This window comes from Chlorocebus sabaeus, chromosome 11 (genome assembly GCF_047675955.1).
Source record: "Chlorocebus sabaeus isolate Y175 chromosome 11, mChlSab1.0.hap1, whole genome shotgun sequence".
Taxonomy (NCBI): Eukaryota; Metazoa; Chordata; class Mammalia; order Primates; family Cercopithecidae; genus Chlorocebus; species Chlorocebus sabaeus.
The window spans coordinates 113,087,787-113,664,502 of NC_132914.1; the positions used below are offsets into that span (position 1 = coordinate 113,087,787).

General features: G+C 41.3%; 1 protein-coding gene and 1 non-coding gene across 4 annotated transcripts; one reads left to right on the forward strand and one right to left on the reverse strand.

The window, feature by feature from the left end:
• Positions 1 to 23,633: 23,633 nt before the first annotated feature.
• MED13L (mediator complex subunit 13L) lies at positions 23,634 to 341,181 on the reverse strand. 3 transcript variants are annotated; one of them, XM_008004842.3, is made up of 31 exons: positions 341,001 to 341,181; positions 300,834 to 301,071; positions 175,751 to 175,835; positions 161,091 to 161,174; positions 87,861 to 88,006; positions 85,087 to 85,281; positions 84,536 to 84,724; positions 80,463 to 80,628; positions 78,203 to 78,307; positions 73,812 to 74,543; positions 72,776 to 73,001; positions 71,668 to 71,773; positions 71,231 to 71,355; positions 68,357 to 68,456; positions 62,117 to 62,334; positions 61,581 to 61,786; positions 56,005 to 56,942; positions 52,036 to 52,215; positions 51,198 to 51,421; positions 49,113 to 49,305; positions 48,050 to 48,473; positions 47,320 to 47,539; positions 45,682 to 45,870; positions 40,142 to 40,365; positions 39,803 to 39,945; positions 36,683 to 36,841; positions 35,241 to 35,417; positions 33,553 to 33,710; positions 30,717 to 30,878; positions 28,045 to 28,157; positions 23,634 to 26,066 (listed from the first exon to the last, which is right to left on the reverse strand). In XM_008004842.3, exons 1-31 carry the CDS (start codon positions 341,070 to 341,072, stop codon positions 25,934 to 25,936), a joined length of 6,630 nt encoding a protein of 2,209 aa, XP_008003033.1. In that variant the 5' UTR covers positions 341,073 to 341,181; the 3' UTR covers positions 23,634 to 25,933. The 3 variants fall into 3 exon arrangements, with proteins under 3 accessions (XP_008003033.1, XP_008003032.3, XP_072877243.1); XM_008004841.3 differs by having other exon boundaries at positions 62,117 to 62,337; XM_073021142.1 differs by lacking the exons at positions 175,751 to 175,835; positions 341,001 to 341,181 and having other exon boundaries at positions 62,117 to 62,337; positions 300,834 to 300,927.
• LOC119623935 (U6 spliceosomal RNA) lies at positions 147,109 to 147,215 on the forward strand. The gene has a single exon (XR_005240037.1). It is a non-coding gene; the product is annotated as a U6 spliceosomal RNA (small nuclear RNA).
• Positions 341,182 to 576,716: the final 235,535 nt, after the last annotated feature.

Below are 576,716 nucleotides of genomic sequence, written 5' to 3' on the forward strand. Positions count from 1 at the left end.
GGAGGCTGAGGCAGGAGAATGGCGTAAACCTGGGAGGCGGAGCTTGCAGTGAGCCGAGATCGTACCACTGCACTCCAGCCTGAGTGACACAGTGAGACTCCGTCTCAAAAAAAAAAAATTCCATGGCCTATAACGACCTCACAGTTTACTGTGGATGAACATTTCTAGTTGGAAGCTATTGTGAATAAGAATGCTATGAACATGCTTAACAAGTCTCTTGGTCTATGAGTTTCATTTCTTATATCTCTAGGAGCTGAACTGCAGTTGTTTAGTATTTCAGTTCATCTTTGCTGTGTTAGCAAACCACCCTGAAACATAATAGGCTAAAACAACAATAATTTTTCACAGTTCTTTGGGTCAGCATTCTGGGAAGATCCAAAGAACTATGGGATCTTTGGCTGGGACATTTGATTCTCTTTCATGTGGTCTTTTCTGAACACTAGCCTGGAGTTTTTCACATGGTTGTCTCAGGGCAGCAAGAGATTGAGAAAGGAAGCTACAAGGCTTCTTAATGCCTGGCCTTGGAATGCTCACTATGTCACTTCACTGAATTTCACATGGGACCCACTGCTAGCTCAGACTGAAGAGTGGAGAAATAAACTCCACTTCTTGATGGGAAGAGCTAGAGAAATCATACTGCAAACCATAAAACAGAGATTGGAGGAATTTGTGTACTCTTTTTGTAAGCCCCCATATTCAACTTAAGTAGATATTTTTAAACTGTTTTCCAAAACTGTTTTATTAACTTAGAAGTCTTTTTTTGGAACTATTTTCATACCTCCTTAGGTGGCCTTAATATATATGTATATACCAGGCTAGTCTCAAACTCCTGACCTCAGGTGATCCACCCACCTCGGCCTCCCAAAGTGCTGGGATTACAGGCATGGGCCATCACACCTGGCCAATATTTTGTATTTATATGTTCTTCTGTCTCCCACATGCTCTATTTTGGGGGTCAGCAAGAGCCAGATGAAGCTCGCAGGCTATCTGGTCTCTGTCACAATGACTCAATTCCACCATTGGAGTGAGAAAGCAGCCATGGAAAATTTATAAGTGATGACAAGTGGCTGTGTTCCAATAAAACTTTATTTGTAAAAACAAGTGATGGAAGAGGGCCTAGAAGTAGGTTCACCTAACTATAATCAAATGATCTTTGGTAAAGGAGCAAGTTTTTCTCTCAGTTTTGCTGTGAAAGGCAATAGAATGGAGGAAAGATTGTCTTTTCAACAAACAGTCCTAGACATCCACATGCAAAAAAGGGAATTTAGACATAGATCTTACAGCCTTTGCAAAGTTAATTCAAAGTGGATCATACGCCTACATACAAAATGTGACACTATAAAACTTTTAGGAGATAATATAGGACCACATCGTGGTGACCTTGGGTACAGTGCTGGCTTTGTGGATACAACACCAAGGACACAATCCATGAAAGGAGTAATTGATAAGCTGGACATCATTAAAATTAAAAGCTCTGCTCTGTGGAAAACACTCTCAAGAGAATGAGAAGACAAACAGAGACTAGGAGAATATATTTGCCAAAGACACATCTGATAAAAGACTGTTAACATCTGTTACACATCTGATAACAACATGTGTAAAGAACTCTTAAAACTCTATAATAAGAAGGGCCGGGCACAGTGGCTCATGCCTGTAATCCCAGCACTTTAGGAGGCTGAGGCGGGCAGATCATGAGGTCAGGAGATCGAGACCATCCTGGCTAACACGGTGAAACCCCATCTCTACTAAAAATACAAAACTTAGCCGGGCATGGTGGCGGGCGCCTATAGTCCCAGCTACTTGGGAGGTTGAGGCAGGAGAATGGCATGAACCCAGGAGGCGGAGCTTGCAGTGAACTGAGATCATGCCACTACACTCCAGCCTGGGAGTGCAAAAACAAAACAAAAAAACAAAAAACTCTATAATAAGAAAACAACCTGATTTTTTTTTTTTTTTTTTTGGAGACGGAGTCTCGCTCTGTCACCCAGGCTGGAGTGCAGTGGCAAAATCTTGGCTCACTGCAACCTCCACCTCTCAGGTTCAAGTGATTCTCCTGCCTCGGCCTCCCTAGTAGCTGGGATTGCAGGAGCCCACCACCATGCCCAGCTAATTTTTGTGTTTTCAGTAGAGATGGGGTTTCACCATGTTGGCCAGGCTGGTCTCGAACTCCTGATCTCAAGTGATTTACCCACCTCGGCCTCCCAAAGTGCTGGGATTACAGGCATGAACCACCGTGCCTGGCCCACAACATGATTTAAAAACAGGCCAAAACCCTTAACAGACACCTCACCACAGAAGGTATACAGAAGGCAAATAAGCACATGAAAAGATGTCCCTCATCTATGTCATCAGGGAAATTCAAATTAAAACAATGAAACCACTACACACCTGTTAGAATGGCTCAAATCCAGAACACTGACAACATCAAATGCTGGCGAGAAGGTGAAGCAACAGGAACTCTCTCATTCACTGCTGATGGAAATGCAAAATGGCACAGCCACTTTGGAAGATAGTTTGGTGGTTTCTTACAAAACTAAACCTACTCTTACGATACCAGCCAGTAATCTCATTACTTGGAACTTACATAAAAGAGTTGAAAACATCTGCATGTTCATAGCCACTGCACATGGATGTTTATAGCAGCTTTGTTTATAACTGCCGAAACACAGAAGCAACCTTGATGACCTTCAGTTGATACATGAATGAATAAATAGTGATCTTCCAGACAATTTAATATTATTCAGTGCTAAAAAGACATGCACTATACGTTAAATGCATATTACTAAGCAAAAAAAAAAAAACCAGTTTGAAAAGGTTACGTGCTATGCAATTCCAACTATATAACATTATAGAAAAGCCAAACTGTGGAAACAGTAAAAAGATCAGTGGTCACCAGGGATTAAGGGTAGGACAGAGGATTTTTAGACCAGTGAAACTACTCTGTATGATGCCAAGGTGATGGATACATATCATTATGTACTGGTCCCTGTATTCGTCTGTTTTCACACTGCTATAAAGAACTGCCAGGGACTGGGTAATTTATAAAGGAAAGAGGTTGAATTGACTCACAGTTCAGCATGGCTGGGGAGGCCTCAGGAAACTTACAATCACGGCAGAAGGTGAAGGGGAAGCAAGGTACTTTCCTCACAAGGCGGAAGGAAGAAGTGCTGAGTGTAGGGGGAACAGCCTCTTATAAAACCATCAGATCTCATGAAAACTCAGTCTCACGAGAACAGCATGGGGGAAATTGCCCTCATGATTCAATTCCCTCCACCTGGTCTCTCTCTTAACATGTGGGGATTATGAGGATTATAATTCAAGATGAGATTTGGCTGGGGACACAAAGCCTTAACCATATCAGTCCCAAACCCATAGAATGTACAACACCAAGCGTGAACCCTAATGTGAGCTATGGACTCTGGGTGATAATGACGTGTCCCTGCAGGTTCGTCAGCTGTAACAGACGTTCCACTCCGGTGCAGGATGTTGATTATGCGGGAGGCTGTGCATGTGGGGTGGGGGGCATGTGAGAAATCTCTGTGTTTTCCTCTCAATTCTGCTGTGAACCTAAAACTGCTCTTAAAAAATAGAATCTTTAAAAAACAAATAAAAAACAGATGGTAATCTGGACGTGGCCCACCAGCCATATTTGGCAACCCCTGTTCTATCACATTAATTGTGCGTTCTGAGAGCTCTGCCCATGCTGTTGGGCTTCCTTAGATAAGACATTTTATTTGCTAAAGCACAGGGGCTCAAGGAGGGTCGTGGAGCTTTCCTGTCAGGCAGGAATCTCTCGGCCTCACTGAGGCTCCAAGGATGTAAAGCTGTCTTGATTTTGCCCCCAGGTTGTGACTCTCTTCTCTAGATGCTGCTTGATTGTAGGAGAAAGAGCCACAAACTGGTCTGTCTGATGGATCCCAGATGACCCCAGGACTTGTTCACACACTTGTTCACAAACCACTGGACTCTAGCTATGAGCAGCTGTTTCAGTCCAGGAGAGACAAGTTACTTGGAGTTGTGAGTTGTGGGGAGGGAGCTATTTTGGGTGGACACCACCCAACATATTTGCCTGGATAAATGCACAGTATTTGCCTGGCTTATATTTTTCTGTCCTTGTTCCAGGATCCCCTGCTCTTCCCTCTTCCTCCTTGCATCAATGCCTGTGTGACTGCTGAGCCTTGCTTTTTGGTCTTGTTCATTATGTGATTAATTTTTGTACATGCTTGAAAAAGATATGCAGTCTCTAATTATGGGGTTCTGTGTATGTCCATTAGATCTAGGTTGTTAATTGTGTCACTCTCATCATCCATGTTCTTATTTACCTTTTGTCTGCTTCAGCTCTCAATTACTGGGAGAAGCACGTTAAAATCTTCCACTGTAATTGTGGATTTGGGATATGATGAGTGCATACAAGTTTAAAATTATTCTAGCTCCCTGTTAATTAAATCTTTTCACATGATGGTGTAAGCTTCTTTATTTCTGACAGTGCTATTTGCCCTAAAGGTTTTTCTGCCTGACAGCAATTTGGTCATACAAGCTTGTTCTCAGTATTTGCTTGGCTTATATTTTTCTGTCTTTGTACTTCTAATCTTTCTGAGTCTTTACTCTCTTACCTGTTTCTTTTATAAACAATGTATAGCTGGTTGCTGTTTTTATTTTTGCTTTCAATCCCATAAGATAATGCTTTTTGTTGATATTACTGATATATTTAGATTTATTGTGACTGCTGATATATTTGAATCTATTTCTAGAGTCTTTTTTTATATCATTTATCATTCTTTTTCTGTGCATCATTTTTTTCCCTTTTCTACTTTCTACTAGATTAACTTAGTTTTCCTTATATCCCCTTTGGCCTTTCTGTGGGGTCAGAAACTCTACATTCTGGTCCTATGATTTTAGTGTCTACAATTAAATTTTTAATATATCCCCTTGACTTCAGGCTAATTGTGGATAATTGAGTTAATCAATGTTTATGCCTTCCTTTCTGGCAATAAGAAAACTTAGAATATTTTTATTCATATTATCTTGTAGCAGTATGTATTTCCACATGGTTTATGTCCCACTCATTGCTCTTGCTTTGTACAATTAGAGCATTTGGATTTACCCACATATTTGTCAGTTTTTTTTTCACCATTTCATCTCATATTTCACTGATTACCCCTGGATTTGATTTCCTTTTCCCCAAGTACATGCACCAATAGTTATTTCAGCATGTCAGTCGATGATAAAAAGTTTACCTTGTGTTTATTTGAACATGACTATTGCAACTCTCATTCTTGAGTGATAGTTTCACTGGGTATAGAATTCTGGGTGGTCAATTACTGTTTTCTCAACACTTTGAAGATAATTACTTTTATCTTCTGTCATTGCTGGTGAGAAGTTTGGTGTTAGGACTTTGTTGGTAATCTTTCCTTACCTTTCACTTGGTTAAGATTTTTTCAATTGATTACAATACCTTTCTTTGGCTTTTATGTTCTGCAGTTGTATTATGACATGTATTTATTTTTTCTTATCCTGCTAGGATATTATTGGACATTTTGGATTTAAGGATTCATATCTTCCATTAATTGTAAGAAAACATTTTTTGGATAATGCCTCTATTCAATGTTCTCTGCTCCCTCCTGCTAAAATTTCTATTACTTGCCTGTCAGACCTTCTCATTGATAGCTTCTCATCATCAAAGCTACTTAACCTCTTTTTTCATATTTTCTGTCACTTGGTCTCTTTATGTGGCATTCTGAATATTTCCTCACATTTGTCTTTTAGTTCGAAGTTATGGTTGTTATTGTCTGCTGCTAAATCTTGTTTTATGTATTAATGTAAAAGTTCATATTCAATAGTACAATAGAGAAATTATGGCTAATAATAATTTATTATATAATTCAAAATAACTAGAAGAGAAGAATTGTAGTGTTCCCAGCACGAAGAAAAGATAAATGTTTGAGGTTTTGGATACCTCAATTACCCTGATTTGATTATTACACATTGTGTACATCAAAACATCACATGTGGCCCCAAAATATATACGGCTATGTCAACTTTTAAAAAAGCTTAATATAAAAAAAGTTTATATATTACTCTACCAGAATTTTTTTAAATACTTAAAGTGCTCGTACTCTCAGCTACTTGGGAAACTGAGGCAGGACAACCTCTTGAGCCCAGGAGTTGGAGCCCAGCTTGGGCAACATAAGGCGACCCCATCTCAAAAAATAAAAATAAAAATAAATTTACGTGATGGTGGAATATAGTTATTTGTTTCCTTCATCACTGTATTTAAAACATTTAAGAATATCATTCTGAGAGGGGATCCCTAAGCTTCCATAGACTGCCGTAAAGGTCATGGCACACAGAAAGTAGAGATTCTCATCTAAAAGGATAGGTTTTACATGTGATCCAAAATTTTTAGGTATTTTTTAAGCAGAAGTTCTTGGTTTGGTAGTTCACAGTGTTGCCTGAAAAAAAGCCACATCACTGTTGGAGATGTCCAGGTGCATCCTCAGCACTGCCCAGCCCTGACCTCATGGATGGGTCTGGCAGAATGGGGATTGGGGGCAGGAGTGCCCCAGGCTTAGTACTGGATGAGTCTGGCCTTCAATTAGCCCTCCTAGTTGAACAGGACGTGAAGGTGAAGATAGCTGGCCCGACAGTAAAAAATACATTGACAGATACCCAAAGAAAATTTCCTTTGGAAGGAAATTCTTCACGCTAGAGAGCTGAGAAAGGAAAAAGTAGGGGCTGAACTGCAGTTGTGTGCCAGAGACTGGTCCGCGTATGGAGAGACAGGGATGTATTCATACAAGGTGTGGATCTCAACTCTGAGGAGTTCACAGTCCAATAAAGGAGAAGATCATTTATTTAAGGGGGAAACTGAGGCTCCCAATTGCTCACTAACTGTAATGGAAGGTAAAAGTGCAGATGTGCAAAATGCAGAGATGTAAACATCTTCATAGTTTACAAACTATTTTCATTCCACAGAAGTCTAAAGAGCTTCCCTTTTAAAGATGGGGAAACTGAGGCTCAGAGGGACAATCATGTCACTTCTCTGTGCCTCAGTTTCTTCATCCGTTAAATGGGGATAACAAGGGCACCAACCTGTTTGGACTGATGTGAGAATTAAGTGAGTTGGTATACATGAAGTGTTTACAACCGAGAGTATAGGAGAGGCAGCACAAGTGTTACTGATTGGTTATTACTCACCCATCACCCAGAATCTAGCCCTCCTCACTGGCCCTAGACACCCCCTACTACAGAACCTTGTTCCGTTTTCTTTACAGCACTTATCCTTATCTAAAATTATCCTTTCATTTACCTCTGTGCCTGATCATTATGAATCCTCCTAAAGATCACATGTACCTTGAGGACAGGGACCTCATCTGCAGCCCCAGCACCCTGGACGTGGTGGTGCTGGATAAATACTGCTTGTCTGCAAGGGACTAAGAAGCTGGTGGAGGTTGGATTTCAGGAAATCTTCAGTTAACCTCGAGCCACGGGCCAGCCTCCTGCTATGAACCATGGAAAATGGCCTGGGAAATGCTACACACCTGATCAGCCACAGTCATGACTGTCATCAGCGCCACCATATCCAGCCCTGTCTCCTCCAGTGCTGTCCTGATTCCTGTACTCCTGATGCACTCGGCTTAGATTTCTATTTATAATACCTTTTGGCAATGATTGGTTTCCTGGACAGTCTAGGAAGATCCTTATAGGCAGGAACTAAACTACAGATGGACCGGACTTGCAACAGTTCAACTTTCAATTTTTCAACTCTACAATAGTGAAAAAGCAATACATATTCAGCAGAAACGACTTCGACGGTCCATACTACCATTCTGTTTTTGATTTCCAGTACAGTATTCAATAAATCCCATGAGACCAGATGCGGTGACTCACACTTGTAATCCTAGCTCTTTAGGAGGCCGAGGTGGGCAGATCACATGAGCCCAGGAGATGGAAACCCACCTGGGCAACATGGTAACCCTGTCTCTGCAAATTATAAAAATTAACCGGACATGGTGGTATACGCCTGTGATCCCAACCACTTGGGAGGTTGAGGTGGGAGGATCAGTTGAGCCCAGGAGGTCAAGGCTCCAGTGAGCTGTGATAATGACACTACACTACAGCCTGGGTGGCAGAGCAAGACCCTGTCTCAAAAATCAATCAACAAATAAATAAAAATAAATTCCATGAGATCTTCAACACTACATTGTAAAAGAGGCTTTGTGTTAGATGATTTTGCCCAACTGTAAGCTAATGTAAGTGTCTAGAGCACATGTAAGGCAAGCTAGGCTAAGCTGTGATGCTCAGTAGGCTGAGTGTACTAAATAGATTTTTTACACAACAGTGTTTTCAACTTACAATGGGCTCATTGTTACATAACCCCATAGTAAGTCGAGGAGCATCTGTTATCATCTCTGAATCCCCAGCCAGTGCCGGGCATGTGGAAGGTGTTCGAATGAATGAATGAATAATACGTAACACCAGGATAGGGTTGCCAGATGCAAGACACCTAGTTAAACTTGAATTTCAGATAAATGATGAATGCTGTTTTACTATCAGTCTGTCCTAAATATGGCATGGTAAATACTTATACAAAAAATATTTGTTTTCTGAAATTTAAATTTAACTGGACATCCTGTGTTTTTATTTACTATCGATAAATCTGGCAACCTTATACCACCTGCAGCAAGGGACAAGAAGGGGTGGCTAGACAGAGAGGTCCAAGTTAAATGTGAGCCTGGGCCTGCTGGGGAGGTGGGTGTGGCAGGCACCACAGTGGTCAGCACAGTGGTTTCTGAAATGTGGCGTTGGAGGATCTGATCCAGGGAAAGTGGCCAAGAGTCTAGGGTCAACTCCTCTGCCTCTAACCTCACAGGGACAGTCAGTGAGGACAAGATGAAAGGCAATAAGACCAGGGCTCCGGCTAGTGGCTGCCAGAAGGGAGGGGAGAGGGAGGAAGATCACTCTGGGTAAGGGGAACACTCTTATTTCAGGTCTAGCACACAACAGGCCCTCAAGAAAGGTATCTTCACCTGCAAACACCACACACACACACACACACCCCCTGTGGCCGGCTCCATTCTGTCCTCCCCAGGCTAAGCACAGGCTTCAGAGACCAGCAGCAGCATGAAGTATTGTGTTTATCCTCAGGACTCACTGCTACCTTCCAACATTGACAAACTGCTCCATACATTGCTCCAGAATTTTATAGCATTTTGCAATTTAACTTTTTTTTTTTTTTTTTTTTTTTTTTTGAGACAGAGTCTCCCTCTGTTGCCCAGGCTGGAGTGCAGTGGTGCAATCTCAGCTCACTGCAACCTCCACCTCCTAGGTTCAAGTGATCCTCTTGCCTCAGCCTCCCAAGTAGTTGGAACTACAGGTGCACACCACCATGCCCGGCTAATTCTTGTATTTTTAGTAGAGTCAGGTTTTTACCACATTGGCCAGGCTGGTCTCAAACTCCTGACCTCAACTGATCTGCCCATCTCAGCCTAGCAAAGTGCCGTAGTGATTACAGGCATGAGCCACCATGTCTGGCCTCCTATTTAACTCTTTATTATGGAAAATTTCAAGCACACACAGGAGTAGAGACCCCGGGCCCTTAGCCCACATTTGCGGGCGGTTCTCCCACCCTTTGTATCTGTACTCTCCCTCCATCCCCTGCATCCACTCATGTCCTCTGTGCACATTTAAAGCAAAGCCCCAACATCACATCATTTTATCCAACTTTACAACTTTTGAGGGCTTTACAAACCCACTGAGCCCTTCCTGAGAGATGGGGATTGTCAGCCCATTTTACACATGTGGAAACTGAGGCTCAGAGAGATGAAGTTCTTGTCCAAAGTTACAGCACTGCTGAGGGGGGATTTGGCACCTAGCTGCCTAGCCTCCCCAGGCCCTGAGACCCCCATTCTGTCCACAAGGCCCCACGTCAAGCCCATCGGGTCACGGAGCTGAGCCAACTCTCCTCCTCTTCCCCAACCCAGGGCTCCAGACAGCTGGACTTTGATCCTTGCCAGGGCTGAATTCCAGATGGAGGGCTTCTCGGCTGCTCGGGCAATACAATTGATGGGGTGTTAATGATGTCAGGGCTATAGACAAACTCCAGCCTTGGCCGGGTGCAGAGGGCCAATTGTCAGTGGTGATCGGAGCCAGGCACTCCAGCCCCATCAGCTCATGGGCAGGGAAGACATAGGGAAGGGGGCACAGGGACTTCTCGCAATGGAGCAGTTGACAGAATCAGAAATACCTGCCAGGTGAGAGCCAGAGGTGCCTGTGCCTTCAGGGTCTCAGGGTGGCTTCATGGTGAAGGGAGATAGGAGTGTAAAGGGGGCATTGAAACCCTCCATATGCAGATCGTAGGAAGAGCACTGGATTCAAAGTCCAGCCACTGACTTGGCTGCTGAGAATGACCTTGGCTCCCTCCTTCCCTCTCTGGGCCTCAGTTCATGCATCAATAACAAAAAATGATTGCACAGTTGGATGAGATGAGAGGTCAGCAAAGTTCTTCTGCAACAGGCCAGACAGCAAATCCTGCAGGCTTTGCAAACCACACTGTGGCAGGAAAGCAGCCATAGACAATACCCAAACCAGTGGGCATGGTGGTGTACCAATAAAACTTTATTCACAAAAACAGGTGGCGGGCCGGGTTTGGCCCTCAGGCTGTAGTTTGCTGACTCTGGGTCACAAAAGTTTACCTGAGCTCCCCAAAATGTGGGAAACAGATATGTAGCTCTCTGTTAGGGTTCACAAACTCACACCTACAGGGACAGGGCAGGGAACGTGAATGAATAAAACAAACGTCAGTGCAATGCGTCAGGGCATGGTAAGGATTGCAGCAAACTGGCCAGTCTATGTCCAAACTAAAAATGGATGGGCTGGGGGGTTCTACACTGCTCCAGACTCCAGTCAGTCACAACCAGGTGGAAATATAGATCTTGCTCCCAGATACAAGTGATCGCTCAAGAGAAGGTAGAAATCTGCTTTTTTCTTTTCTTTTTTTTTTTAGAAAAAATAAAGTGAATTATCCTATTTTGAAATGCTGGCTACTGATTCAAACCTTTTACAAACACTGTGCAGTCCAAATCCATCCTGCAGCGGCAGAGGCCATATTAGGCCCAAGGATCACCCATTTGTAAGCTCTGCCCTACGTTTAGAGGACATGTTTGCCCTTCAGAAACCACGTTAGTAATTTTCAAAAGCACAGGGATGTTTCAGGGTCTTGTGCCCAGTGGACAGTATTGCTGTTTTCCCGACATTGTGGACGTCCACAGACGGACGGAAAGAAAGGTCAGGAATACGGATGAGGAAAGAGTTGATCTGGCCTCAGCTCAGAAGCCTTCACAAGGTACAGAGGCCTTTACCAGAGAAATCTTCCTGCTTGCTCAGTTTTGCCACCAGCCCTGGAACCAGTGACCTGTCAGGCTTCTACGCCTAGGACTCGAAGGGACATGGAGGCTTCTTTACTTGGAAGGTGATAGGGTTTGGCTGTGTCACCACCCAAATCTCATTTTGAATTGTAGCTCCCATAATTCCCACGTGTCATAGGTGGGACCCGGTGGGCGGTCATTGAATCATGGGGGTGGGCCGTTCCCGTGCTGTTCTTGTGATGGTGAATAAGTCTTGCGAGATCTGATGGTTTTATAAACAGGAGTTCCCCTGCACACTTGTACACTCTTGTCGTGACTTTGCTCCTCCTTTGCCTTCCGCCATAATTGTGAGGCCTCCCCAACCATGTGGAACTGTGAGTCCACTAAGCTTCTTCCCTTTATAAATTACCCAGCTTCGGTAGGTCTTGATTAGCAGCGTGGGAACAGACTAATACAGAAGGGAAAAAAGCAAGAGCACCTCTCCAGCAACCCAATCAAAAATCTCAGGACGGCTCAGGCCCCTGGAGGCTTTTACTGAGTCAAATCCTCAGGAAGGCCAGCGCTGCTCTTGCAAATCACCGTCCTCCTGCCTGGGCAGGAAAGGGACTGGGAAGCCACCGTGCCCGCATGCCAGGGTTTCACTGCCAGCTGTTTTTAAGGCCATGTCCAACCGAGATGCCCAATTCCAAAAATGTCCACAAGTCAGGAGGTAGAGTGGGACAGACGTGTGGGGCTGGCCCACGACAGGGATGGTTTTTTTTTTGTTTGGGGGCCTGTAGGCCTGGGAGCTATTAACAAATGCCTATTAATCTTCCCGTTGGTTTCAGGGGGCAAAATTCGAGCCAGAAACGAGTCTGGAGCTACAGGGACCTAGGGAGAAGATTTAAAAGCCCTGCCCCACACACTGGGAAGGAAGAAAAGTCACCATCCCTGCACCATTTTGGTGTGAAAACCAGTATGGCGCCTCCTCAAACAACTAAAACCAGAATTACTCTAGGATCTAAAAATTCCGAAATGTGTACGGCCGCGTCCATTTTAGCATTAGTCACGATACCCAAAAGGTGGGGACAACCCAGTGTCCACTGACGCCTGAAGGGATCAACAAAATCTGGTGTATACACACAATGGGGTGTGGTTCCACCTGGAAAAGGGGGGGAATTCCGGTACCTGCTACAACAGGGGTGAACTCGAAGACATTATGCCAAGTGAAATAAGCTGGTCACAAAAGGACAAATACTGTGTGATTCCATTCATAGGAGGTGCCTAGAGGCGTCAAGGTCACAGAGACAGAAAGAACAGTAGTGCCAGGGACTGGGGAGTTAGCGTTTGATGGACACGGGGTTTGTTCTGCAAGAGGAAGACGTTCTGGAGATTGGTTGCACAGCACTGTGGAGCTGCTTAACCCTACCGAGCCAGACACTTAAAAGTGGGTAAGGTGGTACATTTCACATTATGTGTATTTTTACCACAGTTCAATTATTTTTTAAATGCGCCCATTTTAAATGGATAATTCCCTGTGCTTTGACAAATATAATACCTCCAACTAAAACAGAGAGTTTCCCCTCACTCTACAAAGTTCCCTCATGCCCTTTTGCAGTCTATATTATTTTTAAACATCCTATTGGATAAAAATTTAATTAAGTAGAAATGATATCTCCACTGCCCTGGGTCTGGTCCAAGCCTAAAATCTCTGAGGCTGCCAGGAGCCATTTCACAGGCACGTCGCTTTCTGCCCTCGGCCCAGCCTTTCCCAAGGTGTCTGTGGGGGTTTACAGGGGCAGGGAGGCACCACAGGAAGGATATTTGCTTTGGTTTTTTCAATTCTAATGAATGCCCAGGCACTGAATGTAACAACATTAAACCTCCTCCTCCTCTTACACACATACACACACACGTGCACGCACACACACGTGCACGCACATGCATGCACGCACACATGCACACACACATGCACACGTGTGCACATACGCGTGCACGCAAACACACACACCCTTGGCAGCTGCCAGCCTCTTTACCCAGTCTTCTATGCACTATACATCTGCCAAACCAGATTGCCCTTCTCAGCCACCCCTACACCTGGCACCTATGCCCGACCGGGAATCTGTGCCCTGGGGCTCTTCACGCAAATGAGGGCTGCCCTGGGAGAGTGGACTCAGACCAGGCCCCCAGAGCTGCTACCCAGGGCCTTGGCCTCCTGCTTTCAAATCCCTTGACGTTTGCCCACTAAGATTTGTCAGTGAACATCGTCCCCTGGTGGAAAATCTAGGACACAACAAATATGTATCTGAGCTTCTGCGGTATTTCCTAGAATTTATTCATTCCAAAATATTTGCGGGGGGAAATAACTTTTCGGTGGAGAAACCCAGAAGACATAGCCTTAACCAAGGGTTTTAAAGTTAACATCACTTGTAACTGGACACGATGACATCTCAAACCCTCCCAACACCAATGCATTGGGAAGGACTGTCATTTCCATGATGTTCTTGTCCCAGGATGTATAACCACAGTTTCAGCACTAGAAAATATCAGACTAACCCAAGCTAAGGAACCAAATAACTACAAAACAACTGACCAGTCAGTTTTGGGCGGTTCACCCAAATGAGAGCTCAAATGAGAACAGTTCTGTCAAAGTCACAAAACAGTAAGGAAAGGCGGAAGATCGGTCACAGATCAGAGGAGATGAAGGAGACATGATGAGTGAACGCCGTGTGGGATCCTGGATTGGACCCTGGATCGGGAAAAGGACCTTGTGGGGAAATGTACAATCTGAGCAAAGGCTGAGGCTGAGTTTACGGTGATGCCCGAATGTCCATTCCTTAGATCTCATTCTTGTCCTGTGACGATGCAAGATGTTAAGGCCAGGGGGAGACGAGTGAAGGGTATACAGGAATCTCTGTGCTGCCTTTGCAACTTTTCTGTAAGTGCAAAATTATTTCAAAGTAAAACTTTTTTCAAAATTGCAGGCCGTTTTCCAAATATGGAAGGCCCTGGTCTACATGCTGGGAATACAGTTCCTGCTCTTATGGAACCTGCGTTCTAGTTGGAGAGACGGCACACAAACAGACCGAGTAGGTGTGTCTGCATTGAGTATAACCCCTACAAAGCAAAGTGAGGGAGTGCCAGGGGCTGGGGGAAGCTGGGGGCTGGGGGCTGGGAGAGAGTGGGTCAGGGACCAGCTCTCTATGGAGATGACTCTGGAGTAGGAACCTGAGTAATGGAGGGTAGCCCCCGCCTCCAACTCAATTCATTCATGAATTCGGCAGCTACTATTTGAGAGTCTGCCACATGCCAGGCACCTGGGGATATGGCAGTGAGCAACACGGACTCAAATCCCTAGTGATGTCCTAGGGATGCTCACATTCTAGGAGGGGGGAGAAAGAAAAGTCACTAAGGAATGCAGCGTGTTCCATTGGGGAGGAGCTGGCAGCATGGGGTGGGGGGGGCCCTGTGCTTTTCAAACAGTGCGTGCTATTAACAACAGACCTTAACAGAGTAAGCGACAGGGAACGCAGGCCTGGAGGAGCGGGCAGAGTGAGAAATTCTGGTGAAGGGAACAGGACGTGCAAAGGTCCAGAGGTGGGAGCATGTTTGGCAAACTCAGGGATGCCAGCGAAGCTGCAATGTGGCACAGAAGGGGGCCAGATGCGGCGGGCCTTGTGGGCTGCAGTTCAGATTTTATTCCTGCCCTCTGGTGGATTCTGGGTAGAGGAAGGACAGAGTGGCTCCATCCTTTGTTTGAGACTACCTGGGATGATCTAGCAGGCAGTGAATGTGCTTGGCACTGTAAACCAGTCCCCCACCCTCCATCTTGGTTTCTAAATGGTGTCTGAAGAACATTCTGGGCAAAAGGCACTCTGTAAGGACAGGGTTTAGCCGGAGTTGGAAGCAGGTAAAGGTCTCTGCTCTTTCCCATGTGCCATCTCCCACCTTCCTTGGCTACAGGCTCTCCTTTGGCCTCATGCTCTGCAAGATCCTTTTTCCGTCCTCCTGGAAGACGTGAGATCTTCCCTCTTGTAGCTAAGCCCGAGGGCTACCTCGACACACTGTTCTGAGCTACAGCGAGACCCAGAAGAGGTCTTTTTTCAGCTGTGCGATCAGGGCACTCACTCGCGGCCTCTGATTCCGCGTCCTCAAAGTGGTGTGGAGGGAACAGCAGGACTGGGAACTGCGCTCTCCATCCCCATCCGGGGGCAGGGAAGGTGTATTAGTCCGTTCTCACGCTGCTGTGAAGAAATATCTGAGACTGGGTAATTTATAAAGGAAAGAGGTTTAACTGACTCACGGTTCCACATGGCTGGGAGGCCTCAGGAAACTCACAATCATGGCGGAAGGCACCTCTTCACAGCGCGGCAGGCCAGAGAATGGGTGCCCAGTGAAGGGGGAAGCCCCTTATGAAACCATCAGCTCTCGTGAGAAATAAGTCACTATCACAAGAACGGGATGGGGGAAACTCACTCCCATGCTCTAATTGTCTCCACCTGGCCCCTCCCACAACACGTGGAGATTATGGGAACTACAATTATGATGAGATTTGGGTGGGGACACAGCCAAACCTTATCTGAAGGAAAAGCTGGTAACCGTGCAGAGAGGTGGGTACCGCTGTAAATTCGTAGTCTCAGGCCCGCTCGTTGTTCTCCTCGGTTCTCATCCCTGATCTGCACCAAGGCTACTGTACATCCTGAGGCCTGCCCACCACTTCCATTTAACACGCCTTGGCATCCTCCTTCACAAGGAAGGGAAAAAAGTCATCCACCAAGTCTCTCTCCACCAAGCTTCCGGGTCCCTCCTCCTTGGACCCTCCCATCTGTCACTCACGTCCTTCCTTGTTCTGGCAATGACGTGTGCTCCAGGCCCCAGCAAATTAAAAAGCAAACCAACCAGCCCCCCGACACCTCCATGTTCCGCTCTGGCTACCTGCTTTCTCTCTGCTTTGTTCCTGCATGCACTGCAGTCTGGCCTCTGTCCCTGTCCTCCCCACTGAAATCATTCTCAGCAAGGTCACCAGTGGCTGCCCTGTTCCCATAGCCATTTTGAGGACAGCTGTCCAACTGCTGAGGCCAGAAACCCCCTGCGTCCACAAACCACTTCTGAAACCCCACGCCCTACTTGGTCAATAACCACTTTCTGTTGATTTTCAATGGCCCTCTCTCCCTCTTCACTGTCCATACCGGGGTGTGGCCCACTATTGTTCTAGCCTCCATTTTTACCCCCTTCCGATAGCCGTAATAGTTGATCTCACTCTGTTGCCCAGGCTGGAGAGTAGTGGTGCAATCTTGGCTCACTGCAACCTCCACCTCTCGGGTTCAAGTGATTCTCGTGCCTCAGCCGAGAAGCTGGGACTACAGGCGCCCACCATCCTGCTAATTTTTGTATTTTTGGGTAGACACAAGGTTTCATCATGTTGGCCAGGCTGGTCTTGAACTTCTGACCTCAGGTGATCCACCTGCCTTGGTCTCCCAAAGTGCTGGGATTACAGGCGTGGACCACCGCCCCCAGCCATGATAGCTCTTCTAAAGGGTCAATCTGATCATTAACTTGCTTAAAATGCCTTCGCGAGTCCTCATTTCTCTCAGACATGTCTGATTGACCTGCAGGGGGCTCCTGTGGCCTCACGTTTCTGTATATGCTGTATCCTCCACCTGGAACACACCCGACTCCCACCTCTGACAGCTGCCTCCTATTGGCTCTGTGGAGCTTCTGAAAATACTACTTTTCCAGAAAGCTTTTCCCAGAGTGTAAGCACTCCACCTTCACCCTATCCCAGATTCCCCACCAGGCTGCACCCGCTCTCACCAGGCTATGTGCTGCCCCAGGCCAGGGATGATGCCTGCCTTATTTCTTGTGGTTCCCCCATGCCTGGTTCCAGAGAAGACCTGATGACTTTTAGAATGGACAATCCGAGAATGACAAAACATGGGGATGAGGGGAGAAGAGAGAGAGACATTCAAGATGACACAGATTTCAGGGTTGATGAGCAGGAGGAGAAAGAAGAGTTTGAAGGAAGAGGTTCAGGGCTATGTCTGGAGTGACCCTGAGCTTCCAGGTCGAGGCATCTTGTAGACAGATAGAGTTACTGAATCTACAGCTACAGATGTGGGAGTCATGGGGGGAAGGGCTGAGATTGTCTCTGGAAACTATAGGAGAAGAGCCATGCTGAATTTTAACACAATAATGGCAGCCGGATGTCCTGTCTGCTTTACCACCTGCCTGCCTATCCACACTGTCCTGGCAGAAGTTAAGCTGACTTGGACAGATGTTTCTCAAAGTGTGGGCCAGCAGGTCCCGGATCCAAGTCACCTGGGGAGGGAGGGCAATAAAGGCAGATCTGTGGGCCCTGCCCCCCACCAACTGGATCAGCACCTGGGGTAGCCTGGGAAGCTGAACACTAACCAGCTCCTGGAGATCAAGGATTGAGACTTTGCAAGAGAGATGCAGAATAAGCAATGGGTGAGGAATGAAAGGTGTCAGCAAGACAGTGGTTGAAATGGATGGCTTGCTTATGGTGACAGACTGGACATGGGAGGCGCGCATGTCCTGTGATAGCAGTAGGCTGCTGGGGACATCCCAGAGGACGCGTAAGGCTCACACATCGCCCAATGCTCGCATGGCTCTTTAGAGGACAGTTCCTTGTGTCACAGATGCTGACCTCCTAGACTGATTTCCACCTTCAATATAGGACTAGAGTGGGGGCTTCATGTATCTCTTTATCCCCTAGCTTGGGGCCTGGCACTTTAGGGGCACATAACCTGTTAGCAGAATCATCAAATTCTTTCTTCAAACATGTTACGTTTATGTGTAACAGCAGCTGGGGGTGCCTAACGGTAAGACAGTCCCTGAGTAACACTGACTTCCACATTTGCTGGGGGAGACGCCTGTGACCAAGGGAGTTGCCTAAAACTGAAGGGCAGTGTCCAAGGACAAGGATGAAGTAATTTGGCTCTGACTAGCAGGCGTTACCCTGTGGCCTAGGAAATGAACCCCACACAGTTTGAGTTCACAGCCATTAAATCCTGAGAGAATGAGAACGGGGTTGGAACGGGTGGATCCAAGGTGCTGTTTTTATTAGAATGGAACCTACGGAATAAGAAGAGCATGGTGGATGTCTGTGGACTGTGTAAAGGTCATCACTAATGGAATTAGGTAATGGAGGTTTCTTTCCAAAACATGTTAAAAAAATAAAGGCAAATGGTAGAGTCCATACACAAAAAAGGCAAAACCAAAGAGTTAAAGGAAGCAAATAAATCTGTACGTGTATTTATAAAAATTGGCTGACAAGTCAAAGTATAATATGGAACAGGAAGTGCAAAGGCAAAAATTACCCTATTCAAATAAAAATGTTGTTCTCTTAGGAAATAAAATACAACAGCTTATATGAAGTACGCCTAACACAAAATGACAAAGGCTGAAAACAAATGGTGGGCCAAAGATATAACACTGGCATTCTCATCAAAGGAAAGAGGGGCAGTATTCATATAAAAGGATAATTTAAAGCAAAAAGCATTATGTAGAATAAAGGGTCACTATACAGAGATAAGTTATATAATAGATACACATCATTAAACCAATAAGGAAGTACAAAGGAAGACCAAACTTCCAGTGGGAAATTTTAACTCCTACTGCCTGTGACAGAGCTTGAGGTCTGAATGGGGTGTAGAAAACAAAAAAAATGTACTCAAGACAGAATTAGTTGCTACCAAATCTTATGCCCTAGCCGTACTGGCCCATAGGATCACCACTAGCCTCATGTGGCTGTTATTCAGTTTGAAATATGGCGAGTGTGACTGAGAAACTAATCTTTTAATTTTATGTAAGTCTAATTAATTTAAATTTAATTTAAAAACAAGCAGTGTATTTTTTCTGCTAAACTCCATTTTTTTTGCTAGAACTACATTTTTCTTTTAACCATTGAAAATGTAGTATCCAAATGTAGATGGGCTGTAAATGTTAACTACATACAGATTTTAAAGACTTACTGCAAAAATAAGAATGCCACATAGTTCACTGATAATTTTCATATGGATTTTAGGTTGAAATGGAATAAGAATTTGGATATATTTGGTTAAATAAAATATATTAAAATTAATTTCACCTGTTTATTTTTACTTTTTAAATGTGGCTTCTAGAAAATATTAAATTATATGTATGGTTCACGTTATTTCTATTGGGCAACACTGCTCATGAAATAGGACACACCTTGTTTTGAAAATTTCAGAGAAGGTTCACAAAAACGGATTACTAGATTATGTTGTAGTGTAAAAGAATATTACAGTGTCAGAGACTTTAAGAGAATGTTCCTTAACAAAAATGGATCAAAAAAGAAATAAAGAACCAAGAGTATAAAAATAAAAATGAAAACATTAAGCATCAAGACTTGTAGGATGTAATCAACTTAAATCTAGTGCCAGATTTTATCCCTTTTAGCGTTTGACATCTCAAATGATAAAAGCAATTTTATCCCTTTTAGCGTTTGACATCTCTGAGAATCTGATACAAAGACTGTCTCCCTAAAAAAAAAAAGCACATAAAGAATTCCGCATATAATTTGAAGAGGGCCAACACATCCTGAAGCCTCCAGGCTATAATGCCTATATCATCAAAAGTGAAAATAAATTAAGTAGGCAATTAAAATTCAAGGAAAATGAAACTAACTCTCAAGGAAACTAGGAAAAAGAACAAGAAGACAAAGCTAGGATACGAACAGCAGAATTGTTAAGTCCATGAGCTGTTTCTTTGGAAAAATCAAACAAAAACTAAACAAAAATCAAACCGCTAGAAAAGTCAATTGAGGGGGAATAAAAGCATTAATATTGCTAGAAATGGAAAAGTTTCAGAATTAAGGGGGTTTTCTGCACCATTGCATAGCAATACATTTGAAAAAAACTCATTTTTTCCTGTGAAAATCTAAGTTAACAAAATTGACAAAAGAAATGGAAACCCCAAATCAATCAAAAAAAGGAAAAAAAAAAATTCCCATGTTTTGTAAACCGCTTCCCCAAAAGGCATCAGGATCTGATGAATTCACTGGTAAATTATTTCAGATTTTTGAGGTGCAACTAACTACTCTTTCAACAGTATCAGTGTTCCACAAACATTTCATGAGTGCCTACTTCAGTCCTATATTCAGTCTCAGTCCAATATAAAGTTGGTGTCATGAAAGATAAACTCTTTGGGTTCACGAAAAATGATGGGAAGTTCATTGGTTCATCTTGTGAAGCAAACGTGACCTTGACCCCTAGACCTAAGGAGAACCTCCTACGCTTTGTAGTAATACAAGAAATAGCAACAACAAAAAATATTGGTGTATATATAATTACAGAAACAGTGTCTTCTCTATGATTAAAAAAAATCACATACTTCAAAGGAAGCAGACAGGAAATTATATAAATAATGTATCTAAATTAGTAAGAATATCAAGACCTCGAAGTGAACAAACTAAGATTTAAGAGAAGCTAACAGGAAAATGCTTACTGAAAAACGTTATAGCCTAAATTAAGACAATTACTATTTTACATGTTAAATTATTTAAATTGACATTCCCCCACAACAAATACTTCCTTGTGTTAGGGATTTTTTTTCCCCAGAGCTTCTGTTCTAAGCTCTGGGGTGGCCAATCTTACTGAATATTGTCTAGTCTTATAAAACAGGTGGATTGAAGCATGCCTCACCCAACAGCAAGGCAAAAGAGGCAGCTACACTAGGCAGCAAGAGCCAGAGAAATGCTCAGAGATGCTGCCAATTCCACCAATTTCAACGTGTCTGCATGCTGTGCGCACTGGGTGAACTCCAGGACAGACATGGTTCGACCCATATGGGTAACAGCCCGGACAAGTGCCATGTTAGCAGATTATTAAAACTGAACATGTGCTTTCCTCACTTCCCTGCTTGTTTGAAAGAAAACAAAGAAAAAGTGGGACTAACGGGAATGTCTGTCTTGGGGTCTTCCCATCACCTGGGATTCACTGAGGAAATAACCTTAACAGAGAAAAATCAATCCTTTGGTTCTTCCTGGGGATTACACTTTCTTTCTCATCAACTTCTATTTCTTACCTGCTTCATGACGTAGCGTTCTAGCTAGAAGCTGTTAAGTGTCAAAAAATCTTTTTTAAACTTGACCCTGGAATTTTAAGCGAAGTGGAGGAAGACTGGTAAATCTGGTTCCAGGCAGAGCAGGATGCCCAGGGCAAACTTTACAACCCTCTAATTACCTGGCACGACAGAATTTTCTAGTGGTCTCATTAGGTATTAATAACATGAAATAATTACTGTTAAAGTGACCTTTTTGTCAAGGGGATATAAACAAGAGAATCATTTAACACCAAGATAACATGGTAATAAGTGAAAATTGCATCTTGATAGGATTTCGGCGTGCGGTGAATTCCAAAGCACTATTTCCTTTCTATACTGGCTTGACTGTAAATGACAAGAGGCAAAGACTGTTTTCAGTGTGTGGCTTATGCTTCTGCAGTATGTCTTATGAGAAGTTTGCTTTTAAAAACCCATAGATGAACTGCACTTTTATAAAGACTTTAAGTGGTTCTTCGATGCCCAGTTGGTAACAAATACCTTTGCTCATGACTTCCTAAATAGTAAAAACATAAAACTACATAACCACATGGTTGGAGGGAGTGAACTGGTGTGAAGAGCAGAATCTGGGTGATGCAAACTGCTGAAGGCTGATGGCTTATCTACATCTAACTTGCAAGATATTGAAATGCATTCAGTAATTAATTTATCCTACCTCAAAGAGATTTTGCTGCAGTTGCTGAATTGGTACAGATGGGGCAGTTAGGAAAATGACATTCCCGCTATAAAGCCAACACTCATCGTTGAATATAGTACCACCCAATGTATGAGCTAAGCATTGAAGCTACTGAATGCTTGTAAAAGTACCTCCTAGTTCTGATTATTTAGTTGTTACAGGACTATATGAAAGTTATATATGTAAGGCAGTAACTGGATGAGATCACTATTCCCTTTTAACCAAAGAGTTGGCCTCACTTTTCTCAGCCTTTCTTCAACAGTGCCGCTGTAACATGGATACAAGCCGTTCAGTTTGCAAAGCATTTCTCATGGAATCATCCTCATCCCTCATTTGCAGATGAAATAACAGAAGGCTGAGTTGTCTCAATAGCTTTATCTCTGGATTCTGATAATGTTAGGTTCAGAACAACGTATATTTCTAAAATGATGAAGGGAGACTAAAAGCAAGGCCTTTCCAATTATTCGAATGTTTATTGTAAGCTCTGCCAAGTCCTGGGGTTTAACCATTTTAATGAGAGATTTTGCAAGGGCAGTATACAAAATATGCCTTCACAACTCTCGCTAGAACATGTGGCTTTTCCTAGCTGATGGACCCCAGAAGGGAACAGCATGGTAGATAGCGTGCAGCCAACAAGGGACTTGTGTGTGGTGTATCAGATGCCAAACTCCCGTTACCAGCCTGCAAATCAGGAAAACAGCAAAAAGAGATGTATCTGTCATTTCTAAGAGACATCAAAAAGAAACTGGCTGAGGCTGTGAAGAGAAAGGCAGTGGAATATAAATATAGACTTGTCATTTGTGCTAGGATTGACCACAATCTTACAGCTGAGAGACACCATTAGATCTCATCGACTCACAACAGTTGATTCAGTGTTGTGTGTGTGAGCATCTAAAAACTGATCCGGGAACGTACTTGTGCCCTGGAGTATAAGAATACAATTTCAGAACAGCTGCTGGGGGTGATCAGGGCGGTAAAATTCTACATCCATTTCACTGACTGGAAGGTAGAGCCTGGCTACTAATCTAGGGCTATTCAATCCATGTACACACACCTCTTGAGCAGGGATAGATAATTTTATACAAAGGCAGGAGGGGAAGGGAAAAAAGCCACTCAAAGTTTCAGTAATTCAATAATTTATTCCTCTAAAAAAGTGTGTAAAAGTATATAGCTCTCATCCACAAGGTATATATGAATGACATTTAAAATGGAGGCCTTTTATTATTGTTTCTTTTTATCAAAGTCTTTTAGTGTACTGTACCAGCGCTATACTGTAGTTATTTTTTTAAATGAACTTCACATATTTTTGTATTCTTTCAAATTGTTTGCTATATATAAAAGAAGCTCACTGCAAAATGCTTGAAGGAAAAAAGGAAACAAAAGAAATTCAGAACTTCCCAGAAATGTACAGCTTTTACATTTAAAAAAGGTTCTGAAATATACATACAAGCATGCTGGACAATCCCACCCTTCTCCCCTCCCCACTTCCCCTTTTTTTGTTCAAACCATGGTAAGAGTTCTGATTTCTGCAGAATTTCCAAAATTAAAAATAAAAAAAAATAAAATAACTTCTCACTCTGTAGCAAATCCAGGGCTTGTACATTTCAGATTAATTCAGTAAAAAACTCACAAGTAAAATAATGCATATTTAAGGGAAATATTATACAGACTTTTTCACACAGAAGTACATAATAAGATTTTTTAAAATCTATTGCCATTCATTTATTTTTGCACAAAAACGTATAAATATGTCACCAGCTTTTCTTAACTTAAAAAACTTAAATAAAAGACACCAGATGAAAACTACCCTTTGCTGCCATTTTTTTTTTTAAGTTTTTTGTAGGGGTTTTTTATTTTTTATGTTTTTTTTCTTTTTCTGCTTAGAATTGGGTTTCTAGGGAAGAAAAGCCCCTGCATTAAAAACAGCCCATTTAAAAAAAAATTCAAAGTTCTGATGAATTCCGGGAAAAAAGCAACCCCAAAGTGGTAAAAGATTACAAATATCTACTTTACAATTTGTCTTCTCACCAAGATAATTTTATACAAGTTTACAATCTTCATCTTCTTATGCTCTTCAAAAGGCCTTGAGAATTTTCCTTTCTGATTAAGAAAAAATAGCACTGCAATATTTTTAAAGTCAATTTTACACTGTACACATTAGATACAAATGGTTTGATATATCAGATTTTTTATCCTATACATTGCGAAAGTCAACCCCCCCTTCAGTTGGTGGTACAGAGAAGAAAATTATCCATTTACAAGTTATTTCTCTGCTTTCACATTCCCACCACACTTTTTTTTTTTTAATATAATGTTTTAAACTTTAGATTATTTCAAGAAAAATACTTTTACAAAATCATATCAATTATTACATTTTTCCTTTTTTGTTAATAACCAGGACATGGAAGTCTCTTGGAAGAACTTTTAAAATTTGCATGATTCTCTCCACAGATGACAAGAGCTCAAAGGCCTGGTCACAGTGGCTCCCGGGAGGCCAGTACACACCCACTGCCCTCAGACAGAAACACACAACACAAGGGTTAGAAACAGGGTTTCAAAGACAACCCTCTGGGCCAGGAATGAGGAGTCATAAAATACTTCAATTAGCCATTAATGCTTTAAAAAGGCATTTTTTAAAAAGTCCCACCACAAAGGCTCAACTTCAAGTACTAATTTAATGGTTAAGTTGTAATATTTCTTTGAAATAATATTCCTATGGTCCAGAAAAAATTCACCATATTTATAACTGATTTCATGAGCAAACACTTTCAATTGTTGTATGTACATAAGTCCCTTTTGATCTAATGAGAGGAGAGACCTGGCTTTCGATAAGAATTCACTAGAAAATATATTTCCGTTGTGACTATATAAAACTAATTAAGGTACTTGCCTCCATGGCTCTGAGTTGAGCTTGACTGCCTTCTGTATAAAAATGTTATCCTTCATGAAATGCTGGCCACTTAACATGGCAGAACTTTTAAAACTCAGTTTGTTGTTAACAAAACCTACTGCTGGGTGGTTTTGAATATATTACTTTTAGGCATGATCTCCCCAATGTGTTTTTACTCCTTTTCCGGCTTCTAGGACAGAGGTATGTAGTCAAAGAATCCTATGGTGGATCTGAATTGGGTTTCAGCTACTGTACCTGGTCCTCGTGAATTAAAAAAACAAAGTCGCAAAAACCATATGACAAAACAAATTAAAATAAATAAACAAAATGAAGCTGTCTCCAGACCTTCTGCATCCACACACAGGTGTGAAGTCAACCGAAGCACTCATGCCAATCTGGACGGGAGCACTAGGGAGACAGGAACCCCAGTATGAAACCATGTACTTGAGCTGGTTCTCATTTTTAAAAAGTCCCAGATTATGGAGTTCAGGTAACCCACAGGCCATACACCAGTAACTAGAGGATTTCATCCAAAGGGCTAGACTGCCCTCAATTGTATACAGAGGCTGAAAACACAGACTCTTGTGCAAAAGGACACTGTCTCTTCTGTTTCCTGCTGAAAAGCCACCAACAACCACCACTTCCTGGGACCAGTGGTTGGGGGCTACACACACCACCGCACTGGCTGAAAGTCATCACGTATGGAAGTTTCCAGGTCCATGAGAGAAGTGTCAAGGAGTCACTCTGGTAATGAACACTGCAAAATTGACATGTGCCTGCTGAGAAGGAATCACAGTGCAGGACTGTGGAGAGTGGTCTGAAGAAAAGGATGTGGGTTATTTGCAGAGTGTAGCAGGTTCCTTGGGCTGAGGTTGCAGGGAGAAGGAACTGAGCCAGAGAGAACAAGTGCTTTTCCAATTAAAGTATATTCATGATGGCATTGTACAACTGAGTGAGCACCACAAAGTGGACGGGAAGGCAGGAAGTACGGTCCTGGGTGGCTGGATTGCACGTGAGCCAGGACAGAGCGTTGTACTGCTCCAAAACAAACCTGCCAAAGAGAACACACAGAGCAGGGGCATGAGCCTCAAGAGGGGCAGGCTGGTTCTCAGATTCTAACACATTCCAGATCTTAGCAGGAAGGACGTCTCAAAGGCATCCTTTAACTTGCCCCAGGCTCTTTCCCTCATCCTTGTCTCATGTTCCTCCTTCCTTCTAGACATGGACTATCCAGTACAGTAGCCACCAGCCACACATGGCCACCGAGCTCTGCCAGTGAGGCCAGTCAGAACTTGCGTGGACTGCAGGTAAAAGTAGGCACTGGAGCCCAAACACTTAGGGGCCAGGTGCAGTGGCTCATGCCTGTAATCCCAGCAACTTTGGGAGGCCGAGGTCGGTGGATCACCTGAGGTCAGGAGTTCAAGACCAGGTGGCCAACATGGTGAAACCCCATCTCTATTAAAAATACAAAAATTAGTCAGGCGTGGTGGTGCATGCCTGTAATCCCAGCTACTTGGGAGGCTGAGGCAGGAGAATCGCTTGAGCCTGTAGGCGGAGGTTGCAGTGAGATCATGCCACTGCACTCTAGCCTGGGTGACAGAACAGGACTCCATCTCCAAAAAAAAGAAAAAGAAAAAAAGAAAAGTATGTAAACATTTCATGAATATTTTTATATTGGTACATGTTGAAATAATACTTTGAATATATTGAGTTAAATAAAATATATTATTAAAATTCATCAGTTTCTTTTTACTATTTTAATGTGGCTAGTAGAAAAATTTTAATTAGTTTGAGGTTCACATTATATTTCTATTGGGCAGTGTTCCTCTAGGGCAGCAGTCTCCAACCTTTTTTGGCACCAGGGACCGGTTTTGTGGAAGACAATTTTTCCACGTGGTGGAGAATGGTTTCAGGATGAAACTATTCCACCTTAAATCATCAGGCATTAAGAGTCTCATAAGGAGTGCACAACCTAGATCCTTTGCATGTGCGGTTCACAATAGGGTTTGTGCCCCTATGAGAATCTAATGCCGTTGCCTGACAGGAGGCAGAGCACAGGTTGTAATGCTCGCTCGCCTGCCACTTACCCCCGCTGTGCGGCCTGGTTTCTAACAAGGCATGGACAGGGGTTGGGGACCCTTGCTCTAGGGGGCCTGAAAGCCAAATTTATGTTGATCAGGTTATTTTTATCCATAACTATAATTATACATTAATCTATAATGTACAGTATCTTATCATTTCCTAACCATTTAAGAGTTATAAAACATTAGAAAAGGCCTGTATCTTTTCTCAAGGTAGATGAAGAATGTCTGTGGTTTGATTAATACCCATTTCTGGGATGCATTTCCCTACTATGTCATTTATATTCTAGTTCATTTAAAAAAAAACATAATCGGTAGCTCACGTCTGTAATCCCAGCACTTTGGGAGGCTGAGGTGGGTGGATCATGAGGTAAGGAGATCGAGACCATCCTGGCTAACACGGTGAAACCCTGTCTCTACTAAAAATACAAAAAAAAGCTGTCACCCAGGCTGAGGCAGGAGAATGGCATGAACCTGGGAGGCAGAGCTTGCAGTGAGCTGAGATCGCACCACTGCACTCCAGCCTGGGTGACAGAGCGAGACTCCGTCTCAAAAACAAAAAAAGAAAAAAGAAAAAAAAGAAAAAAGAAACAGGAAGCATAAAAAGTATTTTCAATGTGAGGTGCTTTAAAAGTTCCAGATACTGTCTTCTAACTATCCACCCCCGAGATCTGACCTCTCTTCATCACCGTGAAGTGCTTGCTCTGAACGGGAAGCAAAGGCAATTATAAATGCACATCACTGCCTAACTGAATCCAATGTGTTACACTGCCTGTCCCATGCAGCTATGGGGGACTGCAGCTGTCACTGACTCATCAGATACTGTTTCACTGCACAAATGGCAGCTTTTCTATGAATACCACACTTAGATTAAAACACCTTGCAAAGACAACAGTAAAGGAATATCATTTCAAACTGCACTGCTATGATGCCTAGGTTGGTACCTACCTTAAAACATCAGACGTAGTTTTGGAGTCAAGAGGGTGTGGAACCCGCTGAGAATTCCTGGCAGGCAGAAGTTCGTCTGTCTGTGCTACTGAAATGTGGTGATGCAGCGAAGCCTGGTGAAAAAACAAAGGGAGTTACCTCTCTGGTCTAGACAATCACAGTGCAGAAGTGAGGGGGGCCATGTCTGCCAGAAGCAGATGCTCCCAAAAGTCCTTAGAAGTCAGAGTTTCTATGAGTCTATAAATTTTAACCTGCTCAGTAACCCCCAAGGTAATCCCAAGTAACTTCTCATCCTAGGGTTGGGGGGGGGGGGGGGAGGCAAACTTTTTGGGCTTTTTTGGTCTACTGTATTTTGTTTCTTCAATGGAAATAATCTAGCGCACACAAAAATACTCTAATATATAATAAGGTCCCATGAATTGATATCACCAAGATGTAACAATTATCAATATTCACCACTTTTTTGTTTTCATTCTTCTGAATTATTTTAAACAAAACACAAATATTACCATCTCTACAAAACATTTAAAAAAAAATTAGCTGGGCATGGTGGTTTGTGCCTGTAGTCCCAGCTACTCGGAAGGCTGAAGCTGGAAGATTGCTTGAGCCTGGGAGGATGAGGATGCAGTGAGTTGTGATTGCAACACTGCACTCCAGCCTGGGCAACAGAGCAAGACTCTGTCTCCAAAAAAAAAAAAAACAAACAAACAAACAAAAACCAAACAAAAAAACCCATAAAACAAATATTGTATCATTTTGCTTGTAAAAAGTCAGAGATATCTCACATAAGGACCTTTAAACATAACAGTAATTATCACACAATAAAAATTCACAATGATTCCTTAATATTATCACCCCAATCACCCCATCTGCAGGATAATAAGATAATACTCCCTTGTTATCTCAAAAATGTCTTTTTATATTTGGTTTACTAAAATCATGAGCCAACATGATCTGTACGTGACAAATGATTAAAGGCACGAAATGTCTACTGTCCCACCTGAAGTAACATGACTCATCACTGGGTTCAGGTGGTACCAGCATGCTACACCCATCATAAAGCTCCTCATCAAGTTTTCACCGAATGGTTTTGGTGTTACTTTATATGTAAACGAGAGGCAATATATAAATGCTTTCTCTTTATTTTTTATTTTCAGACTGAGCTGATGCTCTAGCAGTTAAAAATGACTGATTTTTTGTTTTCCAACACAATTATGAACCAAGGATTTGTTTCATTCTATCACTGTCATCATTTGTTTTAATGATCACACGGTCCCATCCTAGCCCTGGACAATCGAGCTGCCCTCTAAGATGGCTCCTGAGGCCCTGATGGACCATCATGATCTTTGGTAACTTTCTTGCTTTTAGGTGTGACAAGATGCTCTAGGTTCATTGGGAACATTTCCTGCTTCATACCTGGAATCAGTCATCTCTTCAAAGAACCATAGTACCTTTAAGTGACAATGGTGTGTAGGAACCACAATTGTGGCAACAGAGGTGTTTACTGCTGCTTAGCTTTTTCAGCAGACAGAGCTAAAAAAAATGTGTATACTTTTTTAGAGAGGAAAAATAAATCTACGCTCATACTGATAATTCTAATTCAAAATACAGAACACATGCATTTTTATAAACCTTCTTTGATTTTATAATAGTATGTTAAAGTCATTAGGAAAAGATCATTGCTTCACTAAGTTTTTGGTTTGATTTCCATCATTTGTTTTTGAAAATATAATCAGCTGTGTGTGTGTGTATATGTGTGTGAATACGCATATCTTACAGATTACTCCACGGTAATCGCTACTCCACAGAATGATTACACAGAAATATTCTCCATTTTGTTGCAAATGATTAACATTTCACTGTCTGGATGTGCCACAGTTGATTCAATCAGTCCATCACTGATGACACTTAGGTTCTTTCTAGTCTTGGACATATGTCATTTTCTGTTTTGGCAAAGAACCTTTGGGCTCTTCCTTAGAGGTGGGAATGCTGCCCTAAAATGGTAGTGTGTAGGGCTGTATTATTCAGCAATTCCACCAACACCAGGGCCTGCTCCCCACATCTGTGCCAACACAGTATGTTGCCAAATCTTTGTATTTTTGCCAATCTGTGGGCAAGAAATGGATTTCATTCTAGGTATTGTTGTTTTTAATACAAACTGCAAATAGGGGATCTTTCGTTTTGAACCTTTAAAATTGGGATTAAAAGGTTCCGAGAAATATAAACGAAGGAGGAAGTGCAAATGTGCGATGTTTTTAGCCGACTCTTACCCTGCTCTAATGAAGAATGAGAGGAGTCCATGGCAGGGGAGGAAGAGGACGGCTGGTTACTATACCTTCGACGTAGGCTTAACTTTACTGATAGTGATGCAATATAGACTTGGAGAAAGACCATTACACTGAACCCCATGTATCCACCCTAGATTTACCCTCTGGGCCCCACTGTCTCCTCCTTCGGCTACTGTGATTCATTTCTTTGTGACATGGTTTTGGGTCCTCCTAAATTCTACTCTCCACCTACAACTGTAAAATTTCCTCAGAGTGTAAGTAGATACAAGAGAAAAAAGGAACAGAATAAGATTATGATGCCTAAAACTGAAATTTCTAACCAAAATTAAATTTAAGCATAAATCACTCATTCCTTGCAAACTTCTAATATGATACCAAACCAACCTTTAAGAAGAGAGGGCACTGGTTTTGAGCCTGGGGACACGATGACCAAAACCACTGGGGAAGATTCTCAGCTTTGGCAGTTGATACAAAATACCCAAGGGCCAGGGGCTGCTGCTTTAGTTCCTCTGGTGCTTCTCTAGAAAGAAGACGCTCACCCTGGCTCTGAAAAACAAAAATCCCAAAAGCATGATCAACATTTATCTTAAACCTTGAAAAACAAACTTTCGTCAGTTCACTCTGCACACTGCAGTGAGTGATCCCCTTTGTGGCAGCATCTCATAGAAAGCCACAGGTGGCTGAGAAAGGAAAGCAGGGCCGGCACTGTCTTTGCTGCACACATAGAGAAGATGCCAGCAAAGCTGCCAGCCTCAGTCAACTAAGTACAGATTTATTTGCTTGGGTTTCTTTTCTATGGGATGGGAGATCAATTCCATGGCATCGTGATGTAACAAACTAAAATGGAAAGATTACAATCTCTGACAGCAGAAGTTTCTACCATACGCAGGTGCTCTTTCACCAGCAACCAACCACAGACACACGAGCTCACCAGCTTGACCAGGACAATGTGACACCAGTACGTGCACAGCACAAATGTTCCTGAGCTGCCAGTAGTGCAAGATCTGCTCACAGAGAAGCCATGTTTCCATCTGCAGCATTCCCCTTAGTAAGAGACTCCTGGAAGAGGCTCACTATGTTTTGCTGCAGCTGACATTTTTCTTATCTGTAATTCTTTTAGCTAGCTTCAACAACTGGAAATGTACCTTTCATGTAAGCAATAAGTAAGCCATTTGTTTTTAAAAGTCTCTGTTTAGGCTGGGTGTGGTGGCTCGCACCTGTAATCCCAGCACTTTGGGAGGCTGAGGCGGGCAGATCACTTGAGGTCAGAATTTCGAGACCTGCCTGGTGAACATGGTGAAACCCCAACTCTACTAAAAATACAAAAATTAGCCAGGCATAGTAGTGCATGCCTGTAATCTCAGCTACTCAGGAGGCTCCTCTCTTGAACCTAGGAGGCGGAGGTTGCAGTGAGCCAAGATCACGCCATTGCACTCTAGCTTGAGCAACAGAGTGAGACTCCATCTCCAAAAGAAAAAAAAAAAAAAGCCTTCTGTTTAGAAGGAAAAAATAATCTGCAGCTACTACATCAAACTGTATCAATTCTGAGTTGGTTAAAAAATAAAAAATTTACTGCCACTTTGAAGGCATTCTTCTCCCTGCTATAATGTCTTAACTGGATATCAAAGAATGTTTAATGCTTCAGAAAAAGGAAATGCTTAAAGCCTCTTGGAGGTCACCTGGCTGCAGGTGCTCAGGATTGAAAAAGGCCACCTGGCTAGCTTCAGAACAGCACTGTCTAAATCATGACACTGAATTAAAGACTTTAGTGCTTAAGGCTCCAAAAAAAGGGAGAAACACAGCATACCTCTGTTTCTTACACAACTAACATTATACTTTAATGACCAATTCTTTGTTAATGCATAAACTGAATTACAAAAACAGGTACTGGGAGGTAGTTGCTATTATTCCACTTCACAGATAAGGTAACTCAGGCTAAAAGAGGTGAAGTTAGGTTGTCCAAGGTCACAAAGCCCGCAGGCCCAGACCTGCAATTCAGAATTGTCTTTAACAGACTCGGGGGCATGCATTCTTAGCTACTATGCTATTTGCCTACAGAATTCAAATTAAACCTAACTTTTAAAAAACAGGCAATGTAAAATTTGTGGTTTTTGTTCCTATCACAACCATTTCCCATGAACAAATTGTCATTAACTGGTAAGTAACTGCAAAGGAAACAAAGACTTAAAACCCCTTCCTTCCAGAAGAGGGTAACAGCGGCAGGTATAACATGGGAACACACTGAGATGCCCTCCTCTGGTCTCACCTGCTCTGTGACTAATCTAAGTTAGAAACCTTCTTTTTCTCCATCGTCTAACAAATTCAGTGCTGGGAATAAAAGTCTCCCCAGTGAAAACTTTAGTCCTTTATATCCATCTTTGTGTCTAAATAAATGAGTGTGAGCAGGGTTGCTTATGCTTGTTCAGTCTAAGATACCAGACATAGCTATTTTTCTAAGTCTTAACCCCTCAATCTCGTAGCATTTTAAATAAACAGTACAATACAGTGATGCAGCAGGAATCATCTAACTGAAGCAAAGTTACCACAAGCTGTGGCAGAACCCTCTAACTCTTAAATCTTCTGTTCATTCACCTCCAATATCCCTGAGATATTTAAAGATGAAACCAGTTGTAAGCTCTGGTTTTTTCCTTAATACTCTGGCATTAACCTGGACATATCTGTAAAATCAATCTCCTGGTGGCTCTTGCCATTCCTGTGGGTCGACTAGAAAGAAGGCTGCAAAATGACTAAGCCAGGACACGCAAAGAACATGGCAGGCTCCTTTCAGAACAAGCCATCACCAACAACTTGTTCTTCAATCAGCACAGTTACTGTTGAATAAGTACGGTTGTTGTACTTATCTCTTAAAAGCCACTATTTTGGCAAAAAATAACACTGAAAAAAAAAAAAACAACTGGGAAGCAGCAAGCAACTAGAACTAATTTTTGCTAAGAAAACAATGCATAAAAAACCCTTGCATCTGTAACAGGACTAGTCTTCTGATAAAACTTATTCATCAGAAATGATAACACATTTATTTCAAATTCCTGCCTTGTATTCAAAATGGAACTACAGTCAGTTTCCCACACTTATTTCACTTGTACCAAGGACCCAGACCATCAAGAACTGTGCGTGTAGGAACAAGATGATCGGATGTCAAGCGAATTATCTTCCTGAAGGCTGTGGTTGTCTTAAACAATGTACTCCAAATCATCCTTACCCGACTATGCTGGAAGTGAGAGCCCACACCAATTCCAGAAGGAGAGCCTGGGGAGGGTACTGGGGAGGAGTTGGGAGAGGAATGGAGGTTCCCAGTCATTAATATGCCAATATCATTGTCCATATCATCTGGGAATGGAAGGTCAACAAACATATCATCTAGAGGGAAGAGGGGGGGAAAAAAGCACAAAAATTAAAAAGATAGTCCATATCAATTATCATAATAATCCAACCGAACCTATGTCACGTTTTGTTGGCATATGGCTGTTCTGGACACACCCAGTTAAGAACTGAGATGCAGGAGGACGTACTGAGCGCAAGCTATTACAAATTACTCTCTCGATTTGTGCTCTCGCCTATGATCTCCTTATGTAAAGTATTAACAGAATGCAATCAAGAATGTAACATAAAAACCAACACTCTACACAGCCTCCAAAGGCACATAAAAACATGGCTAAAGAGCTAAAGCAGCAATTTAATCATTAAAGTTGACACCATTCAAAAACACAGTAGACTCCATCAATGTATCCAATTAGCATCTAAAACACCAGAGGCTGAATGAATGCATGTTAATGGGTGTGAACTTGCCCTGAAAATGGAGACCTATTCCAAAAGCAAATCAAAGCACAATGTTTTCTCTCTCTCTCTCCCTCCCTCTTTTTTTTTTTTTTTTTTTTTTTTTTTGAGGTAGAGTCTCACTCTTTTGCCCAGGTTGGAGTGCAGTGGCACCACCTCAGCTCACTGCAACCTCCGCCTCCTGGGTTCAAGTGATTTATGGCTAATTTTGTATTTTTCATAGAGATGGGGTTTCACCATGTTGGCCAGGCCAGTCTCAAACTCCTGACCTCAAGTGATCCGCCTGCCTCGGCCTCCCAAAGTGCTAGGATTACAGGCATTGGGTGCGCCTGGCTCAATGTTTTCATTAAGAAATCCTCCCCAACACTATAAAAGTAAGGTACATCCACAGCAGAAAATTTCTAAAGAAAAGTATAAAAAGTGAAAACCATCACCTAGAACCCAATCACCATGACCTTTTTTTTCTATGATTCTTTTATTTTCTCATATATTTGTTAATCCATTGTAATCATACCAGACATAAAATTTGGTCTCCTTTTCCCCATCCCCTTTACCATAAGTAAACACTGGTAGGTGTTACAATTTCTTCAAAAACAATGCAAATGGATGCACAGTATTGAGCATTTTATAGTTTATAAATGATCATTTTTTAAAACAGATGCCTTAACAGATACTCAAAAATTTCCATTAAGAATCATCAAATAAGGAGTTTCTCTATAGCAAATTAGATTCCCATCAACTAGCTAAAGGAACGTGCTCTCTTCATATTGCTTAGTACTTCAAACATTTCAGATCACATCTTCAAATATTTGCTGAAAGAGTGGCACCCAAGTACAGAACACTGCCACACAGATATTATTTTTTGCCTTTAATGAAAAACAGAAGAAAGTCAATTGCCCAAAAGAGGAAAATATTTATTTGGTTTTGGTAATTGTGCAGATAAATTAAAGCTTTAAGACCAAAAAGATTCTCAAACCATCTACCCCCTCTTTATAGTTCCTGGGTTGTTTATTACAATACAGAAAAGCCATGTGGCAGGGCAGCCCAGTGATTCCATAATCCAGCTCTGCCCTGCACGAAGGTGAGCACTATCCATGCAGGTCTTCTACTCACCATTGTTGGGGCTAAACCCATCTTCATTGGGGTAGTTGGCTGGAGCCACCTGGATGGTTGATGATGTTGGGAACACCAAGATGTGTGTACAAGAAGCATCTTGAGGGGTGTTGAGCTGAGATGACTGCATGTTCAGTGCAGTACTTCGGCCAAAAACAGAGCCCATTGTGACAGCATCTTTAAAGAAAAAAATAAAAAGAATTATATCAATCAACGATCTGGAGTGGTATGAGTCTGATGAAAATGCCATGATAAATACACACTCAAAGTTGAGTCCAATTGTTTAAATATCTTCAAAGAAACTGACTCAGAGCACATAGCTATCTATAATAACCCAAGTTTCATTTCACATTGAAAAGGTTAAGATAAAATTGGATCAAGTCCACTAAATGTTTTAATTACTTACATAAGAAGTATTTCTAAAAATAAACCCCCTACTTTCTTTCCTCCTCTGGTTGTTCACAATTTATAAAGTACTGTTCTAAATGGTTAACAATCCTATAGAAATAGTACCATAAAAATCAATATATGTTGTAACACTTACTGAATGCTTACTACATGCCAGCATTTGTGCTAAACTCTTCATTCAAGTTATTGCATTTGATCACCACAGCATTTGAAGGTAGGAACTATGATCCCCATTTATAGATGAGGACAAAAGCACAAAGAAGTTACGTAACTGCCCAAGTGGTAGAGGCAACAGAGGTAACCTATGGTCTAATGAGGACATCTGTCTCTCACTGGATTGATGACAAGTAACCCCATTCTCACACCACAATACTATTGACTTTTATAAGGAATAAGTGGGGAAGGTCCCCCATTGGATTCAAGAAATATCTGGATGGTAAAGATAGGTTATAAAAGTATAAAATCGCTTAGTTGCTGGTTTTAAAAAACCAGCCAGATTCTTAAGAAATTCTGTGGTCACATGTTTTGGCCATCCACAAATGACACCTACATCTATTGAGAGCTTACTGTGTACCAGGTACTGTGCTAAATTGCCTTCCCATTCATCTTCAACCATATCAGAGAGACTACAGAAACATCCCTTCCAGGGTGTTGTGGGATTCTGCCAAATGCATGTCTTCAAAAGGATATTCAAATATGCATCATGCTGGGGTCTACTTTGTAGTTCTTTGGAAGGTGATCTTCATATACTAACAACAAACTGGGGTCAGGTAACAGTCATTAGCCATGATTCTATGAGATCTCAATTATATTCAGAACTTAGTCTTTCTTCCGAGCTTTGGTCAACAAACATGATAAAATCACAAACCACTCCCCATGGAAGGGATCGAACGTTTTCCATCTTTAAGCCCCAAATACAATCTTCTCTCATAGAAATATAATGAAGACAATTCTACGCTTGTCTGTGGACTTAAGTTTGAGTGGACTGAATTGATGTGATATGTAACTAATGACAATGACATGAAGAAATTTACCTGGCATCACTACAAAGGACCCCTGGGGCTCCATGGCAACCAGGCAGGCACTAAGGATAGAAGGAGAGTCTGCGGCAGAGATTCCACACATCCGGCACACATCCTTGAGCTTTTTGCTGATTGTCTGTAGTGAACATTCTCCAAGGAGGATACTCCAATCTGAAATCAAGTATCACAGTCATACACAGTCTTTAGAAATTCATACTGATGGGAGATTTGAGCTTTTTAGCAGTTCTGCCCGGTAATTGAATTTCCAAGGTTGGGCCCTAAAGGGAATTATGGCTTTACAGAGGTTCCCCTCCTTGCTATAAAGAGAATGTTACTCGACTTCTATTACACTTCATTAACAAAGGAACAAAGGCCTACTATTCTGTAGGCTGATGTCATGTCTGAAGTGACCTTTGAGAGTCCAACACTAATCCAGTCTAATCTACCTAGACCAGATTTAGGCACTTAGAGTGCTTTTCCATGATGGCAGCAGTGTTAGCTGCCCTGTCCTTTCTCCTCCTTCTCAAGGTTCAATTCTTTGAGTACTCTGCTCTGGAGGAGAGCACTGGTGGGTGGAGGTAAACCTGAGTTTTGGTTATTGCTGTAGGTTAGTTATTTCCATGAAAGGCAAGCAGCAGCAGAAATGAAGAGAAATAGTTCTTAGAACACCCAAAGAGCTCACAATGAGTGTGAGTAAAGTGCTCCAAACGATGCTGCACTAATAGCGGAGACTGAAAAGTTGGCATACATTTTCTTTCTAATGTTTATTGCCTCCAAACAAAAGCATTATACCTAACTGGAGCACTGTGGAGGATTATGTTACTCTGAGAAGTGGAAAGCACTTGGTCCCCTCTTCTGACCTCCCTTACACACATGAAGTATGTGCCATTCCTATGCATCGCCCCTGCTCTCGGATCCCATCTTGCTCATAAAATGCCACACCAGTGCAGGCTGCTCTACCTCCACACTCTTTTATTCCCCCAAATAAGCTGCCATTTCTCCCCTTAAAGAGCAAGTGAATGGAAAACTGTTCCCATATTCCCAAAGAACCCAAAACTGAAGTGGCTGAAATAAGAGTGGCCAGGAACATGAAGAATGTGTGTTTTAAAACTATGGAAAATCACAGATGTGAGCTTCATATTTCAAACCAAGTAAGAAAGAAAAGGCAGTGTGTATTTCATCATAAAGACTCTGGAGATAAGAAACAGAAATTCACAAAGCTGACTCTGAAACCTGAGTCTCCTGTCGCACACTGTCCCATGGAGATGCAAAGTGGCACAGACCTTGGATCCCCAAAGGAAGGAGCTGTAGATTAGTAAACAGATTTCCTGTACACTAGGTTCTTCCCATGTTTTTATTTCTGAACATACATTTTCTTTCAATCTTTTGATGGGTTCCTCCAGTCACACATTCCTCTCCACTAAGAGATAAGGAAGAAGAATGTGCCCTTATAAAAATCATACAAAGGAAGGAGATGGCCTTAATAATTTTCCAAAATACCAAGTGACTAGACTATTACTCTATATTTTTATCCTCCCTCTTCTTTCCTATTATAGTCTAACTTTCCCCAAGGGTTAAGAATAGCTCAAAGCCTTTAAGAAATAAGATTGACTGAAAAAGCAGACTGGGGAGGAAGACAGAAAATTCTGACAGAAATAAAATGATGAATCCCCTAATGTATTAGACCTCCAGGCACTTGATACAAGATTCATTATGATAGTCCTTTAAAAAATGAAAAGGGTCTATTAGTCTACAGTACAACTTATTACTAAAAAAAAAAAAAAAAAAATTGTAAATGCCAAAGAAAATATTTACTTAATACATATGATGTAATATTTATATAAACTGCTGTTAAACCTTGAAAATTTGACACCAGATTTAACCTGCATTGTAGGAAGTGAGGTACACTTAAGCACTCCTACAGTGCAAGTTATATCTGTACCAGTGATTTTTGTTTAGGGAATCTACAAATACCTGATGTGAATTTCCTACAAAGAAATAACGTACATGGTCTAATGCAGGGGTAAGCAAACTATGATCCACAGGCCAAATCCTGCCTCCTGTTTGTTTTTGTAAATAAAGTTTTATTAAAACACAGCTGTCCACACTCGTTTAGGTATTGTCTAGAGCCGCTTTGATGTTACAATGGCAGAGTTAAATAGTCACAACAGCAACCATCTGGCCTGCAAAGCTGAAAATATTTACTATCTGGCCATTTACGAAGAAACTTTGCTGACTCTGCTCTAATGTATTTGCACCCAGGAAGCCACTAAGCTAATTTGTGACATAAGTCTTTCTTTTGTGCAGATCTTAGGAAAAAACTTCTCCCATCTGAATGCATATACTGAACTTCTTATAAATGTGTCATTAATTAATAAGGCTTTAAAAATAATCTAAGCTTATTGATACTATTCACATAAACCTGTACAAGTAGCTACACTGGGATAGTAAATGAGCTGGGCTCAGCACCAAGCAAGGCAGCTGCTGGTAGTCAGTTGTGTTGTGTTACAGTTAAAGTGCTTCCAACCGACTGTTACATTTATGAAAAAGAATATAAGCAGTGGTAGTTGGGGACTGAACTTCAAAAATCTGCTCTTTTGAGCTTCCAGGCTGAAGAAAATCAGACAGTGGCAATGTGAATAAAGACTGCTTCTACTGACAACTACTTGTCCTCATGAAACAGGATTTCCTTGCTGTTGTGCCACCAAAAAAACTAAAGAAACACAAAACTCATCATCAACCACCAAACAAATTGAAGGCTGTTTTTATATGACTTCAACTGTCACCTACAATCACTGATATAAAATTTTTGTCTTAAAACTGACTAGTTCTTCTCATTGACTCAATATATAAATAAATGTTCGAAATGTGAATTTACTATCATTTTTATATTAATAAAACTTTTTGTTTTATATATTGGGGCTCAATATTTAAGATTTTATTTGGATAAATGATTTTGTTGCCAAAGAAGAGTTTAAAACTGGTTTATCCTGCACATACAAAAGAACCATAAAATAGAATCTGCTTAATTCTTACTACAAATTTAAACATTTCCTCCCTTAGTTCAGTTAATGACATCAGCTCAGCCCTTTTCCTCTGTTTTCTGCAAATACTTCTTCAAAAACTTCTCACCTTTAAGCTCCCCATGGCCAAGACGCCCAAGTCGCCCGATTACAACTCTCCAGGGTAGAGATGTCATTTGGACAATCCCTATGCACCATTCCCATAACTTCTGTAGTCCGATTTTACGTGCAGATACTTTACTCCTCCGCGACCTAACAAAGAAAGAAATGGGGAAAGGGAAGGGGTCCCTAGATAAATCAGAGTTATCACTTGTAAGACAAACACTAGAAATTCCAAAGAACCTATCCATGTGTGCCCACTTCATTTACATAGAAAACAGGAAATATTCATATTTGAAGACTGGTACAGCATCAATTTACAAGCACCATAAACATCAAGCCTTCTCACCTGCTTGGTAAAGCAATATTTACAACGCAGGTCTCCAATAATTCCCCATGGAGGTCAGTGCAGGAAGCCAAAAGCCAGCGCTGGTCATGAGATAGGCAATAGCCCACGAAGAGCACATTGTATTTCTGGCTCGCCTCACCAAACGTCTCTCCCAGCTCTGTCTGCTTGTCTTTGATTGGGGCCAATATAAAGGGAGGGGAGTAAAGCTGGATTGGGCTGGGCCGCTGAAATCAAAACCAAAATCATCATCAGTACAAAGCCACACAACTTAATGATTACAACAAAATCCAGAACGACACTGAGGGGACCCACAAGGAGTAATGGTAATAAATCGTTTCTCTCTCTCTTTCTCTCCAGTACTAGATAAATAAATAGTATTGATGACACATAACGAAATGATTATTTAAATCATGTAAGCTGGGAAACTCAATTAAGCCAGTATTTCCTTATTAAAAGAAATTACTATTTTAGAAAGTACACTGGCCCAACTTCATTAGTTGTTAGGCAAGTGGGAAACTGAAACCACAATGAGATAATGCTACACAACCACCAGAATGTCGAAAATAAAAAAAGAGAAAATATTGGTGAGAATATGGAGCAACAAGAATTTTTATACATTGCTGCTTAAGCTGAACAAACATATACTCCCTCTGAACCAATAAAATGCACATGTTTACCAAAAAACAGGTATAAGAATATTCACAAGAGTATTAATCACAATAGCTCCAAACAGAAAATAATCTGAATACTCATCAACAGTAAAAGAGATAATAAATTGTGATGTAGTTAACAGAATCAGAATATCAAACAGCAATGAGAATGAAAAAACTATAAGCAACAAAACAGATGAATCTCAACAATGAATAAAAGAAGCCGAATGTGAAAGAATATGAAGTAGATGATTCAATTTATATCAAGGTCAAAGACAGGCAAAACTACACTATTAGAAGTCAGAATAGTGACTATCTTTAAGGGATTGGAGAGGCCACAAGAGGGGCTCTGGATACCGATTATGTATTTGCTTCTTGCGCTTGTTAAATGGTATTTTTTTTAATTATTGAAAATTCATTAAGCAGTATACCTATGATTGAGTACTTTTCAGTACATATAGTTTAATATGTGTGTTTGTGTATGTAATTTTAGAAATCAAATCAACAGCTGTTACCAAATATAAATATTTTAGATTAATGTGAAAATTTTTTAATTGTCATATTTTTTTACAGCTATCATACACATCTTACTATTCAATAAACTACAACAGGGGTCAGCTAACTTCTATAAAAAAGAAAACCAGAGAATAAAGTTTAGATTTTTATGGCTGTCACACATTCTCCTTTTTGTAAAAATGTACTCACTGGCTAAGTGTGTTGGCTCATGCCTGTAATCCCAACACTTTGGGAGGCTGGAGTGGGAGGATCACTGGAGCCCAGGAGTTCGAGGCCAGCCTGGCCAGCACAGTGAGACTCTCCCTCTACAAAAAGTAAAATAAAATTAGCCAGGCATGATGGTGCATGCCTGTAGTCCCAGGTACTTGAGATGCTGACTGCCTGAGCTTGGAAGGTCGAGGCTGCAGTGACCCATGTTCATGCCACTGCACTTCAGCCTGGGCAACAGAGTGAGACCCTGTCTCAAAAACACCAAAAAAGTAATAATCATTCTTACCTAGCTGGTCATTCAAGTACAAGCTGCAGGCCGGATTCAGCCCAAAGCCATAGTTGCTGACCCCTGAACTACACAGCATTAGGCACGGTAGTAACAGAATGACACCATTTTAAAGCTAAAAGAGACTGTGAAAATAATATAACCCAACTCATTCATTCATCACAGGGATTCAAAACTCAGGCTGAGAAATATTCAATGACTTGCTCAAAGTTGCAAAGCTAATCTAACACTAATCAATTCACTCTCCACGTGACCAGAAATTGCGCTCTTAGGTATTTACCAAGAGAAATATTATGTCCACACAAAAACCTTGTACACAAATATTCATAGCAGCATTATTCACAAGTGACAAAAAGTGGAAACAACCTAAATGTCCATTAACTAATGAATAGATAAACAAAATGTGGTATAGCTATACAACGAAATATTATTTAGCCAGGAAAAGAAATGAAGTGCTGGTACATGTTATGACACGGATGAATCTCAAAATCATTACGCTAAATGGAAGAAGCCAGACATAAAATATCACATATGGCCAGGTGAGGTGGTTCACGCTTATTATCCCAGTACTTTGGGAGGCTGAGGCAGGCAGAATGCTTGAGCCAAGGAGCTCAAGACCAGCCTGGGCAACATGGTAAAACCCCATCTCTATCAAAAAATTACAAAACTTTAGCAAGGTACAGTGGCACATGCCTGTAGTCCCAGCTACTCCAGTGGCTCAGGCAGGAGGATCACTTGAGCCCAGGGAGGTTGAAGCTGCAAGTAACCATGATCTTGCCACTGCACACCACCCTGGGCGACAGAGCGAGACCTTGTCTCAAAAATAAAAGTAAAAAAATTGGGGAAAGGACTGCTTGAGGCCAGGAGTTCAAGACCAGCCCAAGCAATATTAATGAGACCCTGTCTAAAAAAGAAAAAAAAAAAAAAATCATATATTGTATGATTCCATCTACACGAAATGTCCAGAACAGGCAGCTGCGTAGAGACAGCAAGTAGACCAGTGGTTGCCAGGGACTGGAGTGGGGAATGAGTAGTGTGTGCTAATGAATACTGTGTTTCTTTGAGGGTTGATGAAAACGTTCCAAAATTAGATAGTAGTGATGACTGTACAACTCTGTGGAAATACTAAAAACCACTGAACTGTACAATTTGTTTTCCTTTCTTTTGGAAACAGAGTCTTACTCTGTCACCGAGACTGGAGTGCAGTGGCGTGATCTGTGCTTACTGCAACCTCCACCTCCTGGGTTCAAGCAATTCTTCTGCCTCAGCCTCCCAAGTAGCTGGGATTACAGGTGTCCGCCACCACGCCCGGCTCACTTTTTTATTTTCAGTGGAAACGGGATTTTGCCATGTTGGCCAGGCTGGTCTTGAACTCCTGACCTCAGGTGATCCGCCTGCCTCGGCCTCCCAAAGTGTTGGGATTACAGGCAAGAGCCACTGCGCTCAGCCTAAACTGTGAAATTTTTAAAAAGAATTTCATGATATGTGAATTGTATCTCAATAAAGCTGTTACTAAAAAAAGAAAAGTCCAGCTGAGTTTGCCTGGAGTTTTTTACAAAACAAAAGGCTAAATGTGAAATATCTTAGATGTAATAGATAGCTTCTGAAACACTAAATAAAATATGATTCCCAAACTGTGTTCTGAGATGTGAGATATTCCATAAAAAACAAAAGATAACAGCAATTGCATTTGAAAATATGCATATAAATACTATAAAGTAGATTCTTTCACATGTGACAACTTGTATAAAACTGTGCCACCCAGAGAATGAGAACTGCATGGAGGCAGGGGCCTGTTCTGTTCACCCCTGCATCCTCAGCACCTAAGAGAGCACCTGGCACACAGTAGATGCTCAACCATATTTACCAAACGAGAACACAGTGTTCTAGCTGCAGACTGAGGCAGAGGCAGAGGCAGCATTGAGCAACTAACCATTACCTTAATGCAGATTAAAATGTATAAACTTCAGGCCGGGCGCAGTGGCTCACACCTGTAATCCCAGCACTTTGGGAGGCCGAGACGGGCGGATTACAAGGTCAGGAGATTGAGACCATCCTGGCTAACATGGTGAAACCCTGTCTCTACTAAAAATACAAAAAATTAGCCGGGCGTGGTGGCGGGCGCCTGTAGTCCCAGCTACTTGGGAGGCTGAGGCAGGAGAACGGCGTGAGCCCAGGAGGCGGAGCTTGCAGTGAGCCAAGATCGCGCCACTGCACTCCAGCCTGGGTAACAGAGTGAGACTCTGTCTCAAAAAAAAAAAAAGTATAAACTTCAGCAAGTATTTATAACATTTGGTTCTTTTGTTTCTAATAAAGTAAAATCGTTTCTCTCTTCCTCCTTCAAGCAAAATGGAGAGAAAGCATACTACTCAAAGTCTTTTTGCCATTTATTTTAACCTAAACCTCACTTTATCTTATGAGCTCCTGATGGCGCTGAGAATAATAACCTTTAAAAAGGCAATAATTCATAATTTCTGGAAACAAAATGAAAAATAAGTAGAGATGTTTATTTTTGAAATTCTAGAAAAATTTAATAGAGAAAACAGATGAACTGCTCACAGAAGTGAAAACTTTAAACTCAAAGAATAAACTAAACTAAAACTGCCTAAAATAGAAATTTTATATAACACTGGAGTGAATGTAGGTCATCGGCTGAGCAGCTTTTCTCCCTTGGGACTAAGCTGACCTGAACCAAGTTACAACAAACACAGTATTAACTACTTGCATCATTTTTCACTTCCAAGCATTTTACTTATAAAAGTGCAAGCATTTCATAGAGTTGTTCAGAACAACATTACCAACTAAAAATAGCAATTGGTGTTTTAAGAAGCTCTCTTATGGTAAAGAGGTATTTGCTGGCTTTTACTAATCGGGTATTTTTCATGCAATAAAATTGTGGGAACTGATTTTCGAAGGCTTTGAAAATTCTGAACATTGCCCTGTATACCTATCTTCAAGATAAGGTGATTAGAAAAACAAAGGAAGTGTAAAACTTTTGTTTAAAACATGTTTAGCTTTGGTGCTGTAAAATTCCCTTTGAAATCCACACATATCTGTAGGAAGTAGGTTTAAAAAGATGGAGCGAAAATGCATTCATTTGCATACCAAAGCACTGAGGCAAGGAAAGGAGAAATCAACTCCCTGTAAGTATGTGCATCAGAAAATGAGGGCCCCCTGCAGAGTAAACACAACTACAACTGCTGTCTCAGGATACAGACCAGAGCCAGAAAATGCAAAGGATTTCTGATCTAAGACACAGAGTAGCTTAGAAAAATAAAGAAAATAAATTTAGAAAATTCAAACATTAAAAACTGAAAGTGATACATATATTATTGCCTAAAGTCCTACATAAAAAAAACAGTAAGAATTTGCTTGCCTCTTTTCTCAAAAATTCTTAAAAGTTCAGAGAATTATCTCCTCTATTTAAACCTAAGAGTTAAAGAAACCTGCCAACTCTTTTTCATTCCCCGCTTGAGACAGGGTCTTACTCTCCAGGCGGAAGTGGTTGTGTGATCACAGTTCACTGCCATCTCAAACGCCTGGCCTCAAGTGATCCTTCCGTCTCAGCCTCCCAAACAGCCAGGACTACTGGCACACATCATCACACCTGGCTAATTTTTTAAAAAAAAATTTGTGGAGACGGGGTCTTGCTATGTTGCCCAGGGTGGTCTCAAACTCCTAGGCTTAAGTAATCCTCCCACCTCAGCCTCCCAAAGTGCTAAGACAACAGGCGTGAGCCACCACATCCAGCCTAGCAACTCTTGTATCAAGGTAGAAGGCCAACTAAGCAACCAGCCAATCTCTAGGTTAGATAAAATACCTCTCCTAGCTTGCATTTTAGTATAAATTTTCTAAGTTTCTGTCCTGCCAATACCCACCTCAGGGTTCTTGAGGGTCATCTCAATGCTGGCTGCAGGCCCAAATCCCGTGAGGGATTTAATGTGGATCTGTGTAGGCAATGGTCGCCTGCACTGGCAGTACACTGAAAATGCCATGGACTTCAAGTATTGAATGTAGAAAACTTGCTCATCCTTCATTGTCTGCAGCATGTACTGGCAAGGCACAATCTAAAGACACAAATACAAAAAACAAAACAAAACCAAAAACCTAGAAACTGAGATCTAACACGCTAACAAGCAAGCTGAAAAAGGAAACGGCATGAATTCCTTACCACAATGGGGAGAGGTAACCTCAGCCCTAAAATATATCAGTGTCACACATAATATAATTAAATCCTAATTCCTTCCACTGACATAAAATTCTCTATCACCAGCAATTTCGAAAGATGTACGATTATATGGGTCAAGTTATACTGTCACTTAGAAACTACCATGTTCCCATTTTAGAGGTAAGATCTCAATTTATTACAGGTATTACCATGGCCGCCAAATTGTATTATATTTCTCCTTTTTATAATTACACAGTGTGTGTGGCATTTTTTGGAATTATTACTTAATCATTTAGGATACAGACTTCAAAACAATGGAAAACTATCAGCAATGTACTCTGATAACTTTAATTTCAATCTTTTAATTTTACAAGATAGCTTCAGTTAAAGTGACATTAAAATGAAACCCAAACATCCGAAGCACTGTTTTTCATCTATATAGAATTTTTTAAAAAATCATTACACTATAAAGCTGTCAAAGGTGCAGTGAAAATAAGCACACTCATTCACTGATGAAAGGAAAGTAAGTGTAATCTCTTTTGGAATGGAATTTGGCAATATGTGTCAGCATCTACGTCTAAGAATCCATGTTAAAAAATGAACTGAAATGTGAAAAATAAGATTATACATAAATGTGTACTATGGCTTTATTTATAACAGTAAAGAAGTGGAGATATAGGAATGGCTATGGAAAATATGCAGTCATTAAAAATGCTAGTAAGAATTTAAATAACATGAAAATGTATTCATGAATAACATTAGATAGAAAGTAAGTTATATTAAAAGTATGATCTCAATTGTGTAAACAAAAATAGAAAAACAAGCTAGAAAAACACCACAATGGTAATGGTGGTTGAATGTAAAAGTCGGAATTATGACTATTTTTTCTTTTATACTTTCAGGTACAGGTTGAATATCCCTAATCAAAAAATCTGAAATCCAAAATGCGCCAAAACCCAAAATTTTTGGAATGTCAATAAAATGCCACAAGTGGAAAATTCCGTATCAGACCTCACGTGATGTGCTGCAGTCAAAATTTAATCAAAACTTTGTATAAAGCACAAAATTATTAAAAATATTCTATAAAATTACCTTCAGGTTAAGTGTATAAGGTGTATATAAAACACAAATTTTATGTTTAGACTTGGGTCCACTGCCAAGGTCTCCCATTACATACATGCAAACATTCCAAAATCAAAAATCCAAAACACTCTGGTCCCTAGTATTTTGGTTAGGGGATAATTAACCTGTACTTCCATTTTTTAAGAAAAACCATAAGCCTGTATTTATTTTCACAACAACAAAAATATCAACATCAAAAGTAAATAATAAACTTGCAAACAGTAACCTGGAGAATGAAAGAATTTCTCATATGCTCAGGTAAATTATCCAGCATTTCTGTGTAGCAGCGCATCAAGCTCAACAGCCAAAAGTTCCCAGAAGTGGAGTCCTCCTCCGCAGCATAAGTGAATGGGTCCACCATGTAAATGACAACGGCTGGAGGGTGGGCATGGCTGTCTGCAGAGTCAGGCTCCGTGGGAATTCCTATTCTCTCCCTTTCTGTAACACTGGCGAGAGAGTCACTTGTGAGATGCACAAAATAAACATAAATTACACGAGTATGAAAAACAAAAGTGCTCAATTCTAGAGCACACAGGCTCCCTAAAGAATGTTTACAGATTAAATGTAAGAGTAACGTGTATCACCTTACCAAAATACAGGCAAACCAAGCCAGAGAGCATTGAAGGCAGATGGAAAATGGCAATGTACTCCTCTAAAATGGGAGATATCTTTTTCAAACTCCCCTTTCTTTTCTATGGTTATGTTGTACAAAGTTGTTATCAATTAAGTTGATAGTAAGTTTAATAATAAGGTTTATAAGTCATAATAATTTATAAGAAGTCTCAAAATTTTAACACTGCAGCTTTAGATCGACCATTACCCCTTTCTTTTGAGAAGAAGAGAAATAGAGCACTTCATAGGATTCAGAGAATCATGAGGTCAAGGGAGAAAAGGTGCAGAAGAAGAGAGAAAGGGTCTGAGCTGAAGCCACTCGTCTCAATTAGTGAGTAACATACCTCTCTTGTCCATCCTGTGAGGGCTGAGAAGAGCTCTGCCCAGGGTCAGTGTCTCCGCCACAGCCTATGCTCCCTTGAGTTCTATCCGTAGAAATGCCCCCAGTGCTGGGGTTCTGCCCTCCAACACTACCACTGAATCCTGAAGAAGAGGTAGTGCTTATCTGGCTAATACCAGGAGCAGAGGCAGACGATGAGACCGGTGGCACAGAGGAACCAGATGCGGAACTACTTGCTGCAGGATTTGTAGTACTACTATTCGAGGTGGGGTTAAATGCACTGCCAGCTGGGGGAGCTGCTGATCCATTTGGAGCTAAGGGCCCAGCATTCCCAGGCGTAGCCTGTCCCTGTGCTGCTGCTGGTGGGGTCTGGTATTTAGGTGGTATCAACAGGCTGCTATCAAGCTGCAGAGTGGCTAAATAAGGTGCTGAAAGAATACATGCAAAGAGGTGACTTTAGTGATATTCTGCAGTGTCGACTGAACCAGAAATCTAGAATGGTCACTTGTAAAAAAATTATGCTTTCAAGCTGCAATACTCTGATTACAATACACAAAATACTATCTCCACACTCATGCTTATGTATTCTGCAAACATGGAGATGCACATGGAGCAACTTATAAATTCTACAGAAGAGGCCTGTTTGAAAAGAGAAAATCAATCACTTGTGATAGTCTCCTTTCAGACTGATTCCATATGCCTGCCCTGAAAATTGAGAAGCTATATATTCCACAGTCATCACGGGACATTATACTCCTAGGTTTACAAGCTTCTAAGATTCTCTTCAGAATATGGGTTAAAACTAAGCAGCTAACACCAAGTCATGCTGCTAAGTTTTCAAAATGTGGAGTAAATTAGACATGATTAGGCAACTTTGAATAGTTTTTAAAAAATATATGTACATACAGAAATTAGCATTAAACTGCTCAGAACACCCAAATGGACCTTAACAAATACAGCATTACTTGAGGCAAAAGAAATACAATGTTGCATCTATAAAAGAAGGATGGGAGGGATTTGCTATTTTACTTCTCCAGTTCTACTTTGCCAAATAAATTCCCATTTACCTAGGTGATGGCGGCAAACTTGCGCATAAAGTTTGAGTCTGGAATGATTGTCATTCTCCTCGCCGCTCCAAGGCTGGTTAAACCACTCACTCACAAGCTCATCTGTCAGCTTCTGTGCCACGGTTTTTCCCACGCGCATGATCCCGTCACGTAGCACTTTGCAGATGGGCTTGTGCTGCCCAAGCCTACACATCTGATATCATAGACGAGATCATTAGTTATAACAGGGGCCATTCCTTCATTTGGTACCAATGGTTAGCAAGGCAGATTCTTTAACATACATATGGAAGCATTTTCCTTTTTCTTTTAGGGTTACTGCATGCAATCAAAGCAACATTATAAGTTGGTCCTTCCAGGTAATTGTAATGTACCCTTAAATTGCTATCTGTCTCTCTAAAACTTGGACTAGGCTCTCTAAAAAAAAAAAAAGTTTCTTCACTCAAGCCAATTCCTCCTATACAAGAGGAGGCTGCTGAACACTACCTGACTGCTAACGGACAAAGAATTAGCAGATTCCTGCCACAGTAGGCTGACTGAGACATATGTCCACTAAAATCTCCTAAGTAATCCCTACTCATAATGTTTTCCCATAAGATAACATTAAAATTGTATGGGCCATCTGTTCTGTTACAGACATTTGGAGATCACCAATAGCAGGGGCCACTGAAGCAGTGAGTACGCTGATCACTTTTTTTTTTTTTTAAAGTGAATAGGACAAGGAGAGTCTGCTATTAATCTCCATGACGCTAAATGGGTGCTTATGGCAGGGAATATAATAAACCTGCAAAAAGTAAACTACCTGTTCACCAGCAGGAGAGCCCATATTATTATCCCTTATTGGAGTAGATGAAGTGAAGGCTTACTAAGCCCTGACAAAATCCTCTAGTATATACTCTTCTTAAGGAGGTATGAATCACTGCTGAATGAGCAACCCTAGTGAAGTCATTACGAAAAATTTAAAGAGTGTCTGCACCCTCTTAAAAAGATCTGGCAGTGGTTTTTACATTTTGTAACTTAAGCTGAAGGTTCCATTCAAGGGAATGGCTGGGCTTTAAAACTGCTTACACAAATGTTCAGTTAATTATGATTTAATAGTGTTATATATCCCCTGACCAGACACTGTTCAGAAACGAATGTATTCAAGGGCTTCCTTCAGTGACTTAATTGATGTCATTACATCACGTTAGCATCTCATTTCTTTGTAGCAACACATAAATTTACTATTCCATGCCTACTCATACATTTACAGATCATGAATGTCCTGTTTTGGAATATTTGGGAATTCAGCTTGGAATCTCACTTTAAAACCACTTTCATAATGTTTACGTGCCTATCATAGTTCTAAACACTTTACAGATATTAATTTCATTTTACCAAATACAAAGACATTAGATGTATCAGATACAAAGAACTTAGTGCATATATACTTTGGCATAAGAAATGTAGCACTTATTATTCAAAGACAGACATGATTCTATTTGTTTAAAGCAATAAGAATTCATATACTAAAGATGTAAAATTATCTGCCTGGTTTTTACATTATTAGAGGCATTATATTTTTAATCAGTATCAAAGTTTCAGTATTAAGATGTCGTGTTGAAACACAATAGGGACATGATTCATTAAACTTATGTTTCAATTCAGAAATTTTCAAAAGAAACATTTTTATACTGTTGTCAGGAACTCTCACCACTCACCCTATCCCTCAATCCATCCAATAAATAAATAAAAAGAGTAGATGTGCTCTTTTTGTAAAGCTCATCTTCTACATTGCCACACTTTCCCCTGGTGAGCAATATTCTTCACCTTTTAGCACATAAATGGAGAAGAGAGAACTGATGGGATTTTAAGATGTATAGTAAGAATGGGAGAGGAATGTTTTCTAAATCTAACAAATATAAAGCCAAGATGGGAAAGCAATTTGCTTCCAGAAAAATTTGTCAATTCAATTCTCTTCCTCATCCTCCTGTTTGCGAAGTTTCTTTGAGATTTACTTTCAAGACATTTGTCTTGAAATTTAGTCATCACTAGAAACAATCAGAGGATACAAGTCATAAAAAGTGATTTTCACAGTAACTTCCTCACCTCGTATACAGCACTCAAGTCCCTGAAGAAAGTTTTGGCTCCTTCGAGCAAGGCCTCATTTTCTGGACACACCACAATATAGGCAACATCACGGTGGCCCCCATATGGGTCCAACAAGAGCCTCTCCCAAAATGGCAAGGAGAATGGCGAGATGGTGAGGAAATCCTTGTCATAGCCTACCAGCAGAGTGGGAATGGGCAACGGCTCAGGAGATTCTTCTGAACCTAAAATGACATTGTAGTTTAGGAAGGTGCTAGAGAGTTTTTCCCACAATCTGTACAATTTTGAAATTCCTGGTACACTGGTCTTAATTCTAGCATCTGAAATGTCACTCCATGTTGACAAGACATTCTTAAAAGTATTTTTCAAATCATCTAATTAAATGGTCACTGATGAGGACTCTTAATTAAGTCAGAATTTGCTTACAAAGTTCAGTAAGATCAGAGGGCGGACTAGAACAAGTTAAAATTAACCTTCCAAGCAGCACTACATCATTTCCTTCAAGATAAGCATTATGATCCTAACTATGATGAAGTACAGAACTGGCCCAGAAGTCCATCCAGATGAAAATGCAATGAGGACTGGGAAGATGAGGAGAATCTAAGAAATGCACTTTTTAGGGATTATCTTCCTCACTGACCTGGATTACGCCAAGGGTGTTAGGAAACTTAACTCTAAAATTAACTTTAGGAAAACAAAGAGATTATAAAACTTAATGGTCATGAAGAAAAAGACTCCCCTGTTTTGTTAGTGAAGCAAGGACTTGACAGTAACTAAGCTGCTCTTCACTGAACAGCACTGAAGTCAGAAGGAATTTTAAACAGGACAAAGACCCTACCGTAGGTTCCTCGTCCTGCCATTTTATGGAACTGCTGCCAAGTGAGTGGTCCCTGCACATGCTGGATGTTCTCCCAGGTCCTGCCCGTGCGCTTCTTTTGGATGGCATCTTGGAGAAAGGGCTGCAGGGACAACAGCATACGAACCACATCCTGGGAGGAGAGCATGCTGATGTCCAGCACTGGAAGAGAAGTGAGAAGAGACAGAGAAGATAAGGGGGCTGGCACCCTCCTCTTCCTCGCCATCACCTCAAGCCTCAGTTACAGTCCAGAACAACGTCATTAGCTGTAGTAGATTCTAAAATATTTGAAATAGGAGTCAGGACGAAAGATATTCTTCTACTAAATTAGAGAAAATAATTGATAATTTAGTATCAAAAATAATAAAAGGAGAAACGGATTACTCTATATAAAAAAGTTTAATGGAAGAATTGTTTAAAAGTGGAAAAATGGATAGGTGCAACTTTTTAAAACCATGTAAAACTGTTTCCAAGGATTTTCACAAGACAGCTGCAAGTTTCTTAATTATTACTTTTACTTGCAAATATCAATGTTTTGTTTATGATGAGTAGGAAAAAATGGAACTTAAACAGAAGCTTTTAAAAACTCTTTAAATGCTCTTAATTGTAAAAATATTTTCACAAAATACAGAATGCATAATAAAGAGAAAGCCAATCTTCAGTGCAGCCAGAGGCACGGGGAAACACAGCTGAAGTCCCTTGAAGACCAAAGCCCTCTGCAGGCATGGATGGGATTCACTGCCTTCTAAATGCAGATGACTTCAGTCCCAGCAGTAGCCCTGGGGAGGGATTTTTAACCTAAAATTTAAAAGTTGTCTGAACTCTATGCAAAACCGTGCAAGCACATTTGGACATATGTATTGTTTTTTTCTCAGGATGGAGGGTTCATCATGCTCATCAGATTCTTAACAAGGTCTGCCAAAAGAGCTAATTATGCTGTAGGTGATGTGGTGTGAATCTGCACAGCTGGATTCCTGAAGACTTTGCCTTCCTCTTACTCTTCTAGCAGATTAGGGAAAGGGCATGGAAAGAAATCTAAGATTTATCTGCCAACTAAATTTGAAACACACGATGATTAAGGATTCTTAAGACATTTTCAAATGTGTCTCTAAATCAGTAAAGCATAGGTTGCAAAGTGGTGGTCCATAGAATATTTTGTTAAACTGTGGAACAAATCACTCCAGGACATTTCACACACAAATCTAGATTGCCAGCTTCCCCTGAACTGAGAGACCCATATTCCTGCATAATCACCACTTGCTGGAGCTGAGGAGCAGCTGTCCCCTTCAGGCACCTCATGGCCCCTATTCTGCTGTCTGCCTGAGTCTGACGCAGTGTTCATTGCCTTTTATCTTCAGCCGGTGCTTCTTTTTACATATAGTAAGAACAACAGTGAATACTTCTTGTATTAATGGCTCTACCAAAAGTGGGAAATCACAGACCAAGAGAACCACAGATTTGAGGAAACTAAAAGCAAGCATGTTTCTTATGAACCCTATTCCTGTGCCTGCAAAAGAGAAAGTGAGTTTTGGAAAGACAGCTTAAGGCACTGCCTTTTGCAAATCTGTCTCCCATCTCATTCATTTACATTATCTGGTACTTTTAGGCATCTTAAAATTTGAAATCCAGACCTCCCCTGCAATAAAATGTCCTATTTTTCATCCTGAAAGACACCACCACTGATTCATGCACACAGACTGCTTTTCCATCTGAAGGCCTATCTAGTAAAAGGACTCACCCAAGCTGATCATCCACATTTTTTTTTAGGGGAAAGGCTGCATTTTCTTCACTTCATAAATCCATTTACTAGAAACTGATTAAGGGCCTGCTTAAGTATAAGGCACTGTGCTTAAACCAAAACAGTTATACAAAAGAGTACAACCCTTTAATGCTTCCTTAGTCATCTCCACCTCCATGAAAGCTTCCCTGATTGGCCTAGTCAGAAAATACCCATTACTCCCCATACTCTACTGACGACCTCTGGACATACTTTTTATTATTTCAGATTTCTAACTGCATTTAAGAATCTTATATAACTTTCTTCCCTGCAAGACTGAGAGTTGTTCAGAAACAGGGTTCCCACTTCATTCACACAGCCCTTCCAGTCTGGCCTCTGCTCCCACCACTCTACAGAAACAGCTCTCACCACGGTCAGAAGACATGTTTAATCCTTACCTTAAAATCTTCACTTGCATTTTAATGCCTGTCGATCACTTCCTCTTTCTTGAAACACTGGCTACCCCTGGCTTCCAAGAGCCCAAGAGCCCCTCTATGGTTCTTCCTTCTCCACTTCCTTGATAGGCTCATGCTTCCCTGCCTCACCTATACCTGTCAGAATTTAGCTAAGCTCTACCAGGCCCTCTTCGCATTCTATACTTTTCTCCTCCTCCTCAATGAGCTCATCTGTGCCCCCTTAATTGAAGTTATCATCTATATGCCAACTACTCCCTCTCCCCTGAGCAAAAGGCCCAAGAGTCTATTTGATACCTCTACCTGGATATATCAAAAGGGATCTTTAAAACTTCCAAACTTCCACAACTCAATTTATAAACTTTCTCTCCAGATATAGTCTTCCTCCAGTGTACTTATTTTTGAACACCACCGACTATCCAGGTATACTAGTAACAAATCTGGGGCTCCTCCTTAACATCTATCTTTCCCTTATCCCCAAAACTAAACCCATTATCGAGTCCTGCAATAATACTTCCTAAACTTCTCTTGAATGATTCCGCTTCTTCTCCATCTTCAAAAGGACACTAAGGCAAGCTATTGTTTCTTACTAGGTCTTCCTCAATAAACCCCTAGTCTCCCCAAATCCATTCCTGCCATTTTCTAATCCATACACAGAATTATAGCCAGTGCACATTGTTATTTTTCTTTTCTAACTACACAAATCTGACGCCAATGTTTCTTCTTATAACCTTTCAATGACTTTTTATTGCTTTGAGCAGGAAGACCCAACCCCTAGCATGCCTCTAAAGAGTCACTGTAATCTAGCCCCTGCTGGCTTCTAGCCTCGCTTCAGCTTCTAAAGGCCCCAACCAAGGGCTTTCCCACTTGCAGCACCTTCCGTCTCGGACACATGCCTTGCTCCCCATTCTCCTTCCTCAGTTAATGTGTACTCATCATTGAGATCTCCAAACAAATGTTACTACTTCTTCAACGAAGTCTTCTCTGACCTTCAGCCTAGAGTACCCCCTCTATCCCATGCTTTTATCACTTATAAAATGGGTTGTAATAATATGTGTACTTGTGTAATTATTTAATTAATGTCCACTTCCCGAATAGATCAGAAAGTCCATGAGGGCAAGTGCCTTGTTTCTTTCGGTAGCCATTTTATTCCCCATGATGCATTGAAGTTTAGGCAGTGAATGAATAAGAAAAGGAAATAGCAAGTTGCTTGGCACTCTTACAACCCAACTTCGAAAATGTTTGTCAACTGGAACTTTTAATAATACAACCAGTTATACGTCCCAGTAACCACAATGCAAAGTAAAATGTGATTTTGTTACAAGAGATGCAACAGAGGGGGGGAACAGAGAAGGGAGAAGAGACTCTGCAAATGGGTAGGCTTCCTGGAAGAGGTTTCTTGGAAACTTGATCTCCGAATGGTGGATTTAAGCATGCGAGAGTGTGCAAATTATCAGTCTCTAAGCTCTTGACGACTCTAACACTCATCGGTCACAGGTTTCCAACAAGGACTGCTTACTTATGAGTTACAAGAGGAAAATTTCAGAAAACAATTACTCTTCTCCAAAGGTGTTTCAATATAAAACATTCTCCCAGTCCTTAAGTTTAGGATGAAGTAAACATAGCTCTCACTTTAGGTTTTTTTTTTTCCCCCTAAAGACATGAAATTAAATTTTTTTGTCAAATACAGTAAAGAAAGCTTTTAAGTTATGATCATACCAAGATACTCCTCAAAGTAAATTTGTGTTCTGGGACACCTACCATTGCTGTGAGGCCAAGAGTGCACAGTGGCACTTCTCACCAGAGCTTCGTCCACTTTTCCACCAGTGGGGTTATCCACATACTGCCGCCCCTGCTCCAACGCATTAAAGCATTCCGTCCAGTAATCGTTATTATCTGCTTGCACCCGGTCATAACTCCAGCTTACACAGGGAAGAGTTTGGCGATTGTTAGAGGAAATGTAGTCCAGGAAACTCAGTGAAGCAAAAGGTTGTGTGTGTTGATTCTGGAGGAGGAGGAGAAGGCTTATGGGTGGCTCCTGGGGTTTTCTGGTTCCTTCCACCTGAGGAAGGAAGGTGGACTGACACATCATTAAGCGCCTCTCTGCAGCCTGACCAATATCAGAATTCTTCCCAAAAATATCCAACTCATCTTCAAGGAAGAGTCCTGAATTGTAGCCAAGTTTGCGGTTCATAATCGCACTAAACCCACAGGTACAGCGGTACTGGTCCTCATTGGAAGAATCGGGGATGTAAAGCCCGACATCTGCCCCTTTGATGTTCATGTTGCAGGCACAGATGCAACAGCTGTCAAAGTTTCTGTCTTTAAAGATATTCATCACGGAATCAGAGAGAATCAGGGTAACATAGAGGCTGTGGGCTTCGGGAATTGGTTGCATGGTGGCGGGCTCCACAGAGTTGAGGGGCCGCGTAGTAGAGGGGGTGGAGGCTGGTGACCCTTGATCGGTGCTATCATACTTAACAGACCCTTGACCACTGGCAGTGCCCCCACCTCTGGGAGTTCTTGGGGTCCTGGGGGTTCGTGGTGTGGGGACAGAGAAGCGAGGGGTTGCTGGAGATGGTAGGACTCCTGCCCCACTATTGCTGGCTGGGGCAGCGCTGTTCAACGTCACAGGTGTGTTCATCTGTGGTGTGTTCAGATAGTCTGGATCTGCTAGGCTCCCAACACTAGGCACGTTACTACAAAAAGAGAAGGCACCAAGTAAGGAAAGGCAGCATGTCACAGATGTTGAAGTAGATACACGATCACCCCACCCATGTACTGCATGTTTCTCATTTGTTTCTGCTATCACTGGTATACACTGGTATATTTAATTTTCTCTTAAAAAAAAAAAAAAAGATACAAAGGTCAGTGCAGTGTGTAAAGAAGTAGTAAGGTATGAAGAATAATTCAACAAAGCACTTTCCTTCTACTTATTCCACATAGAAGCATCCTCATCCTAATCTCTTGAAGGAACTTTTACTATTTTTGTAACAAAACATGGCACTGGGTTTGGTCAACGTAATTTGAAAAGTTGTAACTACTAAATGGAACTTCACCTATAAGTTCAGACACTAAATTAGCTAGAGGACCACAGGATGAAATTTCCATCTAATTTGCAATTACATTTTTGTCATTTTTTTTGAATCTGAAAGTCTGCCAGTGTACTCGTTCTCTGAGGCTATAATCTATATATAATATCAAAGTAGTTATAATCAAATACACATGAAAATTTAACATTTCTCTAATTTTCAAAATGCAGCCCTATCTAGGCTTACATTTTTCTAGTAATGAGTGACCAGGAGGGAATTACATTTTAGGTAGCCCATTTACCAGTACTATACTACAACTGACAGGAATATTACATATGCGGCTAAGAGGCCTCAGTATTAATTAGGTGGTTGCACAGAAGTACACATACTGTATCAGAGTTTCCAGCTTCCAACAGTTTTCTGTGGGGTGGTAAGCACTTCATTTTTCACTTTTCAATCTGTTATGCATTGCATACAGTGTAATTATTTTAGTTGCCCAAGACTGACTGGGCTATGGTATCTACTTTCTCATAAGCAGTGACTTCTTTTTGGAACAGCTAAACAGAAAACACTGACTGCAAGGTTCTGCTGTTTCATTATCATAAAACATTGTCTTGATATACAGTTGGCCCTCTATATCCACAGACTCCACATCTGCGGATTCAGCCACATACAGATGGGAAATCAAAATAAAAATACAACAATTAAAAAATACAAATCAAAACAGTAAAGTACAACATTTATATAGCATTTACATTGTATCAGGATTACGAGTAATCCAGAGATGACTTAAGGTATACAGAAGGATTTGTGTAAATTATATGCAAATACTCTGCCATTTTATATAGGGGACTTGAGTATCTTCAGATTTTGGTATCCGAGGGGGTCCTGGAATCAATCCCCCAAGGATACCAAGGGACGACTGTACTTTCTTAGATGTGTATGTATATTAGCATATGAGTCCATTTTTTCTACTTAGAAGGTATCAAAAGAATAGAGATTTTTAAAAATTCTTAATATTCTTCTATATATATAAATACTGTACTTAAACCAATGCTCCTCCAATAAACTACATATTCAGTTACTTAAAATGTGAAAGAAGAATGTCATAAAGAAATGTCTCTTCAAATAATTTTCTTGTGATTTTTAATTAGTTATGTCTAAACTACCAGCCAAAAAGTCCAAATCAGGCACTGTAAATAAATATCAAATCTGAGGAACAGTAGTATCTTTGAGTACAGATAAAAAAAAAAAAAAAACAACTTGATTGGCAATCACTGCTCTCTTAGAGACCAAAATAGTAAGTGTGTAATAATGATCTTTAATTGGACTCCTTTCAAATTTTCCTGTTCGACAAAACCCTAAAATTATTATGCAGTTCAGATCAGAAAAGGAACTATGAGTACTAACTGAAAACCTGAAGAATTAAATTGCTCCCTGGGTAGTAAGAATGGCTTATCTTGTAATCTGATTTTTCCCATTTAATAAAAATGAACTGAGTAGCAACTCTACACTAGAAGCTGGAGAGTTGAAAGTGAAAAGGAGAAACACCAGGTGGCTCATAAGCAAGTGATTGCAGGGGTATTGCGTGTGACAAAGGAGCCCACGGTGATGGCGAGCAGAGAGCACAGCAGGATTACACACACTCTAGAAACATGCTGTTCCAATAAGGTAGCCACCAGTCCCCATGTCCTAAATTTAAATTAATTAACATAAAACAATTCAGTCTTGGTCTCACTAGCCACATTTCAAGTGATCAACACCTGCAGCAGGAAGCTGGTGACTGCCATAGTGGACAGAGCAGACAGGAATCACCTTCATGCCAGGTGCAGTAGCTCATGCCTATAATCCCAATACTTTAGGAGGCCAAGGCAGGAGGAGCACTTGAACCCAGGAGTTCAGGACCAGTGTAGAGAGACACAAACTCTACAACAAAATTCCATAAAAATTAGCTGGGTGTGGTGGCACGTGCCTATAGTCCCAGCTGCTCAGGAGGCTGATGTGGGAGGACTGCTTGAGCCCAGGAGGTCAAGGCTGCATTGAGCTGCAATTGTGCCACTGTACTCCAGCCCGGGTGACACAGCAAGACCTTGTCTCCAAAAAAAAAAAACCCCAAAAAACAAAAACAGAAACAAAACCTTCATCACATAAGGTTGTACTAATAGAGCCAGTTAAGAACACAAAGAATCTTTGGAATGGCAAATGAAAGATGTAATAGATCTAAATAATGACCTAAATTATTTAAGCCATTATACAGCAAAAGCTTACATGTGACCTTTTTGGGGAAACCTGTATGCATGAAAGAGATTAAACTGTTGAATGGGTTCTTAAAACTGCTATGTCATTTATTAGCAACTGTATGTGCTAACCCAACCCCTTATGCGTGCACCAAGGTGTTCCAGCTGTGTTGTGCCAGGATCTAGCTGAGTAAGCTAGAGTACAATTGGAGCACAGCAGCAGCACACCAGCCAGGTGCTCAGGGTGCTTTTCAGCACGCTCTTTATGTTGCTGGTGCATTGTTATTTCCACGGTACTTCTACAATCACTAGTTGCTGAAGCACTGTGAAAGTCCTGTGTGGGAGGCAGAGCAGGACTACTTCATTTTAAAGGGAAGACCCATGTAAAATGGTCATTTAAGGTCATGCATATAATTTTTACAATGCAGGAATTTCAGTATTATAATACAGTAACTGTAGCTTCCTAAGTCTAGGATTCCTCTGTACTTTTCTGTCACAGTTTTTCTTTCTGACACTGACTTTATATACACAAGCAGGAGGCCTTGTTGTAACATTAAAATTAACTTCATCAGGATGATTTTACAGAAGGTCACAAACTTGCAGCCCACAGGCTGAGGTGGGACCACAAATTTGTATTATTAGTTCCTTAAGCTTAACTTTCTATTAGCTGACAACATTTTAAAGAAAGGAAAACATACAAAAATCCAGATTTCAAGTGACCCTCAAAAACAGCAAGATCTGACCACAATGACCCCAGTCCTGCCTGACAACAATCCTCTGCACTTGAATAGCAAACATCCCTTTAAATGGGGTTTCACACTAGACTTCACTTGCTTCTCCTCCTGCCACCCACAATGGTGCTGAGCATCAGTAGTACCAACGCTTTTGCATTTACCCTGTCCATTTCATCTATACACTGCTTACCTGACCACAGCAGAAATCTGAATTTGTGGTCTTTCATATCATTCAAATCACTTTATTTATTAAGAAATTATTTGTCACAGGGAAAACTGATTCCATCATAGTTTAGCCTATCTTTGTTTCTGTGATAGGGTCTCACTCGGTCGACCAGGCTGGAGTGCAGTAGTGCAATCTCAGCTCACTGCAACCTCCGCCTCGTGGGTTCAAGTGATTCTCCTGCCTCAGCCTCCCAAGTAGCTGGGACTACAGATACACGCCATCACGCCCAGCTAAATTTTTGTATTTTTTGTAGAGATAGGGTTTCGCCATTTGCCCAGGCTGGTCTCAAACTCCTGAGCTCAAGCAACCCATCTGCCTCGGCCTCCCAAGGTGTTGGGATTGCGGTGTGAGCCACCACACCTGGTGCTAGCCTGTCTTCAACATATTCAGAACACTCACATTGGCCCACCATTGGGGAAATCATCTAACTCAAAGCCTGTTTTACAATCAAGTGCGGAGTATCTCGTGTAATTTATCAAATACGGTACTGAAAGTGGAAAACAGAATGGTTGTATGGGTTCTTGAAGTACAGTGTCTCCTGAACGTGTATTACTTTTACGTCATCATAAAGTCAAAAACTCCTGAGTAAATCCATTGTAAGTCAGGGACTGTCTGCATACAAAATTTCATTTAGAAAATAATGCACATTTTCCAGCACAAAATAATTTGCACAAAAATATGAATGACCAATAAAGGAAGTTTCAAATGATAAGCTACTTGTCATCATTTTTTTTTCTTTCTGAGACAGAGTCTCACTCTGTCACCCAGGCTAGAGAGAAGTGGCGTGATCTTGGCTCACTGCAACCTCCACCACCTGGGTTCAAGCGATTCTCCTGCCTCAGCCTCCGGAGTAGGTAGGATTACAGATTCCCGCGACCAAGCCCAGCTAATTTTTTGTATTTTTAGTAGAGACAGGGTTTCATCATGTTGGCCAGGCTGGTCTCAAACTCCTGACCTCAAGTGATCCGCCCGCCTCGGCCTCCCAAAGTGCTGGGATTACAGGCATGAGCCACCATGCCTGGACCTTGTCATCATTTTTAACAAACACTTAGTTAAGATAAAAATTCCATCAAATATGGCAAGTAAATGACACAATGCCTATACATACTTGTAGCCATCTCTAATGAAAGTGGCCGCAGGGGGCATGGGCAGTTGTTCAATTTTAGGAGGAATTGCCCATGAAGGCCGAAACAGACAGGCATCAGGTATCTTCAGAGGTAGCAAACAATGGCTCGGCAACATCTTCAGTGGAGCAAACATGGAGGATCCCACAAAAGGTTGAAAGGATGGAACTTTGTGCACATATGAAAAGTCCTATGACAACAGAGTGGGGTCAGTGTTAATACTGGTAAACTCTGTAGAACACACTACAGTGGCATAGTGCTATCATAAAAACAGCAACCACAATGATCGTTTTTCAGTATTTCTCTCCTTTGATCACTAGAAAATGCTAACACAGAAATGTTAAATCAATCAAAAGACACTACTTAATATGCTCACTGGTGTGCCTCATGTTCTAATTAAAAGGGTTCTTAGGAACTTATGTATATATGGCACATAGATGATACGCCATTTTAAAGCAGATGTACATGAATCCACTTGGAAACCGCTCTGCCCTGGAAATGTTAACATACTGAATATTACCTTAATTTCCTCAGGCTTGGGACTTCCTAATCCATCCTCCACTTCCATTTTGAATTCTGTGAGTTGTGTTGAAACCATACTGACCATAGGGCTCTCCATCATGCCTAATGCTGTCACTGTCTCTGAGCTGATCCCATCTTTATAATTCATCACAGGAGAAAATGCAGGATGCTGTTCTAAAGATGGCGGAGTGGGAAACATCCTTTGCAAGTCTGCAACTGCTAAAAATAAGAAATAAAAAAAATTTGTTTAATAGGAAGGGCTTCTAAAAAGTCCTAGTTTATAGGCAGGCACACTGTTTGGCACAAAAAATAGTGCTAATTAAATGATCACATCAGTTCACAAAAGAATATTAATAATGTAAGTCTCTAAGAAAAAGGCCATCAGCAGAGAATTACCTTTTTCTGGGTCTTGTTTTGCTTTGTTTCTTGAGACAAAGTATCACTGTATCGCCCAGGCTGGAATGCAGTGGCCCGATCTTGGCTCACTGTAACCTCTGCCTCCAGCGTTCAAGCAATTCTTGTGCCTCAGTCTCTCAAGTAGCTGGGACTATAGGCATGTGCCACCATGCCTGGCTAATTTTTGTATTTTTAGTAGAGACAGGGTTTTACCATGTTGCCCAGGCTGGTCTCGAACTCCTGGGCTCAAGTGACCCACCTGCCTCGGATTCCCCAAGTGCTGGGATTACAGGTGTGAGCCACTGACTTTTTTTGGTCTTTATCACTAACTTCTTGATGTTTTATGGTCTGGCTTCACAATAATTCAGTGAACAGTCTACATAACTTACCTTTTTCTTCCAACAACTGACTCCCTGAAAAGTCTAAGTAGAGAAATTAAACAAAGTGGAAGCAATTAGACAGTTACCACTACTAAAGTTCTATCCCTGTTTTCATGTATGCATAAAATATTACAAAAAATAAAAATTGTTTGGAGCCAGACTTGTGGTTTATATATAAGAGGATTACTCAGCTAGTTTGACAAATCCACTACACTTACAGCTGCTCTTTTGGTGAAACTCACAGCTGCTCTTTTGGGGAAACAGTTCCATATTTTTTCCAGACAGATATTAAAATCAAACTTCATAGTTTCTTTTAAGAAATACTTAAAACAGCAATTCTGAACTCCTTTGTTAAAAAAAAATTCCTTTAATACACCTGTAGTAAAAAATTATCACTACAGTAGCTCATTAAGGCACTGATTCTTAAGAAGTAGACATACTGAAAAGCAAGTTGTAGTTGTAAAATTTGGCCACTAGGGGGTGGCCTATGCAGCAAATTTTGTAAGTTTGGAGCCACAGGTTTTTAAATCAGTGATTTAATGTACCAGTTTCCTATCCTATTGCTCTTTCCAACTTCAAGATTTAAACAGACCAATAATAACCACTGAATCGACTAAGATCTGACTCCTAGCTCCAAATCAGAAATTAACACTGAGCAACCGTACCATGTACATTATGTATGTAAATGTACATTAAATGTACCATGCTGTGCTCTGGGCTACACAGTCCAGGTGCTGGGGACATAGCTCTGCCACGGTCAGGTCACTTCCTCCCTTGGGGCCTCGGTTCCTTCATCTAACAGGGAAGGCAGTGCTAGATGGATGATTCTCAACGGGCCTACTTGCTTTGCTTCGTTTGTGGGGAGAGAGGAAAGCTTTCAAACATCTCAGCATATGGAGGCAGAAGAAAAGGTGAGAACTTCTGGATTACATAATCTTTACTGTGTTTCTAAGTGAAACAACTGTATAATCCTAAATCCTTTAGCCTCTCTTGGCCTGTGGAGCTATTTGCAAAATAAGGAGAGGGAGAGGCCAGACAGCAGGGTTGTTAATTCAAATATTCATTTCCATTAGCGAGGCTCCACAGCTACTTATTTTCTATAACAGGAATCTGTATCTGATTTCATTACACACAAAAAGTACCTGCTGCTTCCAAAAAAAAGCAGAAGTAAAAACTCTAAAAATCCCAAGTTGATCTTCAAGGCACCTTAAAAATTTATAGAAGTAGAAACAGGAGCCAAGCCAAACAACAAACTGGCAGAGAACTATCGGAGACCCTACATAACCGATACATTCTGAGGTGGAAAAACAGGACTTCAAATGTAGCAGGAACCAAATCAGTAAGTTTTCTTTAAAACAAAGTCAAGATCTTTAATATAAAGTTAGTCTATCTACACTGGAGGCCAGGTGGGGTGGCTCACACCTATAATCCCAGCATTTTGGGAGGCCAAGGCAGGCAGATCATTTGAGGTCAGGAGTTCGAGACCGGTCTGGGCAATATGTCAAAACTTTGTCTCTTAAAAAATACAAAAATTAGCCGGGCATGCTGGCAGGAGGCTGAGGCACAAGAATCTCTTGAACTGAGGAGGTGGAGATTGCAGTGAGCCGAGATCTCGCTACCGCAATTCAGTCTCAGTGAAAGAGCAAGACTCTGTCTCAAAAAAAAAAGTTCATCTACACTTGAAATAAATCCATCACCTTTAACCTTTAGTCCCTATTCCTCCTCCCAAGCCGAAGAACAGCTACTACAAAACTGTAATACAATTTGTGTTATATTTTAAAACGTTAATTCTGCTTCACAAAATCTTCAAAGTCACATTGCCATAAATCTTAATAGCCAATGTAGCTCTTTGTGAAGTAGAGAAATTGTATAAATTCTCTTTAAGTTAAAAGGGTGAGCTTAAACATAGCCTTTTTTTTACTTACAAGTATCCTATGACACAAAATTTTGCAAAAAAAAAAAAAAATAGTTCTATTAAATTTGTTTTTACATTTCCTCTAAGAAACATAGTAAAAGCATTTCCACCGACTTAGGGTTAGCTGACTTCTTTGATCTTCCCGAACGCATGCATATATCTCAGTTTTCAAAGCCTCAGCCACCCTGTTAATTTTTACCAAAGGTAAACAGAAAACACACAAAAAAGCAGAGATGAAATTCTACCTCCGAGAGAGCCACTTTACAAAGTGGTCTTTATCGTTCTTACTATCAGATATTCTTAAGGAAGACTCAGTCTGTCTCGCTTCATTTTCCTAATCTGTAAAATGGGAAAAATATCTACTTCATATTTTTTGAGCATATTAAATGAGATAATGTATGCTCAGAAGTGAACATTTTGCTGCGAACATCTAAACATTCAGTAAATGATGAAGTTAGTACAAATTAATTCTCCCTCCCAAACCTGGATTGGAAAAAGACGGAACTACTGTCAAGTTACAGGAATTTCTGAAAATATATGACCCTAAGATGATCAAAGGGATCTGGACTCAACAGTGGGTAAAGCAGAAAGAACACTGAGACTCCAAGAAACACTTTGGTCCTCCAAAATAGAAACATGATTTGTCTGTTCAATTTTCTTCCCAGAAAATGGCTAAAGCAAGGGTGGAAACAGCCACCAGGACGGACTGCAGGGGAGCTGTGCCACCTACAGTGCTCTGCTTTCTCCCATCCTGCCAAGCCTGCAAGACCTCTGCACTTCAGCAGGAACTCATAAGACACCCACCTGCTCCTGCCCAGCACTTCAAGTATTCATGCACAGGATGGAAGACCTCCAACAAAGCAGCATCACTGATTTCTTAGTGTTCTCCTCACCCCAGAGCATATGCCCAAGTCCCTTCCAAACAGTAAGGACTCTTGGAAAATAAACAAATGAACCAACCCCAAAATCCAACTCTTTCCTTTTGTCTATTCAAAGACTCATACTTTAAACTAATGTGCTTTCAAATACAAAAATTTGTAAGAAAGTGGTTAATAACAAAATCTACTAAAAACATGCTTTTACTATAACACAATACTACCTTAACATAAACTTCATACTAAAGTAAACTTATCTGTCACTGTTTGTTGCTGTCTTCAGCATTACATTCACAAATGAATAATTAGGAACCTATGCGTTCCAACACAATATCCACTGGCCACATGTGGCTACTGAGCACCCAAAATGGGGCTTGACCAAAGAGAGATGGGTTGCATGTGTAAAACATACACTGTGTTCCAAAGACTTCATACAACAACAAAAAGAAAAGGTAAAATATGTACAACCATTACATATTATATTTTTATTAAAAAAGTGAAATGCTGCAATAATTTTATACTAATTACATGTAAAAATAATATTTTGAATCCTTAAATAAAATACTGTATATTATTAATTTTTTTAAATAGCCACTAGAAAATGTGAAATTGCACATGTGGCTCTCATTTGTGGCTTACTTTGCATTTCTACTGGACAGTAGAATTAATGTCTAGAATTAATGTTCTAGACATTAATTTTGCTTTGTTTCTGTTTTGTGAGACGGAGTCTTGCTCTGTCACCAAGGCTGGAGTGCAGTGGTGCGATCTTGGCTCACTGCAACCTCTGCCTCCTGGGTTCAAGCGATTCTCCTGCCTCAGCATTCCAAGTAGCTGGGATTACAGGATAGACATTAACTTTTTTTTTTTTTTTGAGATGAAGTCTTGCTCAGTCACCCAGGCTGGAGTGCAGTGGCACGATCTCCGCTCACTGCAAGCTCCGCCTCCCGGGTTCACCCCATTCTCCTGCCTCAGCCTCCTGAGTAGCTGGGACTACAGGCGCCCGCCGCCATGCCTGGCTAATTTTTTGTATTTTTAGTAGAGACGGGTTTTCACCGTGTTAGGCAGGATGGTCTTGATCTCCTGACCTCGTGATCCGCCCGCCTCGGCCTCCCAAAGTGCTGGGATTACAGGCGTGAGCCACCGCGCCCGGCCGACATTAACTTTTATAATACATTTGTCTTCCCACCTCAGTGCCCAAAAAGCTTTTGCTGAGATTAAAATATCTTGCCAGGCTATTTTCATTGTCATTTCTTGGGAGGAAATACTGTGTGTTCCCCTGACTCCCCCACCCCATCCCACAAATACATATGCTCTCACAAATACATATTTATATATATGCTTTGTACACATTAAAACGATCCTCTGGATTCTTACATATCTGGGTTTTCCTGGTGTTAATATTCTGTGCTACATTTCAAATTCATTCATTTTTATAACGTTGTACTTTATCATAAAATTTTAAATTTTGAGTAGCTTCTTTTTGAAATAATTCTTTTTTGGATAGAAATGAGAAAAAGGATAGAGCACACAATATACTTCACTGCGCAATGCCGCTAACTAGCAGGATGTCTGTGAGTGAAAAGCCTTGGCTGAGTTATCAGACATTCTAACATTTCACATCGCTACGCATCACGTCATGACAGAAAGAGTAAATGATCAATTGATTCAAAGAGGAAAAACATCTGACTACACACACCTATTTTAATACTGTTTCTTTCAATCTGTGACGTTCCGTGTTTGTGAAATTCTGCAGTGCAGAGTAATAAAACAAGAAAAATGTTTAATTAAAAAAACTACAGCAACTGGCTGGCTATCATTATTCATTTTCACCCATGTCATGCTTGAGAAAGCTTTGCATATTTTAAAAAGCTATGGATCCACTAAAGCTGTCAAAATCCAATCTCTGTATACTTCCCACTTCTAGATTGGAGTAAATCAGCACTACATTTATAGGTTCATAAAGCTTTTTGACTCATCCCTATGACATGGTGGTTTTTCCCTCAATTTGTTCTCATTACCAGCTGAAGTTAATGAGAAGGTGTTAAAGAATGATTTGCAATGGAATTATGTTTCTGCTTCAGAGTATCCACATAGGCTACCCTGACTTTCTTTTCTCTTGTAGAATGATGTGGTTTCTTAGGGCAAAGAATATACTCGAAAAAAGGAGGTTCCTCTCTTTGTCAGCATATATAATAAAACTAGTTGATCTCAAAAGGAAACACAAAAACTTCAGTATGCATCTTGAAAAGGATGACTGAAATCAAATATCCAATATCCTTGAGTGAATTACATTTATAAAAACAGAAACATTTTACACAGTCTTATAATAGACTACCAGTTTGAAAAATCACTTGTGCAGCATTTATTCTACTAGGAAAGGACTATTAGAAAAACAAACCTGAAACGTGTTTTTCTACATTTTAAGTTATAAAAAGCTAATTCTTAATTGGAAAACAAAGGAAAGGAATTAAAATTAAGACGGTTTCTGTATATGATTAGCTGCCTGCCATCTCAGAACACCAATTTGCACAGGTTTTAATTCACAGTTAGAATTCTGCCAAAAGGAAGGGGAATTTCAGATAAAGATAAAGCACCACTGAGTATGAGCATATTATATCTAAGTTATACATAGGCAGCGAGCCACAATGGCTCAGTCAAGTTTCTCTACTTACTTGGTGGATAAGGAACAGCAGCTCTTCCATCCTTCCCAAGAGGTCGGTCTTCTGTCCCAACTGTAGGAATTTTTGATGGGCGCAGAGCAGGTGATACAGCCTAAGAACAGATGATGTTATTAAAACAGAGTGATGTGTATATAAGTATGGCAGCACTCAAGTATTTCCTAATGTATGTCTATTGGTAGATGCCTCTTGGTAGAAGCGTTTACCAGCTGAACTTCTGGAAATACCAACAGATAGTGAAACAAAGGAGATGGTTACAAGCTTATCAAGTGTAAGAAACAGTGAGTTGAATGGATCTTGTGAGGGCAGATTGTGCCACCAAAGGAGAGCTTGCAGACCTTAAGCAATTCTTCCCTCCCAAGTCAATTTTCACAGATACAGTGTTACATTAGGGTGGTGCCTCCAGTAGTAACTGACAATTGGTCTGGTTTCCCTTATACTTGGAAGCAGGCAGCTAAAAGGCATAATCTCAAGCCCTCCAAATCTTTTTTTTTTTTCATTTATCACAACAAACTATGTATCTTCTGTACCTAGTTACAAAAAATAACTATCAAAATATCAAAATTGATCTTCACAAAAATACCCTTATTTTGTAAAATTATTAAAATATTCAGAAGAGGTTTTTCTCTATTCTTCAAAAACAAACCAAGTGCATTATTGCGCAAGATTATCTTTAACATTAAATGAATTGGTGATGAATTAAAATAAAATATAAAATAAAGCAAAAATGATTTTTACAAATAGAAGGCCTTTTATTTATTTCAACTTATACAATGTCACAACATTGAAACGTAAAATTAAAATTAAATTCAAAGACACTTGAGATGACAACTCAGCCAATAGCCTCCCAACTCCATTTACGAGTAGTAAGATGGATTAGCAATATATTCTAAGGTAAACTGCTCATGTGATTAAATGCCTGATTAAAAATCAGAGTAAAGCAAAAACACTCAGAGAAATGAAAATTTGATTGAAAAGTCCAATTCTCTCCTTTGTATGTTAGTATTACTAAAAGTATATTCCCAACAGTTAAACATTTCCTCATTAAGCCTAACAGTAAATCAAAATTTATACAAAGAATACGTTCAGTGGCCCAGAGCAGAAACAATTACCAGGACGGTGGCCATGAACAGATCAGGCAGGCCACTCCACAATGCTTGCTCTGTTCCATTTTTTCTCCTCCTTTGACTTGTACCTCCTTTTCTTTTCATATTTGATTCTCATCACCACTGCTAAAGCACCTATCCTAACCCTCCGGATCTTTAAAACCAAACCCAGGCAGCACTTGGCCTCTGGTGGATAGTCAAATTCAATGCCTGGATCAGCAATGAAGAAACGAGTCATTTCTTCTACCAGAGTTTTTCACATTGTCATGTCCTTTTCCTTCATGTAGCCACTGTATAAATTCAGATTCTAGTGTTCTAATCCAACAAAAGTTACCAGATTAGAAGATTCCTGCTTTCTGTAGATCAGACCAAAAAAAAAAAAATAGCCCTTCTGCCAGTTCAGTTCTATACTCAGTAGCCCTCAGAGGAACGCATATTGATAAAGTTTAAAATTCAAAACTTTCCTAGACCTATCAGTCTCTAACCATCATCAAAAAAAACGGACCAATGGTCTGTTCCTTATCCCTGAAAGCTAATCTAGTTCATTTTTGTTGCTTAATCAAGGCTCATTCCACACTTAAACTAATGTCCCTCCCCCATTCCTCTCAATGACCCCAGTCTTTCCACATTTCAAGTACAACCCATTCTCCCAGGCCATTACGATCTCCACATCCTCTAAGTACTTATAACAGTAATGGTGTATAATATCTGTTAGATACATTTTATTTTAAAGTTAGAATGGGCTTTAGAAATGTTTCCTACTTAACTTTCAAGCCTTAACTTAAACACTGTTCCCCATCACTTCGTACCTGAATGTCCAGCAACTTCAGATTCAGGTCTATTACTGTACTCACAGCAATAAGTATACTACAACTCTTATGTGCCATTTCTCCTTACGTCTGTGAGTCTCTCAAGTATAAGGGTGGTAATTTAATCATCTTTATAACCTCAATTATTAGCCTTAGTACCACCACAAAGGACTCAACCATCAATTAACAAATGTATGTAAAATGGATGAATATGGAGGTAGATAAGTGAATAAATGAAAGAAAAATAAACTAATAAGCTGAGCTTTTTGAAAACAGAGCCTATCTTATTCATCTCTAGGTCTCCCAGAAAAAACAGACAGTTGTATTTGCCCAAAGGTACAGAGTTGGTTAGGAGGACAAGAACACACATTTCCTGACTCTTATTTCAGCTGATCTCCAAAGGATTATAATAATTATTCTTCTCTGTCATTTTAATCATACGCTGCCTTGAATTATTTAACTTCTATGTATATAAATTCTATTCCCCTATAATGATGCCATGATCTGAAAAAGTATAAATCATATTTGCATATCTAACCTCTGACTTATTAGATGAAAAAAAGTTATATGGGCATTACTTTAAAAATCAAACCTAAGGGACAACATAATACATTTCCAGTGGTCCTGTGATATTTAGAAGAATTTATTAAAATAAATGTGAAAGATTTGAATATGTACAACTGGAATACACTAATGAAAAAGATCCTTCAATGAACAAAACTCTAGAGGTGGATAAACTACGCTAATAACCTTTACAATGTTTTCCAAGTATACAAACTTTTTTTTATACAGCGTGACTAGACTCCAGTATACAGATATTTAAAAAGAACATTCAGAACCCGAAATAAGAGCCCCCAAATTCAGGAGACCAAACTATAAGGAAATACTACAACACTGACATAAAGTCCTTTCACGTAGCAAAATTTCTGTGTATGTAGCTCTGGCAAACTCACCCCAAGTTCGTCGTCATCAGAATTATCAAAGATGTTGTCTAAGTCATGCAGGGAAGGTGCCAAATCTGTTACCTGCGTAAGGCTACTGGAGCCAGCTCTGCCAGCAGCATTATCCTGCCGGACATCTGTAGGAAAGGAGGCAAAAGACACAGAATAAACAACTCCACCAAGCGCAAAGGAGTGGGGAGAGGACACGGATCTCAATGAACATGACCTGCCTGTGAGTTTTTCCCTATGGTTTTAGTTAAATTTAGAGATAATTATTTCCAAATATGTTTATCAGTTTTGAAAGGAACTGAAAAACAAACTATGAAAAATATATTAAAGATGAGAAGAAATTCTTATTACAATAAGAATAAAATTTTACATTGAGAAGCATCTCCTTTGCATTTTATTTTAGCAACAATCCAAGTGAGGCAAATAATCATTGTACACACCTGTTTTAGTAGCAGAACTGAAAATAGACATGGCATTTTTCCCATCAGGCACCGGCGTGGAATGACCTGGTGTAGTGACATCCTTGGTACCAAATCCATCCTCTGACTGTATAATAAATTCAGCCAAACAAAACACATGAACACCAACCCAAAGTGTGAAATATGAGGGAGAACACAAAGAATTAGAGGGTAGAATGGAACTTGTTATGAGCACAAGTATGATAAACCATGGTCTATGCAACCAAAGGAAATAAAAGATAGGTCCTTTCTCTGGAATTTCAACAGAACCATGAGATCCCCACTTTCCCCTCAATCCTATGGGGTATTCTGAGTGAATCAGTGTTTTATGTCTAAGCAGTACTGGTGGCAGTTGATTACAGACCTGCCATGGTGTTAAAAGCTGCCTTTAACAACATTTTAGATGCTAAATTATAGATTCAGCTGTCTGGATCTAGGGAGATCGGTATAAAACAATCTAAAAAGCATTCCCCTGAACCATACTGGCCTCTTACAATTGTCTTACTTCCTTGATTCTCAAGAATACCTATTTCAATGGCCCAGTATTTTAGAATGTCTGAAAATTTAAAATTAAAGACAGCAGACACAACCAGTACTCATTTTTATGATGATGAAACCAGTAAAATTAATACTGAGAGTCTATGGGTAGAGTTGATATTAATCCAGAGAATACATAGGTAATAGCGCTTGGCACAGTAAGGATAAGAAGCGCTCGATAAACTGTATATACATACTGTTACCAACATTTTTTCCTTTACATTTTGGGTACTTTTGAAGAATATTTTAAAAGAAATAGGGAGCATAGGCCAACAAGAATTAGCATATGAGAGGAAACATGCACTGTACAAGCTATAGTCTGGAAAATATGAGGCTTCATTTATGTTCGGCTGACTTTTAAACAAAGGTGAGCCATGACATAAAAAGGAACAATACGCTGTTCAATACAATAGTACCAAGAGCATGAATATGGGGACAGAGCAATCAGGCAAGACTATCTCAAACGTTCTGCCTCCAAAGTCTTCCCACACATGTTGTACTGACATAGATAGAAACCCACACCATGCTGGACTCTCTCTCTGTTAAATGGTACCTTATTCTTTTTCAGGGAATCTTTCTCCGTCCCTTGTTTGCATTTCTTGTTGGCTGTAAAGATGTATTTTATGTCACCATCTTCGAAGGTATATGGGTCATTCACTTCTCCTAAACTGTCTCCAGGTTGTTGCGATAGAGGCAATGGGTCAAGGAAGTGGAGTGGCTGCATCTGGGGCTGTTTGTCTTGCCAGATTTTAAACCGTTTGTTAGGTTGTGCTAAGAGTCTAAAAGACAAAATGACAATTTAAACAAGATAAACAAGGTTAAATCAGTTTCTTTAAAAAAAAAAAAAAAAAAAAAAGCATTTATGACTTAAAGCATTTACAAAGCTTAAACTTTTTGTAAAAACAACTAAAAATTCACCGATATAGTTATTTGCTTTTACAGTTTATATTCATGATTAAATAAAAATTAGTATACTTTGTCAAGAATGTATGTTTTTGTCTCTGAGTCCATCGATTCCACTTAAGAGCACAGGTTCTCAGGACAGACTGCCTAGGTTCAAATTCCATCTGTATCATTTACTAACTGCATGGCCCTAGTTTCTCAGTTATAAAATTAATAGAATAATATGGTACAGTGAAGATTAAATGAGATAATCTATGTAAAATTTTAGAATGGGTGGCTCAAAAGAGCTATAAATATTATACTAGATACATGACACATACACCTGAATGCAGGCAAAGCCTTCCTCAAAAATGTCAACATACAAAGGCGGCACTGATGGCAATATGGAAAGTCTCATAAAGCTATATTATTTAATTAACAAACAGTAGGGCAAAAATGTATTAATATATTCGGAGTGTACTAAAATGGCATAAAGAGTTCTTTATATGCCCATGTGTTAAATCACATGTGTGCTCATCTGTATGTAGGTCAAAGCATTTGACCATTAAACATTTTCCATATCCAGAGTCAAGAAGGACAAAGAAAAGCCTACTTCAATTTTGAACCTGAAAGTTTAGCAGGGAGAGATGGGGAGGGAGCCCTTGTCCTTCCAATGGATGGGTGGGTGGTGCAGAGGGCTGTCTTACCTTTGCAATGCAGTGCTCTCTGAGTTTACCTCCATTTTGGCATCACATCTCTCACCCTGGAGCTCTGGAGGCCTGAACTCAGCATCATCACTGGGTGGGAGACGATAACTATGCCACCACTTTTCTGATGACTCTGGGTTTGAGGGCCTAATCCCACAATATAAGGCTGTCTCGCTGACCTCTGCCATGAGAGGCAGTCTTTGGCCTACGAGGACAGTTCTGTCATCCAGAGTAGACAACTGCTGGAGTTCTAGTCCATTTCCATAGAGGGCTGGATTCACAGGGACAGACGGTGGGTCCAAACTCTCTGTTTCCTGACCTCGTGGCTGAGGGCTGAGTGTTGGCGGCAGAGGGGATATAGGGGAATGAGGTGAATCCATAGGATTCAGATTCATTTGCTTGCTTGTATTTCTGGAAGGCACGGCCATTTGCTTATCATACTTCCTACTGCTAGACACCTCTAAGGAGGAGTCGATCCCTGCCAACCCTAGTTTCTGTCCTGGCGCATCTTGCTCCATGCATAACTCTTCGGCCACGGAGGGCCTATGGTGAAATGGGATTAAGGGTCTCTTCTGCAGCTTGTCTCCTTTTTCCTGTCTTTCTGTTGTTTTGTGCTTAGAAGAAGCAGGAGGTGGTAAAGATGAAGATGATGATGGTCCTGCACTGAACCCTGGTTGAGACATTGTGGGAGGTCGATTGGGTCCTACTGCACAACGTTTTAAAAGCTTATGCCTAAAATGAGAGTAAATAATTACATCATTATAACATTAAGAAAAGAGATTCTGACAAAATTTTGTCTTTTAAAGCATACATTAGATGTACTAATACATATAAAAGGGCTCTAGTTTTTATTATGTAACTAAAAAACAATACACCCCAATGAAAAATGAAGAATCAATCACATACAAGTTAAGCAGATAAGAAACGGGCATAACAAAAGATGTAAAGTACATTGTTAACCCCTACAAATCACTGATTCAAAAAAACCCCAAATCTTTAGATTTGGTGAGGGCCTCAGATAACCTATTCATACCGTATCTTAAAACCATGAGAGTGGAGTCATGAGATTCTCTGCCAAGAAAAAACAAAGTTTCCAATTTCTATTTTATAACACTCTACTAACTGTAATATAGAATGGCTTATAATGGCTTGTAGTGCTGTAAATTGGGAATAAAATAACTATGCAACTAGTCTGCCTCAAAGTGTAGAACTAAAACAGTAAGTTCCAATCCTAAGAACATTTAATAGGATAAATATACTAGAAACTTTATGTGCGACTATATCTAGGCAAGAAGGGATAAAAGACAACTTTGGATCTTACAGACACACGTTAAAATGATAGAACTTAACACCACACATACACAAATGCACCTGAACCATCTAAGCAGAAAAACCAAGTCGGCTCACATCCTAACACACTTCTTGGCAAGCATGGGTGTGAAAAATGGCTCAGTAAGAGCCCACTAGATGATGCCAAGGTTTAATCTGTACAACAAAGTTATACTGCAGGTCAGCCAGCACCTCCCAATATATAAATCATTCCCGGGGAAAAATGTGAGCTCTCCTGCCGGTGTAGTACTAACTCTCTGAGGCCACTAGGGTGGCATTAAATTACTGCCGCATTGCACTAAATGATGCCCTAGTGAGCAGTAAAACGGATTTGTGGGGCATAATGGGATGGTTTAGTGGGACAGTAGGATGGCTGCCCTGCTCCATAAGGCCATTAAATAGTGGAAGGAGTGGTCTGTACCATAATGGGTTCAGTAATCCTGCAGCAGATAATCTGAAAATACTCTTCCCAAAGTCTTTGCTACTCAAAGAAATAAAAACAAACACTCCTGAACTTCTTGTCTTTAAGCCCAATGAGCACGGTATCACAGTAACATGTGAATGTCTCCTCAGAAAGTATCTCAATATCTTATGAAGGTACTTATCCTAAAACCTAAAATTTTAGTCTTTTAGACTTCTTTTCTCAGAGAGCATTTACCCACACTACTTCTTTGAGAGACACTTTATGATACCCTCTTCAAAGTAAAGATGTTTTGCAAAGTGGATAACCTAATCATAAAGTTAGTTTCTTCAACTGTATTTAATGATTCAGCTACATTGCAAAAAGGTTAGAATGAGGAATGCACAGTAGGTAGGAGCGAATCGCAGCGCATCTCAGCAGGAAAGGAACCTAGCACAGACAGTGGGGAAAATCAGAGGAAGGCCGCACACTATATATGTGACTGGTGGTAGGAAGAAACCTGAGGCAGGGCCCAAACATGCAGAAATAGATCATGACTAAAAGAACAAGGAAAGGAGGACTACAATAGACATTTCAAAGGAAGTCAGTGTGAAATCCAGTGACAAATTAAATCTAAAAAGTCTGTACGCTAAGAAGAGAAAATTGTGATAAAAATGACCACAATAGGGTTCCAAGTTTGTGGGGAAGCATATATGGCAAAAATGAAGGATTTTTCTTTTTTTTTTTTTGAGATGGAGTCTCGCTCTGTTGCCCAGGCTGGAGTACAGTGGCACGATCTCGGCTCACTACAACCTCCGCCTCCCGGGTTCAAGCAATTCTGCCTCAGCCTCGTGAGCAACTGAGATTACAGGCATGCGCCACCATGGCTGGCTAATTTTTGTATTTTTTAAGTAGAAATGGGGTTTCACCATGTTGAGCAGGCTGGTCTCAAACTCTTGATCTTGTGATCCGCCTGCCTTGGCCTTCCAAAGTGCTGGGATTACAGGCGTGAACCACTGCACCCAGCCTAAGCATTTTTCTTAAAGGCATCCCCCAAAATACAAGACTCTCTGAAAGTCAGGTTGGTACAGAAGTTGGAAAGTCAATGGAATGGTGCCTTGGTATGCATATGGTTATTTAAAAAAAGATCTGAAGATATGTGCATTTGGCAAAGAAAAACAGCAATAATTCCAGAAAACAAAAAGGAAAACATTATTTGTTTATTTACACTTGATGTGTTACAAAAATAATTCCAGGTAGCTAATAAAAACGTGTAAAAATCAGTAAATAGGTTATTTTTTTAAGTGAAAAAATCTGGGCTAAGGTAAGTGCAGGGAAAATAAGATGAAAGAAAAGTTAAATACACTACAATTTATATCCTATGTATGTGCTAAAGCTGGGCCTTAACTTGGCTGTGAACTGTCCATAAATCAAAGTTACTGGGAAAATACTTTTTGTCGCACAATTCACAACAGCCTAGAGACAAGAATAAAGTAGTATTCAGCTGTAGCATACCACACCTACTAACACCAGAGAGAAGCTCTCACATGCTCAGAGAGGGAACCCTTAGTGAGCAAACAACTTCTTCAAAAACATCCTCCCTGAAAAATCAATAATGAGATTCATTAGGCTTATCCTTACATCTCTCAACAAGAGGCTGCCAAGGCGGAGCTTGATAAAAGAATCACCTCAAGAGGCAGCGGAGAAGAGGAAAAGGTGTCAAAGCTGTTCCCTAAGTATACACACGCTGCAGTTTGCATATATGCAGGGGGCATATGGACCACCTCCTCAGCATGAAGCCAAGTCACTCATGCTACATTAAGAAGCCCTGATCTCACCAGAGACATGAATGGCCATCTTCTAAATATGCTTATCTCACCTGAACTTTTTATCCACATTGAACAGTATCAAATTTGAAAGTGTATATTTCAGAGGCAAGGCTACTCAAAATAGCCCAGTCTAGGTGAAAAATCACCACCACTTCTTCTAACTGTCAAATGAGCTGGGGGATAAGACTTAAACGCCCACTTAAAGAATTTAAGAACCCTAATGAAAATCCATAACGATAAGATTCTTTACTACAAAAAGAGTGGTAAGTCAATGGAATATCCAAGAAGAATGCAAAAATTTTCCACAAAAAAGCAATCTGAAGCCGTATCCAAAGAACTAAATGAATGAGCAACTAAGATACCATGACTGCAACAATTTTAGCTTTTAGCAGTTGTGACCAAATATCTGTCTCAATCAAAAAACACCACTGCTAGCAACAAAACAAATTATCTACAGAAAGTCTCTTTAATCCAAATTCTATTGACTCAAGTCAATCTGTTTTTAATGTGTATCTCTACTTTAAAATCAAGAGTAGTTAAATAAAGTCATTTAAAGGGCTAAGAATTGTCTTGTCAAACTGATGCCTTTAGTTTTGAAGCTGCTAACCAGAAAAAAAGTTGTGGGAGCAATTTGTTAACAGGGCCGACTGTCTAACAAACTCTGAGTCCTGACGATAAAACTGTATCATCTGCATATAAGAAAAAAACTCTTTTTCTTCTGTACTGGAGGAGAATGGAGAATCAGGAAGAACTGATCTGTGAGGCCAGGAGAGGAATCAACAAGATGCGCCATCATTCGATCTCACTACTATTTTGCTTTTTTTATTACCTACCTGGAACAAGAACAGCTGACTCTTTGGGTTGGATCCACAAAATCCCAAGTAGCAGGATTGCTAGCAGGCTCTTCTTCAAGAGTTGGAGTTGACATTTGGCTCCTCCTAAAAGGGTTAAAAATGTGACTTATGTGTGAACATAATACCCATACTCCTGGGGAGAAAAATGTTCAGGAGTTGAATACATTTCACTCACACAGTAATGTGGTATCCTGTTCAAAATGTTTCTATTTGGCTGGGCGCATATGGTTCATACCTGTAATCCCAGCATTTTGGGAGGCTAACGTGGGCGGATCGCTTGAGTCCAGGAGTTTGAGACCATCCTGGGCAACATGGCAAAACCCCATACATACAAAAAAATACAAAAATTAGCCAGGCACAGTGGTGTTTGCCTGTAGTCCCAGATACTTGGGAGGCTGAGGTGACTGCTATCTGTAGCATATAAATTCTGAGTCAGGAATGATGGTGATGCTGAACAACCACAGATTATCCACATGGGTGGCTGAGATAGACACCTTTGCTTACCGATGGTTCAATGTACACAAACTTTGTTCCATGCACAAAATTGTTTTAAGACATTGTATAAAATTAACCTTTAGGCTATGTGCACATGAAACATAAAAAAACTTTGTGCTTAGACTTAAGACCCATCCCCAAGATATCTCACTAAGTATATGCAAATATTCCAAAATCTAAAAAAAAATCTGAACAAACACTTCTGGTCCCACGAACTTTGGATAAGATACTCATCCTGTAAAATATTTACTAGCATTTAAGAGCAACACTCCTAATGTGAAATAAAAAACAGAAGTATCTCCTACATATCACTGATAATTGGTAGCAAAAAGCAGATACCTTTATTATACAATGAATTAACAATAAGGGGCAATATTTCTGGATTGCTGATTTTGCTACAGCAGATACTGCAAAGTGTTTCAACAGAGGCTCTATAGGGCGTTCTCTCACTCTCTGCCCTCCACTGCCCTCCTGGTTGTCTCGTCTCCCTGTTCTGTGCTGCTGAGAGAGGGACTATGATCTGTTAAGAGTTGTGGAGGTATAAGGTTGATGGTGATTAAAAATCAAAGACGATAAATGAAAGGAAAAGAAAAAGCAAATGTTTACTTGGAAATAATCTAGGCATTGCAGATGGAAGTAAAAATATCTGTACCAATTATTCTAAAGGAAAGGATCATTTTAAAGTGACTAGAGATAGCTTTTTAATTCTAGAACGTGACATGATTTTCCACTACAATTATTTTACAGCTATCTACTACATCTTCAATGGCCTATTCTAGAATCAATTTATTGGCCAATAAATATTTAGTATGAACTTGCTAAAAGCTGGGTAAAAAAGGACAGGTTTTAAATATGTATAAAAACTTGGAATAGTAGTCACTTAAGAAACATTTCATTGGCTTCTACATGAAGGAAGTTATTGGAAGTTACTGACACACATGTCCATATTCATTCTGTTTTCAGAGAATCAAGACTCATTTGTCTACTTTCATTAGTCAAGAAAGTAGACATCTACTCATATTAAAACAGATATGAAACTGTGCTGATTATGTTTACATAAATCTTGATAAGTGGAATAGCACTTATTGACTACTGTTTGTCATTATTCTTTAGGCAATAAAATAATCATCAGCAGTCTTCTCTAAAAAATCAATTCTCCCATTTTTCCAAAAGTATGTTAAAGAAGAAAGGCAGGGAGATTGGAAAGGAAGGAAAGTTAGGTGGCGGAAGAAAAGAACATCATTTTCTCAAATCAACAAACAGGAGCACGGCAGATAATAAACACCCCTCCAACTGTCATCAGTCTAGTTCAAAATGTATTGTTAATTACAACTAAGGCCAGTACACAATAGTAAATCAGCAAGGAAGGTTCTTTCCCTTCACAATAGGGAAGCACTCATACACTGATATACGAGGAAAAACCAAACCCACTGGTTACTGTCCTGACACCCACAGTAAATCTCTGTGCCAGCTGTGCTACAAAATGTCAGGTCAACACCATGCCAATCTGTACAGTATCAGGAACTTCGAAAACTTCCTCGATAATGAAATCAAGTACAGTAAATGTCTTGATTTTAACATCTTTATTTCAAATTTTGTTCTATTAAATTCAAAAAGATGCAATACTAATCTGGTGACTTCTCAAATTTGGTCACACAATAGTGCAATGTGATTGACATTTTTCAGGTAGCAATCAAGGAGATGGTTACTAAACTATGATCTAGACATAATCGAGAAAACATACTTGGACTGGGTTCTGTTGAGGATGCATTCCTTCCAGACTCGATGGACCATATGATTGTGGAGTTTTGGAGGAATCTTCCCCGATCTCTTTGGACTGTGCATAGTTATCATCCCCCCATCTTGGGAAACTAGGTGACTGGCAGCACTCTGCACACCTCCACTCTCACCTGAAAAAAAAAAAGCAATTTGGAATGTTAAGATTTTCTGAAAAGGTTTCCTACTTCATAGACTGCTATCTTATTTAACATAAATATGCATTTTAATTGTTGAAAGTCACATACATGTCGCTTTTCCCCTATCCCCTGGCAATAACACTATCTGTAATTATGAGTAAAATTTGTGTCAGAATGGATTTTTTCCCTGAAACTTTGACCATATGATTCTTTGTTCTCTCCCTAAATCATCTAATCAGATGAACACTCACACACCCATAAGGGCACACACATAGAGACGCGCTCGTACTCCACATGTATTGGATACAACTTAGAAGGAAGGGTTCATACATCACAATATTAAAGATGCAAACTTCCACTGACTGTTTTAGATTTTTAAATCTTAACACAGTCAGTGAGTTTCGAGGCAAAAGAAAACAGCAGAGGGAGCTTTATACTCATGTAGCTAAATGGCTGTGTATCAGCAGCACACAGTGCGCTGGATAGGAAAAAGAAAAGTAATGGCACAAAGCTTTTAACAAGGTCAAATTTCAAATTTGTGTGTGGTACTGTTTGTCCTTATGCCTGACACCATGTATTTAAAACTTAGTACTAAAACACTGAAAGAGGTTGTCTTGACATTTTATGTCAGAGGACTAAAAATTCATTGGTTTCTCTCTAGTAACTCCACTTAGTTTTTCCAAATACAGTGGTTATGAATATAATCTATTTCTTTCAATTATGGTCATTATGATTGTTGATGATACTGGTTGTTGTTTACATTTTGAGTATTTTACTACTTCTATCTTATATAGGACAAATACTAAAGTCAATTTCCAGTATTAAATTCTGACTGAATCACTTTTATCTATTTGACTTAGTAAGTATATTATGGATTTTCTTCTCAATAGAACTATGATGCAAAACATCTTAACAAAAGTCAAGATGAAAAAGAAAGAAGCAACCTTATAACAGAAACTAAGTATTCTTATTATCAATGAAAGATGATGATAATATGAGCTAAATGATCAGGCTTACGTCTATTAAAAAAAAAAAAAAAAGACCCAAATGCTTATATTCTAAGGAAATGAAGCACTCGTTTCCGATAAAAGTATTACCATATTACAAATGAGATAAGAAATTTGAACTTTCTTTGCTACCTTTTATTTTAAAAGTTCCCAACTTGGTTCATGATGCAAAAGAACTACTTTCAATTTTACAATTGCTTTCCAAACACCAATTATAAAACTAGGCAAACTGAAGAAACAAACAGAAGTAGATAACATAGACCTTTTCTCGGAAACATCCTACAATACAGCTAAAGAGATCATATGCCCATGGTATCATAAAGAAACAATTTATGACCAAGAAAAGAAACAGTAGGGAGAAACAAGCCACACAGACTCTTCTGACTAAAGCTAGTCTGAAGCTTTTCAGTAGCACTTAAATGACTGAACTAAAATCTGAGTGGTATCTTAGATGGAATTAAACAAGACTTGTTACTCCAAGCTGTTAAAATGCATGTTGAATGTTGTTACTTGCAATTGCCTCTGCATATCAAAGAGGCAAGTGGATATACCAATCCTGATAAGGTACGAGTAACATCATTAATACCATTTGGCCCTACTAAGCCCTCTGCTAATCCAGGAGAACCTTGGCATTTTTTTATAGGACAAAGTAGCCCATTCTGTCCTATATCTAGAAAAACACGGCATTCAACTACAGAATGTCAAGGCTGACCAGGATACTCTCCAATACAGCATTAAGACTCCTAACCTGTAATTCAACATCCTATGATATGAAAATTTAGGCAAATTCATTTTACTGCAAGGATATTGGCAGCTTTTGTTCAGTTTCATGTGTTTATTTTAAGGAATAAGGCGATGACATCAGGGGATTTATTTATCCAAGGCCTAACACAACAGCATACAGAGTTAGGGGGGAAGGAATTTGAAGATCCATAGTTAATTATTCCACATTGAAATTCCCCATCAACAAAACCTCTTGTTTCTGAATTATGACTATTAAGACTTCTGAACTGACCAGAGGTCAAGCATCATGCACACAGCAGACCTTCAATTTTAAGCTGAATACAAATTTCACTAAGTACAAGGCAAAACAAAAACAGACAAACAGAAGTGGATAACTTAATAATGTAGTACAATTGTTAAAAATCCAAATTGTGATGTGACATTAAAAACTTTTCAAAATACTGATAATTCTAATTTTTATATCTATGATGATTACTACAAAAGACTGTGAAAGTTCTTTTTTAGTTGAATACAGTTGATTGATGACAAATCCTTTCAAGGAATCATCCAAATTCTCTGCTCTACCAAATGAAAGCTGGAAGTACTTTTTTATTTTTATGAGACAGGGTCCAGCTCTGTCGCCCATGCTGGAGTGCACTGATGCTATCTTGGCTCACGAAAACCTCCACCTCCTGGGCTCAAGCCATCCTCCCACCTCAGCCTCCCAAGTAGCTGGAATTACAGGCATTTGTCACCATGCACAGCTAATTTTTGTGTTTTTTTTGTAGAAACAGGATTCCACCATGTTGCCCAGGATGGTATGAAACTCCTGGGCTCAAGCGATCCACCTGCCATGACCTTCCAAAATGCTGGGATTACAGGCATAAGCCACTATGCCTGGCCTTAGATGTACTTTTTTCTTTTTGTTTTGTTTTAAACCATCTCAGCAAATACATGGCTCTTAAAAACAGACATGTCCATTTCCATTCTCCCACAAAACATCTGAGTAATGTCCTCCAGATAATGTGTGCTAAACTTCAAGTTTTGAATATTGCTTTAAATTATTGCTATCACTTGTATACGACTATTGTTTACGAAGCACTTGTATATATTACCTAATATGTACTACAATCCAATAAAGTATGTATTTATCAGAAAAAATAACTGAGATTCAGAAAACCTATGAGAATTAAATAAGGTCACTCACCTTGTGAATGATATAGCCAGGTTTTATAACTAGGTGTGTTCAGTCACAAAGTTTATGCTTTTCCCCAATATCTTCTTTAACTATAAACATTTATTTAATGCCCACTACTTGCCAAGAATTATGCTAGAAATTTTGAAATTTTGTCTTACTCTGGTAATTTTCATGAGGATTACGTATGTATCATGCCTGATAGTTTATTTTCAAAGTTTAGCAGCCAAGGCTTTATTTACTCTAATGTTCCTGCCAGCTTGGCCTACATTCAATGCTTATAAATAAATAATCCCATTTCAGCTCAAGTATGATGAGTATCCTTTCCATACTGACCACATTTCCAATTAAAGTGAGGTCAACTACAACAATAACAAAGTTAATAGAGGAACTATACTACTCAACAAAGAAGACAAAAATACTCCCAATTTAAACAATTTCTGAATTTTTCCATGAAGACAGGCAGCTCCCACTGTCAAAATTGTCCCATATAATTAATATTTATTATTAATGCAGACACATTACTGACAGGAAAAAGTATTTATTTAGAGCTCCTAATCGCTAGTCTAACTTTACATCTAACAGGGAAGAGAGTTGCCCAAGGCCTGTCCCTGTCTGACAATGGTCACTGGGGCAGAGACTTCAGTCATTCCCTGATTTAGTATTCTTCAGTTGTTCAAAATTATTTAAAAAAACAACCTACATTTTATCTATATGTGAACACACACACGTAAAGGGGCAGACCTTAAAAGAATCTAAACTATTTAATAATAATAAAGACTAATATGGACAGAGTTAAAATTCTCAAGTATAGGAATTCTGTGTGTTGATTCTCCATTTTGTAAAATCCTTACGTTACTCTACTACCTCCATCTCTTCCAAGAGGAATTTCTGTTTTCTCACCTGTTCCATGGCAGGTAGACTATACAATTGTCTGGGATCTCTTCTCCCCAGGACACTCCTGGATCCTACTCACCTAGGATGGCCTGTTCTGGAGAGGTGGGAGGGGTCAGAGGCATCCCACAGTTACTTGGGTCCTTCACACTACCAAGCCCTTGCTGCCCAACTGTAATGTGGCCTCCAGCACTGGCAACACTCTGAGGAACCGGGATGTCATTCTGAGAGATCAAAACAAATGCTGAAGGGTAAACCATCCGAACACCACCTATAAGCAAAGAGAACAAGGAAAGAACTGGGACTGAGAAAGAATTCACATAAGACTCCCAATTTTATGATTCTAGTGGTGAAAATGAGATGCTCATGAAGTACTGCCAAAAGTGATAGGCTCCATTCTCTCATAAGTTAATAGCTGTTAAACATGTGTTCCAACATGATGCATTTGGAATACAGGGACCAAGGGTGCTTCAGGCAAGATAACTACTCAGCATATACCATTGTGTCAAGAGAATTTCTTTAAAAATATGGGAAAATTATGGAGATTATTTCTGATGAATCTAAATGATTATCTTTTTAAATTAAGGAAGAGGAAGAAGAACAAAGTTCTTCAGGCAAAATATTTTCTCTTACCAACAATTACTTCAACTGCCACAGGGAAATCATCATCATATCCCAACTCGTCTTCCTCTTTCGATTCTTCTTTCTTTTTTAGCACCATCGGGTAGAAATACTGCCATTCCTCAATCAACTTACGAGTGGCTGGGTCTGACATCTTGTATGCTTGGCCTGTTAGCGTCCCATTTAAGCCATAAGGACTTACCAGTACTATAGAGGGGAGGAGAAACACATGCTAAACATTAGAGAAATAATTCCTACTTAAGTGCAACACTACATATGTGGTAATTTTAGATTACAGTATCACTTAATGTACATCGCTCTTTATTTCCTAACTCTATTTAAAGTATGATTTAAAATAAATTTTTTAAAAAATTATTTTTGTAGAGACTGGGTCTCACTATGTTGCTCAGGCTGGTCTTGAACTCCTAGGGTCAAGTGATGCTCCCGCTTTAGCCACAAAAGTATGATATTTTGAAGTCTCTTATTTTAAAATTTCTTATTATTTATACACCTCTCACTTCTCACAATTTTTAAAGGAAATAAAATATGGATAGTCCAATCTTATCAGACAGCTATGCTTTGAAGCATATACATATGTTTAATAATAGCTTGTACAATATAAACACTGAATCTTCCAAAACAGAAGAAAATCATTCAACACATATACCCCAAACGCTGCCTAAACTTGAATACTCTTATGGTTCCTGAGACTCCCTAAACATCTGTGGTAATCAAAGAATAACATATAAATAAAATTTCTAACAGTAGGAAAGTCTTAATATAAAAAAGTTTGAAGCATAATAGTTATCATTTCTGTTTTGACTGTTTTAGAGGTCTGTCGATAAAACAACTCTAAGTAAAATTTTATTTAACTCAACGTAAAGGACCCAAAATCTATCTTCTTTCAGTATTTGACCTTGATGTCATTTTCACTGAGTCTGACACAAAAATATAGTTAACATAGTACTGTGAATTACCCAGCCAGTTCACAGCCTTGGAGTGAGTACTTCAATCTTCCAAATAATACTTTTCTAAAGATAAAGACTACTTTTTCTTAATTCTAATTTTTTACAAAAACTCAGCATGATCATTAAATGGAATGTCTTCTTTTTTTAATTTTTTAAAGAGCTAGATCGTATGTCACATCAATCAAGAGAGAGATAGCTATAGGCATTACATGTATCGTGGAGCCTTTCTGCTGTTCCTCAATGATCCAAATGGGATAAAAATACTGACTCCAATACACACAATTAATCAAATGTAATTTTTTTGCAATAATGCTTCCAGGAAATTCCCACATCAATTGGGATAATTATGCTCATCATAATTATCCATAAGGACAGCAACTGCCTTAGTATGGTCTTCCTCCACACCAATCATGGAAAATAAGCAGAAGAATGCTCCACAAAAGTATTCTAAGACTTCCATCAGTGACAAAAATCAGAAAAACTAAAAGTGGTCTATAGGGACCTGATATTCCTAACATTACTGTTCCCAACTTGGAAGATTAGAAAGTAAGTTCTCTTCCCTCATGACTAGTTATTCCTACTGTTATTACTAACATAACTAAATGCTTTTATTCTGAGTGATAAAATGTTGGATGAAGTCAGATGGTCCTGAGCACTTTTACACTCAAGGAAACAGTATTTTAAAAATTCTGACAAGCCACAATTTGCAAATACTGTACAATTTGTACTACACAGTTTAAGAATTGGGTTTTGAATATTCTAGTAGTTCATACACTAAACACCTAACTTTACACAGCTTAAAATTTATTGCAGTAGGGGAGCTGGAGTTAAAAATTAGGACACAGTTAAATGTGGATTCAATGTTCTTTCTTATCTCAAAAAAAAAAGTTTTATTATCTTTGGGGCAAGAAACAGATGCTTTCATTGAATTAAATCAGAATAGTTTATAGAAAACAAAAAATAAACACAATGGAGGCGAAATGCTCATGACAGGCTGTTACAACAACTATTTTAGTCAAGTCTGTTAAAATATCAGTGTTTTTTAAAATTATATTGTGTGATATGCTAAGACCATTTCAACCAGACATCTCTAATAATGACATATGACTGAACCAAAAAAAGATTGTCTCCATATGGTTCAATCTAATATTATAACATTTAAAAGCTGTTACTCACAGAAAATTCTGAATTCCAAAGACAAAACAAAGATTTGTAATGCTCAGATCAAAAGGACATGAAGTTATTTTGGTGATATCTAGGTGGTAAAGCTGAGAATTAATGAAAATATGAATGTATGAGTTAAATTACAACTAAATACCTATTACCAATGGAGTTTAAAATTAAAACAAAGGAACATCGCTGAAGAAACTATACACTGTATAATTCTAGAACTTTGATTCTGACTGAAATTTCAAATACTAAGTATAATGGTAATCTTCTATAAACCATTACATTCCTAAAACCTTGTTAATAAACACAACAATGAAAACCTTTAATTTGTGACTTTGGTCAATTACTCATTGAATTATATTTTTCAAGTATTTACTGATTTTCTTTTGTTCTGAAGGAAATTCTACATTTTATTCTTACAAAAGAATATACATAAGACCATCTTATATATGCGAGAAGCTTCAGCAAAAAACTAACACACTATTACTACTGAATTATGAAATGGTAGTCTTTTCTTCCTTCTTCAAAATCTGACAAGTTTTACAATGTCCATTTAAGATAATGTCTCACCCTGCAAAACGTTACTGGGCAAGATGGTTATCCACTGGGTGGTGGATAGGGGTGGAGAGCAGGAACATCCACACTTACCTTGAAATGGTGCAGGTGAAGACTGAGCCATGTGTATATGCTCCTCATTGATCAAATAAATTGGCTGGTGCTGGGCAATCTCCACACTTGTGCATACATTACTTTCTCCATGTAGGAAAAATGTGAAAGCACAGGACAAATGCTCACTACAAAAGAGAGAATGAGAAACTCAACTTTATATTTTGGTAGGAAATGGGTGCTAGAAACAGGAACTGTAGGTAAGATACAACTCTACTTTATCAACCGTCCAGTAAGGCTGACTTCTAATTATGGGCAAAACAGAAACTTCTAATTCATTATTGACAAACTAAGCCATCAGAAAAATCTGGAAATACGAATACACTGCAATGAGAACTTCTGTAAGTTACATGTTTCCAGTTTCATTTGCACAAAATCTCTTATGCCAACTACAAATACCTAAGAACAGAGAATTGAAATAGTTTTCTATTGTCTCAGTGTCCAGCACATGACAAGCCAGTGGTCACTGGGCCACTTTAAAAAGTAAGTATTTTAAGTGTTTATTCATTTATTTGACAAAATGTGTTCAGTCAAATAAATGAATAAAGACTTAAAATACTTACTTTTTAAAGTGGCCCAGTGACCCAGCATAACAGCTCACACCTGTAATTCCAATGTTTTGAGAGGCTGAGGCAGGAGGATAACTTGAGCCCAGAATTCAAAACCAACATGGACAGCGTAAGATCTCATCTCCACCAAAAATAAATAAATGAATTAGCCAGGCACGGTGGTGTGTGCCTGTAGTCCTAGCTCCTGAGGAGGCTGAGGTGGGGGGATTGCTTGAGCCCCAGGGTTCGAGGCTGCAGTGAACTGTGATCATGCCACTGCACTCCACCATGGACAACAGATCAAGACCCCTGTCTCAAAAAGAGTGGCTTACGAACAAGATCAGAAACCAACCCCTCAGCACACTTTTTCAAAATTGTAACTCTGGCCCTAAGATAGCCATAACGTATCTCCATTTCTCAAAACATCTCATAAGAACATTTGCCTGATGAAACAAAATCACTTTTACTAAATAAAGCCAAGCAACCACAATTTTTAAAAGTCATCTCAAAGATGCTGCTTCTTTCCAAAACTTCTCTAAAATATTATAAAGTACATTTGGAGTACGACTCAAAAAAAAAAAAAAAAAATGTTGTTTCAAGTGCAAAATTATAATGCTTGAAAGGAAAAAAATGAAATAAAATTAAAATGTCTCTCTATCACACAGTGACACATATATATTCTTCTTTGACCTGTATGTTTAGATAACATTTTTTGTTTTACCAAAATATGACATTTCACCAAAGGAAACACCCAGTCTTGGTATCTGGGTATTTAGCAGGACAGAGTAAATTCAAGATAGTGACTACAATTTTAAAAGAATTTTGAAAAAAGTTTTAAAAACCCTTGATACCATACTTCTAAGTTTATAAAGTTCACAAAAGCAAAAAATGTACATAATTTGAACATCTATAGGTATAAAATAATATAAATAGTAAAAACACTCTGTCCTTTATGAAAATGACACTAGCAACACACCATCTTCTACATACATTATACCTGGCACATTAAATAGGACCAAAATATAGTTTTACTGATTGTGGATTGGCTTATTTTTCAACTGTAAATTTCGGCTAAGGGAGTTTGAGCTGACTTATCCCTATTCATGCCCACTATCCCATGTACTTACTAGCTTATTTGTAAGAAGCTGGTGGGAGAAATGAATGTAGGCCATAGCCACAGAACATGTTCTCTATTCCACCAAGTCCCAGCTGTGCATGAGAACAAATACAACCAACATTTATTTAAGAACGGTGCAAGGAGTCTGAAGTGACACTGAAGAAAACACAGTCCCTGCCCTCAAGGAGCATATTCACCAGCAAGAGACTGATATGAAAGCACACAAATAAAATAAAGCCAGGCACAAACATACAAATAATAATAAAATGCCATAGAAAGGCTAAGGAGTAGTGATTTCTTCAATTTAGAATATACGAATGCTTTAAGAAGACAAGAACAAATGAAAATTTGAGAAATGTCCATTCAGGTATTTTGCCCAGCTTTTAATCTGGTTGGTTTCTGCTACTGACTTGAGTTCCTTAGATATTCCACATATTAATCCCCTGTCAGATATACAGTTTGCAAATATTTTCTCCTATTCTGTGGGTTACCCTTTCACTCTGTTGGTCAATTCCTTTGCTGTGCAGAAACTTTTCAGTTTTATATAATCCCATTTTCTATATTTGCTTTTATTACCTGGACCTTTGAGGTTTTATTTTTAAAATCCTTCCCCAGATCAACGAATGTGAAGAAGGATTTCTCCTATGGTTTCTTCTAGTAGTTTCATACTTTTTTATTTTTTTGAATTGGTTTTGTATGTGGTGAGAAATAGGGGTCTAGTTTCATTTCTCTGCATGTAGAAATTCAGTTTTCCTAGCATCATTTTTTGAAGATATTATTCTTTCCTCCTCCAGTATGTGCTCTTGGCACCTTTTAAATCAAGTATCTGTTGATAAGTGAATTTATTTCTGGGTTCTCTACTCTGTTCCATTGATTTATGTGTCTGTTTTTATGCCAGTGTCATGCTATTTTGATCACTATAGCTTTATAGTATATTTTGAAGTCAGGTAGTGTGATGTATCCCCCCACCACCGCTTTGTTCTGAAAATAAAACATGCAAATGGCTAACAGGTATATAGAAAAAATGTTCACATGAGTAATCAGGGAAATGCAAATCAAAACCACAGTAAGATATCCCTTCACTTCAATTAAAATGGATATCATCAAAAAGATAACAGATAACAAGTGTTGGCAAGGATGTGAAGAAAAGAGGACATTTATACATTGTTGGTGTAAATGTAAATTAAGACCGCAATTATGAAAAACAGTATAAAGATTCCTCAAAATGTTAGAAATACAACTACCATATGATTCAGTAATCCCACCACTGGGGATATACACAAAGGAAATGAACTCAGTATGTCGAAGAGTTATCTGCACTCCCATGCTTATTCATTATTATTCACAATAGTTAAGATATGGAATCAACCTAAGTGTCCATCAACGGATGAATGAATAAAGAAAATGTGGTATATAATACACAACGGAATACTATTAAGTTATAGAATGAAATCCTGTCATTTGAGACAACATGGATGAACCTGGAGGACATTATGTTAAGTGAAATAGGTCAGACACAAAAAGACAAATACTACATGAATCTAAAAAAGCTGATCTATATAAGTAGAGAGCAGAATTGTGATTATTAGAGGCAGGGGAGGGGAAGGGAAGAGATGGAGGAGGTTAGCCAACAGTTACAGTTAGGAACAATACATTCTAGTATTCTAATGCACAGTTGGGTAACTAGTCAACAGTAATGCATTGTATATCTCAAAATAGGTAAAAGAGAGAATGTTCTTACCACAGAGAAATGATAAATGTTTGAGGTTATGGATTTGTTACTTACCCTGATTTGATCGTTACACACTATATACTGGTATCCAAGCATCACTTTGTAGCTCATAAATACATACAATTATTATGTGTCAATTTAAAATAAAATAGAACTAAAAAAAAAGAAAAGAAAGAAAGAAAATAGGGTTTAATAGTAGAAAGAAAAGAAAAAGTAAGAGAAACCATGAGGCAAAGAACAGATGTGGTTACGAGAAGGATGTTGTTTGGAAACTCTTAACAGAGGAATGGTGGGATGTGACTGGAAAGGACTCAAAAAAAGGATGTTGGAGGCCATCCCTTGAGACATCGAAAGACTCATATATGCAAAATAACAGGGAGTTAATTTTAAGGATTGGTTTTAGAAAGTTTAAAGAATTCTTATAAAAATTTCAAAATAGTTTTCATTTGAATTTGCCATGTCCCAAAACACAGTGAGAAGCATAAATTAAAAAAAAAAAAAAAAAAAAAAAATCAACATCAAATCAAGTATCCTTTATATTGATAACTTAAAAAAACCAAAATGTCCTTTTAAAAGAGACACTGAAAACAAGAAAAACAGAAGTTATAGTGGAGCAGGGCGTGGTGGCTCACGCCTGTAATCCCAGCACTTTGGGAGGCTGAGATGGGCGGATCACGAGGTCAGGAGATCGAGACCATCCTGGCTAACACGGTGAAACCCCGTCTCTACTAAAAATACAAAAAATTAGCCAGGTGCGGCAGCGGGTGCCTGTAGTCCCAGCTGCACGGGAGGCTGAGGCAGGAGAATGGCGTGAACCCGGGAGGGGGAGCTTGCAGTGAGCCGAGATCGCGCCATCGCACTCCAGCCTGGGGGACAGAGTGAGACTCTGTTTCCAAAAAAAAAAAAAAAAAAAAAAAGTTATAATGGAGATATAACAGAAGGCACACGTAATTATACAATTTTTGGTAGGTGATTTCATCACTCTGATGGGTTTCCATATATGTAAAAGCACCTGTCAGTGCAGACTGCTGGGCCCCTGAGGCTCTGATTCAGGAGGTTTAGGGTGGGCCCCATAAATCTGCATTTTTAACAAGTTCCCACGTGATGCTGCTGCTGCTCCTGGCTCAAAGGCCACACTCTGAGAATCACTGGATTTGATAAAGCCTAAATCCCAACTATTAAATTCTATTTTTTCTAAGATCATGTAAAACAAGGACAGGAATGACAGCACTGACACTAGAAAGTTGAATCCCCTGTGACCTAGCAACAGCACTTCTAAGAATTTATCCTACATATAAAACTATGGTACTGAGTAGTTATAGATTATAGCACTGCTTGTGATAAAGTCTGAAAAACACTAAAATGTCCATCAGTAGAGAACCTGTTAACTAAACCGTGGTATATAAGCTACAAAGTAATGCCCTGCAGCCATGTAAAAGGAAATGATCACACTGATATGGAAACACCTCCAACAAGGACTGCTACGAGAAAAAAGGAACAAGGTACAAAACAGTGTGAATAATATACACCCAGTTATATAAAATGGGAAAGTGGGGAGAAAAATATTTCCACACACAATTTGCTTACATTGGCATAACATTTTTCTGAAAAGATCATTTAAAAAACCTAATAATGGCTGGGCAAGGTGGCTCATGCCTGTAATCCCAGCACTTTGGGAGGCAGAGTTGGGCAGATCGCTGAGCTCAGGAGTTCAAGACTAGTCTGTGCAACATGGCCAAAACCCCATCTCTACAAAAAATACAAAAATTAGCTGGGTGTGTTGGCATTGCCTGTAGTCCCAGCTACTCAGGAGGCTGAGGTAGGAGGACTGCTTGAGCCTTTGAGGTTGAGGCTGCAGAGAGCCCAGATCATGCCACTGCACTCCAGCCTGGGTGACAGAGAGACTCTGTCTCAAAACAAACGATTCCTAATAACTTTGGTTCCCTCAGGGAATGAAATGGCATGACTAAAGGAGAAAGAGAGAATTCACAATATTCTTTTATACTTGTTGAAATGTGGGGTCATGTGCCACACAGAAAGCAATGTGAAGGCAAGATCTGAGGAAGCCCTTGCCTCCTATCCTTATGCAGCGCTGCTTGTTGGCCCAACCAGGGGAGTGTTCTAGAGGAATCCGCAGTGCTTCCATTTGGCATACTTGGCGCTTAGTCAAAGCCTGCTGAGACCCTAATTTTGTAATCCAACGTACTGGTTACTTGATTAGCAAGCCATCAATATCTTTATCCAAAGCAATGCTAAAAATGGTGAAATAAAAACTGCACTGAGAACCAAATCCTGTGTCATCTCATCAGATAACTCCAAGTTACAAATTCAACAGTGAGTTGTCACTCATTCTGCTCTAAAGAGAATAATCAAAAAGGTTATGTCAAATGTCTTGATAAAATATGGACACATAAGTATCATATTTCTCTGATCTAGAAACCTGCCTGTAAGTAAAACCCAGGTGTTTTCATACAAAGTCCAACCTCCCTCATTTCACAGATCAAATTTGAAATTGTTAAAATGAGATCAGATTTGAGAATGAACACTGAAGGGGTTCTACAAATAAAAAGTATAGATATGTTAGGGTATATGAGAAGCGGGAGGTAAATCTTTATTACAAGCTCTATACCATGTTCTTTCTTCTTGTCACTTATTACTCACTTTCACCTGAACCTTTACTCACCCCATTTCTCACCCCGTTTATTTCATATACTTTCATTAAAAATTTTAAGAGACTATGGAGATCATTAAAGTCAACCTCTTTCTGATTCGGAGGAAGGCAAGACTGCGCCCAAAGTTACACAGCAAGTTCAGAGCACAGTTGGAATAAAAACCTGGTCCTTCTTCTTAACATAGCGTATAGTACATCCAAGATTTTCTACCTTTGATCAATGCTGCCTTCACTCTTATTCAACATCAACATAAATCAGACACAATGTAACTTAAACTAGACCCTGCATCAATTCTACTATTTCCCTTACTGCTATAGGCTAGAAGATACTATCAAATGAATACACAGAACCAAAAACATGGCAAGGTCAAAGGAAAATTGGAGCTTCACCCCTGTTCTCTTGGGGGCACATCACTTGACAAGTATTCCACGCCTTCTCAACTCTGTTTATTCTCCACTCTACTCAGTAAATCAGGTCTGATTCAACTAATTCTTTGTTTAACCTCTTTCTCACCTTAAAAATCTCTTCAGTTAAACTTCACTCACCCTTCCCTAGAGATTCCTTTCTTTCTGTGAAGGCACTCCTATACTTACTCTCTTCCATCACAAATAATCTTTATTTCTTCCTCAATTTGCTTCAGGTAACCCAACCCTGAAGCACCTCCTCTTGATCATGCTACCCTTTTTTTCACCCTCTACCAACTAATATCAAGTAACTAACATATAAATAAAATGATAAAAAATGGAGACATTAATACTAGTATCATCACTAAATAATCTACAGAGAAATGAGACAAATAACTTTTCTAAGTATTATAAAAGAAATAAATATAGGAACTAAGAAAATAATGAGAGTTGGGGTCTATTCTAAAAAGGGATTGGTCAGAGGAAAGCGTCTCTGAAAAAAAAAAAAAAGCAGGGGAAGGAAGCATTTAAACTGAAGTTTGAATCATAAGAAAAAGCAAAGTGGTAAAAAACTATTACAAAAAAATTGAAAATTATATGTGCAAAGGTATGGAGTTGAAGGGTTTGCCATTTATAAAGACATTTTTAAAAGGCAATGTGGCTACATCACTGAGAAAATGAAAAAAACTAGTGTAATTAAACCTACTGAAAAGACAAAGATTATCAGAGTAACTAAAATAAAATAAATCCATCTACATATTGCACAAAAGGCATGCAAAGTAAAATTACACCAAAAGTTAAAAAAAGTGTAGAAAATCATATGCCAGATGAATTCTAACAAGAATAAACCTGGTATAGGAATAACAATAAATAAAACAATGAAATATTTTAAAACTTAAGTTCATCAATAAATATACAAAGAGAAATTCAAGAAGAAAAGTAATCAACATGAACATGTACACAGCCACAATGGCATGCTATATTGCTCAGAAATATATACAGAAAAAATCATTATCAGGAGAAACCGACAAGTCTAAAATTAATAAATATTTTAACATGTCTTCTAGTGAATACCATGGCTTTCCAGAAAGAAAGAACGTATAATCTTTCCATGAATACACTGAAGAGCTACAAAAATTAAATATGTAACAAGACACAAGACAAGTATTACATTTCAAAGAAATGATGATACACACAGTCGACATACTCTTATTGGTTGGGTTTTGTTTTGTTTTGTTTTGTTTTTGGAGACAGAATCTCACTCTGTCACCCAGGTTGCAGGGCAGTGGCATGATCTCAGCTCACTGCAACCTCCACCTCCCAGATCAAGCGATTTTCATGCCTCAGCCTCCTAAGGAGCTGGGATTACAGACGTGCGCCACTACGCCCTGCTAATTTTTGTATTTTTCGTGGAGACAGGGCTTCACCATCTTGGCTAGGCTGGTCTCAAATTCCCAACCTCAGGTGACCCACCCACCTCGGCCTCCCAAAGTCAGTATACATATTCTTTAACAACAGTGCAATTTAGTTAGAAATCAACAGTTTTGTTTTTTTAAAAGGTTAAAATAAAATTCTTTTGTTTGAAAACAAACGTGTACTTCCTAATAAATCATGGGTTACAGAAGAAATCACAATGGAAATCACAAAATATTTAAAACTGAATGACAACAAAAGTAATACATGTCAAAATCTACCAGAAACAGTACTTACACAGTAATTTATATCCTTATAGGCCTAGAAGTCTTAAAAGAAATGAAGAAAGCAAAGAGTAAACACAATAAAACAGAAGGAAGAAAATAATGACAAAAATATGTATTATTAATAAAATAGGAAAAAGCAATAGAAAGGATTAACAAGATAAAACTTCTTTTTTGAGCAGACTAATAGATGACAAAAATACTAGGTATGACTGATTTAAGGAGAGGGATAAAAGATGTATGTGCAGGGAGCGAAGTGCTCTAATAAACAATCCTGGGAACAAAAATAGAGGAAATAACTACAAACAAAGAATGAACACTTTTAACAATAAACACACTATAAATACAGTAACTTTATGCCGATAAATCAGATACATATGAAAACAGTAAGTAAAAAACCCATCCACCCACTTCAATACCATCTTAGAAGGATTTACCGCATTTTCAAGGCTCGACCAATTTCTCTTATTCAAACTGCTTCAACAAATGATGTGATGAATTAACATCAGCAAATCTATGAAACTACTACAATGCATTAACAGATGAATAAGAAAAATCAAAGAATCCATCTCAATACCTACGAAAGAGCATGTTAAATTTCAGGAAAAAAATTCAATAATAATTATTTCTAAAACTCTTCGGGAACTCTGGGAATCAAAAGGAATTGACCGAAACAGATAAAGCAATTGTCTTGCTTCATGTCAAAACTTTATAAGAATCCCTTTTAAAAAATGGAGCAAAACAAAGATAAGTGCTTTTCCACACAACACTGCCCTAGATATCCAAGTCAATGCAATAAGACAAGAAAAGAAAAGAGGTGGTATAAAAATTAGAAAGGGGCCGGGTGCGATGGCTCACACCTGTAATCCCAGCACTTGGGATGTTGAAGTGGGCGGATCACGAGGTCAGCAGATCAAGACCATCCTGGCTAACACAGTCAAACCCATCTCTACTAAAAAACAAACAAAAAAAAATTAGCCAGGAGTGGTGGCAGGCGCCTGTGTTCCCAGCTACTCGGGAGGCTGAGGCAGGAGAATGGCATGAACACAGGAGGTGGAGCTTGCAGTAAGCCGAAATTGGGCCACCGCACTCTAGCCTGGGCAACAGAGTGGGGGGGAAAAAAAAAGAAAGAAAAAGAAAGGAAGTGGCAATGCTATCTTTATTTGCCGATGGATATAATTTTCTTGGATTTCCTATGTAGACAATATATTAACTAAGAGAACTAACAAAAGAGATCAAGAAAGTAGATAAGGTTAGTAGATACAAGTTCAATAATAGTTGTATTCCTACAAAAAACTTAGAAAATATAATGGGAAAAATATATCCTATTAGCAATAGCAATAAAAACTGTAAGGTACCCAGAAAATAAACCAACAAAAGACAGCTTAGGTTTCTTGGAGAAATTTATAGAATAGTCTGTTTCAAGAATATAAAAGAATATATAAAGTCTTTTAAAAGATGTATCATATTCCTGGATATAATAAATACCATAAAGATTATAATTTCCCCAAAATGACCTAAAAATTCCATGTAATTCTAATCAATAGCCTAAGTTTTTGACAAGCTGATTTTAAAATTTATATAGAACACAGAGTCAAGAATAGCTAACCCGATTTTAAAGAAAGGAAAAAAAAGTGTGAGACAACCTGCTAGTATCACTATTTATAATTAAACCATGGTGATTATAACAGGGTAACAATGACTCAAGGACAAATAGGCCAATGCAACAGAACAGGAAACTCAGAAATCAACCCTCCAATGGCCCAGTAATCCCCAACATCCAGCCCCAGTTACCCTTCTAACCAAATTGCCTATTGCTCTCTCCCCTTTCTTCTCTGCATTCCAGCCCAATAAGCTTTCTATTATTCAAACAAAACAATTACAATTTGAAATTACTGTTCCCTGTAGCTAGAACTCTCTTCCTTTCAGATATCAACATGGCTCCCCTCTTCACCTCTTACAAGTTTTCCTTAAATGCCAAGACCTCATCAAGACTGTTCTTCCCCACAAAATTTAAAGTTACACTCCCCATGGGTCTCTTCCCTATTTTTTTTTCCCAATAGCACTCATCACACAGATACACTAACCACAATGCTCAGAGGCTCTGTGGACCTAAAAACAATTTGCAAACTATAAGGCTCTCAATATATTATGTTCTTTCTATAGATACTGGAAACAAGGGGAGATGAGGGTGAGAGTGACAGGAAAGAGGAGAGGAGACAAGGAGAAAAGAAAAGAAGATGGATAGGGAGAGGAAATGATGGTAGAGCAGAGAGGGAGAAGAATATAGGAAAGGGTAGTGGGGATAAGGAAGTAAAGAAGAAGAAGAGAGGGAGAAGATGATGGGGTAGAAAAAAGGTTTCTGGGATCTACTTGGGACTGTGGTGTTTGAGTTTGATTAGGTTTTTTTTTTTTTTTTTTTTTTTTTTTAAATCACATTCAAGAATATAATTACAGCACTGGAAAGCATTCATATTAAGAACTTTATAGAGGTTTATTCCATAGCTTTACACTTGCCACCTTTTTTATTTTTAAAAATTAAAGTGTAAATTTTGAGGAATAAAAGTAAAACAAATGCTAGAATATTTATGACTAATAAACACCTGGGTTTACACCTGAAATTTGTTCACAAGAACATCATTTTAAGTACCCTATCAAACACTATTGATAAGAGAGGAAACCACTATAAAAATCATAAAACTATTTTCAAAATAAAAAATTCTTACTTCAAGTACACTATGTGACTTAGGGAAGTTTATTCAAGGAAACCCTTTTCACTGGGTGCCTTATTTTCATATTTCACATGTGTTACAAGTATGTCTCCAAATATTTCACCAGATGTTTCTAACTCTTTATTCCAAGCTTCAAAGATCCATTTTTTCCAGAATTAAAGTTAGAAAAAGACCATCAAAATATATTGTTTTAAAGTACTTCTGGGTAAATATGGTCATGTCAGTTTGTGAGTAGTACAAGACCCTCACTCCTCCACTTCACCCTGGAGCTTCCCTAGACATCAGAATTTTAAAAAACGTATTTTTGGCTCTCTAAAGTATGACTCATGAGTGTGTGTGTGTATGTGTGTACATACATGCCTTTTAAAAACATATAAAAGGAAACTGTGTTAGAGAAAGCCCATCTACTGCTTAAGTGCTAAATAGCTAAACACAACATAAACTTATTCCCTCCTGGCAATTAGTGTAAAAAGGAAACATTCAATATTAGCACTGCTATACAATCACTCCATGAGCTACTTCTCCAGCCTCACTCAGTCAAACTACTTCAAGACGGAATGCTCTCTGTGAGTGCCACTCTGGTTCACACCTCTATGGTTTTGCTTGTGTTGGTGTTTTGCTTAGAATAAACTTCTATTGTTCATCTAACCCCTATTTATCTTTTCCATGAAATTACCTTTAAAGCCCCAGAGCAGACTAAAATGCTCCTATACATCTCTGTGTATAACTTAATCACACCACTTCGATTTTTATAAGTTTATGTTTAGCCCATCTCCCTAAATTTTGTGAGGAGACAGGAATCATATTTTACCTATCACTTTGGACCCCAGAACTTAGTATGGTGCTTGCCATTGGTAGATGCTACATTAGCGTTTCTGACACATTATAACATTCCCCTAAAATTTTCTGGCATTTGACTAGAAGACGCAGAAATAAAGCCTAGAATTCTGAGTCATGAGGTGCGGAAGAACACAAATGTAAAGCTCTGATAGTCCAGCGAGGAATGTACCAGGGCATACACATCGTTAGCCTTGAGAATTTCTGATAATCTCTCTAAGCATTCTTCTGAAGGGAGCCTGCATGAGGCATATTCCTGACAGTTATGGAGAATAATAGTGTTGACTCTCTTTGTAGCCCAAGGTAGCCTATATTCTCTGAGCTAGAAAGGCAACTAGCATAGCAGTCCAACATCTCTTCCACTTTCTCCATAGAGTCTTCTCATCTTAGCTCTTCCCACGGAGATCTCTTTCTTCTCTGCTACCAACAGTACTCACCTCTCACTGGGCACCCACACCATCAGAGAAACTCAGGCTGGGTCACGCCCGTAATCCCAGCACTTTGGGAGGCCAAGTGGGCCTGAGGTTGGGAGTTCAAGACCAGTCTGGCCAACACGGTGAAACCCCGTCTCTACTAAAAATACAAAAATTAGCCAGGCATGGTGGTGCAGCCTGTAATCCCGGCTACTCGGGAGACTTAAGCAGAAGAATCGCTTGAACCCGGGAGGTAGAGGTTGCAGTGAGCCGAGATTGCGCCACTGCACTCCAGCCTGAACGAAAAAGCTAGATTGTCTCAAAAACAAAAACAAAACAAAACAAAAAGCAGAGAAACTCACTGAACAAACATTCACTAAGCACACCTATCTTTGTGCCAGACACTGTACTAAATTTAGGGATGTATACATAAATAAGAGCAGATAGCCCTTGGGTATTTTACAGTTTCCTCAGCAAACGACAGAAAAACCTTCAAAAGGAACAAAAATACACAAGCATGGAACTATGGTACTCACTGGCATGCACAGCAAGAGCCCAAAGAATTTAAAAGATGCAGGAATATAAACATGGAAAAATTCTGGTAGGACACTTCAGGCAAAATTTTGTACTTTAATATCAAATCATTAAAAACAACAACAAATCCCTCAACATATAATTATAACGCTGTATCTTACACTGGTTTGTACCCTACGCAATCTTGACAGTTTCTATAAAGAATGGCTGCAACTCATGGAGCAAGGCAAGAGGTAGCAGGATACATTTTCCTATCAATTATAAAGTACTATGTAACTCACTTAAGATATATAATATAGTCTGTAATGGCCAAAATTCTATATTCTCGAGGTCCAGTAAGTAAAACTAAAACTATATTCTTATTTATCAATTTATTTATTTAGAGACAGGGTTTCCTTCTGTCACTCAGGCTGGAATGCAGTGGCGTGATCATGACTCACTGTAGCCTCGACTTCCCAAGATCCAGCAATTCTCCCACCTAAGCTTCCTGAGTAGCTGGGACCCCAGGCACATGCCACCATGCCAGGCTAATTTTCATATTTTTGGTACAGACTGTGTTTCGCTACATTGCCCAGGATCGTCTCGAAGGATCCACCCACCTCAGCCTCCCAAAGTGCTAGGATTACAGACATGAGCCACCACACCCAGCCAAAAACTATGTTCTAATAGGGAAAGAAATTTGCTTTCACTCTATCCTTCTAACTTCATCTCTCACTGCTTTAATTTATATGTCCGATGCTTCCACCATTGCCCAGTTTGCTTCCTTCACAGGGCTTGTCAAAATTTACAACTATTAATATTTCATTTATTTTGGTCTCCCTCACCATAATGTGAGCCCCATGAGGGGAGAAACCATGTCTGTCCCCTGCCCTCTGTATCCCCAGCAACTAGCATACTGCATGGCACACAAAACCTAATATTCACCGGATAGATGAATGCAGTTTCAGTCACAACCAAAGATTAAATTACTTTTCTTTAGAAAGTTCCATCATGAGAAAAAGAAGAACAATTGACATACACAGTGAAGATTTTTAAAGCTGGAAGAAGTTTAATTATTAATAGGAGAAAATAATATGTCTAGCTATTTAAAAAAGTATCTTTTAAGACTTTTTACCTAAGAAACACAAGGGATTGGTGTGGGTTACAACTGGGGTAATCGGGAAAGGACTTGTATAAATGCAAAAGAAAGGACTAGTGTTCCAGATCATTTTATTCTCTTACAATATTCTAAAGCCCCTAAAAAGATATTTTTACTTCTCATGTTGAGTTTTAGAATGCAACTATTACATGTGCTTTCAAAATTTATTATGATTATTAATAAACTCCTGTTCTTTTCATGGTGTATAAGTGTTCTGATAACAGACTCTTAACGCAAAATGCATTCAGATAATTGTATCTAAATGCTTTCTGTGGTATGAACTTATCATATTAAAATTTTTCAAAGTTGCCATTAATCAAGCCTCTTGCCAGAAGCAATTTGCTTCACTATATAGATCCTTATTTGGGAATATTTTGCTAGTATTACTTTACCACTTACTCTCCTTAAAAATGTAGTTGACTTTGGCACCACTCACAAAGACTGCGTTGAGGTTCTTTGCTTGCAGGTATACTGAGCTTTCTCTTATCGGACAGGCCTTAACTTTTACCTCCATTTCAAAAGGCGGTGGCATTATAGTATCCACATAACGAGACTTGATGAAATTATTTTGTGAAGCTCTGAGGTGCTCTTACTATTTCATACATCTCCTCTTTCAATTATAAGTTAAACCTGATTACAAGGCAATGAAAATGTCCAGGAAAGTTAATTGCACATAATTTTCTAAAATGAGACATAGTACTTGTATTATAACTACTAAATTACCATTACAGTTCTATGAATAATCACCCTTCTGAGAAAAAGTTACCAAGTATATTATTACAATACAAAAGCGCCTCATGGAACATTTTACCTACACCTACAACTATACAAACACATATTGAGCATCCCTAATCCAAAAATCAGAAATGTTCCAAAATTCAAAAATTTTTGAGTGCCTACATGACACCACAAGAAAACTCCACACATGACCTCATGTGACAGGTAACAGCCAAAATGCAGTCAAAACTTTGTTTTATGCACGTAAATATTTTTTAAATACTGTATAAAATAACCTTCAGGCTGTATGTACAAGGTATATATGAAACAAACGACTTGCACATTTAGACTTGGATTCCATCCCCAAGATAACTCATTTTGTATATTCAGATATTCCGAAATCCAAGGAAATCTGAAATCCAAAACATTCTGGTCCCAAGCATTTCAGATATGGGATACTCAATCTGTATAAGAGCAAAGTTAGCAAGCCCCATGACTGCTGCTTTCTACCCTTCTATCCTCAATTCCAAGTTGTTCTCTGGCAGTAAGTTTGGCACTTGGGTAGTGCATTATAAATTCTTCCAGATTGTAGGGTACCATTCCTGGCACCATAGTGGTATCAGAGAAGCAGCATACTTTGTGTTAACGAAAAAATGGTGCTACTGGCCTACGGGATGTAATCCTCCCTGGGTACATCACTTATTAAGAGCAAGTGACAGTGAAGAGGCTGTGACTCAGTATGTCCTCAATTCAAAGCCTGGAAGAGCCTGAGAGGTCGCACTCCGGTAGTAAAAACTAATACAATTTTCAAGATGCCAAAATAGATACAAGAGCTGTTCTAGTCAGTGATGCGTGCTTGAATAACCAGAAGCCAACATACGTAAGATTTCAGGATTCTGAAAGTCATCTTACTAAAATATCTCCTGAGCTTTCCACACTAGCTAGATTATCTAGTCACAGTCTCTGGACAGCACTTTGAGAATTCAATGGGGAGTGTGTTTGATAGGACACACAGATTAAAGTGGTATTTATATTAGGTAAACTGTAACCACCAAAGTATTTTTATTGCTTACTTTAAAGACATGCTTGGAATTCTTTTTTTTTTTTTTTTTTTTTTTTTTAAATATAAAACCTTTAGTCCGTTTTGGAGGTTACTTTAAAGATAGGGACAAGCAAGGTGTAAGACATGGGGGATGATGAGGAACCACATAAATTTTTCTACTGTTTTTCTCATTAAATACTAAGGCGTTATATATCACTACGAACAATCAAGGATCAACTGACACTGAAATACTGCCAAGACTGCACATATCCTATTGACTCCCTGCCTAACCCCATAGCTCCCTATTGCTAAGCTGAAATGGTGTACCTTCCCAAATTACAAAATATGTCTTATTGTACACCTTAAAATCATGAATGTTTATGTTTTACAGAAACATCCAACCATTATGACAGATTCTGACACCGATGGACGAGCAAGTGGCAGTCACAGTGGAATTCCGGCCAGCTTGAAAGAAACATCAGGACAGACCTCTGACATCTGCCCAGATTCTCAAGCCTGGCTCACACTGGGAGAAATGACCTACCAAAAGAGTGTAAAACAGATGGAAATTCCAACATGCTGCCCTTCATCAGGCGAACAGCAGCAAGCAGGACTTCACCTATGCGGTCAAATGGCCAAAACGAAAAAAAAAAAAGGAAAACCTGCTAATGAGTACTGGTGCTAGGTATGCAGCGTTTCTTATAGAATGTTATTTCTGCATAATCTACTACTGCATTTTCCATTCATCCTTATTTTTTTCCGCAATCGTTATTTCCTCATCTATTTTTTTCCTGCCTCGTTAAATTTATTATATGTAAGCTACCTTAACTACTTCTCTAACGAGATGAGGCAGGAAAAAGAGGAGGGAAGGACCCATGTTCGTATTCTTCTCCCCACACTCCAATTCTATCTAAAAAACTGATAAAGGTATAATATTTATTTAAAGGAAGCTAGTATATAACAACTGTGTAACATAAAATTATTTTCTGTGTCTATTCACTGTAATGGTTCCAGTTTAAAGGCACTGCCTAGCACAAATATAGCACAAAAGAAATCTACCTTTTGAGATCACTATTTCAGAGCTAGCAGCTGGCACTCACTGTGGCTGGGCATCTTCTTTAAAGGCCTTCCAACATTTGGCATTAGCCTTCCAGAGACCAGGACCTTTCATACTCAGCACCGCTGCAAAATGTCTTGCTCACTAGTACTCAAAGAAGGTCCCAATTTCCCAGCAAAAGAGAAATAAAACTGGAGCTTACGCTTATTTGATAGAATGCTGTTATCAGCAAATAATTGTCTTCCATACTCTTCCCATGCCACAGAGCTACACCAGAGGCAGGTTTTTTCTTTCATCAAAACACAGGATGGCCTTCAACCATCTGCACTGCTCATGATCCCAAATCCTCTATCCCTAACATAAGTCTGATAATTCTAAATACATTGATAAGCCCCTAGAGGATTTAAGGTAAGGAAATTACCATGGTCTCATTTATATTTTGAGAAGATCACTTTAGCTGCAATTCATTATGAAGGAGTTAAAAGGAGAGGCAGAGATGGCAGCTAGAAGGCTATGATGGCAGCCCAGGTGAGAGAAAAGCTTGGCTTATATGAGGTGGTAGCAGTGGAGATGAAAAAAGCATGAGTTCAAGATGTGTTTTAGAAACAGGGTTGACATGACACTCAAGCAGAGACACCATGAAGGCGGTAAGACACATTAGTTACTATGGAACTGAGGAAAGAGGTCAGGGCAATATATCAACATTTTGGAGATGTCCCTTACAGATGGTATTTAAAGGCAATGGGGTGAGTAAGGGCACCCAGGTGTGAGTCTGAGAGACTGCAGACGCACAGAAAGTGACGTGGCTCAACCAGTGCCCTACTGCTGTCAGCTTCTTTAAGGGGTTGGGAGAAAACAAATGCCACAACGTTTTCTGTAGCTAGTACATGACGCATATCTCTCAGTGATACATCTTCCAACAATAGGGAAAGAGAAAAAAAAAAAAAACTGTGGTGTTTTTTTCCTTAATTTTTGTTTATTTTAGTAACAGAAGCTTCCCCTTCAACCTCATGCATACATACACTTACAACGGCAGTTGAATGAATTTATTAGCTGAATCAAACTAATCCATTAATATTTTCTCCTTTTAAAAAGTTAGAATTCACTTAGTAAGAAAATTCACTGAAAACAAATAATGAAGTTAAAAGATACTATTTGAATCAAATTATCAGTTGAATACAGAATTTCCTAATTAGTAATCACACCTACAAAATCTGATTAATATCACAACCTTAATAGTAACTAACAATAAAGTACATTTCTACTTTAAGTTTCTCCTTTCCTAATGCTAATAAAAGTAGCATAGGAATTCAGTAGTCATTGCTTTTCTTTGGATCAGCCAGGTCATTTACTCCAACAGATCTATCACTTTCCCACTGAATGACTCAGACTGACTTATTTCCTGATTTTAAACTCACATCAGAACTGGAAACAACTCAAACTCCCATCGATCCATGCTACAATGGATAAATTAGGGTACAGTCACACAGTGGAATAGTATACAGCACACAGAGTTGGCCTAAAATTCCACTATAACTTGTATATGTTTGGGAATCCTTAAAAAAAAACAAGGACAGGGGATTTTAACTGATAACAGGAGGCAACTACATGTGATTGGCAAATCAAGCAAAGGTACCTGTACGATGCATCAATTGACCTAGATGTAGAGAATCTACAGAATTAGTACTGGAGGGACAGTAATGAGAACCCCATGGGAAAGTGCTTCTCAAGCCCATTTCCCCTAAAAACCATAGGTGCAGGAAGCATACGTGTTACTAATGAACATGTGCTCCATACATCAGACAGGCTGGGGCAGAAAATGCTAAAATCACTAATTAAAAATAAGGGACCGGATATGGTTTAGCTCTGTGTCCCCACCCAAATCTCATCTCGAATTATAATCCTCATGTGTTGAGGGAGGGGCCAGGTAGCAGGTGACTGGGTCTTGGGGGTGGACATCCCTGTTGCTGTTCTCATGATAGAGTTAGTTCTCAGGAGATCTGGCTGTTTGATGAGTATGTGGCTCTCTCCCCCTGCTTTGCAGTGGAAAGATGTGCCCCGCTTCCCTTTCACCTTCTACCACGATTGTAAGTTTCCTGAGGACTCCTCTGTCATGCTGAACCGTGAGTCAACTAAACCTATTTTCTTTATAAATTACCAAGTCTCAGGTAGATCTTTATAACAGTGTGAAAATGGACTAATATAGGCCCTAAGAGATCTGTTCTACTCCAGCTCTGTGCTAACTGGACCATGCTTGGAATGTTCAGTTTAATTCTGAATACCACAGTTAAAAAGGACGATACAAAGTAAAACATGCAGGCTCGGGCATGGTGGCTCACGCCTGTAATCCCAGCACTTTGGGAGGCCAAGGAGGGTGGATCATAAGGTCAGGAGATCAAGATCATCCTGGCCAACACAAGATCATCCTGGCCAACACGGTGAAATCCTATCTCTACTACACATACCAAAAATTAGCTGGGTGTGGTGGTGGGCACCTGTAGTCCCAGCTACTCGGGAGCCTCAGCCAGGAGAATCGCCTGAACCCAGGAGGCAGAGGTTGCAGTGAGCCAAGATCGTGCCACTGCACTCCAACCTGGGCAACAGAGCAAGACTCTGTCTCAAAACAAACAAACAAACCATATTGAAAGGAGAATGACCAAACGAACTTAAAACCACCCAACATGACAATTGAAAGAAATGGAGAAATTTAGCCGAGAGATGAGACAACTCAGGAAAGAGATAAAAACGATTTTTCAGTGCACAATTTATACTCAAGTACACCATGCCATGAAACCTATTTTACTCAGCATTGTATTTTAAAACTATTGTGAGAATAGAATTGGCCTCCTCCAATTATGGTAAATATAAATTTTAAAAATTGATCAAAATGTGACAACAGACTGGTCAATACTTCATAGTATACCAGAGGCACACCAGCCAAGTACCACTGATGCAGACACTGCAGAAAACAGATTTCAACTCAACATAAAGACTAGCTTTCTAACTGGGTTATTTAAAGAATGAACAGGCTTACAAGAAAGGTACCATCTTTGCTATCCCTGAAAGTGTAATGAAGGAAACTTAAGAATGTTGGAAGGGATGAGAGGCAGGAAGCCTTTAACGGCACCTTCAGTCCTATGATTCTAATGATTCTGTACCTCGATTCTCAGATAAGCTGTGCCTGCTTTAAAATATCCCATACAGACTGATTACTCAGAAGCAGATAGAATAATGGAAGGCAAGGCACATCAAATTATAAGGGGAAGATGTGGCGAGACAAGGTAAAGAGAAGTATCTTGAATATACCATTCTAAAACTTGAAATTTATATTGCTAGTAAAGCCACATAATAATGAATTCTTAAATCAGCCCCCTGAATCAAACTTTTCTGCTTTTTTATTACCAGGAGTACTATTTGAGAGCAGAAATTACATGATTTACATTTTGTTTATAAAAGCAGCAACATAATAGAGGTGAATAAACAAACATTTCTTCTCCCTGGAAAGGACAGACGAGGCTGATAGCTTAAAAAAAGAAAAAAAAAACCCACCATCCTGTCTGACTGAATGAAGTATTAGCCTATGAGGTGGAATGAGAAAAATCAATATTGTTTGAATAGAAATAATTATAAAAAGAAGGAAATTTTATCTGGGTATGGTACCATTACACTGTTTACCCACAAGAGCTATAAAGTCTCAGTTCAATTCTTTCAAGGATAAAGGGCTATATTTACCCATTGTTAGCCAATGTTCATGTTGAACAAAGCCCTCACAGAACATAAACTTATAATTTTTTTTATTCAGTAAAATTTAACTTCTTTCTGTGCCTGGGGTCATCACTGGTAAGAGTTCCAAGAAATATTCATTCTTTGGAGATACATTCAGCTATCCTGGAAGAAGAACTGCACCATCTTAAACCTCAAATGATTTTTGAGGTTTAATGGTTCTATCCCTCTCTCCCATTTAATCACGATACTCTGAATCCCTTCTGCATCAATTAAGCATACAATAGAGTACAGTACATAAAACTACAATAAGCAATACAGAAAAAAAGGATTAAAGCCATGAAAAATGTATTAATTTATTCTATGCAATGCACTTGTAATTCTTCCACTTTCAGTCAAGATCACAGTACAGTTTAATAGTCTGGTTCAGGGACCAATTAATCCTTTTATATTTAAATCAATCACTGACTCCTCTCCGAATAATTTAGCTTCTACATGCTGCCTCCCATTTGATGTCTTTGGGGGAAAGAGCACAGTTAACACTATGTGGTACATTAATCATGTTTAGTAACAGAAAAAGAAATGTATTATCAGAGAAATCTAATACAAAAAGTAAAACATGCTCTAAAACATGTTAGCATAATCACTACAGGTGTCACATTTTTCTTAATAAAAACAGGCAGGTTAAAGCGGGAACCAAGAGTATACACTTCATCTGGCTTTTCATAGTATGTGTGCATGCATGTATCTATTTATTTTGACTATGTATAAATAGATATCCAGGAATAAAGTCACTCAGCTCAATCCATACCCCTACGCACTGGCAGATTCTTCTCTATCCCAACCTAAAGCAAATGACTTGATGATGCTCAAACAGCAGGGAAGGGGAAAAGTAATAGAAAGGCATGTATTTTATTCAAACTGGCATGTGTTTGGCACTTTGCCACAAAGCTGAGTCCTTTTCCTAGAACAACTCAGAAGCCTAATTAATAGGGTTAATTCAATGCAATATTCATGTGTAGTCTAAAGATTCTTACCACTGCATATAAAGCAGATGTCCATGTTTTAAGAATATTTTCTCTAAACAAATGTGTCAAGAAAGCATTAAGAGTTCATGTGACTAAGAATAATGTCATTGTACTACATGCTAGCTCTTATTTTAACCAACAGCAAAAGAAGGAGGTCTTCTTTTTTGTTCCTGGATCTTAATCACCACAAGAATAAATCAACTTTGTATTCTAGTGCCCATCCCATGGATTACAAATGCAGGATTTAGTTTCAGAAATTTCAAAGCCAACATAAGCACTTTTCAAATGTTCCATAAGTAAGTGTTTTCAAAAAATTTAACCAATTAAGTTTCTAAGTAGATCCAGCACTGAAAAAAGTGAAGTCTGTATCTTGGCATAACCTGAATGTATTGCTGACTCAGGAGCTCTGCCAGTTCAAACAAATGCACACGAAAGAAAGCGCAAGTGAATGTTAGCTCTGTGTTCACTTCACTCTGACACAGAGAAATCAAATGGTCAAAGTTTAAGACCAGCTCTGTGGTACCAGTGGGAAGAAGAGCGAAAAAAGAGGCCACACTATAGGTGGTAATCCTAACTCCTAAGAACACATAACAGCATCTAAAGACAGATTCAAAAGCCTGGCTAGATTATCTCACTGAAGGAATATTTCTCCGAGCATGTGAGCTGAGACGACCTTTGAGAATTTGGTAGACAACTATGATCCGTAAATAATCAACAGGTAGAAAAATATTAAGTGTCATCCTCACTAATCCTCAGAAAAGTCATATCAAAGAAACACTTGGAAAGAACCCAAGTCTTCTGTTTCTTTTTTAAGCCTCAGAATAGAACAGAACACCACTAATCAAGATTAAACAAGTGAACTTTCATCAACTAATCAAGATTAAACAAGTGAATTTTCACCATCAAAAATCATCTCATCCCTAGAATATGAAGTCATATCAGCTAACAAGCTACTATCAACAGAAGAGTCTTATGTCATTTTCATGGTGGCTGGGTAAATTTGGGTGGATCCATTCATACTCCTCTGTCTAGTTATGTCTTCGTAATTATCCGTCAAATGGTATGCAAAGTATACATGTAAAAAAGGGCGTAGTAAGAGACCCTACAGATAACTACAAAACACACACAAATCTAAGGAGTTAAATGCAAGGAAAAGAGGGGGCCCCTCCTTCTATATTTATTTGTTTGGGTAAAATGCACCCTTTATATTTCAGTGACTTTCTCTCTCAGTTAGTAAATCCAAAGATGGAAAATATTACATGTTCTTTCTGGAATCACTATAGAATAATGTTCAAAATAAGATCATAAAATGCCTAAAATCCTTTTGAACACTGGTGTTCCTTTCCTTTCTCTGCTTTTCATCTAGTCATCCCAATCCTGGGCCTACATAGTACTGAGTCTCCCTGGCTGAGACAACAAATGAAAGCCTCAGCATATTCACAAACTGCCCTTCTCTCATGCTTAGCTCCCATATGAGCTGCTCTAAACAATTCCCTCCCATCCTCCTGCTGGCAGAGGCTGTACTCAGCTTCTAGATAGGGGTCTTTGGTGCTTCTTAACTGCCTCTGATTTGGTAGGAGCTCTTCCTTTACTAGCCCCTGTGGACTTGTAACTAATTCTTTTTATCTTTGGACAGTCAGTACTGAAAACTATGGTATGACATAACATATGAGTCACAGTATATTTGGTAATAGTATATATGTGGTGAAAAATGCTCTGCTGTAAACCTCACATTTAACATAATTTGACCAACATTAACATACCAAATTTTCAAGTAAATAACATCATAAACATTATGATTACCAAACAGCATCCAACGCAGAGTTACTATTGTATCAGCAGCAGTCTTTACACAGGTTACAAGTAAAATGGGAAAAGAAAAATATGAATGCAATAAAAATTAATAACTCACAAAAAATGTTTAACCAGCCTTTCAAAATCACCAAAAACAAGACATATTTTAGGTAGATAAATATGTGTATTTATATAATAAAGTATTTCTTTTATTACCAACTACCTAATAAAGTAGTAGGTAATCAATAAAAATTACATGCATGAAGTGACATTTCTAAGTCAATATATAAAACCAACTATGGAGAAAGACATGCTGAAAAAGGAAAAAGCAGGCTTAGCACTTTATTTGTAAAGCCAATATCAAAATGCAGTCTTATCATTCTCTAACTACTCTTTAACATACCATGTCTATGTCAAAATATGGCAGGCTGGTTCACAGTCACTCACACACATAAAAGAATGTTCTGATATCTGTGAAACCGGAGTTCTGTTTGATGAGTGCTGAGTTTTTCATTTTCAAAAGCTGAATCAGCTAATTATGAACAGTCAGTGTGAAAAACAAAAACATAAAGATGTTTATCAACATAAATAATATGAAGACACCCATCCACTGAAACATTTTTTAAAAAAATCACAAAAGAAAAAGTTAATGCTCTGATACAAAATCCAAAGCCAAATGGATATAAATAATTCCTCATCCCAAAATAATAGGAGAAATGGCTATTTAAAAGAAATGTTAAATATTTAATGGCTTTATCTTTTGTTACTTCTTTGTTACTCAGCATAACTCCAACTTCACATACATCAGAACATTTTAACAATATATGCAGTAAAACACAAAAAGATATTTACTTCAATTTGTAAGGGAAATTTCTTGTAATGCAATTTTAGTAGCAGGTGAAATCAGTGTAATATTTCATTCTCACTTCTGTGTATGAGTAATTAAAAATGTTTTTTAAAAGAAAGAAAAAAGAAAATGCCTTCCTTTACTTGATAGCCAAGTAGGCTCTTCACCCAAGTTAGGCATCTCACAGGAATATAAAAGATGGCCAGGTGCAGTGGCTCACGCCTGTAATCCCAGCACTCTGGGACACCAAAGTGGGGAGATGGCTTGAGTCCAGGCGTTTGAGACCAGACTGAGCAAAAGAGCAAGACCCTATCTCTACAAAAAGAAAAATAAAAAATTGGCCAGGCCTGGTAGCGCATGCTTGTAGCCCTAGCTACTTGGGAGGCTGAGGTAACAGCATCACTTGAATCCAAAAGAGCCACGACTGCCACTGGATCCCAGCCTGGGTGACAGAGAAGAGCCTGTCTTCAAAAAAATAAATAAACAACAACAAAAAATAAAGACAAAAAGATCAAGCTAGCTGTTTTACAGATTTATTGAAGAACTTTGTTGAGAGCAAGAAAACACCATTTCTTTAATTTATAAGTGGGTTTTCTTTATCCAATATGCATACATCAGCTACACGATTACAAGTGACATGTTCTTGATAGTAAATAAAATTTCAGCTAAAATAATGTTAGTAATAAGAAACGGAAAATTAAAGAAAATAGATTAAGATAACAGGGAAATAAAAATAGAGGCTGATGATAACGGTGTCAGGAAACAGGCCCCAAATAAATTCTCCAGGGTCTTCTGACAGATCTAAGGTGTTTACCTAACGGTTTCTGTCCCATCATCCCTCTTCGCCCTCGCACAAAATCCTCCTGACCAAATCCCAGTCCTCCCTCACTACCAGAAGTTTTGTCCATGTTCCACTGCCACATAACAAGTATATTTCATCTGAGGCATTTAGAAGTTGAGGTAAGTTTCCAGTACAGCCTTCCCGCTCGTTTTCTCTTTCAATAGTATGGAAAAGATAGATGGAGTTAAGAAAAAGAGTAAGGGAAGCTTGACCATAAAACATTTATTGAATGTGTTTTTATTCAGGTAACTTTTCATCTGGTGTTGGGAAAAATCAGGTGAGAGTTATACCTGCAAACATCAAAGATATATTTTTTGAGACAAGTTGAAAAGCTTGTATGTTGAACTACAGCATGCCCAGCAAAGTTATTTTTAATTGTTACTTCTAAAAACCCATTTACTACTCTCTGAACAACTTGGAAACTAAAATTTGAAGGAGAATAAATAAATCTGTGCCAATCACTAGTCACAAAGGGGAATGAAGTAGGTAATAGTCCCCACTCTAGGAACTGAAAAAGGAATCAGTCACTGGGGCAGTGCTTCAGAAGACACTGTATATTACAGTGGGCTGAACTGGGACAGGAAGAGGGGATAATCAGAACTTAAAACTGGGGAAAAAAGAGACTACACCTATCAGAACCTGCCAACCGGTACACTATCACATCAAGGAAGAGCCAGGGTAAAGGCAGTAGTAAGATACAGGGCAAGGAGGGGTAGTCAAAACATTAGGCTAGTGCAATAGCTCAGAATGAAGTGACAGAAACTTAGAATGTGACAGTGAACATGGAAAAGGAACCAAAAAATACATTTTATAACTAGACAAACCAAGAAGTATACTTTGTGATACCATATGGGCACCTTTTTCAGTTGATAATGCTTAAGAAATAAACATCTATAAATCGGAATGAAATTTTTGTTTTTTTAATATCCAGAAAAACTCTTTGGGGCTGGAGGTTAAGGGCAGAAAAATTGACTAATAAGTTATCAATATTTTACTTGCTACTTTTTCTTTCACCTTTCAACTGGAAAGTGAGGCAGTGCCTAAGTTACAGACAGCCATTACCATTATTGATTTCTATTTTTAAAATCAGTGTCTTTAATATTACTTTAAGGAGAGACAATGATATTCTAATATTCTTGTACTGTCTCTACTTAAACCTTGTTCCCAAGGAAACAGCTAATGTCTCAATATCAGACCCTGAATAATTATGACTACAAAGGAAGTATGCTACAATGAGACATTTGCACTTTTAGCAGAATAAAAATGACCAGCTTCTTTTGCCTTCGTAGCAAACAAAAGTCTCTGATTTTCATACAGAGACCAGCCCTTTCTACTAGACATATGCTGACAGGAACAGGTTACAGTATTAACATGATCTCATGTACAGAATGTTACTATTTTCAGTGGCATTCTGTTCCAGATGAAAACAAAGACACAACTGAAATCACCTTTATTTTTAGGCATTACTGACTGCCTCTTTTGGAAGAGGCTCAGTTTTGAAGTCAGTCTTGTTAAAGCATAAGTGGAGATAACTGCTCATAAACCATTAAGGATGAACATATTTCCCAAGGCCAAAAGGCTTGAAATTAAAATGACTTAAATAAAAACAATTTTACAGATTTTTATTAGCTAAAAACCCTCACAACAAATAAACATGGATCTTCTTAAATGTATCACATAATTTTTTTTAATACTGAGTACATTTCTTCCACCTTTTATAACCAGTCCTTTTTCCAGACGAAGCACTTAAAATATTGGCATGGCAAAAGAAAAAAGTGATATATGAACCATTTGCAGTTAGGAAAAAATAGACAAAGTATGGAAAGACTTTCTTTTCATAATTACTGGCAAAACCTCTAATTTACACTTCTAAAGAAATGCTTTTTGTTAAGGATTTACAAACATTCAAATCAGACAGTTCAAGCATGGACATTTTATCTTGCCCAAAATATTCAAAAAATTATCTTGCCCAAAATATTCAAATAATTTAGGAAGGTGGACCAACTGAACACTTAGCCTCATATACCACTATAGTTGAAGAAAATGAAGTAAACACTAATTATAAAAACACTTGAGGACTAAAATTCTAAGAGTTTTTCAAATGGCAGGAATCATAAAATCAATTTAGATTTCAACCAATATTTATTAATTAAATAGAGAACTGAAAATGTGAATAAAATTTCAGACTTATATTTTAAGAAATGAGAGACAAAAACATGTATGTATTACGTTGCAATGTAAGATCTATTCCTTTGAATGTAGTCAAAAAAACTGGAAAGTTCTTGGAAGGATCAAATATTGTGCTAAGCCTCAATTTAACAATCCAAAAACATGAGGATTTTTCATTATACTGGCCTGTTAAATGTTCTGTTAAAGCCGGAAACCGTAATTCATAACTAGATTGTTCTAGGGTGCAACTCCATGGAAGTTAAAATGATGACTCTAAGAGTTGAATTAACTCCTTAGTGGAACAAAATATAGCACAGCTTTCCCAATAATGGTAACCTAGCAGATCAGGACAGTATATACATTTAGAAAATATGTGAGAAGGCACACAAAATGTTAAAACTGAAATGACAATTTCACCAAAACTTTACTGGACATGTCTGCATGCAATAAAATTTTTCTGTGTACATATGGAACAGGTACCATCAATACTAAAACTCTAGAAATAAAATGTATCTACTGAATGTGAAACTACGAATGAACACCACTGAGACATTCTAATAACCAGTGGCAAGAAGCCAAGTTTGGCTAATAGAAAAGTTGTAAAATTAACTAAAGACTTCTCCCCCTGAATAAAAAGTATGCCCTACTTAGAAGATGGTAATTCTTTTTTTTTTAATTAAATGGTTACACAAGCTCTACTTATAGGTATCAAGAGTCTCTAATTTAAGTGTATAAGGAAATTTACATCCTTTGGCCATGCTCAGAGGATCACACTTGTAATCCCAGCACTTTGGGAGGCCAAGGAAGGTGGATCACCCGAGATCAGGAGTAAGCGATCAGCCTAACCAACATGGTGAAACCCTGTCTCTACTAAAAATACAAAAAAATTAGCCAGGCGTGGTGGCACATGCCTGTAATCCCAGCTGTTCAGGAGGTTGAGGTAGGAGAATTGCTTGAACCTGGGAGGTGGAGGTGGCAGTGAGCCAAGATCATGTCACTGCACTCCAGCCTGGGCAACAGAGTGAGACTCCATCGCAAGAAAAACAAAAACAACACAACAACAACAAAAAAAAAACCCCAGAAATTTACATTCTTCAAATACAAATGCTCATTTTTCAAATATTTAACAATGCATCTTTAAATGTATATTGTACAAAAGTGTATGCATAATACGGAAAAATACCTAAATTAGGAAGCCCAAATTTTACAAGTCAAATCCTAAGAAAATTGGTTGTTTATAGATTCTCGTACATCATAAGCAATTTCCACAGCATTAAAATGTTAAAGAATATTACATAACATTTTAATATAGCATTTTTCTTAGATAAAAATAATAGAAATGAATAGGCCACGCATGGTGGCTCATGCCGAGATCCCACCACTGCATTTCAGCCTGGACCACAGAGCGAGACTTTGTCTCAAAATATTAATAACAATAGAAATGAATTAATATTTAATTTCGATAATTTTAAAACTAGAAATACAGTTTTATTCTCTCCATAAGGGGAGGAAATAGCCTCTGCAGTTTCCTTTTAAATCACAATTTTAAAATTCTAATTAGCCTAGACATAAACTCTGAGGAGTAAACATTGGCAACAGATCCTATGCAAACAGCAATGATAAATGGCAAGCAAGTACAGGCTGAATATCCCTTATTCAAAATGCTTGGAACCAGAAGAATATCGGATTTCAAATTTCTTTCAATTTTGGAATATTTGCATACACATAATAAGATATATTGGGAATAAGACCCAAGTCTGAATATGAAATTCATTTATGTACATTTATATTGCATATAAACCTTAAGCACACAAATCCTGAAGGTAATTTTACACAATATTTTAAATAATTTTGTCTGTGGAACAAAGTTTTGACGGTGACCCATCTCATGGAGTCAAGCATGGAATTTTCCACTTATGACATCATGTGCACACTCAAAAAGTTACAACTTTGCAGTATTTCAGATTTTGGACTGAACAGAGATAGTCACTGAGGAGCCAAGCTGACTGATATGAAGGCAAGGAGTAAGATGAAACATAGCCAAATTTCTAGCATTTAAAGAGATGTATGTTAAGAAAACAGTTGCCAAAAAGCCACAATCAAATTCTAGTTTGCCCTTCATTTCTAACAGCAGCAGTGGTAGCCAACCAGTTTTGTTTTTGAAATTTAATGTTTATTATGTACTTACCTGCACACATATACACACACATATAAAACTATATAAGAACATTCTATACAGCTAAGAAGCAGAAAAACAGTTTCTTAGTGTTAAATGACTTGGATAATGCAAAGGCGTCATTCAGAGGCAAGGATTCGAATTCAAAGCCAGGAGTGACCCACCTTTTGTTAGCTCAAAGACATGACCTCACACACAGGATAGAGAAACAGAAAGGTCAGACTAAAAGGATGATTAAAGTCATTAGAAAATACAAAGGATGTGAGGGAGTGTTGTTGAGTCCTATATTACTGGAAGTGGGTCTCTCACTAGGTCAAAATCTCAATTTTGCCTCTAGTAATTTATTTGGTTCTGCAGGAGATAGAACCTAAAAGCATTAACTTATGAGAAAATTGCTCTAATATTTTACTCAACTATTCTGTAGAAATTAATTCTTCATAAGCCATTGAGAAAAATGTCTTGGTGTCATCCTAAAAAGGTGTTAAATCCATTGTGATCTTTGTGTGGGAAAAGTTGGAAAGCATCATTCACTCTTAAATGTCAGCCAGTTAAGAACAAAAATCACTAATCATGTGTTAGATTCTGGTTTGCATTACACCATTTTGACAAATTAACCATTCCAATTTTGCTTTGCTTAGGCTAATAGTGCAACCTACTTATACATGCAATCTCTGAGACACACCCAGAGACTGGGAAGAGGAAGCAGGGCAACAGGGTGCTGGGTGCCTGGAAGATGCTAACCAGGCACGAAAAATTAACAAGGAAGAATTTACAAGAATAATCCATACATTAATTATGGAGTGTTTAATGTATTTTGATTAAATGAGAAAGTCAAATGCATTTCACTAAAACTGATGGGCAATGTATTAATAGTAAGTCATGTAAGGCAAGCATCATCACATTAACGTCTTACAAAAGCACTGAATAAGCTTAAGACATAGTCTAGAAGATAAAATATATAATCCATTATTCCATTTATTATGCAAATATCTGACTTTCTGAAAGATTTACAGAAAACATTTTCTCCATGTGTCACGCACTATGTAAGAAATCAAGAAAACCACAGCACTAATTATAGTTTCTTATTAAAAAGTAAAAATTCCTTTTTATTGAATGACTTCTAAATTATTGCACAGATACAAGTGATTACAGAGTTAAAAATATGAGTAAAACATAAAACATAATCCCTATCCTTAAGGAATTTATACTCTTCTAGAAGAAAAAGTAAAATATGACCATAAATAAGTATAATCGAAGGTATAGATAAATACCAGAAGAAAAGCTTAGGTCTATAAAATTTAGGAAGACATTATTCTGGCTGACAGAATCAAGAGGCTTTGGGGAGGAGTTAGAACTAAAGTTGGGCCTGAAGGACTTTTACAATTCAGATAATATGAGACTAGATGCTTAGAAAGGCAGGCTATCCAGGAAAGGAAATACTAAGAGTAACTAATATTTGAGTGTTTACTTTGCCGGGCACTATTCTAAGTGTTTTAAATATATCCTTAAATTCTCACAACAACTCTGAGGTAGGCATTATATTATTACCCCTACTTTGAAGCAGAAAGGAGGAAGGGGAAAGCCTTACTTTCAAGCATAATCAGAAAAGAATAGCTTTCATGTAAACATTAATAACTAGAAACTTAACAGCAATGATTTCCACTGTCCATCTGAAATCCTTTTAACAGATACAATCATCAGTAAAAAGCTCAAGGGCACCAGAATGATTAAAAGAAAAGACAATTCTAAATGCGGACAAGGACAAACAACAACTTTCATATATGGCTGGTGAGAATCTAAGTTGGTACAGCCACTTTGGAAAATTGCTTGGCAGTATCTATTAAAGCTGAACATGTGCCTGCTACTCTCTGTTTCAATATTCCACTCCTAGGTATATACCCAATAGAAAATACGTGCCAGAATGTTCTCAGTAGGATTATTCATAATAGCCCCAAAGTAATAATAAATCAATGTCAACCAATAGTAGAACACACAAATTAATTGTGGTGTATTAACATGCAAGCGATTAAACAAAAATAAAAACAAACTGCAACTATACATAACATGAATAGATTTCAGAAATTTAACACTGAAAGAAATAAGATACAAAACTCATGATAAACTATATGATATTACCTAAATAAAGTTTAAAACTATGTAAAACTCATCTACAGTTGTATTGAAATAGTGATTCCTTTCAGAGGGCAATGACTAAAAAGAGGCATAAGGGGTGCTTCTAAGAAGTTGATAATATTCTGTTTCTTGATCTGAATGCTAGAAATAAGGAGGTATACACCTTATAAAAGTTGATAAAGCTAAACACATGATATACAAGCATCTTAAATGTGTATTTCAATAAAAAGATTTTAAAATAATTCCAACAGAATGAGTGTTTTCAGAAAGTCCACTGTAAATAGAATAATTAAAATAGGTGCAACTCAGAAGAAAAAGCATATTAACATGTAAACTTTCGATCCCTACTTTCAGAGATAGAGGAGTCAAAGCACATTCACAAGAGAAGTTAGTTCTTTAAACGGTACACAATCCCTCCCATGAAGACCAAGATTTTAACAATGGTTTCAACCAGCCTTTCCAATAAACAGTTACAGAACTAATACATTTCATAGCTGGGAAGGCCTTTAGAAAATGCCATGACCGGCCAGGTGCAGTGACTCACACCTGTAATCCCAGCACTCTGGGGGGCCGAGGTGGGCGGATCACCTGAGGTCGGGAGTTCAAGACCCGCCTGGCCAACATAGTGAAACCCTGTCTCTATAAAAATACAAAAATTATCCAGGCTTGATGGTGGGTGCCTGTAATCCCAGCTACTGGGGAGGCTGAGGTACGAGAATCGCTTGAGCCCAGGAGGCAGGGGTTGCAGTGAGCCAAGATTGTGACATTGGACTCCAGCCTGGGTGACAGTGAGACTCCATTGAAAGAAAGGGGAGGGGAGGGGAGGGAGAAAGAGGAAGGAAGGAAGGGAGGGAGGGAGGGAAGAGAGAGCCATGACCACACCAAAATGAGCTTATTTACTGATTCACTAAACACCCAGAATGATATCCATAAGCTCCACGAACAGACAACCACAGTACATAAGCAGAAGAGGATTAAAAGCCAAGATTTCATGGGTGGTTTAGTAAGCTGCTGGCAGCCCAAAGGTAAGTTTGTTAGGGTAGGACCCTCATCACCACAACACAGCAACAAACTACTGCGATTACAAGCAAGAGTGTACAACCTAGTTTTAGTACACCACAGCGACTAAAATGTTTGTCCTAATAATGTATGCATTTTCTAATGATTTATAAAGAAAGTTTCTTTTCTTGTTTTTGTTTGTTTGTTTTTGAGACACGGTCTTACTCTTTCAGTCAGGCTGGAGTGCAGAGGCACAATCACAGCTCACTGCAGCCTCAACCTCCTGGGCTCAGGTGATTCTCAGCCTCCAGGTAGCTGGGACTACAGGCACAGGGTTTTGTCACGTTACGCAAGCTGATCTTGAACTCCTGGGCTCAAGCAATCTGTCCAGCTTGGAATTCGTAAAGTGCTGGGATTAGAGGTATGAGCCACTGTGCCTGTCCTGATTTATACATAAAATTTCTTTATTCATAATACCTGTCTACATTTGTAGAACCTCAGCTAAGACATGATTAAGTATGAGAACTAGTTCCAACTGCTGCTGGTGATAAACTCACAATCTACCTTCACTTGTTTTCTCTTAATTCTCCAAGAAGTAATCAGATGAATAAAGAATCATCATCAGATAATAATCTCCAAGATTCTTTAAGAAATTAATTTTTATCTAATTTTAAATGATTGCATGATTATAGGATAGAAATTACTATCTTGGGCTCTCTAATTCAAATTGCTCTTAATGATCCTAGAGAGAAATGAACTACTAGAGATAAAAGATAAATTGTACTTTGGTTTGTGATCTTTATTTCTTTCCTTAAAACTTAACAGATCTCTTTAATTTGTCTAACTCAAAAGATTTACTAAAATATGGAATATACTTCAGTTACTTAACATATACTTGGTTATTGTATTTTCTCCAAACTGACGTAAAGATCCTAAATCATTCTGGTAAAAGAATAAAAATGGTCTCTTTCTCTCGTAAGATTTAAATGTATCACTACGTGAGACAAGGTTAAATCAGAAGCAGAATCCCTGAAGAAAGCCAGTAGAGGCATTTAACAGAAAATGAAGTTGGCTAACACCTGAAGGAATAATTGTAGTAGAGTATTCCAAGTCGCTCGAACACAAGCCCATAAAATAAAGTCCTATGAGGCAGACAAGATTCCCAAAGAAATTGCAATTAATAATCCTCCTGGAACAGCAGAAGCACATTTCACATGAAAAGGTAGAAAAAGGATAACAAAAAAGAGCAGCAGTAAGCCTGAGCGAATATGTCAAATTTCCAGCAACCAAATAGCAAAACTGTATCTAAAATATTAGTTATTTTCTTCAGGGGTAGAGCTAATTAATTAGCTGCATTATGGATGGTTCAGTATCCTTACGACATCCACAGTTGGGTACCCTCTGACTGACTGATGGCAGAATGTTCTGTCATCAGCACTTAGGTTCCAGAGAGAACTTTCTAGGCAATGGTCTAATAAATAAAGACATAATGTTTTGTTTATGAGATGCTGTGACTCAACGCCTACTAGATAATCTTAATCTACCCCAAACTTAGACTAATGGTCATTATTATGGTCTCTGAAACAGTTTATACATGGAGATAGACAGCCCTAAAGTCTATTTCCATACCCTTACTTCCATCTGGCAAAATTTGATGGTTTCCTTCACTTACTAAAGTTGACTCTCAGAGGTCAAAAAATATGTTCAGGTTTTCAAAAACTTGGTATTCAAAATGCCTAAATTTGGTAAAGAGACCTAGGATTATTATTTTTTTTTTTTTTAGTTACGGTGCTTACAAAATAAAGTCTTATTTTAAATCATTGAGCTATCTAGTAAATTTCTAAATAGAATTCAGGTGGTTCAAAATACATTATTTCATTTAAAATTTTAGGATCCAATGTGTTAGGTACTAAGCTAGCTTTATTATATAGTCAAGGATTAAATCACGAGAAATTCATTTACTTATTTCTGGCAAGATGTATAACAGAAAACTCTTTAAATCTTTTAAATTACTAGAAGGATTCAACTATAAACAATCAAAAGAAATAAAACATATTTTCTTCCTGATGAAGAAAAGGAATCTGCTAGCAAACTTAACAGTGAAAAGTGACCATGATTTACTGTTTAACAAGTTCTAAATGAAATGCATCAGACTGAAAATCAGGAGAAGGTCTGCCATTCCTTTTAAGGCACACATCCTTCTCAGCTCATGTGATTTCCTACTTTATGTAGTAAAGGACACAAAAAATATGCTTCCATTTGTTTATTTCAACCTAAGCAATATTCAACTTCAAAAACTCAAAAATACTGTTTGCCCCATATACATGCTGAAGGTGCCTTTGTAATGACTGTACCGATGAGTCTGCAGACATACAAAACTTAAAATGAATGTTGAGATTTGAAGTATAAAATAGCTTACACTATAGCATAAACTGGCAATAAAACCTGTCATTTTGTAATCTCTATCTTTATCCACAATGGAAAAGAAACAAACAAATCTATCACCTTCTTAACCATTTATATGACCTCCCACAATATGTTTTTGAAGATCATCAAAAGATGCAATGAGAAACCTTTCTTGCAGATTAAGTTGCTAATCTAAGTAAGTGTTCCCAGAAAGAGAATACCAGTCAATGGGGAAAGTTGAATTAAAAATAGTCTAGCCAACTGTAAAGTAACAACAGCATAATAGAGTAGATGGTGGTTTATGGACTTCTATATTTAGCATTATATTATCATATTCTCCAACCCCACTCAAGTAGTAGTCTAAAATATTAGTGTTTCATGCCTTAAGCAGACTGACTCATGACTACATATGTAAAATATGAATACATTAATTAGAGGTCAAAATATGGTACAAGTATATGTATGCTTTACTAATAAAGCAATAAGGTAATGTGCTTATGAAAAACACATAAAATAATGGTTTCCATTTATAAATTGATATGCAATAGATTTAATGGAATGAAAGTTTACAATTTGTATATCAAGTCTGCTTAAACACATTTTCCTTTTTTTGTTAAGACAGGGTCTCACTCTGTCACCCAGGCTGGCGTGCAGTCATGCAATCATGGCTCACTGCAGCCTCAACTTCCCAAAGTCAACCGATCCTCCCACCGCTCAGGCTCACTCCCAAGTGTTTGAGACTACAGATATGTGCCAACACACCCAGCTAATTTTTTGTAGAGATGGGGTCTCGCTGTGTTGCTCAGGCTGGTCTTGAACTCCTGGGCTCAAGTCATCCTCCTGCCTAGGCCTCCCAGAGTTTTGAGATTACAGGCATGAGCCACCACACCTGGTCTGCTTAAACAAGCTTGATTTCACTGTCAATAATCCTCCAGTAAAAATTATACTCTTATTTATTTATTTATTTATTTATTTATTTATTTTTGGTGATAAGGAGTTTCACTCTTATCACCTTAGCAGGAGTGCAGTGGCTGCGATCTTGGCTCACTGCAACCTCCGTCTACCAGGTTCAAGTGATTCTCCTGTGTCAGCCTCCCAAGTAGCTGGGATTACAGACGCCTGCCACCACGCCCAGCTAATTTTTGTATTTTTAATAGAGACAGGGTTTTACCATGCTGGCCAGGCTGGTCTCGAACTCCTGACCTCAGGTGATCTACCTGCCTCAGCCTCCCGAAGTGCTGGGATTACAGGTGTGAGCCACCACGCCCAGCCTAAACAATTCTTTTTCACTATAAAAGTATTTCATGCTTTTAAGTATACTTTTAAATACATATGCTTTTAGATAAATTATTAAATTTAATTAATATTTGAAGAATGGAAAAGAAAAAGGGATTAAGAGTAAAATCCATAAAAGAGGCACGGAGAAAAGGCTTTAAATTATTATTTAAATCTGATTTATACACTATTACTTTTTACATAATACAAACAGAAATATACAAGAAACAAAACATAAATCATTGTGATATAGAACCCCTTAAAGAAAATGCTTGTGTCTTTTCTACACTGCAGCGCAAAAAGCCTCTAATACTAGAGACGCAGTATGCATTTTCACTGCTGAACTGTGTATACTGTGAGAGGAATGCAAACTAAGTGCAAGATTGCTCCTGGAGGCACCACAAAACACTGCCCAGGACGCTCTCAGCATTCTGTGAACCTGGAGCATTCCCTGGATTACTAAATCTGTCTGAAGTAGTTGCCACTCTATTTGAATTAGACACATTTCTAATAAGCCTCAAATTTAAAGAAAAAAAGGTAATTTTGAAAAATTCACAAAAACAGCACAGGCATAGTAACTCACGCCTGTAATACTATCACTTTGCGAGGCTCAGGCAGGCAGATCAATTGAGGTCAGGAGTTTGAGACCATCCTGGGCAACATGGTGAAATGCTGTCTCTATTAACATACAAAAAAAACTAGCCGTGCACTGTGGCAGGTGCCTACACAGTCCCAGCTACTCGGGAGGCTGAGGCAGGAGAATTGCTTGAACCCAAGAGGTGGAGCTTGTAGTGAGCCGAGATAATGCCACTGAAATCCAGCCTGGGCGACACAGCAAGACTCCAAAAAACAAAAAAAAAATTAAAAATTTGCAAAAACAATATAAAGACAATGACTGTGTACATTTTTTTCACATCACAATTAAGTGAAAGTACTACTTTGGGTTAAAAACACTTAGTATTAAAAACTGGAGAAATATTTTAAGGTCTGAGATGTTAAGAGCAACAGTATGTACGCCAATAAATTAACCACAGATTAAAATTATTAAGACTTTATTGTGGAAGGGAATTTTAGCTTCAACTATTATCTTAAGTACACACACACACACAAACACACACACACACGATACTTGCTTTATGGAGCTTTGACTTTTGTCAAATTAATTCACTAAAGATAAATGGAAGTGAAAGCAACGAGATGAGAAGGAAGATATGACACATACATGGCGTCATCTTTAAAACGAGAAATTGAAAGCTCAAGATGGTGGCATAAGGGCATTTGTGTCTTCTTTTATTCTCTATCTCCTGCCTTCTTCTCCTTCCATCTCTGAGACTCCATTCACACCAATAAGCGAGCTGATCATTAAGTTAAAGCCTTCTATATGAGGTCTCAGGAAACTAACTTAATAAGACTATAGATTACTTTTCTGATCTTTAACTGAGAACATTCTAAGTTATTTTAAAGCAACTGGGTGGGTACAGGACAAGATTTAACTTTCTTTTTTAAGTCATGAGACTCGTTTATTTTCAAAGCTAAACACTCATTAACTATTTTTTATAATTCCATATTATAAAATCGTTGTATTTAAATATAGATGCATTTTTATTTTTAAATACAGTTACAAATAACATGTATCTCTTATTGTTAAGGTATACAATAAATTCTCAATTTCTCAACACTAGGAAAGGCAATCTCAGAGAGTTATACAATTAGGCAGAACGGAGTTCACATCTTACCTATTATAAGCTGCCTTAAGTCAATTAACCTCTCAGTATTTCAGTTTTCAATGCTACAAAGAAAGATAATAATGCCTACCTCATAGATATATAAACATAAAATAAGATAAAATAAGTGGTAACACTCAGGACGTGATAGTTACTAAAATTAATTACAGTCTCCACCACAAATCAGAATGAAATCATCCCCTCATCAATGAGCATCCCAAATTACCTAATGTGAGTTTGGGAACAGATTTTAAATTTTACAGTTTAAATAAGCAAGTTACAAAACATATTAGAAAGGGAAATTCAAGACCAGGCGCGGTGGCTCACGCCTGTAATCCCAGCACTTTGGGAGGCCAAGGCGGGTGGATCATGAGGTCAGGAAATCGAGACCATCCTGGCTAACGTGGTGAAACCCCGTCTCTACAAAACAATACAAAAATGTAGCCAGGCCTGGTGGCGGGCACCTGTAATCCCAGTTACTTGGGAGGCTGAGGCAGGAGAATGGTGTGAACCCGGGAGGCGGAGCTTGCAGTGAGCAGAGATCGCACCCCTGCACCCCAGCCTGGGAGACAGAGCGAGACTCCGTCTCAAAAATAAAATAAAAAATAAAAAATAAAATAAAATAAAATAAAATAATTCAATCCAAAATCCAAATTATAAACTATTACAGTCACATGTTAACATTAATACCTTGAATCAATTCTGTTCTATTGATTTTCTTTTTTCTGGATGTGGTGGCGCCTGCCTGTAGTGCATGTAGTGCCTGGAGTGCAGTTTTTTGTTTTTCTGAGACGGAGTTTCGCTCTGACACTCAGGCTGGAATGCAGTGGAGCAATCTCAGCTCACTGCAACCTCTACCTCCCAGGCTCAAGTGATCCTTCCACCTCAGCCTACAGAGTAGCTGGGGACCATAGGCATGAACCACCAAGACTAGCTAATATTTTGTATTTTTGGTAGAGACAGTGTTTCACCATGTTGGCCAGGCTTGTCTTGAACTCCCCAGCTCAAGCAATCTGCCCACCTCAACCTCCCAAAGTGCTGGGATTACAGGCATGAGCCTGGCCCCTTCTATTGAACAATATTACCTTCATAGGAAATTCTATACAGTGTCTGTCTGTCTGTGTGTGTCTCTCTCTGTGTGTGTGTGCGCGCGCGCGTGTGTGTGTGTGTGTGTTTTGAGATGGAGACTCACTCTGTCACCAGGCTGGAGTGCAGTGGCGCCATCTTGGCTCACCGCAACCTCCACCTCCCGGGTTCAAGAGATTCTCCTGTCTTCAGTCTCCTGAGTAGCTGGCACTACAGGCGTGTGCCACCACACCAAACTAATTTATGTATTTTTAGTAGAGACAGGGTTTTGCCATGTTGGCCAGGATGGTCTCGATCTCTTGACCTTGTGATCCGCCCACCTTGGCCTCCCAAAGTGCTGAGATTACAGGCATGTGCCACTGCACCCGGTCTCAATATAATTTTAAAACAGAGGGGGGAAAAAACAAAGTGGCCCAGGTTGGAGTGAAAGCTTTTTTCACTGAGATGGCCTCACAGACTAGCACATAACATGGAGTCCCAGAGGTCTTCAGACTCTGGCTAAAAGCTGCTTTATCTATGCCAATCCAATCTGTAGAGTGCAAGATGTCCCGTACTCAAGCTGAAGATCATTCTTGGAGGCTTCCACAAAGCCCAAAACAATCTTACTCTGCAATGCCCACCCAGGCCCTTAGCACAGCAGCTGGCTATTTGATATCCAATTTAGGACATTTCTGTCTTCTTTCCCCACCCAGTCTCATCCATAATAGCAAAGTCTGTGTTAGCCCCTGGGCAGCCCAGAAGACCACTTTTTTGTATTGATAGTAGATAATACTTACATAACCAGATTGAGGGAGGAAAAAAATTAAGCACTGTTTTGGGCCAGTGCAGAAGATCCCTTAAACTCAGGAGTCCAAGACCAGAGTGGGCAACATAGTGAGCCCTCGTCTCCACTAAAAATAAAAATAATTAGCTGGACATAGTAGCCTGTGCCTCTAGTCCCAGCCACTTGGGTGGCTGAGGTGGGAGGATTGCTTGAACTCAGGAGATTCAGGTTGCAGCGAGCTATGATCGTGCCACTGCACTTCAGCCTGTGCAACAGAACAAGACCCTGTTTCAAACAAACAAATAAAACAAATCAGAAAGCATTGTTTGGATATCTAAGCCACTGTTTCCTTTGAGTATTAATAATCTAATTTTATGTACCTCCAAAACTGATTCTCACTGACCTAGATAAACGGTTATTATAAGCCCTAAGACTAATCAGGCAAAAACCTTTTTAAACCACCACAACCTCCAAGGAAAAAAAAAACTGTTTATCAAAATACATACCTTTCTTTCTAATACTTAGTATCATTAACTATGGTATTGTTGTGACATTACTAACACAAAAATATAAACAGTGGTACAGTCATCCCATTGTATCTATGGGGGACTGGTTCTAGGGCCCCCCATGGATACCAAAATCCACAGACACTTCAGCGCCTTATATAAAATGGTCTGCGCTGGGCATAGTGGTTCATGCCTATAATCCCAGCACTTTGAGATGGTGAGGTGGCCAGATTGCTTGACTCTAGGAGTTGGAGACCAGCCTGGGCAATGTGGCAAAACCACACCTTTAAAAAAATTAAAAAAAAAAATTAGCCAGGTGTGGTGGCACATGCCTGTAGTCCCAGCTACTTAGGAGGCTGAGGTAGGAGGATCACTTGAACCTTGAGGTTGAGTCTGCAGTGAGCAATGAATGTGCCACTGCACTCCAGCCTGGATTACACAGCAAGACCCCATCTCTAAAAAAAAAGTCTAGTATTTGCATATGACCTACACATATTCTCCTGCATACTTCAAATCATCTCTAAATTACTCACAACACTGAATACAATGTAAATGCTATGTAAATAGACTGTATTATTTGGGGAATAATTACAAGAAAAAAGTCTGTACATACTCAAGACACAGCCAGCCGAGTATGTACAGAGTACTTTTTAAAAATATTTTCAATCTGTGGTTGGTTGAATCCTTGGGTGCAGAACCCACAGATATGGAGGGCCAGCTGTACTTATTTCTTATGAAAAGAGGTCAATTTGATTAAGCTTCTGTGTTCCTAAAAAATTTAGAATCTGGGGCCCCAGATGCTTGGGAAAGAAAGCATGACCGGAAAGGCAAGAAGCTTTGACAGCAGCTTACTTGATGTCTCAGCTGGAGAAGGGACTTCCCAGGGTCTCGCTAATACTCAGCAAGTCTAACAGTGAACTACTTTGGTGAAGGCAGACAAAGAAGATTGCTTAAACACACAACAAAGCAACTGAGCCTTCTATGGTACTATACTGCCAAAGAGCAGATTCTTCTCCTTACAGCTCTTCCATCTGACACTGGTACAGCACTGAGACTCATCACACCATTTATGCACCTGATCTCCACATTGTAGAGCACTACTCAACTATAAATGGTGTGAGGACAAGGGCCCCATCAATTTTGTCCACTGTTACATCCCCAGCATCCAGTACAATGTGTAGCATATATAGTAGGCTTTAAAATAAATATATGTGTCTATATGTATATACAGACAAGCAACAATGAAAGTACCTTTTAAGAAAAGCATCACTAGGTGATTTCATTGCTGTACAAATGGAGTGTACCTAGACAAACCTAGTTGGTATATATTTTATTCATATAAAAATTTTATAGGTAAAATCAAATGTCCCAGCACCATTATTAAATATTAATCATTTCTCTTACTTGATCTGCAATGCCAATATCAAGTGCCATACATCAGGTTTCTACATATGCTCCATCATAATCTTTTGGGACTACTGTCATATATGCAGTCCATAGTAGGCTGAGGTGTCATTATGCAGTGCGTACGTGTGTGTATATGTGTCTGAAAATAATATTTACATGTGTGGTATGCTCTTAAGAACTGGGAAGATGGCAAAATACACACACACACACACACACACACACACACACGCATATATACGCTGAGTATAATAGATGGCAAAAATAAAGAAAAGTATCTTACCACTTCACTTTCACCATCACAGTGTCATACTGATTTTTCACAATATGATCTGAAGATAATTTGAAGAAATTATGTTAAATATGAGGTATCACATTAGTAAATTTCCCTCCAAGGCAAGATTACATGTAGACCATTTAATATTCCTTCCGACCAGATCTGAGCTTTATTTATAAACAGTTTGTAAGATTCTGAAGAAAACATGATTGCAATACAGTAATATCTCCTTCTGTATTCTGGCAGCACATCAAAAGACATGTCCCAAGAGGCCTAATACTGCACGGTCAGCGAAGAGGAAAAGTGAAAGAAGTCTTCTACTTTGCTGTTTCTCTGAAAAGGGAATCATATTAGGCCATTAAGTAGTCAGATACATTATTTTATTGCTTGCAAAACCCTTGGGTAATAAAGAATGAGTACAAATTGCCACAGGCAGTTTTGGAAGAAAAACAGAACTGTGCAAAACAATGACAGCTGCTCTACTGCAGCACTGGACAAATGCAGTAAAGAAAACAGTACATCAGTTGTAGTTTTCCTGCTTAAGTAGAGCGCTCTCCCATGTGTAAGCAGCTATAGAAGCACGTAACTCTGCAGAATCTGTGTGTAAATGCACAAGTAGGACAAGGGTGATAGATTGTAAATGGATTTGTAAAAGCTATCAAGTCATATTCAGTCTTTGACTCTCTCTCTCTCTCTCTCTCTCTCACACACACACACACACACACACACACACACACACACAGAGTTCCATTTTCTTCTAAATAATAAGACTGAGGAGCAGCTACAGTGAAAAGCCTGTGCACTCTGGACACACAAAAGTAAAAAAGGTAAACAGTTTTCATTGAGAGGAACATTAATATTTTTCAACGAGGATGCTTGCTAAGACAAAAATAAAGAGTGATATTTCTTTAATGTGGCCTATGAGCGAAGAAAACAACTTACTTTCTATGCAAAGAAAACTCGTTTGTATCACACCTTGTACAGGTATACAGCAAGAATGAGTGATTCATTTTCATGGGATTAAGAGAATGAAACTGGACTCATATTTTTAGCCTTGCTTGAAAAATGCTGTTAAATGTCATATGTTCTTCTAAAGATTACCCAAAGTTCATTATTGTGCTACTTTAAGGTATTATGTGAGAATTTTATTTACGTTCAATGTCAACAACCACAACTACTTTTGCACCAATCTAATATATACTTCTACAGTGTTAAATTTTTCAAAGTATGAGAATCCTGTAAAACTATGATTATAAACAATGTGAGAACTTTACATTTAATTACAGAATCTTGTAAGAGCTTTTTATCTGTAACAAAAAACAGAGGACCCCTAACTTGTGAATTTTCAACTTTCAAAATTGTATAACAAAGAAAGAAAAACCTCTAGAGCAAAAGCACATCAACTCTACCAGCTACCAACAGATGGCGAAAGCAGTCACAGGCAGCCATTCCAACACCACCTGCTACTTCACCTTCTACAGTTGGACAGGTTCAGCTTAGTTTCAGGAAGTTTTAAATAACTGACTCTATTAAGTTTAACAAACAAAAGCATTACAAATAAGAAACATATAACCAACCACAACAAAGTAAGAGATTTTAACAACTGAAGGTGATGAGAAAATGATGAATGTTTCTGCAAGTGGAAACAATTGTGGAGGACAAACTGAACCATGCAACACTGGAAATACACTGACACACAATCAAAAACAATCAACAAGAGATGAAAAAAAGCTCTAAGATAGAGAATTATAAACAGAGAAAGTGAAACCTGTAAAAACTATTTTATTAAACACTCCTATCAATTAAAAAATACATCCATAATATTTGTATATTTGTTTTTGTAATTTTATACGTGTACCTCTGTATTTCATTCAATCTAAGAAATACATCAACTATCAGAACCAATGAAGTATGGTATTTGACCGGCGTATTATGTATGTTATAAAGCATATATGACGTTGGAATTTTCAAAGGAAACAAACAAGAGACATAGGGATTCTAACATTCTTCTCCCTGCACCTTTTGCACAACAGTTTGGGGATCCTAAATCAGAATATAGGATGAAATAAGTATAATGGTAGATGTTAGATCTCAATATAATGCTACGGAAAAGCAGATGCCTCATCTCCCCTATTACATTAATTATATATTGGATATCAACATCTGTGATAAACCTGACAAAACAAGCAAAAAAGCATGAAACAAATATTTCTTATAAAGTATCCCCACAAAGTTATTCATTAGAGTAATGATGCTATAGGAGTGAAAGGCACAGATTTTAGAGTCAGACCAACTTGGATTTGTAGCATGGTTATCTATGCCAGTCACTATTAAACACCAGACACTTGCGTATTCTCATCTATAAAATGAACATAACAATCCTTACTTCACAGAATGAAAATAAGGATGAACTGTGAGTAAGTGCATATACACAGCTTGTAGCAAATGTTCGGAACCCAACAAGACTCAATAAAGGACAACAAAGAGATTATTCATGGCAACTTACTTCATCTGTTTAATCACACTAGATTATCCAAAGTGCTAGCCAGAAAGATGGTATGTGAAAGGGTTTGACTTTAACCAGTCTAATTCACTTAAGTCACTTTTAGGTACCACAATTTCTGACAGAGAGTATGAACCCTCAGACCAAAGCCCATTTTTGCTTACAGATTTGAGTAAAGATAAATACAGGAAACGTACCAACAATGAGCAAACATACTGGCCTCTTTATCCAACATAAGGTTCAGGGTACAGGGGCTCTTCATTAATCTAGCACTGGAAAGTTCTATGTGCCTGCTGTAATCAGCCTCAGATGCATCTGACAGCTGACAGTACCAATGGAAAAACAAAGCACACTGTGAACAACACAGGCCAGAAGAATCTCCACAACAGCAAGGCTCATTTCAACAGGACAGTTTTCTTAATAAGTGCTTTTAAAACAAATACCAATTAAATACAAATTTACTGATAATATGATCTGTAAGGCTACATATTTTGCTAATTATCATTTATCAAGCACTACCACTTCTTTCTTAAACACAAACACTCCTGATACATTGTTTAAGATTTCCAAAATGATCAACTAAAGGATTATTGGGCACAAAGTATGGATGGCAAAAACCTTGACACCACTTGTGGGAAACAGGACAGTAGAATAACCGGCCTATATATGTGTTTTCTGACCTCTGCTGCCTCTGTTTATTGCCCTAGGATTGGCAACAGCTACGCTCAGAATAAGAAATCTGAATTCCATCTACTAACTTGAATTGACTTTCTACGTGTGCTTTTCAGAATGTCAGTGTTTTAAATTTGAACTCTTAATATACATTTTAAGGACTCCAGTCTGTACTCTCCCTGAAACTGTCAAGATTCTAACCTGAAATAATACCTGTCTGTTCTTGTTGTGTACTACCATACACTACCACTGGCATCGCTTTTAATGTGCTCATGGTGGTTCACATGAAAAGAATGTATGTTTCCAAACTATAAGCATTAATTTGCGGGGCTGGGTGCGTGTCCCTAATTTAAAGTTCAAAACTTGAGAACTCTGGTTATAACCTGGGGAATGAACTGGATACAAGAGTGAAAGTAGTCAAGAGAATGCAGCACTAATGTCATTACTGAGTGCCATGAGAATGAAAAAGACACTGCCTCTCTTTAAATGTCTGGGAAAACTCACGCCCCAAGAAACGCAGAGCCTCTGTCTCATTCAATGTGGACATCTTCTCCCCACAACAGCCCATAAAAGCAAAGACTACATGCCAGAAACAAGAATAGAAATGGAAGATAATGCCAAAAGAATCCTGAGCAGCCCTATTAAAGATGATATGTGGAACCAAGACTCGTTGGCGGGCTGAACTCACTTCCCATTAAGAATAATTCTAACTTTCGTCCATCTCCCTAGTAGATGCTGCTTAGTCAACTCCCTTCACGTGTCACTGTTCAGGAAGATGAGACTTAGTGACATGTATTAACAATGGGTAAGCATGTAGACAACTTTAAGTATCACCAACCGCTGGTTTTCTAATTTTATTTATTTTTGCTTCATTAATAAAGCTTATTTGTACTTTCCATTTGTTTTCCTTTGCACTTCTTTTAAGTATTAGGCAGATGAATGCTTTTCTAATAAAGTTTCTTGTAAAGACTGGTTGAAACTGAGTCTTCTTTGGTACTGACGGTTTAGCTATCAATTACTTGCACAGAAGATTAGGGTCTAATGAATGTGTTCATTTGTAGTATTTTGTGAATATAGTATTTGATATATTTACCATGACCAATCTATTGCTTTTCTCTTTAGGGCATTCCAAATTCAAAATGGTCCAAAATCCAAAACTTTGTGAGCAACAACATAACACCACGAATGAAAAATTCCACACTTGCCGTCACAAAATGGGTCATTACCAAAACAGCTGAAACTGTTTCATGCACAAAAATCACTAAAAACATTGTATAAAACTACCTTCAGGATACATGCATAAGATGTACAGGAAACGCAAATGAATTTCATGTTTAGACTTGGGTCACATTCCCAAGATACCTCATTATATATTTGCAAATATTTCAAAATCCAAAAAAATCCAAAATTTGAAACACTCCTGGTCCCAAGCATTTTGGATAAAGAGTACTCAATTTGTACTGCTGGTTTTCGAGTACTTCTTAAAAATTTTTAATGAAACCACCAAAATGCAGTTATAATTACATTCAAGTTTTATAAAGTGTAAGTATCTCTCACTCTTGGCATGATTCATTAAGGGCTAAAAGAGATAAAGTAACTGCCAGGGGTCATGTCCAAGGGCAGGAGCTATTATAAGACAGGCAACTAACTGTAATCCCAACACACATTTTGGAGTCCGAAAGTCCAGAATTTAAATCCCAAATCCACATTAATAGCTATCTGACCTTTTAGCAAGTCACATAATCTCTCTGAGCTTTACTTTTAACATCTGTAAAATGGGAATGCTATCATTTACCTCTCAAGGCTGTTAGGAGGATTAAGTGAGGTATTTAATTAGCAGATACACATGAACTAGGTCAAGGCACTCTCCTAAGCACTTTTTAATATTAACTCATTTCATCTCCATAATCCTAAATTCTCTCTTTTACAGATGAACTAAAACAGAGAGGTTAAATAACTTTTACTTCTCTAAGGTACAAAGCGGCAAAGTCAAGATATGAATCCAGGCAGTCTGGCCTCAAAGTTCAGGCTCTTTAGCACCACACTAAGATGCTTCTCATAGGATCTAAAACACTTGCCTGGCACCTAACATAATGATGAGAATGATGATAAACCACACAACGCCAAGAATAATATATAAGCATACCGCACCCTAGAGGCCCTTAAAGATGGTCTTGATTGAGACAGCATATAAAGTATACAAGTACATCTAGATTAAATTTACATGGCACAGAAATCTTTAAAGATACAAATTAATGCCAGCACTTTAGGAATTTAGAAGAAATCATCAACATTCCAAGTTCAAAAATCACTGTTTCCCAGCATGAGTGCCTAGATTTTCTCTTGACATTGTTAAGTGAATGTTGCAAATAATTGGCAGCTAATATTTTGGTCCTCTCAATATGTAGCACTCAATTTCAATTACAAACTAATGATATTAATTTTTGAAAGAAAATAGTCAAGTGTACTTTAATATAAAGATTCAGAAGAGAATAAAATTTACTAATTTCTTTTCAAAAAATCAGTATTTTTTAATAAAGTAATAAATGTTCATTGAAGAAACTGAAATATATCAGGATACAGAGAAGACAACATCACCACCAGCAATTCAGTATCAGCTTTACTTTTCAACACAGTTTGAGACATTAAATTTTACAAATAAATGACTTCTTTATTTTAATTTTGGAAATAGATGAAATTTCATGAACCGAAATAATCAGTCAAGGTGTTTCAAAAAAGAAATGTGATTCAAACAGGTGAAACATTAACTCCACATAAAATTGTTTTAAAATAATAAATAATTTTCTCCACTTGCTTTTATTGTTGTTGGTTTGGTTTTGAGACAGTTTTGCTCTTGTTGCCCAGGCTGGAGTGCAATGGTGCAATCTCGGCTCACCACAACCTCCGCCTCTCGGGTTCAAGTGATTCTCCTGTCTCAGCCCCCCGAGTAGCTGGGATTACAGGCATGCACCACCATGCCTGGCTAATTTTGTATTTTTAGTAGAGACAGGGTTTCTCCACATTGGTCAGGCTGGTCCCAAACTCCAGACCCCAGGTGATTCGCCCACCTCGGCCTCCCAAAGTGCAGGGATTACAGGTATGAGCCACCGCGCCCACTCCACTTCTTATGCTTAACGTAAACTAAGTTCAGTCAGATGATGTTTGACTGAATTCAAATAAAATGTTTTTTAAAATTTCAACTTTATGAGTCATATGTTTACAAACTGATTACTAATTAATGACAAAACTTGGAATTAAAGTTCATTCTCTTCCACAGTACAGATAAGGCCAAATCACTCAATAGGCATTACCCAAGCATAACATGTTTTAGCTTCTAAATATGGAGCACTCTTATGAAAACAGACTTTCAGGGAGAACCAATACTATTTATATTAACACCTATTTACATCAGCACCTATTTACATTAACACCTATTTAGAAGACCTCTATGCTTTCAACACATTATATCAGCATTCCTTTTGCCCCTGTTCCCAAAGGCCAATCTCAAAATTTAAGCCTAGCATCAGCCAATAAAAGGCAAGGAAAATACAAAGTAATCAAGTAAATTGCCCCTTTCTCTCTTCCCCTCAAGCCCTGCTCAATTGGCAAACACTGATAGTATTATAAACTCTTTCTAGGTCCTACTATCGAAGCTAAAGGCTGATTTATTATTATTTTACTCTAATTTATAGGGCAGATAAGGCTATTTCTGCACCTTTCAATGTTCTAACTAACACTTAATGTTTCAAATGATCCTGTAAACATCTTTTATTGTCATTTTCAATCATGAGTGAGCTCAAATCAATCAGATTAGTAAAAAGCACTCCAATACGGTGGTAACTCAGAGTTCAGAATCAGTCTGGAGAAATAGCTCCTTATATCTCAGGCAATTTAACTTGAAAAAGTTCAGCTTCTACACCTTATTTGATTTAATGTTAATCAAGCTAGAACTAGTTTTTATTATATGCTTAAATGGTTTTCTAAGCAAGTGTTTTTATTTGCCATCTAAAGAACAAGCAGGCTTCTCATTCTACAGATACTCTTGTTAAAGACGCTTTATGCACTACGTTCAACTACAGTGACAAGCCTCAAGGAATATTTTCATCATATTATGTGATTAGTGATTAAACAAAACAAGCATTACTTAAGAGGAATTTTATAAAACTCTGGAGTTTCCAGAAACATTACATATGTATATGTGCCAAAACTGATTAGCATACTAAATTACATTTTATGTCAAGGTGATGTGCAGAGTCAGATCCAGTCTGGGCCAGTAAACATTATTTTATATGGGCCATGCTCTAACTCCTTCAAACTACTATTACCACACCAACACCACTACTTAAATTCCCTTTCTGCTCCATATCCCCATTTCCAGCCATGCTACCCTGGTATAAGTACTACAGGCTCATAAATTAGCTCACTGAAGGATACAGAAGTTGTGATCTGATTTGAAATGCATGGGATTAGATTTTTATTCACACTGGATGTTGCCTAAACAATCCTGGCTCCATTTTGCAACTTCCCGCATTTGTAAAACTTCCCTTTAACTGGAACAAGCAACTGGAGAAAAGGATTAATAGGAAACCTGGCACTGTAGTTCACCAAATAACGCAGTACACAAGTAGACACAGGCCTGTAGGGAAATACAATCAGGACCAGCCACTGAACGCAATTGTTTTTTGAGTCTAAAGATAAAACAGCTTGATTCTTGGATTGTCTGATGACAGCACGAAACTAAAAATCACAGGCATTTATTGTGGGAAAGGTCCTTTAAAATGAAATGGTCCAAACCCCTTGTTTTCTTGATGAACAATGGAAAAGGATTAGACTAATTTCAATCCAAATATTCACGTGCCTGCTATGTGCTGTGTATTAGTTCACAAACTGAATTTTGTAAAGAGACTTATTTAGTATACACATGAAACATGCCTGTTTACAATACACAGTTTTTTTGTGTTTTTTTTGGCGGGGGGGGGGGGGGGGGGGGGGGTGGCGCGGATGGAGTCTCGCACTGCCGCACAGGTTGGAGTGCAGGGGCGTGATCTCGGCTCACTGCAACATCCGCCTCCCGGGTTCGAACTCCTGACCTCAACTGATCCCCTCGCCTTGGCTTCCCAAAGTGCTGGGATTACAGATTACAGGCGTGAGTCACTGCTCCCAGCCAGACTTCAAGTTTTAATGTTTAACAGTATGTTTTATTTAAGGTATGTGATTGGGGAGAAAACTGCAATAAATACATATTAATAATAAATCGCGAGAAAGTGGCTTTGATAACCACATGACCCTGTTAGCAGTCACATAAAGCTGTGAAGAAAAATGCAATCATGCATCTTATTCTTCTCTGATACAGGATGAATCTTAAGTTGAAACGAGTAATTTCATGCATTCAGATCCATCATTAGGGAGATAAGTAATTGAATTAGTATTTAGAGAAAGAAGGTATGATCCATCACTCAATTAGGAAACAGAAGATAATATCATCTCATAATCCCTACCAGAGGTGTAATTTATGTGATTTAGAAGATTTCAAAAATTTAATTACTGACATATGTTTGGAAAGCATTCTGATAAAATCACCTCAGGTCAAGGGCTGAACATATGTTTATTTACCTTCCTCAATAATAGATTTTGGATTTTCACCAAGTTTATCTTTTATTTCTTCTCTCCTTTCACAAATTAAACATTTCCAGAACTCTGATAGTTTTTTTTTTACTATCAATTATTTTGATTATAGAGAAATTAATTTCTACATTCTTACATTCATTTAGTTCTTGTTCTTCTTTTAGTGTTTGATGAATGCACTGAACAATTGAATGAGAGAATAGTAACCTAAGACCAGTTAATATAACATCGAGTCCAGTGGGATGGTGACAACAGTGTAGTTTCATTCTTGTTTTCATAAGAGAGAATACTGGAACTCGTATAGACTTCCTAAGCTTATATAGATGTCCCAAGCTTACAGAGCTAACTGAGCCAGACTAGAAGTCTTTTCTCTCCTTTTCTAGTCCAGTAGAAAGAACTTTCTGCTATATTGCATTGCCTTCCATGATTTAAGTACTTTTTTAAAAAAATTAGAGTTGAAAAATTATAAAAATAATACATACCCATGAAAGAATTAGGCAGTGTAAGAGACTGCACGTTGAGAAACAGAAGTCCCATTCTTTACCTTCTGTTTCCCCTTTTCACCAGACATACTCACAATGAATGGTCTCTAATATATTCTTTCAGAATATTCTTATATTTTATCCATATACAAGTAATTTTACTCATAATCTACCATAATATTAAGCAGAATTAAATACTTTTAATTTTAATTCAAATTCCTAGGATCCAAGTGTGGACTTTCAAATGACTCAATGCTATTTTTTAACAAATGAACCTAATTTGTTTTGTTACTGGTGTTGGAAGGACTTGTGATGTAAGATTACCCATCTATAATAAGTAAGAAGTTGAATGATTTGCATAAAGCACCACAGTATTTAATTTACTAAGTGATTCCAGTGCTTGGATTTCTGTTCTTCCCACAAATCTGTACTGCCTCTTAGTTAATTTTATAGACTTAAAAGTGAACTTGTGGGTCTGGCATGGTGGCTTACAAGAAGTTCGAGACCAGCCTGGCCAACATGGTGAAACCCTGTCTCTACTAAAAATACAAAGATTAGCCGGGCGTGGTGGCATGTGCCTATGATCCCAACCACTCAGGAGGCCGAGGCCGAGGAGAACTGCTTGAACCCAGGAAGCAGATGTTGCAGTGAGCCAAGATCTTGCCACTGCACTCCAGCCTGGATGACAGAGTGAGACTCTGCCTCAAAACAACAACAAAAAACTCAAAGTCTTCTTTAACATTTAAAATATGCCCAATTTTTAAGTTTTAAAAGAATACTTTTTCTTTTATGTCACCTAATACACAAAATGAATAAAGGAGGGGAAAAAAATGATATCTTTTTTCTTCCATAACTCTAAGTTTGGCTAAATGTTACAAAAAACGTATCTGTCCTCCAAAAAATTGTATCTTCTAATTTACTATTAAGCACCAGTCACTGAATATCTAGGCAAACGTTCAAGAGGCAGACAGAAAGCCTAACTACTCCATACTCCTGTTCTCTATTCTTTTGACCCTAAGATTCAAATTGATTGGAGACACCTGACTATACTAAAAATTTTCACTTTGGCAGCTCTAAAGGAAGGCACAGACCATGTGACTACCACAAGGGAGCCCTTGACAGAACAGCATCCAGCTTAGCCTCTTAGAGCAAGTATGCAGACCACTGCATATAAATTCGCAGAATGTGTAAGGATGGAAACCATTTTCTTCTTCCTAAATATGTATTTAAATACCCTGCTTGGAGCTTTACTGTGCAAGCAAGGTTCATTTAAAACAAAAACAGAATTAGGAATCTTCTTCAAAGTCTAGAAGGCTCTACAGTGTCTGGTCTCCACAAATAGTTTGTCCATTGTTTGCCATTAAACTTTCTAACCCAGAGGCTAAAAAAATGAATGACCACTGTTTTCTGTTTCTTCTTCAATATTTCACACTTAACATTAAACCACTGTATCTTACCTTTTTCATTTTTGGGGGGAAATGAGGTATTTATTATTTCTTTGCTAAGATTAAGTGCAAGAAACTTGGAATCAGACTGTTCTAGCAGCTGCCCCTTTGCAGTGTGACCTTGGTCAAGTTATTTATCCCCGTGTATCTCAATTCCTTTAACTAAAATTAGGAGTATCACTACTACTACCACTTAATCTCACAAGGCTATTGTGAGGGCTAACAACACATAAAGACTGTACAAGTAGTTTGCATAAACATCCTGCCTTTCTCCTTTAAAATGTGCTCTCAGCACTTTCTAGATCTGTGTAATATGATTCCCTAGGACTCAATTTCCTCAGCTGTAAAACCAAAGAAAATAACACAAAGTACCAGGTATATAGTGAACACTGGAAATAATTTATGTAAAGCATTTATCAGCACAGTATCTCAAAAAATGCTAGTCCTAACTTACAAATAATAGATCCTTTTCCTTCCAACTTGAAGCTGTGCTACTGAACATCTTCACGTTGTAGTTTTTGATCCTGCCATTTCAATTTGTCTTTGAGTACACATCTAGACCTGCAAGCTCCAGGAAATAGACTTCCTTTCTGCTAACCCCTTCCCTTAAAGTCTGAAGAAGATGCCAAGTGATTGAATCCATCCAGAGAAGCTACAGTGGCACCAGATAATACCATAAAGAATACGCTATAATAGGTTTCAGGTGTTTCTCAACTGCAGTAGTGTGAGATACGCTCCAGGCTCAAAAAATTAACATGAGCCATAGGAGCCAGAAGATTTTAAGTGCTAAAATCTTTGGCAGGAGACAAAATAAAATAATACAAAAGACACTTAATGGGGACCAAGCATGGTGGCTCATGCCTGTAATCCCAGCATACTGGGAAGCTGAGGACAGAGGACTGCTTGAGATCAGGAATTCAACACTGGCCTAGACAACATAGTAGGACTCTATCTCTACAGTAAATACACAAATTAGCTGGGCACAGTGGCACACACCTGCAGTCTGTTACTCAGGAGGCTGAGGCAGGAGGACTGCTTGAGCCCAGTAGTTGGAGGCTGCAGTGAGCTATCATCACACTACTGCACTCTAGCCTGGGTGACAGAGCAAGGTTTTGTCTTACAAACAGAACAAAACCCAAAAACTACAAAAATACAAAAATACAATAATGCACTCACTAAAAACAGTCCCAGGGCACATTAATGAATTCTACAAAAGCAAGGGGTGAAGAGCAGTTGGGAGAAGTTATATATGAATCACCATAATATTGTAACAAGTTTGAACTAAGCCCTCAAAAGAAGGCTTGTTTTTGAGGGTTTTTTAAAGCTATTTTTTTAATCTTTAAGTATCAAGACCATGTTTATCTGTAACCCTGGAATCACACAATTTTAACAAGCAACTATCCCAATTTTTCAGTCATTACTGCCAATTCTGGAAAGCAATTCACCATCTTTTATACATCTTGAGCCCAAAGGGCAGAGCACAGATGGACATAAAATAATATCTCTGCTACTCTCTGGGTCTCAGGAGTCCTATTTTCAGGGCAACCTCTTCATATCTTCCAAAGCTGCTAAGCATGCATTTTCCTCTCCAGTCAGTGCAGTCTTTCCTTGAGACACCACGGTGACGTGTGTCTTCTTACTCTGCTTCCCTCCTCTTGATTCCAACCCAAGCCATCTAAACCTTACAGGCTTGTCAAAACCAACTTTAACTTCATAAATATCTCTTCTTTACTAGAGCCCATATCAGTATCTACCTGTTTTCACCTTCTTACCATCTATTTAACAGATCAAGATACTAATTATAACAGTGTCTTGCCTCTAATGGCTTTAAATGCTTAGGTCTTATCTTCATAATACTGAGTTCCTTGGCAGGACTTCATAAAGTTATTTTACTCATGCCCACTAATGGCCGAAGCAAGATCATTTTTCTTTGTGAAAAACTACTGTTAGAAGAACTACTCACAGAATATAGATAACAAAACACATATATTAGGAAATTAGTAAATAAGGTAGAACAAGTATTTAGAGTGAAGATAAAGTATCTTCTTGCTTTCAGTTGACAGTCATATATGCATATGCTCGGACTGAATGTCATAACTATTAAGTAAAAATAAAGGAATGGAACAATGGGCAGAGTATGTATACCACTGGATATACTATCTGTATAAGAAAGAGAATATATACATACACATTTGTGTACATACGCACAGACTAATCTCTGAAAGGATGGAAATGAACTGGCAATAGGGTTTAACACTAAGAAAACTGGGTGGCCAGGCAGTGGATATAGAAGACTTACTTTCTCACCCTATACTATTTTATGCTGCTAAATTTTGTACCATATACATGTATTTTCAATTCCAAATGATAAACAGAATAAAATAGTTTATTGAAAGGAAAACATTTTTTACGTATACATATTTTAGTAAATTAATTAAATAATTGGCCGGGTGCTGTGGCTCATGCCTGTAATCCCAACACTTTGGGAGGCCGAGGCGGGTGGATCACTTGAGGTCAGGAGTTCAAGACCAGCGTGGCCAAGACGGTAAAACCCCATCTCTACTAAAAATACAAAACATTAGCCGCACATGGTGGCACCTAACTGTAGTCCCAGCTACTCGGGAGGCTGAGGCATAAGAGTTGCTTGAACCCAGGAGCTGGCGGTTGCAGTGAGCTGAGATGGCACCACTGCACTCCAGCCTGGCGACAAAGTAAGACTTTGTCTCAAAAAAAAAAAAAAAAAAAAAGAAAAGAAAACAAAAATTAAAATGCTCTGCTGTGCATAGGATTTATTATGCTAAAGACTCAAACATTCATCCAATCATTTCTGGGGCAATTATAAATGCCAGCCTCTATGCAATTTTGTAGAGATGAATTATTTTAACACTTTATAATTCATAATCATTTTTACATATAATTTATAAACATTATTAGTGAAAGCAGAATAAATAACTGTGAAAAAATAGTGCTTATGAAACTAGAAAGGCCTGAATTTAAATCCAGGATCCTAGACTTTGTAGATGGGGCATGGTTCTCAGCTAATTACTTAATTTGTCTTAACGCTAATATCCCTCTTAAGAGCAGAGTTCAGCAAACTATAACCCCAAAGCAAATTACATCCTGCCACCCATTTCTTGTAAATAAAGCTTTACTGGAACAATCCATGCGTATTTGCTTACATATCATCTATGGCTGCTTTCTCAGTACAATGTGAGACTTGACTAGTTTTGATAGAGCCCATGTACCCCACAAAGCCAAAAATACTAATTATCTGGTCCTTTATTACAATAAAAGTTCACCTGCCCCTCCTAAAAGTAAAATGCATACAAACCACATCTACTTTGAAATTGCCTAAGAATATAAAATCTCAGGATATGTATCCTAGAGCAAAGAAAAAGAAAAAAAAAAAAAAAAGAATAAAAAAGACTAAAAATTTTAAAAAGACTATAAAATGCCACTCCAAGTAGGAAGCAGGTCAAAACTATTTCAGAATGACATCAAGACATTATTAATCTTTTTCACTCCTCCTCCAAGTGTACAGCGGAGTTTTCCAGAGGCTACATGGAATTGTGATGGCAAAAGACTACAACACAGCTGTATTCACTTAAGCCAGATATTAAAGAAATCTGCAAAAACAGTGCCATTATTCTTACCACATTTTGTTTTAAAACATAGTTATTTTAGTTAAAATATAGTCATTTATGTTAACATGTAGTGGGTTTATTATTATTATTTTAAAAGTCAGACATAACTTTTCTCAGTTTTAATTGTTGTTGTTGGAGGCGGTGGGGGGTTTTTTTGAGACGGTCTCGCTCTGTCACCCAGACTGGCAGCGGTGTAATTACAGCTCACTGTAGCCTCAAATCTCCCAGGCTCAAGCAATCCTCCCACCTCAGCCTCCCAAGTAGCTGGGACTACAGGCACACACCACCATGCCCAGCTAACTTTTTTTTAACCTTTTGTGGAGATGGGGGGGCTCATTATATTGCTCAGGCTGGTCTCGAACTCCTAGGATCAAGGGTAGGATCAAGGGATCTTCATGCCTTGGCCTTCCAAAGGGCTCAGATTACGAGCATGAGTTGCTGCACCCAGCCTTTTTCTTCATTTTATTATTATTATTTATTTTATTTTTTTGCAGCAGGATCTCTGTCACCCAGGCTGGAGTGCAGTGGCAGGATCACGGCTTATTGCAGCCTTGACCTCATGGGCTCAAGTGATCCTCCTGCCTCAGCTCCCCAAGTAGCTGGGACTACAAACATGTACCATCATGGCTAACACTGGTATTTTTTTTGTAGAGACAGGGTTTTACCATGTTGCCTAGGCTGGTCTCGAATTCCTGGGCTCAAGCGATCCACAAGGACATTCTAAATTTTTTAGGAAAACAAAGTAACATCTGTCAGAGAACATGCAAACTACTAGCTCAAGTTCACAGTTTCAATATTAGACTATATTAACTTACCTTAATAAAGTCAAACTGGTTTTTTGGTGGTAGCTGTGATACAAAGTAAAATCAATGCAGACAGAAAACAAGAGTAGTGATTTCCAGCCTGATTCTTTGGTTTGAGTTGTGCAGTGCTCAACAGGCATACACATCCTGTTAACAAGCAACTGCAGTTATTTAAGAATAAATTTTATTGTTTTATTGCAGTATGTGCATTATTTGCTTAAACAGTACATAAATACTTATTATTTGGACTTAGTAACTAGGACTGTTAAGTATTTCTTTTGGCCTAGGAATACCATGAAAGGTATTCCTAGAGCACTATAAAAACAATAAAGTTTAGGAACTTCTGGTTTAAGGGAACATACTTTGCACAATCCACATTTCACTGTTCTTTAAAGGTCACAAATTTAGTGAAGTTTTACATTAACTTGTTGATTTGTGGCCAGTAGGAACAGTTTCTGTCCTGACAAACAGAGAGCGCCCATTATGGCTTGCAGTCCTCAGAACATTAACCACTTTTGTAACTAACTCAGCAATCTTATCCATATTTTTCTTTTTTTTTTTTTTTTTTTTTTTTGAGACAGAGTCTCACTCTGTCTCCCAGGCTGGAGTGCAGTGGTGCGATCTCAGCTCACTGCAAGCTCCGCCTCCTAGGTTCATGCCATTCTCCTGCCTCAGCCTCCCGAGTAACTGGGACTACAGGTGCCCGCCACAGCGCCCGGGTAATTTTTTGTATTTTTAGTAGAGACGGGGTTTCACCATGTTAGCCAGGATGGTCTCAATCTCCTGACCTCATGATCCACCCACCTCGGCCTCCCAAAGTGCTGGGATTAGAGGCTTAAGCCACCACACCTGGCCTATCCTTATATTCTTTTATAAATTTTCTATAAAGTCCTAACTAGTCTAATGCTCCTTAAACTGCTTCTAACATCATACCTGTTCCCTCACTAATTAACGAGTTATAAAAATGTTTGGCAATTATTTGTTTCATATTTGCATTAGGATGCTAATTTTGTCCTTTTGTAAACTGTACTTTAGAATGCTGAAGTCCTTTTCTAGTATATCTAGAAATAACTATTTTTAAAAGCCAAAATTTAAAGATTTCACTAATTACCAAGTACTTTGGAGGAATGTATATATAAGAAAATATAACGTATGGCATAAAAAAAGATTCTATACATACTCCTGTATTTAAATAGTGGATATATCTATATGTTAGAATATAATCCAACTATCTTGTAAGTCTATATGGTTTTCTATATTTTCTACCATTTAATAAATATATTCAGGCTGGGCACAGTGGCACACACCTGTAATCCCAGCACTCTGGAAGGCCAAGGCACTTGAGTTCAAGACCCATCTAGGAAACATAATGAGACCCTGTCTCTACAAAAAATACAAAAATTAGCCAGGCATGGTGGCATGCGCCTATAGTCCCAGCTACTAAGGTGACTGAGGTGGGAGGATCACCTGAGCCCAGGAAGTTGAGACTGCAGTGAGCTGCCATCCTGCCACTGCACTCCAGCCTGGGCAGCAGAATGAAACTCTGTCTCAAAAAAATAATAAATATATTTGATCCTTTTATAATCAGAAAAATACACAATAGACTTGTTTAAATGTTTGGGATGATCTATGAGCACATTCTTTTTTAAAAAGTGCTATTAATGCAAGTTTTAAAAAAAGAATGAGGGAGTGATATAGAATTAAATTCCCTCCAAAGAAACATTTTAGTACTATTCATTAAATAGAGGGCTAAGGACAAAAGAATAAATGGCAATATTTGTATAATTAGTTACTTCCAATGACAGACTATGCCAGTAAACTAAATATAGAGATAACAACTTATTTTACTCTCAATTTTCCACTTATTCTTTCTAATTTTTTTTTACTTCATGTCAAACATTCTTATCTAGATCACTCTTTCCATTTGAAGCTACAGAAGTGACAAATGTGCCTAACAAGGGAGAAGAAGGGGAAAACCTTTCACTTTGGGGGTATATCTATGAGGAACAGGTGAGGAGGGAGCAAAGTAAAAAGCTAATGAGTAAATATGTCTCTATATGTACTGAATCATGTCCATCCAAATGAGAAAAAAAATCTACAAATGTTGGTGGTTTGTAAGGAACTTGCTTCTTTCCACATCTGATAACTGACTCTGGATCCACTTCTTTCTGGGTCGCTTTTCACCTAGGCTGCCTCCTTTATTACCCAGAGTTGCTCTCTCATCTTATTAAAGATACTTGGCTCAGCACTACTTAGAACTTCCTCTTGTTCGCTTCAGAAGCATATACACGAAAATTGGAACCATACAGAGAAGATTAACATGGCCCCTGCACAACGATGACATGCAAATTCATGAAGCAATCCACATTTTTAAAACTATAAAAAGAAAAAAATAAAGAGAACTGCATATTATGCATGAAATACTGAAAATGGACTACCACACTTGTAGTGGGTCTAATAGTCAAAAGGCCTCTTTACAACTACATGTGAATGTAAGACCAAAGTCAAACCTCTGAAAACATTTGGTCTAAGGGAGGGAATGTTATGGAAGTTCCACCATCTGCTTTCAATGAATGATTTATAGAACAAAAGACCTGAATATATGTAAACAACATCAAATGATTTGAAAAAGGATTAATAAAATGTTACACACTACTATCTGTAAATTAGGATCATTTCATTTTGACAAGTTGATAGGTCTGACTCATAAAACTGCATAAGGTACTATGAGAACCAAGAAAAATTTATGAAACAGGTTTTCAAAGAGTTATCTAGTCATTCATTCAGTTATTTACATCTATTATCTCATTTAATCTTGTGCAGGCCAGGCGTGGTGGCTCATATCTGTAATCCCAGCACTTTGGGAGGCCGAGGTGGGTGGATCACTTGAGGCCAGGAGTTCGAGACCAGCGTGGCCATCTGGTGAAACTGTGTGTCTACTAAAAATACAAAAATTAGCCAGGCATGGTGGTACATGCCTATAATCCCAGCTACTTGGGAGGCTGAGGCACGAGGATCATTTGAACCCGGTATGAAGGCTGCAGTGAGTCAAAATCGTGTCACTGCACTTTCAGTCTGGAAGACAGAGCGAGACTATGCCTCAAGGAAGAGAAAAAACAAACAAATCTGCACAACAAACGTCTGCCATTTATTTTCAGAGGAGCAGGCTATTGGTTGGCAAATTCAGGTCCATCAGGAAAACTCGTAATAATGCATACGTTCATCACATCCTGAAAATGCTGCATGTACAAAAAGTCATAATTCTTGAGTTAAAAATGTAGAATTCTGAGTATTTATCGTGTGGATCAGGACAACTGGCCCGTTCCTCTGCCTCCCTGTACCTGGCATCACCCTAGCCTCAGTTACAACTTGGTCCCTCAGTACCTTCAACTGCTTCTGAAAATGCCTGACATGTTTAAAGGAGTTACAGGTGGTACTGCATTCCTCCTTAAAGGAGATCAAATATACAGGATGCCAATGTCTCAAATGAAGACTACACAATGATGTACCCAGAAGAATTAAAAGAGCTCTGAAACATGTAATGCTTGAATTTTATAGCAAGTCAAAGCACAAATACAGAACTCTTGGTTCTACATCATCTACAGAGCATACCTTGTACTGTACTTCAAACACTGAGCCATGTTCAAACTTACCAGTATAATATTTCTCAAAGGAAGAATCCTCTAGTTTGAAACGTACTTAATGATTTTATCAATTTTTTACTGGGTAATTTTAGCACCATGTGGTTCTACAGGTTGGGGAAAAGGGTGAGCCTTTCCACTATTAAAGTGTCCTTTGGTAACTTACCTTTTTGAACCCACAAAACATGCTTGAAATCATCAAGGAATAATGCACGACGGTACATATTCATTCTACTACTTGAGCACACTCACGTGTTCAAGTCAGTAGTATATGCTTTCAGAGAAAGGGTAAGGGCTGCAGGTAAAGTTGAAAACGTAAAAGTATATACAATCCCAATTTTTCTGTTTTCACATATTGTTAAGAGATATCATAATGTCTTGTTTCTTTCACTAAAGAATTCTAGTTGAGTGTGATTTTTTTTCAATAGTGAAATTAAAGCCCAGAAATATTATTTATTCAAGAACACAACAAATCATTAGCAGAAAAAAAGTTATGTGGAAGAGGTAAACTATTTTCTGATATAAAGCTTAAATCCTAAAATATAAAAATTAGCCGGGCGTGGTGGCATGCACCTGTAATCCCAGCTACTCAGGAGGCTGAAGCAGGACAATTGATTGAACCCAAGAGGTGGAGGTTGCAGTGAGCCGCCAGCCTCCAGCCTAGGTGACAGAGCAGCACTCTGTCGTCAAAAAAAAAAAAAAAAGAAGAAGAAGAAGAAGAAGAAATAAAGGTGGGGAGATGACATGCTACACTAAAATTGATGTTTTAAATCACAGGGACAAATACCAAAATTTACCAGCCAATAGCCCAATTTTCTTTTAGTGAAAAGTACCCCCTATATAGCTAGTCATTTTTTTAAAATCTCAGTTAACATGGAAATACTTTTAGCCAACTGTTTTCAATTACATATACTGTGATGTCCCTTTATTTTTCTACATTCTCAATACCAGTTAACACTAAATAAACAATACTACTCAATTTCAGGAGTACATAATTATCCCTCAAATGTTGCCTAACAATGTTCCCTCTAGGGTCCTCTGTGTGCAAATTCCTACTTTATATATGAAGCACGTTTAAGACCTCAAAATGTGTTGAGGCTATTTCTACTACAAGAATCGCAATTCACAATCCAGCATGACAGGGGACAAAGTCCAACAGTACTGTAGGCTTCCTATTAAAAAATACTCATACTAAAATAAGCGTCACAAACAGCCCAATTGCTCAAACCACTCAATAATGAATAACACTGATAAATAACCACACGAAACCAATTATTATAAGAATCAAAAGATCTTAACCCAACTATAAAATGTAGTTTAAAAGATCATCTTTTAACATCAAGAATGGTGAAGACACTATTTCTATTTTAATGACATAACTCAATTTTTGTTTTATGTTAGATTACTTTTCAAACCTCATTTACCACTTTGATCCTAAAGTATATGAAACAGATTTACAAAGGAAAAGCATGTACTATTCAGTTCAACCCAACCTATCATACCTTTTGTGCTGGGAATTATAGATCTTGACTAGAAAAAAAGGTAAAATTATGATGTATACTGGAAACTAAAATAAATGATTCTATATTAAAGATTCAATTTAGGAGTAATGTAGGAATGGGGAAAGGAGAAAGACTAAATTCTCATCTTCTATAGTATGAATTCAAGAGAAGACTAAAATTTCTCTCACACACACACACACACACACGACATTAAGAACAGCAGAATAAACATGCATTAATAAATTTAGATGTAAAATGCCACAACAAACAGAAATGTTATTTCAGGGGAGCAACTCAAGAAGAGAGATGGAATTTAACTTGAATTGCCAGGGAAGACAGAGTGGGTGGGAGAGAGAGAATATGAGCAAAGAGAAAATGAGTTTAGACTAAGCTAGAATTGTGAAGGGCAACTCTGGCTGGATAAAATGGCTTCTGCTGGGGAGCAGAAACGCTAGACAATGCTTGGGCGATTCCTACACAACTGACACACATTATGTTCTTCTGTTGGACAGTGCTTCACCAAAAGTAGTCTAACCAAAGTATATACAAGGGCAGAGTGATTTGAGACAAAAGAAACTACAAGTCAAGAGACGCAGGTAGAAGACAACAACAACAGACCTGACATTCTATCAAGGAGGCAGCTCCACCGTTTCCATAATATTTAGTACTTTAATTTAGCACTCAGTTTTCCATGATATTTTTTTTTCTTTTCTTTTTTTTTTTTTTTTTTGAGATGGACTTTCGCTCTTGTTGCCCAGGCTGGAGTGCAACGGTGCGATCTCGGCTCACTGCAACCTCCGCCTCCCGGGTTCAAGCGATTCTTCTGCCTCAGCCTCCTTGGTAGCTAGGAATACAGGCATGCACCACCATACCCAGCTAATTTTGTATTTTTAGTAGAGATGGAGTTTCTCCATGTTGGTCAGGCTGGTCTCAAACTCCCGACCTCAAGTGATCTGCCTGTCTCGGCCTCCCAAAGTGCTGGGATTACAGGCATGAGCCACTGTGCCCAGCCCATGATATTCTTTAACCATAAATATCAAGCTATTATACTTCAATCTTATACAACTGTTAATAAAATCCTAAATGAAGCATGCAGCCACACTTAATAGACAGATTCTGAGAGACAGATCTAATAATTTCTACAAACCATACTTAAAAGCTTTATTTTTATAATATCCTTTAACACTCCACAACAAATAGTTATACTGTCATAATATACATTACACATTTCCAAAAATTTTTCCTTTGACTCCATAAAAAGATAGCAACAGAACCACAATGCTAGTAAATACCGTATTTTCAAATTCATACCAAAATCATGGTGATTTCAAACATTTGGCAAGACTACTTCTTTAAAATTAGAAAATAGCTGATGTCATTATTTTAGGGGTAAAATCAGTATATGATATGATATTTCTTATACTGCCTTTATGTAGAAAGATTTATAGTAGAAGTACCTACCTTATTTAATGTAAATTGTGTAAATAAAAACTGATTCATAAATATTTGGCAAGCTTCCTCTAATACAAGAAATTACCAAAATCATAAAAAAAAATCCTTAATTTTTTCTAAATATTACTACCACCAGTTTCACTAATAATGGCAAATAGCTACCATTACACAATAACCAGATGTTAGGTTCTGTATTAGCTACTTCATTTATGCTATCTTATTCAATCCCACAAGATTCATCTACAAAAAAGGCAAGCTTAAGGTGAGTAATTTTAAGTTTAACAGAATTTATGTATATAATCTTTTTAATTAACATTTTAAATTGCTTCCTTAAACTAATGAGGAAAAAAATGCTAGGAAAAAATGTGTAAAGTCAACCAAAAGCAACAGTATGAAACTGTATTCTTAAGCATCTTTTCAGAAATAAATAGTCTTGTTGAAAGAGAAATGTTCTGAAATCTAACTCTAATCTGTAATGCTTTCCCCCTGGTGCCAAGTTGCTACGCAGATGCCACAGTCAGAAAGTTTTACCAAGCGTGATCACACTTTTCAAAGAAAGGACCCCATTTACTAACAGCACACTACGAACCACACAGGCAGCCGTCCCTCAATCGCCTCCATTCCCCTTACAATCATATCATCTGCCTTTCAGCCTTGTTTGCTCACCTCCCAGACCTTTCTTCCTCTTACTGGTCTGTCTCATTTCTCATCATCCTACCTCATTCTGCAAAAAAAGTTCATAAGGGCTGTTAAGAAACATTTGTATAGAACACTAGAAGTGCATCAGGAAAAGGTTTTATATAAATGTTAACTCAAAATATATAATAAAGATCTTTTATGTCTATACATTTTTTAAAAGATGATACCCTCCTTGACAAAGGATGGTATGCAAAGCTTTACATCCTAAAATACATATCAGGTTCCCCTCCCAGTAGTACAAACTAGTTCCTTCCACTCCAACACGACACTCCCTTTAAAAAAATAACTATAAATTCTGAAGAAGATATTTAAAACTGCAAAAACCTGAGATACCAAATGCAGGCAGATCCTGGGGGAGGGACAAGAGTTTACCACCAGAAGGAGGAAATGGCACTGAATCAATCCTCCTCATTCTCATGATAGTGTCCACCTACGCCTGCACCCTCCTTTTTAAACAGTTTGTAGCATAGGGCAGACTGAACCACAATAGCTAAAACTGACAGAAACCCCACCTTGAGTCTTAATGGCGAAGAACCAGAGGACTGAGTTAAAGAGCCCACCGCTGCTAGAACAGAAATTCTGGAAGGAAGAGAATCAGAGACACAAACTCTGCCCAAATCTCTGGCCAACTCCTAAATTACTGCATGGTGCAGGCTCTCAACAGCCTGGGAAGGCTAAAACAGTGGTTTTCAACCAGGGGTGACTTGCCCTCCCCAAGGAACATCTGGAACTATCTGGAGACATTTTGGGTTGTCACGACTGAGGGAGGAGGGTATGACTGGCATCAGGTAGGGAGAGATCAGGGATGCTGCTGAACACTCTACAATGCACAGGACAGCTCTCACCACAATTATCCAGCCAATGAGTCAACAGTGCCAAGGCTGAGAACCCTAGGATAAAAGAAGCCCACCACAAAAGAGATAATAGTCTGGAGTCTGAATTCAGCCAAAGTTAACTCCTTGAGAAGCGAGAGGGGAGGGGAGGGGAGGGGAGGGGAGGGGAGGGGAGGGGAGGGCCAAAATTCAGCCAAAGTTAACTCCTTGCTTAAAAAAGAAAAAAAAAGAAAAGGCCAAATTAACAATGTTCAAATATAACAGAATCCAGAGTCTCCACACTGTATCAATGTTCAGAATATAATTCAAAATTATTCAACATATGAAAAAAAACAAGAAAAATCTAACCCATATTCAAGAGAAAACAAAACCAATGGAGAAAATCCAGATTTTTTTAGTAGCAAAAATCTGTAAGCAATTATTGTAAGTAGCTTAAGGACATAAAGGAAAAGTGTTCACAATGAATAAACAAATACAAAATGACAGCTGAGAAATGGAAATGATAAAAAAGGTCCAATGGAAATTATGGAACTGAAAATGACAATATCGAAAATAAAATATACACTTTCCAGTTATTTAAATCTTCTTTCAAAATCTGCCTTCTTTTATGTCCACACCATAGTAATGTTCACTAAATTCTTTTCTATAAAGATGGTATCTCACTGTGTTGCCCAGGCTGGACTTGAACTCCTGAACTCCTGGACTCAAGCAATCCTCCCGCTTCAGTCTCTATGGCATATGCATATAGCTAGGACTATATGCATATGCCACAGCACCCGGCGATTTTCACTGAATCTTGACTATAATTATATAAACCAGAAACTAAATGGAAATGAAAAGGATGATATCATCTAAACAACCATTTGATATTATTAAACCAATGGGTTCAGTCTGAAAACATACCATAAGTATCCTTTTAGGATTAATAATACAGGTGGCAGAAATATATGGTAGACTATAACAGGAATTCATAAGTAATAATAAGCCACACTGGAAAATCAATTTATACTTACTACAGCTGAAATTTTCCAAATTAAAATTAAGACAACATTCCCCTCTCGCCTACACAGATGAACTGTTTTCTCATTTTGTAAATACAAAATAAATGTGGAAATGAAAAAATATAGTAATAGCAAAAAATAGGAGCAGTCATTTCCCTCAGACAAGTCTGTTTTTAACTTGCCATAAAATTCCCCCCATGTTACTGAGATGCCATGAAAAAGTAATGGAAACAACCTTCCAGGCATAGTCATTTTTACACTTTCTCTAAATTCTAAGATACTTCAGCGAAGTATGCTGAATTTAGCTACATTTACAAAGCAGAGGATAAAACATTCCTTTTTAAAATGTAGTCAACTTCTAGAGTAATCCATTTCATTAATCTATAAGAATGATCTAGTTGATATACTGCAATATCATTCTATGGTACTTAGGCTCAGTCTATTATTTGGTCAGAAAAACATACCAGAAACAACATCCTAAATGAGGCTGAGATATGAGTAAACTGAACAGTACTTCCCTCATGCTACTAAAAGGTTAAACTTTGAACCTTTATTCATACATGCTCTGAAGCTTCAACTGACTTTCTTTCCAACAGGGAAAGTGGCTTTTGGCTAAAACACCCTAAGCAAAGGTGAAAAGGTGGTCACCTCTGTAATAAAAACTGAAATTAACACCTCAACTCCCATTTGGTACCTACAATTTCCCCTTCCATTTCTTAATCTGACTATGAATATCGTTACTCGAGTTAACACAATCCTTCCCTCTCTACAAACATGTTCTTTTAAAATTTTCCAACTTTTGGGAAGAATGGAATCAAATCTCCCACATTGGTGAATACAGGAGTTACTTTCTGCTTATAGCAGAAGTAAATACCACGAAGGCAACACGCCCTAAGTGGCAGAGAAAAAAAGAACAAAAGATCTGGATATATACAGAGACATACATGGATAAGACATGTCCAGACTTCACCAAATTCACTTCACTTAGAGAATCAGAGAATCTGAAAGCTAAAGGACAATTTAGAAATAAATGCTAAAATTGAAGTCCCAAGGGATTCACTAAGTCCCACAAGGTCAAATAGTTAATGGAAAATCATCTATATTTCTGGATGAATGGTCTACTGAACAAGGAGAGATTTGTTTCGGGCTTGGTTTCAGTTATCTAGCCGGAATTTAAAAAGGAATTACAATAACGGTATTCTCTCAATCTCTCCAGTATATTAAAAAACAAGGTATAGGTCAGGTGTCATGGCTGACGCCTGTAATCCCAACACTTTGGGAAGCCGAGGCAGGTGGATCACCTGAGGTCAGGAGTTCAAGACCAGCCTAGCCAACAAGGTGAAATCCCACCTCTACTGAAAATACAAAATTAGCCAGGCGTGGTGGTACATGCCTGTGATCCCAGCTACTTGGAAGGCTGAGGCAGGAGAATTGCTTGAACCTGGGGGACGTTGCAGTGACCTGACATTGCACCACTGCACTCCAGTCTAGGCGACAGAGTGGAACTCTGTCTCAAAAAAAAAAAAAAATTTTAATTTAATTTAAAAACAAGGTATATCTTTTACTATAAAAAAGAATTTAAAAACCAGGTATATCTTTTACTATAAAAAAGAATTTTAAAAACAAGGTATATCTTTTACTATAAGGTATTTTCAATCATTCTTGAAAATAGCATATATTTAAATATATTTTACTTTAAAGTGTAAAAATCAGTAATTAATGTTGACATATACTGTTTAGACCACTAATAGCACAAGTGAAAAATAAAAACTAACAGTCATAACTTCTTTTAAGGTATTAAGAAAAAAAGAAAAAACTAGAAGAGTTAGCTAGAAAGCAAATACTGTATTTAACTATCATCACCTCTGGTTGAAGTGGTCTTTCAATTTAACATTCCCCTATATATGTTTATGAAACTACAGAGCAAAGTACCTGGTACACGGAAAATACTTTTAAAAATTATAGCTACTACTATTAAGCTTTATCACAAGCCCTTATTAAGTGTTTGTCTGCTTCCTTCCTGGAATCAACAGTTTTGTGTTTTGCAGCTACTTGTAAAAAATATGGCAAGAGCTCTACATTCAGTATCTTCACTTCAACTCCCATTTATAATGCAAGCTGCTGCAATTGGAATTTCACCACTTGAAACTGCCCATGTTATAGTCACCATGACTACATAATTGCCAAATCTAATAGTCTTTATAGTACATGTTTTACATGCCTCTATAGCAGACACAGCTGATCAATCTTGAAACTTTAAAATTCCATGGTTCTAGTAACACCAGTCTCTCTTGGTTCTCATTTCCAGTTGACTCTTCAGTCTCCTTTATGTATTCTTGTTTTTCTACCCATTTTTAAAAAGTTGATGATTGCCAAGACTCTAACTTCATCCCTCTTCTCACTTTTCACACAATCCCCAAATATATTCAAATGGCAGAATACTGTAACTCCCTAGATAGACTCGCAGAAAATGACTAAATATTTTACAGAGCTACAAGAAAAAAGCTGTAAAATTATTATGCATGATTACGTAAGTCCAAATTGTCCCATTAATATTTATCTATGGATTTCCCATCAGCAAGCCCTTGTTAACAGACAGGCACCACATGTGCAAAGTAAATTTATGAGGAATAGAGAAAAAATTATAAATAGCTACTGTTCTCATTTTTCTAGACACTAGAAAGAGGCTTGTTTTACCATTCACATTTGAAGTGTCTGCTCACCTTCTAGACTAGGGAACCATTCACTGCCTTCTTATCTGGGCACCTCTACAAGCTAAATAACACAGATGACTGGGCTATAATAGAGTTTGGAGAGAAAGAGGAGGATGGAGAGAAGGCATACCACTCAAGAGCAGGGCAGGTTTGCCCGTGAGTCAGTGATAGCAAATTAATTCAGAAAATGGAGTACCAGGTTGTTATCTGTGAGGAGATAAAGGGGAAGATAAGAAAGGAAAGGAAATGAAAGTTTCAAAATGCTAAATATGGTTCTCCTACATCAAAACATTTTTGGTATGAGCTAATAATGTATTGCTACACAAAATACACGCTTTGCTATTAAATCAAAAAATGTATTTACATTTCTTAAATATGTATGTTAGGTAATGTAAAAAAGAAGTTTTTAAAAGTCCAGAGTTAAGAGGAGAAAAGACAAAAACCATAAAGTAATATACTTTCAGTGTGTATGGGTGTATGTGTGGTGGGGGTGTATGTGCACATGTGCTATCAGCACATACAAAAGTAATTAGAATATTTGAAAACATGTGATGCTCTCTGGAGTTATCACCCAAGAGCAGAGTAGGTTTGCCCAAGAGTCAGTGACAGCAAATTAACCCAGAAAAATGAATTAGCAAGTTAACTTAGCTTCTGTATACCTGATACCAAAAAAGATCAAAGGCCCACTGTTATTGAGGGCAATAAACTATTTGCTAAAAATGACATTCAAAGACTAAAGTATATAGATTTCAAAATCTCCAGTAATAAAATGTGGATTGAAATTAAATTAGAAAACAAATGCCTTCCCAACAGAGAGAACCTGCATGATTGGAATAATCATGATTTTAAAAGAATTTATTTTTCACTGGTTTGTTTTAGAACATATTCTGAACGCAAAAGCTTTTTTTCAAGTTCAACATAGACCTCAGAAAACAGAAATTTTGTATCTTTGATTTTAGTTCGTCACCACTCTTGAGGGCAAATCCGAAGTTGTCTTTTCTACTTAATCTTTTCCCAAGGATATGAATAACAAAAGATGTCAATATAGAGAAAAAATTATATTGAATGAATTTCTATGTTTCTAAAACTACCTAATCAAATACATATATTTAATATATAATATATAAATAATCTATTTTAGAATTCTCATGAACATCAACTCATATCAAACATTAAGAACTCTTTTAGGAGTCCATTAGTAAATGAAATCATAGCACAAGAACTTTAAAGGAGTACAGAAAGAAATTATAGCACAAAAAATCACATGCTATTATTCCAACAGGGAGAACTCATTCATCAGTATTTTTTTCACGATGATTAGAATATCTAAAATATGCAGTATGACAAATCAGTAATATTAATAATCAGTAATGCTAGTAATCCTAGCAAATATAGTATATCTATATAGCATATATATCATATATACTGTATGCTAGGATTATAGGTATTATATATAGATACTATATGCTAGTATTACACTATACTTAGAAACAAGAGCTTTTCTAAAATATAAATTGGTACATTTAATTTGTTTAGCACTGGGCAACAGGTTTTCCTCTCCATTAGTCACTAAACAGATCTGTTCCAACGTACCAAAAAAGACACAATTAAACTTAAGAAAAATTAATTTAATTCATTTCTACTTTCTCTCAACTAAATTATAAACTGCCACATAAATTATCTAATTTAATCTTCACTATAACCCTCTTAAGACATTATGATTTTCAACTCAATAACAATCAAATTTCAGCTGAGATAAAACTTGTCCAAAATCTAACTTGCAAGTGGAAGAATAAGATGTGAACCCAATTTCTCTTCTAATGCTAAATGCTCTGCTCCACAGCATGACTGTCCGTTTAAAACTGTCCATCTCAGACATGACTACTGAGATCCTATTTCAACATCTACCAAGAGGCTCTATTTTCCACTCAGAGAATAAGAGGAGGAAAAGGTCATCATACCTAATAAAGTTTTATTAAAGCAAATGCTAATTTTTAAATTCATCTTTGGTTTAAATTTTCTAATTGTTAAGCTTTTCTGAAATATTATTTCAAAATAATTTACATTTCTGCACTGTAGGAAAACAAAGTCCCACATTCAATTATGAATATAAAGTCTAAAATTCATTCAATCACAGTGCTCAGATATCAGCAGCCTCCCACTTACATTGAATCAAATTCCCAAATACATTACATGCATTATTTACATCAGGCTTGCTAAAGTTATGCAGATTTTTGGAGCCTAAATGAGTGGAAAGATATACAAACTCTATATAAACTTGGCTGATAACTATATTTGACTTTTTAACATTATTTTTTACTATTAACATATGAACTGATACTCCTTCAATCCCTATTTTGTAGCTACATTTCCTCTTCATCCCCAGTGGCTGTGAAATCATCCTGTATTTTATGATCTAAAGATATTTTATGACTAGCTCAGTTAACTCACCAGTGACACAATCCATGCTAGGCATGGACAGATGCACTCAGAATGATAAAGAAGGTCACTGGACTAAAGCACTCCATATTTAACTCCGCAGAGTCTTAAACACCTCAGAAAATTTAAATTTAAGTCCTCTGTAAATTTAAGGAGAATGCTAAGATTAAAACTAAAAACCAAAAGCCAGGCATAAGGGCTCACACTTGTAATCCCCAGAACTTTGGGAGGCCAAGGTTGGCGGACTGCTTTGAGCTCAGGAGTTCAAGACCACCCTGGCCAACATGGCAAAACCCTGTCTTTACAAAAAATTAAAAAATGAGCTGGGTGTGGTGGTGTGGGCCTACAGTCCCAGCTACTTGGGAGGCTGAGGTGGGAGGATCACTTGAACCCAGGAGACAGAGGTTGCAGTGAGCTGAGATCACGCCACTGGCACTCCTGCCTGGGTAACAAAGCAAGACTTTGTCTCAAAAAAAAAAAAAAAAAGTAAAAATAAATAAAAGTAAAAACTCATGAAACACATTAGTTAAGCCGAATCAATATACATATATATATAAGGAAAAAAAATCCCATTTCATCAGTCAAAGTATCTGTAAACAGAATCAAACTTTTACACATCCATACACATTGCTACTTTTTAAAGGATTTTGAATGTACTGAAAAGCGAAAATGCTTCAAAAAAGTTTATGGTGATTTGACAAAGAAAACTTCCGGTCCCTAATTTATCTGCTTTGAAAATTTTCATAAATCATGTTTGGTTAATGAGAAGATTCCACAACCATTTCATTAAAGATTTAAGGCAGACAGGTTGAGTGAGAAGACTACTAATTAAGTCTCTGCTAGAAACCAGGAAAGTTAAGCAAGCAAAGGTTCCTAATGAGGCAGGAGTTTCCAGATGAAATTTTGCAACCAAAAGAAAAGGCCTAATCTTAAAACTACTATGTAAGGCTTACGGGCTCTAATCTGCACCCAGTACCTGGGACACTTAGGGCAAGTACACTGATAATAAAACAGAATCTAAATTGAATACCATGCTCATCAATAATGAATATTCACCATCAACTTATGATTCCAACTATGTGTATGCTACATTCAGAGGTAGCCAAAGTAAATTTTAAATTTTGAGGGTTCTGTTTTCAGCTTCTGGTGTGACTGATCTAAAATTCCATGTCTGTATAGTATCAAGGACTGCATTTAAACACACACACACGATGGCTAAAAGTTTAGGATTGTTTAGGAAAGTAATTCACAGTTCTGGTTTTACAATCGTCAAGGACGTGTTGATCTTCTTTAAGGGGGTACCAACGAATTCCACAAAAATTGTCACCATGTCTTCACCGTATTTAAACTTATGCCATATAACACTTTTAAAAAATTAATGATGAGGCCAGGCGCAATGGCTCGCACCTATAATCCCAGCAGTTTGGGAGGCCAAGGAGGGCGGATGGCTTGAGCTCAGGAGTTCGAGCTCAGCCTGGGCAACACAGCAAAATCCCATCTCTACCAAAAATACAAAAAATTAGCCAGGTGTGGTGGCACACACCTGTGGTCCCAGCTACTTGGGAGGTTGAGGTGGGAGGATCACCTGAGCCTGAGAAGTTGAGGCTGCAGTGAGCAAGATGGTGCCACTGTACTCCAGTCTGGGTGACAGAGTAAGACCTGGCCTCAAAAAAAAAAAGTCAAAGATGAGGAAGGAAAATGGAAAATAACAAAACAGATTATTTCAATTCCAAATAGTATAGTAATATGTGTTTGAACATGAGTATATTGGCAATCACCTTTCTAATCAATCTTTAATATTGAATATAAATTTAATAATATAGTATTTAAGAACACTGTGATCCAGGAATCTATTTGAGTATATCTAAACTACTAACATTATTAGGAAATAAATAAAATCAATAAGCTGTTCTCCCACCCACAAGGCCAAAGAAACCAAAAAGCCAAGAGCATTCTAAAGGCTCACCTTTTGTTGACTGGCTTTTCATCCTTTTCGTAGGGTCGGACAAACCATTTCCCAATCCTAACGAAGTTCTTATCCATTAGGCACCTAAAATAATGACATCAAGAATTACTTTTATAATATCAATAACAAATTAGTAAGTCGCTAACGCAATACACCAGATGAGATACATCACCAAAAATAAAACCACCACCAATTAAACTACCAAAATGTTTTATCACTTAAAAGTTTTACGTTATACTTCCCAAAAGAACTCTCAGACACTGGGCATAGAATCTTATGCCAACGGAAAATGTAAATGCAAGTAAGCAAAATAAATTGATTGATGTATTTCTAAAACATCTTACGCTTCAGAATTACTTCAAATAAAATCACACTTCTGCATAATTTCAATTCATCAAGAATGTTAGGAATATAGCATTTCTTAAGAGAACGTCAGAGATACTCGTCCAAGCCACTGACACCCATCTTCCAAGTTGTTGTTTTTTTTTTTGTTTTTTTTTGTTTTTTTTTTTTAATGAGACAGTGTCTCTGTTGCCTAGACTGGAGGGTAATGGTGCAATCTTGGCTCACTGCAGCCGCCACCTCCCAGGTTCAACTAATTCTCCTGTCTCAATCTCCCAGGTAGCTGGGATTATGGGTGTGCACGACCATGCCTGGCTAATTTTTGTACTTATAATAGAGACGGGGTCTCTATTAAATGTTGAGCCAGGCTGGTCTCGTACTCCTGGCCTTAAGTGATCCACCCACCTCGGCCTCCCAAAGTGCTGGGATTACAGGTGTGAGCCACCGTGCCCAGCCCATCTTGCAAGTTTTAATGCTGGTTGTTTTTTTTTTTTTGGCTTGGCATGTGATAGGCAATGCTTTTTATGTGACAAGGATCTCAGTGACAAAAATACAGCACAGCTTTATCTTAGGTATTTTCTTTTTGTAGGCACAATAAAGTACTTGATTACGGCTTTGCGAGAAACAAGGAATTGCAATTGTGTCTTCTATAATGAATATCTGCTTTACTCATATACAAGCTATGGCCCACTTCTGTATGTCATTTTAACATCAAATCACAGGTATTCTAACATGTATTTTTGAAGACATGTTAAATGGCAAGTGAACCCAATTCTTGTAACAACAATAATACACACAATTCAGCTGAACTGACAACAATACAGAGAGTTATGACCAAGTTCACTCACGTACAGGCAAATAACAACTATATGTTAACTGTCACCTGGCCAACGGTGGATGTCATGGATTGTAAGGAGTATAACTGATTTTAAAAACATAAAAATGAGGCTAGGTGTGGTGGCTCATGCTTGTAATCCCAGCACTTTGGGAAGCCGAGGCGGGCGGATCACCTGAGGTCAGGAGTTCGAGACCAACCTGGCTAACATAGTAAAACGCCATTTCTGCTAAAAATGCAAAACATTAGCTGGGCGTGGTTGTGCACACCTATAATCCCAGCTACTCGGGAGGCTGAGGCAGGAGAATCACTTGAACCCAGGAGGCAGAGGTTGCAGTGATCTGAGATCGCGCCATTGCACTCCAGCCTGGGCAATAAAAGAGAAACTCCATCTCCAAAAAAATAAATAAATATAAAAATAAAAATATAAAAATGTGGGGGGACATGGGGGAAATGTGTACACTTAGAACTAGTGAAATACAGTTATCTCTAACAGTATTCAATGAAATTCTACATATTTTGTAAGAAAAGATATCAGAAGACTGAATGTGATTCTTCTATACAAGGTTCTACCTACCAGCAAAAGAGTTATATAGCAATTCTTTACTCCATATTGAGGCAATTCTGCACATGGCTTTTGCCTCTGTAATTTCCATACCATCAAGAAGGATGGAAACAATTCAAGCCCTCACCCAACTCATTACAGGTTAGATGGGTTAGTAAATGGTAATTGTTTCTGATGACCACAATGGAACTCCTTTTGGGCACAGTCAATTCGGAGAATCAATGTACCAAAAAGTCACTGGGCTCAACTGGTTTTACTTTGAAAATAAATTTCTACTGCAATCTTCATTGTTCACAATGAAGAAAATCATTTTCAGAGTAACCATATATGTTTTCCTAAGCTTGTAAGTTAAAAAAAAAAAAAAAAATGCTTTTTAGGGGTAAAGGCTGTGACTCCATTAAATTTAGAATAGGAAATATGGCACACCCACCCAAGGAGGAAGTACTCAAGAAGCAAAACTGAAGAAGTATCTCCACAGTTTATTCACTAGCTAACAGACTTAATTATATTTTTTATTAGAGTACATATAAACATATTTCCACTAGAACTCTAGTGTTTGACACCAAGTTTCTGCAATAATATTATCTATAACTGCTACCAGAATCACTATACCACCACTACCTGGTTGATTACCAGGCACAGTACCTCATTCAATTCTCATAATAGTAATAAAAGATGGGTGTTACAATAGCAATTTTTATAGATGAAGAAGCTGAGGCACAGTGAGAATGCCATCCAGATAATAAACAGCAGAGTTGCACACAAGCCCAGGTATACCTGATCACAGAGCCAGGACATCTAATAATTAGCATATACCAACTCTCATGCTGTCACATTTTCCCAATTCTTTCCTTATTTCTTAAGTCCAAATGTACCTTGTAAATTACAGGTCTATTTAATGTGATAATGTTTCTTTATTCTCCAAAAGCCATTGTTAAATTGAAGGTGTATCTTAAAATTGATAATGCTAAGAATAAAAGCAATAGGGCACGTAACACGTATGGCATCACATCAAACATTGAACAGTCTTCCAGTAACACACATACTCACTTAGAAAATACTGTTTTTAAAAATATTTATTTCCTCATATTATGTCTTGAAGGTCAGAATTCAAAAGAACCATTTATCCAATAACAAATCATAAATTTACAGTGTTCAGAAAGAAAAATCCAAGGCTATAGACAGTATAATATAAAATAAAAGCAGATAAAATATCTGTGACTAAAGAGGACAATGTGTGAAAGTTTATCTGCTCTTCTATCAAATAAGTCACAAATTCTATATGCTGACTTCATTCCAGAAAAAACAAACAAGGTCTGGAGGGTGGAAGAGCAGCGCACAGTCAAGACCACTTAAGGACAAAAGCAAAAGGCTGACGAAAACGCTGTCAGAGAGTCCAACACTGTGTGAATAGATCTCCTTGAGTTCCCACTGCAGGTCACATTTCTTCATCAGGCAATGTCAACAAAAGGTTGTTATACACAAAACAGCCATGGAAAATACTAATGCTTCAATCTGAAAACCATGTGTTTCCAAATGAGAGTCACAGATAACTTACATGATTTTTCATTTGCTAATGAGTTTCCCTGTGATCGATGATTTCCCACACAATGAAAGGAAAACATGACAGCAGAGAATTGCATGAAGTAGTGTTTTCACTCAGTTTTTTAAGTATTGTGGCAGAGATGGGAGATACACACAGAGTCCCTCCAAGATTAGGCAGTATAGAAAGTATTTCCACATGGTTATAGGAAGAGATGAGAGAGAAGGTGTGCCTTTGCTAAGGAAGACCTAACTGATACATGGGAATATGTTGACTCAACAGTAGCCTATATAGAGGCACAAAGTCCTTGGTTCTCAAACGTTTTTGGGTCATGGATCTACAGTTTTTTTAAAAATTGGCTGGGCACGGTGGCTCACCCCTGTAATCTCAGCACTTTGGGAGGCCGAGATGGGTGGATGACCTGAGGTCAGGAGTTTGAGACCAGCCTGGCCAACATAGCGAAACCCCGTGTCTACTAAAAATACAAAAATTACCTGGGTGTTGTGGTGGGCACCTGTAATCCCAGCTACTTGGGAGGCTGGAGCAAGAGAATCGATTGAACCCAGGAGGTAGAGACAGCAGTGAACCAAGATCACACCACTGCACTATGGCCTGGGTGAAGAGGGAGACTCCGTCTCCAAAAAAAAAAAAAAAAAAAAAATTAATGAGCTAGGCATGGTGGCTCAGGCCTGTAATCCCAGCACTCTGGGGGGCCAAAGTGGAAGAATAGCTTGAGGCCAGGAGTTTGACACCAGACTGGGCAACACAGTGGAACCCTGCATCTACAAAAAACAAAAATTAGCTGGGTGTGGTCACATACACCTGTAGTCCCAGCTACTCAGGATTCAGGGAACTGAAGTGGACAGATCACCGGAGCCCAGGAGGTCGAGGCTGCAATGAGCTGTGATGGCACCCTTGCACCCCCACCAGGGTGACAGAGCGAGATCCTGCCTCAAAAACAAAACAACAACAAAAATTAATGAAAGTCATTATAAATTCTTTCCTCAGAAAAACGTGTGGAAGAGCAAAACATCGTTCACAATTACATAGGGTTGGTAAACTATGAAGCATGTCCTTGGCTCTGAGTTTCTATATTAAATACTACCACTAATGTCTATTAACCCTGCTTTGGCCTGAAATCTCTTTCTTCTCCCTTCTCCTCTAATTTGAATTCTATTCATTCTTTCTGTCCCCAATCAAGCCTGCACACTACTCTAACATCTACAAATCAGCACTTTCACCACTGAGTTGTAATGATTAAGTTCTACAGCTTAAAACTATCAGATAAAACTGATAGTTTCGTCAGGGAATAAAGTACAGATGGTGTCTGTCTTATTCACTGACAATATTCAACAAACATTTAACTACCCATTATGTAACACGCTTAAATGTATGCTTTATATTGGGAGGTGCTCAATAAATATATGAGAAATGAATGCCATATACCAAGGAGTATTTTCCTATTCATGTAATGCTGGTATTTTTCTTGTTTATAATCAGTAATCATGGGTAGTCTTGTACAGTTAGTTGAATTTTCTTATGTGTATGTATTCTCGCTAACGCAACATTGGTGTTTGAGGGGAAAAAAATCTATGAATTTCACTTCTTTATAGCCCATCATATCCCACTGAAGATTAAAATCATAGCAGATTCATAGACACTAAAAAATGTTTAGTATGACCAGCACTGCTGCCCAAATGCTTTAATGATATTTTAAAGAATATAATTTGCAAATCTTTTAATGACAGATAATTCTAAGATATAAAAGTTACATCAGAAATATAATTTCCCATTTTTAAACTCTATCAATCTTTGAGGGTCAAAATTTATACTTAACTTCAAAAATAAATAAGTCAAGCAGACACACTCCATCTGCCAAAAATTGCTTCAAATCAATATCATCATAAATAGTGCTAAGACTATGTATCAATTAACCCTGGTTCTCTACTCAGTAAGTAATCCCAGTCATTATTATTGAGATTTTCTGAATGGCTTCACTTTCCAAATATGATATAATGCTGTAAAGTAGTATAATATTATCTGGCAAGATCATTGTGATGCCAGATTTACAAAATGGTCTTTAAGCAATAGGAAATTATTTCTGTTCCCAATCCCCGCCACTTCCCCAAAATCACTGTTTCAAAAAGAAAAGAGCTGCTGAAAAATGAAAATGAAGTCAGGCTGTGTGTGTGTGTGTACCTAATGTTCCTGTGTCATGCCATATGGCTCTGAATAATTAAGCGCAAATGCAGCCTGACTCCAAAGTTGGCACCCCCAAACTCTGATCCCAAAGCCACAGGCAGATCTGACGTAAGATTACAAATGTCACCAGAGCAGCCACAGCCTAGTTCAGGAAGCCATTTCCCAGATGAGACAGTTGGGAGGTATAGAAGGCAGCCCACCACTAGCTCTGTTCTTTTCTGGGCCCTTCAAATTATTTAAGTATGACAGTTTTGATAGATTTCGCTATCATAACCGCAACAAAATTACATCTTCTGTTAACCATTAACAGAGTTACAGGGCAGTTCATATAGAATAATTTTACATTACTTCATACTAGAATATCTCCACCAGCATCAAAGCCTTTTGCTCACCATTCAAATCCAAATCAAATATATATGCAAAGAAGTCTCCTTCCTAGAAACTACAATGCTCCCAAATCCTAAGCAAATAAAATAAACCTACATAATCGAGGGGCTGAAGAAACTTTTCCCAAGTGATCCCTATATTTTCATTTTCTTTTTCTTTTGAGACAGAGTCTGGCTCTGTCACCCAGCCTGGAGTGCAGTGGTGTGATCTCGGCTCACTGCAACCTCTGCCTCCCAGGTTCAAGCGATTCTCCTGCCTCAGCCTCCTGAATAGCTGGGATTACAGACACGGATCCCCCACACCTGGCTTATTTTTGTATTTTTAGTAGAGACGGGGTTTCACCATGTTGGTCAGGCTGGTCTTGAACTCCTGACCTCATGATCCACCTGCCTCAGCCTCCCAAAGTGCTAGGAGTAAAGGCGTGAGCCACCGCGCCAGGCGATCCCTATATTTTCATTACTTTAGGCTACTACTGTGCCCTAGTGGATATAATCTCCTCTCGCCAGGCAAGCCCTATTTATCCCATCCTCTCTAACATGCCTGTCTGGTTAGCCTCTTTCACAGGCCAAGCCTCACCTGAAATGTCCATTCTAATGTAATTTCAAAAACTTTATCTCTCCTCTAGTTTTAAACTTTTAGTGTCTAATCTCATTCTCCAACTACCAAATTATATACTTATTTATTTATGTTTAGAGACAGGGTCTCACTCTGTTGCCCAGGGTGGAGTGCTGTGGCAGATCAGAGCTCACTATAGCCTCAAACTCCTGGGCTCAAGCCATCCTCCTGCCTTGGCCCCGCAAATAGCTGGGACTACAAGTGTACATGTCACCACAATCAGCTAATTTGTATTTTTTATTTCTTTACTTTTAATTTATTTTTATTTAGAGATGGGGGTCTCACTTTGTCGCCCAGGCTGGTCTCAAACTCCTGGCCTCAAGCAATCCTCCTGACTCAGCCTGCTGAGTAGCTAGGCTTAGAAAGGCAAAAGCCGCTGCTCCCAGATCAATTTTGTTTTTTTTTTAATTTAAAGTCTTAATTCCTTCCCTTGACCAAAAAATATTCAATATATAGCTGATTAGTCTCAGGTTGAATGTTTCTTTCTAGACATTTACAACCAGACATGTGCTTTCAGTCACTTGTGTCTACGATATTTGTACTGTCTCTTTCATTAAAGTATATGCTCCTTAAGTCTAAAGACTCATTCTCCTACTTTCTTTAGAGAAATAAACAGTTATTTCAATAAAGTTGGTATTTACTGATTACTGATTTCTTGCTCCTGTTATCACATTATACCCAAGGACTCTCAATGTTACAGTATTACCTCATGATTTCTTCAACTAGGGTGGTACATCCCACCCTGCTCCAGTGAATATGTAATTCTGAAATCCCTTCACCACCACATCCAAGGCCATTGTTCATTTGCGTTTTTTTGTTTTTGTTTTTGTTTTGAGATGGAGTTTCACTCTTGTCACCCAGGTTGGAGTGCAATGGCACAATCTCGGCTCACTACAACCTCCGCCTCCAGGGTTCAAGTGATTCTCCTGCCTCAGCCTCCTGAGTAGCTGGGATTACAGGCATGCGTCACCACACACAAAAACTAAAAATTTTGCATTTTTAGTAGAGACAGAGTTTCATCACGTCGGTCAGGCTGGTCTCAAACTCCTGACCTCAGGTGATCCACCTGTCTCGGCCTCCCAAAGTGCTGGGACTAGAGGCATGAGCCATGTGCCCGGCCTCATTTGCCCCTCGATAATCACCTCTATTGCATCACCTGTATTACAATAACACAACATATTGAAAGATAGGAAGAGACAAATATAATGCTATTCTTATCATAATTGTAATTCCAATTTTCCCCACATTATTTTCACTGTATTTTCCACGTAAAATATCTTAACTTTAAACACTGAATCTTGGCAAATAGACCAGCTCTGAGCCAAAGGCAATTTTACAGCTGTGTTATAAACTATCATGGGGTAAATACACTAACAACCCATTAGTACAGCAGCAGCAGCTGACTGCTCTTAAGAGTCGTTATGTTTTACAAATATCAGATACCCACAGATTAAAGTCTCCCTAAGTAAGTATGGACATGATAAAGCATAACAACTTCAAAAGACCCAAGTAATCTTCTCTTGTATGCAAAGCAATCATTTGCATTTTAGAGGGAAAAAAATGAGCTTTCTATTGAAATTAACTTATATATTTTATTCTAAAAAGAAAATTTAAAGTATACTACCGCACATAATGCCAATGTGACAGCACCGTGTCAGACCTTTTAAATATTTCTACATAGCTAGAAAAGCAAGACTTTCCTAAGTTCCATATGTGGTACAAATCACCGAAGCACTAAGAAAAACTCTTCAAAAGTTTTTGAACTGCACATATTTTCTGGCTTTTTAAAACCTTTTACCTCCAATATTTTATTTTGATAGAGTTCGGTGAAAAGGATATGGTATATTATGAAAACTTATACTAACTATCCTAACAAAGTAACAGCCATTAGGTCTGCAATACTAAAAATGCCAAATGAAGAAACTCTTGAAAAATGACCGCAGATTTTTTCTTCCTCATCATCTATTGATAGCCAAAGTACTTTCCCCTAAGGAGTGTGAGGCAATCTGAACTTAAAATACAAAGTGTAACCTTTGAGAAGTTCATCATAAATACCTAACAAAATTTCCCTAAATTGAAGACTGATGAAGAACAGTCTGAACTGGTGCATTATTAGAAAGGGGGGAAGGATAGAAAGAAGTAGAGGGGACTAGCAGAGACTCTACATAAGTAAAAACTACATTAATGGTATTTTATCATTCTGGGCATTTTTCAAACAAAAAAAAGATAAGTGATCATTAAGAAAATAGGAAGCACATTTACTTTCTCAAAAGAGATGAAAAACAAGCGTAATTGCATGATCTAAAACTATAAAATTCAGAATGTCTAAATACTCTCAGATACTGAAACTCTAAAAAATTACAAATTAAAAAATGACAAAAAGAAGTCAGTAAGACTCAAAGTTTTAAAAACCAGGTATAAATATAGCCATAGGTATGTTTCAGAAACGTATCTGTTTCAGTAACATAACTGGCCAGCTGTCTGGAAGACAGATTACAGTAACAGAAGGCGAAGATAACTCAATTAAGAGGTAAGATAGATATATTCTTTTCCCAAAGGTATACTATCCCAATGTATACACTATATAAACAAATGCTATCCCTTTCTGTCCCACTGATATCAAGCCTGGCCATGTACTTTCGGTATCTTCCTACTGAAAGATGATACCTTTTCATGCATTAGATTTTAAGCTTGGTGCTGAATGTCTCGGCCAATGAAATGTGAGCAGAAATGGGACATACCATTTCCAAGCAAAAGCACTAATGGGCGACTATGTGCTCCGCCACTGCTCTGTGCTCTCTACCATGGACCCACCAAGTCCTACTCAGGAGGGTGCCCTCTCAACATGAGTTGCGGAGGGAAGAGGATATAGTACTATAATCAATTACTCACAATGAACACGAAATAAACCTCTATTGGATGAGCTAGTAAGATCTTTCAGGTCTTCTGTTACTACTGCATAACTGAGCCTAACCTGACTGAATACTTCATAAAACATTTATGGTATCCTGAAGCAGGCCAAAATGAAGAGAATGTGACCAATTGGATGGACATCTGGAAGGCAGGCAAGAAAAGGCGAGGAATTCAACATTATATATTAAGAACCACAAACAGAAAAAGAAAAATTCAGGAGGGTCGAGATATCAAAAAGGCCATCACATGTATGCAGAACTGGTTGCGTTATAAATGATCCCAAAGAACAGAGTTAACAAAGAAATGAAAGTTAGAGGAAGACGGACTTCTGCTCAGTGTAAGACTTTCTAATATTAAACACTCTTTAAAGATAAAAAAAGAACTCTTTGGGAAACTGTGCTTAACAAAAAGTATATATCCAGTAAAAAAGACATAAGGCCGGGTGCAGTGGCTCACGCCTATAGTCCCAGCAATGTGGGAGGCCGAGGTGGGCAGATCACTTGAGGTCAGGAATTCGAGGCCAGCCTGGCCAACATGGTGATACCCCATCTCTACTAAAAATACAAAAATTAGCCAGGTGTGGTGGTGGGTACCTGTAATCCCAGCTACTGGGGAGGATGAGGCAGGAGAATCGCTTGAAACCGGGAGGCAGAGGTTGCAGTTAGCCAAGATCCCGCCACTGCACTCCAGCCCAGGGAACAGAGCGAGACTATGTCTCAAAAAAAAGGGGGGGAAAAAAGATACTATAGAAAGGGATTCCAGAATTACTTGGGCAAATGGGATTCCAGAATTAGCTGGGTAAATGGACTATGTGACTTTTAATGTTTGTCTCCAACTCTGAAAAGGTAGTATCATCAACACTTCTGTTAGCTAGTATCAACAGCAGTTAACCATTTATTGAGCTCTTAAAATGAGAAAGGTACTGTGCTGAGCCAAAGAATCCCTCCATCACCATGTTACTGGTGAAGGAACAGGAGCTCAGCAGGCCTTAGTCACTGGCATGTGTCACACACTTAACTGGCAGAACTGAGACCCAAAATATCTCTTATCTCTGAAGGAAGTGAAGAAAAGGACTTAAACACGTACCCCGAAAAAGAGACACAAAATTAAAGCTAACTATGTTCTCTTCTGTCTGATATCTTTATGGAAAATGCTCTTGAGTAAGTAGCAGTGACTTTTTCGGTGTTTTTAATGGACTGATGACCCTAGCTAGATATATACAATATAGTTTCAACAAACACTGAAGAGTTACAGGAGAACTGAGTAAGTGCTATTTGAAGTCACATTACCATAGAATTTAAAATATTCTACACAGCATCAATATAAAATTAGCTCGGCACCAATCAACAGCAATGACAAATGAAATTATATTATTCTGTGAGAAATTTCCTTAATTTCTATAGTAAAATTATTTTTCAATAACTCACTTCAGCGACATTATTCTGTATACAATAGAAATTGCAGCCTTTTGGAAAGAAGGTCAATTTATATGGCTCCTGCTTAGCTGTGAGAGATTCTCAAGGTAGTAAATGAAATTCCCTTTTAATTAAACCTATCTTAGGCTTAAAAAATAAAAAGCAGAAATAATAGATCACAATACAAACTTTGTTAACATGCAAACTAAGGAAAAAACGGCTGGGGATCCACAAACACTCTCCAAGTGATAAAGTCCTTGATGATCTGTTTTAATAACCTCAGTTCGGCTGGGCGCCGTGGCTAATGCCTGTAAACCCAGCACTTTGGGAGGCCAAGGCGGGAGGATCACAAGGTCAGGAGTTCGAGACCAGCCTAGCCAATATGGTAAAATCCCATCTATACTAAAAATACAAAAATTAGCTGGGCATGGTGGCACGCGCCTGTAGTCCCAGCTGCTCAGGAGGCTGAGGCAGGAGAATTGCTTGAACCTGGGAGGCAGAGGTTGCAGTGAGCCGAGATCATAACACTGCACTCCAGTCTGGGCAACAGAGTGAGACTCCGATTCAAAACAAACAAACAAACAAACAAAAACCCTCAGTTGTAGCTTTCAAGCCAGAAACTCTCAATATCCACATCTTATCTGAATAGAATGAAAAGACATAACATAAAATTGCCAGGAATTAGATAGTAAACTGTATCTTGATAAATTCATATTATACACAGATTTTTCAAAGACTACAATAAATGGTTGTACAGATATCCAATATTTTGGCTTCCCTGGGTCTCACTGGAAGAATTGTTGTGGGCCACACATAAAATATACTCTAACACTAACACTAGCTAAGCTTTTATATAAAAAAAAAAGGGGGGGGGGGGAAGCCATGCATAATTTTCATGATATCCACCACCACAGATAAGCAAGCATATATTAGCCCTTCCAACTTCTATTGACAATGAATAAACGGAGCCAACAACAATTATTTAAATTTGCTTTCCTATCTCATAAGCAGGGTAATTTTCATTCACAGAACAAAGCTACACTAAGTTTGATAAGAGAAAATTATCTTAAAGAACAACAGGATTAGTACCATTTTTCAAAAGAATCTGAAGTCATCCATACAAACTGTACAAAGATGGTTTGTTTGATCATTATTTTCTAAAAGAAAAGATGTTTTATTTGTTTCAAAATTAACTCCTGTAGGAGGGTTCAAATAGAGCATTCTGGAACTACTTTAATGAAATTTGAAAGAATACAAATCAAAGTATGTAAAATAATTTTACAGTGAAAATAGTTACTGGCATTAACAGTAAGAGCAGCATTATGTGGCACACATGATATATATTTATTATCCAGCAAAAGCTCACAGTACATGGCGTCCTGTACTTAATTATTATATGTTAACTAAGGCTTAGTGAGATTAGGGTAACTGTCCAAGAAACAGACCCTGAAATAAAGCCAAGGAATACTAAAATTCTTTAGAACTATCCCAAACTTTATATGTCATAATTAATTTCCTGTCTTGTTTGTTTGTTTGACACAGGGTCTCACTCTGTTACCCAGGCTAGAGTGTGGTGGAATGAACACAGCTCACTGCAGCCTCAACCTCCTGGGCTCAAGCAATCTTCCCACCTCAACCTCACAAGCAGCTGGGACCAGAGGCGCACACCATCATGCTTGGCTAACTTTTAAAATTTTTGTAGAGACATGGTCTCACCATGTTGCCCAGGCCGACAATTTTCTTATAAATAATAAAGTTTAATCTGACCTGACTTCAATTTCCAACAAAAATTCTGAATTCATGAGCTAAAAATAAATTGCATTTCCCCTCCCTCCCAGTTTTTCTGCTCTTCTAATTGTCTTTCAACAAAGAGACATGCTACCATTGCCAGTACAAAACTTAAAAGAATATAATTCATCTTCGCATTTGTTTGTATGCTTCTGAAAGGAATAAATCTTGATATTTAAAAAAACACACAGTAAGCTACAATTTTAAAATACACTTTGTTCCACATACCTTATAACTTTGTATAAAAAGAATTGTGCTTAAAGGTGTGTTAATTATTGCAGAGATATCAAGAACTTTATTCTGGTACAGGATTATGGCAACAGTAAGTTTTCTACATTTTCTTGGATAGAGTTTGTGTGTACTTTTTTTGTTCTACAGTGGGAGACAGAATTACCAACTATTTCGAATACTTAAGAGTACTCAACTCTTAAATCAATGGTTCCACATTCATACTATGCCTTAGTAACAGATGATTTCTACGTCTACTCCAAATCACAGATTTGGAGGAGTACTCAGAGAAGCTATAGTTGAGAATGAGAAATAGGGGAATCTTCGGTGAGAAAAGTCTTTCTGAGCAACTGAAATAACATATCAACTGTAGCTCAAGTATCCTGAGCAGTTATATTATAGCGGTAACCACCCTAGCAAACAGCTTGGATAAGAAACTGGAAAGTCCTTTCAGCTTTGATTACCTAAAAGTACTACATACAGATTCAGGAAGAGAAGTAAAAAGTTTTTCTCATACAAGCTCTTAATGAACCCATTCTTTGTCAGCTACTTCTCCCCTCCAAACACTATTCAGAGCCTGGAACATATCCTTATGCCAGAAAGTAAGGGGATGCTCCAAGGATGGGATCGTGTCAAAAGGACATAGGAGTGAGCCATGACAAAGAGGCTTCCTCTGACCAAACCTGGAAGAATTTAAGCACCAAAATAAATGATGGTAAAAATCAACTATAATCCATTGAATAAAATAACAATTCATGGGTTCCAATTTACATAGCAAGATAAATAAACAGGGAAATAAAATGGAAGAAAATGAAAAAGTTCTTCCTTACAACAGGACGCTGACTAATAAAAGTAGAAAGAGTGGTGGCATCTGAAAATTAACATTACAACCATAATGGCAATAAATGATTTAAGCAAGGACTACCAATACAGGCTAAAACAAATAAATGAAAATTTGATGAGAAATAGAATAATTACACAATCTCATTGTATCTGGCCACAAATTACCTATTAATTACAAATAACAAAATTGACAAAAATAATAGTTAACAAAATACTAGTTTATAGCGGAGAAACTTGACAGAACATTACCTCAGTCAAGTGACAGAACATGTTAACATCACTAATAATGGGACACTGATGATATGGGCCTACTGAAAATACAACATCACTTCTATGGTATTCCTACTACTAATAAAAAGCATAACCTGAATTTAAGCATGGGAAAACTATCTACAACTGAAAATCAACATAAGGTTTGAACTCATCAAAAATATCGATATCAAGAAAGAAAAAAAAGGCTAAGGAACTGTTCTGGATTTAAAGAGACATGAAAACTAAATATAATGTATGATCAAGGATTGAATCTTAGGGGGTTAAGCTATAATGGATGTACCTGGGACAACTGATGACATCTGAACTGAACTAGGGGTTAGATAATGGCATTTTATCAATGTTAAATGTCCTAATTTTTATTATTATACTGTGCTAACATATCTTTGTCCTTAGGAAATATACACCAAATACTTAAGGGTAAAAAAGAACATCAAGCTTGAGTTTACAAATACACAAATGGTTTAGGGAATACATTTTAAAAATAAAAAGTACCGTTAAAGGGCAGGGAATATGGGAGTTCTTTGTACCATTCCCAAAACTTCTCTAAATTTCAAATTATATCAATAGAAAGAGAAACTAAAGATTTATATAATTTTCATACTAGCAATAAATCACTGCAAGTGAAAAGTTTTTGAAAATTACAGGAAACTCTCAGTATCTAGCAATATACTTGGTTGTCTGCAAACTACTGTCTGCTGTTCCTTCTCTTACCTTTCTAACAGATTGTGGATCGCTTTGAAGAGCAGCGTCCTACATTCATAGGAAAGGCCATTTTCCCAGAGTCCTTCTTCCACAACTGAAAAAAAAAAAGAAAAAAGAAAAAAACAAAACAGTAAAAAGGACATCCAAATAAAAAGAAACTTTTGAAACATTTTTCTAAAGCGAAGTTCATGAGTTAATTTAAATGACTTAAATAATCTCACACTGAAACAGAGAGTGGAATTTAAGTATTTGCCCAAAGTTATAAAATACTTATGTACAAAAAAGAGTAATGTGTCTTGGTTTTAAAGTCTGAAATATGAGGCATGGTGCAACACTCCTCCCATAAATGTCTTTACAATCTGCTTCTTGAAAGTTTAAAATCATTTAAAATTCTCAAATTAATCTACTTAAAAGTATCACAAAGACTAATTTTGTTAAAGTTCTATTTAAAGGTAAAAAAGAATGTTACAAATTAATAGTAAAGTTATAAAATGTTTTATAGAGGGAAAATCAAAAGGAAAAAAATTCCAGAAGTGTCAGATTTACACAAATGTCTTTACATGTTTTGAAGGTCTAAAGGACATGATTTTAGAGACTGTCAGGAAATTACATCTTCCCAGAATATCAAATTTATTTCCTAAATTTATAATTTTGTTATTGTTTGACATTTTGTGAAGTATCTTGTTTGCCTTTGAAATATAACACTGAGCAACAAGCAACTCCAACACCAGAAGAATCCAATGTTTTAACAATGCCCCATGCATTCCTAAAATTCCTTTTATTTTCATAAATATATAAACAGATACAAAATGTCCTAGAAGACAACTAATTTCCTTTTAAAATACACCAGTTCAATGCAAGATATCAAAAAATTGGAAGGATGAAAACATTTACAGAAGAAAAATTTCCTCTCTTTACTTGTTATCTTGACAAAAGCACTCAGGAGAAAATTCTGACAGAATTAAAACACACATTATATCCACAACGCATATTTAATGCTTTTACCACACCAGCAGACATACCAAAATGCATCTCCATATTCTCAAATCAGACAGCATTTGAAAAACTACATTCGGCCTTTTATCTATTAGACTTTCTGAAAATTACAAAGCTGAATTTTTTTTTCTTGGTTATGTCAAATAACTTTTTGTCTTCCTGCCTATGTGGCTAATCCTGATTTACCAAATTTTCCCAAAGCAATCTCTGTCTAAAACAGTTATGTTATTTATAGCAAGAGAAATAAAGTACAGCAAAGAGAAAAACATTCCTGCTAACAACTGGTAGTCTTTGCTCAAGACAAAACATTCCGAAATTTCCAACAATGCTCTGCAGGTATCATGAATCTATGTTCCCTCTGACACATTTATCCTTTGGGTAAAACTTTTCTGGGTTTGAAAGAGAGTTACTATCTCAATAAAAAGAACACCCCACATTAATTTGCTTTTCTTTCCGAATGTATTTCACTGACCCTGAGGCACCATCAAGTTTAAGATACACTATTATTTTGCAAACCACCAGGAGAAGAGGGGAAGGTGACAAACTATAACATCATTCCTAACACAATTTTCACTTTCCAATTATTCAAAGAGCTCCTTTAAACTTATTGAGTCCTATTCATCATATTCCACTATTATGCATACATAAAACAGATAATATAAGCAAAATAAATTAGTTAAAAATTCCTAAAACTATATCAATATTCCAAGTCTACCTCTTCTGAATCACTCTTCAACCCAGTCACTGGTGCAGTATTTTCCTACATAATCATTCTCTGTGCCATAAAGAGTGCTGATGATGCAGCATTTGTGAAGAGTGTGCCACTTTTATTTCCAGAGTTTTCTTCCACTGGTGACACCTATTCAGCCCACTGTTTTAAACTTCTGATATTAAAATCTTCAAATATACTTTAAAATGGGGGGCTGGATGTGGTGGCTCACAACTGTAATCCCAACATTTTGCGAGGCCAAGGCAGAAAGATTGCTTGAGCTCAGGATATCAAGACCAGCCTGGGCAATACAGCCAATTCCTGCCTCTCCAAAAAAAAAAAAAAAAAAAAAAATTAGCCAAGTGTACTGGTGCACACCTGTTGTCCCAAGTACTCTGCAGGCTGAGGTGGGAGGACTGCTTGAGCCCAGCAGGGTCAAGGCTGCGATGAGCCATGATCATGCCACCACTGCACTCCAGCCTGCGTGACAGAGTGAAAGCCTGTCTCAAAAAAAATAAATAAAAAGGAAGGAGGGAGGGAGAAAGAGAGTGGGGGAGGAAGGGGGGAAGAGGGAGAGGGGAGTGGGGGGGAAGAGGGAGAGGAGAGGGGAAGAGAGAGAGGGGAGGGGAAGAGGGAGAGAGAAGGGGGGAGAGAGAGAAAGAAGGGAGATGAAAATAGAACAAGTCCCAATAAATCCCTAAGCCAAATTATCAACATTATGTCTCCTGCTACAACCACCCTTTTTGTTTATTTTGATATACTTTATGGCAAATCCCACTCTTAAATACTTCAGTGTGCATCAAATCATATTCTAAGCAAGGTCTGCCAATTATCTCTTAAGTCTTCTTTGATCAAGTACTGCCCATTTCCTTTTTTTTTAAACATGCAGTTGACTTGGTGAAGAAACCAGATTACTTGTCTTAATATCTCATATTCACATCTAATTCCTTCCTCATGATATCATCATTTTGCAAGTTTTAATGTTGGTGTTACCTTGACCTTGTCAGAGGATGTCAAAGGAAAGTTTACAAACAGCAAACTCTCTCAAATCATTCTCAAATACTTTGTCAACTGAAATACTGAGGTGTTATAGCTCTCCAGGCATGCACTGTGGAACACTGAACAATTAATGAGCATGCACAGGCAATGCCAACTTTATCACAATTGCTGTATAGCTGACACGATTTTAATATATCATTAAAATTTAATCCTGATTTCTACAATTTTAAAATAGAACCTAGAATAGACTTATTTCTTCAAAAAAAGAACAACCACCACCACCAAAAAAACACTTAAGAGAGTAATTAACCAAAACCTACAATTAACATCATACTTAGTGGCAAAAGACTGAATGAACGGTAAGGATATCTGCTCTCATTATTCCTATTCCACATTATACTTGAATTTCATCCAATACAATAGGGCAAGAAAAAGAAACAACAGGCATACAGATTGGAACGGAAGAAATAATTGTCTCTATTTACATATGACATGACTGTCTATTAGAAAATCCTAAAGAATCAACAGAAAAAATCTACTAGAACTAAAACAGAGTTTAGCCAAATCACTGAATACAAGGTCAATAGATAAAAAACAATCACATTTCTATATTTAGGAATAAGTAATTAGAAACTGAAATTTTTTAAAGTACCATTTACAGTAGCACCAAAACCCATAAAATCTTTGGGTATAAATCTTACAAAATATGCTGAAACTACAACACTAACAAAAGAAATAAAAAAGATAAATTGACCACAAACTAGAAAAATTCTTGATGCCAATTCTTCTCAAACCAATCTATAGAATCAACTCAATTCCAATAAAAAATCCCTGCAGAATGTTTTATAGAAATAGACTAGCTAAGTCTATATATTTATATGAAAAGACAAAGGAACTAGAACCACCAGAACAATGTGGTAAAAGAAAAATACAGAAGTACTTACATCAATCCAGTTCTAGGTTTATTATGAATTAGGATGGAGTAAGCAAGCCAGCACAGTACTGTAGAAAGGATATACATCAATAGAACTGAGTTCAGGAATTGAGTCACAAATTCATTTTTTTAATTCAACAAAGGTGCCAAGGCAATTCAGTCAATTCAGTAAAGGAAGAAATGAAAAAGAACCTCAAATTACACAGAAAAAGTAACTCAAAATGAGATCACAGACCTGAACGCAAAACCTAAATCTGATATTTCTAAAATACATAGGAGATAAATTTTGGGAGCTTAGGGTAGACAAAAATTTATTAGATATGACACCAAAAGCATGATCCATAAAAGAAAAACTGATAAACAGAGTTTCATCAAAATGAAGAACTTCGGCTCTTCAAAAAATATGGGAAAGTTATGTTAAGCTATGGAAAAGACATGCCACAGATGGGGAATAAACAGTTACAAATCACGTATCTGACAAGGACTTGTATTCAGAATACGTTACTTTTTTTTTTTAATCTCAAAACTTAACTACCAAAAAAACCCACAATTTTTAAATGGGCAAAAGATTTGAACAGACGGTTCACCAAATAAGACACTAGATGAATGGCAAATAAGTATATGAAAAAGTGCTCAACACCTCATTAGTCATTAAGGAAATGTAAATTAAAATCACAATGTGATATCACTATCCATTAAAATGGCTTAAAAGAAAAACTGACAATTCTACGTGCTGATTAACATATAGAATACAGTAGCCAGAACTGTCATATTCTGCTGGTTGGAATGCAAAAACAGCACAGCCACTTTGGAAAAGGTGCCTTTGGCAATATTTTGTAAAGTTAAACATACACTTACCATACAACCCAGCAATATCCCTTTGTAATATTGTGAAATATATATTTGGTCCTGTTTCCTGACATATAGCTCCTAAAATCCTTGAAACCTCTAGAGTGCTAAGAGTGCTAAGAATGTTTTTTGTACACTAGTGGCTAAAGAAATGACAGGGGGCCTAGCTAGCCTCAGGATGAGGGCTGATTATCAGGGAAATAATCATGTGACCAGAGGGTTAGAACTTTCTATCTCAGCTCCCTATTCCCCAACCCCCACCCTGACCTCTAGGGAAAAGGCTGAAAGTTGAGTTGATCACTAATGGACAATTAACAATGATTTAATGAATCAAGCCTACATGATTATATAATGAAGCCTTCATAAAAACCCAAAAAGGCTGAGTTCTGACAGCTTCAAAATAACTGGTCACATGGAGGTTCTTGGAGGGTGGCGCACTCAGAGAAGGCATGGAAGCTCCTGCCCCTCCCTACATACCCTGCCCTATGTGTCTCTTCCATTTGGCTGTTCTCTGTACCCTGTGTAATAAACCAGTAAACTTAAGTAAAAGTTTCCCCTGAGTTCTGTGAGCCATTCTAGCAAATTAACAGAACCCAAGGAGGGGGTTGTAAGAACCCCAGATTTACAGTCAATTGGTCAGAATCTTTGGAAGTCCAGACTTACTCCTGGCATCTGAAGTCCCACAGTCCTGTGGGACTAAGCCCTCACCTCAACCCGTAAGATGGGATGCTATCTCCAGGTAGACAGTGTCAGAATTGAATTGAATTAGAGGACACCCAGGTAGTGTCCCCTGCAGAACTGATTGATTACCTGATGTAGGGAAAACACCTGCTCTCCACCTCTGCAACATTTGGTCACAGAAGTGTTTTGTGTTGTGCGAGTACAGTAGGAGAAAAAGAGGTTGTTTTTCCCTAGAACCTTACATCCTTCTAGGTATATACTCAAGTTTGGAGGATGTAAGGTTATAGGAAAAAACAAACTCTTTCTCCTACTGTACTCTCACAACACAAAACACTTAAACTACAGCAAATGTTTATAGTAGTTGTATTTGTAAATGCCAAAACCTGGAAACCATCCAAATGTCTCTCAACAGGGGGAAAAACAATGAAATATCTATACAATGGGCTACTACCCAGAAATAAAAAGGAACTTCCAATAAAAGAAAAAATATGGATGAATCTCATTATTCGAAGTAAAAAGAAGCCATACTCAAAAGACTATATGTTGTATGATTCATTCATACAACATTCTCGCAAAAGGCAAATTTAAGGTACTGTAAACTTTTCAATAGTTTCCAGGGATGGAGGTGGTGAGACAGGTTGATACCAAAGGGACACTGGAAATTTCAGGGGTGAGAACAGCACAGCATGTAATCAAAAGGACTCCTACTCTAAATTTATATATAAAAAGCATTTTTTTTTAAATCCAAAACACTTGGTATTTCTGTGATTAACCTGCATTCATAAAGTATTAAAAGCAAAAATAAAAAAAAGTTGAGCAATTAACAAGGAAATTCAGACTGAAGTAACTGTTCCTAGAGCCCAACGTACCACAGTTATATTCTTTACTTCATATCAAATACTGTATATGATGCAAATGTAACAAAATATAAACACCTTAAGGCAATTTTTTAAATTTTTGAGACAGGGTCTCGCTCTTTCACCCAGGCTAGAGTGCAGTTATATGATAACAGCTCAATGAAGCCTCGACCTCCCAGTCTCAAGCAATCCTCCTACCTCAGTCTCCCAACTTGCTGGGAGTTACAGGCATAGGCCACCATGTCCAGTTACTTTTTTATTTTTTTGTAGAGATGGGGTCTTACCATGTTGCCCAGGCTGCTCTTGAACCCCTGAGCTCAAGTGATACTTCTACCTCAGACTCCCAAAGTGCTGGGATTACAGGTGTGAGCCACTGCACCCAGTCAAAATTTTTATTTTTTAAATGCTAAAAATTATTTTGAAAAATAATTTTACGGTCATTCTCATCTGTTCCTTTATATTCTATAAATATATAACATATAAATTAACACAAAGTTTGGCCACTAAGTTAATATAAAATAGGAAAGTAGTAACACAAAATAAAACAAATCATACTACATTAAGCCCTTTCTAGGGAAAGTATACTAAAGCTTAGAAAACAATAGAAAATTATAAATTATAAGTTAACAAAATTTAAATATAAATCAGTAGAGATAATTTTAAAAGTATACAGTGTTTGGATTTAAATTTCCTATGTCTTAGATATGGTACTAAAAATTACATACTGAAGATTCAAGAGTAATCAATTGATTATAAAAAAAAATTATCATAAGCCAATAACCACTCTAATAAATACTATCAATGTAGGCTATGAAATTAAGGATAATGCATTAATTTGCTGACTCTTTCAATTTACTATCACTAACAAATACATTTGTCAAACAGAATGTAAATCAGACCATCCCTTTTTTTTTCATGATCCGAGTTTCCAAAAATATAGGAGCAGCATTATATGTTTCAATAAATCTCTAAAATTTCAAAATAAGTTAAATCTGCAAAGACATGCTTGGAATCTAATAACAGATAATTTGATCAACATTAACTAGACAACAGTTCTTGACCGTGTTATGTGTCAAGCACCAGGCTAGGAACCAGGAATGCTCTCAAAAAGCTAATACATGTACGTGCAAACCACTGGGAGGCAAAAACTATTCTGAATACTTTGCAGAAAAGTTACTAAGCATAAAATGTCTTATATTTTAAATTAACAATTAAATAACATATAATCAAGGTTGGTTTTCTATCCAGAAAACAATCGTTCTTATTTTATGTGCCAAGCTTTGAATTAGGCACTACATATAAATGGGGAGGAGGGGGAGACTACTCACCACAACACTATGAGACAAAGTAAGAGACATCCGGCACACTTTTGTCACTCAGTGTTGGGCTTCTTCCTTATCACTATCATTAAGAGTCCTGGTTGGGATCAAATATAATCACCCCTAACGGAAACTAAAAATACTGATTCTCTCTATTCCATCATCTCCTACAGTGTAGACAAGGACATATTATTCTAACCCCTACAAGATGCTCCTGGTCCACACCTTTGACTCTGAATCCAGGGACAAAAAGGAAGTCGATGGAGATATCTTTCTGACAGCTCTAGAAACAGGCTTCCAGATCAAGTTTCTGGTACTGAAGTGCTTGGTGGTAGCTAACAGTAGCTTTTTCATTGAACCAGGTCTGTAGCGCTGATCGTAAAAGGGCCAAATAGTTGGATAACCAACATTCTTTTAATCAATTCCTTTTCTTAGTTTGAAGCTAAGAACTCTGATAAATACAGTTGATTCTAATCTCCATTTTATAAATGAGAAAACTAACAATCTTAAGAAGGCACAGTGCCTTACACCTGTAATCCTGCCACTTTGGAAGATCAAGTGGTAAGATTGCAAGACTCCAGCTCTAAAAAAAACTTTAAAAACTTAGCTGGATGTGGTGGCACAGGCCTGTAGTCTTAGCTTCCTGGGAGGCTGAGGCAGAAGGCTCACTTGAGTCAAAGAGTTTGAGGCTGCAGTAAGCTATGATAGCAAGCCACTGTACTCCAGCCTAGGCAAGAGAAAGACCCTGTATCTTTAAAAAAAAAAAAAAATTTATATATATATATATATAAAATGAAACTTGTCCAAAGTCACATAACTAATAAGTCTTAAGAATCTGTAGTCAAACTGAGCTACAGTCATCAGCATAAAGGGATCAAATGCTTTATATCTACTACTACAAATAATAAATATATTAATTATTCCATTAACTGAAGTCCTCAAGGGGAAGCAATTTATTTTCATAGCTGCTGTGGCTAGAACTTCTCGGATATTCATTCATAAACATGCATAGAGTTGACTTGATTATGTATATTTCAAAATGTCATTGAAATTAGCACCAATCTAAAATTTCCTCACATCTACTTAAAGAGGATTAGTGGTACAGATGGGATTCAAATCCAAATGATCTGACTCTGACACCCATGCTCTTTCCACTATACAACACTTAGTGTTAAGCAAATCCACTCACTCAACCCTTCTTTAACCATTCTTTTATTCTTAGCACTGGATAGAAAGGCAATGTTAACACTGAAGTTAAATTTTCCTTTGGTTCCAAAATTTCAACCTAAAATTAATGTGTTCTAGTTACAAGTAACTTTTTCAAAGGCTAAGTCAGATAAAACCACATTTTGGCTTTTTAAAATAATTTATCTCTCTCTCACACACACACACACACACACACAGAGAGAGAGAGAGAGAGAGAATGTTCTTCAGGGGAAAATACATAAAGAGGGACAAAGTAGTTAGCCTACGTTTCTACAAATGAAATGCATTCTCCCTTTCAAGGCAGCCTGAGAGAAAGACGACGACCAAAAAGTCTATAAGAAGGTCCTATCTTTATGAAACCTACAATCTTTCCACAGCATGCTGTCTCCATTCCAAAAGAAAAAATAAATAAATAAAAAACAGGAAAAAAAGCCTTTCTAATTCCTTTCATCTTTCCAGTTTCAAGTTAAATGCTTATAATACTTTAAGAATATAAAGTAGCAATAAGACTATCTCTATAGACTATGTTTATAAGTCTAATTATGTATAATGGGAGAATTTTCCTAAAATTTTGTTGGTCTCAAAAGATAAAGAACCAAGAGATCTAAAATGCATGTAAAATAAATGTGTGACAACAGTCAATCAAAACGAGCAATTTCTAAATTAAAACATTCTCCTGCTGTTATTTTGTCTATTACGGTCAGATTAAAAACTAAAACTAAGTACTACTACAGCTGCCTATTTACGAAGAAAAACCATTTTGGCACTAAAGTTATCTCACTTAAATTTAAAAAGCTATAATAAGAATGTGTTTACATTGCTGTTACTCAACCTCTTTTACTATAGTTATCCTCATAATCAAATATTTAAACTGTAAAAGTAGTATATAAATTTTTTTAACAGAAAAGACAGTGTTTATAAAGGACAAATTTTAAATGGTAGTAATTTAATGCTTAGTGCCCAAATAATTTTTCAAAATCCTCGTCAATTGTCATATAACTTCTTTTGGTATGTCTCCTTACAGAATTAATAAGCTTATTTGAAAGAAAAATACACATAAAAGGTTCAGGGGGAAAAAAGTCAATATGGCAAAATATCAAAGCAGCATATACTTCAATGATTTTGTGTTTCCCAGCAGAGATCTTGGAAAGATATCCCTTCCAATTCCATAAATGAAACTGACATACTTTACTTGAAGTGGAAAAAAACGAGAGGAGGGAGAATGGAATAGGGTAGGGAGGAGCATAAAGATTGTGAAACCTTGAAGAAAATCAAGCTCATGCTTTTAGAATTCAGGTCACCCAGCCTTACACAGTTTAAAAGTAGAATTACTTTCAAAGAATACATATTTCCTCTGAGCTATGATACATATTTCCTTTTAATGTATCATATTGCAGCAACAGCTGAAATGAACGTCTAGACATCAAAAACACTTCTTACTCCCACCTACTGCTTTTTTACCTCAGGCATCAAAACTAATGAAACCTATTATCCAGAACATTGAGTTCAGCAACCGCATTGGCCACTGCAAATATTGGAGGTGGGGGAGGGGCACTTTCAGGGATGGCACTCCTTATTCAGCCATTAAAATTATTGAAAATCAAATTTCATTCAAAACTCCAGAAATACAAGTAAAGGAAGGCACACGAAACAAGGACATTGTTTCCTAGTTAGATTTCAGTAACTAACAGCTAAAGACAGCATAGCTCTGAATCCAAGGTTTATCATTTGCCCACTGCCTTTGTTTTCAATTTCTACCTTAAACATATAAAACGCACTGTAGCGTTAAAAAAAAAAAATCTTCTGAATTATTAAATCTACTTCCAAAAACTACACTAACCAGATATTACAACAAGAAAACATGTATCCACTTAATCTAACTGCAGCAAATGAAGGATACCAAGATAATAAACGATTTTGAAGTATCTGCTTTCTTAAAAACTGACTTACCAAAGAAATTGAGTAAAAGGAGCACAGTGCTACATTAATTGTGAAATATAGCACTTCACACACAAAAAAATCCAATGACTTACAACACTACACCACCATGACTGATCAATTTATGCTGCCATCAGTGGCGTGGTAGAATCTATATTTGAGGTCATTAATAACTAAATGGATGTATTACTTATATCAACTTCAATCAATTTAGAGCTCTGATTTCTTGAATTGCTCATGAGTGTAAAATATTCAGTATCACTTAACAAATCTATGTTGGAAACGGATTGTAACCTTCCCGATGTCAATTCATCAAACAAATAAGAATCATGGATAGAAAATACATACTAAAATGCTCCATTTATTTCAACCTATTTGCAACCTTAAATGATTACAAATATTGATACTATTTGGCAGACAGAAGCACAACTCCAATTCAAAATTATATCAGTATAATATATTCCTAAGGAATCAGCATGGGTTCTCTGCCAGTTGCAGGATAACCAGAATTTTAATGACAGTTTCTACACAGCATTGTAGCAGTTGAGACACCACCCAAGTTAGCATTTCAATGGATCACAAGACTCCCTGTAAAGCCAGCAAACTTTAAATTGAAGGAAACCATAAAACTAAATTTCAAGATAAACTGTACAAGGCCTTCAAAAGACAACTGCTACAGAAAACAGGCTGCAATGTTACTTCAATAGCTGCACATTGAAAAAGAAATCCTGCACAATGGCTGTTACTGACTTCTCAAAACCAAATTTGTCCCCATTTGCTACTTCTTTCAAATATTTTAAAAAATGATTACCATTTTTAATCTTTAAAACTATTAACATGCTCTTAATATGCTCTAGAATGTATAAACAAGTGTCTAGAAGGATTAAAATTAACAGTTATCTCTGCTAGAATAATGATTGTTTTCTCCTTTACCTCTCTGAGTATTTTCCAGATTTCATGACAGGCATTACTTTTATAAGCCTACATCATATTTGAAATAAATTTTTAAAATAAGGCTACTATATTAAACAAGGCTGTATGTTCAGAAATTACAAGGAAGACCAGTATTTTTAAAACAGGAATCATCACAAGATAAATTTTGAGACGGAAAAGCAGACATGTGATTCAGTTAGACCATATACATTTAAATTCATCAATGCTACAAATAAACATTTTATAAGCTTCCTCTAGGACAATGATTTTAACAAAGATGACTCAACTATTGATTTCAACACTGGCACAATTGAGCAGTAAAAATTTAAAATATCTCCTTCCACTCTTCAGACACAAACTAATTTGAATAAAAAACACACGCACATGCACACACACGTGCACACAGAAGCTTGCTACTAAAATTCTGACAGGGCAAGTCCCCAAATTGCCTTTTACACTAAAGCTCAAACAGTTGTCTGTCAATGCTATTACTATGAGTAATCCTTGCAGCTGTAACTGTTTGAAATGCAGCTGTCTCGCTGGCATTCTCTCCCCACCCCCAGTCATCCAGCATTTCTGTTCTTGCTACAATAATCTTAAAGAGCATTTTACAGGAGGCTTAGCCCTCGCTGAGGGCACTCTACGGCGTGACCGAGAGAACATGGAAACACGATTCATTAGACACGCCTGGAGTGATAACAATGGTGCTGCTTCTTACTGCCTTTCATTTCGTACATCAGGCTGAGACTAATGCATTCTCGTTACACAACAAGCACATTTATAGACAGGGGAAAACTGTAATCACCTTTGATTAAGAGACAGCATATTTTTCCTATATAAGCCGCCAGCCATACTGACATAGTAATTATTTTTTAACTGACAGGTTAAAATAGCAAATGTAGCAAAAATAACATCTGCAGAGAGAGAGAGAGAAAAGCTGACTACTGTGAAGACTTGGTGCACAAAGGTTTCTTTAGACTAAACTCAGTGCCATCTCCTTGAGACCTGATAGGCACTTTGACTTTTATTTCAGTTTGACGGTCTACGGCAAATATTACAGAAGAGACTCACGGAAATTCATTCTATAAATCCAATTCTTTGGAGGCAGAAATTACAAAGTTATTTTTGTCACTGAAACTGTAATGACTATTGATCTATCTTCTTTCCACTTCTTTCACCATAGGACTTGAAAATTCAACAGTAGCATCCTTTTTTTCTATTATCTTACAACAAAATAATTTTTTCTCTTCACTTTGTTATCTACTTTTACTAGATAATGTTTTTCTTTATATAAAATGCTACTCCAAGTGAGAAAAAAACCTGCTTTCTACTATACCACAGTTTTTAAAATGTAACTGATTAAAAACAAGAATGTAGAATCAGTACATCAGTCTATGATTTCACTTAACGCCCATCAATCACTGTACCTGGTGAAGGTTTTAACTGTAAATATAAAGGGCCTAATTTAAATTAGAAAAAAGTCATAAGCCACATTACACTGACAACATATAAAGATAATTTTCTTAAGGAATTTCAAAACGTGAACCACCTTTCCACACACACAAAGGCAATCTTTCGTTGGTTTACACATGTGTGTTGCTGGGTTGTAGTTTATACAGTTTGCTAGTTGACAGGAAAAAAATATTTATCATGAATTGAAAGATCATAGTCAAACCAAAATATTGGAAAATAATTTTTCATAGTTACCAGAGTCTGTATAATTAAGTAATTAAAAATAGTCTCTTTTTTAAGCTTTCTATAACACTATTAATTTTTACACTAAGAATGTGCTACAAAAAACAATTTGCACATGTGAAAATCTGTTAAGACAGTAAAGAAACAAAAATAAGCAAATAACAGAAAAAGTTAAGTCTGGTTCACAAAACTCTGACATCTGAAATAGCTTTTCAAAAAATAATTACGTAGCCAGACAATGTGGCAGGAGTCCATATTCCCAGCTATTCAGGCTGCTGAGGCAGGAAGACACACGAGCCCGGAAATTCAAGGCCAGCCGGGGCACTATAGTGTGATCCCATTTCCATTAATCAATCAATCAATCAATCAATCAATCAATGCAAACGGTCAAGTACATACAACAAACAAATTTTTGTAAAACAGCAAAATGCTTGAACAAATTTAAACAGTAGGATTTTAGTTTTCTGACCTGTGCTACCACAGCAGGTTAGAAACTAGAAAATCTGTAGCCTAACTCTAATATATCTATAAATGGATCACTGAACTCTAATGTGCACTTAAACACAGTGTATTTTGAAGAGAAGTTTTTATATGTCCCGCACAATTTTAGAATTACACAAGCTTAAAATTTTCATCATCTGAAATCAAACAATGAGCCTTATTACAGAAGATAGCATCTATACAATTTCTACTGTCGGTGCCCAATCCGTGTCTTTCTCTCTTACTTTGGTTTTCTGTACTGTGTAAAGTCATGACTCCCCCAAAATTAATCAACTTACTTCTGCATACTTTCCCTGCTTGTTTTCTTTTTGGAAAAGACAAAGTTAATCATCAATATAAAACATGTCACCACACATTAAAATTTTTTATTTTAAAAATATTTCAGTTTAAATATATTCTTAGTAATCAGAACATTTTACTTTCATAAACAGCTATGGTTTACATATGAATTTCCATTACAATTATCTGGCTCTTAATAGAATCATAAATTATTATTCTCAACTTTTAAAAGACAGAATGTACAATTCTCACTTCATGGCTTCAAAATTAATTTGTTTATGAATGCAAAAACAACCTATTGGAAAGCAATAAAAGTTTCTCAAAACTTTAAGTTAAAATATATTCAGGAAAAAGTTGTCATTATCCAAAACTTCAGCCAAGAAATTTCCAACTCATAAGCAAAAAAATTTATAAATGACCTAAATACACCAACACTGCCAATATTTTTACTTCATGTTTGTGTTTCAACACTACAAGATTCCTTTGCATTAATTAACGAGTCGATATGAAAACTGCAAGTCCTTTAGGAAATAAAGGTCAGTTATTTACACAGTCACAGTGGTGTGAATGAGTTCAATCCTATGTTCTTTCCAACATTGGCTAGAATGGCATTATTGATTAGAAAGTTAAGTGACACCGTTGTTTTGGATAGGGCACAGTCTGGAGCGGGGCAGGCCTGGGCGGCTCCCGTAACACGAGGTGCAGTGGTTTCTTCCTGTGGTCCTTGGTGCACTAGAGTCCTGTGGAAGGGCCCCAGTTGAGTCCCTCTGGCCCTTTCCATCTCCATTCTCAAGGACAGCTGCGGTTTTATCCAATTGTAGTTTTAGCCATTATAACTTAGGAAGTTCTATAGAGAGTTCACTTGAAAAGCTATTATAAATAAATACAAAGAGTTTGTCAAGAGGATAGTATTTGTAAATTACCAGAAAAGTTGAAAGAATCAAACTAAAAACCCAAAAAGCCTGAGCCACTGGGCAGTGGCTTCACTGGCTCTGTTGCTTCTTTTGCAGTTATCTTTACTTTCTTTGAGATTCTTTCCCGCTCAAATTGCGTAATTCTGACCAACTGCACTAGAATGTGGGAAAGCCTTCCAAGATAGATTCTGAGGATTTTAAATGTTTATAAAGTGAAGTCCTAACCAATCTACCCCTTCTAGTTACAAAACCCAGGACCCAAACCAACACTGGTTAAGCATTACAGACTAAATCAGTTTTGATAGGCCTTACAATCTATCCACCATTCAGAATATATTTTTCATAGGTTAAAAAAATGTATTTTCCAAATAATTAACTTATAAATTATCCTTTGAAACACAGGCTAGCAATACTTTGTCAACTAATGCTTGATGATATTCATTCTTCTTTCCATAGTTTAAATACCAGTTATTAAAAAGTATAACAATAAAAGTTAATTTATCACTTAAAAAGACAGAGTTTTGATAGTGATAGAGTTCTCAAAGATTTTTGGTTGCCTGTAATATTTCTTGGAAGCTATATTAGATCTGCTATATAATAATTCGTTTCTTTTGTATGAAATTTTGTTTGTTATAACTCATTATTTAAAAACTTTTTTCAACTCCAGTTCAAAAACAAAAAATACATATGGGATAATAGTTTGAAAGTTCAACGGTATATATACCATGATCTCAACCTTTAAGATGCATGCTTAAATATCTGTAATGGAATAAAAAAAAATTATAATTACTATAAATCTTTACCCAAACTTTTTATACTAAATTTTAAATATAAGTACCCCTATATAATCCGTTAAACAGTTACTACTCTAAAAAACACATATATTCAAAGGCAGTATCATCCACTAAGAATGACTCAGCAGTTCAAATGATAAAGAAAATAGCCTAAAGAAACGCAGTAAACATAAACAGATGTTGTTTGGACAGAAGATATACTAACACTTTGTAAAGTACAGAAATTGTCATCCCATTTCTTTTATAATCCAGCTTTATCAAGAAGCAAAGCTTTTTAGTCTCCCTGCTTTCACTCAAAGCACCTGAAGTCTATTCTTCATGAGAGCCAAAGTAATCTTTTTCAAACCTTTAGTTTACTATACTAAAGCTAACTTTAGTTAGCTTCACATAGTAGCATCCTGCCTCTTAAAGCTTTATTTTAATGGCTTCTCATGGAATTAATAATCTAGTTAATAAGCTCCTTACCATGGCCTACAAGGCTCCACCTGATCTCACCTCTGTCTACCTGTTCCATCTCCCTCTGTGTACCCATTTCAACAGCACTGGCCTTCTTCTTTCCGACAAAGTGAACTCAAGACATCTGACTTCCTTTTCCTGTACCTGGCTGTGTCCTCCAAGAGGCATTCCCTACCTGACCCTCTAATGTAAAGTAGTCCTGTCCCAGTCAGTCACTTTCTCATTTATTGCTTTGTAGCAGACAACTGTAAGAAATTACTCATTTACTACTTGTCTTCTTACCCACAAAGAAGAATGTCAGCACGGTATGTACAAGGGCAATGTCAATCTTTGTGTGCTTACTATACTGCAAAGAACCTTCCACTGAGAAAAACATTGTGACCCTGAGAAAAACATTCAAAGTGGAGCAAAATGCAACCTAATATGATTCTAAGGATTTTTATACTATGCAAAATAGCCAAACAGACACGTTTATAAAAGACTTAGCTTTTCTTCCTACTGACAATTGAAGGCTCTTACTTGAACCCTTGATAATCAACAAGATTAGAATGACTAATGAAGGGTATTCTTGAGGGAAAAAACAATTTTAAAAAAATAAAAATACCACAATAAACTCACAATTTAAAGTAGTTGCTGTCATGAAGTGGGTCTCCTAAGAGGTTAATGTTTTAAAATCAGGCAACTTTAAATTATAAAACTTCTATCCCAATAAGAAACATTTAGAAATGGAATTAACTCTTTATTCTCTTTCCTATGTATAATTCATTCTACTTATCAACGCTATAGGCTATTATTACAGATGACGGCTCTTAATCACTATAAATTTACAATTTCCTATCAGTCGTGTTCATTATATCTGAAATAACAAAATAAAGTTACATAATTATGGGGTGATATTAAATTAAATTCGTATTACATATTGATGTAAGTGCATGTAAACAAGAATAAGGCATATGTGTTCCATGTTCCATTCTATTAGGTACAATGAGCTACGGTCCCTATAGTATTTATCATAAGCCACATCTACAAAGGTTGAGGAATCTTTTATTTTCCCTTGGAGAATGAGGGGGAACATAATGCAAAAAAAGTGGGAAAATGCTGTAGAAGCATTTTTGTGGACGTTTTAGTAATTTTATATTTTATATTACTTTCTTCCTGGAAAATCAGCTTCCATATAATAATTCTCAAGTATCTCTGGCTTATTCATACACCACATTTTTGTGATTCTTTCTCACTAATTTTTAAAACAGAATTGTTTTTAATAAAGTATAACTCAAAGCTGGGCATGGTGGCTCGCGCCTATAATCCCAGCACTATGGGACGCCGAGGCAGGTGGATCACGAGATCAGGAATTCAACACCAGCCTGGCCAACACGGTGAAACCCCGTCTCTACTAAAAGTACAAAAATTAGTTGGGTATGGTGGCACCTGCCTGTAGTCCCAGCTACTTGGGAAGCTGAGACAGGAGAATTGCTGGAACCTAGGAGGCGGAGGTTGCAGTGAGCCAAAGCCTGCACCATTGCACTACAGCCTGGGCAACAGAGACTCCGTCTCAGTCAATCAACCAACCAATAAAGTATAACTTAGACATACGTACATCCATTGTACATTCTCAATTTAAAAGAAAACAATGAAAATATTTATTTCATCTATTTGAGGATAACCCAAATATTATACTCTGAGATAGATTACTAAAAATCCCATTTTCAGGAGAGTTATTAAAATGAGGGTGAAGAGAGAAGAAACTGAAATACAATGGCTCTTTTAAATCAGCTAGACAACTATTCACTATTCATATTCATTTTGTATCCTTCAGCCTGGAAAAAGCAAGGCCCTTTTTAACTTTCAATTAGTCATACACTGTCCTGTTTATTTTTTTCTCTAACCACTTTGCCCCTTTGGAGGTGAACGTAAATTAAATCAAAGACATATAATAGACAGACAGCAATTTGGGAGTGGATTTTTGCCTACCCAAACCAGACATTATGCCTTGCCAAGGGAGCAACTCTGTATAAATAAGACTATTCACAAGATAGAAATGATCAGCATAGGCCGGGCACGGTGGCTCACGCCTGTAATCCCAACACTTTGGGAGGCCAAGGTGGGCGGATCACCTGAGGTTAGGAGTTCGAGACCAGCCTGGCCAACATAGTAAAACCCCATCTCTGCTAAAAATACAGAAAATAGCTGGACATGGTGCTCTGGAGGCTGAGGCAGGAGAATCACTTGAAACCGGGAGGCAGAGGTTGTAGTGAGCTGAGATTTGTGCCACAGCGCTCCAGGCTGGGCAACAGAGCGAAGCTCTTTCTCAAAAAAAAAAAAAGGAAAGAAAGAAATGATCAGCACATACCCATTTACCTCAAGGGTAGTCACCAAAACTTCAAAGTGCCATTAAGAACAGAATCAATGCTTTTGTCTAAAAGATCTCAGAGGCTCTATAACAGACCCTTGAGATCATAAACATTCATGACTTTCCAGGAAACCAATAGGTTTCTTAAACTCACAAAAAACTGCCTAAACATTTTTGATTAACTATGAAAATCACACTCTCCTTCTTTGAAAGTGATCATACTTGTATAAATTTAAGAAAAAAAATCTTGGCCACATTGGAATGACATAAAAATGTTTTATACTTGCTTTACTTTAGTTAAGGTTAAGAACAACTATTTTAAAAATAAAACTCTCCAGATTGTGCAGTTTCAATTTTCCACTGCTCATTTTCTATGACAATCTGACCAAGAATTCCCCACAGCCACCCACCAGGAGGTGGAAAGAAAAGCTGATACCCTAAAACCTCATTCTCAGAAAAATAAGTATCTCTGATAACGCGTCTAGTTTTTCCAAAAATATTAATGAAAAGGTAATGGTATCATAAACTGAAAGGCTGTTTTAGAAATGAGCAAGTCAAGCTTGTCAAAAGGCCAGAAAGGACTTTCTGGAAAGAATGATAAGCATCTTGGAATCTCACTTCTCTCACACACTGAGCTCCAATCTGCAGCCTTTTCCCTCCGAGCCAATGCACTTGATGGGTGTGATAACAGATGGATCATTGTATCTGCCAACTTCCTGTGATGTACTGTATGGGGACTGATAATTTAGTGACTACAGAAGTTCTACAACAGACAATGCAAGCAATACTGGCATTCGGTAAGTAGCTGCATGCAGTCCTGTAACAGCCTGTAGGTGTTGAATATACGTGGATTATTGCACAATATAAGCTCTGAACAAGTATCTAAGGCATTAAAAAAAAAAAAAAAACCTTAAAACTGGGCAAGCTAAGAACTAATTAGAAAAATAAACAGGAAGGAACAAGTATATCTTATATCCAAAGTGACATTTTCACTTAAACATACATGAAAAACCTTTGAATAAAAAATGCTTTATTAAAGTTTTATAAGCAGGTTAACATAGAAAAATGCATGTATATTTTAAAAATATACATTGTGAGCTTGGTTTTCAGGCTTCACAATCTGAAGTTATAACAACCAAAAAATGTCTCCAACCATTGCCAAATGTCCTCTGGGGGGGGAAAAGTCTCTCCTGTTGAGAACCACTGAAGAAGACAGACTAAAGTTCCACTAGTTCAATTCTAATGCTTATTTTAGAGGGAAGGGAGGGATTATAAGGAAAGGAGATTGTTTATTTATGGAAATTATACACAAAATAATCAAACATAATCCATATTGTATGTGCCAGCTAAGCACATATTATAATACTAAACAGAAGAAAGACTATATAAAGATTCAGCATGCAAACTGTTCACCAGGTTGCACAGCAAATTGGAAAGGCAACTTCCATTAACCAGCATAAGAAGTATGCTTACTTCTCTTTGCAAAACAGGAAAAAATTCACAGCTCTGCCACAACACTGTGTACAAATTATACTAAAGGTACTTTCTTCACAAATGCTCATCAAATAAACTCTGCATTATGCCGGGCACAATGTACAGAACTGTCATCTTTAACAGATGCTACGATGAAACTCTCTAGGTTTTAGGTTCTGGTTAAAAAAGAACCTTCACATTTATGTATACACATATGTGTTTGTGTGCATATATCATTCAAAACCCCACTGCAATCACATTTTAGAAATAGCAGTACCAAGGTTGGGCACGGTGGCTCACACCTGTAATCCCAGCATTTTGGGAGGTTGAGCTAAGGAGCTAAGGAGCTCAAGACCAGCCTGGGCAACATGGCAAAACCTCGTCTCTACCAGAAATACAAAAAAATAAGGCGGGAGTGGTGGTACACCCCTGTAGTCTCAGCTACTCAGGAGGCTGAGGTGGAAGAATCACTTGAGTCTGGGTGGCCGAAGGTTGCAGTGAGCTGAGATCGCATCACTGCACTCCAACCTGAGGTGGAAGAATCACTTGAGTCTGGGTGGCCGAAGGTTGCAGTGAGCTGAGATCGCATCACTGCACTCCAACCTGGGTGGCAGAGCGCAACCCCCTCTCAAAAAAAAAAAAAAAAGAAGAAAAGGAAAGAAAAGAAAAATGCCAGGCGCAGTGGCTCATGCCTGTAATCCCAGCACTGTGGGAGGCCAAGGCAGGCGGATCACCTGAGGTCAGGAGTTTGAGATCAGCCTGGCCAACATAGTGAAACTCTGTCTCTACTAAAGGACAAAAAAACTTAGCCGGGCATGATGGCGGGTACCTGTAATCCCAGCTACTTGGGAGGCTGAGGCAGAAGAATTACTTGAACCTGAGAGGCAGAGATTGCAGTGAGCCGAGATTGTGGCATTATACTCCAGTCTGGGCAAGACAGCAAGACTCAGTCTCCAAAAAAAAAAAAAATCAGTATCAAATTAAATACTACCGGCCAGACACAGTGGCTCAAGCCTGTAATCCCAGCACTTTGGGAGGCCGAGACGGGCGGATCACGAGGTCAGGAGATTGAGACCATCCTGGCTAACACGGTGAAACCCCGTCTCTACTAAAAAATACAAAAAACTAGCTGGGTGAGGTGGCAGGTGCCTGTAGTCCCAGCTACTCGGGAGGCTGAGGCAGGAGAATGGCGTGAACCCGGGAGGCGGAGCTTGCAGTGAGCTGAGATCTGGCCACTGCACTCCAGCCTGGGCAACAGAGCGAGACTCCGTCTCAAAAAAAAAAAAAAAAAAAAAAATTAAATACTACCACATTATTTTACTGGCACATCTCTGGAACCTGCCACACGTACTCAAATTATTGGGCAGAGAATTAGTTTGTCATTTTTGCAGCAACTCTACCGTAATACCATTCTCTAAGTCTAAAGTACAAAATCTCTTTTAAAATATTATTATTGGATACTACAAAACACTAGCATTTGGAGTAAATGTCCTACACTCTAGGACATGTATTTTGTATTAGAAAAACTAATACACTATTTCCATATGGAAATGTGATTTTCTTCTCTTTCCTGCTTGCTTTTTTTTTTTTTTTTTTTTCCCCTTGCAATTTCACTATATGCTAATCCTGAGCTACAAGGTGATAAGAAAGGGAAGAAACAGGTCTGGTGTGGTGGCTCACGCCTGTAATCCCAACACTTTGGGAGGCCGTGGTGGGTGGATCTTTGAGGTCAGGAGTTCGAGACCAGCCTGGTTAACATGGCAAAACCCTTTTAGTCTCTACTAAAAATACAAAAATTAGCCAGGTGTGGTGGTGTGCGCCTGTAATCCCAGTTACTCCAGAGGCTGAGGCAGGAGAATCACTAGAACCCTGGAGGCAGAGGCTGCAGTGAGCCAACACTGCATTACAGCCTGGGCGACAAAGCGAGATTCTGTCTCAAAAAAAAGGGTGGGGGGGTAAGGGAAGGAAAGGAAGAAAGAGGAAAAACAGACTAACTGCAGGGAATGAAACAGTATCACTTGCTGCATAGCTGCAATTCTCTTTTTAGGAAAAATTAAAACTAATAATATTTGAAAACTATAAGTCTGATTTACTACTGATAACACCAGGCATAAAAAGAAGAATCTCTGATCACTCGATAGAAGGAAAATGAGTGAAGGGGCACAATTATCTTCAACTAGAAAAAGCCAATAGCACTGTTCAAAAAAAAAAAGAACCAATTTCACCAGAGTTTGTTTTCTTTTTACTATGTGAGCAGACTTGACTTTAAAATTTCCGAACTGTACCCACAAAACAGAGTACTTTATCTTGCAACACTTTCCCTGCTAGTCAACATTGCCTAAAACTCCAATATTGAGTTTTCTTCTACCTGTAGGACTGTTAACGTAAGTAAGAGGAGAAACAGGAATTGCTAACAATCTGGAAACTGCCTGTGCCTGAAAAAGAGCTCAATCCAGCATGAAGGTAGACCAGGCTGGTACTGTAACTCTTGGTTCTGCTCAGAAGCTGGTCTTAATGGGCTCTAGGACCATGGTAACTCATGTGAGGCCTCCAGATATAGGCAGACAGGCCCCTGAGGCCACAGTTCACCCCGTCTGACAAACAATATTTTCCAAAGAGAGCTCACAATATATCCCATATTACATGCCTTTTCTCACAGGGCAACACTATCAGTCTTCCTATCAAGTGGTAGGATCAATATTCCCTCCCCTGGATCTGGGTAGCTCTTTGTAACTGCCTCAACAAACAAAATATGGACGAAGTGACTGTACGTTAGTCTCCAAGTCCAGAGTGTAAGAAACTGATAGTTCTCCACATCTGCACTCAGGAAGATCACTTTTGGAGTGCAACCACCCTGCTGTGAGGAAACCAAGTCCACACGGAGCAGCCCCGTGTGGTTCTTCTGGCCAACTGTCTCAGCTGACATCCCAGCCAAAAACCAGCATCAACCACCAGCTATGCGAATAAAAACACCTTCCGAGGCAATCAGGCCCAAGTCTGATCGAAAGACTGCAGTCTTGGAGTCTTTCCAGTGGAGTCCTCAGACATCCTAGAGCAAAAACTATTGGTCCCTACTATGCCCTAAGTTCTGACCCCCACAGTCCATAGGCGTAATAAAATAAACTGTTTTTTGCTACTGAGTTTTGATATTAGATGATACACATCCAGTGCAACCCCTGTCCCAGGCAGAATAGATTCATAACTCATTCACAAAAACAAAATTATAGTACTTCACACTAGTTCTGCAGTAACATAATCTGGATGATTATTGTTGGATGATAAATCATTAAGGTAGAAGTAGTATACTGAGACATGAACTAAATTTCAAAGGTACCCAACTTCATTTTAGTAAGCACATTATGAACAAAGATACAGATTCAGTGAAATGAAATGCTGAATTTATAATTTATATTACATATTAATAAGAACATTTTTATGAGAACCCTTGTGATATAATAGGGTACTAGGATGGTCTCAGCGCTGAAGCAAACTGGCTATGTGGCTAAATTTTAATTCACATATCTATTCATTCAGCAAGTGAATGGACATGATATCTTAGGCACTATTCTAGGGGCTGAAAATTCAGCAGTGGACAGATTTTTCATAAAACTTTCATTTTTGTTGAGAGAGGCAGAGAGTAGTAATTTTACTTATATAAAATTATTCAAACCCATGTTAAATGCAAACTAAGTCTTTTACCTTATTTACCTAAAAGACAACATGTCTTTTAACCCATGTTAAAAGACAATAAGACACGATGCAAGGAAGGTCAATGAAAGTAGGATTCATATGCTACTTACGATGATACGGCAGTTTTAAAACAAGACCCCAAGTGTCTGACACTCCTCCCATTGAGAGGTAGGGCCTATATTTCTTTCCTTTAAAAATGGGATTTATGGTTGCTTCAAGGAAAGCGTAGGATGAAAGTGACACCATGTGGCCGGGCGCAGTGGCTCACACCTGTAATCCCAGCACTTTGGGAGGTTGAGGCAGGCGGATCACAAGGTCAGGAGATGGAGACCATCCTGGCTAACATGGTGAAACCCCGTCTCTACTAAAAATACAAAAAATTATCCAGGCATGGTGGCACGTGCCCGTAGTCCCAGCTACTCTGGAGGCTGAGACAGGAGAATCACTTGAGCCCGGGAGGTGGAGGTTGCAGTGAGCTGAGATGGTGCCACTGTACTCCAGCCTAGGCAACAGAGCGAGACCCCATCTCAAACAAACAAAAAAGCAAGTGACAACACAGTTTCTGTGAGTAGGTTAGAAAAGCCATGCAAGCTTCCACCTCACTCGGTGGAACACTCACTTTGAAAGTCTTGAGGTAATAAATCTAACTCCTCTGAGGCCACTATGCTGAAAGGAAGCCTAAGTTACATGGAAAGGTTACTTGTAGGGACTCCAGTCAACAATCCTAGCTCATCCCTGCCTTCACATGAGTCAGATATGTAAATAAAAAGGCCTCCAGATGATCTTGGCACCCAGCCTTTCAATTATACTAGTTTTGCCAGCTGAAGGTCAAGACATAAGAGTGCTGAAACAAACCATATCTATTATGCCCTTTCCAAATTCTTGCCCTAAAGAACCTGTGAACATAATGAAATGGTTGCCATTTTATGCCACCAAATTTGGGGTGGTTTGTTACACAGCAATGGAAAACTGGAGCAAATGGTAAGATCACACTATAATATAAGGAAGTAGTATTTGTTCTGAGACCTAATGCTATCAAAGAGCCAGGCTCATGAGATGAAGGAATAGCTATTCAAACAGGGAGAGGAGCAAGTACACATCCCTAAAGCAGGAAGGAGCTTTGTGGTATAAGTCAATTAGATACATAAGGCTAGCTGATCAGTTTTGTGACACTTGATGAGTTATCCAGAATTTATGTTCAGTATACACAGAAGCCACTGTGCTGCTTCAAGTGGGGCTGTTTTTCAAAGATTCTTTTTTTTTTTTTTTTTTTTTTTTTGAGACACACTCTCACTCTGTCGCCCAGGCTGGAGGGTAGTGGCACAATCTCGGCTCACTGCAACCTCCGCCTCCGGGTTCAAGCAATTCTCTACCTCAGCCTCCTGAGTAGCTGGGTTTACAGGCCCCGCCACTATGTCTGGCTAATTTTTATATTTTATTAGGGATGGGGTTTTACCATCTTGGCCAAGCTGGTCTTGAATTCCTGACCTCGTGATCCACCTGCCTCAGCCTCCCAAAGTGCAGGGATTATAGGCGTGAGCCACTGCACCCGGCCTCAAAGATTCTTTTGGCTGTTGTGTGTCTCTTGATGTTTAATGAGGAAACTGAACTAAGTGCTATGGTCCCTTCATATCTACCATCCAAGTAAGTGTTTCTCAAATTTGGGCTCTAGAAAATCCTTAAGATTAAAATTAATGCTTAATTGTGCTCATCAGAATGATCTTTTCATAACTGAGTATCACTACACAATCTCAATGCCTGTGTGTGTATGTATAGTTCCCACTCAAAGGCTAATGAGAAAAGAACACAGACCAAAAAATATGTGTGTATGAGAGAGAGGGAGAGAGAGAGAGAAAGAATGATGCATTCGCACCAAATGAAGCTACAGTAAGTTATGCTAAAGTGTTACAGCATTTCAAACAGGAGGAAACGGTGGAAGACTTGAGTCATCACACCATCCACAGAACAGGCAAGCCAAAATTAAACAGATTTGTTTCTAAGAAGACAGTACCAAATTTTTGCTATGAACAGAAACCTGCATTCAAGTAAACATCAGGTGGCATTTAATATTATATTAATCTGTGTTTTTATCAGTTATGCAGTTTTTATTGTATTTAACCTATAAAACGGTTTCATTATTATAATCATATAATAGCTAGAAGCACAGTGGTATCCAAAAGGCCTCTAAAGTCATAATATAATCAAGTGTTTACATTAATAAGAGTGAACATAAATTGGTGACCTTTGCAACATAGTAACACATATTACAAGCACATTTTCATGAACATTTGATTTTCCTGAATAAACCTGAGATCCTAGCTGAACCATACCAATTATTTAAAGTTAACATAAACAGAAGACAATTGAGGTAAATCATCAGTAAACATTTAAAAACCAAAAATAAGCTATTCTGAAATAATTCTGTGTTGGAATAGTCTTCTCCTTCTAACTTTGTCTTTACATGGCTAAATCTTTTTCATTCTTCATTCCCTGTATGAACATCTCAGGCCACTGCAGCCCAAATTTTCAGCATCTCTAAACTCCCAGATACTGTCTATGCCATTCCTACACCTGCTGCTTGACACTCTCAGCTATTTTATGCATCCTTTTTGTTGCCAAGATGAATGATGATGTGATGATAATGGAAGTAGTGGCAGTGGCAGGATAAAGATGAGGACAACAATGGCAGCAGCTATCAATTACTCAGTGATAATTTATGTTCCAATCACATAATTCTCTTATGAGGTAGATAAATATAATCTCCACTTTACAGATACAGAAATCAAGTAACAGGAATTATGTAATTTTCTCAAGGCCAAAAAGATAACAAATGAATGAGCTAGAAATAGAAAACTCTGGTCTCTTTTCTAACACTAGTATTAAAAAAAAAAAGTATGGGCCTTTGAAATCGTAGGGGGTTTCAGAATCACAGAGGGTGTGAAGGCTGGATAAAAATTATGAGGTACTCCAAATGACATTAAAATCCCAGGGAAACAGGCTTTGGAATTTATTAACAAGCTTTCCAAGTATATTCTTATATTGAAGATTAAGCAGTAGACTGCACCCAGTGTTATTTTGCCACCATTTAGACTATGGCATTTCTGAGAACACAGACAACTTGTACAAACTTGTCTAAAAAATACGGTATTGTACGTTCGAAACAGTAAGAGCTCAATAAATGCTTGTTATTTTTATACCTTTACACTGACTTGGTTTTCTTTTTCTTTTTTTTTTTTTTTAAGATGGAGTTTCGCTCTTGTTGCCCAGGCTGGAGTGCAATGGTGCGATCTCAGGTCACTACAACCTCCGCCTCCCGGGATCAAGCAATTCTCCTGCCTCAGCCTCCCAAGTAGCTGGGATTACAGGCGCCTGCTACCACACCTGGCTAATTTTGTATTTTTAGTAGAGATGGGGTTTCACCATGTTGGCCAGGTGGGTCTTGAACTCCTGACCTCAGGCAATCCGCCCGCCTCGGCCTCCCAAAGTGCTGGGATTGCAGGCATGAGCCACCTCGCCTGGCCTGATAAAAATTTTTAAAACCCATTATTTAAATTACATATTTGTTAAAATCTAGCAGGATCTAAATATTCTACAAAATAAATTTTATAAAACATAGCACTATTCTTAGACTTAGAAGAAAAAAATTGTAATTTCAATAATTTTCAAGGACTTTTTACATATCAGGGTTTGTGGTTGTTAGGTACAGAGACTGGAGCACAGGACAGGGAAGGGTGGTAGTAACACTGAAGCTGTAAAGAAAGTGAAAGAACTGAAAACCTCTTGGGTGGTCCCTGGAATTCTCTCAAATGTTCTTTTCTGCAAGCGAAGCACAGGCCAAGCTGGAATGCTCACAAAGCTACAGCGTCTTTTTATGGGTTCCATCTAGCTCTAGAGTTTTATGATTCAGTAAGGTGGGTGGTAAATTAAGCTGCTGCTGTCTTCCCACAGAGTTGTTTGTGGCCATCAGGACAAATCTGGGGAAGCTCAATTAACACATGTCTGACCTTGGTCAAGTCATAATTCCTCAAAAAACATCTGCAATATTGTGACCTACCAGAAAATTCTAAGCAAATGTTCGTCATTGACAGTGAAAGGTGTGAACACTTTATTCTGCAGCATTTTTTGTTTCATTTTGTTTAACCAATCATTCTAAGCCAGTAAAGTCCAAGGTGTTTTAAGATAACTAATATCTCTGATTTAGGATGTTCTCTTTAGTATTTAAGAAGAAAGGAAGAAAACAGTGATTTCAAATCAAACCACCCTTAAGTGCCTATTTGACTAGTAACTGCTGAAATTCAGGGTGATTCACACATTTGGTTAATGAAGGACACCACGAAACCTAACATGGTTGAGACAGATTTCTCGAATTTCTGAATCCACAATGATTACCACCTTTGTTTCAATAAAAGTGGTCAAGAAGAGACTGAACTGTAGATGAGACACTGAGCTTTCACCAGAAAAACATAAATGCACTTATATGCCAGGCCCTCACACTGCTAAGCTAAGACCCCCTGAATCAAGAATATCACAGAGCATGCTTCTCAAATCTTAACTATGCCAACATTTCAAGGTTTGAAAAAAGTAAACTTTATATAGTATCCTGTATGTTACTGTTGCATAAACTAAAAGATAAAACACATGGCAATTCAATGATGATTGACGAAAACTTTGAAGGTTTGCTAAATTACACTCATCAGGACAGCAATGCATTACAATGCAGATTCTTCTTTTTTCAAAGAAGGGTATCACATTCTCTAGAGAAAATATTGCCTTTCAGAGGGGTCAGTATTATAACCCCACCAAGTGATCCTATTTCAAAATTGAAAACTTTTGTCACCTAACATCAAACCTTTAAAAATGTTTTGTTACACATACTTTCATTTAAGAAAAAGGATAAATGACCCTCTTACAGTTACCATAAAATATTATTTTAAAAAATATCTTCACAATCTGATTTTAAACTCCTTAAGGGTAGAGAATATGTCTTTTATCTCGTTTCATATAGTACCTAGCAACAGGTATTAACAATGTGCTTGCTGAGTGTGCTTTAAATATTTGCTGGATAGGCCGCGCATGGTTGCTCACGCCTGTAATGCCACTACTTTGGGAGACCAAGGCAGGTGGATCACCTGAGGTCAGGAGTTCGAACTAGTCCGGCCAATACAGTGAAACCCCATCTCTACTAAAAATACAAAACTTAGCCAGGCGTGGCGGCGCACACCTATAATCCCAGCTTCTCAGGAGGCTGAGGCTGGAGAATCACTTCAACCAAGGAGGCAAAGGTTGCAGTGAGCTGAGATTGTGCCACTGCACTCCAGCCTGGGCAACAAAACGAAACCTCCAACTCAAAAAGAAAAAAAAAATTGCTGAATAAATAGATGAATGCCAACTAATACAGTTTCCAAAGGCAGAGAGGACCTTTAAAACAATTTTAAGAATATACTTTCTTTTTATAACTCACCTAGGAACAAAATTATCACAATGAAAAATTTGCATAAAGTGAGCAAAAACATACTCCCTCCCCTTTCCCAGTGTGCTCTATTCTCATTATCCTGTTTTATTTTCTTCCAGAGCATTTACCACCATCTAACATACTTAATATTTATGCATGATTATTGTCTATCTCCTCACCCCATCCCCAATTAGAGTGTAAGCTTAATGAAAGTAAAAATCTGCTTGTTTCGTTTCAAGGTTATATCCTAAGTACACAAAATGTGTGTCCTGGGATACATTAAACATTCAATGACTATTGAATCTATCTTCAGGATTCTTTACCATTGTTACTGTTTGTTCTAAAAGTATTTTTAGAGCTCTAGTTACACAGTGACAAATGAGGATGTTTTACAGACATGTACATATTATGTGTACACACACACACATATATAGATACAAACAAAAATTATTTCATCTCTCATGAAATGTTGCTATATCTAAGGTGTAATAAGGTGTAAACAGAGCAGCTACCAGGAAAGGAACATGTTAGAGAAAGCAAATCACATCCAAGTCTAACCACAAAAAGGACCCAGAAAAGTAGATAATTACTAAAACTGGTTTAAAAACAAAACTTTCAACAACAATCAGTCATCCCTAAAGTTATATCTCTCTGGAGCAGAAACTGATTCAGCATCGACTTACAAATCACCGCATTACTAACATCAGATCTTGCAACAACTGAAGTTATCTTAGGGAGGCTTCCAACTAAAGTCCATCCTATTCTGTAGGAAAAGTGGCTGAAATGATAGTCATCACATTTAATCTCATTAATTTTTAAATACTTAACTGCTTTGTTAGACTATAAATTCCTTGTCCAAAGGGGCAGCTATATCTGTGTGCTGTTTGTTTCCTTCAACTGCTAATTATTTCATTATTTGTTTAAATGTGTGGATTTTTAAAAATCTGTCTCTAATCATGAGAGCAGAGAGACACACAGTGCTGAGCACAACAAATAAATATGTGTTGAACTGAATTCAACACAGAGATCAAGATGCCAATAAAATTAACCTTCAATCCACAACCTTATGGCAAGGCAATTCAGTTATCATATTAAATATCCATACAAGGTACCTAATATGAAGGCAATTAGATAAGCAACAATTAATCTGTTAGCATTCTGTATTCAAACCAATATTAAAGCTATGTATAACTAGTTATTGTAATTACATAAATGAAGGGCTACAAACATTAGGTGGCAGCAGCAGTACACTGTATCATAATCCTGAAACTGATTTTTTTCATATATAGAAATCTGACCCAGAAATAGGGTTACACAAATAAGCTTCACATATAAAATATACAAAAGGAACTGAAAACACAGTAACAAAATATGCAAATACAATTATTCTTTACATCCAGATTTTTAAATTATTATTTCTATAAATAAGATAATTGAGCAGTGTAAAAGTGCTGGCAGTTTTCTATATATGTATTGAAATTTCTGCTTTATCCTAACTCTCTGACAGTCTACATCCAAGTTGCCAGCTCCACCTTCAAAATGGTATCTAGAACGTGAGTACTTCTCACCACCCACACCACAGGGACTCTGGTGGAAGCCGTCCCCATCATCAGCCTGGATCATGACAACAGACTCCTGTGGGATCTCTGCTTCTGTTCTGGCTCTCCCCAACCCAGTGTCTTCTCCATGTGGAAGCTAGAGGAATCCTTTAAAATGGTTAAGTTAGCTCACTCGTGAGCTAACTGGGTCTGCTCAGAAGCCTTCAATGGCTTCTCAACTCCAAGACAGTTCTACTCTGGTCTTTGGCACCCTACATAAATTGTCCCCCACACCCTACCCCAGCTTCACGCCCACTACTCTTCCCCTTGCTCACACCACTTGAGCCACACTGGTCCTTCATCAGACCAATTACACTCAACCCGATGACCTTTGTATTTGCTGTTCTCTCTCCCTGAAATGCTCTTCTGACAGATATCCATCCCCATACCTCTTTTAAGTCTCACCTCATATGCCACCCAGTCAGACTTTCTCTGACCACCCTACTTAAAATAGCAACCATCCTCCTTCACTGCTTCATTTTTCTCCATGTCACTAATCAGCATCGGGTATATTTTGTGTGTTTACTTCTTTACTATCTTCTCTACCAAAGCTAAAAATCCACAGGAACCAAGATTTTAGTCTGTTTTCTTCACTATTTTATTCTCAAAGCCTTAAACAGTGCCTGGTAAATAGTAGCACACAAATACTTGTGAACAAATAATTTCTCTCATCAAATAAGCATATAGCAATAGTTCTATAGCTGTTCCCTGTTTTGACATTAAAAGCCAGACTTAGTGGCTCACATCTGTAATCCTAGCACTTTGGGAGGCCGAAGCGGGTGGATCACCTGAGGACAGGAGTTCAAGACCAGCCTGCCCAACACAGTGAAACCCCATCTCTACTAAAAATACAAAACTTAGCTGGGCATAGTGGTGCATACCTGTAATCCCAGCTACTCAGGAGGTTGAAGCAGGAGAATCACTTGAACCAGGGTGGCAGAGGTTGCAGCAGGCCAATATTGTGCCACTGCACTCTAGCCTGGGCGACAGAGTGAGACCCAGTCTCCAAAGAAAAAAAAAAAGTTCACTTTATTTATTGCTAAGTTCAAGTATGCACAATTGATGTATGTGTGCATAAAAATAAAGTGACACTTTCATATTACACACAATTTAAAAGCAATGTTAAGTCAAATTTGTTAAATTGACCATTATAATATTATGGAACTATACGTTTAAAATTTAAAACTATTCTTACAGTGTACTTAATTATTAGAACACCAAGCAACCAAGCTCTTCCTTATATTCAAATCAAATAGGTGAACTCAAAATTGACTTTTATCTTATCTACTGACAAGCTTTGTGGGCTCAGGCTCTGTTGGCTTCAGAAAGAAAGAATTACAGGTTTGCTCTCAGCCAAATGACTCTATAATTGGTGTTGATTGCTTAATTCTGAACTACATCAGTAGCTAACCACTGATTATGAAATGCCCAGATTTGGTTTATTTTCTTTACTGTTTACATACTGTAGAATAAACATTTAGGCAAGAAATAGACACAAAGGACCTCAAGAAATTTTCAAAATATAGTACACATGCCAGGCACAGTGGCTCAGGTCTGTAATCCCAGCACTCAGGGAGGCCAAGGCAGGTGGGGGTGAATCACTTGAGCCCAGGGGACACAGTAACACCTTGTATCAAAAAAAAAAAAAGAGAGAGAGAGGGAGAGTGAGAAAAAGAAAGAAAGAATAAATGACTACCAGAGCCACAGAAATTTAGCATGCTCCTGCTTCTTGAAAGTCTACTTAGAAAAATCCCAATTTATAATGGGTGTGTTCCGAAGATTCACTTGTAAGTCAACGATTTGAAATCCAGAAAGTTGTTCTCCCACAGGAATAACATTAAGTACATTAGCTATGTTCCCGGCTTGTCCACAGCAGCTGGTATCACATTAATTTATACTTCCTCTCAGAGCTGACTCATTTCCATTATTCTCTGGGACTCCCTTCTAAAATGTTTCCATCAAATTTTTCATTACTTAACTTTTGTGGCCTAACCGATATAAACAATGATCCTACTTGCTACACGTCACTATGAAAACAAACGGCAGGGCAAGGCAAGAAAGGAAGAATAATTGAGATTACTTATAGCTCTAGAGAGGGATGGACCTCACTAGGTTGTTCATATTCACAGACAGCATATTAAAGTTACAAAGCCTGAACCATCCAAAATGAATATACAAAAACTATTTCCATGTAAGAAAATCAGAGCAACTTGTACCTTAAAGGTTATGGATTGGCTAAAAGAGACCACACACTGGTTCACCTCCTTTAAATCCCCAATTATTTCACCAATGCTACAGAACTTAATAGAAGCCAGGTGATTACCCAGAGCCACAGAACAGGCACACAGGCAGCTTCTCTTTGCTTAGTCTTTCCTTTGCCCCTGTGTTCCACACACAGCACACAACGAAGGATTCTGACTGAGTTGAGAAATTCCTGCCATTTCACTGCCCCAACAGCTTAATTCACAGCCCTGAAATACTCACACCATTAACTTATGTGATTCCATTTAAAAGAATGGTTCACAAAACCTTTCCTCATTACTAAATGAAACTCAGCCATCACCGATAAAAGTCCACACCCTCACTTTGGATGAGAGGGTAAGGGTGGTGCCCAACTACTCCTCAAATTTCCCCCATCTCTTGTCCTTCACTGTCCCAAAGAGCCCAGCTCAAAACAGTTCAATCATGATAGTGAACTGAGATCTCATTTCTGAAATTCTGGGTGATTCCAAAACTGAGTTTGGTCTGAGAATCTTTGTCCCAAATCTATTTCCTCACAAAAAAAATTCCCTAAGGAAAGAGCATACCCCAAAACTTAAAATCTTTGCTCAAAGCACGCTCAATGTAAGTTCTCCATGTTTGTGGTTAATCAATGTGGCTAATACAACTAATAGCTGACCTACTGTAGCTTCTACTATGAATTCAGAATACGTTTTCTGAAACTCCAACTACTTTATGCAAACATTTTTAAAGAATAACTGAGATAACATGTAAAGGTGCTTAAAATAGTGTCTCTGGCAGAGAATATGTTCCATAAAAGTGAGTGGGTTTTGTTTACCCAAAAGGTAAGTCGTCTGGGCACTGAATCTGATATGCAATTAGCAACATGAAATAACCTCTCTCTGACTGCTGTAGGTTAACATATCTAAGGAATTTAACTTATTTGCTATCTAATAATCAAAATGTATGCTACAACATAGCTTCAAGTTGCACTTCACTGCATCACTGTACTGTTTCTGACCCATGAAACAGTACAGTTAAATCATCCACTTAATTAATTCATCCACTTAATTCATCCCATACCACTTATAAGGTAATTACATTTATCTGTGCATCTCACAAAATAGGAACATACTCTGTTGTCAGTACACTGACTTCACATTACGATCCTATTTTCTTCATATGGCCATTTAAGTAAAACTGGCTTATCCAACATCATCTCCTTCAGAACAACAAATTAATTATCTGCCTCATACCAAATACGGTGGCCAAACTTCTACCTACTATCTATTGTTTGATAAGGCAATGCCAGGGTCAACCAAACCAATAATAGTCCTAAATGGCAGATGGAAATCTGTAACAAGGAATCCAGATACTCAATCTCTATGCACATCACTATATATCCTTAAGAAAAGGACTCCATGGTGTGCATACAAAGATTTCTTCCTCACAGGCTGAAAAACAACCTAGAACAAATGCTCTGGAACCACGTCCAGGGGAGGGGGATGCCTGGCCTAGCTCATCTAAAAAGTTCCTTCCAGTACTAAAATTCTAGGCTTTCCTGCTTCTATACAGTTGTTAAAATAAATGGCATACAGTTCCTCAGCAATTGCTTCAAGTACTTTTTTTTCTTTTCTCTTTGAGACAAGGTCTCATTCTGTTACTAAGGTTGGAGTGCAGTGGTGCAATCATAGCTCACTACAGCCTCAAACTCCTAGGCTCAAGTGATCCTCCCACCTCAGCCTCCAAGTAGCTAGGACTACAGGCACATGCCACCACACTCAACTTGTTTTTTTTTTTTTTTTTTTTTTGTAGAGTCTTGCTAAGTTGCCTTGGCTGGTCTTGAACTCCTGGTCTCAAGCAATTCTCTGCCTTGGTCTCCCCAAGTGCTGGGACTAAATCTAGGTGAGAGCCACTGTGCCTTGCCTCAAGTACATTTTTAGTCTAAGCCTGACGAAGTTTAAAAAAAAAAAAAAATCCCCACACATAGAGGCATGTTTTAATAATATGTTCCAGGTTCTCTGCAATAAATAAACCAAATAAGAAAAATGTAATTCTTTTCTATTTGTGACCCCCAAAAAGATTTTTAAATTCACTAGCAAATAGACTTTAAATAAGCTTGTCCAACCCATAACCCGTGGGCTGTATGAGGCCTAGAACGGCTTTGAATGTGGCCCAACACAGATTTGTAAACTTTCTTAAAACATTATGAGCTTTTTTGAGATTTTTTTGTTTTTGCCTCTGTTGGTTTTTTTGAGATGGAATCTCGCTCTGTTGCCAGGCTGGAGAGCAGTGGCGTAATCTCAGCTCACTGCAACCTCCGCCTCCTGGGTTCAAGTGATTCTCCCGCCTCAGTCTCCCAAGTAGCTAGAACTACAGGCATGTGCCACCATGCCCAGCTAATTTTTCTATTTTTAGTAGAGACAGGGTTTCACCATGGTGGCCAAGATGGTCTCGATCTCCTGACCTTGTGATCTGCCGGCCTCGGCCTCCCAAAGTGCTGGCATTACAGACGTGAGCCAATGCGCCTAGTCGAGTTTTTTTTTTTTTTTTTTAAAGCTCATCAGTTATCCTTAGTGTTCGTGTATGTTATATGTGGCTCAAGACACATATAACACATACGTGGCTTCTTCCAGTATGGCCTACGGAAACCAAAAGATTGGACACCCCTGCTTTAAATCTTGATTAAATTCCCTAAATAGCCGACCATGGTGACTCACGCCTGCAATCCCAGCACTTTGGGAGACCAAGGCAGGGAGATTGCTTGAGGCCAGGAATTCGGACCAGCCTGGCCAACATGACGAAACCCCATCTCTACTAAAAAAAATACAAAACTTAGGTGAGCATGGTGGTCCACACCTATAATCCCAGCTCCCTGGGAGGCTGAGGCACAAAAATTGCTTGAACCCAGGAGGTGGAAGTTGCAGTGAGCCAAGATCGCACCACTGCACTCCAGCCTGGACAACAGAGCACATATACACAGACATTTATTTATTAGTTCAGAAGATTAATAAAATTCAAGTATTTCCTGAATTTCTAATTAAGTGTGCAGATAACTCAACCCTCTCCCCTACAATTATATTTTGCTTTTAAAAAAGAGCCAATATTAAATACATTTGTGTGGAACTACACAAAGCCATACATTAAAATTATTTACATAATTGTTGATGGTGAACCTTATAAATGGGATTATACTTCTCTCCTACAAAATGAGGAGTGCTACTGCAAGTGCCTCAAAAAGGAAAAAGAGAAAAATTAAGTTTGAAAAACTTTCATGTCAATGATAAAGAAGTGTTTTATATAGTAACCAGCTAAAGAAAAAGTGACGTCAAGTTGACAATCCATACTAAAAACTTCTTTGCTTGTTTTATATATCTCTCTATATACGTATGTCTATATCTATATCTATCTATAGATATAAGTAGTTTATCTTGATTTTGTTATTTTGGGAAAGAGGAACGTAAAAGAAAGGAGAAATAATTGGAATTTAGGTTATCTCCAAAGAAAGGGGGCTTTGCTTTAAGAAGATGGGGAATGTAATACTCTATTCGTCTAACCAATCAATAACCACACTTCGAATCTTTTTTTTTTTTTTTTTTTTTTGAGACAGAGTCTCGCTCTGTCGCACAGGTTGGAGTACAGTGGAGCCATCTTGGCTCACTGCAACCTCCACCTCCCAGGCTCAGGCCATTCTCCTGCCTCAGCCTCCCGAGCAGCTGGGACTACAGGCGCCAGCCACCACACCCGGTTAATTTTTTTGTAGTTTTAGTAGAGACGGGGTTTCAACGTGTTCGCCAGGATGGTCTAGATCTCCTGACCTCGTGATCTACCCACCTCACCCTCCCAAAGTGCTGGGATTACAGGCGTGAGCTACCGCGCCCAGCCTGAAATCTTTCACTTGTCTTCCAATAGCCACGTAGATCTGTTCCTCAGTACTGCCTCTGATCCACTCTTCTCACCAATTTCCAAGTCACCTTACTAAAGCATGGCTCTGATCATGTTTTTAAACTCACTAACTAAAAATAGTCTAATGATCTTATAACTGTACTATTTTTGTCCCACCTATTTGTTCAGTTTTCTCTGTATACTTCCTTCTATTTCCTAGCCACTATCAACTCATTATTTGAGATACTTTGATCACATCCGGTATTCATACCTTTGCTGATGCACCATACCATGGGCCCAGAATAGGTTACCCTGCTCCCATCTCTGCTTATTACTATGCCATGTTTTCCATTAAGACTTTCCTCATATCCCTCCAACTAGACTAACTTCCCTCTTTCCTAAGGCATTCTTGATTATGTTTGTATTCTAGAACTTCTCGTACTTTGTCATATATTATAGTTAGCTATATACAGTTAAGTCTCACACCCCACTAGATTAAAGGCTTATCAGAAGGAATTGTCTAGAGCTCAGCTGTCATGACCTATCGTTAAATATATTCCCCCAATAACCTAGAAAGGAATTCTGCATGGTTTAGATAATATGTTTGATTGATTCACCTCATCTTCTATCTGTGAAGCATGCTTCCCACATTTTTCAATTCTCATTTGACAAAGAAGGCTGGCTTTAAAAAGAACAGCTCAGGCTATGTCCAAAAAGTCAAATGATTACTAACTTTAAAAACAGTATCCGGTATTTGTGAAAGAAGAATTTTACAATTCACCTAAGTACCAAATCTCCCAATAATACTACATCAGACCTTAAAGGGTGGGTAACATTTAGAATAAGTAAACAGGGAGATTAAGGAAAGATGGTGAATACAGATGACCTAAGAGAAGAAACGACATGAACAAAAACAAAGAAAATAAGAGTTAGGCATTGAGAATGGTTTGGTTAGAGATGAGTAAGTGGACATTAAGTTCCTTTCAATATGCCCCCATAGTGCCTGCAGCTTAGCTGGCAATTAAAAAATGTTTAACGAATGAATGATAAAATAACATATTTTTAATGGGCTGAGGAAGAAATGGAAGACAGAAAAAGAAAGGTGTGTGATATTTCTTTCACTTTGCCCTCTGATAGTTACATCTTTTAAATGTATCCATTTTAATGAATGAATAAATTCATTTCCCTTGAAGTGGATCAAATACAAAATTAGACCCAAGTACACATTTAATAAATGCACACATGGACAGATTTAGTTGTCAAAAGAATGGCTCTAAAAGGAAGAATCTCTGTAAAGACCTAATTGGAATCAGAGCTGACGCTGAGATCGCTGCGATACCAGCATGGCCCTAAGCCAAATCTCTTTTCTGGCTGACCATGCAGGCTGTGTCACTGGACATTAACTTCACACAACATGTAACAAGCCACCAAGTGTCTAGTTCTCTTGTGTCCGCCTAAGGCCAGAGCCTACCTTCCCTTACCGTAGTGCCAGCTTATCAACGTACTCAAATTTTATTACAACAAAGTCTTGGAAAGCAAATCTAAGGTGGCAAAAAAAAGTCATCTCTACTCTTCTTGTTAACATCTAGATCTTGTCATAATTTAGTAAACCAAACTTCTATAATCAATGACGTGGGTAAGACTCAGTGCCCCAGGCTGGCATTCTAAACCTCCTACAACTATGTCTGAGCTTCCATTCTGGTCTCGTGTTCCACCACTCCTCCACTGCACCTCTGCCACTCAACTTCACTAAGTGTTCCTATACAAGATCCTCTAACACTTAGGATAATCTGTTTCTCTGACCTCTCACAGAATTCAGGCACACCACTCTCACATCTGGCATTTCCTCATTCTTCTTATTTGTTTGTACAGCTCTAAGCCAGAAAATAGTGAAAACTTGTTTTTATTTATGGGCAACCTAAAATTACAGAAAGATACAAGCTTTGACATTAGTTTAGTCTAGCTTTGAAACCCACATATGCTACTTCCTGGGTGTGTGGCCTTAGGTAGGTCGTTTAACTTCCTCAATCTTAGTTTCTTCTTTTGTAAATGCAATCTAGAACTAGAGCTGTGGTATGTAAAGCACCTAGCACTACACTAGGCCCACAGTAGGGACTTGTGTGGATGCCACTACTACCGTTCAACTTTGTCTCCGACTCCAACCCACTCCCCAGAGGTCTATCACAAGATCTTATGATTAAAAAATGGGAAAACTTCAGAGGACCAGAAGATTAAGGGGGGGATGGGATGAGAAAACTACAGAGAATAAACTAGTCCCATAAATTTCATCGTAACTAGGCTTACAGCAAGTAAAATCTCTTGGGAGTGGGGAGAGGAGATATTTAGTTATGAATTTCTGTTATTGAAAATAAATGTGTATAAGAGGTCTTCATAAAGAAGTCAATTTTCATATATAATTGGTTGAGATCAAAGATGTCTTAAGTTACTATAGAAATGCCAGAACTGTTAAATGCTTTAAGTGAAAATGTTTCTTCACATTCTACCTTCAAATTGCCTCCTCAATGAAAAAGAAAATTATTTCAAAAGGTATCATGAAGAAACTCCATTAGCAAGGGGTTAGGACAGAGATTTAACAATAAACACGTATAATAAAACTCCTTTGTTACAGTGATTTTAGAATAAAACACAGCACAAACTATATTACATATGGCCTTTAGAAAAATGCAGCTCCTACAGAGTGGCTGAAATTGAGCAGTAAGAAGTCACATTACAATGGACCTAAAGGCAGAATAAATCTACAGCAAGTTTTGGAAAATCAAAATTAGCCATAATGTGCAAAAACAAAATGATGCCATCTGCCTATAGCAGCTATGGGAATGATACAGACTAATGAGTGCCTTATTTTTAACCTTCCTAAGGGTGAAAGTCAACAAGTGAAAGAACAGAGACAGAGGGGCAAAAGGTAAAATAGGTCTTTTAGAAATACATTTTCTAAATCTAAGGACATTCAGATACATCAACACTCAACTTCTACTCCCTATCCTTTCTCACCTTTATACTTCTGTATGTTTTCTCTGGTTTGTCCAAGATTCTCAAATGCAAATTTCTGAATGCCAAATCCTACTTATCTGGACCCCTCAAATACAACCTCTTTCTTTACCACTATACATTCAATGAAAAGTGGTCCCTCTCCATTAATAATCTCCTGAGCATTTTCACTGATTCTGTCTTTTAGTATTTGTAGACTCTTATCCTATATGGAAATACATTTGTTTCATACAGGTTCTCTCTCCCCTGCTGGATTATAAACTCCTTGTGGATACAATCTCCATATAAATCCCCAAAGGGCTGTGAAAATAGAGTAAATACTCAGTAAATGCCTGCCAAATCAAAGAGGAACAAAAAGTAGTTTTTCCAAAGTCTGAAATTATTTTCAGCATAATTTTATTATACCATAATTATATTACTGTTTCCATTTCTAAATAATCTTTAGCAGTTCATATCCTGCTAACAAGAGGTAATAAGATATTGTTTGCGGTTTTTTGTTTTGCTTGGAGATAGGTGATTAAAGTGTCAAGTTTTGTCTGCAGCTAAGTTTCTTCAACTTCAAGAATATGTCTACCATGCAAAGAATGCAAGCCACAGTCTGGTACATTTCGTATCATCCTTGGGGGATTTCCTACTCACTTGCGGTCTGCCACCTTCCCTGCACTGTCAGAAGACCAGAGGGGCATAGAGGTCAAGATTTGGAAACACAGGACTCCATCTTTACAAAAACCCAATGGTGTCGGGGGAAAAGCAACCAAGGACAGGACTGTTCAACGTTGGAAAACAAATTTAGGAGAAATAATTAAATGAAACCTGAGTATTATAGTATGGTTAATAAGAAAATGCCCTTTTTTTTAAAGGTGCATACTGAAGTATATGTTATGGTTTATGAGACTTGCTCTAAAACTTTCAAGAAAAAGTAGAGTAAATCTTACAAAATATTAACTAGTATTAAATATAGGTGAAATGTAAATGGGAGTTCAGCACAATATTCTATCTAGATTTTCATATATTTGACATTTTTCATAATAGAAGTTAAAAAGAGCAGAAAAAAAATTCTGACTCTGTGAGATCTTAAGTCCAGTCCCAGGCAGGACACGCACCAGGTAGGACATGTAAGAGCAGAGATAAGTTGCTAAACCTCTCCGAGTCATGTTCTTCATCCATTGAACAATGACAGTAATACGAGGCTCAGAATTCTCCAATAATTAAATTAGTGTGTAACATAATGAGGGCAATGACATCATATGTAACAATACAATAAATGTTAGCTATTATTACTATCCACATTCCTGCTGAAAGGTGGAATGACCTGATTAAAGAGTCTTTGTCACTATACATAGAACTTACTGAGGGGAGGGAAGTGTTTAACTGGAAGAAAAGATTGCTCGCCTTTCTCAGTCTATTTGCCAAGAGATTATGGTAGCAGCTAAAAGCCAAAAATTGGAACAAAAGAAGGAAGCCAGAGTGCCACCTTCATTAGCAAGCGAAGGCAGAGTGCACATTCTGATAGCTACCACAAATCCCCATCCCACCACCACAAATAACTGCAGAGAAGAGAACAGGAAGCAATCAATTTCTGTAATAGCAATAACCAGATATATGTCATTAACAACAAAAATCAGTTTTAACCACATGCAATACAGAATTAAAGTTAAGTGTTGTGCCCCCTTAAAGGCCAAAAGCAAGTTAAATACACTCTCCTGGAAGAAACAGCCAGTATTCCTATGGCAACTCCTCACAGGAAGTAAATGATTCCTGTTGAAAGACACAGACTAGACACAAATATATACACACTTGCTTCTATTTTAACCCATTCCTCCTTACTGCAGGAAATTTTGAAACCAAACAGAAAATCTTTCTAACTTTAATATGCAAATAGTATATCTGGTTTAATGCTCCCTTTGTGCTGAGAATATATTTTCCTATAAGCACACGGAAGACTTATTGACACCATGGCCTCACAAGTTCTTCTCATCCCCAAACTGACAACATTCAGATAAAAAGAACAAATAACTCCTTCATTAAAAACAGAAATGGCCTTAACGCATATACACAAATCAATGTCGGTGAAAGGAAAACTACTCAATAGGAGGTATAACAACAAAAATCACAGCTGCCTGGAGCACTGCTCTTGTAGCAATAGCAGAAATAGTGACAACATTAACAACAGTTTATACTTACTGAATTTTCTATGAGTCAAATGCTGTGCTAAGTGATTTCCATGTGTTAACTCACGTAATCCTCACACTCAGTGAAGTATTGTGACTCTTAATTCCCCACTTTGCAAATGAAGAAAATGAAATGTGGTGGTTTGCCAAAACAAAAGTCAAACAGTAAGTATCCAGGAGACCGAGAGGATTTTAACCCACACCTGACTCCAAAAGCCCATCCTATTAATTGCTGAACTACACTGCTTCTCTGGAATGGATCCTCACTCACACCTGCAATAAGCCTGGAATTTGGAACTCTGTTGTTACCAAGAGCAATTGGTGGCACTAACAATGAAAACCTAGATTCAACTTCCCACCACCCAATAAACAATTAAGTTATTTCTAGTCAGCATACTTTTAAGAAAGGAAAACTCTACTTTTTTAAAGAAATAATTCCACGCAAACTATTTGTTTTTCCCATGTTGTGAGATCAAACTCACCTTCTCCAGCAAACTCTGTTCAGAATGACATTCTCTGAGGGTTCCAGATAATTAAGTATTACTTAAGAATGAAAAATTTGTGACAATAGTGCGTAAGAGACACATTAGTAACTCAATTAAATGTCAAGTACCAACATAACATTAAAGACACATATTCTTAACTTTTGACTTTTTAAAATCTATGAAAAGTTAGGTATTAAATCCAACCACAGAAAATAAGTATTGAACTTTTTAAAGCAATATTTTTGGATAAAGATATTCTTTTTATTTGTGTGTTGGTGGTGGTGGTGTTTTTGTTTCTGTTTTTGAAAAAGAGTCTCACTCTGTCACCCAGGCTGGAGTACAGTTGGCACAATCTTGGCTCACTGCAATCTCCGCCTCCTGGGTTTAAGCAATTCTCCTGCCTCAGTCTCCCAAGCAGCTGGGACTTCAGGCATGCACCACTACACCTGGCTAATTTTTATATTTTTAGTAGAGATGGGGTTTCACCATGTTGGTCAGTCTGGTCTCGAACTCTTGACCTAGAGTGATCCACCTGCCTTGACCTCCGTGTTGGGATTACAGGTGTGAGCCACCATGCCTGGCCAAGATATTCTCTTATGGCCAGGCACCGCGGCTCATGCCAGTAATCACAGCACTTTGGGAGGCCAAGGTGGGAGGATTACTTGAGTCCAGGAGTTCAAGATCAGCCTAGGCAATATAGAGAAACCCTGTCTCTACAAAAAATTTAAAAATTAGCCAGGTGTGGGTGGTACACACCCAAAGTCCCAGCTACTTGGGAAACTGAGGTGGGAGGATTGCTTGAGCCCAGAGGTTCCAGATTGCAGTGAACCACGATCATGCCACTGCACTCCAACCTGAGTGACAGAGCGAGACCCTGTCTCAAAAAAAAAAGATAATCTCTTCAATGTTCTGAATACTTCCAAATGTCAAATGTCTTTTAAATCAATTAAATTTAATGATAAAAGGTCAACAGTCTTGATAGAGCAAACATACCACAGTTCAGTCACACAATACGTATTTGAGGTTTTCTCATGGAAACGTTTACAACACTAAAATAGTACCTTTTGATCCAAGCCTGTAAGTGCTGTGGGCAGTGCTAGAGTTCATTTCACTGCTGAAGTTACATTTTGCCACACAAAGTCTTCAACAAAGAGTGTATGGTTCTCACTTTTCTTTTTTTTTTTTTTTTTTTTTTTTTGGAGACGGAGTCTCGCTCTGTCACCCAGGCTGGAGTGCAGTGGCCGGATCTCAGCTCACTGCAAGCTCCGCCTCCCGGGTTTTCGCCATTCTCCTGCCTCAGCCTCCCGAGTAGCTGGGACTATAGGCGCCCGCCACCTCGCCCGGCTATTTTTTTTGTATTTTTTAGTAGAGACGGGGTTTCACTGTGTTAGCCAGGATGGTCTCGATCTCCTGACCTCGTGATCCACCCGTCTCGGCCTCCCAAAGTGCTCGGATTACAGGCTTGAGCCACCGCGCCCGGCCCTCACTTTTCTATAACCAAGATTTAAAGGAAACAAAACCTTGAAACTGTTAATATATTAAGTATTCTTTGCTGTTGCTATTCATAAAAAATTGTGTCTGTTCTTCAAAACACAAAAACCTAAATATATTGATTCTAGGTCCTAAGTATTTATTCACTCTTCCATTTTAATAAAATAATCAGATACATAATTATAGAACCAATATGTATTTTGATTCTTCAAAACACAAAAACCTAAATATATTGATTCTAGGTCCTAAGTATTTATTCACTCTTCCATTTTAATAAAATAATCAGATACATAATTATAGAACCAATATGTATTTTGATATTAGAAATACAACAGTGGTGGGTAGAAAATATCATTTCCATTATTGTGTATATAAATTTATACTCTATTTTTCTTATTCAACTCAATAAAGGAAAAATTTCTGCACAATTACTTTCATGTTTCTATAGACAATTCACTCTAGAATGGTTTTTCTTAAACCTTTGACTTTACTTCATGCTATTATCATAAATAACTATCATGTTTTTATTTGTACAAAACCATGAAATTCTTTAAGTTTATAATATTATTAGCAATGTTAAGGTTCAACTTCATCAATTTTTTTTAATTTTTGCATTGGTATAAATATCTTTCCAACTATATGATGAATGTCTCCAGCAAAAGAAGTTATAACTTGCAACTTTCCACTGAAGCATATATCATACATAAGATATGAGTGCATCCATTAGGACTCCATTTTTAACTCCAAATTAACAAATGAAGGAATACTGAATTGCAGGCAGCACGGTACAAATGTAAAGTCTCCAATTTCTTTAAAAAAAAAAAAAAAAAAAAAAACTTTTATAGTCCAAAATGAAGTTCAATACATCTGATGGGGACGCAGGGGTATTCATTCCAAAGTTTAGCATCAGTGGCAAGTTAAGGAAAAGATGTTGCACGCTGCAGGCCAAGTTTCCAAGTACCAACCTCCTCCTTACACACAAGTATCAATGAATCAAAGGTATAAACTACTAAGCAAAGTTTTAAAAGAAAATGTTTAAGTTCAGAAGAGGTTTTGTGTACCTTATTTTGTAAGAATATTTAAGCTCAGAGTTCTGAAAATGCAATATATTTTATCTGAAGTGTTCCCTCAAATTAGAGCAAGTACTGACTTCTTATCAGCCCTCCCTCCTAAAGTAGGGGTGGCCATTATGCCTAACTCATAAACTGCAGAGTAGAGCAAAAGCAATATCCCCTCCATTGGCCTATCTCCCTTTGCCTTTTTCTGTGATGTGGACACACAATGTGGCTCCAATGCTGGAATACAAGACAGAAGCTGCACAATGAGGATGAAAGAGCAACCAGACAGAAGGAGTCCAGATTCTTGACACCATGATAAAACTACCATAATAGTCCTGGGCTTTTGCTCTCAGGATATTGAGAGAGACAGTGAGAAAGAGAGAGAGAAACTAGTATCCACTGCTGTTATTTTAGGTCTTGTACTATAGCAGTCAAGCTGTATCCTAAAAATCCAGATTGCACAGCCTCAACACTTGCCACCAAAACATAAATCAAAAAACTTTTTCATCTTTATTGTCGTATTTCCCATACTTAAATGTTCTTCCCTTCATTAACCACCATGTTACGCCTTTCGTAATATTCACAGTATAGTGACTAACTATAGTATACTAACTAGTATTTACTTAATATACTTATCCCTCAAGTATAGTTCACTATACTAGAATTTACTTGATTTACTTATTATACTTATCTCCCAAAAAATAAACTGTCTGAGGACAGGGACCATGTCTCTCTTCACAGCTGTATCCCCACCACCAGCACAGTGCCTACTGTATATCTGAAAAACAGAACAAATTACACAAATCCTTCAGCACTCCAGCCTTTGTTAATCTCCCTCTTTCCTAAACTCCTAAAGGATCTATGCTTTATGCCATATACAAGTCTATCAGTAGTACACTACACCTTTCTTTGGCAAATGTTTTGTCTAATCCTCCTCTTCTCAACATAACTGAACTACTTGAGTGCAAGAGCACCATGCATCCTACTGCCTCCCTGTTTTACAGTAAGCACACAAATACCTGTTGAATGGTGAAGTTGTTTCTCACAAAGGTGAATAGGCCAACATTCCCCCACAATATTTAGTCTTATAATGCAAACATTACATTATGGTGCTTTTGTGGTTCTCACAAAGACAAACTTTTATTCTCTTCAAACTTCAAACTGTACTGGAGAAAGGGGTGAAAATCTCAGTGTGTTTTGAAAGATACACGATCAACACTGAGCCCTTAGTGCCCAAGCATAAAGTCAATGTGAGACAAGTCCCTTGCACCAGCAACAGTAGGAGCAAAGAGGCAATTATTATACATAAGATGGAGGTGAGAGCCGGCAGGATCAGAATACTGGTTGTCACAGCCCACTGATATTTTCTGAATAGAAGACAGTCCAGAGTAAAAACAAAACAATTAAACTGGATATTGAAAGGTAAGCAGTAGATGGGGAGTCTTGGGATGCAAGCTGCAAGGATCCAGAAACCAAACAGGAAACAGATGAACGCAGGTCAGAGGAGAAATTTAAGGAAAAAAAAAAAAAAAAATCCGGAAACAGACTGTGGTCATCTCTTATTCTATATACTGTAAGAAAAGACAAGAGCTTATCTCAAAACCTAGGATGACTTCAACTGGAAATGAAGGGGAAGGTGAAAGGAACAGAGGATGGGACATTTCGGGCATTTGAAATCCAGTTTGACATTATCAGTAATGAACTAACTATTAGAATTCTGGATGAAGATTGCTTCTTCAGAATTAAGTATTCAAAGAAAGTATCCTATTTCAAAAATCCAACTATTTAAATTCAGAGCCAATCTCAGCATGGTCCTATTTGCTGCTAGTGACAGTAGTGGAGTATATGTGTACATCTGTAGAAGCAATGGACAAAGATAAGTCTGATTTGGTGATATTTAAACAATACATGGTATTAACTCTAAGAATCTGAAAGAAGAGAAAAATTGAGTATATGATGCACTCCAGTGAGATTACATTCATAAAAGATTTAGTATCTGCAAATAAATCTACCAACAAAGTAACAGACAAAAATTAGGGATAAAATGAAATAAGGAAAAGAGGCAATGAAGAATCAAAATTAATGCTCATGTGACTAGCACTGTGGTAATGTTGATGATTTTCAAATAGTGGAATTTACTATGTCAGTCACTTTAAATATATTATCTCACTTAATTTCTGTAACCTTAATATCGCCCATTCTACAGATGATAGTAATGCACAGAAAGCTAAAGTAACCTCACATGGCTAGTGAGCAGTTCAACTGTATTTTGATATTTTTCTATTCTGTAACAAACCCAGAAATTTAAAAAGAAATGGCTCATGTCAACAATCAACCAATAGTTCTTAACATCTTATTTCTCTAGGGAAACTGAAAAATATGTTCAATCCTACCTTCCTTCAACAACAACAACTTCGACAAACAAAAAATCACCACCACAACTTTCTAGGAAAGGATTTTCTGAGTTTGTCTAAGTTTTAAAACAAGGGCAACATTAAGAGTTAAAGATCAACAGTATTCCATTTATTTAGAAGCCTCTTAAAATAAATAAATGAACTCTCTATTTTGTGCCACTGAATACTACAGGATCAAAGTAAAGCTTCTGAGATTATTATGTCCAACAAATAAAGGTCGCAATCTCAGAGTTTATGTAGACATCACAAAAACTGTCTCAATAGAAGTGGTTATTTTAGAACTGGCTGTCTGCCCAGAGAAAGCCAGAATACATTTTCACCAAGTGGTCAGAAAAAGAAGCAGATGGATTTGAATTCTATTTTATATCGACTAAAGTCTAAACAACACCAGAATACAATTTCCTCTCATTACTTTTATATATAATTAGACTTAGAAAGGTGAGCAAGTAATTAAAAGAAAAACGTATAATTCACTTTTTATCACTCTAACTTACAGTTCACCACATTCCCATATACTTTCAACTTAATTTTAATTTAATTTTAGAGATTTTAAGAAAAAAGTATTCAAGTATCATTACTGATACCTTGTTTTGAAAGCTAACATTTGTCAAAATGATTTAATATTTAAAAGATATGAAAGGTATATTTAAATGTATGGAATTAAAAAGGTGGTACTGGGTGTGTGAATACAGTTATTTACAGACCATATCAGCCACATCTACATATTTAATTCCCTAACAGCTTCTCCTGCTTTTTAAATTAAATCTTCAATTTTACAATAACTGATTCTCAAGAGAAAGGGATTATAAATGTACCACATCCTGCTCTTTATTTAAAAGCAGGAGCACAAAATAATAAAGAGCTAACTAATGTGGTCCCAATGATTACTGTACATTTCATTAAAATTTCATCTCTTTGTCCCATTTAAGGACTCACTACACGCTTCTGGCCTACATGGAATTTGTAACGCAGACCCTGTGGTTTCTACTCCCTGAAGATTACTTCACTACTTGCACAGGAACAAAATAATATAAACTAAAAAATAATTTATACCGTATTTACAGCTGAGTTTTCCAATAATTCTGCTACAATTCAAACTATCAACATATTGTCAGGTTAAATTCCATTACAATGAAATAGACAGATATTTAAATTTTTTCACAAAGGAATTTAAAGTCCCAAATAACTGTTCATTCAATTAACTAATAGTTTTAAAACAGTAACTAATTCTTAAGCAATAAGGTCTTTTAACTGCTACGGTTTTTTTGGTTTGTTTTTCTTTTTTTGGCAACATACATTTCAACACTACTGAATAAACAAACTTAGTCCAAACAAAACCATTTAGGTGAGCCACGATGCATCATGATAGTGGCCAACTCTGGAGAGCTCTGCAATAGTCACCCGAGAAGGAGCACGATGTAGCAGGAAACCTGGATCTGCCTCTACTATGAAAACTGGACAAGTCATATGAAACTGAACAAGTCATAAGGAACTGGACAAAACACTTAGCTCCTTTGGGCCTTGGCTCTAATCTGTAGGAAGAGGCTGGACTGGATCCAAATTTAAAAAAAAAAAAAAAAAAGTGTCTCACCCTGTCACCAGGCTTGAGTGCAGTGGGCATGATCAGGGCTCCCTGTAGCCTCGAACTCCTGGGCTCAAGCCATTTCATTTCTCCTACCTCAACCTCCTGAGTAGCAGGACTGCAGGCACACATAACCACACCCAGCTTTTTTTTTTTTTTTTTTTTTTTTTTTTGTAGCGACAGGGTCTCACTATATTGCCTAGGCTGGTCTCAAACCCTTGGGCTCAAGTGATCCTCCTGCCTCAGCCTCCCAAAGTGCTGAGATTATAGGCGTGAGTCACCGTGCCTGGCCTGCAAACTTTCTAAAAAGAATTCTGGCTATAGTAAAGCCTCCAGTATAAATGGGCAAAAGTAGATGTCTTAATTTATTTTATGCTGCTATAACAGAATATCTGAGACTGGATAATTTATGAAGAAAAGAAACATATTTCTTACAGTTCTGGCTGAGAAGTCCAAGAACGTGAGGCCTGCATCTGATAAGGGTCTTCATTTTACACCATCCCAGGGCAGAGGGCAGAAGAGCAAGAGATGGTGCACACTCCTTTATAACTAACCCACTCCCAAATAAAGACAGTAATCCATTCATAGGGGCAGACTCCTCATGACCTAATCACCTAATAGGCCCCAACTCCCAACACTGCTGCACCAGGGATTAAATTTCTAACACACGAACTTTGGAGGACACATTCAAACCACATCAGTGGACCTGCACTGACCTCCTTCTCCCACAGCAGCTCCTAAAACAGTTCTGGACGTGGCTAAGTACTCAGGGAACAAAGTCTGAAAATCTAAAGAGCTTGGAAATATATGTGTGTGTGTATATATATAGATATAAGTGTGTGTACATATATACACTTCCCAACCACCTTCCAGTATTAACCCCCAAATTCTTTTTACTTTGATTAAATTAACATGAAGACCTCCCACAACACTGCTGCTCCCAAAAATATCAATAAGAAATCAGATAAAGCAATTACATGTAACAAATATTTACTATTTACTAGGTGCTAGATCCTGAGGATTAATGATGAGTAGAACAAAGCCTCTCCCCCTAAAAGAGAGCCCACAAGCTACAGGAGACAGATCTAAGCAACTACAGCGCAAACAAGCAAGTTACTGTGGATTTAGCAAAGTGTGCCAGGTAAAACACACAGGAGGAGCTGCTTTCTCAAACCAGAGGTCAGGAAAGGCTTCCCAGAAAAAATTACGTCTATGCTAACAAAACAAATATATATGCCTTGAATATAAGATGACAGTGTTTTAACCTGCATAAATTCACTTGTGTTTCTAACCTAACCACTGCCCTTATCAAGATTCTTCACTATTTATCCATATGCTCTCTATCCCCTTTACTCACTATATCTTTTTTTAGAAAGAAAGAAAAAAGAAAAGAAAGAAAAAGAGAGTGAAGAAAGAAAGAAAGAAAGAAAGAAAGAAAGAAAGAAAGAAAGAAAGAAAGAAAGAAAGAAAGAAAGATCTAACAAGTTCTTAGGCGATGGGAGGAAAAAGAAAAGAAACACAATCTTGTATAACTGACAATGGCTACATCCATGTGAATACCCCATATGAGAATAATAACTTTTCAAGTGTTAACAAAATGGAGTCACTTGTGCCAAATGCCATATAATCAAACTGCAACTGTAAGAAAGCAGATAGATTCCAAAACAGATGAGTTTTTCCTAAAAACAGGAGATTCTAACCTGAGTCAGAATAAGAAAGTCCCCTCTGCTTTAACCCTTATAAAAAAAAGTAAACTGAAGTCATCTATTGTTCACTAATCAGCTTCTTTTTCCTACTGTTCCGTTTCCTCATTCCCACCTCATAAAACCCAATAGTCTGCCATTGCCCAGTGGAAGCTCTGATTCGATTAGAATGGAGGCTGCACCAATTCATGAATCGAGAATAAAAGCCAATTAGATACATAACTAAATGAGTTTTAATTTTGTCTTCTGACGCAAGAGTAGAAGTGGATATGGAAATATCCATGTGAGTATGGATTAATACAAGAGGGTTAACGATTGCTAAGCCTACATGGTTTAACTCCATCCATGGATTTCATATTGAGGGAAACGGCATAATCTTTCAGGCCCAAAGACATTTTAAATTTTTTAATGTTATCACATGTTCCCAACTCAACCTAGAAATCATTTAATCAATGTTTTGAGAAGAATTAAGTACTTACTTAGTATTACTTCAGAAACAAAATTTGTATTACTTCAGAAACAATAAAATTCATATATCTCCAAATAAACCTATTTGGAAAAGAATATAATATGATCTTATCTTGACCATTAATCTGTACATACAATTCCTCATGTTATACTTTTATGTCAAGTGACTTTTTCTATTTTTCTCTTTTACTATATCTTACCATTTTAATTGGTTAAAATTCAAGTTGAACTGATCATTAAAGTCTTATTAAATCAAGACTTTTAAAAATAATAAAAAATAAAGAAAGAGACAAGGTCTTGCTATATTGTCTAGGCTGAACTAGATTCAAACTCCTGGGCTCAAGAGTTCCTCCCACCTCAGTCTTCAGAGTAGTTGGGACTACAACTCAGGTCACCATGCCGAGTTTAAATCAAGACATTTTTAATGCAAAATACAATTATTTCAGAATTTTTTATGACTTGGGACAATGGTAAGACTGAAGTTTACTTTTGCTTAAACTATTTCTTCTCAAATAGTTACAAAATACAAACAAAACTGCCTAATATATTTGTGAAACAAAACAAAGGTTTAGGTATGACAGAAGACACCAGAGGCAGGTATTTACAAATCAGTAAGCTAACTGCACTATCATCCTTATTAACTAAAAAGCCCTATCAAGTCTATGACATTGAATATGTCTCTTTATATAATAAAAATTCATGAATAATTGCACTGTTTATAAGGTGAAGAATTTTTTTTTTTTTTTTAAGACGGAGTCTTGCTCTGTCACCCAGGCTGGAGGGCAATGGCGCAATCTCGGCTCACTGCAACCTCTGCCTCCCGGATTCAAGTGATTCTCCTGCCTCAGCCTCCTGAGTAGCTGGGATTACAGGTGTGCACCACCACACCCAGCTAATTTTTGTATTTTTAGTAGAGACAGGGTTTCACCATGTTGGTCAAGCTGGTCTCGAACTCCTGACCTCATGATCCACCTGCCTCAGCCTCCCAAAGTGCTGGGATTACGCCACACCCTGCCAAAGTGAAGAATTTTTAAGTGTATTGAAAAGGGTATTTACAAAAATTCATAGTAAAGCTCTTCTAAATAGAGAAGTACACATATCATACGTAATAACTGCTTAGAGGTGAATTAAGCTGAAATTGCATTTTTGAATTTTTTATAAAGGAGACTATTTCCTAATATAAACCAATCTCCCGGTAATATCTTCAAATTGCTAAGCCTATACTAAAGAAATCAAATTCACAATAATGGTATACTTCAATGCCATAATATCAAATGAATAAAGCAGTAATTTTCTTCATTCACTGAAGGCAGCACAGGACAAAAGAAGTAAAACTGAAAATGTTCTTCTTGGGAGAAAAAGGGAAATATTTTAAGTTCAATGGTAAGAGGTGACCTATGTAAAATTCATCAGAATATTTATCAGAAATTCTTACACACTTAAAAAGAAACAAGTCCATTCACAAGTTCACAAGCTATAACTGGGTTCAATGCTTGCTGCTCTTCGAGCACAGTACTTGATCATATCCATTTCATTTCCCATCAGCACTATGTACCAAGACACATCAAAGTGCACATCAAATAAAAAAACTTAATAGTTTCTAACCACAAAGCTTCATTTTTGTTATTTCACAGATAGATATAAAAATGTATTTAAACAATCTCAAATCATTCACTCATGAGATGACCCCCCATCAACAATTCAACTTCCTCAGCCAAAACCCTGTAAGTATGAAAAAAAAAAAAAAAAACCAACAACAAAAAAGGAGACTTAGGAACATAATAATACAAAAAAGAAACATATTTTGTTTATTTATTTAACTGAAACAGAGGCTGCTGCAGCTGCAGGAGCCTTTTCTGACTGATGTGACATGAGTTGCTACATTTAAAACCAGACGCTTGTTTTAAACAGATGGCTATTCAGTTAAAGGCTTCAGGCATTATCTCCCACACTTGGTCACAGTTGCCAAGGAAGAGGGCACTAGTTTTCCACTACAGCTTCAGTATAATTACACACAGGACCACAGATTGACCACTGACAATTACATACATGACATCACAGACTGGTGAATGTGACTGCTAACCGATGTCACATTGTCTTTTAAGAGTATTGCTAGTTACAAAGAAAGCACCAAGAAACAGACATTAAAGCCTAGGTATAGAATGAATTTTAGCCTGAAATGTAGGCTATAGCAAACATACAATTCAAGAACCACTCTATACTAATAAATATTTCAAGTTATGTTTACTTTCAGTCTTTTGTTCATGTCTGAATTTTCACTGCCACAGCAATAATGAGCAACAAGTGTAGCTGGAGTATAAACCAATTAAAGATCACCTTGTACTCATGGAAGTTTTTTGAATCAGCTTCCAAAAGCATATCTGCAATACATGGTTAAGAATATTATAGTCTTCATGTACCTACTTTTGGATTATGAGTCAATATTAATCATCCAAAGAAGCACAGCAGTCTTCAGCACTAGTGCTGCAGTAGTAAAACTTTGGAAGAACTGACATTCAGACTTCTGATACAAAAACATGATAGAATCTGTCCTCAAGAAATCTGATAGAAACTGCCCCTCTGAAGTTCTGTCCAAGACAGAAAGGGCTTAAGGCAATGAACAAGGCACCACCCGCGCACCCCCCGCCCCCTTTTTTTTGGACTACCAGACAAACTTTCTGACTAGAATGCCTATGTCCACCTTTTTTTTTTTTTTTTTTTTTGGAGACAAGAGTCTCGCTCTGTCACCCAGGCTGGAGTGCAGTGGCATGATCTTAGCTCACTGCAACCTCCGCCCCCCGGGTTCACACCATTCTCCTGCCTCAGCCTGCTGAGTAGCTGGGACTATAGGCGCTCGCCACCAAGCCCGGCTAATTTTTTTGTATTTTCAGTAGAGAAAGGGTTTCACTGTGTTAGCCAGATGGTCTCGATCTCCTGACCTTGTGATCCACCCGCCTCGGCCTCCCAAAGTGCTGGGATTACAGGCATGAGCCACCGCACCTGGCCTGCCTATGTCCACTTTTGGCATGCACCTCTGCCACCTTGCACATTGTAAACTAACAGTTTCACCATTCCTGTCTCATTTCCCAACCATTCACCTTCCTCAAGACCCCACCTTCAATTTCTGTTTAAAATATGTAACATGGATTCTCTTTGTCTTTTTAAGATAAAGACCCAAATCCTTATCACTGCCTGAAGGCCCTTCTGTGACTACACTACGTGTAGTCTATCCCTATCTGCCCTCAGGTGGGCTGCATCTGATCGCATGCTCTCAGGTATTCTCTCCACTACAGCTACATTGGTCTTTCATTCCTGGAATACAATATGCCACCTGCCACCAAGGGCTGCTGTCCTTTCTGCTATAAAATATTGTCATTCCTCTCCTCATCTACTTCAAGTATATTCTACTTTCAGATCTCAGTTCAAATGCCCCCTTATCAGGTAAACCACTTTTCTGGTCAGGCGCAGTGGCTCATGCCTGCAATTCTAGCACTTTGGGAGGCTGAGGCAGGAGGATCACTTGAGGCCAGGAGGTGAAGAACAGCCTGGGCAACATGGTAAAACCTCAGTGTGATGGCTAATACTGAGTGTCAACTTGATTGGATTGAGGGACACAAAGTATCAATCCTGGGTGTGTCTGTGCAGGTGTTGCCAAAAGAGATTAACATTTGAGTCAGTGGGCTGGGAAGAGCAGATCCACCCTTAATCTGGTGAGCACAATCTTATCAGCTTCCAGCAAATATAAAGCAGGCAGAAGTTCTGTCCCTCTAAGAGAAACCGGACTAATACACCCATCTCTACTAAAAATACAAAAATTAGCCAGGCCCTGGCCCGTGTAGTCCCAACTACTCGGGAGGCTAAGGCATAAGAATCACTTAAGCCTCGGAGGCAGAGGTTGCAGTGAGCTAAGATTGCAATGCTGCATTCCAGCCTGGGCAACAGAGCGAGACTCTGTCATTCATTACTTAATTAACGAACCATTTTTCTGGCCTCTTATTAAGTCAAATCACCATATTATCTATACAGCACCATACTGCTCATAATCGTACTTATCTTCATTGCAGTTTTATTTATTTGTGTTATCATCTTAATACCTGCCCCCTACCCAGCCAATAACCTAAATCCAAAGATTGCACATACCAAGTTTGTTTTTACTCCCCAGTGCTTACTACAGTGGCTGGCACAAACTGAGCACTTAAGAAATATTTGTTGAATGAATAAGTACACAGAAGGATTTAAAAAATTAATATGCATCATTCAATAGAAAAATTTAGTATCACATTTTTCAATCGCAGTCCTACCGTTCTTTATTGAAATAAAAAAATTGTGAAAAGAACTCTTTAGGGATGAAATTTTTCATCCTTTGACTTCAAGTATGAAGATAAAATTCTTCATACACGACCCCATAAATTTATACCACAAAACTCTATGCTCAAAACTAAAATCTTTAAAAACCAGACTGTGCTTTAAAGAAACAAAAAATTAAAGATGAGTTTGTAAAGACAGAAAAATGGATTAAAAAGAAATCTCAGGCAGAAAAGAAACTCTTCAAAGAGCATAAATGTTTTACAGAGAAGAATGTATTTTATTGTTACAATAAAAAGATACTAGGGTATGGAGTTGTTGGTGAGATTAATATTATGTTTACAAATGAAAAGGATCCCTCAAATATAAGCAGTTTAAACAACTGTTTGATCAAAAGATATGGGGTGCAAAAGATTTGATGCCAGGCTATTAAGTAGACAATGCGCTATTTTAAAAAGTGCAACAATGGACAGGCCAGTAGCTACTGTGTAACATTCATTTTTCCTCTTTAGAGCTATGTTGACTTACAGATTTGGAGGTTTAACGTTTCCCCACAATATTTACACTTTAAAAATATCTTGTTCTTTCAGTAAGGGCCATCACTTATAAGTATTTATTTTATGTGGAGATCACTTTGAGGTGTCAAAAAACTCAATTCATCATATTCTGTGGACTATACTCCATTAGGACATGAGTGCTGTGGAGAGACCTAACTATAATTCTCAAATGGTAGCCATGTAAGTTTAGCTACCCTAAGAAAGACTGCTACTGCCATGTAGATATTCCAGTGTAGTCTTTCTTCACCTAGATTTTTATTTTCTTGACTTTTTCATTATTGCTTAATTGCTAACAATTCCTTTTGACATGTATTGATCATGCTAATAGCTATAACATGGCCTTTTGTGCCTAAAATTGATGGACTATATTTAATACAAATCTATATGTATTGACAAACAAGTTTATTTAATGATGTTTATTCAAAGGAATGACATTTTCTAGACAGCACTTTTCACATTTGAAATATTGAAGATAAAATGCTAGCTTTAAAAAAAATAAAAGTCATTTTAACACTTTATATTGATTCGCCACACGCAATTTTCCTAAACACATTATTTTCATAGATAGCTAAGCCACATGTGCCAATCCTACCACCATCGCCTACTGAACCAGTCTAACCCTGTGTACTACAGACTACCAGAAGTATGAAACAAAGAGTCACATGAATATACCTTTCAAGGTTCAAAAAAAAGAAATTTTTATTTATAAACACTGTATGTTACAAAGACTTAACTAAATAAATAATGAGAACAAACAAATAAGAGCATTAAACAGAAGTAACATGCCTTTTATTTAACTCCACAAAAAGTGTCTTGTGCTTAATAAACATTTTTCTGGCCAAAAAAAAAAAAAAAAAGGTACAAGGTGATGAGAAGCTATTAACTGTCAAACAAAAACAACACTAGATAATAGAGAGAGGTATCACAGAAATTTACTACTGTGAAGCAGAGATACACTAACAGGCCTTCTTATAACCTGAGTAAAAGCTTCTGGAAATAGAGCTGATTCCTCTGATCCTGTATTCACCAAGCAACGTTTTGACTCCTAGCTTAGCTTCTCAGGTACCAAGACACCATGAAAAAGAGGTATTAGAAAGTAATGACTATTCTAATCAATGAAAAAATACAACCACCCCACTGTCAATTAACAAGCATTGTGGATACAAATCAACTTCTTTCCGAATATGATAACTGGTTCAGGTCCCCAGAGCTGGATCAAACCAGGGCAAATGGATGAAACTACAAAGTTGAAGACGCTAGCCTAAAAGAAGTGATCTCAAACTCCTTGGTTTTAGGGTCCCTTCATAACTCTTAAAAATTATAGAGGACTCCAAAAAGTGTTTGTTCACATGGGTTTACTTACCAGTATTTATTATATTGGAAATTAAAACTAATGAAAAATTTAATATCTACTTATTCATTTAAACACACTAATAAGCCCATTCACAGCAATATAAATAACATTTTCAGGAAGGCAAAGCACCAGGCCTACTGCAAGAGTGTGAAGGAGGCCACAAATTCTGTTTCAAGATAGCTCTGAGTCCACAGAGTACACATTATGAGCAAAGCTCACCCTCTCAAGTCCAAAAAATTACAGACAGGAAGTTACTGAGACTAAGTGATAGCAGATATGTCCAAGGAATATTGTGAGGATTTGATCCATTTAGGAATTTTGTGATGTATGTGTGGAGATGGCAACTAGTGGACAACGCAACAGTACTGGAATGGTGGTAATATAGGCAAATAGTAATATCATATTAGAAGCCTAGGAATGAGGATAAATAACGGCCACTCAGCAGAAAAATCCATGTTCCCTCTCGAAGCGATCTGTTTTACTATGAGGCAAAAATCAGGTCATGTACATTTTCACATTAAATTTTTTGTTAAATAAACTTCTGTAATCATCAAACGATTTTTGGAAATACGACTAACATATAAATTTAGTGAGAAGAGGTACATTGATTTTCTTTTTCACAAATCTGTTTTACATCTGCTTTAACAGAAGACAATCATATTATCCTATCTACTTCTGTATTCAATATGTTACACAATGTGTTGCTTTGGTTGAAGTATACAAAGAAAATCTGGCATCACACAAGCATGTAGTTGGAGAAGGGAGGTGCACATTAATAACCTTTTCAGTTAGTTGGAGATATCTTTCTCTAACACTATACCAAAACTAAATAAATGGTATTTGCTAAAAGGTTAGTTGAAGTACAAAACCTAAAACTACCAAGCCGGGTATGTTGGCCCAGGCTTGTAATTTCAGTGCTTTGGGAAGCCAAGGCAGGAGGATCACTTAAGGCCAGAAGTTCAAGATCTGCCTGGGCAAAATATGGCAACTCCATCTCTACAAAAATCTTTTTTCCAAAAATCACCAGGGCGTGTGGCACGCACCTGTACTCCCAGCTACTTGGGAGGTTAAGGTGGAAAGATTACTTGAGCCCAAGAGTTTGAAGCTGCAGTGGGCTATGATCACGCCACTGCACTCCTGCCTGAGCAGCAGAGTGAGACCCCATCTCATAAATAAATAATTAAACAAACAAAAAATCGTATCAATGAACTTTCTATATTCTGCTACATTAAAACCCAACAATCTATCATACACTTTGATTATCAAGCATTGGTCATTTGGAAAATACTGGTTAACTGAGTTACACACAGATTCTATATGTTGACACATTTTACCAAACACTATCAAAAAATAACAATTATTAATGCCACCAATAATCTCAGCAGAAAAATCTTTAAGTATTGAGAAGTTATCAGTTCACAGTGGCCAATGCAAGTCTCCCAAAACTCTCATTTTTGCATGAAATCACAAATTTTATCATAAGCCACAAATACTGTCAGCTCATAATCTTTATATGGAGTTAAATACTTCACCTATAACTTACATCTTCTTCTTATGGAATAACATGAAATAAATTCCTGCCTACAGTGGAAACTATTTTACAGGTCTCCAAAAACCCAACACTATTTTTCCTCTCTAGGCTAAACAAATCCAGTTGTTTAAACCATTCCCCATTTACAGAATCCTCTAATTTCGCCCCATCCCAACCACCTTCCTCTTGTAATGGCTCCAGTTTTTTAAGTCCTTCTTAAAACAAAGCTTTCTAAATGAGCACAACACTCCAGATACCTCTGATGAAGATAAAGGGAACTGAAACCATTAATTTTCCCGATCTGGGTACAATCCTTCTCTAACATAGCCTTGATATCATGTTAGCTTTATTAGTCACATACCAAAACATTCAGCTCTTTTCCACTCACAGTACTGAGAAGCCTTATTTCCCCCTTCAATATCTACCAATCAATTTTTTTAAAAACCTCAATGCAGAGCTTTACACCCATTCCTATTAAATTTTGCCCAGTTTCTGACATACACAAACTAATGATAATCTTTTGGAAATGTGGGTCTACCACAAATACTCACTGTATCTCTCAGCTTTATTTTTTTAATCAACTTCATGAAGATTTTATAAATGACTTCTTTCTCGTTATCTAAGACTTTTGTTACTGTTTCTAATCAGCAAGTATTGAATAAGATAAAACCACAGGAAGAGCCCAGTGACCTCAAACTGCAGCTCATCATTCTGGTTCAAACAACTCAATGAAGATCCACTTAGGTATATAATTCCCTAACACACACCTTATATAACACACTCCTATTTCATAGAAGTCAAAATTCTACATAACTGCTTACTTCTAATCAATAAGTCTAAAAAAGAACCCAAGAGTTCTTTCGTAAAATGAAAGAATCACATTTCCGGATGTAAAAAATCCAACCAGATGAGAACACCAGCATATGATTCACCCCAGCCAGCTACACTGAGAAAGGCCATGTCAAACTGCCACTGCACTATTCCAGGTAGCCTGCTATGTCACTGCCGCCAAGATTTTTTTGGCTATATAGCCTAGACTATCTGAAGGGACTGCCTCTTCCAGGTTTCATTCTCTAGAAAAGAGAAACTTCCTGTTTTCTGTAAATGGTTACAGAAAATGTAAGTATATTTTATACAATTTAAGTCTCTTTCTATTCCACATTAGTTACTTCGTCAGGAATGCTAAAAGCATATAACTCCAGGCAAGACAGCATAGTAGAAAGCTTTGAAGGCAAAAGTCCTAGAGTTCTAGCTTCTTCACCACTTAAAAATGAGTGACCTTACACTTTCACTTTGCATCTACGTGACTTAGAATCTGTAAATGTGATGGAATCGCGACAGACTCAGAAAATTGCATATATCATAGCATTACTGTGAAGAATAATCGAGATTATATATATGAAAATAACCTCATAACCTGTTTGGTACAAGCGAAGTCCTCAATACACATTAGTTTCCATCCTTCCTGCCACGGAGTCTTGCAAGGAATAAGCACTCCCACATTGAAGCATTATGCTCCCTTCCAATCCATTTAAGACAAAAAAAACAAAAAACAAAAAACAGGTACTATTCCATGTTCTACGACAGATAAAAGTTGTCACTCCCAGTACAGGAGCTAAGATAAGCAGAAGATATTACATACTGTGAAGTAACAGATCAGAAAATACACCTTGCTTATTTTAGGATACAAGTGCATGGCACACTAGAAGAACTCAGGAGAAAAAAAAAAAAAAAAAGGTCTGCCAAATTGGTGATTCTATATCATCCACCTAAAGAAACGATCACTCATGGAAAAAAGACATAAAGTATAGGTTTAGGAATAAAATATTTACAATCAAAAACTCCTTTCTCATGTTTAAAAAATGGCATTACGACTTTAAAATAAAAACTTCAATGGCTAAATATAACTTGACCAAGTATGGCACTGTAGGTTTTCTTCAAATGAAACTATCACATGTATCAATAAAACCACTACAGACAGAGACAAACTCAAGAAACTATGTTGCAGTGATCCAGAGACAAAGGTAAGGCCATAGATAGGACTTAGTATATTTTAATAAGTCACAGGACTGTCTTATTTTAAGATGGTAGTATATAAATCAATAAAACAGGCACTTTATAGCATAAGAAAAATGGGTTATAATGAAAACTAATTATACATTTTTGTTTTATAGTTCTATTAAACTTGTCTCCTTCTTTCCTTGCAACAGTGGTAAAAGCATTTCAAACCGAGACGTTTAACATACTGCAATTCATTTGCTCAACTGCCTTACAGAGCATGCATTTGCTGGGTAACGAAACGAGAAACATGAGATGCATGATTATTTTCTAAAAATTCATGCAACAACTGATAAAATATCATCTATTCAACCAATTTTGCTTTCATTTGCGCCTCACCAAATTAATAAAATTCCCTATCACACTGTACTACCACACAGGTTGCCTTAATTTATAAGGAATCATGAGGACAAAGGACTATCCATACAAAAGGTTGACTGGGTAAATATTCTCACTTTACACCATATAGGAGAAACAGAAGAATGGAAAAGCCAGGATACCCCAGAGCAAACACGTATATTAAATCTGAGCTTTGGGAGGCCAGGGCAAGAGGACTCCTTGAGGCCAGGAGTTTGAGACCAGCCTAGGCAACATAACAAGACACCCATCTCTACAAAAAATTAAAAATTAGCCCAGTGTGGTAGCACTGTAGTCCCAACTACTTGGAAGGCAGACGCAGGAGGACTGCTTGAATCCAAGAGCCCAAGTCGGCAATGAGCTATGATCATGCCACCACACTCTAGTCTGAGTTACAGTACAAGACCCTGTGTCTATCAATCAATAAAAACAAAAACTCAAAAACAACCCCAAATTTTCAGGCAAAAGTTAACAGAAGTACTACACATTTTAAAAGGCAGTAACCGGCCGGGCGCGGTGGCTCAAGCCTGTAATCCCAGCACTTTGGGAGGCTGAGACGGGTGGATCATGAGGTCAGGAGATCGAGACCATCCTGGCTAACACAGTGAAACCCCGTCTCTACTAAAAAAAATACAAAAAACCAGCCAGGCGAGGTGGCGGGCGCCTGTAGTCCCAGCTACTCGGGAGCCTGAGGCAGGAGAATGGCGGGAACCCGGGAGGTGGAGCTTGCAGTGAGCCGACCCAGTGGCGCAGAGCGAGACTCCGTCTCAAAAAAAAAAAAAAAAAAAAAAAAAAAACAAACCTTAATTCCAACTAAAAAAGAATATTTTAGGTAGAGGTAACAACAAAAACTAAGACAGTGAAGTATCTGAATATACAACAAAGAGAAAAATTTAAATGGCACGCTGAGCAGTTTCTACTTTTCTAAATAAAATGGGGCATAACTGTTTCTGAACCCAGGAGTATTGAGACCTTAACTTTTAAGAAACGTTAGCTCTTCAGGTTACCTGAAAGATGCAGATTAGAGATAGAAAAGGCTAAAAAACAAGGAGACAAGTTAGGATGTCCTTGATGAGGACCCAGAAAAGCAGGTATGAGAAGAAAACAGAGCAATATACTAAATATATCAGAGAAGGAGAACTGGCAGAACTTTAGTGACTACAATTATAAGTGAAGAAAGAAGGAGGAATTCAAACATGGGTAAATAACTGAGAAATGATGCCGTTAAACCTTGACAGGAAACACAGTAATGTGTAATAATAATAGGAGGGTCGTTAATAAATGCAGATGATTAACAAAATCATGTCAAATATGAGACGGTGAAAAATTCATACGGAAGAGTCCAACGTAACACCGAAAATATCAGAATGGAACTCAAGAAAACAGTCTGGCTAGAGATGGTATCAAAAGTCTCAATCCCAGAAAGGCAACCAGGGAAGCTATGGGAGTGGAAGAGACTATCGAAAAATCAAGTGGAGTAAGAGGAGAAAAAAGCAGATCAGGAACAAAACCGGACAAGGACTCACTACCTGTGTAACAGAAAGCAAGCTAGACTACCTGGAAAGAAATCCCAGACCTACCACTTAACCTGTGTGAACTCAGACAAGTTCCTTAAGCTTTTCGTGCTTCGGTTTTTTCACATGTAGAACAGGGATAACAGCAGACCATCCTTTGTACTGTTGTTGAATTAAGTCATTTTGTCTTCATGTAACCCACACGTAAAACATTACAGAAACTAAGGTTCATATGTAAAGTACATATAACAGTGTCTGACTTACATTAAGGCCCAATAAATATGAGCTCCCATCATCATCACCAAAAAAGAACAGTAAAAGGTAGAGAAACAGAAGAGTACCAAAGAAAAAGGGTGAACAACAAGAGGATATGAAGAATGTAAGCTGAATTCAATGAAGGCTAAGAACTGGCCTTGGACACGGTCTTTGACTGTAGTCTCAGTAGGTTAGCAAGGAAAAAAGCGAGATTGCCAAGGGTTGAGGATAAGCAGAGGCAACAACAAAAGTTACCTTTGGAAAATTTTGAAAAACAAATGGAAAAATGACAGAGCCTTAAGGAGCAAAGGCAAAGAAAAAAATTCAGCTGAAGGACCAAAAGGGTGTGGATCAAGAGAAGGAAGCCACTGGGCAAGGAAAATAGAAAACAGATGAAACCAAGTCATAAAGGAGTTGAGAAAAGACGAGAGGAAAGGGAGGGAACCAGTTAACTCAATGGCTCTGACTTGTGGTACGTACGCAGAATCGAGAACGCAGCCAAAAAAAAAAAAAAAGGTAAATTTCTTGCATTTGTTTATGTGCCTGGAGTATAAGACAACCATTCCATATACATTCTCATCCTCGAGTTCTTAAATACTGCACTAACTTGGTTAAATTAGCTTCTACTGCATTTTTGTTAATTGGGTAAATGTTTATCTAAGTATCCAAAAACACACATAAAAAAAAAGTACAGGTATGTTAAGGGTACAGTTCAATTAATTTTCACAAAGTACCCCCTCCCCCACCCACCAACACCAAAATACTGGAACTAAATCAACTTCCTAGAATCCTAAGTCACTTCCCTCATGACCCCTCCCAGGCACTACTCCACAGTAACTGTACACATGATCCTGATTTCTGTTATCATAAGTTAGCTTTGTCTGTGTCTAAACTTTATACAAAAGAAATCAGAATACCACTTGTAAAGAAGCAGTTCTCAAGACCATCATAGCAATTCAAAATCCTTCCAAAGCTAAGCATTCAATCTGTCTCAGAAATATTCTTGGATAAAAACAAATTTCACATAAATTATGTCCATTTTGACCATTACTCATCTATGTCTCCCCAATGAAATACTTTTCTCTGTCCCTAAGTAAACCAACAAACATCACTTTGCCTTAAATCTCCGTCATTTCACATGAAAGCTTCTCAAATAATAATGCTATTTATATAACTTTAATATAAACATAAAGTGTAATTTTAAAGTTATATAAATAGTATTATTAGGCCGGGCGCGGTGGCTCAAGCCTGTAATCCCAGCACTTTGGGAGGCCGAGACGGGCGGATCACGAGGTCAAGAGATCGAGACCATCCTGGTTAACACGGTGAAACCCCGTCTCTACTAAAAAATACAAAAAACTAGCCGGGCGAGGTGGCGGGCACCTGTAGTCCCAGCTACTCAGGAGGCTGAGGCCGGAGAATGGCGTGAACCCGGGAGGCGGAGCTTGCAGTGAGCTGAGATCCGGCCACTGCACTCCAGCCTGGGCGACAGAGCTACACTCCGCCTCAAAAAAAAAAAAAAAAAAAAATAGTATTATTATTTGAGATGCTTTTTAAAGTGTAATTTTATTTACTTGGTACCTAATCATACTATTCTTACTGTTTTTAAGATAGGCCTCTTTCATTAATGATTATCTACCTGAATAGTTTAATTGTTATTAAAAATATACAAAAAGGTAAATCTGACCTATGAGGAAAAAGGTAACACATTAAAAGAGTTCACTGTAATACTCAGAAAAAAGTCAGTGTAAGGAAAAGTATTTAATAACAACAATCTTAAATCTGTTATATCAATTCCTTCTTTGGAATTCCCAAGAAACAATTGCTTTTTTTAAAAGACAGAATCTCACTCTGTTGCCGAGGTTGGAGTGTACAGTGGCACAATCATGGCTCACTGCAGCCTCAACATCCGGGCCTCAGGTGATGCTCCCCTGTCACCCTCTCAGGTAGCTGGGACTATAGGTGCACATCACTATACCCTGCTTTTTTGTTTGTTTGTTTGTTTTGGTAAAGACTGAGTTTCACCATGTTGCCCAGGCTGCTCTCAAACCCATGGGCTCAAACAATTTGACTGCCTCAGCCTCCCAAAGAGTGCTGAGATTAAACCACGCCTGGCCTCCCAGTCACAACTGTTAACAGAAGTCACAGAATTTTCAGCATCAGTTCCATAGATATGTACTATGTCTATGATGGTCAGCTATTACAGTACTCTTTGATACTCTACCAAAGACTGGTAAAAGTATTTTTTATATTGAAATATTTGCAGAAATCTGTCTGTACTCTTTGGCAAATAATTTCAATTTTTTTCATAATTTGGAGGAGCCAGAGTCCTAAGGACTTGCGGAGCAAACTCTTCTTTGAATTGAACTGCAAAGCTATGTACCAGACAATTCTGAAAATTAAAGTCAATTTTGGAGCTTAGTTCAATTGCATAACTATGAAAAGCTATGCATAATCATTTAAAATGAAAAAAAGCAATTTCCCTACTCATGTTAAAAGTATCCAACATACAAACAGAAGAACATGAATATATCTTTGTTAGCAGCAAAATGAACACTCTAATCCTGTGATACTTTTACACTGTTCTTACAACCCACTTACCTTGTCTTCACCTCACAGTAAAGAATTAAGTCTGTCTGTATTTTCTTCCCACTAGCCTCCCGACAAAGGACAGTGTCTTAAGCAGTATCCAGCACATATGAGGAATTCCAAAATATTTTTGTTTAATTGAACTGAATATTCACTTCTAAAATATGGTGACTGCCTAGAGTTTGCAAGACAGTCTGACATGAGAAATTAATCTAACATCTTTTTAAGCACACTCTGAATATAAAGACTGTATTAAAGATTATATAGTTACACTGTTAGCAAAATCAAAGTGTATTAGAATGAATTTGTGCCATGAATTCATGTTTCCCCTACCCATTTTGAATAGTGTATTCTAATTTTCTCCACTGAAGCTGCATTTTGAAAATATATTCACAAATATAACTTCTGTATAAAACAAAAGTAAATAGGAAACAGTGAAAGAAGAATACAGTTATTCAACCTGGAAAGGTACTGGATAACTCTGGTTATACTTCTTAATGAATTAAATCCAAAGTTTTAAGTTAAGAACTTCTTACCACAAAAGAATTTAAAATTCGACAATTTACCTGTGTGTGTGTATGTACACAATTTTTTTAAAGAAGAATATTTTGGTGTCAGTAAATACAAGAGATTATATTTTTCTTCCTTATGTTATAATATAGAATCTGGGCCAGGCACAGTAGCTCACGTCTGTAACCCCAGAACTTTTGGAGGCCCAGGCAGGAGGATCACTTAAGCTCAAGAGTTTGAGACCAGCCTGGGCAACATAGTGACACCTCATCTCTACTAAAAATCAAAACAATTATCAGGCATGGTGGTGCACACCTGTAATCTGTAGTCCCAGCTACTTGGGAGGCTGAGGCTGAAGCAGCACTTAAACCGAGAAAATAGAGACTGTAGTGAGCTATGATCATGCCACTGCATTCCAGCCTGGGCGACATGCAAGACTCTGTCTCCAAAAACAAACACTCTATGAAGGCATTTCAAAGCCAAACAGTGATGTCAGATAATGGGGACATTCAGATACCTGAGCAGTGAATAACCTTTTTTTTTAAAGGTTACAAGAGAGGAGAATGGAAGAAAGAAAAAAAAAGAGAAGGGAGGAGAACCAAAGAGATGAGGCGAAAGCCTTACATACAACCCTACATGGATGGATATGGCCATTCTCCATGGGACGGTGCCTCATTAGATAATTAGTAGTTGTTTGCCCAAATACAATCAGCTATATTCTGAGTCTGTCGCCATGTCTATTAAAAGGAGTGTAAGTAACTACCCAAAAGAACTGTAAAAAATTCCAATGACATACAAATAACACCGGTAAGATGCTGGTCACATCTCATAAATTTGAATTTCCTTTATTTGAGAATCTCTACAATCCAAGTGACTTACTTTGTGGTGTTTTGCATTTCAAAATTGTTGCAATTAATTAAGCTAAGAGGAAAAGGTGGAAGGATTTCACCTTAATCACTGTGGCTCAGCAGGCCAGAGATGCTGCTGAACACCCTACAATACACAGGACAGACAGCTCCACAAACAACATCCAGCCCAAATGTCAATACAGGTTGAGCATTCCTAACACAAAAATCTGAAATCCAAAGTGCTCCAAAACCCAAAACTTTCTGAGTGCCAACATGATACCGCAAGCGAAAAATTCCACAACTGACCTCCTATGACAGGCTGCAGTAGTCAAAACTGTTTCATGCATACAATTATTTAAGGTGCTGCATAAAATTAACTTCAGGTTGTATGTACAAGGTGTATATGAAACATAAATAAATTTCATGTTCTGACTTGAGTTCTATCCCCCAAGATACCTCATTATGTATATGCAGATATTCCAAAATCTGAAAAAATCCAAAGTCTCAAACACGTCTGGTCCCAAGCTTTTCAAATAGGGGACACTTAACTTGTAGTGCCAAAATTAAGAAACTGTGGCAGAGATGAGGTATGCACGCTCTTAAGTCCTCCAGATCTACACGAGATCCCGCCCCCTTCAACTACTAAAAGACACAGTTCCTGCAATTCTAACTGCTCACTACTGCATCTACTTGCCTACAAAAAAGGCAGAATCTTGATTAAGCGGTTTCAATAGATTTTTAAAGTGATATATATTGTAAGATATCTAAAGTATCAATTAAATCTAAAGGGCTAGTCAAAGTTGTAACAGTTCTTCCTTACTATATAATTATATTGTTTATATGTGATAGAAATTTCTGAGGAACCTGAAAATGAGTTATTTCTTTTTTTGAGATGGAGTCTTGCTCTGTCACCCAGGCTGGAGTGCAGTGGCACGATCTTGGCTCACTGCAACCTCCGACTCCCAGGTTCAAGCAATTCTCCTGCTTCAGCCTCCTGAGTACCTGGGATTACAAGCACACGCCCACCACGCCAGGCTACATTTTGTATTTTCAGTAGAGACGGGGTTTCATCATGTTGGTCAGGCTGGTCTCGAACTCCTGACCTGGTGATCCGCCCACCTCGGCCTCCCAAAGTGCTGAGATTACAGGCATGAGGCATCACACCCGGCAAAAGGAGTTATTCCTTTTTTTTTTTTTTTTGGCCCAGGCTGGAGTGCAGTGGCCGGATCTCAGCTCACTGCAAGCTCCGCCTCCCAGGTTCACGCCGTTCTCCTGCCTCAGCCTCCCAAGTAGCTGGGACTACAGGCATCCGCCACCACGCCCGGCTAGTTTTTTGTATTTTTTAGTAGAGACGGGGTTTCACCGTGTTAGCCAGGATGGTCTCGATCTCCTGACCTCGTGATCCACCCATTTCGGCCTCCCAAAGTGCTGGGATTACAGGCTTGAGCCACCGCGCCCGGCATGAGTTATTTCTTAAACAGAAAACAGTCCCCTCAAAATCTAACCTGTACACATCATTTATAAATCATCTTTTAAAAAAAAGTGGGCAATCCAAGTTTTAAAAAAGAAACAATTATCATTCATTTAATCTTCTGTTCAAGAACACACAGGTCATCACCAAACCTACATTTCCTTTGCATATCAGCCAACTGGAATCTGGTAGTGGCAAGTTACACAACAGGAATATATAACACTCTTTACTATTATCCCAATAATTTCTTTAAAGTGAATCAAAGTTTGTTTGTTTTTTTGTTTTTGTTTTGTTTTTTTGAGACGGCATTTCGTCTTGTTGCCCAGGCTGGAGTGCAATGGCGCGATCTTGGCTCACCGCAACCTCCGCCTCCTGGGTTTAAGCAATTCTCTGATCTCAGCCTCCTGAGCAGCTGGGATTACTACAGGCGCATGCCACCACATCTGGCTAATTTTTGGGGGGGTTTTTTTGCAGTTTTAGTAGAGACGGGGTTTCATCATATTGGTTAGGCTGGTTTCGAACTCCTGACCTCAGGTGATCTGCCCACCTCAGCCTCCCAAAGTCATGGGATTACAGGCCTGAGCCACCGCACCTGGCCATAAATCAAAGTTTTAACTAATGATTGTGAGTTGGAACAAAATGAGAAAAACCTTAAGACATTTCTTCAATTTATGATTTTGTTTAAAATTGGAGCCCTACAAGAATCTCACAACAAAATTTTCTTTTGACTGCTTGCTTAAACTTACTCCAACTTCCAATGCTGAGACCTAAAACCATATTGTAAACTGCTGTTTCCATAGTGAGGTTTGCGGAACTGGAAAACTCCACAGGTCCAATCACCTTTCACTATTCTCCACTTGCCTCATGCCTTCTCCCTCTTTCAGTTGGATTGCCAGTCATTATAATCACTCCTGTGCACGTGTCCCCACCTCCCTTGACCCTCTCTCATCTAAATCCGACTCACAAACCTAATCTATGCCTGAACCTGTGCTGTTGAATATGGTTAGAAAAAACCCAAACCCATTCAAACTGGTCTTACTTTAATTAATAACCACAACTCAAGTGGGCTCTTGACATTATGCAGAAATCAAATCACACTTCCCTAAGCCCTTCCCTTAGCCACTCTCCTCCATGACTAACCATTTTCTTAGGCATTCTCCACAAACCTCTGACACTTCTCCTATTTTTGGTCTCAACTGATGACCTTCCTTCCTTTTTCATTGACATAAACCACTGAAAGAGAAATTCCACATTCCATATCTACCACCTATCAGCCTCCATACTCCATACTCTCTCCTTTCTCTTATTCTAGAGAAAATATATCCTTTGCTCTTACCTGTTGCCAATCCCCTACACTTCTGTACTTTTTCCCATTTCCTACAGCTTACTGAAGAACACTGCTCCAGCAATTCTACTCTCTCTCTCTCTCTCTCTTTCTCTCTGACATGTCAATTTCTCACTCACTACTATATCAATCCCAACAGAAAGCAAGTGAAAAGTAGAAGGGTGACAAACTTGGAGACCCAAAAAACACAATTTGGAAACTAATGCACTCTAACATATATTACATGTTTACTCTCCTCACCCCAAAATCCTAGCCACAATTCAAGAATGCCCCCAGCCAAGTCTTCCCTCCCACCTCCCACCTGAAGTTCCTGTGGGCACTTTCAGAGCACTCTGATCACCCTGCTAACATGCTGCTCTTCATGTACTACACAAAGGTATGCGGCTTATCTCCCCTCTTGAGATTTTAAGCTACTGGAGGTTAAAGACTATTTTAGTAACCACACAGCAGAGAGGCAGTGAATGTTAATCAAAAGAATGAATGTATTTTTGCATGTATTTCTTAAGAGTTTACAAATTTGAAAAAAAAAAAAAAAAAAAAAAAAGACCAAAAAATTGTTGAGACGCTGATTTAAATGTACCGAAGCCAAATTTTAAAAGGATCAGAGAGAAATTTGAAAACAACAGGAGTCCAGAACTGACAGCAGTTTATAACAACATCTTACCTGGGTCGAAAATACTGGAAAAAAAATTCACAGTGGTTAAAGCTACTCTGCAGATTATATGTGTGCCAAAACTTGAGTTTTACACAAACCATGCTGTGGCCAAATAATATAGTTTTCAACTGGAATATCACCTATGAGCAACTTCTTCAGTTCAGTGATACTCAGATATCAGACTCATCAGCTACACTGTAAAAGGCAAATTTACAATGTCAATCTGTAAAACTGAGTTAAGGTATGAAATAGCATTATAAAACATATCAAAGTAAAATGACTAGTATTACCAAGAATGACGTCTGATTTTGAAATACCAAATTTCTGAATATCTCCTTATAAAATCCTAAACTGACAATTCTTAGCAACTATAAACAAACATGTGTTTTGTTACTAAGACCATTAAATCAACTTTGTATCACAAGCAAAACCCCCTTTAAGGTGAAACGTCATTTTTCAAAGACAAACATTTCAATATGCTCACAATATCTGTTTATTTTTAAAATTTTACAGAATTCAATGAAATTAGGTAGCACTGCATTTTTAGAGGCAAGGGGGAAAAAATCAACATCAGATTATTTCCCTAAGTGAGTCATAAATTCTTGCATAGAAAAAATGGTGTGTGGGTAAAATGAGATTTTAAAAATGTGTGTGTGTGTGTGTGTGTGTGTGTGTGTGTGTGTATGAGCTTCCTTGACAAAAAGATGACTGTCTTTCAGATAACGAGGTTACAATGAAATTCTGAGGTTCGTACATTACACTTAGTGGAAGCCAGCAAAGCTCAAATACAGTTTACAAACCACTACGCCAACTCCCCTTAATCCTCATTTAAGAAGGATTACCACTTACAATCTAACCTCACTGTGCCACTGTTTCAGTGGTGAATCCAATGAACTGATTTTAAACAAACATGGGGTTTCAACAAATGTACTATTCATTAGCTACAGAGAACACAATGAAGAAGGCTACTTCAGAAAGGCAGAACCCCTCTGGTAAATTTGCCACAATCTTTTAGTTAAACCTTCAACTTTTAGGATAATTGTAATCAATCTGCAGTAAATTCAGTGGATGATATTCTATTACAATATTAACTAAAGAAAGCAGAAGTAAACTAGCAGTTACAAAATACAGATAGTATCCAAAATAAAGTTTTTTAAAGTGAATAAATGGAGGCTATACTTTCAGGAAACGTGGGGTTTGTACAACAATGAAGAGAGGGATGTGTTTAGCTAAATGGCAACCAGCCAATGTCTCACTTTGAATCAAATCTGTCACTGAAATGAGGTTTTCCAGGAAACAATAAGAATAAAAAAACTTTAGGCTTGTTCAAAGAAATATAGCTTAAGAAAAAATTTTGTGGCAAATCTACAAAATGCCAGTAAGGTAACAATAAACCATTTATCCAACCTGAAACGCGAACAGTTTTCAGAGATGTCAATTATACCAGACCTCTAAGTTGCAGGTCTGAACTACTTTTCTGATGTCAAATATTCACCACACTTAAAAAAAAAAAATTAATAAAAGCCATTATTTTGATTTAAATCACATATCTAAAAACCATTAACTATTTATCACTTGAATTGGCATTCTCAGTTTTACAAGAGAACCAAAAGTCATTTCTATTAAAGTTTCAATATAGTGTATGGCTTATGTGACAATCACTACCAAATATTTTATGACCTATGCCTGTTGGAGATAGTATCGTGTATGGTGGTGGAATTTTTCACAAGGACCCAGTGTTTGGATTTCAAAAGAATACATTTAGAAATATATTCACAGGAAGTGTCTATGTTAATGAATCATAGAAGTTCTAAGAAAATCCAACAATCTAAAATATTTGTTTCATATAGCAGCAGACAGCAAACCACATAAATTATATCCAAAATGTACACCAAGAAATTTTAACAAACATCTTTATCCTCAAAGTGCCTCATTTGATAAAAATTCATAAAATCAGGGTTTATTTAATCAAGGTATGAAAGACTACAAAATCTTTACTACCTACGAAGTGGTCAGTAGAAAACAATATGATTGGATAACCAAAGGAAAACAAAAAGAAACACCTTTCTTATTTTCTTATTAGAATATGAATAACAAGACTTACTTGATCACTATAACACAAGTTCATTCTTTTTTTTTTAACCTACATTTCAGAGGAGAGAGGACATAGATTCATTCTTGAAGTATAATTTCCAACACAAAATTTTACAAGACTCTAAAGATCTTTGTAATAAGACTGTTAACTGCTATTAGGTAATACCTGATGAAAATCAACAGGACTGCTGACCATGACACTAACAACACGCAGATTCCAAAATTCCTTAGTATACTACTCAAAGCCCTCAGTAATCTGGTCTCATTTTACCTTATTGATCTATTTCCTGTTACTCCCGGTAAGGCACATTTAATTTATTAGAAAAATATCAATTTTTTTCATCATATGCTTTTTTTTTTTTTTTTTTTTTTTTTTTTTGAGATGGAGTCTCGCTCTGTCACCCAGGCTGGAGTGCAGTGGCGCAATCTAGGCTCACTGCAACTTCCGCCTCCCGGGTTCAAGCGATTCTCCTGCCTCAGCCTCCTGAATAGCTGGGATTACAAGCACACGCCACCATGCCCAGCTAATTTTTTTGTATTTTTAGTAAACTCAGGGCTTCACCATGTTGCTCAGGCTGGTCTTGAACTCCTGACCTCGTGATCTGCCCACTTCAGCCTCCCAAAGTGCTAGGATTATAGGCTTGAGCCACAGTGCCCAGCCCATCATACGCTTTTCTTTCTCTATGCTTTTATTCACTCTATTCCCTTCTCCTGAAACAAATACTCTACCTCTTCCTTTCTGCATTTCATCATACACTTCTTTCAAACCTCATCATTTTGAAATACTACCTCCTCCTCAAAATCTTCTCATTTCCCCAAAGCAGCAATAATTGCTGAATTAACATAGCATAGCTATAATTATCTCATAAAACATTTTACATATAACATTTTACTTAGTTGTATATCTATGTTTTCTCTCTCCTACTTGACTGGAAACTCTGCGAACCGATCACACCTGCTGAATGAAAATAATCAACTGATTGAACCTAAAGTCAGAAGAGATTAGACATCAGATTTACAGAAAGAAGCAAAGACTTCCTACACACACCACTGGGGGAGGGAGGGTGACAAAACACCTCAAGTTCTATACTTGCTTTTTTATTCCTGTTTATGGACTTTATTACACAGCAAACTTTTTTTTTCCCAGGAATAATTTATTTAGATCCAGTAAGTTAGAAGACTTGAAATATCATATTTAACTGTCACAGAAATCCTGAGGTAGGCATGTGACACTAAGTCTACTATACAGCCAAGGAAATTAAATCCCCACTGGTTAAGTAACCCATACATCTTTACAGTGAGGAAAATGGAAAAGCTGGTACTAAAGTCCAAGCTTTGTGATACTTGGTTTACCGTTTTTGTTTCACTACACCACCCTGTCTCTGGACAACCAAGACCAAAAGGTCAAAACCTAAAATACAAAAAAGGGTAGACACATACACACTAAAGAGCACAGATCCAATAATAACCTTTATAATCTCCTCTAGTTCTAAAAGTCCATATTTAATGTACCACTGTTGTTCCTCTCAACAGCAACCTAGAAAATGTGTTCCCAAGTCCACGCTCTTCTATACAAAATTCTTTCTCTTAACTAATCAAACGCATCTTTTCTACTGCTCTCCCAAACAAACCTTCAACTCCAAACAGCTGCTTCCTGCTATGCCGCACACAGCATGTTTATTAATACCCAATGCTTTGTACTCAGGCAGCTAGCACTTTCCTACCCACACTTGCCCCGTGTTGTTTTTGCTGAACCGCCTTAATGACTCCAGCTCCCCAATTCCAGGCTATTACCTATAAAGTGAAATTTTGCATTTTATTACAGCTATTATGTGGTCTATTTTCTCTATGGAAGTCAATACAAAATAGTGGTTAAGACCAAGGACTATGGAGCCAGAGCCCCTCCTCTTTCACTTACATGTTCTTTGGTTTGAGAGATTAGTTGACCTCTCTATGCTTCAGTTTCCTGTCAATCAGCAGGAAATCATAGTATAGTCCCTACCTCACAGTAATGATAAAATGAGTTCATACATAAAAAGTGCTTTGAACAAAGCCTGACACACAAATAATGCTCCTATATCAGCGTCTATCATTGTCATTTCTTCCAGTATCATGGTTTAATAGATTGCCTCAGAACTATAAACTATCCCGCAATGCTGGACACATATTGTTTTATGTAGAAGCTATATATTAGTCATATGCTTTTAAGTCTTTCCCCGCAAAAATTCAATTTATCAGGTTTTCTCTAACATACTTATTTTATAATGCACAAGAATATATCCTAAAATTATATTTCTATAATATAGAAGATGTAACTATGCTAATCATAGGGGATGTCTAGAAGTGAATATCTGCTCCATTAAATCTGGAATCTGTACTGACCCAACTGTTCCATTTAATCAAACACCATGCAAACTATTAAGAGCTCCCTCTGACTTTAACAGCCAATTTCCCAGAGAAAGAGCAACTCACTACTAAAAGATCTTAATAATACACAAGGCCTAGAGAGTATTGCCTTTTTTCTTTTTCTTAAGTTAAAAAAAAAAAAAGGCCTCTTCCTGTCAACAGAAATCAATGAAAAGCCTCTTGAACACAGCAAGAAGGTAGGCTTGATTTTAGCCACAATGTAAGTCCCTGCAGAATTTCAGAGTGCCAACAATAGTGTCACTTTTCTCACTCATTCATTGGATTCGTTTGTGTTTTTTCAGGACTACAATAATCTGTGCAACATTACTGGTTCCTCACCAGCACTACATTTTACATTACATAATTAACAAATTATTTTAAAAAAATCACTGTCCTGTCACAGCTGCTATTATTAATCCTGAAAAGAAATTATAAACATAAAGGAATAATTATATTACGGCTAACAAGACCAATTTTACATTTCTAAAACCGTGTTTTTGAATACTTTGAGCATAAGTATTCATGTAAGAAAAGTACAGGGAAAGAAATCTACACCAAAATTAAAGGATCCATTGTTCAAAGATGCTCAATTTTCAACAACTTACAAAGAATGGAAACAGTCATAGAAACAGATAGTGATCTCAGTTCAAATTTTATATACCCAGCAATATATACAAATGCCAAGAAGCTAGGTAAAATAGCAAATGAGTCCCTAGCTAGTAAGGGGAAAAGTAATTCACTTACATTAATTTCCAATTAAGTTCTAGTTTGTGTGAGATAATCACAGATCCACATGTAACTATCAGAAATAATAGCAAAAGATTCAGTGTACCCTTAACCCGGTTTTCCCAATGCTAACTCTTGCAAAACCATAGTACAATATCACAACCAGCATATTGACACTGATACAGTCAAGATACAGACCATTTCCATCACAAGGACGCCTCATGTTCCCCTTTTATAGTTTCACCAACTTTCCTCCCATTTCCACCCCTCCTAAACCCCAACTACTACTAATTTTGCTGTATCTTTGTCATTTCAAGAATGTTACAAAAATGGAATCATACACTATATAACCTTTGGGATTTTATTTTCCACTCAGCATCATTTTCTGCAGATTTATCCAGGCTACTGTATATCAAGATTTTGTTCCTTTTGTCATGCAGTAGTAGTATATTGCATGGATATACAGTTTGTTTAACCTTTCATCTGCTGAAGGAGACCTGGGCTATTTCCAATTTAGGCTTTTACAAATAAAGCTGCTATAAACATTATGTATAGGTTTCTGTGCAAACATACGTTTTCACTTCTCTGGGATAAATATCCAGGAGTACAACTGCTAAATCGTAGTTGGCATGTTTTGTTTTTTAAGAAACTCCAAACTGTTTTTGTAGACCCTCCAGAAACATCCTCTCCAGCATTTGGTGTTGTCACTAATTTTTCATTTTAGTCATTCTGTCAAGTGTGTAATGATAGTTCATTGTAGTTTTAAATGGCATTTTGGTAAAAACTAATGATGCTGAACATCTTTGTATGTGCTTACTTGCCATGTGTACGTATCTCTTCATGTCTTTTGCCCATCTTCTAATTGTACTATTTGGATTTTTTTTTTTTTTTTTAATACTGTGTGTTGAGAAATCTCTATCTATTCAAGTACTAGCTCTCTGTCAGGCATGTGGTCTGCAAATATTTTTTCCCACTCTGTAGCCTATCTTTTCATCCTCCCACAGGGGTTTCTTGCAGAACAAAAGCTTTAATTTTTGATAAAGTCCAATCTATCTTTTTACCAACCATACTTTTGGTATCAAAGAACTATAATCCTAGATCCCAAAGATTTTTTTTTCCCCAAAAGTTGTATAGTTTACTTATTCCATTCAGTCTGTGAAGTGTTTTGAATAAACTTTTGCATAAAGTTTGGGACAGGTCAGGAGACATTTTTTGGACTATGGATGTGCAACCACTCCAAAGGCAATGGTTGAAAAGCTGTATGTAGTTTTTAGAGTTGTCAGATTTAAACCTAAGCAGTTTTCTGAGCAATTATAAATGGTACTGTATTTTTAATTTTTGTGTACACATGGTCATTGCTAGTATATAGAAATTCAACTGATTTTTGTGTGTTTATTTTGTTGTACCCTGTGACCTTGCTGAACTCACTCATTAGTTCTAGGTGCTTTTTTTGAGGAGAGGGGAGAAGTTTAAATAGATTCCTTGGGATTTTCCAGGTAAACAGTCATGTTATCTGGAAATTGGGACAGTTTTCTTTCTTTCTGATCTGTATGTCGTTTATTTCTTTTTCATGCCTTATTGCACTGGCTAGAACTTTGGTATTACATTGAATAAAAATGGCAAGAGTGAACATTCTTGTAATGTTCCTGATCTTAGGGAGAAAATTATTCAGTTTTTCACCATTAAGAATAATCTTAGCTATAGAATTTCTGTAGATGCTCTTTATCAAGTTTCATAGATACAATTTTATCAAGTTCTCCCACTACAATTTTTCTGACATTTTTAAAATCATGAATGGATGCTTATGTTTGATAATCATCAATGGATTATTGTGTTTGATGGATTGTTATGATTATGTTTGATGTTTGAACTTGACTTTTTCAAAATTTGCAAAGGAAATTAATGAAGTATTGCTTTGAAACAGTTTTCAATTAGGTTCATTCTTGTTAAGTATGGAGCTTCTGAATATAGAAAAATTGTTCACTACATCAAATCTGAATTAAAACACATTCCTCCTTATTATGCAACATATGCCTTACATCAACAGCTTCAAGCCCTATTTTTTTCAGGAAGCAATCCAAAACACTATCGTTTAGGCAACTTGTCAAACAATCTCATACGTTTGGTTAAATCAATGAATCAAAACTAAGTACTCCTTTGCATTTCACGCTTTTAAAGGTTTACTTGTTTTAGTTACAGCATAAATTGTGATGTACAAATACTGTGTAAAAAACATATGAAAACAATACAATTTGACCTTGTCAATGCAAGTATGAGACTTTCCTATCCTGGGATGTTTCTGTTGCTTACCTTGAAGATTAGGGCTGGGCACAGGGGCTCAAACCCGTAATCCCAGCACCATGGGAGGCCGAGGCAGGTGGATCACCTGAGGTCAGGAGTTCCAGACCAGTCTGAGCAATATGGTGAAAATCCATCTCTACTAAAAATACAAAAATTAGTCGGGCGTGGTGGTGCAAACCTGTAGTCCCAGCTACTCGGGATGATGAGACAGAAGAAGTGCTTGAACCCATGAGGTGGAGGTTGCAGTGAGCTGAGATCACACCACTGCACTCCAGCCCGGGCAAAAGAATGAGACTCTGTCTCCAAAAAAAAAAAAACAAAAAGAAACAAAAAAGAAAAATCACTGCTTGGTTCAGTCAAGAAACAGTAATTTCCAAATACCTCAGTATTTGGAATGTAACAGTAACGTCAAATACTTCAAACAAAATTCTACCTTCTAACTACTATTTATTTACAGTTTATTAAGTACATTGGTGCTCTCAAGGATCAGTACTGGGTAACAATAGTCAAACTTTGAATTTAAACATGCATCTATTGTTGGCATTTTTTGTTTTTGTTTTTGTTTTTGAGGCAAAGTCTCACTCTGTCACCCAGGCTGGAGTGAAGCCGCACCATCTTGGCTTACTGCAACCTCCAGCCCCTGGGTTCAAGCAATTCTCCTGCCTCAGCCTACCTAGTAGCTGGGATTACAGGCGCCCGCCACCACGCCCAGGTAATTTTTGTATTTTAGTAGAGATGGGGTTTCACCATGTTGGCCAGGCTGGACTCAAACTCCTGACCTCAAGCAATCCACCCGCCTCGGCCTCCTAAAGTGCGGGGATTACAGGCATGAGCCATAGCACTCAGCCACATGTATCTCGTTTTAACTATCAAATTAAAAAATCAGAATTTTTTTAAGGGCATAGAAATATGCATTTTGCCAGGCACAGTGGCTCACTGTGGGAGGATCACTTGAGTCCAGGAGTTTGAGACCAGCCTGGGCAACATAGTGGGACTCCATCCCTAATTCATTAATTAATTAATTTTAAAATCTACATTTAATTAAAAAGTACTATAGCATCAAAAGTAAAAAAGGCAAATTATTTTCAATCACCGAGGAACTATCAAAGGGAAGGCAAAGAAGAGAATACACACAAACTATTAATAATCTTTATTCCACCTAAAATGATATTAGTTTTCTTAGTTAATAATGACCATAGACAGAATGTAATTAAAATGAGTGTGCTAAAATATTACTATCCAAATGCTAGGAAAGCAGATGATAGTTTAATTTTTTAAAGATGTAACGCCCACTAAAACAATTAGAGCAATAAAATGAACTTCCAGGGCTACGGAAGGGTGGTGGCTTTTGCCTTTGTACAACCAGTGCCCTGGATCCACATCTCCCTTTCCACGAACAGACCCCATCCCTTATGTAGCCAAGCATTCTCTTGCCTCCCGAATGTCATGTCATGTATGTCAACATTTGAAAACTGCCAACATAGTTAGAGAAAATTTAACTGTCTAGTATCTGTTATATTTGTTTTGAGGAAAAATGTAACAAGATTTCTACCTGCTTAATCTAAGACATAAACAAAGGAGAAAATATGAATATAAATGCAAAAACAAAACTAATATGAAATGAAAATTAAAATCTCATTTAAACACATTTAATAGGAAGGAAATAAAATCTCAGTTAACAAAATACACTTTATTAGTATAAAGGTTTTATTCTCTGTAACATCATAGGACTTATTCCAGGGATGCAGTGCATCCTTAAGTCACATTAGATATACCGGAAACATAAATACATCAAAGTGTTTATACCAACCTACTCAGGAAGCTGGACAGTTCAAGACTCTTTCATTTCCAGGACAATAACAAGAACAATTTAAGGAATAATTTAAAAAAAAAAAAAAACCCTGACCCATATTTCTAATATTCCAATAATCCCACCACTTTGGGAGGCCAAAGCAGGAAGACTGCTTTAGTTCAGGAGTTCAAGACCAGCCTGGGCAACACAGACAGACCCTGTCTCTACAAAAAATTTAAAAATTAGGCAGGCATGGGCCAGGTGCAGTGGCTCACGCCTGTAATCCCAGCACTTTGGGAGGCTGAGGCAGGCGGATCACGACGTCAGGAAATCAAGACCATCCTGGCTAACACGGTGAAACCGCGTCTCTACTAAAAATACTAGCCAGGCGTGGCGAAATGCGCCTGTAGTCCCAGCTATTCAGAAGGCCGACGGAGGAAAATGGCTTGAACTGGGGAGGCGGAGGTCGCAGTGAGCCGAGATCATGTCACTGCACTCCAGTCTGGGCAACAGAGCAAGACTCCATCTCAAAAAGAAACAAAAAACCAAAAATTAGGCAGGCAAGCTAGGGCACTCCTGTAATCACAGCTACTTGGGAGGCTGAAGTGGGAGGATGGCTTGAGCTCAGGAGTTTGCAACTGCAGGGAGCTGCGATCGTGCCACTGCACTACAGCTTGGACAACAAAGCAAAATCCTGTCTTCAATAATTTTAAGTTTTTAACCTGAAGCTTATTTTAGAAATAATCAAAAATATTTTTCAAAGTAATAAAAGTATTATATTGTCCATGCTTTGTCTTAAAAACAAAAAATTTAAACTTTAAACTCAAGCACAAATATCAACCGAGAATAGGTCTACATATTAACTTACTGTTTTAGAAGTAATTTGAAATGCGAGTCATCTAATTATTTTTCTGTATTTCCCCAAAAAAATTCAAGTAGTTTATCTAAATGTATTGTCAAATCTAGTCAAGACGAAGATTTAGTGTGAAGTAGAAATCTCTCAGAAAAAAAAAAAAAACTCCTAATAATCACCAACACCTCCCTTTCTTTGTTAAAAAGAAAAAAAGGTAAGAATTTCTAATTACTAATAATCAGAGTTCCCAAAATTAAAGGAAAAAGCACAAAGAAATGAAAACCACATATCTGCTTCTCAAGAGAAAGGAAATCATCATGGGAATAGTAGGAGTGACAATCAAGAATCGCATCCAGTCCAAAGGAGGAATGCAACTCACAAGTAAACTGATCACTGGACATCAATCTCCTAAGAAATACCTTTATGAATGAACTCAATGAGAAGCTAGTCAAAGGTTAAAGCTGATCAGAGTAATTAGCAAAAAGACATTAACATAGTTCAATTTCACTATTAAAAAGCTCCAATTAACTTTCCAGCCTTTCAACAATTTATAAAACTTTACCAGAACCTAAATAAGATAACTCAATCAGAATCTTTCCTATCTCCATTTTTAAGAGAGACAGATGTAAATGAAAAAAGAAGGGAAGATGACAGAAGGGTATTAAAACAAAAAAGAAAAGAAAAAGAAAAAAGAAACCCTGTCTATACCCACTCCCCTACTTTTGGTTGTTGTTGTTGTTGAGACGGAGTTTCGCTCTTTTTGCCCAACCTGGAGTGCAACGGTGCAATCTCCACTCGCTGCAACCTCTACCTCCTGGCTTTAAGCAATTCTCCTGCCTCAGTCTCCTGGGATACAGGTATGCACCACCATGCCCCGCTAATTTTGTATTTTTAGTAGAGACAGGGTTTCTCCATCTTGGTCAGGCTGGTCTCAAACTCCCAACCTCAGGTAATCTACCTGCCTCAGCCTCCCAAAGTGCTGGGATTACAGGCGTGAGCCACTGCTCCCAGCCAACCCTACTTCTTTTTATGTACAGGGCATTTTAGCAGGTGCGGTGGCCTCACACCTGTAATCCCAGTACTTTGGGAGGCCGAAGCGGGCAGATCACAAAGTCAAGAGATCGAGACCATCCCGGCCAACATGACGAAACCCCATCTCTACTAAAAATACAAAAAATTAGCTGGGCGTGGTGGCGTGTGCCTGTAGTCCCAGCTAACCAGGAGGCTGAGGCAGGAGAATGGCGTGAACCCAGGAGGCAGAGCTTGCAGTGAGCCAAGATTGTGCCACTGCACTCCAGCCTGGGCAACAGAGCGAGACTCCGTCTCAAAAAAATAAATAAGTAAGTACAGGGTATTTCCTAATCATAGTAAAAATCATTCAGGACTACTTTATCTACAAATCCTCAACCCATCTGATCAAATTCACCTTAACCACATTCAAAAGCATCACAAAAACATTAAGCCCATAATGCTAAATAAACTTTGGCTGAACTGCATAAAGGGAAGCATTTCTATGTTCTAGAGAATATGAAAAGATTCACAAGATTGTTTAAAAAATCAAGAGCTTGTTAAAAATAAAGTATGATGGAAATACAATAAGCTAGCAATATTTTTTTAATTTACTTGAACTTCCAATCAAGATGGCATCATAAATTGCTTTGAAAACCCACCCTGTTTCAAATACAAAGCAACAACAGATAAAATCCAGGAGAATAAATTTTAAAGACATACCTCACTTAAAAAAGACCAGCATCACCATGAAACAGAAATATGTAACAGAGAGGGGCAGAACGTATAGGGCTGCTAGGCTCTGGTTTCAGAAGGATACCAGTGGATGCCCAGGTTTCAGATCCTATAGAAACAGGAATAAAAGTGGCCCACCTAAGATAAGGGACTGAGGTTGAAATTAGGCTGAAAATAAACTGCTACTAACAGCTGCCTGGGGGTAAGTAAGCTGTGTGGGCTTTCAGGAAGCATGTCTTCTCAGAAACTGAGTGCCTAGGGAAGTGAGAATACTAAGGCTTCAGCCACACTATCCCACTGCCTGGCCAACTGGAACAAAGATGCAGGTGTATCTACCATCAGTGGGAGACAAGTGCCCTCTGCTGCCAATCTAAGACCTTGGTGGGGGCGGGGGCAACAGGGAGAAGCAGTTAAGAAAAACTACTAGAAGGGACTGTGGGGAGCAGGGGGACTTCCCAGTCAAAGCTGTACCGTGACATAAAGAAAACGAATAAAAACACAGCAACTGAAATACAAAATCCCTTCAAACAAAATAGAAACAGAAAAGCCTGAGAAATACCTGAAAATAGTATGCTTAAAATTTTTTTTGAGATGGAGTCTGGCTCTGTCACCCAGGCTACAGTAGCACAATCTCGGCTCACTGCAACCTCCGCCTCCCAGGTTCAAGCGATTCTCCTGCCTCAGCTTCCCAAGTAGCTGAGATTACAGGTGTGTACTACCACATCCGCTAATTTTTATATTTTTAGTACAGACAGGATTTTGCCATGTTGGCCAGGCTGGTCTTGAACTCCTGACCTCAAGCGATTCACCCACCTCATCCTCCCAAAGTGCTGGGATTACAGGCGTGAGCCACTCTTTTATAAAAGAGTAAAATTTCTTTTATAAAGGGAAAAGAATCACAAAACAAGCAGAAGTGAAACAAAGCTAGGTGGAAATGAAAAAGAATTTAAAAGCTAAAGAATGAATATTTTAAAGTAAGTTTTAAATAATTTCAAAATAAGCAATGGAAATGAAAAACTGAATAACAGATAAAGTGTAAACAGTAAAAATTGAAAAGGAGTTAATAAACTAGAAAATAACGAAGAATTTAACTAGAAAGTTGCAGATGCAAAGAAGTTTTAAAGATATATTATGGAGGCCAGAAAACAAGATTTGACGATATATGTAACAGCAGTTTCAGAACAAGCAAAGAAGCAATGAGAAGAGAAAAGAAAAAATTACACTGAATCATATATTATCCAGATCAACAACATAACAAACAAAATTATAACCTAATGGAAAATCTAACTTTCAAGTAGCAAGAAAAAAAAAAATACTAGTTTAATTCATCCAGCCTAATTTTTAAATTATATTTTTTACTGGTGACCTCACTTTCGAGGGCCAAATTGTGTATAGAATACATGCTACCCAAGAACACCACAAAGGTCCTCTGGGTATTTCCACAGAGCCAAGCTGAAAAACAAGGCCAACAAATAAGGTGCAATTAACAACAACAACAACAACAAAAGTCTGACTGGCCCAGTCTTCGGCTGCAACTTAACAGTCCTTTAAATTCCGTTTCTAACACCCAGAGAAATGAGGCATGAGATAAGAGTGTGGCTGAAGCCCTAGTATTCTCACTTTCCTAGGCACTCAGTTTCTGAGAAGACAGCTTTCCAAAACTGTGGCAATAAAACTTGTGATTGGGGTAGAGGAGTACTAGAATAGTAGATTACAGAATTGAGTAACAGGATTTCTTGTTAACTAAAACCAAATATACAAACAAAAAGCAAACCTAGTGCCATCAACACAATTTACTCAATCAGAAGTATCTCTTAACCTTTCTCTCCAAATTTAAAATAGTCAGAAAAGTAATAAGGCTGATAATTTAGGCTGCATTTACATTATAAAATTTTAACTCTCTTTTTGGTGGTCCAGCTGTGTCTACATAACTTAAGAATCTGATGGTTTTATCTAAACTAGTTAAAATGTACAACTGGTTAAAAGTTTTGTGTATTTTAGGGGTACTATCAGATTAATAAAAGTACATTAATTTTAGTATTATGCAGACATGTCTTCAAAATTTGAAGGCATTTATATCTAGTTATCTACTTAGTAATTTTTTTGCTGGGAATACCTAGCAATGGGAATCTTTCAAACATATATAGTAATTTGAACAGTAACCATATTAAGTCTGAAAACACAAACTATAAGACAGAACATCATTCTCTGCTTTATCTCTTTGCCCATTCTTCAGTCATTTAGCACAACCACTACTCTATTTTCATCAGTAAGATGTTCTTCTGGGACACAAATGGGAGCCCCAATTGCTTCAAAAGCAGTTACCTGGCCAGGCGCGGTGGCTCACGCCTGTAATCCCAGCACTCTGGGAGGCCAAGAGTTCAAGACCAGCCTGACCAACATGGAGAAATTCCGTCTCTACTAAAAATACAAAATTAGCCAGGCATGGTGGCACATGCCTGTAATTCCAGCTACTCGGAAGGCTGAGGCAGGAGAATCACTGAACCCGGGATTCGGAGGTTGCGGTGAGCAGAGATTGCGCCATTGCACACCAGCCTGGGCAAAAAGCGCGAAACTCTGTCTCAAAAAAAGAAAAAGAAGGAAAAAAAAAGCAGTTACCACTGCCAGCTAAAAATTATGAAAATTAGAAAGCAACACTTTACAATTTTTTAATCAACATAGTGTAACATTTTAAATTGGCATTTATCACCCAGCAATCCATTTCTTTTATAGAAAGCCAAAAGAATTTTAACATGTTCATATAAAAGCAAGAATGTCCATTGAAAAGAAATTTTTACAGAGGAGAACACTTACTTAGCAAACACCTACGAATGCACAGACTCATTAAGAAATACCAACAATAGTGTTTATGTGTGGCAGATAACCAAAACATGGTATGTTACTTTCCTTCCACACACCAAGAACCCAATAATTTTTACTGCATAGATATATACATATTTATTTTAAGTACAAGAGAACTACAACGTAAAAAAAATAAAAAACATTCTTTTTAAAGTATTTCATCTTTTCCTCCTGCTTAGGTCTCAACTGCACCATCGATCTTATATCACAAGCTGTCCTCAACCTACCTTTTTCTCCCCTGCTGACACAAAATTCTATTTCAAGTGACCCAAGGGTATTCAACATATCCCACACACATATCACATACTTTAAAAAAAAAAAAAAAATTCATGCCTTTCTTGTGTTTTCTGCTTAGAGTACCTTTCCTTCCTTCTTTCCTGGTGGAATCTAACTCTTCTTTAAAGGCAGAAGTGCCACCTACATTTGCAATATTTTCATCAATCCCAAACAGAATAAATTGCTTTCTCTTCTCTGACTCCCTACAGAAGTTTAGACATGTCTCCTCACTGAGAGCTGTCTGACAACTCCACTCATGGGGTCAAAGGAGTACAGTGTTTCTCCTGGGAAGCACGGCATCCTGACTATCAGTTAATGTTGCCGCAACTTACAGTTTTATAATTACATCTTTCTTAGTGTCCATCGTCCTGCCTCTAACACCTCCCCTAGACTAAGAGTGCAGTAAAGAAAGGGATCCAAGAAATTCCTCTTACAGTCAAAGATCTTATGACTTGCCCTCCACATAATAAGCATGCAAAACCTATTTGATGAATAATAACAACACTGAATGGACACACTTGAGGAGAAATAGTAAAATGAATTACAGCTGCAGCTTTGGAAAAAGATATAGATGCTAAGGAACCTAAGTCATTAAGTCTTAGTATATCAGAGTACAATTACAGAAAGTTAATGTCTCCTACTGCCTCTCTTTAAGGCCTGATTCCCAACCTCTCTGCCCCTAGGAACCACTGAAGTTTCTATGTCTACAGGTGGGCACACTGATTAGGGACTATAAAGTAAAAGTTACTGTCTGATCCATTTAGAGAAAAAGTTACCATCTTCCTACTTGCTTGTTCTTTCTCCTTGCTCTGGGAATCTAATACTGGCCACACCTCTGCGATTCCCTTTCCATTCTGGTCCCGTTTTTTTCTCTCGTCTCTTCCATCTTTTGTCCGATATCAGCTTTTGCATGAGAGAGCTGGTCTACTTTATACAGTACTAGTCAGTCAGAGAAACATATTTTATTCTATGCAGTAAATCAAGCTTTGATTTTAACAGACTTTGTAAATCCAATCTCGGCCATTTCTGCTTAAGAAAATCAAGAGGAGAGTTTACACAAAAGTGATACAGCACACTTCACGCACACTTTATTTTTAGGTCAAATAGCTTCCTATTGCAAGATCTTCATCTGCAAGAAACACTAAGTCCTTATTTAGGAATACTAAATTGTGTCACCCTTGAGGCTTATGCAAGCTTATCATCTGACTTTTAAACATTTTCTATCTCTTAGAAAATACTCTGATCAAATGCCTAAGTTTCTACTTTCAATAAGCATGTAAAAGCATTAGCACTGATTGTCCTACAGCACTTTCAGGAAAACAGTTCCCACTTGGTTAAACAGTCATCAAATTTTAAGACCAGGAAGCCACACTTTTTAAATACTACTTTTTTTTTTTTTTTTTTTTTCAATTCAAACCTACACCAGGAGAAATCATTTTTTGGTCCAGTAACAAAATCTAATCTCCACCCCTCAAGAAATAAAGAAATCTATCTGCCTTACTATCATACTTCCAACATTTAAAGAAGCCAATTACAACTAATACCTTTATACACTAAAGAGCATCAATCAGAAGGACAAATTTTCTCAGGAAAATAATTTCGAGTTCAAGGTTATATGAGCATTTTGAACTGTTTTCTAGGAAATATAATTTAAATCAGCAGAGAGCCGAAAAACATTGTCATGGATGAATAAAAGGAGGAAAAGGCAGGGCGCCATGGCTCATGCCTGTAATCCCAGCACTTTGGGTGGCCAAGACAGGAGGATGCTTTTCAAAAAAAAAAAAAAAAAGAGGAGGAGGAGGAAAAAGCAAACATATTTTAAATAGCCTATTTTTAAAAAAATTACACGACTAAATTATCTTAGCAACATAAGATTTCTTTAATAAAGTGCCACCAATCCTCTGCCTTTTTTTTTAGTTACTGCATTTCCTTATTACACCAGAAAAAAAGTAATAATGGCCACAATGCAGTCATTCAACACTTCCAAAGCACTTTTGTACTCTGTACAATGTTTACAATCTAGTGTACTCACCTTTCTCATCACACATTGTAAGACATTAATTATATTCACAATAAATTTTCACACTTACTAGTAAAATACCATTTGTAGTTCAAAATAATTTGAAACTTCAAGAAAAACAGGTGAAGAAAAATAACCTTTCCTGTCAGGTCTAATTTGTGAAACTGTCTGAATTCATTCAATTAGCAATTGTTCAACTATTGTTGAATTACTTGACAGGGACTATGTTAAAAGTGCTAACAGAACAATATATACGTAAACTGTCCTCAATGAGCCTATAGCCCACAAGGAGAAAAAGAACACAATAAGCAAAGCGTTCTGGTGCATGAAACCTGCAGCAGCACACACTGAGTCTATACTAAGCACACTTCAAAGACTCACTGTGCCTCAATTTATATTTTAATCAATAAATCTGAATTTTTTAATGATTAAAAATAGTTTATAAAATAAAAACACTACTCAGCAAGTTAAATTTTGTTAATACAGGGCTAGAGAGGTACAGAATGTCATAATAATTCCTGTGACACAGATCAGATAGCTATTGTCATTGTAACTTAAAACAAGAGGGATGGTGTGAGCAAAAGGGCACATCTTCTGGGTTAAAACAGATACAGATCAGATCTGGAGAGAGAAGGTTACAAAAGAAGAACAGTCATCCTCAAGATTACTTAGTAAATACCCATGCTGGCCTTGAAACTGTAGGCATAATTCCAGATTATAAAAGAAAACTGACTGTACAAAAAGACTAGGATCAAATGAATATAAAAATACATATCCACCAGTATTTTTTAAAAAAAAAAGCCCCCATGGGTTGTCACATGAGAGTATCTATCTCTACCAAAGTCTTAATTTTCTTTAAAGTCCTCTATCCCAAATTGAAAATATTATTTGAAAATGTTACATGAAGTAGTATAGAGGAAAAGTCTTCTACAAGATTAGATCAGGTAAGCCTATGTACTATAATACCATATAAATTTTGGTCATTAATTCATCCAAATAAGGGTTGTAATAACAAATGAAGAAACCCTGAAATGGATAAATTTCCTTAACTAAAAAAGAAATTACAAGGATGAAACAAAAAGAATAAAAATAGACATTAACCCCAAGAAATAAAAATGATACATGTAGATCAACATCATAAAACATTTGATTTTAAAAATGATGATCCAAATATTCAACAAATCTATAAGCTGTGTCTAAAGAAAGGTAACTTATGTGCACAGTCAGCAGCATTATTAATGCATTTAATATCACATGTGAAGCAACGGACATCAAGGAGGCAGCAGGCTTCAGAGGGATCTGTACAGGTGAGCTTTACCTCCCACAATTGTACAGAGTTTTAGGAGCACGTGTATGGGTGCTTTTTTTCTAGGAGACCATCCAAAGCTTTCTGCACATCTTCAAATGGGTGAATGACCTGAAAAACCTAAGAGCCACCCATATAAGACTATAAAGTTTCCAACATTACAATATGTCTTTTCCTTGAAAATGTGCAACATAATACAGTAAGAAAATAAATTCTGAAAAGAATTAGGTTAAAAGCAAGGTTAAAACAAGCTATCATCAAAACTCCATGAAAGTCTTTTTATGGCATTAAAGAAATATACTTCCTTCTCTTTGTAAGGTGTAAATTTGAAAATTTAAAGTTTTAGGAAACTAAACTAGCTTTACAAAACAGATGTTGCCGCCTATGCCATTTAATCAATTCAAGTCACATTCCTAGAAGACAATATAGCCATCTGATGAGTTCAGCATCAATGGAATGAGCCAAATCCACACAACAGCATTTTACAAAAATAATCAGCGGTTTAAAGCAGGGCATGTGCAAAATTCCTGAAATAACACATACATAATTCACTGCCAAACTCAGATCAATTCAGAATCTGCAGAGGCAAGAAGCATTATTATGGCTCTGAAATCCATATTCAGTAAGGCTGTGTTCAGAAAGTTTCATTTCAATTTCAAGAAAATAAATGACTAGAGAAGCTCAATAATGATTTTGGCAGATATAAGTACCCTTCGTTCAAAGCAGAATCTTTTACAGAGCTTAAGATTTTTTAAAAAGATAAAGAAAAACACCAATTTGTAAGACCTAAGTCTTGAATTTAAGGATGAAATGTCATCAACTTGAGAAATATAACACTATATCTACTCAAATATTATAGCTATCCAGACAATAGTTAACGGCAAAAGAGTATAATGGAAATGGTTGAAAAAACACAGCCTTATTAGAGATCAGTTAGAATTGCAATTCTAACTGCACCACCACAAAGCAGTATGACACTGAGCAAGTTACTTCATTGCCCATGCCTCGGTTTACGCATTTTTAAATCTCCTGTGGCTGTGATGCACAAGGAACTCCCCTCTCTCTAAAATCCACCAACCCTTAACCTTCTTCCCCTGCCAGCCTCTGGGGTTCTTCATGGTCAGCATCTCCCCACAGATTCACTCAAGTCCTTCTATTCAATAAGGCTTCAGAAAAATTAAAAACTGCTTCTCGCAAAAGGCTTAGGAGAAAATGCAAAGTTAGAAGAATCTCAAAAACGTAAGAAAACCTGGCAAATGAAGAATACAAGAGAAATCACAAAGTTTTACAAAAGCACTCCTGTTCTTACCAGGACTCAATACCTGGAAGGCAGATGAATGGGCTTTGCTAAAACTTTTCAGATTTATTTTATGCCTTCTTGCCACAGAAACCAACACAGGACCTTTTAGTCTGAGTTTCCTCTTCTACAAAAACAGCGGAACCAAATTAAATCAGAGTTCTTCAAACTGTATTCCTCCGAACTCTCGAGTTTCGTGAAGGTACCTCAGAGACCTCAGGACAAATGCCTCCATACCATCTTCAGGCAGGAATGTTAACAGTTTTCTATATGAGGGTTCCATGTAAGATTTGGTTTTACAAGTTTTGCTTATAAAAGGCTTGCAAACATTTACAAAATAAATAGGCCTCAAACTTGTAACATTCTGTACACGTAATATCATCACTTTGTGGTGGTGTTTATTTTTCTCTACTTGATGCTAGAAACACAGTAACTTTTCTGAAGGTTTGTTTTAAAAGATGTTTTGGTTTTTTGGGGGTTTTTTTTTTTGAAATAAACATAAAAATTTTTAAGAAAACACAGTCCAGGGCTAGAGCTGGTGGTAAAAGTGAAGACATATAAGGAAAGACTAATGTTACCCTAAAAGACAAGGGTGAGGCTGGGCGCAGTGGCTCACATCTGTAATGTCAACACTTTGGGAGGCTGAGGTGGGCGAATCACCTGAGGTCAGGAGATCGAGACAAGCCTGGCCAACATGGCGAAACCCCATCTCTACTAAAAATACAAAAATTATCTGGGCATGGTGGCAGGCACCTGTAGTCCCAGCTACTCAGGAGACTAACGCAGGGGTAACTGCTTGCACCCGGGAGGCAGAGGTTGCAGTAAGCCGAGATCGCGCCACTGCACTCCAGCCTGGGCGAAAGAGTGAGACTCCATCTTTTTAAAAAAAAAAAAAAAAAAAAAAAAAAGGACAATGGGTGAAAACTCATTGAGGAATCACTCAGACTTACGAACTGAACCAGTTACCTATATGCTTAGTAAGAAACAATAAAAACCCACTGCACAAATATTTCTGGTGAATAGGCCAGCCAGAGCAAAAATTTTATTTTATGGAAGAAAATTACATGTTGTAATGGTATCTGCAAAAGTGGGGCTTTCAGAAGGCTTCAAGTGGCATTTCTCTGAAATGCCAGTGGTGGGCATATCACAATATCTACTGATCTGCTTCCAAAAGTCAACCTAACTCCAAGTCTCTGCACACGAACGGATTAAGGTTTTACGGACCACAATCTATAGCAGTCTTTCTACTTTGAGAGAGACCAAAATTTAACAGAACCTAGCCTACCATAAAACTCCAGTGATTTAGACCAGCTGCTCAGGAGTCAGGAGCTGCCAGATGTAAACTGAACTGCTGTATTCCATGACTGCTATCAGCTAGGAATAGCTACTGCCCAGGAACAACTTGGAAGAACTTTCGTGGCTAGAAAAAGACTGCTGTCTCAGTACCCATGTCGTAGGCAGTTCATGGCAATTCTTCCAACAATCCTATTTTTCAGTGTAGACGGATGTTCTAATTCCTAAATTATAAAGCTTTCACCAACTGCCTTTCTTCTAGTATGTGTTCTGGCGTTTGCTGCCATGACTTTGAATACAATGCCCCACTATAGGTTCCTCTAGTTGCTATGTGGTCATTCTTGGTCTCACTCTCCATTGTATGTGTCTTCCTTTGGTGTACCCCTATCTTCTTCTGACCCACTGTATTCCCTAGACCTGGCTCCTGCCCTTTATCCTAAACCTTCCTTGTCCTGTCTGCAGACCCCTAACTGTAGATATAGAGATACTTAGGTATTATTATTATCTTATTTTCTTAAGCTAACCTGGCCAGAGTTTTCAGAATTGGCAAATAAGAAGATGTGTTCCCTTTCAGAATTTATAAAATTGCTAATATAAAAGAATAGAAGAATAATATCGCTGCCAAGAAAAAGCAGCAGTGTAGTGTCAGTGGTGATCACAGTTGGCACAAATACTGCTTCTTTGCTGTCTCCTCTGGTGGCTACCTAGAACACTATAAACCCTTTCTTCCAACTGTACCTGGCCTCCTACTTACTCAACTACTTATGTGGTTTGCCTTCTGGGACACAAAAATTCATCTTCATATTGCTGTCAAATCCTAACCAGAATTCAGAAACTGGTGAACGAAAATGTTGCCTATTAAAGAGAAAGAGAAGTCAGATTTCATCCTCATCCATTTGCTCTAGGAGCTCTGATGGCAAAAGCACTTCAAAACACCAGTTAACTATGTATTCCAACAATACAGGATAAATGAGACGGCACTTCAAAAAGAGGTAATGTAATACAAATTTTTTTCAAGTCATGTTTTTTTAAACGTTTTTCCTAGTTTTTTTTACACTCAATGAGACTCAAACAGAACTAGTCCTCTTCTCATGAGCTACTTGGGAACAAAGACATAAGTTCTTATTAGAAGATTCCTTCCCTTGCCACCACATAAAAGCACAATGGTCCACTCCCTACAATAATCTCCTTCTCAACTGTTCTACCATTAAAAAAAAAAGAAAAAAGAAAAAAGGAAAGTCTTTTAAAAAGAACAGCTAAGTCCTTTTCCTCCCTACTGTTTTTGGCCAGAGGGAGGGAGAAACTCCGAGCTACCAGTCCATTCAGAAGAAAATGGGTTACAAACAGAATGATAAAAACAGGTATACTTTGGTAAATGGCCACCAATCTAATCTATTTGAATGATTCCAATTATTTTCCTACCTTATCCTTTCATTCAAATCTATCTTCTGCCATTCCTGGAGCTTGAGAAAGCAATAACACTTCCTGCTCTGAGGAAATGAAAGCCTCCTCACCACTGGGATAATCATAACCATACATATTAACTCCTTCATTAAAATACATTTATTACAAATACAGCAGTTTCTGCTTTGAAAAATTTAAAATGTACTGCATAACTAAACACTTTTTTTTTTTTTTTTTTGCTTCCTTTGTATAAAGAAAACAAAGTGGCAATGATAAATTGGACAAAACTAAGAAACCGACCAAACTTTTGGGGACTAACTTTAGCAGATATAGAGACACTTACATATTAATTTTTTTATTTTTTTGAGATGGAGTCTTGCTCTGTCACCCAGGCTGGAGTGCAGTGGCATGATCGTGGCTCACCGCAACCTCCACCTGGGTTCAAGCAATTCTCCTGCCTCGGCCTCCTGAGTAGCCGGGACTACAGGCATGCACCACCACATCCGGCTAATTTTTGTATTTTTAGTAGAGACGGGGTTTCACTGTGTTGGCCAGGCTGGTCTTGAACTCCTGACCTCAGGCGATCCACTTAGGTATTATTATATTTCAGAAGTTGTCAAACCAAAGGAACATCTAAAACCTTACCTTAAGCACAAGCTAATGAAGCCAAACTGTTACTAATTCCTTCTGGTGAAGGAATGATACTTCTTCAAATGTGAGACAGAAGTAAAGTTATTTACACCAATACATTTAAGAACCATCAGTTTCATGAATGAACATCTATCAGTGAAGAAGGATAAAGAAAAGTTACAGACAGTGAGAAAAAAAGGTAACAATATACAAAATTAGTAAGCCAAAGGGCTGTTGGGGAAAAACAGCAAGTAGCCTCTTTTTTTTTTTTTTTTTTTTTAAAAAAACACCTGCCCTCCTCTTATTATTAAATCTAGGGATTTGGAGCATTAAAAAGTTACCAAAGCACTAATTTACAACTGAGTATCTGTTTCTATTTAAACATCCTGAAAGAAGACAAAACGCTAAAACAAATCTGCATTCTCTACAGAGTTCACTATTCACAAGTTAAATAAGAAAACATTAAACTTCTTTATGCCTTGTTTTGTAGATTTGACTTTGGAACCACATTTCATAACTACAAAACGATTAAATTTTTTTTTACATATCCCCCCAAAAATGAGATGAAACAAAAACACCTCACTGTGTAACTAGTTGGTGACAAAAACCACAGAGAGGAATTATTCTGTGCGACTTTAAAGCACAGTAAAGGCACATTCATAATGAAATATACACTAAGAACAAAGAAAATCTGTAAGTATACGAATACAGTCATATGCCACATGATGACGTTTCAGTCATGATGCACCACACAGATGATGGTGGTCCTATAAGATAATAAAACTGAATTTTTACCGCACCTTTTTTTTTTTGGTAAGATTTTTTGTAGAGATAGGGTCTCCCCATGTTGCCCAGATTGGTCTCAAACTCCTGGGCTCAAACAATTCTTCTGCCTCATCCTCCCGCAAAGTGCTGGAATTACACATGTGAGCCACCGCTCCTTGCTTTTTCTATGTTTAGGTATGTTCAGAAACACAAATACTTACCATTGCGTTACACTTGCCTACAGAATTCAGTGCAGTCACATGCTGTAGCCTGTGAGCTACATAAAGCCCAGATGTATATAGTAGGCTATACTGTTTTTGTGTAAGCAAACTCTGTTGTTCACACAATGACATCACCTAAAGAGGCATTTCTCAGAGGCATTAAGCGACACATTGCTGTATTTCAATAACAGACGACAACAAAAAAAGAGTTAGCATTTCTAGTAATATTGATGGCAGTGTTGTTATTCTAAGAGTGCTGTATTTATAGCACGGGATAAAGCAAATAAAAAATAATGTTGAGAACCAGCAGTTTGGGCATGAGAAAAAGAAGATACAGATAGATATAAGAATGATATTAAGTAAAAATTTTATAGACCTGAACTTGAATTGCCAGGTATCAGTATGAATTACTATGTAATTTATGTTTTAAAAAAAGAAAAAAAAAAAAAAAAAAAAAGGCATGTGTCTAGGTCTGTTCACTGAAAAGGCCTAAAAAGAATGACTAAGTTAGTAGCAACAGGAATCCTCAGTGCTCAGACTGTGGTCTCTAAATACCATGCCCCAATTAAAGGAACCATAATTCCTTAGCAAAATGGCTAATTCCAAAACTGGAGCATAAAATGTTTAAGATAAGCAAGGAACACGCTGTCATACCAAAAAGCAAGGAAGGTATCAGTGACTAGTTAAGAGTCGTGTCAAAACTACTCGGAGGTCACCTTAAACAGGTTTCCACTGGACAAAGACAGGAAAATTTAAACATCAAGAAGGATAACAGGCTGGATGCGGTGGCTCACCCCTGTAATCCCAGCACTTTGGGAGGCCGAGACAGGCGAATCACCTGAGTTTAGGAGTTTGAGACCAGCCTGGCTAACATGGTGAAACCCAGTTTCTACTAAAAATAAAAAAAAAAATTAGCTGGGCATAGTGGTGGGCGCCTGTAATCCCAGTTACTCTGGAGGCTGAGGCAGGAGAATCACTTGAACTTGGGAGGTGGAGGTTGCAATGAGCCAAGATCATGCCATTGCACTCCAGCTTGGGCAACAAGAGCGAAACTCCGTCTCAAAAAAAAAAAAAAAGATAACAATAAACTGAAACACAGTTTGTTTTAATCCATGAGTTCATGATAATATTCAAAAATAGGAACTCACAGGTCATCTTTGGAGCAACAGTTAACTATCACCCCATAGGTGAAAGTTAATGTAGATACATCTCTCTGAAAACCTTTCTTCAAATGCTATTCAAATCATGCCTGTCAATTCAATAACTCAAGTAAGATTCAACTGTTCGACTCACAGCACAAAGAGGATAAAAACTAATTCAAATATTCTATATAAAGAAAAAAGCATCTGGCTGGGTACAGTGGTTCCTGTCTATAATCCCAACGCTTTGGAGGGTTGAGGCATTGCTTGAGGCTGGGAGTTCAAAACCAGCCTTGGCAACATAGCAAGATCCTGTCTCTATCAAAAAACATTTTTTTAATTAGGCATGCATGGTGGTACGCACCTGTGGCCCTAGCTACTTCAGAGGCTGAGATGTGAGGATCACTTGAGCCCCAGAGTTTGAGGGGTCACAGTAAGCTATGACTGTGCCACTGTACTCCAGCCTGGGTGACAGAGCGAGACCCTGTCTCTAAGGAAAAATAAAGCATCAGGAAAAAAAAAAGGAAATAGTTATTACCTGATTCAAAGTATGAGGTAAAAAATGGAAACGTTAAAGCCCCCCACCAAGTCTTCATTTGTTTTTATGCATTCCAATTAATATATCTTTATAAATATATTTTGATGAAATAAAATGCACCTACGCAAAAATCATCAATGATTATGAGGCATGCTCGGAGCCTAATGGTTTTTTAAATCGCCAACAGTTTAGGTACCATTATCTGCAGACTTGAAATGTTGCATGTACATTACAGAGAGAGTTCGCTATGACATTTGATTCCTAAGGAAAAACTACAAACCAAGGAGGTGTACCTCAGTATTCAACATCCTTAAATAATTTCCACTTTAGATTAAATGAGACCCCTAAAGCCACAGTGAGGAAACATTTTTAAATTATATCCAGAAAAATCCCATGTGCTAGAACATATATCCCTTCATGCCTTTGTTTTTTTAAATAGATGACTATTACAACTATGCCACATTCTCAATCTCTGACCCTTTCTGATGCCTTGACCCAGTAACCATTACCATCCCACACTTCTCTGAAGCAGTCGAAAATCATGGCTCTTCACTCAGTTTACATATTCTAATCCATCTATCCTCTTCTATGCTTTCCTTCCTAAGTATTTTCTTTATTATTCCTTATTGCTTCCTACCAAATGCTGAGGGAGTGGTCAGATAACTATTAGAGCCCAACCTTCTACCACAGTGAGATCTGTTTCAGAACTACTTGAAAGTCCCAAGGCAAAAATAAACCAAGATGATACTTTCTCAAATGATACAGAGCCCGCAAACTTTGGTAAAGCCCAGAAGACTTCCAAGTGGTCCTACTGTACGCTGTCTTACCCTATTCTTCCAAGTGGTCCTAACCTAGAATGTCAGGATTCAAGATTTAACCATGGCTTAACCAAAATTGGGCTGCTTCTTGAAATACTCTTCTAAAAGTTCTAAGAGAGTTAACCATTTCTCCCCTAAATTTTTCTAATGTTTTGGGCAGTCAATTCCCACAAACTAGACTAAGCCCATTTAAGGGAAAACAATTCAAGACCAAATCAGCTGCCCTCCCTTCCCACTGCAACTTACATATAACATGAGATACAACATTGTGGGAAAGGGGCAGGCAGGACTATTCAAAAAAATCTTAATGGTTATATTCAGTTAGCAGAGGTACCTTGAAATGATTTCTAATCACTACAATAGTACACAGATATTCTCTAAACTATATTCAGAGGATCTGAATCTTCAGTGAAATCACTGCAGGACAGAGTATAAACTGGACTGTACATCTGGATCTGCAGCTACATTCAAGCAAAGTCAACTGCTTTGAAATGTTGCCACAATTAAATTCTTAAAGGAAATCAGAAAAACCACTAAGCAAATGGTATGCATAATATTGCTACTTCTCTCAAACCTCTGAGAGCATTTAATAAATGTTTGTTGAATGAATCACCTTATTTCATGGAATACATATGTTATCTCCTAAGCATTCTGTTTAACACCTCCCTAAAATTTGAAAGAAAAAAAACCAGCCCAAAAGCAACCTTAGAACGTAACCAATATATACATATATTTCTATATAGTGGTAACAGAGAGCCCTAAAATCCAACCACATGCCTTCGGGGAAAATGCGTATGATCTGTACAGCACCTAACATTAATCCTACAAATACACTACACAAAAGCAGTCAAGAACTCCAAAATTCAAAACTAGTACAATTAATCTATCACTCTTATTTTAGCACACAAGCAGAAATGTGCCAAAATAAGGCTGCCTGGGTTTAGGGAAAATTTAAGTAGTAAACTGGCATGATAATGAACAAAGAAACTTCGAAATAAAGCTAATGAAAGTGGAGCAGCATTTATAAATGAAAGCTCACCAGGAGACACTGAAAAGCACTCTTCAGGTTTACCACCTGAAGCTATCAACTTGAAAAGTCTGCAAAAATCAACAAAACTAGTTTCCAACCACAATGAATAAATTCATCACCATGTCAAAAAAGGAAGAAAGGAGATGAAGAGAGGGAGGAAAGGACTACGAAGAGATCTACGGAAACTTCGTGACACTCTAATTATGCCACTAGCCAGAAGAAAACTTCCCACTGCACTTCTGCTCAATGATTTTCTGTTAGAAGACCTTCAGTCCCTGTCCTTAAGATGGTGCCCAAAATGGCCTTTCGGACCTTTCCAACCATTGCTGAAACCCAGACCAGCACTGTCCAACAAGGCAGCCTCTAGCCAGATGTAGCTACTGAGCACCTGAAATGTGTTCTGACACCAGGGATCTGAATTTTTCATTTTATTTAATTTTAATTAACTTAAATAGCCACATGTGATAAGTGGCTACCATACTCAATACTGCAACTTGAGAGTCAAAGTCCCTGATATTTTATTACTGAAGGCAGTTTTGCTGGCAAAAAAAAAAAAAAAAAAAAGTACCTTTAAGACAGAAAGGTGGCTGATTCTGCCTTAGAGAGGCATGAACTCAAGAGAAAATAAAACAACGCAAACCTTTCTTCAAGGGCATTTCTAAACTAAGTATCGGCCTATGAGGCTCCTAAATACTAGAAGATATATCCTGAAACTTCCTGATTTATACTTTAGGGCAGCTGAATTTGGGAGTTAGAAAGAATGTTTATAATATGTAAGATAAATGTAAGTGACAAAAGAACAGGATGGAAAAATAAACCTAGTCAGTTCAAAGATTTTGCTTAAATTTCCTTACAAATAAAAGCAACTACTCATCACAAGTCCCAAACACCTCTCTCTACATTTGTAAAGCTGTCCACTTCTCAAGTATACTCCTGCCTGTATCATTTTAATCCTTGACTCCAATCCATTTAACACTTTTGTTAGATATGTCTCTGCTGGGTAGCACTTTCTAATAGCATTGTGACATATTACTAAGGCTGTAAAGCAACATGAGAGTAGGCATATAATACTATAGTTTAATAAATAACTATTAAAATAAGTTGAAATAATGAAAATTTTGAAAGTTATTAAGCTACATATCACATTTTTATCTGAGAAAACCAAATTCACCAAATAATCATATTACAGTAAGTCCTCACTTAATACTGTTGATACGTTTTTGAAAACTGCAACTTTAAGTGAAATAACATATAACAAAACCAGGTTTTTTCCCTCATCAATGTTACAACAAAATAACATTGAAGGAAAGGACATTATTCAAGGACCTGCTATGTGTCATTTCACTTAAAGTCACAGTTTCACTGTATACCCTTGTAATTAAAATTTTAAGTTAGCGTATAGTATCCTCTTAGAAACAAACCCATGAGATTAACTATTAAATAATGATAAGTTAATTTTCATAAATGGTAAGGTTGATAGTATTATTTTCCTATTTGAATAAAAGTAACTCAAGAATAAAAGCCTCGCTCACATGAAATCAATAAATCTTCTGAACATCAGAAAATTCAATCCCACAATTTTATTTTCAGCTGAGTATACTATGACACTATCTTATAAACAACCCTTTCTACTAGAAAGATTTTTTCAGCCCAATTACAGATAGTTAAAATTATTCCATAAATACAGCACATATGGAGCAAGTTAAATAAAATATGCTTCTCCAACCTAATATGGTATTAAAAGTTAATCTCCTGCAGCTCACATAACAAAACTTTAACCTACATTCTGAGTGAAACACATGTATAGAAAACAAAATCAAGTATGTTCACCCTTAATAATCAAATCATATAAAACAGGCTTAAAATACTATCAGGAATCTCAAGTGATTCCTAAATATACATAGTCCTTACTGACAAAACTACAATAGAAATGACACAGAGAGAATTACAACATCCATTATCATCCTTCTTCTGAAACTAAAAAGAAAGTGGAGAGTTATGCTCAAGGCAACTCCCTGACACGCTGCCATTAGATCAGGCAGACTATCTCGTGTGATGCTGCTATGCAATCAGATGGCTAGCCTAAAAAGAAAAAAAACTACTCCTGTCAATTACAGTCTCAATACTAGCATCTAAAAAGTCTTACGCTCAAAGAAAAGCCACTTATAAACAAAGCATAAAGCCTACTGCTCCCAATTTGCATGGCTTGATGAACTTTTACAATTTAAACTTCATCTTCCGCACTCTTCCAATAAACCAAGGTTTCCCTCTCCACCAATTCCCTTCCACAGGGAGGGAGGGAGGGAGTGGGAAGGAGTGGGGAGACAAGGTGGACAAGAAAGAGGAGAGGGAAGGAAAACAAGAAGGAAGGAGGGATCTTCTAGCTACATAAAAACACACCAGAAATTTTCACCTTTGAACTGCTTGCACATCAAAGACAAAAGCAAGCATGGAGGGGCAAATGTTTTGAAGTAAAAACTACTACTACTAAACTTATTTGCAAGTTTCTTCTGAGTACAAAAGCTTTTTTTTTTTTTTTGAGACGGAGTTTCACTCTTGTTGCCCAGACTGGAGTGCAATGGCGCAATCTCAGCTAACTGCAACCTCTGCCTCCAGATCCAAGCAATTCTCCTGCCTCTGCCTCCCAAGTAGCTGGGATCACAATCGGCATGCGCCACCACGCCTGTCTAATTTTGTATTTTTAGTAGAGACGGGGTTTCACCATGTTGGCCAGGCTGGTCTCAAACTCCTGACCTCAGGTGATCCACCCACCTCGGACTCCCAAAGTGCTGGAATTACAGGTGTGAGCCACCGCCACCAGCAAAAGTTCTTTTTTATTTTTACCACTTTGTAATTTATGATCCCAAATTCCTAAATCTGAGGCTTCTGATTTACCTACACATACTGATCACTACCAAATATGGAATCCTTTTATTTCAAGGGGTATAATATCCTTATAGAGAATTATTCAGCCACCAGTTAGAAAAAGCTGAGAAATACTTTCTGAAATCTTTGCTCATCAGCCCAGAATTTGAAGTTCATACCTAGCAAACAGTGTTACATCCATCTTGTATAGATTTCCCTTTAAACACATACAAACACACACATACCCCTTGAAAAACTGTGAAGAATCTTTAAAAGTACAATTTAAGTCACAGCTACTCTGCCTATGGGGTAGCCCTGCTGTCTATGGTGCAGTCATTTTCCTGTACTCTGCTGCTCTAATAAACTTGCTTTGCTTTCACTTTAAAAAAAAAAAAGTCACAGTAAATAAGTGTAGGATTCCTTAGTAATATAAATAAATCCACTGGATACAAAGTTCTAAAACTTTTCACTTTTTAATTGATAACTTGGGTTAAACAATAACTATGAAATATAATATTCGTCTACCAATATGTTGTAGTCATGGTAACAAAAACAACTACTTGGACCATCTGACTCATCCTGTTATGTAGTAACTGAGTTCTTGAAGTCAAGAGCCATTTAGTGAAACTGGAATTCTTTTGTAAGAAACCTTCTCTCTTCTTTTAGACAAAATGGTTAAAAATTTTAAAAGCTTCAGAACACCTATTTCAAAGGCTGAAATAGGTGAGGCTGAATCGAATATTTTCATAATATAAACCAAGAACTTAGTCAAACACAGAATCAAAATTTTAATACTATATTTATACATTCATGCCAAATTTGGATGAAATATATGTAATACCAAAATTTCCCACTATTCGCCAGCAATGTCTAAGGAAAATATAGTTTTTCAATAATAGCTTTTTTTCTCTTGATCTCCTTTATAACAACTCAGACAGGAGTAAGAATGACTGGCTCAAAATCACTTCACTCAACATGCTCAGAAGCAAAAAACAGTACAGTTCACATTGTACCTAAAAACCTTCTACCTAAACTCACTGCAATTTCTATCATATGGTCAATAAACGTGTTTGGTTAGTTCTGCACTATTTTATCGCCAACAAAAAAAAATTCTCAAACATAATAATCTTTGTTGCCTCACAGACATGTACTTTTATTGGATTGATAAATTCAGGTCACTCTATTTAAGAATGTAAGTCTATCAATCTGGTCTCACATCACTACTATCAACATACCCTAATGTTCAGGGCACCCTTAAATTTACAAATTATCAAAATCTGCATTAAAATTCCAAAGGATATCATTATATATGCATAAATTAAACTAGCAGTAGGTTAATTCCTTTTAAATGTTCCAATAAAGAGGTGTGTTTTTTGGAAGTGGCAGTCTAAAATATCTTATTTTTGCTTTAGTTACTATCAATAATCCAATATAACATAATATCTTTGTGCTTTTTCACCTACAAATGAAGTAGTCTAAATGACAATCAGTACTTCCTCTATTCCTCTAGGTGAACATTCCTTGTTTCCTTCGCAAGTGACAAAACCATATTACACCCTAATTTTCTCAGAAGTCTTGGAGAAATCTGTTACCACATATTCCATAGAACCTTCAAAGGCTTTGTCCATTGTCTAAGGAATTAGGCCAAAGGAGTGTTACACAGTGTGGTTCCTATCTATCTTTCCAGCATCAAACATCCTCTTAACCTGCCTCTCTTATAGCTGATATCCTATAAGCTCTGAACACAAGGAATTACTAAGATTCCAATTCAATATCTCCTATTGTGCTAAAATACAAAAAAAAACCTAAAATGCTGGGATCATATCTTCCTTACTTCTACATCCATAATGTCTAGCACAGCATCCAGGAAAGAGTAATTGTTCAATGTACATTTAACAGATAAAATGAAGCCAAGCCCCTTTCCCTACACTGAAGTGGATTATTTTAATACCAATAAATTAAAGCTCTTTCACACACAAGTGCAATATTTAAGGATCAAAACACCAGATGTGATTAAAAATACACAAAACACCAATTTAATGGTCCTCACTGCATCTTCCCAAGAATGAGGAACCACCTCTTAATACTCTCGTTACCATCAATGTCCCAGCCCCAATTTACTTAACATATTGTAGCCCAGATTAATCCTCCCAACTGTTCACCTAACTCTCTTCTCAAGACTCTCAAGAGATCCGCTAATGGTCTACTGAATGGTCGTAATGTATTAACCCAGTATTCAAGGTCTCCCATGATCTGATTTAAATTACCTTTTCAAACTTTTTTCTTCCTCTACTCTTTATTACAACCTCTCAACAGACAAGCTGAAATTCTAGCTATGACCTATACTTGTCCACTGCGTCTCTGCTCTTGTGACACTTTTACTAAGCTATCTTTCCTCTCTTCTGCCCCTGAAACCCACATGTCCTAATTTATTCTCTGAAGCTTTATTTATTTATTTAGACACAGGGTCTCACTGTGTTGCCCAGGCTGGTCTCAAACTACTGGGCTCAACTGATCCTCCAGCCTTGGCCTCCCAGAGTGCTAGGATTATAGGCATGAGCCACCACACCCGGCCTGAAGCATTATTTTTACTGCTACACCCTCCATAAGACTTGCTTAACCCTGGTATCTAGAGGTCACCTCTACTCTTCCCAATTCCCAGAGGACTTTATCTGTAGCTCTATTACCATGCCTACTACAAGTGTAGTGCATCCTGTTTCTGATAGTCATCACTCCTACTAGCATCTAAAACTTCAAGAATCAATGCTTGGCTCAAGAAAGAAGGGGACAGAGATGCTTCTGGAAGAAAGGTATACAAAGGTCCAATAGTGGTTGGAAAAAGTGAAAACCACAGTGACGGCTGCTCACAGAGCACATCAAGTTTAGTTTAAACATGTACTGACTGCTGGGACGGAAACTGTGAAAGGTCACTTTACTGATCAATGTAAGAAGCATAAAGTCATGCGGGGTATTAAATCCACTTTCTGGTGTACCATATTCACAAACATTCTATTCAATATAGGGGATTCAGTGCCTCAAGAGAAATCTGGTGGTTTGAAAACTAGTTACTGTAGCAAAGACTAATATATTACTATATTTGATTTGACACTGAAAATCTCCAACAAAGATGTATCTAACCAGCAAGAAAATCCCATACCAATGCATAAAAATACCCCACAGTAATACATGGCAGCAAAGTTACTAAGGACAGAAAACTTTAAGCAAAAATCTACTGTTGTCCTCAAGAAAGAAAAAGTTTTAATACTTTGACTTTTTTTATGTTCTGCTGAATACTTTGACTTTTTTAATGCTTTGGTGATAATTTGGGAAGTCTTTCCCTTTATCTTGATAGAATATTAACTGAAAACCCTAACTCAATCGTGCTGGAACATGCGCTCTCTCCTGTGACAGTTATCTCTGCCCAGGAAAGACAGGCAGCATGATACATGAGCATAACCAAGAGGGTGCTTGAGCACCCACCCACCTTGATGAAGATAACAACCTATGAGGGAATGAAACAGGAGCCCAATGTGAGCAAAGTCAAGTTTTTTATAAGCAGCTATCTAAGGGTATTCAAGGGTGCAACATGGCAAATCTTAATCTTGGGAAGCTGGTAGAGAAAAATGACTAAGCACATTTTTTTAAAAAACTGTATTTCAGACCTGCAAATTTGGCTGTCTTGAGACATAACTACATCCCTTTAAGTTTCAAACAAGATTAGTAAAAGTCCTATCCGCCTCCTCCCATACCCAAAAAAACAATTCATGTCTGGCCCATCTTTGTATCATCCCAAAATGATGACATCTTATAAAAGTCAAAAAAATTGGCTAAACATTTTAAACAAGAGAAACAAACTGCTGATGTTGCAGCAGGAACAAGAACTTGGAAGAGGCAAAAACATGAACAGAGAAGTACTTACTTCCCCTATCACAGCATTTATCACACTGTATTGTACCTTCCTGCTTACTTCTCTAATTGTCCCATTAAAGGATAAACTCTGTGAGATGAAGAACCGAATGACACAGTCCAACAGTGAATGCCCAATACCTAACACATTATCTGGCCCTTATTTGAAGTGCAATAATATCTGATGATTAAATAAACAAAAACACACAGCGAGAGTAAAGAGAACCCACTAAAACCTCATAAACATCCCGAGAACTATACCAAAATAAGGTGCCTTAAATTCAAAATGCATTAATTAAGTTTCCGGAAAAAATGAGCAACCAGTTATATACCTCAGTCTCCTGGAAGTAATTAGCCATGTCTTTCCCAGCACACTTCATAGTTGTTTAGCACTCAACACATGCTTGTTGAATTGAATTTTACACTTCCCCTCCTCCTCCAAGTATAAGAGATTCGATAACATAACAAGATTCAATAGCATAACTATCGAATCAGCCTTTCTCTAATTAAACTTTTGTCAAGTCATTTTCCAAAGTATGTAATTTTTTTTAACCCAGAGGCATTCAATGATCAAGTTTACTTCATATAATACTTTCTGCAAAAGCCAAAACATAGAACAAAAGATAATTAATAAAATGGGATTTTTTATAGCTCTCAAGAATATCCAATAACCTTCAAATCTAATATTTAACACGCTGGCAATTATTGCCCACTCCTAAATATAGCAAAGTCAAGGTCAGTTTTTAACTCTGTTCAAAACAGACACTCAAAGATTCCTGCAATGCCAACAATTATAATTATGTCAACCAGCCAACATTTACAACAAAAACATACTTTTTATATCTAACATCCCTTCACCCTACCTCTGAGACTCACAGTGCAGTACTCTATGTACTTTTTGGCATTTTCCAGAAATTCAGTCTTCAGGGAAAAGTTTTAACCAGGACTTTTTTTTTCTTTTTTTTTTTTTTTTTTTTTTTTTTGGACACTAACACCAAACTTTTCAGAAAAAGATAAAGAACCCAACACAAAATCTGTAATTTAATAGGAGGGCTTATCAGCATTAGGCAAAGCAGTAAATTTTTTTTTTTTTTTTTTTTTTTTTTTTTTGAGACAGGGTCTTGCTCTGTCGCCAGGCTGGAGTGCAGTGGTGCAATCTCAGCTCACTGCAGCTTCTGCCTCCCGGTCTCTAGTGATCCTTCAGCCTGAGCCACCTCAGCAGCTGGAATTACAGGCATGTGCCACCACATCTGGTTAATTTTTTTCTGTATTTTTTGTAGAGATAGGATTTTGCCATATTGCCCAGGCTGGTCTCAAACTCCTGACCTCAAGTAATCCACCCACCTTGGCCTCCACGTCCGGCCTATACCGAAATTCTTACAAGTTAGAATGAAAAGTGTCAAGGTAAAAAAGCCAATTACATACATCATTCTAGTCAAGTCCAAAAATTTTGGAAGCTGATAGAATGTCAATAATAGAGAGACAAGCTTTTTAAATTTTTTCTGTACATAACTGGACTTATTCTTAACTTATATAGTGAATTTTATGAACATCTAATCAAGAGAAGTGAAATACAGAGGAATACTCATAAACATAAAGAATTTAAATTATATTCATGTTATCAGTATGTATTTCCACATTTTAAAAAATCTAATTAGCATACTGTTAAAGGTAAAAATAGGCAGATGCCTATTTACACCAATGTTCTAGTGTTTTAACTAAAGCTAGATCAGCCTTACAAATATAAAAATAAATTTATTTCTGAAGAAAATGAAGACATCTATACTCCATTCATTTTATTAATCTTAAGTGATTTTTAAGATTTCTTTACAAAGAGATGTGAATATAAAGATTAATTCATTGTTTATGTCCACAATGTAGACATTAAAATCCCTGGATAACCATCAAACCTAACGTTCAGAAGCATTCATTTATTGTATACATATTAAATGTTTGGAATTTAAAATATACAGCATTTCCAAACCATATTATTTTGAGAGTAAAATGTCAAAATTGAACCAAAGTCCTATTTAGAAAGTATTCAAGCTTTTAATGCCAAAAGCCATATTTAAAGAAGTTCTTACCAAATTAAGTTCAACTGCCAGTTTTTTCGTTTTGTTTTTTGAGATGGAGTCTTGCTCTGTCACCCAGGCTGGAGTGCAGTGGCGTGATCTCAGCTCACTGCAGACTCTACCTCCCAGGTTCGAGCAGTTCTCTGCCTCAGCCTCCCAAGTAGCTGGGATTACAGGTGCGCACCACCACGCCCAGCCAGTTGTTGTATTTTTGGTAGAAACAGGGTTTCACCATCTTGGCCAGGCTGGTCGTGAACTCCTGACCTCGCGATCCACTCGTCACAGCTTTCCAAAGTGCTGGGATTACAGTTGTGAGTCACCGTGCTCCGCCTACCAGTTTTTAAAATGAAATAGCAAAACTATCTGTAAAACTGCCTAAATGAACTAAAGTTATAACAGACTAGCTTAAGCTGTTAATGCCGTTATAAACTAATCTTTTCACAAAACATATCAAATAATCATGGGATCAATTAAAATCTCCACAAAATAATAATCTTAATTACTATTTAAATTAATATTTACTTCTTGTAAACTCTATTGCCTCTTACTCAGAGATTTCCAAGAGAAAACTACTATTTACATAGCCAACTTCCAGATTCCCACTTCTCTTAGACCATCAAAATACACATACTGGATTTTAAAAGAGGACACAGGGCCAGATGTGGTGGTTCACGCCTATAATCCCAACACTTTGGGTGGCCAAGGCGGGCAGATCACTTGAGGTCAGAAGTTCAAGACTAGCCTGGCCATTATGGTGAAACCTCATCTCCACTAAAAATACAAAAATTTGCCAGACATGGTGGTGCGCATTTGTAATCCCAGCTACTTGGGAGGCTGAGAGAGGAGAACTGCTTGATCCCGGGAGGCGGAGTCTGCAGTGGGTCAAGATTGTGCCACTGCACTCCAGCCTGGGCAACAGAGCGAGACTCTGCCTCAAAGTAAAGGGACCATAAACAAAAGTTTTTTGCTTTGCTCTACCTATATTGGCAGAGGTTACATTTTATATATGGTCTACTAACCTGAGAATTAATTAACCAAATAAGTTACCAGGTAAAATTTTAGGCGTAATACTTAGTCTTATGAAAACCACACAGTTGGAGTAAAAAACTGTGTGGTTCTGCATTTTTAAACAAAGCTTCTCAACTAATATACTACTGAACTCAAATTTCAGGGATTAGTTTGCAGTCCCTCTAGTGTTCAACTAGGTTAAATTAACAATCTCAATATGGTAAAAGCTGCCACTTATTTGATAACTACTAACTCTATCCTACATATTAAATAAACATGAGTTTAATAAACACAAAAGTATAAAAACAAATTAGCAGCCGGGAGTGGTGGCTCATGCCTGTAATCCCAACACTTTGGGAGGCCGAGGCGGGTGGATGGCTTGAGCCCAGGAGTTCAAGATCAACCTGGACAACATAGTGAAACCCCACCTCTATAAAAAGTACAAAAATTAGCCATGTATGGTGGTACATGCCTATAGTCCCAGCTACCCAGGAGGCTGAGGTGAGAGGCTCACCTAAGCCAGGAAGTCTAGGCTGCAGTGAGCCGTGATCACGCCACTGCACTCCAGCTTGGGTGACAGGGTAAGATCCTGTCTTAAAAAAAAAAAAAAAAATCAGTAGTATCGAAAATTTCCCTGTAAATCATTCAAGTTAATATTCAGAAAGAATAAATCCAAAACTACTTTACACTGCAAGATTGATCACCAAGCACCTACCACAATGCCTAGTACATATGAACTAACCATAAATATTTGATTATTTTCTGGTTCCCAATTTTCAATATGTAATTCTTTTGAACCTTCATTCATTCCTAGTTTATTGGTACTATAAAATTAGGCACAACAAGCACAAATAAAAATTATTCTACAAACAAAAAATCAAATGTGGAAAAGGAAATAAGCTTATTATATATCACGCAGCATGAATCTGGAAAAATAATCTTTGTTAACCAAATACTCTTGCTTATTCTGTTTATGCGATAATAAAAAGTTTAAAAACACTCTGATCAACTGATAATTAAGAGACATCAAACTAATTTTCAAGGGATTAGATCACAATCTCTATTTAAAATAATATGAAAAAGTATTTTTTATTCAAATCCCCATAAGGAGCAAGGGCATAAATATCATAATCATTCTTGCACAGCCAAAGACAGAAAGTAGTTACAAAAGACCACATTTTAAAACGTCCAATGCCTATATATAATTTAATTAAGACTATAATGACAATGCTAGGTGGAAAACAACTCAAATTGTATACAAGTAGAAAGTATAGCCAAAACTATGAAAAGCAAAATTATATTCTTATTTAGCATCTAAAATCATGAAGATTTTAATATTTTGACAGTAGAGTTCATTTAAAAATATATGGCTATAAAATGCATTTACACAACAGTTAAATCTAGCTGCTTTTCACACTCACTTCATGTTGTACCATAAAATAAAGACGTAATTTCCATAGTACAGACAAGAATGAAGACAAGCAAATGTAAATGTCTTGTCTGCAATGACATGTCACAGGAAGTGGCACTGTATGAACACTCCATTTCTTATTTTTACTTTCTACACTTAATCCTATGACCTCTACCTCTCCATAGGCGAAGGATAACAAAAGAATGATAGATTTATTTCTTCCCAGCCTCTGTTCCATTTTGGATATGTGAGGGTGAACAGAAGGGAGTAATCCAAAATCCGTGACCTATATTGCAATGCCAGCTGAGCTATGTTCACAAACTGAAAAAGAGAATAAGAGATGGCTCCTGGCCAAGAAAGTCTGACTCACTAACGATACAAGTACTCTTTGAGCATCTTCCGGGAAACATGGCGGCATTTCAGGTGTTGCCAAACCAAAATTTCAACTAATATATGGAATTCAAGCAACTCCAGGTATGTGTGTGAGTGTGTTTGCAAGCATCATTGGAGGAGATATATCTTGTTTAACATGTACCTTGTTAATAATCTTTGAAATATGCCACTTTAAAATCATACAACTTGCAATGTACTAACTTGCTATCTTAAATATTTAGAAAGGAGATGCAACCCAAAGGCTGTTTTGATAAACAACTCAGCAAAATATGTACACTGTCACTAAAAACTATTAAAGATTTCATTGAAAATGTTTGCCTAAATCGTACAATCTCATTTTATCATGTAGTCTGTTGCCATGACACTTAGAGAAGCTAGTAATTAACTCAGGATTCCAGAGTGAAAGATAGAAAACTCAATGAAAGCCACTGTCAATTTGATTCTATAGTAAAACATTCAGGACTTTCTCAGAGAAAGCCTCAGCTAAGCAATATTACTCGTCATTGCCATGCAGCAAATATCAACTCCAGTGTTGGAATGGCAATTTATAACTTACGTAAGACAGTCAATGTCATTCAATCCATGATGTATTTATAAGTTAATGTATTTATAAGGATTCTGGCACATAAATATTATTAAGCACTTTAACCTAACAAACAGTGCTCTTCCATAGCCATCTGTTCTATGGGACAATTACAAAATATGATTTTGTTCAAATGCTCAAACTACTTGCTATCTACAAAACTAATACAAATAACATATGGAGAATTATTCAATTTAAAAAAAAACTTTTTAAATTTCCATTTAAAAAATTCAACTACAGACTATAAAATAAGATACTGCAGGCCTGGCATGATGGCTCACGCCTGTAATCCCAGCACTTTGGGAGGCCAGGTTGGGCAGATCACCTTGAGGTCAGGAGTTCAGAACCAGCCAAACACGGCAAAACTCAGTCTTTACTAAAAATACAAAATTAGCCGAGCATGGTGGTACGTGCCTGTAGTCCTAGCGGCTCAGGAGGCTGAGGCAGGATAATCGCCTGAACCCGGTAGGCGGAGGTTGCAGTGAGCAGAGATCACACCATTGCACTCCAGCCTGAGCGACAAGAGCAAAACTCCATCTCAAAAATAAAATAAAAAATAAGATACTGCAAAAAGAGAAGGAAAGTACATCACTGTTTTTTCAAAATGCAGTTAATAAAAGAATTCAATGCATCAAGAAAATCTTTCAAATGTGGCCACATCCTGTCCTTAAAACAGTATCCTATAACAACATCATGTCATCATGTTTTCCTATGTGTTACAGGATACCAGGGAGTCTTCCTAGCATGCAATGGTGCTAGACTGATAATCTTTACACAAACTTCTATTACATTCATTAAATCTGCTCACTGGCTTATTCAACCAATATGTACCAGGCACTACATTCCAATTTTAGTATATGTGCTGCCAAAGCAGGCACATGTACCGGGCATTACGATGGTCCTGGAATTACAATGATGGGCAAAAGTCAGATGCAGGTCCTACCCCCATACAGTTTATAATCTACTAGGAGCTTCTATCTAAGTCCTATTCAAAAACCCTCTAAGATCCCAACTACCTATGAAGCCCAAACTACTTGGCCTAGTATTTAAGCTCCAACAGGCCCAAATGTTCATTTTCAATCAATTTCTCATGTTTAACTCTTCCCCAATACACATTTCAAAATTCCCTACTCTAGATCCTTGAATGTGCAGTTACACACACATGCTTGCCCTGACATAGCCATATATCCAAATTCTATCTACCCTTTAAGGTTATTGTACTCAAAAATCAACTCTTCCTCAAGGCTCAGCCTCTTATATAAAACTCCAGGAATACCATGGGCCCCACATAGGAAACTTTACTTTCTACCCTTTAACAATGCTCTGTGTGTATATGCTATCTCTTCTACTAGGTTCTCAGCTCCTGAAATGTAAAAATGTTTCCGGTTCATTTCTGTATTTTACATAGCACCTAACATAATATAGGCTCAAATAAATGGTGGTAATTTTAAATATAAGAGATCATTTAACAATGGTAACATCTTACCGTTTGGGGTTTGTTGCTGTTATTGTTTTGTGTTGTTTTGTTTTTGAGACAGTGTCTCAATCTGTCACCCAGGCTGGAGTGCAGTGGCAAAATCTTGGCTCACTGTAGCCTTGACCTCCCAAACCTACCTGATCCTCCCACATCAGCCTCCCAAGTAGCTGGGACTGCAGACACACACCACCATGCCCAGCTAATTTTTTCATTTTTTGTAGACACGAGGCTTTGCCATGTTGCCCAGGCTGGTCTCCAATACCTAGGATCAAGTGATCCTCTCAAGCGATCCTCCCACCTCAGCCTCCGAAAGCGCTGGGATTACAGGCATGAGCTACCAAGCCCAGCACACCTTACATATATAAAGCTTGAAAAGTACTTTTTAAAACATCCTCTTTTTAAAACACCATTTGACTGTTACAACATAATACTATAATTCTAAATGTGTGGGCAACTGAGCTGAATCAGTACTGACCCCAGGATATCCTATTAAAGTGTTTTTGCTATGTGCTAAGTTAGCACATTGTCTCAACCATACTGGGAATCAAATAGATATCTGTGTGTATTGGGAGTAATCACTGATATTGCTATATTTAAGTCATTTAATCTTTTTTTTTTTTTTTACAAAATGGTATGTGATTACTGGGGATGAGGGGGTACTTTTAAATTTGTTTCAAGGCTCCAACTGAGTTCTAGCCTTTACCATAGCGATGAGGATAACTGCTCCCAGCCACCTCTGTTACCCAAATCAAGTACCCCTCTTTGTTATACTCTTCGTGAAACCAATAAATGGCACGACAAATGTTTCCAAAATAGGAGTCATTGTCAACAAATGCTATTTCCTCCCTAAACAATCAGAGTTGTATGTAGTTTGCCCAAGGATGCCAAGGCAGGCAATCTTTTTATTATAAATATCTACTGGGCTACTTTTAAGATAAGCTAAAAAATACAGTGCCTGAAATTTAACTCAGAGAATCTAAATTTTTCTCCTTTAGACTAAATATATTTCAAAGTGAATAACATGCCTTATTAAAAATAGCCAACAGCAAAGCAGCTTACATTTAAACAAGTTCAAGATTACCTGTGAAAAATAAAACAAACTTAATGAAGAAACCTCATGCTGAATAGGTTCACACTTCCCTTACTCAAGCAGTCTTTCCACAAATATTTGCTTTTTTTCTCTTGTGTCAGAAAGCCTTCAAGATTAGCAAAAGTCTTACTTAAGTCCCCCAAGTGCTAGTAAAGTCAAAAATAAAATTTTTAAAAAGGAAAATATTTTGCATGACATTATATAAATATGAGGAAAAGACTAACAACGATAGATTTATGAACACTCTAGCCTTCCTTTTACCATCATATACATACAATCTTTTTCAACACAAAGCCACTTCATCTTTATCTAATTTTTATCTTATTCTTTTTTTTTTTTTTTAAATCAAGCCAGTTCTGCTGCGTGATTAACTACAAACTGCAGGGTATTATTCTACCACAATACCCTGGCAACCAGCTCATATTCAGTTACACTATCACAGCACAAAAAAAGGAGAGGGAGAGAGAGAACTAATTGTATGATCATGTGGATATTGTAGAAGCCCTTTAGTTCAATCCTAGATGGGCCTCAAGAGGATAATGCTTATTCTGTTGAACTCACTGCCAAATCCCAATATGAAAGTGCCAGGATCAAAACAAGACCCAATTATACAAAGAGTGCATTTTATCAACGTCGGGTTTATAAGAAATAGGTATGTGGCCCTCTACTTGTGGAAAATTGTTCAAAAATATTTACACAGATGGAGCTTAAAGAAAATTATGGAACACTTGCTAGCCATAATGATATTCAATGAGAATCTCTTCAGGTAGCATCCGGACAGCAGCTCAGTCATGAAATGCTTAAAGCAACAGAATCCAATTTCATCATGTTCTAGTACTTAAAACAGATTTCGGCCAGGAGCGGTGGCTCACGCCTATAACCTCAGCACTCTGGGAGGCCCAGGAGGGCAGATCACTTGAGGTCAGGAGTTCGAGACCAGCCTGGCAAACATGGTGAAACCCCATTTCTACTAAAAATACAAAAATTAGCCGGGCATGGTGGCACACGTCTTTAATCCCAGCTACTTGGGAGGCTGAGGCAGGGGAATGGCTTGAACTCCAGAGGCAGAGGTTGCAGTGAGCAGAGACTGTACCACCACACTCCAGCCTGGGCAACAGAGTGAGACTCCATCTCAAAAAAAAACCAACAACAGATGTCTACAGTATCTGGATTTTTTTTTTTTTTTTTTTTTGAGGCGGAGCCCAGGCTGGAGTGCAGTGGCCGGATCTCAGCTCACTGCAAGCTCCGCCTCCCGGGTTCACGCCATTCTCCTGCCTCAGCCTCCCGAGTAGCTGGGACTACAGGCGCCCGCCACCTCGCCCGGCTAGATTTTTGTATTTTTTAGTAGAGACGGGGTTTCACCGGGTTAGCCAGGATGGTCTCGATCTCCTGACCTCGTGATCCGCCCGTCTCGGCCTCCCAAAGTGCTGGGATTACAGGCTTGAGCCACCGCGCCCGGCCTTGGATTTTTTAAGAGGAAAAAAATATTTGTTATTTCTACCATTAATTTTTTTTAACCTTAGGCCTAAAGATACTTATGGCTGAGTATATCAAGTTTTAATTTCCATTTGCTCAGCCACCATAAAACAATACCAACTGGAAACCATCTGTAATTACATTTTCAAACAATTATTCACAGAAAGTTAAGCACAGAGATCTATATATCAGTTTAGTCTTTTATACTTTAAGCAGATCCAGAGACCATAAAACAACTCAAAGGTAGCCTCCTGCTTCACCAACAGTTTTCCCATTCTTTTGCTATGTATCTCTGATTTTTCAGTATCTGGGCTACGACAACAGATATCTACAAGAAAAAATAACGGGGAAAGATAGCAGATATGTAATTCCAGCTTATCAACTACCTCAATAAGATACAGGAATATCTCATTTCATCACACTTCACATTATTTCGCTTCACAGATGCTGCACTTTTTACAAATGTTAAGGTGTGTAGCAACCCTGTGGTGAGCAAGCCTATCGGCACCATTTTTCAAAAAGCATGTGCTCAATTCTTGTGTCTCTGACACATTTTGGTAATTCTTGCAATATTTCAAACATTTTCATTATTATAACATCTGTTATGGTGGATCTGTGATCAGTGATCTTTGATATTACTATTATATTGTTCAGGGGCACCACAAACCACACCTGTATAAAACAGCGAACTGAACCAATTGATCACTACTGTATGTGTTCTGACTGCTCCAGGACTGGCTCTTTCCCATCTCTCTTATTCTTCTCAAGCCTATTTGCTAGAAACAATATTAAAATTAGGCCAATTAATAACCCTACAACGGTCACTAAATGTTCAAGGGAAAAGGAAGAACTGCCCATCCCTTATTTTATATCAAAAGTGAGAAATGATTAAGCTTAGTGAAGAAGTCATGTCGAAAGCCAAGATAGGCTGAAAGCTAGTGCTTTTGTGCCAAGAAGCCAAGCTGTGAATTGGAAAAAAAAAAAAAAAAAAAAAAAAATCTTGAAGGAAATTACAAGTGCTACTACAGCGAACACATGAACGATAAGAAAGTGAAACAGGCTTATTGTTGATATGGAGAAAGTCTGGATGATCTGAAAGATCACAGTATTCCCTTAATTGTCAAAGCCTAATCCAGAACAAGGCACAAACTCTCTTCAATTCTACCAAGACTGAGAGAGATGAGGAAGCAAACCTGGGAGCTAGCAGAGGTTGGTTCATGAGGATTAAGGAAAGATTCCATTTCCATTACATAAAGGCACAAGGAGAAGCAGCAAATGCTGATGGAGAAGCTGCAGCTTCTCCATGCAGAAGATCTTGCTAAGATCATTAATGAGGTGGCTACACTAAACAACAAGTTTTATTTTTTTCTTTTCTAGAGACAGGCTCTTACTACTGTGTCACTCAGGTCGGACTGTAGTGGCACAATCACAGCTCACTGTAACCCTGAACTCTTGGGCTCAAGTAATCCTCCTGCCTTAGCCTCCCAAGTAGCTGGAACTACAAGGCGAGCAACAACCATGCCCAACTACTGTTTTTCTTTTCTGCAGAGACAGGGTCCCACTGCAGAAGAGGACACTCGTTCATGGCCACCAAGATCCATTCCCCACTTCCTCCTTCCTAAGAAAACTCTAGTTTTATTTTAGGGAATTTTTATTTCATCCCCTATATAAAATAATGTGAACAGTACGACCAACCTAATGCCATTTATACACGTCAATAGTGAATTTGCTCATAAGCAGAAGGTGTTATTCTCTATAAATGTGTAGCTGTACTCCACTGAATTTTAATGTTCTAAAATATAACTCTTTCTTGAATTATTTAGGCCCTAAATTCTACCAATATTTAAACCTTTTCTTCGATTTTCCACATTCAGATTCTTACCTCACCTTCCCTAAGAAATAAAACTAAGAAAATATTTTACTAAGAAAAAAAAAAAAAAACCCTTTACCTGTATCACTATGCCATCTTAATGTTCAACAATCTCTTTTTTTTAATTCTTTTTTTTTAACAGAGATGGGATCTCACTATGTTTCCCAGGCTGGTCTCAAAGTTCTGGACTCAAGTGATCCTCCCTCCTCAGCCTCCCAAAGTGCTGGGATTATAGGCATGAGCCATCGCACCAGGCCACAACAACCTCTTCTAAATCTTAAGGTTTTCTAAGAAAGTACAAGCTTTTGAAATAAAATATACACAAACGGTGAGGGGGGCATCAAACATGGCTACACTTAAAAATGTTAGACTGAACACTTACCTACAAGACACGATATATTAATCATAAAAATTACTCACATTTCAAAAAAGAATATAATATACCAAATAACAGTTAATCTAGTGTTAAGACAATTTTCAACTGTATTTGTTCCAATGGTGACTCTAACACCTCATTTAACGGGATTTTACTCAGGTTTACTTTATATAAGTAGGTGATTTCATATCAACACAAAACGTTAGGTAGATCATAATAACTATACTTCCCAACAAACTGAAAATTATAATTTTTCTTACCAATTGCTTAATTTTCACATCATTAGAACATAAGCCCTTTACATGCTACTTCACCACAATCTCAGTATAAATGTCTCATTTTTCATAGAAAAAAAACTAATTACATGGTTCAGTAAGTTGCCTGTGGTAGGTAACACATCGATTTTACTTACACTCAAAAGTTAGACTTAGCTTGTTCTCTCAATTTCAAGCATATTTACCTTAATAATTTTATCTAATTCACTAAATCTTTTTCAATTCTTTGTCTGAAAGAACTGAGATTATCTTACCATAATTTTACAATATGAATGTATTATTTACCAAAGTCTTAATGAGTATGCTATTTTTTCTTTAAAGTATATAATTACATATTAAGTCTAACATTTAATAAGTATGCACTAGAACCATTCAGATAACATAAATATTCAGATAACCATCACACAATGAAAAACTTAGGACTTTATAGTTTTAGCAAACTCATTCTTTCAAATACAACAGAAAAACAGAACAGTAATATAATTATTAAAAGAATCAGGAAATTTACATCAAAACTTGAATAATTCAGATCCAAGAAAAATAAAAGTATACTTTATAAACTACTTAGACCTAGCTACCATTTACCACTGGATATGTGTTTGTCCTGAAAGTACTTGTTTCTCATGAAATACAAATATGTTTTTCACTACTATCCACAAAATAATGACAGGTAAAGTAGCTGAGGATGATGGCTCACACCTGTAATCCCAGCACTTTGGGAGGCCAAGGCAGGAGGACCACTTGAGGTCAGGAGTTCAAGACCAGCCTGGCCAACATGCAGCCCTACTCAAAAAAAAATACAAAAAATTAGCTGTGCATGGTGACAAGCACCTATAGTCCCAGCTACTTGGGAGGCTGAGGCAGGAGAATCACTTGAACCAGGGCCTGGAGGCTGCCATGAGCCGAGATAACACCACTGCACTCCAGCCTGGGCAACAAAGTGAGGCTCCATCTCAACAACAACAAAAAAGTAAAGTGAAACTTACTTTTCAGCTGCACTGTGATACCAATCTAAAATACTACAAATCTACAATGCTGTTGTAAAATGGTATCATTCCTGTTATCAAAATCACCAGAATTCTACACTTGAAAAATAAATAAATCAAAGTACTATTAATACGACTCCTTTCCAATTCAGTCAGTGATTAATTTCAATGACTCACAAATTCAACACCACTAAAGAAAAAAGATATAAAAACGAGTGAAAATGAGTCAAAGATCAGATTTTCTCCTTGAAAGAAATTTTCAAAATGAATGACATTTTACCAAGAGATAATTTCATTCCTGTCAATTTTATATCTAAAATAGTCATTATTTTTACAGAAAGCAACTTTTTAATTTCAACTGATAAATTCATATATAATATTGATGAAATTATTTTTACCATTTAGTTAAGGATAACCAGAAACCATCAAAAATCAATTGAAAGTTCATAGACTCTAAGATATACAGTAATATATTCCTACATACTTTATTGTCTATGATTTTGGAAAATTCAATGTCAACATTTCACTTTTTAGGTATGCTAAGCAACAGGGGCTATTCATTTTCAGAGCGTGACACTGCCATTATAATTTGCCTTTGGCATATCTTCAATATTTTTATTCTCTTCTCCTCTTGAACTCTGCTGTGACTTAAGAATGCAGTCTTCATCTGATTTCAACTGATTTTCTAAAAGCAGGTGATTCCGGAAGTTTTCAGTTGGTTTAAACAGGCTCAAAATTAGGCTCTTTTGAGGAAAGAGATATTCACACAATCTCCAAGTTTCATCCCAAATTTACTTAACAATTACAAAAGGAAAAGATATCTTTACACTGGAGAAATCTGGCAGACACTACCTTAATCAAGTGATCAAGCTCAGTACCATCAATATTGAGACAAACTGACATGACATGTTTCTGATGTGATGCCATGGTAAGTACACATCATCTACTCAATATTCTTGCTGAAAATGTTTATCCTGACTCTAACTGTAAGAAAACAATTAGACAAATTCAAAATGTGGAATCTTTTACAGGACAACTAAACTGCTCCCTTCAAACAACATCAATATCATTGAGCCCCAAGACAACTTCAGGAATATTCTAAATGAGAGGCCATCTAAAAATGTGTGATCCTGATTGTATTCTGCATCAAAGAGAGAAAACTATAAAAGGTATTGCTGGGACAACTGGGGAATTTGAATAGGGACTGAATATTAGATAATTTAATTATATTGACATTAAATTTATTGAGCACGACAAAAGTGCTCTGGTTATGTAAGAAAGTGTTTCACTTCAATTCTGAAGTATTTAGGGGCAAAGGTCCATGAAGTCTAAAAACTACCTTCAAATAGTTTATGTGGCAAAACAGGCATACGCATATAAGTGTGCAAATATATTTATTTAAAAATAAAAAGCTAGGAGGAGTGGAGAAGTTAGGTTCTTGCTTGGAGTTATCTAAACAAAGGTTTTATCAATCCCACCATTTGGAATTGTAGACTGTAATCTATAGATACAGATTATAAAACTAAAAAAATTCAGCCTTCCCACACTCCTACAAAATGCCCAGTTGCAATCAGTTCAATAAACAATAGTACTAGTACCTTAAATTATCTTACACCGTGGTCACTGTCAGAAAACAGATCCATATTTCCAGGCTCTCTTATGTCTAATGTTTTTACAATCGCCCACACCTCCTGGCATAGGTGGCAGCACTCTCAAAAACAGAAAAAGCTATATTTATGTCTCTAAATTCACAGCAAAGGGTAATAACTGCCAATCTACCCATGCACTGACATTAAAACCAATTGAGAAGACTTCTGATACTGTTATAGGGACGATCAATTTTAGAGTTGTACAGATGTATTCTTAATTTGTATTTGTCTAATAATCAAAAATAGAGACAACACAAATTTTAAAATTGTAGACAGTCCATATTTAGTGTTAAATATTTTTGGTAGAAAATATACCCAAAAAATTGGCTATTTCTACCCCCTTGGGAATTAAAACCAGAAATAATATGCCTTATTTTAACTAGGCTTCAATATCCTCACATTATCAAATCATTAAAAATTTTCACAATTTGATTATAAGTCAATCTTCTGGAAGTGCAATACCGCACTACATTAGAACCTCATAAAATAGGTTTCATTAACTGATTCAACAAACATTCTTAAGCACATACTAGGCTGAATCTGATACTTCTCCTTCTGGAACAGAGATCTGTAATGCTTTGGGGCAAGCAATCAGCAGTTCTGTGCTTGCTCTCTGTACTATTTTGGGTTTTCCAGATTGCATGTCTTTCCCACCACTAACTAACAGGCAGTGAATTGGCCAGAATATTGTGTTTATTTAAAAAGTATTGGTTGCCAGGCGCGGTGGCTCACGCCTGTAATCCCAGGACTTTGGGAGGCTGAGGCAGGCGGATCGCTTGAGGTCAGGAGTTTGAGATGCCTGGCCAACATGGTGAAACTCCATCTCTACTAAAAATACAAAAATTAGCCGGGCGTGGTGGCACACACCTGCAATCTCAGCTACTCAGGAGATTGAGGCAGGAGAATTGCTTGAACCTGGGAGGCAGAGGTTGCAGTGAGCCAAGATTGCACACTGCACTCCAGCCTGGGCAACAGAGCAAGACTCCGTCTAAAGAAATAAAAAAAAAAAGGTAAGAAGTATTTATTTGTTTGGTAGATAAGGAGAAGTCCATTCAGCACACTGTATTAATCTCTAAAACTTAAATTAAAATATAGAATTTAGTCAAGCCAAAACAGCAAAAGTATAATAAAAGTGTTAAAGACTATTAATATGAATTATAGTATATAATCATTAGTATTTTTAATTTAAATAAATCTGTATCCTGAACAGAATATTTAAGTTTATATTCTAATTTAGAATTTTAAAATCACAATATTATGGTTTCCCTGTACACATTAATCCTGTATATCACTAAGTTAATCTTCCTAATTGTATCTCTTTCCTGATCAGAAACCTTTAACTCCTCAAAATCTATCAAATTAAGTCCAGATTTCTTATCCTTGGTACTGTGTACTCCACACTATGACCAACCTACTCAGCCTTTTAGAGGGGAGACTATTTCACTCCTACCCTAAGACGCAGGTAACCTGTTCTTGCCACAATTCATTCGCAGCCTGTAGGTCTTTGCACAGTAGCAGCAGCAATAGTTACAATTATAGATTAACTGCTATATATGCTGCTCTAAGTACTTTTAATTTTTCTTAACCTCATAACCTAATTCACAGTGAGAAAACTGAGGCACAGTTTAAGTTAAATAATTAGATCAAGAATACACAGCTAGTGATCATGCAAGCATTCAAACCCAAGCAATCCGGAGTCCATGCTCTGAATCACTACACCATACATATTAGCAATTCCCCAGACAAGAGCGCAAAAGTGTTTATTCAAGTGACAAGGACAGACTATAAATGTGTTATAGTCTTCTCTCAGACTATTTCACAGATATTTCAAGCAATTAAACAAAAAGTATATCATAAAACTAACTTGTGTGTGTACCTGTAGGATTATTCTCATTTTATGGGATACTTTATACATTTAAATGCAAGATGGCTGCTTTGGTATTCTACCTCACTGTGAGCTTTCTTGGTAGTACGCTTCTTGGAATACACTATGAAGACAAAGGGAAATGCCAAATAACATAACTAAAAAGCAATTTAAGAAACAGTAAAATGTCCCTATTTTTAAAAGTTACAAATAACGGTAATGCCATGCTTAATTTAAGCTGGCTAACAGCATTCTGCTACTATTTTTTTATTTATTTATTTATTTATTTATTGAAATGGAGTCTTGCTGTGTTGCCTAGCATGAGTGCTGTGGCATGATCTCAGCTCACTGTAACCTCTGCCTCCCCGGTTTCCAGCGATTGTCCTGTCTCAGCCTCCCAGTAGCTAGGATTACAGGCACCCACCACCATGCCCAGATAATTTTTGTTTATTTTTTACTAGAGAGGGGGTTTCACTATGTTGCGCAGGCTGGTCTCCAACTCCTGAACTCAGGTGATCCTCCTGCCTAGGCCTTCCAAAGTGCAGGAATTACAGGCATGAGCCAACGTGACCAGCCAGGAAATGCCAAATAACATAACTAAGAAGCAATGTAAGAAACGTAAAATGTCCCTATTTAAAAAATGTTACAAATAATGGTAATCTCATGCTTAACACTGAAGCCTGCTAGCAGGATTCTGCTACTATTTATTTATTCTATTTTTTTGAGACAGGGTCTCACTGTTGCCCAGGATGGAGTACAGTGGCATGATCTCTGCTCACTGCAACCTTGGGCTCCTGGGTTTAAGTGATCCTCCAGCCTCAGTCACCCGAGTAGCTGGGATTACAGGCGCAGGTCACCATACCTGGCTAATTTTTTTTTGTATTTTTTGTAAACACAGGGTTTCACCATGTTAGTCAGGCTGGTCTCGAATTCCTGGCTTCAAGCAGTCGGGCCCCCTCAACCTCCCAAAGTGTTGGGATAACCAGCATGAGCCACCATGCCCGGCCTGTAATTTATTTTACCCAAAATAAAATGACTCAACTATATTAGAGAATGAAATAGATTCTAAAATATCCCCACTTTGTATGGCTACCAATTAAAATATTCTCTTTGTATCCTTCAGTTTTTTCATGACTGCTATCACATTTCCCCTTATTTGAAACAAAGTTGTCTTTATGACACTTATTTTTCTAATTAAGGCTAGATATGTTCTGTTATTAGGTTGAACCATGTATTACCTTCTTCAACTACTTTTACCTACAAAAATGGACACTTCATATAAATGGATCTAAAAACTTGCTCAAAATTCATATTAAAAATAGCAGATGCAGTCAATGAAGTTATAATTATTCCATTACTGTAATACTTTCCCAGTAGAATACAAAATATAAACAGCTTATACCACTTTCAAACTTAAAAGAAAAGTAATCATTCTCAAGAGAAAACGTTCACAATACTACATTAGAACATTAGAAAAACTGGATGGCACCAATTTCTTTTTTTTTTTTTTTTTTTTTTTTTGAGACGGAGTCTCGCTCTGTAGCCCAGGCTGGAGTGCAGTGGCCAGATTTCAGCTCACTGCAAGCTCCGCCTCCCGGGTTCACGCCATTCTCCGGCCTCAGCCTCCCGAGTAGCTGGGACTACAGGCGCCCGCCACCTCGCCCGGCTAGTTTTTTGTATTTCTTAGTAGAGACGGGGTTTCACCATGTTAGCCAGGATGGTCTCGATCTCCTGACTTCGTGATCCACCCGTCTCGGCCTCCCAAAGTGCTGGGATTACAGGCTTGAGCCACCGCGCCCGGCCGGCACCAATTTCATTTACACATAAAACATCTAAAACTCTCTCAGACTTCAGTATTTTTATTTCTTTGTTCTCTCCATATGATGATTCTATGTTTTCCTAATTTTCTAATTTAAATGTAGCGCTTCTGGAATTTTTTAAAAATCTAAAAATAATTCAATCTTTGCTTAACTCTTTATCAAAAAATACTGAAGATATTAATCTACACATGCAATCTAAAGCAACTATACCAAAATTTAAATGCCCTATCCCTTTGTTAACTCAGTAACAAAGCCCATGAAAAATAACAATAATTTCATAAGCTATTTCTAAGAACACTGACAATTTTCTTTGTTGGCATACATAAATAATTTTATTCTATGTTATCAATTAAATAAGCCTAATTAGCAGTTGGGTTTGGTTTCCTCATCATTGCAAAATGACATGTACCACACTAACAAAGGGCAGACCAAAAAGCTAAAATGTAAGAGATTAATACAGAGAAACAGAAGATGACAGTCAGAAACAATCATGAAAAATAAGAAAGACACTTTTTTAAAAAGCTTTATACCTCTCTACTACATGGGAAAAAGTTAAAAATATGTTTCCATATTTTAATGGACAAACAAAAACGTTGTGATTATCTTCTAGGCGACATCTTATTTTTAAAATTTTGATAAACAGAATCCAGATGTTCTGAAACTCTAATTTTACCTAAGTTAACTGCTAACTACATAAAACAGGCTTTGGGATGAACATTAAGTTCTGGGATTTTGCTGATTACCCAGCTAAGCAAGCAATGTCACCTAGAATGGGTTCCTATATTTATAAACCAAATACCCTAAAAAACACCAGAATAAAGGTCTGAGCTGAACAGACAAATGGACCATAAAGTAAACAGCTCAATTAGTCCATTGTGGTTTACCGCCCTCTGGCTGCTGTGGCAGGAGATATCACAGATAAAAAATGGCTGCCAAGAAAAACCAGCAAGGTGTCAAACAAAAGTTGGCAGGAAATCCTTTAGGCAAATGTAATAGCTTTAGAACAGAGCCTCGAAAATACATTAAAGTTAGCTTTACTCCTTCCTTTTAAAAAAAAAAATTAAAAACATCAAGTAACAGAACATTTCAAACACGATCTGAAATTTTTCAGCCACAGATTAACACAATATAGTTTGGAGATAATAAAAGTTGGCTCTAGGAGACTAAGTCAAAAAGAGTTAATACACTAACTGAAGATTAGAATTAGTCTTGCTTTAGAAAATCCCTTGGCATACTAAATAGAAACACTCAGAAAGGTAAAAATTTTTACCAGAAATTCAAAGACAACTGATAAAATGCTTATAAACTGTGGTAAATATATAAAGCAGCTTAGAAAAATGAAATTCTTATATTAATTCAGTTTCCAGATATCAGATGCAATCTGAAGCTAAAAATCAGGCAACACTGGAGCCAATGTTTCCTGGAATCACCAAATTACATGAAAAGCAGAAATAAAAACAAGAGAAAATTTGCTACACCAAATTCAGACCAGATCGCATATATTCATCTTTCCTCAAAATACTATTCAATGTTATCTCACAATTTTGTCCAATTAGGCTCAAAACTAAATTTCTGTATCTCTCCAATTTTCCACCAAACAGTTCAGCTGGCAATGAACCATAACAACCACAGTACAAGGAAAAAAGCAATAACTGTTCAATTCACTGTCTTGTTAGTTACTCACAATTCACTATCACTTAAAAACAGTGGATCTTAGCCTGGTTTCCACCCCACCACACCCAGGAGACACAATACTCTCATTTAATTTAAGCAATGGTTCACAAGGTTCTGATTCTCAGCATAACTGGAAAAGGACAAGAGTTAGGGGGAAAAAAACAGGGATAGGAGGAAGAGGGGTGAGAATGTTCCTTTTGAGAGAGATATCCATGAAACACTTAAAATCTTGCTTTTAGACAAGTCTTAATAATCTGTTTGAAATTTACCAATGTTCAAAAAAATATGATGCAAATAATTTTTAAGAAAAAAACAGAAACCTTACCCTGCAGTTCATGATGGATTACACCCACTAGGTTGGGTTCATCTCCCCACCAGAATATCCATAACTCTTTGCAATCTGGTTTGACATCCCGACGCCATACACAAAGCAGGTTAGCTTGCAGACAGCGGATGAAACTTAACAGAATTGGATCATCTTGGGCTGGGGCTGAAATTATGGGTCCACAGTCCCCATGCCCTCCAAAATTGTACCTACGCCATTTGATTCCCGTGAGTTCAGCCTGGAAAAAGACAAAAAATTGTAATCGTTTTTTCTTTTTACTTACAGACCACCAAAAACAGTCTTCCATACAGAAAAGCAATTGTCCTAAAATAAATATTTACACGAAACTTCATAAGATTCCTCCCAGTGAAGAACGCATGTCAAATCTTCTCAAATTTTAAGGTGGGAGAAAGTTAATTTCTATCAAGATTTCTACATAGCTCTTTACATTAAATACTAACATAAAACAAGTTGATAATCATTATTTCCTGTTGAATCATTTGTCTAAACATTTACTAAAAAGTCCCTATATAGAAAACTACTCTCTATGTTATCATTCAATACTCAACTCACAAACTATATTTAGAAATCAAGTAAGATTTTAAAAATAAGTTTGTATAAATGAAATGATTTCTTTCAAATAATTTCTTCCCATCCACAAGTTACAGTTTCAATCCTTTTTTAATTAGGGAAGCAGTTAGCATGAAGCATGAGAGTGTTTCATCATGAACACCAAGTCTATTTAGGTAGAAGCAATTAAGAAAACTGATGCAAAGTTACCAGCAATTTATTCATGTTTTTTAACATGTAGCAAACAGAAAAGCTTTGCTTCTGTAACAATTCCCTACTGTAGTTTGGTCTTTTATTTTTTACACACATTGCAACCAGCAGAGAACAGATACTGTATCTTTGTTCCATTACATATGTTTACATTTCAAGATTTCTTAAATCTTTAAGAGCTAAACTTCAAAGAGTGAACACAAGCGAAAGCGAAATAGTTAAAAAGTACAACTATATATTGAAAACTACTAGTAAAACAGATTCGCAATTTAATTCTGTACCAAACAGCCCAGGAGGTCCTTGCATTGAATCCTTACTCATGCATCTCCTTCCTCACAAGGTCAATTATTTTTGTTAGCAAGTTGTTTACCAAAAAAACAAGTACCACTCATTAGGAAACAGCCATATCTTCTACTAACATAACTGAAACATACTAAAAGTGCTAAAGCAATCAATCACTATAATGACCACATTTAAGAAAAAGAAAAATCACCTTTCATTTAATCCAAATTAAAAAGGTTTTGCTTCAGGTCAAGCACAGTGGTTCATGCCTGTAATCCCAGCACTTTGGGAGGCCTAGGCGGGCAGATCACAAGGTCAGGAGTTCGAGACCAGCCTGACCAACATGGTGAAACCCCGTCTCTACTAAAAATACCAAAATTAGCCGGGCATGGTGGCGCATGCCTGTAATCCCAGCTACTCAGGAGGCTGAGTCATGAGAATCACCTGAACTCGGGAGGTGGAGGTTGCAGTGAGCTGAGATCGCGCCACAGCACTCCAGCCTGGGTGACAGAGCGAGACTCTGTTTCAAAAACAAAACAAACAAAAAAATATTTTGCTTCAAAAAAGTTACAAAAATATACAAACTAAAAATACCTAAAATTCAGTAACTTATATTTTACACTGAGATATGCAAATCTAAATTTTTAATGAATATGTTTAAGTAAAAAGCCGGCACTGGCATCGTTTAGGGTTTCCCTGTATGTTACTTGGTTTCCTCTAAATATAAAAGCACTACATGGCCAATGTAAGAAGTTCAGAAGTAATACACCATAATCACGTTATAATAATCATTAGCATCCTACTGTATATGTCCTTCCTCTTTTTCTGTACATATACACTTTAAAGTTGGAACCATATTGGATGATTTATATCTTATTTTTTTACTTATTTTTATATATTACTAATTATTCTTCAAAACACACTTTTAATGTTTGCATAATATTCTATTCATTGGAAAAAATATAATTTAACCATTCCATAACAACTGGACAATCTTCCATTTTATTTCCACTACTGTAATTACTATAATTGGTTAACATCCTTGAACACTGTTATTTTCCTGATTATTTCCTTTAAAGAGATTGCTTAATACTGAATTACCAAAGAATATGAATATATCAAGACTCATGATGTATGCCACCACATTACTCTTCAGTTAATAGTCTCCCCAATACAAATAGCCACCTCCCAAATTGCATGTCTTTTAAAATATCTGCCAATTGAATAGAAGGGTATGTACTTCTATTAATAGGTAGTCCTTGTTCTGCTAGGAGGAAATCAGTATGTGGTATCACATCTTTGATCAGATGGGGCCACCGTTCCTGGGTTTGGGTCCCAGCTCTGTACTAATTCATTGGTTCAATGAGTCAGTATACATATGAAGCACTTAAGACAGTGTCTGGGACACAGCAAAAACTGTAAATAATATTTTCATTATACCAGTAGTAGTAGTAGTACTATTTCTTTCACTTTGAGTTGTCTGTTCATATACTTTGTCTATTTTTCTATCTTACAAGTTCCTTTTTTTTTGAGATGGAGCCTCGCTGTATCACCCAGGCTGGAGTACAGTAGCAGGATCTCGGCCTCCCAGGTTCAAACAGTTCTCGTGCCTCAGCCTCCAGAGTAGCTGGGATTACAGGCGTGCACCACCACGCCCAGCTAATTTTTGTATTTTTAGTAGAAACGGGGTTTCACCGTGTTGGCCAGGCTGGTCTCGAACTCCTGACCTCAAGCAATCTACCCTCCTCGGCCTCCAAAAGTGCTGGGATTATACAGGCATGAGCCACTGTGCCTGGCCAAGTTCCTGTTTCTTCAAATAAAAGCAATGTGTGTATTTTAATCAGAAACCCTAACATCAATCTTTAAACATCAAAGAAGCAAACAAAAATAGAAAGAAGTTGAAATCCAAGAAGGTAAGCCAAAGACTAACTTCTTTTATCACCTAAGCTAAAGAGAGTATTCTGTGCCTAAGAGCCTTGTGGATGAGGCTGCGCCAACAGGCCAGGCGCAGTGGCTTATGCCTGTAATCCCAGCATTTTGGGAGGCCGAGGCGGGCGGATCAAAGGCCTGGCCAACATGGTGAAATCCCGTCTCTACTAAACATACAAAAATTAGCGGGGTGTGGTGGTGCACGCCTGTAGTTCCAGCTATTTGGGAGGCTGAGGCAGGATAATCGCTTGAACCCAGGAGACGGAGGTTGCAGTGAGCCGAAATCAAGCTACTGCACTCCAGCCCAGCAACAGAGCGAGGCTCCGTCACAAAAGAAAATAAATAAATAAATAATAAATATGAATCACTAATAACCTTAAAGGGCTAGAAAATTAATATCAGAGTTTTAAACATCAGATGAGTCAGTCCCCATGAAAATCTATGCACAGTAATTTACTCACTACAACACTTTCACCTGTAATATCCGGCAGTAGAGCAGACAAAATATTTAGCATTGTTTTAGGAGAATGGTGTCCTAATCCTAATACTTCCACTAACTGCCTATCAGTATATCTATGCTGTCAGTGGCAAAGGGAAGCTGCTACCACCTGCTGTTTCTTACAAAGTTGTTCTAGCAAGTGATATCTTACAAATGCAAGTGACACAACAGCAATGCTACAAACTTAAAACACCTCCTAATTCAGCTAAAACAGTTCCTTTAAAGTTAAAACTAAATATCATTATACTGGTCTTCATGGAAAAATGTAACAATAATCAAGTCTAAAAGAGGTAACTAAATACAAAATCAGCGTTGGAAGATTTAGCTTTAAATTTTGAATTAATGTTTGGTAAAAGACAGCTTAATGATATTGAAACAGTTTGTCCAAGAAAAAAAAAAATCCCATCATGGATGTTTATTCAATTAAGAGTAAAACATCTTCACAGACCGTGATCACATTTATAGTTAAAAAATCAAGTGCACTCCAAGTTCTATTGGTTTTTTTGGTTTGGTTTTTGGTTTTTGTGGGTTTTTTTGTTTTTTTGTTTTTGTTTTTTTTTTTTTGAGATGGAGTCTTGCTCTGTCTCCCAGGCTGGAGAGAAGGGGTGTGATCTTGGCTCACTGCAACCTCTCCCTCCCAGGTTCAAGTCATTGTCCTGCCTCAGCCTCCCAAATAGATGGGATTACAGGTGCCCGCCACCACACCCAGCTAATTTTTCTATTTTTAGTAGAGACGGGGTTTCACCATGTTGTTGGCCAGGCTAGGCTCAAACTCCCGACCTCAGGTGATACACTCGCCTTAGCCTCCCAAAGTGCTGGGATTATAGGTGTGAGCCACGGCGCCCAGCCATACTGTCTCAATCCCTGACTAATGTTTATCTCTAAAACACAAAATTCTTTACCTAATGATTTCAAAATTTTAAAGCAAACCTTTAAAATAATTCTAGATTCAAAATTATCCCCAAACACAATTATTTCTCACTGTCAATAAACAATACTTAATTATATCTAAGTATTAAACTACACGGTTTCTAAAATATAGAACCAAAACGATGAAATCAAAATATACAAAGAAGGGCCGGGCGCGGTGGCTCAAGCCTGTAATCCCAGCATTTTGGGAGGCCAAGACGGGCGGATCACGAGGTCAGGAGATCGAGACCATCCTGGCTAACACGGTGAAACCCCATCTCTACTAAAAAAATACAAAAAACTAGCTGGGCGAGGTGGCAGGCGCCTGTAGTCCCAGCTACTCGGGAGGCTGAGGCAGGAGAATGGCGTGAACCCGGGAGGCGGAGCTTGCAGTGAGCTGAGATCCGGCCACTGCACTCCAGCCTGGGCGACAGAGCGAGACTCCGTCTCAAAAAAAAAAAAAAAAATACATATATATATATATATATACACACACACACACACACACACACACACACAAAGAAGGAAAGCCATATGCACATTATGTATAATAACCACCATCATTATTTACCAAGCATCTACTTAACACCAGGGACCATATGAGTTTTCACATATTATTTCTAATACCGAGCACCATACTAGTGACTTCCCATATAATTTATAAACTTCACAACAGACAGCTAAAGAAATTAGGACTCAGAAAGGTTGAATAATTCTCCCAGTGCCACACAGGTAGCAAATGGCAGATCCCAAATAAAACTAGACTTAAGCTGTAACTGAATTTAAAGTATAAATTCTCTCCATTCTGCCATGCTGCTTCGTAAGGCAAATGGTAAAAATTAGCCCTAGAGGATTACAAAATAGTACAAAGAAACTGTCATCAACTCAATTTAGCAATGACTAGAGCTCTCATGGCCATACTTTCTAATTTAAGAAAGTTCATGAATCTTTCTTTAGTCTTCCTAAGGTATTAAGAAAACTGGTATAAGAGTGCCTACATATCATCCCATGAATAGAATAAACTTTTATTTCACTCAGATGATTATATGCCTTCTTTTACAAGTTACCACTATAAGATGGCTTCTACATAAACTAATTCTTAGGTAATACATATAACGAACCAACATAATCATTATTCTGATAGCAAGGGAGACTAGAAGGAAATCTGCTCAGCAATGGCTGGCATGTAATATACGGGTAGTCACGGTTCTCAGAAAATTGAACTTAACCCATTTACGTGGGAGGATGTAAATTTTTTTGTGAAAAATCAGACCTTGGCAATGACCTTGAGCAGTAGGATATAAATAACTCCCACAAGTTTAGTGTTCCAATAATGGAACACTAGGCGTAAATGGGTTAAGTGGCAGATACTCCCCTGGCCTAACCAAAAGACCACTACAATCAGTTCCGAACAGTTCTAATTAAATAGATTACAACAAAACAGGGATAAAGCACTTCCAAACTGACATAAATGTGATTCAAAGAAAATTTATATTGATTCTTAGTGTCCTATTCTTCACACACAATATGTAGGAAATGAGATCATTTATTTACAGTGACCCATAGCAACTAGATCCCTTGTGACCAACAGCATATACTTGCAATATGGCTCCTCAGAGTTAAAACCACAGTCAGCGATCAACGAACACAGTAAAATCGAGACATTGATTAGAATGAACCCATGGTGTAGTATCATGGAAAGAACACTGGCTGGAAATCAGGAGGTCTAGGTTCTAAGGCCCGGTCTAGGTTCCAAGGCCCGGTTTTTCAACCATTTACCTACGCGATGTTAAAAATCTACTCTACCTCAAGACACCTCAGATTCAGGACCAAAAAGTGACAGGGTTAACCTAGATACTACAAATGAGTTTAAGTCTCCTGGCCCAAGCTAATTACATCCCACTCATAAAGGCAACTTGTAAATGAAATGGAACCCTTACTACCATCAAGAACAGAAAAGCTGCCAGAAGATAGTCAACACTTCAGGAAACTATTCAAAGATTCCTCAAAGTATAAACCAATTAGTTTAACGTATCAATCCTGGGCAGGATTCTAGGCTGGCGTGTAGAAAAGGCAGCTGTGATCATTTGAGGCTGACAAGCATGCACTAGGAAATTCCAAGTGGGCCCCACCTCACCTCCTCCTATGATTGGGTTACTACTCCAGTAGAGCAGGTCAATACAGTAAACATATTAAGCCACCTCTCAACTCAGAGGAAGGAAAAAAGTCACATGTAACAGAAACTTCTGTTAAAACATAACTAATCAACTCCAGGTAAAGATAGCAAATAAACATACACATCTGCTTTTGCTCTCTCCTAAACCCCTGTAAGACACCAAGAAAAACATGTGTTTCATTGTTTTATTTCATTAAATGACATAATTACAATGGCAGGTGGAACAAGAGAGGATACAGCATCAAAATTTTGAAGGCTAGGTTAGCAGATGCTCTGATAAGGAGATTTACAATACCTAAGAAAACTGAATCCTAAACATGAAGAAAGAAATACAACCCAATTGACACAGAATCCCCTCAGCCTCAGGAATTAAATACAGATTCCTTTTGGAGGTAGGGTTGAAAGGCAGAGTGGAGATTAAACAAGGAAAATTGGTTAAAAGCCTGCTTAAAAGGTGTTCAGCTGGGCACAGTGGCTCACGCCTGTAATTTCAACATTTTGGCAGGCCCACTGCAGGAGGATCACTTTAGCACAGAAGTTCTAGACCAGCCTAAGCAAAACAGTGAGACCTCAACTCTACAAAAAATTAAAAAATAAGCCAGCCATGGGGCTGCTTGCCTGCAGTCCCAGCTACTAGGGAGGCTAAAGTGAGCGGGTCTCTTGAGCCTGGCAGGCGGAGGCTGCAGTGAGCTATGATCACACCACTGTACTCCAGCCTAGGCAACAGAGTGAGACCCAATCTCAAAATAAAATTAAAATTAAAACAAAAGAAAAGAAAAAGGCACTCAGATGCCCAGGTACTCTCCCTACTGCACAGAGCTGAACAACTGCCCCTTCTTCACCCCAGAAAATAAATGCAAATGTATTATTTGGAGACAGTAAACAGAGGGTACCTGGACTGGAGGACACAAACTGAAAGCAGGGAACCAGAGTGAAAACAGGGCACTAGGTGAAATATATAGAATGAAGGCCAAGGACCACCCCTCCCTACCATTGCCCTCTAAGCACCCAGAAAACTAGCAGCCAGTCTTCACTCCTCAGAAAGGAATTTGGAAAAGTCTTCTCTGGGAAATCTTAGCTCCACAGAAAAGACCTCAAGATACCGAGATCAGAGATTCCCCAACTAAAGAGCCCACCCAGATCAGTGAAGTGCACAGTTAAGCAAATGTCTGTCACATGCTCAGAAATTCCAAGCAGATTCTTAGTCCACCATTCCTAAACATGAACATACAACCGAGAATTGCTAAATAATTGAGGAAAACCACTGAGGAATTACAGAAACAAAAACAAATCAAAAAGCAACTAGAAGGAAAGACAACATTGGGAGAAGAAAACTTTAAAAACACCAACAATTAATATTCTCAAAAAAATAAAATGGTGCAACCATTTAAAAACAACAGGATGCTATTTCAGCAGAGAATTTTTTAAAAGCTCTTGGAAATTTTTAAATAATGATTCCAGAAATTATAAAACTTAGTAAAATGTTTAGAAGATAAAGTTTAGGAAATCTCCTAGAAAGTGAAGCAAATAAACAAAAATGAAAAATGGGGGAAAGCTGAAAATCCAAATACAAGGAAGCTGAAATCCAAATACAAGAGCTTTCAGAAAGAGAAAATACACAAAATAAAGAGGAAATGACCAATAAAACAATTCACAACAATTTCCCAGAAAAACAGAACGTGAATTTCTAGATTGAAAGAGCTCTCTGCGTGCTCAGAACAACGGATTAAGAGAGACTCGCGGAAGGCATATCACTGTAAACTTTCAGCACACTGCAGACTAACAGAAGATCCTTCAAGTTTCCAAATAGTAAAAAGAGGTCACATATCCAAAATCAGGATTTCTAACTGCTCAACAGCAATACCACAAGCAAGAACGCAAAGGTGCAATAACTCCAAAATTCTAAAGAATTATTTCCAAACTAAATATTAAATGGCTACACCAGCCTAAACTATCTATCAAATATATGATAATAAATGCATTTTTAAACATGAGGGGGAAAAAAAAAAAAGCAGCAGCACAATTTCTCAGGCAGCTACTGGGTATGTACTTACCAAAAGGAGGGAATAAACCAAGAAGCCATAAGATTCAGGAAACAGACCTAACATGAGAGGGAACAAAATAAATTCCTAAAATCACAGCAAATGATGACTCCAGGTTGCCAACTACACACCAGAGCAACCGATCAAGATTATGACAGGTCCGTAAAGACTTCTTCAGGAAGGTGAAACTAATAAAACACCTGATACATCTGAGAGTCTTAAAGGGGTTTCAGACAATAGGCAAAAACTTTGGGGATGAGTTAAGTTATAGAAAAGTAACCAGGCTGGGACCTGTGGTTCATGTCTGTAATGCCAGCACTTTAGGAGGCCAAGGCAGAAGGATGACTTGACCTAGGAGTTTGAGACCAGTCTGGGCAACACGGCAAGACCTTGTCTCTACATACAGACATAGCTTGTCTCTACTGACAGACATAGCTGAAGCATTGTGGCACACATATGTAGTCCCAGCTACTCAGGAGGCTCAAGCAGAAGGATCACCTGAGCTAAGGAGTTAGAGGTGGTGGTGGGCTGGGGGCACAGGTGGGGAGGGGAGGGGAGAGAAAGGAAGGGGAAGGGGACAGGGACGGGGAAGGGAGGGAGGGAGGGAGGGAAATTTTTAGAAGAGCATCTGCTTTGTAGGAGGCAGAAAGAATGAGTTAAATCCTCTTCGATAGTGGAAGATCTAGAACTGAAAAATCTAAAAGTAACTATCACCTCAGTATTTAGAAACATTTAAGAAAGAACCAAGATAATCAACAAAAGAGGGTCATGTTTGCCTCTAAAGAAGGTAAAACAGGGGCAGGAGCAGAATATTGTTCTTATAAACCTTGTAGAACTATCTGATTCTTTAATTGAATTGTGTAAGAGTATATAAATCTGCTTAAAAAATCAAATTTAAACAAAATTAATCAAAATGGGGTAATAAAATATAAAGCTACTAATATTGAGAACTCACATTACTTCATAGACTTATTCTAGACAAATTCCTAAACTGAAGAACAATTTAATATCCCATAAATTGTGCTGCAAAAGCCAAAAGGTTATTTAACCATGTGTTAAAATAATGTGGTGCTGTTGACTGTTTCTTTTCTCCATTTTAGACTATTAAAACCCAGCTGGACCGAGACATCTTTCCAGCAGCACACTCCATCCCATCTGGCTCTGCTCAAATTCTTCTCAGCCATAACTATGCTGCTGGCCAAGGATTCCCTGTGTAGATGGGCTGCTGACGAGACAATGGGCCTCCCATCTGACTGGTTATTTCCATGTTGCGAGAAATACAATGTGGTATTCCTCCATACAATGAGGTCATATATAAAAGATGCTTTCTAACAAATATATACACACACATATGCATATGTACTGATTCATAATAACTGTTTTCCTCAAGTGTCATTTTCTTTTCACTGCTCAGTTTACCAATATTAACCAAAAAGTATAAAAATTTTTTCAAGCTGGTTTATAGCAAAGGTATGAGTGCAAGGGCTTAGATATTTTACTTGACAGTAAGTTTACTACAATTAAACAATGTGAAGTCGGTATTTAAAAAGTAACTGCCATCTTAAGCTACATTAATAAAAGTAGAAAATCTTGATCCTATTCAACAGATCTAAATTATCAGTCATTATTCAGTACTGCTTTCAGCTCCTAGCTCCATACTTTAAGAAGAATCTAGGTAAAAGGCAACAAATGAAGAGATGAAAGACTAGGCTGGTGAGGAAATCTAAACATGTCATATGGCTAGAGGCTATCTAGCCCCACATTCAATCCTTTCAAGCAAATTAACACAGCAACAAGAATAAAATAGAAGAATAAAGCCATGTGATAAAAATAACACAGCTGAATGAACTTAATACTCAGTTAAAATGATTCTGAAGTTGTTTAGTCTTCTATTATATGGAAGGCTGATATGTAGAAGATTAATTACATTTGCTCAGCACAGTCCCAAGTGGCAGCAACAGAACCAAATGGAAAAACTGATGATTAAAGCAACAACAACAGTGAGAGCTCCCTCAAGAAATAAATCCCTGACTGAGAGTTAATCATAGATATGGGGGGTTAAGGAGAAGCTGGTCAATACCAGATTAGGACACTGTAGAGTGGCTTCAAATATCAAAGGGCTAATTGAACAATGTGACTTAAAGGGTTCCTTTCACACCTGAAATAAGAGTCTCAAGGATTCCATCCAACAATAAGATTTCATAATTCTAATATCATTTGTATTTCAGTCAACTAACTCAGGAGCTAGCAAACAGTGGTCTGGGGCTAACCACCTGTTTTTGTAAATAAAGTTTTATCAGTACACAACTATCCCATTTATTTTGCATATTGTCTGTGGCTGCTTTCAAACTACAATCACAGAGTTGCAAGTGGGGCTACAGGGCCCAGAGCCTGAAATAATTACGCTGGTTCTATAAGAAAAAGTCTGCTGATACCTGAGCTAGGATAACATACACAGACAAATGTGACATTTAAAATATAAATAAGAAGCACCAATTGTTCTCCCACTATAAACAACCAGAAAACTAGACAGAATATGCAAAATTTCAGACACTATTCAACAGGCAGTACAGAGCTAGACTCCCTGAGAGAAGGCATACAATGAGGTGGGCCCTACAAAGGCCAAGACAGCTGGAATTTGTGGAGGCAGATCACCATAAAGAAGAATATTCAGGAAAAAAGCTCCAAAGATCTGATAGAGGTTCTTTTGCAACTGTTCCTAAGCACTAAGCTGCACATTCAAACAGTAAAATTCAACAAGGTCAGGCAGAGAACTACTGGGAGCTATCATTCCAAGAGTTCACCTAAAGCTGGGAGGCAGTCAAGTTCTGAACAGACACAGAGAAATAACATTGTTAAACACCTTGGGCACTGAATAGAGACCATAAAATGACCATACCTCATAAGGAGGAAACCAGTGCTAGCATAAAGTCTATTCTAACCCACGCTAATAATCAAGCCTCAGGAAAAAAGTATACTAATAATAATAGGCTGATCTTATTAACTGCCAGTAACTTAACTACCAGCCAATACAAAATTCAACTCTTTAAAGGAAAGAAATAAAATCCAGACTTTCAACAACATTCACAATGTCCGAAAACCAATAAAAAATACCAGACATTCAAGAAGTAGAAAAATGGGACTCATGACTGTAAGAAAAGTCACTTAACAGAAACAGACATAGAAATGAAAGTAATGATGAAATTAACAGACAAGCCAATTAAAACAGCCATTATAAATATGGTCAAGAATTTAAGGAAAAACACAAACATAAGGACATAAATGGGGGATTTTTTTTAACTAAGTAAAATTTCTACAGTTCAAATACGCGAAATATAAAATGAAAAATTCGCTGTGAGTTTAACAGCAGATTAAGCACTACCTACAAAAAAAAAAGGGGGGGGGGGTCAGGGCTTTAAAACACACAATATTAACTATCAAAGTTGAAAAACAAATAATGCGTATAACAAAACATAACAAACAAGCCAAAGTGACTTCTGCAGTCAGCACAGTATCAGGCAATCTAACATACATGCCATTAGTGTCTCAGAATGTGGGAGAGAATGGGAACAAAAATTATTTCAGAATAAGGACCACACTGTCTCCGAGTTTCATGAAATCAATAAACCTGTGATCTAAAGAGTTCAGTGAACCCTAATGCAGCATAAACTAAAAAAAAAAAAACTCACACCAAAATACAACAAAATAAAATTTGTAACAACCAGTGATAAAAAGGAAAATATTAAAAGTGGGCAGAGGAAAAAAAGATACATTACACAAGAAAAAACAAAGATAATATTAACTACAGACTTCTCAGCTGAAAATATGCAGGCCAAAAACAATGGAAAAATATGCTAAAAGAAAAAAATAGTTCCCAAACCTAGAATTTTAGATCAAAGATGAATATCCCTCAAAAATTAAGGTAAAATACAGACTTATTTTTAGATGAACAGAAGCCAACAGACCTGCAGTAAAATTAATGTAACTAGAATACTTTTTTTTAAAATTCTTCAGGTACAAGGAACATGACACAAGATAGAAACCTGGATCTACACAAAAGAAGAACAATTACCAGGAATAGGTAACATATAAATAAATATAAAATATTTGTTTTTTCATCTTTAAATTTCTTTAAAGGCTTATTAACTGTTTACAGCAAAAATGATAATGCCTTGTGGACTACATGTCAGATATAGAAAGAAAAAAAAAAGTATGACAACAATAGCACAAAGGCCAGAAGGAGAAAGTGGGAGGTTTTTACATTGTAAATAAAGAAGTTTAATATTATTTGAAGGTAAACTGTGGTAAGTGTAAGATGCACATTATAAACCCTTGATCAACCCCTAAAAAGTAAAACAAAGAGGTATATCTAATAAGCCAATTATTCAATAAATGATAATGGAGCCATAAAAAATACTCAAAATAATCCAAAGTAGGTTAAAAAAAGAAAAAAAAAGCAGAGAATGAAAGGAACTAAAACAGACAGGACCAGTAGGGAGGAAAACAAGACAGTGTACTTAAACCCAAGTAAATCAACATAATTATATTAAATATAAATTCTCTAAGTATTACAATTAGAAGGCAGAGATTGTCATCATGGATCTTTTTTTTAAAAGGCCCAACTGGCCGGGCGCAGTGGCTCACGCCTGTAATCCCAGCACTTTGGGAGGCCGAGGCAGGCAGATCACGAGCTCAGGAGATAGAGACCATCCTGGCCAACACGGTGAAACTCCATCTCTACTAAAAAAAATACAAAAAATTAGCCAGCGTGGTGGTGGGCGCCTGTAGTCCCAGCTACTCTGGTGGCTGAGGCAGGAGAATCGTGTGAACCCAGGAGGCGGAACTTGCAGTGAGCCGAGATCGCGCCACTGCACTCCAGCTCTGGGTGACAGAGCGAGACTCCGTCTCAAAAAAAAAAAAGTAAGGCCCAGTTACATGTTACCTACAAGAAATGCACCTTACATATAACGACACATTTGGGTTAAGAGTGAAAAGACAGAAAAAAGATATACTGTGCAAATTATGAGAGAGCTAAAGGGGCAACATTAATATCAAAGTTGACACCAAGAGAAGTACTATTACTAGGAATAAGGAAAATAAATTGTAACGATAAAAATGTCAATTCTTCAAAAAACATAAAAAATCTCAAATGCATAGGCACCTAATAACACAGCTTCAAAATACATAAAGGAAAAAAATCTGAAAAAGAAAAACAGAAATCCAAAATTATAATTGGAAACTCCAACAGGCCTCCTCTCAGCCATAGAACAAGCAGACATAAAATTAATAAGGATTAAAAAAAAAAACATGAACAACACTATCAACCAAAATAACCAAATTGACATTTATAAAACATTACATCAACAGTAGCAAAATACTTTTTCTTCAAATGCACATGGAACATTCACCAAGAAAAACCATATGCTAGTCCATAAAACAGTGTTCAAGGAGAAATCTGTGGCTCTAAATATTTATATTAGAAAGGCAAAAATCCAGCATGGGCAACATGACAAAACTTTGTCTCTACTAAAAAAAAAAAAAAGAAAAAAAAAAAAAAAGCCAGGTGTGGTGGCATATGCCTGTGGTCCCAGCTACTCAGGTGTCTGAGGTGAGAGGATCATTTGAGCCCGGGACACTGAGGTTGCAGTGAGCTGTGATTTCTCCACTGCACACCAGCCTGGGTGACAGAGTGACAATGTGTCTCAAAAAATAATAATCATAAAAGGGCATAATATCAGTGATCTAAGCATCTACCCTCAGAAGCTATGAAAGGAAGAAGAAATTAAACCAAAAGCAAATAGAAGAAAGTAAATAATGTGGAAAAAAGAAGAAATATTAATAGATAAGATATAAAACAAATTTGACAATACAGAAAAAAAGAAACCAAAAAACTGGTTCTTTAAAAAGATTAGTAACATTAATAAATGCTCATTAGACTAATCAAGAGAGAATGAACAGACACACTACCAATATCAGGAACAAAAGGGGAAGCATTACCACACATTCTAAAAACAGTAAAATGATAGGGGAATTATTACAATTTTTGTGCAATAAAACTCAGGTTAAATGAACAAAATTCCTTTACCAAATTAACAAAGAAATAGAAAACCTGAACAACTCTATATCTATTAAAGACATGGAGGGCCAGGCGTGATAGCTCACGCCTGTAATATTAGCACTTTTGGAGGCCGAGGCGGGTGGATCACCTGAGGTCAGGAGTCCCAAGACCAGGTTGGCCAACATGGCAAAACTCCGTCTCTACTAAAAATACAAAAACTAGCCAGATGTGTTGATGCGCACCTGTAATCCCAGCTACTTGGGAAGCTGAGGCAGGAGAATATCTGGAACCCAGGCCGTGGGGGGAGGGGTACAGAGGCTGCACTGAGCCGAGATGGCGCCATTGCACTCCAGGCAGGGCAATAACAGCGAAACTCGGTCTCAAAAAAATTTTAAAAAGACATGAAATTCATGGTTTCAAACCTTCCCACAAGAAAATCTCCAAGGCAATATAGCTTCACTGGTGAATTCTATTGAACATCTAAGGAAAATATATCACTAGCCCTGCACAAATTCTTTCAGAAAACAAAGGACAGACTATTTCCAAAACTATTTTGTGACACCAACATTACCCATGATACCAAAACCGAGATTATAAAAAATCTACATGCCAATATCCCTCATAAACACAGATCAAAAAGCCATTAACAAAATATTAGCAAATCAAATCTAATAACACATAAAATAATACACTATGAGCTTAAGGTTTGTCATGGAATTCAAGCTTAGTCCAACATTTAGAAACCCATCAGTATAATTCACCATATTAAAAGAACAAAACCCTTTGGGAGGCCGAGACGGGCAGATCACGAGGTCAGGAGATCGAGACCATCCTGGCTAACACAGTGAAACCCCGTCTCTACTAAAAAATACAAAAAAAATAGCCGGGCGAGGTGGCGGGCGCCTGTAGTCCCAGCTACTCAGGAGGCTGAGGCAGGAGAATAGCGAAAACCCGGGAGGCGGAGCTTGCAGTGAGCTGAGATCCGGCCACTACACTCCAGCCTGGGCGACAGAGCGAGACTCCGTCTCAAAAAAAAAAAAAAAAAAAAGAACAAAACCTATGATCATCTCAATAGATGCAGAAAAAAACATTTAACAAAAATCAACACCTACCTTCATGGCTTTTTTTTTTTTCTTTGAGACAGTCTCACTCTGTCACCCAGGCTGGAGTGCAGTGGCGCAATACTCGCTAGCTGCAACCTTCACCTCCTGGATTCAAGAGATTCTCGTGCTGCAGCCTCCTGAGTAGCTGAGATTACAGGCGTGTGCCACCATGCCAGACTAATTTTTTGTATTTTTAGTAGAGACGGAGTTTCGCCACGTTGGCCAGGCTGGTCTCGAACCCCTGACCTCAAGTGATCCACCCACCTCAGCCTCCCAAATTGCTGGGATTACAGGTGTGAGCTCAGTGGCTTTCACAGTATTTTAAAAACTAAAAATTAAAGAGAACTTTCTCAACCTTACGGGGATATCAGAACATTCAAAGCTAATGTTAACAATGAGAAGAGTGAATATTTTTTGCCTACGAATAGGAACAAGACAAGGATGTATACTCTGACTACTTCTATTCAATACTGCCCTGCAGGTCCTAATCAATACAATGAAGCAAGAAAAAGCAGTAAAATACAAATTACAAAGAAAGATATAAACCCATCTGTATTTGCAGAAAACACCATCAGGTACATTTTTAAAACTCCAAGGATTTACAAAAAAAGCTACTACAACTAACAAAGCTTAGGAAAGTTGCAGTATACAGAATCAATATCCAAAAATTAATGGCATTTCTATATACTAACAGTAAACATGTCAAAAAATACTCTCAAATGGCCGGGTGCAGTGGCTCACACCTGTAAACCTAGCACTTTGGGTAGCCAAGGCAGGCAGATCACTTGAGGTCAGGAGTTCAAGACCAACCTGGCCAACATGGTGAAACTGTCTCTACTAAAAATACAAAGAAATTAGCCAGGCATGGCGGCACACACCTGTAATCCCAGCTACTGGGGTTCTCTTGGCTGAGGCAGGAGAACTGCTTGAACTGGAGAGGCAGAGGTTGCAGTCAGCTGAGATAACACCACTGCACTCCAGCCTGGGTGACAGAGTGAGACTCTGTGTCCAAAGGAGGTGGGAGGTAATACTCTAAAATAATAGCCATCAAAACAGCATTGAAAAACACAACCTACTTAGGAATATATATGATAAAAATATGTTCCAGATCTATATACCAAGAACTACAGAACAACGTTGGGAGAAATTAAGTATCTAGAGGAATGAAGAGCCAGATCATGTTCATGAACTGAAAGATTTAAAATCATTAAAATGTCCATTTTCCCAATTTGATCTACAGATTCAATACAATCACAAATAAATCCCCATAGAAAAAAAAAATTTAATTGACAGGCTGATCCTAAAACTTATATTGAAATGAAAACACCCAGAAGAATCAAAACAATTTTTAAAAAGAACAAAGTCAGAGAATTTATCCTAATTTCAAGACATATTATAAAATTTCAGTAATCATCACAGTGTTGTACTGGCACAACAGACATGTAGATCAAAGGAACAGAATGTAGAGCCCAGAAAAAAACAAGGCACACACACATTCCGTTAATTTTTAACAAAGATTCTAAGGTCATTCAACAGGAAAAGTCTTCAACAAATGATGTTTAAATAATTTGCCATACATATGCAAAACAAAACCAGAACGTCAATCCTTACCTCACACCATATAAATTAACTCAAAATAAGTTACTGGATTGCAAGCGTAAACCTAATTAACTAATGCTGTAAAACTTTTGAAGAAATCATAAGAAAAAACTTTCCTACTTTGGGATGGCAAAGATGTTTTAGGACATGAAAAGTATAGACTATTTTTAAAAAGTAATATTGGACTTAATGAAAATTTAAAACTTTTGTTCTTCAAAGAACACAGTGAGAAAATGAAAAGGCACACCACAAATTAGGAGAATACATTTGTAATAAATCTATCTGCCAATGAACTTGTATCCAGGATATTCCAAGAATTATTCCAAATCAAATAAGAAAACAACCTAATTTTTAAATTGGGCAAAAGATGTCAAGAGACATTTCCCAAAAGACATAGCACATGCAATGTTGTTACACTTCATTTGTTATCAAAGAATTACAAACTGAAATAAGTTACTACATACTGCACATCCCTAATTCAAAAATCCAAAATGCTCCAAAATCAAAACTTTTCACATGCCAACATGACACTCAAAGGAAATTCCAAATTTTAGATTTTCAGAGTAGGGATGCTCAACCAGTGTAATGCAAATATGCCCAAATCTGAAAAAATCCAAAATCCAAAACACCTGTGGTTCCAAGAGTTTTAGATAAAAGATTCACGACGTGTACCACACACCACAAGGATGGCTGAAATTTTTTTAAATTCATTGTACTACATGTCGCAAGAATGCAGAGCAATCAGAACTCCTATACTAACTGGTGGGATATTAAATGATACAACCATTTTTTGCAAGTTTGGCAGTTCTTTATAAAGTGAAACTCCTAGTTATTTACAGAAATAAAAATATATGTTCCACACAAAAAGCAGTACATTAATTTTCATAGCCAACAGCAAATTGTGGCATATCCAGAAAACAGACTATTACTTAGGAAAAAAAAAAAAAAAGCTACCTAAGCAATAACATGAAACCAGAACTAAGGATTACATACTATATGATTCCATTTATTAAAAATTCTACAAAGGGCAAAATGATTCTATAGTAACAGCAGATTAGCAGCTGCCTGGAGGGGAGGAAGGCTGAGGGGCAAGGGGGAGACCCTGACTGCAAAAGGACATGTATGAACTTTTCTGCAACATAAAAATGTTCTCTACTTTGATTTCAGTGGTTTCACAGACGTATACATTTGTCAAAATTCTGAAACCATATACTTAACATGAGTATATTTTAATGTATGTAAAGTATGTCTCAATAAATATAATAAAAAATGTACGTATTAATGGAAGAATCCATGTAAACAATCTCTCAAAGGAAAGAAACTACTCTTTTTTTTTTTTTTTGAGATGGAGTCTTGCTCTGTCGCCAGGCTGCAGTGATCTCAGGCTGCAGGATTGATCTCAGCTCACTGCAACCTCCGCCTCCCGGGTTCAAGTAATTCTCCTGCCTCAGCCTCCAGAGTAGCTGGGACTACAGACATGCGCCACCTCCCCCAGCTGATTTTTGTATTTTCAGTAGAGATGGGGTTTCACCATGTTGGCCAAGATGGTCTCAATCTCTTGACCACCCACCTCAGCCTCCCAAAGTGCTGGGATTATACGCGTCAGCCACTGTGCCCAGCCCAAAACAAACTACTTTTAATAAAACCAAAGTATCATCTTGCGCATCTCCTAGGTAAGTGTAAATCTTGTAGAAAGTATACACAATATTTTCAAATAAATTATTTTCATGTCTGACTATTCCAAGACACTGGTTAAATGATTTGTATATGTTAGCCTTAACTAAAAGAGAATTCTTGTGAAATTTCTGGGAACTGAACTATTTAATAAAGTTCATTAGTGACATTAAGATGGTTCGCTTCCCAGCTGCAGTAACAGACTATAAACAGAAACGTGTATTATTTATGAGGCAGGCACTGTCTACACAAACATGAATGGCTCCTTCACCCATAGTAACATACACTTTACACTGCTGTGGATAACAACATGCCCACTTAAAGAACTACATCTCCCAGCCTCCTTCAAGTTAAGTAAGGCCTTGAAGTATCACCAGAAGTGCTGTAGGGAACTTGCTGGAGGTTTCCTTAAAGGACGATGTGTCCTTCCCACAGTTCCACCTCCTTCTAACCTAGAATGCAACCTTGATGACTGGAGTCTGAACAGCCATCTTGAACTATATGCTACTAATGGCATAAACTAAGAACAGTGTAGTAACAAGACAGAAAGAATCCCGATCCCCTGATAACCAAATCAGTTGTAAAATGCATGCCTCCAAGCTGCCTGCAAAGAAAAAGAGATTTCTTTTTAAGCTGTCTATTTTTAAACAAGCATATGATGTGATACTAAATCATTTTGATATTATTTTAATAACTGGCTTATCTTTTAAAAAACTAAAAGGCTTTTATCAAGGTGATCATTTTTATTTTTTAGATCACATGGTTATGTAGGTTTTTTAACCTTGCCCCACTCATCAATCAAAACAATAAACTATCTTTCTAATTTTTCATTTTCCAAATGATTCCTCAATTTGGAACAGTGTAAGAGGAAAAAAAAATCTATTTCCCTATCTCTGGGAAGAAATTTTAGGCTGTATATTACTCCATTAATCTCTGATGAAACTTTAAAAAACGTAAACTGTATTATCACTCCATTAATCTCAGGCAAATCTATATGCTCCAGTGATTTCTACCTTAGCACTTGTACTAAATTATATAGTCTACACTGTTAATTTTTAAAAGGCTCAGAAAAGAAAGAGACCAATAACGTTTGGAATAGCTAGGAGGAGCTTCATTGAAGTCCTAAAAGAATTTACATAGAAGAAAACATAAAATACAAATGTACTACTGGTTAAAAGTTCAGGCTCTGAATCAAGAGACTCAGCTCCTGTGTGACCTTGGACAAACTACTTAAATTTCTTGCTTCAGTGTTCTTATCTGAAAAATGAGAATAGTAGAACCTACCTCAAAAGGACCTTGTGAGCATGAGAAAATGCATGTAGCTGGTAGTTAAGCAGTGCCAAGCCTGCAGCAAGCACTCTTCACGAACAGCAAAAGCTCTGAGGTAAGAACATGTAAAGGCCTGACTTGAAATACAGATTCCTTTTAGTGAGTGGTTGGAAATTTTATTATAAAAAGGAAAAGAACGGCCGGACGCAGTAACTCACACCTGTAATCCCAGCACTTTGGGAGGCCAAGGTGGGCGGATCACCTCAGGTCAGGAGTTCAAGACCAGCCTGGCCAACAATGTGAAACCCCGTCTCTACTAAAAATACAAAAATTAGCCTGGCATGGTGGCACATGCATGTAGTCCCAGCTACTCAGGAGGCTGAGGCAGGAGAATCACTAGAACCCAGGAGGCGAAGGTTGCACTGAGCGAGATCACGCCACTGCACTCCATCCTGGGTGACGAGTGAGATCTCAGGAAAAAAAAAAAAAAAAAAAAAAACAGGAAGAAAAAGAAAACAAAAGGCTTTTTAGAGATTAAACGCTTGAAAAATAAACTCACAGAAGAAATCTGGATACCCATATAGATGAAAACATGCTCATAATCTCACTAGAAATTCAAAAATTGAAAATTTAAATATTGAGGGTTTTTTTGTTTGTTTGTTTCGTTTTGTTTTTTGTACAGGCAGAAGTTAAAATGAGTAAGTTCCATTACAGGCAGGGACAGAAAAAGATGGGCATTATATATTGTCCATAGAAATGTAAATTGACACATCTTTTTAAACTGTTTATGGCTATAGCTTTCCAATTTTAATGCATAACTGTACTGCACTGCAAAAAATTGAAAGAATCTTAACGTTTCTCATAGTTGATGGTTAAACAAACAACAGTACATCCATCTTATGAAACAGGATACAACTGTTCAAAAACGTAATAAAAATGAGTAAACTATTTCTAAATTTACTGACATAAAAATACTTTAACACAATGTTAAGCGGAAAAAGCACGTTGCAGGAAAAGGTGGAGAATTATTTCTTATCTGTAGTTTTTTTAAGTACAAATCTGTCCATCACCAACAGAATGCATAAACTGAGATATGAGAACTACAACTGTAGAATTGTGGAAATATAACATTAAAGGCAGTTTGCGAAAGAATATGATTCAATATTAAAAATCCAAAAACATGTAAAACTATAAATACATATGTAATTAAAGCTTTAAAAATTAAAGAATGAACACATGAAATTGAAGTAAGAGTTACTTTTGAAGGGAGAGAAAAGAGAATGGGAGAGGAAGAGCACAGACAGGACTCCATAAATGGTGAAAAGTTCTTTCTCTTAAACTGGGTATTAGGTACATGGGAGTTCACTGTATCATGAATCTTTCTACTTTATGTGTGATTTGCACATGCTCTTTTTAACTACTGAATATCTAATAAAACAATTTTGACACATGCGAAAGCAAGAAAAAAACTTGGAATAATATAAATTACCTCTGGAAGTTACCTTCCTGAAGGTGAGGGGAGGGATCCTTCATGTTTTATGTTAGACACTTTCATATTGTTTGAATCTGACACTAATTACGTAAAATTGTATTAAATTTTTAAAAGAAATTACTTTTCCACTAAAATTGTAATTATGAAAATTATAAGCACATGGGAAATATGTTAGTGAGTACAGCTGAATAAAGAATTCTATTTACACTGTGATCATATCTATGTACAAAAATGTGCACGTTAACAAAAACAGAAGAATTGGGGTAAATCTGATCTAATGGAGTGGCTGGAACATGGGCAAATGTTTTATAGTTTTCACTTCTTGGAAGCTGTATTTCTTGGAAATATTTTGTATTTCATTAGTACTACCTCACTTGCAGAGAAAGTAAAAAAAAATGACAACTGCAGGAAAGCCAACTCTTTACCTTCAGGGTAGCCAAGTGAAAAATCTCCCCACATAGGAAGGTTGAATTAATTTACACTGATCTACAATGGACAGCACACACCATGCCAATAAGTGCCCTCAGAACAACTGGAAAGGGCCCCCACCATACCAAGGAGATTACATCAAAAGGTTCTGAAGTGCATATGTCCATTTTAGCGCTTAAGTGAGCACTGCTGATGCACATAAAAGCCCAACAGTTGGGGATGCACTCCTGAACACAAGGAGCCCAGGAATGTGCTGAAAAAAGGAAAAGGGGGTGGAATGAGGAAGGAAAAATTTCTCCAACATATGAGGCAAAAAAACAACATGGCATAGTAATTACACACTCAATAACAACAACAACAAAAAAAAATGTACACTCAGAAAGCTAAGTGCCAAGGAAACAACAAATAGAATGACAGGAACAAAAATTTGAAGGAAACCAAAATCAATATAAGGAATAGGTACCAATGATAAACATTGGTTTGTGGTCTCTACAAATGCCCCCGCTATCCTATCCACTGGTTCCCCAAATCTGGCCATTTCCAAAAAGGCATGAAGGAAAACAGGCGGAATGTCTATTTCACCCTCTTACCAAAAATATCACTGATTTGAAATTAATATAAACAAAACCTTCACGGAAAAAATTAAACAAGAATATCCCAAAGCAGATCTGCAGGAGGAAAATGCATCTGCTTTCTGAGCTTACCACTACTAAAAGTAGATGCTCTAGGTAACAAAGGCTGATACAGAGCCAACTGCTGTGAGGTTACCCTTTTCTTTCTTCCTATTAGGACTTTTCCATGCCCATTTCTTACAACCAAACTTTCATGAATCTTCCCCTACCAAAATTCACACCTCCAATCACCACCGTCTCCACCCACGACCTGCCAAAGGCCCCACTCTACTCATCTCACGAGACTTGCCTTCTCCTTTCTTCCCCACCTTTTTTCTCTGCCCCTCCCTTCCCTTATAAAACCTACTCTTACTGCCTCAAATATTTTCTGGAGGCCGGGCATGGTGGCTCATGCCTGTCATCCCAGCACTTTGGGAGGCCGAGGCAAGTGGATCACTTGAGGTCAAGAGTTCAAGACCAGCCTGGGCAACACAGTGAAATCCTGTGTCTCTACAAAAATACAAACATTAGCTGGGCATGGTCATGGGTGCCTGTAGTCCCAGCTACTCAGGAGGCTGAGGCGGAAGAATCACTTGAACCTGAGAGGCAGAGGTTGCAGTGAGCCGAGACTGTGCCACTGCCCTCCAGTCTGGGCAACACAGAAAGACTCTGTCTCAAAAAAAAAAAACAACAACAACAACAACAACAACAACTCTGGAAACAGGCAGATTATAAATACTGACGTTTGACGTTTGTTTTCACTTTCTTTTCACTACTCCCTGCTTTAAAACTTGGATTTCTGTAGGGTTTAACAGCAAGAACCCAGGCTCAGTGAATACTTTCCTATAGAGACATTTGTGATCAAAGCTTAAGTCTACTGCTTAACAATTTCAGCAGATAGATGTCGCCAACTGTTCCTCCATTTTGCATACACAAGAATGCAAATGCCGTAAAACCAAGAACATCTGTTTATCATTTGATTCCTGTTTTACGGCATATTTATAATTGATCACCAAAGCCTGTCAACTCTACCTCCAAAATATTACTCGATCCATTTCCTTCTCTCCATTCCTACACCGGCCCTGCATTATTTCTCACACATAGACTGTTCTAAGAGCTTCTTCCTGCCTTTGGTTTTTCCCCTATGACAATCCATACTCCACAGGGCCCACATGGGTTTTCTCTCTAAAACATAAATCTGATCATGCCATTATCCTCTTTAAAACACTTCAGGCATTCCTCTGTGCATACAGAATTAACTCCCAGCTCCTTCATGTCCTTCAATCTGGCCATCAATCATCACATTATCTTCTACCTATTAAAAAATAGGTATTAAAGGAAAGGTAAATTTAATAAAAGAGAATATTTGCAATGATGTCTAAAAATGTATGATCTATTATTGTATTATTTACATAATTATTTATATAACTAAAAAATTCATTCGCCTCCATCATACAATATTATCACCAAATTCAAGCTTTTACAAAATGGCTAAAGAGTTATGTTCATGTAACATATTAAAACTAGACTGGGCTGTTTATTTCTATTTTCAATTCCAAAATTAAAATATAAGGTAGATTACAAGCAATCTAAATCAATAGATATTTTCTAAAATGGGTGTTAACATATATAACTAAATTTCTCACAGCTTTCTGGAAATTGTTAAAGTCAGCTCTGTGGGTTCTTAACAGCATATCACACCTACCATATGAGAAAGTTTGGCAACAAAATCAAAGTTACTTTAGAAGATAAACGCCTACCTTAGTGATTCCCACTTGTTTTTCCATCTGGAATATTCCTTGAGTTTACCATGTAAACCACTAACACAAGCTATTCATCTCAACATTCATTAGAAAAGTTTCCTAGAATAGGTAATTCTTCTACTTCAAATCAAATTTACACAATTTACTAAAGCCAGCTTATTAGCTTATATATAACAAACTATGGATTCTCATGAGAATCATTTCACTGTTTAATTAAATGTTATAGGATCTTGCAGATTCAAGAATAGCACCATCTGTCTCGGTTGCAAAGCTCAGTTTCACAACCTTATCACCAAATAGCAACAAAATATCATTTTCATACATATCTCTCTCAAGTAATTTATAGACAACTAATGAATGTAGTCTATTTGGGATCATGAAACCTGATTCAATCTGTGCAGATGATTACACTTTGTAGGTTAAAGAGACATACTTTGAAAACTGTGTTTTTAGTAACTGAAATGTTAGTTAAGAACTTGTATCTCAGGAGGCAAATATTTGCACTCTTTAGTTTCTAAGATGAAGATCCATGCTCTGATATAAATTCTAAATGCTAACGGCTCAGGTGTCATAAATCTGCAAATTTTTAAAGTACCTTTTCTTATTTGTTTAGAATAACTATTATGTAGCTAAATTTTCTTAAAATATCTATAGCTCTAGGATTACACAACAACACTTTCTGACAGGATTTCCATTCTCTTTTATTATGTAAAAAAATTTTTAAAAAATTATAAATTAAACTATCTATGTAATCTGAAGACCAAAAAAAGTAAAACTGACTGAGGAAAGGTCTAAAAATCTCATTATATTTCTGAAGTGAAAAACAGAAATAATACTTGCCACTGCAACCTGTAATCTAAACAACTAGCAGAGACATCCCTACTACAGGTAAAGGGTCCTCTGCACCTCCTCCCACACCAACTATTCAGGCAAACTACTACAAAGTATAATTCTAAATTCTATTGTGCTCATCTCCAACTGTGGAAGAAACTACTGAGACAACATGTATGGGCTAGCTACTAGCTAGCTGACTAGGCAGTCTCCAATGAATAAAGCAACACCAAGTGGTCAAAGGTAAGAAGTTGGATATCATACAAACCAAACTTCAGTTTAAACCTTAAGAGATTATCTCAACAGGATACATTTATTTATCCCAAGACTCTAAAATGAGCCTCAATTTGATGTCTGACTGTTGCTAGTCAGACAGAAGACACAACATAGAATTCTACTCTACCCTCAGGATAATTTGCCTTGATCCTCAAAAAGCAAAAATACCATTACCACTTAATTGGTCCCAATATCCTGTCTTGCCAATCAATAGATTGCTAAACCCACTTCCACTGAAGCTGTATGAAAACAAAGTACACTGAACCACTATACTCAGAACCTGAGAAGGCAGAGATTCAAGCAAAGCTGGAATTCCTGGCATACATTCACAATGTATGTACACCAATATACCCAAAATGGAGCTTTCCCTGGGCTTCCACTCATCAGCTGCAAGGCCCCCATCAGAAGGGTACTAAACTGTTAACTCTTAGGCAGCAGTTTAGCGCAAAAAGCAGAACTAAAACAATAAACTGCAAAGAGAAAAGACACTGACTAAAGAGGCAAACTTTAAAATAAGATTTTCTGGGGTAGTCAGCTCAACTGTCTCTAAAAGCAATTCCAAAGGAAAAGGACCAAAAAACTATTATAAACAATGGCAACATTATTTGATCCATTTCAAGGGGGCCTACTTTGAACAATCCTTCTCATTTCAGCAGATATGTGTTAATTCTGATATTTCTAGTTCAAAATCAGTTTTATACTTGTCAAGTTGTAAAACTCTTTAAAACCTTTAAAGGAAACTAACAAAAATAAAATGATTGCTGCAATCAACTTGCAATATTTTGCAAAACAAAACAGAAAATTTCTAGCTAAAATTTTAAAAACTGATTTTGTTTATTTGGGCTCAAGCTCACTACTTTTAATCCTTGAACTCAAAAAACACTCAAGTTATAAGACTGAGATTGTTTCCCACTTCCTTCACTTACTCCTTTCTTAGATCATCACATCTTGTACTTCTAAGAGGTGTCTTAATCTTTTCTAGTACTAACACTATCGACTGGGTTTTTGATAACCATCCTCCAGCCAGGCTTGTTTTATCAACTTTTCTTGTATCTTACATCTTTCCTTCTGTCTTTCCACTATTGTTGCTCCAAAGTCAACAAACACAAATCTACCTTTCAGGCTCTTACCCTCCCCTACTCCCCTATTCCTGCTTGCTTCACAATCAACCTTCTGAATCTAACTTAAAAGTAAGCTGCACACAATGGTGCACGCCTGAAATTCCAGCTACTCCAGAGGCTGAGGCAAGAGGATTACTTGAGTCCCGGAGTTCAAGTCCAGCCTGCGTAACACAGCAAGACCCCACTGCCCATCCAACCCCCATCTCTAGACAGATTAGATAGACAGACAGAACTGCAGTGTCTGTACTGGCTTATCTTGCTATTCATTCATTCCTCAACCCACTTATCCGAGATTCTACCCTCAACAGTCAAATATAATTATTTGAGGGCCGGGCGCGGTGGCTCAAGCCTGTAATCCCAGCACTTTGGGAGGCCGAGATGGGCGGATCATGAGGTCAGGAGATCGAGACCATCCTGGCTAACACGGTGAAACCCCATCTCTACTAAAAAATACAAAAAACTAGCCGGGCGAGGTGGCGGGCGCCTGTAGTCCCAGCTACTCGGGAGGCTGAGGCAGGAGAATGGCGGGAACCCGGGAGGCGGAGCTTGCAGTGAGCCGAGATCTGGCCACTGCACCCCAGCCTGGGCGACAGAGCGAGACTCCGCCTCAAAAAAAAAAAAATAATAATAATAATTATTTGAACTACCAAGCTGCCCAAATAGCAAACCTCCCATCTCTCATTCCTTACACCTCTCCCCTTCAAGGTTCACCACGATTGTCTTGGAAAATCACCGTTATTTCATTTCTTTACTTTTATGTCAGAGAAAGCAAATCAGATTGTCTATTTAAAGCACATATAACCTATACCTTCACAACTTAAAAGCCTACGCTTCACGAGAAGTAACCCTGAATCAAAATCGAATTTGTTTTCAATGCACAGAATTTAAACTATGAAGGGTTACACAGTTCAACAATTCTAATTTGTCTGTTTAAGAGAGCAGTCCTAGAAACGCTTTTAAACACATTATTAAATGTAATACCATTTAACACACTTGTTTTTCCTCAATTCACTTCTCATAATAGTTTCTATATCGTCTTGGATTATCTCCCATTTTAGTTTCATATCCCATCTGCTCATTTAAGATTCACGTCTGTCCAGTTTCTGAAATATTTGTCACTTTAGTCGTTAGCATTTTGCGTAATATAGCACTTTTTCAAAGTTCAGAACTGAATTATTTTAGAAAACTGAAAATTATTTTAACATCACTTCTTAATCTAAATTGGCCTGCCCACACTTCAAATTTTCCACCTAATAAAAATTCAATTTCAGTAAGTCTTTGTACTGTTTTTTAAAAGAAAGCCAAGAACTAGGACCATAAATTAGAAGTGTTCTCCTACATACCACCTCAATAAAGATCCTCAAGAATAAAGACTAGGAATTGTCAAGCTTCCAAAGAATGCCCTTCCCCTTCTTCTCTAGCAAGCCACATCCATCCATTCCTTCAACATCCAGTTTTAAAACTCCCCTTTTGGGTTTCTCTGGCTACAAGGTATTACCAGATATCATGCGGTCCATGTCACTCTCCCTCTGCAGAAACTAAACAGTGCATGCAGATCTTTTTTCTGCATATCAGTCTAGCCCTTTTGTTGACCCAAGCTAGATTTTAATAATTTCTGATGTACATTATTCCAAAATACATGTCTCAAATTTATCTAACATAGCATATAATACATTAACATTTCTAAGTATTTGTTTACTGGCTACCCCATCCAATCTCAGCCCTAATTTCCTTTTCATCTCATTGGATCTCAGAAGTCCTCATTTAGCAAACATAATAACCAGCAGAAAGCTTGTTTCCAGGGCTGAGTGAAGGAGGAGAGGAAAGAGAAAGGAAGTGCTAAAAGGCAAAGAAATACAGTCTTTTCCTGATGACATCACAGAACCTGCCACTAGTATCAGCAAAGAGAAAGCAGCAGTGGGTGCCTGCAAGCAGAGAAAGGAAAACCTGCCTTAAAAACTGCTGCTCTTCCCACAGGGAGCCATCCTCACCTCTCCACACTCTCTTCAAGCCTTTTTCACACAGCAATCCTCTCCCTGGCCTAGAAGATGGGCTATAGCTCCGGCTGCCTGCAGCAGAGAAGTGTCTGCTCTGACTGCCAGGACTATAAGTCAGAGAAAAGGTGCTCCTGACACTGTACATGAGAACACTAAATGTAAGTTCATTCCCATAAAAAATGCTGCCATAAATAGCATTTGAGTTTTATAACACACCTAATTAAGTACAATATACAAGGTAAATAGACTAACCATCATTTATAGCAACAGAAGGGAGTTCTGTGAAAACAAACTTACAAATTAACTTTTTCTAATATTTTAGAACACAGGAGACAACCTACATGTAAAATTCTAAACCTCTAGATACAACTTAAGACACTATTCATACTCAACATGACTAATACAAACGCTACAGATTTGTGGGAGGGCTTTCCCTCCTTCAACAAGGCTAAACAATATTTTTAGATACTGCCACATTATTAAACAGAAAATAGAAATTAGCCAGTAGCTGCGTTCTCTCTATTCAAAACACAGTAAGGGTTGTGACATGCGTGTCAAACTAAAACATGATTTAGTCTTTAAGAAGAAAAATATATTTATTAAGTACTATTCCTGACATTCCCTGAGACAAATCTCAAAATGTTAATAGAACTGCTATTTAAAGTTCAAAGAGCACTCCAGAGCTGCCAAGGAACTAATAGCTTAAACTACCAAATAAGAGCCACAGTTCAATTCCCAATCTCAGCCAGCTACAGCTCAGAGTTGGTATAGCAATATCACCCAGCGCATTAAAGGCACACCATGCAACTGTGAATCATATATGGTTGTAACGAAAAACTGTTAAAAACTAAAGATAACTTTCAAGTTTTTCTTCTCAATCTTGGCTTATTTATGAGGAAAGACACAAGAACAATTTAATCCTCTGCTCCCTAGAAAAAAATACAAACTCACACATAAATGCTATACTTAAAACAAGTCATTTTACCATTCCAACTTCCTGGTTAACTGCCTCGGGCTACTCTGTAACTTTAGTTGTAATTTACGAAAGGTCTCTTCCTATTAAAGAACATTACGTAGTCATCCAAAGTGCCTTCCTTAAAAGGTACTCAAAATGATTTTTCACACCTCCTGCCCTCCAAATTAACACCAATTTTACAGGAGAAACTGAGGCACAGAACTATTATGTGATTAAGCTGGCGAGTCACTAGTAAAAATGTTTAATACAACTCAAGTTTCCCTATTACCAGTTCATTTCCCATTTTACTGGGCTCATAGAAAATAATCTTTTAAACGTTGAACAAAAGCCCTGCTTAAAGAATGAAAGTAAGGGAATTCTGGATCAAGCCCCCAAACAAAATCCCCAGAAGGCTCAAAAATCTATAGGTTGCCTACTATGCTACAGAAAATATAAATACTAAATGAATTCCTATTCCTTTGAGGAGTAAGAACATGTCTCATGATCAGTTGGAATTGTCTTTAATAAGGAATTTCTAGACTTCATCTAAAACATTACCAAGCCACAGTACATACAGTCTAGATAAAATATATTCAGAACACAGAGTTAATCATCAAAATAAGCTGAAATAAAAACAGCACGCTTGTGATCAAGACCCATATCATCAATAAGAGCTCCCTTGAGGAATGGAGAATAGCTGTCCAGGAATTCATTCACTTAACAGATAGTTAACGAGCACCTAGCAAAGATGATTCCGACAGGGTCATTCTTCTGCAGAAGCTCATCTGATTATCAGAGGTACACAGAAAGAGGTACACAGAGGGAGGTACACATCAGGTGCCAGGGTAACTAGTTCTGCCTGTGGTAGTCAGAGGAGGTAACATTTGAACTTCTTCATAAGTAGGATTGTGCCAGGCTTATACGCAGGCATAAATACTAGGAGCTAGTTCCAGAGTTAGATATATGTATGTTTTTCCTTATTTCTCTTTAGGACATGAAAATTCAATAGTTAGAATTGTCAACATAAAATGTTTTGTCAAACCAATTATACTATTTTGAATACCTTATTAGCTCTCATATTAAGTTCAGATAGGTTTAATCATCCTTCTTAATAAAATAATATTGAACTATGAAGAAGCCTCCTGTATTATACTCAAAAATACTTCCTCATACTCACACCTGTAATCCCAGTACTTTGGGAGGCCAAAGGGAAGGATCATTTGAGGCCAGGAGTTTGAAACCAGCCTAAGCAACATAGTGAGACCCTATCTCCCCTCATCCCCCACTGCCCCGCAAAAAAAAAAAAAAAAAAAAAAAAAAAAAAAAAAAAAAAAAAAAAAAAAAAACTTCCTCATAAATTTGTCAATGTTCTTTAAGGGAGGAAAAAAAGAGCACAATAATTATTCAGTTTAATATCCTTTTAGATTACCAATTTTTGAAATTTCTACTCAATATCATAAAACTTGTTTACAATAACATATTTTATTTGAAATAAGTCTGCTACTCAAATTTAATTTTAATATCAAACGTCTTAAATACATTCAACTCAGTGACAATACAAATTAAGACTTATTAAGTAAAAAGATCTAATGAAGACTTAAAAGGAAGTATTTTCCTGCTTTACCTTCTCCTATCAATTTTTTTTCCCCATCAACTTTTATTTTAAGTTCTGGGGTACATTTGCAGGTTTTGTTACATAGGTAAATGTGTGCCATGGTGATTTGCTGCACAGATTTCCCATCACCTAGGTTTTTTGCTGTTGTTTTTTTGTTTTATTTTGTTTTGAGATGGAGTCTCGTTCTGTCGCCAGGCTGCAGTGCAGTGGTGCGATCTCGGCTCACCGCAACCTCCACTAACTCCCTGGTTCAAGCGATTCTCCTGTCTCAGCCTCCCAAGTGGTTGGGATTACAGGCACATGCCACCATACCCAGCTACTTTTTGTATTTTTAGTAGAGACGGGGTTTCACCATGTTGGCCACAATGGTCTCGATCTCCTGACCTCGTGATCCGCCGGCCTCAGCCTCCCAAAGGGCTGGAATTACAGGCCTGAGCACTGCACCCGGCCTATCACCTAGGTATTAAGTCCAGCATCCATTAACTATTCTTCCTGATGCACTCCCTCCTCCCTGCCCCCCCAATCTACTTTTAAAGTTAAAGCCACAAATCTAAACCACGCAAAAAAAAAAAAGACACAAATGAAATTTTGATGCAATCGACTCAAGAGGATCCTTTAACAGTAATGGAGGCAGAGAACAGTGGCTCACGCCTATAATCCCAACATTTTGGGAGGCTGAGGTGGGAGGACTGCTTGAGGCCACTGCACTCCAGCTGGAGTGACACAGGGAGACTGTCTCAAAAACAAAACAAAAACAAAAAAGAAAAACAGTAATGGAATTTTACTATACTGAAAAATAGTACAAAATGTAGAAAGCTGTCAGCCAAGGCTCTGTGCTATTTCAAAGTAGTAGAATTACAGTTTTGATAAGATTCTACACCACAATTCATCTAGAATGAGAAATAAACATTCAGAAACATACATAGTAAACCAGAGTATGGAAATGCCAATGAAATAACATTTTCTCTTAGACACAACTGACTCTCCTGTCATCTATAAAGAGGTCAACGAAAAAATAAAAGGCATTTTTCTTTTTTTTTTCAAACTAAAATCAAAATATATTCTAAAAAACACTTTATTAACTTAAAAAAAGGAGGACAACTCTACTCCAACAAAGATAACTACAACATGCTAATATAAAAGCAAGAAAAACAGGAGTTCCTAAAGGAGGATTATTACAGCCAACTGGTGAGGATAAAATAAAATCTATTCTATACTACAGATAATCTGGTGTTTTTTTTGTTTTTTTTTTTTTTTGAGACAGAGTCTCGCTCTGTCGCCAGGCTGGAGTGTAGAAGCGCCATCTCGACTCATTGAAACGTCTGCCTCCTAGTTCAAGCGATTCCCCTGTCTCAGCCTCCCAAGTAGCTGGGACTACAGGTGCGCGCCACCACACCCAGCTAATTTTTTTCTATTTTTAGTAGAGACGGGGTTTCACCATGTTGGCCACAATGGTCTCGATCTCCTGACCTCGTGATCCACCCGCCTTGGCCTCCCAAAGTGCTGGGATTACAGGCTTGAGCCACCATGCCCAGCCAGATAATCTTAAAAGTTCAGTAATACAACAATGGAGTAAAGGAACACGAATTTAAAACTATTTTTCTATCAACTAAAGCAAAGACAGAAAACGCTGATGTACATATAAGTGACTTCATACTTAAAAATTGGATAGGCATACATATTTCATTCGTGCAAATAAGTCTGAATTCAGAATTCCTCGTTTATGTTAATATTTACTAAGATTAATGAAATATCATCTCCCCTATGTAACGAAGTGAATTCCCCCAACAGAACAAAGCTAACACCTTTAAATCTTTCAAATAAACAATGAAAGCATATACTATAAAAGAAAATTATCAGCCAGGCAAGGTGGCTCGCGCCTGTAATCCCAGCACTTCAGGAGGCCGAGGCGGGCGGATCACAAGGTCAAAAGATACAGACCATGCTGGCCAACATGGTGAAATCCCGTGTCTTCTAAAAAATACAAAAACTAGCTGGGCATATAAGTGGCGCGAGCCTGTAGTCCCAGCTACTCGGGAAGCTGAGGCAGGAAAAACGCTTGAACCCGGGAGGCAGAGGTTGCAGTGAGGCAACTTCACACTACTGTACTCCAGCCCAGAAACACAGCGAGACTCCGTTTTGAAAATAAAGAAAAGAAAGGAGGAGGAGGAGAGGGAGGGAGGAGGAGAGGGAGGGAGGGAGGCAGGGAGGAAGAGAGGGAGGGAGGGAGGGAGGAAGAGAGGGAGGGAGGGAGGGAGGAAGAGAGGGAGAGAGGGAGGGAGGGAGGGAAGAAAGGAAGGAAGGGAGGGAGGGAGGGAGGCAGGCAGGCAGGCAGGCAGGCAGGGATAGCTGAACAAGCTCAGAAAGAAGTTAAATGACTCAGGAGAGGGGAAAATGTCCTAAATTCCAAGAACACATACAAATACTGATTCGCTAATTCTGAAACTCTAAGCGAGTCCTATGAAACAAGTACGTGTTGTGTGTGCGCACGCACACGCTACCATACTATACAGACACCTTTTTAGGCTACCTAACTACCTCACTTCGAAATACATTAAACGTAATTTCTTAAAATCGAAATTTTATGACAGGCCAGGTGCGGTGGGTCACGCCTGTAAGCCCAGTACTTTGGGAGGCCGAGGTGGGCGGATCACGAGGTCAGGAAATGGAGACCATTCTGGCTAACACGGTGAAACCCCATCTCCACTAAAAATAGAAAAAAATTAGCAGGGCATGGTGGCAGGCGCCTGTAGTCCCAGCTACTGGGGATGCTGAGGCAGGAGAATGGTATGAACCCGGGAGGCGGAGCTTGCAGTTAGCCGACACCGCGCCACCGCACTCCAGCCTGGGTGACAGAGCAAGACTTCGTCTCAAAAAAAATAAAAATAAAAATAAAAAAGAAATGTTATGACAAAACAAATTCTGGTGGCCAACATCACACAACAGTTTGTAAAGCAGATTTGCACACAATACATCGGAAATAAATGTCACTAATAACAACGCTGCATATATATTTTTCTTCATTTCTACAGTTGCAATGCGCAGTTCAACAATAATAGTAATACCTAATACTCAACCATACAACTAATTCTCATAAAGTTTGTCTGATCTCACTCACTGGTTAGGTCCTGTGAAATAAAATGAAATAAACTTTCAGTACTCCTACTACTAGCTTAAAGGAGGGGAACACTATTATTGTTATTTTCTTCAATCAAAAATAAGTCAAATGTTTCAAAGAAAAATCTATCTTTGATTCAAAGTTTTGAGAAACAGCTGAAATAACTGTTCATAAAAAATAAACAATTTTTCTGTTGTCTTTAACAGTTTCTCTTTACTATTTACATATTTACACTGAGATAAGAGTTTCATCTCAATTTTAAATTATTAGGCAAAAATAATTATAGAACAAACTTAGCTTAGTTACCACAATTTACAGCACTAGTACAAACTGGTGAGAGAGCGCATCTTCTTTATTAAACTCGAGTGGAAGAGATATCTGAAAGTGTTTAAAGAATACAATTTAAAACCAGGCTGGCCACGCGCACTGGCTCATGCCTATAATCCCAGCACTTTGGGAAGCCGAGACAGGCGGATCACGAGGTCAGGAGTTCAAGACCAACCTGGCCAACATGGTGAAACCCCGTCTCTACTAAAAATACAAAACTCAGCTGGGCATGGTGGCGCATGCCTGTAATCCCAGCTACTCAGGAGGCTGAGGCAGGAGAATTGCTTGATCTGGGACCCGGAGGTGGAGGTTGCAGTGAGCCGAGATTGCACCACTGCACTCCAGCCTGGGCTACACAGCGAGACTCCATCTCGAAAAAAAAAAAAAAAAAAACAAAAAACCAGCTAAAGTAGTCAGTGAACAAAAAAGATCAATCTCTCCATAATAAATTAATATAATATACAACCAAAACTTAATGTTATTTAAAGGAATGTCTTAAGAGGTAGGTTTTTTCCCCAAATAAATACCTAATATGCTCATTAATAACCAGAACATTCCAAAGAAAATGATAAGCTAGGCTCATCACGCCTGTAATCCCAGCACTTTGGGAGGCCGAGGAGGGTGGATCGCCTGAGGTCAGGAGTTCCAGACCAGTCCGACCAACATGGCGAAACCCCATTTCTACTAAAAACACAAATAAATTAGATGGGCATGGTGGCAGGCGCCTGTAATCCCAGCTGCTGGGGAGGCCGAGGCAAGAGAATCGCTTGAGCCAGGGAGTCGAAGTATGCAGTGAGCCAAGACTGCGCCACTGCACTCCAGCCTGGGTGAGAGTGGGACTCTGGTCTCAAAAAAAAAACCAAAACAAAACAAAAAAAAGCAAATGATAAGCTATATAAGCACCTGTCATAAACTCAATAAATACATACTATCCTAAACGCACCCCCCTGCCCATTCTTCTCACAAAGAATAGGCCCTACCTTCTTCCCAATGAGCACTTCAAGCAACATCCACAGCAAAATATTTGTAGCATACAGGCCTAAGGTACATTATTGTCTCTTTAAAATTATGAACTCATCACACGTACAAATGGCTCTTTAAAACGGTCCAGTAAACTGCTACACTATGCCTTAAATTGCTGTCTATTATGTACTTAAAAATATTTACTAGCAATTGGAGGTTAATATGGCAACTATTACCGGGTGGCAATTATTGCTATTAAAAATATATAAATACTGTAACACCATGTGCTACTAACAACAAAATGCTAAACCAAAAACATACATTAACAAACTGTAAATATTTCCATTACAGAAAATGACGGCTGGGTGCAGTGACTCATGCCTGTAAACCCAGCACTTTGGGAGGCTAAAGCAGGTGGATCACCTGAGGTCGGGAGTTCAAGACCAGCCTGACCAACATGGAGAAATCCCGTCTCTACTAAAAATACAAAATTAGCCGGGCGTGGTAGCACATGCCTATAGTCCCAGGTATTCGGGAGGCTGAGGCAGGAGAATCGCTTGAACCTGGGAGGCAGAGGTTGCAGTAAACTGAGATCGCGCCTTTGCACTCCAGCCTGAGCAACAAGGAGAAACTCCATCTCGAAAAAATAAAAAATAAAAGGAAAGAAAATGAACCATCATAGGAAAAAAATGCTTTAAACATAAATTATAAAATCACAATGAACTTGTACAAAAAAATACCTTGTGTATTTTAGAGAAACCATTCCCTTTTCCTAGTTTGCCTTTTATAGTCCACCCTATTCTAGCTCAAAAAAAAAACAGATTTCGAAGTTTCTACATTTGCAACTGTCTTCCCTTTCTGGGGGGAAAAAAAAAAAAAAACGCTTAAGACAAAAAGAAATTAGGTCAACAATAGATTACCTTAAAAGCTTCAAATATAGAATTAATGGTCTTCAATAGGAATTATGGACTAACGGGTGTACGAGTGTCTCAATCCAGCAAGAATTTGAGATTATCACCCAATTATCCATAGTCAGGAAGATTCTAAGCAAATAAGACATGAAAGTGGAGGATACATATCTAAGAATTAGAGATCACTCCCTCATATCAAAGAACACATACTTAAGTCTAGTTAAACGGCACAAAATCACTTTCTCCGTATTAACTCAATAGAGAAAAATACATACTTAACATCCAGAAACCAGGTCTTCTCGCAAGAATGAGTTCACATACCACAGGATGCCCCGTTACACTTTTCAAAAAGGCAGATTTAACACACTTTGAACGATTAACTGAGTGAATATATGAAAAGTCACCCAGAAATATGATGGACAGCATAAGAGAATAGTTTTGCGTCAGACAGGCAGAGCCAGGCATGCACTTAATGCAGCAGCTACAAATCTCACGGTTAGAATAAGAAACACATACAATCACCCATATCGTATATACACAAGGGCATTTTTCACACGTTAGGAAAAGGGAATGGATGTTGAAAAATTAATTTAGGAAATTTGATTCCATGCAATAAAAAATCAGAAAATTAAGTAAAAGACTAGCAGAAATCTTAAGGTGTCTGATTGACTGCACAATCAACTTTTGGTAAGCCATAATGAACACCTCAAGGTAATGGAAACTGGGTGTTATTACCATGGTACAGAACTTTAATTTCTTATTTCAATCTAAGTAATGAGAGTATTTAGGTAAATTCTTTATAAATACTTTTCTCTGCTTAAAAGAAAAAAAGAAAAAAAACCTGCAGGCCAAAAGAAAAAAATGCAAGCTATGATTAAACCATAAAGCGTTCTTATAAAAAATATGCTTTATTTTGAACAAGGGATTAGATCTCCTTCAGAAATAACTATTATATACAATGTACTTTAGGCAACATACTTTTAATATTCCAGGTTGCTGCTTCTGTATAGCATTTTCAAAAAAAATATCAATTTGGAATCAGAAAAATGTACAAGTCAGCAGTTTAATTTAGATTTCTTTAATAGCACCTTATCCACACTCCATGTACAAGACAATGAAGACATTCTACATTCCTTTCAAAAAAAAAAAAATCAACTAAGCATCACTACAGTTCTCTATTTCAAAGCTGCTACTTAAAAAATAATTATTTTTAAAAGAGCATATTCAAAAATCAATCCATTTGTTTAAAGAGGTTTAGGGGAGAAATATCTGAAACACAAACCTTTAGTCAGTCAAAATCAAAGTACAGAATCCTCTCCTACAAAATTGCTTCTCCAAAAGAATCTCAAGCATGTTATCTCTGTAACGTTATCATCCTTACTTAAGCTTTTTTTAAAAAAAAAAAAAGATAAAAGAAATGATATACCCTAAAAGACTGGCTATACATACACTTTCATACGTCTACACAATCTGTATATACACAGTCATTACCAGTCAGCATAATACATGATAATTTGGGAGATCTCTCTACTTGGTTATTTTAATTACCTGTAAGTGTCAATGTGATCACCAGTAACCACACAAAAACCATTTTAAATACCTCTTGATCAATATGTTTGCTAATCTGTGAAAGTCCCTGAACCTGACTGATACCAAATGATAAGACTGAGGAGGGAAAAAGAAGAGGCAAAAGGGGGTTTTACTCCCCCATACCAAAAAAAAAAAAAGGGAAAATTATCACAATACTAAGAGAAAGAATTCCAACTTATAACTGAATTTTAAGGTGAAATATCTGGATTAAAATATTTCATTTAAAAAAATTTACCTGATCTTACTAGAGTGGGATCAATGATATTATGTCACTCGGTCTTTGTAGGTAAAAATCGCATGTGTTGATTTTTTGGTCTGCATTGTAACACATTTAATAACATAATACTTTCATTTGAAAAGTTGGCGAGAATTTGCATTTCTCCATTAGTCTCATAGCAAAAAAGCATCTAGGCCACCCATAATTAAATGTAACTACTTACAATTTGAACACTAAATTATTTATCCAGTGTAAACAAGGATTAAGAGGGAAATGATGCTTCTATCTACAGCGGGGGTTACAGAAAATAATTTCCAAAATGCATGCTCTCCAAAAGGGACTCACCTCCCCCTAAAAAAAACAGGGTACACAACCAAGTTGGGTGTTTTTAAGGATAAATTAAATAAACTGTTCGGCCAATTTTCCAATTATATTCTACGCTTGAAACGTAATTGCCTTACATCTGTTTACAAATCTTTGCTCAATATTTAAACAAATTCGTACTCTCCTGGGCACATAACTATACATACAGTAACTCATGCACAAAGCACATATTTAAAGACCACGCACTGCAATTATTAGCCTAAACGCCAGGTTTAACAACGTGAATGTTTTCAGAGGTAGGTAATACGACCCAATAAAAAGCAAAGATGGCATTTACCACCAAATGTCACTGCCACCGTCAGGAAAGAGTTGCTGGAGCCCTATACATTTTTAATTTCGATGAATCTAGACGCCGTCGGCGGGTGCCAGGCTTCCACGAGAACAATTGACACCCTAACTGCTTCAAGATTAAGGCAGGCGATTCAAATCCGAAGGAAAAGTTGTCAATTATCAGAGAGAGAGCGCGAGAGAGGCGAAGGCAGATAAAAGCGATGTTATCAAACCGCCCAGCTTGTTGCTTTTGTGTGTGTGTGTGTGTGTGGATTCGTTGTTAGGACAGAGAAAACAGTTTTTAAAAGACACAGAAGGAGAGAAAGAAAAAAAAGCTTTCTCCACCTTCCGTCGGCTCGGTGCAATGGCTTTACGGCTCTCCAGCGTAGTAAGCCCCGAGAGGCAAGCGGCTGTCGATGTTTACAATCGCGGGAGCTTCGGGTGCAAGAGTCCTTTCCTGACACAATCGCATTCAATCAACTGTTTTCGGGCGAAATTGCAGGTGTCATTATGGAATTTAAAAAAATTCAAAAGGCAGGCGGGCGGGCGGGCAGGCAGCCGATCCGACAACGGGGAAGAGGTTGCAGATCGGAGGCGCGGGCAGCACAAGGCAAAGCCTTCCACATTTACGGGGGGAAAAAAAGGGGGGAAAGGGGAGGAGAAGGGGAGTGCAATTGCAACAGAGGGTGGGCGTTCGAAGTGCGACCCAGAATCCGCAGCTCCGAGACTTCCACATGCAAATTCCACGCCGAGCGCCGCGCTCACAAATGATTTTTAAAGAGCCAAATAAACACTGGATGGGATCCAAGGCGAGAAAGAGACGATCCAAAAGGGGGAGAATCGGCGAGAGGCGAACGGCGGGGAGACGCGAGGGAGGGGCGAAGTCCCGGCGGCGGGAGGAGAAAGTTGGTCGGCGGCGGAGGTCGGGGAGCCCCCCCTCCCCGACACAGCCCCCTCCCCGCAGCCCGGCTACTCACCAGCGAAAAGAGGTTGGAGTGACAATCCTCCAGGCTCGCCCCGTTCGCCACCCAGTTCGCTGCCGCAGTCATGATCCTCCGCGAGCCCGGCCGCCAGAGCGGGGCATGTCGGAGCGAGGCGTCCGAGGCGAGGCCGGGCCGGGCGGCGGCGCCTCGCCGGGGAGCGCGGGGCGGCCGGGCCGCCGCCGCCGCCGGGGGAGGGCGCGAGGGCCGGCGGGCAGGCGGGAGGCGCCGCGGCGACGCCGCGCCGGGGGCGGCGGGCCCGGGCTGGCGGGGGGGGTCCGCGGCGGCCGCGCGGCTCCTTCCTGCTCGGGCGGCGGCGGCGGCTGCGGCGGCTTCGGCGGCTTCGGCGGCGGCGGGGGGCGCTGTCCGTGCGGCCCGGCGCCCACCCCGCCTCTCAGGGCCGCCGCTGCCTCCCGGGCCGGCGCTGCGGGCCGGCCGCCGCCTCCGCCTTCCCTGCTCCTCAGCCGCCGCCGCCGCTGCCGCCGCCTTGTTTATCTCCAGCCACCGACTCCCCCTCGGCCCCCGCCGGCGCGCGAGGGGAGGCGAGCCCCGGAGCCGCCGCCGCCGCCTCGGAGCCGCCGCCGCCGCGGAGCGCGAACTCGCGAAGGGGGGGGTGCGGACGAAGCCAGCGGGCGACCCCGGCAGCCGAGCGACGTCCCCTCCTTCCTCTTCCTCCCCCACCCCCCCCTCCTCCCCAGTCAGCCTCGCTTCTCCTCCCTCCCCGGGCTCGCTTGCTCTGACAGCAATGGCGGCCGCCGACCGCGGCTCGGCCCGCCATTGGCTGGCGCCGGGTCACGTGACGGGCGCCGGCCGCGCGGGGGGAGCAGGGGGCGGGCGGGGGAGGGGTCCGGAGTGGCGGCGGCGGCGGCTGCGGCTCGCGGGAGGCGCTGCTGAGCCGAGCGCGGCCGGATCCTCGGGCCGGGAAGAGGGAGGGAGGGAGGCGGAGAGGGAGAGAAAGAAGTGCAGGCGGCCGGGCTCCCCGGCGGGCGGCGGACTGCCGGCCCGTGGCTGCCGTGGGCTGCCCCTCGTGGCCGCCCCGCCCCCTCGCGGTGCACTGATCGTGGCGGGGCGGGACCGTGGGTCCGGGTGGCGGCCGCGGAAGCGGGCGCGGGGCCCCCAGCCTGTGTCCTCGCAGCCCAGGCCGGCTGGCGTGGCGCGGCGGCCGCGCTGTGGACCAGGCAGCGGGTCCGAGTGCTCTGGGAAGTGTGTGTCTTCGGAGGCGCGCGCCGCCGTCCGCCTTTTACAGAGAAAAAAAACTGAAGCACAAAGGGATTAAGTCACTTGCCCGAGGTCGCACACCTGGGAAGAGGAGTCCAGATTCGAACCCGCGCACAGTGAAGCCAAGCTCTTGGGCTAGGTTTCACAGTCTTTGCCCAGGGATATTCACGGCTGCCACAGAGGGAGCGCTTACTGTGTTCCAGGCACTGTGCGTTTAATACAGAAATGTGTATTGAGCCCTTTCTCCTAGTTACTGTGTGCACTCATTCATTCATTCATTACATAAATGCATAAATGTTACCTGAGCTCCTACTATGTGCCAGAATCTATTACAACTTCCAGGCACTGTGCTAAGGCCGTGTTGGGAGCAGACCCTTCCTCTTGGCGTCATTCATTCAATAACCAACATTTCCCGAGACTATATGACCTGGGAGTCCGGAGGAGTGGTGCTGTGAAGAGAGGCTCTCCCAGTCCTCAAGAAACGGATCCCCAAAAAGGTGGTGAGGAGAAAACAATGTCTTCACTAATAAGCCTCCAAACATGGAACAGCTAGCTGTTTCAGGTAGATTAAAAGAGGAAGAGTCGATGGCTGGCACAGTGGCTCATGCCAGTAATCCTAGCTGAGGTTTAACACCAACCTGAGCAATGTAGCAAGACCCCCGTTGCGACGAAAAAAAAAAAAAAAAAAAACAAAAATTAGCCAGGCATAGTGGCATGTGCCTGTAGCCTTAGCTACTTGAGAGGCTGAGGTGGGAGGATGACTTGAGCCCTGAAGGCGGTGGCTGCAGTGAGCCCAGTGAGCCCCGACATCGCATCACCGCACTCCAGCCTGAGTGAGAGAGGCCCTGTCTCAAAAAAAAAAAAAACAAATAGGGGAAGAGTAGAAAGCAGGGAAGAGATGAGAGTGTATAATAAAAGGAGAGAAGTCTTAGACACGTGAACTTAGCTTTGGAACTACCACAAAAATTGATCCTGATTGCTGGCCCTTGGGAGGTAATTAACATAAGGGTGGAGCCCCCATGATGGAATTAGTGCCCTTATAGGAAGAGACACAAGGGAGTTTGCTTCTCTCTCTGCTAAAGACTCATGAGCAACATGTTATAATGTGTATTATCATGCAACGTATTGTTACAATGAACGTCCTTACCTACATTATTTCACATAATCAGCAGAACAACCACCTAAAGTAGATACTGTTATTATTCTTAGGCTGTAATTAGGTAAAGCTCAGAGGTGTGCAGTGACATTTCCAGTCTCTCAGTGCATGGCTCAAACCCAGGTACATCTGACTCCAGAGCCTGACCATAAATTCAGGAGGCTCCTTAGAAAGATGCCTCTGGCTGGCTTTGCCATCCCTCTAATTGCATTACTTTGACCAACATAGTTTAAGTCTTTGAGCCTCATTTCCTAACCTGTCAAAAATTGATCCTGATTGCTGGCCCAACAACCTCAGGCCAATATTGAGAATTTCTGTTAAGATACTGGTGATGGTCGGGTGCAGTGGTTCACGCCTGTAATCCCAGCACTTTGGAAGGCCAAGGTGGGCAGATCACCTGAGGTGAGGAGCTCGAGACCAACCTGGCCAACATGGTGAAACCCTGTCTCTACTAAAAATACTAAAAATACAAATATTAGCCGGGTGTGGTGGCGTGTGCCTGTAGTCCCAGCCACTTGGGAGACTGAGACAAGAGAATCATTTGAACCCAGGAAGGAAGTGGAGGTTGCAGTGAGCAGAGATTGTGCCACTGCACTCCAGCCTGGGCGACAGAGCGAGACTCCATCTCAAAAAAAAAAAAAAAAAAAAACACACTGTCAACATACTAACATACTTGTTACTTAGGCCTGAGCAATACAAGGGTATAATGCCCGTCATATCCAGGTTCCATATATTTACATCAGAGGTGAAGGTGGTTTTGTCCTACTCACCTGGTGACCAAATTGTCATTCTTCAGCAGGTTTAGGTTTAAGTAAAAATAATAATAGGCCAGGTGCAGTGGCTCACACCTGTAGTCTCAGCACTTTGGGAGGCCAAGGCCAGTGGATTGCTTGAGTCCAGGAGTTCAAGACCAGCCAGGGCAACATGACAAACTCTCATCTCTACAAAAGATACAAAAAATTAGCTGGGTGCACACCTGTAGTCCCAGCTACCCGGGAAGCTGAAATACGAGGATCGCTTGAGCCTAGGAATTTGAGGCTGCAGTGAGCCATGATCTTGCCACTGCACTTCAGCCTGTGTGACAGAGACCCTCTCTCGAAAAATCAAATAATAATGATAAATCTTTCAGAGCAAAATCTAATAGAAACATAAACAAAGGACTTAGTTTACAGAATAAAGAAGACCAGCTTTTAAATGCAGTCATGTATTGCATTTTGGGCAACAATGGACCACATATATGACAATGGTCCCATAAGATTATAATACCATATTTATACTGTACTTTTTCTAAGTTTAGATGTGTTTAGATACACAAACACCATTATGTTACGACTGCCTACAGTATTCAGTACAGTAACATGCCGTACAGGTTTGTAGCCTAGGAGCAATAGGCTAGACCATTTAGCCTAGATGTGTAGTAGACTATCTCATCTAGGTTTGTGTAAGTGCACTCTATGATGTTTGCACAATGAGGAAATCACCAATGTTACATTTCTCAGAACACATCCCCATCACTGACACTTGATTGTATATAAAATGATACTCAGTCTCACTCATTGTTATGGGCTGAATGTTTGTGTCCTCCTCAAACTTCATATGTTGAAACTCTACTCACCACTGTAAAGATATTTGAAGGTGGGGCCCTTGGGAGGTAATTAGCATAAGGGTGGAGCCCTCATGATGGAATTAGTGCCCTTGTAGGAAGAGACACAAGGGAGTTTGCTTCTCTTTCTCTGCTGTGTGAAGACATAACCAAGAAGAGGGTCCTTACCAGGAACTGAAATGGCCAGCCCCTGATCGTGGACTTTCCAGCCTCCAGAACTGTGTGAAGTAAATGTCTGTTGTTTAAAGCCACCCAGTCTATGGTAATTTGTTATAGCAGCTGGAGCCAACTGACATATACTCATCATAAGAAAAAGCAGAAATTAAAGCCACAGGAAGTATTGACAGTGTTTTAAAAGCTTAGACGAATGTAGAGAGAAGTAGGACTCTCATACACTGCTGGTGGGAATATAAATTAACACCATAGCTTTGGATGTCCATTCAACTAGCATCAAAATCTGTAATGCACACACCCTTTGACCCAGTTATTCAACGTCTAGAAGTTTATCCAACAGAGATACTTGTACGAGTGTATAAAGACATGCAGTGCAGGGTTATGAACTATAGCATTATTCGTAGGGCACAAACTAGAAACATTTCCATCATTTGGGGAATAGTTAACAATACAATTTAATCTCATACAGCCATTAAAAATAATGAGTTAGTGCTATTTGCACTAATATGGAATAATCTCAAAAATAGATTATTGAGATACCTCAGGAAGGGTAACAAGAAACTAGTAGTAACATTAGTTGCCTCTGAGGAGGGGAACTAGGAGGACTGGGAGTTGGAGTGGGATTACTTTTTACTGTACTGTTTGCATTTTCTTTTTTCCTTTTTTTAAAATAACCAAATGCTGGCCGGATGCTATGGCTTATGCCTGCAATCCCAGAATCCTAGAACTGGGAGGACAAGGTGGGTGGATAATTTGAGCTCAGGAGTTCGAGACTAGCCCGGCCAACCTGGTGAAACCCCATCTCTACTAAAAATACAAAAATTAGCAGGGCGTGGTGATGCACGCCTATAATCCCAGATATTTGGGAGGCTGAGGCAGGAGAACTGCTTGAACCCAGGAGGTGGAGGTTGCAGTGAGCTGAGATCGTGCCACTGCACTCTAAACTCTAACCTGGATGATGGAGTGAGTCTCTGTCTCAAAAATAAATAAATAAAATAACCATATGTATGTATAACCTATTCAATGCAGTAAGTTATAAACAACAAAAATCAATAAGTAAAATTGAAAACAGAGTAATCAGTCAAATAGCATCATAAAAGTAAACTTAAAACAAATAGACAAAACAAGATAAAAAAGAAGAAAGAAAAACACCCTCATCCACGAAGATTTCCGTGGCTGTAAAAGGCCCAAAGAGAAGGAGAAAACACTAGAAATGCTGCTTGTGGTTGTGCTGACACCATGAATACAGAATGGGAACCCAAGGGTACCCAGTTCCAGTCTCAAATACACTACGGAGCAGCCTATGATCTTGGACAAGCCAGTCAAACTTTCAGGGCCTCAGTTTCCTCCTGTGTGAAAACAGCAACTCGGGTGATCTTTCAAATCATTTCTAGCAATGAAATTCTTTGACACCGCATGGTTAAAATTACTGATAAAGATCCACAGAATTCTTACACTATAGAGAAAGCAATGGGAGTGGATGAGAAACCGCAGGAGATAAGATTAAAAGAAGACAAAACAAAAACCGTCAACTGACTAACAGGAAGCAGCAAGGAACAAGGCTCACAGACGTCTCAGTCCAGTTCCCTATGTGGAAGGTATCTGATAACCATCCTCATGACTTGGTTTCCCCATTTGTGAGATTGCCTGCTGCCCAGTGGGATACTGAAGTCCCAGGTCTTAGAACGACAGGTTAGTTCCCTTTCATGGTTACTAAATGTAATGGCAGAGAGAAAATGGAAGCAAAAATATGACCAGAGGAGGAACCATCTATTAGAAAGACCACAGGAAGCTGCCACAGCTGCAGTGTGGGAGCATTTTGTAGGAGTTAAGAATGTCGCTTCAGAATAAGAGACACCTGGGTTCCAATCTCTGCTCTGTTGTGCTCTAGCTGTGCGGCCTCGAGCAGGTCATTTAACCCCTGTGACCCTCATTTCTTCCTGTACATTGACCTCCCAGAGCGATAGCTCAGGGAAAGTTCTTAGCACAGTGCCTGACTCCGAAGGCAGTGATCAATACATTATAACCCTCACAGCCACTTGTGCATTCTTGTACGGGAAGGAGCATCACCCAGTCACATCACGTGAAGGGTTTTTCCCTGTATAACCTAAACTTTACTGGATGTATTTCATTACAAATAACAAAAGTACAGAATGCCAGCTATAGAAATATACCAAGAAAAGGGGAATACTCTTCCCTCTACCCCACTGAGATAATCAAAGTTCACACGTTGCTGTAGATAGTCACTCTCTTTCCTCTAGACTCACACCAACCAACACAACTGAAAGACACATTTCTAAGGGAATTTGTTTTTTTTTTTACTTTTTATGAAAATGGGATCGTGTCACATATATTACTTTGCAATCTGCTTTTTCCACTTAATAGTTTATCACAAATACACCTATAGACCTATATATCTGCAGCTAACTCATTCTTTTATTAGTTGTGTAATGTTTCATAGAACACCTGTGCCATAACTTATCGATCATTCCCCTATTCTTGAACATTCAGGGATTTTCCAGTGTTTTCCTACTTTAAATAAGGGTTCAATAAATAGCCTTATCCATATATCCTTATGTACTGACACTTTTATTTCTGTAGAATAAAATCCCCAAAATAGGATTGCTTTTTTATTGTTAATAAATGTGTGTTTTTATTGTTAATAAATACAGCCAGAAGACTTTCCCCCAAAGGTTGCAGCAATTCACATTTCACAGTCCCTAGAGCTATACAGGAAGAGTGTATACTTCCCTACAATTTTGCCAGCATTTGGATGTTGCCAATCTTTTAAAATTGTTGCCAACCTGATAGGCGAAAAAAATGGTATCTTTTTTTTGTTGTTGTTTTTTGAGACAGAATCTCCCTCTGTCAGCCAGGCTGGAGTGCACCAATGTGGTCTTGGCTCACTGCAACCTCCACCTCCTGGCTTCAAGAGATTCTCCTACCTCAGCCTCCCTTGCCTCAGCTCGGATTACAGGCGTGCACCACCATGCTCAGCTGATTTTTCTAGGTTTAGTAGAGAGGGGATTTCGACATATTGGCCAGGCTGGTTTCAAACTCCTGACTTCAAGTGATCTGCCTGCCTTGGCCGCCCAAAATGTTGGGATTACAGGCGTGAGCCACCGCGCTGGGCCTGCATTTGTTTTCCCTGAAACTCTAGTGAGACTGATATTCTCTTAGGCATCTCAGCCATTTGCATTTCCTCTTGAGTTGTTTGATGTTTGAGTCAGCAGCTTAAAACAAAAGAGAACCAAGTTTAGTTCCAATGAGACCAATAAGAAGTTTGGCACAATGACAGAACCTGGTCTTTGGTCACTCTTCCCTGGCATGGACAAGATAATTCACTCCATAATTGCATAAAGATTTTCTGAACATCTTTCATGTGGTAGGCCAAAACTTTTCATTCCCTTTCATAATTCAATTTTTAAGTTGAGATGTTTCAAGTCTCCTCTTAAATGGTTTTATACCAGCCGAGCTAGGCTGTCTTGGGCAATAACAGTTTTGCTCATAACCACTAAGGATTTCCTAATTGTTCCCTAAGACAGTACAGAGGATGAAGTAAACACAACAGCAGTTATCGCTGATTTGGAGAGGCAGTGTCTGCAGGTCACTGGTTGAGGCATGGGTAAGAGCAAGCGCTTTAGAGTTGGACAAGATCTGGTTCAAATCCCAGCTCTGCCATTACTCTTCTGACCACCTTGGGTTGTGATTTAAACTCTCTGTACCTGGCTTTTCTCATCCCTAAAGCAAGGTCATGTTCATACCAGCCTCCTAGAACTATTGTGACCATTCAGTGAGTTACTGTACACGAAGCACTTGGTACCTGCCTGACACATAGTAAGTGTTAATACATGTCAGCTTTACCATTGACCTCCAGGGCTCCTTTCGTAAAACAGAGGAGGAGGCCGAACTCCAAGAAACACCACCAAAGAAGTAATTTAAGCAATGATTTGAGTTGTTAGAAGTTCCAATGAGATTAATTTAACTGGATTTAGTGGCATTTTACCTACACCTTTTGTACACATAAGAAGGCCTGTTTGCCTCGGGTAATGCTGATTCTAGTAGCCCACAATGAATTGCTTTCAAATACCCCATAATAAGGCCTAAGGAAGTTGTGAACAGTGTCCCCTGATATTTTTCTTTGATGACATTGCTGCCACTTGACCAAAAAAAGGTGAACTATATTTCTATATTTATAATTTTTTTGGCCTCCACTAAGTTTCTTACACATTGCAGGCTATGGCCATCACAGGTGGTGAAACGTGTCAACTGGAACTAAATTCTGCTTTCTCTGGACAGACGTATATATACACACACGCACATATACACACACCAGAAACCTGAACATTCCCAATGTACAACAGCTAAGTCAGGTTTTAGGGGAACAAAATCATTTTTAAGAAAAGAGAGGCCGGGCGCGGTGGCTCAAGCCTGTAATCCCAGCACTTCGGGAGGCCAACACGGGTGGATCACGAGGTCAGGAGATCGAGGCCACCCTGGCTAACACGGTGAAACCCCGTCTCTACTAAAAAATACAAAAAACTAGCCGGGCGAGGTGGCGGGTGCCTGTAGTCCCAGCTACTCGGGAGGCTGAGGCAGGAGAATGGCGGGAACCCGGGAGGCGGAGCTTGCAGTGAGCTGAGATCCGGCCACTGCACTCCAGCCTGGGCGACAGAGCGAGACTCCGTCTCAAAAAAAAAAAAAAAAAGAAAAAAGAAAAGAGAGTGAGCTCATGCCACAGCACTACAGCCTGGGTTACAGAATGAGACTGTGTCTTGAGAAGGGAGGGGAGGGGAGGGGAAGGGAGGAGAGGGCACGGTGGCTCACGCCTGTAATCCCAGCACTTTGGGAGGCCGAGGCGGGCGGATCACGAGGTCAGGAGATTGAGACCATCCTGGCTAACACAGTGAAACCACGTCTCTACTAAAAATACAAAAAAAATTAGCCGGGCGTGGTGGCGGGCACCTGTAGTCCCAGCTACTTGGGAGGCTAAGGCAGGAGAATGGCGTGAACCCGGGACGCGGAGCTTACAGTGAGCTGAGATCGCGCCGCTGCACTCCAGCCTGGGTGGAGCCTTGAGACTCCGTCTCAAAAAAAATAAATAAAAATAAAGGGGAGGGGAGGGAAAGGGAGGGGAGGGGAGGGGAGGGAAAGGAGAGTGTTCAAGAGGGGTGGATTCTCTAACATTTTTTTCTCCAGGAGTGTGTTTAAGTGTAAATTCAAGGCTCTTGAAAGTAAGGGGCTGTCCAGGTGGCCCTGAGCCAGGTCTCACTCCGGTAGGGAAGATGCCAACTTCTCTGCCAACTCTGCCAGAACATCTCACCCTTTCTGTTTTCTATGCTCCAGGCCAGGTCCAAGCGCCCAGGCTCCTGGAGGGGCTTTATAAGGAAGACAAATGTCTCTTTAATGGTGTCCTTAATTAGGGACTTCAGCACGGTCTGGATGGGTAGGAAGGCAACTGATCTAGCCACCCCACCCTGGCGATACTCCTCTTTGAGTACCCACATCCAGATCCTGGCATGTTAGACAAAGGCCACCCACCATCCTCCAGGGATCACACTCAGTTCCTCCAAACTGTCTGGCACCTTGAGTCCTCAGGCCTGAGAAGACATTTCCTGTTCCCAAGCACAGGTGTACTGGCTTCCTGCTGGCTGGGTCCCTGCCCCCGGGGCCAGATCTTGCTTTCTGCAACAGATAATTTTATTTAAAAGCACCCCTGCCCAGGCGCAGTGGCTCACACCTGTAATCCCAGCTCTTTGGGAGGCCAAGGCAAGCGGATCACTTGAGGCCAGGAGTTCAAGACCAGCCTGGCCAACATGGTGAAACCCCGTCTCTACTAAAGATACAAAAATTAGCCGGGCGTGGTGGCGCATGCCTGTAATCCCAGCTCTTCAGCGGGCTGAAGCATTGAACCCAGGAGGCAGCGGTTGCTGAGCCGAGATTGCACCACTGCGCTCCAGCCTGGGTGACAGAGCGAGACTCCATCTCAAAAAACAACAAAATAAAAACAAAATACCACATGTGAAACTCAAGTCATCCCTTTGTCTTCCCGTTGCCCCAGTGTTGGTTGGGCTTCTCTAGTCACTTGGGTCGTAAAACCTCATCAAAGGTGATGCAAGCATGGGAGCTCACCTCTCCTGCTTGGGTCTCAGCTTTCCCTTCTTAAAATGGATTGCCAATCTCTTAAGATGCTGGAGAGTCATCATCAGACGGTTTTTTAAATTGCGTGCACAATTTCTCTATTTTCAGATGCGCTGACTACAAGAGTCTATCGTGGATGGAAATGGAGTTTGTGTACAGAGTCACTCTGTTGCTGCTGTCAGTACAGATCGCTTCCCCAAGGAAATAAATTACATTCTCTATATATTGTTTACTTTATAGTCTCTTGATCTTACTTTGCTGACTTCTTGTTGTAGATTTTTCGGTAGCTTGCTTCCCACTTAATCACAACAGCTTCTGTAAATGTTAGCGAGTTGTGTTATGGGGATTTGCTACCAGCATTTCACAACGGTTACTGAACATGGAAACCCCTTCTTTATTCTACCAAAAAAACAAAAACAAAAAAACAAAACAAAACAAAAAAACCTTGGTGAATATTCCCCTCACTTACAAAAAAATATAGACCCCTAAAATGATTTTCCAATGAGCAGATTTTATTTCATGTTAACCATGCAACAACTCAAAACATATTTAGGGTTGTTCTGTATTTGTGGTTTTATGAGGAGTTCACTGTTTACTTAGCATGTGCATTTCTGATGAGCCTGTTCATTATAATCCAATCAGTCACTATTCAAAATTCTAACAGAAGAAAGACTTTCTTCTCCCACCTCCTGGCAGAGCTAGTTAACCAAGACACACCCAGTTATACTATTTGTTATCATGCTATCTTTTCAGAAGGCTCTTTTCTGAGTGTGTTTATCAGATTCATTTTATGCTAGGCATCTAATCTTCCCAACTATCTTAGGAGATAAGCCCTATCCCAGAACCCATTTTACAGATGAGATAACTGAGGCCCAGAGAGGTGAAGTGATTTACCCGAGGGCACACACCCCGGAAGTACAAGGCAGAACATGAACTTTGACCACTGCGACCTCCTGTACTAAGATGAAGCAAGAGAACTCCCCTGCCCCCAGTGCTTCAGACACTCTCTGCCCCTTGTTCCGAGTTCTCCACCTTTTTTACCAGCCAGGTGTGACCCCCACCCAGTTGTCTTACTGGGGCCTGCAGCAATACCGCTGGGCCACTTAGCAGCCACCCGCTCTTAAGTGGCCTCACCATTCAGAGACTCTGTTTTCTCATCCATAATGTGGGCGTAATTATATGGACCTCACGGGAAAGTTAGTAATAATAATAAGCACGGGCATGTTTACTAAGATCTTCGAATGTGCCAGGTACTGAGCCAGGTACTTTGCACCACGGTCTTATTGAATCCTCCCAACACCCCTTCGAAGTAGATACTATTATGATCAGTCTTTACAGATGGGAAAACCAAAGAACAAAATGAAATGTCCAGAATGTGCCACCACCCAGACCTAAGCCACAGTCCCTTCGTTGCTCTCACTCCTTCTGCCCCTAGCCCTCCTAAGTTCTATTCTCCACACAGCAACCAGAGGGATCCTGTTCAAACCTAAGTTGGATCATGTCACACCACTGCTCTAAACTCTTCCATGGCTCCCATCTCCCTCAGACACTTCGCCATGGCCTGCAGGGTCCTATGGAAACAGGCTTTGTGCTCTGGCCCTCAGACCTCGCTTTTTCCAGCCTTCCCAGTGCACACCCTGCTACAGGTATGCTGACTGCCCTGCGGCTGTTTCACACACTCAGGTCCCTGGCCCTTGCAGAGCCCTTATGCCCAGGACATTCATACGGCTCCCTTCCTCGCTTCTGTTGGGTCAGATGCTCCCATAAGAGAAGCCCTCTTAGACCACTGCACTGAAGACATCATGCCCTCCCTCTCACACCCCTCACTATGTTTACTTTTCTTCTAGCATCTAGAGTCACCTGACTGGCTGGCAAGGTGGCTCACACTTATAATCCTAGTCTTTTGGGAGGCCAAGGTGGGAGGATAGCTTGAGGCCAGGTGTTCCAGACCAGCCTGGGCAACATAGTGAGACCCTGTCTCTACAAAATATACGGAAAATTTAATGGGTCTTTACATGTGACAGAAAAATTAAAAAATAAAAAAAAAAAAATCCAGGCTTGGTGATGCATGCTGGTGGTGCCAGCTACTCAGGAGGCTGAAGTGGGAGGATTACTTGAGCAGTTGAGGCTGCAATGAGCAGTGATCACACCAATGCACTCCAGCCTAGGTGACAGAGTGGGACTCTGTCTCAAAAAAGGAAAAAAAATTTAGGCCGGGCACAGTGACTCATGCCTGTAATCCCAGCACTTTGGGAGGTCGAAGTGGGTGGATCACGAGGTCAGGAGTTCGAGACCAGCCTGGACAATATGGTGAAACCCCATCTCTACTAAAAATACAAAAATTAGCCAGGCATGGTGGCAGGTGCCTGTAATCCCAGCTACTTGGGAGGCTGAGGCAGAAGAATCACTTAAACCCAGGAGGTGGTGGTTGCAGTGAGCTGAGATCATGCCACTGCACTCCAGCCTGGGCGACAGAGTGAGACTCAGTCTCAAAATAAAAAATAAGCCAGTTGCAGTGGCTCACTCCTGTAATCCCACCACTTTGAGAGGCCGAGGCAAGAGGATCATGAGGTCAGGAGATCGAGACTATCCTGGCTAACACGATGAAACACCATCTCTACCAAAAATACAAAAAATTAGTCGGGCATGGTGGCACGCTCCTGTAGTCCCAGCTACTTGGGAGGCTGAGGCAGAAGAATCGCTTGAACCCAGGAGGCGGAGTTTGCAGTGAGCCGAGATCACGCCACTGCATTCCAGCCTGGGCGACAGAGCAAGAGTGTGTCTCAAAAAATAAATAAATAAATAAATAAATAAATAAATAAATAAAAATTTTTGAAAACTGGAGAGACGATTAAAGTCACCTAACATATCATACATTTATCTTTATATATTTTTGCCTGTCTTCCCCTCCATCTATTAGAATGTAAACCTCATGAGGGCAGGGTTTTGAGGGATTTTTCCCCTGTTTGTTTACTGCCATATCCACAGTGCCTATAATTTTGCTGGCATTTAACAAATATTTGCTGAAGGAAGGAATACACAATAATCCAGTACTATACAGTAAGCCCCTACCAGTGCTTGGCATAAAGTAAGTGTCAATAAATGCTAAGCTGTTATCCTCAGAGGTGTTAAATCACCTTGGGCCACAGGCAGCTCTTCTCCTTGGCAGGAGGATGAGGGCCCTGTCAACTCCAAGCCTTACTCCACCTCTGTTCAGAAAAACTCACTTCCATGGGAGCTGGAGGGCCAGTACCTCCCACCAGTAGCTGAGAGGGGACAATAGCACTTTGCCGCTTGGCCTGGGGTGAGGTTGGGGTCACCAGACCACAGAGGAGGGATTTTCCTAGGTTTCTTGAGGAGTTGCAGGGGTCAAACTGCATCTTCAGCACCTTGAGCAGACCCTAATTCTGACTGCTTCCCGAGTCAGAATTAGGGTCAAATCATAGTCTAAGTATCTCTAGTCAGTTCTGTGCCCCCTCCACAGCAACCTGGCTAGCACTGGGAATTAAATTTTGTATAATAATCTGATTTTCTCTCTAATTTTGAAAGTAACACATGCTCCATAAAATATTCAAACATCAAAGAAATATGTAATTTAGAAAATGAAACACCCCTTTTCCCAACCCAGATAGCTACTATTAACAATTTGGCGTGCTGGATATTCATCTAGATTTTTTTCCTAAGCATATTCTATCATGTATTATTACTGTTATTACTTACAAAAATGGAATTATCTTTTATATTCCTTTTGCACCTTGTTTTTCCTTAAGTTTATTGAGATGTAATTTACATGTAGTAAAACCTGCCATTTTTAGTGTAGTTCTCTGAGTTTTGACAAAATATCTACAGTCATATAAGCATTGCCATAATCAAGGTTTAGAACAGTTCCATTAACACCTTCCCCACCCCAAATTCCCTCCTACTTCTTTGTAATCCATCACTTTCCTCATCCTTAGCTCCTGGCAATGATTACTCCATTTTCTGTCCAATTTTTCTTTCCCATAATGTCATATAAACAAAATCATAAGGCACAGAGCCATTTGTATCTGGTTTCTTTCACATAATACATATGAGGCCCATCCATGTTGTCGCATGGATCAGTGGTTCATTCCTTTTTACTGCTGTATAATATTTCATTGTATGGATGTATCACAGTTTGTTTATCCATTGACCAGTTGAAGGACATTAGGGTTGTTTCTAGTTTTGGTATGATTACAGATAAAGCTACTATGAACATCCACATACAAGTTTTAGTGTTAGTTTAGTTTTACTGTTTAGATGCTAAGTGTTATTATTATTACTTTACTTTTTTTTTTTTTTTTGAGATGGAGTCTTGCTCTGTCACCCAGGCTGGAGTCAGTGGGGCGATTTCGGCTCACTACAACCTCCACCTCCCGGGTTCAGGTGATTCTCCTGCCTCAGTCTCCCGAGTAGCTGGGACTACAGGCACCCGCCACCACACCTGGCTAATTTTTGTATTTTTAGTAGAGATGGGGTTTCACCATATTGTCCAGGCTGGTCTCGAACTCCTGACCTCGTGATCCACCCACTTCGACCTCCCAAAGTGCTGGGAGTACAGGCGTGAGCCACTGTGCCCAGCCCTTACTTTACATTTTAAATACCCTTTTGTCATTTCTCTTGGCTAAATACCCAGAAGTGAGATTGCTGGGTCATAGAGTAAGTATATATGTTTATAAGAACCTACTAAACTGTTTTCCAAGGTGTTTTTTCACAGTCCCTTGCTTTTTATTTCCTAACCTAAGAAATATATATTGCCTGATAATATTTATTTATTTGCTTGTGAAATCTTTCCCACTAGAATGTAAGGACATGGTCTCCTTTGTTCCCCATTGCATCTTCTTTACCTAGAACAATGCCCTGCACATAATATATGCTCAAGAAATGTGTGTTGGGGGCCCGGCATGGTGGCTCATTCCTGGAATCCCAGCACTTTGGGAGGCCGAGACAGACCGATAGCCTGAGGTCAGCCTGGCTAACAGGGCGAAACCTGGTCGCTACTAAAAAAAAAAAAAAAAATACAAAAGTTAGCCAGGCATGGTGGTGCATACTTGTAATCCCAACTACTTGGGAGGCTGAGCAACAAGAATCGCTTGAACCCGGGAGGCGGAGGTTTCAGTGAGCCAAAATTGCGCCCTGCAACTCCAGGCTGGGCGACAGAGCAAGACTCTGTCTCCAAAAAAAAAAAAAAAAAAAAAAGCAAAACAAAGAAAAGAAAAGAAATGTGTGTTGGATGAATGAACCCCATGGAGCTTCTTCCACGTGAGGGCAAGTAGATACATATCATTAACCTGCAAGTGACAGCATCATGGATTCCACTATTGGGTGTGTCTCACTTGACTCCATCATTCCGTTATTAGTGGATCCTTTGTGCTCCTCTGTTTTTCACTACTACAAACAAGGCTACATCCATGAGCTTGCATATTTATTTGCAAACCTGCATGAGTTTTTCATTAAAACAAACTTCCAGAAGTAGAATTGTGGGTCAAAAGACATGAAAGATTGCAATTTTGGTAAGTTTTTGCAAAAGGTGATACTGATCTGTACTTCCACCAAGAGTGGGGGAAGTTACCTGCTTCAGAAGAGTCCTTGCCTCACCGCAGCCCTGCCAGCACTGAGTATTACTGATGGAGACGAACATCAAATCCATGCTGCTGAGGGGCTCAGAATCAGCAAGACCAGTGCCCTCCTAATTATTGGATTTCTTACAGGCTTCCAGTTTCCTGAGAGAGTTGTGGAAACTGACATAGGATTGACAACTTCTTGTTTTGCTAAGAAAGAACCAAAAATCAAAATAAAACCAAATCTACTATCTACAAAACCGAGTACCTCCTCTCATCTTATAAATAAAAGGACATTTTACTCCATTGAAAAATTGGAAAGACAAACTCTGAGAATAAAAGAAATCAAATCGTAATACATTTGAACTTTGGTTTATTATTATTATGTTATTATTATTTCACTGTCAACTGGCGGAAAGAATGCAGCAAGGGGTTTGTGGATGGGTTTGGATGGAAGCTTAGTTACTACCAATAGGCCTGTGTAGGTGACCCTGTGAGGGCTCTAAATGAGAACAAAAGGTAGTTGGAAAAAAAAATGAAACTGAACAGGGGAAAGAAATGAAAGTGTTACAATTAGCTAATTGGGCCCAGTTCTTCTGGATATAGCTTTATCTCCCCCACTGTGCACGGAGCTCTTCTCCACATCAAAGACCACTCGCACGCCTGGAGAATTGGAACCGATGTTTATGGAGTGCTTTGAAGATGTAAAGTACTGTTTAAATGCTAAGTATCATTATTATTACTTTAAATTTTAAATACCTTCCTTTTTTTTTTTTTTTTTTTTGGTGGGGATTTTTAATACGTTTGCAATTCTGACTTAATGTGTGAGCAAGCCTGTCTGCTACATCATACTTCAATTCTGGCTTAGGTGAGGCAAGGAACCCAATGTACCTTTGGAATACAGAACCAAGCTCACCACCTTGTCCTTGTAAATTGTGTTTTCCAGGAAGATGAACACTGTCAATCAGATGCTGTCAGTTTATGTAAGAACATGTCTCAAGATCTAATTGAAATACAGTATCTTTCCAGGCAGAGTTGATAGAGTTATCACATTACAGATTTTATTTGACTCTGCATCTCAATTCATTCCTTTGTATAGTTTCCAGATTTCTTCATAAAACAGAAATTAGACACAGTCTTGACATTAGAATTTCACGAAGAAGCAATCAAATCCAAATTACTTCCAAGAAAGAAAGGACTATAAAAGTAACTAAACAAAATGAAAGAAAAAGACATTCTGGAGGGCCCTAGTTCATGAATTAATTTTGTTATTTGGTTCTTGGGACAAATCCAACTTAATTTAAGAGGTTGCCAGACATAAAACACAAGGAAAACTTTTGCCTCTGTGTCCAGTAGGAGATTGGAGAGAAACACGGTAAAGTTTGAAAGTTTTGTTTACTTTTTCATCTTTGGTTTTGCATAGAACTTAGACAATAAACTGGTCACTATCCCTTCTTCAGCTTATACAGACTTGACTGGTCAGTATCCCTTTCATGTGTTCACTGTGTGTTAATAGATTTTTTTTCCAGCATTGGTGGGGGATTTTTTAAATTAAAAAATCATCAAAGCTTAAATGAATTCCTGGACATAAAACTTGGATCTGAAATGGAACATAGTCATTGGACCTTTTCAATTTCCTATGGTAACCAAAGACCAAACTGTGTTTTAAAAACTGTTGTAATAATGAGATTCACAAGAGGTATCGAGTTACTAAGTGGCTTTTAGCCTCTTTTGAAACTAAAGCAAAGGAAAATCTCATTAATTTGAACTGTGCTAATAATGGCATTTGTTATAATTCGACCTGGCCTGAGCTGCAGTTTACCTTTAGTGTACCTGTGAATAAAAGTTTACCAGAGTAACCGTGTCAAGAAGATTGTACAGGGTGCATTTCATGTCTTCAAAAGAATAAATTGTCGTAAGGCTTTTAGCGCCTCACTCTTACCCAAATAAATTCCTGCCAAATCCAGATGAGTTTTAAATGTTGATTAGAGCAGAAGAAAAGTACCACTACTTGGAAACCCTTTCTTTGTCAGGGTCTCCTCTGTACTCAAAAGGAATAAAGGTTCATTTTGTTTAAGGATTCTAAACAGTCTCTTTAATACAGAAAGACCTCTTAACCTGCCCTTCACACCAGTTGTTATGAACGCATGAGGTTTCATTGAAGCAGTAGCAGAGATCTGTAATTACAAGCACTAACAAGGGAATGAACTCAAAGGAATGTTTTTTCCCACTTGTATGTGTCAGGCCATGAGCTTAGCACTTTCTGATTTCTTTACATTGTGCCTAGTGCCTCGTTACCAATAGATTCTTAGCAGAGAATAATGTTTGCTATTAATCTGTGTCTTTTTCCAGCTATACCAGAACATTAACATCCATTGGCCTCATTGGCATCAATGGCCAGGTAAAAGATTGTCAAAGGAAAAGGAGGGACTTATGTATAAAGAAATAGATAATAGATGATAGACAGATGGAAGGAAGAGTAGATAGATAGTAGGTGAAGAGAGATGGATGGATGATGGAGGTTGGATGAATAAGCAATGGACAATGGATGGATGGGTAGATGGATGGAGGGTGGAAGATGGATGATGGATAGATGGATGATGGATAGATGGATGATGGAGGAAGGAAGGATGGATGGATAGATGATGGATGGATAGATGAAAGGATGGATGGATGGATGAATGGGTAGATGAATGATGGATGGATGAATGGATGGATGGATGGATGGGCAGACAGAAGTATTCAAAGTAAAGAAACTTTAAACATACTATCCAGGTGTCAGTGAGTAATCTCTCTTTCCATTTCTTCAGTTTTCCACTGAATCAAGGACAGTGGCAGGGCACATTAGATATCTGTGAAACAAGAATGGCACAGCCCATCTGGCTATCGCAGTGGACTCTGTATCAAGTGCTCATCTGATGAGGTCCAAAGGCTGTAAGAAACCAACAGGAGGAGCTGAAGCAGACTGGATCTCAGTCTGTTGGGGAAGCTGGAGAAAGGGTCAGTGTGGCAGCTGCACGCACCAAGTAAACACAGAGGTTCTGCTAACTTGAAGGATTGGTTTGATTCTGTAATGCTTGAGTTTTGTTTTCTTGCCTACAGTATTATTTAATGGATGTAATTTAATGGGTGCCAAAAGTCTCCAAATCTCTCTTCCCTACTAGAAAGAAATGCCTTAAATTCTCACCATTCCATTCACTTTTTTTAATTCAAAAAGCTTTTTGCTTTATCAGATTATAAAAATAACATTAACAAGTAAATAAATAAGATACAATGAGAGAGCAAAAGGAAAAGAAATATAAGCTCTCCATTAAATATTCAAACAATATGGAAGAATATTAATAAGCTAGTGAAAATGACCTACAATTCCATCATTCAGTGATATGCACTGCTAACATGTTGCAAAATATCTAATGAAGCAATAAAAACAGTATATTTAAAGATTTACCATGCTCCAGACACTGGATTACAGGGGACAATGTTTGTCCTTCGGGACTTCATAACCTTCTGAAGGAAATAAATGAAGTATAATAAGTGTGATGAGTGTTTTGTAACTTGTTTTTGCACTCAACAACGTGTCATAAGCATCTTCGTGTGTGTGTGTGTGTGTGTGTGTGTGTGTGTGTGTGTGTGTGTCTGTATGCATATATCACGGATGAAAATATGACTAAGTATGTATCAGGTTTTCATCTATTCTTTCTTCTAAAGAAGATTCTGCCTTTGCCTGCCTAATCCCTAGACCTTTTGTTGGAAACATCAAGGACTGGAGAAGCTAAGAGTGAGTACATTGACTTGCAATTTGCACAAGGAAGGACCTGAAGCCCCCTGGGGTAGAACAGAGTAGATCAAAAAGGGAGTAAGGCCAGGCATGATGGCTCATACCTGTAATCCCAACTTTTTGGGAGGCTGAGGCAGAAGGATCACTTGAGCCCAGGAGTTCGAGCTTGCAGTGAGCTATGATGGGGTCACTGGACTCCAGCCTGGACAACACAGTGAGACCCTCATCGTTACAAAAATTTTTTAAAAATTAGGCATGGTAGCACCTGCTTGTGGTCCTAGCTACTCAGGAGGCTGAGGTGAGAGGATCTTTTGAGCCCAGGAGTTCCAGGTTGCAGTGAGCTATGATGGCACCACTGTACTCCAGGCTCGTTCATACAACAAGACCCTGTCTCTTACAATTAAAAAAAAAAAAAAAAAAAGTGGGGAGGAGTGGATGAATCAAGAAGGAAGGAGTGCCTGAAGAAAAGAATGTAATAGCCCAGGTTGAAATTGGGAGAAAATGAGGAGAAGCATTTAAGGAAGTAGCTGTTACAATGAGGGAAACTTGAGGATCATAAAGATTGCTCAAAGAGACTTCAATTCAGATGTCAATTATTTTCCAAAGCTTTGTGGATTTGGTACTGGTGATTCTTTGGTATGTGATTCTTTGTTTTTGTTTTTTTTTTTTTTTTGAGATGGAGTCTTGCTCTGTCGCCCAGGCTGGAGTGCAGTGGCCGAATCTCGGCTCACTGCAAGCTCCACCTCCCGGGTTTACGCCATTCTCCTGCCTCAGCCTCCCCAGTAGCTGGGACTACAGGCGCCCGCCACCTCGCCTGGCTAGTTTTTTGTATTTTTTAGTAGAGACGGGGTTTCACCGTGTTAGCCAGGATGGTCTCGATCTCCTGACCTCGTGATCCACCCGTCTCGGCCTCCCAAAGTGCTGGGATTACAGGCTTGAGCCACCGCGCCCGGCCAGGTATGTGATTCTTTGGTTGAGACTGGCCACAATTTGGCTCATTGTAGTCTTTTTTTTTTTTTTTTTTGAGACGGAGTCTCACTGTGTCGCCCAGGCTGGAGTGCAGTGGCCAGATCTCAGCTCACTGCAAGCTCCGCCTCCCGGGTTCACGCCATTCTCCTGCCTCAGCCTCCCGAGTAGCTGGGACTACAGGCACCCGCCGCCTCGCCTGGCTAGTTTTTTGTATTTTTTAGTAGAGACGGGGTTTCACCGTGTTAGCCAGGATGGTCTCGATCTCCTGACCTCGTGATCCGCCCTTCTCGGCCTCCCAAAGTGCTGGGATTACAGGCGTGAGCCACCCCGCCCAGCCTCATTGTAGTCTTATATCATGTAAAACTACCTCCTTATTTTTGATGGCTGTATAGTGTTCCATTGTGTGAGTGTAAACAAACTTTATTTACTCCTTTCCCTTTAGGCTGAGATGTAGGTCATTAGATCTATTTTTGCTATTAAATATAGATGCTGTGATGAACATCTTTCCAAATAGGCTTACTTCTAAAAAGTGAAAGATAGGTAGATGAATGAAGACAGGGAAATAAGAAAGGAGAAGAAAGAAAGAAAAAGGAAACAGAGATGGAAAAAGAAAGAGAAAGAAAGAAAAAGAAAGAAAGAAAGAAAGAAAGAAAGAAAGAAAGAAAGAAAGAAAGAAAGAAAGAAAGAAAGAAGAAAAGAAAGAGAGACGAAAGAAAGAAAGAAAGAAAGAAAGAAAGAAAGAAAGAAAGAAAGAAAGAAAGAAAGAAAGAAAGAAAGAAAAGAAAGAGACAAAAGACAGAAAGAAAGAGAAAGAAAGAAAAGAAAGAGAGAGAAGGAAGGAAGGAAGGAAGGAAGGAAGGAAGGAAGGAAGGAAGGAAGGAAGGAAGGAAGGAAGGAAAGAAAAAGAACAAACTGGTATATCCATACAACACAATACTACTCATCCACAAAAAGGAATGAAATATTGATACACAAACATGGATGAATCTAAAATTAATTACATGAATGGAAGAAACTTCTGTATGTTTCCATTTATATAAAATTCTAGAAAGAAAGCACACCAGTAGTTGCCTGGGTACTGGGATGTGGGACAGGAGACGGGGCTGACAAAGGGGCATGAGGCCATTTTTGGGAGTGATCATATATTCAAGATCTTGATTGTCATGATAGTTTCACAGGGGTACACATAAGTTAAAATGTAAACTTTAAACATGTGCAGACTATTGCATGTCAATTATACTTTAATAAAGTTAATAAAGTAGATGATGATAGGTAGACAGATGGGGGTGACCTTTTAAGGTGAACGAGAGAAGAAAGGGGACCCAGCCAAGTGATTTTGGACAGTTGGGTTGGGGCCTGGGGAGAAAGCCAGAGAGTATACTGTGGATTTCTGTGGGACACCACAGTGCAGAGGGGCGTTTTTAGAGGGCAGCCCTGATAAGACGGCTTCCAGGGTTGAGGAGATGCGCAAGGCTAAGACCCGAGTCCCACCCCACACTAATTTCCCAGCTGCAGCATAGATCTGTTTTTGACCCTTCTGCAATAGAGAACTTGAAGTGGTTAAAAGACTGGGGCAGCCCTGGGTTCATGTACTAGCTCTGCTCCTTTTGTTTGTTTGTTTTTTGAGACAGGATCTCACTCTGTCACCCAGGAGGGAGTATAGTGGCATGATCATGCTTACTGCAGCCTCGACCTTCTGGACTCAAGCGATCCTCCCGCGCCAGCCTCCCGAGTAGCTGGGACCACAGGCGTGTGCCATCATGCCCAGCTAATTTTTTATTTTTATTTTTTATAGAGATGGGGTCTCGCTATGTTACCCAGGCTGGTCTCAAACTCCTGGGTTCAAGTGATCCTCCCACTTCGGCCTCCCAAAGTGTCAGGATTATAGGTGTGAGCCACCGTGCCTGACCTGACTCTGCTCCTTTTTAACTTTGTGGACTTGACAGGTGAAGCCCCCTTTCTGAGCCTCAGTTTTCTCATCTGTAAAATGGGGATAGTAAGTAGTGCCTACAATAAAGTGTTTGTGAGACATCGTGAAATAAAGGTACAGAGTGCTTAGCAAACTGTGTGGCACATAGTAGGCACTGAATAATAGTTTATTTTTTTTAATACAATATTTAAGAGATTAAGAGCTGGGACTCTGGAGTCAGGCCAACCCAAATTCAAATCCCAGATAATCGACTTCGAGCAGGTGATTTAAATTCTCTGAGTTTCATCTCCTCATCTACAATCTGGAGACAATACATATGCATTGGTTAGGAGCCTGGAAGGAAACAGAGGGCACACTCAAACTGAGTAATTTGAGGAGAGTTTAACAGATTATTTGCACAGGTGTGAGCAGAATTTAGGACTATCAACAGGGTAGAGTGCGATACCTGGGTTGGCAAAGGGAGGCACTGTTACTACCCTGGGCTTGCCAGGACTAGAAGGTCAGTTGCCAAACCTGGAAAGGGGGAGCTGTATGGAGAACGTCACCCAACAGGAGATGTGGCATTTGGAAGAGGCACAGCCAGCCCACGGCAACATAGAAAGGAGAAGTGTGGGGGACAAGTGTCCCAAATTCATTGTCTTCCTTCCTCCGATCTCCTGCCAGTGCCTCTTCTCTCCTTAGACAAACCCAACTAGGGGCCAGAGGGCATGGGAGCCAACAGGAACAGCTCAGCCCCAAAGGCTCAGAGAAAAAGGACACAAGGATGAGTGAACCTAGAGGGGCGAAAAGATTACATTCAATAGGTAAAAGGTCCAATCTCATGGAACGAATAGCAACTCCTGAGTAATCAATGAGATCATGGTAATAAAGCATCTAGAACATAGTAAGCCTCCCCTAAGTGGCAGCAGCCCATGGTTACCCTGGAACCAACCCTAGCTAGATTCTCAGGGTTGCTGCCAGGCCAGCCTTGACCCAACCCACAGTGCTGGGAATGGAACAGAGCTGATCTTCTCCTACATTCTGTGTTTACTTAGAGAAAACTTGGCTGCTTAGAGCCAGAAGAGGTTGACTGTGGTTTTCTGCAACAGCTGGGGGTGAGGGGAGGCAGAGAGAGGGGAGCTGGAACATATTAGGAGTCCTGAAAGCCAAGAGACCCCAGAGCCCGGGAATCTGAGAAGAGTCCACACGCCGAACAGCATTTGCTTGCTGTCTCTCTGCCAAGAGATTGTGGATTTCAGGGCTGAGTGGCATGTCCTGGGACCTCATCTCCAGGAGGCAGGGCCACAGGGCTGCACCCAGCGCCGGGCTATGTGGAATGTGCCGCTCTTGGAAGCGACTGAGGCTCTCGCTTTTTAAAATTGGCCTGTAAATCTCCGTATAGTTTTCAGGGTTTAGGAATTTTATTTTATCTGGATTAAAGTCATGTTCTGCTTTGGCATCGGAAGGCGTTTATGACTGTTAAAACAAGAAATGAAAAATATAGGCTTGGAATCAGAGAGGCTGCCTCCTGCCAGACTTTTAGGGGTTTGTCTCGGGGGCCAGGCTGAAGGTTTTCTGCCCCTTCTCTGACTGCTCTGGTGTTTCTTGATAAAGTTGGGGCTGCCTGAATCTGAGCAGCAAACGCAATAGCCTGGGAGGGTCTGTTAGGAAGGAAACCTGTATCTTTGCTTAGGTGAGCTCTACCATTCTCTGTTTTCCCCCCTCTAGGGAAATGCACGCTCTCTGGAGCACTGTTTAAAGGGTTTTCTCACATTGCCGGCACCTGGCTGCACTTGGTCTAGGAGGCAGATGGCTTAGGACTTTTGATTCATCAGGGCTTGGGATGACTTTACATTCCCCCAAATTGCCATTTTGGGCAGGATTTACATAACTGAGATTCCAGCTTTCTCTGGCCTAGTTTTGCCATTTTCTCTACTCCCTCTTGCTTTTAAAGCACACATGCGTTGAGTGTGCACACACATGCATACGCACACACACGCATTTCTTTCCTAATGGTACAAGTTATACATGCTTCATGGAGAACACTTGGAAAGCAAAGGAAAGCACCAAGCGGGGGTAGGGGTGGGAAAGGAACTGGAAAGCAAAAAAATCACAAGAGAAAATCACTACACATTTTGGCAAAGATTGTTCTAATATTTTTCCTCCTATCCAGCTATCACCTATCTATCCTCTATTCTTTATTTTATTATTATTATTATTATTTTTTGAGACAGAGTCTCACTCCGTTGGCCAGGCTGGAGTGCAGTGGCACAATCTCGGCTCACTGCAACCTCTGCCTCCCAGGTTCAAGTGATTCTCCTGCCTCAGCCTCCCGAGGAGCTGGGACTACAGGCATGTCCCAACACACCCAGCTAATTTTTTTATTTTTGGCAGAGATGAAGTTTTACCATGTCTGCCACACTGGTCTCAAACTCATGACCTCAAGTGATCCGCCCATCTCAACCTCCCAAAGTGCTGGGATTACAGGCGTGAGCCACCACCATGCGTAGCCTACTTATCCTTTTTTAAAAAGTATCACAGGTTACATGCAATTTTGTTGCCTGAATTTATACCTTTCCATTTTTACAAATAATGTGTTGTATTTGTGATAATAATAATAACTACTACTTATTACATGCTGAAATTCAGTGCTTAATTCAGAGCCTTTGTAATCAGAGGGATCTGGGTTCAAATCTCAGTAGGATTCATTTTTCATTGCGTCTTTGGGCAAATGACCTAACTTTGAGGAGCCTGGGTTTCTTATTCTATAAAATGGTGATAAAACTATTATCTGCCTCAGAGGGAGGATTGCTGCAAGGATCAAATAAAATTCTGCCAAATAAAGAAAAGCCCGGGACATGCTTACGTCCATAGTAAGTGTTCAATAAATTACCGGTCATATTCTTACCACGTGTGCAGTGGTGATGTATGTCTAGGACATTTGTCTGTGTTTTTCTTTTTCGTGATGGTGCTATGTGCAGCATTCTCTCTAAACCAGAACTTTGGGCCCCACAGTATTTGATTCACGGTAAGCAGCTAGATGATTTTAAACTTCTATCTTCCCCCAAGAACACTCGACAAAATTGGCAGTCTGTAATATGCAAAAATCCACCCAGAAATGGAAGAGAGGGACATTTGCACAAGCTGGGTTGTGTCTACAGAATTAGAAGACACAGTTGGACTAATTTTAGTGCCTAAAAATTGGAAACATTGGAATCATGCTCTATGGGAAATGCAAGTTCTTGAAAGTGGCAAAAGGAAACACCAGGAATGGTTGAATTTGAGGCCATTCCCTCAAGGTTTGGGCACCGTCTTCACCTTTGGGTAGACTCTATTTGGCTGGAAGCTAAAAAGGTTAGGCAGGGGGAAAGGGTTAAGCATCTTTCAAGTCCTCAGGTTAGGAATGAGAGATCTCGTTCACACTGCCTCTTCATTGTCTTGATTTTCCCAGCTATCTGCTTTCCTTTGTCTTGCCATAGATAATTTTGATCCTGTGACCAGGCTCTTTGGTATTTTGTCCTTTGGGATTTCTGAGAGGCGCGGGCCCCTGTGATTGACCTCACGTGGGCAGACTGCACACAACTCACTTTGTATCTGAGGGGCAGAGTGGGGGCCTAGCTCCCTTTCGTGCAGCCAATCAAGCCGGGGCTGAGAATTTATGAGATGAAGGCGAACCACTTTGAAGAAAGGCGCCCTTGTCTGCCGCGCCGCCATTGCTCCGTGGTGTGCGTGGGGAGGTGAAGAGGGGTGGGCACGGGGAGAGGGGCTGGCGCCCTGGGGATGGATAGGGGAAGAAAAGAATCCGAGAAACCAGGGTCAAAAGTCTTTCTGTGAACAGGAAAGAAAACTGAGCAGCCTGCCTTCCTCCTTGCAGGTGTGTGCTCACAATGGGGGAGCCACAGGCCCTTCCCAAAGGTCAGGGAGGAAGGAGCACATCACAGCGGCTGCCTGTATTCACTCCCAATCCTCCCACTCCTTGGAGACTGAAGAACTAGAGAGAGCCAGGAAGGCAAGATCACTTCTAGAAGCAATCCTGGCCACCAGTAATCTAGATGCAATAGTAACTCCGCCAAGTCAGAGAGGCATAGCTTCAAATTCTGGGCTTCTGCCTGGGGAGAGCAATTGCTTCATTTCCCTGAGCGTCAGTTTCCTCATCTGTGAAAAGGGGTGGTTAACAAAAGAACCTCCTTCCTCCTTCATCAGGTTGTTGGGAGAAATTTGTAGAAAGCAGTCAGCACAGTGCCTGATATACAGTAAGTGCTGAACAAGTAGAAGCTACTATTAATAGCAATCATATTTGGTTTCAAAAGAGATATTCTGCTTTCATTAAAGCCAAAAATAAAGGCCATTCATTGTCGGGTTTTTTTCGTTCATTTGTTCAGGCAATCAATAAACATTTAACAGGGCCTGCTATGTGTTGGTGACTTTAATGAATTAGATAATAATAGTAGCTAACGCTTGCTAGGTGTTAGGCTCTGTTTTATTTTTATTTTTCAAGACAGAGTCTCACTCTGTCACCCAGGCTGGAGTGTACTGATGCAATCATAGCTCACGGCAGCCTCAACCTCTCTGGCTCAAGCAATCCTCCCACCTCAGCCTTTTAAGTAGCTGGACTACAGGCACACACCCCTATGCTTGGCTAATCTTCTCTGACTTTCTGTAGAGATGAGGTCTTACTATATTGCCCAGGCTGGTCTCAAACTCCTGAGCTCAAATGATCCTCCGAAAGTGCTGGGATTATACGCATGAGCCGCCACACCCGGTCCCTGTTAGGCTCTGTTTTAAACTCTCCATACGTCTTAATTTATATAAGCTTCATGACCACACGGTGAGGTAGGTACAAAGAAGTTTATCATGGCCACGTCACACAGCTAGTAAGATTAGGAGCTATCATTTAAACCCAGGTGTGCCTACTGCCCAGGTCTATGTGGTAAGCACCTTGCTAGTCCAAAACTAATAAATAAAACATGACTCCTGCCCCCTAGGGCACCACTGTCCACTAGAACTTTCTGCAATTATAGAAATATTCCATATCTGCACTGTCAAATATGGTACCCACTGTTGGTAGCTACTGAGGACTTGAAATGAAGCTAGTGTGATAGAGAAACTGAATTTTAAATTTCATTTAATTTGTACTAATTGCAACATAGATTTAAATAGCCACACATGGCCACTGCCAGCATATTGAACAGCCTAGCTCTACTTAGAGTCTAGTGGAGGAAATTCACTTTCACTAAGGTGATGAGGTTACGCTATGTGGCCTTGTTCAAGCCCTAAGAACACAGGAGGACACAGCTGTGGTGTGGAGTGTGGCCTGGGATCACAGGAGGCTTCCCAGAGACAGTCATCTCTGATCTGAGTCTGAAGGAAGGAGGGGTTGGTAGGAGAGGAAGGGAGGTATTTTTAAATATGTCCAAATATGTTGGATTTCACAACAGGGTCCGTGCTCAGCCAGGACTTTGGTGGAGATTGAAACTTGTAATCAAGAGCCAGAGTCCTCTTTGAGCTACAAGTTAACCAGCACTTACCCCGGAAGGATGAAACCGTATTGGACTCAGAAATTTGTCTACTGTTCTTTTTGGCTGCAGGTATTGCTTGTTTTTGAATTTTAACCATCACCTTTCTGAGGACATAAAAACACCTGAAAAGTGAATTTGAAAAATTCACTGGTTAGTTTGAATGCTTTGTTAATATGTGAAGCAAAATGTCCAAGAACCCCAAACCAGCTCTAGGCAGACAAAAGAGTAGTAATAATCATAAGGATAATGAGGATAATAATGAAAAACTCTTACTATTTATTAAGACACTTACTTTGTGCCAGACCCAAAGTTAAGTGCTTTTGCGTATTGATCGTCTCACATACTCCTACAATCTATTCTCTGCATAGCAGCTAGAGTGGCCTTTTTAAGACATAAACCCTAAATCAGATCATGCTAGTCTGCTGCTGAAACCCCTTAAGTGGCTTCACATTGTACTTAGAATAAAATCCAAGTTCCTTGCCCAGGCCTGCAAGGCCTGACCGCAGCCTACAAATGCTCCCATTCTCCACCTGCTCACCAAGCTCCAGGCACGTAAGACCCCTCTCTGGTGTAAAGCTCCAAGCTTTTGTCTGCCCCAGGACCTTTGCACTTGCTGTTCCTCAGATTGGCAACTCAGCTCCCCACCCTAACCCTCTACTAGAATGAAATATGTCAAAGATCAGGGACCTTGTATCTTAGTTCACTGTTGCATCTCCAGCCCCCTAGGTCAATTTGTCATATGATTGAAAGAATTTGAATCCTATGTTATGAGGCATTGAAATCAATGCAAATTAAATAAATTTAAAATTCAGTATCAGGTATTATGAGGCATTATTATCCTCATGTAACAGATGAAGACATTGAAGGTCAGAGCGGTTAATTTGCTCAAAGCTTGTGAACTTCCCACTATATACCTGGAGGACTCCAACTATTTGCTACTTGTCAGCTATGCTGAGGCTGCACAGCCACCTTGAGAGACGGAAGATCCTTCAGGATGTGGTTTTCCTTCCCTCACTCTGCAAACAGCCCCGCTATGCCTCACTTAGTCTTTCATTGCCAGAATCTGTCTATATAATAAGAAACCTTAGCCTGCAAAACTACTCAGTTCCCTTCTGGCTTTTACCGTATGTTTTTCTTTGATTATAAAATGAGTATTATAGAAAGAATGGGAAGTAGAGAAAAAAGATAATGAAGCTGGTGGAAAACCCACTCATGATCTCACTACCCAGAAGCAATTCTGTTAGCATTTTGGTTTCTTTTCTTTTTTTTTTTTTAAGACGGAGTCTGGCTCAGTCGCCCAGGCTGGAGCACAATGGCGCCCTATTGGCTTACTGAAAACTCCACCTCCTGGGTTTGAGCGATTCTCTTGCCTCAGCTTCCTGAGAAGCTGGGATTACAGGCACATGCCACCATGCCGAGCTAATTTTTGTATTTTTAGTAGAGACAAGGTTTTGCCATGTTGGCCAGGCTGGCTTCAAACTCTTGACCTCAGGGGATCTGCCCACCTCGGCCTCCCAGAGTGCTGGGATTACAGGTATGAGCCACTGACCCAGATTCCTTTTTTTTTTTTTTTTTTAGAGGTGGGGTCTCACTATGTTGCCCAGGCTAGCCTCAAACTCCCAGCCTCAGGGGCTCCTGATGCCTTGGCCTGCCAAAGTGCTGGGATTACAGGTGTGAGCCACTGCACCTGGCCAAACACAGTTTTGTTTTGTTTTTTTTTCAGATGGAGTCTTGCTCTGCTGCCCAGGCTGGAGTGTAGTGGTGGGATCTCAGCTCACTGCAACCTTTGCCTCCTGGGTTCAAGTGATTCTTGTGCCTCAGCCTCCCAAGTAGGTGAGATTACAGATGTGCGCCACCATGCCTGGCCAGTTTTTGTATTTTTAGTAGAGACAGGATTTCACCACGTTTTCCAGGCTGGTCTAGAACTCCTGACCTCAAGTGATCTGCTCACCTTGCCTCCCAAAGTGCTGGAATTAAAAGCATGAGCCACTGCGCCCGGCCCAAGCACAGTTTTTAAGGTTGTGTTGACTCTCAGTAAAATCCCCTTGGTTGCCTTGTTACCTACCTTCACAGTCACTAACTCTTCCCAGGATGCAACTGCTGCCACTGTCCCTTCCACTGCAATCAGGAAATAGGGTGGAAAAGGGCCCAGAATCTGGAAGTCAGAAATCAAGGTTCAAAGACTTAACTATGTGCCCTTAGACCAATCACGTCTCATCTTCTCTGCAGAATGAAGATGATAGTCCTTGCCTCTGAGAACAGTGAAAGGCAAATAAAGGATCAGATGGGGAGAGTGTGTAGTAAACTCAAAAGTGCTATAAAATTGTTTGGAATTCCTACAATCCAATGAGTTATGACCACAGCGGTTATTTAAGAAGACTTAAAGGTCAGCAGAGCCAATGTTCTCCAGCCCAAATCCTCAAAAGACTTGCTCTTGTTATGAGATGATATATAAAAAATGGATTAGTGGGTCCTCTGCTTGCAATAAATCCTTGGGGGTTTGAGAGAGTGGGTGTACCTGGCTTGCTAGCTGCCCATCCAGCATCCATGCCTTACCGCCCTCTGTCCTAACAGAAACTCTGTTTGGAGCCAGACACTTCAGTTCATGCCTGTAATCCCAGGACTTTGGGAGGCCAAACTGGGAGGATCAATGGAATCCAGGAAATTGAGGCTGCAGTAATGCATGATCACACCACTGCACTCCAGCCTGGGCAACAGAGCAAGATCCTAAAAATTAAAACCCAATCAACCAAATGAAAACCGTGTTTGGGTCCGGCATTCACCCAGTCCCCATTCAGAATGGGACACCGGGCAAACTGACTCCGCCCTCAGCTGCAGGAGTGGGCCTGATTAGTCAAAAATAATCCCTCCCCTTGCTGGTGATTGGTTCTGGCAGAGGTCATGTGACCCATTCTGGTCACTGAGATGCGGGACGTATGTCAGATAGGGAATGATCTAGTTCCTAATAAAGTATCCCTGGAAGATATATAGAGAGTTCTATCTATCTATCTATCTATCTATCTATCTATCTATCTATCTATCTATATACTTTTTTGAGGCAGAGTTTCACTCCTTCACCCAGTTTGGAGAGCAGTGGCTGTGACCTAGGCTGACTGCAACCTCCCCCTCCGAGGTTCATGTGATTCTCCTGCCTCAGCCTTCAGAGTAGCTGGGATTACAAGCGTGCACTACCACACCCAGCTACTTTTTGTATTTTTAGTAAAGACGGGGTTTCACCATATTGGCCAGGCTGTCTTGAACTCCTGACCTCAAGTGATCCACCCGCCTTGGCCTCTCAAAGTGCTGGGATAACAGGCATGAGCCACCGCGCCCGGCCGAGATTTTTTTCTCCTTTATCTGGCTGCCACTCCTTAAAGTGCTGCAGCCGTCTTGCTACCAGACTGGCAATGAAGCCAATACGGAGAGGAGAAGTGCAGAGAGTGGATGCTGGTGAAAGCCACAAACATTTATTGAGCATTTAGAACTTGCCAGAGAGTATTCTAAATGTCTGATTTCCTTTAGTTCAGGGAGAGGACCCTGCCTGTTTTCACGGCCCATTAACTAGTTTTTGCATTTTTTAAATGGTTAAATAAAAATCAGGCTGGCCATGGTGGTGGCTCATACCTGTAATCCCAGCAATTTTGGGAGCCCAAGCTGAGAGGACCGCTTGAACCCAAGAGTATGAGATCAGCCTGGGCAACACAGTGAGACCCTGTCTCTACATAAAAATAAAAAATCATCTGGGTGGAGGCTGAGGCGGGAGGATCATGTGAGCCCAGGAGTTCAAGGCTGCAGTGAGCCTTGAATATACTCACAAAAACCATATAAGTTGTTGTGTTATTATTATCCAGTTTTTCACAAATGAGAAAGCTGAGGCTCAGAGACATAATGCAATTTGTTCAAAGTCACATAGCTATCAAGAGGTTAGCTATTCAATATCATACTGGCTTTGGAACCAGTGCTTTTAATCACTTTGGGGAAAAAAACTCAATTCCCAGCATCACTGTTGAGACGTCAAGTCAACCAACCCTAAACTCACCTCACCTTTAAACTTCTAGGTTAAAGGGGCATATGACATTACTGTATTATTGAAACCAGTTTGAAACTGCATTTCTGCTCTTTGCAGGTGAAAGCGTCCCCTTGGATGCCATGAGAAAGCACGTAAGAAAGGTAAGAGCAAAAAGGTAAGGCAAGCTATCAGCTTCTTGGACCAGCAGCCTTTTGTCTTTGCTTGGAGAATAAAAGCTTTCTTTTTCCAAGCACTTCAAGGCTCCACAAGGTCCCTTTAAAAGGGATTATGAAGGAAATCCTATTTTAGAATTGCTGCTGATTTTGGCAATTTGCAATATTAGCCTGATGAGGAATTACACTCACTAATAAAATATCTCAAGTTGGGTTGAACCTAATTGTTTCAAGTGTTAGTAGTAATAGCCTGTCACGGGGACTTCTGTGCCGGCGCATCCCTCGCTTGGCTACAGCCCATGTGGAAAATCAATTTCCTCTAAATGTTTGAAGAATGGCACAGAAGGACCTGATTTCTTTTCCCTCTGCTGGAGTCAATCTGGAGACAACGAACTTATAAAATGAATGAAAATAGCTATGGTTGCAGGATGCAGGGTGAATGCCGAGTTAAGCAAAGCCCCATCTAAAGCTCAAAGTTCTAGCCTTTTTGTCCTGAGGCCAGAGACAATATACGTTTGTGTCCCGAACTGACGTGCTGCTAAAAAGTCAAAGAAAAGAAAGAATTTTCCTTCAGCCCAGCAATTTCACTTCTAGGAATCACTCCCACAGAAAAACTCCCACCAGTATGCAAGAATATATGAACAGGGTGTTCCTCACAGCCTGGCTTGCAATGGTGAAAAATTGGAGGCAAGATAATTATCTGACAAGAGTGGACTGGTTAAATAAATGGTCATATATCCATGCTTTGTAGCCATTAAGAAGAAAGAGATAATCTATATGTATTCCTGTGGAAAGCTTTTTCTGATATGGTATTGAGTTTAAAAAAAAGCAAGTTGCAGCCAAATATATATATATTATATATATATTATATATATGCACTATATATATAGTATATAGAGTATATATAGTTGCAGCACTACATATAGTATGAGTTCATTTTTGTAAAAAAACCTCAAAAGTTCAACAATGTTGTGCACATTTATATGTAGATCTTCGTACATGAGTAGAGAAAGGTCTGAAAGGATGTGCACCAGGTTGTAGATGGTAGTGATTAAACCCAAGGATAGAAATGGTAAGAGGGGAGATGTCCCTTCTATATTGTTTAGATGTTTTACAACAGGGTATATGGCTTTGGTAATTAAAAAGAAAGAAAGAAAGAAAGAAAGAAATTGGCTGTTCAGCTTGTCAGAATAGCATTGTACTAGATGTACCACCATTTCTGAGGAAAGGGAGGATCAGGCCTTGACTCCACAGGGCTGGCAATAAAATCTAGCCACACATGCAAGTCTGTTACACAGCCTAGTCTGATACATCATAGCTCTTCCTAGTCAATAATCGCCATGAAGGGACTTAATCCTTAGCTACCTGCCTACCAAATCAGAACCAAGTTGAAATGTCCTGGGGCCAAGGCCAGAATTTAAAGATTTACTTTTTTTAAAAATTGGGAAAATATACATAACATAAAATGTACCACTTTAAATTATATGATTTATTGACATTCAGTACATTGGCAATGTTGAGCAACCATAAGCACTATGTCATTCCAGAACATTCTCATCACCCCAAGCAGAAACCTTGTGACCATTAAGCAGTCACTCCCCAATCCTTCCGTACCGCAGCTGCTGAAAATCACTAATCTTCTATCTGTCATGGACTTTTCATATAAATGAAATTATTTAACATGTGGCCTTTTGTGTCTGGTTTTTTTCACTCAGCACCATGTTTTCAAGCCTCATCCATGCTGTAGCATGTATCTGTGCTTCATTCCTTTTTATGGCTGAATAATATTCCATTGTATGGATAGACAACAATTTGTTGACCCATTCATCAGGTGATGGACATTTTGGATGTTTTTATCTTTTAGTTAGCATGATTAATTCTGCTATGAACATTCTTGTATGAGTTTTTGTTTGAACACCTGTTTTCAGTTCTTTGGGATTTACAGGGAGGAGTGGAACTGTGAGGTTCTGTGGTAATTTTATGTGTAATTGATTAAGATTTGCCTTTAAAGTTCCAGAAACCTCGTCTCCTGACCATAGAGGACATGCAGTGAGTGGGAAAAACTTCCCCTGAGTTTCTGGATTATGTCCCCTGAGTCTAGGCAGTTAAGTACATAGATTAAGATAATTGCTATATAATTACCTTATCTATACTTTAAAAATCATCTTCTAAAATTCCACTTCTTTTAGACTATTCCAAATATTTCTTTTTTTCCCCTCTATTACCTATTTGTCCCAGAGCACCAAATATTTCTATTACATATGAGTTTGGGGAAGCTGTTATTCAAAGTATATTAATTAGGGCTGAGTGCAGTGTCTCACGCCTGTAATCTCAGCACTTTGGGAGGCTGAGGTGGACAGATCGCTTGAGTCCAGGAGTTTGAGACCAACCTGGGCAATGTGGCAAGACCCCATCTCTACAAAAAGTACAAAAATTAGCTGGGCATGATGGTGCATGTCTGTAGTCCCAGCTCCTCAAGAGGCTAAGGTAGGAGGATCACCTGTGCCTGGGAGGTTGAGGCTGCAGTGAGCCATGATTGCACCACTGCACGCCAGCCTGAATGACAAAGTGAGACCGTGTCTCAAACAAAATAAATCAACAAACAAAATACATTAATTAAATGATTAATTCGTAATTGCTCATGTAAAATTCCTGTTTTGCATTTGTGGAAAATTAACACTTCTGATGACTCCTAGCACAGTAGGCATTAACACTGAATTGGTCAAATGTCAGACCTGGTCTTGCAAGGTAAGCAGGGTCTTGAAATGGTCTTTTACTGAACAGTAGCCTATGATAAAGAGTGGGCCTAACTTATAATTGCTGCAAACATAGCAGGTAAGTTGCTTTGGATGTAGGACCTGGGCTGAAGTCCCAACTCTGACAGTAACTAACTTACCTTGGGAAAGGTAAAGGGTTAGGTAAACCCTTCTGAGCCCTCAGTTTCTTCCTCTGTAATGTGGGACTGCTTATAGGACATACTTCATGGGTCATTTATTTATTTATTCATTCAGTAAATATTTATTGTACACCTATGGTGTACCGCATGTTATTCTTAGTGGTTACTAAAACAAACAACAGTAAACATAATAAGTAATTTTAAGATAGATGGTGATATGTTTTATGAGAAAAGGTAGAACAGGAGGGCCGAGGGAAAGGCTGGATTTTCGTATTTATTTATTTTTTTAGAGACAGGGTCTTGCTCTGTTGCCCAGGCTAGAGTGCAGTAGCACAATCACGGCTCACTGCATGAACTCCTGGGCTCACGGGATCCCCTGACTGTAGCCTCCTACTCTGAGTAGCTGGGACTACAGGTGTGTGCCACCATGCCCAGCTATTTATTTATTTAATTATGGTAAAGATGGGGTCTTGGCATGTGCCACTATGCCCAGCTATTTATTTTATTTATTTATTAATTGATTGATGGTAGAGATGTGATCTTGGTGTGTACCACTATGCCCACCTATTTATTTGTTTATAGTAGAGATGGGGTCTTGGGATGTGCCATCATGCTCAGCTATTTCTTTATTTATTTATTGTAAAGATGGGGTCTTGGTGTGTGCCACCATGCCCACCATGCCCAGCTATTTATTTATGGTAGAGATGGGGTTTTGCCATGCTGCCCAAGCTGGTCTTGAACCCCTGGGCTCAAGTGATCCTCCTGCTTTGGCCTCCCAGAGTGCTGGGACGACAGGCGTGAACCACCGCACCTGGCCTAAAGACTGAAGTTTGAATAGCATGGTCACAATAGGCTCCACTAAGAAGGTGACATTTCAACAAAGCCTGGAGGAAGAGAGGGCATAAGTCACGGGGGTATCTTGTGGGGAAGGAACAGGGAGTCCACCGGCCCTGAGGCAGGAGTGTTTGGCCCTGTTCATGAAAACGCAAAGAGACCAGAGTGCCTAGGCCAGTGTGTGCAAGGATGAGAGGAGGAGTTTTAGATTCAACTTGGAGCCAGATGGGGAGCCCTCGGAGGCTTATGACCTGAGCTGACTTGTATTTCAAACGCATCATTCAGTCTGCTGTGTTGAAAAATAGACCACAGTCAAGGGCAGCAGCAGGGTAGCCAGTGAGGAGCCTCCTGCAGTCATCCAGGTGAGAGAAGATGGGAGCTTGGACCAGTAAGGTGGCATGGAGGTGCTGAGAAGTGGTTGGGTTCTGAATACATTCTGCAGGTAGAGCCAGCATAATTTCCTGTTGGAAGGATTAAATAAGATAACGGGGGCAGAGCTCTGCGCACAGAGCCTGCATGTAGATAGTACAGAATAATGGCAGCCACAATTATGATCAAGATGGGTATAGTATGTTCCCCTGCAGGAGTTGATCAGGAGCTAAAAAGAAACTGGGCAAGGGAGAAGCTATTAAGGTTCCCATGTAGTTTGCAGTGAGTTACAAAGGCCAACAAAGGTAACAAGGCTTTAACACAGTGCAGACAAGGGCTTCTGCAGTATCCAGAGAACTGGGGAGCCCAAAGCAGCAAAGCCACATCATGTAGACCAAACTAGAGACTTTAGAACCAAGTTTTTCAGATAATTGCAAATACTTCCTTTTTTTGTATTAGGTTGGTACAAAAGCAATTGCAGTTTTACATTAAAATAATGGCAAAACTGCAAACGCTTTTGTACTAGCCTAATAGTATATGGAAAGCAACATCAGTCAGGAAAACTGTTTCTAGATTCCCTGGCTTTAGAAATATTTACTGGCAATAATATCATGGCAGCTCAGGTATTTAGTTTCGGGTTTTTAGTTGAACTGCCCAACTTCAGGATTCTTTTCAGGAAGAAGACCCAGTTGCCAAGAGAGGATTGGAGTCCTTTCAACTCAACTTCTCTTTGTTCCAAATTCCAGCGACAAGCGGTCTGTCTGAGGATGATAGAGATGGATTTCTCCAGGGCAATGCCAACCTTGCTCCTCCTGCTTCTAGTAATCAGACCTCCAGTTTATCTTCTGCCAAACTCTTCCCATTGGACATCTGGCCCCAGCAGGGAGAAACAGAGACCAAGGCACTTATTTTGGCTTTGACGTCAGCAAAGGAAGGCTGATGAAATTCATCATCAGTGCAGATGAAAATCCACCGAGCCCTATCTCTCTTCCTTACAACACCTCCGTTTCTAAAGCTGACAGAGGTCTTGCTTTCCTTTTGTTTTCATTTTGCTCTGGATTAAGGTTTGAATTTTTTCTATAGTTAATTAGAAGATAATAACGCCAGCGAGCTTATTGTTAATTATTTGTATCTGTACTTAATACTTATAAGTGTACTCAGTTCTCGCGAGCTAATATTTGGCTTGTCAGATGCGTTAGTCAATGTAATTAATTGAGCCCATATACATTTACTGGGGCTGTGGGTAGAGTTATAAGAACAGCGGCAGATATGAAATGTCTCCCCTATCTTATGCTCATCGCTAAACAGAGAATTTGAGGGAAGCGAATCCCTCTTGCAACCTTCACTCGTCACCTGGCTGACTTCTTTCCTCATTCCTCCCGAAAGGATCTTCTCTTTAAGACCCTCTATATCCTCTTTCTCTCGGCTCCTGTTAATTTCCTTTGGAACATCAGGCCCAGCTGCTTTGTTCATGGGACCCAGTGCAAAATAAAAACACAGAGCACCTCGTCCAAAAACTATTAAGAATTTAAACATGGCGACGGCAGAGCGTTAAACCAAGCCTGGGGGCCCCTCTGACTGCAGAGGCTGTGTGCCCATCAAGCTGGTTCTGCACACCATTGACTGCCTTTGTCCTTTCTCCAAAAGGGAGCTCCTCCACCAGAATGTGTCCCGTCCCTCTTCTCTACAGCTGGAACAGTGTGCAGCACGCAAGAGGGGCTCAAGAAGTGGGTAAAACAATTTTCCAAATGCAAACTTGAAAAACGCTAAGTGTAGCCATGCCACTCCCCTGCTTAAAATCTCCCATGGAAGGGACAGAGGGAAGTTCCTGGAGGAACAGAGATGTTCTATACCTACACCTGTGGAGGGGTGGTGGCCACACAGGGGTATATACCCTGTCAAGACTCATCAAACTGTAGACTTAAGAAGAGTCTGTTATACTATGTATAATTACATCAATAAAAAATAGCATGCTTACAAAAACCCCAATGTCTCCACGTTATCCTCAAGGTAGTCTATTCTCTCTCATCTGTCACACAAGGTCCTTCCCCAGGGGCTCATTCTGAATCTTGCAGCCTCACCTCCAGCACTTCTGTGGCTTCCTGTTTTCCAGCTGTGGTGACTGCCAGCATGTCCCAGGCCTACGTGCCATCTTACTCAATTGCTCCCCAGCCCAGGAGTTAAAAAAAAAAAAAAAAAATCAAAATACATGTCACCCTGTAGGGCACCAGCATCAACTGGAAGGGACTAAAGAGCAGGAGTGGGGCAGAGTCTCAGAGCTTCTTGCTGTGCCAGATGTTAACACTTTAATGTCTGCATCGTGGTGAAGTGAGCAGAGATCCAAGACAGAGGAGGTAGGGAGGGGGCCACTCGGTGGGCTCTGAGCCCTCACTGTTTACCAATCAATATGGAGGTAATCAAATATTTAACCTGGCATAGTCACATTGGCGTGTGCCTGCTGCACATCAGCCCACCACCCAAAATGTGGGCCAGGCCAGGCGCAGTGGCTCACGCCTATAATCCCAGCACTTTGGGAGGGTGAGGCAGGCGGATCACCTGAGGTCAGAAGATCGAGACCAGCCTGGTCAACATGGTGAAACCCCGTCTTTACTAAAAATACAAAAATTATCTGGGTGTGGTGGTGAGCGCCCGCAGTCCCAGCTACTTGAGAGGCTGAGGTGGAAGGATCGCTTAAACCCGGGAGGTAGAGGTTGCAGTGAGCTGAGGTCAAGCCACTGCACTCCAGCCTGGGCGACAGAGTGAGACTCTGTCTCAATAAATAAATAAAATGTGCGCTAGCCCTTCCTTCTCTGGCTGACACCTACCTCTTCCCTTCAAATCTCAACTCAAGTGTCTTCTCCAGGAATCCTTGGTGGCCATGTCTCTTTCTTGGTCTCTCTTGCAGTTGCTAAACTGTCCTGGATTAATTGATAGACGTTCTTCCAGTCTTAACCTCTGGAAGGTAGGAACTATGAGTTGGGCAAGGTGCCCAGCACTCACGGAATCCGGGGCACACACATGGATGAAGGGATTTTCCTGTTGGCTTTCCTGGCACATAGTGCAGACACTATAGAGACGGATGAATGAATGGATGAATGAGTGAATGAGTTAATTTCTTCTTTGCTTTATCTATATTTACTTTCATTGAAACAGTGGCAACTCTTGAGACATGGGCTTAGAGAGAGAGTATTGCAGCAACTAAGGTCTCAGGCTCTGAACTCAGGCAACCTGGAGGGATTCTAGCACTTGCTGATTGCCAGTTCTGGGTATGTAACTTGGCCTCCCTGAGTACTGGATCAGGTCATTATTGATCTGACTTCACAGGGCTGCTGAGAAGTTCTAAGCACTTAGCCCTCAGCAGCTCTGACTGTAAGAGAAATTGTATCTTGTCCACCATGGAGCCTGAATCGGTGGATGTGGTCGCCAGATGCCAGGAGAAGTCACCTGCCATTTGCAGCCATCCTCAAGTAAGCATGTCTGGTTTTACCTTCCATCTACCCAGTCTCTTGAGTCAGATGATTGCACAGCAAAAATGAAATATCCCTGCGATAAGAATATATGATTGGCAGATGTTACTGAACTGAAATCTGTGAGACAGTGAAAATGGATATTTTCTCATTTGCCTCCAACTTCCTGGTGTCTCTGCCGGAAGGTACCAGTTTCAGCCATGAGACAGAGAGAGAGAAAGAGAGAGAGAGAGGGAGAGAGGGAGAGAGAGAGAAAGCATTGAGGGGAGTGATCCTCAGCTTCATCAGGTGAACCAACTTGTGGATTACCTTTCCAATCAAAAGCCTGCTTTCAGCCTTTCAGGAAATTCTGTGCAAGAATAATTCTTGGCTAAACATAGCATAAATTGTCCCACCACCCCAGACCTCCACTTCCTTCCAAACCTCAGCTTCTTAACCAAGTCCTACATTTCCAAGAAAAGGCATTTTAGCATCCTGCATAAAAACTCAAGACTCCAGAGCCTGAAAGATTGAAAGTTCAATCCCACCTTTACCCATTCCTGGCTGTGACATCTAAGGCAAGGCTCTTAACCTCTCATAGTTTTATTTTCTTACCCTGTTCAGTGAGGAAGAACAGTATCTGTTGCAGGGTACCTATGAGGACTACGTGACACTTACTAAGTGGCAGGATTTGGTGAGAGTTTCTAAAATATTGGTTATGATACTCGTTGGTTTCAAAAAAGGATATGGAATGGTGGAAATATTTTTTAAAATTCTATAATGATCCCTGAAGATCTGCAAAATTGGAAAGACTCTTATTGAATGAATCACCTCATGTGCCACTGGCATCTTTCTGTGTGGTAGGCTGAAAAATGGCCTCCCAAAAGATCCAGGTTCAAATTCCTAGCATCTAGGGATGCGACCTTATTTAGAAAAAAGAAGCCCAGCATGGTGGCTGACACCTGTAATCCCAGCACTTTGGGAGGCTGAGGCAGAAGGACCGCTTGAGGCCAGGAGTTTGAGACCAGCCTGAGGAACATAAGGAGAACTCATCCCTACAAAAAGTAAAAAGGTTAGCTGGGCATGGTGGTGCATGCCTGTGGTCCTGGCTACTCAGGAGGCTGAAGCAGGAGGATAGCTTGATCCTGGGAGGTCGAGGCTGCAGTGAGCCTTGATGGTACCACTGCACTCCAGCCCAGGTGACAGAGCAAGATCCCATCTCTAAAACAAAAGAAAAGGAAAGGAAAACAATATTTACAGGTATAATTAATTAAGGAGCTTGAGATGAGACGATCCTGGATTAAGATGAGCCTTAAATCCAATAGAGATGCTTTTATAAGAGACTATAAGGGAGGGAGACATGCACATAGGCGAAGGCCATGGAGGCAAAGATGAGAGTGATGCAGCCACAAGTCAAAGAGTCCAGCGACCACCAAAGCTAGAAGAGGCAAGGAAGGCTTCTTTTAGTCCCTTTGGAGGGAGAACAGGCATGCTGATGCCTTGATTTTAGACTTCTGGCCTCCAGAGCTGTGATTGAATAAATGTCTGTTGTTTTAAGCCACCTAGTTTGTGATAATTTGTGATAGAAGCCCCAGGAAACTGATACATCCTATAGCATCTTTAATGGGGAACGCAACCACTTGCCTATACTGGGCAGTTCTAAGGATGAAGAAGATGATTCTGCAACATGTGTACCTTAAGCATTTTGGTAGAAGCCAGCATGGGGCCCTTACAGTCTAATCATTAAGAGTAGACAGACCTTTTTTTTTTTTTTTTCCTGAGACACAGTCTCACTCTCTTGCTCAGGCTGAAGTGCAGTGGCTTGATCTTGGCTCACTGCAACTCCCACCTCCCGGGTTCAAGCAATTCTCTTGAGGAGCCTCCCAAGTAGCTGGGATTACAGGCACACTACACCACACCCAACTAATTTTTGTATTTTCAGTAGAGACAGGGTTTTACCTTTTTGGCCAGGCTGGCCTCGAACTCCTGACCTCATCTGATCTGCCCCACTTGGCCTCCCAAAGTGCTGGGATTATAGGCGTGAGCCACGACGCCCAACCAACCAGACAGACTTGTGTTCAAATTTCAGCTTCCCTTTGAATAGCTGTGAAATCCTGGACAAGTTACTCAGCCTCTCTGAGCCTCAGGTTCTTCATAGGGGAAACAGGGGTAGTGTTTTGCCTACCTAGGGAGATAGGGGGATGATTCATTAGCTATGCCTGGCATGCGCCTGGCACGCAGAAATTGTTTCGTGAACGTCTGCTGTGACGGCAAACCTTTTGGGCAGATCCATCTAGCTTCTCACGCGTGTGGCAAGTGGCTGCCGTGTTTACCGAACGTCCTGTGACTGTGGGGACCGGCAAAGCTAAATGGCCTGAGTGGGTTGAACTGTGGCCGCACCTGGTTAGCCCTGTTCTTGATCTTCTTCTGAAGGAAAGGCGGGGCTGTCCCGAGGTGCCTTGTGAAATAGCCAGCCATCCTGGGCTGCCGTTTCATTGTTCCTGCTGAAGCCAAAGGTGCCAGAAAAGCCTTGACATGGAGCTCCGCGCTCCCCAGTCGTGACTCAGTGTCGGCGACGAACTTTCTAAAGGCAGTGGCTTATAAACGAGCAGTACTGACTCCATGGCGATTCCATCTACTTCCCGAGCGTGTCTGTGTTCAGAACGCTCCGCCATCCACAACCTTCCTACTTACTGGTTAGAAGGAGTACCTCCTTTCCACTCACTCAAAAGGACATTTTTCCAATGAGAGCAGGTCATATTTCAAACTGCATTGCCAAGGTACCAGGAGCCAGTAAAAGGGGGCATTTAACACGGTATTTATCTTGACTGGCAGAACAGGTCATGGCTGTAAAAGAAACAGCTCCGGAGAAGGAGGCAGCCTCGCAGACTCTGGGCTCCCTCTCCCTACCCACCCCCCTCCCCACACTGTTTAAAGCATTCTGGAGCCGCTGCCAACTTTCCTGGCAAAGCTCTTATTTCTTTACATGTATGTTGCATTCCATCTGTTTAATGTGCGTTCTGTGCCATTCACGGATTTTGGCAAGGTCTGGCGAGGTGGCATGGCACGCTCGGGCTTGTGCTAAGCCAAACAGGGCATGGGGGAGAGGGACTGGAGGCCGATGAAGGAGTCCTGCTTCTCCCTCTGGCTCGGGGAGGCCTGCAGTTGCAAAGACGGATTGGAACTGCGGAACAGTTTTCCTCCAGATGTGATTGAATCACGCGTGTGCCACTGTTGCATTTCACCCTCCACAGAGGGGTTTCGGGGTGCGGTTTTGCAGTTTCTGATACACAGCCAGAAAAATCGAAATGATGAAGCAAGGTAACAGTAGGGAAACCCACTCATACTCATGGATCTGGGGCTTCCCTAGAAACACTGCAAGGCCCTGAAGGCCAGAAAATGCTAACACCTGGATCTGATAGTCCCAATGCCTAAAGAAAAACTGATCTCAATCTTTGCATTATTCTCAAGAACCATTAAGTACTTGGTTGGTGAAGCGGAGGCAACGTGCTGTGATTTGGATCCAGTTTCATCCAGTTGGAAGGCAGGAAAGCCAGGTTTTATGCACTGCCAAAACATCTGGTGAATTCAGTTAAAAAAAAAAAAAAAGGCACCAGTTTGGTGGGGGAGAAAACAAAACCCTCTAGAAACAGTTGTTGGGTATTGGGTGACCAAAAACATTCTGTGGATTGACACCCAATGTTCACTTTTCCGTTGGTTGCTGGTTGAGCAGAGCTCTTCAAATGGGGAAAGCAAGACCTAGGCGAAAGAAAGGCAGATGATGGGGTTAAAAACATAAAGGTTCACACTTTAAGAAAAAGTTAAGTGCACATTGCTTGACTCCAGCCAAGAGAATGAACAGAATCTCCCTGTTAAGAAGTGGAGTTACTCACCTGATTCAAGAGAGATGACATGGCACAGGAAAAAAAAAAAAAAAAAAAAAAAGGTACAGGCTCCTAATAAGAAACAGCCGCATGTGGGATAAAATTAGTGCAAGTTGTGTAATCCCAGTTGGCCAGTTGTAAGAACAGGGAGGAGAAAGGAGCATGGGGAACATGTTTCAGATGTGATTCAAGAGGTCCTGGAGCCCGTCCTGACCCTCTGGGTTGGAATTTCTGACTCTCTTCTCTGCCTTGACTCAGAATAGGAAACCGAATCCTGACCGCGCGTTTCTTTTAATAGAATTAAACTTTCTTGCCAACTTCCTCCAGAGCACAAGATTACCCCTCATCGTCTCTAAACAATACGCCAATCATCAGATGGAAGTGAGGGGGTGCACTGTCCTATTTGCACCAAACATAACCCAGGCCCCCGAGCAGAAGACAAACAACGGGAACAGAGTTTGGCTTTTGTACCGGGCCTGGTAAATACAACATGTTCTTACAGGTTGGAAAACCGTCTGGTTCCTCTTTGTACTTTCCCACTTTCTCCCACTTCTTCTAACTTGAATCTCATCATTCTGCTTCGACATTGGCCAAGTTCACATTTGCCAGTTGCCGAGTGGATAATGGATGGTTTGTAAGATGAGTCGTATGCTAGGGAGACAGGCAGCTGAATGTATACTGTGTGAGCAAATGACTTCTTTTGAACCTGAATCCCCACCCGGCCCCATAGGCCATCCATGTGCTGATAGACATCGAAGAAGATGACAACAGAATGACTTAATGCCCATTCATTCAGTCGTCATACTTGTGCCGGCGAGGGAAACCTGCAGAAAGTCCCTTGCCCTGGTCATCAGTTAGCAGGGGTCAATCCTTGTGTGTAAGGTATGCTGGTGCTTGGAAGCCCAAAGGGGACATTAATAGAATGCAAAGTGTTTGGTAGTTCCTCATTAAAAATGGATTTTGTTTTCAGTGCTTTGAGGATGGGAACAGTGAAGTTGGAAACTGTGCTTGTAATTGGGAGCAGGTCTCCTGCCAGATTCTAACAGCTTTAAGGGATATCCAGTTTTGGGTTTACAGTACTACATTCTGGCTCATTGAAATTGCATCTAAACGTTGCCAGAATGTGTCATAAACTACAAAATCTGTACAAAAATATATTGACATAATGACTCTGTAGCCTTAAGTCAGAGGGGTGGGGGAGCCACGTGGCCCCATCGGCATTGTTCTCGCTCTGTCTCACGGCAGACTTGGGTCACCTGGGACAATTACCATTCGTGGGATTCCGACCCTGGTCTGACCAGTTCTCGCAGCTGCTTAGAACAGCCTCACCCTGTCCCATGGTCACAAATAGCATCCCTGACTGTGCCACACCGGATAAGGGACTGGGGATCAAGCCCAGCAGAACTGTTCCCACTTGCTCCTAGAATGAAGTCCCTCATGTCCTGCTGGCCTCACCATTCTCAGCTCTGATCACTCTTCACTTGCTGAACTCCAGACACAAAGCATCTTCTTTCTTTTTTAGATAGAGTCTCGATTAGTTGCCCAGGCTGGAATGCAGTGGCGCAGTCTTGGCTCACTGCAACCTCTGCCTCCCAGGCTCAAGCGATTCTCTTGCCTCAGCCTCCCGAGTAGCTGGGACTATGGGTGCACAACATCACGCCTGGCTAATTTTTGTATTTTTAGTAGAGATGGGGTTTCATCACATTGGCCAAGCTGGTCTTGAACTCCTGACCTCAAGTGATCCACCCACCTTGACCTCCCAAAGTGCTGGGATTATAGGCGTAAGCCACCATGCCTGGCCAACTCTGCAATTCTAACAAGTTCCCAGGGGATGCTGATGCATGGACCACGCTCTGAGTAGCCACAGTACCAACCTTTCTCAATCAGAGTTCCATGACAAAATAAAGCCTGACTGAAAATGAATTGAGCTACTACTCTCTCGGTTCACCTAAGGATGGTGCTTAACTAGAGCCATTAGCTACAAGTTAATTCATTACATACCTTAGATGCCTTAGGGTAGGTGGTTTTGTTTGTTTGTTTGTTTTAATTTTTATTCTTTTACAGACAAAGTCTCACTCTGTACCCTAGGCTGGAGCTGGAGTGCAGTGGTGTGATCATAGCTCCCTATGGCTTCCAGCTCCTGGGCGCAACCTCCCACCTCAACCTCCCAAGTAGCTGGGACTACCGGTGAACCTAACCATGCATGGCTAAATTTTTATTTTTTAATTTTTGGTAGAGATGGGGTCTTGCTATGTTGCCCAGGCTGGTCTTGAAGTCCTGGCCTCGAGCGATCCTCCTGCCTCAGCCACCCAAAGTGATGGGATTATAGGTGTGAGTCTCTGCGCCTGGACTGGGCAGAGTCCTTACCACTGACATTTGGGCTGGAGAATTATTTATTGTGGGGGCTATCCTATGCATTGTAGGATGTTTAGCAGCATCCCTGGCCTCTACCAACTAAATGCCAGCAGCACCATCCCCAAGTTGTGACAACCAAAAATTGTTTTCTGACATTGTCCAAGTCCCCTGGGGGGGCAATGTTGTCCCCCCATTGAGAACTACCATCTTAGGACATTAGGGTGTCATTCTCTGGCAGTACCAGGTTGAGAGGGGTTGGGAAGTTGAAGACAGTGTTTTGTTCATGGCTATAATTCTATTGCTTACCACAGCACTCTGCATATGGCAGACCCTCAATATGTGTTTGTTGATTGATTGAATGAATGAATGAATGAATGAAAATAAATGAATGAAAATGAACTCCAAAATCATGCTTGGCTCATGGGTAAACAGAATTCTCTTCACACAGCCTCCAACCTCCTCCACCCCACTCTCCTCCCCCCAACCTCAAATCAGCAAAACTTAGCGGGCTTGTTGTCATCTAAGGCACAATTTTTCTAAATGTAGCATTTTCCAGGGTAAATATCCCTTTGAAAAAAATGTGAAGAAAAATTCTCGCTTGAGATCTTTTTTTAAATGTCTCCAATGACTAAAATCCTCTTACAGTAAGTACCCAGAGAATTGCATTTGCTTAAAGAAAAAAAAAAAACTGCCGGTTTTAGTCAAGAATGTAGAAAGTACTTGAAAATCATATACTTTTCTTTCCCATCTTACTGAGCAAATTATAAAATGGTAGAATTGATTTTAGTTCTAGATTGTTTTTAAAGCTCTACCTCAGACTGAGGCCTCATAGATAAAGTGGTACTAGGGAGTTATTCGGAAAAAAAAAAAAAAAAATCCCTATAGTAATAACACTGGAAATTCAAGGAGGAAAAACAGTAGTCGTAGGGTTTTTTATTTGTTTTATTTAGGGAGCGTATCTTGTATGATTTCAAGAGGAAAATTACATATAAATAAAATCTGCATTTTGCTTAAAACTGTGGATTCAGGCTATATTAAAAAATAAGGTTAAGCCAAGCATGGTGGCTCACACCTATAATCCTAGCACTTTGGGAGGCCAAGGTAGGTGAATCACTTGAGCTCAGGAATTTGAGACCAGCCTGAGCAACATAGCAAAACCCTGTCTCTACAAAAAATACAAAAATTATCTGGGGGTGGTAGTGTGTGCCTGTAGTCCCAGCTACTTGGGAGACTGAGGTGGGAAGATCACTTGAACGTGGGAGGTGGAGGTTACAGTGAGCTGAGACTGTGCCACTGCACTCCAGCCTAGGCAACAGAGCAAAAGCCATCCCTCATCTCAAAAAAAAACAACAAAAAAAAGTGAATTCACTCAATTTATGTTTCCACACACTCAGTAACTCTGAGGCAAGTTTTCAAACCAAATGGCCATGTAGAAAGCAAAACCAGCTTCTCCCTCTTTTCTTCCAAACCTTTGGGCAAATGAGCAGGCCGAGCTCTCAGTTACTCAGGGCAGTTGAGTGAGATTTAGAGCACTGAAAAGGTTTCTGGAAAAGAACGTGGTGGTGACAATCTTTCCGTGCTCTTCTAAGTATATCCTTCTTTACCTAATAGAGGTTAAAAATCATTTCTGTTTTGCATGCTTACCCTGACATCACTTGGCAGTGACTGCCTGAATGGTTTTGGGAGAATATTGTGACTCTAAGTCTGGGTTCTCCATGTGGGGAGGGGAAGGGTGCTGTGATGGACTGGTAATGTCTGCCGTGAGCAGGGCCATGGAGAGTGGTGGACGGGCTGTGTATTTGTCATTCCTGGATCCTAGGATAGTCTTCTCTTCTATCATAGCTGTTCTAGTAGAAGGAGAGCTTCAAGGAGAAGGTGCTGTGCTTCCGAGTATAATGTGTCTCACTCCATTTCATACAGATACACCAAGTCAGCATTTCAATTCACGAAAGCTCCCAAGACAGATGTGAAACAGAAAGACGCCATGGTGGGAAAATCCCTTTCCTTCTCTGGACCTATCTAAATAGGCTGTTATATATGTGACTCCCTCTCAGGGTAAGTATGGCTAAGACATGCTGTATCCCTGCACTGGGTTACTCTAGCATTTGACTCTGTCACTGACACCATATGCTGCCATAACATCACATCCCTCCCTTTGGAATAAAAAGGTCTTTTCGTAAGACTTGTTAAGTCTGAATATTAATCATATTCATCATTATTCAGTCTGCCTGCTGTCCACAATACTTAAATGAAGGGAAATTTTAAAAATAGAAAAAGACAAGTTTAGGAACTTCAAGACAATGATGAGAAGGTAATGATGGGGAAGAAAGCAGTGGTGACCAAACCTATATTAAAAAATCTTAAATGAAAAAAAAATTAACAAATAGACCCTTAACTTTCAATATTAGTCTTTATTTCAAAAATAAGAGGAAGAGTGATTAAAGAGATGAATTCACATTTGAATAGGATCCAAATGACTTAAGGACTATTTGGATTCAAATATTTCAGTTGGACCAGGAATGATGTTAGAGTTATGTGATGCATTAGGGGTTGAAGTGAAATGGAAATATTTCTTTCCTTTAAAAGCAATTTTCTTGCTTTTGTGGGCCTTGAGAGTTTTCTAGGCTGTGCAGGCCAACCACCTTCCAACTCCCTTGCCTTGGACTCATGAACTCCCATTTCAGATCCGGCCTGTTAGGGGGAAGTAGAGTTTGTGTTTGTGACAGTTCCTTTTGCAGAAATCATGTGGTGCAAGAGAAGGCTGTCCATATAGAGCTGAACAGTTGTTAGTCTTGAATCCAAATTAGAAAGTTTCTGCACTACGACTGGGCATGGTGGCTCACACCTGTAATCGCAGCACTTTGGGAAGCCAAGGTGGGAGGATCACTTGAAGCCAGGAGTTAGAGAGCAGCCTGGGCAACACAGCAAGACTTATCTCTACAAAAATTTTTTAAAAAAATTAGTGGGGTGTAGTGGCACGTACCTGTAGTCCTAGCTACTTGGGAGGCTAAGACAGGAGGATCTCTTGAGCCCAGGAGTTTGAGGCTGCAGTGAGTCGTGATATCGCACTCCAACCTGGGCTGGAGTGAGACCCTTCTCTTAAAAAGCAAAAGAAAACAAAAAACAAACAAACAAAAACCAAGAAAGTTTTGGTACTAGTGATACAGTGGAATCATAACCGATTTTGGTTCTGGCTTCAGAGCCTCTCATGTAAGATGCCACCATGAGAACGAACACTGGTGAACAGGGTGAAACAGAAAGCGCTTTGCTTGGAAAGACAGGAAGCAGGTGGTGAGTTCTTCTCCACCACATTTCAAAAAACAGAGTGTATGTAGTAGGCCCCATCAAGTAAGCTTTAACCTCAAACCCAGCAAATGTTTATTAAGCACCTACTGTGTGCCAGGCCCTGAGCTAAGGGCTCTTATATATGGCATCTAATTAAACCCCAGGACAAACAGAAACATCCTAGCAGACTCTACCCATCCCTCATTCCTAAGTGACTTGATAGTAGAGCAGAGCTTTTCAGCCTTAGCACTACTGGCATTCAGGTTGGATATTCTTTGTTCTTGGGGGCTGTCCTGTGCACTGCAGGATGTTGAGCAGCATTGCTGGCCTCTACCTACTAGATGCCAGCAGCATACCTTGCTCTAGGAATGATGATCAAAAATGTCTGGAGACATTGTCAAATGTCTTCCAGGGGACAAAAATGGCCCCTACTTGAGACTCGCTTCCTTAGAGACAGAACGGTTGCAATGCCCAGGCAGCTGCAGGTAAACGTATCTTTCACTCCCTTCTATGGTCTGACTTAGTGGCTCTCTAACCTGAACGTTCTATAAACAATATCATATATACCTTACTTTATGGGAAGAGAATTTTCAAGGGTAATTTAACCTGATTCATTTTTGCCTTACATGCTGACATGAGAATCTAACCTCTCTTTTATGGGGAGGGGTGTGTGTGTGTGTGTGTGTGTGTGTGTGTGTGTGTTTGAGATGTAGTCTCACTCTGTTGCCCAGGCTGGGTTGCAATGGCATGATCTCGGCTCACTGCAACCTCCACTTCTCAGTTTCAAGCAATTCTCGTGCCTTAGCCTCCCAAGTAGCTGGGATTACAGGCACAAGCTTCCACGCCCGGATAATTTTTGTGGTTTTAGAAGAGACAGGCTTTCGCCATGTTGGTCAGGCTGGTCTTGAACTCCTAACTTCAAATGATCCACTGGCCTCAGTCTCCCAAAGTGCTGGGATTACAGGCATGAGCCACTGCACCCGGCCATAACCCCTCTTAAACTGGACACCACTGGTCTCCCTGAAGAGGTCAGAGCAGTCACAAAGGTCTTTTCAGCACAAAAAAAAAACCTCTCTCTCCTGCCCAGGCTTCTTCTGCAAGGACAATGGTGATTATTGCCATTATTGAATGCTTCCTGTGGTACCAAGCCACCCTACTGAATCCTCACATTGACCCTATCAGGTAGGTGCTATTCCGGCCCATTTTTCAGAGGAGACCCTGAGGCTAATAAATGCTAGAGCCTATTAGATGCCAAGCTGGACTACTTTTCTGTAGAAAATATGCACAGCATGCACTCAATAACGAACTACTATTTGCTAGGAAAACAAATCTGTTTGATTTAATCATGAACAGTCATTCAAAATTATTTTCCTGAACCAAAAAAGACTGATTGAACAAAGTTTCAGGATACAAAATCAGTGTTCAAAAATCAGTAGCATTTCTGTACACCAGCAGCATCCAAGTTGAGAACCAAATCATGAACACAATCCCATTCACAATAGCCACAACAAGAATAAAATATCTAGGAATACAGCTAACCAGAAAGGTGAAAGATCTCTATGATGAAAATTATAAAACACTACATGAAGAAATCAGAGATGACACAAACAAATGGAAAAATATTCCATGCTCAGCAATAATCAATATTGTTAAAATGGTCATACTGCCCAGAGGAATCTACAGATTCATGGCCATCCCTATCAAACTAATGGCATTTTTCACTAAATTAGGAAAAACTATTTTAAAGTTCATATGGAACAAAAAGAAAAAAAAAAGCCCAAATTGCAAGGCAATGCTAAGCAACAAGAACAAAGCTGGAGGCATCACATTACCTGACTTCAAACTATCCTATAAGGCTACAATAACCAAAACAGCATGGTACTGGTCCAAAAACAGACATAAAGACCAATGGGACAGAATAGAGAGCCCGGTAATAAAACCACGTATTTACAACTGTCTGATCTTTGAAAAAGTTGACCAAAAAAACCAATGAGGAAAGGAGTCCCTGTTCAATAAATGGTGCTGGAATACTTGGCTAGCTATATGCAGAAGAGATTGCAGCTGGACCCCTTCCTTACCCCACATACAAAAATCAACTCAAGATGGATTAAAGATTTAAATATAAAGCCTAAAACTTATAAAAACCCTGGAAGGTAACCTAGGAAATACCATTCTGGACATGGATCCTGGCAAAGATTTCATAATGAAGATGTCAAAAGCAAATTGTAACAAAAACAAAAATTGACAAATGGGACCTAATTAAACTAAAGAGCTTCTGCACGGCAAAAGAAACTATCAACCAGAGTAAACAGAAAACCTACAGAATGGGAGAAAATATTCACAAACTATGCATCTGACAAATGTCTAGTATCCAGAATCTATAAGGAGCTTAAATTAACAAACAAAACAATAAACAGTTCCATTAAAAAAGTGGGCAAAGGACACTTTTCAAAAGAAGACATGCATGTGGCCAATAAAGCATATACAAAAATTCTCAACATCACTAATCATTAGAGAAATGCAAATCCAAACCACAATGAGATAGCATCCACACCAGTCAGGATGGCTATTATTAATAAGTCAAAAAATAACAGATGCTGGCAAGGCTGTAGAGAAAAGGGAACACTTATACACCTCTGGTAGGAATGTAAATTAGTTCAGCCATTGTGGAAAGCAGTATGGCGATTTCTCAAAGAAATTAAAACAGAATTACCATTCAACCCAGCAATCCCATTACTGGGTATATACCCAAGGCAATATAAACTGTTCTATCATAAAGACATATGCATGTATATATTCATTGCATGCATATATATATTCATCGCAGCACTATTCATAATGGCAAAGTCATGGAATCGACCTAAATGCCCATCAACGGTAGACTGAATAAAGAAAATGTGGTACATATATATCATAGAATACTACTCAGCCATAAAAAAGAGTGAGATCATGTCCTTCGCAGCAACATGGATGGAGCTGGAAGCCATGATCTGAAATGAGCTAACAGAGGAACAGGAAACCAAATACCACATACTCTCACTTATAAGTGGGAGCTAAACATTGAGCACCCATGGACACAAAGAAGGGAACAACAGACACTAGGGCCTACTTGTGGGTAAAGGATGGGAGGAGGGAAAGGATAGAAAAACTACCTATTGGGTACTATGTTTATTACCTGGGTGATGAAATAATCTGTACAGCAAATCCCCGTGACATGCAATGAACCTATACAACAACTCTGTACATGTACCCCTAAACCTAAAATAAACGTTAAAAATAAATAAGTATTTTTTAAAAAAGACTAAGTGTACTGGTCAATCCTAATATCATGGCTTGGAAGGATATACATATTCAGAGTGTATCTATAACCCAAATTGTGTTTCTCTTCCAAAATATATAACAGAAGCTGTCCAAACATGCATTAACTAACTGTCAAAACAAAACAGATCATTTTATTTGAAGCTACAAAAAGACTGGAGTATTGGCAGGTACTCAGAGATAATGGTGATCACGCTTGCCACGTCATAGTGGCATCATACATTTGCTATGACACCTTCTCCACATAGCTGGGTGCTTCTTGAGGTCAGGGACTGACTTAAACCCTTAGACTTAGTCCCTTAGACTCACTTAGACCTTGGTACTATGCTAAATTTCTTGAAATAGTAAATGATACATGAATGCACTTTCTAGTTTTTTGGTTTTTGGTTTTTCGTTTTTTGTTTTGTTTTGTTTTGTTTTTTGAGACGGGGTTTTAGCCTGCTGCTCAGGCTGGAGTGCAATGGTGCAATCTTGGCTCACTGAAACCCGTGCCTCCCAGGTTCAAGCAATTCTCCTCCCTCAGCCTCCCTAGTAACCGGGACTACAGGTGCACACCACCACACCTGGCTAATTTTGTATTTTTCGTAGAGATGGGGTTTCTCCATGTTGGTCAGGCTGGTCTCGAACTCCCAAACTCAGGTGATCCGCCCATCTAGGCCTCCCAAAGTGCTGGGATAACAGGTGTGAGCCACCATGCCCTGCCAATTCTAGTTTTTTTTTAAATTTATTTTTTGTAGAGATGGGTTCTCACTATGTTGCCCAGGCTGGTCTCAAACTACTGACCTCAAGAATCCTCCCACCTCAGACTCCCAAAGTGCTGGGATTACAGGTGTGAGACACCACACCTGGCTATGAATGCACTTAAAATCTAGCAATTATGTGCACTTAACCTTCATCTCTCAGCAACTGTCGGCGGTGAAGATTTTCAAGATCCTCTTTTTCGTAGGAGGAGACTAACACTGAAGGAGATGAAGTGACCAGCCCTGGGTCACCCCATGGTAAACTGTGGTGCCAGGCTTTGGACTCAAGTCTCATGCTTGGAACTCCAGCTGTCAATACTTTTTAACATGTTTACCAGGTAAAAGTGGATTGGGAACCCCAGATGCCAAATGTGGCCTGATATCTATCATGTCCGAACTGTCTTAATATTAAGCAGAATTAAATATAGGGAATTGGGCTGGGTTCGGTGGCTCACGCCTGTAATCCTAGCACTTTGGGAGGCTGAGGGAGTGGATTGCCTGAGCTCAGGAATTTGAGACCAGTCTGGGCAACATGGTGGAACCCTGTCTCTACTAAAATACAAAAAATTAGCCGGGCGTGGTGCGTGCCTGTAATCCCAGGCTGAGGCACAAGAATTGCTTGAACCTGGGAGGCAGAGTTTGCAGTAAGTCGAGATGGTACCACTGCACTCCAGCCTGGGAGACAAAGTAAGACTCTGTCTCCAAAAAAAAAAAAAAAAAGAAAAAAAAAAATCAATGAAACACAGAAAATTGCATCCCATAAACCTTTAATGTACACGGACTCAGTCATGTATGTTTGTGAAGAGAAAGTAAGAATAATATAATAAGGACAGGCAGTTTGCTTCTGCAGGCTGTGGAATGGGAGCATGTCCAGGGTGAGGTTAAGGTGGCAGCTGCAGATGGCTGATCCTCCACCAGCCTCAGGAATCACCAGCTTCTTTTCCCATGTGGCCCTTTGCTGCCCTGAGTAGGAGTCCAGTGTTTATACATGTTTTCACAATATTGAAAGATTAACATTTCTCCTACAATTTGACCTCTAAATACAAGGAAACGGCTTCATCTGGTTCCCAACCAAATAATAACGTGGGATCAACTGACTGGGCAGGACTTACTGTATTGAAAGATGATCTATGGATGGCCAGTGTAGCTGCTTCCCATGGGACTTGTGAGGGAATTTTGGGATATATGTAACCGTATTAGGGTTCTCTAGCGGGACAGCACTAATAGGATAGATGTGTATATAAAGGGGAGTTTATTAAGGAGTATTGACTCACACGATCACAAGGTGAAGTCCCACAGTAGGCCATCTGCAAGCTGAGGAGCCAGGAAGCCAGTCTGAGTCCCAAAACTTCAAAAGTAGGGAAGCCGAAAGTGCAACCTTCAGTCTGTGGCCGAAGGCCTGAGAGCCCCTGGCAAACCACTGGTGCAAGTCCAAGAGTCCAAAAGCAGAAGAACTTGGAGTCCGATGTTCCAGGGCAGGAAGCATCCAGCACAGGAGAAAGATGAGGCTGGAAGACTCAGCCAGTCTAGTCTTTTCATGTTCTCCTGGCTGCTTTAATCCTAGCCGTGCTGGCAGCTGATTAGACAGCGCCCACCCAGTTTGAGGGTGGGTCTGCCTCTCCCAGTCAGATGTTAACAGACACACCCAGGAATAATGCTTTGCATCCTTCACTCCAGTCAAGTTGAGAATTCATATTAACCATCACAATGACCATCGCCAAAAATCACCATGCTGATTTTTGATCCCAAGGTATACCTGAGAAGTATTGGGGAAACATCAAAACCAGACACAAATTAAAATACGAAAGAAAGAAAACTTCGACCTTTTTTTGAGTGCTAGACATTCTTCTGAGAAGTTCCTGTATACTAGCTCATTTAGTCATCAGAACATGACTATTAAGTAGGTACTATCATGAGCCTTCCCATTTCACAGATGAAGCAACTGAGGGACAGAGAGATTCAGGAACTTGCCCAAGGACCTGGCTAGAGTGACAGAACCATGATTTGAATGCAGATAGACTAGGCCTACCACACTAAACCACATTCCTATCTCCCCAACCAGACAGTGATCTCCAGGAAACTTGAATTAGGGTTCCTCATCTTTTCATCTTCCCCAGGTCTGGCCCTGTCCTGTGATCACTGGGAACTCAATAAAGGCTCTTTTCAACTTGAATTGACTTCTTCGGTTGTTGACTATCCTTTAAAACATTTTGACAAAGGAAAAAGAACAACTGCCCAGGCACTCAGCATTTAGAGGCAATCTATAACTTCTTAAACACAGCAAAAGGAGTGGAAATAGGATAGTAAAATGAAATATAAATAGCTTCACCATTATCCATAGAACCCACTATGAAGCATAACCGTGGCTGGTCTCTCTCACTCTCTCTAAAATACAACCTCTTTGCAATGTTTTGTTTTTGTTACTGTTTCTGTTCAGGTAAAAGGATTACAAATAAAGGGTTAAACATTTTAGTGAGAATTGTATTAATTGGGCCAGAGGTTGAATGTAGGCCTGTATTTGTCCTAACACTGAAAAATGTTTTGCAAAGCCGTATCATGTATTCGAGGTAGCAGGGGAAAGGCTTAGCCTACTCAAGACAATTGGTTTTGTTTGTTTGTTTGTTTTTTGTTTTTGAGACAGAGTCTCACTCTGTCACCCAGGCGGGAGTGCAGTGGCATGATCTTGGATTGCTGCAACCTCCACCCCCAGGGTTCCAGCAATTCTCCTGCCTCAGTCTCCCGAGTAGTTGGGACTACAGGCATGTGCCACCACGCCCAGCTAATTTGTTTTTGTATTTATTGTAGAGATGGGGTTTCACCACGTTGGCCAGGCTGGCCTTGAACTCCTGGCCTCAGGTGATCCACCCGCCTCGGCCTCCCAAAGTGCTAGGACTACAGGTGTGTGCCACCATGCCCAGCTAATTTTTTTTTTTTTTTTTTTTGTATTTACTGTAGAGATGAGTTTCACCATGTTGGCCAGGCTGGACTTGAACTCCTGGCCTCAGGTGATCCACCCGCCTTGGCCTCCCAAAGTGCTGGGATTACATGTGTGAGCCACCGCGCCCAGCCAAGACAACTGTTTCCAAGCAAGCTGACAACCACTTTGCCAGAGTTCCTTTAATGAGCTAATTACAAAGGGCTCTTAGGTGTCCTCTGAAGCCAGTTCTGGAGGAGCTCCACTTAAGAGACACTGAATGAGTCATTAGCACCTGAAATACTATACACACTGTTGGCTCTTGGAACATGTAATGGAATTAATGTTTTTGCCACTTCAGACTGATCTTCTGTAGTAGTCAGGGCGTTTTCAGTTGTAAGCAACGGAAAACCAATTCAAATTGGCTTACACAGAGAGGAGTGTTTGCGAGCATTAGGCATGGCTGAATCTCTGTGCTTAAAGGCTATCAGCAGGAATCTGACTGTGTCCATTTCTTGGCTTTTCTTCCTTTGTGTTTGTTCCGTTCTTAAGCAGACTTTCTCTAAATGGTGTTAAAACTGTTTCTAGCAGTTTCAGCCTCATATGCCATCACCTAGCACCCCAGTGGAAAGAGAGTATCTACTTGTCAATAATTCTAGCAAAAATCCCGGGGCTAAGATTCCTGGACTCTGATTGCCTTAGCTTGGATTACCTGCCCACCCTTGAGCCAATCCTGGGGGCCAGAACAATGTAATAGTCTTATTGGTCAGAACTGAGTCAAACCAAGACGTGAGTGGGCCCCACTGAATCACATGGTTCTAGATGGAAGGCGGAAGTTTCCCAGATAAATATCCAGGTTCAGATGCCAGATGATGGGAGTGGGAGGTGAGGGGGATTGGAGACCGGGCAGGCAAAACTAATGAATGTCCCTGGAACCTTCCTCCTAAATAATTTCCAACAAGCCAGGTGTTACCAGTCTGAAGGACTTCATATGGTTTATAAGCAAAACTTAGCTATTTGCTCAGATATCTGAGGTTTAAAACATGGCCTATATTGGCTACAACATTTTGGAAATATTTTCTGCAAATTGTACTCACCCACATGGCTTGAAGTTTGGGGGTTTTCCTTTTTTCTTTTATTAAATAAAATTTTTTTTTTTAAATTCTTGGAACAAGTCCTTAAGAAAAAGAGGAACAGAAATGCCACAACATGATTTGAAACAGACGACTCTGAGAGCAAAATTTGCGTGGCAAATTAGCACAGAGTTGACATTCCTTCTGTCCTGATGACATTTCTGATGTTGAATAATATTCTTGGGATTCCTCTCTAAACTATTATGCCTTTTATTTTTTATGTTAATGACTTTGTTCCTAATTACAATAGCAATACCTGCGTAATTCAGAAAGAATTGAATGTATCAAGAAAGTTTTCACAGTGAGCTAACATACACACACACACACACACACACACACACACACACACACACACTGTTCATTGCCCACCATTCTCGTTAGGAACATCTGTTTAATAAGCGTCATGCCCTAGGTGTTAGATAGTCCCTGTCCTAGTCCCATTTCACAGATGGGGAAGCTGAGGCTCACAGTATTTAAGCTGGTAAGTAGCAGGGCTAAGAATTCAACTCTTACCTGTCTGAGCACAAAGCCTTGGCCTTAATCACTATATTATTCCTCCACTCTACCCTGTTGCCCAAATATTTTCAAAACTAACCTTACAGAAATGGTGTATTGTTCATAATGTTTTACAGCTTGCTCTTTTTTTTTTTGAGATGGAGTCTCACTGTGTCACCCAGGCTGGAGTGCAGTGGCATGATCTTGGCTCACTGCAACCTCCGCCTCCGGGGTTCAGCAATTATCTGCCTCAGCCTCCCAAGTAGCTGGGATTACAGGCGCCTGCCGCCATGCCCGGCTAATTTTTTGTAGTTTTAGTAGAGACGGGGTTTCACTATCTCGGCCAGACTGGTCTTGAACTCCTGACCTCGTGATTCACCCACCTTGGTCTCCCAAAGTGTTGGGATTACAGGCGTGAGCCACTGTGTCTGGCCAGCTTGCTTTTTAAAATACCACATTTTCTCATGTCATTTAATACTCTTTCACATAATTTCTTTTGGATTGCACTGAGTCTATCACATGGATGTGCCATCATTTACTTAGCTAATCCTCAATTATTGGACATTTAGGTTGCTCCTAATTTTGAAAAATGTATTTATTTATTTATTTATTTTTGAGATGGCATCTCACTCTGTTGCCCCAGGCTGGAGGGCAGTGGCGCTATCTCAGCTCACTGCAACTTCTATCTCCCGGGTTCAAGCAATTATCGTACTTCAGCCTCCAGAGTAGCTGGAACTACAGGTGTGTGCCACCACACCCAGCTAAATTTGTAGTTTTAGTACAGACAGGGTTTCACCATGTTGGCCAGGCTGGTTTCCAACTCCTGACCTCAAGTGATCCACCTGCTTCAGCCTCCCAAAGTGATGGGATTACAGTCGTGAGCCACTGAGCCTGGCCTAATTTCTTTAGTAGTATATATACATATGATAGACACATACATACTATATATATACACATACATATACAGTATATATACACACATATATACACACATATATACATATATATATACACATATATGTGTATTTTTTTTTTTTTTAAGATGGAATCTCGCTCTGTTGCCCAGCCTGGAGTACAGTAATGTGATCTCAGCTCACTGTAACCTCAGCCTCCTGGGTTCAAGTGATTCTTCTGCCTCAGCTTCCTGAGTAGCTGGGATTACAGGCGCGCACCACCACGCCTGGTTAACTTTTGTGTTTTTAGTAGAGACGGGGTTTCACCGTTTTGGTCAGACTGGTCTCAAACTCTTGACCTCGTGATCCACCTGCCTTGGACTCCCAAAGTGCTGGGATTACAGGCGTGAGCCACCACACCTGGCTTAGTATTATATTAATGCTGCAGTGAACCACCTTGGAGAAATATTTCCCCATACAACTCTGATTACGTCCTTAGGACAAATTCCTAGAATTACTGGATCAAAAAGATTTTGTATATTCAGTGTTTAATAGCTATTGCCAAATTGTTCTTTAGAAAGGCAGACCCAATGTGCAATCCTAAGATAACTTCCCTCCCTCCCTCCTTCCTTTCTTCCTTCCTTCCTTCCATTCTCTTTCTTGAGACAAGGTCTCGCTATACTGCCAAATTGGCTTTGAACTCTCATCTCAGGAGATCCTCTCATCTCAGCCTCCTGAGTAGCTGGGACTCCAGGCGTGCACCACTGTGCCTGGTGAACCTGTGAGTTTCTACTTTCCCACTCGGGCCCATTATACCTCTTCTTCAGAGATGAGTAATCATGAGCTAATTGTGCCTCTCATCTCCTGCAATGGGGAATAGAGTCCCTTTCAACATATAAATCATTCAGTAGTATTCAAATGGCTTAATGCAAATGCAGTGGTAAAAAAAAAATTGCTCAGTGATAATTTGCATCCCAACCATCACTACTGTCTGTATTAGGAGAGTTTATAATCATTTTTCCCCAACCTTTGTGACTGAACCAATGTCCTGGGTATAGGATTATAGCCAGCACCATCAAGGTAACTCTGGGTATGGGCCGGGCACAGTGGCTCACGCCTGTAATCCCAGCACTTTGGGAGGCCACGGTGGGCGGGTCAAGAGGTCAGGAGATCGAGACCGTCCTGGCTGACATGGTGAAACCCCGTCTCTACTAAAAATGCAAAAAAATTAGCCAGGCGTGGAGGCGGACACCTGTAGTTACAGCTACTTTGGAGGCTGAGGCAGGAGAATGGCGTGGACGCTTGCACTTGGGAGGCTGAGGCAGGAGAGTGGAGGTGGCGCTTGCAGTGAGCCGAGTTCGCGCCACTGCACTCCAGCCTAGGCAACAGAGCAAGACTCTGTCTCAAAAAAAAAAAAAAAAAAGGTAACTCTGGGTATGAATCTGTTGCTGGTGGGAGTGATGCGCTGGCTTCAGTGAAGGGTGATGATGTGGCTAATCTGCTGCAGCGACCTTCTGACTGTAGGTGGTTATGTTGACATCCCTGCCTGTGGTGCTCTGTTTTGAGGAGCCATGGTCAGCTGTTTTCTGTCTAATTGGACTGGGCTCATGACCTACCGTGTAGTCAGACTCAAAACACAAGAGAATCAGAACTCTCTGAGAAATTTATTTATTAATTCATTTACTTTTGAGACAGAGTCTCGCTCTCTCACCCAGGCTGGAGTGCAGTGGCATGGTCATAGCTCATGGAAGCCTCAACCTCCTGGGCCCAATTGACCTTCCCACCTTAACCTCTCGAGTAGCTGGGACCACAGGCGTGCGCCACCACGCCTGGCCAATTTTTGTTTTGTTTTTTTTTTTGGTAGAGACGGAGTTTCAACATGTTACCCAGGCTGGTCTTGAACTCCTGGCCTCAAGTGATCTGCCTGCCTTAGCCTCAGCCTCTCAAAGTGCTGGGATTACAGACGTGAGCCACCATACCTGGCCTCTTTCAGAAATTTAAACTTGAAGATTTAAACAATTGAAGGCAAGCAGAGGGTAGCTGAATCCAGCAGTGGAAAGGGGAAAATCAAAGGGCAGATTCCGTAGTCCAAGAGTTCGTGACTCTACGTCGAGCACAGGCTTGGCACACTGTTGATGTTCAATACGTATTTGTTATTGAATGAATGAGTGGAAGGATTTGATGATAGCCGACCTCTCTCTTCTTTCTGCATCCAGGGTGCCTCCCCCTTCTGGTAACAGCATCCCCATTCCTTTGGGAGCCTGCCTAGAATGTTAATTCTAGCTGGGGGAATTCTAATTGTAATTCTAAAATGTAATTCTAGCAGGGGGAAGGCAGGTTCCCTAAGAAATGGGAAAGAGAGGTTCACTCCATATGGATTGGCCCTGTCTACCTGAACCACCTGAATTAAGAAGGGTGGTATCCTCAGCTCTTGAGGCTGCCCGTGATGTGACACTAGTGTCCTTTTCTGCTTCTATGCTCACACTCCTGCTTGGCTTCTTTCCCTTCCCTGGATGTCCCCTTTTGACACAGAGTCTCACTGTGTTGCCCAAGCTGGAGTGCAGTGGCGAGATCTTGGCTCACTGCAACCTCTGCCTCCTGGATTCAAGCAATTCTTGCGCCTCAGCCTTCCAAGTAGCTGGGATTACAGGTGCCCACAACCATGCTCAGCTTATTTTTGCATTTTTAGTAGAGATGGGGTGTGACCACGTTGGCCAGGTTGGTCTCGAACTCCTAGCGTTAAGTGATCCACCTGCCTCTGCCTCCTAAAGTGCTGGGATTACAGCTGTGAGCCACCGTGCCCGGCCCTAACTCTTGTGTGAGCTTGGGAAAGTTAATTAACCTCTCTGAGCCTCAGTTTCCTTAGCTGTGAAATGGGGATAAAAGTAAGATAACACCCATAAAGCAGCTGGAACAGAGCTGCCACTCAGTGTCTTTTGTTAAATATGAGCCCTGCCCCATCCCAGAGATTTCAGGAATAACTGCAGGAAAGTCCATGGTCACGGCGGGCAGTATAGTGTGACAATTAAGAGCATCAGCTCTAGCTCTGTCATTTAGTAGCCCTGTGACCTTGGGTAAGTTTACGTAACCTCAGTCTCCTCACTTTAAAGTGGGATAATAATAGCGACAACATCTGAGAGCCATTGTGAGGAATAATTGAGAGGATTGAGAAACGTGCCCAGGAGGTGGGCTTGGCTCTGAAGAAGCACTCAATGAATGGCAGCTATTTTTTGGCGGAAACCATGGGGAGAGATGCTTTCTTTTCTCGGTAGGGTTACTAAACTGGTAGAATGTGAGCCTAGAGCTGCTAGCAGCCATCTGTGGGAGGCCCTGCCTGCAAACAAAGCCAGCCCAAAGAAGGCTGAGCAGCAGAGAGGTGGACAGGGAGGGACTCCTGGTGACTTTTTTTTTTTTTTTTTTTTGGTAATGCAACTTTTTTTCTTTCTTTCTTTTTTTTTTTTTTTCCTCGAGTTTTACTCTGTCATCTGGGTGGGAGTGCAGTGGCATGATCTCAGCTCACTGCAACTTCTGCCACGCGGGTTCAAGAGATTCTCCTGCCTCAGCCTCCTGAGTAGCTGGGATTACAGGCGTGCGCCACCATGCCCAGCTAATTTTTGTATTTTTAGTAGAGACGGGGTTTCACCATGTTGGCCAGGCTGGTCTCACATTCCTGACTTCAAGTGATCTGCCTGCCTCGGCTTTCCAGAGTGCTGGGGTTACAGGCTTGAGCCACTGTGCCCGGCCTGTAATGCAATTTTTAAAAACAACACTAAAAACTTATTACCATGGGGTTGTACCAGACATGCATTTAACTCATGCAAATCCAACTCTGCATGCTTGCCTTGGTAATGAGGAAGTGAGTATAATCCTCCAGAACCAAAGGGCCAGGGAGGAGGCCTGAGTGCCAACCCAAATGGGTAGTAGAGGACTGAACTCCTCTTTCCCTGGCTTCTGTAGCTGAGGGAGGCACAAAACCAGTGGTTCCCAACTATATCCCAATGCTTAGTACCAAGATGCTCTTTTTATTATTTATTTATGTATTTATTTATTTAGAGACAGGGTCTTTCTCTGTTGCCCAGACTGGAGTACAGTGGTGTGATCATGGTCCACTGTAGCCTCCAACTCCTGGGCTCAAGTGATCCTCCCACCTCAGCTTCTGAGTAGCTGAGACTACAGGTGTGTCACACCAGCACATCCAGCTAATTTTTAAATTTTTTGTAGAAATGAGTCTCGCTATGTTGTCCAGGCTGGTCTCGAACTCTTGAGCTCAAGTGATCCTCCTGCCTCAGCCTCCCAAAGTGCTGGGATTACAGGTGTGAGCCACTGTGCCCGGCCAGGATGCCCTTTTCCAAACCTTCAAAAATATCACCAACCTGCACATGAGTGTTTTCTCATGAGAAAAGGCATAACAACAAAAAGCCACTATGAATTAGTGTGTACTTTTAAAGAATTTTTAAAAATTGCACTAGCGCTGAAAAATTATTCATGTGTCTATATGTGGGAGGTATTGTTTATTCATTCTACGGACCATTCCATCTGCACTTTGGGTATGCAGACTCTTGCTGTATGATTCTGGAGCCCAACCCCCAACATCTCTGCAGCCCTTGGGTTCCAGTGGTGCCCGTTCTTGGTATGTGGCCTGCAGCCCACTGAGTGGGTCTAAGCTCCTTTCTACAGGCCATCAAGTGATCCCGAAAGGTCACATTCTTCCTCTGGTTCTTATGAACAAGTTACACATATATCTGTCGATTTCCAGCTTGAAGCATGACTAAGTGCCACTTTCTAGGAACCTACTAAGTGAGTTACTACAATTGACTAGTCATAACTAAAATTAGAGTGTTACTGGGAATTACCGAGAACTCAGCCGCAGGGTTCTTCTGGAAGCCTGGCTCCTGCGTGATGCTTTTCAATACTGAAAAACTCCTACTGCACGAGTCACAAAGCAGGAACTGGTGGCTGCAGATGGGAGGAAGGGTCTTTGGCCTTGCCTAAGTGAGCCAAAGATCAAAAGCATTTGAGAGCCACTGTTCTGGGATCTGGAAATTCAGTAGTCTACTCTCTGGGGTGCTTTAGTCCCCCATCTTGATATCCCTGACATTTCCAGCTGCTCTTAACGCCATTCCCAACTTACACCTTTAGACCACAATAAGTTACCTATAAAGCATGCTTTAAACAACTGATATCATAAATAACATTAAAATTCCAGTTCTGACCTCTAAATGCCTAAGCCAACCTTCATTTAGTTAATAAATATTTATTAATACTCAAATATATTCAGGCATATATTAGATCCAGGGCATGTAGTAGTCATCAAGACTGTTGCATTCCCTGTCTGCATAGAACTTATGGTCTGGTATCAGAAAAAGACACTATATAAATACACGAAGCAATCATAAAATTTTATGTGCTTAAAAAAATAAAGTATCGAGGTAGAGGCCTGGTGCAGTGGCTCATGCCTAAAATCCCAGCACTTTGGGAGGCCGAGGTGGGGGCTCATTTGAAGTCAGAAGTTTGAGACCAGCCTGAATAACACAGGGAAACCCCGTCTCTACTGAAAGTACAAAAAATTAGCCAAGCGTAGTGGCACATGCCGGTAAACCCAGCTACTAAGGAGGCTGAGGCGCAAGAATCACTTTGAACCTGGGAGGCAGAGGTTGCAGTGAGCTAAGACCGTACCACTGCACTCCAACCTGGGCAAGAGAGCAAAATTCTGTCTCCAGAAAAAATGTATTGAGGTAGGAGAATAGCATGGGAGTCCCTATTTAAACACAGTGGTCGGGAAAGATGTCTTAGTCTGTTTTATGTTGCTGTAAAGGAATACCTGAGGCTAGGTAATTTGTAAAGACGTATTTTTTGATGCATGCTGCCACAGGCTGTACAAAAAGCATGGTGCCAACATCGGCTTCTAGTGAGGGCCTCGTGCTGCTTCCACCCAAAGGGAGATAAATAGGAACTGGTGTGTGCAGAGATTGCATGGCGGGAGGGGGCGGAAGAGAGAGGAGAGATGTACCAGACTCTCAAGGGAACCAATAGCGTAAGGACTCTCCACAAGGGAGGGCATTAATCTGTACATTAATCTGTGCCATTAGGCCCCACCTCCAACACTGGGATCAAATTTCAACATGAAGTTTCCAGGAACAAACATCTAAGCTATAGCAAAAGATGTATCAGCCAGGGTTCAGTGATTGTAAGCAACAGAAAATGATGCTGGAAATGTATTGGAAAGATGTGGGAGACTTGCAGAAGCAATGGAAAAACTGGACCGGTTGAAGGAATGACCAGAACCAGACAAATTCTAGGGATGTAGGGAGAAAGAATGGAGTGTCTCTTAAGTGTCTCATGTACATGACATATCAATGTCAGTCATTGTCTGTCTTTGGTTCATCTGGGTCAAGGGCTCATTCATTTGGCATGGAGGGAAGGGAAGGACGGGAAACCTTGACTGACAGTTGCTCCAAGGCCATGTAGAATGCAGGAAGAAAACAGGGTTTCCATGGTGGACCCCATTGGCTGGCCAAACCAACATGCATTTCTACCTCATTCCTTCTGTCAATTTCCATTGTCAAGACTAGAAAAACTGAAATCTTTGCCTTCCTAGCCTCCCTTGCAGCAAGGGATAGGTGTATTACACAGGTCTGGCCAATGAGACAAGCTGCTGTGGATGGAAGAAGGTGTTCTGGAAAAGCTTTTGTTTTTGAATAAAAGGGATAGGTGTTGCCAGTACCACCACTTCCCACTTCTTCTTGTTTTGAACATGGACATAAACCTTGGAATGACAGTCATCAGCTTTCTTGCAACCATGATAGTAAATGCAAGAGACTCACAGAGATACAGGCTTTGGTATTGCTGAGTTGAACCAACTCTGGAATTACCTGAGCTAGATCTCTTGTTTTGTGAGAAAAATAAATCCCTATTTTTTTAAGTCTTTGTTTATCAGGTGGTCTTCTGTTACTTGCAGCCAAACATATTTTTAGGTAACTGTGGTAGATTGTATTATTGTTCCCAACTGTTTGCTCTCCTTTCTGTAATGGGATTATACATCCCTGTCCATTGCTATATAAATTTCAGTGCCTCCCAGAGGTGGTGTATCCTTCCCCGCCCTTGACAGACTTGGACACAACTTGTTTTTTGTTCATTTGTTTGTTTATTTGCTTTTTGAGACAAGGTCTCAACTCTGTCACCCAGGCTGGAGTGCAGTGTTGTGATCTTGGCTCACTGCAACTTCCGTCCCCCGAGTTCAAGCCATTCTCCCACTTCAGCCTCCTGAGTAGATGGGACTACAGGCGCACACCACCATGCCTGGTGAATTTTAATACTTTTTGGCAGAGATGGGGTTTCACCATATTAGCCAAGCTGGTCTCAAACTCCTGATCTGCCCACGTTGGCCTCCCAAAGTGCTGAGATCACAGGCATGAGCCACTGCGCCCAGCCACAACTTGTTTTGATCAATGAACTGTGAGCAGATATGACAAATGCCAAGTCTGACCAGAAGCTTTAAGGGAGATTGTGTGATTCAGTTCTGTCACCTGCTGTTTTCCATCTGCCATATGGACAGCTTGTCCCAAATAGAGGCTGTTCCCTTAGACTGGGTCCCAGAATGAGAGATGCATGGAGCTGGAGTAGCTGAAATGTAACAAACATGAAATAAATGTTTGTTCTTGGAAGCCACTAACCTTGGGGTTGTTTGTTACTGCATCAAAGCTGACCAATACACTGAAAATGATGTTGTTACCTCCAAAACTAGTATGAATGTTAGGCATGCAAAATTAATGGTATCCACTGTTGAAGGCCTTACTGAGAACATGACAATAAAGCTGGGGTCTCAAGCATGAAAAGTAATCAGCCATGCACGTAATCAGGTGAAGAATATTCTAGGTCAGGGAATCACATACTCAAAGATCTGAACCAGGAAAGTGCTTGGCATTTTGTTTTTTTAAGACAGGGTATTATTTTGTCACCCAGGCTGGAATGCAATGGTGTGATCATGGCTCACTGCAGTTTTGACATCCTGGGCTCAAGTGATCCTCCCTCCTTAGTCTCCTGAGTAGCTGGGACTATAGTTACATGCCACCACACCTGGCTCATTTTTTATTTCTAGTAAAGACAAGGTCTTGCTATGTTGCCAAGTCTAGTCTCAAACTCCTGGGCTCAAGCACTCCTCCCACCTTAGCCTTCCAAAGTGCTGGGTTTACAGGAATGAGCCATTGTACCCGGCCATGCTTGGCGTTTTTGAGAAACTAATGTCAGCATGACTTTCCTCTGTTCCCATTCTTCTTGTTTTCAGCTCTTTTAGCTTGGACTTCTGTTTCTAGTGCTACTCTCTTCACCTTGGACTTGCTGTTCCAACTCAGCTTCACTGTCCCTGATCATTTGTCTCTCTAAGGACTCAGCTTGCTCTCATCTCTGGCTCATTCCACTCTTTACTATTTGGGGTTGTCCACCCCAGCCCTGACCCCAGGAACTGGGTGCAGCCAGAACGCAGCCTGGAAACACAAGGCCAGGCATCAGACAAGGGGGTGGTTTCATTTCACTCCCCAGGCTCATTTTGTGGTATTCCAATTCAGCACTAGGGAAGCAGAAATCCTTCCACGTTTCTTAACTGGTGGCCACACAGCTTGTTAAACTTAATGAATGATGCATCATCAACTCATCTCTGATGCGTTGGTGGAAAGTTGAATTCTACAGGCAGGTTGGGAAAACAGGTGGGTGAGTGTTTCTCTGTGAGTTTCAGGGGTAGTTTGTATTCCTGGTGGGCACTCCTGGGATACTCAGTCTAAAACAGTCAAAATCTCATGTATATTAAATGAATGATATACTTGCTCCCAAATCCTGTGAAACAGACTCATTTTACTATACCTCCCTGCCCTCAAGTTCTACCCCTGAGAACCCTGTCACAGCCCGGCAATGCCTCCCCCTTCTCACGCCCCAGTCCCTCAGCTTCTCGGGAAGTCTCTCAGTTATTTATTTCTCACCTTTGTTTCTGAGAAACTTGTGCCTTTTAAATAAATCCTGTCTTGCTCAGGTGAGCCTGATTGGATCTCTGTTCCTTACAACTCGAGATGTACAGACGAGCCCGCCTGTCCCCCATTTTGCCCATGGCTGTCATCTGGTGGAGATCATAATAAGATTATTTGGAGAAGTGATGGCCACCAACCCCAATCCTCACTGTAAAAAGAGCAGAAGGCTTTGGCTCTTTTTACAATGGAGTGAAGATGAACCTAGCAAAGAGATGCTGAGAAAGGGTGGGAAAGCAGAGAGATAGAAACAAGGGCCAGGCGCGGTGGCTCAAGCCTGTAATCCCAGCACTTTGGGAGGCCGAGATGGGCGGATCACGAGGTCAGGAGATCGAGACCATCCTGGCTAACACGGTGAAACCCCGTCTCTACTAAAAAATACAAAAAAACTAGCCGGGCGAGGTGGCGGGCGCCTGTAGTCCCAGCTACTTGGGAGGCTGAGGCAGGAGAATGTCGTAAACCCGGGAGGCGGAGCTTGCAGTGAGCTGAGATCCGGCCACTGCACTCCAGCCTGGGCGACAGAGCGAGACTCCGTCTCAACCAAAAAAAAAAAAAAAAGAAACAAGGAGTTAGAGGCTGTGTAAAAGATGGAAGAGGCTGATAGCTCTTCCAGAATTCACAAGCTGGGGTCCTTGGGACCCAATTCAGCCTTGCAAGCATGTTTTGTTGGGCTGAAACCGTATCTTTTAAAAATGTTGAGTGTAAATGCTTTGATGACAAGAATGCACTTTTCTGTTTGCCATAATCCCCACCACTCCCTATTGTCCTCCCAATGGCTTCCTCCACTTAATTGGATTCTAATGGTCTAGTTCTACAGCCAGTTGAGTTTGTCATCTGTGCTTTATGTAAAAAACCTGGGTAGAGGCTTTTTAGGAAAGGGTTAGAAAGGCCCTATCATTAAGTTTAACCCTTATTTTACATTTGAAATCTTACACTTCTACCAGAGCCCCACCCTATGAGCCTTATCATGTCAATGCATTGCATGTGCTAAATAAAGAGTGATGTGCAAACCCACATTGGAAGTAAAGGCAGCATCTCGTGTTGGACTCGTCTAAGGAGAGGAACTGACACTTCTCACCTGTTACCAAAGACAAGCAGGAGGAGACCCTTGAAGAGTTCCTTTTAGAAGCAAAGAGGTTTCTCAGTGGGATCATATCCACCTCTCGTCCATCTGACTTCACATGGGAGGAAAACTCAGAAATGTCTTCCTAAACTAGAAGAGGGGAAAAAGAAAACGCACTTATGGACTGCCGATGATAGGGAAGAGAGCAGGGGGCACCGTGTCCAGGTCTTGCAAGAGACACTCAGGCAGCATTCCAGGCTCAGCCTGAACTTTCGACCCCATTGTCTACTCTAATTACTGGAACCAGCAGGATTAATTCCTCGGCCTACTTTCCAGTTTTGTTTTTTTTTCTGCCACAGAGCGATAAGGCTGCACTGGGCTCCTCTCTGGCATTTGAATGCAGCAGCGAAGTTACATGCACACTCGTGTTAGAGCCAAAGGAGGGTCTCATCTTTGAACTGGGGGTTCGGGATCACTTCTTTTCAGCTGATTCTCAACAAAGAGCAGTCGAACACATGAAAACATCCCCTACTTTGAGAACAATCAGAGATAGCAATGAAAACAAGATATTATTTTATACCTCCTAAATCAGCATAAAATTTAAACTGATACATTTAAAAAAATTTTTTTAACTATCAAATGCTGGTGAGGTTGAAAGAAACCTGATGTTCACAAGTCGGTGGGTGGTACAATTTTATCATACAGCAATATATATCAGGGATCATTTAAAACGATGCTGTCCATTGATTCTGTAATCTCATTCCTGGGAAGTTGTCCAAAGGAAATGATTCCATAGAAGGAAGAGCTGTATACAGAGACCTTCACTGCAGCATAGAGAGAAGGGTGTCAAAATGACTCATACGGAGGCTACCAAACTCATGGGCCAAATTCTGCCAGAGGCCTGTTTTTGTATGGCCAGCCAGCTAAGAATGTTTTTCCTTTAAAGCCTTTTTAAAAGAATATTAACATGAACAAAAAAAAATGTAAAGTATGGCCAGCAAGTTAAGAATGTTTTTTCTTTAAAGGCTTTTTAAAAGAACATGAACATGAACAAAAAAAAAGTGTAAAGTTAGCTGACCTCTAGAATAAGAAAAAATTGGGTAAAGATTATAGAACAGCATAGAAAAATGTACACCGTACATCAAGCATTGCGAAATATAAAATGGAATTTCACTATGATATCAACCATTTTAAAAGATGTCCTGTGTGTATGCAGGAAGAGAAGGCGAAGATGAAATCTGTTGTTTGGGAGTGATTTGAAGTAAGTTATTACTCTTAAATTCCCTTCTTATCAGAAACAGCCCAGATGCTCACGGGTAGGGAGTTTATTTTCTAAATGTGGCGTCCTTGTGATGGAGTACTACGCAGCCATTAAAAATGATGCTTTGGGCTTGCATTTACTGAGATAGAAAGATGCTCATGACATACTGTCAAATGAAAAGGAACATTACAGAATAGCATGCTCAGTGTGTTCTCATTTATATAAATTGAATACTGATCCATTTCCTTGTGTATGCATACAGAACAATCTAGAAGGGCAAATACCAAATATGTTTGTAGCAGTTATCTCTGGGTGATGGAATTTGGGGTGAATTTTATTTTTACTATTTGAAGGCTTGTATTTTTCTCAAGGGACTACTTATTATCTTTATAATTTTAAAAAAACTTTCCTGAAAACTTAAAAATTTGACATTGGCAGGCCGGGCACAGTGGCTCAAGCCTGTAATCCCAGCACTTTGGGAGGCCGAGATGGGCAGATCACGAGGTCAGGAGATCGAGACCATCCTGGCTAACACGGTGAAACCCCGTCTCTACTAAAAAATACAAAAAAAACTAGCCGGGCGTGGTGGCGGGTGCCTGTAGTCCCAGCTACTGGGAGGCTGAGGCAGAAGAATGGCGTAAACCCGGGAGGCGGAGCTTGCAATGAGCTGAGATCCGGCCACTGCACTCCAGCCTGGGCGACAGAGCAAGACTCCATCTCAAAAAAAAAAAAAAAAAAAAAAAAATTGACATTGGCAAGGAAGCCAAGGCTCTAGGAATTTGCTGTGCTCTCCCCTGTCTATCTTTTCACTGCCTTCACCTCAAATGCCACTGCCTCCAGCCTCTGGCTCCCAGACACAGGCCCAGGACTTGCTTTGGCTGCAAAATTTAAGGTGATGCCAAAAAACTCAGCAATCAAGATAAACATTTTAATGCCATATTTTAAAAAATCAAAATTAATGGGAAAATCCATGATGAACAAAATATTAAAATTTTTAATAAAGGCAGGATCAGTATTATGGATTTTTCCCTTTTCCTCTGTCTCCAGTATGCCTTGGCATGGCACTGTTACTGAGTCTGTCTCTGTTTAAGACAGTGATGCTTGGTTCACCATGAATTTTTGGCATTAATTTTTATTTTAAAAAATATCGTAATAAAATACTACTTATCTTGATACTGAGCTTTTTGGCACTCCCTTAAATGCACTAAAAAATCATTGAATTGGACCTTTTCAAGAGAAAATTATGGTCTATAAATTATACCTCTATAAAGTTGTTTAAAACTTTATTTGTGAATATGAAAATTTGAATTTTGCCTGTCGTTTTCATGTATTACAAAAAGGCAGCAAATCGGCTGCCTGTTTTTAAAATTTTTTTGAGACGGGTCATGCTCTGTTGCCCAGGCTGGAGTGCAGTGGTGCGATCAAGCTCACCGCAGCCTCGACCTCCTGGGCTTGAGCACTCCTCCCACCTCAGCCTCCCAAGTAGCTGGGACTATAGGCATGTACCAATACCCCTGGCTAATTTTTAGAAATTTTTGTAGAGTTGGGGGTCTCACTATGTTGCTAGGCTGGTCTTGAACTCCTGAGCCCAAGTCATCCTCTCACTTCAGCCTGACAAAGTGCTAGAATTGCAAGTGTGAGCCACCACACCTGGCCTAAGTTTTAAAATTGTTTGAGAGACAGGGTCTTGCTATGTTGGCCAGGCTATTCTTGAACTCATGGAAGCAATCCTTTCACCTCCGCCTCCTAAAGAATTGGCATTACAGGCGTGAGCCACCACACTCTGCCTGCTTGCATGTTTCGTATAGCACACGAGTTAAGAATGATTTTTAAACTTCTAAATGGTAGGGGAAAAAAATCAAAAGAAGAATGGGCCGGGCGCGGTGGCTCAAGCCTGTAATCCCAGCACTTTGGGAGGCCGAGACGGGCGGATCACGAGGTCAGGGGATCGAGACCATCCTGGCTAACACAGTGAAACCCCGTCTCTACTAAAAAATACAAAAAACTAGCCGGGCGAGGTGGCGGGCGCCTGTAGTCCCAGCTACTCGGGAGGCCGAGGCAGGAGAATGGCATGAACCCGGGAGGCGGAGCTTGCAGTGAGCTGAGATCCGGCCACTGCACTCCAGCCTGGGCGGCAGAGCGAAACTCCGTCTCGGGGGGGAAAAAAAAAAAAAAAAAAAGAAGAATGATATTTTGTGATACATAAAAATGACACAAAATTTAAATTACAGCTGACCCCTGAGTTAAAATATGGGAAATAACACAGAACCTGACTTGCATCAATTTAGGCTTACAAAGGAGTCAACTGGCCTTTTGAGGCTGTTTCTCCGAAACAGGATAGGCGAATACCCAGCACTTGCGGGTTGTTTTGAGGAAATGAGGGCTGAGCACCTGCACAGAAGCCTCTACCTTTGCAGGGTTGACCTTTCCAGGAGCAGAGGAGCCAAGCTACCACCCGGGCAGCCTGCTCTGGAAGCACAGGCGTCACTGAACCAGCTCCAATCACCAGTTCTCTTCCTATACCTCTTTGGTCTCTTTCTGCCATAGATATTCCCCACTTCTTGCTCATATTTTTCAGCAGAGATTTTAATTACTGTCCAAGCAGCCACCACCTAGGAGTTTATCTGCTTCATTACTGTGTGACAGGGCTGTAAAACTGCAGATAACCCTGGCTCTCCGGGCAGGAGGGCCGCTGCCTTATCAGACACCATCTACAATAATTAACCATGCGGGGAAATAAAAACAAATATTGGACAACAGATGCTTCATCTGTGACCAAAAGCCCCTGACTCAACGAAAGCCAATTGGGCTCTGCCTCGATGGCTCTCACTGAAGTGTTCCTGAAAATCTCCACCCTCAGAGCTCCTGTTTCACCCACCTGTTCCCTCTGAGTAGCAACCCCCTCACATCACCGGTCTTCCAGCTTTCATCATTCGCCCTCACTCACTTTAATTTTTTTTTTTTTTTTTTTTTTTTTTTTTTAAGAGACAGGGACTGGTTTTGTAACCCAGGCTGGAGTGCAGTGGCCCAGTCATGGCTCACTGCAGCCTCGACCTCCTGGGCTCAAGCAATTCTTCCACCTCAGCCTCCTGAGTAACTGGGACTACAGGCATGTGCCATCACACCCAGCTAATTAAAAAAAACAAAAAACAAAATTAACTGTAGACCAGGCGCAGTGGCTCACGCCTATAATCCCAGCACTTTGGGTGGATGAGGTGAGCAGATTACCTGAGTTCAGGAGACCAGCCTGGCCAACATGGTGAAACGCTGTCTCTACTAAAAATCCAAAAATTAGCCAGGCATGGTGGTGGGTGCCTATAGTTCCAGCTACTCGGGAGGCTGAGGCACGAGAATCAGTTGAACCTGAGAGGCAGAGGTTGCAATGAGCCAAGATCACGCCACTGCACTCCAGCCTGGGAGACAGAGTGAGACTGTGTCTCAGAAAAAAAAAAAAAAAAAAATTGTAGAGATGAGGTCTCACTGTGTTGCCCAGGCTGATCTTGAATTCCTGGTCTCAAGTGATCCTTCTGCCTGGGCCTCCCAAAGCTCTGGGATTATAGGCATGAGCCACTACACCCAGCCCCCAAGCTCATTTGAACACTTTTTTCTTATCCCTCCCTGTCTTCTCTAGTCTAAGTCTTTCATGGCCCCCAGTCCTTCCACTTCACTCGGTTGTGTCAGACCACCAGAAGGCAAAATGCCTTCCTTGATCATAGGCTGGTTGGAGGATTAAACAAGGTAAAGTACATGAGGGATCCAGCTTGGTGCCTGACTCAAAGTGGGTGCTTGATCAGTAACTCTTAGTACCCTGTCAATAGATGTCTTAAATAGCAATGCCAAGTATTTGCAGGCGTGTCATAATTCCCAGGAGTGCAGACTATCTACAGGTCAAATGTTGTTACCCAAAATGCAATGATCATCTTACCTTACCAAAATGGTTCATAATCAACTTACTCATCCATTCATGCAACAGTGAGGGGGCTGGGTGCGGTGGCTCTTGACTGTCATCCCAGCAACTCAGGAGGCTGAGGTGAGACCAGAGGATCATTTGAGACCAGAAGTTGGAGGTTGCAGTGAGCTGTGATGGTGCCATTGCACTCCAGCCTGGGTGACCAAGGAAAAGCCTGACTCTAAAAATAAATATGTAAAATAAAATAGAGTTAAAAACATAAATAACAGCAAGGAGCTTGTGTATCACATTAAGTAATTTGGACACTTCTGTAGGCATTGGAGGCATTGATGTCTTACAGTAATTTACAGAAATAGACTTACTGAAACCATGTAACTGAACATCTACTGAGCTCCAAGCACCGTTCTAGACAGTGGGGATTCAGCAGACAACAAGAGTAACATGGTTCCTGTCCTTAGGGAGCTTAATAAAATTTAGAGGGGGAGGCTGGGCATGGTGGCCTGTAATCCCAGCACTTTGGGAGGCCAAGACAGGCAGATCACCTGAGGTCAGGAGTTGAAGACCAGCCTGGCCAACATGGCGAAACCCTGTTGCTACCGAAAATACAAAAATTAGCCAGGTGTGCTGGTGGGTACCTGTAATCCCAGCTACTCTGGAGGCTGAGGCAGGAGAATCATCTGAACCTGACAGGCGGAGGTTGCAGTGAGCAGAGATCGCGCCACTGCACTCCAGCCTGGGTGACAGAGTGTGACTGCATCACACACACACACACACACAAAACGGTTTAGAAGGGGAGCCAGGCCCAAGATGCAGGGAACTTGCAGGAAAGATGAATCAGTCCCAGCAAAAGGTACAGCTCCTGGTTTCCTGGAGGAACAGCTTGAGCTCCCTGGCAGGATGAATGGGAGTGGCCCAGATGCTGAGAGGAGTTCGGGCCTCCATATCCCAGTACAAGGGAATACCACAGATGTTCCTGGCAGTGTTTTGAACGTGCTGTTATACCAGAAGCTTGTTCTTAAACATAATTTAAAAGGCTTGCTGGGCTCCCGACTTTTTTCATAAACCCACCGTGTCTACATTGTGGAGGTTTTGAGTCTTGGCTGTGTGGAATGTGGATTCAATGAAGCAACCTGTGCTTCAGTTTCTACATCTGAAAAATGGAGACAATAAAGACAACTCCACAGGGGTGTTAACAGAATAAAATGAAACAACATACTGAAAGCATTTGGAGGCAGTAAAAGCTAGATATTGTCATGTATGTTTATCCTTGCCAAGTTGCCACCTCCTGCCTACTCCTCACCCACAGGCAAAAGGAGGTGAGATAGATGGTACATAGTCCCTAAAAAAAGAAAGTTCTTTGTTTCATCTATAGCACCACTGACTTATTAATTAATATCTTTGGAGAAGAAGCTGGTGCCTGCCTTTTAGCTGTTTTGACCATTGTATAGACCTTGTTAGTTAGTTACCTAATATTCATTCCCTCATTTGACTTTGCTAACAGAATGCAATTCTGCTTGGAGTAGCAATGTGCCAGCCTCGGAGGTTGGATCAAGATGAATTTAAGCAACCTGGCCATGTAACCCAGTTTTGGCCAATGAGATCTATGCAGAAAGCTTCTGCTTTTTTGACAAATGAGTTCACAGCTGGCGTTGTCTCTGCCACCCTCTTACTGCCTTGAGTTGGGAAGGTGGAGCTGTGGCAGCCACTGTGTGATCATGAGCAAATGGTGAAATCTGAGACAGTGGTCCTGATGTGACTGGGCCACTCAACCAATACCACGATTTCTGTTTCGAGAGAAGATGGATCCTTAGCTGCCTAGCCACTGTAATGGTTTTGGTTATAGACAGTCAAATGTAATCCTGACTGGTTGAGCAGGGTTGATCACAGATCGTTCAGAGCCATGAGCACCAAACAAGGCATCAAGTCGTGGGTATCTGGAGTCTAGAGTCAGGTTACCAGGCAGGCTCAGGAACTTAGAACCCAAGTCCTCACAGTGAGGCAAGGACTGGAATACAGGGGTGCTGAGCCCCACTGCTCAGCCAGAAACATGGCAGATGAGTTTGGAGGAGGAGGAGGAAGTGCCTCCATCTAACCTGATAGGCTGGGGCATGTTGGGGACAGAGGCATGGGTCTCCAGTGGGACAAAAAGGGCTCAAACTCCCTGACACCTGACTGGGTCTGGGGTTTTCACTCCACTGCATGTCCTGCCCACTTTTTTCCTCGGCAGATCTAGTGTCTTGTTCCTCTGATTCCTTCTCATGAGGCCTTATTTTTACAACCTCCCTTGGTCCACTTGCGGCTCAGAGTAAGGTAGACAGCTGATAGGGCACCAAGCTTAAAACTCCAAGGGGCTGTAGCCCCTTCTCCCTGGCCACCCTCTCCGTGCATAAACATTTGCTGAGCGGGTGACTGAATGCATGAACGAGCATATCCTGCAGATTCCACCCTCTCACTATCTGTGCTAATCCATAATAATTTCTATTTGACTTTGGAATGCATTATGTAATTTGAATTCTGCAAATTTACCTTCCTAATTATGTTCTTCTTTGACTAACACAGAACTTAATTTGCACAGATTGAGTGATGGTGGAGGGAGGTTTGCTAGGTGTTGGGATCATTAGGTGGCTAATCCATACATTGGCAGTCAAGAGTTGTCTATATAGGGAAGGTCAACTAGACTGATACTTGAAGCAGGGGTGGCGCATGTGTGTATGTGTGGGCCTGGCGTCTTGCTTCTGCATTAGCCAATCTGTGGAAACTGAGTCCCATAAAAACCCTGCCTGCCAGCTTGGTCTTGGCTTAGGCTTTCTGGTCTATCCTGCCACTGTTCTGAGAGTGACATGGTAGTCCATGGCTTCAAAGGCCCAGCATTGAATTAGATTTACACCTGGCCTTGCTCAGACTTCAGGACCTCAATGCTAGCAACTAGGTTCCCAGGTGAGTATCCTGGGTACAGGGATACTGCATTTTCCCTCCACTTGCCCAGTGCATAAAAGAATGAATGAATGGTTGGATGGATGGCTAGCTGGATGGGTGGATGGATGGGTGGACGAACTCTTTATATAACAGGTTCCCAGTCTCAATTCTCAGCTCTTTAGAAATGATTGCTGTTTATTGACTCCTCTACTGTCCACCCACCTGGATCTTCACTTACTGAACCTTCTGTTGGGGCTGGGTCTGAAGTTCAACAGGACCTTGATTAACGGGCTCTACTTTGCCCTGGAAAGGATCCCAAGCTCCCAATCTGGTTGGAGATTTTTGGCCCTACGTGCCAGGGCCTGGGATGGCTGGTTCCTGGTCTTGTTCCAATGTTTAGATGTCGATGGGGCCTGGCCTGACCACGTGCCTTTAAGCTGGCAGGTCTCACCCCAGCTGCACAGTCAGCATTCAGTACAAATGAACCACTGGAACTCAACTCATTCATAGTCTTTGTCCTGAACCATTCGCTTTGATGTAGCTAGCTTGGCTTTTGTTCCTACTGTCTTCTAGGTATCTTGGCTCCCACCCCTATATTAACCGTCGGACTGATTTATGATTCCACGCCGTTGGCTGTGATCTCATGGTTCCCTCCTGGACAATGGGTCACAACTCACTTCCTAATGCACAATCGTGTCACTGGACTCTGCCTTTGCTCCTCGATGATGGTTCACTCCAATTTCTCTGAGTACATCACCCATAGCTGCTTTTGATTAACATTGGCCAAATCCAGGACCCTATATCCAGGGCATCTTCTAGCCTTCTCTCTCCTGGGTCTATCTGGCCTCAGGAAATACAGCAGGATGTTCATACCGATGAATTGACTTGGAACCTTAACACCAGGTTCCCCTGATCTCTCTTGGCAACTGTTATTCATCAAACATTGATTAAATATTGACTATATGTCCAGCGCTGTGCTAGGCACTAGGGATTTAATGGTGACCTGAACATAAGCAGTCATTACACTGAACCCCATTGGAGAGGCGCACATGTAAACAGCAAGTGCAATGTAGCAAGTTAAAGCCAGAACAGAAGTACCCGAGCTCTATGAACACGCACAGCAGCTCCCAGCAAGGCAGAGTCAGAAACGGAATAAGGAAGATGAAATTGATGCCAGATACCAAATGGTTTCCGACTAGAAGGCCTAGGGAATTGTCACTGAGTTTCCTCTTGGGAAACCAGACCCACTTCCTCCTCTGGGTGGGGGGTCGGGGGTTGGCGGGGGGCTGTGGGGGAAGAGGCACTGATAGCCCAGGTCTTCCCCTGTCTTTACCAACCATAAGTGCCACATGAGCTGAGCTGATAATGAACTATGGACGGCCAGCCAGGCACTCTCCGCAGCTACCTCGGCACAGAGGAAGACGGTACTAAGCCTCACCATCTGAAAGGAGAAGGATTGCTCCAAAATTAATGCACTGTTCCTACCCCATAGGAGAGTCAGAGGAATTGCTGAACACACCATGACTGCAAAGTCTGGCCCAAGATAATGTGGAAAGGACTTTTGAAGAACTCCCTGATTCTAAGAAAAAATGAGAAGGAAGCCGTCATCTCCATGAGATAAGGTGAAAAATCAAGACACAAATAGCTAAGAAGTCCTGGAGCAAGGCAGCGTGAGAATCAAGAGGAAAGTGGATGACACAAATTAACATGAAGGTTTGTTCCCTTCTCCTCCCCCATCACTGCTCACAGCTCACACTCAGGGCATGACACCCAGAAAAATGACCTCACCCGTTTGAACTGTGGGAGAAGAGAAAATCTAAAAAACTTTGTCATTCTATCCAAATGATAGAATTTATTTGTTCAAAGATATTACATATACTTAAACAAAATTTTTTTTAAGAATTTATTTGGGCAGGTTTGATGGCTCATGCCGGCAATTCCAGCACTTTGGGAGGCCGACGGAGGCGGATCACCTGAGATCAAAAGTTCGAGACCAGCCTGGACAACATGGTGAAACCCCGTCTCTAATAAAAATACAAAATTCGCTGGGTGTGGTGGCAGGTGCCTATAATACCAGCTACTTGGGAGACTGAGGCAGGAGAATCTCTTGAACCCGGGAGGCAGAGGTTGCAGTGAACCAAGATGGTACCATTGCACTCCAGCCTGGGTGACAGTGCGAGACTCCATCTCAAAGAAAAAAAAAAAAAAGAAAAAGAATTTATTTGGAAAGAATTAGTTAATTACTAAGTATAATAGCAAAGGAAGTAGTGTCAGAAAGTGGTGGAGGGGTCTATTTTAATGAATAGATGAGGCTTACTGGAGAAGAGAACATAATAATTTTATGAAAATTATGCCTAATGTCCTCAAGAAAGTGCTTTTCCTTCCTCTTCCTGTCTGGATGGGCTCCCCTGTACCATATACTCGCTTTCTGGAGGTGGCATTCCCTCGGAACGCAAGCTGGACAGGGCACAAGGCAAGAGACGGGCTTATCAATCAAGGAAGGTCCAAGGCTGCTTGCAGTGGCTCACTCCTGTAGTCCTAGCACCTTGGGAGGCCAAGGAGGGCCGATCACTTGAGCTAAGGAGCTTAAGACCAGCCTGGCAACATGGCAAGACCCCGTCTCTACGAAAAATACAAAAATTAGCTGGACATGGTGTCACGTGCCTTTAGTTCCAACTGTTCGGGAGGCTGATGTAGGAGGATTGATTGAGCCCAGGAGGTGGAGGCTGCAGTGAGTTGTGATTGAGCCACTGCACTCCAGCCTGGGCAACAGAATGAGACTCTGTCTCCAAATAAATAAATAAAAGAAGGTCCAAAAGTACGATCTTAATGATACTTGGTATGTTGTTTATTTCTTTGTCAAAACCTTTTGTGTTAGCCATGGTTCTCCTGGAAACAGAGACTAAAAAGAAATTTAAAGCAGAAAGATTTATTAGAAGAAAGGTCTGTGGGAGAAGCAGGGAGGGAGACAGAGAAAGTGAGGAGGGCCACACAATCCCAAACGAAGGGGAGAGGAAAGGAAGTTGGGTGGGGGCCCGGAGCAGTGGCTCACACCTGTAATCCCAGCAATTTGGGAGGCCGAGGTGAGTGGATCACTTGAGGCCAAGAGTTCGAGACCAGCCTGGCCAACACGGAGAAACCCCCGTTTCTACTAAAAATACAAAAATCAGCCAGGTGTGGTGGCGCAGGTCTGTCATCCCAGCTACTTGGGAGGCTGAGGCAGGAGAATTACTTGAACCTCGGAGACAGAGGTTGCAATGAGCTGAGATCACGCCGCTGCACTCCAGCCTGGATGTCAGAGTGAGACCGTCTAGAAAGAAGGAAGGAAGGAAGGAAGGAAGGAAGGAAGGAAGGAAGGAAGGAAGGAAGGAAGGAAGGAAGGAAGGGAGGGAAGGAAGGAACGAAGGAAGGAAGGGAGAGAGGAAGGAAGGAAAGAAGGAAAGAAGGAAGGAGGGAAGGAAGGAAGAGAAGGACAAGTTGGGTGGGATCTAGTTTATGATGGGTAAAAAAAAAATTTTTTTTAAAAAGAAGAAATTTGGGCCGGGCGCGGTGGCTCAAGCCTGTAATCCCAGCACTTTGGGAGGCCGAGACGGGTGGATCACAAGGTCAGGAGATCGAGACCATCCTGGCTAACATGGTGAAACCCCGTCTCTACTAAAAAAATACAAAAAACTAGCCGGGCGCCGTGGCGGGCGCCTGTAGTCCCAGCTACTTGGGAGGCTGAGGCAGGAGAATGGTGTGAACCCGGGAGGCGGAGCTTGCAGTGAGCTGAGATCCGGCCACAGCACTCCAACCTGGGCGACAGAGCGAGACTCCGTCTCAAAAAAAAAAAAAAAAAAAAAAAGAAGAAGAAATTTGGATGGGAGTGTCCTGGACTCCCATGCAGTCTAAGGAAGGTTTGGGAAGGCTCTTGGAAAATTCTCAAGCTCAAGTCATCATCGGAGGAGCCCTGCACCTCCCATGAACAGGCTCCTTAGTGTCTCTGAGGTGTTCAGTTGATGGCTGAGAGCTGCAGAATTGGGATGGCAAAGCCAGCATCTGGGGCCCTTGGTCTACTATAGGCTGTATTACTCAGGGTTCTCCAGAGAAACAGAACCAATAGGGAATGTGTAGACATAGAGAAAGATATTTATTATGGGGGATTGGCTCACACAATGATGAAGACTGAGAAGTCCCACAGTCTGCCATCTGCAAGCTGAAGACCCAGGAAAACAGGTGGTATAGTTCCAGTCCAACGAAGCCCGGAGGCCTGAGAACCAGGGAAACCAATGGCATAGGTCCCAGTCTGAATCCTAAGTCCCCCAAACCAGGAGTGCTGATGCCTGAGGGCAAGAGATGATGCGCCAGCTCAAGCAGAGACAGCGAATTCACGCTTCCTAAACCTTTTTGTTCCATTTGGGCTCTCAATGGATGGCATGATGCTCACCTGGATTGGTGAAGGCAAACATTATTCAGGTTCAAATGCTAATCTCTTCTGGAAATACCCTCATGGACATACCTAGAAATAATGTTTTACCAGCCATCTGGGCATCCCTTAACCTAGTCCGGTAGACACATAAAATTAATCATCACACATGGAAGTCTGATCACTCCACATCTCTTCATAGTGATGGTGGCTTCAGTTTCCATCCCAAATAAGTGTACGTGCTAGAAGATTTCTGCACAGCTTTTGGATGTGGTAGGCAATCGAAGAGATCAAGTTTGCATGCTGGAATATTTCAGTTGCTGAGATATTTCAATGGTTTGTGAAGACCATGGGGAAATAAACATTTAAAATTAAGTGACTTGGAAAATCAAGGCAGAGTTTCTCAGCAGTAGTCCCTTGTTGACAGAAATATTTGGGACACTTGTTACAATTTCTTTATTTCTGCCCAGACATATTTAATCAAACCTTGGATGTGAGAACCAGAGCTCTAATACACACCAATGCTATATTTATAGTTAGCATCAAAGTAAAGGGAAGTTTGAGGTGATTTACACCAAATCCAAACTCAGTGATAACCGAGTAAGTGAAATTTGACTATATTTTAATACTGCAATCTCCCTACATTTTTCTTGCCACTGATAGCTACATCTACCCTTTTGCTTTAAATTCCTTCTATTTTCCAATCCCTTCTGTCAGACACCGAAAAAAAAAATGGTTACAATATTCTTAGAAAACTGTGCTTCAGAGAAAGCAGTGAGGTTACTCAATTGTTTCTCCTCTGTTAATTTGAGAATCTTAAATTATGCATGTTATTTTGCACACATTTGCATGTTCAATTCACATGCCTGAGTTATTCGTCTGCAAGATAAAACCAAGCATAGTAATTCAAGTAACCTGTGTCTGATTTCTCTTCACCCAAATTTCAGGGCTAATCGAGTTGCAGTTAAAGAATGGATAATTAAATCACTTGGGAAGCGCAGGGGAGTGCTGGTGGATAGGAAAGATGGGGTTACTGAGCCAACTCCTGCCTCCATCCCGTCTGGATTGCCAATCCTTTCTCCTTCCATGCCCTGCTGGATTTCATAACCTCCACGAGGCCCCTTTCCCAGAAGGGACTCACTGTCCTGGTTACAACCCTTAAATGTAGCTGGGCAGGAAGGCCAGGAGTGGAGTTTGTCCTCTGCCTGGGGTGGATAACCTTGAACATAAAGAAACCACCACAATACAAATGGCCCTGAAATCTGAACCAATTCCACCACAATATGCAGATGAGAAAGTCAGAACCACTCATCCATTGGCTGACTGCCGGCCTGACATCACAATGGCCCAGCCCAGCGTGGCCAGAAGTGCTGTGGGCAAGTTTCTGGACAAGTTGAAAGGCTTGTGTATGTGGGTGCGTGGGGTGTGTGTGTGTGTTGGCGGGGGAGGGGTCTTTTTTTTTTTTTTTATCAGCTGGTGCTGGTTTCCTGCATTTCCTGTGTTAGAGGGGGAAAAAGGTGTTTTTGTACAGCAAGAACTGATGAACTCAGGGCTGAAGGGCATTTTGTTCTCTGTGGCAGCTCTATCCCTTTCTTTAGAGGAGATCTATGTTAGAAACAAAAATGTCATAGGGGAAGGCTGTGAATTCTAAATGAACTGTGGGGACCTCACGAACCTCTTCAGCTTAGTGGTTTCCAGGAAGCCCCAGGCTGAGCCAAACTTTGTGACTTAGCTGGTGTGAGTCTTTGGCTGTGATCTTGACCACAAACGTCAAGATATGCAGGCATGGGAGGCTGGGGGCCTTTTTTGTTTTTCTCTACTTCACTTTGCCAGGTTCAAGGCAAAGACAGAATCCAGTCCTCTGATTTGTGAACTTCTGACGATCCCTCACCCTCAATGTGCTGGTGGTAGGAAAATGTCCTCTTTTCTTTTTTCTTTTCTTTTCTTTTTTCTTTCTCTTTCTCTCTTTCTTTTTCTTTCTCCCTCCCTGCCTTCCCTCCCTCCCTCCCCTTCCTTCCTTCCTTCCCTCCCTCCCTCCCTCCCTCCCTCCCTTCTTTCCCTTCCTTCCTTCCTTCCTTCCTTCCTTCCTTCCTTCCTTCCTTCCTTCCTTCCTTCCTTCCTTCCTCTTTCTTTCTTTCTTTCTTTCTTTCTTTCTTTCTTTCTTTCCTTCCTTCCTTCCTTCCTTCCTTCTTTCTTTCCTTCTTTCCTTCTTTCCTTCTTTCTCTCTCTCTCTCTTTCTCTCTCTCTCTCTCTCTCTTTCTCTCTCTCTTTCTCTCTCTCTCTCTTTCTCTCTCTCTTCTCTCTTTCTCTCTTTCTCTCTTTCTCTCTCTCTCTCTCTCTCTCTCTCTCTCTCTCTCTCTCTCTTCTCTCTCTTCTCTCTCTTTCTCTCTTTCTCTCTTTCTTCACGGAGTCTCACTCTGTCGCCCAGGCTGGACTGCAGTGGGCGGAGATCCGGGTTCAACGCCATTCTCCTGCCTCAGCCTCCGGAGTAGCTCGACTACAGGTGCCCACCACCACACCTGGCTAATTTTTTTTTTTTTCGTATTTTTGAAGAGACGGGGTTTCACCATGTTAGGCAGGTGGTCTCAATCTCCTGGCCTCGTGATCTGATCTGCCCACCTCGGCCTCCCAAAGTGCTGGGCGTGAGCCACCGCCACCCGCGCCCGGTCTTTTCTTTCTCTCTCACTCTCGCTCTCCCTCCCTCCCTGCCTCTCTTCCTTCCTTCCTTCCTTCCTTCCTTCCTTCCTTCCTTCCTTCCTTCCTTCCTTCCTTCCTTCCTTCCTTCCTTCCTTCCTTCCTTTTTTTTCCTGACAGAGTCTTGCTTTATCACCCAGGCTGGAGTGCAGTGGCACAATCTCAGCTCACTGCAACCTCCACCTCCCAGGTTCAAGCCATTCTCCTGCCTCAGTCTTCCAAGTAGCTGGAATTACAAGTACCCCGCCATCATGCCTGGCTAATTTTTGTATTTTTAGTAGAGATGGGATTTCACTATGTTGGCCAGGCTGGTCTCAAACTCCTGACCTCAGGTGATCCACCCACCTTGGCCTCCCAGAGTGCTGGGATTACAGGTGTGAGCCGTCACACCCTACCTAGAGAGAGAGAGATTTCTTATGATGTTATTTGAGCACCTGGATCCAGCTGGACCTGAAACCACAACTCCTGCACATTTTTGTTAATGGAGCCAATACATTTACATTTTGATGTAAGTTGGATTGAGCTGAATTTCTGTAAAGTCAGTAAAAGAGTTCTCGCTGGTACCTCCAACTTCCCCTGGGCCCCTCACTGTGTGGTTTCTTACTAGTTTCTTCTGCTTCTGTCATAGTTGGTGGGGGAGGGAAAGAGACTATGTGATGGCATGTGGGTGGTAGATAGGGGAGTTGAGTCATGGTGGAGTACAGCCCAGGGATCAACCTAAGGAGACTGGGGTCAGATAGGACTGGGCAACGAATATCCCCTTTTGAGCCTCAGTGCTCCCATCTGTAACATGGGAAGAGAAACAGTCCTTCCCTCTTGGGGTTGTCTGCAGGTGGGATGTAGTGTCTGGGGCATAATAAGTGCTCAAGAAAAAGTGGCTAGTAGATAGTCCTAGATGGGGTCTTCTCCAGGCCTCCGGTGCAATGTAGGGACAATGGAGGGGACGGGAAGGTTTTAAAACCTTCCCTGGGGTTTGTAACCAACAACTCTGGGCCTCTGTTGTCACTGCCAACCACAAGCACCTGCTGAGCAAACGGCATGCACCTGTCACCCGTCACTCCGAGAAGGGGCTCCAATCCAGCCAGAGCAGGCGGCCTCTATTCTAGGCCAGATCCTGGCTGTGTGCAGCGTCTGTGAGCTCGCCCACCTGTTCTGAAACCCAGCTGGGCTCCAGTCTCTGCCTGTCCCACCTCCCACCCCCAGCTTCCTTCCTGGAGCAAAACGTTGATCCGACGCTTTTCATGTCCCAGGGACTGTGCTAGGAACCACAGGGATGCAAGGGCAGAAACCCAAGTTAGCGAGTTTCATACTTTGTGCCATGCTGTGTGCCCAGGGTGAGCATTGCATATGCTTGTCTCAGCCACACAAAGCCTGAGAGGTGTGCTAAACACACTTATAGAGGCTCAGACTGAAAGCACTGCCTGGTGAAGGTGGTGGAGTTGATACAAACACTGTGTGTTTCTTTTCTTTTTCAAGACAAGGTCTTGCTCTGTTGCCCAGGGTGGAATGCAGTAGTGTGATCTAGGCTCACTGCAACCTCAAATTCCTGGGTTCAAGTGATTGTCCTGCCTCAGCCTCCTGAGTACCTGGAACTACAGGTATGTGCCACCACACTCGGTTGATTTTTAAATTTTTGGAGATGGGGTCTCACTAGGTTGCCCAGGCTGGTCTCAAACTCAGGCCTCAAGCAATTATCCCACCTCTGCCTCCCAAAAAGCTAGGATTACAGGGGTGAGCCACCGTGCCTGGCCTTGTGTGTTTCTTCAAAGCCCATACTCTTTAATATGCTGCCTGTTACAATAAAGATTACACTGTGAAATGCTGCTACATTTAAAAACGTAGTGCGTAGCTGCCTGGGGTGACTCATGCCTGTAATCTCAGCTATTTGGGAGGTTGAGGTGGGAAGATTGCTTGAGCCCAGGAGTTCGAGGCTGCAATGAGCTATAATTGAGCCACTGCACTCCAACCTGGGTGACAGAGTTAGGCCGCGATTAAAAAAAAAACAACAAAAAAAACATAGTGCCTAGTACATAGTAAGTGCCAATAAATAGTAGATATAAATTGTACTTGGATTCTAGCTCTCACATAGCCACAGTATGTAGAGTAGGGAGTATGTAGATGTTAATACATCTACATGGTATATAGATACATTAACAACTGACTCAAAAACAGAGGGCAGGGCTGGGTGCGGTGGCTCACACCTGTAAGCCCAGCACTTTGGGATGCAGAGGCGGGCGAATCTTGAGGTCAGGAGATCGAGACCATCCTGGCTAACACGGTGAAATACCGTCTCTACTAAAAATACAAAAAAATAGCTGGGCGTGGTGGTGGGCACCTGTAGTCCCAGCTACTCGGGAGGCTGAGGCAGGAGAATGGCGTGAACCTAGGAGGCGGAGCTTGCAGTGAGCTGAGATCATGCCACTGCACTCCAGCCTGGGCAAAAGAGCAAGACTCCATCTCAAAAAAAAAGAAAGCAGAAAGCAGAGCTGTGCAATAGACATAGACTGTGTGAACCACATATGTAATGAAACATTTTCTAGTAGCCACATTAAAAAGAAACAGGTGAAATTAATTCTTACATTTTATTTAGCCCAATATTCCTCAAATATTATAATGCTAACACGTAATCAATATAAAACCGTTATTATTATTATTATTATTGAGACAGGGTCTCATTTTGTCACCCAGGCTGGAGTGCAGTGGTGTAATCACAGCTCACTGTAGCCTTGACCTCCTGGGCACAGTCCTCCCACATCAGCCTCCTGAGTAGCTGGGACTACAAGAATGCGTTACCATGCTCAGCTAATTTCTGTGTCTTTTGTAGAGACAGGATTTTGCCATGTTGCCCAGGCTGGTCTCGAACTCCAGGGCTTAAGTGAGCTGCCTGCCTTGGCCTCCCAAAGTGCTGAGAATACAGGTGTGAGTCACCACACTTTGCATTAAAACAATTTTTTTTCTGCTTTTTTGTTTTTTTTGTTTGTTTGTTTGTTTTTTGCTTTTTTGAGACAGAGAGTCTCACTCTGTTGTCCAGGCTGGAGTGCCATGACCTTGATCTTGGCTCACTGCAACCTCCACTTCCCGAGTTCAAGTGATTCTCCTGCCTCAGCCTCCTGAGTAGCTGGGATTACAGGCGTGTGCCACCACACCTGGCTAATTTTTGTATTTTTAGTAGAGACAGGGTTTCACCATGTTGTCCAGGCTGGTCTCGAACTCCTGACCTCAAGTGATCTGCCTGCCTCAGCCTCCCAAAGTGCTGGGATTATAGGCATGAGCTGCTGTGTCTGGCCAAAAAAAAGTATTATTACTATTTTATTTATTTATTTTTGAGACGGAATTTCACCTTGTTGCCCAAGCTGGAGTGCAATGGTGTGATCTCTGCTCATTGCAATCTCCGCCTCCCGGGTTCAAACGATTCTCCTGTCTCAGGCTCCAGAGTAGCTGGGATTACAGGCACGTGCCACCACACTTGTTTAATTTTTGTATTTTTAGTAGAGATGGAGTTTCATCATATTGGTCAGGCTGGTCTCGAACTCTTGACCTCAGGTGATCCTCCTGCCTCGACCTCCCAAAGTGCTGGGATTACAGGCGTGAGCCACTGCGCCCAGTCAAAAAAAATTATTAATAAGACATTTTACATTCTTTTTTTTTCGGACGAAGTCTTTGAAATCTCTGTGTAATATAGAGCATCCCAATTCAGGTGCTAAATTTTTATCAGAAATACTTAATCTGTATTTAGATCTCATAAAATTTATGGTTGAATAAATTCAAGTGTAATTTGCATACCCAAGGTGCTCCAAGCAAAGTTTTCCAATAATTGAATGCAGTATTAGTTTTATAGCTTAAATATAAAGGTAAATAAAATTAAAAATTCAGTTACACAGTCCCACTTGCCACATTTCAGTGCCCAATAGCCATATTTGGCCATGGTGTTAAGCAGGGTGGTAGAAAGGACGCCTGTGTGGTAGAGGTTTCCAGGTGAGACTTCAGGGGTTGATATTTAGTGGGGAGAAAATACATGTCAAAACACATGGACAAAAAGAGGCAAATTCTGCGGTTGCCTACCCAATATCTGTAACCCCTTTTCCTTAGCGACTCAATTTAGATTTTTGTTAGGAGTAGCAATAGACCAAATTAAAAAAAAAAAAAGAGGCCGGGCGCAGTGGCTCACGCCTGTAATCCCAGCACTCTGGGAAGCCGAGGTGAGCAGATCATCTGAGGTCAGGAGTTCAAGACCAGCCTGGCTAACATGGTGAAAACCCGTTTCTACTAAAAATACAAAAAATTAGGTGGGCGTGGTGGCACACATCTGTAATCCCAGCTACTCAGGAGGCTGAGGCAGGAGAATTGCTTGAACCTGGGAGGCGGAGGTTGCAGTGAGCTGAGATCATGCCATTGCACTCCAGCTTGGGGCAACAAAAGCGAAACTCAAAGAAAAAAAAAAAAAAAAAGAAAGAAAGAAAAACCACATTTGTGAGCTTCCTTTACAGATAGTGTTCCTAAGCCATCTCTTACTAATAGTCACTGGGAAGGCTGGACACAGTGTCTCACGCCTGTAATCCCAGCACTTTGGGAAGACCAAGGGAGGACAGATGACTTGAGTTCAGGAGTTCGAGACCAGCCTGGCCAACATGGTAAAACCCCATCTCTAGTAAAAATACAAAAATTAGCCAGGCGCGGTGGTGGGCTCCTGTAATCCCAGCTACTTGGGAGGCTGAGGCAGGAGAATTGCTTGAACCTGGAAGGTGGAGGTTGCAGTGAGTCAAGAGGGTGTCATTGCACTCAGCCTGGGCGACACTCAAAAAAAAAAAAACAAAAAACAAAAAAAAAAACTAAGTGGGAAGTAGTTGGGTGGAGCTTCCAGGAAAGCACTTTAAAGAATGGGGCTGACTCACCTGAGATACCCTTTTGCCCTCCCTTCTTCCTCCTCCTTTGTGCCTGGAATGAAGACATGATGGCTCGAGTTACAGTAGTAATTGTGTGACCTTGATCACTGAAACCATGCTCTAAGGATACCAGAGCGGAAAGTCAGAATGAACATGGGATATTGATGGCCTGGGGGACATGTCAACCTGGACTTCTTTTTTGTTTTTTTAAGGTTTCTTTTTTAAGAAAAGAAACCTTTACCTTGTTTAAACCACTGTTATTTCAGTTCCCTGTTACTAGAAGTTAAGCACAATTCCTAACTGATACGAAAGTGTGCAAGTGTCAAAAAAGAAGTGAATAGTTTGGTGTGACTGGTATTATATCTGATAAACCATCCTAGGAAAAACATGTTTATTATTTGCTTATTGAATACTGCTTGCAGGGCTTGTAAAGTATAACGTATGTAATCAGCACCACTTTCACATTTTATAGATAAAGAAACTGAGACAGAAGTTAAGCAACTCGGTCACAGTCCCAAAGCTAACAAGCAGCGAATGTGGCCGGGCGTGGTGGCTCACGACTATAGTCCCAGCACTTTGGGAGACTGAGGCAGGTGGATCACATGAGGTCAGGAGTTCAAGATCAGCCTGGCTAATATGGTAAAACCTCATCTTTACTAAAAATACAAAAATTAGCCCGGCGTGATGGCACACAACCATGGTCCCAGCTACTCGGGAGGCTAAAGAAGGAGAATCGCTTGAACCTGCAAGGCGGAGGCTGCAGTGAGCCGAGATCGTGCTACTGCACTCCAGCTTGGGCAACAGAGCGAGACTGTCTCAAAAACAAAACAAAACAAAAACAACGAAAAACCCAAGTAGTGAATGTGGGCTTCCAGTTCAGGCAGTTTGACCAAAGGGCCGCTGTCTTAAGTGGAAGTCGAGGAATTATGGCTGAATAATGTGAAGGAATTTGAACTGGGTTCAGACACGTGGACCTTGGCCTGGATGTCCCAATCTCACTTGCCTGGTGTCCTCAGGCCCCTGTGGGTTTCCAAACACCAATTTCAGCTCATCTACTTGGGTGTGCCACACCAGTGGTACACCAGTGTGACTGCACCAATGTGACTGCAATTGTGTGTGTGCCATTGTGCGTCACACCAATGCGACCGCACTCTAGACTGTGGGCCATTCTCCTGGGATTTGCCTCCACACCCCTTCCCCTTCATGATACGCTAACTGGCCTTGTCGAGGTGGCCTGTTGGCTGCACACTGTGTTCTGCACATTGCTGGAACTGGTGCCAGCTCTCCTGCTTCCCCGCAAGCTGTTTGGTCCAGCAGGGAGCTTCCTCGTTTTTGCTCTAAGTGCAGTGGCTTTCCCAGGGGGGCCCGCAGCAGAAAGGATGGGAGTCGGTCTCGTCTGAGCCATTGTTCAGTTGGTGGGCATCCGTATGCCATGCTGGGCATTCACAGCTGGCGTCTATTCTGATGGACCAGTGGCCATGCTGTGCTGGTTATTAAAGAGTTGGAATATTACCCCAGCCTGAGTTATAAACTCTGTGTCTTAGCATTTTTAAGATTGTGGGCAAACCACTTCACTTCTTAGTTTTAATGTACTCATCTATAAAATGGGAATATAACACATCCAGGGGTTACAAAGAGCAAAATCAGAGCACGTTTGCAAAGGACTTAGCAGTGCACCTAGCTCCCTGACCGTGCTTGGTAGCTGGTAGGAACTATTATTTTGCTAGTGACATCTTGGATCTCAAGTGTGGGCAGGTCAGAGCTCTTGCTTCCTGGGTTGACTGTGAAGGGTGAGGAATAGCCTTGACATTGAAAAACCGCAGGCTATAGGCTCTAAACTTTGGTCTGGTATAATGGAAGGAACATCAGTCTTGGATTTAGGTATTCTGGGGTCTGGTTCTAACTTAGGCTGCTGATGTAGGACAGTCCCTTGGGAGCTGTGAGTGAGAGGACATGGGACAACGTCCCATGGGGTTGGGTAGGCTGTGCAAATGGGAGAAACTGAGCAACTGGGGACTCGGGATTCAGATACTAGGAGAAGGCAGAGGTAGTGGGCATGGGACCTGCGGATGGGGAACACTCTCTTTTAGAGACGGGGTCTTGCTCTGTGGCCCGGGGTAGAGTGCAGTGGCACTATCACAGCTCACTGTAGCCTCAAGCTCCTAAGCTCAAGTGAAAGCCCAGCCAATTTTTTATTTTTAGTTTTTGTAGAGACGGCGTTTCACTATGCTGTCCAGGGTGGTCTTGAACTCCTGGGGTCAAGTGATCCTCCCACCTCAGCCTTCCAAAATACTGGGATTACAGGAGTGAGCCACTGAGCCCAGCCAAAGGGTCCTCTCTCTCTCTCTCTCTGTCTCTCTCCCTTTTTGAGATGGAGTCTTGCTCTGTCACCCAGGCTGGAGTGCAGTGGCACAACCTTGGCTCACTACAACCTCTGCTTCCCAGGCTCAAGCAATTCTCCTGCCTCAGCTTCCCCAGTAGCTGGGACCACAGATGTCTGCCCACCACACCCTGCTAATTTGGTATTATTAGTAGAGATGGGGTTTCACCATGTTGGCCAGGCTGGTCTCAAACTCCTGACCTCGTGATCCACCCACCTCAGCCTCCCAAAGTGCTGGGATTACAGGCGTGAGCCACCACACCCGGCCCCCAACGGTCCTCTCTTAAAGGAGGACAGTCCTGGCAGCCTGGGGTGGCTCCTGACAACTTTGTGAAGGGGAGGGAAATAGAAATAAACATCTATTAAGTTCCTACTATGAGCCAAACTCTGTCTATGTATTATCTTAATTTTTATAAAAGAGTTCAAGAAAGGTTTTTTTTTTTTGAGACAGAGTCTCACTCTGTCACTAGGCTAGAGTATTGCAGCGTGATCTCGGCTCACTGCAATCTCCACGTCCCGGGTTCAAGCAATTCTGTCTCAGACTCCCGAGTAGCTGGGACTACAGGCACACACCACCATGCCCAGCTAATTTTTGTATTTTCAGTAGAGACGAGGTTTCACCATGTTGGCAAGGATGGTCTCGATCTCTTGACCTCGTGATCCACCCGCCTTGGCCTCCCAAAGTGCTGATTTTATCCCCATATTACAGAAGAGGAGATTGAGGCCTAGAGACAGAAGTGATTTGTGCAAGGGCCGCATTGCTGGGAGGCAGCAGAGGAGCCAGAATTCAAATGCAGGCCTGACTGTCCATGGAGTATCTTTTTAGTTTCTTGAAAAATACCAATGTTTGCCCCTCAGGGTTACCTCCTGCCTCTGTTGTGCCTCTGCCTGACATTTCCTCTGCATCCTCCGAGTGCTTCCCAGGATGGCTTCTTCTTGCCCTGCTGGTCTCTGTTTAAACATTGACCTTTGAGGAGGCCTTCCCTGACCCCTCCTCCCCCCGCCGCACCTACCAGCGTAATTCTGGCTCACTGCGTCACAAGTCACAATCACTTATTAACTTTTTGTTTGCTTCTTTTATCTAGACAAGGGCTTTACTTTCAAGGAGCTCACATTCAAATGGAGCAGAAAGGCACTGAACCCAGAAACGAATAATTATCTAGGATGGTGGTAAGTGGTGAGAAGAAAATAAAACAAGGCAACAGGAGAGAAAGTGATGGAGGGAAGCAGAATGCAGACGGGATGATCAACGAAGGCTTCTCTAGGAGGTGATGTTTTTGATGAGATCTGACAATCGAGGAGAAAGTTGTCTGAAAATCCAGGGAAATGGCCAGGCATGGTAGGTCCCTCTGTAATCCCAGCACTTTGGGAGGCTGGGACGGGCTGATCGCTTGAGGTCAGGAGTTTGAGACCAGCCTGGCCAACATGGTGAAACCCCGTCTCTATTAAAAATACAAAAAATTAGCCGGGCGTGGTGGCGGGTGCCTGTAATCCCAGCTACTCGGGAGGCGGAGGCAGGAGAATTGCTTGAACCTGGGAAGTGGAAGTTGCAGCGAGTCAAGATTACACCACTGCACTCCAGCCTGGATGATAGAGTGAAACTGTGTCCAAAAAAAAAGAAAAGAAAAGAAAGAAAGAAAAGGAAGGAAGGAAGGAAGAGAAGGAAGGAAGGAAGAGAAAGAGAGAAAGAGAGAGAAAGAAAGAAAGAGAGAGAGAGAAAGAAAGAAAGGGAGGGAGGGAGGGAGGAAGGAAGGAAGGAAGGAAGGAAGGAAGGAAGGAAGGAAGGAAGGAAGGAAGGAAGAAAGAAAGAAAGAAAGAAAGAAAGAAAGAAAGAAAGAAAGAAAGAAAGAAAGAAAGAAAGAAAGAAAGAGAAAGAAAGGAAGGCAGGCCGGCCAGGAGCGGTGGCTCACACCTGTAACTCCAACACTTTGGGAGGTCGAGGCAAGTGGATCACCTGAGGTCAGGAGTTCAAGACCATCCTGACCCATATGATAAAACTCTGTCTCTGCTAAAAATACAAAAATTAGCTGGGCATGGTGGCAGGCACCTGTAATCCCAGCTACTTGGGAGGCTGGGACAGGAGAATCGCTTGAACCTGGGAGGCAGAGGTTACAGTGAGCTAAGATCTCACCACTGCACTCCAGCCTGGGCAACAAGAGCGAAACTGCATCTCAAAAAAAAAAAAAAAAAAAAAAAAAGAAAGAAAGAAAATTCAGAGAAAAGGTATTCCAGGCAGATGGAACAGCCTGTGGAAAGGCCCTGGGGTACAAATGAGTTTTGTGTGTTCAAGAGACAGAAAGAAAGGCCAGAGGCCATGTCAAATAAGGCCTTAGAGGCTGAGATAAGGAGTTGGTTCATTGCTTATGGTTTGCCTCCTAATTAAACTGTGAGCTCCATGAGGACAGGAACCTAGTCTGTCTTATTCACCACTGGGTTCCCAGACTCTAGCCTTTGGCACATGGCAGGTACTCAACTGAGCCAATAAATGCACGCGTCACCACATTGCCTCCTACACTCCTGCTGCATTCCCCTTGTGGTTTTTGAGCATTTCTCATGCCTGGCCTTCCTGTCTTCCCCGTGGCGTCTCATTCATTCCAAGCCCTAGTTCTGAGAATGCGTCCTAACCCTGTGAGTTCATCAACTCACAAAAGCTCCAGGGTCTACTTCCAGGGAGAGCTGCATCTTTTTTTTTTAATTTTAAATTTTTTTTTTTTTTTTTGAAACAGAGTCTCACTCTGTCGCCCAGGCTGGAGTGCAGTGGCGCGATCTCAGCTCCCTGCAATCTCCACCCTCCTGGGTTCAAGTGATTCTCCTGCCTCAGCCTCCCAAGTAACCGGGACTACGGGCGTGCACTGCTACACTCAGCTAATTTTTTTGTATTTTTGTGAAGACAGGGTTTCACCATGTCGGTCAAGCCGGTCTCATATTCCTGACCTCAAGTGATCCGCCCACCTCTCCCTCCCAAAATGCTGAGATTATAGGAGTAAGCCCCTGAGCCCGGCCAAGGGCTGCATTTGAAAAGCACATTTCACAGGGGTCCGCAAAACTTTATGGCATCAAATGGGGGAGTTCCAGGCCCACGTGTCTGTGCTCACATGCACGTATATACCTCGAGGTCCTAGGGTCCCCTCAGACCCACGCAAGAAAACTGCCCTGACCCACCAGCTGTTAGGAAACTCGGTCACATCAGTAATTCTATGACTTGCCCTACCGGTGCCCGAGGGAGTGGGAAGTTAATCAGCTTTGCTGGAAAAGGCCTGTGAAATGTCAGGAACTCTGTGGTCTGAGAACCATCTAAACTCACAGTACAGTTTGCATTCCAGCCCCAGCCCGGGCTCACTCCATCAGATCTCACACCTGCTCATGGCATTATGTGACATTTACAAACAGTGGACACTCGTGGGCCAGCGGAGGACAGGAACGGGGACACCCCTGTACTGCATCTGAGTTGTCCTAGAGTTAATTTAACGATGAAACAATCACCAGACATTCTCCTTTCTCTGGGGAGTGCAAATGGCTTTATAAACACCAGGCCTACGGCTAGCGAGGGAGGCGGAGGTAAACGGTTTACCTTGGATGGGGAGTGAGTGTTCAGTCCATTAAGGGGAGTCCAAGAGCAGAAGTTAATGGTCCCTCCAGGCCTGGAAGTTAATTCAGCCTTGAAAATAGTTCTCAAAATCCATTTGCCGAACACTGCAGCCCACACTGATCGCGTCCCGCCAACTGCACTTCAACACATGTCTACTGGCCATTTGCTTGGTCCGACTGACTCAGAGACACTGGCCCAGGAAGTCAACGACCTAGGACTTCTCCACTTCTCAAAGTGGAGAACACAGTCCTTTGTCTGCAGCACAGGACAGGCAATAATGTGAGGCAAGGGAGGCGTTGTCTCAGTCCCCAAAAACAACTCTGCAATCGAGAGAAAATATTTAATGCAATATTTTTTAAAAATTAAGATCGGTGAAAAAAAACCAGGATGGACAAAACGGCAAAATGTAAAATAGAGACAAGATCTTATCCTCAGTTGTTCAACTTCGACCTCTACCCACAATGACCTTGACCCTCACTCTCATGACATTGACCTTTACTCTTGAAACCCTGACCATCACTGGCCTCACCATAGTCCCAGCCTTGATACAAAATTATTTTAGGTGGTGGTCCACCTGCGAACACTTTTTTATTTTAATAGTTAACGTTTTTAAAAAAATGATGGACAAGTCATTCCACTAGGGAATTCACTGTTGGGATATAACATTTTTCTTTTAAAGAATTAATTTCGGGGTGGGGGGGTGGCTCATGCCTATAATTCCGTGCTTTGGGGGTTGAGACAGGAGAATTGCTTGAGGCCAGGAGTTTGAGACTAGTCCGGGCAACACAGCAAGACTCCATCTCTACAAAAACGAAAAAATTAGCCAGGCCTGTTGGTGCACACCTGTCGTCCCAGCTACAGAGGCCGAGGTAGGAAGATTGCTTCAGACTAGGAGTTCAAGGCTGAAGTGAGCTGTGACTGTGCCACTGCACTCCAGCCTGGGTGACAGAGAGAGACACTGTCTTCAAAAAAATTAAAAAGTAAAAAAAAAAAAGAAAAAGGCCGGGCATGGTGGCTCATGCCTGTAATCTCAGCACTTTGGGAGGCCAAGGTGGGCGTATGGCCTGAGCTCAGGAGTTTGATACGAGCCTGGCCAACATAGTGAAACCCTGTCTCTACTAAAAATACAAAAAGATTAGCTGGGCATGACGGCACGCACCTGTAGTCCCAGCTACTCAGGAGGCTGAGGCATGAGAATTGCTTGAACCCGGGAGGTGGAGGTTTCTGTGAGCCGAGATTGTGCCACCGCACTCTAGCCTGGGTGACAGAGTGAGACGTCATCTCAAAAAAAAAAAAAAAAAAAAAAAAACAACTCACATTAATTTCAATAAAAAAGAACTGCATTTACTTAAAGAAAAATACTGAGTAATCAATAGCATAGGTGGTCTGTGGATGTGGAGCGGATGCCTGTGAAACTGCCAAAGGCAGGGCTAGGTGACTTCTCTTGTGTTCCTCGTTGTACAACAGCAATTTCCGACCTAAAGCAGGAACCCAGCATGTGTCATGAAAAGAGCACAAGCCTTGTCAGAAGGGTGACCTGAATTCACCGAACTGCTCTTCCCCTCTAAAATGGGGATCCCGGCCCAGTGTGGTGGCTCACGCCTGTAATCCCAGCACTTTGGGAAGTCAAGTGGATCACCTGAGGTCAGGAGTTCAAGACCAGCCTGGCCAACATGGTGAAACCCTGTCTCTATTAAAAAATTAGTCCAGCGTGGTGGCATGTGCCTGTAATCCCAGCTACTTGGGAGGCTCAGGCAGGATAATCACTTGAATCCAGGAGGTGGAGGTTGCAGTGAGTGGAGATCACTCCAGCCTAGGAAACAGAGCAAGACCCTGTCTAAAAAAAAAAAAAAAAAAAAAAAAGAATTCCAACACTTGTCACAGAAGCAAGGAGTAGCCAGGCCACATCATGACTTTCGAGGTCCGAAGATACTTTTGCCTTTGTGGATCCCTAACTAAATACTAAAAATTATATTTTGGCCGGGCGCGGTGGCTCATGCCTGTAATCCCAGCACTTTGGGAGGCCGAGGCGGGTGGATCACCTGAGGTAAGGAGTTCAGGACCAGCCTGGCCAACATGGTGAAACCCCCTCTCTACTAAAAATACAAATATCAGGCCGGTGTGGTTGTGGGTACCTGTAATCCCAGCTACTTGAGAGACTGAGTGATGAGAATCGCTTGAACCCGGGAGGCGGACTTTGCAGTGAGCTGAGATCGTGTAACTGCACTCCTGCCTGGGCGACAAGAGAGAGACTCCATCTCAAAAAAAACCCATAAAAATCATATTTTATGACTGCATGGTTATAAAGATTCATACAAGCCAGACTCAATTATATCCACCTTTACATCAACACCATCAACATACGCACCTTGCTTATTTTGAGCAGCAAAATATTTTGGGGGCCTCCAGCAAAGCTCATGTCCACAAGCAGTGTGGCTGCTATGCCGAATGGTGAGGCTGGCCTTGCTGCACCAGGGGCAGGTATGTATGTATGCATGCATGCATGTATTTTGTGATGGAGTCTTGCTCTGTCACCCAGGCTGCAATGCAGTGGCACAATCTCGGCTCACTGCGACCTCTGCCTCCTGGGTTCAAGCGATCTCCTGCCTCAAACTCCTAAGCAGCTGGGACTACAGGCGCCCACTACCACGCCCAGCTAATTTTTGTATTGTTAGTAGAAATGGGATTTCACCATTGGCCAGGCTGGTTTCGCACTCCTGACCTTGTGATCCGCCTGCCTTGGCCTCCCAAAGTGCTGGGATGAGCCACCGCCCTGGCCAGGGGCAGGCACTTATATACATAATCCTTTAATTTTCGCAATGCCTCAGGCAGGCACCATTAGCTCATTTTATAAATGACAATAAAGAGGCCCAGCGACATTTAGCAACTTGCCGAAGGTCACACAGCCAGTGAATAGCAAGGCAGATATTTGAACCCAGGTCTGATTCTGGAGTCTACCCTTTCCGGGCCCCCACTCTCCCGCAGCAGCCCAGGAAGTGAGATAATCTGAAGAGCTGCCAATCCCTGAGTGATCCATCATGTCCCTTGGTAATGGAAATTGTGATTATGCTCAGGGCTGGTTCCTGCGAGGCCCATAAGATGTCAGTGGTCTGCAGGAAGACCCCAGTGTTCTGACCTTGTGGTCACCTGGGCTTGTGGGGGCTTCACCACACACTCAGGCTAGTTTCTAAAGAGTCTCCAGGTGTTTCAGCTGCCGCCCCCAGACGGCGAGCTGTCCTCAGAGCCTCTGAGACACCGGGCACCGTCCTCCAAGTCTCAGACTCCAACAGAGAAGGCTGATGTTTGTTTCATGCTTCTGTGTTCTTGAAAAGGACAAAGCAAAAAAGAGAGATAAAGAACTTTGGACGCAGACCAAAGCCGCTCAGGTTTTTAACTCTGTGTCCCCTTGCAGGCTCCTCTGTGAGACAGGCCTGACAAGTGTCACCTGAACAAGGGGTCAAAGCCATTCCGTTTCCACGCATGCGGCACTGCAATTGTAAACAATTGTGGCTTGAGACAAAGATCCTCCCGAGAACGCGAAATCCAACAGAGTTTGCAGTTTCCAGCTTCGGCGCTCCCTGAATTATACATGGGCAAAACCCCCTTGAAGGCTGCTTTTTAAGCCGTGAGGGGAAGGCGTGTAATTTTGGTCTCTAGCATTCTGCTGAAGCACTTGCCGAGGACAAGGCCCCTTCCTCGCCAAGTGGCGTTTGCCTCCGAACCAAACGGGGCACTTTGACGCCTCAAATAGCTTCAAGCTGCCAGCAGAAAGGAGGCAAAGGGGACCAGCACTTCCTCTCTTTGCCAGTCTTGAATCCTGAAGGTTCGGAGAGACGGGGAAACTGGGCTCCTGTCCCTACGGTGGCAGCTGTGACACAGGCCAGAGTGACATTCTTCCCTTTCCTGACTGGAAAGAGGGAAAGTGCTGTAAACCTCTGGAAAGGGGCAGGGGGCCAGGAGAAGCTGACTGAGCCAGGGCAGGAGAGGCACAGCAGAGTCCAGCTAGGGTATAGGCAGCCCAGCCACCCTCTTAAAAAGGCAACCGCTCCAGGTCCAGGCTGCCCAGCACCATGCCAGGCGCAACAGGGACAGTGACACTTCCCACTTCTATAATGGAGCAACTGGTCTTCAGGGCTCTGTAGCTCCCTACCCACTGGGAGGGAGTTCTTGAGACTCTTCTCTCCCTGAGGTTTGCCCAGGGATAGTGGGTGACGGCATTCAAAGGACCTAAGTTGGCTGAGATCATTTGGCTCGGTGGTGGCTAAGGATACGGGCCCTGGTGACAGTCATGGGTGCTTTATAACTTATTAGCTAAAAATGTGACTCTGAGCCAGTTATTGCACCTCTTAGCTCCTCAGTTTCCTCTTCTGTAGAACGGGCTGATTGCCCCCATTGAAGTATTACAGTTTGTTGTGCAGATAAAATCAATGCAAGCTGAGTGCCTGTAGCTCAGTAACTGAGCAGATTTTAAGCACTCGAAAAATGAGAGTCAGTGGGAGCGGTGGCACACACCTATAATCCCAGCACTTCGGGAGACTGAGGAGAGAGGATCGCTTGAGCCCAGGAGTTCAAGACCAACTTGGGTAACATAGTGAGACCCCCATCTCTACAAAACACACACACACACACAGCTGGTCATGGTGGCATGTGCCCGTAGTCCCAGTTACCTGGGAGGCTGAGGTGGGAGGATTGCTTGAACCTGGGAGTTCCAGGCTGCAGTGAGCCATGATTGTGCCACTGCACTCCAGCCTGGGTGACAGAGCCAGACCCTATCTCTAAAAAACAAAACAAAAACAAAAACAAAACAAAAAAAAAGAAGCTATCTTGATTATTTGGATCCTATAGAGAAATAAATGCAATAGACCGTGTGTATGTGTTTGTGTGTGTATGAATGTGTATGAATGTGTGTATGCATGTGTGTGCGCACGTGTGTGCATGTATGCGAGTGTGTGAGTATGCATGTGTGTGCAGGTGTGTGAGTATTCATGTATGTGTGAGTATGCATGTATGAGTATGCATGTGTGTGTATCTGTGTGAGTGTGTGAGTATGCATGTGTATGTGTGAGTATGCATATGTGTGTGTATGAGTGTGTGTGTGTGAGTATGCGTGTGTATGTGTGTGAATGTGTGTGTGTATATGTGTATGCATGTATGTGTGAGTACACATGCATGTGTGTTTGTGTGAGTTGTGTGTGTGCACGTGTGAGTATGCATGTGCATATGCGTGTGAGTATGCATGTGTGTGTGCATGTGTGTGAGTATGCGTGTGTATTGTGTGAGTATGCGTGTATGTGTGTGAGTATGCATGTATTTTAAGTATGCATGTGTGTATGAGTGTGTGTGCATGTGTGTGAGTATGCGTGTGTGTGTGCATGTGTGAGTATGTGTGTGTGTCAGTATGCATGTATGAGTATGCATGTGTGTGTATCTGTGTGAGTGTGTGAGTATGCATGTGTATGTGTGAGTATGCATATGTGTGTGTATGAGTGTGTGTGTGAGTATGCGTGTGTATGTGTGTGAATATGTGTGTGTATATGTGTATGCATGTATGTGTGAGTACACATGCATGTGTGTTTGTGTGAGTTGTGTGTGTGCACGTGTGAGTATGCATGTGCATATGCGTGTGAGTATGCATGTGTGTGTGCATGTGTGTGAGTATGCGTGTGTATTGTGTGAGTATGCGTGTATGTGTGTGAGTATGCATGTATTTTAAGTATGCATGTGTGTATGAGTGTGTGTGCATGTGTGTGAGTATGCGTGTGTGTGTGCATGTGTGAGTATGTGTGTGTGTCAGTATGCATGTGTGAGTATGCATGTGTGTGAGTATGCGTGTGTGTGTATGTATGAGTATGCATGTGTGTGCATGTGAGTATGCATGTCTGTGAGTATGCGTGTGTGTATGTGTGTAAGTATGCGTGTGTGAGTATGCATGTGTGCGTGTGTGTGAGTATGCATGTGTGTATGTGTATGTGTGTGTGTATGTGTATGAGTATGCGTGTGTGTGAGTATGCGTGTGTGCATGTGTGCATGATGTGTGTGTGCATGTGTGCGTGTGTGAGTATGCGTGTGTGCATGTGTATATGTGTATGTGAGTATGCATGTGTGTGTGTGAGTATGCATGTGTGTGTGTGAGTATGCATGTGTGAGTATGAGTGTGTGAGTATGCATGTGTGCGTGTGTGTGAGTATGCGTGCGTGTGAGTATGCATGTGTGTGTGAGTATGCGTGTGTGCGTGTGTGAGAGTATGCACGTGTATGGGTGCATGTGTGCGTGTGTGTGAGTATGCATGTGTGCGTGTGTGTGAGTATGCGTGTGTGTGTGAGTATGCGTGTGTGTGTGAGTATGCATATGTGAGTATGCATGTGTGTGTGTGAGTATGCATATGTGTGTGTGAGTATGCATGTGTGTGTGAGTATGCGTGTGTGTGTGAGTATGCATGTGTGCGTGTGTGAGAGTATGCACGTGTATGGGTGCATGTGTGCACACTCAAACCAAAAGGTCAGGGGAAAAGCATTCTTCCCACTAGAAGCGGGAACCTGAGAAGGGCAAATGCTTCATTATTTAGATTCGAAAGCTACTCATTAGGCAAGACTAGAGCACTTCGGAAGAAAAGCTGACCTACAAGTGTAGAATGTTATTATAAGTAATGACAATGATTATAGGATGAGGGTGTGAGCTGAAAGAGGGAAAGCTGGAGAGGTTAATGTCTATTAACTACCGAGAATTAGGATATTGGCTTCTGCAGACACCTCTGGCTAAGCCCAACAGTCTGTTTATTTACCTCGTAGGAAGCTCTTAGCACATCAAAAAGGTATTTCAAACACAACCCTCACCCCCAACAATTAGCTTTGGGAAGAAGAGTAAATATGGATGCAATTTATCACTCTGAGGGCCCTACTATCCGAGACAGGTGCCTGTCAGTGAAATAAAACAGACCCCAAGCCGAGCCAGGAAGATCAACCCAGAAGCAATTTGCTAATTTGCTGATCACGGGTGGACAGTCGTTGCTCAAGGGCTTTGGTGACACACAAACAATTCATATCTTTCTGCTAATTCTCATAATCTGAGTCAAATGTTTCCTTTTGGAACCAGTAGGGGAAATAATGACTCAAGAGTGGGTTGAGTCAATTTCACTAGCTTTGCTTTGTCCCCCTTTAACTTAAAAATGTAATTAGAAAGAAACGGAACACTGATGGCGAAGAGCCATGGGAGAGGGACTTGACTGGAGGGGACCATCCATCCCAGTTGGCCCCGGACCCAGGGATTTTCTGGAATGTAGGACTTTCTGTGCTAGGACTGGGACAGTCCCGGGTGAGTGGGGATGGTCGGTCAGTCACCCTACCTATTTCCCCCTTCCTGTGGCCCCATGCAGGTGTTGGGCAATCCCAGCCGGGAGTAATAGTGGGTAAAAGTTGGTTTGTAGTTGACTTTAAGAAATTCTAGGCTGGGCACAGTGGTTCATGCCTGTAACCCCAGCACTTTGGGGGGCCAAGGTGGGAAGATCGCTTGAGGCCAGGAGTTTGAGATCAACCTGGCGAACATGGTGAAACCCCATCTTTACTAAAAATACAAAAAGTAGCTGGGCGTGGTGGTGTGTGCCTATAGTCCCCTACTCAAGAGTTGAGGTGGGAGGATTGCTTCTGCCCAGGAGGTCACAGCAGTGAGCTGTGATCATGCCACAGCACTCCAGCCTGAACGACGGAGCAAGACCCTGTCTCAAAAGAAAAAAGAAACTCTACCTCCTCCCATATGGCAAAACAGACTGTGAACCCATTAGCAACAGGAATGTGACGTCGTGTGGGGCCTGAGTGGGAGTAGCAACAACCGAGGGAACAAGTCCAGAGAGACTTCTGATAGGCGAGTGCGCGAGGGTCCGAGAGCTGATCCTGCACAGATGACGTTACCTCCCAGGGAACTCTTGATGGGAAACGGCAGGGCCCTGTGACATTCTGCAGATTCTGACATTTCTGTCCCCTCCTCCATCTATATCTGAGTGTGTTACAGAAACCAGGGCAATAATGCACACTTTATTCGCGAAATGTACATAATTCTACCGTTTCAGCTGGTTCCATTGCTTCTGAGATTTCGCATATAAATATCTACGCGTGTGCGTTTGTGTGTACATTTCTTGACATATTTACGAAGCCCCAGTTTGCCAACCTTCAGGGCATAATGCAAGAACTATTTTTCATCCTAATCTGCTGTAATGACATGTTTTATTATACTATTTCAGCTGTTTCCATTGCTTTCGCTGTTTCATGTTTTATGTATTTTAACTAATGCTTTAATTTTAGTACGTTGTGCCCTAAGGTGACTTCACAAGGCTTACTTTGGAAGATCGACGGGGATTCACAGCAATGGCAATTAAAGGTTCTACCTACACCCGGCATGATGCAGATGTGGAGATGGGAACGGAGGGCAGGGTGGAAGGCCGGCAGCTTAGGGCCTGGTGTTTGTAATACCGAGATGTAGAGTCATCCTAGGTTTGCTCAGGGCTTTAACCCAGTTTTAGCCCTGAAAGTCCAGCGTCTCAGAACCTGCTCAGTTGTGGACAAACCAGGGTGGGTTGGTCACCCTACCAAGATGACGGGCTTGATTTTGATATGTGGTTAGGCTGCTTAAGAGGTAGGCGGCGTCTGTCTCAGTGTACCAAAGAAAGGGCCTGAGGTTTGGAGTCCCCTCCTCTTAATTTCAAGCCCAAGTTCTGCCAGTACTGTAATAGTCATTTGAATCTGATGAAATCACTTTAGACCCTCTCTAAGCCTCCGTTTCCTCATCTGGAAAATGGGGCTGGGAAAGCATCTCTTGGAGAACTGCTGTCAGAGATAGAGGGAGCAGTCCATGTTTTCTGCCTGGCACTTAGGGAGTGGTTGAGGTGGCGGCACTTCACTAGCCAGCTGTGGGATCTTGGCCTGATCATTCCTCTTCTCAGAGGTTCCCTTTCCCTGTTCTCCTACCTAATAATGAAGGAGTCAGACAGGATCCCTTTTTTTTTTTTTTAGAGACAGGATCTCGCTCTGTCGCCCAGGCTAGAGTGCAGTGATGCAATCATAGCTCACTCGAACTCCTGGGTTGAAGGATCAACTGATTAAAAAAAAATTTTTTTTTGAGACAGACAGGATCTCACTCTGTTGCCTAGGCTCATTGTGAACTCCTGGTCTCAAGTGATCCGCCTACCTCAGCCTCTCAAGATGCTGGGATTACAGACAGGAGTCACTGTGCCCAGTCCCCAGACCAGATACTTTTGAAGTGCTCAAAGTCCATATCCCAAGGCAAAGTGAAGGGCAGAGGCCACCACTTAGACCTTCTAGATTTAAGCACCAAGGAGTCCACTTAGCCCGTTTACACCCTTCAGCAATGGGAGCAGAGGAGCACAAGAGGAATAATAGTAATAATAATAGTGATCGTAATAATAATAGCTTCTGTTTCCAGAGAGCTTACTGCGTGCCAGGCAAGCCCTGTGTTAAGCATTACTCTTTACCTTCCCATTTGATCCCTTCCACAGGACACATGGGAATAAGTGAGAGGATAACATCCATTTTGTAGAGAAGGAGATGGATATTCAGAGAGGTGAAGACCCGTTTTTTTTTTTTTTTTGACATCGTGTCTCACTCTGTTGCCCAGGCTGGAGTGCAGTGGCACAATCTCGGCTCACTGCAACCTCCACCTCCCAGGTTTCAAGTCATTCTCCTGCCTCAGCCTCCTGAGTAGCTGGAATTACAGGCACCTGTCACCATGCCCGGGTAATTTTTGTATTTTAGTAGAGGCAGGGTTTCACCATGTTGGCCAGGCTGGTCTCAAACTCCTGACCTCAAGAGATTTGCCCGCCTTAGCCTCCCAAAATGCTGGGATTACAGGCGTGAGCCACCACACCTGGCCTGAAGACGTTTCTTGAAGACCACATAACATGCAAGTGATCAAGCAGGCATGTGACATTCGTGACTGCAATGTTCACCACCATATCCTGCAGCCATCTTGTCTGGAACATCCCTTTCTGTTGCCAGCCCATGGTAGTAAAGGGGCGACACCCAGTCTTTCATGCCTGCTTGTCTCCTTCCTCATTTTCCCTCCAACACGCCAGACTCTGGGTCCTCCTGCCTCTTTTGGGTCTTAAGCAGAAATGTCATTTCTTTCTTCTTCTTTTTTTTTTTTTTTCTTTTTTGAGACGGAGTTTCACTCTTGTTGCCCAGGCTGGAGTGCAACGGCACGATCTCGGCTCACCGCAGCCTCCACCTACCAGGCTCAAGCTGTTCTGCCTCAGCCTCCCAAGTAGCTGGGATTACAGGCATGTGCCACCACACCTGGCTAATTGTGTATTTTTAGTAGAGACGGGGTTTCTCCATGTTGGTCAGGCTGATCTTGACCTCCCGACCTCAGGTGATCCACCCGTCTTGGCCTCCCAAAGTGTTGGGATTACAGGCGTGAGCCACCGCGCCCAGTCCATTTCTTTCTTTTTAATCCCCATGCCCTCTCTTGGAAAGCCTCTTCTTCACACTGCAAAGCCCAGTTCCTCTGTCCAAGGCGATATCCTCTTAGACTCTCACTCGTGGCTTATCTGCTGATTCAGTCACTGGTCTTCCCTATCCCTGACACAAAATGATGGGAAGTTGATGGAAAGTTTGTTGGTCAGAAAAGCCCCAGCTGTCTCACTCATGTCCCCTGGATGGCAATTGGCCATCATGTTTCAGAGCCTGGAGAAGTGCTACCACACACCACTGTATTTCATTCTCACTGGGCACCGGGAGGCAGGCACTGGGGAGCAGGCACCATCATTCCTATTTCTAGATCTGGCTAAGAAAATTACACTTTTTTTCTGGCCAGGCGCGGTGACTCACACCTTTAATCCCAGCACTTGGGGAGGCCGAAGTGGGTGGATCTCTTGAGGTCAGGAGTTCAAGACCAGCCTGGCCAACATGGTGAAACCCCGTCTCTACTAATAATATAAAAAGTAGCCGGGGCTGGGCGCGGTGGCTCACGCCTGTAATCCCAGCACTTTGGGAGGCTGAGGCGGGCGGATCACGAGGCCGGGAGATCAAGACCATCCTGGCTAACACGGTGAAACCCAGTCTCTACTAAAAATACAAACAATTAGCTGGGCGTGGTGGCGGCGCCTGTAGTCCCAGCTACTCGGGAGGCTGAGGCAGGAGAATGGCGGGAACCCGGGAGGCGGAGCTTGCGGTGAGCTGAGATCGCGCCACTGCCCTCCAGCGTGGGCGACAGAGCAAGACTCCGTCTCAAAAAGAAAAAAGAAAGAGAGAGAGAGAGAAGGAAAGAAAGAAAGAAAAAAAGAAAATAAAAAGAAAATTACAGCCCGTGGGCTGGCTGGCTGTTTTTGTCAATAAAGTTTTATTGGACACAGCCATGCGCATTCATTTATGGAAAACCATGGCTATTTCCACACTACAGCAACAAAGTTAAATAGTTGCCACAGAGACTATATATAATGCTTCGCAGAGATATTTGCTATTTGGCCCTTTGCAGAAAAAGTGTACCAACCCCTGTAAATCAAGACGAAGACGGAGGTTCAGAGAAGCTTTAGCAACCTGCCCTAGTTTTCTCAGTGAGCCAAGGACGGCCTGGGGCTCAAATCTGAAACCCCAGACTTTAAGGCAGGTTTCTACGCCCTAAACTCCATCCTTGCGTTCTCCCAGGGCTCCCTTGCACGGAGGTTCCCGGTGCTCTGCGTTCCACCGCACAGGTGGCTCTTGCCTGGTTTTGGGGGCTCAGGGCAGCAGCTAGCTGGAGACTTCACGTACAGGCACTTAAGGCACGGTGGGAAAGTTGGCTGGGGAAGTTTTGTTTATTTGTTTGTTTTCATTTTTTGAAGGCTGGAAGTGCATTTGCTAAAGAACCTCACTTCTACCGATCTCATTTTCCACGCACTTACAAACGGACCACCGGTTGCAAAAGTGAGTCTCTCCTCGCTGAACTGCTCTGCTGTTTCCAGTTTCTGAGGGGCCATCTCGGGCAAGGCTTGGATGGGGCAGGGCCTTCTCTAGGTCTTGGGACCGCCCCTCATCGCAGGAGACAAAACTCCTTCCTACATCCCACATTCAGGCTCCTCTGATGTCCCCTCCCCGCACCCAACCCGCACCCACCTTCCCCGTTTCAACCGCCCAACTCCCCTCTCCCCAGCATCTCCAGGGGTCTGCGTTCTCCCTCCCAGCCCTGGGAGCTTTATTTCAAGCTGAGATACAATGACAGATCATGTTCTTTTTCTCTTTCCTTCTTCTTTTTAATAAAGCTGTTTTGTGTCTCCACACCACCCCCCTTCTACATTCCTTGCATCTTAGTCTTCCCGTCCCCCTCCTGTAGGAAATGTCTAGGATTCTCTCACTGGGGTGTAATGGTTAAATTGCTACCAGCTGATTAAACAGCAGCAGTCGAAGCTGTAATCCTCAGCGTTCAGGAACCTGGGAAGGCAGGAACGAGTGCCCTGACCGCTTAGCCCCTTCTGACCCCCCTGCCAGGCGCCCGCCCAGTTTCACTCCTTTCATTTGTCCCGGGTTGCTTAATAGAATCTGCTGGGAAGGGGCGAGGGGCGGAGAAGGAGGAGGAGGGAGGAGGGAAGAGGGAAGAGGGGAGGAGGAGAGAGTCCCTCCACCAGCTCTGGCTCAACCTCCAAGGAATGTTGCTCCCACCCCTGTCCCTTTCCTGCCCCCCTGTAAAACCACACACACACACACACACTCTCACACATGCACATACTCACGTTAGCTTACACTCTCACATGTTCACACACAGATATTTGCATACTCACCCACAGCCACACACACACATCCACATGCTCCCTTGTTCATACACACAGCCACGCACACACTTTCTCGAACTCATACATACAGACACACATACACACTCATGCTTGCACGCAGTCACATATGCATAAACAGATGATCACACAGTCACACACGTTCACACACTTTGATACCCCTCAGAGCCAGTCTCATTCTCTGCAGAATGAAGACCAGATGAAGGAGAAACCCCACCTACCCTGCCCCTCCTCCTGGGAAAGCTTCCTCCCCGCACCTGCCCCCCATATAGGGAAGGGTCAGAAAGATGGGAACTGTGAGATCAGAGATGGGGCTGGGAAGCGGGAAAGTGCAGGCTTTGGGTGCCGGCAGCCAGCTGCAGGATCCTGGAGTCAGGACTTCCTTTCTTCCTGCCTCTCTGTGCTTTATTTGCAGACAGGGACAACAGCCGGGCAAGGTGGCCATGGGGATCGAGTGGGAAAAGCACCCAGCCGAGCCAGGCAGGCACAAAGCATGTGTTACCTCGATGATCTGTGCTGGGTGCTGGGGTGCAGTGCAGCTGGCGTAGCCTTCTGCACCCTTGAAAGCCACGTGTCCCTTGGGCTCCTTGATGGACACTTCCCACCCTTGGCTCTTCACCTGCAAACTGACCTGTGACCATCCGATGAGACCCTGTGTGTGCAAAGATGCGGCCTCAACTCAGCACATGCCACGGTCCCACAACGATGGTTTTCCTGTATGATTAACGTTGCTGTCGATTCAGGCTCTGGACTAAGAATAGCATGGGGCAGCCAGCCTCCTTGGGAAAGTTTATTTCCGTGGAAAGTCTAGTTCAGATGAGTGGAGGATCTGGCCTCGATTCATCCTCCCTCCCTCACACTTAGTCAGAAACCAGGGAAGGGCCTACTGGATGGAGGGGGAATTGGCTCACAAGCACTGGAAGTTTTCCACTGATCCAAGTACGCTGCTCTCTGAAGCAACCTTTCTCTTTCCCCTGGGAGGAAAAAACCTCCAAGCAGGGTGTAGGAGAGGGCAGAGAGAATGGCTGCCGAGGGCCCTAGGCCAGCCTCGTTTCTGTGCAGCGGGTTGAATGGCGTCTCCCATTCATGTCCCCCTGGAAACTCAGAAAGTGATCTTCTTTAGAAACAGGGTCTTTGCAGACGTCATTCAGGTAAGAATGAAGATGACATCATACTGGGTTAAGGTGAGCCTTTTACTCCTTCCTTCCTTCCTTCCTTCCTTCCTTCCTTCCTTCCTTCCTTCCTTCCTTCCTTCCTTCCTTCCTTCCTTCCTTTCTTTCTTTCTTTCTTTCTTTCTTTCTTTCTTTCTTTCTTTCTTTCTTTCTTTCTTTCTTTTCTTTCTTTCTTTCTTCAACCTCTGTCTACCGGGTTCAAGCGATTCTCCTGCCTCAGCCTCCAGAGTAGCTGGGATTACAGGTGCCCACCACCATGCCCAGCTAATTTTTGTATTTTTAGTAGAGATGGGGTTTCACCATGTTGGCCAGGCTGGTCTTGAACTCCTGGCCTCAAGCGATCCTCTGGCTTCAGCCTCCCAAAATGCTGGGATTACAGGCGTGAGCCACTATGCCCAGACCAAAGCGAGACTTAAATCCAATGTGAGTGTCCTAAAGAAAGCTAGAGAAGGACCTAGAGACTGTGAGGACAGAGGCTGACATTGGAGCGATGCAGCCACAAGCTAAGGAACTCCAGGAGCCACCAGAAGCTGGAAGGATACTGGAAGTGACATTTTGATTTTGGACTTCCGGCCTCCAGAACTGGGAGAGTAACGCATTTCTGTTGTTGTCAGCCGTGCAGTGTGCGGTAATTTGTTAGAGTAGCCACAAGAAATGAATACACTTTGCAAAGCATGTGTCAGTGATCCCATTTTACGGATAGGAAAACCAAGGCACAACGAGGGAAAATCCTGTGTCTAAAAATCACACAGGTGGTTGGAAGTGAAGGCAGGATTCCAGCCCAGGTCTGTGTGATTCCGGCACCTGGACCCTGGACCACCGAATTCACAGAGAAGGGACATTTCTGCAGGGGACAGCCGTGGTCAAAGAGAGGAATAAAGGCAAGTGTTGGTTTCCTCAGAAGGCAGCAAAGAGACGGGCAAGGAAGCTGTGGCAAGGGGTCTGGGAGATGGGACCCACCATCTCAGACATCCTCCCCTAGGCTTAGAGCCCACCTCGGGGAAGTGTCGCTGAGGATTCCATTGGAGTTTCTCCCAACCCCTCAGCCACCCCTCAAACTGGAGAGCCAGGGGGTGGTTGTGAGACAAAGAAGCAAAGGACCTTGGTCACAACTGACCAGAACATTCTTCCTGTCTGGGAGCTGCCCTGATCTTGCAGTGGGCAGTGAGCTACTATAGCTGCCCTCCGGGAGGCTGAGTATTTACCTAGAGGCAGTGCTGGGGCTGCCGGCCAGGGAGCAAAATTTAAGGAGGCACTCGTTCTCAGGGCCATGCATGATGTTCAGGGTCGTGACTTGCGTGAACCTGAGAATGAGCGCCTCCTTAAAAATTGCACCTGGTTTGCCTGGCTCTATTCCTGGCCCCATCCCAGGGATAATTTATCAAAGGAATAGAGTGTATTTGGGGTCCATTGGCAGCTGGTAAGTGCAGAGTCACACAGACCTGGGCTCAAATCCTGACTTCAGCCACTTAATAACTGGGTGACCAGGCATGGGTCTGTTCTTTTACTTGAGCTCAGTTTTCTCATCTATAAAGTGGGGATTATAGAATAAAACTGACCTCATAGGTGGTTGTGGGATTAAACAGGAGTGTGATATAAAGTACATGGCACTCTATAATGTTAGCTTATTATTATCTTTTTTTTTGGCAGCTTAGAAAGAGGAAGTTCGTGGGTTGCAAAGTGAGTAATGGCTGCATCTGGGAGCTGATCAAAGGTGGCCAGCTAAGTTGAGTAGCTGGTTCGGTGTATGAGAGTTTACAACACTGGTAATTTCCTTCTTTCCTTTTTCTTCTTTCTTTCCCTCCCTCCCTCCCTCCCTCCCTCTCTCTCTCTCTTTCTTTCTTTCTTTCTTTCTTTCGTTTTCTTTTTTTCTTGTATGAGAGTTTACAACACTGGTAATTTCCTTCTTTCCTTTTTCTTTTTTCTTTCTTTCTTTTTTTTTTTTTTTTTTTAGACAGTGTCTCACTCTGTTGCCCAGGCTGGAGTGCAGTGGCGTGATCTCAGCTCACTGCAACATCTGCCTCCCAGGTTCAAGCAATTCTCCTGCTTCAGCCTCTTAAGTAGCTGGGACTACAGGCACATGCCACCAGGCCCAGCTACAATTTTGTATTTTTTAGTAGAGACAGAATTTCACCATGTTGGCCAGGCTGGTCTCGAATTCCTGACCTCAGGTGACCCACCCGTCTCAGCCTCCAAAAGTTCTGGGACTGCGCCTGGCCAACACTGGAAATTTCTTGCTTAAGGAAATTCCAAGCTCATACTGGGAGGATGAGGCCAGGACATGAGGTTGCAGCGGACATCCATAGCTGCAGGGAGCCTCGCTTGCTAGGCTCTTCCACGTGTGCGAAGCCATCACATTCCTCTAGGCACTGCCCAGGACATCTCCTGGCGGAGGAGCACTAGAGAGTGTCCAGCTTCCCCTAGATCCACCTCTGACCATCTGATCTGATTACTTCCTAACGTCCTGTTTGTTTTCCTCTAAACCAGAGAAGACATTGAGCTGGGTCATTGGCGATAAGGGCAGGTTGGGCTGAGCAACCGAATCTGTTCTTTGTCCAAGCAACAGATCTTTTCTAAAGGTCAGCTCTGGTCAGATCCACTGCCCACAAAGTGATTCATAGTTCCACCACCGTAAGTTCACGATTCTCCAAACCAACAATGGCGTGTGGTCCACCAGCCTCCACAAATGCTGACAGGTGAAGGCAGACAGTTCCTTGGAGCAGTTGACCTGGCTTTACTTTATTTTATTTGTTTTATTTTATTGAGACAGAATCTTGCTCTGTTGCCCAGGCTGGAGTGCAGTGGCCCGATCTCAGGTCACTGCAACCTCCGCCTCCAGGGTTCAAGTGATTCTTGTGCCTCTGTCTCTTGAGAAGCTGAGATTACAGGTGTGTGCCACCATGCCCGTCTAATTTTTGTATTTTTAGTAGAAATGGGGTTTCACCATGTTGGCCACACTGGTCTTGAACTCCTGGCCTCAGGTGATCCGCCCACCTCAGCCTCCCAAAGTGTTGGGACAGGCATGAGCCATGTCGCCCAGCCTTATTTTATTTTTTGAGGTGGAGTCTTACTCTGTTGCTCAGGTTGGGGTGCAGTGGCACAGTCTTGGCTTACTGCAGCCTGTGCCTCCCAGGTTCAGGTGATTCTCCTGCCTCAGCCTCCCAAGTAGCTGTGGTTACAGGCATGCGCCACCACGCTCAGCTAATTTTTGAATTTTTAGTATAGACAGGGTTTCACCATGTAGGCCAGGCTGGTCTTGAACTCCTGACCTCAGGTGATCCACCCACCTCGGCCTCCCAAGGACCTGAGATTATAAGCATGAGCCACCACACCCAGCCCACTTGACCTGCTTTGACTTTTTAAGCCCATTGATTTGCTCTCCTGTCCCTTGTTCCCACTCTAGAGAGAGAGGCATGCATCCAGTGTTCCTATTTCCAGCCTTTTTTTTTTTTTTTTCTAAGGGCTGGGCTGCCATCTGCCCAAGTCAACACCCACCTAATTTTCCGGCGTAAACTGCAGCCCTCGTTTGCTTCCTCGAGCTTGGCCTGAACCCAGCACCTTAATCTGTACCTTGGCCAGACTCCCAATGCAGATGCAATGTGTACGCTTCCCCATTAGCACAATTATCACATCACTAATGAGGGCTGCTACCATTTATTGAGCTGTTACTATATGCCAGGCTCTGTGCGAAAAGTTTTCCCCACATCATCTCATTTAGAACTGGCATTAACCCGAAGAGCAGATGATTATTTTATGAATGAGCACACTGAAGCAGAGAAATGGGAGTGCTTGACCAAGGTCACCCGTTTGGGAAGAAGCAGGGTGAGTACAGGTCTGTTCCACTTCACACTGCAGGCCCTGAACTTCCCAATCGACTACACCGTTCTTTAGTTACCTGCAACCTCATCCCCTGTACCACAAACCATGGCTCCCTATGTTCCCTAGGGTACTGGATTTTTGAGAACAGGGAGGCACAACTATTATTTTAAAGAAATTACATGAACTGGTGGAGCGTGGTGGCTCACTTCTGTAATCCCAGCACTTTGGGAGGCCAAGCTGGGAGGATCACGTGAGCCCAGGAGTTCAAGTCCAGCCTGGGTAACATAGTGAGACCTTGTCTCTACGAAAGAATTAGAAAGATAGCCAGGCATGGTAGCACGCGCCTGTAATCCCAGCTCCTCAGGAGGTGGGAGGATCACTTCAGCCTGGGAGGTTGAGGTTGCAATGAGCCATGATCACACCACTGCACTCTAGCCTGGGTGATAGAGCAAGACCCTGTCTCAAAAAAGAAGAAAAAAAAGAAAAAGAAAAGAAATTATATGGGCTGGGTGTGGTGACTCACGCCTGTAATCCCAGCACTTTGGGAGGCCGAGGTGGGTGGATCACTGGAGATCAGGAGTTGGAGATCAGCCTGGCCAACATGGTGAAACTCCGTCTCTACAAAAAATACAAAAATTAGCTGGGTGTGTTGGTGCGTGTCTGTAATCCCAGCTACTCGGGAGACTGAGGCAGGAGAATTGCTTGAACCTGGGAGGCAGAGGTTGCAGTGAGCAACATGGTACCACTGCACTCCAGGCTGGACAACACAGTGAAACTGTCTCAAAAAAAAAAAAAAAAAAAAAAATTATATAAACTTACAATTAAATAGATTATATTGAAAGATGAAAGTAATAACACTAAAAATTCCTCACTTCTTAATTTACTATGTTCTCCCATTACCTATGCTCTTAAGATTATTATATCTGTTTGGTGAAAATTCTCTCCAGTGTCTGCTCCTGTGCCTGTCTTCCCCACTCTGTTCAGTGACCTCCCCTTGGGAGTTTGAGATTGACTTTGGTGGGAGTATTTACACCATGGAAATGGGCAAATGCTATACACCAGGGTTTCCTCCAAAGAGCTAGTTATTAAACAATGACCAGCACCACTGATCACAACATTTGTGGTAGGAATTATAAGCCCTTTTAACACATGAAGCAACTGAGGCTTAGGAGTGCTAAGTGATTTGCCCAAGGTCAATGGCTAGGCAGTGGTGGAGCCAGAATGTGATTCCAGGTCACGTCATTTCTACCGCGTGGATATACCTTCGTGATTGCTGGAGAAGGAAAAAATAAAACAGAAGCTCACTCCTTTCCAACCTACTCCCACCTCAGATGCTGCCTTGCGTCTGATTAGTAGAGCAGAAGGTTGTTGGAGTTGGTTCCGATAGAAGAGTGGTAAATCCTTGGCCTGGAAAGGAGGAAGAGTGAGACAAAAAGATGACAAGTTAAAGTTTTAAACAGATTGAAATCTCATTCCACTCACTGGAGCATTCAAAAGCTAGTGCTAAGTTGGCCAATTAAGAGTAATTTCATCTCTAGCGCCTCTTTGAGAGTTATTTAAATAAGACTTTAAAATTAATCTTTCATTTATCCCAAGAATGAAACAACATTCTTACCCCCCACCCTCCCTCCACACACACACACACCAATGGAGCCACTCTTTTCAAAAGGATGAAGTGTGGTGTTAAGTTAACCTTATTCATCCCACACCTGAGCTTCTATTCTACCTGAACTGTGTGGACCTAGCGTTCAGTTGTTGCTTCTTTCAGTTCCATAAGTATTTTTAAGTAGATATTCAAAGTCCCTCTTGTGAATGAATCATGAACTCAGCAAACATCAGAAGAGCCTAAAACTCATCAGTTGGTAAATATCATTTGTGTAGTGTTTAAGAGGGCAGAGAACTTGGCTTGGGCGCCCTGGAGGGACATGACCCTTGCTCCTGGGAATTTTCTAATCCTGTTAGGGACTAAAAGGCAAGCATATGCAAAATGGTTGACAAAGTTAGAGAGGAAATGCAATTATTAAAGAGATGTGGAGGACTATTCAACAGCTATTGTTAGAAAGATGCAAACTAGCTGGGCGCGGTGGCTCACGCCTATAATTCCAGCACTTTGAGAGGCTGAGCCAGGCGGATCACGAGGTCCGGAGATCAAGACCATCCTGATTAACACGGTGAAACCCCATCTCTACTAAAAATACAAAAAATTAGCCGGGCATGGTGGCGGGTACCTGTAGTCCTAGCTACTCGGGAGGCTGAGGCAGGAGAATGGTGTGAACCCTGGAGATGGAGCTTGCAGTGAGCTGAGATTGCACCTCTGCACTCCAGTCTGGGGGACACAGCGAGACTCCATCTCAAAACAAACAAACAAACAAACAAAAAACAACAAAAAAAGAAAGATGCAAACTGAAACAACACTTAAAAATAATTTTTGTTGGCCGGGTGCAGAGGCTCACGCCTGTAATCCCAGCACTTTGGGAGGCCGAGGTGGGTGGATTACAAGGTCAGGAGATCAAGACCATCCTGGCTAATATGGTGAAACCCCGTCTCTACTAAAAATACAAAAAATTAACCGGGCGTGGTGGCAGGCACCTGTAGTCCCAGCTACTTGGGAGGCTGAGGCAGGAGAATGGCGTGAACCTGGGAGGCAGAGTTGGCAGTGAGCTGAGATCATGCCACTGCACTCCAGCCTGGGTGACAGAGCAACACTCCATCTCAATAATAATAATAATAATAATAATGATAATTTTTGTTGCTGGGTGTGGTGGTGCACACCTGTAGTCCCAGCTACTTGAGAGGCTGAGTCAGAAGAATTGCTTGAGCCTGGGAAGTTGAGGCTGCAGTAAGCTGTGATCATGTCATTGCATTCCAGCCTGGGTGACAGAGTGAGACCTTGTTTTAAAAAACAAACAAACAAACAAACAAAAATAAAAATAAAAAAAGAAGGAAGAAGAGAATAAAAAAAGAATTTTTACACATTTTCAAAACAGTGAATTTGAGGGCCAAAAAAAAGAAAAAGAAAAAAACACCCAATAATATTCAAGGCTAATGAGAATTTGGTGAGCAGAATGTTTTCCATTCGGGGTAAATAGTGCAAGCTTTTAGAAACAGAGCAGTAGAAAAGGCCTATCCTGGCTGGGTGTAATGGCTCAAGCCAGTAATCCCAGCACTTTTGGAGGCCAAGGCGGGCGGGTTGTGAGGTCAACAGATTGAGATCATCCTGGCCAACATGTTGAAACCACGTCTCTACTAAAAAAAAAAAAAAAAAAAAAAAAATGAGCTGGGCATGGTGGCACACACCTGTAGTCCCAGCTACTTGGGAGGCTGAGGCAGGAGAATCGCTTGAACCCAGGAGGTGGAGGTTGCAGTGAGCTGAGATCACGCCACTGCACTCCAGCCTAGCAACAGAGTGAGACTCATCTCAAAAAAAAAAAAAGAAAGAAAATGCCTATTCCCATCTTGATGTAGACTGCAAACTCCTTCAGTTGCAGTGTGAAAGATTGTCTTAGTCCATTTGGGCTGCTATAACAAAATTTCGTAAGTGCCATAGACTAGGTGGCTTTGGAACTGCAGAAATTTATTGCTCACTGGTCAGGCATGGTGGCTTCCACCTGTAATCCCAGCACTTTGGGAGGCCGAGGAGGGCAGATCACCTGAGGGCAAGAGTTTGAGACCAGCCTGGCCAACACAGGGAAACCCCGTCTCTTCTAAATATATAAAAATTAGCTGGGCGTGGTGGCAGGTGCCTGTAATCCCAGCTACTCAGGTGGCTGTGACAGGAGAATTACTTGAACTCAGGAGGGGGAGGTTGCAGTGAGCCAAGACTGTGCCATTGCACTCCAGCCTGAATGATAAGAGTGAAACTCCATCTCAAAAAAAAAAAAAAAAAAAGTAAAATACATGTATTGCTCATAGTTCTGGAGGTTGGAGGTTCAAGATCAGGCTGCCAGCATGATTGGGTTCTGGTGAGGACCCTCTTCCAGTTGCAGAGAGCCGGCCTCTCATTGTATCCTCACATGGCAGAGAGAGGGTAAGAGAGCTCTCTGGGGACCTTTTTACAAGGGCACTAATCCCATTCATAAAGGCTTACTCTCATGACCTAATTACTTTCCAACCCCATTTCTTCATACTATCACACTGGCGGTTAGGATTTCAACATATGAATTTTTTTTTTTGGCAGGGGGATGTACAAATTTCCAGTCCATTACAAGGACTTTTGCAGTTTGTCTCTCTTTCCTTTTTATTTATTTATTTTTTTCTTTCTTGAGACAGAGTCTTGCTCTGTTGCCCAGGAGTGCAATGGTGCGGTCTTAGCTCACTGCAACCTCTGCCTCCCAGGTTTAAGAGATTCTCCTGCCTCAGCCTCCAGAGTAGCTGGGATTACAGGTGCTCGCCACCATGCCCGGCTAATTTTTATATTTTTAGTAGAGACGGGGTTTTACCATGTTGCGCAGGCTGGTCTTGAACTCCTGGGCTGAAGCTATCCTCCTGCCTCAGCCTCCCAAAGTGCTGGGATTACAGGCATGAGCCACTGCGCCTGGCCCAGTTTGTCTATCTTGAACTCATTTGTCTATCTTGAACCCAGTTTGTCTATCTGGAACCCATTCTCCCTTCTTCTGATAAAAGCATCTGAATATTCCTTGGAGCAATTACTCCTTGTGTGGTAGACAGACTTCTAAGATGGCCCCGTGATCCCCGTCTGCTGGGATTCACAACCTTGTGGAACCCCTTCTTCTTGAGCCTGGGCTGAATGTAGTAATTGGCTTCTGAGCAGTAGAATACAGCAAAAGTAATGTGTTGTCACTTCTGTGATTAAGTTACAAAATATCATGACTTCAGTTTTTTTTTTGTTTTTTTTTAAGAGGCTGAGTCTCTGTTGTCCAAGCTGCTGTGCAGTGGTTCGATCATGGCTCACTGCAGCCTTGACCTCCTGGGCTCAAGTGATCCTCCTCCCTCAGCCTGCCAAGTAGCTGGGACGACAGGCATGCACCACCATGCCCCGCTAATTTTTGTTATTTGTTTTTGTAGAGATAGGGTTTCACCATGTTGCCCAGGCTGATCTCGAGGGCATGAGCTCAAGTGCTCCTCTGGCTTCAGCCTCTCAAAGTGCTGGAATTAAAGGAGCGAGCCATTGTGCTGGCCTGTCTTGCTAGCAGGCACCTATCTCTATTGCTGTCTCAGCATGCATACTGTGGTGAAGTGGCTGGCATGTGGGAGAATCCATGCGGCCAGGAGCAAGGCACAAACTCCAGCCAACAGCCAATAGCCAGTGAGGATCTGAGGCCCTCAGTCCAACACCCTTCGAGGAGGTGAGTACTACCAACAACCACCCACTTTGGAAGTGGGTTCTTTCCCAGTGGAGCCTCAGATGAGACTTTGGGCCCAAGGGTAACAGCTTGATAGCAGCCTCATGAGAGACGGTGCTGGCCATTGGCAGGAGACCTTGATTCCATGCCACACGGACCTACCCATAACACAGCTTGCGTGTCCTAACTACATAGTGGCTGACTTCCCTCTAAGTGAGTGATCCAACAGAGAACAGGGATGAGAAGCCACAGCGTCATGGGTGACCCAGACTTGAATATCTCATTCCATCATTTTCACAATATGCTATTGATTCCACAGCTCAATCCTTTTTTGTGTGTGGGAAGGGTCTACAGAAGTATTCACAGAGGCGTGTGACTACGAGGAAGCAGGAGGCAGGGATCCCTGGGGCCATCTTGGAGACTGGCTGTCGTTAGTAATCATCAGTTATGCATTTAGCTGCATGGCATAGAAAATCCCACTTTTAGTGACGTAAGCTATATAAACCTTTGCTACTTATTTAACGCATGGTCAAGGGGCATGTGATCTCAATATTGTCAGGGCTCACCGTGTCATTAAGGACTCTAGGCTATTTTCACCTTTTTTCTCTGCCAATTTCAGGGTATTGATGTCTCTTCTCACAGTTGCAAGAAAGCTGCCTCAGCACCAGGCATCACATCCTCGCATCACAGTGTCAAATACAGGATGAGAGAAGAAGGAGGGGTGGGAGGAGCTATTCGCATGCAATTCTTTCTCCCGTGGGAAAGAAAATATTTCCAAGACTCCCCGGCACACATCCCTTTATATTTCATTAACAGGAACGAGGTCACAGGCCCATCCCTAGACCAATTACTGGCAAAGGGAGAGGACATGGCCATTTTTGTTTTCAAACTTAGCTACAATCCATTTGCTGAGCCTGGACTGACTGTTGTCCTGAACAATATCAGGGGAATTTGTCATGGGTCATGGTTATTGGATGGGTGACCAAAAGTGTCTGCCATCATCATGGTGATTATCACAGGTCCCATTTATTGGACTCTTACTACCTACCAGGCCTTGGACTAAGCAGTTCACATGCATCATCTCACTCCATCTTCACAGTTACCCAAGGAGATAGATCTACGATGGACCCATTTGTTATGGGTTGCCTTCTGTCCTCCCTCCTCCAAATTCATATGTTGAAGTCTTAACTCCCAGTACCTCAGAATGTGGCTTTTGGAGATAAGGTAACTGCAGATGGGATTAGTTAAGAGGAGATCATTAGGGTGGACCCCTAATCCAATATGACCAATGTCTTTATAAAAAGGGGAAATAGGTCGAGTGCAGTGGCTCACGCCTGTAATCCCAGCAGTTTGGGAGGTCGAGACGGGCAGATCACTTTAGGTCAGGAGTTTGAGACCAGCCTTGCCAACATGGCAAAACCCCCATCTCTACTAAAAATACAAAAAGGTAGCCTGGCATAGTGGCGGGCACCTACAGTCCCATCTACTCCAGAGGCTGAAGCAGGAAAATCACTTGAACCCAGGAAGTGGAGGTTGCAGTGAGCCAAGATCATGCCACTGTACTCCAGCCTGGATGACAGAGAGAGACTCTATCTCAAAAATAAATAAATACATAAAAAGGGGAAGAGAGAGAGTGTGTCTGTGTTGAGACAGGGTCTCATTCTGTCACCCAGGCTGGAGTACAGTGGCACGATCATGGCTCACTGCAGCCTCAACTTCCCAGGCTCAAGTGATCCTCCCATCTCAGCCTCCCAAGTAGCTAGGACTACAGGTGCACATCACCACACCTGGCTAATTTTTATATTTTTTTCAGAGATGAGGTTTTGCCATGTTGCCCAGGCTGTTCTCGAACTCCTGAGCTCAAGCAAGCCACCCGTCTCGGCCTCCCAAAGTCCTGAGATTATAGTTGTGAGCCACCACGCCCTGCCAAAAAGGGGAAATGTGGACATGATGCATAAAGGGAGGATGATATGAAGAAATCTAGGAAGAAGATGATCATCTACAAGCCAAGGAGAGAGGCCTAGAACAGATCTTGTCTTCACAGCCCTCAGAAGGAATCAACCCTGCCATCACCTTCATTTCAGACTTCCAGCCTCCGGACCTATGAGACAATAAATTTCTGTTGTTTAAGCCACTCAGTTTGTAGTGCTTTGTTACTGCAGCCCTAGCAAATGAAGACACCATTTTACAGAGAAACAGCTTGGAAAAGTTAAGGGAGGCTGAGTGCAGCAGCTCACGCCTGTAATCCCAGCACTTTGGGAGGGCTGAGGCCAGAAGATCTCCTGAGGTCAGGAGTTCGAGACCAGCCTGGCCAACATGGTGAAACCCCGTCTCTACTAAAAATACAAAAAAGTTAGCCAGGCATGGTGGCGCATGCCTGTAATCCCAGCTTCTTGGAGGCTAAGGCAGGAGAATCACTTGAACCCATGAGGCAGAGGTTGCAGTGAGCTGAGATCTCACCATTGCACTCCAGCCTGGGCAACAAGCGTGAAGCTCTGTCTCAAAAAAAAAAAAAAAAGAAAAAGAAAAAGAAAAAGAAAAGTTAAGGAAATTTCCCAAGTCAGCTAGCAATGACTCCAATCCAGCTCACTCTAACCTTAAAGCCCATGCTTTTAGCCACAACTCTAAAATGATTTGTGTCTTGTAGGCAATGGGGAGCTATAGAAAGTTTGAGCGAGAGAGTAAGCCCATTGGAACCATGTTTTGGGAGGTGCGTCATCATTTTAGAGGTCAAGAAGTTCCTTTTCATGTCTAACATCAATCTCTGTCATGCTAGGCTGGCTGCCTGTCATCTGGTTTCTAGGAGACTGGCAGAACCCCTCCTCGAGGCCTCCTCATAAAACCCTCAGGCAGACAAGAAGTAGGTAATTAAGTCCATCTTAGCCATCTCCTCCCAACTCCTTTATTCTTCCTCGTGAGGATCTGTGGTTTCGGTCTTTGATCTTCCTTTGCTCTGTCCTGAAGTTCCCCCAGCCATGGAAGGAGTCTTGAGCAGAGTGTGAGAATGGCCAGGTGGCGGAAGTGTCTGAAGATCCTGCTTCGATCCAGAAGCAGGGGGATAAGGAAGGAGCACTGGGTTGAAGTCAGGTGTCCTGGGTCCCAGCGCTGGCCCTCCCACACATGGCGTGAGCCCTGGATCCCTGTCCACCTAGCAAAGGTCACATGATGTCCTGTACCCCTGTCCTGTCCTGGACCCCTGTCCACCCAGCAAAGGTCACATGATGTCCTGGAACCCTGTACCCCTGTCCTGTCCTGGACCCCTGTCCACCCAGCAAAGGTCACACGATGCTGTCTCTAAGCTTCCTTTTGTGGTTCTGATATCCAAAGTCACTTAATAGTGTGGAGCTTCCACTTCTCCACTTTAAAAGGTTAAAAATGTATATCAGGCTGACTGGGCTTGGTGGCTTACATCTATAGTCCCAGCTACTGGGGAGGCTGAGGTGGGAGGATCACTTGAGCCCAGGAGGCGGAGGTTGCAGTAAGCCAAGATCGCACCACTGCACTCCATCCTGGGTGACAGCGAGCCCGTCTCAAAAACGGTATATGTATATAAGGGCCTGCATTTTTGGTTAGGGAGAGAAAGAGAATGAATAAGAAGCTGGTTCTTGTATCTTGAGTCATTACAAACTCCTCTCTCTCCCCCTGCCTGAGGCGTCCTCCTTCTTCATTCTCTATTCAGTTTGCAAGGCTGTTATTCCTGCCAAATGAGTCATTGATGTGGGAAAGTTAATTTATTTTGGCAGACATCACCATTGCTCCGAGAAATAGAGACTTTGCACCTACTGTCGCAGAAGACGCAAATTATCGTGGTGATTCATTCATTCCCCCCTGCATTCATTCATTCCCAGAATACGTGATTCTTTCTGTAACATACACAAATGGGCAACCCTACCTGTTGTTTTCTGTCTCAGAGAGTAGATGTGAGAATTAAATGAGGTAATATGTAAAAATGCTTACATAATAATAATAATAATAGCTAATCCTGATTGAGCACGTATTATGTGTCAAGTTGTGTGGTAAGCCTTTTACTTGCTTTATTTATTGTCTTTGATCCTAACACTGCTCTACAAGGCAGGGATAATGAGTACTTTATTTTAGAGATTCAGAGACTGAAGCCAGGGGAGGTCAAGGTGACCTGGCCACAAGTCATTACACAGTGTGTAAGTGGCAGAGGGAAGCCAGCCCTGAGTCTGGACTTGAAAACATTATATCATGACCCATATTTATAAGGTATTGATCACAAGGCAGGCATTGGACTTAGAACTTGCTTCTCTCCCATCTTACTCACTTGTCACATAAAGCACCTGTGACGTAAGTGCTGTGATTAGCATCTCTGTTTTCCAGCTGAGCAAACTGAGGTTTGAGAAGTGAGGCAAGTTGCCCAAGGAGTCTCAATTACTGCCCAGCAGTGGGTGGAGGGACAGGAGTCTGGGGTCAGAGGACACTCTGTTTTCACTGTGAGCAGAGAGAGCAGAGAGCTGGCACTTGGGACATGGGTGTACCATTTTTGTTAGCCACACTTACCATCAGCACCATGGTCACTCCATCCAGGGCACACACATGGTCCCAGGCAATAGACCTTGTGACAGAGACAATGCTGTGGGTTCACCAAATCTTACGTCTTCATGCTCTGAGACACACAAAGGGGCCCCAGCAACTGCTGAGCACTGACTAATGGAATGTGGGTGTAAGTGATGAAGGTCACCTCCAGGCTGAGCCTTAAAAAAACCAAATCCTGTGATCCTATATCTGCTGGCCAGACACAGCAGAAAGTCCCTTGGAAGATCCTGAGATCTTGAAGGACAATGAAACTATCAAACGGAGGATGCCTGGATCCCTGAGTGACTGCATGGAGCAAAGCTCTTCTCAACCTCCAAATTGAATTGTATTGGACTGTGGTTTGGGTCTCAACCTTTACTGGGGTACCCACTGAGATGGGATTGTTTTTACAGCAGTTAGCTACCTTTACTCATACAGATGTTTTAAGACTTGTAGTGGTACAATCCTAGCTCACTGTAGCCTTGAACTCCCAGGTTCAAGTAATCCTCCCACCTTAGCCTCCTGAGTAGCTGGGACTACAGGTGCCAGCTATAAGAAGTGTTTTTTTTTTTTTTTAACATAATGATATTTTGGTCTCAAGTTGCCTTGGGAAAGGGCTTGACTCCACCAGAACTCAAGCTTCATGAAGGTCTATTCCCTTGCTTTGGCTGCAGGGCCTGGCACACTGTAGGTCCTCAGTAAATATTTGTGGAAGTGACTGAATGAACCTCCCATCTCAGAGGTCCTTGGCCAACAAGGATGCTTCCTGGAGGATGATGGGAAGAAGGTCTTATTCACGTGACTCAGTCCTTCATCCTCTCCCAACTCACTCCAGCTCACCTTGCATGTCTCTAGTATAGTTCTGGGAGGACAATCCTAGCAGTAACATTAGGAACCTGCCCATCAAACAGATGCCACTCTACAAATATCACGCTGACTTCATATCATCCCAATTGGCTGTAAAATCCAGGAAAAGCCAGGCAGAGTGGACTCCGAGCTGCTCACACCACAGTTAGGTGTTTACAGAAAACCAATGCACAAGGATTTGTTCGAAAGCTAAATTTCCTCTTAGCCAAAGCCCAGAAATACCTTTTAAACCCTGAGCAAATAAGCCAGAGAAGAAGGCATTTTCCCTGTGACTGAGCCTTCAGAGCCTGGAGATCTTCAACTTTTCAAAGAACCAAGCTTGCTGCAAAAGGCCGACTTCACGGAGATGGGACTCTCTCGCTGGCCACAACAGAGAGACTTTGCAGATTTGCCCTTTGGCCCCAGACCAGATGGCAAAAACAGCCACAAGCCCCGGGCCTGACTTCAGACTGCAAATAGAAACAGCCCTGGAACGCACGTCTAGGTCCACTCAGAGACAGAACGCTGGCTCAAAATAAAATAAAAATGAGCAATTGTTTTAAAAAAAACTAACCACCAAACAAAACCCTCTCCTGGTGGAGTGCTGAGCTGAACGTGATGTACTCTGAATACAAAATTTGCTATAACCAGCACTGACATTGACAATACTGGCTGTCATTTATTGAGCACTTACTATGTGCCAGGTGATGGCTTTATACAGGAACCCCATGGAATCCTTAAACAACAACCTTCTGAGACTGGCATTTAATTATTTCTCTTTTATAGATGCAAAAATGGAGGTGAAGAGAGGCTAAGAAACAAGTTCGGAGCCGGGCACAGTGGCTCACGCCTGTAATCCCAGCACTTTGGGAGGCTGAAGTGGGTGGATCACTTCAGGTCAGGAGTTTGAGACCAGCCTGGTCAACACGGTGAAACTCTGTCTCTACTAAAAATACAAAACTTAGGTGGACATGGTGGTGCGTGCCTGTAGTCCCAGCTACTAGGGAGGCTGAGGCAGGAGAATTGCTTGAACCCAGGAGGTAGAGGCTGCAGTGAGCCGAGATCGAGCCACTGCACTCCAGCCTGGGCAACAGAGCAAGACTCTGTTTCAAAAAAAAAAGAAACAAGTTCAGTAGTCCCAGCTAACTTGGGAGGTTGAGGCAGGAGGATCCCTTGAGCTCAGGAGTTTGAGGCTGCAGTGAGTCATGATTGCATCACCGCGCCCTAGCCTGTGCGACAGAGCTAGACTCTGTCTCTAAAAAAATAAAAATAAATAAATACATAAAATTAAAATTTAAAAAATTGTTTTAGAAAAGTAACAAGTTTAGTTACACACAGTTAGCAAGCGGCTGAGTCTGGATTCTAACCCAGCATGTCTGGGATTAAGCAGGTCTCAGTTCAAAGCCCAGCTCATCTGGCTCTATGACCTTGGGCAAGTTATTTAGCTTCTCTGAGCAACAGTTTCCTCATCTGAAGACAAGAATAGTAACAGTACCTATTTTGTGAAGATGATGTATGCAAAAGTACTGAGCATGTTCTTTTTCTCTCATTGCATTTGTGCATTGTTTTATGTAGAATGCATTATTCATGCTTCTGGCAGGTGGAAGCAGAGCCCTGGTGCCTGTGTCTGGGTGGGCGAGAGACTGGGGAAACACGGCCAGGAAGCAGCCCGGCAGATGGGGGCTGAGCGCACCGGCAGGGGCAGGAGGAGGTAAGTAGGCAGCTGGAGAAGAGCTAAGGGGCCCTCATGGGATTAGCCATGAGATTCCTAAATCCATAAGCAAAAATTGAGAAAATGGGGTCAGGAGCAGTGGCTCATGCCTGTAATCCCAGCACTTTGGGAAGCTGAGGCAGACAGATCACTTGAGCTCAGGAGTTTGAGACCAGACTGGCCAACATGGTGACACCCCATCTCTACTCAAAATACAAAAATGATCTGGGTCTAGTGGTGCATGCCTGCAATCCCAGCTACTCAGGAGGCTGAGGCACAGGAATCGCTTGATCCCTGGAGGTGAAGGCTGCGGTGAGCCGAGATCGCGCCACTGCACTCCAGCCTGAGCGACACAGCAAGGCTGTCTCAGAAAAAAAAATAAAAGAAAGAAAAAAGTGAAAATGGACCCCTGATGTGGCCTCCGCTAGATACAGCCACCAAGGCACCCGTGCTTTCTCCTTGCAGCAAGAAAAATGATTCTGTTGAGTAAGAAGAAAGGTGGGGGGCTGTGGACTTCTGGGATGGTCGGGCAGTGCCTGGCAGAAAGGAGTCAGGTGCATAGGAAAAAACAGAAAGGCAGTGTGCTTGTTTCCTGTGGCTGCTGTAACAAATTGTCACAAGCTTGGAGATTAAAACAACAGAAATTTTTTTCTCTCACGATTCTGGAGGCCAGAAATCTGAGATCAAGGTGTTGGCAGGGCCACACTGCCTCTGGAGGCTCTAGGAGAGAATCTTTCCTTCTCTCTTTCAGCTCCTGGTGGCTGCAGGCATTCTTTGGCTTGTGACCGCCTCCCTCCCATCTCTGTTTCTGTCTTCACGTGGCCTTCTGTAATTGTCTTCTCTCTTCCTCTTCTCTTAGAAGGATATTTGTTGAGCCAGGCACAATGGCCCATGCCCTGTAATCCCAGCTACTACAGAGGCTGAGTTGGGAGGAGCACTTGAGGCTAGGAGTTTGAGACTAGCCTGGGCACTATAGTAAGACCCCATCTGAAACGTCAAAAAGAAAAGAAGAGAATGAAAAATAAGAAAGAGAGAGCGAGAAAGAAAGAAAGATCTCATTTAGCACCCTCAAACGCAAAAAAAAAAAAAAAAAGGAAAGAGAAAGACATTTGGGACCCTCTCTAATCCAAGATAATCTCACCTTGAGATCGTTAATTTAATTATGATTTCAAGGTCATATTGGAAAAAAATGCTTCCAAAGACTTTTTTTTTTTTTTTTTTTTTTCTGAGATGGAGTCTCTGTCACTGAGGCTGGACTGCAGTGGCATGACCTTGGCTCATGGCAATCTCCACCTCCCAGGTTCAAGCGATTCTCCTACCTCAGCCTTCCGAGTAGCTGGGTCTACAGGAGCACGCCACCACGCTCAGCTGATGTTTACATTTTTAGTAGAGATGGGGTTTCACTATGTTGGCTCAAACTCCTGACCTCAGGTGATCCGCCCGCCTCGGCCTCCCAAAGTGCTAGGATTACAGGCGTGAGCCACAGCGCCCACCCGCTGTGGACATGGCTTTTGGAGCCCACCCTTCAACCCACCTAAGCTAAGGAATATGGAGGTTGATTGCTCCTCGAAACTTATAACCATTAATGATTTCACAGCATAAGAAATTATAGACATCCATTTACTCAGAACCCACATTTAACAGATGTTAACATTTCCCATTATTTCTTTGATCTCTGTCTTGGAAAAAAAAAAGATATAAAGCATTACAGACGCATTGCTTTTCTTGCTTCTCTCCTTAGAGATAACCACAAGCCCGAACTTGGTCGTTCATTCTCATGCTTGTAATTATACTTTCACTACATATGTATGTATCTTTAAATAATTTATGGTTTGTGTGTCCTTTAAAAATTTTTTTATAAATGGAATCATTGTATTTAGTCTTTTTAAAATGAATAGCTTTGTAGTGACAGAATTCATGTATCATAAAATCCATCCTTTAAAAGTATACAGTTCAGCAGTTTTTACTATTTTCACAGAGTTGTACAACCATCAAAACATTTTCCAAAACATTTTCATCACTCCTCCAAAAAAGCCGACACCTATTAGCCATTGCTTCTCCCGCTAGCCTCTGGCAACCACGAATCTACTTTCTGCCTCTGGATTTGCAAATTCTGGAGATTTCATATAAATGAAGTCATATAACGTATGATCTTTGGGGGCCTGGTTTTTAACATGTGGCCTAATGCTTTCAAGATGCATCCGTGTGGTAGCATGTATCAGTACTTTATTCCTTTTTGTGGCCAAATAACATTCCCTTGTGTAGATAGGCCACATTTTGATGATTCATTCAATTGATGGACATTTAGGTTGTTACCACTTTTTTGGCTACTATGAAAAATGCTTATAAGAACATTCATGGGCTGGGCACACCTATAATCCTAGCACTTTGGGAGGGGCCGAGGAGGGCAGATCACGAGCTCAGGAGCTTGAGACCAGCCTGACCAATATGCTGAAACCCCGTCTCTACCAAAAATACAAAAATTAGCCAGGCGTGGTGGCGCACGCCTGTAATCCCAGCTACTCGGGAGGCTGAGGCAGAAGAATCACTTGAACCGGGGAGGCAGAGGTTGCAGTGAGCCGAGATCATGCCACTGCACTCCAGCCCGGGTGACGGAGACAGAGTCCATCTCAAAAAATAAACAAACAAAACAAAACAAAAAACAAAAACAAAAACATTCATGTACAAGTTTTAGTATGAACAAATGTTTCAATTCTTTTGGTTATATACTTAGAAGTAACATTGCTGGGTCATATGTTAACTATATGTCTATTTTTTGTTTGTTTGTTTTGTTTGAGACAGTGTCTTGTTCTGTTGCCCAGGCTGGAGTGCAGTGGCACAATTATGGCTCACTGCAGCCTCGACTTCCCAGGGCCCAGGTGGTCCTCCCATATCAGCCTCCCAAGTAGCTGAGACTACAGGCACAAAGCACCACACCTAGCTAGTACTTTGTATTTTTTGTAGATACAAGGTTTTGCCATGTTGCCAAGACTGTCTTGAACTCCTAGGCTCAAGCAATCTACCTGCCTCAGCCTCCCAAACTGCTGAAATTAGAGGCATGAGCCACTGCACTCAGGTGTATGTCTAATTTTTGGAGGAACTGCTAAACTGTTTTCCAAAGTAGCTGCAGCATTCTACTTTCCCAGCAGCTATATATAAGGGTTCCAATGTTTTCCCATCCTTACCAACACTTACTATTGTCCATCTTTCTAATTTTAGCCCTTCTAGTGGGTGTGAAGTGGTATCTAACTGAGGTTTTGAGCTTCCTTTTTCTGATAGTGAATGATGTTGAGCATCTTTTCATGTGCTTATTGGTCATTTGTGCATTTTCTTTGGAAAGAATACATATTCAAATTTTTGCCCATTTAAAAAGTTGGGTTGTTTTTCTTTTTATTATTGAGTTGTAAGTGTGTATATGTATATGACTACATATTTCTGCATTTTATTGGAGGGTTTAGTCCATTTATATTTAATGTAGTCACTGATTTGCGGGGTGGGTAATGTAATTACTGATAAAGTATCTAATTTTTCTTTTTTTTTTTTTTGAGACAGGATCTCATTCTGTCACTCAGGCTGGAGTGCAGTGGCATAATCATGGTTCACTGTAGCTTCCACCTCCCAGGCTCAGTGATATTTCCTCCTCAGCCTCCTGAGTAGCTGGGACTACAGGTGTACACCACCACGCCTGACAAATTTTTGTATTTTTTGTAGAGATGGAGTTTCACCATGTTGCTCAGGCTGGCTCAAGCGATTCAGTCATCTCAGCTTCCCAAAGTGCTGGGATTACAGGCATGAGTCACCACGCCCGGCCAAGTATCTAATTTTTCTAATTGTTTTCTACGTATCTGTATCTTTTTATTTTTTTAGATGGAATCTCACACTGTCACCCAGGCTGGAGTGCAATGGCACGATCTTGGCTCACTTCAGCCCCTGCCTCTTGGGTTCAAGCAATTCTCCTGCCTCAGCTTCCTGAGTACCTGAGTTTACAGGGGCATGCCACCATGTCTGGCTAATTTTTGTATTTTTAGTAAAGACAGGATTTCATCATGTTGGCCAGGCTGGTCTCAAACTCCTGACCTCAGGTGATCCACCCTCCTCGGCCTCCCAAAGTGCTGGGATTATAGGTGTGAGCCAACGCACCCAACCTGTATCTTTTTTGTTGTTGTTTTTTTTTTTTTTTTTTTTAAAAACCTCTTTTTCTTCCTCATGGCCTCCCTTTATATTAAATAGATATTTCCTAGTGTACCATTATAATTCGCTTGTTGTTCCTTTTGCTATATATATATTTGGATTTATTTTCTTAGTGGTTGCCTTGGAGATTACAAGTAACATCTTAATCTAAAACAATCTAGTTTAGATTAATACCAACTTAATTTCTACAGTATGCAAAAACTTTACTTCAATATAGCTCTATTCCCTACCCTCTTCTTTGTGCTATAGTTGTCATAAAGATTACATCTTTCACATTATAAGCCCATCAGCACAAGTTTGTGGTTTTCCCTTTAAGCAGTTGTCTTTTAAATCAGAAAGAATGAACCAAAATTAATACTTTATACTTATCGATGCTGTTACCTTTACTTGGGTTCATTATTTCTTTGTGTAGATTCAAGTTACTGACTGGTGTCCTTTCATTTCGCCTAAAGGACTCCCTTTAGTATTTCTTATAGGGCAGGTCTCCTAGCAATAAATTCTCTTATTTTGTGTTTATCTGTGCATGTCTTGATTTCTTGATTTGTGAAGTATGGTTTTGCTAAACATAAAATTCTTGGTTGGCAATCATCTTCTTTCAGCTCCTTGACTATATCATCTCATTGCTTTTGGAACACTGTGGTCTCTGATGAGAAATCTGGTGCTAATCGTATTAAACTACTAGTGGCTTTTCTTTGCTTTCAAGATTCTTTCTTGGTCTTTTGCTATCAGCACTTTGACTATAACACCCAGATGTGGATCTCTGTGAGTTTATCCTATGTAGCATTCATTGAGCTTCTTGGATGTAGAGATTAATCTTTTCCATCAAATCTGGGATATTTTCAACCATGATTCTTCAAATATTTCTTCTGTCCCTGTCTTCCTCTCATTTTGTTGTGGTATTCCTTTTATGGGTATGTTTGTATTCTTGATGGAATCCTACAGATCTCTTAGGTTCCATTCATTTTTCTCCATTCTTTTTTTTCTTTCTGTTGTTCCAACTGGATACCCTCCATTAACCTGTTTAAAGGTTTGCTAATTCTTTCTACCAGCTTAAATTTGCTGTTGAACCCTTCTAGCATTTTTTTCAAATTCCAGTTATTGTACTTTCCAACTCCAAAATTTGTATTTGGTTCTCTTCTATAATTTCCATTTCCTTATTGATATCTTTAGTGACACATCATTCTCATAGTTTCCTTAGTTCTTTAGACATAGATTCCTTTAACTTTTGAACATATTTAAAAGAACTGATTTAAAGTCTTTGTCTAGTAAGTTCAACATTGTGGCCTCCTAAAGGACAGGTTCCTGTGTATGGATCATATATTCATATATTTTTTTCATGTTTCATTTTTTAAAATTGAAAACTGGACATTTTAGTAATATAATGTGGCAACACTGAAAATCAAATTTCCCTTCTCCCCGGGGCTTTTGTTTTAGTCATTTGTTGTTGCTATTTGTTTATTTAGTGACTTTCCTGGACTAATTCTGTAAAATCCGTATTCCTTGTTGTGTATGGTCACTAAGTACTCTGCTGGATTTGCTTAGTAGCCAGCTACTTACTGCACAAAGATGTCCTTATGACTAGGCTGTTAATTAACTTCTTGTAAGGAGTAGAATGAGAGTAGGAGTTACATTCTTGGTTAAAACTAAATAAATATATATATTTATTTATATATACAGCTTTTATCTGTTCCCTCTAAGGCCAGACTCTGATGGGCATCTCTGCCACTCGCCTTCTGCAGCTGCAGACCTTTTCTCAGTCGAGCTTCAGACGAGACCACAGCCCCAACCAGCTTCTTAATTGCAGTCTCATAAGAAACCTTAAGCAGAGAACCAAGATAAACCATCCCTGAACTCCTGATCCACAGAAACTATGAAATAATAAGTGTGTGTTGTTTTAAGTCTTGAAGCTTGTGGGAATATATATAGTAACATATAACTAACATGGCAGGGAAGACAGGTTGCCAACCTGTGGAATTCTATGGGTCTACTTTAGATTGAGAATTTGTGGGTCTCTCACCCCATGGGACAGCAGAGAACCTGGGTTCCAAAGGTTTTCCTTTTCTGTCTCCCTGGTGCTGAGGTCTTGCAGGCAGGAACCATGTGTATGCTCCCAGTGTCCTGTCTAGTGTGCGGCACAGCCTGGGTGACCCATCATTATTTATTGAATGCTGAATTGATGAGTGGGGCCCTATGCTCTTCATAGGATCAGGAGAAACCCAGCTGGAATACACCACAAGCAGGACTTGGAGCTCCTCAGGAACAAGTCCAGAGGCTAGGGCTATAATAGCTATTTTGTCTCTTTTTATAAAAAAATTTTTACTGGGAAGTAAGAGCATGGTTCCAGGCCATGACAGTGACACCGTGAGTGTGTGCTGGGTCTCAAGAGAGGCTTAAGCATTAGGGGCAGTGCCGGGTGGTGGCTAGTGGTGGCACAAGGGTGTCAGAGCCCATCAGATTTGACCCAAGATCCTGGCTGAGTCCTTCCTGGTTCCTTTCATTGTTGAGCCTGTTTTCTATCTGTAAAATGGGGTTAACAATGGTCCTATCGGCTGGGCATAGTGGCTCATGCTTGTAATACCAACACTTTGGGAAACCAAGGTGGGTGGATCACTTGAGTTCAGGAGTTTGAGACCAGCCTGACCAACGTAGGGAAACGCCGTCTCTACTAAAAATACAAAAATCAGCTGGGTGTGGTGGTGGGTGCCTGTAGTCCCAGATACTCAGGAGGCTGATGCAGGAGAATGGTTTGAACCCGGGAGGCAAAGGTTACAATGAGTAGAGATGGTACCACTGCACTCCAGCCTGGGTGACAGAGTGAGACTGTCTCAAGAAACAAAAACAGAAAAAAGCACTGGTCCTTATCTTGTGGGTTTGTCATAAGGATGAATGAACACATAAAATTCTTAGCACACAGTAAATGCTCAGTTAATACTTTTCACAAGAAACATGTTTGGAAAGATCAGCTAAATGTAAGTTGGTGACTCCCAAGCAGCTAAAATTGTGTACACTGGAGCCTGATTTTCTTTTCCTGGGGCCTCAGGAAGCTGGTTCTACCCAGCACATGCCAGATAGATGAGGAAGCTTGGGGAGAGGGGCCTGAGAAGGGAGGTGGGTGATGCTGTCTAAGAAATCAATACTTCCTCTTTCTCTTTCTTAGAGAAGTACTGCTGCCCAGACCCAAAGAGTTATTGGAAACAGAACTAGTCTGATATTAAACAGAGTAGTAACCATGCACTTGAGATAATTTGAGGGACACACAGAATGTCCACCTACCCCAGACTGACCTTGTATTAGTCTATTCTCACACTGCTATTAAGAACTACCTGAGATTGGGTAATTTATGAAGAAAAGAGGTTTAATTGACTCTCAGTTCTGGAGGCTATACAGAAAGCATGGTTGGGAGGCCTCAGGAAACTTACAATCACGGGGCAAGGGTGAAGGGGAAGCAGGCATGTCTTCACATGGCGGCAGGAGAGAGAGCGAAGTGGGGAGTGCCATACACTTTTAAACAATCAGATCTCAGGAGAACTCATTCACTATCATGAAAACAGCAAGGGGAAGTCTGTCTCATTATCCAATCACCTCCCAGCAGGCCCCTCTTCCAACATACTTCCTGTGTGTTACAATTCAACATTTGATTTGTGTGGGGACACAGTCAAACCATATCACAGCCTTAGGTCTATCATTGTGCCTGGGATTTCCACCATTCAACCTGCTTCTAAAAGTCCCTGGGAAATGTAATTTGTCAGCTTAAACTCAACCACATCTATTTAGAGCCTATTGCATGTAATCCACTGTAGGGGAAAGATCTATAAACATTTTCCTTATACTTTACATGTTGCTTTTATACAGCTAATTTCATCACTGCAACAATGTTATGAGGTAGGTATTTATGATGATTTCCATTTTGCAGAGGAAGAAACTCAGGCCCAGAGAAGTTAAGGGGCTTATTGGGAGGCCAAGCAGATATTAACTGGCAGGGCTAGAAAGCACATCTGAAAACTCCAAGTTCTTGGTGTTTGCTTGTTCATCTCAGCTACTCTCAGGAAGTTTACAGGAAACAGACAAATCAGCCAATCAAGAAATGGTCAAGGGCTTTCAAACTGGGTTCCCTGGTATTCCTCTGAGGTCTCCTGAGTGTTGAGAGGTGGGAGAGGGTTGGACAGAGTGCATGGCAGTAGGTCTCGGGCTCCCCAACACACTTTGGCAGGATCTCCTCTTTCTTCTGCCTTTAGAGGGAAAAGTGTTCGATATTTCAGGGGAGATAATACAACAGTAAAACCAAACAAGAATTTCTTGAATATCTATTGTGCATTCAGCCTGGAGTGGGGTGGGGAGGAAGGTAGCTTCAGGCAGTATAAGAAGAGCTTACAAAACAACCCACATGTGAAAACTTGAAGACTGATAAGAAATTAAATAACGGCTCAATATAGCAACAGAAGTGCTGTCCCATAGCCATGTCTGGTTTCCTAATTAATGACTTCGGCAGTGACTTGGGTGGTCAAGAGAGAGCCAGGAAGTGTAGAGCTGAGTAACCCAGCCCCACCCGTGCTCAGCAACAGGGCACAGGAGCCCGGAGCGATGAAACCTGGGACAAGTTTTGACAGAAAGAAGACACTCAGGAAGGGCCTCAGTGGGAGATGGTGTGGGTGGGTTAGGTGCAGTATCATAGCAACCAGCCCCTGAAGAGAGGGCAACACCAAAGCCTGGTGTTCGTCCCCAAACACTGCAGGGCTGCACTCTGCAGATGACGACTCACCCTTGGTAAAGGGCTCCTCATCCCTGTCTGACATGGTTTGGATTTGTGTCCCTGCCCAAATCTCCTGTTGAATTTAATCCCCAGGGTTAGAGGAGGGGCCTGGTGGGACATGACTGAATAATGGGGGCGGATTTCCTCCTTGCTGTTCTCACGATAGTGAGTGAGTTCTCATGAGATCTGGTTGTTTAAAAGTGTGTAGTACCTCCCCCTTCACTCTCTTCCTCCTTCTCTGGCCATGTAAGACGTGCCTGCTTGCCCTTCCCCTTCTGCCATGATTGTAAGTTTCCCAAGGCTTCCCCAGCCATGCCTTCTGTGCAGCCTGGGAAACTCTGAGTCAATTAAACCTCTTTTCTTTATAAATTACCCAGTCTCAGGTAGTTCTTTTTAACAACGTGAGAATGGAGAAACACACTGCTTCCCTCACCCCATCAGGTCCCCCTTCTGCTCACTGGCACATGGGATTCTGCTGGGCAGAGGCCATCCGATGAACGTTCCAGCAGACTGGGTTGACATCCCAGCCTTGCCCCTCTGTAACTGAAATACGTGGATAATAATAACACCCATCTTACATGGCTGCTTGGATAGTGAACTAGATCATGCACATAAAGAGCCTGGCACCGTTAGTTCCTGGCACATGCAAGTTCTCAATAAATGTTGTTGGCTATTATCTGCAGCTACATTCAACATGGGCAGGCTGGGAGCAAAGCTCTACTTGGCTTTAATTCACTCATTTAACAAGCATTTAATGAGCACCTACTCTGTGCCAGGCACTGCACTGGGAGCTGAGGCCAGAGACTGAAAAGTTCATTTTCTTTGAGTAGCTCCCAGTCTATTGGGAAAGCAGAAGTGTGAACCATTGCTATTCTGTGAGAGTATTGCAACGTCTGCTTGGTAATAATGATGAATAGTTAACATGTGTTGAGTACTTGCCATGTGCTGGTTATGAAGCTCTTTATAGGTATTATAATCTCATTTGATCCTTACAAGGTAAGACTTGATCCTCCATTTTACAGATGAGGAAACTGAGGCTCTGGGAGGCTCTGAATGGTCCTGTCTCTGTCCAAGGTTCCATGGCCAATAGGTGGCAAGTCTGGGTTTCCAATCAAGGATGGAGGGGAATTCACCAGGAGGCAGAGGTACCGCAAACTCCAAGCCTTGAGGGTTTGAGAGATCATATAGAAGCAAAATGGATGAAACATAAAATCCCTGAACTATGAGCCCCAGAGCAAAGTCACCAGGAGTGAGCAAGGAGCTGACTCAGAAGTTCTAGCCTCACATCTGATCAGTTTGAAGCATTTGACATTTATAGATGACTTACTACTGGTCGATCCTGACCGCGCGCAGTGGCTCACGCCTGGAATTCCAGCACTTTGGGAAGCCAAGGTGGGTGGATCACTTGAGGCCAGGAGTTCAAACCACCCTGGCCAACATGGCAAAACACCGTCTCTACTAAAAATATAAAAATTAACTGGGCATGTTGGCACATGCTTGTGATCCCAGCTATTCGAGAGGCTGAGGCAGGAGAATCACTTGAACTTGGGAGGTGGAGGTTGCAGTGAGCCAAGATCACGCCACTGCACTCCAACAGAGTGAGATTCTGTCTAAAGAAAAAAGAAAAAAAGCTGTGGATCCTAAAGTTAGGTTTTGGGTTAGGATTCGATTAGGGTCTGGGTTTATGCCTGGCACAAAGGCAGGGGTCTGAGATGTTAGCTATTATTTACAGTTACAGCATTCCTTGGTTTTGCCTGGTATGGATATGCATGAATTTCAGTTACCATGTTTAAGAAATAATAGGAGTCCCCCAAAATGTGGTTCAGATTTCATTTTCCATGGTATATCGAGTGTGAATAATTGCATCAAATGCACACTTTGCTGTTAGCTGGTCAGTCCACAAATCACTATGTAAATAACAGACGTGTATCATGATCAGCAACAATCACGTCACTTCTTTCAAAGCCTGTTGGTGTCTGGTCACAGTGCGTCTGTAATTCAGTTCACACACAGCTAAGTGTGCAGCTGTGTTGGCTTCTTCTCTCTGGGTGATAATTCACTTGACATTTTACATAAATGGATAGTAAAAAGAAGGAATTAGCCAACAAAGATGAAAGTGCAGGCTGGGCACGGTGGCTCATACCTATAATCCCAGCACTTTGGGAGGCTGAGGTGGGCAGATCACTTGAGGTCAGGAGTTCCAGACCAGCGTGGCCAACATGGTGAAAATACTAAATTTCACCTCTACTAAAACACAAAAATTAGCCAGGCATGGTGGCGAGCACCTGTAATCCTAGCAACTTGGGAGCCTCAGGCAGGAGAACTGTGTGAACCCATGAGGCAGAGGTTGCAGTGAGCTGAGATCATGCCACTGCACTCCAGCCTGGATGATAGAGTGAGACTCCATTTGAAAACCAAACCAAACGAAAACAAAATAAAACCCATAGATAGATATACTGATTGGCTCACACATTGCAGAGGCTGGCAAGTCCAAAATCTGCAAGGTAGGTTGGCAGACTGGGGACCCAGTGCAAGGAAGAATTGCTATTGCTGTTATCTGGAGGCAGAATTCCTTCTTCTTTGGGGCAGGTCAGTCTTTTTCTATTAAGATCTTCAACTGATTGGATAAGACCCACCACACCATAGAGGGCCATCTGCTTTACTCAAAGTTGACTGATTGAAATATTAATCTTATCTAAAAAATACCTTCACATGAAACATCTGGAATAATGTTGCACCAATGATCTGCGTACCATGGCCCTGTCCAAGTTCACACATAAAATTCACCATCCCAGGGTTATAGAAGAAGTAGACGAGCGACGTCACTGTGAGGAAAAGGATGAAGCCCATCCAGAGGAAGTGAGGCTGGCAGGAACTCTTGTGGACATTTCACAACACTGAAAGTTCAAAGGATACAATTTTGGAAACTGATCCAGTTTTAGAAAGAAATATGACAATTTGCCAAGGCATAGAACAAGATGCTCCCTCTGTATCATTAGTTAAACAAGAAGCCGGCAAGCATGGTTCAGGCTATTCTTGATAGTTTTTACACAAAGAAATACAACACACACACACACACACACACACACATTTTTTTCTTAGGGTCTCATTCCCATCCTCTAGGCTGAAGTGTAGTGGCATGATCACAGCTTACTGCAGCCTCAACCTCCTGGGCTCAAGTAATCCTCCCACTTCAGCCTCCTTGGCAGCTGGGACTACAAGCATGCACCACCATGCCTGGCTAGTTTTTCGTAGAGACAGGGTTTCACTATGCTGCCCAGGCTGGTCTCAAACTCCTGAGTTCAAGTGATCCTCCCTCCTTGGTCTCCCAAAGTGTTGGGATTACAGGCGTGAGCCATTGCTCCCAGCCTACAGTTATATTTTCAATGTTTCTAATGTTCTAAATTAAAGTATAAGAAAGAAATGTTAGTTTTACGTATTTTTTCATTTCCTTAAACATTTATAGCCAACAGTAAGAGAGTTTTAGTGTTTTGACAGAAGATTATTAAAGGTCACAGAATAATCTTATTTTATCCTGTTGGTGATTGAGATCTTTTTGCACACTTTCAGTTTGCACGGTCATCCTTACAGTCCACATGAATGTGCAAAGTGAGATTGGCTGTGTTATTTATATCATCATCATCATCATCACAAAGTGAGATTGGCTGTATTATTTATGCCATCTTCATCATTATCATCATCATCATCATGATGTTCTCCACCAGGCAAGTGGGGTAAACACTCTGGATGCAAGGCCAGGGGTTATACTCTTTTTGACTCCCTTTCCTTTTTTCTTTTTTATTTTATTTATTTTTTATTTTATTTGAGACGGAGTCTCGCTCTGTCACCCAGGCTGGAGTGCAGTGGCGTGATCTCGGCTCACTGCAAGCTCCGCCTCCCGGGTTCATGCCATTCTCCTGCCTCAGCCTCCAAGTAGCTGAGACTACAGGCGCCCGCCACCACGCCTGGCTAATTTTTTTTGTATTTTTAGTAGAGACGGGGTTTCACTGTGTTGGCTAGGATGGTCTTGATCTCCTGACCTCGTGATCTGCCCACCTCGGCCTCCCAAAGTGCTGGGATTACAGGCGTGAGCCATTGCGCCCGGTTATTTTATTTTTTTATTTTGAGACTGAGTCTCGCTCTGTTGGCCAGACTGGAGTGCAGTGGTGTGATCTCGGCTCACTGCAAACTCCGCCTTCCAGGTTCAAGCGATTCTCCTGCCTCAGCCTCCTGAGTAGCTGGGATTACAGGTGCCCACCACCACCCCTAGCTAATTTTTGTATTTTCAGTAGAGATGAGGTTTCACCATGTTGGCCAGGCTGGTCTTGAACTCTTGACCTCAGGTGATCCACTCGACCTCCCAAAGTGTTGGGATTACAGGCGTGAGGCACTGCGACAGGCCCTCCTTTTCTGACTCTGGGCAGAAGGGTCTCTGCAAAGTTTCAGGCCAAGGCCCTCTAGCCCTGGCCAACATTGTCCTCTCTCTGCAGAGGCTGGGATTCTCTACAGTCCCAGGAAGTGTCCAAAAAGGAGAGCTCAGCTTACAACCCATAAAAATAACTCAGGGGTGATAAACAGCTCCAGGGCCCCAGGGGACGCTCTTATGCAATCTGCCTTGATTTCACAAGCCCTACAAGGCGCTGTCAGTAGAGGCAGACTGAGATGCACACCCTGGCTGACACCACAGGGCAAGGCCCCTCTGGCTGCAATGACTGGGAACAGTGACTTTGGCTGTGACAGGAGGTGGCTCATTTACAACAGAAGACGTGTAAAAATAGCGCAGCTGATGGATTGGCTGGTTGTTGGTTGATTGACTGATTTAAATACATAGTATTTCTTTTTCTTTTTAGGCAAAGTATACTAATAATGGATGAGCTCAGTAGAAATGCAGACATTCAGAGTATGGGTAGGCCAAAAGGAAACAAAGAAAAACTACCAGCTGGGCGTGGTGATTCACACCTGTGATCCCAGGATTTCGGGAGGCCCAAGCAGGAGGATTGCTTGAGCCCAGATGTTTGAGACCAGACAGGGCAATATAGGGAGACCTCATCTTTACAAAAACCAAAAAATTAGCTGGGCATGGTAGTGCACACCTCTGGCCCCAGCTACTTGAGAGGCTGAGCCTGGAGGATCGCTTGAACCTGGTAGGTCGAGGCTGCAGTGAGCTGTGATTATGCCACTGCACTCCAGCCTGGGCAATAGAGCAAACCCCTGTCTCTAAATACAATAAAATACAAACTAGCCGTAGTCCAACTACCAAGAGAGCACCGCTGTCACCTTCAGCCTTTCAGGCTTTTCTAGAAGCCAGAAGCATATGGTGCAGAGCTTCAGCCCGCAGACTCTGATGCCACACCACTTGAGTTCCACTCCTAGGCTGCTTAACATCGCTTGCACCATCTTCCCATCAGTGAAATGGGAATATCAGTCACAGCCTCTTTATTATTTTGTTGCATGGTTAGGGATTTTCTGTTTTTTACTGTGAAAGAGGTCAAGAGGAAGAGCTGTGCGGTTAAGTCTTTGTGTACATTCTTTTCTTTTTCTTTCTTTCTTCTTATTTTTTGAGATGGTGTCTCACTCTGTCGCCCAGGCTGGCATGCAATGGCACCATCATGGCTTACCACAGCCTCAAGCTCCTGGGCTCAAGCAATCCCCCTACCTCAGCCTCTCATGTAGCTGAGACCACAGGTATATAGTCTCACACTTGGCTAATTTTTAACATTTTTGTAGAGATGGGATCTCACAAGGTTGCCTAGGCTGGTCTCGAACTTCTGGCCTCAAGTGATCCTTTTGCCTTGGCCTTCCAAAGCGCTGGGGTTACAAGTGTGAGCCACTGTACCTGGCCTGTGTACATTTGGAATTATATCTTAGGATAAATTATTGGGAGGGCAACTACAGTGGCTAAGACAGTACCCATTTTGTTTATCTCCTGCCAAATCAGGAAACTGATTAAAATGAGCTACTTGGTGACTGGTAAATTAAATGAGCTACACTATGGCTCATGCCTGTAACCCCAGCACTTTGGGAGGCTGAGGCCAGCGCATCACTTGAGGTCAGGAGTTTGGGACCAGCCTGGCCAACGTGGTGAAACCCCATCTCTACTAAAAATACAGAAATTAACCAGGCGTGGTGGCGGGCGCCTATAATCCCAGCTACTCAGGAGGCTGAGGCAGGAGAATCACTTGAACCCGGGAGGTAGAGGTTGTAGTGAGCTGAGATCACATCACTGCACTCCAGCCTGGGCGATTGAGAAAAAAAAAAAAAAAAGACAAGAATCTGGCTTGGAATCCTGGCTTGGCATCCCACTGGCTGTGTAACCTTGAGCAAGTGGCTTTCCATTGCCGGGCCCCAGTGTTCTGGGCTAAGAAGAAGCCATCTCTTAGGGAGGGTTGTCATCGGGTTAGAAATAGTGGGTGAACAGGACAGAGCACATAATCTGGTGCTCATCGTAAAGATGGTAGTAGTAGCCATGATTATTTATACTAGCCCAGAAGGAGATAGATTCTCACCTGCGTAACAGAGAGAGGCAGGGGGAGCAAGCTGTGGTCACAGGGGCATTCTGCAGGAATGTTACAGGCGGAAGAGAGAAGGCCTCTGCCAGAGGGGTGGAGGCTGCTGGACTGAATGTTCATGTCACTCCCAAATGCTTATGTTGAAATCTTTTTTTTTTTTTTTTTTTTTTTTTGAGACGGAGTCTGGCTTCCTCTCCCAGGCTGGAGTGCAGTGGCGCAATCTCGGCTCACTGCAAGCTCCGCCTCCCGGGTTCACGCCATTCTCCTGCCTCAGCCTCCCGAGTAGCTGGGACTACAGGCGCCCACCACTGCGCCCGGCTAATTTTTTTTCTATTTTTAGTAGAGACAGGGTTTCACCATGGTCTCGATCTCCTGACCTTGTGATCCGCCCGCCTCGGCCTCCCAAAGTGCTGGGATTACAGGCGTGAGCCACCGCGCCGGGCCTCTTATGTTGAAATCTTAACCCTGAATGTGATGGTGTGAGGAGAAGGCCTTTGGGATGTAATCAGGTCATTCATGAATGGGGTTAGTGCCCTCATAAAAGGGACTCCAAAGAGTTCTCTCACCCTCTCTCCACCACGTGAGGATACAATGAGAAGTTGGCCGTCTGCATCCTGGAAGAGGATCCCCACCAGAACCTGGCCATACTGACACGCTGATCCCGAAATTCCAGCCTCCAGAACGGTGAGCAATAAATTTCTGTTGTTCCTAAGCCACCCTGTCTATGGTACTTCATTAGAGCAACGAGGCCTTTCTGTAGTCCTGTTGGAGCTGGACACACGTATGCGTGTGCACACATATACTCACAGGTTCATTCAGCTCAATGCAACCAGCCACTCTCCGCTGCTTAAGATGAGACAAGCACTGTGCTAGGTGCTGGGGATACAGACATGAACGAGGCACAATTTTGGTCCTTAAAAAAAGCACAGTTTTGTAGGAAACCACAAAAGGGAGCATGATCACATTAGGTATCCTGTGCAGTGGCTAAGATGGACTCAGGTGAGAGACATTTAACCCACCCAGATGCCCGAAATCGAAATCCCATTCTGTTGCATATGCTTCCTAGATTGATTAAGAGCCAAATTTCATACACAAGAGGGGATTCTTTATTGGGGGATGTGGTTTTTTTGAGTGACATGTTCTCAGGAGAAAGGAGAGAGGAGGCAGGACGGGGCAGGAGAGTTGCTAAGGATGGCAACTGCTGGAGTCTCAGCCTGCTCCCTCAGGGAGCTCTGGATACACAGTTCACAGTTAGTCATTAATATTTCCTTCACTGAGATAAGGGGTGAGCTCTACACACCCTTGCCAATCAGTCATTGGCTGTGGGCTGCTCTGGGGATGGGAGCAGACAAGGTGAGACTGCTCCCACTTGACCAAGGACAGCCCTCTAGGAAAAGGTGCAACTCTGAGCTGTTAGCAGCCAAGACTCACAGTGGCAGGAAGTGAAGGTGCCAGCAGCATCTTTGAACGACTTCTCCTTCTCCATCCCCAACCCTTCACATCGGGTAGGCTCCCAGGCCCAGAGACACTGCAGATAGAAAAATCAAGTTTGGCCAGGCATGGTAACTCATGCCAGTAATCCCAGCACTTCAGGAGGCTGAGGCGGGAGCATCACTCGAGCCCAGGAGTTTGAGAGCAGCCTGGGCACCACATCAAGACTGTACAAAAATTTAAAAAGTTTACCAGATACACTAGCTTTTGCCTGTAGTCCCAGCTATTCAGGAGGCTGGGCAGGAGGATCTCTGGAATCCAGGAATTTGAGGTTGCAGTAAGCTATGATCATGCTACTGCATTCCAGCCTGGGTAACAGAGCAAGAACCTGGCTCTAAATAAATAAATAAACACATAAAGCCAAGTTTGCAGCTATCACAGACTGTCAGCTGAAAAAAAATCCCTTAAAGATCACCTAATCCATCCCCTTGATTTTGATGATGAGGCTTGAAGAGGCTCAGTCATTTGTCTACGGCTGTCGTGACAAACTCCAAAGCCACAAGGGCTAGGCAGGAAAATCATATGTTGTCTAAGATTCTAAGGAGTGGTGGGGACTGTGGCAAACTGGAGTCAGGGGTTTCTCTAACGGGTCCACAGCAGCCTGGTTCCTACAGCCACCAGGGAATAAGGGCCCAGAGTGATTGGCGCCTCTGAATTTCCCCAGAGAAGCTGGAAGTCGTGTGCGTGTGTGTGTGTGTGTGTGTGTGTGTGTGTGTGTGTGTGTGTGTGTTCCATGTGAAATCTTTCTGTTTTGAAATGTTGGCAACTCTTGGAAATTCTTGAGAACACTGTATGGGCCAAGGAAAATATGTCAGTGGGTGAGACTTGGCCCCAGGGTCACCAGTGTGCAGTATCTGGTCTATGGCCTGAGGCACGTGGGAAGCGCAGCAAGGATTCCTGGATTCAGGGGCTTTCTATCACGCCAGTAACAGGACGAGAGAAGAAACAGAGCAGATGCGGGAGGAGAGAAGGAAGAGGGCTCCAGAGGAAGGAAATGGGGACAGAAACAGAAACCCGGGGCTTGGGGGTGCAGGGAGACGCTCTTCTCTAGGGTCTCCAGGGGAAGCTGGAAGGGGAAGCCCAGGGCTTACTGGTATTGTTTTGTTTCGTTTTGTTTAAATTAAGATGAAATTCACATAACATTAACCTTCTTCCTTTTTTTTTTTTTTTTTTTTTTTTGAGATGGAGTCTCTCTCTGTTGCCCAGGCTAGAGTACAGTGGTGTGATCTCGGCCCACTGCAACCTCTGCCTCCCGGTCCCAGTTCAAGCAATTCTCCTGCCTCAGGTTCCTGAGTAGCTGGGATTACAGGCACCCGCCACCATGCCCAGCTAATTTTTATATTTTTAGTAGAGACAGGGTTTCACCATGTCGGCCAGGGTGGTCTCGAACTCCTGACCTCAGACGATATGCCCGCCTCGGCCTCCCAAAGTGCTGGGATTACAGGCATGAACCACTCTGCCCGGCCTAACATTAACTATTTTAAAGCACACAATTCAGTGGCATTAAGTATATCCACACTGTTGTATAACCATCACCTCTAGCTAGGCTCCAAAACTCTATTTTTTTTTTTTTTTTTTTTTTTTGTCTCCCAGGCTGGAGTGTAGTGGCACAATCTTGGCTCACTGAAGCCTCAATCTCCCCAGGCTCAAGTGATTCTCCCACCTTAGCCCCTCAAGTAGCTGGGAATATAAGTACATGCCACTAGGCCTGGCAAATTTTATTTTATTTTTGTATTTTTCATAGAGACAGTGTTTTACTGTGTTGGCCAGGCTGGTCTTGAACTCCCGAGCTCAAGCTATCCACCTGCCTCAGCCTCCCAAAGTGCTGAGATTATAGGCATGAGCAACTGTGCCTGGCCCTAACACTTTTTTATTGACTCAAATGGAAACCCCATACCCGTTAGCAAGCACTTCCCATTCCCTCCTTCCCAGCCCATGGCAACCACGAATCTGCTTTCTGTCTCCCTGGATGTACTCATTCTGGATAGTTCATATAAATGGAATTATCGACTATCTGGCTTTTTGTGCCTGGCTTCTTCCACTTAGCCATTTTTTTTTTTTTTTTTTTGGCAGAGTATCACTCCATCACCCAGACTGGAGTGCAGTGGCTCAATCCTCAATCTCAGTTCACTGCAACCTCCACCTCCCAAGCTCAAGTGATTCTCCTGCCTCAGCCTCCCAAGTAGTTGGGATTACAGGCATCCGCCACCAAGCCCAGCTAGTTTCTGTATTTTTAGTAGACATGGGGTTTCGCCATGTTGGCCAGGTTGGTCTTGAACTTCTGACCTGAAGCGATCCTCCTACCTCAGCCTCCCAAAGTGCTGGGATTACAGGCTGTGAGCCACTGCACCCGGCCAGCCTGTTTTGGGGTTCATCCACACTGTAGTATGCATCAGTACTTCATCCATTGATGGTTATTTGGGCTGTTCAGCAGTTGGGGATAGACCCAGGCTCACTTTCCAAGGGGAGGTAATCCACCCTAGTGTTTAGGAACATAGGGGCCACAGACCCATGAGGTACAGCAGACACAATGCCTAGGGCCCATGAAAATGTCTTCATTTCTCTCTTTCTCTTTTTTTTTTTTTTTTTTGAGACAGAGCCTTGCTCTGTTGCCCAGGCTGGAGTGCAGTGGTGCGATCTTGGCTCACTGCAACCTCTGCCTCCCGGGTTCAAGCAATTCTCCTGCCTCAGACTCTCAAGTAGCTGGGATTATAGGCATGTGACACCAGGCCTGGCTAGTTTTTGGATTTTTAGTAGAGACGGGGTTTCGCCGTGTTGGCCAGGCTGGTCTCCAACTCCTGACCTCAAGTGATCCACCCACCTCAGCCTCCCAAAGGGCTGGGATTACAGGCGTGAGCCACTGTGCTCAGCCAAGTGCGGTTTCCATTTCTTTTAAAATCAGAAGGGAAAAGTCCCTAACTTTCAGGATTGAATAAAAGGTTTTCATTTTTAATTCTGCCTGGATTATATTTCTCTTTATATTAATGCAGCATAAAATACAATTATGACTGAACGGGCCCACAAAGGCGGGAGTGCCTAGGACCCACAAAGACTGGCCCTGTGGGGACACAGAAAATTGAGGACTCGGGAGTTGGGAAAACTTCTTAGTAGCTTTGTGACTGTTCACCCCAGGGCTGGCCCGTGTCTTGTTGAATGTCGCATCCCTCACTGTCAGAACAGTGCTTGGCCCATCGTAGGGGCTCAATAATTTTTTTTTTTTTTCGAGACGGAATTTGGCTCTTGTTGCCCAGGCTGGAGTGCAATGGCACGATCTCGGCTCACCGCAACCTCCGCCTCCCAGGTTCAAGCGATTCTCCTGCCTCAGCCTCCTGAGTAGCTGGGATTACAGGCATGTGCCACCATGCCCAGCTAATTTTGTATTTTTAGTAGAGACGGGGTTTCTCCATATTGGTCAGGCTGGTCTGGAATTCCCGACCTCAGGTGATCCACCCGCCTCAGCCTCCCAAAGTGCTGGGATTACAGGCATGAGCCACCGTGCCCAGTTAATTAATCTGAGATGAATCACTGCACTCTTTTTTTTTTTTTTTTTTTTTTTTTTTTTTTTTTTGAGATGGAGTCTTGCTCTATCACGCAGGCTGGAGTGCAGTGGCGCAATTTTGGCTCACTGGAACCTCCACCTCCTGGGTTCAAGCGATTGTCCTGTCTCAGCCTCCCGAGTAGCTGAGGCTACAGGTGTGTGCCACCACGCCTGGCTAATTTTTGTATTTTTAGTAGAGACGGGGTTTCACCATATTGGCCAGGCTGGTCTCAAAGTACTGACCTCGTGATCTGCCTGCCTCGGCCTCCCAAAGTGCTGGGATTACAGCTGCGAGCCACTGCACCCGGTCAGTGTCACTGCATTTTTCTATGCCTCGGTTTCCTCATCTGAGATAGGGAAAGATAATTTTATCTCTCAGGGGAGTTGGGAGGATGAGGAAGCTTGCAGCATGCGGAAGCTTTCTTCCCTGTTTTTTTTTTGGCAGGGTGGGAAGCAAATTTACCAGAAGCAAATTTCCATCAAAACTGAGGAGCAAGGAAAAAAACAAGGAACAAAACTAAGGAGCAGCCGGGCATGGTGGCTCACGCCTGTAATCCCAGCCCTTTGGGAGGCTGAGGTGGGTGGATCACGTGAGGTCAGGTGTTCAAGACTAGCCTGGTCAACATGGCGAAACCCCATCTCTACTAAAAATATAAAACTTAGCCGGGCGTGATGGCGTACACCTGTAATCCCAGCTACCCGGAAGGCTGAGGCAGGAGGATCACTTGAACCCAGAGGCGGAGGTTGTAGTGAGCTGAGAGCACACCGCTGTACTCCAGCCTGGGTGACAGGAGAGAAACCCTGTCTCCAAACAAATAAACAAACAAACAAAAAACTGAAGAGCATTTGCTGGGTCTCTGTGAGACTGGAAGCACATCAAGGATTTCTGCATCTTAGGTGAGTGGCCCCAAGTCTGGAGAAAAGGGCTGATGAGCAGAAAAAGACACCAAGGAGACATCATGGGAAACGGTGCTGGAGAGAAATTGACAGAGAGAAGTTCGGATGAACAGGGAAGGTTCAGTGAGTGTGTGTGCGAGCGTGCAGGCGTCCACATGTGAATGAGTGTGTGTGCGTGTGTGTCCATGTGTGAGTGGGTGTCTGTAAATGCGTGTTGTGTGCACATTTGAGGATTGTGTGTGTATGAATGTCTGTGTGTGAGTATTGTGCATGCACACGTGTCTGTGAGTGTGAGACTAAATAATGTGTGAATGAGTGTCTATGTGTGAACGTGTGTTTGAGAGCGTGCGTGTCTCTGTGTGCCTGTTGTGTGCCTGTGAGACTTGTGTGTGTGTGAATGTGTGTGAACACGTGTGAATGTGTCTCTGTGACAATGTATGTGGTCTCTGTGAACATGTGTCTGAATGGGGCATGTGAGTGTGTGTGTGAGTGCATATGTGATGATGTGTGTCTGAGCGTGTCTGGGAGAGTGTGTGTGTTGTGTGTGCATGTCTGCGTGTATGTGTGAATGAGGGGCATGTGTGTGTGATTGTGGTGTATGAGTGTATCTGGGAGAGTAAGTGTTGTGTGTGCCCATGTCTTTAAGTATGTGCGCATGTGTGAACGAGTGTCGTGTATGTGTGAACGCATGTATGTGATTGTGTGTGTGTGTGTATGAGCGTGTCAGGGAGAGCGTGTATTGTGTGCACGTCTGTGTGTGTGCATGTGTCGTGTGTGTGATTGTGCGTGTCTGTATGAGTGTGTCTGGGAGAGTATGTGAGTGTTGTGTGTGCCTGTATGTGTGAATGAGAGGCATGTGTGAGTGCGTGAGTGTGTGCGCGCGTGCGTGTGTACCACGGGTGAGGGGATGCAGGGGTGGGGAGGAGCAGGGAGCTGAAAGTCTCCCAGGCCCACAGATCTGGGAATTCCACTGTGACTTCAGTTGCGGCTGCACGTTGGCCTGGATGCTGGGGGCAGCAGCGCAGTGGGGTCTGAAGGCGGAATGACCCTATCTGGGTTTTGTCTTGATGAGAGAAAATTCTTTGCCCAAGGCAACAGTCCCCCCTGGGGCGTGCCCTCCGCTGTGGGTGACTGAGAGCTCCAGAGAGCCGGGGGATCCTCTTCAAACTCAATTTGCATTAGAAATCAATGTGGGTTTCTTTCCCCTCCCCCCCCTTGAAGCCCCAAGATGCCAAGAGCCTCGAGCAAGTAATAATGATGCTTTTCAGACCAGGACTTCAAGCTGCTTCACTGTGATTAGTCTCCTTTTAGACACAGGAAAACTGGGGTGACTTGAAGGAATTCTGCTGACTGGTCAAAGGGAGACTGTGGCCTTCCCGCCAAGGTGACCTCAGGGGTCACAGAAACCTCAGCTCCATGCTGGGTCCCACTTACCTGGGGTCCATGGCACAAGGAGATCCTGCTGGTTTCTGTGCAGAGGTAAATTGAGTGTCTTGTGGATGTCTCCAGGGCGTTACCCTGCAAGCTGAGGCGGCCTGTCTTCTGTGGGAGCAAAAGGCAGGCTGAGTACAGATTCCAAAGGCCCTTCTGTGGTCAGCTCTGACTGGAGACAGCGGAGTATCATGGAACAAGAGGCAGCTTATCCATCGGAATGGGGTTTGAGTGCGGTGAGAATGACCTCGGTTTCCCCATCTGTAAAATAAGGATAGTATCCTCCTACACAGGGCTGATTGTCCGAGAGCTAAATTGATGTAGAAAGTTTAGCACAGTGTAGTGCACTCAGGAGTGGTAAACCGTTAGAGTTATAGCATCTTTACCATCATCATCATCATCAATACCATCATCGACTCATGAAAAAGCCACTGCCCTAGCAAAGGAGATCCTGAGAATTCCAGAATTCCAGGATCTGAGGGGGCTAAGAAAACTGACTCCAGGCCAGGCACGATAGCTCACATTTGTAATTCCTGCACTTTGGGAGGCCAAGGCAGGAGGATCACTTGAGACCAAGAGTTCAAGACTAGCCTGGCCAACATGGCAAAACCCCGTCTCTACTAAAAATACAAAAAATTAGCTGGGTGTGGCTGCCTGTGCCTGTCGTCCCAGCTACTTGGGAGGCTGAGGCACGAGAAGCGCTTGAACCCAGGAGTCAGAGGTTACAGTGAGCGAAGATCGCGTCACTGCACTCCAGTCTGGGCGACAGGGTGAGACTCTGTCTCAAAAAAAAAAAAAAAGAAAAAAAGAAAACTCACTCTACACTCCCAGCCCCTCCAGGGCAGTGGCACTGATGGATGATGTTAACTCTGCAAAAGCAGTGACAAGATTTCTGGTAGCAGGCCACCATTCCCCTGGTTTCCTGAGAACCTCGGTGAAGCGGGCTGGAGAGGTTCTGAGAAACCCACCATCAAGCATGCTTGATGTAGGGCCAGGGGGCATTGTGCATGTCTGTAGGCTACTCCGGACGCCAAGGCGTTAGGATCCTTTCAGTCCAGGAGTTCAAGACCAGCCTGTGCAACATAGCGAGACCGTGTCTCGAAGTTAAAGAAAAGGAATCAAGATGGAACATTTTTTTATTTAGTCTCTGAAAGATCTGGACTAAGGATATGTGTTCATAGCCCCCAAACGGATGATTGGTTTGAAGGCAGCAGGTGTTCTGGAGAGAGGATGGGTTTGGAGGAAACCCTCCAAATCCTGCAGACCTGGGTTTGAATCCTGCTTCTGCTCTGTCTTAACTCTGTGGGTGTGAGTGAACAATGCCACCTTTCTGAGCCTCAGTCACCTTGTTTGTAAAATGGCCACAGTAATAGACTTGTCAGAGGCATTTGAACCAGAGCAACTCCATCTTGAATAGGAGCTGGGTAAAATCAGGCTGAGACCTACCGGGCTGCTTTCCCGGATGGTTAGGCATTCTAGGTCACAGGGTGAGATAGAAGGTCAGCACAGGATACAGTTCATAAAGACCTTGCTGATAAAACAGCCTGCAATAAGGAAGACAGCCAAAACCCACCAAAACCAAGATGATGATGACACTGACTTCGGGTTGTCCTTACTGCTACACTCTCACCAGCTCCTAGACAGTTTACAAATGCCTTGGCAACATCAGGAAGTTACCTGGTCTAAAAAGGGGAGACATGAATAATCCACCCCTTGTTTAGCAATAATCAAGAAATAAGGCCAGGCGCAGTGGCTCACGCCTGTAATCCCAGCACTTTGGGAGGCCGAGGTTGGTGGATCACCTGAGGTCAGGAGTTCGAGACCAGCCTGGCCAACGTGGTGAAACCCCGTATCTACTAAAACCACAAAAATTAGCCAGGCATGGTGGTGTGTGCCTGTAACTCCAGCTACTTGGGAGGCTAAGGAAGGAGAATTGTTTGAATCCAGGAGGAGGAGGTGGCAGTGAACTGAGATCGCGCCACCGCACTCCAGCCAGGGCGACAGTGAGACTCTGTCTCAAAAAAAAAAAAAAAAAAAAGAAAAAGAAATAACGATAAGAATGGGCAATCAGCAGCCCTCAGGGCTGCTCTGTCTATGGAGTAGCCATTCTTTGATTCCTTTACTTTCTTAATAAACTTGCTTTCACTTTACGGACTCGCCTTGAATTCTTTCTTGCATAAGATCTAAGAACCCTCTCTTGGGGTCTGGATCAGGACCCCTTTCCTGTAACAGACCCTCTTGCATGACATACATCAGATGCAGGCACACAATAGGAGGCTTAAAATAGTGGCTCTGTTGGTTTAACCCATTCAATCAGCGAGCAGACTGGTTTGAGACCATCGAAATGACTCTTGACAGTGAAACAGGATGTTTATTCAGGCCACAAACATTTACGAAGAACCTAGTATGTGCCAGATCCCAGGAACTCCAAGGGGAATGAGACAGGACCCCTGTCTAGTGGGGAGAGAAAGATGCAAGTGAAGGAGATGAATGTCTTCTGATCGCAGGCCCCCAGGAGATGCCTCTCAGGCAACAAGCAGAGGGTGGTGTGCTCCTCCAGGGAGCTTCCCCGGCAGCCAGGCCTCCAGGGAGAGTAGACCCCCCACAGAGTCTAGAGGGATGTGCCGCGGTGGTCCTCAGAGACACAGGGCGACAGTGGCGGGCTTTCGAAGCCCAGAAACAAAACAATAGAAGAAGAAAACGGTTGCTAAGTTGTCCATTGGGAAGGTGTCCTGGAAAGAGAACTGCATTTAGAAACACGGACGTGTGGTAGGGGGCCGGGTGCGGTGGCCCATGCCTATAATCCCAGCACTTTGGGAGGCCGAGGAGGGTGGATCACCTGAGGTCAGAAGTTCAAGACCAGCCCGGTCAACATGGTGAAACCCCATCTCTACTAAATACACAAAAATTAGCCAGGCGTGGTGGTGGGCGCCTGTAATCCCAGCTACTCGGGAGGCTGAGGCATGAGAATTACTTGAACCCGGGAGGCAAAGGTTGCAGTGAGCCAAGATCACACCATTGCGCTCCAGCCTGGGCAACAAGAGCGAAACTTCGTTGGAAGGAAGGAAGGAAGGAAGGAAGGAAGGAAGGAAGGAAGGAAGGAAGGAAGGAAAGAAGGAAGGATCACGCCTGTAATCCCAGCACTTTGGGAGGCCAAGATGGGTGGATCACCTGAGGTTAAGAGTTTGAGACCAACCTGGCCAACCTGAGGATACACTGCCTCTACTAAATTAGTCAGGCATGGTGGTGCATGCCTGTAATCCCAGCAACTCGGGAGGCTGAGGTGGGAGAATTGCTGGAACCCAGCAGGTGGATGTTGCAGTAAGCTGCGATCGCGCCACTGCGCTCCAACCTGGGCAATAAAACGAGACTCAGTTTCAAAAAAAAAAAAAAGACACCAGATTGGATTTAGGGCCCACCCTAATCCAGTAGGACCTCATCTGAACTAATTACATCTAGGCCTTATTTCCAAATAATGTTGCATTCATTGGGGGTGAATATGAATTAGAGTGGACTGAGGCAGCAGAACACTGTGCAAACCTATATACCACCCAAGCATGGGAGTCATAAAGCCCTGGGTTCAAAGCCCGGCTCTGACACTAGTAAGTGATGGATTTGGGGTACACTTCTTAACCTCTCCAGGCCTCTTTTTCCTCATCAGAAAAATGGGGGAATAGGTCAGGTGGAGTCACTCACTCCTGTAATCCCAGAACTTTGGGAGGCCAAGGCGGGCAGATTACTTAAGGTCAGGAGTTCAAGACCAGCCTGTCTAACATGGTGAAACTCCGTCTCTACTAAAAATACAAAAAATTAGCTGGGTGTGGTGGTGCACATCTGTAATCCCAGCTACTTAGGAGGCTGAGGCACAAGAATGGCTTAAACCTGGGAGGCTAATGTTACAGTGAGCCGAGATCGCACTACTGCACTCCTGCCTGAGTGACAGAGCAAGACTCTATCTCAAAAAATAAAAATTAAAAAATTTAAAAAAGAAAAATGAGGGAATAATGCATGCCCAGCAGGGCTGTTCTAAGGATTTGAACAAATGTATGTAGAACACATAGCAGATCTTATAAGCAGATCATTTTCTATATTTCTGGAAGGATCTGCCCAGAACCTGCCGGCCCCCTGCAGCTGGCTTCTCAAATGCCTGCAGCTGGTGCAAGCCTCTCACTCCAAGATGTTTCCACCCCAGACACATCCCAGAGCCCCCTGCATCTCCTGGAAGGATGAGGATGGATGGAAGCATGCTGCCAATGCTGGGGCACCTGCTTGCTTTCTGGGCAGTGGCCAGGAAATCGCATCCACTGCCAGAAGAGAGCACCTGCATGTCCCGGAGAAGGGAAGGAGACAGAGCCGTGTGATTCTAGCAAAGGAACACCCACGGGATTCCTTCTGTTGTTCCCAAGGTCCAGGCTCCCAGGCTGAGTAGGCAGGAAAGAGAATGTGTCTTCACACAGGAAGCCTCACTGCCCAGAACATGGGATGGATGTAGCTGGAGCTGTGCTCAAACAGCTGTGGAGGCATTATAAATCTCTCTCCCCGAGATGAGGTGCAGAGGCTCTTGACGTGCCCTACTAATGGTAAATCTGCCAGCGCCCACAGAGCAAGCCCTGGACTCTTAGAGCATCAAGGTGAGACTGCCTGCCCCCCTCAAGCCTGTTAATGGCATCCGTGATAAATTCCCCTCCAAATGTGGAAGGCTGCCTCTTTCTTCATTGGAAGCATCAAGGGAATTTTAACTGTAAAACAGACTGTGCTTCAAATCCCATCTAAATGCCTCGTCCTGAAGCTCTGACCTGCCAATTTTCTGTAAATGACACTGGGTGATTTGAATAGTGTTAGACCGGACAGTGGCCCCTGGCTGTTGTTTAAGTTTGTGTGGGTTTTGTTGTTTGTTTTAATGCAACCTGTCTTTAAATCTTCACTTTCAAAAAAAAAAAAAGGTTGTTAGCCTTATTTTTGATTTAGACAATGTGAAGTCAGAAGTTCCCTTCCCTGATTTATTACCTCGTGGGTTTATGACTTTGAACAATCACTTCATCTCTTTTAGTTTCCTCATCTGTAGAAAGGTGATTATAAAATATTTCTTATCAGCTGGATACAAAGATGAAATGAGATATCCTATGGCTATCAATCAGAGTTTTGAGTTGTAAACAATCCGTGGTACGCTGATAAATAGACTCTTCAAAAACAAAAAAAGCCCTGATTTGTAGCAGTTGCTAATTTCCGTGGTGAAAATACACCCATCGTGGCCGATTTTAAGTGACCAACATGATGTCACTGAAAAATGAATTGGGAAGGGGTGCAAACCATCTCCTGAGCTGGTGGGAGCTGACTCCAGCACACCCCTGAAGGCAACAGATACCAATGCTGACTAATTTTATCAGGAAAAAAATATACCTAAAGGATATGGGGTAGCTTGCAGAATTTCCAGCAGGCAAATTGGATTTGGAGTTTGTGCATTCAGGAGTAACTCCCACATTGCCCCAGAAGTCGTCCAATAAGTGAAGATGCTACTGCTGTCCCCTCTGTCACAGATAGTTATATCTTCCCTTATAGCCAACAATTCTGGACACCGGTCAGTGCCACTAAAACTGCAGCCACTGACATCTCTGAAAATGCCATGGAGCTGCTGGGCTGCTACTATTCCCAGTTAGCACTGAGAAGTATGGTTTCTATTTCCTCCACAATTAGTGCCTCATTTAATCTGGGAACGTGCACCTGATTGGTGGAGCCAAATCATGTGCCTGCGCCCTAGCTGCAAGGGAAGCTGGGGAAGGGAGTGTGTTAGTTTCTTGTGACTGCCGTAATGAATTCTCTAATGCTGTAATGAAGTCTCTGGAGGAGGATCCTTCCTTGCCTCTTCCAGCTTCTGTATCTCTCCTCTGTGTGTCTCCTATAATGTTACTTGTCGCTGCATTTAGGGCCCACTCAGACAATCCAGGGTGATCTCATCTCGAGATCATACTTAAGCTTAATTACATCTGCAAATGCACTTTTTTCAAAAAGAGTCAAAAGGTAAATTATTTTCAGTGTCAAAGGTCATACAGTTGCAACTACTTAACTGCTGTTGTAGCATGAAAGCAGCATAGACAATATGTAAATGAATAGATGTGGCTGTGTGCCAATAAAACTTTATTAACAAAAACAAGTGGTGTCCAGATTTGGCCCAGGGGCTGTAGATGGCTGACACCTATTCCAGAACATAAAGGAGCCCAGCTTGTGGTGAGCACTCAGTAAGTGTGGGCTGAGTCTTCAGTCTACAGTGTCCTTGAAATGTATTGAACATGGGGGACCAAGCGAGGACAGAAATTAATAAAGAATTCAAACAACACTAATGCTCTGTGGCCCATATTCTTTTTTTTTCTTTGAGACAGGGTCTCACTTTGTCCCCAGGCTGGAGTGCAGTGGCGTGACCTTGGCTCATTGCAACCTCCACCTCCTGGGTTCAAGCAATTCTTCTGCTTCAGCCTCCCCAGTAGCTGGGACTACAGGCACCATACCACCATGCCTGGCTAATTTTTGTATTTTTAGTAAAGATAGGGTTTTACCATGTTGGCCAGGCTGGTCTTGAACTCCTGGTCTCAGGTGATCCACCCACCTTGGCCTCCCAAAATGCTAGGATTACAGGCGTGAGCTGCCTGCCACACCCTGACTTTTTTGTATTTTTTGTAGAGATGGGGTTTTGCCACATCACCCAGGCTGGTCTCAAACTCCTAGACTCAAGCAATCCACTTGCCTTGGCTTCCCAAAGTGTTGGAATTACAGGTATGAACCATCGTGCCCAGCTCCACATTCTTGAACAGACTACACGAAGGTGAAAAATTAGACCTCGAAAAATAAATACACAAAAATCAAGTTTGTGAGATGAGCGTTACCTGTTTTGGAACCCAAGGCTAATGTGGCTTAAAATTCAATCCCTGGTTTCTTGCTCAGTGACAGCATCCAGCCAGAGACTAGGGTGCCTCTGGTCACCAGGAAGACCAGGGAAGAATGTAGAGGGATTTACACAAATTCACCCCATTGGAGGAGAAACACAGGCAAAAGCCTAAGTGTCACGCTGACAAGGAACAGAAACTATCAACTGCTGCTTCCATCAGGCGTGAATCACAGGAAATCCAGATTTTCTACTTCCAAGATTGCAAAACATCACAAGAAACAGAGTCTGAAGGGTAGAAGAAACAAAGAATGCTAGCGTGACAAATAAATCAGCTCTGAAGGCTGCCAGACCTGGGTCCAAATCTCAGCTACCTGGTGACCCAGGCCAGTCACTTTACTTTCCAAGCCTCAATTTCCATATCCGTAAAATGGGGAGTGTTAGACCCATCTCACTTCCTGCTTACTAGAATGAAACTAGACAATTTTCATCATAAACATGGTACCTGGCCGGGTGCAGTGGCTCACACCTGTAATCCCTACACTTTGGGAGGCCAAAGTGGGTGGATCACCTGAAGTCAGGAGTTCAAGACCAGCCTGGACCACATGGTGAAAGCCTGTCTCTACTAAAAATACAAAAATTAGCTGGACATGGTGGCGTGTGCCTGTAATCCCAGCTACTTGGGAGGCTGAGGTGGGAGAATAGCTTGGACCGGGGATGCAGAGATTGCAGTGCCAAAATTACACCACTGCACTCCAACCTGGTGATACAGTGGGAATCTGTCTCAAAAAAAGAAAAAAAAACAAAAAAGCACCTATGGAATGCTCATTAAATATTAGTTCCTTGCAAGCATGACAATGGAATGAAGACTGAAGTTTTCTGTTTTTTGTTTTTTGGGTTTTCGTTTGTTTTTAAGACGGGGTCTTGCTCTGCTGCCCAGACTGAAGTGCAGTGGCATGATCATGGCTCACTGAAGTCTCCAACTCCTGAGCTCAAGCGATCCTCCTGCCTCAGCCTCCTGAGTAGCTGGGATTATAGGCATGCAACACCTCAGTTGGCTAATTTTTATATTATGATTATTATTTTTTGAGATGGAGTTTCACTCTTATTGCCCAGGCTGGAGTGCAATGGAGCAATCTCGACTCACTGCAACATCTGCCTCCCGGGTTCAAGTGATTCTCCTGCCTCAGCCTTCCGAGGAGCTGGGATTACAGGCATGCGCCACCACACACGGCTAATTTTGCGTTTTTAGTAGAGACGAGGTTTCTCCATGTTGGTCAGGCTGGTCTCAAACTCACGACCTCAGGTGATCCACCCACCTTGGCCTTCCAAAGTGCTGGGATTACAGGAGTGAGCCACCATGCCCGGCCCTAAAATTTTTTGTAGAAACTGGAGTCTATGTTGCCTAGGCCTCACACAATCCTCCCACCTTGGCCTCCCAAAGTGCTAACATTACAGGCATGAGGCCACCATCCCCTGCCTAGGCGTGAAGTTTTGAAAACTTATATAGCAGAATATATATAGCCAAGTAAGTGTGGTCCCTTAGAGGACGACCCTGGGGAAGCCTGATATATGACCAGCCACAATGTCACTGCACAGCGCATGTTGGGAGTTGGTCTCTGATTAGTCTTCAGTGCCTGTGCAGTTTCTCCTGACTCTCAGTGGTGGCAGATCCCCATTCTTGGAAAGTGAACTCAATTTTTAGACAGAGCCCAGGGTTAGATAGAATGGGATCTGACGAATAAAGAGATGAAGCTGGCTGGGATCGCTTCGGGTGAGAAAACACCGGTGGCCCACAAGTCTGAATAAGTAACAATAATAAATAACAAAATAATAATTGTAAACTAATGAGCAGAGTTTACTTGTGTGGCTTGGAGCTTGGTTCTGAAGGAAGTCCCCAGAGAGGAACTCCAAAAAGCCTTTGTGGCCGGGTGCAGTGGCTCATGCCTGTAATCCCAGCACTTTGGGAGGCCAAGGTGGGTGGATCACTTGAGGTCAGGAGTTCGAGACCAGCCTGGCCAACATGGTGAAACCCCATCTCTACTAAAAAAAAAAAATACAAAATTATCCAGGCATGGTGGTGTGCTCCTGTAGTCCCAGTTACTTGAGAGGCTGAGGCAGGAGAATCGCTTGAACATGGAAGGTGGAGGTTGCAATGAGCTGAGACTGTGCCATGGCACTCTAGCCTGGGCGACAGAGTGAGACTCCATCTCAAAAAAAAAAAAAAAAAAAAAAAAGGCTTTGAGTTTTGGAGCTTTGTTGAAATAAGTGACTAAGCCCCTGGAGGCACAGCTATACTTGTTTGGAAGGGCAAGTTCTGGGGCATTTACAGTCTCTGTAAGTTATAATCGTATCTTGTAGGATTCATTCAATCATTCAACTTTTTTTTTTTTTTTAAATTTGAGATAGAGTCTTGCCCTGTCATCTAAACTGGAGTGCAGTGGTGTGATCTCAACTCACTGCAACCTCTGCCTCCCAGATTCAAGCAATTCTCATGCCTCAGCCTCTTGAGTAGCTGGGATTACAGGCACCCGCCATCTCACCCAGATAATTTTTCTATTTTTAGTAGAAAAATTTTTAGTAGAAAAAAATTTAGTAGAAAAATTTTTAGTAGAGACAGGGTTTTGCCATGGTGGCCAGTCTGGTCTCGAACTCCTGGCCTCAAGTGATCTGCCTGCCTCAGCCTCCCAAAGTGTTACAAGCATAAGCCAAAGGATTACAAGCATAAGTCACCGTGCTCAGCCTCATTCAACAATTTTTTTTTTTTTTAAAGAGATGGGATCTCGCTCTGTCACCCAGACTGTAGGACAGTGGTGTGATCACAGCTCACTACAGCCTCGAACTCCTGGGCTCAAGAGATCCTCCCGCCTCAGCTTCCTGTGTAGCTGGGACTATGGGCACATATGACCACACTCGGCTAATTTTTCGTTTTTATTTTCATTTTTGTAGAGACGAGGTCTTGCTGTGTTGCCCAGGCTGGTCTTGAACTCCTAGCCTCATGCGATCCTCCTGCCTCCACCTCTCAAAGCATGAGGATATAGGTGTGAGCCACTGTGGTCAGCCCTCATTTAACATTTATTGAGCATTAACCCCTCTGCTAAGCACTGGGTGTGTGCCAAATATGACTTGGTCTCGACACTCAGGTTTGCAGCCATAAAGAGATATTATCACAATTCTAATAAGGAAACATCTAGACAGTGCCACCGTGGTCTGTACAAATGGTGCTCCTAGAGTTGTGCAGTGCACAGCCTGTATGACGATATGTGGCAGCCTTGCTTCATGGGAGGAAAAAACATGGAAGTGAGTTATACTCATGGGGTCAGGGAGACATTTCATCTACAGCATTAGGGAGGTGAAGGAGTTTTTAAGGCAGAAGCCGGTAGAAGGGAGTAGAAAAATCCAGACTCAGGAACAGTGCGTCCTGATGTACAGAGAAGGGCAAGGTATGTTCCCCAAGTGTTGAGACATTTGGTGGAACTACAGGGAAGAGGCAGGCGGGCTGGGGGCAAGGAGGCTGAGGGGACTGATTTTTCCAGTGCATGAGTCAAGATCCCTCAGGGGCTTCTGGGGGAGTCAACGAGGCTGCTGAATGTCAGGCATTCCATTCTTCTGAGTGGGCCTCGCAGCCTCTGCTGGAGGGGAAGATTGGAGAAGGAACACGGGCCTTGGCGTGGCACTGACCAGATCTGGATCCCAACTCTGCAGGCGGTAGACTGTGTGTTATCCTGCAAATTCCTTAATTTGTAGAAGAGCAGGAGTCTCTTTATCTTCAGAGGAGCAGGAGTTTCTTTATCTGCAAACTAGAGATCATAGGCGGGGCGCAGTGGCTCACACCCCTAAATCCCAGCACTTTGGGAGGCGGAGGTGGGAGGATGGCTTGAACCCAGGAGTTCAAGACCAGTCCGGGCAATACAGCAAGACCCCCATCTTTACAAGAAAATTTAAAAATTAGCCAGGCATGATGGTGTGGGCCTGTGGTCTCAGCTACTTGGGAGGCTGAGGTGGGGGGATTGCTTGAGCCTGGGAGGTTGAGGCTGCAGTGAGCTATGATCATGCCACAGGCAACAGAGCGAGACCTCGACTCAAAAAAAAAAAAAAAAAAATAGCGGGCACAGTCATGCCTACTGTTAAGAATTGATGATATGGGTAGGTGCTGTAAAAGTTACCTTCTTTCCTCTCCAACCTCTGGTCTCTGTCATCTCTTTATGTAGGTCTCTTTGTGTAGGGGACAGAAACCAATAATTAGGGTGCTGACAGCACCAGCCTTCTGCGGGCTGAGTAAGTAAGTGATTGTTGCAGTTTCTGAAAGTCTGTCTCTAGCTATTTGGCCCAAGTTACCGCATTTCTCGTTAGCAGCACGAGTCCTTTCTCTGGGGTTAGCATTGCCCTCGCTCCACAGTGGTCTTTTAAAATGCAAATCTGCCCCTTTGAGTCTCCAGTGCCTGAGGGTAAACTACTTTTATCAGTGTTTTCCATCTGCCCTGGAATGGGGAGGTAATGGGAGTCGCAAACCTTGTGCTGAGAGGGAGGGAACGACGGGGCTCGCTTGTGTGTCCCCAGAGAGATGGCAAGGAGGCTCCTGGGATTGGAATCGGAAGGAAGAGGGAAAAGAGTGTCGACGGCATTGAATTTCCCCATGCATGGTGTTGTTTGGGGCCCTTTGGATGCCCCAAATTACCTGGGTCTACGCGTGCAGGCAGGACGGGGCGGGGCTGGCGTGCAAGCGCTAAGGAGGCACAGGTCCTGCCCTCCTGGGACTCACAGTCTGGCTGGAAACCAAACATAAACAGATAAGCAAGATACAATGGGGCAAGGAGACGCTGGAATCATGATGGTTACCTGTTTTCTGAGCATTCAGTATGAACAAGGTCTCATGCTAAGAACCTTATCACCTGTTATCTCTACCCTTGAGTAACCACTTTTGGCAGCTGAGGAAACTGAGGTCCAGAGCGGCTAAAAACGACTGGCCCAAGGTCAGAAAGCAAATAAGGGGCGTAGAGTCCATAAGCCAAATTCTCAATGGCTGTGTTGGCCGGGGGTGCTGTTGCTCACTCCTGTAATCCCAGCACTTTGGGAGGCTGAGGCAGGCGGATCACTTGAGGCCAGGAGTTCGAGACCAGCCTGGGCAACGTGGCAAAACCCCATCTCTACTAAAAATGCAAGAAGTACCTGGGTGTGGTGACGCACGTCTGTAATCCCAGCTACTCAGGCGGGAGACTCACTTGAACCCAGGAGGCGGGGCCTGCAGTGAGATTGTGCCACTGTACTCTGGCCTGGGCCACGGACCAAGACACTGTCTCAGAAACAAAACAACACCCCCCCTCCAAAGAAAAATAAAACAGAATCTGTGTTTTGTAGTGTCAGAAGCGTGTGAACCAGGGCAACTCTATCTTAAACAGGAGCTGGGTAAAATGAGGCTGAGACCTACTGGACTGCATTCCCAGACAGTTAAGACATTGGAAGTCACAGGGTGAGATAGAAAGTCAGCACAGAATACAGGTGATAAAGACCTTGCTGATAAAACAGGCTGCAGTAAAGAAGCCGACCAAAACCCATCAAAACCAACATGGCGGCGAGTGACCTCTGGTCGTCGTCACTGCTACACTCCCACCAGCGCCATGATAGTTTACAAATGCCATGGCAACGTCAGGAAATTACCCTATCCGGTCTAAAAGGGGGAGGCATGAAAAATCCACCCCTTGTTTAGCATATCATCAAGAAATAACCATAAAAATGGGCAACCAGCAGCCCTCAGGGCTGCTCTGTCTATGGAATAGCCATTCTTTTTTTTTTTTTTTTTTTTTTTTTTTGAGACGGAGTCTTGATCTGTCGCCCAGGCTGGAATGCAGTGGCGTGATCTCCGCTCACTGAAAGCTCCGTCGCCTCCCGGGTTAATGCCATTCTCCTGCCTCAGCCTCCCTAGAAGCTGGGACTACAGGCGCCCGCCGCCACGCCCGGCTAATTTTTTTGTATTTTCAGTAGAGACAGGGTTTCACCATGTTTGCCAGGATGGTCTCGATCTCCTGACCTCGTGATCCGCCCGCCTCGGCCTCCCAAATAGCCATTCTTTTTTATTCCTTAATAAACTTGCTTTCACTTTGCACTGCGGACTTGCCCTGAATTCTTTCTTGCGCAATCCAAGAACCCTCTCTTGGGGTCTGGAGCAGGACCCCTTTCCTGTAACAGTAGGACCCGCCCTGGAAGATCAGCCCGTTTGTCTGTGTTCAAGCCTGGGGTTTGCCCCGTCTCCTGGGGTTGGGGTCCGGCTCTGCCGTTGCTTCTCATTGCAGTGTCTTGGACAAGACTGAACCCCTCTAAGCCGCTATTGTCTCATTCATGAAGATGAAATAAAAGAGAGAATTGCAAATTTGAAATAGGACAATATAAAAAATATGTATGAAATGGCCGGGTGTGATGGCTCACGCCTGTAATATCAGCACTGTGGGAGGCCGAGGCAGGTGGATCACCAGAAGTAAGGAGTTCAAGACCAGCCTGGCCAATGTGGTGAAACCCCATCTCTACTAAAAATACAAAAATTAGCCAGGCATAGTGGTGGGCACCTGTAATCCCAGCTACTTGGGAGGCTGAGGCAGGAGAATTGCTTGAGCCTGGGAGGCAGAGGTTGCAGTGAGCCGAGATTGCACCATTGCAACCTGGGTGACAAAGAGCGAGACTCCGTCTCAAAATAAAAAAAGAAAGGCTGGGTGTGGTGGCTCACGCCTGTAATCCCAGCACTTTGGGAGGCCAAGGCAGGTGGATCACCTGAGGTCAGGAGTTCGAGACCAGCCTGACCAACACGGAGAAACCCCATCTCTACTAAAAAAAAAAAAAAATTAGCCAGGTGTGGTGGTACATACCTGTATTCCCAGCTACTCGGGAGGCTGAGGCAGGAGAATTGCTTGAACCCGGGAGATGGAGCTTGCGGTGAGCCGAGATTGCACCATTGCACTCCAGCCTGGGCAACAAGAGCAAAACTCCATCTTAAAAAAAAAAAAAAAAAGGAAAAAACATGTATGAAATAAAGTCTCCCTTCGGGTGCAAAATGTAGAATAATGTAAACCTCTCCAAAAAAAAAAAAAGCATCAATAATTGCATCATTTCAGAGCTGAGTGGGCCAAATGAAGCCGAGCCATGGTGCACTATTGCCTTGTGTTAGCGACACTTTAGTTGATAAATGAAACCTTCTCAGGGTTATCCTTGGGTAATTGGATGTTTTAATTATGCAAAGATCTTCAAGAATGCATCCCTTTTTAAAATGTGACCTCCCTTATTACTGTATATGTGTATGTTTAAAAAGATGTAACACATATAAATTATGGGTTCCCATATGGCTCCTTCTACGGACTTAGTTGCATTCAAAGATCTACAGTCTAGCTATCAAATACTAATTAAATCCATACCGTATGTAGTCCAAACCCCGCAGCAACACTGAATACAAGCTGTGCCCTCCTTTTTCCCAATCCAAACTCCAAAACTCCCAGACGACATTCCCCTCCCTCCTTTCTCCCAGCTCCTTGTTATAGAGATGAAATAAGTTTCTCTAAAAAGTCCTCCTGTCCACCTTTCTCACTGTTTCATCTCAAGTCTGTATTTTATGTATGTGCTTTGTTAGAGACAGGATCTCGCTCCCTCTCCCAGGCTGGAGTGCAGTGGCATGATCATACCTCACTGCAGCCTTGAACTCCTTGGCTCAAGTGATCCTCCTGCCTCAGCCTCATGAGTGGCTGTGACCTACAGGCACGTACCACTGCACCTGGCTAATCTTTAAAAAAAAAAAAAAATTTTAGAGTGTCTTATTGGCCAGGTGCAGAGGCTCATGTCTGTAATCCCAGCACTTTGGGAGGCCAAGGCGGGCAGATCACAAAGTCAGGAGTTTGAGACCAGCCTGGCCAACATGACGAAACCCTGTCTCTACTAAAAATACAAAAATTAGCTGGGCGTGGTGGCAGGCGCCTGTAATCTCAGCTACTCAGGAGGCTGAGGCAGGAGAATCACTTGAACCAGGGAGGCGGAGGTTGCAGTGAGCCAAGGTCGTGCCATTGCACTCCAGCCTGGGCGACAAGAGCAAGACACCAACTCAAAAAAATAAAAAAGAGGCCGGGCGCGGTGGCTCAAGCCTGTAATCCCAGCACTTTGGGAGGCCGAGATGGGCGGGTCACAAGGTCAGGAGATCCAGATCATCCTGGCTAACACGGTGAAACCCCGTCTCTACTAAAAAATACAAAAAAGTAGCCGGGCGAAGTGGCGGGCGCCTGTAGTCCCAGCTACTCATGAGGCTGAGGCGGGAGAATGGCGTGAACCTGGGAGGCGGAGCTTGCAGTGAGCTGAGATCTGGCCACTGCACTCCAGCCTGGGCGACAGAGCAAGACTCCGTCTCAAAAAAATAAAAAATAAAAAATAAATAAAATAAATAAATAAAAAATAAAAAATAAAAATAAAAAAGAGAGAGAGAGAGAGATAGGTGTCTTACTATGCTGCCCAGGCTGGTCTCAGTCTCTTGGCCTCAAACAATCCTCAGCCTCCCCAGTAGCTGGGATTACAGGTATGCAGCACGATGCCTGGCACAAGTCTGTATTGAATGGGTGGTCTACAAGGTTAAGGACTTTAGACCTGTGCTGGCAAGGACTCTTGGGAGAGAATAGGAAGAAAGCGAGGAACACCTGCGTTAGTAGATTGCAGAGTTCTAGTTCATGATTATCCCTTGGTCTCATCTCTCTGCACCCTCCTGGAATCCTCTCTATGCCTTGTTGATAACCATTCTCAGCGAGTGGAGGCCCTGTCCCTCCCCTCCCCAGCCCTTTGCTGCCTCCTCTGCTGGCCTATCTGCTTCTTCTTTAAGAATGATCAGTCATGCATTGTCCCTTTTATGTTCTTTCCCTAGGGTCCCCAGGCACACGTAGCCACTCCTCAGCTCTGGATTCCACTCACATACATGCACTTCCTCGACAGTGATCTGCAATGGTTTGTCTATAGGTAAATTTCATCTCTAGGCTGTGAGCTCCCAAAGGGCAAGGACCGATTCACTTTCATCCCTCTATCCTCAGCACTGAGTCCTGCAGACATAGTAGGTGCTCAATAAATATCGCTACATAACAGAGACCCAAGAAAGGCCTTTGGAATTGAACTGAATTGAAAATAATAGTGAAGACTAAAGATTCTGAGCATAAGGACTGACATTCCTCTGGAAGAGGCAGAGCAAAGGCTGACTGCCTCATTTCTCATTTGTAGCCCTCTGGACAGTCTGAGGAGGACAGCCACAGCCCGAAGCCCTCCCCTATCCAAATTCGGGACATCTGAAGGATCCGACACAACACTGTATATGGGGAAAATCAATATGCCCCCAGTGCTCTTTTATTTCTTCCTTTCAATTCCAGTCCCAAGAACTTCCTTGCCATCATTCCGGGGGCGAACGAATTGAGCTCTATGCCCTCCCTTCCGGCACAAGGTATGCAACCCCCACTTCTCTGTGCCGCATCTTTCCGTTCCAGGGTTAATAGAAAACACTGATAAAAGTGGTTTTCCCTGGGTGGGTAAGGAGACACCCTTGGTGTGCTGTATCCTTAACTGAGGTGGATCATTTCCAAAGACCCCATCTCATATGCTCTTTTGCAATGGATTTTGCCACTCCTCCCATCCAAAGGAAGAATTCTTAATCCTCTCCTTGAATCTGGGCTGGCCTGGTGCCTTGCTTTTAGCAACAGAACTCAGGAGAAGTGAGGCTGGGCAACTTCCAGGCCTTGCAGCTTCTATTTTCACTTTCTTGGAACCCAGCCACCATGTAAAGAAGCCCAAGCTATCCTTCTGGAAAGGCCACATGGAGGAGAACCAAGCACCCCAGCTGACAGCCAAAACCAAGTGCCAGACACGTGAGTGAGGTCATCTTGGGTCTTCCAGCTCCAGTCAAGCTCCAGGGGGAGTGCAGTCACATAAGTGAACCCAGATGATACCATGTGAAGTGGAAGAACTGCCCAGGGGGGCCCTGCCTGTATCTCTGGCTCACGGAACCATGAGCAATAACGTAGTTGTTATTTTAAGTCACTGTGGGTTTGGGGTGGTTTGTTACACAGCCATAGATAACTGATACATTAACTTTTTTTTCTGTATGAGCAGAAAAATTGATGAGGGGGTGGTCTGTGGCTTCTGAACTGGGACTTAGGGTATCATTGGAATTCAGGCTTCTCTGTTTTTGTTTTGTGTTTAGCTTAAAAGAATACAGTCTCAACCTGGTGATCAAAGTTGGCATCCCCAGAATGAGGCAAATTGACAGTATGTGCCACCTGATAGGATGCACTGTGAATGAAAGCGTGTAACCTGAATCTAACCATGAAGAAACAGCTGACAAACCCAAACTGAGGGATGTTCTATAAAATCTCTGACCTGTGTTCTTGAAAAATGTCAATGTTATGAAAGACATAAAAAGACACAGGAACTGTTTCAGACTAAAGAAAGCAAAAGAGAGGACAATGAAACGCCATATGACATCTGGAGCTTCCTTTGGTGACAAAGGACATCATCAGTACAAATGGGGAGACCTGGAAACAGTTTGTAGACGAGACAATATTGCTGTATCAGTGTCCATTCCCCGCATTTGATCATTGTATTGTGGTTTTGTAAGAGAATGTTGCTTGTTTTTAGGATATCCACAGTGAAGTATTTCACAGAGGTGTTATGTGTGAGAAAACAAGCATTTTTCTCCTCTTTGTAGCTGGATCTACAGAGACGGGGATAGGGGTGGGGAAAGGATAACAGTAAAGTGGTAATGTGGTAACATTTGGGAAATCTGGACGAAAGGTACATGGGAATTCTTTGCATTGTTCATGCAACTTTTTCCTAAATCTGAAATTATATTTAAATAAAAAGTAAATTGGGTTGGGCACAGCGGCTTACACTTGTAATCCCAGTGCTTTGGGAGGCCAAAATGGGAGGACTGGGGTTTGTGACCAGCCTGGGAAACATAGCGAGACCCCCATCCCTACTAAAAAATAAAAAAAAATTATCTGGGTGCGGTGGCATGCACCTATAGTCCCAGCTACTTGGGAGGCTGAGGTGGGAGGATGGCTTGAGCCCGGGAATTCAAGGCTGCGTGAGTGGAGATCACGCCATTGGGTGCCAGCCTGGGCGACAGAACAAGACCCTGTCTCAAAAATAAACAAAGAAATGCATAAAGTAAGAAGTTAATTAAAAAAAAAAAGAAGGAAAATAAACTGTCATGTGTGCATGGCTGTTCACTAAGAGGAAAGAACCAGTCGCCTGGGGCAGGACCATTCAGGCTCTTCCTGGCAGTCCCTGGCTCAGAGCAGAGTCTTGCCCCTTTCCCCTGTCCCTCTGCCTCTGGTGGCACGCATGTGACAAGGAGCCACTGACCAGCCTGGCTGCCCACAAGGCCCGGAGCCGGGCATCTGGAAAGGATCAACTGCCACCGCTAAACTCACCCCTCCACCTCCAGCTCATTCTGGGAGTCTCTGAAGGCGGGGCTGAGCTTTGGGGGTTTCGCAATAAGAATCTACACATCTTCTTCTGAGGAGGCTGTCAGGAAAAGAGCCTTCTCGGGAGATCCCTGCAAGCACTTTGCCAAGCCCTCAGTGACACCTTTGCCTTCCGTGCTCATCTGAATTTTGGGGGTTCCTGTCCAGAGGCCACAGAGCACAGGATGACAGAGGTGATGGGAGAACAGATCTTCTTCCTGGGTGGTTTAGCTATTTCGTCTGCCTGGGGCAGGGAGAGAGGAGAGGATCCCTGTGGCCCCAGGGGCATCACGAAGTCTCTCCAGACTTTTGTGCTGAAATCTACACTTTACCTCTCACTTCATCCTCGCTGCGCTTCTAATGCAGTACAGGCGGCTTTCATGGGATTTGGGCCATCAGGACTCCCAAGATTAGCAATGTCAACCACGCACGTTTCTGGGCAGAGCTTCCAGAGGGGCGTGGGCTGGGCTGAAAAGAGCCAGGGTTTTGGAATCCAAGCCAGTCAGGAGGGTAGTCTCCGATTCACCACTTCCAGGCTGGGCAGCAGTGGTCTAAAGACTTCTCCTAGGGGCCAGGCACGGTGGCTCATGCCTGTAATCCCAGCACTTTAGGAGGCTGAGACGGGCGGATCATGAGGTCAGGAGATCGAGACCATCCTGGCTAACACGGTGAAACCCCGTCTCTACTAAAAAATATGAAAAAAAACTACCCGGGCGAGGTGGTGGGCGCCTGTAGTCCCAGCTACTCGGGAGGCTGAGGCAGGAGAATGGCGTGAACCTGGGAGGCGGAGCTTGCAGTGAGCCGAGATCGCACCACGGCACTCCAGCCTGGGCGACAGAGCAAGACTCCGTCTCAAAAAAGAAAAAGGAAAAAAAAAAAAAAAAAAAAGACTTCTCCTAGGGCCGAGCTTAACACCCCCATATGTGTAAAATGGGAAAAACCAAACACACCTGGGAGGCGAATGAAGCGATTGGAAAGTGCCCGGCATAAAGTAGATTTGTCCACAGAACCAATTCTGCAATTCCATCTGCACTTAGTGAACACTGACTGGGAGCCAGGGATAGCATGAGAGCCCCCCTAGCAAGCGCCCTCTGCCCCACAGCGTGGACACAGTACCTGCCCCTCTGTGCTCCTTCACCCTATTCTCCTTCTCACATGACAACACTGCGGCCCCAGCCCAGCTGTGGGAGCATTTAGGTTCAAATCCATACCTCGCCTCCAAATGATTGAGTTTAAATTACCCAATGTAACATGTGCCTGGTTTCCCTACTGGTAACAGGTATAATAATAGCATCCACTGGCCAGGCGCAGTGGCTCACGCCTAGAATCCCAGCACTTTGGGAGGCTGAGGTGGGTGGATCACCTGAAGTCAGGAATTCAAGAACAGGTCGGTCAACATGGTGAAACCCCGTCTCTACTAAAAATACAAAATTAGCCAGGCGTGGTGGTGTGCACTTGTAATCCCAGTTACTTGGGAGGCTAAGGCAGGAGAATTGCTTAGAACCTGGGAAGCAGTGGTTGCAATGAGCCGAGAATGTACCACTGCACTCTAGCCTAGGCAACAGAGTGAGAGTCCGTCTCAATAATAATAATAATAATGATAATAATAGCATCCACCTCTTAGACTCCTGTGGGGATCAGCTGAGTCCATACATGTAAATTCACTAGCAGTGAATGCTTCTGTAGCAGATGTTGCAGGCCAGACATGGGTCTACACTCTTTATTAGTATTACTCCCATTTTACAGATGAGGAAACTGAGGCACAGAGAGACTGGGTAATTTAATAAGAGGCAGAGGTGGATCCGACTCAGGGGTCTGGGTCCAGAGTCAGTGTTCCCAACCCTGAGCTTTGCAGCCACAGGCATACAGTAAGTGCTCAATTAATGTTAGCTGCTACTAATGCAGGGCCAGTTTCACGGGCATGAGACCAGTGCCCACACAGGGGCTGGTGCTTAGAAGGATAATGCTCTCTTGAAGCTCTGATGTCACCAACTTGAACTTTGTAATAATTTTTGCACAAGGGACCCTGCATTGTCATTTTGCCCCAGGCTGCACAATGCAGCTGTCCCTACTGAATATCTTACAGGGACAATTGGCTGCTTCTCCCTCCTCCTCCCTCAACTCTGAACTCCTTGGGATGTGAGATTCAGCTAAGTCATCTCTACATCCACCCCTAGCCCAGGCCGGCCTGCAGCAGGTGTTCCCATTCTGGTGGGGAGCGACAGAGGTGAGCAGAGCCACAGCTGCTGTTCCTGCCCCCACAGCCCCCTAAACACCCCAAGGATAGCTTCTAGCCCAGGGAGCCTCGGGAACGGCCTGAGAACAAAACTTTCCCAAAGGTGCGGAGAGTCTGGCCAGTAGCCACGGAACCAGGCCTTTCCAGGATGATTGGTGCCACTGGGGGACCTTGGAGCTCTTTGCAATGGGGAATCCTAGCCAGGCCGGTAAGACCCTAATCAACAGTTCGTTAAGATGCCAGCTGAGAAAATGCAGGGAGACCCAGCGTAACGTGTAACTCTGCCGGTGCGGGCTGGAGCGGAGCAGGGTTTTCACAAGCTGGCAGGGCTCGCAGATAACACCGAGCCCAAAGTGCAGGCTGTGGTCGGAACACAAGGCAAGCACGACCCTCCCTAGGTGGCAGATGTGATTCAGTCCAAAGGTTCAAGTGCGGCAGTTACACTGGTTATGAGATTTTTTTTTCCCTCTTTATACAGGAAGCTGGCAGTGTGGGGGAGGGGGAGAAACCAACACTTGTTGAGCACCTACTGTGTGTCTGACTCTGAGCTGGACACACATTAGGAGAAAGGGGCTCAGGGCCAGGCAAGAAGTGGGTTTAGGTATTTCTGTGGGTGGAGTTGGACATCATTTCTCTTTCCCACCTCCCTGATGCCTCCCCGCTCTATTCATAATGACTGATTTTTTAAAAAATTGAAGCGAAACGCAGTAGCAAAATAGATGGTTGTTGGCCGGGTGTGGTGGCTAACACCTGTAATCCCAGCACCTTGGGAAGCCAAGGTGGGCAAATCACCTGAGGTCAGGAGTTCGAGACCAGCCTGGCCACCATAGTGAAACTCCATCTCTACTAAAAATACAAAAATTAGCCAAGCGTGGTGACACACGCCTATAGTCCCAGTTAATCAGGAGGTTGAGGCAGGAGAATCGCTTGAACCCAGCAGGTGGAGGTTGCAGTGAGCCGAGATTGTGCCACTGCACTCCAGCCTGGGCAACAGAGCAAGACTCTGTCAAAAAGAAAGAAAAGAAAAGAAGAATAAAGAAAACAAATGAAATGAAAAGAAAAAAAGAAAGAAAACCAAAGGAAGGAAGGAAGGAAGGAAGGAAGGAAGGAAGGAAGGAAGGAAGGAAGGAAGGAAGGAAGGAAGGAAGGGACAACATAGTGGCATTTAGTACATTCCTAGGGTTCTGCAATCACCACCTCTATCAGGTTCCAAAATATTTCTGTCACCGCAGAAGGAAACCATAAACCCACCATTTTTCATTCACCTGCTCTGCTCCTATTCTCTCTCCTCCCTGCCCCTCTCCCTGTCGTCCCTGGCAACCACTCACTCATGTGCTTTCCGTCTCTATGGATTTACCTATGCTGGACACTTCATAGAAATGGAATCATACAATTTGTAACCTTTAGTTAATGGCTTCCTTCACTTCTTTAGCATGATGTTGCTAGATTCATCCATGGCATGGTGTGTGTCAATACTTCATTCCTTTACTGCCAAATCATATTCCGTTGTATGGCTATGCCACGATTTGCTCATCTTCCCATTCATCGATGACCATTTGGGTCACGTCCACTTTTTGGCTTTTATGAATAATATTAGGTACATTACACTTGCTCTGTGTACACGTTTCCATATGGACATATGTTTCGATTCTCTTGGGTGTATATCTGGGAGTGGGATTGCTGGGTCTTAGGGTAATTGTATGTGTAGCATTTTCAGGAACTCTCAAACTGTTTCTGACGGCAACTGCACCATGTTACCTTCCCCCACCAATGTAACATGTGTAACACGTAGGAATGCAGCATGGAAGGAATGTACGAGGGTTCTGATTCTTCACACCCTCGCCAACACTTATTATTTTGTTTGTTTCATAATCACCAATTTTTCATGCCGGTGGAGATGAGGCCCTGACTGCCACGGGGTCTCGTGCACAGAGCCATGTCTTCCAGATTTGCAGGAGGGCCCTGCGGAAGTCAGATTGCAAGAAGAGCGATTTGGGTCCCGCCAGAAAGAATTAATCATACAGCCTGATAGGCTGAGAAGCTCCAGGCTGCACTGGTCTTAAAGGTCCTGCCTCCGGATGGTATGTAGGTGCCTTGGGGAGAACGTGGCTGTGTGTGTGAGAGAAAGCTGGGTCACTTGGAGTTGGTGACTTGGAGGCAGCTATGCCAGGGACACCTCTGCCCAAGTGTTACTGCAGTAGGCAGCGTTTTGCCCACTCTGCCATGTCACTGATGGCCTGCGTGAGTTGGCAGACAACGATGCCGCAGGTGGTTGGAGCAGATCCAGCCCATGTGAATCAATCACGTGACATTTCCTACTCCAAAAGGAACCAAGAAGTACAATCATATTATCCTTGGAAGGGAAGAGAACCGGAACTATTTGGCAAACAGCATTAACAACTACCACATTTAACTGCCTGTAAAGAATGTACTGACAATAATGTATTGATGGGTAAGTAATAATTACAATAATGGGCTGGGTGCAGTGGCTCCTGCCTGTAATCCCAATACTTTGGGTAGCCAAGGTGGGCAGATCACCTGAGGTCAGGAGTTTGAGACCAGGCTGGCCAACATGGTGAAAGCCCCCCTCCACTAAAAATACAAAATTGCCCAGACATGGTGCTGCACACCTGTAATCCCAGCTACTTGGGAGGCTGAGGTGGGAGAATCGCTTGAACCCAAGAGGTGGAGGTTGCAGTGAGCCAGGATTGCACCAGTGCACTCCAGCTTGGGTGACAAGAGCAAAACTCCATCTCAAATAATAATAATAATAATAATAATAATAATAATAATAATAATAGTAATAATGTTTCCTGAGTGCTTCTTAGGTGCCAGGCATTGTGCTAAATGCACCATTTGATGAATTCTCACAGCAATCCTAGGGAATAGGCATCATGATCTCAGATGATGCTCAGAGAAGGCAAATACTATGTTAGTCTGTTATTTAGAATGCTTTAGGCTGCAAGTTATAGACCACACAACTTAGGTGGGCTCAGATGCTCTTAAGAAATGTCATTACTTCACATAATAAGAAATCCAGGCAGGACACAGTGGCTCGTGCTTGTAATCCCAGCACTTTGGGAGGCCGAGGCAGGAGAGTCGCTTGAGGCCAGGACTTCAAGACCATCCTGGGCAACATAGCAAGACCCCATCTCTACATTTTTTTTTTTTTTTTTAGTCAGCCAGTCATGGTGGCATGAGCCTGTAGCCCTAGCTACTCCAGGAGCTAAGGCAGGAGGATCGCTTGAGCCCAGGAGTTTGAGGCTGCAGTGAGCTATGATAACACCACTGCACCCCAAACTGAGCAACAGAGAGAGACCTCATCTCTAATTAAAAAAAAAAATCTGGCCAGGTGCGGTGGCTCACACCTGTAATCCTAACACTTTGGGAGGCCGAGGCGGGTGGATCACCTGAGGTTAGGAGCTCAAGACCAGCCTGGCCAACATGGAGAAGCCCTGCCTCTACTAAAAATACAAAATTTAGCCGGGCATGGTGGTGGGTGCCTGTAATCCCAGCTACTTGGAAGGCTGAGGCAGGAGAATCACCTGAACCCGGGAGGCAGAGGTTGCAGTGAGCCGAAATAGTGCCACTGCACTCCAGCCTGGGCAACAGAGGAAGACTCCGTCTCAATACAATAAAAAAATAAAAATAAATAAGTAAATAAAATATCCAAGGAAGGGCATGCTTTAGTTGTAACACAGCCCACGGCTGCGCAGTATCATCCTCAACATTGTGAGTTCTTTACAACTTGGATCTAACATCCTTGGAATCGACTGTCTCAGGCTGCAGAGATTGCCAGCTTTTCATTCAGACACAGAGAGGACTGTTCAGTGTCTCCTCCTTAGGACGAGAGAAGTTTTCCCAAAGGCCCTGCAGACTTTCCTGTCACTAGATCACGTGGTCACCAGTGGACGAGTCATGGGCCAGGGGAATGGAAGTCGCATGCCTGGCGTCATCAGTTGGGTAGAATAGATGTTGGGGACATGGGGTTACGGGGAGAAGGACAGGGTCAACTATAGTGAACACAGCCACAGTTTGCACCCAGAGCTGCCTTCTTTTTGACCTCCTGAATATTCAAGCAAACACAACCCAGGCAAAGGTTATCCTGCAAATCTCCAGCCCAGGGAAGGAAGCCCCAACCCGACTTCCTTTTTTTTTTTTTTTTTTTTTTTGAGACAGGGTTTCACTCTGTCACCAGGCTGGAGTGCAATGGCATGATCTCGGCTCACTGCAACCTCCACCTCCCAGGCTCAATCAATTCTACCACCTCAGCCTCCTGAATAGCTGGGACTACAGGCATGCGCTACCACACCCAGCTACTTTTTGTATTTTTAGTAAAGGCAGGATTTTGTCACGTTGAGTCCAGGCTGGTCTCGAACTCCTGGGTTCAAGTGATTTCCCTGCCTTGGCCTCCCAAACTGTTGGGATTACAGGAGTGAGCCACCGCACCTGGCCCTGACTTCCTTTTTAACCATGATTTTAGCACCTGGGCATCCTCTCCCTTTGATCTGCCCTGGACACCCATGGGGTCCAGCCAACTAGTGACCCAGCATGTCTATTCCAATCAGCCAGTCCAGCTCAGAGCCAGGGCAGGAAACTTCTCATTCTGCTTCTGATCATGTGTCCACTTGCCTCAGCCTTCCCGGGCCACCCACAGGGCTGAGGCCTCTGAGAGCTGCTCCTGTTCACTCAGACATATCCAGCAGATCAGCAGTTCTGGGCCCAGGGCCTCTATGGCAGGGGCCTTTTGGGTTGGCTGTCTGTCCACATGCATCAGCTGATCCTGGCCGGTGGCTCCAGCACCGCCTGCAATATGGAGTATGAGGCCCGGCCCCATCATCAAAGGAAGTTGGAGGGAGCTGTGCAATTAGCACATAGCCTTTCTTGTACAGGACGATAAAGCCTGAGACTCGGAATAGGCAAGGAAATGCACAATGATGGGGAGGGTTTTGGGGGAGTGAGAGGGAGGGATGACAGAGAAGAACAGAGGAAATAGAGGCTGAGCGCGGTGGCTCACACCTGAAATCACAGCACTGTGGGAGGCTGAGGCCAGCGGATCACCTAAGGTCAGGAGTTTGAGACCAGCCTGACCAACATGGAAACCCCGTCACCACTAAGAACACAAAAATTAGCCAGTTGTGTTGGCACACGCCTGTAATCCCAGCTACTGGGGAAGCTAAGGCAGGAGAATCTCTTGAACCCGGGAGATGGAGGTTGCAGTGAGCCAAGATCATGCCACTGCACTCCAGCCTGGGCAACAGAGAGAGACTCCATCTCAAAAAAAAAAAAAAAAAAAAAAAAAAAAAAGGGAGGGGGTGGAGAAAACAGAGCAGAGAGGGAAGGAACAAGGAGACTCTGAGATGGCAAACTCATCTTACTCTTGTCTGCACCTCTGGCACCTATAACACAGTGGTATGTACAGTGGTACGCGCATGGAAGAGTTGTTTGAACTGGCCTGAAAAATGAGGGAGACAGAAAAGATTCCAAGATAAAGGAGGAAGATGAAGGGAGGAGAGGAAAGAAGAAGAAAGAGTGGCCAAGCACAGTGGCTCATGCTTGTAATCCCAGTGCTTTGGGAGGCTGAGGTGGGAAGACTGCTTGAGGCCAAGAGCTCGAGATCAGCCTGGCCAACAGAGCAAGACCCTGTAACACACGCTCCTCAAAAAGGAAAGACATTCAGAGAAGATAGCAACATGGCAGGGCAGGAACGGGTAACTATGACCCTACAGGGACAAACCCTATTGCCTTGTCTTTTTTTTGAGATGGAGTCTCACTCTGTTGCCCAGGCTGGAGTGCAGTGGAGTGATCTCCACTCACTACAACCTCCACCCCATAGGTTCAAGCGATTCTCCTGCCTCAGCCTCTCGAGTAGCTGAGACAACAGGAGCGCACCGCCAGGCATGGCTAATTTTTGTGTTTTTAGTAGAGACAGGGTTCCGCCATGTTTGCCAGGCTGTTCTTGAACTCCTGACCTCAAGTGATCTGCCTGCCTCAGCCTCCCAAAGTGCTGAGATTACAGGTGTGAACCACCACACCTGGCCTTGTTTTCTTTATGCTGTCATTGCTATGGTCTGAATTTACGTGCTCCTCTCAAATCCTTACGTTGAAATCAAACCCTAGGAGGTGGAGCCTTTGGGATTAGATTATGAGGGTGGAGACCTCGTGAACGGCATTACTGCCTTCATAGAAAAGGCCTGAGAGAGCTTGTTCACCCTTTTGCCCTGTCCAGCCTGTGAGGACACAGCAAGAAGGCCCATCCAGGAAGCAGAGACCAAGCCCTCACCAGACATGGCATCTGTTTGTGTCTTGATCTTGGACTTCCCAGCCTCCAGAACTGTGAGCAATATACCTCTGTTGCTGAGAAATTACCCAACTTCAGGAATTGTGTTAGAGCAGCTCAGATGGACTGAGATACTCACTGTGAGATCAGTCCCTGGAATTCTGTAGTGGTTGCAATAAATGTTTGTCTTGCTGAACTGAAAGAAAAGGAAGAGAGGCTGGGCATGGTGGCTCACACCTGTAATCCCAGCACTTTGTGAGGCTGAGGTGGGTGGATCACCTGAGGTCGGGAGTTCGAGACCAGCCTGACCAACATGGAGAAACCTCATCTCTACTAAAAATACAAAATTAGCTGGGTGTGGTGGCGGGTGCCTGTAATCCCAGCTACTTGGGAGGCTGAGGCACGAGAATCACTTGAACCCGGGAGGCAGAGGTTGTGGTGAGCCGAGATCACGCCATTGCACTCCAGCCTGGGCTACAAGAGCAATACTCCATCTCAAAAAATAAAATAAAATAAAAAAAGAAAAGGAGACAGAATAGGAGAGGAAAGAAGACAGAAGGAAGATAGGATGGGGTAGGGGCCTTGGGATGATGAGAGGAGGCACAGAGACAGAGAAAGGGGAGTGGAGGAGAGGAACCAAGAAAGGCTGGGACTGGAAGGCATCGGAAGAGGGAAGGGCTAGAACAGGCAGGGACAGCCAAGCAGGGAGCTGGAAGCAAAGAGGTTGGACCAGCCATGGGATCTCTAGCAGGCTCTTCCTTTGATGAAAATGCACATTAGCAAACGTGCTAGGATCTGGCAAGCACCAACAGGCCCATCGCAGAGTTAAAAAGCTCTACATCTGTCAGGGTTTCAATTTTTAAGTCAGCACTTTCCTTCTTCTCATGCTGGGATTCTGCAACTGTGGTTTCCCCCCACCCCCACATCTCCCGCCAGTGCGTGGGGATTGTCATGGAGCCGTCAGACTTCTGAGGAGCCTGGCAGGGCAGAGTGGGTATGGGTTGTGGGGGTGGGTGGTCTACGCAGGGTGAGGACGGTGGCCTCCTCCACAGCAGCTGTTGCAGGGATGTCCTGTGGAAGGAGGGCCCGGGGAAGTGGGTGATGTGGTAATGTTCTGTGCAGATACTGGGAGCCTCCAAGGAAATGAACTTCTGTAATGGGTTGAACAGTGTCCCCCCAAATTCATGTCCACCCAGAATGATGGTGTGTGACTTTATTTGGAAAAAGAGTCTTTGTAGGTTGATATGGTTTTGCTGTGTCTCCACCCAATTCTCATCTGGAATTGTAGCTGCTATAACTCCCAAGTGTTGTGGGAGGGACCCAGCGGGAGATAACTGAATCACGGGGGAGGTTTCCCTTAATACTGTTCTCGTGGTTGTAAGTAAGTCTCACGAGATCTGGTGGTTTTATAAGGGGAAACCCCTTTCGTTTGGCTCTCAGTCTCTCTTGCCGCCACCATGTAAGATGTGTCTTTCGCCTTTCACCATGATTGTGAGGCCTCCCCAGCCATGTGGAACTGTGAGTCTATTAAACCTCTTTTTATTTATTTTTTTAAATAAATTACCCAGTATGTCTTTATCAGCAGTGTAAAATGGACTAATACAGAGGTGTAATTGGTTAAGGATCTCCAGATGCAGTTATCCTGGATTTAGGGTGGGCCTTAAACCCAATGACTGGTGTCTTTATAAGAAGAAGACACAGAAACAAAAAGAGGCAAGGCCAGGTGGAGACAGAGGTAGAGGTTGGAGTGAAGCATCTACAAGCAGAGGAATGCCAAGAATTGCCTGGAACCACCAGGAGCCAGAAGAGAGGCCTGGATCAGACTCTTCCCGGAAACCTCCAGAAGGAACCAACCCTATCCAAACCTTGATTTTGAACTTCTGGCCTCCAGAACTGTGAAACAATAATTTCTATGGGTTTAAGCTACCCAGTTTACAGTACTTTGTGACAGCAGTCCTGGGAGACAAATATACCCTCCTGGCCTTGGGGACATGTTTTCCCTGCTCTTGTGTCCAACGGGGATTTGGCAGGACTGTTAGAAATGAGGGTTGAGCCTGCATTTGGCCCACCATGGGCCAAATCTCCGGAGCTGGAGAGCGCAATTTCTCCCCAGTTGGGAGTGGTGTTGATTCTCTTCTCTCTAGAGCTCAAGGTCCTGGGCTAGCAGCTGGAGAACAGGACTCTAAGGGACTTTCATCCAGCCATGCCTTCCGGGACCCAATGAGGGTGATGGGAAGCCACCACACCCTACAGAATCTGCGCCTGCATACTGAAGAGGGACCAACCTGGGTGCCCCTTAAGCATAGGATTCAGACTCCAACACGTCTGTTTTGTTTTTGTTTTAGAGACAGGGTCTCACTCTGTTGCCTAGTCTGGAGTGCAGTGGTGTGATCATAGCTCACTGCAGCCCTGACCTCCTGAGCTCAAGTATCCTCCTGTCTCAGCGTCCCAAATTTCTGGGACTACTGGTGCTTGCCACCGCATCAGGCTAATTTTTACGGTTTTTGTAGAGACAGGGTTTCACTATGTTGCCCAGGCTGGTCTTGAACTCCTGGCCTCAAGAGATGCTTCTGCCTCGGCCACCCAATTTGCGGTGATTATAGGTGTGAACCACTGTGCCTGGCTTACATGAGTTTTAAATCCTACAACTTCCTAGGTGTGCTAGCCTGGATTGGTCACTCAGACTGCAGGGTTTTACAGTCTCATGTGTAAAATGAGAAGGAGAATATCTACCTCATGAGGTCACTGGGAGATTTAGAGAAAAAACACACATGAAGAGTTTAAATAATGATGATAATGAAGATCTCTCAAAGCCTGTTTCTGTGTAGCCCTGAAGGGTTACTGTGGGTCACCCTAAGGAAAGATCTACGCTCTCAAGCAAAATCAGAAGACGACATAAATGTGTGAAATGAGGAAATCATAAAATACACAAGATTAGCAAGTGACTAGGATTTAATCCAGGCTGACTGGAGTCAGGTTTTACATGGTGTCATGGAGGTAGGTAGGGTAGAGTGGCCAGCTTTTCTCAGTTTGCCTGAGACTTGCCTGGGTTTAGCACCGGAAGTCCCATGTCCTGAGCAAACTAGGATAGTTGGTCACCTTGCAAGGAGAAGCATTGAAAGAATCATCCACCTATCCATCCATCCACCCATTCATTCATCTATTCATTCATTTAATCATTCCATGAACATGCATTGAGTGCCCATCATGGCCAGTCTCTTTGAGGCACTGCCCAGGATAGAAGGAGCCCCTATAGCAGTCACATGCATACTTGCATTCATTCATTAAGTAAAGCATCTATTATGCAACTACTGTGTGCCAGGCATTCTTAGGTGCAGCAAAGACAAAGACAAATGGTATCATTTATGTCATTAAGATGTTTATATCTGACCAGGCATGGTGGCTCAGGCCTGTAATCCCAGCACTTTGGGAGGCAGATCACAAGGTCAGGAGTTCGAGACCAGCCTGGCCAATACAGTGAAACCCCGTCTCTACTAAAAATATAAAAAATTAGCCAGGTGCGGTGTCACACGCCTGTGGTCCCAGTTACTCGGGAGACTAAGGCAGGAGAATTGCTTGAACCCGGGAGGCGGAGGTTGCAGTGAGCCAAGATTGTGCCATTGCACTCCAGCCTGGGCGACAGAGCGAGACTCCATCTGAAAAATAATTAAAAAAAAAAAAAAAAAAGTTAGCCCGGCATGGTGGTGGGCACCTGTAATCTCAACTACTAAGGAGGCTGAGACAGGAGAATTGCTTGAACCTGGGAGGCAGAGGTTGCGCCACTGCACTCCAGCCTGGGTAACAAGAGTAAAACTCCATCTCAAAAATAAAAAGACGTTCATATCTAGCAGTAGAGAGAGATGGGGTGGCAGGTAATTTCCTCCCAAGCAAGAAAGGCTGTTGCAGCATTGGTTAAACAGAGAGGCCTTAAGGAGGAAGACAAAGGATTTCCAATTCCACCCTAGGGTGGAAGGGGTGAATAGGAAAGCTTCTGGAAAGAGGTGGTGCTGAGCTGTCTCTAAAAGGACAGCTGGCTGGAGGCAGCTAGAGAAACAAGTAAGGGCATGGATGCAAAAGGATCAGGCTGAACCATGGTGGCCAAGTGAATTCCGCACTTAAGAAGTGCAAGCATGATGCCATAGGGAGGTGGGAGAGACGAGGAAGGGCAAAGAGAGGGGAGGAAACAGAGGAGCTTGGTTTGTAAAGGTACAGAGACAGGGGCTTGGAAGGACTTGTGGAAGGACCAACAGTGGGGTGTTGACAGAAGGGAGGTGTTTAGATTTTATTCCCTGGCCTGGGGTGGGCTAGTTGTTCTGGCTGGTGGTCAGGAGTGAAGGCCTGCCAGAGCAAAGCCCTGGGAGAAGATCTGAAGAAGGAAAGAGATACAGGCTAAGCTTCAGGACTGACCACCCTATGGGAGAAACAAGGAGAAGAAATAAAAGTTGGGCCACTCTGGCACTGGACAGGCTGGATACCATCTTAGTTTTGGGTCTAGCTTTTAGGACAGTAAGGTGGCACTGAGTCTTCCTTGTGTTCAGGTCAAAGACGCTCATTGTCCCTACTTGCTCCGTTAATTTTTTCTGTCCAGTGCAAAAACATTTATTGAGCATCTTGGAGTTGGGCCCCCCATTGCTGAGCCCTCAGTGTACAAAGAGAATTAAGATAAAAGCTCCATCCACAAGGAACTTATGATACAGTGGTGAAGACAGATGCAGACACACACATACACACACACACACACACACAAAGAATACAATAACAGAAAGACCCATTGTAGTGACCACTTTCTCTCTCTCTCTCTCTTTTTTTTTTTTTTAAACACAGTTTCACTCTGTCGCTCAGGCTGGAGCACAGTGGTGCGATCTCGGCTCACCGCAACCTCCACCTCCCAGGTTCAAGCGATTCTTCTGCCTCAGCCTCCTGAGTAGCTGGAATTACAGGTGTGCACCACTACATCTGGCTAATGTTTGTATTTTTAGTAGAGACAGGGTTTCATCATGTTGGTCAGACTGGTCTTGAACTCCTGATCTCAAGTGATCCTCTCGCCTCAGCCTCCCAAAATGTTGGGATTACAGGCGCGAGCCACCACACCCGGCCATCCCCAACTTTCTGATTTCCTTTTGACTGGATCCCACTTCCCCTACTAGGGAGGTGAAGACAGCGACTCTGCAGGCATCACAGAGGACTTCTCTGGGTTCTATGGCTGCCCTGAAAGGCTTGGGGTGTCTGGACAGTGGGGCACTGCCCCTGGCACTTGGGACCCAGCCCTGTGCTCTGTTACGCAGTCTTTACGTCTGCCCCTTAATTTCCAGGACTTTCAATTTCCTGATCTAAGAGAATTTTATAGACATGGTGTGCGTGGCTGGCTGTAATAACCGTCTGTTGAATAAATGACCCCTTCTGTCTTGACTTGCAGGTAGTTAAACCTCATGCTGAGAGCAAAGGTGAAAGACTTGGGGCGAGCGGGGTGGGAGTTTGCTTTGCCAGTGACCTGCAGGCTGTCTTCACTCTTTCACTTTGTCACTGACAGAACATGACTAACAATGTTTATTTAACTCCTTTGGTGTTTGGAACTGCTTAAGCAAAAATATTTGGTGTAAATGCTTCCTGAATTCTGCTGCTGGGTCCCACTGAATTAGCAGCCAATTTTCCTCTAGGGGAGTCACCTGTCCCCCACCTACCCCATGTGTATCTTGGGCTTTGGGTAATATTAAATGCATCCTGGCCAGGAGTGGTGACTCACACCTGTAATCCCAGCAATTCAGGAGGCCAAGGCAGGCAGATCACTTGAGTTTTGGAGTTCAAGATCAGCCTGGCCAACATGGTGAAACCCCATCTCTACCAAAAATACAAAAATCAGCCATGTGCGATGGCAGGTGCCTGTAATCCCAGCTACTCAGGGGTCTGAGGCAGGAGAATCACTTGAACGTGGGGGACGGAGGTTGTAGTGAGCTGAGATCGCATCACTGCAGTCCAGCCTGGGTGACAGAGTGAGACTGTCTCAAAAAACAGAACAAAACAAACAAAAAATGCATACTTCAGCTCTGAGGGTGCTATGTGACTCAGGATTGGCCAATCAGAGCACTGTTTTTTCCTGGCCACAGGGATCGGATCAGAGATGGGCCTGTGGTCCAATCAGAGCCGACAGGATGCAAATATTTTTGCAACAACTTTTGGAAAAGGCTCCCTAATCTTCTCCACTGGACTTGAAGCTGAGAAAATGGGACAGGGCCTTCTGGCAGCCATTTCCTGGAGATAGAAGTGGAAGCAGTATGGAAAAAAAGCCAGGCTCTGGTGAGATTTGCACCCCTAGATTCCACAGGGCCCGAAACCAACCCTGATGGTTAATTATATATGTCAACTTGAATGGGCCACGGGGCGCCCAGATTAAACATTGTTTCTAGGTGAGATTAGCATATGAATCTGTGGATTCAGTACCAGTAGACTGCCTTCTCCCATGCAGGCGGACATTGTCCAATCCTGAATGAAACAAAAGCAGACGGAGAATGCATTCCCTTTTTCCCCCTGCCTCAGTGTTTGCGCTGGGACACCTTATCTCACCTTCTCCTGCTCTTGGACTGGGATTGACATCATGGACTTCCCTGGTTCTCAGGGCTTCAGACTCTGGCTGATTGACACCCCCGGCTTTCCTGGGCCTTCAGCTTGCTGATGGCAGATCGTGGTGCTTCTCAGCCTCTGTAATCGCATGAGCCAATTCCTTATACAGTGTATATAAGCATATATTAGAGGTTCTGTTTCTCTGGAGAACTCTGGCAAACATACCATCTATTCTCTAGACTTTTCAGTTGTATGTGCCAAAGCATTCCTCATTTTGCCTAAACCAGCTCAAGTTGGAGCAGTGCCTACTTAGAATCTAAAGAGTCCTTGTGTGCTCATTATTTAGACTAGGGGTCAGCAAACCACGACTTGTGAGCCAAATCCAATCCAACACCTATTTTTTCCCCCTCCTTCTTTATGAAACTTATTTACATCGTGTCAAATTTGTCCATTTAAAGTATATGCTTTGATATGTTGTAGTAAATATATACAGTCATGCAAACCAGCACCAAAATTATTTTTTGGAACACTTCTATCCACCCCCACAATTTCCCTCATGTCCTTTTTTGCTGTATCGGTAAATGAATTTTTTTTATAATAGCTTTTTTGAGATGTGATTCATATGCCATAACATTCATCTATTTAAAGTATACAATTCAATGATTTTTAGTACATTTATAGATATGTGCAACCATCGCCACAGTCAATTTTAGAATACTTTCATCACTTCAAAAAGAAACTCTGTGTCCTGATTCCCCCAACTCCAGCCCCCAGCAACCATTAATCTAATTTCTTTCTCTATGGATTTGTCGATTGTGGACATTTCATATAAATGTAATTATCTCATGTGTGGTGATTGACTTCTTTCCTTGAGCATAATCTCAAGGTTCTTCCATGTTGTAACCCGTATCACTACTTCATTCCTTTTTATGGCTAAATAATATTCCCTCCTATGGATATGCCATATTTTGCTTATCCATTCATCCAGCTGAGGGACATTTGAGCTGTTCGTATATTTTGGCTATTCTGAGTCATGCCACCATGAACATTCAGGCACAAGTTTTTGTGTGGATATATGTTTCCAGTCCTCTTGTGTACATACCTAGGAGTGAGACTTCCAGGTCATATGGCAATTCTATGTTTACTCATTTGAGGAACCAAGTACCTGTGGAAAACAGAACCTCGGTGTTTTTCAGAGTGGCTGCATCTTTTTTTTTTTTTTTTTTTTTTTTTTTTTGAGTTGGAGTTTTGATCTTGTTGCCCAGGCTGGAGTGCAATAGCACAATCTCAGCTCACTGCAACTTCCACCTCCTGAGTTCAAGTGATTCTCCTGCCTCAGCCTCCTGAGTAGCTGAGATTACAGACACGCACCACCACGTCTGGCTAATTTTGTATTTTTAGTAGAGATGGGGTTTCTCAATGTTGGTCAGGCTGGTCTCAAACTCCCAACCTCAGGACATCTGCCCGCCTTGGCCTCCCAAGTGCTGGGATTACAGGCGTGAGCCACCGTGCCAGCTGCATCATTTTACATTTTTTTTTTTTTTTGAGACAGAGTTTCTATTGGCCATGCTGGAGTGTAGTGGTGACATCTCAGCTCACTGCAGCCTCTGTCCCCCAGGTTCAAGTGATTCTCTTGCCTCAGTCCCCTGAGTAGCTGGGATTACAGGCACCTACCACCATGTCTGGCTAACTTTTGCATTTTTAGTAGAGACAGGGTTTCACCATGTTGGCCAGGCTGGTCTCAAACTCGTGATCTCAGGTGATCCACCCACCTCGGCCTCCCAAAGTGCTGGGTTTACAGGCTTGAGCCACTGCACCCAGACCATTTTACATTCTTACCAGCTGGTTTCTCCACATCTTCACCGACACTTATCATTATGATGTTTAGATTACAGTCATCCTAGTGGGGGTGAAGTGCCTTCACCAGTTTTGTAAATAAAGTTTTATTGGAATACTCACATTCGTTTGTCATTTACATATTGTCTATGGCTACTTTTTTTTTTTTTTTTTTTTTTTTTGAGATGGAGTCTCGCTGTCTCCCAGGCTGGAGTGCAGTGATGTGATCATGGCTTCACCTCCCTAGCTCAAGAGATCCTCCCACCTTATCTTCCTGAATATCTAGGACCACAGCTGCACAGCACCATACTCAGCTGGTTTTTAATTTTTAAAATTAAACTTATTTTAATTTATTTTTTGGTAAAGATGGAGTCTCACTATGTTGCTCAGGCTGTCTTGAACTCCTGGTCTCAAGCTATCCTCCTGCCTTGGCCTTTTAAAATGCTGGAACTAGAGGTGTGAGCCACCGTGCCTAGCCTAGGACTGGAATCTTTCTGGGACTCAGTTCCGACATCCATGAAGTGGGATATAATACCACCTTACAGGGCCAGGCCCGGTGGTTCACATCTGTAATCTCAGCACTTTGGGAGGTCAAGGCAGATGGATGACTTGAGGTCAGGAGTTTGAGACCAGCCCTGCCAAAAAGGTGAAACCCCGTCTCTACTAAAAATTCAAGAATTAGCAGGGCTTGGTGGTGGGAGCTTGTAATCCCAGCTGCTCAGGAGGCTGAGGCATGAGAATCGCTTGAACCCAGGAGGTGGAGGTTGCAGTGAGCTGAGATTGCACCACTGCACTCCAGCCTGGGTGACACAGTGAGATGTGGTCTCAAAACCAACCAACCAACCAACCAACCAACCAACCAACCAACCAACCATCTTATAAGATGTGATGAGGCTTGTAAAGCAAGGGCAGTCAAGTGCTTGCCCCAGGAATAAATAGACATTAAACCCAGCACTTCTCTAGAATCTGAGGTGCCTGGTTCCTGATCTAATGGCCTGCACATCCCCTAATTTCTCATCCAGATACTTTTTCTGTCACCCAGCTGGCTCTAGCTGAGTTACTGGTGTTTCGACTGAGCCTTACTCTGATCTCGAAAGCCTAAGATATGCATCTTACATAAAAATTAGAATCATGGGGCAGGGTGGCTCATGCCTGTAATCCCAGCACTTTGGGAGGCCGAGGCAGGTGGATCACTCGAGGCCAGGACTTCAAGACCAGCCTGGCCAACATGGTGAAATCCCGTCTCTACTAAAAATACAAAAATTAGCCGGGCGTGGTGGTACGCATCTGTAATCCTAGCTACTTGGGAGGCTGAGGCAGGAGAATTACTGGAACCCTGGAGGTGGAGGTTGCAGTGAGCCAAAATCGTGCCACTGCACACCAGCCTGGGTGACAGAGCGAGATTCTGTCTCAATAAATAAATAAATAAATAAATAAATAAATAAATAAATAAATAAATTTACACATCTGGACGTATTACTCAGCATGCAGAATGGAGTCCTCTCTTCTCTCCCACGTCCTGGCGTCTCTTTTGTCCTCTGGCACACCATCACTGTTGGCCAACAAGCTGGGTCTCTCATCTCTGCAGCCTTGTCTCCATCCTAGCTCTGTGTCAGAGGGTCAGTACCAATTATACATACACACGTGCATGCATCCCAGGACAAGGCCAAGCTTCTGTTGGGAACATGGGCTCTATTTGAAGTCAGCCAGGTAGGGTGGGGATCTGGCCATTATACCTGGCTGTGGAAACTTGAGTGTGTTACTCAACCCCTCTTGGCCTCAGTTTCTTTATCTGTAAAGCATGGACAGCCATGTTTACCTGTTAAGGCCACCCTGAGTATGAAATGAACTAACAAATGGGAAGTCAGCATGGTTTAATGAACGTGTTCTCCAGGAAACAGGGGTCAAAAAGCAGCCCTCTCTCTATATTGCAGCACTGTAAAGAGCCTTATATGCATTCTTCCCATGTTACAGTGGGGACAGGGGCTCAGAGACGTGAAGTGAGCTTCCCACGGTCACACAGCAAGTGAGCAGTAGGGCTCTGTGCCTAACTTCCTGTACCACCTCAAGCCAGGTCCTTCTCCACTTGGGGCCTCCGTGTCCCCATCTGTCCCCATCATTGTTCAGATCATCTAGAAGCTCTCATTCTATTCTTTTCTTTTTTTTTCAGACAGAGTCTCACTCTTTTCGCCCAGGCTGGAGTGCAGTGGCACAGTCTTGGAACATGGGAGGCAACCTTCACCTCCTGGGTTCAAGCAATTCTCATGCCTCAGTCTCCCAAATAGCTGGGACCATAGGCGCCCGCAACCATGCCTGGCTAATTTTTGTATTTTTAGTAGAGACGGGGTTTCACCATGTTGGTCAGGCTGGTCTTGAACTCCTGACCTCAGGTGATCTGCCTGCCTCAGCCTCCCAAAGGGCTGGGATTACAGGTGTGAGCCAGCGCACCCAGCCTCTCGTTCTATTCTATATCCAGAGTCCTAACTCCCTCATGGTTCATCTCCTGGGAGGGGTGGGGACGACTTGCCCACCTGTCCTTCACCTGGCCTCCTGACCCACAGGCAGTGCCCCCACATCTATCCCCAAGGCTTCTCTCCCCTCCCTTCCCTCTCTCTTTCCTGCTGCTTAAGAGCATTATTTGCTTCCTGCAAACTGGACACATGCCGGGGAGAGCCTCCTCTGGGTCCCACAGGTATTTCTGCTCTTGGCTGACTTGTTTTCACAGTGCCGATCTGACAGTTCTGCAATGGAAATGAGGGTTTTCTGGCATGGCTGTGGCAGGGTGCGGAAGCTTTACTCAGTTCAGACTCATGACAATGATGATTCCTCATCATAAACCCTCTCATCTGAGTCAGCTACCCAGGAATTCTGTAAAATACGCGGGAAGAGGCCCCTGGTGGGAACTTAGATCCCGATGGTCACTCTGCCTGGTGTGGCTGGTCCTGCCTTAGTTACTGCCACCTCCCTCTGCCCTTCACAGCCAATTCCTTCTTCTCCTTCAGGCCTGGTCTAAAATGTCACCTCCTCAGAGAGGCCCTCCGAGATTGCTCATGTTAAGTAGCTTCTTCTCTCCATTCTCATCCTAGCTTCCTGTTTGCTTCCTTCGGCACACTTAACCCAAATTACAATTTTACACATTCATGTTATTTGTGGGCTTGTTAAGTATTAAAGATTCTGAAAGGGGTGGGGCTGGTGACATGTTTTTCATTGATCCCTGTCCCAGCTCTGTCAGTGTCTAGCACATAGTAGGTAGTCCATGCATTTTCAGTGAATGAATAAAAACCTTGTTCGGAGCAGTGAAGGCGGCCTGGGGAGGCTGCTTTTTGGCAGTGAGAACACACGGTGCTGAAGATCCTCCTGCAGGGAGCTGACTTCATCCTTCTTGTTCCTTTCCCGAACCTTGTCCAGAGGCTACAGGGAGAGAACTGTATGTACAACTATATTTGCAGCTTTTCAGACTTCCGAACAAGCTGCCTTCCCAAGAAAACACATGACCCAGAGCCTTTTCTCCCCCTCCTGCTCAGACAGGCAGTGGCCCAAGGAACAGCGTTTTGTTTACGATAATAAAGTGGGACCCATGGCAACGCATTGTGATGTCATGGCAGTGTGAGGTCATAAATCCTTCCAGGGGAAGAATGAAGTGCAGCGGACACAATGGCTTCTCAGCCTCCCCTGGCCCAACTGGGGCTGTTGCTAGATATGTTTTTCCTGTACCAGGTGGTTCATTTCTTTTTTTTCTTTTTCTTTTTGCCTCTTGATCTTTTTTTCTTTTGTCCCTAAAGAAAAAAAAGTAAAATAAATAAATAAAAGTTTTTTTAAAAACTCTGAGTGGAAAGATTTGTCCCAGGAATTTCCTGCTGGCGAATGTCCAGTTCGCAGAGAGTGCCAGCAATAATGGGAACAATGCTCGCTCGTTCCGGACCTGAGACGAGAAAACTTTCCCAATTCCCCAGTTCCAGGGCCGAAATATGGCAAAGCCTTGGAAAGTTACTGGGCTGCGGACCATGGAGTTTGCAAGGAAAGATGTCTCTTGCTCACACTCTTAGTCTGCCCGTCCACTGTCAACCTTTCTCTCTCTTTTGCTCCTTCTCCGTTTCTGTTTCTTTTGCCGCTCTCAGTTGGTCTGGCTCTCTCTTATTTGCGTTTTCTGTCTGTTTCTCCACCACTCTCCGTTTGTCCCTCTCCAGCTCCGTCTCAATCTCTCTTTCTCAGTCTGTCTGTATTTTTCTTTCTCCATGTTTCTTTCTCCTGCTGAGTCTGTCTGTCCCTCCCAGGCTCTGTCCTGGTCGTCCTCACTGGTTTTGACTCGCTGTCTCTCTCTTTCCACACTCACTTTCCTCTCTCCCTTCCCTCTGTGCTCATGTTACTGAAGCAAATCACATTTGCAACTCTGAGGACTGAAGAAGGGCAAACCTGCCACTGGGGCTTTGTGGTCTGCAAGCTGAGTGGCGACGGGTCCCTATTTCCAGGGTGTGGGTTCCGCGAGGCAAGCCAGACCCCGATGCAGGATATCTACCCCCATTCAAGGAACGTGTTGAGCCTACGATACGGGAGCTGAAGAGATGGTCACTGGCCACGGTCTGCCACGGCCTGTAGACGTTCCAGCACTTCTCCCTGCCAGCCCCACCCGTGCCTCCTCTGCTACCATCCTCCCCACCGCCAGCACACATTGCAGTTGGGGAGGGGCGGAGCTCACTTGGCGGGAGGAGGGAAGGGAGGGGAGTAGGCTCTTCCAATCTTTGGCCATCCCAGCGCCCTCGTCCTGCCTAGAGCCTCCTTTTCACAACCCATATTCTGTTCTGCAGCAGCCCTCATACATCTAAACCTGGGTTTTTCAGCCTCAGACCTACTGACATTCAGGGCTGGATGATTATTTGCTGTGGGGGGCTGTCCTGTGTTGTAAGATGTTTAGTAGCATCTCTGGCCTCTATTAGATGCCACTACGAACCACTCCCCTCGCACTGACACAACAAAAATGACTGCAGGCCAAATGTCCTGTGGGGTTAGCGATGGGGGGGTGGGGTTAACACCACCGCTGGCTGAGAACCACTGGTCTAAACCATCTCTGCTCCTGCTCCTTCCATCCACATTCCTCCCTGTTACTCTCGTTTTCTCTCTTGCTAAAACCCTCCATCGCTCCCTATTATTATTATTAGTAGTAGTAGTAGTAGCATGAATATCATAGCAAACACCTGTATAGGGCTTTCTGTGTGCCAGGGATTGCGCCACGTGCTTTGTGCATATATAACTAATTTCTTAGCCCCTATCTCACAGGGCTGTTGTGAGGTTGATCAGTACAAAGCAATACAGCACCTACCCCGGTGCTAAGAGGTTGTTATTACTATGAGTCTGTGGGTCTTAGTGTCCCTAAGCCACACCCTCTCATGCCACTATGCTTTTGCACCTGCCTACACTGCCTGGACCCACTTTGTCCCCTTTCTCCACTTGGTGCCCTTCTCCCCACTGGGACCTGCTTCCCGTCTGAGTGGCTCTCCCAAGACTTTCCTCGGGGCCTAGAGCACCCTGGGCCCCTCCACTGGAGGCTCCTATCTCCTGTCTCAAAAAAAAAAAAAAAAAAAAAAGGTTCACGCATCTGGATGTATCACTCAGCATGCAGAATGGAGTCCTCTCTTCTCTCCCACGTCCTGGAGTCTCTTCTGTCCTCTGGCACACCATCACTGTTGGCTAGCAAGCTGGATCTCTCATCTCTGCAGCCTTATCTCCATCCTAGCTCTGTGTCAGAGGGTCTCCAGTTCAGCAGACTGGCCAGGAGCTGGAGGTGGCGTGGGGGTGATGGTTTATTCAGGGATATTGGGTCTGGAGGTTCTTCTTCTTCTTTTTTTTTGGATACAGTGTCTTACTCTGTTGCCTGCCGCCTGGAGTGCAGTGGCATGATCTCAGCTCACTGCAACCTCCACCTCCCGGGTTCAAGGGATTCTCCTGCCTCAGCCTCCCAAGTAGCTGGGACTACAGGCGCCCACCGCCAGCCCAGCTAATTTTTGTATTTTTAGTAGAGGTGGGGTTTCACCATGTTAGCCAGGCTGGTCTCGAACTGCTGATCTCAAGTGATCTAATAATAATAAAAATAATAGGCAGCCATGAAGGGTTTTAGCGAGAGAGAAAATGAGAGTAGCAGGGAGAAATGTGGATGGAAGGAGCAGGAGCAGAGATGTTTTAGACCAGTGGTTCTCAGCCAGGGGTGGTTTTAACCCCTACCCCCCACAGCTACTCCTACAGGACATTTGGCCTGAAGTCATTTTTGTGTAGGTCTGAGGTTGAAAAACCCAGGTTTAGACTAAGTATTGAGGCTGCTGCAGAACAGAATCCGGCCTGGGTCTGGAGGTTATAATGAACAAGGGCCAGTACCCTTGGTGGGAAGCCTAAGAATGATGAGGGCAGAAATAAGCATCAAAGTCCCACCATACCCTCCATCCCCCCATTCCCCCCATCCCCCCATCCCCACCTCAGTCTCAGGGCTACAACCATCCTCTATACTGACTCCATAGTGCCATGTGACCCAAACATGACCAATGAGATGAAGCCACACCCCTGGCCACAGTCAATGGCTTGTGGCTGTGCACGTGACTTCACTTGGTCCAGTGACATTTTTAGACACGAGGTAGGGTTAAAGGTGAACTTGGGTGCGGTTCCGTGCAGTGGAGTGGTCCTGTTGGGAATCAACGTTAAGAAAGCTGGGACTGAGATGGAGCCCGAGGCTGGAGGCGGCTATTTGAGGCCTGTGGCCAGGCGGTGCCGGAAGTTCCGCCTTGGGCTCCCCATTTCCGGGGCCCTGAGTCTGTCTGTTTCCCTGAAGCTGTTGGGAGCTCACTTTTCTTCCTTCCCCCTCGGTCACGCCCCCGACTTCCATGCCTGTGCCCTGCGCCCCTTGGTCTTCCCACCATGCCTTTCCAAGCCCTCCTTTCTGTGGAGCCCTGGGTTCTTCCTATCTCAGACATGAGTCCTCCAGAATTAATGAGAACCCCTGCGGCCCCGCTTAGCCCTGCACACTGTGTTTGCAGACCTCCCTCCCCAAGCTCGGGGTGATGCCACAGGAACTGAAAACGCATGGACGGGCCCCCAGGGAGGAGGAGGGGGCTGCCCAGTGGCTCTCACTTTAGAGTCTGTCTGCTTCGGGCCAGATCTAGACGCGCAGGCCTCCCGCGGAGCAACGGGAAAGCCCGATGTGGGGGCGAGCTCGGGGAGCCCACACCTGCACGTGTCCTTGTACAGGGTGCCCCAAGTTCTACCACAGCCTCAGCGCCTCTGTGCACGGCCCTCCCCTCCACCCCTGCGCCTCCAGCTGCAGCAAAGGCAGCTCGCTAAAAAAGTGAGCCGTGGTGGGGAGGCTTGGGGGGCGGGAGGGATGGCAAAAATCACTCATGTGGATGCAACTGTACCTTAATGAAGTACAGATGGGCAAATTAGGGTGCGCATGTGTATGCAAACCCTGTGTATGAACTAACGTGCGTGGCATGCCGCAAATCATATTTTCATACCAACAGCATGGCTTTGGTGCATCAGACATAGGCCCACGTACACACACACACGCATACACACACGTATACACACCAGTGTTAAGCACTTTTAAGCAGCACTCCATGAAGGATAATGAAATCCTAAATTGGGGACAAATGTGTGGCAGGGTGCTGCTAAGACAGTGAGTGTTGGGAGAAGCCAAGAAATGCTTCTTCATTGTATACACGGTGTCCTCCACTTTCTCCAAATGTAAATGGCCCCCAGTATCTGGGGTTCTGGGAAGCTGGCAAAACAACCCCCAACCCAGCTACTTTCTTGCCACTTTCCACCCTCACGCCCAGATGGTGCCCGAGATATAATCGCCATATAACCCCCCTCCCCAAGGCTTCAAGCCATGGAATAAATTTCGAGCCATGCTATAAACTGTGCTTTTGGATGTCATTGAGCGCACCCGTGCCAATGACATCACTGTTTCCATGGCAACTAATATAATTAACATGAGAGAAAGTGCAAGGAGAAAGAGAAGGAAAAGAGGGAAAACACCAAGTCCAACCCCAAACAGAGAAAATTACACGGTGGGGGAGAGGAGGGGGGCAGAGGGGCCCATAAAATGTTTTACTGCCACTTGTTAGAAAGGCCCGCATAACTCCGCTCATAGCTGTGGGGGTAATGAGATCATTTGCAAACTGTATCTCTTGCAAAATACAGAAAGGGCTTTGTCGCCTTCACAGTTTATGGAGTTGAAACAGAGGAGCCTGCTCCAGGTGAGGCGGGAACTCCTCCATCTCCCTCCCGGTTCAAGGTTCTTAGTAAGCCAGGTCTGCTCTACTCAGGACTCCAAGAGACATAAGCACACCCAGGTTTGGTCCACTGGGTGTTCATATTCCCAGACGGGAAATGAGGACACATTGAAACATATCCAGGCATGAAGCTGAGATGGGCAAGGAGATAAAGCAAACACTCATACTTCTGTGTACAGCAGTGACATCTCATACCCAGGTTGGGCATTCCAGCTCATAAACATCGCTGGCCAGGCCTGGTGGCTTACGTCTGTAATCTAAGAGCTTTGGGAGGCCATGGTGGGAGGATCGCTTAAGCCCAGGAGTTTGAGACCAGCCTGGGCAACATAGTGAGACCTATCTCTAAAAAAATAAAAATAAGAAGCCTGGATGCGGTGGCTCACGCCTGTAATCCCAGTACTTTGGGAGGGCGAGGCAGGCAGATCGCCTGAGGCCAGGAGTTTGAGACCAGCCTGGCCAACTTGGCAAAACTTCATCTACTAAAAATACAAAAATTAGCTGGGCGTAGTACTGGGCGCCTGTAGTCGCAGCTACTTGGGAGGCTGAGGCAGGAGAATCACTTGAACCTGGGAGGCAGCTCCGTCTCTAAGAAAATCGGTTAGGCATAGTGGCATGCACCTGTAGTCCTAGCTACTTGGGAAGTTGAGGCAGGAGGATTGCTTGAGCCCAGGAGTTTGAGGCTGCAGTGAGCTATGATCATGCCCCTGCACTCCAGCCTGGGTGGCAGAGTGAGGCTTCATCTCTAAAAAAGTTACCGAAAGAGTCTCAAGTGCACTATCTTGATGAAGTTTAGTCCTAGGTGCCTGGTATTTTACTCCCATTCAACAGATGAGCACATCGAGGCTGCAAGAGGAAAGCAAACTGGCCTGAGTTGGCCAAGCTGAGCCTTGAATCCAGCTCTGTCAGACTCTGAGCACAGAGGCTTCACTATTTCAGAGTTGTCGGCCCGCTTTGGGTGGAGTCTGAGGAAATCTTTCATCCAGTCTTGGCTTTCTTCCTGAGAGCACTAGGTTAAATCATTCTTCCTCACTATACCTCGATTTCTCCAGTTTCCTGTACTTGACACAGTCAGAGTTGGAAAGGTGTGGAAGAGATGCACCATCCCAGTCCATGGCCAGCCTCGGGTTGGAGCCAGCTGGGCCTGCGAGAGCGCCTCATCCAAGGCTTTCAACCTCCATCTGACAGAGACGTGGGGTTCCTCAGAGAGCTATGGGGTGCATGTGGGGTTGGGGATGCTAGGAATAGTGGGAGCAAGATTGATACCTAATTTGTGGTGTCCATTGCAAAATGAAAACATGAGGCCCTTATTCAAAAAGGGGACACTGTACTGTTAAAAGTACTAAAATAATGACCGGGCGCAGTGGCTCACACCTGTAATCCCAGCACTTTGGGAGGCCAAGGTGGGTGGATCACTTGAGGTCAGGAGTTTGAGACCAGCCTGGCCAACATGGTGAAACCCCGTCTCTACTAAAAATACAAAAATTAGATGGGTGTGGGGGCGGGTGCCTGTAAGCCCAGCTACTCAGGAGGCTGAGGTGGGAGAATCGCTTGAACCCGCGAGGCAGTGGTCGCAGTGAGCTGAGATTGGGTCACTGCACTCCAGCCTGGGTGACAGAGGGAAACTGTCTCAAAAAGCAGCTTGACCATGAAGAAACCCGAGAAACTCTACCTTACCAGGTGATCAAGGTCAGCAACAACAGTGAGATCGTGTTGATAGTATGGATTCTTCTCCTGATGTAATAAGAATGACATTTTATCTCTGGATCTTCCTCCCCAAAAGGCATAACCCTGGTGTCTTAGTCTGTTTTGTGCTGCTCTAATGAATTCCTGAGACTGGGTAATTTATGAAGAACAGAGATTTATTTCTTGCAGCTCTGGAGGCTGAGAAGTCCAAGGTCGAGGGGCCTGCATCAGCAAGGGCCTTCTTGATGTGTCTTCTGATGGCCGAAGGGGGAGGGCAAGAGAGCACATGGGAAGTGGGGGCGGGGGGAGGGAGAAAGAGGGAGAGAAAGAGAGAGAAGGGAAGGAAAGCAAAAGGAGGCAAACTTATCCTTTTATCAGCAGGTTAGTTACTTTCTCAAAATAACTAACCCATCCAGAGATAAAGGCATTCATTCATTCTTGAAGGCAGAGCCCTCACGACCTAATCCCCTCTTAAAGGTCCTACCTCTTAACACTGTTGCATTGGAGATTCAGTTTCCAACATGCGAACTTTGAGGGGACACGTTCAAACCACCGCACCTGGTCCCGTTCTGAGAAAAACATTCCCACAGACGGACTTTCTCCAAAATATCTGACTAGTACTCCTCAAAACTATCAAGGCCATCAAAAACAAGGAAAATCTGCGAGACTGTCACAGTCAAGTGCAGGCTGAGGAGACATGAAGATGTGAGTGTAATGTGGGATCGTGGATGAAATCCGGAAACAGAAAAAGTGCATTAGGGAAAAACTAAGGGAATGTGAATAATAAAGTATGGGTTTTAGTTAATAATAATGTCATCAATATGGGTTCATTCATTGTAATAAATGTACCATACTAATATGTTAATTATAGGGGAAACTGGGTGTGGGGTATATGAATTCCCTGTACTGTCTTCACAGTTTTTCTGTAAATACAAAACTGCTCTTAAAAATGAAGTCTGGCCAGGTGCGGTGGCTCACGCCTGTAATCCCAGCACTTTGGGAGGCCGAGGTGGGCAGATCACGAGGTCAGGAGATCGAGACCATCCTGGCCAACACAGTGAAACCCCGTCTCTACTAAAAAAAAGACAAAAAAATTAGCCGGGTGTGGTGGCGGGCGCCTGTAGTCCCAGCTACTTGGGAAGCTGAGGCAGGAGAATGGCATGAACCCGGGAGGAGGAGCTTGCAGTGAGCCGAGATCATGCCGCTGCACTCCAGCCTGGGCAACAGAGCAAGACTCCATCTCAAAAAAATAAAAAAAAAAAAAGAAGTCTATTGGCCAGGCACGGTGGCTCATGCCTGTAATCCCAGCACTTTGGAAGGCCGAGGTGGGCAGATCAACTGAGGTCAGGGGTTCGAGATCAGCCTGGGCAACATGGTGAAACCCCATCTCTACTAAAAATACAAAAATTAGCCAGGAATGGTGGCACATGCTTGTAATCCCAGCTACTCAGGAGGCTGAGGCAGGAGAATCGTTTGAACTTGGGAGGCAGAGGTTGCAGTGAGCTGAGATCGAGCCTCTGCATTCCAGCCTGGGAGAGAGAGTGAGACTCCATCTCAAAAAATGAATAAATAAAGTATATTAAGAAAAGACAAGACACTCCACCCTCCCCCCGCCCCCCACACACCTAGTCCAAGGCCTTCATAGAATGAATGAAGGCAACACAGTGAAGTGTTCACAATCGTGGACGCTAGAGGCAGGAGATCTGGGTTCAAATCCTCGTTCTGCTACTCCAGCTGTGTGACCTTGGACAGCTGACTTGACCTCTCTGAGCTTTAGTTTTCTGATATGTCGAAAGGAGGTGAAATTAACAGTTCTACCATCACAGAGCTGTAGAGATCAGAGGGGGTCTTCAAGTGAAGGCATAAGACTTGGGCTGCACCCTAAGGTGGGGATCCACCCATAGATACAAATTAGCCAGAGCCTTTTCCATCTGCATCAGAGCAACCTTGGGACAGAGTATGTCTTTTGAACATATCTATTATACATCCAGCAATGGCTTGGTTTCCATGACGACGTTATTGAGTAATGGCAACTCTGAATTCAAAATGCCAGGTTTCACACCTGGTCACTGGGTTGTATCATTGGCCTTCGAAAAAGATGGTGTGATCGCAAGTTTTCTATGGTAAGACACATTCAAAGAGAAATGAGGGTCAATCCAGATGCAGGAGCTGTGGTATTGGAAAAAATACTTCCACTGGATTTCTTAAGACTTCTTCAAGCCGGGTGGGGTGGCTCAGGCCTGTAATTCCAGCACTTTGGGAGGCTGAGGCAGATGGATCACCTGAGGTCGGGAGTTCGAGACCAGCCTGACCAACATGGAAAAACCCCATCTCTGCTAAAAATACAAAATTAGCCGGGTGTGGTGGCACACACCTGTAATCCCAGCTACTTGGGAGGCTGAGGCAGGAGAGTCGCTTGAACCCAGGAGGCAGAGGTTGTGGTGAGCCGAAATCATGCCATTGCACTCCAGCCTAGGCAACAAGAGTGAAATTCCGTCTCAAAAAAAAAAAAAAAAAAAGAGTTCTTCAAAAGGGCGAGGTCTCCACTTCTCCCTTCCCCTCGTCTGTGCTTCTCTCCTCTAACCTTTTCATGCCTATATTGCTCATGAAAAATCTTAACAATGATAGATGTCCTCCCCCTTATAAGGATACCTGTACTCTCTGACCCATCCCAAAACTGATCTCTTGGGAGTTGGTGCTCCTCCATTCTGAAGATTGTTTGTAAACATAAATGGAACCATCTACTGGGTTATTTTTTGGACAGTTTAGAGAAAAGGGAGACTAACCCCCAGCAGAGGCTGTATACGTGCGCCTGGACAACATGGACTTGTCTCCTTTTTAGCCAAGCTTATTAATTCTCTGGAGCCTTGGGGCCCTTGTCTGTGAATGATGGACAGTAGTATGGTCCACCATCCAAGGCTATGGTAGGACTAAAGGAGACGGTGCGTAGACAGTGTGGAGGCCAGAGGTGTGGCTCAAGACAAGCATTCAGTAGAGGTTGGTTATGATTTACTGAGCTCCAACTAGGAGCTATGCCAGCAGCTGACATTGATTGAATCTCAAACTACGTAACTGTCCTCCAAGCAAGATCTTATCTCCTTTTCTCAGGTGAGGAAACTGAGGCACAGGGCAGTTAACGAGCTTGCCCAAGGCCCCCCGGGGAATGCTGAGAAGATGTAGACAAGCCCACGGTCTGCGTAAGGCTAAGGCACAGTGAGGGATGGACTTGTGTTTGCAAGACCTGCAGTCCTTAATTCAATTCAGCAACTGTTTGTGGAGCACCTACTATGGGCTGAGTGAAACCAACCTAGACCCTGCCCTTGGCGAGTCCCCCAAAGAAGAGCATCAATGCACACCCAAGACCCAGCTGCCCACTTCTGGGGTCATGAACCAAATGCAGGAAGTCGAGCCCTTGTCCAACAATGGAGCTCTTGGGTGCTGGCACCTAATACCTCAGAATATATACCCAGAGTATGGCAAGGTGCGGTGGCTCACGCCTAAAATCCCAGCACTTTGGGAGGCCAAGGTGGGCAGATCACCTGAGGTCAGGAGCTTGAGACCAGCCTGGCTAACATACTGAAACCTCATCTGTACTAAAAATACAAAAATTAACTGGATGTGGTGGCGCATGCCTGTAATCCCAGCTGCTCGGGAGGCTGAGACATGAGAATTGCTTGAACCTGGGAGGTGGAGGTTGCAGTGAGCCAAGATCACGCCACTTCACTCCAGCCTGAGTGCTAGAGCAAGACTCCATCTCAAAATAAATAAATAAATAAATAAATAATGTACCCAGAGCTATGGTGACTTCTGGGATTCTCCTTGTGCAGTAGGGTGACCAACTCATCCCCTTTTGTCTGGATCTTCACAGGTTTGAATACTGAAAGCCCTGAGTCCCACCTGTCAGTCCTGGGCAAACCAGGGCAGTTGATCTCCCGACAGGAAGGCAGGATGTGATGATTACGTGAATGATTGTCATGAGCATTTATCAAGTGCTTGCTGTGTGCTGGGCATATATTAGATCATCTCATTCTCACTAGCAGCCAATAAGCTAGGTTCCATTATTATCCCCATTTCACAGATGAGGAGACTGAGGCTCAATCAAGGTCAAATGGGGCAAGCGGGAGCTAGAGTCAGCTGTGTCTTCTGGAAGAAGGGTTTTCTTTTCCCCTAATTCCCACAGTGCTACCCTATGGGCTAGCAGCAGTTCTATGAACAGAGACGGGATTTGCACTGAAATTGATGTTGCCTCAGCGACTGGGCTGTTAACCACAACCCTCTAAAGCGCCCAGATTATACTGCACTAAGGCAGCAACCCTAGCTTCAGCATTTTCTATACCTGTGGAACGGTGGGTTGAAACATTTCCTAAATCATATCCTTGGAGCTTCCCAGGAAAGGGGAACTATTCAAATCCAAGGCAATAATTTTCCTTTGCATTCACAGCACAAGGTCTGCTGTTTGGGGCATTTGGTGCAAGGTGTGCAAACACCGCCAGCTGTAAATATTAATGTTGAGAATCATGACTGAGCCCATTATCAGCAGGCTCAGGTTGACTCACAGGTGGCCTTGGACAAGCTGCTTCTGAAGGATGCAAAAGGCACCACCTGCCCCAGCAGTCCCTCGATTGGCCTGCCACAGCCTGAACTTCCCATATTAGACCTTAATGAACTCAAAGGCAGCATGCGGTTGTCTCCTGCAGGCTGCTAAGATAATGCACGTTTCCCAGGAAGGACTCTGGTTCTGTGACATGGCAGGCAGTTGTTTTTTTTTTTTTTTTTTTTTTTTTTTAGATGGAGTCTCACTCTGTCACCCAGGCTGGAGTGCAATAGTTCGATCTCGGCTCACTGCAACCTCCACCTCCCGGGTTCAAGCGATTATCTTGCCTCAGCTTCCCTGTAGCTGGGATTATAGGTGTGCACCACCATGCTCAGCTAATTTTTTGTATTTTTAGTAGAGATGGGATTTCACCATGTTGGCCAGGCCAGCCTCGAACTCCTGACCTCAGGTTATCCACCTGCCTTGGCCTCCCAAAGTGCTGGGATTACAGGCATCAGCCACTTAACCTGCCCGGGATTGTTTTAAAAAGCGGTCCCGACCCCTCTCCAGATTTGGAACCCAGGGGATGGTAAGCTCTGTGCTCACTTGGTCAGGGCATTGTACTTCCCTTGCCCTCCACCAGAAAGCATTTTGTGCAGTTCTAAAGCCCCAGGGAAAGGGAAGGAACTGTTTCTGCATTCATGCTTGATGGTGCTGCATTGCTTGGTCACGTGTCTCAACTTTTCTGCCCCCTCCCCTTCCAGTCTAGGAGTCTAGGGAGATATTTACACATAGCATCTACTTCCTAAACATTCCAGTTAAGCCCATGAGTAACGTCCATCCATTCCTCTGGTTGCTCTTCCTTCACTGCCCACTTCACTTCTCCACCTCTCCCCTACCTGCCTGAGTCAGGTCTCTGGTGCCTGGGAGATCTGGGTGACAAGTGCATTTCACAGGGGTGTGCTGGGCATGGGGGCGGGGAAGGAATTTGGGGCGGGAGGGTCAAACAGGTGACTTTGCAGGATGAAGAGGGTGCCTATAAAATGGGGGGACAGCTCCAAGTCAATCTGTCCAGGACAGTTTTCCCAGGGCTGCTGTGATGGAGCACCATACCATGGCGGGATCTCTACTGGGCACGGTATGAGATATACCTTCCTTGGCAAGATGGAAGGATCAATTAATGATGCTTGGAACGTGCTAGGGATATGCCCGATACATAGTAAATCACTGCTGTTATTTTGGCTAATGTATTCCCTAATTGATGCCAGCATGTGTCTTCCCCTGTGCAGTGCTCACCATCGCCTACACATATTCACAAAGCCCCCAAGTGCCCATGAGGTACCAGAGGTAGTAGGTAACACCCAGATGTGGAAAGAAACTTCCTGATCACTTGCCCAAAGCCAGGGCCTTGACCTGGGTTGCTTTGCACAGCCCTCCAGGAAACCTAATAGGAAGACAGAGTGACTTTTATTTTATAGATTCAGAAACTAAGGGGCCAGGTGTGGTGGCTCATGCTTGTAATCCCAGCACTTCAGGAGGCCAAGGTGGGTGGATCACTTGAGGCCAGGAGTTCGAGACCAGCCTGGCCAACCCAGTGAAACCCCATCCCCATCTCTACTAAAAATACAAAATTAGCTGGGCATGGTGGTGCATACCTGTAATCCCAGCTACTTGGGAGGCTGAGACAGGAGAATCCCTTGAGCCCAGGAGGCGGAGGTTGCAGTGAGCTGAGATTGAACCACTGCACTCCAGCCTGGGTGACAGAGTGAGACTCTGTCACAAAAAAAAAAAAAAAGAAAAGAAAAGAAAAAAGAAACTGAGGTTAAGAGACAGTGGCATTCAGTATCTTGTTTAAGGGGCGGAACTGAGCTTTGAAGCCTGCTGATGTCTGGGACCAGAGTGCGTGGCTTCATCTGGACTTCTCATGTAGAAGATACAATCCCTGCCTTTTAGAAGCTGAAGAACTGCAAGTCAGTCAATGACTTCCAATGAACATCGATATCGGTGATGTAAGCTCCGTGGAGGCAGATTTCACTGTGGGCAGGAAGGCTTCCTTTAAGTGGACATGGAGGACTCTGATAGGAGCGAGCCGACAGGACACATTAAAAAGGAGCAGAGAGAATTCTGATGCCAGTTAGACTTGGGGACAAGAGGTGAGGGAGATGCAATTTTGATGGAGGCCAATTGTAAAGCCCTTAGCAAATAACCAACTAAGGTCAGACTTCGTTCTGGAGGCAATGGGAAACTGGTGTTGGGTTTTCGTTTCTTTTTTGTTTGTTTGAGATGGAGTCTCACTCTGTCTCCCAGGCTGCAGTGCAGTGGCCCGATCTCAGCTCACTGCAAACTCCACCTCCCAAGTTCAAACGATTCTCCTGCCTCAGCCTCCCTAGAAGCTGGGATTGCAGGTGCCCGCCACCATGCCTGGCTAATTTTTGTATTTTTAGTAGAGACGGGGTTTTGTCATGTTGGCCAGGCTGGTCTCGAACTCCTGACCTCAGGTGATCCACTCCCCCTTGGCCTCCCAAAGTGCTGGGATTATAGGCGTGAGCCACTGCACCTGGCCTGGTGTTGGGTTTTTTAAAGGAAGAAAGTGACTAGGAAGCAGTGTCTTGGGAAAATCCATCCAGTTGTGTATCATCATGGTAACTGCAAATACTTTGATGACTACTTTTTGTTCGTGCAGCTTCTAATCAGGCACTGTGTTCAACCCTTTAATGCCTTATTTTATTTGTTCAAATGACAGTTTGTGGGAGGTTTTAGAATCATCCCCATTTCCAATGTCCATCTTTCTATTTTCAGATGTTGGGATGAGGTGAATGTATTTTGCATGTAAGATGGACATAAATTTTGAGGGATCAGAAGATAACTTGGTGAGGTGGCTCATGCCTGTAATCCCAGCACTGTGGGAGGCCAAGGCGGGTGGATCACTTGAGGTCAGGAGTTCAAGACCAGCCTGGCCAACATGGTGAAATCCTGTCTCTACTAAAAATACAAAAATTAGCTGGGCATGGTGGCAGGCATCTGTAGTCCTAGCTACTCAGGAGGCTGAGGCAGGAGAATCGCTTGAACCCAAGAGGTGGAGGCTGCAGTGAGCCGAGATCATGCCACTGCACTTCAGCCTGGGTGACAGAGTGAGACCATGTCTCAAAAAAAGAAAAAAAAAAAAAAAGAAGAAGAAGAAGAAAGTAGACTGTGGTGGGTTGAATAGTGTGCCCCCAAAATTCATGTCCACCCAGAACATCAGAATGCCACCTTATTTGGAAACAGGGTCTTTGCAGATGTAATTAGCCAAGGATCTCGAAGAAAAAATCATCCTGGATCAGGAGTGGGCCCTAAATCAAATGACTGGTGTCCTTCAAAGAAGAGAGAATTAGAATTATCATTTGAGCCAGCAATCTGCTTACTGGATACCTACCCTAAGGAAAAGAAACCATTCTCCCAAAAAGATGCCTGTAATTTCATGTTCATTGCAGCACTATTCACAATTGCAAAGACATGGAATCAATCTAAGTGCCGATTAGTGGATGACTGGATAAAGAAAATGGAGTACATATACACCATGGAATACTATGCAGCCATAAAAAAAGAATGAAATCATGTCCTTTGCAGCGACTTGGATGTAGCTTTAGGTCATCATCCTCAGTAAATTAACAAAGGAACAGAAAACCAAATGCTGCATGTTCTCACTTTTAAGTAGGAATGAATAATAGGTACTCGTGGACATAAAGATGGGAACAGTAGACACTGGGGACTGCAAAAGAACAGAGGGAAGGAGGGAGGGAAAGGTTAAAAAACTACCTGTCAGATACTGTGGTCACTACGTGGGTGATGGGTTCACTTGAAGCTCAAACCTCAGTGTCACACAATATACCCAGTAACAAACCTGCACATGTATCTCCAAATCTAAAATAATAATGAAAAAAGGAGAGGGCACAGAGACAAAAAGAGAGGAAGACAAAGTGATTAGGGAGGCAGAGATTGGAGTGACGTGACCACAAGGCAGTCGAGAAACCCCAACAATTGCTGGGAGCTGGGACAGAGGCGCTGGACAGACCCTCCCTCAGTGCCTCCAGAAGGAACCAACCCTGAGGACACCTTGATTCTGGACTTCCAGCCTCCAGCACTTGGAGAGAATGAATCTCCGTTGCCTAAAGCCCCCCGATTTGTGGTAATGTGCTGCGGCAGCCTCAGGAAAACAACGCCTATTTTGGACATTTGGGATTCTGACTTCAGGGCCCGGACCCTCTCTGCTTTGGCCTGACAGAGGGAGACAGGGACAGTGGCTGATGGCATTATGGAGGCCTGCTGGGGTTTAGAGCAGAAAGCAGGGCTGCTGCATCCATAAGGATGTGTGCCCCGGGTCCCACATGGCACCCAGTGCACAGTAGGCGCTCTGCACGTGTGCATGGCAATGAAACAGTCCGCCATAGTAGGTGCTGAGTCCTACAGCATAGCGGTTGTCCACTGTTATGAAGGGGAGTGTGAAGACCTCTGAGATAGAGCGAGTGAAAGGAGGAAAGTGAGAGAAAGTAAATGGTCTGGATCAGGGTTTGGAGACCAGGAGACAAGCGAGGACTGTCCCCACTTCTCTCCCCTTCAGCCATCAGAGACTGGCTGATTGTAAGATTCTCACCCCCATCATGCATTTTATTTACTGATTGAATGATTTTTTTTAAAAAAATATTTTTAGAGGCATGGTCTCACTTTGTCACCTAAGCTGTAGTGCAGCCTCTACCTCCCGAGTTCAAGCTGTCCTCCCACCTCAACCTCCCAAGGAGCTGGGACTACAGGCATGTGCCACCACACCAGGCTAATTTTTAAATTTTCTAGAGACAGGAGTCTCACTTTGTTGCCCAGGCTGGTCTCAAACTCCTGGTCTCACAGGATCTTCCTGCCTTGGCCTCCCAAAGTACAGGGATTACAGGTTTGAGACCCCATGCCCAGCCCATCACACATTTTAGAACTTAAACCTGACTCTTTCTCCAGTGTGGAGAACTGGAAATAATTCCAAGATCATTCCAAGTGATAATTTTAAGTGCCAGCCCATTAAAATCAGATTCTTATACCCTCATCACTCCCCACAAAAACCACACAACTCTCACAGCAAAAAGTCCTAAATGGGGGCTGGGTGCAGTGGTTCAGCCCTGTAATCCCAGCACTTTGGGAGGCTGAAGTGGGAGGATCATTTGAGGCCAGGAGGGCGACACCAGCTTGGGCAACATGGCAAAACCTTGTCTCTGCAAAAAAAAAAAAAAATAGCCAGGCATGGTGGCACATGACTGTAATCTCAGCTACTCGGGAGGCTGAGGTGGGAGGATTGCTTGAGCCTGAGATGTTGAGGCTGCAGTGAGCCGCGATGGTGCCACTGCACTCCAGCCTGGGCGACAGAGAGAGACCCTGTCTCAAAAAACGAAATAAAACAAAAAAGTCCTAAATGGTCCCTACAATACTAAAGGACTAGAGAGCATATTTGTTCTTTGTTAAAAAAAAATTCTTATCTCTCAGCATAGAGGAGAGATAGCAGATATTTTTCAGTTAGGCTGCTGATTCTTTTTAATCAAAAGGAAATTAAAAAAACGGGATGATATACATTTCTTATGGGGGAGAGCGGGAGTCTTATTCCTTGCCTGTCTCAAAATAGCCTGACAGAACACAGTATTTGCATTATACTCAGGGTCAGCTGCTCTGGGGACTACGGCCCAGCCCTGCCTGGAGAAAGGAGCGAGGGGCTGAGCTTTTAGATTTACTGCATTAATGCTTCTCTAGTTTCCGTGGAGTAGCCACTGGAGAGAGGCTTGGCTGCGGATGTAGTGAAAGAAACATGCAGAAATGCAGTAACAATAACTAAATATAACTCACATCTGAAATGCCTTTCACCACACCAGAGTGCTTTCCAAATATATTATCTTATTAAATCCATACAAGAGCTGAGGGAGGTAGGGTCCTCTCCTGCCCCTGTCTTATAGGGGGAACGAATTTGCAGAGCCCAGGTCTTGCAAGGACATGTTCTTTCATTGCATCTGTGGTCTTCTGCATGGGCTTCCCAGAGGATCCAGATTCCACGGAGATGCCCTGGGGGCAGACAGTGGAGATGGGGCTATGTTCATTAAGGCAATGCCAGCTGCTGTAACAAACTGACCCACAAGTATCCATGAGTTAATGCAGCATCCATTTATGTCTCACTATGCGGACTCCAAAATGGGTGCTCCTGTTTCCCAGGTAGCCTTTCACAGGGTCATTTAGGGATCCCAGCCCCTTCCAGTTTGCTCTGCTCACCACTCAGCCTTTGCATCCTCTGTATTTAGCCTGCAGATGGGAAAGGGTTTTTATGAACCAGGCCTGGAAATGCCTCCCCCTGCCCCTGCCATCACTTCCATCCACTATCCATTGGGTAGTGCTCAGTCACGTGGCTACATTTATCTGCAAAGGAGGCTGGGAAATGCAGCCCAGCTCTATTGCTGGAGAAAGAGGACTGGGTGTGGTGAAGAGCCAGCCATTCTGTTTCATGGGATCTTCCACTCTTTTTAAAAAATTGTTTTTAAGAGATGACGTCTTGCTCTGTCACCCAGGCTGGAGTGCAGTGGCACAATCATAGCTTACTGCAGCCTCAAACTCCTGGACTCAAATGATCCCCCTGCCTCAGCCTCTCAAGTAGCTGGGACTACAGATGGGCACCACCACACCCGGCTAAGTTGAAAATATTTTTGTAGAGGTGGGGTCTTGCTGTGTTGCCTGGGATGCTCTGAAACTTCTGGCCTCAAGCAATCCTCCTACCTCAGCCTTCCAAAATGCTGGGATTATGGGTGCGAGCCACCATGCCCAGCCTCCACTTCTACTTCCTGTTCCAAGTAGGGCAGCTCTGATTTTATGCATTTCATATATTGCATTCTGCGTAAAATTTAGTTTGAATAAAGGGCATCCCAGGACTTTATGAAAAATGTGTCAAGGCTCTAGATCAGTGCCCCTCAGACAAGCTTGATCATCTAAATCAATTGGGGAGGTTGTGAAAAACAGATTCATGGACCACTCCCTTGGTAATTCTGATTCTGCAAATACAAGGTCCTTTGTGTGTCCAGCTGGCATCTATACCAAGATTCTTCACTTGCCTTTGCAAATTAATGAATAGTTTGGTGAAGGATGGAGATAGCAGATGATCACGGGGTGTCAAAGATAGAGATAGCAAGAAGCGTTAGTGAGGATGTGGAGGAACAACTCTTGTACAACCACGTATCCAGTAAAGTTGAAGATACACACAGTCTATGATCCAGCAACTCCACTCTGAGTTTATGCTTGGAAGAACTCTTACACATGTGCACCCATAGACACATATAGCAAAGCATCATTGTTGAGATTTCTGCTATGGTTTGAATGTGTGTGTCCCCTCCAAAATTCATGTTGAAACTCAATCTCCAATGCAACCATGTTAAGAGATGGTGCTTTTAGGAGGTGATTAGGGCATGAGGCTGTGTCCTCATTAATGGGATAGCGCCCTACAGAGGAGCTGGAAGGAACTAGGTAAGCCCTTTTGCCCTTTCACCTTCTTCCATGTGAGGATGCAGCAACAAGACAGCATCCTGCAAGCAGAAACTAGGCCCTCACCAGACACCAAACTTGCCAGTGCCATGTACTTGGATTTCCCAGCCTCCCGAACTGTGAGAAATAAATTCCCATTGTTTGCAAATTACTTGATCTCAGGTATTTTGTTATAGCAGCACAAACAGACTGAGACTATTGCCAAAACCTGGACATGCCCCAAATGTCCATTGACAGTAGATGGGATAAGTGGCTGCAGGTTCGTACAGTGGAGCACAATAAAGCAATGAAAGCCAATAAGCTGCAGCTCCAGCAAGAGCATGTTCAAATTTCACAGATATTTTGATGACTACAAAGAAGGAAGAGAAAACAAATTGATGAGCAGGAGTCCATTTACATCAAGTTGTAAATTAGGCAAAAATGAAACTAAATAGTTTAGAGATATAAACACAGATGGCAAAACAATTCGAAATAAATATCTGAAGAATTGGGATGGGGCAATACCTCTGGGAGAGACACACAAGAGATCCCTGAGTGGTGGCTGTGTTCTATCCTCCTGTCCCTTCCCCTCTCCTCCCGTCTCCTTTCCTCTCCTTCCCTTTCCTTTCATCTTCCCTGACGTAGGTGAGGGTATCCTTGGATCTAGAGGCCTTCAAGATGAAGTTTGCTATCTTGAGCACCACACCCATTCTCCAGTGATGGCCTCACTTCCCTATACCTGACTAAAGGAACTCTCTGCAAATATTTTTAGAACAGCAGAGGTCATTTAAATATTCCAAACACAGAATTTCCCAAGGACTCCCAGGGGACTGTTACATGAAAGCAGGATTCTGTGGTCAAATGTGTTTTGGAAATACCTAGTTATTCACAATTTAAAAGATGCCTGACTGCAGGACTTCTCAGAGCTTTTAATGTCTAAGAAAATCCAAAGGAGGACTAGAAATGCAGAAGTTCCCAAACTAACCACAGAGTTTCTGGTGAGATTGGTGTTCCCCAGAACAAAGTTTGGGGAAATTCCACTGTGGCTGGAATTTCAGATTGACAGCATAGGGAAACAACACTCCTGCTTTCACTGAGTCCACTAAAGAACTGTTTCTGGCCAGGTGCGATGGCTCCTGCCAGCACTTTGGGAGGTCAAGGTGGGCAGATTACCTGAGGTCAGGAGTTCAAGACCAACATGGTGAATGAAACCCCATCTCTACTAAAAATCCAAAATTAGCCAGGCATGGTGGTGCATACCTGTGGTCCTAGCTACTCGGGAGGCTGAGGCAGGAGAATTGCTTGAACCTGGGATTCAGAGGTTGCGGTGAGCCAAGATCATGCCATTGCACTCCAGCCTGGGGAACAAGAGCGAAACTACATCTCAAAAAAAAAAAAAAAAAAAAGAAATGTTCTGTTGAGGGAAGATGAGCCGGGCAGTGCCCTGGTCTCTGTTTGCCTCGCTCTACCCAGCAGCAAAATGGGTGCAGAGTCTTTAACACCAAGGCTGTCAAGAGAGTCGATTACACTTTGTTACGTGATCCAGGAAGGAGACATTATTATTATCATCAAGGATATATAATAGTGGGCAGCTTCATAGCATCATATAATTTCAGGATGACAAGAAAAGCTTCCCATTAGATCATCTAATTGTTTCCTTTGGTTGGAACAGGAAGGTTCTAGCCTATCTAATCACACCCTTGGCTTTGTGGGCACACCTTCCTCCAAGGAGCTCAAAGGGTTTCACTCTTTTTAGGGTCCAAAGTCTGGAGGGGATAGAAAAGGGGAAGGGTGGTTTCCTCAATTGCAAAACATGTTCATTCCTTTAGGTTACAAGAGAAGCATCAGTCTAAGATGCTAAATGGTAGCCCTACTGGTCTAATAGTTACTAGAACCCCACAGTGGAAATTACTCCAACAATTCTCAGAATTGGATGGGTTTGGATGGCCCTGTGAGAGGTCATTTAAGTGGCTTAGCCTCCAGGCACAGCCATGCCCACACCACCAAAGACTGATGCCTGGCCTACATTCTGCCCATAGCTCAAGCTATACCAGTTGCTGCTCCTTTGATGACACACAGAGGCTGTATTTTAAAATTCTCACCTACTTGATTTGGAATCACAAAGGTATTAATAGGAATGTCAATCAGTGAATAAGAGCCAGTTACAGACACTCTCTTTAACTGCTGCTGCATACTTTCTATTGAAAACCGGCACAGTGTGGCATCAAATGGGCTCCAGCATTTGCCAGCTGTGCAATATAGGGCAATATAGGGCAAGTTATTTAACCTGTGTGAGCCTTGGGGTCTGCTCTGTGAAATGGGCAGGAATAGTACCTACCTCACAGTCAACGTGAGGATTCAGTGTAACGGCGTGGCGCCACAGGAAGTGTCCAGTAATGGCAGTAACCACCGCACGCCTTGAAGATGAAGCCTGGGCATGAGATTTTGTGCTGGAAAGACCTTTAGTGATAAAGCTGAAGGTCCTTCAGGGAGACCAGTGGTGTTCAGTTTAAGGGAGAGGTTAGGTTCACATGTCAGCATGTAAGGTAAAAGTGGATGAAGTCAGGTTACCCTTGAAAATTCTCTGCCCATTAAGTAGGATATATATGGCATTGCACACAGAACATTCAGGTTGGAGAACCACTGAGTCGGACCATAGGAGACAGTAAAAAGTATGTTTATCTTCAGCTGCCTGGGCATTGAAATCATTTTGTTTCTAAGAAAGTGGGTCTCAATTGGGGGTATCCTCGCAGTGGACCTTTGGCAATGTCCAGGGAAGGACACTATCATGAACTGCTGGTGGGAATGCAAACCTTCCAACCAGCTGTTCTGCAGAGCATTTTGGCAATAAGTAGCAATGACCTTAAAAAAAAATACATGTCCTTTGACCAGCAATTCCACTTCTAGGAATTCATCCCAAGGAAATAAGAAAGTGTTCAACATCTTACTTAGCTATAAAGACACCACAGTTTTGGCAAGAACAGCAAAAGATGGGGAGCAACTTAAATTCTTGACAATTAGGAACGGATTGAGAAGTCTGTGCTGGTGCCATGTCACACAGCCATTGGGAACGATGCAGAAGTATGCGTGCATTGACATAGAAAGGCATTTTTGATGTACTGTAGAGAAAACAAGCAGATGACAACAAAGCTTTGTAAAACATTTTAAAAGTGCATATGTGTACATATGTATAGAAAGAAGGCTGATGGCCAATAAACACATGAAAAGATGCTCAGCTTCACAGTAATCAGGGAAATACAGAGTAAAGTAATGCACCATGCTCACCCACGAAATTGGCCACACGCACAGAATGAAAGATTGATCATTTCCACTGTTGGCAATAGCACAGGGATCAGATCTTCTCATGGACTGCTAGTAGAAGTATAATCTGGTACAGCTTTTTTGGAGAGGAATTTGACAATTATTTATTTATTTATTTTTGAGACGGAGTTTCGCTCTTGTTGCCCAGGCTGGAGGGCAATGGCATGATCTCGGCTCACCACAACCTCTGCTTTCTGGGTTCAAGTGATTCTCCTGCCTCAGCCTCCCAAGTAGCTGGGATTACAGGCCTGCACCACCACGCCCAGCTAATTTTGTATTTTTAGTAGAGATGGGGTTTCTCCATGTTGGTCAGGCTGGTCTTGAACTCCTAACCTCAGGTCATCTGCCCACGTTGGCCTCCCAAAGTCTTGGGATTATGGACGTGAGCCATCACTCCTAGCTGAAAATTTTTTATTTGTAAGAGAAGGGTCTTACTCTGTCACCCAAGCAGGAGTGCAGTGGAACCATCATGGCTCACTGCTGCCTTGAACTCCTGGCTTAAGTGATCCTCCTACCCAGCCTCACGAATAGCTAGGACTACAGGTATGCTTCACCACGCCCAGATAATTTTATTATTTTTAATCTTTTGGTAGAGATGGGGTCTCCCTCTCTTGCCCAGGCTAGTTTCAAACTCCTGGCCTCAAGCAATCCTCCTGCCTCAGCCTCCCAAAGTGCTGGGGTTACAGGCGTGAGCAACTCTGTGAAGCCTGGAATTTGACAGTTCTATCAAAATTTAAATTTCATATTACAGTGGCTCGAGAATTTCACTTCTATCAATCTATCCCACAAAAGTGGACAAAGTGGACAAAGATGTATGCTTTGTATTAGTGATAAATTGGAAATGACCTAAATACCCATCAGTAAAGGAGTGGGCTTACCAATTGCAATTTGTTGATGTAGTGGAATGTTACCCAGTTATCAAAGAAAATAAGGAAGATTTAAATGAGTTGATATGGACAGCACTCTAGGATAGGTTAAAAAAAAAAAAAAGCAAATCACAGAAACATACATATTGCATGATCTTGTCTATGGATTTTTTATTTATTTTTTTATGGAGATGGAGTTTCACTCTTGTTGCACAGGCTGGAGTACAGTGACGTGATCTCGGCTCACAGCAACCTCCGCCTCCCGGGTTCAAGCAATTCTCCTGCCTCAGCCTCCTTAGCTGGGATTACAGGCATGTGCCACCACACTGGGCTAATTTTTGTATTATTAGTAGAGATGGGGTTTCACCATGTTGGCCAGGGCTGGTCTCGAGCTCCTGACCTCAGGTGATCCACCCACCTCAGCCTCCCAAAGTGCTGGGATTACAGGCATGAGCCACCATGGCTGGCCTTTTTTTTTTTTTTTTTAATACTACATATATAGCTGTATACACATACAGGTCTAGCAATGTATGTGTTACCGAAACATGAGGGGTTCGGTTTAAGCCCTGTTGTTTGCTGCACAGAAAGCCAATCACTGAGACAATGAGTATTGCCAAGGAAGAAGCCTTTATTTGGGTGTTGCAGCTGAGGAGATGGGAGCTTAGTCTCAAATCCACCTCCTTGACCAACTAAAATCAGGGGTTTATATAGCAGGGAAGAAATGTAACAATGTGTGGGAAAATAGGTATTAGGGAGAGGTAAGGAAGAGGAGGTCAACAGGAAGCAGGTGGTCAGTTAGGCCATCATGACTTGTGAGGGGACTGACATCTCATTGTCCAAACGCAGTGACCTGGTAAGTTTCAGCTCCTTGATACTATTTGGGAGGCCTGATGGTTGGTTTCCGGAGAAAGGAACTCAGATAAGACAACTGTAACTTTCTCAAGTTTTAAGGCTAGGAGGATCAGTTTCTATGTTTATTCAAAGAAGCCATAAACATCAGTTCTATGGGACAATTGGGTGAGTTTCATATGGACCAAGTTCTGACAGACTCACACTAAACAGTTAATAGTGGTTATCTCTGTGAAGGATTGGAGGAAAAAAATAAGCACATTCTCTCTTATATTCCACATCTTTTTAAATAGGTTTGCATGCACGAATGTAATACTTGGCTGATTTTTTTTTTAAAGCAAACAAAAAGAACCATGGAAAGATGTGAACACAGAGTATTTCTGGGCAGAGGGGTTATGGGTGATTTTTTAAGTTTCTTGTGGCTCGTCAGGATTTTTCTGCTTTTTCTACAATGAACATGTGTTACCTGTGCTATCTTAAAACATTTTTAATTGTAAGAGGAATAACAGTAACAGAAACATGTACAAAGGCATTTAAATAGAGACAGCTAAGCAAAGTATAGAACATTGCTCTCTGGCTTTAAGAGTGCTGTGATCTAATGGGGTTCTCTCTCTCCATCTCTCTTGTCCCTTACACACACCTACACATACACACTCTACAAGACAGGACATAGGCAGTAAGTGTTTCTGGAGGTCAAAGGATGAAGGGAGCTGTGTACAATGGGCAGCAGGGAAGGGGGACCGTGTCCTAGGGGCTGCACTAGTTAACACTGCCTTGTAGAAACAGGCAGGCTTTAACAGACAGAAACCCTCCAGCAACTGAAATGCTATTATCTGTGCTGGTGGCATCCTGCTCTGGGGATTAATGACCCTTGTTATCAATTAATTCTTCTTGGATTCCAAGCTAGATATTGGCTTTCACAACTTAAGTGGCTTTCTATCGTGTTTATCCTTCGTGGACACGGAAACCTTTCTGTATATCTCAACAGAAAAAATAAGCTGTGCACCTCACCCATCTCCCAGATTAAGACCACAAACGAAGGTGAAGACACTTTCTCTGATGTGAAAACACAGTTCCATCCACCCCTACCACCACTGGCTAGTCCTTGATAGTAGAGAAATGAACTCCGGTGATGGTTTCGTGGGTGTACACTTATCCCCAAATTCATCGAGGTGTATACATCAAATGGGTACAGCTTTTTATATGTCAATCACCCCTCAATAAACTGGTTAGGAAAGAAAAGAGACTGGGCACAGTGGTTCACACCTGTAATCCCAGCACTTTGGGAGGCCGAGGCGGGTGGATTACCTGAGGTCAAGTGTTCGAGACCAGCCTGGCGAACATGATGAAACCCTGTCTCTACTAAAAATACAAATTTACACAGGTGTGGTAGTGCATGCCTGTAATTCCAGCTACTCAGGAGGCTGAGGCAGGAGAATCACTTGAACTTGGAGGCAGAGGTTGCAGTGAGCCGAGATCATACTATTGCACTCCAGCCTGGGCAAAAAGAGCGAAACTCCATTTCAAACAAACAAATTAAAAATGAAAGAGAGAGAGAGAAAGAAGAAGGAAGGGAGGGAGGGAGGGAGGCAGGGAGAGAGAGCTCTTTGTTCTTTGAATCCCTCTCTTCTCTAGGTTTGCGTGTTTGCTATCCGATGTGTGTCTTTATCATGGGCAAACTGTATCACCTCATTCCATCCTTAAATAAACTCCAGGAGGTGGCTATGTATTGTCACCATTACACAGATGGGAAAACTGAGGCTCTGTTGACCGGAGAGATTGAGTTCAAGGCCGGGAATAGTTTACTGTGTCTGCCTCATCACAGCTTTGAACTGATGAGGTCAAGGATTTGGGTGATATTCTCTCTGAGCTGATGCGCTTCTGAGTCTCTCTGTGGTAACTACATCCCGCCCCACCTAACCTAGGGCAGACACAATGGCTTTCTGTCTCTGCAGATCAGATCAGAACGTGTCTATACTGGCACACTTCCTGCCTCCCTCTTGCCACCCTGAACAGGGGCTGAGCTTGAATGTAGGCTCTGGAATCAAGAATAGAATGCATTGAAGAGTACTGCCTCTGGGCTCACAGGCAGGTGCAGGAGACAGACCCTCCAACATACAAGTTCAGTACAGCACGGAAGTGCTATGGTAGAGAAGACGTGGCCAGGAGTTGGAAGAGGTGGAGAGAAGCTTCCTGAGGAGATGATGTGCAAGCTGAATCCTGAGAAACAAACAGAGTTTCACTGGCCAGATGGCCGGGTGCGGTGGCTCATGCCTGTAATCCCAGCACTTTGAATCACTTGTGGTAGGTGGATCACTTGAGGTCAGGAGTTTGAGACCAGCCTGGCCAACACAGTGAAACCCTATCGCTACTAAAAGCACAAAAAAGAGCTGGGCATGGGGGCATGCTCTTGTAATCCCAGCTACTTGGGAGGCTGAGGCAGGAGAATTGCTTGAACCCAGGAGGCAGAGGTTGCAGTAAGCTGAGATCGTGTCACTGCACTCCAGCCTGGGTGACAGAGCAAGACTCCATCCCACCCCCCGTCAAACCCCCAGAAAAAAAAAAAAAAAGCTCACCGCCCAGGAAAGGAGGAAGAAAGGGGATATCAGGAAGATGGAACAAAAGAACAAAACAGGGCATCATCCTGGGTATTGTTTATGCGCTGGCCACAGAGCTATTTGTCTTGGATCTTCTTGTGTGGCAGTCACCCAGTCCTATAAGGCAGGCACCAGTTTATCCTCATTTAAAGCAACTTGGCCAGGGATGGGTAGCTGTTAGGGTAAAGGCTAGCAATTGGACCCAGGTCTATCCGGCTTGAGAGTGAGGGGCCTGACTCTTGCACACTTCCACCTTCCACTGAGCGGTGGTTCTCAACTAAGGGTGATTTGGCCCCCAAGGGACAAGTGGCAATGTCTGGATTTTGTTGTTGTTGTTGTTGTTGTTGTTGTTGTTGTTACAATGTGAGTGGGGGCAGGGCACAGTGGCTCACACCTGTAATCCCAGCACTCTGGGAGGCTGAGGTGGATGGATCACCTGAGGTCAGGAGTTCAAGACCAGTCTGGCCAACATGGCAAAAATCTGTCTCTACTAAAAAAATAATAATAATAAAATAGCTGGGCATGGTGGCATGTGTCTGTAGTCCGAGCTACTTGAGAGACTGAGACAGAAGGATTGCTTGAACCTGGGAGGGGGAGGTTGCAGTGAGCCAAGATAGAGCCACTGCACTCCAGCCAGGGTGACAGTGTGAGCCTCCATCCCACCACCCTCCCACAAAAAAAAAAAAAAAAAATTGTGGGGAGGGGGATGCTACTGGCATTTAGTGGGTGGAGGCCAGGGATGCTGCTCAACATGCTGCAATGCACAGGGCACCCTCCCCACTGCAAAAAATGAGCCAGCCCCAAATGTCAGCAGTGCCGAGGCTGAGAAGCTACAGTGCTGGAGATCCGCTAAATGCCCTACGCTGGGCACCTTATGGGACACCAGGAAGGACGATACAGGAAATGAGCTATGGAGACAGGGCCACGCAAGGTAAAGTGAGCCTTGGGCTTAGCTTGGCCCCGGCCTGAAGACTTGAAGGGTTTTGGGCAGGGCAGATCTCTACTTTAGGACCAGCGCTGTGGCGCTGTAGGGAGGATGTCTCGGAGGAGGTCAGCACCGTCCTCCAAGTGTCCAGGTGAGACTCTTCAGCGGGCAGATGCAGAGGGAAAAGAGCGGAGGGGAAGGAGAAACAGCTCCTCTGAGCAGCCGATGGGTCGGGAGTGGCGTGTCCCACTATGAAGGATGGTACATTAAACCCTCTAAATGAGAGTAGCGACCTGATTAGAGATGGAAGTGACGGGCTCCCATTGGGATGCACGCAGATTAGCACGGTTATTCAAGCAGCCTCAGCGAGCTGCGGAGGAAGCCAGGCAGCCCGAGGGCTACCTGGCCTGCGGGTGCTGATGTTCCCTGAGCCTCCCCTTAGTCTCCGCGGGGTTCCCCCATCCCTTCACCCCCACTCCCGCAGGCCCCCATTCATGTGTCCTGCTCTTCTTCGAATCCCTTCCACTTGGTCAATATCCTCCTGCAGAGTGAGGCTGGGGATGGGGCTGGGGAAGCCGACTCAGACCAATTCCTCCCGCAGGTGAAAGTTCCTCTCTGGTCCGGTGCCCCAGCACTGCTGCGCTTTTCTCCACTGCCGCCCTGCAGGAGGGGTTCTTGCAGTAAGGGTTCTCGCAGGGACCAACTTCTGCGGGAGCGGGTGGAATTCATTCGTGCTGAGGATCCGGATGGAGTTGTTTAGGCTGAGCTGAATCTTTTTACTTAATTCTGAAGACAGGAGGCTCTGGAAATGGACCCCTGAGGATTCTCCGACCCAGGTTAGGCCACTGGTTGATTCATTCCAAAAAGCGAAAGTAGGTGGGGTGCGGTGGTTCACGCCTGTAATCCTGGTACTTCGGGAGACTGAGGCAGGAGGATCTCTTGAGGCTGGGAGCTCAAGACCAGCCTGGGCAACACAGCAAGACCTTGTCTCTACAAAAATTTAAAAAAAAAAAAAAAAAGCTGAGCATGGTGGTGTGTGCCTGTAGTGCTAGCTAGTCAGGAGGCTGAGGCAGGAGGATCACTTGAGCCCAGGAGTTCAAGCTTAACAGTGAGCCATGATTGTGCCACTGCACTCTAGCCTGGGTGACAGTGCAAGACCTTGCCTCAATTAAAAAAAAAAAAAAAAAAAAAAGCCTGTGAGGCCTGAAACATGCTGTAAATACAGATGAAGCTTCATTCACTTGCCCGCTGCTCACCTCCTGCTGTGCAGCCTCGTTCCTAACAGGCCACCAATACCAGTCCATGGCTGGGAGCTTGGGGACCCCTGCTATAGATTTCTGAATTCTGGACTCTCGCGTGAATGGCATCATACCATATGTGGTCTTTTCTGACCAATTTCTTTCATTTAACATCATGTTTTTGGGGTTCATTCATGTTGTAGCAAGTGTCAGTACTTCCTTCTATGGCCAAATAGCCTTCCAGTGTGTGGATATATCACATTTTGTTTATACATTCATCTATTCATGGACATTTGGGTTTTGTCTGCCTTTTGGCTATTATGAATAATGCCGCTATGAGCATTCGGGTACAAGTCTTTATGTGGACATACATTTTCGTTTCTCTTGGAGTATTTGTTGTTTTTATTGCTTTCTTTTATTCCTGGTCATGCTTTATTTATTTCGAGATTTCAAGCAACATTAGAACATGAAATGGTTAATGGTTATACACAGAGAAGGCACGAGTTTAACTAAGCCTTAAGAAATACTGCTCTGTGTGATAAAGTACCTTGATAAAGTGGACAGGAGCCCTCCTGAATGGCAATGATCATGGCTGATATTTCTTTTGGATCTATAGCAATTCCTCAGTGAGTGCTGGCTGAGTGACCTGATGCCTAAATCAATTCAGATTCTACAAATGTTTACTGAGCTGAGTCTTTTCCCCATGCCTGGGCACATTTATCCTGCAAGGCATAGAAGAGTGTGTGGCGCAAATATTCATTTCCATTTTACAGATGGGGAAACTGAGCGAGGAGCGAAGGCCACAGCCCTGTGGCTTTGAGGAGTATTGGAAAATTGAACCATGAGAAGTCATCAGTGCTAGAGGTATAGCAGTGCACTTTTTATTCCGTTGGCTTCCCCATGGAAATTGGAAGCCGGGGGGCTCTGCTTTAAGCAGGAAAATCTGGGTTGTCCCAACAGATACATGATCTGGTGTTACTCATTTTACAAAAGGTTCTTTATTGCACAAAAGAACCGGAGACCATGGTCCTTGCTGGGTTCCCGGGAGGCCGCTGCTTTTCGGTGCTGCCGGCTGCAGAGTGCATCACTTCACACGCCGGCTGGGCGTCTGGCAGAGTTGTAAGTCAAAGTTTTGTAAGTTAGATCACATTTTAGGGAACAGATAAAAGAATAAGACTCTGAATCTTTGAGAAGGATCTGTGTGTGTGGCGATAATCAGAACCAGATTTATGACTCCTGTAAAGGCGAAAATCAGAGATAAATGTCAACAACGCCAGGAATCCCGTGATAATTAATTAAGAGCCTATGTGTGTAATAGGCACTGTCCTAGCTTTCAAGATTTTTTTTTCATTTAAATCTTGCACAAACAGAAGCAGTGACAACAAAAATTGTGTTTGAGGTAGGTGTTATTGATCGCCAGCTTAAGAGTTGGGGAAACTGAGGCTGGCGGATATTAAGTAACTTGCCCGAGGTCACAAGAACTAAGAGGTAGAGTTCGAATTCCAGCCAGACCCATACTTGGTTTTTTTTGCTTGTTTTTTGTTTTGTTTTGCTTGGAAGCACTGGTTCTTTCCAGGAGACAGTGCATGGTTGTGTCAACTCAGAGGTCAAACTGCTTGGCTGGAGCCCTAGCTTCATCCCTTACTCTCTGTGCATCTGTTTCCTGGGCTGTAAAATGAGCTGCAAAAGACCTACCCTAAAACATGGCTGCTGTGAAGTTCAAATTGTTTAAAGAGCCTGGCACACAGCAAGTGCTTAATAAATGCTAGCAATCAGCATGCTGAACTGCTCCTGTAATGGAAGGATCCTTTCATTAAATGAGTTGAATAAATTGAACTTCACAGCCATGTTTTAAGGTAGGGCTTTTGCAGCTCATTCTACAGCATTTATCAAGCACCTACAGTTCACAGCACAGCCCAATACCCCAACAGCATTCTACGCTAGGATAATAACCAGATCATCACTATTCCGTAGTCACTTACTCACTGTGGGACTTTAGCAAACTGCTTAACTTCTCTGAGCCGCAGTTTTGGTAAAAAGAGGCAATAGCACTCACTCCCAAAAGGGCCTTGGTGATGATTCAGTGAGCTACACAATGTAACGTGACTTAAATTAGGAATCACTCAGATGGCAGTCCTTATTATTATTATCATTATTATTGTTATTTGAGACGGGATCTTGCTGTGTCATCCAGGCTGGAGTACAGTTGTGCAATGATGGCTCACTGCAACCTTAAACTCCTGGGCTTAAGTCATCCTCCTACCTCGGCCTCCCAAGTAGCTGGGACTATAGGCATGCACCATCAAACCCAGCTAATTTTTTAAAAAATTTTTTATAGAGATGGGGTCTTGCTATATTGCACAGGCTGGTCTTGAACTCCTGGGTTCAAGTGATCTTCCCACCTCGGTCTCCCAAAGCCCTGAGATTACAAGGGTGAACTACAGTGCCCAGCCAGCCCTTGTTATGATTATGTGCTAGGAACTTTACACATGCCCTTTCCAGTGAATCTCACCACAATCTACGTTTTAGTTTTAAGAGAAGGAGGCTGAGGTCAGAGAGGTCAATAACGCTCCAGGTGCCACCAGTGGTCGAGGGTGGAGCAGGGCTTTGTGCTCAGGCCCATTAGGCGTTGAACATGCCCTGAAGGTTACCTATAGAACAGCCATTCCTGGCCAGGTGCGGTGGCTCACACCTGTAATCCCAGCACTTTGGGAGGCCGAGGCAGATGGATCACGAGGTCAGGAGATTGAGACCATCCTGGCTAACATGGTGAAACCCCGTCTCTACTAAAAATACAAAAAATTAGCTGGGCATGGTGGTGCGTGCCTGTAGTCCCGGCTACTCAGGAGGCTGAGACAGGAGAATTGCGTGAACCCGGGAGGCAGAGTTTGCAGTGAGCCGAGATCACGCCACTGCACTCCAGCCTGGGTGACAGAGCGAGACTCCGTCTCAAAAACAACAACAAAAAACTCAAAACAAAACAGAGCAACCATTCCTCTCTACCCTGGCCCCTGATTTTATTTGGGTGTACACCACCCCATGTGTAGAGAATGAGACTTATCCCTACTCCCAGAGGAATATGTGAATGTGGGTGTTCTGGGAATGAGATTCCAAGAGGACAACAGACGTGCAAGAAATTTACTGAGATGCCTGTGATAAGGATAAGGATGAGAGGGAGAGAGAGGATAAGGGTAAGAGAGAGAGAGAGAGCAGGAGTGGTCGGGGAAAATATTCAGGGTGTGATGTGGGTCTGACATTTGGGAAAGGAGAGGGGGAAGGATGGAGAACTGGGCTGGAAGAGGTTCAGGCTGCAGCCCAGCTCTGAGAAAGTCTCAGCCAGGCTGATGGGGAGTTAGAGTCCCCCAATGGACAGAAGTGCCCAGTTCTAGGCATGGTGGCTCACGCCTATAATCCCAGTACTTTGGGAGGCCAAGGCGGGTGAATCACTTGAGGCCAGGAGTTTGCAACCAGCCTGGCCAACATGGTGAAACCCTGTCTCTACTGAAAATACAAAAATTAGCCGGGCATATTAGCACATGCCTGTAGCCTCAGCTACTCGGGAGGCTGAGAGAGGAGAATTGCTTGAACCTGGGAGGCAGAGGTTGCAGTGAGCCTAGATCGCGCCACTACACTCCAGCCTGAGTGACAGAGTGCGACTCTGTCTCAAAAAAATAAATAAATAAAATAAAAAATAAAAAACGAAAAGAAAAAGAAGTGCCAGCTCTAGAAGCCCCACTATACAGTTCCTGTCTGGAAGCAGCCCGGGGAGAGCAGAGTCTCTGTATGAAGCAGACCCAATGGTGCAGTGCCCACAGGCTGTCAGATAACTACCCTCCCCATGGCAGGTTCTCTTGAAGGAGATCTGAGTGGTGCAGCTCCATGGCCACCACAGGTACATGTCATTAGGCAAGTCAATCAAAGCAATTTCACTGCCCTTGATAGCGTCTGGTTTGGGCAGAAGTAGATGTTGCACCTGGACCAATGAGACATATGGGAAGTCTACTGAGGGGTTTGTGGGAAATGTGTTTTTCTTCTACCTTTCACCTCTCAATGCAGCTGTATGATGATGTGGTGTCTGGAACTGTGGCAGCCACCTTGAGATCATGAAGTGACAAGCATGAAGGCAAAAGCCAACATGCTCAAGTTAGAGTAGGGATATGGAAAGAACATGGAGCTTTGATGACATCAGTGTGTCCCTGAATTAACCACCCTGGAATATCCTCCCTCAAGAAACTTGTCATGTGAGATCACAGGTCTCTTATTGCTTAAATTATCTATTGCTATGTAATAAATTACCCCCAAACTTAACAGCTTCCTAACAACAAACATCTATGTCTTAAACACTGTTTCCAAGCACCAGGAGTCCAGAAGCAGCTTAGCTGGAAGGTTCTGGCTCAAGGTCTTTCATGAGGTTGTAGTCAAGATGCTAGGCAGGGTGGCAGGTATCCAAAGGCCTGACTGGGGCTGGCAAATCCTTTCCCAAGATAGCGCACTCACGTGGCTGTTGGCTGGAGGCCATGTGGACCTCTCCATAGAGCAGCTTGAGTATCCTTACAACATGGCAGCTGGCTTTTTCCAGAATGAAAGCGATTCGAAAGAGAGAGAAAGGAAGAGGCTGCATGCTCTATATGACCTAGTCTCTGAAATCACACACTGTCTCTTCTATCTTATTCTCTTTGTTAGCAGCAAGTCACATAGCTCAAGGGGAGAGAAATCGAGCTCCACTTTTTAAAGGGAAGCATATTGGCCTAGTGTGGTGGCTCAGACCTCTAATCCCAGCACTTTAGGAGTTCACAGGGGCAGAATCACTTGAGCCCAGGAGTTCAGGACAAGTCTGGACAACACAGTGAGACTCTGCTTCTACAAAAAAAATATAAAAATTAGCCAGGCGTGGTGGCAGGCACCTATAGTTCCAGCTACACACCTGTAGTACTTAGTCCCATGCTGAGGCAGGAGGATCGCTTGAGCCCAAGAGTTCTAGACCAGTCTGGTCAATATAATGAGATCCCATCTCTACAAATATATTTAAAAATTTAGCCAAGTGGGGTGGCACACACCTGTAGTCCCAGCTACTCAGGAGGCTGAGGTAGGAGGATCCCTTAAGTCCAGGAGTTCAAGGCTGCAGTGAGCTATGATTGCACCACTGCCTGGGCAATAGAGTGAGACTCTCTCAGAAAATAAAATAAAACAAAGGGAGCTGTATCAATGAATTTTTGGATTTAAAACCTCCATAGCTACTTTCAGCTGTGCCCTCTTTATTTACAGAGATCCCTAAAGCGATATTCTTTACATCACACATCACTGCCAGGCCGGGCAGGGGAAATTGTGTGCTCAGAAGATTACAACAGACCCAATAATCCTCAGAAGACTTTCTCAACTGAGAAATCCTCCAGTTCCAAAAGATTCTTGCAGAATAAGTCTGCTTAAAGGTACATATGCCTGTACAAACATGCCCTACCTAAAAATAAACTTAGATGTAATCATCCATTAGGAAATACCAAAAACACACAAAAAGGGATAAAGAATAATTTTAAAACTCCCTTGACCCACCACCTCGCTTAAGAAATAAAATAATAGCCATGTGATGGAAGCTCTAGATCTTCATATACTCTGATCATACTGTTCTTCTCACCCGCAGAGGGAACCACTACCCATATTGGGGTGTTTTTCATTGCCACAACTTTTTTTTTTTTTGGTCTTATTTTTTTGAGATAGAGCCTCTCTCTGTTGCTCAGGCTGGAGGGCAGTGGCGCCATCTCAGCTTACTGCAACCACTGCCTCCTGGGTTCAAGTAATTCTCCTGCCTCAGCCTTCTGAGTAGCTGGGATTACAGGTACCCGCCACCACCCCCGGTTAAGTTTTTGTATTTTTTTTAGTAGAGACGGTTTCACCATATTGGCCAGGCTGGTCTCAAACTCCTGACTTCAAGTGATCCGCCTCCCTTGGCCTGCCAAAGTGCTGGGATTACAGGCATGAGCCACTGCGCTTGGCCCCACTACTTTCTTTAACTGTGCCAGGTATAGACCTATGCAATATCTGGTATCATTTTGCATGTTTCTAAGCTTTGTGGAAATGGGGTCATACTGAATGTATTCTTCTGCCACTTGATTTTTTTCTCTAAACTATGTAAGTAAGCTTCAACCATGCAAGGAGATGGAAAAATGGGAATCTCATACATTGCTGATGGGAGGGTAAAATGGTGCAGCTGCTTCAGAAAGCACTCTGGCGGTTTCTCAAAAAGTGACACGGAATTGCTGTATGATCCGTCCACTCCTAGCTATATACCTGAGAGAAATAAGACATATGTCCGTATAAAAGCCTGCATGTGAATGTTCCTAGCAGTGTTATTTATAATTTTTCTTTTCTTTAAATATCCTGCTGGATGCCAGAGTGTTATTTATAATAGTTAAACAAAAGCGGAAGCAACCCAAATGTCCATCAATTGGTAAGTGGATAAACAAAATGTGGCATATCCATACAGTGGGATATTATTTGGCCAGAAAAGGAATGAAGTACTGATACATGCTACAACACGGAAGAACCTTGGAATTGTGCTAAGCGAACAAAGCCAGGCACAAAAGACCACATAGTATACAATTCCATTTATGTGAAATATCCAGAATAGGGCAAATCCATAGAGATAGAAAGTAGATGAGGGATTGCCTGGGGCTGGGGGTGGGGAGGATTGGAGAGTGACTGCTCAGTGAGTACAAGGTTTATTTGGGGGATGGTGATAATATTCTGGAATTAGATCATGGAGATGGCTGCACAACTTTGTGAATATACTAAAAACCACGACATTGTACACTTTTAAAAGTCAATTTTATGACATATACATTCTATCTCAATAAAAAAAGATTCAACCACGTATTTATCTGTTTTCACACTGCTAATACAGACATACCTGAGACTGGGTAATTTATAAAGAAAAAGAGGTTTAATGGACTCACAGTTCCACATGGCTGAGGAATCACGGCAAAAGGTGAAGGAGATGCAAAGACACGTCTTACGTGGTAGCAGACAAGACAGCATGTGTAGGGGGACTCCCCTTTACAAAACCGTCCAATCGCATGAGACTTATTTATTATCATGAGAACAGCATGGGAAAGACTCACCCCCATGATTCAATTACCTCCCACCAGGTCCCTCCCATGACACGTGGGGATCATGGGAGCTACAATTCAAGGTGAAATTTGAGCGGGGCCACAGCCAAACCATATCAACTGTGTTAACACAGAGGCTCCATCATTCATTTTCACTACTGTATAGTAATCCCTTAGTATGAATATTGTACATCTTTCCATTCTCCCACTAATGGGCATTGGTACTGTTTCTCACTTGGCTGCTCTTCCAAGCAATGGTGCTGTGAACATTCCCGGCATATCTCTTTGTGCATGCAGGGGGGTTTCTTGAAGATACATAGAAAGAAGGGTGGTTGCTGGACTGTAGCGTTTATGCATCTTCAACTTCACACCCCCACTCTCTAAAACTCCTTCTTCAGTCTAGGGAGAGAAGAAAAGGAAGCGAGCTCTGCCTCCACCCTTGGCCCCTGCAAACCTCCCGAGGTCTCAGAAAATAGGGCAACTGAAATGGAAAACAAATAGCACAAATCAAATGGTGGGCTGTTTCCCCTGCCACCACCGTTCGGAGACCCGCTAGATGGGCAGCGGGGCCTCCCCCACCAGAAAATATTAACAGCATTTAATGAATATTCACAAGGATTCATTAAACATTTCCCGGTGCGGCTGAACAAAACAGTGTTCAAACCCCCAAGCCATTAACAAAAAAGGAAGAAGAAATATTACAGGGACGATATGCGCAAGCTAAAAACGCCACAAGCAAGAAATCACTTTTATTTTATTTTATTTTTTCAACTCAACTTCATCTCTCTCATCTCACTGATGTTTAGAAGAGGCCTGGTGTCCTGAGTCTTTGTGAAGACTCGGAATAGGACAGTCCTGATTACTATGATTATATTTTTCTATTTCATATACACAGGAAGTTGTTTCATCACATCAATAATATTTGTTTGTTTTTGAGAAAGAGTCTCACTCTGTCACCCAGGCTGGAGTCCAGTGGCGCAATCTTGGCTCACTGCAACCTCTTGTTCCCAGGTTCAAGCAATTCTCCTGCCTTAGCTTTCCAAGTAGCTGGGACTACAGGCACGTGGCACCAGGCCCGACTAATTTTTCGTACTTTTAGTACAGATGGGGTTTTGCCATGATGGCCAGGTGGGTCTTGAACTCCTGACCTTAAGTGATTCACCCGTCTCAGCCTCCCAAAGGGCTGGAATTACAGGTGTGAGCCACCATGCCCAGCCGATAGTATTTAAATGAGACACTTAAGTTGAAAGGAGCTTCTCGGCCGGGAATGGCGGCTCACACCAGTAATCCCAGCCCTTTGGGAGGCCGAGGTAGGCAGATCACTTGAGGTCAGAAGTTCAACACCAGCCTGGCCAATATGGCAAAACCCCATCTGTACTAAAAGTACGAAAAATTAGTCGGGCCTGGTGCCACGTGCCTGTAGTCCCAGCTGCTTGGGAGGCTGAGGCAGAAGAATTGCTTGAACCTGGGAGGCAGAGGTTGCAGTGAACCAAGGTCACGCCACTGCACTCCAGCCTGGGTGACAGAGCAAGACTCTGTCTCAAAAAAAAAAAAAAGAGGAAAGGAAAGAAAAGAGCTTTTCTGTGGGTCACCTCATTGGATGCACATAGCTCCCTGGTTGGATGGTGCAAGTTCTCTTATCCTCATTTAACAGACAAGGAAACTGAGGCCTGTGATCATTAGTGGACTCAACCAACACCACTGTACTGAGATGAGGCTATTATATCCTCAGTGCTTTGGCATCTTCCCAGGAAAGGTGACGTTATGACCTCAACACCCGGATCCCATAGCAGACAGGCCCAAGCATAGAGGTCTCGGATGAGAGTGCTGCCTGGCAGAGTCGCCCACCCCCACTGCAGAGTGACTGGAAGAGCCAGTTAGACACTCTTTCTGGGGAGGCTAAGTCTATGGGATGTGAACATAGACAATTTGGGAGCTTGGACAAACGCTGAAAGACAAACAGAGGGAAAAGGCAGGGAAGCAGAGAATATGAGTCAGCAGAAGCCATGAGTCAGTAGAAACCATGAGTCAGCAGAAGCCATGCGGCCTTGGAAGCCCAAAGCAACAATCTCAGGCCCACAGATTGGTTGGTGGAATGGGGAGTAGTAGACAACAGTCTAGAGACTGGGTTTGGTGGCTCATGCCTGTAATCTCAACACTTTGGGGGGCTGAGGTGGGGAGATGGCCTGAGGCCAGAAGTTCTAGACCAGCCTGGGCAACTCAGTGAGATCCCATCTCTACAAAAATTAAATTAAAATAAGAAGTAGAGCTAGAGAGTAGTTGGAGCAGTTTATCAGCAGAACACTTCAATAGGGCACTGCAGATTGGGCAGTGGTAAATCCTGAAATACTGTCTTTATTTTTTTTGAGACAGAGTCTCAGGCTGTCATCCAGGCTGGAGTGGAGTGGCGTGGTCTTGGCTCACTGCAACCTCTGCCTCCTGGGTTCAAGCGATTCTTGTGTCTCAGCCTCTCGAGTAGCTGGGATTACAGGCATGCGCCACCACTTGGCTACTTTATGTATTTTTAGTAGAGACAGGGTTTCACCATGTTGACCAGGCTGGTCTTGAACTCCTGACCTCAGGTGATTCGCCCACGCAGGCCTTCCAAAGTGCTGGGATTACAGGTGTGAGCCACCACACGCAGCCTAATCCTGAAATATTTTCCACTCTCAGCAAGACCTGACTGTGCCTTACTGGTGACTGATCCTTTTTCCCTGTTTCCCCATTTCCTTTTTTCTGGGCCAGTGATTCTCAATTACAGGTGACTTTGCAATTACAATTTCTGGAGAGCCTCCCTCACTGGGGGACGGGTCCTGCTGGCATCTCATGGGTAGAGGCGAGGGATACTTCTCAGCATCCTACAGTGCACAGGACAGCCCCCATCACAAAGAACCATCCAGAAAGTCAATAATGCAGAGATGGAGAAACCCAATGGAGGCCTCCTTTCAATCAGTGTTTTAGGCTAGGTAGGTTCTCTGGAGCAGAAGCTGAGACAGACTTCAACATTGTGAAAAGGAGGAAGAGAAGGAGGAGGAGGAGGAGAAGGAGGAGGCAGCAGGACTGGGCATCAGTGAGATGAGGGAGATGAAGTTGAGTTGAAAAATAAAATAAAACAAAAGTGATTTCTTGCTTGTGGCATTTTTAGCTTGTGCATATTGTCCCTGTAATATTTCTTCTTCCTTTTTTAAGAAGCTGAACTGCGATGTGGGCACAAGACCTTGGCCAACCCCATGGGCATAGATGGCCTGTCAGAGTTGTCCCTGCCATGGGCCAAATTGGCCAGGCCAATTTGGCCAAATTGCAGGGGTCGGTCATTGGATACAGGCTGACCTGGGAAGGGTACAGCCTGTGCGAGTTGGCTGCAGACAGCAGAGGCAATTCCTGAGGGGGGCTGACAGCTGTAGGCCATCTGTGAGCCACCTTCCCAGCAGCTGACTCTAAGTCCTTCCTTGAAGGCAGATCCAGGTGGCTTATCACCATGTTCATCATAATGAATAACCATTGAATTGCTAGTTCATGCATCCACTAATTCAGAAAGTTTTGATGAAAAGAGCTGATCCCAGTTAGAACCTACACATAGATGAGTAGGTCTCCATAAGCCAATGCAATTAGCAGAACTGAAGACAAAGGAGAAGCCTGGAAAATAAAATTTCTATTTCTAACTCTATTTTTCCTAAGTCAAATGAGATGCATACAATGTATCTCTTGGTCAGCATTAAGATGAATGGGTGAATTGATGAATGAATGAATGAATGGTCGCAGTGGCTCATGCCTGAAAACCCAGCACTTTGGGAGGCCGAGACGGATGGATCACTTGAGTCCAGGGGTTCAAGACCAGCCTGGGCAACATAGCAAGACCCCGTCTCTACAAAAGATTTTAAAATTAGCTGGGTGTGGTGGCGTGCACCTGTGGTCCCAGCTGCTCAGGATGCTAAGGTGGACGGATTGCTTGAGCCTGGGAGGTTAAGGCTGCAGTGAGCTATGATTGCATCGCTGCACTCCAGCCTGTGTGACAGAGCAACACCCTATCTTAAAAAATAAAGAAAGAAAAGGAAAGAAGGGGACATAGTAATAGTGGCCATAGATTATTTAGCGTGCCAGGAGCTCTGCTAAGTGTTCTATATATATGATCTCTCAACCTCACAAAAGCCTTTTAGGGTTTTTCACCCCATTTTATGGATAATGCTTGTGTTAATCACCTATTGCTGCAGAACAAACTACCTAAAAATATAGTGGCTTAAAACACTCTCATGGCTGTTGGCTGGAGGCCTCAGTTCCTCCACGGGGACCTTCCCACAGGGCTGTTGAAGGCTCCACATTCCCTGGTAGCTGACTTCTCCCAGAATGAGTGATCCAAAAGACTCCAAGGAGGAAGCCACAAGGCACTGGGTGACCCTGCCTTGGAAGTCACACACTGTCACCTAGCCACATTCCTTTACTTAGAAGTGAGTCATTAAGCCTGGCCCATGCTCAAGAGAAGAGGAATTAGGCTCCTTCTTTTGAAGAAAGGAGTAGCAAAGAATTTGTGGGTATTTAAAACCACCCCAAGGCTCAAGCTATATAATTGGTAATTGGTGAAACTGGGGTTTATCCATTAATTCATTCATAAATAGCAGCACTTGTGTCTTTGCAGTCCAATGTGGTAGCCACTTGCCACATAGGCTGTTGAACAGTTGAAACACGGTCAATGTGACTGAGGAATTGTATTTTTTTATTTTATTCAATTTTATTTAATTTAAATTTAAAACTAAAAAGCTGATTCATTTAACTATTGGAAAACTTTGACATCTGTTTGGAATAACTTGAGTAAGAATCTAGTCTCCGTGTAAATTTTATAAAACCTAAATAAGATCAAGTATTTCCAGCTGGGCACAGTGGTTCATGCCTGTAGTCCCAGCTACTCGGGAGGCTGAGCCAGGAGAATTGCTGGAACCTAGGAGGTGGAGGTTACAGCGAGCCGAGATTGCACCACTGCACTCTAGCCTGGGCGACAGGGCAAGATTCTTGTCTCGGGGGAAAAAAAAAAGATCAAACATTTCCAATGAAAATTTAGACCCAAATTGAGATGTGCTGTAATATAAAATATAAACTGGATTTTGAAGACTTAGTGTGAGCAAAAAATAATGTAAATTAAACTACCACATTCACATTTTTACATTGATCACATGTGAAAATGAAAATGTTTTTGGATATATTGGGTTAAATAAAATATATTATTAAAATTAGTAAATTAGTTTTATCTGTTTCTTTTGACCTTTTTTTAAAATTATTATTTTAAAGAGACAGGGAGTCACCCAGGCTGGGGTGTTGAGATCATAGTTCACTGCGACCTTGAACTCCTAATAAATAAATTACATATGTGGCTTTTCTTCTATTTAGACGAATGGCACTGTATTCCATACTAAATGCTATGGATCCATAGTTCCTACTTTCATGGGGCTTGCCATCAAAAGAAGACAGCCATTAAGTAATTAATCCAAAGACTCAATTGAAAAATGATGTTACAAGGCAGAGATCGGGGAGCTGTGAGTTTCACAGGGGACCTGGCCCACATTGGCCTGTCTCCTAAGCAAGCCGGTGAGTTGAGAGGGGAGGGAGTTACAAAGCCCAGGCCTGGGAGCATCTGGTGGGAGGTGGATGACAGAGTCTCTGCACTGGGGAACACGGCACCAGCTCCTGGGGTTCAGAGCCAGAGGAAGCGGATGCACCAGGAACGCTGTCACTTTGATGTGCAGGCAGGGCGCGGCTGGGCTGCCCTCAGCTGTCAGGTTGGCACTTGCTGCTCTGCCTACGCAGTAGCCAGGCTCGGGAGGCCTCCAGGGATCTCTGGGCGTGGCCTCCTGTGGCTGTGCTGGAAATCACCGGGGGTCCCACAAAAGCTAAGCACCAAGCAGGGGGTGGCCCTAGCTCTGACCTGGGGCCAACCCTGAGTTCTGGACCTCTGGGTTCTTGCCCAGGCACAGGCCTGAAGGTGCCTTTGACAACCACACAAGGGCTGGATCATGACAACTGGGACTTCCTGAGTCCCTGCTGCTGGCGGGCAAGTTGCTCATGGTAGCCTAGGTGATTCAACCTGGCCCCTTAGCCACCTTTCTCCTTCCTTCCCTAAATCTGCCCTTCTTATGTGACCCAAATTCCTATTGTTCCTAAAACACACCAAGCTCGTAGCAACCTCAGGACTTTTGCCACTTGCCGTATCGTCTCCCTAGAACACCTCCCTTCAGATATTGGCATAGTTGGCATCTTCTTGCCATGTGAGTCTCAGCTCGAGTCACCTCCACCCCTGACACTTTCCTAACATTGTCTCCATGCCTTGAGTCTTTATAGTGACTCTCTGTCTCATTTCCCTGTGGGTTTTTGTTCAGGTCGTACTCCTCACTACCTTTCTTTAAATAAATAAATAAATAAATAAATAAATAAATAAATAAAAGGCCTGACTCAGTGGCCCATGCCTGTAATCCCAGCACCTTGGGAAACTGGGGTGGGCAGATCACTTGAGGCCAGGAGTTTGAGACCAGCCTGGCCAACATGGTGAAACCCTGTCTCTACTAAAAATACACACAAATATTAGCTGGGTGTGGTGACGCACGCCTGTAGTCCCAGCTACTCAGGAGCCTGAGACAGGAGAATTGCTTGAACCCGGGAAGCAGAGGTTGCAGTGAGCCAAGATTATGCCACTGCACTCCAGCCTGGTGATGGAGTGAGACTTCGTCTCAAAAAAAAAAAAAAAAAAAGCTTACAAATACACAAATTAGCCAGGTATCGTGGTGCATGCCTGTAGTCCCAGCTACTCTGGAGGCTGAGGCAGAAGAATCGCTTGAGCCCAGGAGGCGGAGGTTGTAGTGCACTCCAGCCTAGGTGACAGAGTGAGACTGTCTCAAATATAAACAAACAAACAAATAAATACATAAAGTATAGAGATGGGCTCGCACCATGTTGCCCAGGCTGGTCTCCAACTTCTGGCCTCAACCGATCCTCCCTCCTCGGCCTCCTACAGTGCTGGGATTACAGGTATCAGCCACCACAGTCAGCCTGGAATTATCTTGTTCATTTATTGTGTCATTTGTTGTCTTTCTCCCCCACCAGAAAATAACCTCTCCAAGAACTGGGACTTGCCCAGTTCCTGACTCCTGGCAGGTGCTCAAAAAATAATTGTTGAATGAATTCATTCATCTTCCTAGAACGCAGATCTGCAAACCATTATGAAGCCCTCACAGGAATGTGGACAATTGTTTGTGATGAAATTTGAAGTTAAAAAAAGAGTAGAAAAATGATACCCTCTGATATTGTATGTATAAAATATATTCGTGCAGGGACAAAGCAGGAAATGGAAAATAGTTAATTTGTTGGGAAGCATAGGAGTATAGGTGACTGGTATTTTTCAAACTTTTATTTAATATAGTTATGTTGTCTTTTAATAACAGTTTTATTGAGATATAATTCATCCACTATAAAGGTCACCCTCTTTTACTGCATACAATCCAGTGGCTTTTAATATATTCTCAATGTTGTGCACAGGGCCCTAATTCCAGAACATTTTTATCACCCCCCAAAAAAACCGTATACCCATTAGCCGAAATTCCCACTCCTCTACCCTCCTGTCCAGACCATGCGACCACTAATTACTTCCGGTCTCCATGCTTCGCCTACTCTGGGCATTTTGCATAAGTGAAATCATACAATATACGGTCTACCATGACTGGCTTCTTTTATTTATCCAAATGTTTCCAAGGATCATCCAGGTTGTAGCATGTCTCATACTTCATTTTTTTTTTTTTTATGGCTGAATAACATTCCATTGTAGAATATCCAATGTGGACACATCACATTTTATATATCTATTCATCTGTTGAACACTTGAGTTGTTTCAGTTATATTATTTTTACCATGACCAAAAAAATGAAGAAGTGAAGTGGAAACTTCTCCCTCATTGGTCTACAAATATATTCTGGTCATTCCTCTGGCTCCCAAATCCTGGAGTCCTCCCAGTGCTTACAAGATACCGTCCAGCCTTTTTTGCTTAAACTGTTGGTCCCTGGCTATCTTTCCAGCAAATTCTTCAGTTGCTTTCTCTGAGCCCCTGTGTGCTCTGGTGACATGCTAGCCACACACCCTCAGCCACTATGCCCTTGCCAATGCCATCTTCTCTTCTGCTTCCTGGAAAAAGTCATCTGCACACAGTAAAATTCAGCACAGAGACCAAGCGTGATGGCTCACCCTTGTAATTCCAGCACTTTGGGAGGCTGAGGTGGGCAGATCACTTGAGGCCAGGAGTTCGAGACCAGCCTAGCCAACATGGTGAAACCTCATCTCTACTAAAAATAAAAAATATTAGCTGGGCGTGGTGATGCACACCTGTAGTCCCAGCTGCTCCGGAGGCTGAGGCAGGAGAATTGCTTGAACCTGGGAGGTTGCAGTGAGCTGAGATCACGCCACTGCACTCCACCTGGGTGATAGAGGAAGACTCTGTCTCAAAACAAAAGACAACATAAAACAAAATTCAGTTCAGATGTTCCTTTCTTTGTGAAGACTTCCCTCCTCCTGGTCCTCTGTTTACAACTCTCTCAGCTCCTAAAGGACTCCTTACCGTGTTTATTCCCCTGCCTGTTTGCTGCCTTAGCCTGTGATAGGAGTACCCTTAGGGTGTCGTTCATCTTTGTCTCCTTCGAAGCTAACATAGTCCCTAGCACTGATTGGGTACTCACTGAAGTCAAATGACTGCATGTATGAATGGAGCTGCTTCTCTGATGGACTGAATAGGAACCCAACAATACCACCTTTTGGCAAAAAAGACGTTAAAATGTTAAGGTTAAAGTGTGGGCTTAGGAGTCGGAGGGACATAGTTTGAATCCCAACTCTGCTACTTGCCAGTTTGGGTGCTGCTTGGAAATCATTTCTTCATCTGTAAATTGGACATAATGTCTCCCACCGGATGGAGTTCTTGGAGGATTAAATGCAGGTAAAACACCTAGCGTAGAGAATTACATTGGTGCAAAAGTAATTGTGGTTTTTGTCATTTAAAGGTAATAATTGGGCCAGGTGCGGTGGCTCACGCCTATAATCTCAGCACTTTGGGAGGCTGAGGTAGGTGGATTGCATGAGCTCAGGAGTTCCAGACCAGCCTGGCCAACATGGTGAAATGCTGTCTCTACTGAAAATACAAAAAATGTGCTGGGCGTGATGGCGCACACCTGTAGTCCCAGCTACTCCGGAGGCTGAAGCAGAAGATTACTTGAACCTGGGAAGTGGAGGTTGCAGTGAGTAGAGATTGCACCACTGGACTCCAGCCTGGGCAGCAGAGCAAGACTCCATCTCAAAAAAAAAAAAAAAAAGTAATAATTGAGTCAGGCATGGTGGCTAATGCCTGTAATTCAGTACTTTGGGAGGCCGAGGTAGATGGATCACTTGGGGTCAGGAATTTGAGACCAGACTGGCCAACATGGCGAAACCCCGTCTCTACCAAAAATACAAAATTAGCCAGGTGTGGTGTTGGGTGCCTGTACTCCCAGCCATTTAGGAGGCTGAGGCAGAAGGATTGCTTGAACCCAGGAAGCAGAGGTTGCAGTGAGCCAAGATTGCACCACTGCACTCTAGCCTAGGAGACAGAGTGGGACCGTGTCTCAAAAACAAACAAACAAAAAAGAAAACAATAAGGAATAACTGTTCAGTAAATGATTGTTCTTTTAAAAAATTATGGTGTATGCCAGGCAAGATGGCACATGACTATTGTCCTAGCTACTCAAGAGGCTGAGGCAGAAGTATGGCTTGAGCTCAAGACTTTGAGTTTAGCCTGGGCAATATAGCGAGACTGTCTCTTAAAAAATAAAAGATATAAAATACATGCATAAAATTTACATTTTAACCATTTTAAGTGTATAGTTCAAGTGGTTTTCCATACATTCAAACTGTTGTGTCCATAAGTCCTTTTATGAATACTGCTATATTATGTCACGGGTGTTTTTCTTTTTTTTTCCAAGACAGGATCTCACTTTTTCACCCTGGCTTGAGTGCAGTAGCATGATCATAGCTCACTGCAGCCTCAAACTCCTGGGATCAAGTGATCCATCCTCCTGTCTCAGCCTCCCAAGTAGCCAGGACTACAAGTGTGCACCACCATGCCCAGCTAATTTTATTTTTTTGTAATTTTTTGTAGAGATGGGGTTTTGCTATGTTGCCCAGGCTGGTCTTGAACTCCTTGCTTCAAACCATCCTCCCACCTCAGCCTCCCAAAGGGCTGGGATTAAGGCTTGAGCCACCACACCCAGCTAATTTTATTTTTTGTATTTTTTTATAGAGATGGGATCTTGCTATATTGCCCAGGCTGATTTTGAACTCCTTGCTTCAAACCATCCTCCCACCTCAGCCTCCCAAACTGTTGTGATTATAGGTGTAAGCCACCATGCCTGGCCTGTATCAAATGTCTTAATAGTTGGATTTTGCTAGAGACAGGACATGCTATTATGAACCAGTCATGGACTTGCCTAGGTCTCTGCTTTCTCTGGATCATTTCACCCTCTCAAGAATCCCGGGAGGTTTTATCATTTCCATTTCTACTGGACAGCTCTAACGATATGCCCAAGGGCACTTGGCAGCAAGTGGCAGAGCTGAGACCAACCCCCAGACCCACGGATCTCTCCACTACCTATGAACAGCGACTTGCTGAATCGTGATGACCCCAGTCTGACCAAGTCACTTCTCTGAGGTTCTGACTTTGACACTGGGAGGGGTGTAGCTAAAACGAGAAAAGAGGCAGCCCCATTCTAGGACAGGTGAATGACCCGGGGCTCGGGCATCCTCAGCCCAGATAGCAGCACAGGGCAGGGGCTGAGACAGCCTTGTTGAGCTGCTGATGTCTTTATGCGGCCAGGACTGACTCCACGGTAGCAGGCCCAGCATGCATCACCCCTGTGACAAATGATAAACATCTCACTCGGCATACGAGATCCACTCGAGGAACTGAATGGAGACAATTGAAAAGCGCTGCACACCAGCCACTGAAGCGGAAGGCTGCAGAGCCGGCTGATTTAAGGTCTTCTGTGTGGATGTGCTGATTCTGGAGATCTTAGCTATTTGGGCTTTATTAGTCTCTGGGTCTCCTCGGGGGAACTGAAGTGCTGGAACTCAGGGAAGACCTGTCTCGTCAAGTCTGTAGTGTCAGAACATCCAGACAGGATGAGTGTCTGATTTCGGCCAATCAAGTTTCATTTTGAAGACTAATTATGATGGATTATGATGGCTTTCTAATTCCTCACTACCTCCCTGGGAAACTTTTTTTTTTCTTCTTTGAGATGGACTCTTTCACTCTGTCCCTGAGGCTGGAGTGCGGTGGTACGATCTTGGCTCACTGCAACCTCTGCAGTTCAAGCGATTGTCCTGCCTCAGCCTCCCCAGTCGCTGGGATTACAGGCATGCACCACCACGCCGGGCTAATTTTTGTTTTTTTGGTAGAGATGGGGCTTTGCCATGTTGGCCAGGCTGGTCTCGAACTCCTGACCTTAGATGATCCACCTGCCTCGGCCTCCCAAAATGCTGGGATCATAGGCGTGAGCCACCGTGCCTCCTGGGAAACTCTTAAAGGGGCCCCTCTTCCCTATTTCCTTGTCCATAGGAACAAATATTTACCCTTGAAATTAGATCCCTCCTATTGCCACCATGGCCATATTTTAGCAATTCATGAGAGCCTGACAAACGCTAGTTAACCAGCTAACTGCAGTACAGCTGACCCCTTGAGTGTGTGAGTGAATGTGACAAGTGGCTGGTGACATGCTCAAGTCACTCATTTGTGTCACCAAGTTTAGCCATTTGACTGGGTGCTTCTGAGTTAAAGAGTGTCACCTCAGGTGACTCCAGTTCCAAGCGCCTTTGGAAACAATCATGAAATTGGCTGATAAACGTGATAGTCATGGTGTACACAGGGCGTGGGCCGCTGGATAAACCCTGAGGAGACCTGACCCACTGCCCTCTAGGTGCTTAGCTTAACTCTGACCACACCAGGCTAGCAACATTCCAATCTCTCATAAAAAGCATTTCAAAATGAAAGAGACTGGGCAAATAAATCTTGGTACATGCACGGAATGCGATGGCCCTCAGGCATTGAAAAGAAAAAGTACATTTCCCATACTACAGGGATTGCTCGCCTAACTTCCCACCTGTACACTTCTTCTTTTTTTTTTTTTTTGAGATGGAGTCTCACTTTGTCGCCCAGGCTGGAGTGCACTGGTTTGATCTCAGCTCACTGCAGCCTCCGCCTCCTGGGCTCAAGCGATTCTCCTGCCTCAGCCTTCCAAGTAGCTGGGATTACAGCCACATGCCACCACGCCCAACTAATTTTTGTGTTTTTAGTAGAGACGGGGTTTCACCGTGTTGACCAGGCTGGTCTTGAACCCCTGACCTCAAGTGATCTACCTGCCTTGACCTCCCAAAGTGCTGGGATTACAGGCGGGAGCCACCATGCCCAGCCCCACCTGTATACTTTTGCATATGCTGTTCCCTCCATCTGAACACTTTTCCATCTGTCTCAATCCCGAAGAACATGCATTTGGCATACAGTAGATGTTTAACAGATGAGCCAGCTCTCACAGCGTTTCCCTCCTCAGGGGTTCACAAAGCAGGCCAGTTATCCTATGCTCGAGGGATGGGTTTGTGGTTTATGGGGTCAGCTGGGAGTAGGAAGGGAGATTGATCTGGGCATATTAGAAAGAAGAGGTCTGCAGTGTATAGTGAAGTGAAAAAAGTAGGTTACAAGCAGTGTGTATCTTATGACCCACTTTTTGGTAAAAAGAAAATCCCTTATTTACATGTTTGTTTATACATAAAAACGTCTGGCGGGGTCCACACGGCATTAACATTGATTACCTCTAGGGAGGGTGGAGTTGAAGCATGAAGAGAGAAACTTTTGGCTTTCTATTTTCTACTTTCTAAAGTGGTTTTCTTTCTTATTTTTAACAATGGATATTGTATTAATTTTGTAATTAAAAATCTAATAAAGATTTGTAAATGTGCTTGGGGGAATAGAATAACTATACTTCCAAAATATTTGCAGTTGGCCTTTGTTGCAGATGGACTAAGCTGGTTAGTTATCACGCTGGGTGTGTGTATTTTATTTTATTTTATTTTATTCTTTTAAGAGATGAAGTCTTGCTCTGTTGCGCAGGCTGGAATGCAGTGGAGTGATCATAGCTCACTGCAGCCTTGATCTCCTGGGGTCAAGCGATCCTCCCACCTCAGCCTGCTGATTAGCTGGGACTATAGGCACGCACCACCATGCCTGGCCATTTTAACCATACCTGGCAATTTTAACCTAGCCCAGTTAATTTTTTTTTTTTTTAATTTAGTGGCAGGGTCTGTGTTTTATTCTTTCAACCAGACTGTGGACCCCACAAGGGCAGAAACTGGGTCTAATGACAATATCAATAACACTAACCGCAACACTAACACCACCATTTGCTGAATGCTAAACATGCTACATGCATCTCTGAGTATAATTTCACTTGCTTGTAGGTCTTCAGATACCCCATGATGCTCTGGACAACCATAAGGACACAATGTGAAGATTTTTGATTGAAAAGTGCAATTGGCAATGCTCTAGAGAAACACATACAGTTGCAACTCTCTCATTCAACCGTGAAAACTTTTCTCCACAAACAGGACTTTGACTAAGTGTCCCACCTAAGGGAAGAAGACAGT

Excerpts from the sequence above, each read along its gene's own strand:
- MED13L (XM_008004841.3), bottom strand. The coding sequence starts at position 341,072 with ATGACTGCGGCAGCGAACTGGGTGGCGAACGGGGCGAGCCTGGAGGAT. Across the intron at positions 88,007-161,090 it reads GAAAAGCCAGTCAACAAAAG|TGAGCATTTGTCCTGTGCTT; the intron begins GTGAGCCTTTAG and ends TCTCTTTTGTAG. Across the intron at positions 71,774-72,775 it reads ATTCCCTGAAAAAGAATAAG|TCAGAGGATGGATTTGGTAC; the intron begins GTACCATTTAAC and ends TTTATTATACAG.